The following is a 576,716-nucleotide window of genomic DNA, read 5'->3' as shown; positions in this document are numbered from 1 at the left end:
GCTACTCAATTATAACCCAGTAAAGAGCAATACTAATCTGGCTTGATCACAACTCCAGAAGATAATGGTCTATCCTTCAACACAGGCTGAAGAAAGACCAGAAGAGAATTGAGAATTGAAAGAGAAACTACAATTTGCAAAAATGTACAGCTTGCAAAATGCCTAAGTCTACCAAACTTTGACAACACAAGACATTGCCTAAGCTCGGGGCGTCTGGGTGGCTCAGTCATTAAGCGTCTGCCTTCGGCTCAGATCATGATCCCAGGGTCCTGGGATCAAGCCCCACATCGGGCTCCCTACTACGCAGAAAGTCTGCTTCTCCCTCTCCCACTCCCCCTGCTTGTGTTCCCTCTCTCTCTGTGTCTCTCTCTGTTAAATAAATAAAATCTTAAAAAAAAAAAAAATTGCCTAAGCTCAAACTCTTACTGCTAGTTCAATCAGATACATATTTCAAGATAAAACCACAAACTGATGTAATGATAATTCTGCATAGGCTCATGTGTCCTAATGACACTAACTGTACCAGCAACTATCTAGTTTCCAAATTTTCATCAATCCTTACCAAAATGTTTCAAAACTAACCAGAGGCCCCAAACTCCTATATGTACCCTTCCTTTGGAGACACCCCACAGTTCCTCTGGTATTTGTACTTGCTTGGTGCAGCAAGCTAATAAGCCTAGTTTTGATTACTTGGTGGGTTTTGGTCAATGGATGTTACTAGTATAAATGAATCAAGTGCTCCCTTCTGAATGAGACACAATGGCTTCAACTTAATAGGCAAAGGTACTAAATCCTATATTCTACACACAAATGCCTCACAACATTACCAGTATTAAATAAAACCTTATCAGTATTAACCATGGCAATTTTGTTAAACAAATAATAATGTATGAATTTGCAGATATATAACTGACAGCCAACCTGTTAATGGAAAAACTTGTAATCTTAAGAAATACTAACTGAAAATAACTTCCCTGTATATAAAAATGTATATTCGATATGTTTTCCAAAAGGCCCCCAAATTTTGATATAGCTGATTTTAAGTTAACTACTCTAGCAAACCACTATAAAAATAAAAAATTATAAATGCAATGGCAGGTGGCACACTATTGTTGTGAATATGCTTTATTTTTAAGTAAAAAAGGAATCCTAGCCAAAACAAAGTGTTTTGCCTCTGAATATTTTAAGCTTAAGAGAAAAACTCATTAATAAGGAACATACTTTCATTTTTCCATATTTTTAATTTTTTATAAAGATTTTCATTAAGCAGTTTTTAAACTTAGGCTTCATGATCCTTTTGACTTCGCACTTTTAAATGGAGGCATTTCTCTTCAAAACATGACAAATTTCAGAATCCATTAAAAATTATTTTATTCAAATTATGTTTTCCAAAAGAGAGGGTTCTGTGCTAGTCGTCTTTGAAAGTTTTCATACCTACAAAAGAAAAAAACATATTTATAAGAAAATTAAATCTTTCATAATCTACCAAATGACTTCTCAAACAGCAAACAACCTTAAATGTCACTTCTAAAAAGCTAAGATAAAAAATCAAAAAAAGCTAAAAAGTTAATCTGGAAGTTTAGTTATTCTTATAAAAGGACAGCAAGCATTGTGATTTAAGTATGACTGGCTTGTACCAGAGAGCACAAATCATAACAAATTTTATTAATTTTTTATCTTCTACAAGCCTGACAGCTAGACCTAAGAAAAAAAAATCAAATCTCACGCCTCCCTCATTTCACAGATGAGTAGACGAGAGGAATTTGCTCAAGGTCATATACTTACATTTTAACAAAGCTCAAACCTAATACCTTTCAGAGCTATCCATGCTACACCATACTACCACTGCTCAACAAATTCTCATATATCCCCCACCAATGGGATATTCAAAGTGAAAAGAATACCTATAAAACAGAATCATGGGAAAGCTAGGGAAATAAATTTTACTAATCATTTAAGTACAAGTTACAGTATAAATCATCCTGATGCCTGATGCATATCTACTTTAGACCAAACTTTCTAAACTTACAAAAAAATACTGCTTTGTATTTCAAGACTCATATATGGTTACTTATAAATAAAAATATTAAAAAATTTACAGCCTTAACTGTGGTCCCTACACATAGGCAATTGTATTTTCTTGTTTTTATAAATTCAAAATGGCTACTACATAACAATATTGAGGTTAAGAACATTCCTTGATGTGAACTCCATAGTATACTTTTTAATGGCATGCCACTGTTCAATGTTTAATGGCATGCTGATGTTCACAATAAAAGAATATGTTTAGATGTCACCAGCAAAAAATATATATGGTCACTAAAAGCCTTAATATTAGAGATACAAAATGTCCCATACCATTTCAGAACCACATTTGCTGGAATGAACATTTCAGATGGACTTGGTGTCATCTGGGCCTGAGAGACAGCAAATGATGAAGCAAAATTGTAGAAGTTGTCCAACATCTTTTGTGTGAACTGGAAAGTTAATAATGAATAGATTAATGAATTATACTGAATATTCCACTTAGACCTTAACATTTTTAATTAAAAATGTTCCTGCAGTATACTTGGTTTTAAGGACTGTGAGTTCTAAAACAGTCTAATACTGCAAGTTAAAGAAAGTCATAAAATGACACTGTGACACAAAATCTTAACAACCCGCCTTTAGTACTTTCTTCGTATCTCAAAGAATTTGTGGTTTTTAACAATTTTAATTTCCTAACATATTCATTTTGGAAAAAGAAAAGGAAAAATTGTTTTTCCTGAAAAAATATCTTCTTTTACCTCTACCTCTACATCTACTATGCCCCCCCTACTCAAATCCCACCCTCCTCAAATCAAGCTTTCTCATATAAAATAGTAAGAAGTCTTTTTCTTGCCAGAAAGAAAGATAAAAGCCTAAATATAATGAGAAGAAATGCCTTAATAGCTTTTATCTTTTTGCTTAATAATATCAAGGTAGTTTAATCCAGGACACTACCATTAAGTTACTTGGACTAATATCCAGAGTTCAGTAAAATCACTAACTAAAAAATCAGTATCAGGAGGAACAAAAATCAACAGCAACCCTTAACACTAACAACAAAATTTTAAAATGTAACTTTTATTTAAAAGATTCAATTCGGAGGGACACCTGGGTGTCTCAGTCGGTTAAGTGTCCACCTTCGCCTCAGGTCATGATCCTAGGTTCCTGGGATAGAGTCCCGCATCGGGCTCCCTGCTCAGCGGGGAGCCTACTTCTCCCTCTGCCTGCTGTTCCCCCATTTGTGCGCTCTCGCTCTCTCTCTTTGACAAATAAAAATCTTTTAAAAGATCCAATTCAGAACAGAAACAAAGTCTGTAAATACCTAGGAAAATATTTCAAGACTGTCTTGAGAGATAGGAAAGAAAACAAACTAACAGACCTATATACCACATTCAGTGAAAAGATACATGTTCATAGATGGGAAGACATAATGTAATGAAAACAATTCTCCCCAAATTAAACCTATAAATCCAATGTTATTTCCAACAAAATGCAATAAGATTTTTCATGAAACTCAATAAGCTGATATTAAAATTATTATGGAGAACATGTAAGCTTATTTTGATGAGTAAGAGGAGGAACTTGGCTTAGCAGATATTAAGACTTTTACTGGCAAAGAGATAGGCAAATAAACTAACTGGAAATAGAAGAGAGAGACCAGAAACAAGTCTAAACATATGTGACAACATGATATATAACAAAGATACTATTAAATCAGAGTTAAAAAAAAAAGACTAGCTTTCAGTTAAAGCTTTAATAACTCTGAGAACATAACACCTTCACACATCAGGATAAGATAGGAAGGACTTCTCCAATGCAAAAAAAAAAAAAAATCATAAAAGAAACAACTGATAAGACTGTCAACACAAAAATATAATGTCTGCATGCAAAAGATAACCAAAAACAATATTAAAAGACAAGCAACATGCTAGGAGAATTATAACATCTAGAACAAATGATTATTACCCAGAATACATAAAGGCCTCTTCCCAGAAAGCTAAAATTAAAAAGTGCCAAATAATACAATAGAAAATTGGGCAAAATATATAAACAGTCAATTCCAATTACAAAAAAATACACATGAGGTCAAAATGAGAAAAGATGTTCAACTTCACCAGTGGCCAAGAAATGCAAACCAAAATAATAGTGATATTCAAATTTCATCCATCAGTTAGGCAAAAATTTAAGGTCTTAAAACAAATATTAGTGAGAATATCTTAATATGGACATGAAAAGACTGTCTCATTCATACAATGACGTACTATACAACAATTAAAATAGACTAGATTTATTCCATGTATCAACACAAATAAGTCTTAAAAATAATGCTGAGTGAACAACACCAAGTTGTAAAAATTTGTACAGTATACCATTTATAATCATTTTAAAAACATACCAAGGGGTAAGTCAACAAGAATGGAAAATAGAGGAAACAAAAAAAGGACTGCAACAGAGAAGAGAAATAAATGGAATTTCTACAATAATGGTTAAAGAAAAGAATACCTTGACCACAGTTGTGCAACAGACCCAGAAAATAATCAGTCCACAGAAGAACAAAAAAGAGTTTCGAAGAACAAAGAAGAGTTTCAAGAGGGATGTTTCCAAAACAAATTTAAAATTGCTTTTTAAAAATATACTGAATAGGAATTCATACTTGGGAGAGTTTGGGCATAAATTAGACATGGAAAAAGAAATCCATGCAAAGGAAAAAATGAAGCATTTATTACCCAAGAAAAATAAAAAGTCATACAAGAAAGGAAATGTAATCATAGTACTACACCTGGCTCAGTTCTGAAAAATATTTACCTGATCATAATATTGAAAACTCTGGATATTAATTTAGTGAAAATCTATTATAAAAAGGTGTGGGGGTGCCTGGCTGGCTCAGTCGGTAGAACATGCAACTCCAGGTTGTAAGTTCAAGCCTCACAATGGGTGTAGAGATTATTTAAAAATAAAATCTTTTAGGGGCACCTGGGTGGTGCAGTCAGTTAGGCGTCTGACTCTTGGTTTCAGCTCAGGTTGTGATCTCGGGGTCATGGCATTGAGCTCCATATCAGGCTCTGCACTCGGCATGCATGAGATTCTCTCTCTCTCCCCTTTCCCTCTGCCCCTCTCCACCACACATACTCTCTCTCTCTCTCTAAAATAAATACATAAATCTTTAAAAAAAATAAAAATAAAATCTTAAAAACAAAAGGTGGGAAGAAGAGACAATTCTGTATGCTGGAAAGCAGAGGAGTGAGAGTGCTAAATCACATTAGGTATTGGAAAGTTGATGGAAAACACCTACAACAAATAAACTGGTTAAGATTAAGCAAGTTTTTTTCTGACACATGGAAGTAAATACAGGAAGAAATAGGTAAAGGAAAAAAAATGAGGGAGAGGTTGAAAGTGACTGCTTTTGAGGAGCAGAATAAGAGCAGAATATAAGAAGTATAACAGGACAACTGTTTTGCATGTAAAACCATCTGATGTTTAAGCCATGTACATGTACTATTAATAAAAACGAAATGAAATAAGAGTAACCAAGAGTATATATTAGAAACATGTTTAAACAAATAATGCTATACATATTTTGTGGATATATATGAATGTTTTTTAAAGTACTAACATAGGGGGCACCTGGGTGGCTCAGCCTTAAGTGTCTGCCTTCGGCTCAGGTCATGATCCCAGAGTCCTGGGATCAAGTCCTGCGTCAGGCTCCCTGCTCAGCGGGAAGCCTGCTTCTCCCTCTCCCACTCCCCCTGTTTGTGTTCCTTCTCTCGCTGTCTCTCTCTGTCAAATAAGTAAATAAAATCTCAAAAAAAAAAAAAAAGGTTTATTAAAGTACTAACATAGGATGACCGGGGGAAGAACTGGAAGAAGAGAAACAGTGAGGCCAGCAAGGTGTATCAGAAATACTTTTTCTTTTTTTAATTAGTAGCAAATATGGCAAATATCAGTTAAATCTAGGCAGAAGACACTCAGAAGTCTTCATATATATTGCATTAATAAAGAGAGCTCCACAAGGATAACTATTATTTTGTCTACCTAGTTTTATTTATTTGTGCTTAGAAAACTCCTGGCACACAGTAGGCATACAATAAATACTGGTGGAATGTACTTTCCTAGATATGTAAAATATTTCATAATAAAATGTTTAATAAAAAATACATATGCTTTATTTTAAAAGCTCAAATAATTTATAAATATATAAAGTAAAAAGTCTCCTTGCCCCTTTACAGGGATAACATCACTTTGGTATGTATTTTTCAGACATTTTTCTAATACAGTCATTATGGGATACTATTAACTACTGCTTTACAATTTGCTCTTTTCAGTACAGCAGTTTATTTTTTTAATTACTGGGGGAAAAAAAAAAACATTAAGACCCAGACTCTGTCATTCTTAATTCAGCCTGTTCTCAAGAGATCATGTGACAAGTCTGACTTTAAATTCATGGCCACAACCCTCAAGAGTATGCTGCCCAGCAAACTCGTAAGGGGTTCCCAGTCCATTCACCCTCCTCCTCCCCCAGAGGACTTATTTAATAATCTTTTTTTTTTTAATTTCCAATACTCCTTTCCCCTCAATCGTAGCTGATGACTTTGGAAGTCATCAGCTGTTCCTGTTTCACTGAGCAAAGAGAAGGTATCAAGAGAGAACGTGCATAAGTTCTCATCACATTTATCAACCTCCTGCATCTGTATCCATATAGCCATTACTATGAATACTGTCCATTATCCGATCTACTGTGCTCTCATTTCCTATTCAGGGAGTTCAGCAATTCTCCCTACTCTCCTGCATCATCAGTTTTTCTTTAATGCTTCATTCTCATCAAGCATGTAGTATCTCCCATTAAAAATAGTAAAAACAAAAAAAATTCCTTGTCCCCACTGCCTCAAGCAACCAAACCATTTATCTGCTATCCTCTGTAACTACACTCATCAAGTCATCTATATTCACTGTTTCCACTTCCTCCTCTCCAGCTCACCCCAAACTCCCCTTCTACTCTCTGAACTCTCATCTAACTTTTTAATGACTTCCATCTTGCTGAATCCAGTGGCTACTTCTTAGCCTTCATCTTGACATCAGCAGTGTGATACTACTGAGGCTTCTTCCTTCTTAAAAACCAGTCTTTGCTTGGCTTCCAAAACACCACTTTTTGGGTCTCCTTCTACTTCAGGCTGCTCTTTTTCTTTCTCTTCATCTCTTAAGCTTCTCAAATTTGAAATGGCCCCGAGGTCAGTCACTTGCCAACTTTTCCATTTAGTTACTTCTCTAGTAATCATACACCCTTCAAAACTTTAGATACTATCTTTACACTGATGACTCCCATATTTTATCCATATCCCAGACCTATCTCTTGAACTCTACACTTGTCATCTCCAGCTGGATGTCTAAGAGGCATCCCAAACATAGTACAACCAAAATCCAACTCCTGATTCCACTCCCAGCCCATACTTGCTCTTTTCACAATATTCCTGTGTTCAAGATCCTCAAGCCAACATCCCTGGGCTATAAGTGATGTCTCTCTTTAATCTCAGACCTTTCATGTGATGCACATCATGAAACACTATCGGCTCCATCTTCACATTTTCTCCAGAAATCAACTACAGGCATACCTCGGACATACTGCAGTTCAGTTCCAGACCACTGCAATAAAGTGAGTCAAATGAATTTTTGGGTTTCCTAGTGCACATAAAAATTTTGTTTACACTATACTGTAGTCTATTAGGTGGGTAAAGAGCACTATGTCTTTAAAAAAATATACATACCTTCATTAAAAATACTTTATTGCTAAAAAATGCTAAACATCTGTGCTTTCAACGAGTCGTAATCTTTTTGCTGGTGGAGGGTCTTGCCTTGATGTTGATGGCTGCTGACTGATCAGGGTGGTAGTTTCTGAAGGTTGGGGTGGCTGTGGCAATTTCTTAAAATAAGACAACAATGAAATTTGCCTCATGGATTGACTCCTCCTTTCACTTAAATCCTTAGAGGCCATTGTAGAGTTATTAGTTGGCCTAATTTTAATATTGTTGTTAACAATATTTCTCAGGAAATAGGGAGGCCCAAGGAGAGGGAAAAAGACACGGGAATAGTTGGTAGGTGGAGCAATCAGAAAATACACTTAGCAGTTAAGTTCTTCATCTTATACGGGCACAGTTTGTGGTGTCCCAAAACAATTACAACAGTAACATTAAAGATCACTGATAACAGATCACCATAACAAATACAATAATGAAAGAGTTTGAAATGTTCCAAGAATTACCAAAATGTGACACAGAGACACAAAGTGGCAAAATGCTGCTGGAAAAATGGCGCCAACAGATTTGCTCCATTCGGGGTTGCCACAAACCTTCGGTATGTAAAAAACACAATACCTGCCACATGCAATAAAGTGAAGCGCAATAAAACGAGGTATGCCAGTACTTTTAATCACCTTCACTTCCACCTCCCAAACATCCCTGGTTCAAGTCATTATCACCTGTCATCTAGATGTTCACAAGAGCCTCTTAACTGAGCCTCTTCCTTCCCACTGCAGTGTCTGTCCAAAAATGCAAAAGTGATCCTTTTAAAATATAAGTTAGATCCTATTACTCTTCTGCTCAAAACTCTCTTATTTCTTCTCTTCCAAACAGAATTTGAGTCAAAGTCCTTATAGGGACACCTGGGTGGCTCAGTCAGTCAAGCAACTGCCTTCGGCTCAGGTCATGATCCCAGGGTCCTGGGATCGAGCCCCACATCGGGCTCCCTGCTCAGTGGGGAGGCTGCTTCTCCCTCACCCTCTGCCCCTTGTTCTGCTTGTGCTCTCGTGTGCCTGTGCTCTCTCTCTAGTAAATAAATAAAACCTTAAAAAAATAAATAAATCAAAGTCCTTATAAAAGCCAATGAGGTACCATATGATTTTATCCTATAGCCCCCTCCCCAATTATCTCCCATCTTTCACCCTTGCTCACTCTACTCTAGTCACAAAGACCTTCATATTATTCTTCAAACAACAGATTTCTACCTCAGGGCCTTTGCATTAGTTACACCTCTGCCTCCACCATTCTCCTGTTCAGGCCTTTGCCATACAGAAGTTAAAAGTCAACTATCATGGAATTATGCCACTTTAAGTTCCATGAAGACAAGGATCTTGCTTAAGCAGATCACAACTGTAAACCCACAGCCTAGCATACTAACTGTGGGAGGAAAAAAGAAAAAGCTAATATTTAATCTCATTTTTAACTCACTTTGAGCTATTTCATCACTATAAAAACAAGTCTCATCAAAGCATTTACAAATTTTAAAATACCTATAGAAGAAAGCAGGCAAGCCAAATTATCCATGGAAGCTAGTAACTTACACCATACATGTTTTTACCTTCATTTTTACAAGTTTTCTACCACCAGGCTAATTAAAGTATAGATCTGGACGGTGCCTAGGCGGCACAGTCGGTAAGACACTTACCCTTCAGCTCAGGTCATGATCCTGGAGTCCTGGGATCAAGCCCCACATCTGGCTCCTTGCTCAGCTGGGAGCCTGCTTCTCCCTCCGCCCCTCCCCCCTGCTTGTGCACGCTCTCTCTCTCTCTCTCAAATAAATAAAATCTTAAAAAAAAATGAAGTACAGAATTTGGTTTTAAAGTATTTTTAGAAAATAATTTGTATTGCATTACCTGAGTGAATGAGTCAACTGAGGATACAGCAGCATTGCCTACTGGAGTCTGCTGAGCCAAACTGTCCAATAATTCCACTGAAATTCCAATCTGAGCAACAGATGGAGTTCGGACAATATTCATGGCTCCAAAAGGGTGTTGGCTTCCTTCTCCTGAAAAAAATTAACATGTACCACAAATTTCAAATTTAACTTGTAGCCATACAAATTCCTTTGTAAATATGTGAAAAGATTCTGATCTACACGCACTAAAAAGTTGTTATATGAACATCTCTTTTCAAAAAAATGTAAAAGGCTAGGTTTTATCACATTAACAAAGAGTAAGAAAACTAAAATTTTCCCCACCAGAACAACAGCTGTTACTTCTCAAACATTAAAATTACTGTGGGTAGTGGGCGCCTGGGTGGCTCAGTTGGTTAAGCGACTGCCTTCGGCTCAGGTCATGATCCTGGAGTCCCGGGATCGAGTCCCACATCGGGCTCCCTGCTCAGCGGGGAGTCCGCTTCTCCCTCTGACCCTCTTCCCTCTCATGCTCTCTCTCATGCTCGCTCTCTCAAATAAATAAATAAAATCTTTAAAAAAAAAATTACTGTGGGTAGAAAGGGAAAGTAACAGAATGAGAAAAATAAATGAATAAACATTAATTACATTTAAAAATTCTCAAAGCTAACTCCAAAGGAAGGATATTCTTTAAGTTTTACAATTAGTTTTAGCATTTTCTTATCATTCCACTAAAGAAAGATCTTAAATTACCATTATTACTGATAAATGACATGGCATATTTTACTAAATGTCATGGATCACCCCATATAAGACTTGATGTTATATCATCAAACAGGCAATAAAGAAGCTTATCATAGGGGCGCCTGGATGGCTCATTCGTTAAGCATCTGCCTTCGGGTCAGGTCATGACCTCAGGGTCCTGGGATTGAGCCCAGCATCGGGCTCTCTGCTCAGCGGGAAGCCTGCTTCTCCCTCTCCCACTCCCCCTGCTTGTGCTCCCTCTCTCACTTTGTCTCTGTCAAATAAATAAAAATCTTAAAAAAAAAAAAAGCTTAGCATAGGAAATGCTTAGTAACTTTGTCCCTTTCAAAATCAATGTGTCGTTAAGTATACACCCGAGCCTATAAATGCCATCTAACTTCTATGGGGAAAATAGAGGCCAATTTCTTTAATCCACATTAAGACAATCAGAAAAGTTAGCCTGAAGAAAAAAAATCATACAATAGATTTTTGGTTATCTGCTGTTTTCATAGGACTTTAAAGTGTTTAATCAAATACTGAAGAACAAAAATCTGGAGCAACACATATTCCTAATAACTAAAACACGCCTTACAAATATCAAAACTCTCCTTAAAATTTCAAGCATATGAATAAAAACTTACAATGTATTCTTCTGTGATTTAAAAATACACACACACACCTCTCACTAAATAGGACTAACTTAAAATAGTTTTAAATTTTTAAATTAACTGTTTTATTAAATTTCCACGTATTAATAAATTTTCCAGACTTGTTATTTCTATCATTGCGGTCAGAGAACATACTTTGTATGATTTCAGTCTTTAAATATATCAAGACTTGTTTCACAGTAGCCTAATATATGGTCTATCCAAGAAAATGCTCCATGTGCACTTGAGAACGTATCCTGCTGTTGGGTAGAATGTTCTGTGTAAGTCTGTTAGGCCTAGGTGGTTTATAGTGTTCAAGTCTATTTCCTTGATGACCTTCTGTCCAGTCATTCTAATCATTACTGAAAGTAGGATATCAAAGTTTCCAAGAGTTATTGTTGAACTATTTTCTCCCTTCAATTCTGCCAAGCCTTGCTTCTGTATTTTGAGGTTCTGTTGGTAGGTGCAAACAAGTTTATAACTGTTATTAACTTTCTGATAGATTGACCCTTTTATCATTATATAATGTCTTTATCTCTCATAATAATTTTTGTCATACATCTATTTAGTCTGATTTTAGTCCATCCACTCAAACTTTTAGTTACTGTTTGCACGTATCTTTTTTCATCCTTTACTTTCAACCACTTTGTGTCTCAATCAATAGCTGGATCATGTTTTCTTTAATCCATTCTGCAAATTTCTGCCTTTTAATTTTGTGTTAAATAGATACTTGCTAGTGTACCATTTTAATTCTCTTACCATTTCTTTTACTATATATTTTTTGTTATCCCCTTAATTGTTGCAGTAGGGATTAGCATAAACATCTTAATTATAACAACCTAGTTTGGATTAATGCCAACTTAATATCAGTAGTACATAAAAACTTTGCTATGTAATTTCTCTCCCTATGTGTTGTCATAAATTATTTCTTTATACATAGCATGCCCATAAACATAGGTTTACAGTTTCCATTTTTTTAAGATTTTATTTGAAAGAGAGAGCAGAGCAAGTGAGAGAGAGAGAAAGAGAGAGCAGGAGTGAAGGGAGGAGCAGAGGGAGAAGCAGACTCCCCACTGAGCAAGCAGGGAGCCCAATGCAGAGCTTGATTTCAGGATCCTGGGATCATGACTTGAGCCAAAGGCAGAGACGCTTAACCGACTGAGCCACACAGGCACCCTACAGTTTCCATTTTATGAAGTTGTCTTTTATATCAAATGGGGGGGAAAGAGTTACAAACAAAATGTACTATACTGATTTTTATGATTAACTAGTTACCTTTACCTGTGTTCCTTTTTCCTTCATGGGAATTCAAATTACTGTCTCGTGACCTCTTTTTTCAGCCTGAAGGACTCTCTTTAGTATCTTCTGTAGGCTAAGTCTTTGAGTAATGACTCTCACAGTTTATCTGAGAATGTCTTCATTTTTTTTTTAAGATTTTGAGAGAGAGGGCACACACGCATGTGGGGGGAGGGGCAGAGTGAGAGATTCTCAAGCAGACTCTGAGCTAAGCGTGGAGCTCAATGCAGGGCTGGATCTCACGACCCTGAGATCATGACCTGAGCTGAAACCAAGAATCAGACATTTAAATGACTGAGCCACCCAGGTACCCTTCTCCTTCCTGATGGATACTTTCGATAAGAGAATTGAGTTTTTCTTCCAGTGCTTTATACCATTCCACTGCCTTTGGACTTCATTGTTAATGGAAACCAGCTGTTAATCTAAGAATCCTTGTTATTTGATGAGTTGCTTCTCTTGCCATTTTCTCTTTGACAGTTTGATTATGATATGTCTTGGTATGGAGCTTATCCTACGTGGAGTTTACTGAACTTAAGTGTGTAATGTTTTTCATCAAATTCAGAAAGTTTTAGGGCATTATTTCTTCAAATATTCTTTCCACCCCATCTCTCTCCTCCTTCTGGGACTCCTACTGCATATGTTGGTATACTTGACAGTATCTCAGAGATTGTTCATTTTTCTTCTTTCTTCTTTCAGCTTTTAAAAGTAGGTATTTCAATGGACCTTTCTTCAAGTTCACCGATTCTTTCCTCAGCCTACTCAAATCTATCAAAGTCCTCTAGTGAACTCCATTTGCTACTGTACTTTTCAGCTCTATCATTTGTTTAGTTCCTTTTTATAATTTCTCTATTAATATTTTCTATTTGATGGCACATCATTCTCCTGGTTTCCTTTAACTCTCAGTAAATCCAATGTTAATCCTAGGGACAATTTCTGTTCATTTCTTCTCTGAAAGGGCCTTACATTCTTATTTCTTTGCATGCTTCCTAACTTTTTATTGAAAACTGGATGCTGAATATTATAATGCAGCAAATCTAGAAATCAGATGTTTCCCCCTCCTCAGGGTTTATTGTTAGTATTTGTTGTTTCCTTAATAACTTTTCTGAACCAATACTTTGAAGTCTGTATTTTTTGTCACGTGCAACCGGTGACATTTCTATTAGCTTAGTGGTCAGCTACTGATTGGAAAAACATTTCCTTAAAGGCCTGGAACCCAAAAATTCTCCCAGTCTTTGCAGGTGGGTTGTGTTTGGGACATCCCTTTAATACTAGCTAGGTAGTTTTCAACTTAGTCTTCACTTCCTGCTTACGCAGAGCCCCCAAAGTCAGCCAGAAGTGAAAACTTAGAACCTTCTTAGTTCTTTCCTGAGCATGTGCACAGCCCTGACTGTATACTGTCTTTGAGTTTCCAAAAATTTCCAGGTCCAAGAACTCAAAGCCCTTATTCCCCAAAGTATCTTATTCTGGGGTGCTTGGGTGGCTCAGTCAGTTAAGCTTCTGCCTTTGGCTCAGGTCATGATCTAAGGGTCCTGGGATCGAGTTCTACATTGGACTCCCTGCTCAGCGGGGGACTCTGCTTTTCCCTCTGCCCCTCCCCCGTGCTCGTGCACTCTCTCTCTCTCCCTCTCAAACAAATAATCTTAAAAAAAAAAAAAACCTACAAAGTGTCTTATTCCCAGCCTTTCCTCCCAAGCTTTGTAATCAATTTTTGCCCCAATCATTGTCAGTGCGTCAGGCAGCAGTGACACATACATCTGCAGGTAAGTATTTTTGACAAACACTCACAGGTTGTCACTTTACTGAGATAAAGGAAAGTCTTTTCAATTAATCTTCAAGGGAACTACCAGAGAAACCTAAACAAATTAGTGTCGACCCTTGAACAACACAGGTTTGAACTATGTGAGTCCACTTATACACATATTTTTTTATAGTAAAATACTGTAAATGTCTTTCCTTATGGTTTTAATAATATTTTCTTTTCTCGAGCTTATTTTGTCTCTTATTATACATATGGTATATGTAACACATTTAACATACAAAATACACATTACATACATAACTTTTATGTTTTCAGTAAGGCTTCCAGTCAACAGTAGACCATTAGCAGTTATGTTTTTGGGGAGTCAAAAGTTATATGCAGACTTTCAACTGCACAGGAGATTGGTGCCCCAACCCCATGTTGTTCAAGGGTCAACTGTAATTATAATTTGTTGTGAATGAGGTCCATTCTGCTCCCTCTGGTACCAGTACCAAGAACATGAGCTATTATTTCCAAGGCTACCACTGAACAAAGGAACAAGGGATGGGTCCAAGGTAAGTTAAAATGTTACAAAGCTCACTGTTCTTACCAAGATTTAGTGGTTTTCTTAATTAAATGCTTCCCTGGTTACTACAAAGTTTTGGTTAGTTTCCAGAGTCCTGAAAAAGATTCCGACGTTTTTGCCAGTTTTTGTTGCTGTTGTTACTTTTATGGAGAGATGGACACTTGTGAAGTTCCTTACTCCATCAAAACTTTGTTTTAAACCTAGAATTATGCTAAGTCCAGAAAATGTACTGCTATTTTTCTATATAACCGGCTTCAATGACCTCAATCAAGGAAAAATGTTCAATACAACCTTTTATTTCCTTAATTAACTACTCAGGGAGTGATCTGCCCAAGCATCTCTAACCCCTTCTTTTATCAAATGCAAGCTCCGAGCAAATACCTAAGTAAAACTGGCTAAGGCCCACTGTAAGAGATGGGACTACAGAAATATTCTGACTTCATTTTAAAGGTCTCTGGGACTAAGACAACTTAAAAGAAAAAAAAGATTCAAATCTTCAGCAATCTTCGTATTTCAAAGGGATCCACTGTTCAATTTTTTTTTTAAAGATTTTATTTATTTATTCATGAGAGACAGAGAGAGAGAGAGAGAGAGAGAGAGGCAGAGGGAGAAGCAGGCTCCCCACTGAGCAGGGAGCCCGATGCGGAACTCGATCCCAGGACCCTGGGATCATGACCTGAGCCGAAGGCAGACGCTTAACCATCTGAGCCACCCAGGCGCCCCCCACTGTTCAATTAAATCATTCTTTCAGTCACTCTTATTTTCAAAATGGGTTTGACACAGTAGGTAATAACCTTCAAGTACAAAGTTTCTTGTTGGTAAACCATAAAATACTGGGAAGAAACCCTGGAACATAATATAGAAACTTAGTGGTTAATTTTGGATCTGAATTCATGACAGCAAAAGTAAAAAAAAAAACATGATCGGGGCACCTGGGTGGCTCAGTTGTTAAGCATCTGCCTTTGGCTCAGGTCATGATCCCAGGGTGCTAGATCGAGCCCCACATCGGGCTCCCCGCTCGGCGGGAAGCCTGCTTCTCCCTCTCCCACTCCCCCTGCTTGTGTTCCTGCTCTTGCTATCTCTCTCAAATAAATAAAATCTTTAAAAAAAACGAAAGAAAAATATGATCAATTACATTGAGTCTTAGTGTGAAAAAATTAAACAAAAACAGAGAAAGTAAAACATCTGACCTGGTCTTGAAGAAACAAATTCAAATAATTCCTCGATAAACATTCTAAGAGTAAAAGCAGCAGAAAATCTTTCAAAGGTGTTCCTCAAAGGGTCCCTCCTCAATGCAAGTCAAGAACCTAACATAAGGCATACCTCAGAGGAAGAAATCCTACAAACTAGTCTTTTACTGCTGGTACACAAGGAAAAGCAGTCTTCATCACTTACTGTCTGGTCTAATGGACTTTTTAAAAATATATGCATTTTAGGGCGCCTGGGTGGCTCAGATGGTTGGGCGTCTGCCTTCGGCTCAGGTCATGATCCCAGGGTCCTGGGATCGAGTCCCGCATCGGGCTCCCTGCTCCTTGGGAGCCTGCTTCTCCCTCTGCTTCTCTCTCTCCCCGTCTCTCATGAATAAATAAGTAAAATCTTTAAAAAAAAAAAATATATATATATATATATGCATTTTAAGTCATTTTAGAAAAAAAATTTCAGAAGAAGATAGTGAAAAACAACTTTATTAGAATTTTTAGTAAGTACTGAAGTTCAATAAATCCAAATATTCATTGCACATTTCCCAGGTTTTTAAGTTATAAAGAGCCAAAATGAGCCACATTCTCTGAATACCACTGTTCATTGTCATGAATAAATGTGGAATATATCCATCATATAAATCTCACTCTTGATTTTTTAACACATCTTCTAATAGCTTCTAACTTATTACTTCTGGTTCTTTTTCTAGCAACTGCATTAACAAAATTCAATACTTCAAACCCTGAAATTTTGAAAAATTTTAATGGCTCAAAATTTGGACAGGCATCTTCTTTGACCCATAATTTGCAAAACACTGTCATTTTTAGATTTATAAAATTATTTAGAACAATCCAATTAATCCGTTTCATTTCTACACCTATTGCCTTTTAATCGCTTTTGTTTACACACACCCATTTTCAGCAATGTCCACTTAGAAGCTGTATCCAGTCAATCTTAAAGCAAAAACATGAAAGAATACCAGCATAAAGATGGTGTCTCCAATCTCCAATCTCCTTTCCCCTTCCTGAAAGATGACATAATCTTTTAAACAATGCAATATGAAGACTCTAGGATAATGCAATGGTAACTAAGGAGCACAGGCTAAATTTGGCCCACAACCTATTTTCATATGACCTGTGAGCTAAGAATACTTTTTACATTTTTAAAGGGTTATTTAAAAAATATGCTACAGAGACCATATGTGGCCCACAAAGCTTAAAATATATACTATCTTACCCTTTACAAAAACCCATGCCAGGGGCACCTAGGTGGCTCAGTTAGTTAAGCGTCTGCTTTCAGCTCAGGTCATGATCCCAGGATCAAGCCCCACATCAGGCTCCCTGCTCAGTGGGGAGTGTGCTTCTCGCTCTCTTTTTGACACTCCCCCCACTCTCCGCTCATGCTCGCTCTCTCTCATATAAAATACTTTAAAAAAAAAAAAAAGTTTGCCAACCTCTGCTCTAAGCTCGTCATTCTTCCATTTTCTTATTATTTCAAACTTTTTTTTTTTTTGCATGGTTTAGAGCAATTGATGAGTAATGATGAAATAATTCCTTGGATGAAATAGCAAAATGTTTCACAATATAGGAAAAATAAGATAACTAGTATCATCAAATGCATCTGAGATTTGTAAGATGGTCCAGTAGACCTATATGGTAATTGATTGCAAGATAGAATGACTTTTAAAAATATACAAGCAAGGGGCGCCTGGGTGGCTCAGTTGTTAAGCATCTGCCTTTGGCTCAGGTCATGATCCCAGGGTCCTGGGATCGAGCCCTGCATCAGGCTTCCTCTCAGCAGGAAGACTGCTTCTCCCTCTCCCACTCCCCCTGCTTGTGTTCCCTCTCTCCCTGTATCTCTGTCAAATAAATAAAATCTTAAAAAAATAATAAAAATATAAAAATAAATAAAAATATACAAGCAAATGTTCTCTTAATTCTTTAGAAGACTTCTACAAAAGAATAAAACTCATGAAATATCAGTCTTTCTAAGAGTTATGAATGATCCCCCCAAAAGAAACTAAAAAACCTAAAAGTGAGTCCACTGGTGAAGATATTGAACGTGTGCATGGCAGGGATGACTAAAAAAAACACTTATGACAAAAATAAGTAATTCACCATAAACTGGCATTTGAACACGACATATGCTAAAAAGCTACATAAAACAACTTAATTATGCCTGCATAAAAGCCTTCTTGGTATTGAATTACAAATCAAATATATATTTCTAAAACCTCTTTACTTCATTTCTATTGAAAGCCTGATAAGCCTGAAATTACATTTTTTACTCATGCATAGTTCAAGAGCAATGTAACTATCAAAGGTTTATCAATAATAAATATTTTAAACCAGATAAAGTTGATTATGTATCTGACATTACAATGTCTTGAATTTGAATGTCTAAAATGTATTTAAACAAGCAATATTTACCAAGTATCTAAAAGTCCATCACTGTGCTCTATACATTCTAAAGAACATACAGTATAAGATACAAACAGCCCCTACTCTCAAGGAGCTTACATTCTAATGGGAATAGTAACAGTTCCAGTTCCAGTTAAGTAACAGTAACAGTTACTTAACCTTTCTGAATAGGCTTCATTTTCTTCATAAGATCTTTCCTAATCTGTCTTTCTATGATTTTATAAAAAAATACTATTCCTTGAGTACCAACTATATGCCAGGCACTATTATATATTTTGTACTCGTTATCTCTAATGCTTGCAAAAACACTTGTACTATAGGTATTATTAAATCCATTTTACCTGAAATCCCCTCTAAGATGAAATAACTTGGTCAAGACTACACAGCTAGTAACTGGGATTCAAAATAGGTCTATCAAGATCTAAAGCTGATGCTCATTCTAGTTCATTATCCTATCTGTTTATTCCAAATTCCATGATATGAACTCTTCACTGATTTGTATGCATTACTTACTTCACAATAAGCCATTCAAGAAAGCCAGCCAAGAAATGTCAGGAAGTAAAAGGTTCCTTCCATTCTGGCTCACTAGCTCTGTTTCATATGAATAGACTGAGTAGCATCTCGAACTCTTGTTGTCCTTCCTAATCCCCTTAACAAGCTCAACCCAATTTTAAAACAAAAACTAGAATAAGTTTAAAAGCTTCTTCCTGGCAACTGAGTTAAATGAAATTAGAGACTATATATGTCATGTGCAGAGAAAGCCAAAGTGATGACATTAAAATATGGCAGCAAGCCCAAAAAGAAAAGAGAATTATGAAGAAGAAATTCAAATGATGATTTATAATAAACTCTAATTTTAACATTTCTTAAAAATTTCTCTTGGGTGCTAAGCCTTTTTATATGGTTATTTTTAATGACACTGTCAGACAGAGAAAAGCTGAGCAGCTGTGCCAGATTAAAGACTAAAGACAATTAAATATACTAACAATCCTAGATGAAGGAATAATGCCTGTTATGAATGGCATTATTAAGAAAACTGGCAAAACTTTATGTATACTGTATATTAGACAAGAGTATTATATTAACACTAAGTTTGCTGAATTTGATAACTATACTATGATTATATAAGAGAGTATCTTTGTTCTAGGAAATACACTCTGATGTATTTAGGAATCAAGGAACATAATGTTTACAACTTAGTCTCAAAGTTTCAGGAAAAAAAAATATATCCACACACGCACATTTATAGATCTCGGAGAATGATAAATAAAATGTAGCAAAACTGATGAACGTGGGAGAATATAAGAATTCTTCATACTATTCTTGTCATTTTTCTCTAATTTTAAAATTATTTCTAAATAAGTAAGTAAATAAAATTATTTCAAAATAAAGTTGTCTTAAATCCCTAATGCAAAAGAGAATTTTTAAATATCTGAATGGGGATACTTTTAGAATTTCATTCCAAACTAATACTACCTCACAGTAGGGCCAGGATAAAAAAAAAAAAGAAGAAAAAGAAGAAGAAAAGAGAGAGGGGAAAGAAAGAAGGCAAAACCCTTCTATAACCCTTCTATACAAGGTGCCCAATTTACTCTGAAGGCCTAAATCATTAAAATATTACCTTTTTTCCTAACAAGAGTATTCTACAAAACTCTACTACATTCAATACTCTATTTTATTCATATAAATATATGATCTCTTCTTTATACCACAGGTGATTTGAACAACTATTTCTTATTCGTCTATTAAGTACAATCACATGTTAAAGTGCTATAGACACAATAAAAAATACTTGTCAAGTTCCACGTAAGTTTTATTATATCTGACCTAATGTCCTACTCCCCCACCTGCTATTCCAATCTTGGCCTCTTCTGTTTCCCATTCTCCATATAATTCTCCACTGCAGATGTCACTGGAATTCTCCCTGACTGAGGCACTGAACCATTTCCTCACTGTCTCGTGAAACACTTTACAAATAGTTAACCTACAGAGAAAAGGAAGGTTTTAAGTTGAACTCTATGTGTATGAGAGTATGTGGATGTGGCTTAAACAAACTCTTCAAATAGTATATGATCTCCACAAATATTTACCTTTGACAGACATATGTATATAAGTATGCATAAATGTGCATAATATAAATTCTTTCAGTTACATACTTTTGGTAAGAAAAACTGCTTCCACCTTCCAAATTCAGAATTAAAATTTTAAACCTTTATTTAAAAGATAGTGTACTCATGTTCCTTATATATTGTGAACAAAACTTCTTAAAGTTAACATTACATGGCATCTCATTATTCACACTTATTACAGGTTTTAACAGATGTTTAAGTCATTATAAATGGATACGAGCACATACTATATGAATCCTGAGTTTTCTTAGTATCCTTACAGTTTAATGATCCTACTAAGACTAGATAACACTTTCAAAATTCAAGTAAGACAATTTAAGAAAAAAATTCAAAAAGCACTGTAAAATCTGACAATATTAATATAGAACTAGAAAGAAATACTTTACGTGGAAAATGGGATTTCCAATGAAATGGACACACATCAAAAACATAAAATAAAAATAGCCTATCTCCCAAAAGACTTCATTGAGAAAATTAATGATGAAGTCTACTGAAAAAATTTCCAATATTCCACTATATGTTAACTAACTAGAATTTTAAAAAAAATTTGGAGGGAAAACAAAAAAAAAAATTTCACTGCAACTTGGACTTGATCATGAAATACTTTTCTCAACCAGATTAAGTCAAAGCAAAGGTGAGTAAATAATCCTGTTTGCCTCTTCTATTCAACTCTGAAAAATGTGAAAATTCTGAACTCTGGGGAAAATATACAGAGTACTGACAACAGACCTTTGGGCTTCCAATTATCCAGATCGGACTCACATGCTATTAAGAGTTGCAATGTTGGGGACGCCTGGGTGGCTCAGTTGGTTAAGCATCTGCCTTCGGCTCAGGTCATGATCCCAGGGTCCTGGGATCAAGTCCCACATCAGGCTCCTTGCTCAGTGGGGAGCCTGCTTCTCCCTCTGCCTGCCGCTCTCCCCTGTTCGTGCTCTCTCTCTCTGACAAATAAACAAATCTTCAAAAAAAAAAAAAAAAAAGAGTTGCAATGCTGAACTGTGGTATGAAGATGATAAAAATGGGAGATAAATATCTTTAATTCAAAATAAATCACCAAGGGGCACCTGAATGGCTCAATTAAGCAACTGACTTGGGTTCAGGTCCTGATCTCATGGGTCGAGGGACTGAGCCCCACTCAGCGGGAGTCTTCTTGGATATTCTCTTCCTCTGCCCTTTCCTGCCCACCCCCCCCAAGTAAATAATGCCTTTAAAAAAAAAAAATCACCAAAATGTGATTTTTGCCATAGGGTTTTTGTCATTATATTCAGAATTTCAAATCAGACCAACATAGCAAGGAAAACTGGAGATGAAGCCCTATAAAAATGGCAAGATCCAGTTTCATAGTTGTCAAATTATAGATGTTTACTTTGTTAATATTAATTTATGGTACACAGTGAAAAGTTAACAATCCATATCATAATCCCCAGAGGAAGCACTAAGAAACTAATACACCAAGAGGCACCTGGGTGGCTCCATTGGGTAAGAATCTGCCTTCGGCTCAGGTCATGATCTTGGGCTCCTAGGATCAAGCCCCACATCGGGCTCCTTGCTCAGTGGGGAGTCTGCTTCTCCCCCTTCCTTTGCCCCTCCCCACCACTCATGCTCTCTCCCCCACCAATAAATAAATAAAATCTTTTTTTTTAAAAGATTTTATTTATTTAGTTGACAGAGAGAAAGACAGCAAGAGCAGGAACACAAGCAGGGGGAGTGGGAGAGGGAGAAGCAGGCTTCCTGGCGAGCCGGGAGCCCGATATGGGGCTTGATCCCAGGACCCTGGGATCATGACCTGAGCCGAAGGCAGATGCTTAACGACTGAGCCACCCAGGTGCCCCAATAAATAAAATCTTAAAAAAAAAAAAAGAAAGAAACCAATACACCTTTGCAAAAAACCAACAGAAGAAATATGGATTTTAAAAAAGAAAACTCCAAAGAGCAAGGTAAAAATTTAAACCTAGCATATCTATAACATTAAATATTAATGGACTACGCATCTCATTTTAAAGGCAGAGAATGTAAGAACAAGTTTTTAAAAAGCAGCACCTAACTATATACTCTTTACAAGGGATGCACAGATTTATGTCAAAAAGTAAAAAATGTAGGAAAAAATATAGCATGTGAACACTAACCGTGAGAAAGCCAGAAAAGTTATATAAATTTTAGACAAAGTAGACTTCAAAATAGTAGCATTACCAGAGATAAAGGGCATTTTATATAGATGAAAGGGCCAATTCACCAATCTTATACACTCATAAAACAGAAGAAGAGAGAACAATTGTTATGTCCTTTATTTCTTTTTCTTGTCTCACTGCACTCTTTACTACCTGTATTCAACATTGTGCTTTAAGTAAGGGCAATGCATTAAGGCAATAAAAAGAAATAAAAGGTGTCAAAATTGGAAGGAAAGAAGTAAAAAGTCTTTTTCAAAGGTATCATCTATATAGAAAATCCTGGGCAGCACTAGAATAAGGGAGTTTAGCAAGATAGTCAATATATGTTACCCTTTCCTTCATCCATCAAGATACAAAGTCAATATACAAAAATCAGTTGTGTGACAACGTGAAATGCTGTTGAGTATGAGGAGCAACAGAAACTCATTCCTTGTTGGTGGGAATGTAAACACACACAGCCACTTTGGAAGAGAGTTTAGCAGCTTCTTACAAAACTAAACATACTCTTACCGTAAGATCCAGCAATCACGCTCCTTGGTATTTATGCAAGAGATGGAAACTTCAGCACACACAAAAACCTACACATGGATGTTTAAAGCAGCTTTATTCATAACTGCCAAAAATTGAAAGCAACCAAGATGTCCCTCAGTAGGTAAATGGATAAACTGTGGTATATCCAGACAATGGATTATCATTCAGCACTACAAAGAAATGAGCTATCAAGTGAAAGAAGCCAATCTGAAAAGGCTACATACTGTATGATGCCAACTACATGACGTTGAGGAAAGGCAAAATCAGAAAGACAATGTAAGTTCAGTGGCTGCCCGGGATTGGGAATTAGGGGGAGTGTGAGATGGGGAAGATGAATAAGCAGATTTTTAAGGCAATGAAATATTCTGTGTGAAAGTATAACTATAGATACCAGTCACTAAACATTTATCCAAACCCAAAGAATGTACAACACCAAGAGCGAACCCTAACGTAAACTGGACCTTGAGTGATTATGATGTGTCTAAGTTCATCCTTGGTTAAAAAAAAAAAAAAAAAAAAAAAAACCATTCTGGTGAATGATGTTAAAATGGGGGAGGCTATGCCTGTGTGGGGACAGGGTATATGGGAAATCAGTGTACCTTTTCTCAATTTTGTATAAATCTAAAACTGCTCTAAAAAAAATAGTCTTTTAAAAAAAATCAGTTGTACTTCCATATACTAGCAATAAAACAACTGAAAATTTATAGGATGTTCAGAGACTTATAAAAAAAAAAAAAAGCCAAGGGGCGTCTCAGTGGCTCAGTCATTAAGCGTCTGCTTTCAGCTTGGGTCATGATCCCAGGGTCCTGGGATCGAACCCCACATCGGGCTCTCTGCTCAGTGGGAGGCCTGCTTCTCCCTCTCCCACTCCCCCTGCTTGTGTTCCTCCTCTCCCTACCTCTGTCAAACAAATAAAATCTTAAAAAAAAAAGCCAAAAGGTCTAACAAGGAATAAGTAATTATTATACTTATCCATAACTTATCAACATAATGTAATACTATACTATCATTTAAAACAAGTAAAAAAAAAAAAAAGAACCATATCCTCTACACATCAGTGTTTCTGAGAGCCTTTTAACTCATGTCACCTTATCCCTTTAAAGAAACATAAAAATCTCATCTTCTATTACCAGTCCAGCCCATCTGAAGATCAGAATGTGTCTGTTTCTCACTTTATTTGGTTACTAAGGAAAAAAGGATGGAAAAGAAGGAAAAACTAAACACTTAATACTTTTGGAACACATCAAAATTTCATAACCCATTATGAAATACTACTAAATAAAAATGGCAGAAAACAGTAGTTACAGGCATAGGAACTATATATATACATGTAAGACAATGGAAATTTGAATGTATTTTTCTCCTTAAATTTACTTTGGGAGAAGAAAAGACTTACTACCTTTGGAACAGTGAACTAAAAATCTGAGTATCTAGATCCTAATTCCTCCTCTATTTTAGAAACACTATAAAATTTCTAAATCTCAAGATTCTCAACAGTAAAATTAAGGAGTAGATTAATTTTTTTTTTAAGTAGACTCCATGCCCAGCGTGGGTCACAATGAGGGGCTTGAACTCACAACCCTGAGATTAAGACCTGAGCTGAGATCGAGAGTCAGACGCTTAACTGACTGAGCCACATAAATGCCCCAGATTAAATTATTTTTAGGGCCTTCCATTCTAATACCCCATGGCTTACTCTGTTACTATACTTGTAAAGGATATGTTCTATTAGTTTTTTTATGTAGTACTGAGTACACTGTACCTTTATTACAACTCTCTAAAAACTGCCATGAAAAATCATGATCCATTATCCACATTGAGTACCCTTTCTCCAGGCCTCCTATACCATTTGTTTTAAAGGCCATTTTAATCCAGGAATTCAGTTGCACTTCTAGGAGTTTCTCCTACAGAAATACAGTGCTAGAAAATATGTACAAAGATATCTGTAAGAATATTTATTGTAGCATTGGTAGTAAAACAATTTAAAACAATGGAACCAACCCATTATTTCCATCAATTGAGAATTAAACAAATGATGGTACTGCCATACAACATTCAACTGCTTCAAAGAGGCTAATCTACACATAATACCTAAAAGTTAACAGACGCTCTTCTCTGAGCAAAATATTGTAACTTCTCTGAAATCCAGCCTCTTAAGAACCAGACACTAATAATACCCCCTTCTAAGCTTTCATGTGTATTAACTATTTAAACACATCAAAGCCTAGTACAATGCACTACACAAGCAGATATTCAATATATGTAACCCTTTCCTTTATCCTTCAAACATTATAAAATCTTCCTAACTGGATTCTCTGGCTCTAATCTCAACAGATTCTCCAAGCCATTCTGGACAATAATTTTCCCAAAATATCATTTTAAATAGTATCACTCTCTTGCTCAAACACTTGCCTACCAGAAAAAATTTAAACCTCATATAGCTTAACCATTACACAACAGCTCCACTTTACTTTTAAAACCTTAGCCCCTCCATACCTCTCAAATAGGAGCTTATCATGCCACCCTTAAAAGTCTGCCCCCTCACTGCCATTTGGAGATGCAGTGCATATTACCTTTATGACTCTGATCATTTCTTTAAAAAAAAAAAAAGATTTTATTAATTTATTTGAGAGAGAGAATGAGAGACAGAGAGCACGAGAGGGAAGAGGGTCAGAGGGAGAAGCAGACTCCCTGCTGAGCAAGGAGCCCGATGTGGGACTCGATCCCGGGACTCCAGGATCATGACCTGAGCCAAAGGCAGTTGCTTAACCAACTGAGCCACCCAGGCGCCCTATGACTCTGATCATTTCCAAATGCATTTCTCATCCTTCCACTGCCATCCCATCCAAATCTATTCATACTTCAAATACCTACTGCGGACTAATCTTCCATAAATCCATTTTAAGTATCTCAGTTTACTAATCTGTTTCCTTTGAACACTGCCTTGAAGTGATTTGAATATTCTCACACACACACACACACACACAAACTAACAGAACAGTCATCAACTTGAGACTCTAAGAGTGAAGTAGATTTTCAATAATTAGTTGAGGAATGGGATATACAACAAAGTACAAACTACATAAGCAGGTACTTTTCTGTTAATTTATCGAACAGAAATGCCTAAAGTAATTCCTGGTATATTTTCCAAACTTTCACAATGTAAACAGACAACTTGAAAATTGTACAGAATTATTGACTATGTATTCCCTATCAGGTCCTTTTCATCTCTGCGACCTATTATAACTGGAATTCTGTACCTCTCAATCCCTTTTATCCATTCTGCACATCCCTTCACCCACTTCTTCTCTGGTAACCACCAGTTTGTTCTCTATATTTAAGAATCCATTTTGTTTGTTCAGTTGTGTGCTTTAAGATTCCACATATTAGTGAAATCATATGGTATTTGTCTCAGTCTTACTTCACTTAGCAGAATATCCTCTAGCTTCATCCATGTTTCGCAAATGGCAAGATAATCATTTTTTTATAGCTGAGCATTATTCCATTGTGTGTGCGTAGACACACATCTTTACCTATGGATGAACACTTGGGTTGCTTCCATAAGAAGCTTCTAGATGAAAAGCACAGCATAAGGAATATAGTCAGTAATGTAGTAACACTGTATGGTAACAGATGGTGACTGCACTTATCATGGTGAGCACTGTGTGTAGAATTGTGAAATCAATTATGTTGTACACCTAAAACTAGTACAGTATTCAATAAAAAGAAAAAGAAGAATACAAGATAGTCCCTGAAAAAGGAATTGAGAGCCACAGTGTGAAATGGGAAACAAAAGGAGCAGCAGCTATCTTAAAACCTAGACATCTACAAAGTAGTCAGCCGGCTACCGGCAAGTGATAGAACAGCGGAGCACAAAATTCGAACTTTAGAAGTCTGCTCCGCTGAGGGACATCGCTCCAGTGGCTAAGCGGGGGGTGGAACCCTCGCTGGGACAGTGTGGTCTCAGGACCCTCGGGGTCACAGAAAGACTGGGGGTGCCTGAGTGCAGCAGAGCTCCTGGGTATCAGAGCGGGGAAGCCGGCTGCAGAGACAGAGCCGAGGAGTGGGCTCTCAGCTCTGGGTTGCCATAAACCGTGATCCGCGGCACAGTCGGACCACTGCTCTTCCAGTAGGGACCCAACAAGCAGCAGATCCGGGGAGACTCCCCTTCCTCCCCCAGGAGGCACAGAAGTACACCACAGGAATCTGCTGGGTTTGAGACTCCAAATGGGGTCGTGTGCCTGAGATAGAAACGCTCGGTCACAGGATGGGTGAGCACGGGAGTGCAAGACCAGGGAGACAGGAGTGATTGACTGCTTTTCTCTGAGGGCGCACTGAGTAGTGGGGCCCCAAGCTTTTGGCTCCAGGGCCAGAGATTGGGAGGCTGCCAATTTCATTCTCATCCTTTAAAGCTGCTCGGAAAGCCTGCAGGGAACAAAAGCCACAAAGAGCAAACCCAAGCAGATTACTTAGCCTGGCCCCTGGCAAGGGCGATGCAATTCCACCAGGGGCAAAGACATTTGAGAATCAACCCAACAGGCCCCTCCCCCAGAAGATCAGCAAGAACATCCAGCCAAGACCATGTTTACCCATCAATGAGAACGGCAAAATCCAAGTACTAGGAGAACACAGCACATAGAATTCATGGCTTTTCAAAAGATGGAAAAGAGCCCAGATGTCCATCAACTGATGAATGGATAAAGAAGGTGTGGTATACACACACACACACACACACACACACACACACACACACACACACACAATGGAATATTACTCAGCCATCAAAAAAAAACGAAATCTTGCCATTTGCTACGACATGGATGGAACTCGAGTGTATTATGCTAAGCGAAATAAGTCAATCAGAGAAAGACAATTATCATAGGATCTCACTGATAATGTGGAATTTAAGAAACAAGGCAGAGGATCATAGGGGAAGAGAGGAAAAAAATGAAACAAGAAGAAACCAGAGAGGGAGACAAACCATAAGAGACTCTTAATCTCAGGAAACAAAAAGGGTTGCTGGAGTGGTGGGGGGTGGGAGGGATGGGGGCGGCTAGGTGATGGATACTGGGGAGGGTATGTGCTATGGTGAGCAGTGGGTGTTGTGTAAGACTGATGAATCACAGACCTGTATCCATTAAACAAATAATACATTATATGTTAATACAAAAAATAATAATAAAAATAATTCTGATACTTTAGACATCCAAACAGTGCTTTTCCAAACTTGCTAGTAAAAAAAACAAAATATTTTAACAGCATTTTATCATTTGCTTAATGTTGATACGCACTAAGTCTCTAAACATTTAAGCTGCTTTATTTTTCTTTAATAAAACATTGTGCTTTACCCATCACAAATACTGCCTTGAAAATGTTTTAATGGATAAAATTATCAATAGCCATGTTATAATGGAAATGATGACAGATCATTTATTTTTAAAAAGGCAGGAAAATAAAGAACTAATCTTATTATCATAATGGATCCATTTTCTTGTATTGAATCAGGTATTACTCTGGGATTGAGTTTTAGACTATTTTACCTAACTCCACAACAGAAAACATATGAGTTATTATTGTCCCAGTTATAGCAATTGGATTAACGCATTTTTGACTGTTGAATATTCTCCAAATTCGATGAAATAACACAATAAGGAAATGTCTGGGTTCTTATGGCCCCAAATGCCACCCTCACCCCAAGCTCCAACCTGTTGAGTAACACAAGAGAAAAGGGAAAAAACAGCCAAAGACAATGCAAAAAGGATATAAGAAAACACACACCTCACTGTTCCCAAAGCCATGTCCTGCAAGGAATACAGTGATGATCACAAATAAAAAGAAACACAAAATGTTGGCAAAGTTGGGGCAAAGAGAAGAGAGAAAAAGCTGGGTATTAAATTGACAATATAATTGGTATGTCTCCAAAACAAACAATGGGGCCTGGTCTACTGGCTGCTGGCTAATATTTACCTTAATCAATGCAAATGAGTCTGCGTACAAAATAAACCTGCACTTTCCAACTATGCAAACGGTTAACAGTTAGCTGGCTACTAGCCTATTGCTATACAAACAAAACCTACCACTTTACATTTGAGGCACTGCTATCATGTCCCAGAGGCTCCTCAAACCCAAACCAAAAATATCACCTCTCTTCCCCTCAATTAGCTGCTCCTCTTTCTATATTGTTAAATATTCACCAGTATCCATCTAATCTTCTAGCAGGTCTTCAAACTAGTTATTGTTTAAAAAAAAAAATAGTATCTATTTCCATTTCTTTGTCTTTTTAAATCAATATATAAATACTCATTTAGGTATGGTCGTATTTTAAAATGGAGCACTTTAGGAGCCCCCATATGAATATCAAAGTGAACATGCTTGATAATGGATGCAGAAAAATGTGCCATTACTTTGTCTTTTCAACAAATGGTGCTAGAACAGTTGGCTATCCATTTGGGAAAAAAAAACTGAACTTCAATCTATACCTTGTACTAAATACAAAACTAATTCAAACTGATCCCAGATAGAAGTATAAAATCTAAAACTAAAAAACGAAGAGAAAACCTTGTTGACCTTGGATTAGGCAAAGACCTCTTATTCTTAGGCTCAGTACCAAAAGCACAATCCATAAAAGAACAAATTGAAAAACTGGACTTTATCAAAATTAAAACCTTCTGCTCTATCAAAGACGCTGTTAAGAGAAAAGACAAGTCAAAGACTGGGGAAAAAACATTTTCAAATCACATATCTAATAAAGAACTTGTATCGAGAATATATACAGAACTCTCAGGGTGCCTGGGTGGCTCAGTCGTTAAGCATCTGCCTTCGGCTCAGGTCATGATCCCAGGGTCCTTGATCGAGCCCCACATCAGGCTCCCTGCTCTCCGGGGAAGCCTGCTTCTCCCTCTCCCACTCCCCCTGCTTGTGTTCCCTCTCTGGCTGTCTCTCTGTCAAATAAACAAAATCTTAAAAAAAAAAAAAAAAGAGAGAGAGAGAGAAAACTCTCAAAACTCAGTAATAAAACAACCCAGTAAAAAAAAAAAAGACTTAAACAGACATTTCAACAAGGAACATATATAGATATGCAAATAAGTACATGAAAAAGTGCTCAACATCCATAGTCACTAGGGAAATGCAAATTTAAAACACAGTATATACCTCTACACACCTATTAGAATGCCTAAAACTGACCAAACCAAGTGCTGACAAGGATGTGGAGAAATGAACATTCATACACGGCTGGTTGAATGTAAAATGGAACAACTGTATTGGAAAATGGATTCGCAATTTTTTTAAAAAGTTAAACATACAAGTACCATATGATCCAGCCATTCCACTCCTAGACATTTACCCAAGAGAAAGGAGGGCATGTGTCCACACAAAGACTTATATACAAATGTTTATATATCAGTTTTATTTTTATGAATGAAAACCCTTAAACAATCCAAATATCCATCAACAGGTAAATGGATGAACAAATAACGGCACATTCATACAATGGAATACTACCCAGAAATAAAAAGGAACAAACTACTGATATATACTACAACATGGATGACTCTAAAATAACTCAGCTGAATAAAAGCTAGGCAAAAAAGCATACTGCATGCTTTAATTTATATAAAACTCTAGATATGCAAACTATTTTTTAGTGAAACAAACTAGGAGACAAGCGGAAGGATTACAAAGGAGCACTAGGAAACTTCAGGGGAGTGTGTATACATGTATCAAAATTCATCAAACTGCACCCTTTAAAATGTGCAATTTATTTTATGTCAATTATATCTCAATAAATTATTAAAATTGTTAACAAAAAGTAAATTTTCTGTTCTTTAGAAGATTTCTTAAGAAAGGATTAAAACTACAAAATATCAGCACTTGCCTAAAAAAGAAAATGAAAAATTAAAATTAGGGGGCACCTGGGTGGCTCAGTAGGTGGAGCACGTGACTCTTGATGTTGGGGTTGTAAGTTCAAGTCCCACGTTGGATGCAGAGATTACTTTAAAAAAAACAATCTTAGGGGCGCCTGGGTGGCTCAGTCAGTTAAGTGTCTGCCTTCGGCTCAGGTCATGATCTCAGAGTCCTGGAATGTAGCTCCGTGTGGGTCTCTCTGATTAGCAGGAAGTCTGCTTCTCCCTCTCATTCTCCCTCTGTGTTCTCCCCTTCTCTCTCTCAAATAAATAAATAAAATCTTTTTAAAAAAATTAAAATCTTAAAAAAAATTTTTTTAATTAGGTCCAATGGATTCTGAGGGTATACCAATGGTTAGAACACACCAAACATAAAACAAATACATACACACACATCACCATGATTTTATAATCCTTTAAAAAAATTTATGACTTTAGGAGAATGTTAGGGAATCAATTCATCTTTTGAACATTGGGATATGAAGAGGAACAATCAAGCACTGTTATGCCTTTCCTATGACCTTACCTCTGGGTAACCAAATAGTATATTCGAGGGTCTCTTTATAGCTAATAAATGAAACAACAATTAGAATGTGTTCATTTGAACCCCTACTGAATCAACAAATGTAGGTATGGCATATATACAGCTGCTAATTTCACAAAAAGAGATAACCATATATATACTTCCTGATCAAAGAACATACCATTGTCTATAATAATCCCACCAAATTTTTTCTCAAAATAAACTCAAATGAAGTCTGATCAAATCTCTAAGTCCAACTAATTTACTGGAAATAGAGGACAGAGAATACATTTTTACCTTTAATTTTTATGAAAGATGCTTGGGACATCAACCAGTTGCAATGTACAATGTTGACTGAAAGTACTTACAACTTTAAAATATATAAACAAAAAACTCAGATCACTGGAAATCTGAACGCTAATTAGACATTCAATTCCCTATTAAGGAATTATTGTTTGTTTTTAGATGTGATAACATAGTTATGTTTAAAAAAGCAGAGAGAAAAAAAAGACCTTGTCTTTTAAAGACACATACTAATGTATTTATAAATTACAAGTTATGATTCTGGAATCTGTTTCCAAATAATACAAGGATGGAGAAGTGAGTGGGAATACAAAAGAAATAACACTGGGGCGCCTGGGTGGCTCAGTCGGTTAAGCACCTGACTCGATTTTGGCTCAGGTCATGATCTCAGGGTCGTGAGCCCCGCCTTGGGCTCCACAATAGCTCAAAGTCTCCTTGGGATTCTCTCTCCCTCTGCCCCTCCCCCCACCTGTCCGTACGCTCGCTCTAAAATAAATAAATAATAGGGTGGCTCAGTCAGTTAAGCCTCTGCCTTCGGCTCAGGTCATAATCTCAAGGTCCTGGAATGGAGCCCCGCGTCAGGCTCCCTCCTTCTTCCTCTCCCTCTGCCTCTACCCGTACCCCCAACCCCTGCTCTTTCTCTCTCTCTAATAAATAAAATCTTAAAAATAAAAAATAAGATACCTTGTTGAATTTACTTTCTAACTATTTTATGTATATCGATATAAAAATCCTAAATAAATAGGTCACATTTCTTCTCTTATGTTGTCCTTTTTGGTTAGAAATATAAACTGGGTAACCATCTTCTTTTATTCTCTAAAAGTTTATATAGATATCAACAATTTGTTTCATAAAGGTTTAGTTGAATTTTTAAAACCCTCTGGGCCTGGCAGCTACATGTTGAAGGGAGGATTCCTACACATAACAATGTTTTATCTTTTGACTTGTAATTACGTAGCACTGTAGGATGCATACTGATTATCTGCCATTTACTGCAACTTGCTTCATGACTTGGTATGTGATCAAATTTCATAAATGTTCTATGTACTTAAAAATGTCTATGATCTAGGGCGTCTGGGTGGTTCTGTCGGTTGAGCGTCTATCTTCAGCTCAGGTCATGATCCCAGGGTCCTGGATTGGGTCCCACGCTGGGTTCCCTGCTCAGCAGGGGAGCTTGCTTCTCCCTCTCCCTCTGCCTGCTGCTTCCCCTGCTTGTGCGTACGCTGTCAAATAAATAAAAATCTTAAAAAATAAAATAATTTTAAAAATGTATATGATCTAACAATTAGGTGCAGGGTTCTATAACTGTCCATTGGCTCAAACTTGTTAACTCTTTTATTCAAATCTTCCATTTTACTAATATTTACTTAGTATATTATCAAAAGGTAAATAAAATATTAACAGCATTTATCATTCTAAATGTCAATTTTTAAATATATATTGAAGTTATACATACACACAAATGCATGACTTATCTTTTCCTAGAAATATTTTAGTTTTCCTAATGGATTATTTCATTCCTACTGAATGAATTTCTTAATCCCTAATAATGTTTTTGTCTTAGTCTAAATTTTCATAAAATTAATATACCTATGACAGCTATTTTTTTTTTTGGTAGGGGAAAGCACAAATGCAGTCCCCCACTACCACAAATTATGCAGTCGAGTTTCCCACATTTGGGGAAATCGCAGGAGTCAGAAATCCAGAGTACAATGGATAAGCCTCACCCTGGGAAAACCACCTTCGTGATCATGGTATCTCCCCTGCCAGTAAGTATGACAGCTATGTTTTGGTTGCTTGTGTTAAAATGTTTTATTAGAGCCATTAATCATAAGCAGCAATGTAATTATTTATTTGCTCTCTTTAAAGAAATCCTATCCTGGGGTCTCCATGTTTTCTCTGGCAAGTGTACTCTGTTTACATTTCTCCTGGTAACTGATAAGAGTTAAAATTATTTTCACCATCTTATTTTATTTTTAATATACTATGCCTATATACTATGACTTTACTTTTCCTTTCTTTAACTTTTCCTTAAACTTTTAACAAGATTACCTGAAAGTAGAATTAGTATTATTACTTAAAAAAAAAAAAAAGAATTAGTATTATTATTCTTTTTCTAAAGAATAAGACCTCAGAAAGCTTTAATCAGTACCCATCCTGTCTTATGCATTATTTTCTAGGACAATATTTAATTCCTGTGCATTTAAGTTATTTATTGTATTGTTTTATACAATCAGGTTGCCAGATTAGGCTACATGTTTACCAATTCTTTTCTTTTTTAAGATTTGTTTATTTATTTGGACAGAGAGAGCACAAGAAGAGGGAGAGGGAAAAGCAGGCTCCCCGGGGAATGGGGAGTCCAATGCGGGGCTCAATCCCAGAACCCTGGGATCATGACCTGAGCTGAAGGCAGACACTTAATCAACTGAGCCATCCAGGTGTCCCATGTTTACCAATTCTTTAACTTTGCATCTTGCATGCTCTTCTACATCCTGGGTCCAATTTCCTCTTATAAAGTAGAGCTACCTTCAGTAGTTCTTTCAGTAATGGTCTATGAGTAGTAAACTTTCCATCTCCATCTGCAAAATACATTTATTTCTCCATCACTTTAGAATAACAGTTTTGAGAGTTATTTTATTTTTCCTTGGCACTTTTAAGATATTAATCTATTGGTTTTGGCCTCTATTCATCCTCATGGTAGTAAGTATGCTAAACTAACTGCCATCCAGTTATAATTGACTTGTCTTTCTCTCTGGTTCCTTTATTACTTTCTCTTTACATTAAATGCCCAGAAATTTCACTAGAATGTACTGAATTGTCCATTTATATTCCTTCTACTTATAGATTATTTATTTTTAGGCACAGTCACATAAAAGAGAAAAAGTGATTTAAGAATGACTATTTTCTTAATTCTCCCAGAGAATATTCAAAACTAACTCCATGCTAAAGGTATGAGACACTAATTCACTACATTTAGTGGATGACCTAGGGTAGTGGTTCTCAAACTTGAGCATGCAAAACACCTGGGGAACTGGAATCTACCCACGGTTTAAGAATCACTGTCTTGGGGGGCGCCTGGGTGGCTCAGATGGTTAAGCGTCTGCTTTCAGCTCAGGTCATGATCCAGGGTCCTGGGATCAAGTCCCGCATTGGGCTCCCTGCTCAGCGGGGAGCCTGTTTCCCCCTCTGCCTGCCACTCTCCCTGCTTGTGCTAATAAATAAATAAAATCTTAAAAAAAAAAAAAAAAAGAATCACCGTCTGGGGGCACCTGGGTGGCTCAGCTGGTTGAGTGTCTGCCCTCCGCTCAGGTCATGATCCAGCTCAAGCCACGATCCCGTGGTCCTAGGATCAAGACCCATGTCAGGCTCCCTGCTCAGTGGGGAGTCTTCTCCCTCTCCCCTTGACTCTCCCCCGGCTTGTGCTCACTCTGTCTTGCTCACTTTCTCTCTCTCAAATAAATAAAATCTTGGGGTGCCTGGGTGGCTCAGTCGTTAGGCGTCTGCCTTCGGCTCAAGTCATGATCCCAGGGTCCTGGGATCGAGCCCCACATGGGGCTCCCTGCTCTGTGGGAAGCCCGCTTCTCCCCCTCCCACTCCCCCTGCTTGTGTTCCCTCTCTCGCTGTGTCTCTCTCTGTCAAATAAATAAATAAAATCTTTTAAATAAATAAATAAATAAATAAATAAATAAAATCTTGAAAAAGAATCACTGTCTTAGGGATTGGGATAATTTATCTCATGGAACCCCAGTTGATAAGGACCACAGGGATTTGTCCTGCTTCTTAAATCTAGAGATTAATATTTCTCATCAATTCTAAACAGAATTTAGCAGAACTGCTCCAGTTCATTCTTCACACAGCCCTCAGGCTAAAAACAAAGCTTGTTCATATCACCTCCCCTACCCAAAATTGTTTACTGGCTCCTCTACACCTATAAGAGCAGTTCTTTATGGGGAGTAGGGGGGATACATGGATGGGCTTTAAAGTACATGCAAACTTTTGAGTATTTACATTATGTTACACTTATTTTTTGTAATACCACCAATAGGTCTGTGAGATCACTTAGGTAAGTACATTAAAAATTGCTGACTTAAATTCAAATGAGTCAGTATGGCACATAAAGCTTTTCCTGATCCATGCCTGCCTAACCTACCCTTGTACCATCCTATACACACCATGCTTTCAAAATTTCTTCACCGTACACATACTACCTCCACCTAGAAAAGAATGCCCAATAGGCCTCTAACAGGCCTAATTAACTACTCCCCAAGAGGTCCAATATCACCTCCTCCAGGAAACCTTCTCAACCCACTTGAGAGTTAGTTGCTCCCCTTTCTATTCTCTCTCAGCATCTTGTACAAACATCCACGATTACATTTCACCCTTTGAATTAGTGGTCTACAAAACTATCATCCTTTATAAGAATGAGTTATCTCCAGTAACTAAGAACTTAATCATTATCTTTAAATCCTCATAGTAGATACATTATTATGTCTGTTTTCATGTAGATTTTCAAGGGAACCAGAGATTCAATGGGAGTAAACGGCACCTAATCTAGTTTTGTTCTCACATTTCTCCACAAAATACTTCAAAGCATCAATGCAATGATTATGCCCCTACAAGGTCTGACGCCTACACTGTCAATACAACTAAGAGAAAAACATCGAAGGGATAATCAAATCTAAGAATTCAAAAACACTGGAGGGGTAATCAAATCTGAGAGTTCAAAAACTTTCATTTAAAAAAAAAAAGGACTCTCATTTTAATTCCTATACAAGTCTACTTGCTTTATCTGTTTATTTAATACACAAAAGTGCATACTACAAATTCTGAGAAGATTCCTTGTCACTATTTGTTAGAACACCCAATAAAATCCTTTTACAAAAGTATACAAAATCTGTACACAAAAGTAAATGGCTCTTTCCAGGGACAGAAGGTGGAAATGTGAGAAGCTGAAGACATCTTTCGCTTATTACTTTTCAAATATATCAGTTTATCATCTGAATTTTTTTCATAATATATCACTTTAGAAACGAGCAAAACATAATGGAAAGTTTAAAAAAAAAAAAGCCATATCCTATGTCATGCTATTAAGAAAACAGCTTAATTATGTAATCATTTTAATATTATTTCTTACCAGATTTAAGACCTGAAATTTTGAAGATGGCACTTGGTTTCCCATTTGTGACAAATCCTAGGAGTTGCCATACAGGCATTCCATTTGAATCAGGATAGGAAAAGTAGACAGATCCTCCCATTCCCTCAGGAAATGGGACTGTTCCCAGCATAAAAACCACAACATGGTTGATACTTTCATAATCAGGCAAGTCAAAAACAAATTTATCTTCTGCCACTTGCTGTGCAGCTGTTTGCACCTAGAAAATAAGAAACTCGACTTAGTTCAATAGTTTGATGTTTCTATAACCCTTATAGTATTCCTGTAAGCTGTTATCAAGTATAGTCAATTATAGTCATTATACCCAGTATAACCTTGGGTTAATCTGATAGTCTATATGGAATTTCCAAATATACCAGTGTTAAATTTAAAAAGAAAATCCAAATATATATATATTCAGCCTTAAAATGATCATTTAATGAATGCAACCTTTAAAAAAATAGAACTAAATTATTTCAGAAGTGCCCTGAAAGGAATTTACTTATATAAGTAAATCACTACAGCTTCAGAATACTAAAAAAAATGAAAGGTTGTGCAAAATACACCACCAAATCCTTATCCTCAGTATGCAAAGTAGAGGAAATTAAAATGGGTAAGCAGTCCAGAAAGAATTTGTTAATCCTCATTGTTTGCAGATTCCATATTTATTAATTTGCTCACTCACTAAAATTTATTTGTAAGCACAAAATCAATATTCATTGCACTCTGGTGGTCATTCATGGACATGTTCATGAGCAGAGCAGCAAAAATTTTGAGTTGCCTAATGCACAGGTTCCCAGCTGAGGTGGAGAAAAGTTAGCTATGCCTTCTTTCTTTCAGCTCTCATGCTGTACACAGCTGTTTTTCCCAGTTAATTTAGTGCCATGTTTGTTTGTATTTTGTGCTTTTTGTTGGTGATTCTGATGTTTAAAATGGCCAAGCGGAAATGCTGGCTAATATTCCTAAGTCTGAAATGGTTATGTGCCTTACTGAGAAAATATGCTATATAAGTTTCATTCAGAAATGAGTTATGGTGTTATTGGCTGTTAAGTTCGATGTTTATGAATCAACAACACATAATTAAATAAGAGTCTTTAAACAGAAACATACAGACAACAAGGTTATGTAATGATAGGCTGATAAAAACTGTCATCAGAGGCTTGAAAAAACCTAACTCTGTATTTCCCCTAAGGGCAACGAGTCAGTATTTACCAATTGAGGAACTGAGTGTTCACAATGACTTCATAGAACCGAACTACTGTGAATAATGAGAATCAACTGTATATAAAAAGCAAAAATCCTACCTTGAGTGTGCAAAGTGGGAACCTGTAAAAGTTTCCTCTTGACTCATTTCATAATCTAATTTTCTCTGCTAGAATTGAATGTCAGTTTCTAGAATGAGATCTTATTTTGAAGTTTGAGAAGTTTGAGAAATCGACTTCCAAAGAGAAAATTCCTTTTATCCACTTTCAGAAAATTAATGATTAATTGCTATATCACATCCATTAGCAAAAATAAGTATTAATTCTGAGGCCACTCAGGTCAAAAGGCTGTCAAGAGTTTACATGATGCACAGTTTTTTGGTTTTCTTTTTAATTGCTATTGCCCCTCTATTCACCAAAACACCAAATCTGAATTACTACCAGTATTTTAAGACTCTAAATGGTCAAATCTTATTACCTAGAATGCAACTTCTTTTCCTTTGCTAATAGTTGCTGTTGTTACTAAAATGCTTACTTTTTTCTTTTATAATATCCTAGCTACTACTATAAAAAAACTTGAAAAATTCATAGCTATGCATATGAATTGTCCTAAATTTATTCCCAAGAGACCAAGAATGAATGTTCTTAAAATCAAGTTCTAATTCTCTCTTCTAAAGTTTTCCAACCTCATTAAAAACTGCCCAGTTTAAAGAGAATAAAACAAAAGAACATAAATATAAAACCAAACTGCCTGTATTAGTATTAAATTCAATTTCACCAGTTTGGGGCATGCACATAATCTTAAAAAAACATATTAAAATGATGGTATTCAGGAGGCCTGTGGGGCTCAGTTGGTTAAGCGACTACCTTCGGCTCTGGTTATGAGCCTGGAGTCCTGGGGTCGAGTCCCGCATCAGGCTCCCTGCTCGGCAGGGAGTCTGCTTCTCCCTCTGACCATCTTCCCTCTCGTGTTCTATCTCTCTCATTCTCTCTCTCAAATAAATAAAATCTTAAAAAATAAATAAAAAATAAAATAAAATAAGATGGTATTCACAAGCCATGAAATAACCATCAGGCAAAATAAATATCTGTTAAACATCAACTCTACCAAGCACCAGACATTCTATAAATCTGTATTATGACACACTAATCCTTAACCTTAGGGAAAAAGATAACTCTTTTATTTAAGAAAAAACCTTCAAGCAATGAAACTGAGTTCATAACTTTAGGTAAGTGGACTTCTCTAGTTAGAGAATAATGAAGTTTTGGATGTCTCCAGGTCTACTTGCCCTTCATTTTGATGAACATGTTCTCTGGTTAACAGAGTCAGACACCTCCTAAAAGTCTTATCTTTAAGAAACTCTACTGGATATCTATCACAGAGGTTAGATGTTAGGTAAGTAGACACAGGTATTGCTGTAATTAAATTTCCACATTAGCTGACAACATGAGATACATGGAATCCATATGGTCTTTTCTTTAAAAAACACACAGGGGCACCTGGCTGGCCCAGTTGTAAAGTATGACCCTTGATCTCGGGGTCGTGAGTTCAATCCCCACATTGGGCGTAGAGATTACTTAAAAATAAATAACTAAAAATAAAATAAAACACACACACAGGGGCGCCTGGGTGGCTCAGTCGTTAGGCGTCTGCCTTCGGCTCAGGTCATGATCCCAGGGTCCTGGGATCGAGCCCCGCATCGGGCTCCCTGCTCGGCGGGAGGCCTGCTTCTCGCTCTCTCCCTCTCTCTGCTTGTGTTCCCTCTCTCACTGTGCCTCTCTGCTTGTGTTCCCTCTCTCACTGTGTCTCTCTGTCAAATAAATAAATAAAATCTTTAAAAAAAAAAAAAACACACACATTTTAAATGTCATTCATTAATGACACTCACTCATCCGAGTCCCACACTTTAGCCCAGGCTGGTCCTTTCATTTTCCCTGCGAACAGCAGGAGCAATTCAGTTATCTCACCAATATTACCAATTACCACCATCACCAAAGTGGCCTCCCAGTCATTCAAGAGACAAACTTTCTGAGGCTAGTCATCTCCATTTTCTTTGTGGTTTCTTAGAACTGTGTACAGAATACATTACCAAAAGTTGATGAAAAATTTAATTCAACAAATGGGCTGCAAAATTTAACAAAGCAAGCAGATAAAAGAAAAAGAACTCTGGGTGAAAGGAGTTAAGTCTAAAAAGGATTTTTGGGTGGTTTCTAAGGAGGCAAGCAAGATTCATTCTCTAAATTATTCCTGAACAATTACAGGTGCTGATCTCATTTAACTCTAATAATCTGGCTAGGCAGATTATCTCTTTTGACCAATAAAGATTTTCGCAGCTCCTACCCTTCTGGGGTATCTCAACACTCACACTTTAGGCGTTTCTATCAGCCAACTTCCAATTACTTTAAGCATATTTTTTTTTAAGATTTTTTATTTATTTATTTGAGAGAGAGAGAATGAGAGAGAGCACGAGAGGGAAGAGGGTCAGAGGGAGAAGCAGACTCCCCGCTGAGCACGGAGCCCGATGTGGGACTCGATCCCAGGACTCCAGGATCATGACCTGAGCCAAAGGCAGTCGCTTAACCAACTGAGCCACCCAGGCGCCCTAAGCATATTTTTTACTGGGGTCCAAGGACTCCAAAGGTACACATTGCCCCAGCACCTTAACCTTTTAGAAACAGTATGTTACAGACTCGATTCAAATGTCAGGTTTACCTCTAAGTTACTGTATGAGCTCAGGCAAGTATTTAAACTGACGATTGAGCTTAAGTTCATCAACTACAAAATAAAAATTAAAATAACCATCTCACGAGTTAGGAGGGTTAAATTTGAGATGCTAAATAAGAGCTACCTAGAAGGCTGAAATTATCAGAAATGGACAAAAGGCGTGCAATGCCAGGCATACAGATAATGCACACTCGATAAATAGCAGCTAATGTGGCTACTATTCAAATGATTGAAAAGAGCCGAGGGCAGAGGAGAACGAACACCCCAGCACCCACTCTACACCCTCACATTTAGCTGGAAAGTACACTTGCGGGGGTGTTCCCCGCACCTCCTGCACCCAAGCACCCTCCCCTTCCCGAAGCCTCGCCCTCCTGCCCCCTTCCTGATACCACCCGGCCCCATCCTCACCAGCCTCCCTGCCACCAAACAGCCAAACATGGCGGCGACTCCGCTCAGCCGGCAGGGACCCGAAGCTGGCGCCTAAAAGTCCTGGGGCTACTGCCCTAGTTGAGCACAAGAACCTTCCAGAACATGGGGGAGGACGCCAGCCCCTCCACTACATAGCGACTAGGCCAGCGGCACGAACGCCTTCTGCAGCTGCGACCTCTGACCCCACTTCCTAACCAGCACGCCTCTCAGGCAGCGAGTACTTCCGGGGCTTACACAAGCCTCCCCAACTAAGGGAGAAAGTCAAGCCAGAGCCAGTATAAGACTACAAGTCCCAGACTGCCCTGCGCCGGCTTCCGGGAGGAGAGTCAAGAGGCCCTTTCGGGATTGACTGTCCAATTCCCAGATTTTCAAATTCGGTGCCAGTAGGTGTTTCTCACATTTGTGTAACATTTTAGAGATTACAGTGCGCTTTACAATAATCACTTCACTAGGTCTTGGCAAAAACCTTATGAGGTCTGCGAGGAAATTACCCAGAGTGACCAGCTCCCAATCTTTACACAGCACAAAATATTGGAGCCCGAATCCAAGTCCCGATCCAAATCCAGGGTTCTTTGTCCTACGTGGTATCTCAAAAGTACTAATTTTTAACCAGCCGTTTAGTACTTACTGACAACTTTATTATAGTTCTTTTCAGCTTCACTTAACTCCCCCATTTATTTTCTGTAAGCAAGGTATTATAACAACTTTATAACTTTGTGCTTTAATGTCTCCATTTGCAAAATAAGAAAAATAATTAATTGTAGCTATCTTATAGGGTTGCTGAGAGGATAAAATGAATTAGTGTGTATAAAACAGAATAGAGTGGCAGCAGTTAATTTATAGGGGTTTTAAATGTCTTATTTTTTTTTCTATATGCATTTGCAGTAAAGGTTCATAGGAAATAAAAAACAATAGCCCAAAGAACTGGCATCAACTACTGATTGACACCAATACTCATGCTCCTTTCACAGCTTTAATTATCTTCCTAGATAGAAAGGTAAGATATCCCCTCCCCAACAGTTTCTGCCCTGATTGAAACATATGAGTTTAGGGCACCAGTCATCAGCAGGTCTGTCCTTCCAAACCCAGGTTATATATAGAGGATCAAAAAGTTTGTAACAATCCTCTGGCCTCCACTCTGGTTCCATAAACTGTGATCATTTATATTATTTCAGATATTCCTTTTAGATAGCCAATCCAAAGGTGAAGAGATAGATGTTTCTATCGATGTCTCCAACGTTCTACCTAAAAAGTCCTAGAACCTTCAAAATAGAAAGACCATTTATAATAATATCACTTCATGAGGGGCAGATACACTGCCTGGGTTCAAAGCCCATCTCTGTCATTTAGTACAGCCATTTCTCATTTTCCCCATCTGTAAAATGGGATAATAATAGTATCTGCATCAAAAGGTTGTTATGAAGGTTCTTGCATAAAAAGTACTAAATAGTAGCCAGAATATAGCTTAATAAAATGTTGGCATTTAGCATTATTACCTCTCCTGACAGATTTTCTGTGTCTTCATAGAAATAAAAATAAATACATTGAAAAAAAATAAATATATTGGTCTTTGCCTATAGTTCCTGACACAGGACACTGAAACCCTTGTAAATTCCCAAGTGATAAGAGCACTAGGAGCATCTTTTATTCTAATGAGGTGGCTCTGGGTAGACTCCTGGTTGGGGGCCGGTCACCAGAAAGACCGAGCCATGATTAGAAGCTTGGAATTTTCAGCCCCACCCCCCATTCTCCAGAGAAGGAAGGACTGGAAATGGAGTTAATACTGGATCATGCCTATGTGAGGAAACCTCCATAAAACGCCAATAGTAAGGAGGGTGATGCACCCCAACTCCATAAGGACAGAAGCTCCGGCACCTGGGACCCTCCCAGACTTTGTCCTTTGTATCTCTCCATCTGGCTGTTAATCTGTATCCTTTATCATATCCTTTAACAAACTGGTAAACATAAGTAAGTGTTCCCCAGACTTCTGTGAGCAAATAATTGAATCCAAGGGGGAGGAGGTCATGGGAACCTCCAGTTTGTAGCCATGTCAAACAGAAGTTGTGGGTAACCTGGACCTATTACTGGCAGTTGGCATCTGAAGTGGGGGGCAGTCTCATGGGACTGAGTCTTATGGGACTTAACCTGTGGGATCTGATGCTATCTCCAGGTAGTATTAGGATTGAGTTAAATTGTAGGACACCCAGCTTGTGTCACAGAATTGTTTGGGGCGGGGGGAACCCACATATTTGGTGTCAGAAGTGTTGTGAGTGTGGTAGTAGTGTGAGAATGAAGGAGAAACAGAAGAAAGACCAAATTTTTTTCTTTACATACCCTTACTATGCATTTGATGGTCTGAACAACTCATACTTTTCAATCTTTTTGTGCTTACACAACTTGTTTTACCTACCTATAATATTCACTTGGCAACTTATACAAACTCCCAGTTGTCTCAAAATATTTTTTTAAGATTTTATTTATTTATTTGAGGGAGAGAAAGTGAGCAAATGAGAGAGAGAGAGAGAGCACCAGTGGAGGGAGGTGCAGAGGGAGAGGGAGAAGCAGACTCCATGCTGAGCAGGGAGCCTGATGCGGGGCTCAATCCTGGGATCATGACCTGAGCAAAAGGCAGGATGCTTAACCGACTAAGCCACGCAGGTGCCCCAAAATATTTTCTTCAGGAATCTTTCCATGGTCTACCTGATAATTAGTCACACATTATCTTACAATTTTACTTAATGGTTTGAGAGCTGGCTAGCTTAGAAATTATTTTTATGAACAAAAGTTGCTGTATATTAATTATCTCAGTCTTTGTTATGTGGGATTTCAGACTTTTCTCCATTTTGCTGGTGAATAGTCTAGTTCTAACATTGGACAAAGAATTAGAAGCAGTGGGTTTAATATCTTTCCTCCAGACTATAAAAGCCAGCCTTCTATTCACCAAACTCCATTATTTCTACATACAATAGTTCTTTGTAACTAGAGGCCAGAACTAGGGGCCCCTGGGTGGCTCAGTCGGTTAAGCATCTGTTTTTTGTTTTTTTTTTTTTTAAAGATTTTATTTATTTATTTGAGACAGAGAGAATGAGAGAGAGAGAGCACATGAGAGGGGGGAGGGTCAGAGGGAGAAGCAGACTCCCCACTGAGCGGGGAGCCCGATGCGGGACTCGATCCAGGGACTCCAGGATCATGACCTGAGCCGAAGGCAGTCGCTTAACCAACTGAGCCACCCAGGCGCCCTCGGTTAAGCATCTGACTTCGGCTCAGGTCATGGTCTTGGGGTCCTGGGATGGAGGCCGGCCTTGGGCTCCCCGCTCAGTGGGGAGTCTGCTTGTCCCTCTCCTGGGACTCCTCTCCTAGCTTATGCTCTCTCTCTCTCAAGTAAATAAATAAAATCTTAAAAAAAAAAAAAAGGACAACTCACAGAATGGGAGAAAATACTTGCAAATTATATGTCTGATAAAGGAGTCATATCCAAAATACATAAGGAATTCTTACAGCTCAAAAAATTTTTTAAAAAATTTTTTTAGGGCGCCTGGTTGGCTCAGTTGGTTAAGGGACTGCCTTCGGCTCAGGTCATGATCCTGGAGTCCCGGGGTCGAGTCCCACATCGGGCTCCCTGCTCAGCGGGGAGTCTGCTTCTCCCTCTGACCCTCCCCCCCTCATGTGCACTCTCTCTCTCTCACTCTCTCTCTCTTTCAAATAAATAAATAAATCTTTAAAAATTTTTTTTAAAAAGCAGTTTTAAAATGGACAAAGGCTCTTATATTAGTTTCCTAGAGCTGTCAAAACAAATTACCAACAACTAAGTGGCTTAAAGCAGCAGAAATGTTCATATAAAAACTTATACATAAATGTTTATAGCAGCATTATTCATTATAGCCAAAAGTTGGAAACAGTGGAATGTCCAATAATGGATGAATGGATAAACAAATGTGGTATATGCATACAACAGAATATTATTCAGCCATGAAAAAGTGAAGTACTGATATATGCTACAATATGGATGTACCTTGAAAACATTATATTAAGTGAAAAAAGCCACAAAGGTTATATATTATGTGACCCATCTGTATGAAATATTCAGGATAGAGAAATCTATAGAGACTCCAAGTAGATTAGTGTTTGCTTAGGACTGGGTGGGTGGGGATGTGGAGATAGGGATGATAGGTAGCTAAAGAATACAGTTTTTCACTCTTTTTTACCAACTTAGCCATTTCTTAAGTATACACGACAGTAGTGTTATCTATATGCACCTTGTTGCAACAGATCTCTAGAATTTTTTTATCTTGCAAAACTGAAACTCTATGCCTGTTAAACAATTTCCATATTCCCCTCCCCCCAGACTTCTTGAGGTGATGGAGATGATCTAAAATTGACTGTAGTGATAGTTGCTTGTATATTGAATATACTAAAAACCATTGAGTTATATCTTAAATAGGTAAATTGTATGGTATGTGAATTATATTTCAATAAAACCGTTTTTAAAATCAGTACCATTTGGGGCGCCTGGGTGGCTCAGTCGTTAAGCTTCTGCCTTCGGCTCAGGTCACGGTCCCAGGGCCCTGGGATCAGGCCCCGCATCGGGCTCCCTGCTCGACGGGAAGCCTGCTTCTCCCTCTCCCACTCCCCCTGCTTGTGTTCCCTCTCTCGCTGTGTCTCTCTCTGTCAAATTAAAAAAAAAAAAAAACTTGAAAAAATTTTAAAAAATAAAATCAGTACCGTTTATAATAGCATCAAAAAAATTTATGTAAAAGTGCCTGTGAGCAAGTGGGCCATCCTGGAATGGGATAGAGGAATTACATGAAAGCCTTCCTGCCCCTAGCTCCACAATACTGCTTTCAAGGCTCATATCCCCCAGGTAGAAGACTGGAAGATCCTTCTCAGGAAAAACTGAACACTCCAGAGATACCGTTATCTTGAAATCTTTGTTGACAAAACTGATAGGCTGCGTAATCCTACCGTAGTGAAACATTCCATTTAACAGCTCTCCCCATTTTTTTTTTTAAAGATGTTATTTATTTGACAGAGAGAGCACAAGCAGAGGGAGAGAGAGGGAGAAGCAGGTTCCCTGCTGGTCAAGGAGCCTGATGTAGGACTCGATCCCAGGATCCTGGGATCATGACCTGGGCCAAAGGCAGCCGCTTAACTGACTGAGCCACCCAGGCGTCCCTCTCCCCATATTTTTTGCTTATAAATAGAACATGCCACTAAGGATCACCAGACATTTGAGGAAAACCACTATCAAGAAAGAGAGTGACTGGGGAGGAGAGTAGGGGGATGGGGTAACTGGGTGATGGACATTGGGGAGTGTATGTGTTGTAATGAGCACTGGGTATTATTATAAGACTGATGAATCACAGACCCGTACCCCTGAAACAAATAATACATTATATGTTAATTAAGTGAATTTAAATTAAAAAAAAAAGAGAGTGACCAAAGTAAAGAAGTGGGGGAGGAATTCAGTAAATACAAAAACAATACAAGATGCAGAAAAAATTAATAAAACCCTATGGTGTTATCCAGAGAGAGAGAGAGAGAAAAATAGAGAGATTGTACTATTAAAATAAAAATAGAATGCTATAAAAGTAGAAAATCAAAGAACAAGAAAGAACCCATGAAATTTAAAAATATGAGAACTGAAGAGACAGTTTTTAGTTTTGTTGTAAGAGAAGGTCAAGGAACTATCTCAGAGAAGAAAGCAAAAAGAAAGAAATGGGAATCAGGAGAGAATACAATTAGAAGATCAATACAGGTCCAATATGGGAGAATAAAGAAAACATTGGACAATAAATTTCAAAGAAATACTATTTTTAAAAATTTCCTGGGGCACCTGGCTGGCTCAGTTGAAAGAACATGCAACTCTTGATCTCGGGATCCTGAGTTCAAGCCCCACCTTGGGTATCACAATTACTAAAAACATAAATAAAAAAGAAACTTAAAGGGCGCCTGGGTGGCTCAGATGGTTGAGCGTCTGCCTTCAGCTCGGGTCATGATCCCAGGGTCCTGGGATCGAGTCCCACATCAGGCTCCCTGCTCCTTGGGAGCCTGCTTCTCCCTCTGCCACTCCCCCTGCTTGTGTTCCTGCTCTCTCTCTCTCTCTCTCTCTCTGTCAAATAAATAAATAAAATCTTAAAAAAAAAAAAAAAAAAAAGAAACTTAAAAAAAAAATCCTGAACTGAAGGACATGGGTCTCCAGAAAGAAGAGGCTCATTGAATGCCCAGCAATACAAATCAAGACCCACCAAGGCTCATCCTTATGAATTTTCAGAATACTGAAACTAGGGCGCATGGGTGGCTCAGTTGGTTAAGCGACTGCCTTCGGCTCAGGTCATGATCTTGGAGTCCCGGGATCGAGTCCCACATCGGGCTCCCTGCTCAAGAGGGAGTCTGCTTCTCCCTCTGACCCTCTTCCCTCTCGTGCTCTCTATTTCTCATTCTCTCTCTCTCAAATAAATAAATAAAATCTTAAAAAAAAAAAAAAGAATACTGAAACTAAATAGATTCCATAAAGCTAAAAGAGAAAGTTACATACAATGACTGGGAACCAAAGTGAATTGACCTCGGTACAGCAACAGTGAAAGCCAGAAGACAAAGGAAAAATGCCTTCAAAATTCTGAGCATAAATTATTTCCTGTCTCAAATTCAATATCCAATCAAAATTCCACTGAAGTAAAGGATAGAATAGATATTTTCAGACCTGCAAAGTTTCCAAAAAAAAAAAAAAAAAAAACACCTCCTTATTCTCAGGAAATTACTGGATGTGCTCCTCCCAGTAAAAACCAATAAAGAGGGGCACCTGGTGGCTCAGTTGGTTAGACATCCGACTCTTGATCTCAGCTCAGGTCTTGATCTCGGGGTCATGAGTTCAAGCACCATGTTGGGCTCCATGCTGGGCATAGAGCCTACTTAATTAAAAAAAAAAAAGACAATAAAGAAGAAGACATGAAATGAGATTCAGAGTATAGGATAGTCAACTAAGGGGAGTGATAAAGAGAATTTCAAAGGTGATGGCAAAAAGAAGTCCCAGGACATATGCAGAGAGCTATAATCCAGTGAGCCTGTAGAGGGATTTGTTTTTTCAGGGGGAAAAATGGAATAGATTACTATTTGATACTTTTGACATGAAAAATTATACAGAGAGGTGTTTTATGGAGCTGGTGTGGTGGATGGATGAAGACTTGGCCTCAGTCAGATAGTCAAACTAAAATGGAAAAAGAGGCCATTATTTAGGCCAATAGAAATAAAATTGTACAATAAGGTGACATAGCACAAAACAATATATACATGGATGTATTGTTCCCTATGGCTGCTGTAAGAAATTGCCACAAATTTAGTGGCTTAAAAGAACACGCATTCTTTTACTGTTCTAGAGGTCAGACATCAGACATCAGTTTCAACTGGCCACAAACAAAATGTCAACAGGGCCACAGTTTTTCCAGAGGCTCTAGAATAAATTCCATTTCCTTGTCTTTTTCAGATATTAGAGCTCCATTCCTTAGCTTAGAGCCCCCTTCTTCCACCTTCAAAGTCAACAATGTAGCGTCCTGCTCCAGTCCTCACATTGCCTTCTTCTCTGTCAAATATCACTCTGCCTTCCTCTTATATGGATATTTGTGATTGCATTTAAGATCCACCAGGATAATCCAGAAAAATCTCCCCATCTCAATAGCCTCAGCAATCATACCTGTAAAGCCTCTTTTTCCATATAAAGTAACATTCACAGGTCCCAGGGATGAGGACCTGACTATTTCGGGAGGGCATTATTCAGCCTACTATACTATCTTAATAAAAACTCCAAATGTGGATTAAATAAAAACTGTTATTTAACTACACTAAGAAGATGAGAGGAGAGGAAGAAGAGGTATGGACAGCTAAAATCTTCCTCATATTCAATATATATTAAAATGAATGAATCAAAAGAGAACAGCAATTGCATATTAGAATGATAAGGTAAACACAAGAAGAAACAACTAAAAACATAGTGCTTGCGTCTGTGGAATAGAACATTGAGCAGAAAACTACTGTTTTTTGTTTTTTGTTTTTTTGTTTTTAAAGACTTTTTACCATTTCACTTTTTAAACTATGTGCCTATATTATTTTAATAAAAAACCTAATTTTATAAAAGTGAAAAAAAATGAAGGACTTGGACTAATCTCTAAAATCCTTGCATTGAATGTGCCATGATTTTATGTCTCTTTAACATTATTGTTTTAAAACACCAGCATCACAGCCTCCGAACTTTTGATGCCTAAAACAAACACAATCAGGAAATCATCAGTAACAATCACACTGGTATAAGAATGTCAGCTCAGAAAGAGACATATTGGTGATTTCAAACTTTCCAAGTGATAGTTCTCTCTTGAAGGGAGATCTAAGTGGCTTTCCCATTGCCTACCTTATCACCTATAGCAGATTGCAAAAATAGCACAAATTCTTCTCCCTGTGCCCATGACTTTGCAGCTTCTCACATCAAGAGATGGAATCTATTTCTTCACCCTCCTGGCCTTCTTACCTGATTTGATGGAAAGAATGCAGAAGTGATGTGCCAGTTCCAAGCCTAGGCCTCAAAAATATTTGCAAGCATCTGTTCTAGTTCTTGGAACTTTGCCAGTCTACCACAGGAACAAGCCAAGGATAGCTTGCTGGATAATGAAAGACACCTGGCCCCCGTGCCTCAGCCAACAACCAGTCAAACCTTAGGAACAGAGCTACCAAGCTATATTGCAGCTGAGCAGACATGAGTGAATCCAGTCAAGACCAGAAGAACCTCTCAGCCAAGCTCAGCCAAAATAGAATCATGAGTTAAATAAAATTTGAAATGTTTTGTTATGCAGCAAAAGCTAACTTCTATGTAGTTCCTTCACAATTTGTGATTGCATTTTATTCATTAATTTTCCTTCTCTGTAACAATTACTGGTAGTTATCTATTTAACATCCATTCCCCCCTTCTTCTTTGTTAACAGAACCCCATTTTTGTTCAGGAATGCATCCCTCCTCCAGGAGGCTCAGAGCCCCAGAGGGAGGCCCTGCTTAATCTAACTAACAATTTTCCTGTCCCTTTGCAGTGACTGGTTTAGGATCAATCCCATGACCCAGTTCTGGTCAGTGAAACCTGAAAGGAAATCTGCTGGGTGCTGGGATAGGTTTCTTGGTCTTAAGAAAATCACATGAAGAGATGATTTCCTTCTGCACACAGACATAACTGAAAGTGACACCTGAAGTTGTAGCAACCAACCATCCTGAAAGTTCAAAAACAACCTGGCAAAAAAATTTTATACAAAATTTTAGCAGTTTAAATTTTAAAATTTTTAGCAGTTTTAAATTTTGCCTCAAATGAAACAAAAAACAAATAATGGCTAATACTCAAAATGAATGACTTTCTGACAACCTACAAAGTAATGGTTTTGGAATTAAACACATATACACTCCCTCAACTTGTTGCACACAATATAACAGAAATCACCCAACTTGTTAAATTTCACATCAGCCTGGGGTAACTGAAGCAGGAAAAGTGAAATGAGTCTGTTTTATTCATCTAAAGTTTTGTTCTGTATCAGAAAAGAACCACAAAATACCAAGAATCTTTTTAGAAATCCATCATACCAAAATGATAGTCATTTTCTACCTAACAGGGGAAACCCCCAGGTAATAAATGAAAGTAGGGGAAGTTACAAATTTTATAGTGTTAGAGCTATATTTTATGGTTAAAGAGACCATCTAGCACTTTTTTTTTTTTAAGATTTTATTTATTTGGGCACCTGGGTGGCTCAGTCATTAAGTGTCTGCCTTTGGCTCAGGTCGTGATCCCAGGGTCCTGGGATCGAGTCCCACATCAGGCTCCCTGCTCAGTGGCAGGCCTGCTTCTCCCTCTCCCACTCCCCCTGCTTGTGTTCCTGCTCTCGCTGTCTCTCTCTGTCAAATAAATAAATTTTATTTATTTAAATTTATTTATTTATTTATTTATTTATTTATTTATTTATTTATTCCCACTGAGCAGAGAGCCCGATGTGGAGCTTGATCCCAGGACCCTGGGATCATGACCTGAGCCAAAGGCAGACGCCCAACGACTGAGCCACCCAGGCGCATCCAACATGGAGCTTGAACTCACGATCCTGAGATCAAGAGTTCATGCTTTACTGACTGAGCCAGCCAGGAACCCCTAATGTGGATCTTGCTCTCAATCTCCTTGGTAAAAACCCTCTAGACTAATTTCCCCTAGATCAGTGTGTTTCAGACTGTAGGTTGAGATGATTATTAGGTTGTGCAATCGGCTTAGTGAGTCACAACCGCATTCCAAAAAAAAAAAAAAGAAAGAAAAGAAATAGAAAATGTCAGAATACATCATACATGGTAAATGTATTGTTTCATGGAACTTCTTGTTTTGGTTATATATATATATGTTTGTGTGATTGGGATATTATAGTCTACTTCTTACCATGGGTGGCGTTAAAAAAAATTTTTTTTAAACTACTGTCTTAGATGATGCAATTAAGCAGAATGACTATCTCCTTTGCCTCAAGTGAGAGTTTTCATTCTTAAAGCACTTCTGGACAATCTGACCATCAGTTCTTTAGACCTCTGCCCTTCTCAGGCATTTCCTTAAAAACAAAACAAACAAACAAAAAACCTTTAAAATCATTTAATTTCTATCCAGGCCCTTTCCAATATTCTGTAGGATGATACACCTAAAGTCACATCCCAGTCTTTTCTTAGCCAATTTTGTTTTCCCAAGACTTCATTGTACTTGTCATCTCTACAACAGAAACCATCTACTCTGCTTCATAGATTTCTTCAGATTCAGGTCCCTGCTCACAGAGCACAATATGGCTCCCAGCCTCTGCCTTATTTCCTATTGCTGAAATTGTTATTTTTCTTTTGGGGGCAAATGTGGGGAGAAGGGGAGAAGGTGGAGAATCATTCTATTCATTTTATTTAAAAGGACCAAAGAAGACCAAGATAGAGCCAGAAAGAGACTGATAACAAGAGTAAATAGTTTAGAAAAGAAATGAGAACCTATCAACAGAGTTGTCAGTGCCAGAAGGAGCTTCTAAGAAAAGGGAGGCACAGGACCTCAGGTCAGCCCCAGGCAGGATCAGTTTCACAAGTGTGTGACCAATGCAGTAAGTAGTATGGGGCCCTGGGCTCAGAAAGAACCCATGCTTAGTTCAAAGCCTCCTCTGGGGGCGCCTGGGTGGCTCAGTCATTGGGCGTCTGCCTTCGGCTCAGGTCATGATCCCAGAGTCCTGGGATTGAGCCCCGCATCTGGCTCCCTGCTCGGTGGGTAGCCTGCTTCTCCCTCTCCCACTCCCCCTGTTTGTGTTCCTTCTCTCGCTGGGTCTCTCTCTGTCAAATAAATAAAATCTTAAAAAAAAAAAAGCCTCCTCTGCTCCCATCTTGACATTCTTGGTAATTTTCTTTGAACTTGCATTTTGTAAGTATTGTAAGTAAAGTCCAGTGGGACAAGGCAGCATGTATGTGAAGAGGGGACTCGTGCAATATGCGTATCTGTCTACTGTTCCTTGCCTCTCTATTCATATGTAACATTTTTGATTCTCCATGAGCAAAGAATTCCATTACAAGATTCAAAATGAGTGCAAGTGTGTTTCATCTACAATTGAGTGGGCAGGGGTCTGACAACCCAAGAGGCTATGCTTTCAGTTTGAACCAGAACTTGGTTTAAATAAAGAAGACAAAACATTTTAAGAAACTCGAACAACTAAGGAACGCTATCCTTGCTTATGTTACTTCTTTACTTCCTTGTGTTAGTCAACCACTTACACTGACGATAACACAGAAGAAAAGGGAAAGATAAGGCAATGGATGGTTGTTTACCTTTATCCTAAAATCAGTAGGTCAAATGCAGAGAATGTTGGTAGAATGTGTGATATCAAGAAGTGAAATAAACGTTTTGTCCTGCATTTTCACTGTACTGCCAAGAACTAAATACACATGAAAGTACAAGTTACAAAATACCAGTTGTAAAATTTCAATAGGATTTAAATGCTTTTATGTTTGCATTGGAAACTGTCATCATACAATATGAAGATGAATGGTAAAATTCATGCTAATATACAATCTTAACTTAGAATGGCGTTTTTAGTTAGAATAGCATTAAAAGCAAATATAAAAATATTATAAGTTGAGAAATCACAAAAAGAAAAAAGCTTTTGTATTTTTCAGTACCTTTAAGGGCATCTTTCTCCTGCTTTTTAAACAAGGCACTTGCATCTATGAAAAAGCCACAGCGAATATCATTCTCAACGGGGAAAAACTGAGAGCTTTCCCCCTGAGCTCAGGAACATGGCAGGGATGTCCACTATCACCACTGCTATTCAACATAGTATTAGAAGTCCTAGCCACAGCAATCAGACAACAAAAAGAAATAAAAGGCATACAAACTGGCAAAGAAGAAGTCAAACTCTCACTCTTTGCAGATGATATGATACTTTATATGGAAAACCCAAAAGACTGCACCCCAAAACTGCTAGAACTCATACAGGAATTCAGTAAAGTGGCAGGATATAAAATCAATGCACAGAAATCAGTGGCATTCCTATACACCAACAATAAGACAGAAGAAAGAGAAATTAAGGAGTCGATCCCATTTACAATTGCACCCAAAATCATAAGATACCTAGGAATAAATCTAACCAAAGAGGCAAAGGATCTGTACTCAGAAAACTATAAAATACTCATGAAAGAAATTGAGGAAGTCACAAAGAAATGGAAAAATGGTCCATGCTCATGGATTGGAAGAATATTGTGAAGATGTCAATGTTACCTAGAGCAATCTACACATTCAACGCAATCCCCATCAAAATACCATCCACTTTTTTCAAAGAAATGGAACAAATAATCCTAAAATTTGTATGGAACCAGAAAAGACCTTGAATAGCCAGAAGAATGCTGAAAAAGAAAAGCAAAGCTGGCGGCATCACAATTCTGGACATCCAGCTGTATTACAAAGCTGTCATCATCAAGACAGTATGGTACTGGCACAAAAACAGACACATCGATCAATGGAACAGAATAGAGAGCCCAGAAATGGACCCTCAACTCTATGGTCAACTCATCTTTGACAAAGCAGGAAAGAATGTCCAAGGGAAAAAAGACAGTCTCTACAACAAATGGTGTTGGGAAAATTGGACAGCCACATGCAGAAGAATGAAACTGGACCATTTCCTTATACCACACACAAAAATAGACTCCAAATGGTTGAAAGACCTAAATGTGAGACAGGAGTCCATCAACATCCTAAAGGAGAACACAGGCAGCAACCTCTTCGACCTCAGCTGCAGCAACTTCTTCCTAGGAACATCGTCAAAGGCAAAGGAAGCAAGGGCAAAAATGAATTTTGGGACCTCATCAAGATAAAAAGCTTTTGTACAGCAAAACAGTCAACAAAACCAAAAGACAACTGACAGAATGGGAGAAGATATTTGCAAATGACATATCAGATAAAGGGCTAGTATCCAAAATCTATAAAGAACTTATCAAACTCAACACCCAAAAAACAAATGATCCAATCAAGAAATGGGCAGAAGACATGAACAGACATTTTTCCAAAGAAGACATCCAAACGGCCAACAGACACATGAAAAAGTGCTCAACATCGCTCAGCATCAGGGAAATCCAAATCAAAATCTCAATGAGGTATCATCTCACACCAGTCAGAATGGCTAAAATTAACAAGTCAGGAAATGACAGATGTTGGCAGGGATGCGGAGAAAGTGGAACCCTCCTACACTGTTGGTGGGAATGCAAGCTGGTGCAGCCACTCTGGAAAACAGTATGGAGGTTCCTCAAACAGTTGAAAATAGAGCTACCATACAATCCAGCAATTGCACTACTGGGTATTTACCCCAAAGATACAAATGTAGAGATCCGAAGGAGTACATGCACCCTGATGTTTATAGCAGCAATGTCCGCACTAGCCAAACTGTGGAAAGAGCCAAGATGTCCATCGACAGAGGAATGGATAAAGAAGATGCGGTGTGTATATATATATATATATATATATATATATATATATATATATATATATATATACACAATGGAATATTCTGCAGCCATCAAAAGGAATGAAATCTTGCCATTTGCAATGACGTGGATAGAACTGGAGGGTATTATGCTGAGCGAAATAAGTCAATCAGAGAAAGACATGTATCATATGACCTCACTGATATGAGGAATTCTTTTTTTTCTTTGTCTTTAAATTTTTTATTGTTATGTTAATCACCATACATCATTAGTTTTTGATGTAGTGTTCCATGATTCATTGTTTGTGCATAACACCCAGTGATCCATGCAGAACGTGCCCTCTTTAATACCCATCACCAGGCTAACCCATCCCCTCACCCCCCTCCCCTCTAGAACCCTCAGTTTGTTTTTCAGAGTCCATAGTCTCTCATGGTTCATCTCCCCCTCCAGTTTCCCCCCCTTCATTCTTCCCCTCCTGCTATCTTCTTTTTTTTTTTCATTACATATATTGCATTATTTGTTTCAGAGGTAGAGATCTGTGATTCAACAGTCTTGCACAATTCACAGCGCTCACCATAGCACATACCCTCCCCAATGTCTATCACGCAGCCACCCCATCCCACCCACCCCACCCCCACTCCAGCAACCCTCAGTTTGTTTCCTGAGATTAAGAATTCCTCATATCAGTGAGGTCATATGATACATGTCTTTCTCTGATTGACTTATTTCACTCAGCATAACACCCTCCAGTTCCATCCACATCGTGGCAAATGGCAAGATCGATATGAAGAATTCTTATTAAGAGAGAGAGAAATTGAGTTGATCCCATTTACCATTGCACCAAAAACCATAAGATACCTAGGAATAAATCTAACCAAAGAGGCAAAGAATCTGTACTCAGAAAACTATAGAATACTCATCAAAGATATTGAGGAAGATACAAACAAATGGAAAAACGTTCCAGGCTCATGGATTGAAAGAACAAATACTGTGAAAATATCTATGCTACCTAGAGCAATCTACACATTCAATTCAATCCCTACCAAAATACCATCAACTTTTTTCACAGAAATGGAACAAATAATCCTAAAATTTGAATGGAAACAGAAAAGACCCTGAATAGCCAGAAGAATGTTGAAAAAGAAAAGCAAAGTTGGTGATTACAAAGCTGTAATCATCAAGACAGTATGGTACTTGGCACAAAAACAGACACATAGATCAGTGGAACAGAATAGAGAACTCAAAAATGGATTCTCAACTCTGTGGTCAACTAATCTTTGACAAAGTAGGAAAAAATATACAATGTAAAAAGGACAGTCTCTTCAACAAATGGTTTTAGGAAAATTGGACAGCCACATGCAGAAGAATGAAACTACCATTTCCTTACATCACACACAAAAATAGACTCAAAATGGATGAAAGACCTAAATGTGAGAAAGGAATCCATCAAAATCCTTGAGAACACAGGCAGCAACCTCTTCTTCCAGAACACATCGCCAAAGGCAAGGGAAGCAAGGGCAAAAATGAACTATTGGGACTTCATCAAGATAAAAAGCTTTTGCACAGCAAAGGCAACAGTCAACAAAACCAACAGAATGGGAGAAGATATTTGCAAATGACTTATCAGACAAAGGGCTAGTATCCAAAATCTATAAAGAACTTATCAAACTCAACACCCAAAGAACAAATAATCCAATCAAGAAATGGGCAGAAGACATGAACAGACATTTTTCCAAAGAAGACATCCAAATGGCAGACACATGAAAAAGTGCTCAACAACACTTGGCATCAGGGAAATCCAAATCAAACCCACAATGAGATACCACCTCACACCAGTCAGAATGGTGAAAATTAACAAGTCAGGAAACGACAGATGTTGGCGAGGATGCAGAGAAAGGGGAACCCTCCTACACTGTTGGTGGGAATGCAAGCTGGTGCAGCCACTCTGGAAAACAGTATGGAGGTTCCTCAAAAAGTTAAGAATAGAGCTACCCTAGAACCCAGCAATTGCACTACTAGGTATTTACCCCAAAGATACAAATGTAGTGATCTGAAGGGGCATCTGCACCCCAATGTTCATAGCAGCAATGTCCACAATAGCCAAACTTTAAAAGGGCCCAGATGTCCGTCGACAGATGAATGGATAAAGAAGAGGTGGTATATATATACAATGGAATATTATTATGCAGCCATCAAAAAAAATGAAATCTTACCATTTGCAACAACATGGATGGAACTAGATGGTATTATGCTAAGTCAAATTAAGTCAATCAGAGAAAGATAATTATCATAGGATCTCACTGATACATGGAATTTGAGAAACAAGGCAGAGGATCATAGGGGAAGAGAGGAAAAAAATGAAACAAGAAGAAACCAGAGAGGGAGACAAACCATAAGAGACTCTTAATCTCAGGAAACAAACAGGGTTGCTGGAGTGGAGGGGGGTAGGGGCATGGGGTAACTGGGTGATGGACTGTGGGGAAGGTGTGTGTTGTGGTGAGCGCTGTGTATTGTATTTAAGACTGATGAATCACAGACCTGTACCCCTGAAATAAATAACACATTTTATGTTAATAATAATAAAATAAATAAAAAACAAGAGGCTTGGGCCCTGTAAATGACCACTAGCCTCCTGTTCCTCTGGAATTATTCTACATTTCTTTCCCAAAGAGCTGGATGTGGGGTCCATCGAAGTACAGGGGGTTCCAGGAAGAGTTCATTCTGAAATCCATAGACAAGAATTCTGGAGCCTCCCAAGCTCTGGAGCCTATCATGACTTTGGCTCTCTTGGAGGCAATGAGCATTATCTTGACCTACATGTACAATGTTATAGTGCTTAATACCTCCATGTTAACACATACATTTATTTCCCACTTTTCGGTTGGAGATCCAGGTGAACTAAGTGTGCACTTTCTAAAGTGTCACTATTCAAAGTGCACTTTTTAATCCAGAAAGAAAATAGGTTCCATGATGTGGAGTTACATAGAGAATTTGTGGCTCATCATAGGACTGGAATGAATACTTTTAGTGAATGACAGGAGAGTTTAGATCAAGCACCAGGCTCTGGGTAGACCCACAGGGATGCCAATCTTTGGTTCCTACCCAAGGCCTTCCAAATCTATTATCCTTCAAATTGTTCTGTAGAAGGGCTTGGAAAAACTTGCTGTCCTGGTGAGCACCTTACGTCACCACAAAAGGCTGCAAGAGGGATATGGCATCAGCTGAGGCCCCTTGTGAAGCTTGAGATCAACTGAGGTGGGGATTTTTCTCAGGACTTAATAGTTTGGGGCAAAGTTCTGGCCTGTGGGTGACTAAACAGACTGGCACATTAGTGGCTAGGACTGCAACGGAAGTGGGAGACATAATGGTAACAAACATGCCAGAACCACCATCTCTCTCCCTGCCCACTTGACACTCAGGTATCATGGTATATTTACTTCTTCAAATATTACCTTGCCTTCCTTTTTTTTGATTAAGCAATTACCACTGGACCTTTTCATTTTATGCTCTATAGTTTCTAACTCCTCATATTCTCAATTTCCTTCTCTTTAACACATTCCAAGTAATTTTTTAGGATCTCTTCCAGTTCACTTATCTCTATTGTGTCTAATCTAACATTCACTTTTTTTTTTTAAGAGATTTTATTTGACAGAAAGACACAGTGAGAGAGGAACCACACGCAGGGGGAGTTGGAGAGGGCAGGCTTCTCACTGAGCAGGGAGCCCGATGCGGGACTCGATTCCAGAACCTGGGATCATGACCCGAGCCGAAGGCAAACGCTTAACGACTGAGCCACCCAGGTGCCCCTAACATTCACTTTTACTTCCATCATTTTTCACTTCTGAAGGTTCTAGTTGTTTTTCTTTTTTTGTTTAAATGTTAAATGTTGAGACTTATTCAGTTTTTTTTTTTAATTTTATTTATTTATTCATGAGAGACAGAGAGAGAATCAGAGGGAGAAGCAGGCTCCCCGCTGAGCAGGGAGCCCGATGCGGGACTCGATCCCAGGACTCTGGGATCATGACCTGAGCCGAACGCAGACGCTTAACCATCTGAGCCACCCAGGCACCCTCGTTGTTTCTTTTATAAATCCTCCTGGTCAGTCTTAGTATTCTCTAATTGCTTATTTTTGTGACTGCAACTTTTATTTTCATTCATTCAAGTATTTATCGAGTACCTATGTGCAAAATAAAACAAACCACAGTCCACTCTTATAAAAGACTACACCCCAGTGGGGGGAGAAATACAACCAACCAAAGTAAATTATGTAGTATATTAGATGATCATTGAAATGTTCAATAAGAAAGCCAGGAAAGGGTGGAATATAGGTAAAAAGCAGCAATTGTAAATGTGGCTCTTCTACATTTTCTGGCAACACCAGCATCTGAAGTCCTTGGTGGTCTAAGTATATTATGTACTGTTTCACCTATCAGTCAGAGCATGTGTCATTGCCTATCTGGTGATCTTTGTGAGCTATTTGGCTGACCTAAATTTTCAACAACCTTAGGGGCCTCCTGAAGTGTTTAGTTTCAATATCTAGTATCCATAGCAAGAGTGGGCAAAACTATGGTTTATGAACCAAATATGGCCCACTGTGTGTTTTTGTTAATTTCATTGAACACAGCCAGGCCCATTCATCTACATATCATCTATAGTTGCTTTCACACTACAGTAGTAAAGTTGAGTGTGAGAGAATGTACGACCTTCAAAGCCTAAAGTATTTACTACCTAGCTGTTTACCAGAAAAGTTTGCCAACTGCTTATCTACAGATATACACAGGAATTAATAACAAAAGTAAAATGGGTACCAACATACACTGTTGGAGCAAGTGAATCTGGTACCTTATTAGAAATACCCTTTCATTGACTAATTCTGAAAGATGAGTGTGGAAATAATCAGAGAGGTACACAAAGACTTGTATCCTGTGCCAGAAGTCTAAATATTGTTTATAATAGCAAAAACCAGAAGCAATAAACACATCCAGAAAGGTATTAAATACTGGCGTATTCATGGAAATGCATAAGATTTATAAACACAAGGCTCATGAATCTCAAAATCTGATAAAATTCAGTCTTACATTTTACCCGGCACTCATTTTACTTCCTACCTTCTGATTTACTCAGGTTTTCCTTATTCCCTCTGCTTCAGGTCAACTCCTCCACATGTCATGTTGGTTCTCTTTGGGAATTTTCTGGTCTTTTTTTTTTAAATAAAGATTTTATTTATTCATTTGAGAGAGAGAGCATGAGCAGAGGGAGAGGGAGAGGAAAAGCGGACTCCCCGCTGAGCCAGGAGCCCAATGTGGAACTCGATCCCAGGACCCTGGGATCATGACCTGAGCCGAAGGCAGATGCTTAACCATCTGAGCCAACCAGGTACCCCAATTTTCTGGACTTTTATATAGGTCTCATTCTTGCTGTTTCTTGTTCATAAATATATACAAAGCACCTTATGTTTGGAACAAAAGACCCAACTACTCTCAAGTCTGATTCCCTCAATCTACGTATTTCTCTTAACCAATATATTTCTATAAAAGCAGACATAACACTGTACATACTCCCCATTTCTTTCATTTTTCAATTGCCTGCATTCAAGCTTCTGTGTCCTCTTCTCACTTGCTCTAATATTTCCATTAAGATTTATAATGGTCGGGCACCTGGGTGGTTCAGTTGGTTAAGCGACTGCCTTCAGCTCAGGTCATGATCCTGGAATTCCAGGATCGAGTCCCACATCGGGCTCCCTGCTCAGCATGGAGTCTGCTTCTCCCGCTGACCCTCCCCCCTCTCATGCTCTCTCTCAAATAAATAAAATCTTAAAAAAAAGGATTGCTTATGGTCTAGCTGCAAACCAAATGGCAGTATTTTTTTCAACTGTGCAGAAAGCTTAATTAAATCATTGTATGTGCCACCTATATTTTTAAATTACTATCAAGTTATAGAAAGAGATACAAAGACATAGTTAATACAATTTCCAATAAAAATAAGTAACAATGTATTTAGGGTTTAGTGTATGTCAAGTACTGTTCCAGCTGCTTCACTTGTTTAATCATTTGATCTTTAATAACCCTATGAGGTAGGTATTCTTATCCATGTTTCACACACGAAGAAACTGAGTAAGATGTTCAGTTATTTAGCTCAGCTCATAGGTGCAGAGCCAAGACTTAAATTCAGCTTAGTTCTAGAGCTTACACTTAATCACTACATTATATAGCTTTCGTCAGTTAAAAGAACTACAAAAATGATCATTACAAAAAGGGCGTATTTTATTACTTTCAACATTTCTTTTTATCACAATGAAAATAAACACACAGCTTTAAAAAAATAAATTTTTATTAAAAGCAGTAGAGTCTGAGCAGGAGACAGTACAAAGAATGTAAACAATGTAAACATCACTACATTCAGCTCAGCCTGATTGAATGCTGAAAGACAACTCTAAATGCTCTATGTGCCCTTACTAGCAAGATACAGTAATTCTATTATACACAGAAAACACACCTAATTTTGATTAAGAAAAAGTATTTTATCGAAGTCGATCCCAGCGCCAAATACTGGCATCATCACAAACAGCTATAAGGATACTGCTATCCCTGCTAAAACTGGTTTGTCGAATAGCAGCACCACATTTATGATGAGTCAGTGTTGTACATCTAGGAAAAAACAAGACAACACGTTAAATGCCATTCATAAAAAATGTTGTATCAAATTAAACCAGTGAATTAGAAAACAAATAGATGTTCCAAGTCATATGGAAAGCATTTAAAACATTACTAAGAGAATTCAATTTCTAATTTCATAAAATTTGGGTATATTTTATATATATGTATTTTAAATATTTTATTTATTTATTTGACAGAGACACAGTGAGAGAGGGAACACAAGCAGGGGGAGTGGGAGAGAGAGAAGCTGGCTTCCTGGTGAGCAAGGAGCCCAATGCAGGGCTCGATCCCAGGACGCTGGGATCATGACCTGAGCCGAAGGCAGATGCTGAACAACTGAGTCACCCAGGTGCCCCTATATTTTATATTTTAAAAAAAGAAGCAACTTGTCACCAAAGTACTCATGATAAACAGTCATTATGAAAATAAAAAGTATTTTAAAATAACCGAGTCATGTAAATGTTAAAAATGATTTAAGAATGGTACTTCAATTATCAATTACTTCCTATCTATTGGCATAACATTTGAGAAAAAGGCAGAAATTATCAATAAAAATTTCTTTAAAAAGATTTTTACGAGAGAGAAGGCACACAAGCAGGGGAGAGGGGCACATAAAAGGAGAACCAAAGACTCCCACAGAGCAGGGAGCCTGATGCAGGACTTGATCCCAGAACTCTGGGATCATGATCTGAGCCGAAGGCAGCCGCTTAACCGACTGAACCACCCAGGTATCCCTAATCAATAAATATTTCTAAATACTTACTTGGCTTTATGAGGATCTTCTACTTCTAAATCCCAAACATAAAGTTTGCCGACCTGATTGCCCAATGCAAGCATCTGTATAAACATATTTTTAAAAACACCAAATTATTAAAATAGGTATAGAGCCTTCAAGCATTCCTAAGACATATTCGTATTTCAGAAAAACCTCAGCTCCAGGCTTTGGCTATGCTCACGATTAGTTTTTTGCATCTTATATTTCTGATTTTTAATGGAGATAACAGCAACTAATACTTCAGAGGTATCCTGAGTAAATCAGAAGGCATTCTGCAAACTTATGAAGGACTTTACAATTTACATTGTTAGCATGTACTTTATTCTATTCTGCCTTAAAGAATTATAGCAAAAGCTACAGACAGCTCCTCCAGTTTTCTGACAGAAATAAATATCCAGGTAATTTGTTACTACAAATTCCTAACACCAACCTCTTTCAAATTTTAGATAACTTGTAGTTTGCCCCATCTTCCATGTTGATTTTTCTCCAAACTTTTCTACAAAAAAAGCTACCTTAATAACAGATGTTATGGAAAGTAAGCACCTCACTGCCACCATTGACACCTGTCAATTGCATTTATACTAAGCATTGCAGATGGTGTGCAGAACCACAAGGGTAGAATAAATAACATCACTGGCCAAAGTAATCAACATAAAATATCAAGGTAGATTCTTACAGGAAACAACATGGATGCACAACAGAGAAAAGTGAAATTACAATGGTCTTAAGTTTAAAATGTAAAAATATGTTGCTACCTTTTGCCAGAAATCCATAGAAAACCTCATGTACCAAATGTCACACTGGCTGTAATCGAATCGCCCAAGAATAGTCACATTAGATTCACTGGGTTTAATTTTATCTATATCATCTTCCATTTTGCCAGGTTTCCAGCACACAATGGCATTTTCACAAGACTTTAAAAGAGAGAAATGAGAAAAAAAGAAATATTACATATAGAACTGAATTTTAAATATTAAAAACAAAGCGCTTTTTTATCTTTTTAGAATCAACAGTCTTAAAACCTGGTTATCCATCTACTAAATACAGTGATATACATTTATATTACAGATCACTTATATTTACAGAGTCAATGTCCACACCTGAGGACAAGAAGTCGTATTACAACAGAATTTAACAATATTCAAAAGCATTATATTATCTGGAATATTCATTTTGAAGTCACAATTTCTCTTCCAAACCAAATCCATCTCTAGATACTGTGGCACCCAGAAACTGGAGTGTTTTATAACAAAAGGTAAAATTACAAAAACCCTATACAAATGCATGGCTCTTCAATATGGCCCCTGCTTAGAGGCCTTAGAGATCAGATTATATAGAAGGCAATGAACTCAGGGGTTTTAACATCAAGACATTGATATGGGGATAGGACTGAACTAGACTAAGTTACACCTTCTTATTCTAATATCATTATCTTTGCACACATTCTAGTTAAGCAGCAAGTGATAAGGAATACAATGGAAGAAAAACTGCAACACAGTGGGCACTATGCGTATTATAGGTCAGTGGTGTGCCAACTGAGGGACATTTGGCAATGTCCCTGCCCTTTAGTAGGTTAGAGGCGAGAGATGCTGCTGGATGGCCCCTCCCATAAAAAAAAAAAAAAAAGAACGATCTAGCCCAACAGAACCTGGACTGAGAAATGCCTGTGTAGGGAAGAGTGCCTCCTGGAGTTTACATGACACAGCCTACACAGTCCCATGGGGCAGCTCTGTCCGGTTCACTGACATATGAACATTTTAACAGCAGGGCCACAGGAAGACTAGGGAGGGGACAACACCCCTCCCCCCGTTTTTCTTCTCTTGTCTTTTTTAGATTATATAAAATCCCAGGGCTATATATCTGATACACAAGTTCTTTACTGTAAAGTACCTTAGATTAGAGATCACCCACTTTGATGATCTAACTAAATGCACAATTGGATTGATAGCCTGTAGACTTCCCTCAAAAGACTCATCTTGGTCCCAACCCTACTCAGAATCTCTACAAGGGAAGGCTGAAGCAGAACAATTATGACATAGTTCTTCAAGTGCCTGTCACCGATTACACTGGTAAAGGATCCTTAATTAGTAGAGTCCCCTCATGAACTAAAACTTAAGGAGGTAAGGAGAATTTGTTCGCTGTAATGGATGACTGCACTTGAAAAATCATCTAGAGAGCTTTTTAAAATTACGAATTTCCAGGTCCTTGTGCCAGATTTAGAAAACTCTGGGACTGAGGCCTAGGAATCTATTTTTACAATGTTCTCCTAGTGATTCTGATGCAGAAATAGATTTGAGACCACCAATACAGTTCATTCAGGTCAGCTTCCTGAAACCTAAAATGCAGAAATCCTTTCCTTTCGTCTGATTACGTTCTAAGAAAAGAAATTTTAGAGCTAGTGGCTTTTCTACTTCCAAAACAATGGAGTAGATGTACTTTCCCCTATTTATCCTCACTATAGCTTAAAAGACTGAGTATCAAATATAAAGCAAACATAAGACTTTGAAAGGTAGAGAGAAGGTAGGCTGGTTTGGAACCTTGGGACTTCAGGATGTTGAGTTCCTTGGTTTTCTTCTGCCTCATTTATGTACCCGACTGGATACTAGAAAAGGCAGCAGCAGCTCAGCAATACCCACGGGTTAAGTCCAAAATACCCCCAACAAAAGCCTGCTCTCTCTAATAACCAAAGAACCAGGGAAGTGACAACCTAGCAGGTGAGAAAATTTTCAAACACTCTACTCCAGCCAAACACCACAGAAAAAAACTGTGGGCCCATGCTCACATGAACCAGCAAAGGCCCAGTGGGGAGCACTTCTCAGGTGTAACTCTGCACCTCAAATGCATACCTGACCCTCCCTACCCCTCACCCATAATGAAGTAACTTTCTCCTCCTCCTCTTTGTCTGGGGTGGTATCAGAGGCAGCCTAGCGGAGTTAGCATGTTTACCATCATCCACAACCCCCGTGTCAGTGGAGACCACTCTGGGGAACAGTAATGAGACACCACCATCTTGACTTCCCCACCACCTGCCAATCATGAATTAGTGCTCCCCTTCCCCAGCTGAAAATTTATCAGAGGAAGAATGTGCAAAACATCTAAATAAAATAAGATGCACAGTCTTGTAGTATCAACAATCAAAATATCTAGATCTCAATCAAAAATTCACTTGTCATACCAATAATCAGAAAAACCTCAACTTTAATGCTAAAAGACAATAAATGCCAACAATGAGAAGCATAGGTGTTGGAACTGTCTGACAAGGATTTTTAAAGCAGCCATCATAAAAATGCTTCACTGAAAAAAATGCTTCAATGAGCAATTATAAACACACTTAAAAACAAGAACAAAGTCTCAGCAAAGAAATAAAAAGAATCAAATGGAAAATTCAGAACTGAAAAATACTATAACCAAAATAAGAAAATCAACCTAAAGGTTCAACAAGTGTCAGTAAATTTAAAGTCAGAAAAACAGAAAACTACCCAATCCAAACAAAAGGAAACAAACGAAAAAAGAGAGTCCCAGGGGTCAAATAAAAGATCTAACATTTGTATCGTTAGAGTTCGAAAGGAGTGGAAGAAGAGAGCAGGTCTAAAAAAGAATCTGAATAATGGCTGAAAGGTTTCCAGATTTGGCACAACTGTATCTCCAAAGGACATAAATTTACTACAATTTAAGGTGAGTGAACTCCAAAAGATAAAATCCAAAGAAATCAAGGTACATCATATTCAAACTTCTGAAAACTGAAAAGACAAAAAAATCCTGAAAGCAAGTAAGACAAAACACCTTATGCTGAGAAGAAAAACAATTCCAATGATGGCAGGTGTCTCATCAGAAACCACAGACCCTAGAAAGAGGGAACACAACATTTTTCAAATGGGCAAAGAAAATAACTGTCTAGGTAAAATCCTCTATCGACTGAATATACCTTTCAGGAATGAAGGAGAAATGAAGACATTCTCAGATGAAGAAAAACGAAGAATTTGTCACCAACAGAACTACCCTAAAAGAATGGTTACAGGCAGTTTTATAAACACAAAGGAAATAATATGAGAAGGAATCTTGGAACATCAGGAAGGAACAATGGAAAAAGCAAAATGAGTAGTAAATACTCTCCTTTTCCCCTTGAGTTTTTAAATTATGTTTGATGGTTGAAGCAAAACTAGTAACATTTTTTGATGTTTTTCCCAATTATAAAGGGAATATTTAAGACAAACTATAAATGGTGGATAAAGTAACAAAGGAAAATTAGGTTTCTACACTTCACGTCAAGTGGTAAAATGTTGATACACAATAGACAGGTTACATAAATATGTTTTTATATTTATTATTGCATGGTAGGCATATCTTTAGGCAATTTTTTACTTTTAATCTACACCTATTTTATACCTAAAATGACTTTCTTATAGATAGCATTAACAAAAATAAATTATAACAAAAGGTAACAAAACAGTTAATAAATATACATATATAACATCTAGAGGAAACACCAAAAAGCTGCATAAAGAAATGTACTTAGGGGCGCCTGGGTGGCTCATCAGTTAAGCACCTGCCTTCAGCTCAGGTCCAGGATCCTGGGATTGAGCCTCGCATCAGGCTCCCCTGCTCGCGGGGAGCCTGCTTCTCCTTCTCCTCCCTGCTCATGCTCTCTCTCAAATAAATCAATCTTAAAAAAAAATGTACTTAATATTACAGATAAATCAAAATGGAATTCTAGGGGCACCTGGGTGGTTCAGCTGATTAAGCATCTGCCTTCTGCATAGGTCATGATCTTGGGGTCCTGGGATCGAGCCCCGAGTCTGGCTCTCTGCTCCCACTTATGCTCTGGTGTGTGCTCTAACAAATAAATAAAAAATAAAAAATCTTAAAAAAAAAAAAAAGTGGAATTCTAAAAAATGTTCACATGGGGTGCCTGGCTGGCTCAGTCAGTAGAACATGGGACCCTTGATCTAGGGCTTGTGAGTTCAAGCCCTACATTGGGCATAGAGCCTACTGACCTACAGGAAATTAGGGAAAAGGCCCAGATAGAAGAAAAAAAAAGAAAACTAAAAGGGTCCAGTCACCAAGACACAGCAATAACAAGCAACTCACAGAGCTGCAAAACATCATAAAAACTGAAAGCAGAAAGGGGAAAAAATCCACAATTACAGCTGGAGACTTCCCCATCTCTCAATATTCGATAAAATAAGTAGACAGAAAAGTCAATGAAGCTGTAAAGAAGTCAACCACACCATTGACCAATAGCACCTAACGGACACTTATGGAACACTCCCCACAAACAGAATTACACATTCCTTTCAAGCTCCCACAGAACATACCCAAGATAGTGCCATAAAAAATCTCAAAAAAGTTTAAAAGAACCCAAATTACAAAGAGTATGCTCTGACCACAATGGAATCAAATTAGAAATCATTAAGAGAAAGATAACAAGAAAATCTCCAATACCTAGAAACTGAACAACACACTTCATATCAAAATTAGTGAGATGCAGCTAAATAAAGGCAGAGAGGAAAATTTATAGCATCTAATACTTATCTTAGAGAAGTCTCAACTCAATAATCTGAGCTCCCACACCTTAATGAAACTAGTAAAAGAGCAAAATACACCGACGGCAAACAAAAGGAAGAAGAGATAAAAAATTGAGGAGCCCCTACCAAGACTTAACAATAAAAAAAAGACAAAATACCATTTCAGGATTGAAGCAGGGCTATCAGTAGAGACCTTGCAGTTGTCAAAAGGAAAATAAGAGAATATTACAAACAACTCTACATATAAATTTTACCTTAGATGTAATGGATCAATTCCTCATACAACACAAACTACCACAACTCACGTAATATGAAATAGTTAATTTGAACAGCTTTATTAATTATTAAGGAAATGGAATCTGTATCTTTAAAACTCTCAAAAATTTCTAGGCCCAGATGATTTAACCAGAGAATTCTAACAACGATTTATGAAGAATTTCTTATCATTTCTTCCAGAAAATAAGAGGGAAAACTTGCCAATTCATTTTATGAAGCCAGGATTATCAATACCAAAACCAGACAAAGACATTACAAAAAACTTCAGACTAGTATTATAACCTCATGAATACAAACAAATCTTTGACAAAATACCAGCTATTAGCAACACATATAAAAAATTACACTATGAACAAATAAACTTATTCTAGGGATACAGGACCAGATCTATTAAAAAAAATTAAATACACTCCATTAACAGGCTAAGTAAGAAAAAGCCACATGATCATATCAACTGATACAGAAAAAGCATTTGACAGAATTCAACACCCATTCATGATAAAATTCTCAAAAAACTAATAAGGGGGATAGTTCTCAACTTGATGGAGAACTATAAAAACATACAGCTAATATACCTAATTGTTAAAGACAGAATTCTTTCCCTTTTAATATCAGGAACAAGTCAGGAATGTCTGATCTTAACACCGCTATTCAACACACAACTGGGAAGTTTGCCAGTGAAATAAGGCAAGGTCAGAAAGGAAGATATTAAACTGTCCCTATAGGCAGATGACATGATGGGCTACGAAAACATTCCCAAGTACTAGACAAAAAACCATGGGATTCAAGGTCAATATGAAAAATCAATTACATTCCTGTATACTAGCAATAAACACAAAAAAATAAGGAACACCATTTATAATCATTCAAAAAAGGGAAGTACTTAGGTATAAATCTAACAAAGCATGCACAGGACTTGTATGCTAAAAGCTACAAAATGCTGATAATAAAAATCCAAGATCTAAATAAATGGAGAGACATACTATGTTCATGAACTGGAGAGTGGAGCAGACATTAATTCCCCATCAAACTGATACACAAATTTAACAAAATACCAAACTCTTCACTGCCCAAAAAACCCCAGCAAGATTTTTTTTTATATAATGTAGACAAGATTATTCTAAAATTTAAACTAGAAAGGCAAAGGAATCAAAATAGCTAAAAACAATTTCGAAAAATAATAAAGTGGAAGAAAACACTTAACCAATTCCAAGACTTATTACAGAGCTACAGTAATCAAGACTGTGTATATATAGTAGTGGTATAGGGAATAGAACAGAAAAACCAGAACAGCCTCACACAGGTAGGCCAAACAATTTTTGACCAAGGTGCAAAAGCAATTCAAAGGAGAAAGAAGTCTTTCAACAAATGGTGCTGAATAATTGGATATCCATAGGCAAAAAATGAACTACTACCTAAACCTCATATAAAAATTAACTCAAAATAGATCATACATTTAATAAAACATAACACTATAAAACTTTTCAAAGAAAACATAGGAAAACATCTTTAGGATCCAGAGCGTGAAGAGCTTTTAAACATAACATCAAAAGCACAATCCATAAAATTTTTTCAAACAAAAATCAATAAATTGAAATTCATCAAAATTAAAACATTTGCTCTGCAAAAGATCCTGTTAAGAGGATGAAAAGACAAGCTACAGACTGGAAGAAAATATTTGCAAACTACGTATCTGACACAGGATTCATATTTAGAATATATTAAGAACTCTCAAAACTCAACAATAAAAAAAAACACAAAACCAATCCAATTAGAAAATGAGCAAAAGATATGAAGAGACATCATCAAAAAGGATATATGGATGGTAAATAAGCATATGAAAAAGATGTTCATCACTAGCCATCAGGGAAATGCAAATTAAGACCACGATGAGATATCACTACACACCTATCAGAACAGCTAAAATAAAAAATAGTGACAATACCAAATGCCGGCGAAGATTCGGAGACACTGGATCTTTCATACATTGCTGGTGGGAATGTAAAATGGCACGGCCACTCTGGAAAATAGTTTGGCAGTTTCTTAAAAAACTAAACGAACTTAACCATGACCCAGCAATTGCCATTCTAGGCATTTATCCCAGAGAAATGAAAACTTATGTCCACACAAAAACCTGTACACGATTGTTCATTAGCAGCTTTATTTGTAATAGCCCCAAACTGCAAAAGGACCAAAATGTCCTACAATAGATGAATAGTTAAACTGTGGTACATCCATACCATGGAATACTACTCAGCAATAAAAAAAGGAAAACTACTGATACACACAACAACTTGGATGGCATTATACTGAGTGGAAAAAACCAATCTTAAAAGGTCCCATACTGTAACATTCTTGAAATGACAAAATTCACATGTGATAAAATGACAACATAGAACTATAAGCACACATTGTACAATGTCAATTTCCTAAATTTGATATTGTATTACAGTTATGTGAGAGGTATGTGGGAGAAATTGGGTGAAGGGCAATATGGGACCTCTCTGTACTTTCTATGAAACTTACTGAGAATCTAATTATTTCATGATCAAAAGTTTAAAAAAAAAAAAAAAGGTAAAACTATACCCGTAAAGCCAAGAAAAAAAGTAAGTCAGGCTCTGTCCAAGAAAATATGAAATGCCCTGAAATCCACATCAAGAAAAGAAATTGGATAGCAATTTTTCCAAATATGACAATCCTAAATGTTCAGATAACATCACCAACAACTAAATTATCAGCAAAAAATATGTAAATATACATCAACACATGAGAGAGAAGGGGATGGCAAACTACAGCCATAGCCAATTCCAGTTGTCTGTTTTGGTAAATACAAATTGACTGAAATGGACACAAACATAACAAAAAACCCACTACTGGCTTTAGGTATTGGTTATTTTATAACATTGGGTATCAGAGAATATCATCTTACAAGTTAACATTTTTCCTGTTATTGCAGCACAAGTTATAATAACTCATCAGGATGTTATATGCCTAAAACAAGTTTCCAAATCTATGAGACTTTAAGGGAAAAAAAAGGAATTTCCCATCTGCCATCCAATTTACCAAACTGTATAAAAAAACTGTGCTCCCTGCAAGGTTCCAACTCACACAAACACAAACAACAGAAGTACAGCTTAACAGCAGTTAGCATACCTTGGAAAGTATCAAATCACCTAACCATCGCACACAATCGACATAATTCCTATGTATGTCTCTGGTGGAAAAGTCAGGAAAGTGAATTTTCTGAGAAATAAATGGCCTGCAATGGAAATGTCAAAAGTTAAAAAGAAAAAAGAATAGTAGAATCACACTAATTTTCACTTTCATATTTATATGACTATTAATTCTGTGTTCCTAGAAAACTGCATACCTTCTTATGGGTTTACTGAGACCTAAAGTCTCATTTCATGTATTTCTGTATTTTTTCCATTATCGGCTCTCAATTCAATTTTCTTATGAAATTTCATTTACAAAAATTATAGCTTCTTATCTTACTATGGAGACCAAAATAAATCACTTCAAATTCTGGCTATCCTAACCAATGATAAGCAGTATCATCTGATTACAGCACTAAAAGTTTCTCATAGAAAACATTAAACTATTCAAACTTTTAAATTTAAGCATAACAGTCTATCAAAGTCAACATATCTACATTATTTCAAAAGATGGTCACCTTTCTAGGAACAATGACACATCATTCCAAAGCCTGCTAAAGACAAGGTTAGATGAGAGTCCTCCCTTGAGCAACAATTTCTAAAAATGGTATCTAACAGGAATTTGGCATTTATTAAGACTTTTCCTGTACTTAGGAAAGTGAAACATAGTGCTATTTTTTCTTTAAAGATGTTTTTGAGAAGACCACCAAGCAGAGAAGTCGCTACCAATTCTATAGTTACTTAAAAGTATACCTAACATTTCTAATCTAGTGATTCAGATTTATACTGAAATAACTAGAAGAATGACATGATGCCATGAATTAGTTGTGTCTTGGGCAACTCACATGTCCTCTCTTTACTTTTCTCTCATATGTAAAAAGGATGTTGGGCTGAATCATCTCAAACATTCTTTCCAGTTCAGATTCTGGGAGCTTTTCTTTATTAAAACATTAAAATGTTATTAATGATCTAATACAAATTCTTAATTCTGCTATAATTATATTAATTGCTTTTTAGCCAAATATGTTAGTGCATTGAACTATTTGTTGATGGTTATAAATTTAACTGATAACCTATTAATAATCTGGTTTGATAACCAGAAAATAAATGCTTTTTGTTAAAACAGAAGTGCAAACGAAGTTAATATACACAGACATACCATAGTGACAGTGAAAGTGTTAATAGTCTGATGAGATTCTGAAAAGACAGTTATTGAATTAAAAATTAAAGCATTTCAAAAATTATTAAGGGGGTATCTGGATGGCTTAGTCGGTGGAATGTGCAACTCTTGATCTTGGGGTTTTAAATTTGAGCCCCACGTTGGGTGTAGAGATTACTTAGAAAATAAAAATCTTTATATATATATATTAAAAATATTGAAATTATATATATATTTTAAGAAAACTGCACAGTTCCCACTCATAGTCAGTCCCATAAAGCAAGGCTCCTGCTTTTGAATTTTCTCCATCTAAAAAAGGGATCATTTAAAGGAAAGCATTACATTATCATGAAATAAAGCCAAGAAACCCATTTAAAAAAAATCATGATTTACTGTCTTGACTTTGAATTTAAAGTGTTGACGAATAATACAAATAATACTATTCTGAAGGGTCCTTTACCCTATCCCACAGAGCAAGTTTAAGCAGCTTAAAATTGTTAAAATGTAAACAGTCAAGCACATGCATACCTAAATAAAAAGTGAAACATGCTACTAAATTAAGATGAACACACAATTTAAAGGGGATTTTGAAAAATGAGCCACAGACTAAAAATAAAGGCTTTGATTTAAAAAATCTTATGGTATATAAATTGGTACCTAAAACTTATTCAAAGAAGGGCTTCTAAACTCAATGTTGGGGGATTATGTAAAAATTTTGGAAAAAGTAAAATGCACCTATCCAATAGCATGAAAAAACAAACTGTTTTCAATAGCACAATTGTTACCTGTTAGTTTTATTTGGATTATAATCATAAGATTCCTTAATTGCATTCATCATTCTCTTTGAATTGATCCTCCAAAGTTTAAGAGAGTGATCCATACCACAGGACATTATTTTTTCACCCAAAAGATCATAATCCTGTATGTAAAGCAGAAAAGCTTAAAATATACAAACTGCCCAAATTAGACTACCCAATTTTCATCTGATGTACAGCATAATGAAAATTCTATTTCAAGTCACACACATTTTGAGTTTATCCATGTAGCCCATAAATCAGTTGTTACTGCTTCCGAGACTTATTTTTTTTCCAAGATTTAGTTTTAACTGATTAGTCATAACTACAGTATATGAACTTATACAATATGTAAGTCAAGAAAGTAAACTGTTTGAATTTAGTTTTATCTATTCAATTATCTTTAAATATTTCCTTTGCTTTATTCTGAAGGTAAATTGAATGAAGTAAAACAATTATTCTATGACACAAAGACCTGAGTAAGTCTGTTAGTACTCTCTGTCCAACCCTGATTAAACAATGAAATCGACAGCTGTAAACTATACAGTTGGTCCTTGAACTTAAATTTTACTTTATCTGTGTATCTAAGTCAAAATGCTTATTATATTGGTTTTAAATTCACTTTTTAAAAGAATAAACAGCAGAAGGGGGCCTGGCTGGCTCAGTCAATAGGGCATGCAACTCTTGATCTCAGGGTTATGAGTTCAAGCTCTACACTGGGTGTAGAGATTACGTAAATAAAATCTTAGGGGCGCCTGGGAAGCTCAGTTAGTTAAGCATGTGCCTTCAGCCATCAGGCTTGTGCTGTCAAATAAAATCTTTTAAAAAATAAATAAAATCTTTAAAAAAAGGGAAGAAAACAGTAGAGAGTTCTATTTGAGGAGGAAATTTTCCTTATTAATCTAGCTATTCTGTGTTAATCCAACCTTTGAATTGATCATGAACACTGTTTTTACAAAAGCCTAAGGGCTTTAGATTTGGTGTTCGCTGAATTCAGAAGTCTGGTTGCTGTTACTTCTAATTATCTCACTGTCAATAGCAACAAGACACCCTTAGAGTCGGTAGCTCTAATTTATATTTCTTAAAGGATGGTAGTCATGCCTCTTAGGACACATAATACCAGATGGAAGAATGCTTCTGCAACTTTTAGAAAATCCAAGGCAACAAGGTAGCTGAAGGTAGGTATGATACTCACAAAAGCATACAAACTCCAACTACAGAAATATTTCGTACTTCCAAATAAAAAGCTACTGGCTTCAAAACAACGTGCCCCTTTACGCAGTTTAATAAAATACTGAAGAACTGTAAAACCACTAGATAAGCTATAAATGGAACGTAAGTAAAGCTAAAATAATGTAAAAATGTGAAAATACTAGCTGACTAAAAATACCAACATACCATTAAAATGGATCAATAGATTATAATACATAAATATAAAGGTAACACCATGACAAAGAGTTCTCTAAAACTTAGTTTAAGCATAAATAAACACTTCCTAAAAATGGATCTTGTATTTCAACTTCAAATAAAAGATGAAAGTTGATCTCAATTGCTAACTAGCTTAACCTTTTATTTTTTTTAAAGATTTTTATTTATTTATTTGAGAAAGCAATATGAGAGAGAGAGAGAGAGAGAGAGAGCGCGCGCGTGCACATGAGAGGGGGGAGGGTCAGAGGGAGAAGCAGACTCCCTCCCCGCCAAGCAGGGAGCCCGATGCGGGACTTGATCCCAGGACTCCAGGATCATGACCTGAGCCGAAGGCAGTTGCCGAACCAACTGAGCCACTCAGGCGCCCAACCTTTTTCTTTAATAACTGAGAAACAGCAAAACACAAGTTGGCTTGGTGATTTCTGACTAACAAGTTCACGGTATTCTTTCATGAGAATCGAGGTGCTGGTATAAGGTGCGAGAGTACGGATAAAGCACAAAAAGCCTTACTCGCTTTATTCCTTCATCTGTAAGTAAAAACCTTGTTATGTCACAAGTAAATGAGTGCCTGGCAGGCTATATGAAACGAACCATATGCTTTCTTATAAGAGTTCCATGGGGACTGTTCAGAGCTCTACACCTGAAGGTCACTGCCCTGCAGCTTTCAACTTACAGCACTTAGAACTTCATCTCTGTGCCCTTCCACGCCTCCAAATATCGCCACCAGAGTGTCTGTTTGGATATTCCACAATCGTAATGCATGATCTAGTAAAGACATGAAAAAAATTTTTTTAAATGGACTTTTATCATTCATTTACTCTGGACTCTCAAAACCTCTTTAAAGACGTACAAACTACAAAAGTTTGGACTTAAGTAATGCACAGTGAGAATTAAGAATGGAATCTTCATTATATAACAACTTAACATATTTACATCAACATGCAGACTTAACTAAGTATGAGCTCAAACTCTCCAGATCAAAAAGAAGTATTTATATGGTCTTAAAATATGTTTAGCTTATTTGCCTCAAATAATTTCCTTTAAATAATATCCTAATTTGATAGGAGTTATGCTCATTTACAAATTGAGGGGACTACAAGATTTCTAAAGTAACCCCAAAATAGGATTAAAAACATACAACTTATTTCTATAGTATTATAGACCTCTTAGAAATATAACTAATTTGAACAATCTCATTTTCCACTAAACATTAGCAACAAAAATATACAGCAACATTAATATAAAAATCTACAGCTTGAAATACAACAATGCCCATATTGTACATGATTATTAACATATTCCATACACTAGAAGGTGGTAATAAATTGTTTACTAGTGGAAATTAACACTTATAAAAATTATTCCTTGATTCTAATTGTGTACAAGTTTTTACGTGGACATCTGTTTTCATTTCTCTTGACTACATATACACACATAGGAGCTGTATTTCTATGTTTAACTTTTTGAGGAACTGCTAGACTATTTTTTATTGTGTACATTTTACTTTCCCACCAGCAATGTATGTGGGGGTTCAAACTTCTCTACATCCTAATCAACATAGGTTACTGTCTTTTTTTTTATTACTGTCATTCTAGTAGGTATTAAGTGGTCTCATTGTGTTTTTGATTTGTATTTCCCTAATGATAAATGATACTGAGCACCTTTTCATGTGCTCACTGGACATCTGTGTATATTCTTTAGAAAGTCTATTCAAAACCTTTGCCCATTTTTTAAAGGGTTGTCTTTATTGTTGAATTGTAAAGAGCTCTTGATACAAATCCCTTATTAGATAACATAATTTGCAAAATATTTTCTTATATCCTATAGGTTATCTTTGCACTTACTGACACAAAGTGGAAAGAGCAGGGTTAGAGAGTTGTGGTATTTAATAAGAGTGAGGCATTATGACCTGTATTACTTGTAAAGAAATACTTGGGCCCAGCTACTATTATCAAGAAAAGAGAAAAAGTTAACAGCTCTTAGGTGTTGACTTCCAAGCTTAAGCCTTGGTAGGTAAAGAAAAATCACACTGAAGCATTTTCATGGAAGAGTTTTGATTTGAGGACATCTTTTAGTATGAGCAGATTGTGGGGGGAAGGTTATACGTTTGACAAGCCTTTAAGAATAAACTTGACTAGATAATAATGCAGAAGTAAAAAGAACAATCAAGGACAGAATGTAGAAATAACACAGATGATTTCAGAGAGCTCAGAAATTAAGAGGCTTGTCTGAACCCTGACTAAACTTATAATGCCAATATAAGCATACAGAGGAAAGCAAGGCTTTCTTTATACATACAGGAAGTATTTCAGAGAGCTTATGCTGGAGAACTTAGCATTTTAAGGAATTCTATTAGGGAATCCTTTATAAAATAAAAATTTTATATATGAAAAAGCAACACAGATTTTCAGATGCATTATTTCTTATTACATGACTGGTCAGTGATAAGGAGATTTACAAAACTTATTCTTAAAAATGTCATAACTTTGGTGGATCTGCCACTTAAAATTAATAAAGCTTAGTAAAATAACTGAGGATGAACCATCATAATACACTATTGTGAATAAGGGTGACACATTCTTAATTTTCAGTACCAGTTATTTTATTTATGTCTGATGTTAACAGTCCATTTCACGGTCCTTTTACCTAATTCTTGGTCTAGGGATGCTACTGTAGCCTGAGATTTTTCTACTAAAAACGTACTTTATAAATTCTAAGTCTGTTTTTTTTTTTTAATACCTTAGAACTCTTTGTCCCTTAAAAAAAAAAATCATTCCCAAATAAATAGGACTAAAGAAACATTTGCTTCTCTTACCTTTACTTACTGACAGGAGAAGATTTGGATCTCTTGGGTGGAATTTCAGCTCATTGATAGCATTTCCATGGCCAACATAATGCTACAATAAATTTGTAACATTCAACTTTCATTTTAAAATCAATAAATTCTTTCATTAATCTTAAAAGAATGGAAATACAGTTTCACTTAAAGTAGTGGTTCCCAACCCTGGCTGCGTATTAAAATCACCCAATGAAGTCAAAGGAAAAAAAAGATGCTCAAGTCCTATATGCAGGTATTTTGATTTGACTGGCTTAGCGGAGACCCAGGCAAGGATTTAAAAGATCCTCAGGTGATTCTAATGTGCCCCAGGGTTAAAAACTTCTGATTAAAGTGATCTGCAAAACTTCTTAGTATCAAATTCCCAGGCGTCACCTTTCAGTTCTTTATGAGTCCTTGACTCTCTATCACTAATTAGGATGTTTGGAAAAAGTACTCACTCTTCCCTTATAGTTCATCTAGAGCATCTCAGAATAAGGCAAAGCAGGAGGGAAATTATTCTTTTTTAAAAAATTGCAAATAATAAAAACTTCCCACTTATTCCTTAGTTTGTATTATCAAATGTGACAAAGGTCTCAAAAGACTTGTCTAAAGGAAGCAAAAAGCAAAGTACAAATCAAATTAGAAATTGTACAGATACTGAGATTCCACTAGTTTTAAATTAAAAATGACAAGTTTTCACAAATGTGTATTCAAAATAGGGCAGATCTGCAATTTAACCAAAAACTCACCTTTATGCACTGCATTGTTATGGGATTAATTATCCTAATTATGCCTCTAGATCCAGCCACAGCCAGCAAAGGATGGCTTGTATTGCTATCATACGTCCATGCACAAGTGTAAAAGTTTTCATCAGCCTAAGAAATGCCAGTTAAGAAATATAATTTGTTTTTGAAAAGTAAACATGTCAATGATTATACTATCTACTACACGGAAACCTCTATAAAGAAATGCTTGAGTTTTTGACACAGAAGTTCTCATTTCTCCTTATATTACCATATTTAAACAATGGACATTTTAGGTCTACAATCTACACCAAATGGTCAAACAGAACCAGTCCTTCCATTCAATTTTGATTACTATTTAGATGCTTGCATAAATACTCAACTCTGTCATTTGAAAGCAACCATAGACAATATGTAAATGAATGGGTATAGTTGTGTCCCAGTAAAACTTTTACAACAACAGGTAGCTAGCCCCACAGGCTATAAATTGCTGACCCTTGTTTTATCCCAGTATGTCTGATGATGCATCTCTATTCAGTTTGATAGAGTTAACTATTAGTTTTCCACCTTTTCCTGTGAGACTTGCCCAATATGGCTATAGGTCACTTCTTTCCATATAAACTATTGAAGTCTGAATATCCTTGTTTGCTGGGTTTCTCAAAGGATCTGAAAGAAACACTATCACCAACCTTTGTCTAACCTTTTGGCTTTTTAGACCTTTCTTTTTTTTATGTACTTACGTTTTGCAGTATTTTATTTCCTACACAAACTGTGTTTACTTTTTCCCTATAGGCTTTGTTGTTCAAATACTCGGTATGACTGCCAGTCACAGCTTCTGATCAATCCCAATTCACTAATATTAACAACCCTGAAGTGATAAAATTCTAAGCAAGGTCAAAGAAACGGAGGTTTTAGCTATTCTTTGCTATGATTTCCATTACTGGATTTCCAATGCTCTTCTCCCTAGCCACTTCTCCCCACTGTCTCATATTCACCTTACAATGCATTTCTGGGGATCAGGAAAATTAGATAAACTAGATACGAGGAATCTCTTGGGTGATAGTAAAGGAACAGCACTGGTTAAAGGACAGTATAACTTAAGGGAACTAATTAATTTAGAAAAGTTTTGGTATACTTATTGAAAGTCAATTTCTTTAGCCAAAGATACTAAAAACTCAAGAAAGGATACATCAGCATCCACATAAGATTGCAACAACCGGATTTCTCCTTGTGAGTGACATTCATATAAGGTAACCTAATAAAAACAAAAATATAGTAAGTTTTATCTCAAACACAGAAACCACATTCTCTTCACCTCTGCAACATATTTTAGTCACAAATGTGTCTTAAAGATACTACAGAAACTGTTTTAAAACAGCTTCTTTAAACTTAAGGAAGCATTATAAAGCCTAATGTATTATATAATTTCCTGAGTATATTAAATACTGTATTAATAATAATGGTTTCTATTTCCAATGTTTTAAATTTAGATCTCATTCATGTAATTGCACCAGCCGTTCAAACTGAATACCTCAAAGTAAAGTTGCAGTTTATCATTTTTTAATTAAGTTCTTAAAGTCTTTGGGTAGTTTAAGAATATTTACATATTACTTTACATATAAGAAAGCCTATAATTTGCCTAAATAATGTTTTTCTCATGGACACAGCTCATATTTAACTTTTTTTTTTTAGATTTTATTTATTTGACAGAGAGAGAGAGAGAGTGAGAGCAGGAACACAAGCAGGTAGAGTGAGAGAGGGAGAACCAGGCTTCCCACCAAGCAGGGAGCCCGATGCGGGGCTTGATCCCAGAACCCTGGGATCATGACCTGAGCTGAAGGCAGATGCTTAATGACTGAGCCATCCAGGTGCCCCAAATATTAACTTTCTGATGTATGGTGGTCCTTTTTATTTGCCATATATTCTAAAGTTAATATATACACTATGTACAATTAAACTTTAATAAATTTCTTTCCATTTTTCTTATAGCCTATAGTCACGTTAGCAATAACTTATTAATTTTAATAGAAGTATATAAGAACTCCATAAAGATCCTATAAATTATCACTGCCTATTAAATTAATAAAATCGCTACATTAATAGTTTAAAAAATATTCCTTATCAGGGCACCTGGGTGGCTCAGTCATTAAGTGTCTGCCTTCGGCTCAGGTCATGGTCCCGGAGTCCTGGGATCCAGCCCCGCATCAGGCTCCCTGCTTGGCAAGAAGCCTGCTTCTCCCTCTCCCACTCCCCCGGCTTGTGTTCCCTCTCTCCCTGTGTATCTGTCAAATAAACAAAATCTTAAATAAAAATAAATAAAAAATATTCCTTATGACTGCTAAAATAGGTTATGTCCTAGAAGATAATTTTTCTTTTTTCTTTAAAAAAAAAGTCCAAACAGAACTTTTTATAATTCAATAAACTATGTAATGGCCTTCCATGTCATTTTAAATGAAATTACGGATACTTTTTATTACAATGCCTGAACATTTAATTTAAATAAGGACACCGAAGCACAAATTATAACTAATTCTGATATTATCATGGCCAAGTTAGTGAAGTATAAACTTAGGTTTACAGTGATGTCTTTTTTTTTTTTTTAAAGATTTTATTTATTTATTTGAGAGATAGAGAGCACGAGAGGGAAGAGGGTCAGAGGGAGAAGCAGAGGGAAGAGGGTCAGAGGGAGAAGCAGACTCCCCGCTGAGCAGGGAGCCCGATGTGGGACTCGATCCCGGGACTCCAGGATCATGACCTGAGCCGAAGGCAGTCGCTTAACCAACTGAGCCACCCAGGCGCCCGGTTTACAGTGATGTCTTAAAAGTAGATTCAAATTAATTAATGCACTATGTTCCCAACTAGGAAAAAATAACCTAATATTTTCTTGAACCTGTATCACTTTCCCCATGAATTTTTTTTCCCCAAAGAATTTAAGAACCAGACTACATGTCACAAGTCACATTTGGCTAAACACCCAAGAAAATCTGTTATCCCATGTTACCAAGTGCAATAGCCAAGTTTCAAATTTTCAGGATTTCAACGACCTAGTAAAAGCACCAGAGCCTTAACCCTCCTTAAAGGAAGTTTTACAGGAAATTACCTAAAGCCAAATTTTACTTTTTTAGAAAACAGTAATAGAAAGGATCTAGCCCAGAATGGATGTATGTGTGCTTGTTATGATTTGAAAAATACTGAGCTGACAACTCCCTTGTTAGGAGTTAACTTTGTTTGAGAACAGAATACCAACACTGAGAAACAAAAATACAGAAAACTGTGCATTAAAACCACATTCTTGGGGCGCCTGGGTGGCTCAGTCATTAGGCAGCTGCCTTTGGCTCAGGTCGTGGTCCCAGGGTCCTGGGATAGAGCCCCACATCAGGCTCCCTGCTCAGCGGGAGGCCTGCTTCTCCCTCCCCTACTCTCCCTGCTTGTGTTCCCTTTCTCTCTCTGTCAAATAAATAAATAAAATCTTTAATAAAAACAAACAAAACCAAAAAACCACATTCTTTTATTGCCTAAGAAACTTAGTACAACTAATAAAGAAGCATAAAATTTTATTTTACTCAAAGTAACAATGTATGTACCATCTCTCAGATTCACTCCTCTTCACCTCTTGGGCTAAAGGCAGAGGAAATGACTTGTTATTTGTTGCCAACGTGTACCTAATTAGTCTATCTCCTCTGTTTTTTTTCCAAATACAACAATAAATTTCTACGTTATTCCTCATAACTCCTAGTACAGTATTAATGGATAACCAGAATGTCGGCTAATGCAAAATTAAGAGAACAATTTTTCCCTGAGGTGATTTCAATAACTAACTCCAAAGACTCCCAGGAAAGCACTAAGGACTCTTCCTGTTCTCCATTTATTTAGAAGTGAACAGAATAATAAGTCTTTGCAGTCCACCAGTTCAGCCACTGGCTTAACTAAAAAGTTAAACAGTAGTTTATGTTAAAATGTGCCGGCATGCTTCCTCCCTACACTTCTCTCAGTTCAAGATACTTTTGGCTTCCTTAAATAAAAACAAATCTAACAGATGTTTATCGCAAATAGTTAAAATACTTTCAATAAATATATAAAGCCACTGGATTTATGCTTTGCATTTACAGAGAGCCACTAAGCAAGTTTATTATTTTTAAGAAACTACAGACTTTATATCCTAATTTGAATGACAGACAACTATTAAAACTGCTTCCAAAAATAGGAGTCAATTCTTTCAGTCACACAAAATAAATAAGGACAAAATATAAACAAACTGGCAGTAATATATGAAATAAAGATGTATTTCAGGAGTGAATACTAGGTTCTAACAATGACAATTTCTAGAATATTACATAAGGAGTACTGTTAAATTAGCTATGCCAAATTTACTTCAAAATCATTACACTGCAATATTTTAACACCCGAGTCTAATAATCAAGCCAAATGCCAAATAGACCCCTGAACACTCACTCTGTTGCTTCCTACAGTTGCAAACACTAATGGATCTCCTTCTTTACTGTGCCAGTTAAACTGTACTCCAAACAATGGTTGATTATGATCTTCCTGTAAAATAATCATAAAATAGAAAAGTTACTATACTTTAGAGACAAAAGAATGGTGAACTGACCATTTCCCCCTCACAACTTTTTTTTCAAAATGTAGGCCACTACTTAAATCAGAGGTCAGGTAACAAGCACTCATCTAAGAAAACACTCTGATATTTGCCTTCTATTTTCTTAAACCCAATCATATTCTTCTGATCAAAATTAAACTGGATAATTGTTATAGATGCATTTAATCTCTTGGGACATAAGGACATAACTTATGTTTCTCAAACAGGAAATGAACAAATACACCAAGAATTAATACAGCACCTCTAACACTAAACTTTATTAGGTTTAATTTCTCCCTTGTAAAGTGAAGCATACTAGACTCCATTCAAATCACCACTTCTATTATTGCTATAAAACAATTTCAAATAATCTTGAATTTGGGTCCTTAGAAAAAAAATCCCAGTAAGTCTCATAATGAACAAGAATACCTGAGCAGTGGGGACCAGGGAAAGCAAAGGACTGTAGCTTCAGTTATCAGGACCACTATAAGGAGGTGCATAAAATACAAGTACAGGTGACCCTTGAACAACAGGTTGGAACTGCACAGAGCCAATTAAACACGGATTTTTTGGATACAGTACTGTAAACATATTTTTTCTTTTCTTTCTTAAAAAAAAAAAAAAGATTTTATTTATTTATTTGACAGAGAGAGCACAAGTAGGCAGAGGGAGAGGGAGAAGCAGGCTCCCTGTGGAGCATACCCTGGGATCACAACCTCAGGTGAGGGCACATGCTTTACTGCCTGAGCCACCCAGGCAACCCTGCAAATGTATTTCTTCACATTTTCTTTGCTCTACCTTACTTTACTGTAAGAATGCAGTATGTAATACATACGACACACAAAACGTGTTAATCGACTTTATGTTACTGGTAAGGTATGTTACTGACTTCTAATCAGCAGAAGGTTATTAGTAGTTAGGTTCTGGGGGAGTCAAAAGTTAAACTTGGATTTTCAGCTGCACAGGAGTGGGGGCGGCAGCACCCTCAAGTTGTTCAAGGGTCAACAGTATTCACTTTTTATTCACAAAGTTATTACTATCTAAAAATAAGTGAAAATAACTAATATTAACACAAAACTATAATGTAGACACTTTGCCTTTTTTTAATATACTAAGATAAATTCCCTTCCTTTTAAGAGAATATAATTTGACACACTGAGCAATGTATTTTGCTACAGACAGGAAAATAATTTCCATATAGCCAGAGCCTCTAATGCTTCCTGAATACTTTACCTAAAAGTATATTCAGATACTTAGAAAAGATTCTAACTTACATATCTGTAAGATAATGCAATGTATATTTTTACTCAGTATAAGAAAAATACTCCCAAATTAAAAAAAACAGAAAATGAATATGTAAAGGAAAACATTTTAAATATCACTAATCCTTTTTAAAATAAAAATGCTATTGAGGAAGCAGTAATTTAAGTAACTCCAAAACCTTGTTTTCCCCAAATACTGATTATTAAGAAAATGTTAATGTACACCTTTTCCTTTGAAAACAATTTCAAGTAACACAAATGATAAGAATTAAATATTTAAAAACTGCACAGACATCGGTTTCAATTTATGCTGACTGAAAGTTTATGGGTCACATTCAGTTCTTTTTATTAAGAGGTATCAGGAAGAGACTTTGTTTTTAAAGTTTTATCAAAATATGAAGAATAACATATCCCAAATCTTTTTTTCTGAATACAAATAAAGAAAACCCATTATGTACTACTAGGTATTACCCATTTAAATTAAAACAAAATGATAAAATCTAAAACAAATGGAGTGTATTAACTATGCAGTTTATGCTACAAAAAACCTTCAAAGTACTCTAATTTTAAAATATTTTAAACTTGACAAAGTATCTGAGCAAAAAATGTTTACCACTGAGAACTAATTCTGAAGCCTGGCATTGAGCCCGTAGGATCTGTCTTTCTGCACATACCTTGAGACTATTTACACACTTGAAAGAATATTTGCATTTCTTTGACTTCCATTTTCCCTTCCCCCAACTTTTCCTTCCAGGAGCATTTGGTGTATTTGTAGGTGTATCAGGGCGTTCGGTGTTTGTACCACTTTCTATACTGACAGCATCATCCTGTAAGCAGTAAATTAGGAAAAATTACATGAAACAACAATACTGTATGTAGCAGTAAATGACTTTGTGCTGGGTAGCTGCTGATTGACCTTAAAGTAGTAATTAATATATTCTGCAAGAAATGGAAAAATATATTCCTGTCTCCAAATAAGGATAAAAAGCAAACCAACTACACATTAGGATTTATGATATTTCAGCAATAATATAATCAAAAAAGCTAATCAGAATAATGGTAAGAATAATATTGCCTTTAATAACAACGCACTGTTTATGCCAGCCACCTTAATACACTGGTTTATTTCATCTTTACAGCTCCTCACAGAAGATAGGAACAGCTCCTTACTGTTAGATAAGGAAGTGTTGTTTAGAGAGCTTAAGTGGTCTCTTGCTACTTATGGTTGCTGGGATTCAAACCAAAGCTGTGACTCCTAAATCTGACTGAACTACATGTCTTCATAATTCACTTGAATGCTGCTCAGTTTGGAGTACAGTGGTTAATGGGCCTCTGAGGATGACGGAATGTTGGTGCCTCTTTAGATGTAGTTTCTGAAAATGCTGTTATTCAAATTCCGCTTAATTAGAACACAAACCATTTAGAATTTTTAAAAAATCCTACATATTCTGTGCTATTTACAAATGACATTTGCCTCACAGCTCTCATGTAATAATGATACTCATATAGAATTCCAGAAACTCTCTATAATTAAAGTAAAATCCTTCCAAATGTAGAAATGACTGCAGGAAACCATGAAAATTCACTTAGTGTATAGGCTATCTCCAGTCCACAAGATACATTCGTGGCCCTCTAATCTAAGGTTTAACTACCTCCTTTGATTACATATTCCAGTGCTTCTTTGGAATAAAGAGATTTATTTAAACCTATCGCCTTAGGGCAATAGTTCCTAAATTCATTCCAGAAGAAGCCTTTTTTCATGGAATGCCTGTTAACATCTATTAGAACAAGTCTAGGAAACACCACCTTAGGGGCTATTTCTAAATGATTTGCTTCCTAGTTTTATATTTACAGAAGATGAAAAGTTAACTGGAGTGTCAAAAAGCATATAAAAAATTCATACAAATTCACCTAAAAACAGTATAGTATTATACAGCTGTTGTTGGGGGGTGGTTTTCAAAGTTTCAAATGGTTCCTACCTTTTAAGAAAAATACATTAATTATTCTGGAATGTATCGATTAGGATGAAAAAACTGGATAGATAATACACAGTAGTGCTCAATATTTGAACTGTAATTTAATGTAATGTAAAATTCTAAAAGTTCGGTTCCTGGGCTGAAATCATGGTTTATATCTATTTCTCCCACTCTTCATTCACAGCTTAACACAGTCAACACCTAGTGTAGAAAATAACCGTATTTCAGTGAAAAACTATGCATTATCTATAGCACACCTTTCCACATAACCAGATTCCAGCCCTCTTCATTGCCTTTGACCAAGCTTACAACTCATTTTATACTGTGAATGACTGATAGTTGTGTAAATTCTGTCTCCAAAGGCAGAAGCTCAAAATGTCTTCCCTCCCACTCTGGAAAAAACTTTGTGGTCTCCATCTGCAATTTCACCTCTACATTCCTTTGGCATATAAATGTATATTGTTTGACTCACACTTGCCCCATTCCCTCACTGAGTGTAAAATAAACATTTAACATGTTTCACTTACCTTTTTCTGAAAACTGTCCTCTAAAACTAGAGAAGTAAAATAATAAAACTGATATTTATTCACCAGCTTCTTTACATTCTGGCCCAAAATTCAACTGCTAATCAAGAAAACACACGAAACACTTTTGTTTTTTAACTCTGACCACTTAACTTACCCATCTCCTCCAAAGGAAAATCACCAAAGAATCAAATGGAAATGCAACCGTCACAATGCTTTAATTTTATCTCTAAATTAAAATCAAACCTTTGCTGAGTATCTGTGTATAGGCTGACTTCCACCTTGGCCCCTTCTCAAGGTATAGAATGATGATATGGCACTACCATCTTCATTTGCCCAACAAGGAAATAGGGAGTAATTTGTCCCTTAATCTTGCCATAGGTTACTTAAGCGAAGTATGTCTTCAGATTCAGCCCTCTACCAAGCAACCATTAATACTCTTCAAGAACCTAAATATCCTGCAAATCATAAGACCTTTAAAAATTCAATAAAATGGCATATACATATACAAAGAACTTAAAATATGTCCTTTCAATTTTTTGACTCACATTCATAGTAGTAATTGCTTAGATTACCTTAACTCCCAGCTCCAACACCACATTCTTTCCTCACTTGCTTTTGGCCTTCTCATCACTATTCAGTTCCCTCAAGAGTATGACCACTGCCCATTACCTTTCTCTGAACCCATTTTTCTAGAGTTCTCTACTGTCTTTCCTCACTGCTTACTTCTAACCTATGTCCTAGATCTGGGGTCCTTGGGTGGAATTCAGAGGGCCTGTGAACTTAAATAGCCAAATAAATCCACTTAATTTTCATCATCTTTAAATGAAATTTAGCACTTCCATTAAATAAAGGTAACATACGTGAGATTACTGTAGTTGTGACTTTCTCATCAGGGAAATCAAGTATTTTCATATCATATTCTAGTAGTTGCAGATCTCAAAAAAACTGTCTTAGGCCCATCATTATTATCAGACCCCCTGCTAGATCTAGTTACTTAATGTAATAATACAGAAGCACTTGGGGCATCTGGCTGGCTCAGGCCAAGGAGCATGGAACTCTCAGGCTCCAGGCTGTGAGTTGGAGTCCCATGCTGGGTGTGCAAATTAGCTACTTAAACACTTTATATTAAAGCAATCTTAAATTTGTTCTAAAAAGCATTTTTATAACATATTTCATAATTTTATTTTGTTTGTAACCACTGTATTTTATGTATATTTATGTGTAAACACTGTATTTTATATGTTTTAAAAATGTTCTGAGAAGGCTACCTGAGATTCACTGAGGTGTCCAAGGAACTAAAATGTTAAAGTCCCTATACAAATGAGTAAACTCAAAGGCATAATCCACTGTTTGGTTCTGAACTGCTTTAGAATGCAAAGAATATATCCTCTTAAGGGTCTACCAAAAAGGCTTTCAATTTATTTGGTCCCCTGAAATTTTCCTCAGTCTAAAGAGATTACTGACATTTTCATTACATTTCTGCTTGATTATTTAGTCTGTGCTAGGGCCAGAAGCAAAAGTCTTCACAGTTATTAACACTTGTATAGTACTTCTAGGGCAGAGACTCTTTCAAGAACTTTATCTGTATTATCTCATTTAGTCCTCACAAATACTGAGATAAAGACCATTATTATCCCCATTTCTAAGAAATTAAGGAAATTAGATCAAGTACCTTGCTCAAGATCAAGCAACCAGTAAACAGATTAGGAATTTTAACCTAACACGTGGATCCAATCTGTACTCCTAATTGCTATCCTAATCTGCCCAGAAAAAATTTTTAAAAGCAGAAATAAAACAGCCTCCAAGGACTGAAATGAAGAGGGTCAAAAATGTTATTAGAAAGTAATATATAAGACTGAGAAGCACAAACAGGAGAAAGATTAAAGTAACATTCAACACCTACACTTTCCAGAAACTTCAAGTCCAAATCCTACAAACTGACATTTTCAAATATCTTTCTTCTGTTCACAAAAATCCTTCCTCATCTCTTCAATGAAAATTTTGGTCATGACACCATGCCATATATATGCTTGTTAGTGAAGTAATGATGTAGAATTTAGAAACTGGGTGAAGATAGCGTTTATTCCTATAACTAGCCAAACTGAGAAAATGAACAACTTACATCACCCTCCTACAAAACTATAAAGATTTTATTTTTTTCAAGATTTTATTTATTTGAGAGAGAGAATGAGAGAGTACATGAGAGAGGGGAAGGTCAGAGGGAGAAGCAGACTCCCCACTGAGCAGGGAGCCCGATGTGGGACTCGATCCCGGGACTCCAGGATCATGACCTGAGTCGAAGGCAGTCGCTTAACCAACTGAGCCACCCAGGCGCCCCAAAACTTTATAAAGATTTAAAAGTATATTCAGATATCCTAGGAGGTTCACATTTGGATAACTTTGAATGAATTGTCAAGACACTGCTAACCTTATTCGAAAATTAATGTCACTTCAGTGACTGGCGACTTACCTACTAGATGATTACCGAGGATCCATTTCGGAGTTTTTTTTTTTTTTTAATCTGATTCCAAAATACCTTACATTTGCGAAACCACGAGTCCACACCTGAAGATCTTTACCACTGTTGCCTAAAATCTTCCAGGTCATCCTCTTTATTTGAGTAAAAACTATAAATAATTACCGACTCTTCTTATTACATCAAAGGTGGTTTCCCCCTCCGATTCATAAGACGATCCTCTTCAATTCTCCTCCGGAAGAAAAGCTGACTGTCAGGCACACCCCATCTCCACCCACAGGACAGTAGCAGACATAAAATCCCACCTTTAGAAGAGTCACCAAACCCCTTAAGTCGACGACCTACTTACTCTTCCCCTCTTGAACGGTCTGTAAAGGTCGAAAAGTGACACAATCCCTAAATTCCTTCCTAAGAGTCGCCAACTCACGCGTGCTCCTCCAACTTTCTCAGAAAAACCTCTTAACTTGCCTTTTAAACTACTGGAATCTCATATCCGCACTCTCCCAAAATCTCCCAAAGGCCCAGTAACTCCCCAACCACGAAAAAGGATCTCAGAACAGACCCCTTCAGACCCTCCGCCCACCACGCTCTTTTAAACCACTCTCCTTCGCCAAGTTTCTGCTTGCTCTCGGCCCCTGCTCAAAATCCCCAGAGGCAAGTTCGATTTTTCTCTTCCACGCCCGCGTTTTCCTGAGGGTGACACCTCTCCCTCCCCCCACCGCAGCCCGTCCGCCCCCACGCCGAGTTTAAAAAGAATTTAAAACTTTCATTCCAGAGTCCCGTCCACACTGCTCTGGGCTGCACTCACATTTTCGTCTCCAGAGAGGTCTGGGTTGCTGTTCTCGTCGCTGCTCAGCTTCTGCTTCTTGGCCGCAGGCATGTCTGTTCCCGCCGGCGCTGTCGACACTTCCCTCTCGGACATATTCCTCCGCCTCCCTCCAGGTTCCTGCCGCCTAGGGCGGGGCCTCCGCCACACCGCCGTCAAGCAAGCCCGGCCGGAGCCTGCCGCAAAGTTGCCGCCGCCGCCGCCACCTCCACCGCTCCCCCCGCTGTCGCAAACCGCGCCCAGCCGCCGAGGCGGGCGTGCGTGCGACCCCGCCACACTGCTGAAAAAGGGGCGCGCGTGCGCGCCCTCCCGCGCAGCTTCCTGGCTCTTTCCCTTTCCCTGCTCCCGTCTTGCCCTTTTCCCGCCGCCCTCCCGGCAGTTTGCACGGAGAAGTGAGATCCGTTAGCTATCAAGAGCAGTATTTCGTACGTCCCTTTCCCCCACTGCCGTCCCGATAAAGAGGCGGAACTCAAAGGGGTGCCCCCTCACCCCCTTCCTCCTTCCAAAGACGTTTCAGCCGCAATCGGCCCAATCCTTCGATCCCCGACCCGCTGCAGGACTCGAAAGTCTGTGGAATGGACTAGACCACCGATGTTCCAGGGGATGGGGGAAGATACGAGAAGTCACCTCTTGCTTTAGCGGCGTATGCCAAGTGTCCTTAATCTTGAACTCGGAGGCCAACAGTCTCACATTAGTCATGGAACTGTTGAAGATCTAGTGTTTCGTTGTGAACAGGAGTTCAAAAACCGTACAGTGCCACTCACTGGCCTCCCCCATCTAGGATATGGAAGTTACCAGCTAAGACGTGCGCATGCGCTGGGGCGTATTCTCGCGCTGGGTTGTCCAGACCCGCCTCCCCGGGCCCCTCCTCTTTGAAATCTTGTTTGCTGAACCAGGTAGTCTTCCGTCGGTTTCCGTAGCTGGGAATTGATTTCCAAAGCACGACGAAGTCATAGCGTCTGGACGCTTTTTAAATTCATGACGAATATTTAATCTGATGAATATTTATTTCAATCAATGATTATTCTCACACAATTGTGCCAATATTGAGTATCATTTAATTTAGGAATATCCTGCAGTTATTCTAGACTCCAGTGAGTTGCGGCCTAAAGTGCCTTTTTTTTTTTAAAGATTTTATTTATTTATTTGACAGAGCATGAAAGGGAACACAAGCAGGGGGAGTGGGAGAGGGAGAAGCAGGCTTCTCCTGGAGCAGAGAACCTGATGGGACCGTGGAATCATGACCTGAGCGGAAGGCTTAGCGACTGAGCCATCCAGGCGCCCCTAAAGTGCTCTTTGTAACTTAAAAAATTGTCAAGGCCTTGAACAATGCCAAGGCCTAAAAATCAGTGGTTATCTCCAACTACGTATAAGACTGTGAGACTTAAAACAAGAGACAGAATTTGGGAACATACCAGATACAATATTTTAGGGAAGGGCAACAAAACTGTTACACTTCACCAAAATGTTTATTTCTGTTAAGTGTTAACTCTATCTGTGGGCTTGACAGGTGTCCAGTAATAGTCGGCAAACCTTGTGGATTTGTTAGATGGTTCATTGAGTCACATAATCAAATAAGCAGCAGGAAAAGGAGAACCATGACAAGAAATAACGGCCAGACCCTCACCCCCTTTTTGGTAGATTGTAGTTGTGACTACTTATCTTCCTGGGCTTCATTGTCCTCATCTGTAAAAATGAGGAAATTGGAAGGGGCCTGACATTTCTTGAGCACCTACTTGATAATATAAATTTTTTCTGTTAGACCTCATCACCCAATGGATAACCTGTATAGTGTCCCATCCATAAAATTCTTGTGTGCTTGAGTTACTTCTGCATGATGCCTTAAGAGGGAGAATATCCGTTTCATTATCTGCAGGTTGCGAGCCACTTTTCCTTCGGAAACCAGGAGAGAACTCAGTTGAGGATGAAAAAAAGGAAGGTAAGTCAAAGGTAGGGCAGAATAAGAGGTCTTTGCAATGCAGACTCAGGAAAAATAAGGAAACTAAAAAAAAATTAAAGTTCAGGTCTTAATAATTGCAGTTATTTACTGAACTCTTCTAATGTGCTAGGTATTCCTCAGTTGGTGAGAAAGAGATGAGACTGGTATGGAGTCAGCCACTGAGAAATTAAGATGTGCTTAGTATGGTATATTCATGTGCAGAGACATACTTCCCCTGTCTGTTGAGAAGATTGTGAAACTTCGCTCTACAATTAAAGGATAGTCAACTAGAACATTTCCAACCCAAATTACTCTGTGTGTCTAGGATCAGTGGAAGCTAGAAAGTGGGAGTCAAATTCGGGTCATAAAATTAGGAAAGTTGTTGAACATTTGAATAAAGGACACACACGGAAGGAAAATGCCTCCAAGTATGCATTTATCTGTAACAAAGCAAAAATGTTTTTAAAGAATTTTATTAAAACTTGGAGGAATATTTAAAAATTTTTTTTCTGATGAGACAGGGATAATAATGGAAATTACTTAATGCTCATTATTACCAATGTTAAAAAATTATTCTGACACTTGTTAAAGTAGTAAGGAGCTTTATTTAGGACTATTGTAATAGGTATTGAGACTATTGCCAAAAAAAACTATTGCCAGTAGGAAAGAGATAGGGCTCAACTCCGAAATGCAGCAAGGACAAGTGGAGATTTATAATCAAGGAGAAGAGTTGGGGATAAAGGAGTTTAAGACATACCACCCACAATATGCTTCTTTGGTATATTGGTTATTTTGAGCTGAAGTCACTTGAAAAGGCTTTCTCTGAACTCCTCTTATCTGCCTAAAGACAGATCCTCCAAAAGGAGCTCAACTGTCATAAATCCCCTCTCCAGGAGTCTCGTCAACCAGAGAAAATCGACTCTTATTAACCACTGGAGACTAGAAGTCACACCACACTCCGAGAGACTTTGTCACAAACAGATCTCCCACCTATTGTAAGGGCCCATTCATCTTTCAAAAAAAGTCATTTAGGGTCGCCTGGGTGTCTCAGTCGTTAAGCGTCTGCCTTTGGCTCAGTTCATGATCCCAGGGCTCTGGGATCAAGTATCTCAGCAGGAAGCCTGCTTCTCCCTCTCCCACTCCCTCTGCTTGTGTTCCCTCTCTCGCTGTGTCTCTCTCTGTCAAATAAATAAATAAAATCTTAAAAATCATTTACTCTCCCCTGTGTGACATACATCCTCCAACCCCTTCCCCTGTTGAGATGGTATAAGCTCAAATCTCAGTGCTTTTTTGGGTATTCACTTTTTGTTCCCTGTGGTGACCCTGTGCATGTTGTATTAAAAACTAATAAATTTGTATACCTTTTCTCCTACCTTTGATATACTCAGCTATCCAACCTAGGAGGGTAGAGGGAAAGGCTTTCCTCCCCTGTGGGGAGGTAGGGGATGGATGAAAACTTAATAAAACGAAACATTCAGGGTAGGAGGATTCTTTATAAACTGACTTGCCTCGGTAATCGATATCCAGGGTGGGGAATAAATTTGATCAGCTATCAAGGGTGGGGATTCTCTCTAGGATTCTTGCTACAACTGGACTAGGGAGACCAAAGACAGGACGGAAGGACAAGGCCTGCTTGAGAAGAGGGCTCAAAGGAGCCGGACTACAGTTTGGTCAAGAGGATAGTCTTTGTCACTAATCTAACATATGTAAAATATCATGTCTCTTATTTGGAGTGCTATCATCATGGTATTAATTTCATAAATACAAAAGACTAGTTAACTAAAAATCATAAGTTTCTCAACACTGAATTACTGTGAGGGATTTCAGGAACCATTACAGTTGGAGAAGTCTTACCACCCACATTTTTACAAATGTGGAAACTATGACTTAGCGTAATTAAACAATTTGCCCAAAGACAGCTCTTCAAAGTGGCAAAGCTAGGGATCATATTCATATCTGATTGGTTAGAAAGCCAAAGTGCTTTTGCCTCAGGATGAAAAACTTAGGCAGCTCTAGATTTATGTAATTCTATTCACAGAGCTTGGTCTTCAGACCACATAATCTTTTATACACTATTTATGAAGAATAGTTGGAAGGCAAGCAGGCAGGGACAACCCCCCCCCCCAATCCCCCCCAGCCCTAAGAGGAAACCACCCTTAAAAGGATTTTACACCACCCTGGAAGGAGCCCTCCACCCTTTCCCGTATGATAGGCGAGAAAAACCTGATTGGATGATAGGCACAGGGAGGGTTAATCAGATTAAAACAGCCTGCCAACAAACCCATAAAAACCCCAAGGATTTAGACATTCTGGCGACAGCCCTCTCGGCTCCCCTCCCTCTTTTAGAGCTTTGTATTATCACTTTGCTGTGGCTCAATAAACCTTGCTTTGCTGTCCACCACTCTGTTTGGTCTACCTCTTTCTACGAAGCCGGTGACCAAGAACTGTGGGCACCTATGGAGAAAATTCCTGTAATACTATCAAAGAACATTAAAAAGCTACCTAACTTGGGACAGAAAGAAAACAACTAGAGAAACAAGGGAACCCAAATGAAGCCTGGAGTTCAGTTAATAGTTATGAGCATAGTTTAGTTTTTTAATTTTGACAAATGTGCCATGGTAATAAAAAATGTTAACAATGAGGAAGCTGAGTGAGGGGTATACAGGAAGTCTCTGTACTATCTTTGCAGCTTTCTGTAAAATGATCCCCCACATGCCAAAAATCCTATTTTTTTTTCGAATTTTTATTTAAATACTAATTAGTTAACATATAGGGTAATACTGGTTCCAGGAGCAGAATTTAGTGATTCATCACTTACAAATAACACCCAGCGCTCATCACAAATGCCTCCTTAATGCCCATCACCTGTTTAGCTCATCCCCCACCCAACTCCCTCCATCAACCCTCGGTTTGTTCGCTATCATTAAGAGTCTCTAATGGTTTGCTTCCCTCTCTCTTTTTTCAAAAACCCTATTAAAAAAAAAAAAACAACCTCTCATTAGACTATGGAAAACACTAGGTAGAAATAGCCCTTAGCCTTCCAATAAAGGGTTCATTTATTTTGAAAAACTTTCAAAGATCATTTATTTATAAAGAAAAGAAACTTCACAGCCTCCCTTCATATTGTCTTCTAGTATCATGTAAGCTTCAAATCAGGAAATGAGTTTCAAAAGCTAAATTAAATCCTTCCCATTTCAGTTGAAGTCTATTTCTCATTCATTCAACATTTTTTTGTCTCTTCTGCTTCATAAATAGCAGCTGTTCATCATCACTCAGGCACTGTGTAATCATATGCTTGCAGATACAGTTTTCTATGAACAGAACATATGGCTTCTTTGAACACTGTAAAATCAATCAGGAGGAATTTACTGAATGCCATTTACGTGCAAAGCATTATGGTAATTGCGTGGGGGGTGTGGGGATTAAAGAGGGAAAAATAGGACACAGTCCGTGCCTTCAAAAAGCCAAATATTCTTCCAGCATTAAAAAATATCTCATGTAGAATTTGTGCCTGCCTTTTCAGACTAGCTCTTCCCAAGAAGGTGCTGGTGCTGGAGTATAGCCATCATAGTCATGGATTCTTGTTAGCCCTGCCATTCTAATCCTCGGGACCTTGCCTGACTCAGTGTAACCCTGTCCCCAACCTGCTTCTTCTAAAGCTCTCCAGCTGAGGGAGGGGACCCCTCTTCTCTTGGGGGTGTTAACAGCCTCAGCATACCCATGCCCAAGAGCACACTGCAGGGCTTTTTCCAGATCCAGGAGTAGATGGGGTTTTGCTACCTCATCCCAGCTTTGCAGGTGAATGAAGGAAGTCAGGAAGATGGAGTGAGGAGTGTAGAGCATGTCCCCAGGTGTGAGATATTCCTAGACTGCAATTCAACTTCTCATCAATAGCTTACCTGGCATTTTTCTCTCCAAATGGCCCAAATGTATGTGATCTTAATATCTTTGCCTCAATTAAAGCCTCTGAAAGGAGATGTCCTATCATTACCAATGAGACCTGTCAAGTCCCCTTGTTTTCTCATTTGGATAAGCTGCCCATTGCCTCAGTTGGCTAAATGAAGCCAAATGGAACTGCCTGGTTATATTAATAACATTTTTGATTCTTCACACTCTCTTTTTGATTTTCCTAATGTTTTCTTTCCTTCAGCCTGATTCATCCTCTTTTCTGGTTGCTATGGATCTGTAAAATATTTCCCCTTTCATCTGTTAGTAATACTGACCAACTACAACATAAGGCAAAACATTCTCTGATTTCCCTGTACTTCCCCAAGACTTTAGATTAATAGTTGAAAGATTATGTTCCTATACCAGTGAAGAAAAACAGGTCAACCCCTCAGAAATGAACTTATGCTCTAAAATTTAAGTGATTTGCATGTAAATTATAATCTATCCAATATCTAGGTGCTTTTAGGGAAGACTTAAGCCATAAAATCAAAGGTTGACAAATTATAGCTTGTAGAGGCTGCTTTTAGGCAACCAACTCGGGCAATGGAAACCTGAGTATGGTAAAAGGGCCCACACTGACCACCAGGCTGAATACAAACAGGCCCATTAGCCAAATCACCTCAAAATAACCATAAACCCTAGCTGACCAATGGGTTACTTACACCTGGGCACAGGTACCAAAAAAGGAAAATTCATAGGTTCCCATGCCTTCTCACCTTTCCCCCTTCACTACAGCCCCCCACCACCTGGCAGACAGTCTCTCCTTTGCTGTCTGCCCACTGTCCCCTTGCAGTGAATTCAATAAACTTCTATGTCCTTTGTTCAGGTGAATTCTTTCACCACCTGAGCCGCTGGCCTCCACCTAATGGTGTCACCACACATTTGGTGGACCCTGCATTTGGTGGGGAGCCTTTGCCAGCCGGCGTGCTCCCAGAGTCTCCAGAAATTTCTCAGGACTTGCCCTTTGTGGACCAATTCTAGTACTCCTTGGGGAATTGACCGAGGTTACTCCTCGGTGAGGATCTGAAGCCCCAGGAGGAACCAGCTGGACTGCTGTTGCCCGAAAGGGTGAGGGATTTCCCCTCTTGCCCTTTGGAGGGATCCTTCCCTCCCTCTCCTTTCTCTTTGCTGCCCTCCAGCAGTCTAACCATGCTTATGGGTCAAATGTTTGATGGCCACCTGTTTTTTAAATAAAATTTTGATGGAACACAGCCATGCCTGTTACATATTATTTATGGCTTCTTTTGTGCCACAACACAGAGCTGACAGAAGCTATATGGTCCTCAAAGCCTGAAATATTTGATACCTGCTCTTTCACTGAGAAAGTCTGCTGACGTCTGACTTACACAGACATCAGAGTTTTCCACTTCTGAATAACTACACAAGTGGAGAGGTGGCCATCTTTAAATCTCTGTGACATCTCCAGAGGCCCTGTGAAATGAATGAACTGCCTTAGCTGGGGCCTGCACTCCAGCCCATGACAGAGGGATCACAGTACTTAGAGGTTTGCTGGGGCAGGGGTGAATGCATCGCCTGCTGAGCTGCTGCATGATTTGAGGCAATTTTTTCTAGCTTCCATGGGTGTCTTAGAGAAAGGCATGAAATGCTTTGAGTAGAAAGGATCATTCGATACAGGCATTAAATTAGGATAATTCATGCTCAGACTATTTCTCTGATCGTCGGAATCAGCGTTGGCTCTTCCAGCAGAATGTGGCTCCTTTGTCTCTAGCACCTGCATTTCAGGGATGCTCCCTGAAGGGAGCAGTAAAGGCCTCTAGTAAGCAAAGCAGAGCCCCTGGAGAGCTAGGAGTGTTCTCTGAAGAGGACTGGAGGGGAGGGCAGATGGGAGCACTAGCCCAAGGGGCAGGTTGCTAGCTCAGCCCCCCACCTGTGGGACCCGTGGGGCCTGGGATGGAAACTGAACATTTCCAAGACTTGGTTACTTCATCTGTGAAATAAGATAATAGTAATATCTACTTCATAATATATTTAATGCCCCTAGTACGTACCTGGCATAATACATGGGATCTTCTAATATTATTTATGTTGTCATTTAAAAGACATATTGAAAAAAAAAAACCCGCAGGAAACTGGCTTAAAAAAAAAAAAGCATAATATAACACTGTATAGACTTTGGCCCTAACCCTGTTAAAAATATGTACACATCCCTATAGACAATGGAAGAAATACATGAAGATACTGAGAAGCCATCTTAGGGTAATGGGGTTATGAGTCATTGATATTTTTTTGTACCTTCCTGCCATTTTACAATTTTCTGCACAGAGCGTGGGTTTTATTACCAGAAAAGAAAAAACCAAAAGGCTAACCATGACCGAATTTTTCAAAGGACTTCCTAGAGGACAGGACAGTGAGCCTGTGGAAGCAGCCCCAGGCCCGAACCACATGACAAGTCACCACCTTGGGGTGTGCTCTGCAGTGCAGGGACTGGGACAGCTTGGAATACTGTGCAGGGATCTGCCAGAGCAAGGGGCTCTACTTTCTTGCTCAGTTTCTTCATAGTTCTCTCCGTAGGAAATACATGGCTTTCTCAAGGCAGGCACGGCTCTGCTCTGGCTCCCTGGGGCATGGGTCTCTGCAGCCAGACCGATCTTCTTGCCTTGCAGGGCAGACACGATGACAGGTTTGTTGTTTGGCTTCTCTCCAGGACTCAGGGGCAATGAGAACCAGCTGGCCCTTCTTGAGGGTTCTCATGAGGCTCCAGAAGCATTTCTGATGCTTCACAGAGCCCCTGCTCCAGGAATATGACAATTAAAAGAAGCAGGGGAGGAAAAGAAAAAGGAACTTGGGTGCTTTTCATAAGGGATTGCAGCGAGCCCAGGGAAGCATGTAGCTAGGTGGCCTCCCAAACAGCAGCCTTTCGTGGCCTTGTCCTGCTTGACCCAGTGTATTGGCACAGGGAAGGCATCTCTGGGAGCAGCCGAGAGCCCAGTGTCTGGGCCTTCCTAGCCCCAGGCTGATCTCTAGCAGTCCCTCTTTGGGTTTGAAGATTTGGGGAGAACAGGACACATCAACTTCCTAAGGTGACTGGGCATGTCTGTGTTCCCACCTGTAATCGCCACTATGGTGACCTACACATAGGAAGTCTCTGCCCTGTGCCTCTCTTCACTGGGCCACTCAGATCATACATTCATTTTGTTCTCTCCCGGCTGATCATTTTTATTCCCCCAAACAAAATAACTTTATTGTTTTTCTAGTTAAAAAAAAAAGGGGTGCCTGGGTGGCTCAGTTGGTTAAGCAACTGCCTTCGGCTCAGGTCATGATCCTGGAGTCCCTGGATCGAATCTGGCATCGGGCTCCCTGCTCAGCGGGGAGTCTGCTTCTCCCTCTGACCTTCCCTCTCATGCTCTCTCTCTACCATATTCTCTCTCTCAATAAATAAAAATCTTAAAAAAAAAATGATGCTACTGGGACACCTGGGTGACTCAGTCGGTTAAGCGTCTGACTCTTGATCTCAGCTCTGGTCTTGATTTCAGGGTTGTGAGTTCAATCCCCACGTTGGGCTCCATGCTGGGTGTGGAGCCTACTTTAAAAAATAATAATGAAATAAACTTTAAAATGATGTTAAAAAATTCAACTATTTATGAAAATGTGAAAAAAGCAAGTCACAGAACGATAGAGTGGGGTTGCATTTTCACTTTAAAAAAATAAGAAAACTGAGTGAATTTTTTTATAAAGATTTTATTTATTTATTTGACAAAGAGAGAGAGACAGCTAGAGAGGGAACACAAGCGGAGGAGTGGGAGAGGGAGAAGCAGGCTCCTGGCTGAGCAGGGAGCCTGATGCAGGGCTCAATCCCAGGACCCTGGGATCATGACCCGAGCTGAAGGCAGACGCCCAACGACTGAGCCACCCAGGCGCCCCGAAAACTGAATGAATTTGATTATAGATGCTCAGAAGAAAATCTTAAAGAATGCATGTCAAACATTAACCACAGTTATACCTGAAAAATAGGACTGACGGGGAAAGAGAGTTTCATTTTTGTCTTTATACGGTTCCCTGTTGTTTGAATTTCTTATAATAAGCCTGTATTACTTTGTAATTTAAGTATATAATTGAAAATGAAAAATAAACATTATCTAACCTCCCTGCCAAATGTCTCATGCGTCTAATAGACATTTACTGATTACCCGCTATGTGTCAGTCACTATTCTCAGTGTTGGGAATATCTGATAATAAGCAAAACCAGACACTTTCCTACTGTCATAGAGTTTACTGTCTAGGCGGGGGAAACAGACATTAACCAAGTAATCACACAGATAATTGTAAAATTACAGCTGTGATAAGTACTATAAAGGGGAAGAATAAGGTCAGAGCTGCTGCTATCCTTTTTAGTATTTGTGTGATATTTTTTAAAAGGTGTCCCCATAGACAGAAACAACCCAGAGTAGGCAGAGTTTAGCAAGCAGACTATGCCTCTGATGAATTAGAAAAAAGCAGCCTTCCAGACTGACACAGCCCTGCTCCATATGCAAGGCTTTGTGAGTGGAGCACAAATTGGATTTCATCTACTATCATTTCAGCTGGGAACCCTTATTTAGATGAACAACCTGCAGGAGTGTACCCAGCAGCCCTAGAAAAGGTTCCACAGACACATATAATAAAATGAGATTTAATAATAAATGAGAGTTTCTTGGAGGAACAGACAGACGAATGAGAGCTGAAAGAAGAATGGGAGTTAAACAGGTGAAAGGGAAGAAAGAAACATGCCTAGGGAGTGGTAACAGCAAGTGCAAAGGCCCTGGGGCAGGATAGGAATATATGCCTTTGGGGAACTGAAAGGTCATTGTTGGTGAAGGACTGAAAAAGTGACAGGAGCAGTGGTAACAATTAAGTCTAGAAAAGTAGGTGGGAAATTAGATCACACAGGACCTTGTAGACATCTTAAGATTGATATGCAAAAAAATCTGCTGATAAGACTTATACAGAAGGAATTAAAATGGCAATACTTTATTTTAATTTTTTGTTGGTATTTAATTTATATAGAGTGAAATGCACCAGTCTTAAGTACACAGTTTGATGAGGTTTTGTTTTGTTTTTTTAAGTAGGCTCCAACATGAGGTTTGAACTCACGACCCTGAGATCAAGACCTGAGCTGAGATCAAGAGTTGGATGCTTAGCCCACTGAGCCACCCAGGCACTCCCAGGTTTATGAGTTTGACATAGACCTACACTCCTGTAATTTATATCCAATCAAGAGATAGAACTCCATGTGCATTTCTAACAAACTCAATGTGATGTCTGTGCTGCTGATCCAGGGATCACACTTTGAGAACCACTGGTCTAGATGATAAGATCAGAAATGTCTCATAAATAATTTGTAGAAGTTTATTCATTCAGTAAACATTTCCTTTAAGTGCCTGCTGTTTGCCAGGCATCTTCTAGATGCTGAGGATTCAAAAATAATTAAAACCTCATGCCTCTCCTCTAGTAACTTAAAAGTCTGGTAGGGGGGACCGAGGTAAGCCAAATGGGTACTTCTAGCTGTCTGAGAAAGTCTGCTCACTAAATAATGGACAAAATATTTTATTTTATTTTAAGATTTTATTTATTTAATTGAGAGAGTGAGACAGAGCATGTGTGGAGGCACGGAGGGGCAGAGGGAGGAGATTGATCCCAGAACCCTGGGAACATGACCCGAGCCAAAGGCAGACACCTAATCAACTAAGCCACCCAGTGCCCTGGACAAAATATTTTGAAAGGTAAAATAGTCTTGGTTTCCAAAGTAGATAAACCACTAAGAAGAAAAGCAAGGATTTATAATGGATCCTATCGTAGACATAGGATTCCTCACTGCCACACTGAATGCACAGATGATCAGTAAGATCTACTTTATTGAGTGTTTTCCATGTGTCCAGTACTATGCAAAGTACTTTCTATGTAGCTTGACATTGAATCCTCTCAATAACTTTATGAAGCTAGGACCATCCTGCCTACATTTTATGGATAAGGCAACTGTATAGTCCAGAGACACAATGGACTAGACAAAAGCCACTCAATGAGTAAGTGAAGGAATCAGAATTCAAACCCAGACCTGGTTGACCCAAGTGCTGGTCCTTTTAGTCACTAAAACTTGCAGCTTTCTAGCAGAAAGCAACCTTCATAAGTCATTTTAGTGCTGAAAATACGAACAAGTCCTATAGTAGAAATATTCAACACAGAATACAGTACTATGATAGGACAGGTAGGGCAGTAAATAATTTTAACTGGGTGGAGATATGAGAAGTCTTCATGAAGAGGTGGGAATTAGCTTGGAAAATAAATTTTTGTTGGTGTTTCCCTAATGAAGTCTGAGAGGCAGAGATAATCCAGTGGATGCAAATGCTATATTCCAAACACTAGAAAAGCACACTCTATTGTGGACAAGGGAAAGTTTATTGGGATCAATTATAGCCAGCATGACATTTCCCTAGTGATTATACAATGCTTCTGCTTACTAAGTACTACCTTATGATTGCCACTTCAACTTTCCGGTTTCCTTCATAACAGGAAGAAGGTACCCTAAAGAGTGGACATTTGTATTTTAGTCACTGGAGAGGAAGATTCCACAGCATCACTTAATATTTGGGTGTACGGTTTATAAATAGGTATCTTGTTCATTTAGAAGGAGCCGGATGGTGAAAAGCCTTATGCCATTGGTCTGGAAGTAACGGGTGGCCAGAGTCTTCTCTTTGGCAGACATCAGACAGTAAGACTGGAGGCAGGGAGGTGAGCTCCAAGGCGATTGCAACACTACAGACCTGGAATAAGGCAGTGCCAATGAAGATGGATGGAAAGTAAGGGGTTGTTTCCAGAGATATTTAAGAAATATAAACAGGGCACCTGGATGGCTCAGTCAGTTGAACATCTGACTCTTGGTTTCAGCTCAGGTCATGATCTCAGGGTCATGGGATCAAGCCCCACATTGGGCTCCTCGCTCAGCATGGAGCCTGCTTGTCCCTCTCCCTCTCCCTTGGCCCCTCCAACCCACCCACCCCCACCGCCGCCCCTGCACGCAAGTGTTCTCTCTTTCAAATAAATAAATAATTAAATAAGATCTTTTTTTTAAAGTTTTTATTTATTTGACAGAGAGAAAGAGAAAGAGGGAGCACAAGCGGGGGAGAGGGAGAGGGAGAAGCAGACTCATCGCTGAGCAGGGAGCCCGATGTGGGGCTCCATCCTAGGACCCTGGGATCATGACCTGAGCTGAAGGCAGATGCTTAACCGACAGAGCCACCCAGGTGCCCCTAAATAAATAAAATCTTAAAAAAAAAAAAGAAATATAACCAACAGGACTCACGGAACGTGAGGGTGAAGAAGCATAGCATGACTCAGGTTTAGCGTCTGGCTGACTTCCTTTATGGTGCTATCTCTAAATAAGATAGGGAACATAGAAGAAGAAGCAGGTGGAATTTTTAGCTTTAAGCATTGAGCAGATAGACATGTAATTTTATTTCTCCCCAAATCTAAATATAGTCTTCAAGGGCAAATGCAAATGACAATGGTCTATTATTAGTATAAGGAAAGAGTTAGCTCAAAAAATGGAGATAATTCTAATGTCTTGTTCTTTCAAAAGAGTTTTGTGTGAGCATTAAATAAGACAGTATGTGTGGAAGAGCTTGAAACATTATTGCATGGAAAATTGCTAAATGATAAATTAGTTTTGATTTTTGAAATAAAAGATTGCTCTTGCTTTAAAAACACCAGCCTTGATTTTAAAAATAGTATCATTTTATATGCAATTTTCCCCTTATACAATTTTGAAAAAAAAAAGTATGAAGAAAAAGATAATTGTGATTATAAGAGACTAGCTTCTGAGACTCTCAGTGCCCTTTTTGAATGTAAAGCAAAACCAGCAATGTCCCAGGCACCTCGGTGGCTCAGTTGGTTAAGTGTCTGCCTTTGGCTCAGATCATGAATTGAGCCCCACACAGGGCTCCTTGCTCAGCGGGAGTCTGCTTCTCCCTCTCTCTCTGCCCCCCTCCCCCGCTCGTGCGTGCACTCTCTCAAATAAATAAATAAAAATCTTAAAAAAAAACAAAAGTGATGTCCCTATTTGAAAACACCAAGACAAAAAGAATCTAGAAAGTTGAACTGATAATTAACATTCATCGAAGCCTTGCTGTACACAAGACACACTGCACGATATACTTCATTTAATCTTCACATCCTTGCTCCTCTATTTTACAGATGAGGGAGATGAGATGGAGAAATGAGATTACTAGCTCAGCACAGAGGTGGTGAGTGGTGGAGCTAGGAGTGAACACACACGGCCTAGCAGAGTGTACTGAGCTCTTCAACCCTGTAGCATAGGGCTTCCTACTGTGTCGTCAACATGTTTATCCTGGGTAGATGGACCCGAGTAATATTCTTTATTTCTTTCTTTCCGCTTCTCTGTATTTCCAGTAGTAAGCATACATTACTTTGAGGTTAAGAGAAAAAGGTTATTTTAATTTAAAAAGCGATCAGATAAATTAAAAATTTATTTTAAATAGTCCAATTCTCATTCATTCCCTGAAAAAGAAAACTGTCTATCTAATTTTGATTTGAAGCATTAGGTACACTGCTGTTCGAAGACCAAGTTTTGTCTGGTGCGTCGTTCATGGTGTATGCTTAATTCTCTGAAAAATAGACAACAGTTATTTCCAGGTTAATTAAGTGTCATTATCTTAGAGTCTGGAATATTACAGATAAATGTGCAATTCTGAAATAAAACAGCTGTCAAAGCCAGAGAAAGAAGAGTGTGGTTTTTGTTTTTGTTTTTAACATTTGTAACCTTTAAATTGTCTGAAAAATTGTTAATCAAGCTTAAGAAATTCACTACTATCTACAAGTTAAAGTCAGCTCTTACAGTCCTGAGATCCGATGTTTAAAAGAAATGTGAGGTTAGACTCTTTGAAGTGCAAAACTGCATTTCTGATTCTCTTTGTGAGTATTTGGTTTTCCTTTTTCCCGTGTTCATATTGGTTTGTTATTGTATGATCTCTCAGGAGCATTAGTTTGTTGGATCAGATAGTGCTGTTTTTTGTTGGAATAAGGCAACATCAGGGATGTTTTTCTGTTGAAAGGATAATTAAATAGATTAAATTACATGGACTTTGCAAAACAACACGAGGCACTTAAAGGGAAACAAAAAACAAAACGAAAAACCCCTCTAAAACAGGTTATGCTTGGCTTCCCTGACCTTGACACTAATCTGCCTTTCGTAGATATAACCAAGGCACAGAAAGAAATATACTTGATGCAAATATACTTTATATACAGTTACTTGCTGTTTTTGGTTTGAAGATATGTATGTATATAAAAGTGTCTGAGAGAGAACTTTGAATAGGCTTAAGGTACACAGCAGTTTTTTCCAAATGAATATGAGTAAAAATAAATGCATTTAAAAAAGGAATAGGAACTAAATTAGAGATTGTACATTCTGAATTTACTCCAACTTGGGTTCTTACTCTATTTTATGTCTTCAATAGAACAAAAGGTGACTTCTGGTTCTTAGAACAAAGACTTGATGGAGCTAAATTGAAGCATCCAGAAGGCTCAGAATGAAGACTGCGAGACGAGATTTTGATGAGTTAAGTGTAAATGAATCAGAAACATAGGGATTATGTGCACATGAGGTTAAAGTGCTTCTTATTTTATTTTATTTTTTTTGGTGGGCAGCAAAAGCAAGATTTATTGAGCTATAGCAAAGTGATGGTACAAAGCTCCCAAGGAGGGAGGGGACCCGAGGGGGTTGCCTAAAGTGCTCTTTAAAGTGCACCCGAGTTTAAATGTGCAGAGGAAAGATGCTCAGTGAAAAGCTCGGGGGCATTCTAAAACTCAAATACTTGAAATATTTGAGATTTGAGATTTGAGGTGTGCATTAATGAAACCATGACTATCCATCTCCAGGGTAAATGTGATAATATGGCAAATGTGGTAATATGGATAACTTTGTTACTCCATTCTACATTTTGTAAATCTTACGCCCATGAATAAGGATATTGTAGGGGTGCCCGGGTGGCTCAGTCAGTTAAGCGTCTGCCTTCAACTCAGGTCATGATCCAGGGATCCTGGGATCGAGTCCTGCATCGGGCTACCTGCTCCACAGTGAGTCTGCTTCTCTCTCTGCCCCTCCTCCCACTTGTTCTCTCAATCTTTCTCTCTCTCTCAAATACATTAATAAAAATCTTAAAAAAAGAAAAAGAATAAGGGTACTGTATTAGTCAAGGTTCTCCAGAGAAACAAAACCAATATAGAGAGAGATAGAAAGAGGGGTGGGGGGAGACTTAAGGAATTGGTTCACTCAATTATGGAGACTGGAAAGTTTAAAGTCTGCAGTTTGAGTTCAAAGGCTATCTGTTGGCAGAATTCCCTCTCACTTTGCAGAGGAAAATCTTTTGTTCTATTCAGGCCTTCAAGTGATTGGTTGAGGCCCACCCATATTATGGTGGGCAATCTCCTTTATTCAAAGTCCACTGATTTAAATGTTAATGTCATCCAAAACGCCCTTACACAAGCAACCAGAATTTTGTTTGACCATATATCTGAGCACCGTAGTAGCCCAGCCAGATTGATACATAAAATTAATCATCACAGATGTTGAGTTGGCTGATTTTGTCTTCTTGTTAAAGCAATGCCCTTTCAAATGAATGAATAAAATCCACCAAACTTTTATAGCTGGAAAGACCACTGGAGACCTTCTAATGGTACTTCTCAATGGGGATGCTACTAGCATTGGGTGTCAGAGTAATTTTTGTATGTGGGCAGTTGTCCCAACCATCGAAAGGCATTTAGCACCCCTGACCCTAACCTCTAGTTGCAAATAGCTCTCCCAATCAATGTGCCAACCGCCAAACCATCCCAAAGTTTTCCAAACACTCTAAGGTAGGTATAACACTCTTCGTTAATTTTTTTAGAGTAGGAAATAGATTTGACAAGGTTACCTTTTACTATATTTCATATGTAGACTATTCCTTTTTTTTCTGATTTGACAGTGTAATTAATCATATCAGATTATTTTGTAGTAAATAATGTGTGAATCTATAATTACACTACCTAAAATGAGGTTTAAAATGTAAACTCTGATTAGTATAACAAGTTATACTATACAAAATTGGGAAGGATTTCAGTCATAAAACTACCAGGGTTTGGTAAACACACATATGTATTTTTGGTATTAAACTAAAAGCATGGATAAATTTTTATTTGTTTATTTATTTTTTAAAGATTTTATTTATTTATGTGAGAGAGCGAGAATGAGAGAGAGAGAGAGAGCACATGAGAGCGGGGAGGGTCAGAGGGAGAAGCAGATTCCCTGCTGAGCAGCAGGGATCCCGATGCGGGACTCGATCCCAGGACTCCAGGATCATGACCCGAGCCGAAGGCAGTCACTTAACCAACTGAGCCACCCAGGCACCCATAGCATGGATAAATTTTTAAAAACCCTATTTTGAAAAACTTTTTGAAAAATTGAGTAGTTGCGGAAGCATTAATTCAAAGCTTGTATACATGAACATATTGAATGTCAACCGTCCATTCTGTGTCCCTTCTGAATGGGAGCATTTCTGGGGTGACAGCTTTATTTTGGTTAACTAAATCTCACTCTTCAGATATGAACTTAGATGTTACTTGCTACAGGAAGTGGTCACCAAGCAAATGTACTTCACTGACATATCATATTCTGCTCATAGAAGTCATCCTCATAAACTATAGTTGGACTTACCACCTACCTCGCTCACTAAACTGAAGGCTCTGTGAGGTCAGGAACCGTGTGAAGATCGTTTGCCTGTCTTTGTACTCTCAACATGGAGTCAAATGCCTGGCACATAGTAGAAGCTCGCTAAATATGTGTTGGATGGATGAATGAGGAGGGGGCAGCATAAAGAAAACAAACTTCTATCTTTATTGAAAATTATGCACATCATTTTCAATTGTGAAGCCTAGGGAACAGTAATATTTTATCATCTGTGTGTTCTATCGCTCCTTAGCATTGCACCTGGCATGCCTAGCATCTCTCATGCTTTATCGAGGTATAATTTATATACAATAAACTGCATTCATTTAAAGTATACAGATCAGTGAGTTTCAACACCAGTGTAACTCCTGCCACCAAGACACAGAACACTTCCATCATCCCAAAAGTTCCCTAGTGCCCCTTTGCATGCATCTTCCCCTCTCCACCTCCAACCCAGGTAAACAGACTTGCTTCTTGTCAATATAGATTAGTTTGTATTTTCTAGAATTTTATATAAATGGAATCATACAGTATGCACTTCTTGGACATAGATTCTTCTTGAGATTCATCTATGTTTTTGCATGAGTATGTGGTTTGCTCCTTTTTATTGCTGAGTATTTTACTGAATGAATATGTAATAATTTGTTCATCCATTTCCTGTTGATGGACAATTGGGTTGTTTATATTTTGGGGCTATTATGAATAAGGCTGCTATGAACATTCATGGACAAGTCTTTGTATGGACATATTTTTAAATTTCCTTTTTTTTTAAAGATTTTATTTAATTATTTGACAGAGTGAGACACAGTGAGAGAGGGAACACAAGTAGGGGGAGTGGGAGAGGGAGAAGCAGGCCTCCCGCGGAGCAGGGCGCCCAATGCGGGGCTTGATCCCAGGACCCTGGGATCACAACCCGGGCTGAAGGCAGACACTCAACGACTGAGCCACCCAGGCGCCCCATATTTTTAAATTTCTTATGGGTAAATTGCCTAGGAGTGGAGTTCTGGATTATATGGCAAGTATATATTTAACTTTATAAGAAACTATCAAACCATTTTCAAAGTGACTGTACCATATTTTTATTACTACCATCTATGTATGAGAGTTCTATTTGTTTTACATCCTTTCCAGCACTTGATATTGTCAGTCTTTTTAATTTTAGCCATTTTGGTAGGTATGTGGTGGTATCTTACTACGGTTTTAAGGTGAATTTCCCTAAAGACTAATGATGTTGAACATTTATTGATTATCCATATATCTTCTTTGGTGAAGTGTGTGTACAAGTCTTCAGTCCATTTTTTAAAAACTTGTTTGCCCTTTCTTTTGTAATCCTTTGGCTGATATACAAAAAATGTTTTCTCTAGTCTACAACAGTTTTTTTCATGTTCTTAATGTCTCTTAAGTAGCAAAAGTTTTTTTAGTTTTGATGAAGTTCAAATCATCAACTTTAATATGATTTATTTTTTCGGTTCTGTCTGAGGTCACAAAGATTTTTCTCCTGTGTTTCCGTCTAAAAGCTTTATTGTTTTAGCTTTTACATTTAGATCTATATGACATTTTGAGTTAATCTTTACGTATGACGTGAGATGAAGACTGGGGGTTGATTTTTTTTCCCATATATATATCCAGTGGTTCCAACACCATTTATTGGAAAGACTTTCCTTTCCCCATTGAATGCTTTGGCACTTTTATCAAAAATCAACTGACCACCCATGTATGGTTCTTCTTCCGGGCTTTCTATTTTATTTCATGGGTCCATATGTCTATCCATTCACCAATACAGCATTGTCTTCATTACTGAAGCTTTACAGTAAACCTTGAAATCAGTTATTGTTTGTCCTGAACTTTGTTCTTTTCTTCATGTTTCTTTTGTCATTTAAATGTTTATCCCAAAGATGATCTTACCAGGATCAAGTGTAATCCTGCTTCCTTTCATATCCCCGGATGCCTTAAAGTATCTATGGAGCTATAAAAATAAAAGATCATGCTTTCCTTACTTTGTTATTTCTAGTTTCTTCCCTTCCCCAGGAATGCTTTGACCAGGAGATTCTTTGACTTACCAATGGCTAAAACTTGTGGGGTTTTCTTTATGATTTTACTTTCTAAGCAATCTCTACACCCAACATGGGGCTTGAACTCATAATCCCAAGATCAAGAGTCACATGCTCGGGGCGCCTGGGTGGCTCAGTTGGTTAAGCGACTGCCTTCGGCTTGGATCATGATCCTGGAGTCCTGGGATCGAGCCCCGCATCGGGCTCCCTGCTCAGCGGGAGGCCTGCTTCTCCCTCTCCCACTCCCCCTGCTTGTGTTCCCTCTCTCTCTGTCTCTCTCTCTGTCAATTAAATAAATAAAATCTTAAAAAAAAAAAGAGTCACATGCTCTACTGACTGAGTCAGCCTGGCACCCCTAAAGCTTATTTTTTTAAAAAGATTTTATTTATTTATTTATTTATTTATTTATTTATTTATTTGGGAGAGAGAGAAAGAGAGTGCACACTTGCACTTGAGTGGGGGGAAGGGCAGAGGGAGAGAATCTCAATCAAACTCCACCCTAAGCATGGCATCTGACGCAGGGCTTGATCCCAGGACCCTGAGATCAAGACCTGAGCTGAAATCAAGAGTTGGATGCTCAATCGACTGAGCCACCCAGGCACCCCCTCAAAACTTGGTTTTAATAGAGAATGTGGAAGGTCATGAGATGGACAAATGGGGTACTTGTACCATGCTCAGGTGAATTACAAAAAAAGGGATTCCTGTGTGATGTTACAGAAGTTATTTTGGGATGAAAATTATAATAGATGGGCACGCCTGGGTGGCTCAGTTAAACGTCTGCCTTTGGCTCAGTTCATGATCCCAGGGCCCTGGGATTGAGTTCCACATTGGGCTTCTTGCTCATTGGGGAGCCTACTTTTCCCTCTGCCTGCAGCTCCCCCTGCTTGTGCTCTCTCTTGCTCCTTCTCTGACAAATAAATAAATAAATAAATAATCTTTAAAAAAATTATAATAGATGAAACATGTCCTTACTATCCATAAGCTAAGTCTAAACTTGTTTACCTGCTATTCGTATCTCCTAAAGACTTCTTCATATATGTGATGTTCCAGGAAAACTGTTCAACACCTGTGTTCTACAGCTTCCTCACCTGTATGCTCTGATGCTGCCATCACCTGAATGCCTTTACCCCTCCTCTCAGAATACCTAAATTTTCTCCTTCTACAAAGCCTTTTGCAATCTTCTCAACCAGAAGTAGTTGTGTCTTTTCTAGATCTCTCATAACATTAATTTTTATCTCTGTATTGTATTTATCTTAGTAATATAATAGCTTATATTTATTGATTACTACATGCCAGATATTGTGCTTAGTACCTAACATACATTATCCTTTTTAATCATCATAAAAACATGATAAGGTAGACATTATTATGATCTAATTGACAGATGAGGAAATTGAGTCACAAAGAGATTAAGTAATGTACTCCAGGCCATATGATTAGTAAATTTTAGTGTTAAGATTCTAAGTTCTGACTCCAGGGTCCGTGTTCCTACCTAATATGCTGTTCTGTCCCAAATAGTGCCTATGTTGGGGTGCCTGGGTGGCTCAGTCGGTTAAGTTTCTCCCTTTGGCTCAGGTCATGATCCTGGGGTCCTGGGATTGAGCCTGGCATTGGGCTTCTTGCTCAGCGGGGAGTCTGCCTCTCCCTCTCCATCTGCCTCTCCCCCTGCTCATACTCTCTCTGTAAATAAATAAATAAATAAATAAAATCTTAAAAACAACAACAAATAGTGCCTATATTGCTGGCCTCTCTCAGAAACTCTGGGATACTACCGAAGGCCATCAGGAGTGTATTTGCACATGGCCAACTGGTATACCGGGAGAGGTGGTGAAGACTTTAGCATTGTTTGTGAGGCCCCAGGGATATCATAATTAAAAACCCTTGAACATAGAAACATGTAGGAAGACTCCCTGCAGTTCCTGAGGAGTGTACCCCTAACACTTTTCTTTGCCTATTGATAGAAGTGACACTTTTCTTTGCCTCTTGATAGAAGTTCTGTGAGTAAGGTTTTGAGTTGGCACAGTTGGTGTCACTAAAATAGCCTTCCGTTCCAGTCCTTGGGGAATTTGGTAAAACTTTTTTGTCAAAAAAAGCTACAGAATAGGAAGAGCTAGACTAATAATTTGTTTTGAATAATGAAAGTAACACATGTTCATTTTGTATAATTTGGAAAATACAAGAAAACCACAAAGAAGAAAACTTTTTTATAATCCTACCACCCAGAGGTAACCACTATCAATATTTGAGTCTTCTATTCTTCTAGTCCTTTTCTGTGCACCTACAACATGAATATACACATATTTGGAAAATGCAATGATACAATGTTATGGTTTTGTAAGCAATTTTTATAACAGCATATGGTGAATATTTTCTTAAAACATGATTTTTAACAGATCCATAGTAATACATCATAGGGATATCCATACACACCTCAGTTGTTCAGCATTTAAATTATTTCTGATCTTTTCATATTTATGCAAATACATGTTTATATCCATCCGTGATTGTTTCCTGAAGGGGGAGAGAAACTAAATCATTCATGCAAATTTACATTCACTCTGGTAAAGCTGTATAAGTTAACACACAGTGGAGTAGGGTTACTAATTGATGACTAAAAGATCAATAACCCCAGGATGCCTGGGTGGCTCAGTTGGATTAAGCGTCTGCCTTCGGCTCAGGTCATGTTCCCAAGGTCCTGGGATCGAGTCCTGCATCAGGCTCCTTGCTCAGTGGGGAGCCTGCTTCTCCCTCTACGGGCAGCTCCCCCTGCTTGTGCTCTCTCTCTCTCTGACAAATACATAAATAAAATCTTAAAAAAAAAAAAAAAGATCTGTAATCCTAAATTTAGGGGCCAGATCCTAAAAAGGTTGCCAGAATTGCAGGGGAAGACCCGTCCACTGGGAGCAGGAAAAGCAGGGGTTCCAGGCAACAATGAGAAAATACCAACCAAGCTTTTCAACTTTCATACCAGGACACTAACTTTGGGGAAAAAAAAAAAGAATGCTAACTTTGCCAAATGCCACCTGTTTCTTGGTCTATACCTCAAAGTCCACAGATCAACAACACAAAATACATGTACTTCAAGTTCTCAACAGTGATGTTAGCCCTAACTCCACTAATTAGCTGTGCCACAACCCCACCCCAGGCTGGATAATTTGTGGGCAGAATCCATTTCTGATTCATCTTGCTATCCCCAGGGCCTTCACACTCAATAAATATTTTCTGAATGAATGAAATCAATTCTATCTCTGCTTACTACCCTAATTTAATTGACTTTTTTAGAGGCTTTGAAGAAAGTAGGCTCCTGGAGTTATCATAAGGATTGAGATTTTACCTGCGGTGAGAAGAGAATTGAACCAACTGAAACCATTTTGACAGGTTGGAGCTTCTGGGCAGAGATCTCTTGCACAGGCTCACTAATCCACCTAAGTAAGGAGATCTTGAAATAATCGTGTTCAAACCTGCGTTTGGAATCTGTTCAATTGCAACACACTTGTATAACTCGGTTTTATAGTATACATATTAAAGTTTTTAAAAAATCCCTGTTCATATCAGCAGGAGAAATGTACTCTTTCAACAAGACTGGTGTTGAAACTTGGTGACCAAGTTCTATACTTTCAGGTCAAATTCCAGTAAAACAGTTTTCACTATCACAAGATGGATTATAGTGAAAAATTTTCCAAGCTTTTGCAGACCCATAATAATAATGTTTTGCCAACATCCACTATAAGAAATGTTTTGCCAATATCTACTTATCTCTAACACTCACTCACATCATGCTCCTGAAAACCACATGGAATCTCTGTCACAGCCAGTATATTTGCATAAAATAAAGAACATTATGCCGGGTACAGCAAGGCCTTAAGAAGTCCCATAGTTTTCTCTCTAATGATTATAGTACAGAAAAGATACTATTTAGTTTCTGATGCCTTTATTTATTTAAAGATTTTATTTATTTATTTGGGAGAGAGAGTGTGTGAGGGAAAGAGCACAAGCAGGGGGAGCAGCAGAGGAAGAGGGAGAAGCAGGCTTCCCACCGAGCAGGGAGCCCAATGTGGGGCTGGATCTCAGGACGCTGAGATCATGACCTGAGCTGAAGGCAGACACTTAACCAACAGAGCCACCCAGGCACCCCATCTGATGCCTTTATTATGAAAGTCCTGGGTGCATGTACCTTTATGCAAACAAAGAGTTAATGTCTCTTTCCTGTGAATACTAAAGGATGGGATTGGGGTTTTAGGTAAGTGTTAATAAAGACTGGAGTTTTAAGGTGATGGGTTTTTAAAACTTCTCTGAGCCTGAGTTTTCTACTGTGTCAAAAGCATAGGAATAGGGAGAGTTGCGAGAGGTTGATTGTACTAGTATCATTTCTTTCCTACTTCTGCTTTCCTGGCTTTGCTAGTCTGCGAATCATAAGAAATTTGGAACCAGCATGGTGGAATGAAGATCTGTGGAATTTGGGGAAGACTAGCGTTAAAGTCCTAGCTCTGCTATTTAAAAACTGTGAAATCTTGTGTTGGTCATCTAAATGAGCTTAAGTTACAGATAATATGGAACTCTGATAATATCTGCCTTAAATAGCTTGAGTTTCAAATAAAATGAAATTACTTGAATCCCTGTTGTGCCAGTTTATTCAATTTTCGAATGTTCATGAAAGGACTTTTCTTCTTTGCTTGGCTCCTTTTCCTCCACCTATTACTTATCTGCCCCTTTTTCTTAGGGTTCTTCCATACCTTCCTTTTGTTGTATGTGAATATGTAACACTCAGGTGACCTATTCTATTCCCATAGCTTCAACTATTAAATATATGTTGATGTCTGTTATTGGTGTGTAGCATTCTCGTTAAGCTTTAGATCTACATATTATACTGCCTATTGGATATAACCACCTGAGAAGGTCAAGGTCAAATGTTTGGCCTGCATACATTTTAAAAACTTTGAACTAGTTCTCAACATTTCAAAATTGAAGGAGGTCTCTTGTTTGCCTTGAGAGAGCAAAGGCACTGCAGCCCTGAGGCCATATTCTGACAAAGGAAAATCAGCGGGTGCCTGGGGCTGCTAATCCCCCTAGCTGCTAATCCCCATAGCTGGACTCGGCTCACCTCATACCTCACACTCCCGTTCACCTCAGGTTCTACCCAGTCAGCTGTACTCATGGTAGGTATTTGAGTTTGCCACCCTGCAAGTTAAGGAATTAATTTAATGGATTAAAGAATAACCCAATGGAATAATTAAATGGATTAAGGAATAACCCAATGATCAAGTGACCAGACTGAAATTACCTCTCCTGACCACTCACTCCTGGCGTGTCTGAAAGAGTTGATGTGCCTTGGCTTGGATGCAGAGCTTTGTATTTATGAATGTTCATAAGTAGAAAGTATTTGAGTTAAGACCTGCAGTGAATTACTTGTAGTTTACTGATTAGGCTGTGAGCTTTCTCATACATATGTTTCCTTTTGCTTAAAATACCCTCTTCTTCCTAATTCATCCTTTTCTCTTAGCTCATCCTTCAAAATTTAGCTTCCCGGGAAACCTTCCCTCATCCCCCAGTCTGATTTGGTTGCACTTTTCCCCACATTTCTGTAGAATGCTTCCTTTATCTTAGTCTCCAATTGTAGATTTTGTTCTAAAATTTGTTCTATGATCTTTTGTTCGAACAAGATTGGGAACTTCTTTTTTTTTTTTAAGATTTTATTTATTTATTTGACAGAGAGAGACAGCGAGAGCAGGAACACAAGCAGGGGGAGTGGGAAAGAGAGAAGCAGGCCTCCCGCCAAGCAGGTAGCCCGATGCGGGACTCGATCCCAGGACCCTGGGATCATGACCTGAGCCAAAGGCAGATGTTCAACGACTGAACCACCCAGGTGCCCAAGATTGGGAACTTCTTGAGGGCAGGTTGTGTGTTGAGTTTTATTCAGATCCTATCGACCTCTTTCACTTCCTCATGGAGGTCTCCTGTCTACCTAGTGTCAGGCATGCAGAAGGCTTACAACAAATACTCGAGGGGATGAACGATTGAAGGTCTCCATCAATAGATTGTATATGATTTGCTTTCTGTTACCCTGTCAGCAACCATTTTGTCAGTGGTGGTATGTAGATTGACCAGGTCTGATTTATTACCTTAAATGATCAACTTATTTATAGTTTGTGCTGGAAAGTGTTTTTTGTTTTTTGTTTTTTTTTTTTTTTGATATGCTAAGTGTTGGAGAATAGGAGAAACAAAGAAAGTTCGGGTCTAAACTCTTAAGTTTTGTGTGGGGCCCAGGGTTGTTAAAAGGCATCCACTTCTCTCTTCTGGGAAAACACAGTGCCAGAATATTTAATTCAGCCACACATTCTCGTGTCTGTAACATCTGATTATCAAATAAATGACTCAGAGTAAGATGGTATTGGGCTTACATAAAGTGGGGAAGGGAGCGCTATAATTACTAAGTGAAAAATATACTGATGGCATTAATTTGCCTATGTAAGAAGTTAGTGAGAAATAAATTGAGATGAAACGCAAGGGTAACCTAATGACTTATTATTACCTTTGAAACCTTGGTTAATATCATCATTACAATCTACTCATTAACTGTATATACCCTTACATTTACATCCTTAAATTCATTCCTACCCTGTGGTATCACAGAAGGATCTTTGGTTTTGTTCATTCCTGGCACAGAGCTCCTAAAACCCTTGGAATTTCTTGGGATAAGGGTGATAGGAGCATCTTTTAAAGAGGCCAGTCTTGGCGAGCCTCTAGATAGCTTTAGCAAGGGGGCAGGAAGCGGGAAAGACCAAGTCTTCCTTGAAAGCTTGGAAATTTCAGCCCCACCTCCTGAGAAGGGAAAGGAGCTGGAGATTAAGTTTAATCACCAACACATGGTGATTTAGTCAATTGTGCCTACGTAATGAAACCTCCATAAAAACCCATCAACAGGGGCCCCTGAGTGGCTCAGTCCTTAAGCGTCTGCCTTTGGCTCAGGTCATGGTCCCAGGGTCCTGGGATGGAGTCCCACATCGGGCTCCCCACTCAGCGGGAAGCCTGCTTCTCCCTCTCCCACTCCCCCTGCTTGTGTTCCCTCTCTCGCTGTGTCTCTGTTAAATAAATAAATAAAATCTTTAAACAAAACAAAAACCCATCAACAACGAGGTCTGGAGAGTGTCCAGGCTGGCAAACATTTCTAAGTGCTGGGAGCAGGGCACATCCAAACTACATAGGGACAGAAGCTCCTGCGCTTGGGACCTTTCCAGACCTCATGCTATGTACCTCCTCAGCTAGCTGTTCATTTGTATCCTTTATAGTAAACCGGTGAATTTAAGTAACGTGCCTTCTTAAGTCCTGTGAGCCATTTTAGCAAAACGTCCAACCTGAGGAGAGGGTCATGGGAATCCTCAATTTGTATCTGGTGGATCCAAAGCACGGGTGGCCTGGGACTTGTAATGAGCATCTAGAAGTGGAGGCAGTTTCGTGGGGGCTGAGCCCTTTAACTTAAGAGATCTGATATTAATGCCAATGAAATAGTGCCGGAACTGAATTGAATTGAATTGTTGGTCACCCAACTGGTGTCGTAGAATTAGGGAGGTAGTGTTGGAAAAGAAATCAGATATATGATGTCAGGAGGAAAAAAACCTCTAACGCCCTTGATCGTTATATTGATCACATCATGCTGATTGTTAGCAGCACTGCTAAGTTACTTTAAATGGTCCCTTTAAATCTGTATGTCAATTCCCTCTCCCCATTGCCTCTCATGCAACATTATTCATTTGCTCCACAAATATTAAAATCCTGTTATGTGCCAGGCCTATGCTGGGACCTAGGGGATAGTGGTGAGCAAAACCAGATATGAGTCCCTACTCTTAGGAGCCTAGTGATAAAAACAGACATCCATCAAAGAATCACATACACATAGAGATTTACAACTGTGGTAAATGCTGTGAGAGGTATAAGATGCTCTGTTTGTTCTCATCAGAAAAAGCATGACACGCTTTCCTAAGGAAGCTGAAATCTAAAAACCTGTAGGAGGAGAACTAAGTGAAGGTGTAGGAGTGGGCAAACTTAGACCTTGCCTCTTGCAAAGTCTTCTGAGACTGAGGATTCTTTTTCTTTGCCCTCCTCTTTCAGCACACTCCTCCTCTAGTCCCCCCCCTCCCCATTTGGCTTCTATTAAGAGCCTCTCAGAATATACCCAGAACAGCATCAGAAGAAAACATTTCATAAGGCTTCTTTTTTTAAAAACAGATAACAGAATTAGACACTCAGTAAAAAAAGGCTCCTAACTTCTCATAATTGAGCACAGTACTGCTCTCCTAATCAGTTTCCTCCTCACTTCCCAGGTGGACCCCCAACTGGGTGCACCTGGCATCCACCCAGCTAGGGCCCCAGTGATTGCAAAAATTATTAATAGAGCTATGAGCCAAGACTATTGGATGGCAGTGGGAGCAACTCACTTTGCTGAGTGGAGTCATAGAGATTTAAAATAGGTTTTGAAGGGTGAGGAAGAGAGGGGAGGGCAGGAGGAGTGAGCACCCATAAAGACACAGAGGAGTAAAAGAACACATATTTGCAGAGACTGAGGGCAGTTGGGAATTCTCTTAACTAAGTCAGGAAAACATCATAATAAAATAGTGAAATTAAATCCACTTTCTAAAAATACAAAGAATTAAACTTCAGTGAACTCAAAGTCCCATAGGTAGAAGTCCTCATTTCTCTAATGAGGTGAGTTGTTGCTACACATATTATCTAAACATCTGCAACTGTCCTAGGTTCTAGAATCTTTAGTTCAATTCCTTGGAATCTGTGTATTTTCCTGGCATAACTTATTTAAATTCTTTCCCTTTTTTCATTGTCTTCCAAGTGTTACCCTTCTTCTTTCTTGCTTACCACGTAGAACTATCTTTGTCAAATGATTTCCACATCTTCCCAGACCATGATGTAGTTGACTAAGAGTTTCTTTTGGCATAGCTCTTTCCTTTTAGTTGCTGGACTGGAAGCTTCTACCTAAAATGGCACATGGCAAGGGCTAGAGGAAAAAATGTCAAGAAAACATGTTCAGCCCATGGAGAGAACCAGCCACCGAAAAGTTCTTCCATAAGGTACACATCTAGAGGGGAAAACAAATGTTTCTGCAGTACTTTTGATTAAACAAGTCTTTTTTTTTAAAGATTTTATTTTTATTTATTCATGAGAGACAGAGAGAGAGAGAGAGAGAGGGAGAAGCAGGCTCCCAAGGAGCAGGGAGCCCGATGAGGGACTCGATCCCAGGACTCTGGGATCATGACCTGAGCTGAAGTTGTACAGTTCTCTATTGTCATATCACCAGGCAAATATTCCTGTGTGTGTCTGTTTTCAATGGATAAAGAAGGCAAACCTTACTTAAAATTGAGAATGTTGCAGAATGTTTCCATTGTGTGTGAGGAAAAGAGGAACTAACATGTATTAGCACACATCTCACGCTAGGCTCTGTGGAAGGTGCAGTCTGAATGCTATCTTGTTTAGTCAGCGATCAGGAGCCTAAATGGGGAGATGGTCATACAATTTCATCGTGGTGACAAACTTGAGACGTAACCTACTGCCTTGATTCTCTACAGAGTAGTTTCCTGGTCATTTAGGTCATTAACAGCCATGTGGGACTTGAGCCCAGGTTCCTGATCCTTCATCCAGTGTTCTTTCTACAGCATGGCTGAGATTCTCATGACCTTTCTCTTCCAGTCCTGTTTTTCTTTTTGTCCTTTCTTTTTCAACAGTGTGGTTATCTCTGTTCTTTGGAAATGGGTTGTTTGAAATCATCCTTCAACAATTTAATTCAACATTTATCAACCGATTATCTACTGCACACTAGACCTTGACACTATGGTAGGCATTTGGTTGAATAGAATAAGATAAGCAATGTAGAGATAACCAAAATACAAAGGAGCATACATAAAGGCTTTGTAAACAAGTTCTACAGGATTTCAGAGGTGGGTGTGGGGAAGCTGACCTGGGACTTGGGCTTTTAATGAAGGGAAAAGATTTTCACAAGGAGACGAGGGACTAGGGTAGGAAAAGAATTCTAGGTAGGATGAAGAGTAATAATGAGGATAAAGAGGAAAGGAACATGTTGGAGAGATGTCACGTAGAATCATATGACTAACAGAGCGCTTGTATTAAAAGAGAAAAATGTGAGACAAGATGGAAACATTAAAAAAAAAGATGACTGGGGCGCCTGGGTGGCTCAGTTGGTTAAGCGACTGCCTTTGGAGCAACTGCCTTCGGCTCGGGTCATGATCCTGGAGTCCCGGGATTGAGTCCCGCATCGGGCTCCCTGCACAGCGGGGAGTCTGCTTCGCCCTCTGACCCTCCCCCCTCTCATGTGCTCTCTCTCTCATTCTCGCTCTCTCAAATAAATAAATAAAAAATCTTAAAAAAAAAAAGATGACTGGGTGGATGAGTCAAGAGCGAGGCCAAGGAGACTTACTAGCATACTCTTACCTCCAGGGGGAGCTCAAGGTTTCTATCCTTAATTCCAAAGAAAAAGGAACTCTGATGTGAATCTAGAACAAAATGGAGATTTTATAGAAACAGTGATTCTGCAGGAGATTCTGTTGGAGGGAGAAAGTCATTATAAATGGAAGTGGGCTGAGAAAATATTTTCCCCATCAATCATCTCTGGGGATCCTTAGCTTTGTTTAGATCTTGTAATGTACTTATCTTTTCACTTTTCTCTCCCTTATGTTTGGTGTCTGGGACATTCTGAGTCAGAAGGGCAAAAATATCACTGGGGAGTCCATATCGTCCAGCTCGATAGGATTTGGAGCCAGCATGAGCTGGCAATAAAGATAATGGGCGGAATGCCCCAGTGTCCTTTGTACATGTGTCTGGTGAGAAGCCTGTAATAGCTACGTGCATGATTCAGGATCTGGTCAGATTGTTTCTACGTAACTGTATAAGATCTGCATCTGGTGTGCTTACATAGGTCACATAGGTCACTAGGACTTAGGAGGCAGGATCTCAATAGGCAGCATTCTTGCTGAGAGAGTTCTTGCTCAATGCTTCAGCTACTGCTTACCAATAGGCAGAGATAGAGGGCTATTTCTGACACCAGAGAAGGTATCCTTGAAAGGCTGAGAATACCAAGGCACCTAACTGCACAGTGGTGCAGCTCCATCCCTCATGGTGAGGGAGAACCTGCTCTTGGCCATGATTCACTTCTGGGACCAAAATAGTCTCGTCAGCAAAAGCCTGGAATGTGAAGAAATGCAAAGCCAACTGTGAGGTACACACCTTCTCTAAAATGAAGAACTTGGCCCTCACTTAATTTAGGAGTGAGGAGCTGGAAATGCCAAAAGTGACAGCATGAATCTAGGACCCTGGAGAGGTGTTTAACCTACAGGATTTATAAAGGAGACCTGTGAATGACTTACGGAAGAGAGATGACAATACCGTAATTTCTTATTTCACTAGTTCACAGTGGTGTTTAGGTGCAGATCTCTGGGAAGGCAGGCAGCCTACACAGGTGTTGGACTTACCCTAGCTTGTGTGTATGTCAGAATGGCACAATTTTAACCTTATTTTTTCCTCATACATTCAGAGAGCATTTTTTAATTTTTTTATAAATTTTTTATTGTTATGTTAATCACCATACATTACATCATTAGTTTTTGATGTAGTGTTCCATGCTTCATTGTTTGTGCATAACACCCAGTGCTCCACGCAGAATGCGCCCTCTTTAATACCCATCACCAGGCTAACCCATCCCCCCACCACCCTCCCCTCTAGAACCCTCAGTTTGTTTTTCAGAGTCCATCGTCTCTCATGGTTCGTCTCCCCCTCCGACTTACTCCCCTTCATTCTTCCCCTCCTGCTATCTTCTGATTCTTTTTTTTTCTTAACATATATTGTATTATTTGTTTCAGAAGTACAGATCTGTGATTCATCAGTCTTGTACAATTCACAGCGCTCACCATAGCACATACCCTCCCCAATGTCTATCACCCATCCACCCCATCCCTCCCACCCCCCACCACTCCAGCAACCCTCAGTTTATTTCCTGAGATTAAGAATTCCTCATATCAGTGAGGTCATATGATACATGTCTTTCTCTGATTGATTTATTTCACTCAGCATAACACCCTCCAGTTCCATCCATGTCATTGCAAATGGCGAGATCTCATTCCTTTTTATGGCTGCATAATATTCCATTGTGTATATATACTACATCTTCTTTATCCATTCATCTGTCGATGGACATCTTGGCAGAGAGCATTTTTTAAAATTGTCTTCTATGGTCCAGTTATAGGAGCTACATTATTAATCTAGCATGCCATCTGATATTCTTTTTTTTTTTTTTTTAAGATTTTTTAACAGAGAGAGAGAGAGACAGTGAGAGAGGGAACACAAGCAGGGAGCGTGGGAGAGGGAGAAGCAGGCTTCCCGCCAAGCAGGGAGCCCAATGCGGGACTCGATCCCAGGACCCTGGGATCATGACCTGAGCTGAAGGCAGATGCTCAACAACTGAGCCACCCAGGCACCCACCATCTGATATTCTTATATGAAGGTCTATGTGTTCTGGCCCAACAGATCTTTTATTCTAGCATTTATGTACTCCTAACTTTTCTTATTTAATAATAATTTTATTTCATTATAAAATCCATAAATAACTAATGCAGAATATTTGAAGACACAAAAAACACAATATAAAACAAAAATTAGCCATAATTGTATCAAAGATAATTTTGATGTATGCACTTTTACTGTTTCTGACTATGTATTTGCATGTTTTAAAATAAAAATCGCCATGATATTTACACTGTTTTGTAGCTTTTTCTTTCTACTGACTAATGTATATTTGTGGAATTTTTTCAATGTCAGTAAGTGATCTACAACAAGATTTTTTTCTTTATAATTTTTTTAATTTTATAAGTGTTAGCTGTACATTGTTATGAACTTAGAAAATGGAGAAAAATTGTACAGAAGGAAATAAGTCATTGAGAACCCTATCATCCAGAGATTAATTGCTTTTGATATTTTAGTCTACATCCTGGCAACGTTTTTTAATAGAGTTATATATTTTATTTTTTATTTTTTTTTTAAGATTTTATTTATTTATTTCAGAGAGAGAATGAGAGATAGAAACCTCAAGAGGGAAGAGGGTCAGAGGGAGAAGCAGACTCCCTGCTGAGCAGGGAGCCCGATGTGGGACTCGATCCCGGGACTCCAGGATCATGACCTGAGCCGAAGGCAGTCGCTTAACCAACTGAGCCACCCAGGCACCCAATATATTTTATTTTTTAATAGTTACATATTTTAAATTAAACTAAACTTTAAAGGTCTGACAGAGAGAATTTCAGATATTCATGTTTGACCTGTCTGACCCCCGTGCATTTAGTCTCACTGCTCCAGCTAGAGTTTTGTCCTCAGCAGAGAACAGTGAAGCACAACGGTGGTCCTGGCAATCTGTTTTTATTTTATTTTTTTAAAAAGATTTTTTATTTATTTATTTGACAGAGAGAGACACAGCGAGAGAGGGAACACAAGTAGGGGGAGTGGGAGAGGGAGAAGCAGGCTTCCTGCCGAGCAGGGAACCCGATGCGGGGCTTGATCCCAGGACCCTGGGATCATGACCTGAGCAGAAGGCAGACGCTTAACGACTGAGCCACCCAGGTGCCCTGGCAATCTGTTTTTAAAAGTTCTATAAGTAATAACTAAATGTATTCTCACTATAAAGTTTTAAATAATACAGAAGTATTTTACTTTTACTTTGCATGCAATAAAAATCATTTCATTGTTTAAGTAAACATTTTTTATGGTTTTATTTATTTATTTGTCAGAGAGAGAGCACACAAGCAGGGGGAGCAGAAGGCAGAGGGAGAAGCAGACTCCCTGCCAAGCAGGGAGCCTGATGTGGGACTTGATTAAAGGAACCTGGGATCATGACCCAAGCCGAAGGCAGACGTTTAACCAACTGAACCACCCAGGCATCCCTCTTTGAGTAAACTTTTAATATGTTTGTATATATCTTTAAATGAAATACAGAAAAGTCTAAAAGAAGGCATAAATCACTGAGCTAAAGTCAAGGTGTGAGCAAGTCCACTCTCCTTCTAGGCGAGGGCTCTTATTGGAGAATCTGTCCCTTGCCTCTTCCCGCTTTTGAATGACTTTCAACATTCCTGGTTTTATGGCTGTGTCACTCTAATCTTCAAGGCCAGCATCTTCAAATCTCTGTGTTCCAACTCCCTAACACCTTCTTTGCTCTCTCTGTCAAAACTCGCCCTGCCTCTCTCTTCGGAGGACACTTGTGATTGCATTTAGAGCCCACCCAAACAATCCAGGATAATCTTCTAATCCTTAACTTAATCACATCTACAAAGGCCCTTTTTCCAAATAAGGCAACATCTTTAGGTTCCAGTGAATAGGGTGCCACTATTCAGCCTGCTAGAGCTCTCATCATTGGGTAGGGATGGAGTTCTGTGAGTCAATAGGAAGAAGGGATAGAGGAGAATCCTCTAAGGGCACCAACCCTAAAGTCTGTTGCACTCCTGGGGAAAAAAAAAAAAACACAACAAACCACATGATAGCCAGAGTCAAGAAGAAGAAAAAGAAAAAGACAACCACACTGAGGGAAGTTCAATACAGATTTTGGACTTCCTATCAGTTAAGAGTTTGAGTGTTCTGCATGTAGGCTGTAGATCTCAAAAATTTTAAGTTGCTGAATGCTCAACTGAGAATGTGCCTGAGATGGCAGAACTAGGAGTGGAGCCCACGGCTAAAGTCCAAGGCCAGAGCCAGAGGCACAAATGGATCAGAAGACAGGAGAGGAGGCCATAGACAGAAGCCCCTGCAGAAAGATTCCTAATCTCATCATCAGCCACGAGAGAGGTGGAGGACATTCAAAACATGGGACTTTGGCACCACAGGGAATTTTCAGCTTTCACAATCCATCTGCTGATTTAATACCTGCTATTGATTGTATTCTGCAAGTTAAGCTTTTTGATAAATCTGTTTTAAGTGACCTGGTAAGGGGTTGAGCCAGACCTGCCTGTCTCCTTGTGAATACTCAGGGGGTGAGGGAGGGGAAAGTAAGCTGATGGGATGATAATCTTTAATAGGTGACTGGTGACTAGCCAGGGGACCTCATGGAAAGACTATACCAGACATTAAGTGTTCCATGTAAACACCCTTCTGAAGGCTGAGTCTGTCATTCTGACTAATTTTGGGGCTTACAGGGATGGTATATTTTCCTCTGAGAGGATAGAACATTTTGGAGAGTTTGAGTAGATGAACATATGAGTGTTGGTTGTGGGTGGGGACCGTTGCTTCAGCCAACTCTCTTCACCAAAAGCAACCATAGTGGAAGATCAAGCTTTAATTCAAAAGTCTTCAGAGATGACTGCGCTGGATTTCCCCAGCCACATACAGAAGTCTCAAGGAAGAGGAAAGGGAGAAACACTGTGGTGACATGGAGGCTTTCACCCAGTTCTCACCCCTGCTCTGGGCATTTCCTCCACTGTGAGCTGTGCTCTTGCTGCCCTCAAAGGGCCTCAGCTATTTTCTGAGTAAGATGGAGAAAGTGTTTGATGATTACGTTGAGAGAGGGTTGAGCTGGAACAGTGATAGGCCCCTTGTTGGGACATTCCAACAGTGAGAGACAGGGAGCTGAAAGTCAGTGGGAGGGGAGAGGCGAGCACACAAGACCCAGAGTAAGGCCATTTCTCTCCAGAAATTGATAGTTCATATGGACAGATGCTAGTCATTTAATAAATGAGTCTTCTAACCCTCTTCCATGAGGATATTAGTAAAAATGATACTGCTGAATTCAAATGCCTTAGAGTTAGGCATTATGCTTTTCCTTTTCCTGGAGTTCTCTTCTCCCCCTGGAAAACTATTCATCCTTCAGTATTTAAACCTCCAATATGAAGTCCAACCAGCACTTCCAGATTCCTATCACCTTTCCATTCCCAACACATCCTGCAGTTCTTCCTTACTCTGGTTTTTCAGTAAAATCTTTGAGGAAGATTTACAAATTTTATATATCTGAGTCTCACCCAGATATACTAAATTAGGTGGGACATAAGCATTTGTAGTTTTTATTTTTATTTTTTATTTTTTTAAGATTTTATTTATTTATTTGAGACAGAGAGAATGAGAGAGAGAGAGAGAGAGAGCACATGAGAGGGGGAAGGGTCAGAGGGAGAAGCAGACTCTCTGCCGAGCAGGGAGCCCGATGCGGGACTCGATTCAGGGACTCCAGGATCATGACCTGAGCCGAAGGCAGTCACTTAACCAACTGAGCCACCCAGGCGCCCAGCATTTGTAGTTTTTAAAACTTCAGACAGTTCTAATTCTGAGGCTGAGAACCACTGAACTATCACATCATAAGCACAATGTGAATTACTGGAGTATTAAGACTGTACCGCTTTCATTTTGTTTCCCTGGCTCGTAGCATGTTGTAAGCACTCAGTAAAAGTTTGTTGAATTTATTGAAAGAATTAGAAAGCAGACAGAGTTGGAAAGTATATGATATGGTGGAGTAAGTTTAATGAAGGACATGTTCTAGGGCAGGGCAGGTCGGGAGTAGTGTGAGTCCATGGCATTGAATGAGGTATGAGCCCAGAGAGGGTTTCAGGAGTACCAAAAGTAGTGGGTTTCAAAGACCAACTTGGCCTAGTCTACATTCCTTTGACATAAGATTGCCATACAGGTGGAATGGGATCACATTTGAATAATCTTCTAGCCAGGACTAGGGGACAGACATTGTATCAGGTATGGGAAATAAGATGCTGACAAGAAAGAGTTTAAAAATCTAGCTAAGACCCAACTGAAAAACACTCACATAACAACACAGCAATTAAACTTAATGGTTGCCATTTGTGAGTGCTTACTATGGTGCCAGTCATTACACTAAGCACTTTATAAACATGACTTAATTGAAAACCATTACTATAGCCCTTCATGAAGAAATGCAGGTTTAGAGAGCATAAGTAGGTTGTTTAAGGTTATAGAGCCAATAAGTGTTAGAAACTGGATCTGGACTCAGGTCTAGCCGACTTCAGAACCCATGATTTCATGCATGACGCCTCTAGCCTCCTTCCATTAAATCTATCTTCTGCATAGCCTCTGGTCTAAGTGATTACCTAAAATCACATGGCAAATCCTACCATGTCTTTGAAGGCTTGAAACAATTCCTGACTCTTCACTGCCTTACAGAATGTGTTAGAAAATGGAGTATCTGCAGAACCAAGTAGAGAGGTAACCAAATAGGGTGGCATTGATATCGGCTTCCAAAAGTGATGAATTAACTTGAAGTTTACTTGAAGGAAGTAGGGAATATGAAGGAGAAAGAACAGAGCAACATTAAGACCTGAAATGTTTGAGGGGAAAAAAACCCAGATCCATCTCTATACCTACCAAAGTCATTATTCCAAACCTTACCTGATAGCACATGTGCACACGCATCTGCGCACACACACAACCTCTAAGATTTTGCTAAATACTAATTTTTCAACAAATAGATAAAATAGTAAGATTAGAAAGATACACTTAACCAGAGGTGAGCTGTTTTGACTCATAACACTTCTGACACCAACTGTATGGGGTTTTTTTTCCTCACACCAATTCTCTGATTCTTTGAACACCTACTGGGTGTCGCACAATTCGGTCCTAACACTAACTATCTGAAGTTAGTTAGACCTCACAGGTTTAAGGGCTTATTTTAAGACTGCTTATTTTCAGATGCCAACTGCAAGTCCCAAGCCACCTGTTTGTGCTTCTGAACAATCAGGTATAAATTGGAGAGTCCCACTACGCTCTTCTTAGGTTCAATAATTTGCTAGAATGGCTCACAGAACTCTGGAAGTCACTTTATTTGTGTCTACTAGTTTATTATAAAGGATACAAATGAACAGCCAGCTGCACAGGTATTCAGAACAGTCTGGAAACATCCTGAGTGTAGGAGCTTCTGTCCTTGTGGAGTTGGGGTGTACCACCCTCCCAGCACCTCAATGTGTTCATCAACTTGAAAGCTATCCAAACCTCATCTTTTATGGGTTTTTATAGAGGTTTCATTGCATAGGAATGACTGATAAAATCATTGGCCATTAGTGATTGAACTCAATCTTTGGCTCCTCTCCACTGCCTGGAGGTTGGGGATTGGGGCTTGGTCTTTCTAGCCATCCCACCCCCCACCCCCATCCTGAAGCTGCAAGGCCCCAGCCTTCGGTCATCTCATTAGCATACAAAAGACACTCCTATCACTCCAAGGGCTTAGGAGCTTTGTGCTAGGAACAAGGGACAAAGACCAAATACTTCTTTTTTATTGCACCCCAAGGGATATCTTTGCAGAGAAAGAATGCTGCTTTCTGTTCTCTGGTGATGTTAAATATGAAGGAATCATCCTGAAATTTGAGACAGAAAGTTCATATAAATAATTGAAATCACAGTACAGGTAGACATCCACTCAGATGTTACACATGCACATTTGTAAGGTATATTTGATGCCTGTGCTGCGGGAAAAGGGTAATCCTCTGCAGCTCTTACCAGTTTTATCTTCATTTGGAGTATTTCCTTCCTTGATTTTTATGTTACATGGACTTGTCTCATGATGGCACCACTGTGACACGTGTACAGGCTGGTCACACCCTGTTCAACTGTTATTTATTTAAAGGCCTCTCTCCTGATGGACTGGGCCCAAAGCTTACCTGTTTCCCCCCAGCTTTAGAATGGCAGGCAAACAGTGAGGCTTCTCCGCAGGAGATTCCAGCTTTTGCTATTGACACCATTACTTCTAGCCACCCAACCTGAGTTATGATCGGCAACTCACACATATATATTTACGAGCAACATTATACCATTTAAACTTATGTTTTACAATCATCTCAGCCACTGTTTCTGGATGACTCTTGTCATGGAGCCTTATACCCCATTACTGCTAGACTACTTGTGTTATATTGTTCTTATATTTCATTTGGTTCTTGTTTTGGGGGAGTTTCTTTTCTATTGTCTTATTTCCTACTGCATAGGACTTATGTTTGCCTACCTGAGACACTGTTGAAGAAAAGGTTAGTTTTACATATGAATGACTGGTAAGTAATATGGTTTTAGTTGGCATTTATTAAAATAAAAGAAATCTTGTGGGTTTGTGTGAAATCAGTTTTCTTGTGGCATGATACTCACACAACATACAAATAAACTAAACAAAAGCATTTATGTGCTTAACAATTAGCAGCAAGTCCATATTACTCACTAAATGTTTACTGAGGACTTACTCTGGACCAGATATATACAGGGGAGGGCTCACAGGACACAACACGCTGTGTGCTCAAGTAAAGAAGACAGAAGCAGTCCCCATCATTCTTTTGCTTAAAATCCTTGGAGGGCCTTGGGTCTAAATTGGTTTAGAATATTCCTCTCCTGCTCAGAGAACAGGCTGCTGAAAGAGCCCAGAAAGGGGAGAGGAAGCTTTAAGAATCCACACTAGGGGGGCGCCTGGGTGGCTCAGTCGTCGAGTGTCTGCCTTGGGCTCGGGAGATGGTCCCAGGGTCCTGGGATCAAGCCCCGTCCCGGGCTCCTTGCTCCGCGGGTAGCCTGCTTCTCCCTCTCCCACTCCCGCTGCTTGTGTTCCTGCTCTCGCTGGGTCTCTCTCCGTCAAAAAATAAATAAAATCTACAACAGAATCCACACTCGGCTGTCCTTCTTGGCCCCTCCGCTTTGACTTCTTTGCTCTGTCTTACTCCCTTCAGTTCATGTTTCATATTAATTATTGCTGGTTTTTCTTCTCAACTTTGAGTAAATCCTGGATTTGTCTCTGGGTCCCTACTTGAAATCCTCCCAGTACCATTTTCTGCACCTTAAGAAGTCTCACCCTACCCATAACCAGACCTAGTTTCCGGAACTACAATCCCAGAGCAGCATCCTAGATCCCACTTGTCTGGGAGAGGACTTCAGACATGGTCCATAGCTCTGGAGTTAAAATTCCTTAGTTTAACACACAAACCCCCTTTAGATCTGACACCTGCTCCTCTTTCTAGCTTTGTCCCCTGCCATCCTTCAACTGTGTGTTATGTTTCAGCTATATTGAACTTCTTGAGCAGTTTCTGGAACAAGTAATTTTATTTCCCATCTCAGTGTTTTTTTTTCTAGATATGAGCAAGACCCTAATAAGTGCCAACTGCTGAATCAAGATCTATCCAAATGTTACCAAAACCAATGGTCAATTCAGTCAAATATGGGATTCACCAGTGAGTCAACAATTATTGAGTATCTATTACATGAAAATTACAGCTTAATCTATAAGGCTGTCATGATTTAGGGAGGGAGCATATACAACCCTGAGGCAGGGCAGACTGTGATAATCATATTAGAGGTTCAAACAACATTCTATGGGATTCTGATGGAAAAAAATATTAATTCTGATTAGAATAATCAAGTCAACAACTTATGGGATGAACACAGGCAGTGCAAATCAGGGCAACCGTCCAATTAATGTTGGACAGAATAGACAGTGGACTGAGTAATAACAATTATTGTCAGCTGGTTATTTTGCCCTGCAATGGCCTTAAGCTCTGAGTGATAAGGAAGTGAGAAAGTAGAAGAAGGAAGTGTGGCAGGACCCAGAGGGAAGGAATTTATTCTTGTAGAAGAAGGGGGAGAAGTGGAACCAAAGGCAGGAGAAAGACGGGTAAAGATCATGGGTGTAGCATCTTCCTGAGTCTCTTTAGTTCCAAAACTGGGGAAGGAAAGAAGAGAGCCAATCATGGAACCAAAGGAAGGCTTAGTGTCAAAACAAGGAGAAAACAAAAGAAATAGAATGTTTCACATAGAAATTTTGCTCTGGTACCGCTGCTTATAAAATGTTGATACCAGGAACATTTTACTGATGATACAGATAAAAGGGTGGTGAAGACATGCTTATAGAACATGTCTGGGGTGCCTGGGTGGCTCAGTCATTGACAATCTGCCTTTGGCTCAGGTCATGATCCTAGGGTCCTGGGATTGAGCCCCACATCAGGCTCTCTGCTCAGCGGGAAGCCTGCTTCTCCCCCACCCACTCCCCCTGCTTGTGTTCCCTCTCTCGATGTCTCTCTCTCTGTGTCAAAATAAATAAATAAAATCTTTAATAAAAAAAGAAAGATGTTTAAGGGAAAATATTATGGTTATTGTTAGAACTATTCACAACAATTCCCACTCTCCATTAATGCACAAGAGAGTTTTGAACTTCCCACCTCTTTCAAAGATTGATGTGGCTACATGACTTTCTTTGGCTAATAAAATGTGAGTGGGAATGACAAACATGTAGAATGAATGAGAATTACTTTTTATGCTCTGAGATTTGGGATTTAACTATAAGCTAAGCTATCTTTCCTAATGCAATTATCCATAAAAGAAAAGATTGCTAATATTTATGCAAAGAATGAGATTTGTGGGACAGGTTGAATGGGTACTACAAGAGATGGAAATAATATAATGCAAGACTTATGATTCCTTTTTTTTCTTCCAATAATTTACCTATAATTTTTCTCTTTGTGATATTCTCCTTCATACACAAGCAACCATTTTTATGGTTTCAACTACTGCCTTGGTATGAATCATTAAGAGCTCTATGTATCTAGCCCTGAGAATCATATTCTCATTTCTAACTGCCTACAGAGACATGCTTATCTTAGAGGACAACCACTTAAACTATTCAGACATGTTCATGTCTAAAAATGAAACCATGAAACTCCCCAACAAACCAACTGTCCTCCAGAGAAAAACCCATCCACCCTTTGTGGTGAACTTAGCTTGCTTCCCTGTATTTTTCCTCTTTATTCAATCTCTTCTTTTCAAAATGCCCCTCACATTTACCCTTTCCCCTTCACTCACACCTCAGCTACCTTGCTCCAAACTTATTTAAAACTCACACCTGAACCATGGTCACAACTTCACTTCCCCTCCAGCAATATCCACCCACCAATCCATCCCAGACACTCTCCAAGGATCCTCTTCAACCCTTCAGTCTTGTGTCCAACATTCTCTGCAGTGTACTCATTCAGTCCTCTCCCATTTCTTCCCAGCTGTTGTGCTCAGGCCAGCTTCTTTGCTATGCTGTGTAAATCACTCTGCTCTGTCTTACCTCACTACTCAACTAAGGATTTCACTTCCAACTGGGCAAGTAGTCTAACTTGCATTTTCCCAGTCAAAAATCCCATCCGTCCTGGGGCGCCTGGCTGGCTCAGTCGGTTAAGCATCTGACTCTTTTTTTTTTTTTTAAGATTTTATTTATTTATTTGAGAGAAAGAATGAGAGAGAGAGAGCACATGAGAGGGGGGAGGGTCAGAGGGAGAAGCAGACTCCCTGCCGAGCAGGGAGCCCGATGCGGGACTTGATCCTGGGACCCCAGGATCATGACCTGAGCCGAAGGCAGTTGCTTAACCACCCCACCCAGGCGCCCAAGTGTCTGACTCTTGATTTCGGCTCAGGTCATAATCTCAGGGTGGGATCAAACTCCTCATCAAGCCCACATTGAGCCCCATATCAGGCTCCACACTCAAGTGGAGTCTGCTTTTCCCTTTCCCTCTGCTCCTCTCCCCATCCCTGTTCTCTCTCGCTCTCTCTCTAAAACAGATAAATAAAATCTTAAAAAAAAAATCCCACCCATCCTTAAGGATCATATTAAATTCCTTTTTTTTTTCTTTCTGGAAGACTTACCCAACAAATGTCATCCAAACAGATCTCTCCCTTTCTCCACCCACACAGCACTTAGTCACAAAGTTCTAAGTTCTCTTAGAAATCATACAGAACAATCCCCTAATTTATGGTTGAGGTTCAGAGAGTTGGCTAGTCCTGCAACGAGTTAGTGGCAGCTAAAACTAGAAGCCAGGTGTTCTGACTTTAGTTTCCTTCCTGCTATACTTTTTCTGCCTCTTTTCTTTCTTTCTTCTTTCTTTGTTTCTTTCTTTCTTTACCAACTAATGTATTTTAGAGTTTAATTCTATCCAATCTTGCATTTTGCTTAATGTTTATTAATCATGCATCCCTGATTAGATTATAAGCAGCTTAGGAACAATGAGCTCAGTCCATATTAGGTACAAGCCCTTATTTTTGGCTTCTGAGGCTGAGGTTCAGAGTAAGGTTGAAATGCAGAGCCAAGCCATTAAACCAATAAGTTTTGGAACAATTGGAAATCAGCCAGGAACATGAATAGAACATTAGAGGAAAAAGGAAAGTAGTAATTTAAGGTCAGGACTTTAGATGACCAGAGTCAGGAGAATTTAAGATTCCAAAGTACAAACTCCTTGATTGAATTATAGATGATCAGAAAGAGTTAAATAAAGCAACAGGTCCCTTACTCAACACCTAGAATAGGAGAGTAAGGAGAAGGAAAGGAAAGAGACTCACCAGAGATCCCCAGAAATTTCCCCTGTCTAGCAAGAGAAGGTGGCCCTAGAAGAGGATACCAAGCATGAGAAAGCCTGATTTTTTTAAAAGATTTTATTCATTTATTTTAGAAAGAGAGAGAGAGAGAGCAGGGTGAGGAGCAGAGGGAGAGGAACAAGCAGACTCTGTGCTGAACATGGAACTTGACTAGGGGACATGGGGGCTCGATCCCATGACCCTCAGATCATGACCGGAGCTGAAATCAAGTCGGATGCCCAACTGACTGAGCCACCCAGGTCCCCTGAGAAAGCCTGATTTTTATTTTATTAAGGTATAATTGACATACAATATTATATTAGTTTCAGGTATACAACATAATGTTTTGATATTTGTATATGTGTGTGAAATGATCACCATAATAAGTCTAGTTACCATCGGTCACCACACATAGTTACAGAATTTTTTTCTCATTCTCTTAGCAAATTTCAAACATGCAACACAAGGATAACTATAGTTGCCATGCTATATATTACATCCCCATGACTTATTTATTTTATAACTGGAGGTTTGTAGCTTTTGAGCCTCTTCACCCATTTCACCCACTTCCCATCCCCAAGGCTGATTTTTAATTATGGATGATCTGGCCAGCCAGAGATGGGCTGAGCAGGGAGGGCAGAGCTGCTCTGAGCCAAAAGGCAGTAGATGTTTCTAGCTGGCTGTTTGCACAGCCCCAGCCATGCTTCTCTCTTGCGAAGCCTTGCCAGATCGCATCCCTCCTGAATACTGGCCCAGACCCTTGGACTGAGGCCTGTGCCTCTTTACTTCTGTCCTGGCTATTGGACAACAGATCCCATCTACCAGTGACTGAGTATGCCAACCTGTGCAGACTCCCTCTGTATCTTCTTAACATAAACCACTTAGCATGGAGTATATAAGTTACTATATCCTTTTATCTCACCTTTCCTTCCCAATTTTATTTCCCACTGTATCCCTTTACATAATCTTACATTGCAGCCACACTGGCAGCCACCATTCCTCACAAACAATATATATTGTTTCATGCCTCTGTGGCTTTGCTTGTGTTATTACCTCTGCTTAGAGTCTTTTCCTATTGCCTTTCCAATACTGTATCTGACTGACAAAAATCTTATTTGTGTTTTTAAGACCCAACTCATATGCTCTCACCTTAGTCCGATATTCTCAGAGTCTCCCTAACTGGAACAGAGCAAGCCATTCCTTTCCTTGGACACTCTTCATCACTGTTTGTGTCTTTATTATAGAACTTTAAAAATTCTGCTTTATAGTTGGTATAGTTCTATAGCTTCACCCTATTGTATTTACGCTCCCTGAGAATAGGAACTATGTGTTTATTATTGCTTTCCCTCACAAAACCTAGACCACTGTGTTGTGCATAATAAACACTGAATAAATATTCTGGGCTAAGTCTTCAATTGGTGTTCTTTCATCCTGTATATTTTAAAACAGAACTTATTCTTTCAGGGCAGTATTAGGTTCACAGCAAAATTGAGAGAAAAGTACAGAGAATTCCCATATCACCCCACCCCAACACAAGCACAGCCGCCCTCAATAACAACACCCCCACCACGACGTTACCCTTGCTACAATGATGAACCTACATCGACACATCATTATCACCCAAATTCCATAGTTTAGTTTATTTTTTAAAAAATTATTTATTTATTTTAGAGAGAGCACGTGCAAGCAGGGGGAGGGGCAGAGAGAGAAGAAGAAGGAGAGAAGCAGACCCACCGCTGAGCGAGGAGCCCAATGACCCGATCATGACCTGAGATGAAATCAAGTCAGACGCTTAACCAACTGAGCCACTCAAGCACTCCCCAAAGTCCATAGTTTACATTAGAGTTCATTCTTGGCATTAGACATACTGTGAGTTTTGACAAGTGTATAAGGATATGTATCCACCATCATAGTTTCACTGTCCTAAAAATCCTCTATGCTCCAACCATTCATCCCTCCCTTCCTCTTAACCCCTGGCAACCACTGATTTTTTTACTGTCTTCCTAGTTTTGTCTTTTCCAGAATATTATATGGTTGGAATCATACAGTATGTAGCCTTTCCAAATTGGCTTCTTTCACTTAGCAATATGCATTTAAGTTTCTTTTCACAGTTTGATAGCTTATTTCATTTTAGTGCTGAATAATGTTCCATTGTTCAGATATACCACAGTTTATCCAATCATCTACTGAAGGATATCTTGCCAAGTTTGGGTAATTATGAATAAAGTTGCTATAAACATCTGTGTGCAGGTTTTTGTGTAGACATGAGTTTTCAACTCCCTTGGGTAAATAAAGGAGCACTATTGTTGGATTATATGTTAAGGGTATGTTTAGTTTTGTAAGAAAGTGCCAAACAACCTTCCAAAGTGGCTGAACCACTTTGGTTTTATTCTCCACATCCTTGCCAGCATTTAGTGGTGGTAGTGTTTTGGCTTTTTGCCATTCCAATATGTAGTGGCATCTCGTTTTAATTTGCAATTCCCTAATGACATATGATATTGAGCATCTTTTCATAAGCTTACTTGCCATCTGTATATCTTCTTTGGACAAATGTTATTCTCTATTTTTAACACAATAAAAATAAATACTTGCCGGGGCGCCTGGGTGGCTCAGTTGGTTAAGCGACTGCCTTCGGCTCAGGTCATAATCCTGGAGTCCCGGGATTGAGTCCCACGTCGGGCTCTCTGCTCAGCAGGGAGTCTGCTTCTCCCTCTGACCCTGCCCCCCTCATGTGCTCTCTCTCTCTCTCTCTCACTCTCTCTCTCTCAAATAAAATCTTAAAAAAAAAAGAATTTAAAAAAATAAAAATAAATACTTGCCAATTATTCAAACAATATACAAGTTTACAAAGTAAAAGTCAGGCTTCTCTTTCCCTCAATCTTATTACCCAAAAGTAATCAATGTTAACATTTTCTTGGTCTTCCTTCAAGGCATTTTTATATGCCTTTACATACCTACATATGTATATTTTTACACAACTATACAGTTTTTCTTTCAATAGTATTTTGCGAGTTACTTTTAAAATGAATGTTAAAGATATATTACTTTAATATATGTTGAAAATCTTTCAATATCAGTAATGGCTGCTGGATATACCAGAGGATGAATGCACTAGAAAGTAATTAATCAATCCCTTAATGGACATTTGTTTCTATTTTTTTTTTTACCTTCAAGCAATTCTATAACAAACCACCCTACACGTATATATGTCTTTGTACAAACATGCCTGTATTTCTGTAGGACAGATTCTTAGAAATGGGGTTGTGAGTCAAAAATCACATAATTTGAATACATGATAGAAATTGCTGTCGAACTGCCAAATCGTGCCCAAAATGGCTGTTTCAATTTACACTCCCATCAACAGTGTTAGAGAGTGTATCAAGTATCCAGAAAAGCCTTCAGGACTCCAAATAGGTGTCTTAGGGGTCATCGGGGGACAAGAAGGAGCAGGAAAAGGGCGGGGAATACATGCAGGAGCCTCCTACCCCCTTCAATCAGATTATATCTGCTTTGATCAGTATCAGTTGGGATTAGTGTAGAAATCCTGTTGAGGGGAGGTTTCTGGTACTGATCCAAGCATATTAAAAATTACTGAAATAAGAAATTACTTCTTTTGGTTAACAAACATTAATTCATCAGTTACTTAGGAATGTTTTCAGCTGCAAGTAACAGATAATCTAGCAACAGAGACTGAATTAGTAGGGCTTTAATTTTCTCCCATAATAAAAATCTGGAGAGACTCATGAATCCTTTGGGGCTTTCCCTTATGGTTGCAAGATGGTGTCACCCCAGCCCCAGGATTATATTTGTATTCAAGGCAGGATGCAGGGGAGATAGTTTGCACCAGTTACTCTGGCCCTTTTATGAGAAATGCAGCTCTTCCAGAAGCTCTTCACTCCTTCCCAAGACCTCTGCTTGTATCTTATTGGTCAGAACTGTTTTTCCACAGAGTCCCTTATAGCTGTAGGGAAGGTTGGAAAAAGAGAATTTAGTTTTTTCCAGCCTTTATAGAGGAAGCACGCAAAAGATAAGCAGGTTAGGAGTAGATGTTGGGCTGTCTAATGAGATCAGTCTCTGCCCCCAGGTGGTCACCATACTAAATATTAGGACTTATAAATGAGATAGTCCTTATGCTTAATGTGCTAACAGTTGAAGACAGGCATGTAAATAAACAGTCTTATTGCATAAATGGGAGCAATACAAATGTTATATGTCCCCATGCAAACATATGTGGAGGAGGTCTTAGAGGCCCAAAGGACAGATGGATTGATAGCTCAAGTGGGGAAGGCTGGGGGAGGCAAGGTAAGACTTCACTCAGGTAGTGACATTTAAGCAGTCTTAGAAAATGAGTTGTTGCCCGCTGGATACTCAGAAGGTGAAGTAGTGCATTCTGGGCAAAGGGAACGGGGGCACAGAGGCGCAAACCCAGAGGGCGCATTTCAGCAACTCCAAGTACTTATTGTGACTGAAGAGAAGGTTTAGGGGTAGGTGGTGGCAGGGGAGGCCTAATAGGAGATGACATTGGAGATTTCTGCCAGGGTCGAGTCACAGAGGGTCTCCTGTGTTCCACTGTAAGTAATCTGGACACCCTTCTGACCTGATAGTGTCATGGAGATTGTGTCCTGTAAGCTGTCAAGTGCAACCACAAAGTAGAAAACATGTGAAGATAGTCCTAAATGTCTACTGCCTTTAGTGGATTTCCCTCTTTCACCTTGATGCAGCCACACCTTTATTCCTGAGTGATCTGCACACCTACTTGCCCCAGTGAGTACTTGTTGGATGAAAACTTGCCACCAACTCCTAAGGGAAGTTGCTGCTCTTTTCTGGGCCTCAGTTTCTTCATCTATAAAATAATAATTATCCTCTGTGGTGTAGGACTTTACTTTTTTTCCCAAAATGTTTTCAGACTGCATGAATCCCGAGTGTCAGTCTGGTATAATTAAAGGGAAAACAACAAGAAAAGCATAGTAGGAAAGACCTGGGTTTGAATCCTGGCTCTCTGTGTGTTAGCAGAGTGACTATGTGACATGGCCTTGAACCTTGTATAAGCCATGTATAAAACAGGGGAAATGAGCTTACCAGTGCTTGGTGCATAGTTAATGCCCAATTAGGCAGTATTTTTTATATTCTTTGGAAAAAGTTTACATCCACCCTATAAGGTAAGTGGAATAGGTCTAATGTTACCCTAAAGATGAAGATCTAGAGGCTTACAGATATTGGTGGTTTGCCAAAAGAGTAGCCAGCCAGGTAGGTGGGCTCAAAGCCAAGTCCTGACTCTCAAGTTAGCACTGTTTCCACTTAGCTGTGCAGCTTCTCTCCTGTAAGTAAAAGGATGGGATTCAGATATATGTGATGCCTGTCAAGTAAATAATTTCCTGAATATCTTAGAGATCACTGTGCCTTCCTCAAGTCTGAGCTCAAGGAGCACACAGACCTGAGTTACTTCATACTCCACAATAATTCCTGAGTGTGTAACTGGGACACTCTAGCCTCGTGTCTAGCTTCAGCGTGACTGCGACCTGCAAACCTGCAGGGACATTGCACATTGATGCGAAGGTTCCAGATATCCTGGTGACTTAAAGGGCTGCAGTACAAGGGGTTAAAGGAAGGGTGGGACTTCCCTTGTTACGGGTAACAGTAGACAGCTTTCTGTGAAGCATGCAATAATGCAAGTTTTGGGAAAAAACTGTCACTATTTAAAAAAAATTAAAAGATGGGATCATGACACAGAAAGAGAGGACTTTTATGAGGAGGAAGTAGAAAGAAAAAAGAGGCGGTGTCTAGAACAAAGGGAGACAAAAGGAAATTTGGCACAGGAGTAGTTTTGTTAGTGGTTCAATGTCCACTGGAGTGTTTGATGCATGTAGGGGAGTAGAGAGTTGAAACTAGAAAGATCACAATGGGCTGTTTGGACTTTATTCTGAAATTGCTGAAGGATTAAAGAAGGATTTAACATCACAATAACAAAATAATAACAACAATAATATTGTTATTGCAGTAGGTTGAATAATGGTCCCTCAAAGATGCTCACATCTTAATTCCTGGAACCTGCAAATATGCTACCTTACATGGTAAAAGGGACTTTGCAGGTGTGATTAAGTAATCTTGAGATGGGGAGATTTCCAGGAATATCTGGGTGGGCCCAATGTAATCACAAAGGTCCTTCTAAGGAGAAGGGAGGTGGGTTAGAGTGAGAGAAGGAAGGGTGCCAATGGAAGCAGAGGTCAGAAAGAGAGAAAGAGATTGGAACATACTATCCTGCTGACTTTGAAGATGGAAGAAGGGACCATGAACCAAATGTAGACAGCCTCTAGAAGGTGGAAAAGTCAAGATAATTGATCATCCTTTAAAGCCTCCGAAAGGAATGTGGCCCTGCTGACATTTTTTTTTTAAGATTTTTATTTATTTATTTGACAGAGAGAGACACAGCAAGAGAGGGAACACAAGCAGGGGGAGTGGGAGAGGGAGAAGCAGGCTTCGCACTGAGCAGGGAGCCAGATGCGGGGCTCAATTCCAGCACCCTGGGATCATGACCTGAGCAGAAGGCAGACACTTAACGACTGAGACACCCAGGCGCCCCTCCCACTGACATTTTGACTTTAGTCCCCTATGACTCCTTTGGGACTTCTGACCTCCAAAACCATAAGATAATAAATTTGTGTTGTCTTAAGTCACTAAGTCTATAATAATTTGTTATAGCAGTCAGAGGAGGCTAATACAATCACTATAGCTACAATTTAATGTGTATCTTTACCATACAAAATATCTCATAGACATTAACCCTAACCCTAGGGCCAACTTCACAGGCAATCAGCCTATGGTTTAATGCCTTGCTGCTGCCTTGAAACCCTTAATTATTTAACAAGGAGCTGTCCTGCATTTTCCTTTTGCACTAGGCTCCACAAATTACATGGCCATTCCTGCCTATTCTTTTTTTTTTAAGATTTTATTTTATTTATTTTTTTAAAAGAGAGAGAGAGCACAAGAGGGGGTAGGGTCAGAGGGAGAAGCTGACTCCCTGCCGAGCAGGGAGCCCGATGCGGGACTCGAATCTGGGACTCTGGGATCCTGACCTAAGCCGAAGACAGTTGCTTAATCAACTGAGCCACCCAGGTGCCGCATTCCTGTGTATTCTTAACATCAATCCTGAAAGATTAAGGTTATAACCATTTTACAAATGAAACTGGGAATCTCAGAGAGAGAGAGAATAGCCCAGTGATAAATGCCTTGAGTCAGATGGTAGATTCTGCTACTTACCAGTCATAGGCACTAGGACAAGTTTATTAATTTTTTCTGACTCAGTTTCCTCCCCTGCACAGTAATTATAATATACACCTTACAGAGCTGTCACAAGGAGTAGAAATGATATACGTGAAATGCCTACACAGCATTGGCAAACAATAGGGATTCAAACAGATAGATAGATGATGGTTATAATTGCTCAAACCCCAGACTTAGCAAGAGCCAAAGTGGATTTCATGCCATACTTCCCCATTGACTTGTGTTTTGGAAGATTACTCTGGCAGAAGGGGATTGGTGGAAGGTAAGACTAGAGGCAGGGTGACCAGTTCAGAAACTGTGGCAATGTAGAGACAACTTTGGAAAGACTGCCCATCTCATGCCCTCTCTTTGTCTCTGATAATTGCCTCCCATACATAAAGGTCATCCTCCAGCAGCTCTATTTCCATCATGTGACTTAGCCTCTCCACTGTTCTGATCTTTGTTGGTCCCCCGACTCTCCCAGAAACGTACTAGTTTGAACTGAGAGATGCAGACGGTGAGGATTGCTGGAACCAAGTCACATCCATGGCAGACCCTCTAGACAAGGTCCATGGGCTACCTGTTTGCCACTTGGGTCTCTAGAACACCCTATAGCCTGCCTTTCCACAGTGAATCTTCAGTTCCCCCTTTCATTCCATGCATGTTTCCATTCAATAAATCTTTTCATTTGCCTTCCTAAAGTGACAAAATTACAATCAATAGAACCCTAACTCATACATGTAAAAATGCCACAATCATTTGGAGAAATAATGAAAACGTGAATCAAATTAGTGTGATTGGTTTGGAGAAAAGAAGTACTTGAGAGACACTTAGGAATATGCAGGGTGGGGAAGGAATTTGGAGTGACTTCCAGGTTTCTGACTTGGGTGTTTGGGTTGCTATCATCATAAAGATAGGGAAATGAGAAAAGAAGGAGTGGCTGGAGGTAGAAATACTGGACTTGAGATGCCCAGGGTCCATTCAAATAGAGACGTACAGTTGGAATTTAGAGAAGCACATCTGGAATTCAATTTGAAGCAGGTGATATATATTTGGGAGTTTCCAGCATTTACATAGTCATTACTGCCATGGGAGTGGATGAGATTGCCCAGAGTGTTAAATGAAAAAAGAAGAATCCTGAGAATGAAATCCTGGGGAATACCAATCTCTAAGAGGTAGATAAAGGAAAAGAAACCTCTCAAAGGAGATAAAGAAGGAATGGTCAGAGACGGGGGAGCAGGACCAGGGGAGGGGCTAAATGAGGGGAAAGTTAAAAAATGCAGGTGTCTAAATCAGCTGACCATTTTTAAAAAAGATTTTATTTATTTATTTGACAGAGAGAGACACAGCGAGAGAGGGAATACAAGTGGGGGAGTGGGAGAGGGAGAAGCAGGCTTCCCACGGAGAAGGAAGCCCAATGCGGGGCTCCATCCCAGGACCCTGGGATCATGACCTGAGCTGAAGGCAGATGCTTAACGACTGAGCCACCCAGGCACCCCTAAATCAGCTGACCATTTAAGGAGCATTCTCTTCATCTATGGCTGAGGCTACAACCATCCTATCAAACATAACTGAATCCATGTTCCCAAACCCAGAGAATTCCTTTAATCTCATTTGCTACCCTTTGCTTCAACCCCTAGATAGTCTTGTACTACCTGCCCTCTTTGGATCAATGATTCAGTTACAGTGACTATGTGATGGCCCTTAAAATATTGTAAGTTTCCTGACAGTACAAGAAATGCCAATCAAAGCAACCTTCAAGCTCTATTATATACCTACAGTATTAATGCACAGGAATGAAGCAATAAAGCCCTGTGGGGAAGTATTAGGCATGAGCTTGGCAAGTGGCCTTTTATACACAGTCAACCTTTGCAGAGTAATCTGGGAAGCAGCAATAGAGATGTGTGTGCCCTTTGTTCCACATTGGAACGCATCACAAGGAAATTAACCAAAGGAAAAAAGGGGTAAGTGGCACAGATCCTAGTTCTACTACTTATAACAGCATAAAACTGAAGACACTATAAATCTTCAACTTTAAAGTAATGCTTTAACAATATCAAAGTAACTGCTTTGGAACACTGTGTATAACCATTAAAAATGACAACCATGTGGATATGAAAATGTAACAGAAATAATGTTAGGTGAAAAAAGTAAAGCACACCAACTCTGGCGAGGATGTAGAGAAACTAGAGCCTCATATTTGTTTGGTTGGAATGTAAAGTTATTCCTAGATGGACAGGAGTGAAATCTGACCCAACAATTTCACTCCTAGAGAAATGAAAACATATGCCTGCACAAAAACTTGTACACGAATATTGATAGCAGCATTATTTGTAATAGCTCAAAGGTACAAACAACCCAAATGTCCATTGAGTGATGAATGAATAAACAAAAGGTGGTGTATCTAATGGAATATTATTTGGCCACAAAAAGGAATGAATCATTGTTACATGCTTCAGCATGGATGAACCTTGAAAACATTAAGCTAAATGAAAGAAGCTAGTCACAGAAGACCATATATTCTTTATACTATTTATATGAAATGTCCAGAATAGGCAAATCTATAGAGACGGGAAGTAGATTAGTGGTTGTTTTAGGCTGGGGTAGTGGGGAGAATGAGAGGATTGGTGGGTCATTGCTAAAGGGTTCAGGGTTTCTTTTTGAGATAAAATTGTCCTCGATTGTGGTGATGGTTGTACAAATCTATGAATATACTAAAAACCATTGACCTGTACACTGTAAATGGGCAGAATATGTGAGATGTGAATTAAATCAATAATACTGTTGCAAAAATTCTTTTATTTTTTTTAAAGATTTTATTTCTTTCTTTGAGAGATTGAGTGCACGAGAGGGGGGAGGGGCAGAGGGAGAGGGAGAGGCAGACTCCTCGTTATGTAGGGAGCCTGACATGGGACTCAATCCCAGGATCCTGGGATCGTGACCTAAGCAGACGGCAGACGCTTAACCGACTGAGCCACCCAGGTGCCCACAAAAATTCTTTAAGAAATCATTGAATTGTATGTTCACAGTAAGTGAATGTTATGAAATATATATAATACTTCAATAAAGCTTTTTTTTTTAAAGCAAAGCACAAATTGGTTGCTCTTGTATGTACATCCGTATTTTCCTAAAGTAACAAAAGCAGAAAGAGACTGGGAGCCAGTAGAGGTTTAACAGCAAGACGTTCCACTTGGGGTCTAAAGGCCTGCTTCCGTTCCTCATCCTGCCATTTCTAACCATGTGACCTTGGCCACATTATGGCAATTCTAAGTTTTAGTTCTTCCGTTTGTACAGTGGGGATAGTAGTCCCCACCTCATGTGGTGATTTTGAGGCATAAATGTTTAGTGGGTTCATTTTCTTGCCCTTTTGGATTGCTTAAACATGAGGTTAAAAAATGTGGCAATAAAAAGTGAGATAACATATGTGAAAGGCATTTGAAAGTGAAATCTTCCATAAAAAAATAAGATATTCTGGATCTTGATTCTATACTGTGGCTTAGGAAACAGCATGAGCAGAGCCTCAGCCTTAAAAAGAAAGGACCCTCCCTTTGCCTAGTGCCTTGGAAAATGCCTTCATCACTGGCTGTGTGGAAATTAAGAAAAGCTTCCCATGATCTGAAACACTAGTTATAAAGGTAATTTGGGGGGCGACACAATGGAGCTAAAGGTGTGTTAATGCCAAGTTACCATAGCAACATGCTGTGCTGCTCTATCCCTCCCATTCCTGAGCCTACCCCCAGATGAGAAGAACACGGAACGAAGCCATTCTACATGAAATTATTTTCTTCATATGCAGATAGGGGAGACATTTACACTTCCCCACAAATAATGTTTGAAGGGAGAAACCCTCTGAATTTTTACAAAACAATCCCCTCTTCTTTCTTCAGAATCAAATTCAAGATCCTAATCACCCCTCAAAATGCCTAGCTTGTAGCAAGTACTCAATATATAGTTGTGCAGTGAATGAATGATCAGAATTTACCTAGAAGTCCAAGGTTGGAATAGAACGCCTTTGTTTGTTAGGAAGGAGAGACTAATGAAATGTATACCAGGAATTTCAGAGAGGAGATCTAAATTCATACTCCACATAATTTGGTGTCTGTTCCAAGCCACACAGCATTTCCGCATCTGGATCTGCCCCATTGATGAAACTGCTTCAGCCCATAGCAAATTCCCCTCAAGTGTCATGCTTATTATTCTGAAAGGACACAGTGTTACCCCACCAGGGTTATTCAACCTGTTATATTGCACACATTTTCGAATGCTGTGCAGGAACCATACGTGAAAATGACCAGTTAATGGATGTGCTGTTATCCACCCTTCCGACTTCTGTGGCCTGATCTTGACAGAGGAGGGAGCCTGATCGGGCCCACATCTGGGTAAATCGTTTCCTCCTCCTAATGGGCAGAGGCAAACATCCCCAGTGCCAGAAGGGCTGTTTTCAAAATCATTCTTCAGAGGTTGGAAAACCTTCCTCAACTCCAGGAATCGGGCTCTCAGTTCCACCACGGAGTCAGGCTTTGGAAAGGGTGCAGAGCTCAAGAAGGGCTTCGTATCCGTTCCTTCCTCAAACGAATATTCTCACATTTTTGACAATTCACGGGCCACCTCTTTCCTAGAAGACACTTTCTTCTTGTGATCTCCTTGGCCATATTGTGAAACTCCTCAGGTCAAAGAGGAAGAACAGAGAAGAATCCTCCTCATCACCAGACTTGCAGTGAACTTCCTTGAACCAGCAATTACAGCACCTACGAACTGCTGAGTGATGGCACTTTGCAAACATTATCTCAGTTAATCCCTAAAACAGTCCTGGAGGGCAATTAGATTTGATTTATTTTACCTTTGAGGAGGTCTTATAATTAGTCAATGGCTGCGCCATTATTTCAACCCAGGTCTGAGCGAGTATATGGCTGGGTGCATCTAAAAGAGCTAAAAACAGCGGCAGCAGCAGTAAGCTGGGGTCAATACTACTAAGCACCAGAGATCTGGGGGAGAGCAAAGGGAGAAAAACTTGGCTTTGACAATACCCTAATAACACTTAGACCTTACTAATTTTAGACCTTAATTGGAGTAGCCTATGTGTTGTGGTTGATGGCAGTAGGAAAGGAGTAAGCAGGAAATGCCAGAATCAGATTCTGGCTAATCAGGAAGATTAACCCATACTAAAGGTGGCTCTGCCTCTAATGCTCTTTCTTCCTCTCCCCTTCCACCCTTCTAGACCCATCTTTTGTGTAAAAGCTCTCCTGACCCCCCACGTGATCCCCAGCCTTTATCCTTTGCTCTATGTTCTCTTTCTACTTTGTGGTATCTCAGTTATAGCCTTTCTTTATCACATTCTATTTTAGTATTTTATTTATCTTTCCTCTCTACCTGGCCAGAGCACCTTGAAGCCAGCACCTGTGTCTTAGTCATTTTTTTTTTTTTTAAAGTAAGCTCACGACCCTGAGATTGAGAGTCGTATGTTCTACCAACTGAGCCAGCCAGGTGCCCCTGTCTTAGTCATCTTTGTACCTGGTAGCTTGAACAGTTCCTGGTAAATAAAAAGTCTCATGACCTTCTAATCTTAGTTTTCCAGTTGTAAACCAGTATCCTCACTTTCCCAGCATCCTGACTTGAATGGGCCTTTTGAGTACCTTAGATAGGATATTTGTCAGGGATTACATATTTTTTTTTAAAGATATTTTTAAAGATTTTATTTATTTATTTGACAGAGAGACACAACGAGAGAGTGAACACAAGCAGGGGGAGTGGGAGAGGGAGAGGCAGGCTTCCCGCGGAGCGGGAAGCTTGATGCGGGGCTCGATCCCAGGACCCTGGGATCATGACCTGAGCCGAAGGCAGACGCTTAACGACTGAGCCACCCAGGTGCCCCAGGGATTACATATTTTTATTGGCTTCCCAGCTCTGACACCCCCTTTCCTACATCTGGAAAAAATGGCCATCACATGAAATATGGGTCTCATGGAAGACAGAATATGTCTTCCCTTTATGGAATTCAGGAAAGAGGCCAGAGAGTTGCCCTCCTCAATCCCTGGCAGCTGGAGTGCAAGCATATGACCTAAGCTCGGCCCAACTGATGCTTCTGCCCAAACCTTGATTTTGAATTGAATGACCCAAGAAATAGGGACAGTTTAGAATTTGGGCTGGTGGCAGCACTGGTTCCACTGCTCAGTGGGAGTGTCAGCAGCATCTTAATTGAGATGTTTCTGTGATATAGTCTTTCTGTCTTCTGAGATGGTCTCCTTTGCTTCATGTCCATTTTCTAAGCTTGCTTTTCTAGCCTTCCAGCCACTTCTTTGATTTGCCTGGTATTTCTCAAATAAACTCCTGCTCTGATTAAAATAGCCAGAATTGGCTTCTGTTATTTGCATCCAAGAGCCCTGACTGATACAGCTGATGGACCCATAGTAGGTGGTCCTGGATCCTGGGAAGCCAAAGGCCAACAAGTAACTTCTCCCTGTCCAATCCCAAGATCAAGATACAGGATTACCTTTCAGTCCACTATATTCATAGTTTTCAATAGCCATGATCAGACTTTGTCCTCTTAACAACTCTACCTATAGGCAGGTGGGTGAGTAGTAATACGAGATTTTTTTTTAATGATTTTATTTATTTATTTGAGAGAGACAGAGAGTACACGAACAGGACAGAGGGAGAAGCAGACTCCCCACTGGCACATAATCAGCACTCAATTAGTGTTAGCCATTGTTACTGCCTGCAGCACTTTGGGCTCTCAGAGAACTTAAGCACACATTCTTTTGCTTCTTCTTGCACAATCAGGGAGCCTAGCTTTCTTCTCCAGCTTCACCTCTAGCCACCCCACCAGACTTCCTGCCTCGCTTGATGACAGATGCTGTTTTTTACTTCAGCCCTGCTCTCCCGTGAGCACATCTCCAAAATGACCAATCTCTTTCACGTATTTGTGATTCAACACATGCTGCCCTCCTTGCCTGGACACACACCCCCTTCCCCACATTTATCTCCCAGTAACGCCCACCTGTCTATCAAGCTTCCACCCAGCTTCCCCTCTTCTAGGAAGTGTTCCCAACCTATCCTTCCTTCCTCTTCTGTTTGGTCCATACCACAGAGACCACACGAACCACACACACCACACGCACACACAAATACATATATACCTCTGACAATGAGTCCATGCAAAGAGAGCACCTAACCCAGGAGTGCTGCTCTCCCTCATGCAGAGCACCTAGAACTGTAATTATTTGCCTTCTTACCTGCCTCCTTCACTAGCTTGTGAGCATTTCTGCAGCAGGTGCTGTGTCTTTTATTTCTATATTTCTGGTGCCATGGTCATTGTCCATCTCAAAAAATGTAAAATTATTTCTTTTAAATAAGTGAATGTAAACAAACCTTTGAAGTAGGGGTGTTATCTGCATTTTTCAGTTGAGGAAACAACTTAAAACTTGAGCTGACTCCATTCAAAGTCATACAATTAATACATAGCAGAAGAGGAACTCAAAACCAATCATTTGCTTCAAAGTTGAAGATATAGCTGAGGGGTTTTGTGCTAGAGATGCCCTCTATATCCCTCCTATTTTCACATCATCTGCTTAGAAAATAAACTCCATCTACAGCCTTGGAAGGAGAGCAGTTTTCCACTCAAAATGACCCAGTCCTCACCTACGGTTGATGGGCTCAGGAGTAGACATCTGACTTAAGAGAAAGCCTGGGCAGCCCATGTCTCTTGGGAATCCAGAGAGACTGCATCAGTTGGCTCCATGCACTGGAACTACAAGGTGGCAGAGAATAAGGGAAACTGAGGCTGATATTTGGAGACTCCTGTTTTGAGTCATGTGATTATGGTCTAAACCCAGTTGGCCACTAGTGTGGTCAATTGAGGTCATATGAGAGAATTCACGCTTTGTCACCTAATGATCTGTTTTTAAAAATAAACATTTTATTCTTTTTTTTTTTAAAGATTTATTTATTAATTTAGAGAGAGTGTGAGAGCATGTGTGAGCTGGGGGAGGGGCAGAGGGAGAGAAAGAATCTTAAGCAGACTCCTTGCCCAGTGCAGAGCATGAGGCAGGGCTCGATCCTATGACCCTGAGATCATGACCCAAGCCGAAATCAAGAGTTGGACGCCCAACCGATCGAGCCACCCAGATGCCCCCCAAATTTCATCCTTTTAAAATTAGTTATGCATCGGGCGCCTGGGTGGCTCAGTTGGTTGGGCGACTGCCTTCGGCTCGGGTCATGATCCTGGAGTCCCGGGATCGGGTCCCGCGTCGGGCTCCCTGCTCAGCGGGGAGTCTGCTTCTCCCTCTGACTCTCCTCCCTCTCATGCTGTCTCTCATTCTTTCACTCTCAAATAAATAAATAAAATCTTTAAAAAAAATTAGTTATGCATCAACACTATAGATTAAAATAGATCTAAAGAGCAAATGAAAAATTTAATTGTAAATATTAGTATTTGCACAATTGGGTACCTTTCTCACTAGTTCTTATGATTACTTCATCAACTTAATTATCATCTGGGTTCTTCTGTACATTTCCATTCAGCCATAAATAAATACAGCACACAGTTATAACTACACATAAACCTGTTAAAGGGTAAGGCAGATTATGTCACTTCTCTGACCTATAAGGCACTACCCGATCCACCATCTGCTGTGTAACCTCTCTGATTTCCTATTAGTCCCTTCTTTGCTACATTGGCCTCCATATTCCTTCAACATGCCAGGCACATTCCTGTTCCTTGGCTGTAATAGTTTCCTAGGGCTGCCATAATAAAGGACCACCAACTGGGTGGCTGAAAACAACAGAAATTTATTGTCTCACAGTTCTGGAGGCTAGAAGTTAGAAAATCAAGGTGTTATCAGGGCGATGTTCCCTCTGAATCCCATAGCAGAGACTATTCCTTGCCTCTTCCTAGTTTCCAATGGTGGCCATCAATCCTTGGCATCCCTTGACTTGCAGCTGCATCACTACAATCTCTGACTGTCATCACGTAGCACTCTTCCTAAATATCTGTGCCTCTGTGTCCTCTTATAAGGACACCAGTCCTTCATTTTGGATTGGGCCAACTCTGATGACCTCATCTTCACTTGAGTGCATCTGCAAAGTTCCTATTTCCAAATAAAGTCAAATTTCACAGGTACCAAGGATTTAGGATTTCAATATATCATTTGGGAGACATAATTCAACCCACAACGACGGCCCTTGCATTGTTCCTTCTGCCTGAAACGCTCTTTCCCCAGATGTCTGCATTACCACCTTCTCACTTTCTTCTGGTCTTTAATGTCACTTTCCTTGTGAGGTCTTCCATACCCCTTATCTGAAATGGCAACACCCCTTCCCCAGCATTTCCAAGTTCCTGCCCCTGCTTTATTTTTCTCTTTATCATTCATCATAGTATCTGTTCTGTTTCACTTATTTATATTGTACATTTTCTGTCTCCCCTGGTATAATGTAAACATCCACTTATGGAAGGCAATGCATAAAAGAGAAATTCATGGTGTTTGTTGAGAGTTAGCATGTTCTGCTTCCTGTGAAAAAGTAAAACTCTGGCAGCATGTTTTTTCTGGTCCTGGGCCTCCAGTTCTAAGACTGAGAGCCTCTGTGGAGAAGGGGGTTCACAAAGGACAGAGAAGATAGAGCTCCAGAGAAGAAGGAAACTCTGGGTTATTACTAACAGACCATGCTTAGTTCAAGAACCAAGAGGGCAGGAAAATACTCACTTTCTCCATCAATCAAGAAGCCAAAAAAGAGATTTACTGAGTTGGGACAGAAGGGAAGGAAGATAATGCTTTTTTTGGCCTCCTGGATAACTTCAGATCAGGATCTTAATTGAAAAGTAGAACTATTTTCTTTATCTGGCTTTGCCATGGACTAGCCGCGTGACCTTCAGCAACATTTTACCCTTCTCTGAGCCTTCATTTTCTCACTGTTAAATGAAGCATTTGAATGAGACAGTCTCTTCAGTCTCTTTCAAGCACGCCAGTCTGTGTCACCTTAAACTCTAACCTCCATGAAGGTGGATCACCTCTTGTTTTCTTCCAGGTACGTTAGCACCTAACATAGGGCCTAACATGTAGTAGCACCCAGCACGATAGCGGACACTCAAGACATACTAGCATCGAATGAATAGATGAGGATTACACAAACTATCTAGGTAACTTTTAAAGGAGAGGAAAGAGAAATCAAGAAATCTCATTCCATGGAGTCATATAGAAGATGTTTTTAATAAACTTGAAATCTTTATTGTAACTAAAAAGCCATTTCCTGAGATTTGTTTTAAATATTCAGAGCACCAGACAGTGGAGTATAAAGCTATTTAAACCAACTGTGTGCCCCTCCCCACCCCCAGGGCCTTACCCTTTTGTTGGGGAGATAGGAAATGCATACCACAGATGCTAAACTACAGAAGAAATCTTCAGCAGAGCCTGGTCCGTGGTACTTAGGCTCTAAGAGCTCACAGTTTGCAGGGTTCGTGGAGAAGTCTGAGAGGGAGAGACGAGCTGAGCGACCTCTTGTGGTCCCAACTCTTCCGCTCCAACTCCCGGAAACTTTGTCCATCCCAAGCTGGAAGCAAAAAGTAGAGCAGCAGGGGTCCTCTCCCGCTGTCCTCTATACCCCCTGGAGCCGAGGCAGGTGAAAAACAAACCACCCTCTGCTCTTCTGTTCTGTCCCAGATTCTTGAGTCAAGTCTGATTTTTGCCCAGTTCAAGCCAAGAATTGCTCTTTATTGGCCAACTCCCTACAAGTCAGCTGACTAATGGTTTTCTATCTTGATTTGAAAACAGCCTAGAAAAGCCCTGAGTTTAAGTAGAGTCCCTCTGAGTCATGGCTCAGAAAAACCTCTATATGTCATCCAATTTGATTTTATAAAAGCATTCAGCTTTTAGACCAGAGGAGCTGTCTCCCCGTTCTTAAATAAAGTGAATGTGGCTCTGGACCTGGGACAGGCAGGCTTGTCTTCTAGTTCAAGCTGCCTCACTTAAGGATAGTTGGTGTTTGACATGTCACTTCTCTCTGAGCCGGAACTGTCTCCTCTGTAAAGGAAGGACTGTAACAACACGACACACACACACTCACTCCACCACCACCCCCGCCTGGCACAGCGTTATTCTGAGAGTTAAATGAGATCACTTCTGTGATGGTATTCTATACTATACAAGTGTAAGTTCTCTTCATTATCAAATTTCAGCTTTGGTGAGTCATTTCGGACATCAGTTCTTGACGTACATATCTTTCACTTAATCCCACCGCCAACTATTTCTCCTTCATTTCTTTTTCCTAGAGAAGTTATAAAGCTGGTGCTGTTCATACTCCTGATGGAGTCTACTCCTATACTTTACCTAACATCACTCGGGCTCCACTCTCCCTTCACAGTGGGACCTACCAGCGTTACTCCCTCTCTCTGTCAGTAATTATTCAGGAAGTCTTCTCCCAGCCCAGACTATCACCGTGCACACCCGCATATCTGAAACTGACATATTTAACCTTTGATCTAGTTGTTGTCATGTGTAGAAACCCAAATAACCATGGGCTATAAGAGTCAAGAGACCTGTGTTCCAGAATTAGCATTATTTTCGATTACCCAGGGAGCTCTAGGCCATTCCGTTCGATAAACATCTATTCAGGTCAAGGGAGTCGGGGGGGGGGGGTTGTTGCCTGCTGTGCAGAAACTCAGAATTTTGTAGGTCACACAGAGAAGTAAGCCTCCACGATGAACAGTGTGCTATAAAGTGGCACACATATACACATAATAAGGGCACACAGAGGAAGGGACAATTTAATCAAACTTCAAGGGTTATAGAGGCACTACTTCAGAGGGGAGGTGACATCTGAGCTAGGCTTTGAAGGAAGACAAAAATTTTGCAAGGCTAAGAAAGAGACGCAGAAGGAAGAACATTAAGACGTGAACAAAATTGCATGCCAAAGAAATGAAAAGAGTTTGGATGGTCAGAGTTTGGTATGGTAGGGAGGGTAGGGAATGAGGCTAGAAGAAAGTTGGGCTGGGGTTGCATGGGACCTAGAGTGCCAGGCTCGGCCATTTGGGCTTTATTCTCTCCAGCCCTTCTCAACCAGGCTTCCACAAGAAAACTAAGCCCTTTTGACCTAAGTCATCTATTGTACAAATGAATTTCTCCCCTCTGTACCTAGAATGACACAGGTTATGTACCATCCTGGAGAGAACTGAGAAAAGAGTCACTCAAATCATTTTCTGTAAGGCTTGATGGTCACACGGAAGCCGAGTTGAGAAAGCCTGCTAGGCAATGCAAGTCATCTAACATTTATGGAAAGCAAGTGACAACCTCAGGTATCATAGAAACATTACTCTGCTGACAATGAGGAGAATGATTTAGAAAGAGTACAGGTAGAATAAAATTCTACTGCAATAATTCAGCGGGGTGATGAACAGGGCTCAGGATGATGACAGTAGACACAGAGGAAAGGGACATCCAGAGACACTGGGGAGGCAGAATGGATGGAGTGATTCCGTGCTGTCTTCCTTGGCTTCTAGCTATGGCATGAAGTCACTTGCTCCCTCCAGATTCAGGCTGGAGCCTTCCTGAAGAGCGGGAAATTCATCAGCCACAAACCACCACAGAGATGGTGCATGCTGCCACTAAATCTGGACTTTATCATGCTCTGGTGAACTCTGCACACCCTGATAGGCTCCGAGTTATGACTTTTCTCTTCATACTCCTCCCCCGTCTTGCCAAGTCAGTCTAGTCCTCCTAACTGACCTGCAGCCTAATTCCCCTGCCCAGCCCCACAACTCCCTGTTGGGTGGAACACAAGCCTTGCCCTGAACTCCAAGACTGTTTGGCTGTTCTCCTGACACTCTGCTTCCCTATTCCACCCCATTCTTCAAGGGCGCTGGGTCTGCTCCCTGTACTCTACTCTGGCCCCCCAAATCCCACAGCAGCGTTAGTACTGCCAGCTCTAGTGCTGCTTGATCCCAGCTTCCTCCTCCTGTCAAACAGGCCCATGTCGCTGAGGTCCCTTCCTATCTCACACCTAAACCCATCCGAGTTTCAGATATCACCAAGCTGTCTGTGCACTCATTTGTAACACAGGGGGTCATACTAGGTGACCTCTAAGGGAGCTCCCTTCCAACACTAACATCCTGTGTTTCTAAGTAGACCAACTGTAGAAGTCTGCATTGGCACAGGGCAATTGAGGCTGGGAGCAAGTGAATCAGACTCAACCAAACTGTCAAGCTAACTGTGAAGCCAGAAGATTAGAGTGTAGCACGCCACTGGGCAGACAGCAACTGCGACTCAAACCACAGATTAGCTGACCCAGACAGCTGTGTGGATGAGATGACTGATGCCACACTTAGTTTATTAGTCATATTCATGTTCAAGGAATTAATGACATCATTTTTATCCTCCCAAAAAGGACAACATTCACTTATGACCTAAAGCTATTTCACACGATGATTGGAACTCTACCTTTTCTCATGGTTAGTGCTGGTGATTTGGGATTAAATATTATCCCATTAGTATTTTTTTCCCCTTTCCTAGAAGTATTGCCTGAGGGTCAGGCTTTACTCTCAAGACTTCCTAAGCTCCTCCGAGATGCTTCTCACGGTGCGTGCAAGAGAGAACACAGATCTTTGAAGACTTAGGTTTGAATCCCACAGCTACTTATGAGTCATGTGGTTCTGGAAAAGTTAGTTAATCTCTTTGAGCTTTGGAAATAGGATAATAATACCTGCCTTGCATAGTGGTAGCCCAAATGAAAAGTACCTGGCCTGCAGAAGGTTCTTGATAAAGGAGTTCTCCCTCACACCAACCCTTCTGTCTTCCATGTCTTCATATCTCTTTGCTCTCAGAATTGTTTCTCCTGGGTTTGCCTAGATTCTTCCTCTCTTTCCTACTGGAGCCTACAAGGTTCCTGCTGGTCCACACAAGTTTCTGCTCCAAATTTCAGACCTAAGGCATGCTGAGTCAGCACTAGCCCTTCCTGGAGTAGGGGCTCCTCTTGCCCGCTCCTGGTTATAGCTGAGCAATCACAGGCCAAGAAAAATCTTGATCAGAAGATGAGATCATAACTGAAGTCTCTAAGAGCTCCATTGTCTCAGCTCCAGGATCTGGTACATGGAAGATGTGAACACCAGTGCTGTAATTCAGTGTAGGGCCAGGCAGAAGATTCCAAGAGACAGTGCTGAAGTGGGGAGGGGGGGTAACGTAGGATGCCTCGAAGTTGCTGAGCACATGAATTAGCTGTGGTACACATATCTGTGGCTGGCTAGGGAGCTAACACTCTTGGTTCTTCCTTCAAGGGGATTCTGGTATCAGGGACCAGTATACACATGGGCTGTAAGAGCCTTTGAGATCATTTAGATCTACTTTCCTTTACACAAGTGGAGAAACTGAGGCTTAGAGGAGGGAAATTACTTCCCCAACCCACATAGAAAGGGCCAGAGTGGCACCTGAACCCAGGTCTCCAGATTCTGTGTCCATAACTGTGTCTGTTATCCTATGAAAAAACCAGTAAATTCTTAAAATTCAACACATTGTGGATGCTCAATAAATTGGATTGTTGAATAACATGTGGAGGGAATGTTTGCTAATAGGGTTTCTAAGGAAGAGAGCATTCACTGATTGACTAAATATTTGTTGAGTCCCAGAAGGTAAGGAAGGGTCAAATTATGAAGGATATTGAATGCCATGCTTAGGAGTGTGAATTCTACTTGAAAGGCAACGTGAAGCCATCAAAGAGTTCAGAACAGATTGACATGATCAGTTTGAGAAGATTATTCTGGTAGCTGAGGGGAGGATGGATTAGAAGGCATCAGGAAGGTGCATGAGGACGTAGGAGGTTTTAGAGCAGTCCTGGCAAGAGGTGATTGATGGATGTCTAAAGCAGTGTAGTGGCAGTAGAACAGAGAGGAGGCAGGAGAGCCAAAGGCCATTTCCTAAGTGCAGTGAATGGGGCCTGTGGTCAATGGAATGGCAAGTGAGGCCAGGTGGGGCAGAAGGCTGGGCCAAAGTACTTACCTCTGAAGACTCTAGACCCCTGCCCAGGATCCCAGGCTAATTAAGCAGGCTCCACTCACAGCAGGGCAATGTTTGATGCTCACAGCACCGGGCAGGCTATAGGCTGCTAACAGTCATTCACGGTCACTGACATTCTGACTGTGATAAACCATGGGCATCTGCTTCCCCAGCAAAGTGCAGTGGAAGTGGTTGGTTGGGACACACAGATAAGAAGCCCTGTTAGAAGTGTTACCTGCCTAGGGGCGCCTGGGTGGCTCAGTTGGTTAAACCGCTACCTTCAGCTCAGGTCATGATCCCAGGGTCCTGGGATCGAGCCCCACATCGGGCTTCCTGCTCATGCAGGAAGCCTTCTTCTCCCTCTGCCTGCCGCTCCCCCTGCTTGTGCTCTCTCCCTCTCTCTGTCTCGCTCTGTGTGTCAATTAAATAAATAAAATCTTTAAAAAAAAAAAAAAAGAAGTGTTACCTGCCTAGAGGTTTCAGTTAAGGGTAATGTTTCTTAAAGATGAAAGCTTAGTGTTTCTAAACCTTAGCTGGATAATTTTGATTTACTGGTTCAATGTAGGTATCATCCACTCCTAGCTATGGAGGTTATGTCTTTTAACAGTTAATAGCAGTGTCAGGAGGTCTGAGTCCAAACTGGTCGTCACTAGCTGTGTAAGCTTGAGCAAGTTACTAAATCTCTTTAAGTTTCCTCAACCATAAAGCGAGAATAACAGTAGTACCTTTGTGAGGCTTGTTGTCCTAATGATATGAGATAATGCATTGTAAGTGCTCAGTACAATGCTTGCCACAGAGCAAGTGCTCAGAGTCAGCTAGAGTTAACTTTAATAGCTCTGCTGAATTCATTTGTAGCAGGGTAGATATATTTACAATGATCACTTTTGTAAATGCAAAAAAAAATTCGTGTTCTAATTTTTAAAAGCCTCCTGTTGGAATGTGTTTTAACTACATTTCAAAGATTCACGGATGAGGGGTAGGACAGAACACGGGGTACATTGTATATACAGATTTTGTAAGAGGGTCATAAAAGCTTTTTTTTTTTTGCTTCCCCCAAATTTTGTGTTCAACGACTTGATTTTGCTATTGATTTGCTGGGTGACTTTGAATAAGTCCATTTAACCTTCAAACTTCTTTTGCTTCTTCTGCAAAGTAAGTGGGCATAGTCTACAGGGTTTCAAAAGGCCTTACCAATTCTAAAATAAGTATATGGGCTTATTTTTTTATGGGCTTATTTTTATTGTCAAAGTTTCTCTGAGATCGGTTTTTGGTGATAAGTTCATCAGTTTGGTGAAGTGCAGGGAATAGATGAGTAAAGATCATCTTTGTGAGCAAACATTTCAGGTGTAGCCCCAGTTGTCCCTGCAGCCCTTTCCCGCTCCTTTGTTTTCACACATTCTGATACAACCAGACTGACCTTGGCTGTTTCCTCAGATCCTGTGTATTTACAGCTTCGTGTTTTGCTAATGCCGCTCTCAACCTAGAAACCTTCCTTTCTGAATTCTTCCTCCACTCTCACTGCCAACATTGGTGTGTCCAAATCCTCCCCATCCTTCAAGGCTTGGTAATTTTACGTCTCTACAAAGCGTAGGTAATCTTTCTCCAAGGGTGCAGTGAATATCTCCATCCGCTGAGCCCCCAGAACTCAGATATGTGCTTTTGATATGCTGCTCTCAGATGGTCCCGGTGCCCACAACAGCACAGTGGTCAGACACAGGATCTGCAGTCACACCCACTTGAGTTCAAATCCTTACTGGAGCCTAAGCTGCAATTCTGGGCAAGTGGCAAGCCTCTCCATGCCTCAGTTTCCTCATCTGTAAAATGGAGCTAATAGCACCTACTTCATGAAGTTTTTGTTAGGTTTAAATGAGCCAGTACATGTAAAGCATTTATTTATTTATTTATTTATTTATTTATTTATTTATTTATTTAGGTTTTTTTTTTTAATTTTTTTTATTAGAGAGATTGAGAGCACAAGCAGGGGGAGCGGCAGGCAGAGGCAGAGGGAGAAGCAGGCTCTCTGCTGAGCGGGGAGCCAGATGCGGGGCTTGATCCCAGGACCCTGGGATCACTACCTGAGCTGAAGGCAGACGCTTAACCGTCTGAGCCACCCGCGCACCCTACATGTAAAGCATTTAGAACAGTGCTTTGCCCATAGTGAGTGTTTAATAAATGCTAGCTATCATTACTACTTTCTCCTTCTACCTCATTTTATAGGTACAACATCACTGTCTTATGTTTCCTCCTAGACTCTACACTCCTTGGTTTTGGCTCAGGTCATGATCTCTGGGTCGTGAGATTGAGCCCGGTGTCTGGCTCTGCACTGTGTGGAGTCTGCTTGAGATTCTTCCCCTCTGCTTCTCCCTCTGCCCCTCCCCACACTTGCATGCGTGCGCACATGCGCGCTCTCTCTCTAAAATAAATAAATAAGTAAAATCTTTACAAAAAACCAAATGTCATATTGGACATTAGACTAAACAGTCTGTAGTCAGTTGCATGCTAATGCATGTGGCAGGCCCGGGCCTTTTAAAGAATATTACATGTGGTGCCCAACTATGTGACTCAGGGCCCCCAGTTCCTGTCCCTGGTCCCATTCCATTGCTCTAAACAGCCAGATTCAATTACCTTTCCTTCCTATGGCTGTGGGTCAGCCTGGTTCCAGCTGGCCATGCACAGTGATGACCAAGGCTACCATTCAGAGCAGTCCACTTTGCAGAAAGCAGCCTCACCCATGATCCATAGACCAACTGGTGAACAAACATGTACTAAAGGAAAACATCATGTATTACTCCTGTGGGACAAAGTTCAGTTGTAGTCAAGATTACAGGTCAAAGTCAGATCTGTTTCTGAGGTATTTTCCACATCTTTTCCTGATATTTCTGACATTTTTGCAGACACTTCTTGGTCTATGATCATGGGTTTGTGCCAAACAGCACTTTACCCCACACTGTGATTCATTTATTTGTTTTCTATACACTGTTTGACTTTTCTCATATTTGGCTTTGGCTGAGGACACTCAGCATATGCTTTCTGTGGCTAACCAGTCAGACTTTTTAGTATTTTTGGATCTTAATACAAAAAAGAAATTAATCTGGGAATATATCCAAAGGTAACAAAAACATTAACATGAAAAAATATCTACACCCCCATGTTTATAGCAGCATTATTTGCATTAGCCAAAAAGTGGAAACAACGTAAGTGTCCATCAATGGATGAATGGATAAAGAAGTTGTGGTATCTATATACAATGCAATATTATTTGACCATAAAAAAATGAGGAAATTCTACCATTTGTGACAACATGGACGGACCTTGAAGGCATTATGCTAAGTGAAATATCAGACAGAGAAAGACAACTATTATACAATCTCACTTATATGTGGAGTCTAAAAAAAAAACCTTGTAAAAAAAAATCAGACTTGTTACTGAGGTGGGGGGTTGGTAGGGAGAATTAGAGGAAGGTGGTCAAAGAGTACAGACTTCCAGTTGTAAGATAAAGAAGTACTAGGGACGAAATACATAATACACTACATGCCACCTCTAGTTAACACTGTTGTATCACATATAGGAAAGCTGTTAAGAGTATAAATCCTAAGAAAAATTTTTCCCCTTTATTCTTTTTATTTTTTATTTATTTACTTGACAGAGAGAGCTAGCTGAGAGCAGGAACACAAGCAGGGGGAGTGGGAGAGGGAGAAGCAGGCTTCCCGCCAAGCAGGGAGCCCGATGCGGGGCTCAATCCCAGGACCCTGGGATCATGACCTGAGCCGAAGGGAGACGCTTAACGACCGAGCCACCCAGGCACCCCTCCCCTTTATTCTTTTCTTCTTCCTGTATCTATATTAGCAGATAGATGTTAGCTGAACTTAGTGTGGTCAGCACATCACAATATATGTAAATCAAACCATCACACTGTACACCTCTGAAACCTATATAGTGGTGTATGGCAATTATCTCTCAGTAAAACTGGAAAACAATTCAGACCAAAGGCTGGGATTTTTCTAATAATAAACCAGGGACTACTCATTTTCTTTTTATTGAGTATTAACTTCAGTGTAGTTCTTCTCCTCTGTGAAATTTCACAGCATTAATGTTAAAACATAATTCAGGTCAAGTAGAGGATCATCTCCTGGTATGTCGTCATTAATACTTCCAAGTTCGTGAATAAGAGCCATATAAAGTATCACAGGCCCACAGAAATGGGCCTGGGGAAATTAGGCCCGACGGGGCTCAAAGAAATTAAGGTAGAAGATACTGCCTTCTCTCTGCTCTCAGGGATATCATTTCTTTTCTCACAACTAACCTTAGACCCAGGCAAAGCAGGCAGTGGCCTATAACAGAGAGGTACTGAAAGTCTCCAAAGTTGGTTCTCCGGCCTGCCTCTTATGTTTGCATTCTTACGTCTAGAGTGGCATTCCATTGGCAGAAGTTTGTTCCAGAGACTGCAGTCCATTCCCTTACTAATTCATTTGTTCATCCAATGCTTATTCGTGCCACTAAGTGCAGGAATTGGGGAAAGAAAAGTAAGACCAGAGTTTTTTGTCTTGTAGGAAGACAAAAATAGGGAGATGGTTAAAACTCTGTATGTTTGAGAAGTGTGATGATAGAGCTTTTCTACGTATGGGGCTGTGGGAGAAGTAGGAGGTGATCCCAGAGAAAGGGATTTCATAGAAAACCACAGTAGAGGAATGATGAAGTCCTATCTCTCACAGAGGATAAGTAAAGTGAGGAAAGACAATGTTGAGTACAGATATCTCTGACGGGGGAATGCTTTAAGCTGGCTAGTGGTTATGAACAAGTCAAGTGCATGGTAGCCGTTCAGGTTCACAAGGTAACACTATCCAAAAGCTGGACAGAATTTGTCCCACAAGCTAAGACTTGATAGAGAAGTGAGTGAGAGTAGATAGACTGGGAGCCTGGGCTCCTGGGGGGGTGGGAGGGGAGGTGGTTGAAGAGGGCTCTTGGTTCTTGGAGGAACAATTTAGCGTACTAGGGCCAGAGTTTGAGGTGTCCTGAGACGGGCACTGGAAGAGGACGTCAGAAGCCACCAAGCAAACTTTGCCTATTTGGTAATTTGGGGAAAACTGGGCACTGGCTTACTCTTGTGCAGTGAGGTACCAGAAGGAAGCCATCAGTTAAATCTGGATTAATGTGGTTTATTTGATTAAAATAGGCAAAGCATGTGTTTGGTTTCGGGGCTAGAAGACCCTTGAATTCTCGAATTCTAATCATTTCTGCCACTGCACTGTAACCTCAAGCAGCATATGCTCTTCGTTCTAATCAGAGTACCTCTGCACCCTCTTCTTTGCCCTTCAAGGCTTCAACAAGTGTCCTCTACTTCCCCGATGGCTCAGACTATTAAGTGTGCCTGTTCCAAGCTCCCATAGCAGTTAGTACCTCTCTCTCATTATATGAGCACCCACCACACTGGATTGTCCCTGTCTATTTACTTTTTGGTCTCCCCCTTCAGTAGGCTGAGCTTTCTCAGGGCAGAGATTGCCTTCCATCTCTCTATCCCCAGGACTTAGCCAGACTAGAATACAGTAGCTGAGGATATATTTCTGTGGTTCTGTGGATGGATAAATGGATGGATGAATTGAGCAAATGGATAAATGACTGGCCCAAGTCAAGAAGAATTTGCATTCTCCTTAGGAGTACAGACCTCAGGGAGTAAATGCTCAGAAAAATGTTGAACTATTTTAATGCTGTGATGAACCATGGATAAAGAGCATGTGCCTTGGTCCAAATCAAACTAGTTGCGATCTGGCATGCTTTATTTTCCGGTTCACAGTGAGCACTGTAATTTTAGGTCAAGGTTTGCTTAGTAGGCAGGTTTCAAAGATGTGGCAGGAGGAGCAATCTAATCGAAAAAGCTCACACTAGGAGCCAAGAGGTCTAGCCTCTCTTCCTGAGACCCCACCAACTTCCTGATTATGTAACCGAGATGAGCTTCTTATCTTCATACGCTTCCAGTCTCCCAGCCTCTAGTCTTTCCCCTTTGCACCCCATCCTCCACCCAGTTATCTTTCCTGAAAACAAATTAATCATCTTGTTTTTTTACTTTTTTTTTAAAGATTTTATTTATTTATTTGACAGAGAGAGACAAGTGAGAGAGGGAACACAAGCAGGGAGAATGGGAGAGGGAGAAGCAGGCTTCCCACGGAGTAGAGAGCCCGATGTGGGGCTCGATCCCAGGACCCTGGGATCATGACCTGAGCCGAAGGCAGATGCTTAACAACTGAGCCACCCAGGTGCCCCTTGTTTTTTTTACTTTAAAACCCCCTTTGCCTCCAGGGCAAAGTCCTATCCCTTCAGCAGGCAAACAAGGTCTTTTTAGTATCTCTCAAGGTTGATGGTCTTTTATCATGTCTCTTCCATCCAGTGACTCCATGGTTCCCATTCCTCTAATCAAACTCTTTCACGCCTCCATGTTTCTGCCACACACTGTCCCCAATGTCAGCAATGTGTTCTTCTACACTCATTTCACCTAGTGAACACCTGCTTGTTCATCTTTCAAGACTTAGCCAATGGAGCCCAATGGTTGTTTCCTCAGCAAGGCCTCTTTGACTCCTTCAGGTAATGTGAGCACCTCCTCCACTCTGCTCTGACAGCATTTTCTATCCTTTATCTTAGACCACTTGTAAGTTCGATAGAAATTGTTTGCTTACTTATCCATCTCAGGTACAAAATTCTTAGTTCTTATAGGTTGGGGCCATTGTTCCTATATCCCTAGTCATTAGCACTTAGGAGGTTCCCCAGGATATGCTGGTCAAAAAAATCAAAGGAGTTATATCGAATATTACATGTACTGTCTTCCTTACTGTGGCTGTTTTCACTTCTCATCCATCTCCACATGAAATGTAATAATAAAGATTGGTTTATTGAGCACTGATCAGGCAGCAGGCACTTTTCTCTACCCTTTACATATGACAACTTCATTCAGTCCTTACCTCAGCCCTGCAGAGCAGGCATTACCATTACTTTATTTCTCTTAGTTTACAGATAAAGAAACTGAGGCCTAAAGAGGTTAAATATCCTTCCCAAGTCATACTTAGTAGATGGTAGAGCTAGGATTCAAATGAAGACTCCAACTTCAAAGTCCATGGCCTTTCCACAATGTCGCCTACTTCCACCTGGTAGGTTCTCACTTGGTTGTTTAATTGCTCTGAATTTCATTGAACAGGATTGCAAGAGTCAGGCTCACTCTGATTTCCACCTGGGGACTGGCCATCTCCACAACCCATCCATGAAACCCTAGACAGTCACATCTAAATGCTGGCGTGCATGAAGACAAAGCCCAGATCCTTTTCCTGGCAGGAAGCTGTGTCTTCTAGCACATGGAACCAGGACTGCATTTCCTGGGATTAGATGGAGTCCTCAGCACAGAGGCCCTCTCATGGGTTTGTCCCCAATGTCCAGCCCAGAAACTGTCTGTTCCCTGGCTCCCTGGAGAATGAAAAATTATTGGCTTCTGGAATGTTTTTCTGGTCACTGAACCCTCAAGGTGAAAGGTCTCTTGGATGGAAACCAACAGGCCAAGTTTACCCAACCCAGCAAGGCGTCAGGCAGCCCCAAGGCACATTCCACTAGATCCCACAGAACAGCTGGGGCTTCTTCTCCTCAGCATGATACCTGCCTTCAAAGAATGGAGGTCTTCCTTCCCCACTGCACAGCTGACATAAAGCAGAAATCCCACTGCAGAGCACCCTTCAGGCTGGAGACTGCACAGAGCCCTCAGAAATATTCTCTTCTCCCTCTGCTTTCCACTGTTGCTGCTAAGACTTCAGCTTATGGGAAGAAGAGAGACTCACAAAACACTATGTGCTCCTGTCCTAAAAACGTCCCATAGGAATAGAGCCGGAAGGGAGCGGAATATTTACATGCTTGTGAGCACCTATTACATGCCAGCCATTTTATATACATCATCTCATCTAACCATTACTACAATTATTTTTCCCATTTTAAAGATGTGCAAACTGAAAATGACTCTAACCACAATAGTGGCATATCTCCCTTCTTTGATAAAAGGGATCCTATGAAACCTTGGACCTTGGGCCTGAAAATCAGTGACTGGAGCTCAGCATGAGGGTGAAGTGTAATGTAGCCACACAGGTAGTGTCCTTGCATTAGTCATGTCTGCTCATTGTCTGGGACTCTGTGATATCTTGCCCAGTCTATCCCTGCTGGAATCAGGCATTCTATCTGGGCCCCAAACCCAGCTGTCCAGGACTAGGAAAAGGAAGCAGTCTGAGTTTTACAAGAAGAGCCTTGAACTAGGAGTTTGAATACATTTGCCTGAGTCCTAGCTCTACAATTTAATATATGAGATCTTGCCTTGGTTTCCTCATCTGTGAAGTGGGAATAATAACGATTGATTTCCTACTTTGGGTTTGTGATGATTAAATGAAATATTGCATGTGTGGTGTGGGGAAGGCCCACAGAGACCTGGCCTATTCATAAATGAGCCATATTCTTGTCCACTGCCCTTTCTATGGAGCTCCATCACGACTGGACAGCACTCCATTCTTTAGAATAATTTTTCTCCTACCCTCTTCCCCCACAAGCTAAATGAAGAGCAGGTTGGTTTGGAGGAAGGAGCATAGACTAGGAATTGGATTACTTGGGTTTGAGTCCTGGTTTTATTAACCATTGGCTATGAGATAATTGAGTCACTGAGCCTCAATTTTCTCATCTGTTCAGTGGGGATAATATCAGTAGTTATCTTCTAGGGGTGCCATGAAGACTATATGAGTGCATCAGTGCTTCATAAATTTTAATGTGCTATACAAAGGCAAGTTACTCATCTAACAAAGTTTTTTGACCATCTGCTATGGACTAGGCATGTTCCAAGTGATGACAATCCAAAGACAATAAGACACAGTATCCATTAAGCTCACAGTCTGTGGAGGAGATGGAAGCATACACAAGTAATTACAACACAGTGTGGTAAGTGCCATGACAGGGAAGCATAGAAGAGGGGCACTGTATTAGTTATCTATTGCTGCAAAGCAAATTACCCCAACCCCAAGTAGCTTAAAACAACAAGCATTTATTATCTCACATATATTCTAGGACTCAGGGATCTGGGAATGCCTTAGCTAGGTAGTTCATGAGGTCAAGCTGTTGGCCAAGGCCATAGTCTTTGAAGACTTGACTAGGGCTGGAGAATCCACTTCTAAGCTCACTCATGTGGCTGTTGGCAGGAGGCTTCAGTTCCTTGCCATGTGAGGTCTGCTCAAGATATGACTTTCTCCAAGGGAAGTCATCCAAGAGAAAGAGAGCATGTGTGAGAGAGCATCCAAGAGTATAACCTAATCTTAGACGTGGCATGCTATCACTTTACCATTTTCTATTGGTCACAAAGACCAAACATGGTACAGTGCAGAAGGGCACCACACGAGGGTGTAACTTTCAGGAGGTGGGGATCATTGGGACCCATTTTGGATGCTTGCTGCCACAGGTACTAAACACACTAGGAGAGAGGAGCCAGGAAAATTGTCTAGAGCTTAACCTCGGGTGTATTTTTACTGCTTCTTGTAGTTTCTGCTGAATGCTGGACTAGTAAGAGAAAATTTCCTTTTCTATCCAGATTATTCTGCTATTAGGTAGAAATGACATTGTACAAAATATAGAGCAAACACAGAACTATCAAGAAGTGGTAATGACTCATCAAAATAAAAAGCTTCTGCACAGCAAACAGTCAACAAAACTAAAAGGCAACCTACTGAATGGAAGAAGATATTTGCAAATGATGTATCCAATCAAGGGTTAGTAGCCAAAATATATAAAGGACTGATACAACTCAACACCTCAAAAAACAAATAATCCAACTAAAAAAATGCACAGAAGACCTGAACATTTTTCCAAAGAAAACATCCAAATGGCCAACAGAATCATGAAAAGATGCTCAGTATCACTTATCATCAGAAAGGTACAAATCAAACTACAACAAGACATCACCTCACATCTGTCAGAATGGCTAAAATTAACAACACAAGAAAACAACAGCTATTGGTGAGGATGTGGAGAAAAGGAAACCCTCATGCACTGTAGCTGGGAATGCAAACTGGTGTGGCCACTGTGGAAGATAGTACGGAGTTTCCTCAAAAAGTTAAAAACAGAACAACCCTATGATTCAGTACTTATACTACTGGGTATTTACCCAAAAAATATAAAAACACTAATTCAAAGGGATATGTGCACCCTTATGTTTATTGTAGCATTATCTGCTCAATCATGGAAGCAGCCCAACTGTCCATAGATAGATGAATGGATAAAGAAGAAGTATGATGGATTATTATTCAGCCATAAAAAAGATGGAAATCTTGCCATTTGCAACAACATGGTTGGAGCTAAAGAGTATAATGCTAAGAAAATAAGTCAGTCAGAGAAAGACAAATACCGTATCTCACTCATATGTGGAATTTGAGAAACAAAACAAACAAGCAAAGGGTAAAAGAGAGAGAGAGAGAAAACAAGACACACTCTTAACTATAGAGAACAAACTGATGGTTACGAAAGGGGAGGTGCAGGGGGGGGGATGGATGAAACAGGTGAAGGTAATTTAGAGTACAATTATCATGATGAGCACTGAGTAATGTATAGAATTGTTGAATCACTATATCATACACCTGAAAGTAATATAACACTGTACATTAACTATACTGGAATTAAAACAAAAAACTTAATAAAAAAGAAGTGGTAATGACTTTGCTGGTGGGAGCATCTTCCAGTTATGTCTTCAGAGCAACTGCATCCTGGTAGGTCAGTTCTCCAAAGGCCCTAGTATGGCCCTTAAAGTTCATAGCCTTCCCAGAGCTGACCAACAATCAGTAGTACCCACCCCTATTACAGTGCAACTCACATTGTACCACAATTGTGTGTTTATGTGTCTCACATCCCTTTAAACTGCCCTGAGCAGGCAGGGAAAATGTCTGTCTGGTACACAGCTTGTCCCACATCCAGCATGGTGTCTGGCAGTGTGCCTAACTGTTTGATAAAAGAATTAACAGAAACTGAATGAATACAGAATACACTGTACATGTTATAAGGTCCATGCAGGTAAGTAATTATCACAACATTTAAGAAGCTATGCTTTGTGTTTCCTGAGTGTCAGGAAATGCTATGCTACATGCTTTATGTATATTACTTCATTTAACACTCACCACAGTCCTACGGTAGGCATTATTATCCCCATTTAACAGATGAGGAAACCAAGGTCACACAATTAGAAAATGGTGGAATGTGGATTTGACACCAGGTCTGTCAGACTCCGAAGCCTGTACAGCTAATCCTATCATATCTGGTAGCAGATCTTCTCAAACACACAAACAAAAAATTTCAGATCTTAAGGACTTTGGGTAGTTAACAAACCAGATAAAAGAAAATTAAATAGTCTTAAGGAGCAATTTGATGAATATCTAAAAACCAGGTGTTTCCCTTTCTCTCTCTCTCTCTTTCATACACACACATACACACATCCCTTATTTTTCCAGGAAAGCTCAGTTTAAGTTCCACCTCTTCCAGGAAGCCTTCTTTGACTCACAGTGATGCTTGTTACCCCTAAATTCCTGCAGCACTTGTGATAGAGCCATTCAGTTGATATAAACTATGGTAGTCTTTTTTTTTTTTAAGATTTTATTTATTTGACAGAAAGAGACACAGTGAGAGAGGGAACACAAGCAGCGGGAGTAGGAGAGGGAGAAGCAGGCTTCCCGCCGAGCAGAGAGCCCAATGTGGGGATTGATCCCAGGACCCTGGAACCAGGACCTGAGCCGAAGGCAGACGCTTAACGACTGAGCCACCCAGGCGCCCCAAACTATGGTAGTCTTAATTTGCAGTATATCCTTTTTTACAACGCAGGCCCATGGCTTCCTTCTTAACACAGTGAGGGAGTTGGACTACTTCTTAAAGTCCTTTTCTGGCTTGCACATTGTAGGAGGTATTTCCCAACTCCCATTGGCATAATCACTTCCTTGCAGGGAGGACAGACAGCATGGTTGCATATGGCAGGCCCTCACCCATAGCAGAGTTTTACCTGATTGTATCAGAAGAGCCTGCTTTCTACCATCTCCTGACTTCCCTGTAAGCTCCTGGGGACTCTTTATAATGTCCCAGCACCTAGCACAGGGCCTGGAGCACAGTAGGCTTTCTATAAATGTCTCCTGGATAAATACATGAATGAGTGAATAAATGAAGTGGTGGTGCTGACTGCTACATTAATGAAATCCTCTAATGTCATTGGCATTACTAAATTAACTAGTAATTTCTTTTGCTTGTTGGGTGCTTTGGCCTTCCCCAGGCAGCATCTCCTTCAGACCTTTCTCATCCCAGGGCTTTCTGCCCACAGAATCAGTATGGAGCATTTAAAATCAGGGTGGACAGAGCTGTAGACACATGGGCAAACTTTAACTTGGCTTGTTCCAGACTGCCTGCCAAGTCATCACCCTTCTGTTTGGACTCAGTTACCACATTCTTTATTGCAAGATACTTTCATAACACGAGGCAATGCCCTTGCCTACAGCTTTATTTGCACTGGTTACATATGTGATCTGCTTGCTTTCGGATGTCACCACCCATCTCTGGCAGTTGGGGAGGGGGTTATGACTTCATTTCAGCAGTGGCGTCTCTTCTGGATCAGATGGGAACTCTCTGGGAAGCTTCCTACAGCAGCTGCTTTCATGCAGGGAAACAGGGTAACAGGAACCCTCCTACTGATCTTCATCAATGCCTTGGACAGGACCTTTAGTTGTTTAACCTTTTCTCTATTTTCTGCCTTACTAGTGGGAAGGAATACAATGCAGTGGTAAAGAGCATGGATTTTGCAATTAGAGCTGGATTTTCATCCTGGTTCTGCCTCTTATTAGTTATGTATCTTGGGCGAATTACTTCTTTGAGACTTGACTTTCTCACTTGTAAACTAGGACTACTACTATTATCTCCTTTGTAGGGTTGTGAGGATTGAGGTAATGCTGCGAAGAGTTTAGAATAAAGCTTGCAAATAATATGCCCTCAACCAATGTTAGCTATCATAATTCACTATTATTTAGTGTGTCCACTGCTCACACTGAGGATGGAGTGGGTAGTGAGAGGGTGCAGGTAAGTTTTCATCGTCACCATCAACATTTTGATGAAAGGAGAAAGAAATTCAGCTTTACTGAATGCTGGCCTGAGAGTCTTACCTACCTGAATCCATTTAATGTTTAGAAGGACCCCAACTTTACAGATAAAGCTCAGGGGATTAAGGAACTTGCTTGATGTCACACAGCCAGGGTGGGGAGCACATCTTCCTGACACACATTCTTTCCCTGTTCCCCACAGAATGCTCTGGGGCCTATGGGGGCCTTTCATTTGGTCCTTCTCAGTGATGAATACTCATGCATTTACCTTGACTTACTTCTCTCCCACTTCCTTAACTGGCCCCAAGATATTCTGTGAGACCTGCTCCAACTTCTCTTTTCCACTCAGCTCATGTCAGTCTGGTTTCCTGGCAGAGCTGACTGCCCTGGCTGGAGGAGCATTCTTTCCTGTTTCTCTGGGTCTATCACCCTCCTCCTTTCTGTACCCAACCATTTCATTTTCACAGCCTCAGCTTATCCTGTGCCTGGAATTGCCTGTGCTAGTATCAGCAGGATTGGTATCAGTAACCCAGGCCAGACTGGCTCAGCGACACACAAGGAGTGGGGTGGAGAGGGTGGGAAGGATTGTGGGGGTTGCAGAAGGTGACTGGGCTGGGGGTGGGTAGGCTAGTAGGGGGCTGATAGAGAGTCAGGAAAACAGCTGCCTTTTCAGGTGAGGACAGACAGTGTGCCTGGGGATGCTGCTGTGGCAACTGAGAAGTTAGGAGTACTCCGCCTGCTCTCCTGGCAGAGCTCAGGGGGAGCAAAGGCTTTAAGGCCTTGAACTGGGGGAAGTCAGGGTAAGGCAGGCTGAATGCTAGGTTTTAAGCTGATATCCTATCAGGAGGAGTTCATTTTCAAAAGGATCCCAAAATGGAGTGGGATTAGGGACTCATGGACAGACCTGGTTTCAGACAGTCTATTTGTAATAATAAACCATCAGATGGTCCCAGAAATTCCATTTTATTGGCACCTAGATTGGATGTCCCAGGCTGCCTCTCCTACTCAGAAGTTGTACCAAAAATTCTTTGGCAGACACTGGCTTCCAATTTTTAGTTCTGAAAATGCAGTCACCATACCTAACCCATATTCCATAATCTAAAATATTTGGAGGAATGGTTATAGGCTATTGTTGGCTTCCATTTTTTCTGACTTCCTATAATAAATCTTTTTGTCTACCATGTTATTTTTTTAAATTAAAAAAGTGTTAACTATAGAAGTGCAAACTATAAGTAAATATATTCTTGGCAAAAAAAAGTTTAAATGAGTAGCAAGTGAAAAGTAAAAATCCTGCTCATGCCCCCCCCCCAACTTAACTCCACTTCCTTCTGTAAATTATCCTGTTTAGTCCGTACCATCAGTTTCTGCTCTAAGGTTTTCTATGCACTTGGGAAGCTGCAGTAGCATCCAGGATTACAGGCTGGGGGGACAGGAAGAGCTGACTGCCCTGGCTGGAGGAGCATTTTATCACTGACATTGTTTGTTTCCATTGTTCGTGGTGATAATAAGAAGCAGATTAAATAGATTTTATTGTCATCTATTATCATTTTCAAGTTATTCCTTAAAATTATTGTTTTGTTTTTTAAAGAATTTTTTATTTATTCATTTGAGACAAAGTGATACAGAGAGAGAGAGAGAGCAGGAGCAGTGGGGAGAGGCAGAGGAAGAAGGAGAAGCAGACTCGCTGCTGAGCAGGGAGCCCGATGCGGGGCTCCATCCCAGGACCCTGAGATAATGATCTGAGCCGAAAGCAGACACTTAACCGACTGAGTCACCCAGGCGCCTCTAAAATTATTGTTTTAAATTATCCTCAGTTGCTATATCCCCTTACTGCCTGCACTCAGGACAGACAGCTCCCCCTGCTTTGCCCTACGGTGGTATGCCTCTGTGTAACATGTGCAATATGTACATTCATGTATTTTTTTAATGGGATAATCTATATACATTGTTCAGCAATTTGCTTATCCTTCCTCACCTTCATTTAGCAATATGTCCTTGGGATCTTACCTTGATAGCACATAGAGTTAGTATAATTCTACCACCTTTTTTATTAACGGCTGCCTAGTATTCCATAGTATAGTTGTACCATTCTCCTATTTATAGATATTAGGTCCTCCAATATTGTGCCACATCAAACACTGCAGCATAATGTATTTCCAGTGGCACAAAATAGGAAGTATTTTACTGTCTAATGTCCTAAGATAACATCTAACTTCTCTTTATAATACATGACAATAATACTCATTTATCAAATGCTTAGTCTGTACAAAGATCTGTTCTAAGCACTTTGCATGTAGTAACTCACTCAATTCTCAGAACAACCCTATGAAATAGGGAGTACATATTATCATCCTCATTTCACTGGAGAGGCACTAAGGTAATCTTACCCAAAGTCTCATAACTAATAAGTAGCAGAGCTGGGATTTGAACAAAGCACTCTGACTCCAGGATCTGCACCACTGACCCCACAGTGCTAGACGAGCCTTCTGTGCATTTGTAAAAGCTCTTCTCCAGGTTAGATAGCTGGAAAAAAAAAATGTTGATACATACTTTCAAGTAGCCCTGTCAAAACGGCAGTATCAAATGACACTCCCATGGAGTCTGAGGGGGTCATTTTCCCTAAAACCTTGCTAGTGTTGGATTTCATCAAGTTTACTCACTTTTGAAGACCTGGAGGGTAAAAAGAAAAGGTATTGATTTTGCTACCTCATTGGAAAGCTAGTTTAGCTAGCATGGTACATAATTCCAGGTCAAAATTATTTTCTTTCCACGTTTGAAGTGATTGCTTCATTGTTGTCCAGCATTCAGAGTAACCTTTCAGAAATCTGACAGCCAATTCATTTTTGTTCCTTGTAGGTAACCTGTTTTTCTTCTTTGAATACTTTTAGAGTTTTTTCTTTTTCTTTTTGGCTCTGAAACATCCCAAGTATTTGTCCAAGTAAGCATCTTTGAAAATGTTCCTTGCCTGCCTCTTAGCAGGCCCTGTGAAGTATTGAAGACTTTCTTCGGGTTGGGGAAGTTTTCTTTTATTATTTCTTTGTGGATCTCTTCCCCACCAATTCTCAGTTCTTTCCTGGCATTTCTTTTGAATGAAAGGAGGCACTTCTGAATCGATCCTTTGTGTCTCTGTATTACTCTGTATTACTCTGCTCGGCTGTCATAACCAAATACCATATTCTGGGTGGCTTACACAACAGAAATTTATTTTCTCACAATTTTGGAGGCTAAGATCAAGATGCTAGGCAATTCAGTTTCCAGTGAGGGCTCTCTTCCTGGCTTGTAGACAGTTGTCTTCTGGCCGTGTCCTTGCTGTGTCCTCACATGGCAGAGAGATAGCTGTGGTGTCTCTTCCTCTTTGTATAAAGGCACCAGCCCCACTGAATTACTGAATTGACCTCATTTAATCTTTATCACCTCCTCACAGGGCCTATCTCCAGATACAGTCACACCGAGTTTAGGGCTTCAATATATGAATTTGAGGGGAACACAATTCAGTCCCTAGTAGTCTCTCAATTTTTCTCTCAAATTTTCCATTCCTGATCATTTCTATATATTCAGGAACATCTCCTCACACTTAACTTCTTAACATCCCCAGTTTTTGCCACAGCCATCTTATTATTCATCGCATCTACTGTTTTTTTAGTTTTACTAACATAAATTTTAATTCCCTGTTTGTTTGTTGTTTCTTTTTCATAGCAGCCTGCTACAATATCCTCACGGATCTTTTGAAGGATGATGCTATTTAGATTTTTTTATTTTATTTATTTATTTTTGTTAGAATTTTTTAACTGTTCTTTTCTGTTCCTTTATCTGTCTTTTCTCCGGAGTCAGTTTTCAGTTTGATAATATATATTTTAAAAATTTTATTTATTTATTTGAGAGAGAGCACAAGAGAGAGAATGAGAGGGAGAAAGCACAGCAGGGTAGTAGAGGGGCAGAGGGAGAGGGAGAAATAGACTCCCCCCTGAGCAGGGAAGCCTGGTGCAGGGCTTGATCCGAGGACCCCAAGATCATGACCTGAGCCGAAGGCAGACGCTTAACCAACTGAACCACCCAGGCGTCTCTCAGTTTGTTCATCTTAATCCTTTTCTTTAGAGCTGTTTGAATTTCCTCAGCTATCTGGTGATCCTTGGTTTTTCATCATATCTATGTTTGAAGAATGGACTAATTAGCAGGTATTTTGTTTTAAGTTTTCACTTCAGTTTTGAGCTGTCTGTTTCCCCTCTAGTCTCCTTTGGTGAATGGAGGGTTACCTAGGGACTCTGTGAGTAGGTCATTTTGACTGCAGACTTCCCAGTAAGGTGCTTAGAGCAGGCAGAGAGGCAGGCTAGGGGACAACCCTCCTCCCCACTTGGTCCTTTGCCCATCCCCAGATGCCAAAATATGGAGGCCTTTACTTCAGTGAAGCCACAATTGACAGGCTGGGCAGGAACAGCTTTGCCTTTTTCCTCTCTGTGTCCATGGAAGTTGGATAGGATTACTTCCAGCCCTGCTTTTCTCACAGGCCCTTACACACCAGCAGACACCCTCCCCAGACAGGGGATTTCCCTTCTTAGAGTGAAGCTTTGTGTTTTAGTCCACCCTCCTGACCCCTACCCCTGACCTATAGCTCCCTGAAGTGGAGGGAAGAGGAGAGGTCTGTTGTGCACAGGGCAGTTTAAAGATGAGTAATCCTGACGAGTGCTTTCCAACCCCTCGTATTCTTTCTATTTGCTTCCTCTCAGCTAGGAGATTCCCTGCCCCCACCTTCAAAGAAATTTACCTTACGAGTGTTTTGGAGTATGTTAATACTCATCCTGAGTTGTCTGTCTGTGTGACCCTAACTGCTTTCTATCCAGATTTTTATCATAATTTCTGCTGCTTTTTCTGCTATCATTTCTGTCTTTTAAGGGATTTATGGTGGTAGGGCGGGTCTATGTTCATGTTTAGTTCTCCATTTTGATTTGAGTCCTGTTCCATATGATCTTTCCTCTTGATAATGAAATTGCTGACAACAAATTGTGCTGCTGGAATATAGCTCTTTGTTCATTAAGATGATTTCATTTAATAAAAAGTGCCAGACACTTACGTATAGTATCGCTCTGAAGCCTCACAACAATCCTGTAACATAAGCATCAGAATCCACATTTGGTTGATGAGGGAGCTGAAATTCAGGAAGGTTAATTGAATTAATTGAGGTCAGACGGCTAATAAGAAATAGGCCTAAATCTGACTCCAAGACCACTTTATCCTGCTACATATTATTTTTAAATGTCTCTACTGTATTCATTTTCTCTAGTTTTCAGTATGTTTATCTTTACTTCCCCATTAATATATATGGGCCTTGAGAGTAAGAACCCTGGCTATAGTTCATTATTTCCATTATGAGATGCCTGATTTCCTGTTTTACAAGCCGCAGTCAGTTTAAATTTTGTAAACCAACTCGATAAAACAACTAATTACAATATGCTATAATAACAACATATTGCAACTGTACATTACAGGGGCAGAAATGCTTTATTTGGGGTCTTTAAATGTTTTCTTACGTCCACTGAATTAAAGACTTGGTGGCAAGTCGGAATTAAAACCGGAGGAAAGGTCAAAGTTCAGCTCTGGTTGGAGTTGTTATGGCAATTCTCTGAGCAATGAGTCTGCATAAACAAGAGAGAGCACAGGAGGAAATACCTATTGATCTCTAATATTAGCTCTAGCTAATCGTTTTTCTGCTTCTTCAATTGAGCAGTATGTTGAGATGATGAGAATTATATTCTTTCATGTATTCCATTACATTCACTGTCATATCATTCTCTGGAAGTCTGCCTCAGGAAATAACAAACTTTCTGAAGGGGACAGAATCATGCTTTGACATTCCTAAGGATGGTGTCACCTGCGTTGGTTCCTTCTGATCCCATTTGGTTCATCTGTTCATCTATTCATTGAGCACCTATGACTTTGGAGGCAAAATAAAAGTACCTGGGAACTTTCCCCAAATACCACGATCAGTTTTTACTCCTAGACCGATGGTGCCCAGATTCATATATTTTTAAAGCTGCTCAAGCAATGATAATACATACAAGGGTTGAAAAACCACTGCCCCATGATATATTACAAATTGTGTTAACTACTGGGGATACAAATAAAAATAGTAATTGCTAATATTTATTGAGTGCATACCATATGTCAGGAACTGTTTTATGTGCCTTATATGTATTAACACATTTAATCCTGATAACAACCCTAGAAGGTAGCTATTACTCCCATTTATAGATGAGGAAACTGAGACACAGAGAGATTAAGTAATTTGGCCAGAGTTATACATTTAGCAAGTGGTGGAATCCGGTGCTGGGGTCCACGCCCACTGCTCTCTAAACTATCAGTAGTATCATGGTCTAGTAAATAATGATAAGACAGTAGATACCTATCAAGGACACCTAAAGTGGGAGGTGAGAGAAGGAGGTAGGGGCAGGAAGGCTTCCTGGAGGAGGTGGTACCTTAATTAAGTAGAGAAGAATGGGAACCAGCAAGAAAAGTGGAGGAAGAGCTTTTTAGGTTCTTGCCTCCCCTACCTTGCTAGACAACCTGCCTCCTCACCTCCTAGGAGTTCCCTCCTCTCTATTCCCCGTGCTGAAAACACTGGAATGTCCACAATCATCCTTAACACGCCTAACATTTCTACTGGGAAGACTGAAGTCATGCACAATTACTCATGCAATTTTTCCTCCTGACAATAGGTCCTTCTGTGAGCCTCTCATTCACATATATAAAGCTCCACTCTGTTTTTTTTTTGTTTTGTTTTGTTTTGTTTTAAAGTCTTTGTTATAGGAACAATTCACAAACGTGTCAAACACACATTGGTTCCCACCCCCTTCTCCTGTCCCCTCACCTGATTGGGAGACTAGAAAATAATCCCCTGGCTTGCCAGGGGCCTGTGCCCACTTGCCGACTCTGCCCCAATGGAAGCTAACCCTGCTTTTCACTTTGCTTCTCATCAAGTGTGGCTCTAAGCTGAAGTTTGAGGTTAACCTCAGGGAGCGTTTAGACACCACACCTGCCACCCCTCTGCCTGGGCCCAGGGGCAGGGACAGACTTTCTGTTGAGGAAAGGGAAATGCTCTTATGCTGCTAATTAACTGTGGGAGGAAAGGAAGCTCTTTCCAGACACCAAAAATACCAAGGACCAACATTATAAAAAGCAGTCTTTGTGCTGGCCAGCCCCATCATTCAGCACAGCCTAGGCTGGGGCCGGAGGGAAAAATAACTCCTCTCGCAGCCCACAGGGTCCCTGCATCTCAAATGGATGCCTCAGGAGGCCATGCCCTGAGTGAATGTCTGCTGGGGGACAGAGGTCCCAGGAACATGGATGGAGGCTGCCTGCCCTTAAACCACAGGAAGCAGTCTGAAGCTAGCATGCTTATGGATGATTTGGGAGTCTTTGCTAGAATAGCCATAGGCCCGTTGCGTAAGTGAAAAGGTGAAGAGTGCAGGTCTGTTGGGGTGTGAGGCGGAACTGTAGGAGATTGCCCCAGAGTCTAGGTAATCTCACCACAGCAGTTCCCTTTCCCACCCTGTGCTTATCAAACTAGGGGCCGAGCCTCACTTTAAATGTAGAGAAAGAAGTGTCACCATCTGGCCTTTCCAATTCCCTTAGGCTTGGCTGCTATAGGCCCAAAAAGAGTCTGCAGCATGTGGCAGACTCAAGTCCAGAGGGTGATCTTGGGGGAACGGTTGAGTTGCTGCAAAAATTGGATTTGGCCACAGGCTGGGAATTGGAGGCTTTCACAAACAGGAAGGCAGCAGGGCCATTTGGCTGGGACTGTAAGCTCAAGTGGCTTCAGAATTTGGCTGCTGATCAGTGTAGGGGAATGAGGTAAAACATGAGGGTGGCCCCAAGGATTGAGGACCTTAGAATCTGAAGGCTGCCAGAGCCACACTGAAGTTCTTAGAGGGCCTGTTTTCATGGTCTGTCTTACTTTACAGAGCCTGGGACAGATTCCCAAGACTAAATTGCCAAAACCAGGAAGTCAGGGTACTAGGATTTCATACTAGGCATGCTTCCCAGTCTCTCACTCCAACCTTTCTGCATCTGGGCAGACAAGGGGAAAATTCTTCCATTATGATACCACATGTACAGGATCCTTAGCAGCTATGTGTGTGGTGGCACATCTTTCTTTTCTTCCCTCCTGTTGATACAGGCTCTCTTCATAGACTCCTCAAGTGTCAGAGCCGGAAAGATTTTAGAAGCCAGGTAGACCAATTCTTTTGACAGGAAAAGAGACGGAAGACTGGAGAGAAGTGACTGGCACAAAGGCACACAGCTGGTTAATGAAGCCAGGTCTTCCGACAACCGGTCCAGGGCTTTTTCCATAATGCCACACCCTTGCTAACAAATAACATTTGTGTCTCAGGGGCTCCTGCCCGTTCCCTATTCTGTTTCCCATTTTCCTCACTTCCATGCACAGGGCCTTAAACTGGACCTTGTATATGGTAAGATGACTTTCTGAAAAGCTTCTGCTATTGGGTATCCTGACAAAAAAATGTTAGGTTAGAAAGAAAGAAGTCATGGCCAGTGAAACGCAGACGGACCAGGGTGGAAGAGCAAATTCCCTGACTCCAAGGCCTTGTTGCTCCAAGTTGTCCATGGACCAGGAGCCTGGGCATCATCCGGGAGTCCCATCCTAGACTTGCACTTTCACCAGATCCCTAGATGATCCAAATATACATTAAAGTCTACGCAGTACTACTTTTAGGTAAGGCTCTGCAAAAAGTCCTCCCCCTCCCCTTCCTGCCCAAATGCTTAACCCCCCCACCTCCCTCCTGCTCCTCCACCCCTCTGTCCTCCATCCTAAATTCTGACTTCTCTTGAAATTTAAAGCCATGGCGGGGTGGGGATGGTGTTATATTTTAAAAGGGGACTCAAAAGGGGACTTATTTTTTTTAGAAAAATAAAATATAGCCAATTTGAAAAAACTTTTTGCAGCTCCAATGTCATGTTGTTAATGTAGAAATATAAACATCTACTATGTTTATATTGGCTTGCTTGTAAAATCATCATCTTTGGTTATATTTAGAAACTTGATGGCTTGGAAAGTATACTGAAAAACTCTGAGAACAAAAATATTTTTCCCCTTAACTCTCTCTGGAAAAAAAAAATCTCTTTAAAAAAATCCTGAAACATCTTTTCTCTACTTTCTTTTTTTTTTATTTTAACATGTTCTCAACTTTATTGAAATCATCAATATCCCAGACACATTTATCATTTTTAAAAAATCAATTTAATGCTATCAAAAGGTGATGTCCAATTTAATCCTGTTTGCCTTCACGCCACTGTCGTGAGCCTTCATTCCAGGCCACATAAAGAAAGAGGGCAAACACCACATGGACGGCGACCACCGCAACAATAGCAGCATAAAAATAGCTGTCCCTATTGGACATCCCAAAGGCGCCTTCAAAAACATAAGATTTAGTCGTGAAATATAACCCAATAGGTACAGTGATCATTAGAGCTGTGAAGAACAGGAGCGTCTTCAGGGTAGATGCCAGTGAACTTTCATTTCTGAGGTCAGGCGGCTGCACCGCATTCGGCGCCCTTTTATCAAGGCTCTCCATGGTGTAGCCGCGCCCGCAGCAGGTGCTGGGGGCGGGCTGGCCTCGGTACCGCACTCCGTCCACTCGACAGGCGACCGGTAGAGGCATGCCACGCCGGAAGTGCCCTTTTCCCTAGTTTCTTATTCCCATCCACCATTACACATTTTTTCCTCTTACCTTTCCCCAGTTCAATTCCCTCATTTCGTTGACGTTTTTTAAAATACAATTTTTCTTATTACACACTTATTCCTTAGGGAAAAATTAGGGTATACAGAAGCAAAACACAAGCAGAATCCCATTGATGTAGAAACAACTATATACCTTTTATAAAAAATTATCTGAAACTTTTTTATATGTATTTGTTAACAAAAATGGGATAATTCAGAACATCATAATTAGTATGTAGTTCCTTTTAAGTGGAACTATGAATTACTAACTTCTTTACATCTGCAAACATAAAAATGAACATTTTTATTAAGTTCTGCCATGTGGATTGTACCATGATTTATTTAATAATATTTCTATCGCTATTAGGTAGTTCAAACTTTTCACTACTAAAAATAGTACTGCACATCCTTAATGATTTTCTTACCTTAAAAAAATGCTTTCAGGGGCGCCTGGGTGGCTCAGTCGTCAAGCATCTGCCTTCAGCTCAGGTCATGATCCTGGAGTCCTGGGATCAAGCCCCGCATCAGGGCTCCCTGCTCGGCTTCCCCCTCTCCCACTCCCCCCCCCCGCCTGTGTTCCCTCTCTTGCTGTGTCTGTCTGTTAAATAAATTAAAAATCTTCAAAAAAATTAAAAAAAATTCTTCCATTAAATCATAAATGCACTATTACACTTGTGAAAAAAAATTTTAAATACAGAGAACGCTAAATTTCTTTGACCGTCATTCCCAGTCCTGGTTCCCAACCCACCTTCCCAGAGGTAACCACTGTTACCAGATTTGTATGTAGTTTTTTTTTTTTTAAGATTTTATTTATTTATTTGACAGAGAGAGACACAGCAAGAGAGGGAGCACAAGCAGGGGGAGTAGAAGAGGGAGAAGCAGGCTTCCTGCAGAGCAGGGAGCCCGATGCGGGGCTCCATCCCAGGACCCTGGGATTAGGACCTGAGCCGAAGGCAGATGCTTAACGACTGAGCCACCCAGGCGCCCTGTATGTAGTTTTGTACATATTCTCCCAGACCATTTTTTATGCATTTAGTGCATATGTATATAGCTGTAAGGAATAAATTACTATTTCAAAGTTTTGGTTCATTGGTGGTTATTTTGCACACCAATGGTATAAGACCTATCATTCTTCAAATTGCCTTTCTCACTTAATCAATTTTGGAGTGCTTGCTGCATTAACACTTACAGATCTACTTCGTTTATTTTGGCTGTTGTCTAGTATTTTGTGTCACGAACAGAACGTGGTTTATTAGCATGTGTTGGATGAATTGACTTTTAGGCTATTCCACTTTTTTTTTTTAAGATTTTATTTGTTTATTTGACAGAGAGAGATGCAGCGAGAGAGGGAACACGGCAGGGAGAGTGGGAGAGGGAGAAGCAGGCTTCCCGCTGAGCAGGGAGCCAGATGCTTGATCCGAGGACCCTGGGATCATGACCTGAGCCGAAGGCAGATGCTTAACAACTGAGCCACCCAGGCGCCCCTGGCAATTTCCACTTTTTATCTCTTATATAAAATACACTTATACATGCTTCTTCAGGTACACTTGGGAGTGTGTCTTTAGGGTAGATTCAGAGAAGTAGCATTGTTGAATCTTAGGATCCCACTGACTTCCTTCTATGTATGAATGAGAGGCAAAACTCTTTTGGAAGATCCTGGAAGAAAATACAGTTCTTAAAAGCCTGAAAAATGATTTTTCCCCCTAGCTTTGTTCTTGGCTTCCAATGTTATCTTGAGGTTTCTAGCTAGGGTAGATGGATGTGACCGAACAAGGAAAAGGACATAACAAGCTTTTGGGGGAAAATAAGAAGGAGGTTTGGCTGAATTTAAGATGTTGCCTTATAGGAGGGAAGAGTGCCTGTGGTGCACGGCAGATGGGGAGTACTCTCCCACTTCTCTCTCTCTCTCTTTTTTTTAAAGATTTTATTTATTTATTTGAGAAAGAGAGAATGAGAGACAGAGAGCACGAGAGGGAAGAGGGTCAGAGGGAGAAGCAGACTCCCTGCTGAGCAGGGAGCCCCATGTGGGACTAGATCCCGGGACTCCAGGATCATGACCTGAGCCGAAGGCAGTCACTTAACCAACTGAGCCACCCAGGCGCCCTCTCCCACTTCTCTTGTTCCAGCTGCCCCACTCCCACCGTAACTCAGTGAATCCAACTGTCAACCCAACTTTTGATGGGTGCATATGGATACAGAGCATAGCATTAGCGTTACAAGGATTTCAGTAGATGACATGGTCTCTACCCCCATGAAGGTGAACAGACATCCATTCATGGGAAGATGTATTAACACTTACAAGCCATACACTGTACTACCAAGTAAAACTTAGTGTCAAGCAAACTGAGTAGAGCCACCATTACTCTTGAGGGAACAGTAAGTCCTTTGTACCTTTCACCTGGATTATTGCCCCAGGTTTTCACTTGGTCTCCTTACCTACAATCTCTCCCTTTCAACCCATCCAGCTGACTGCTGATAAAGTAATATATGAAAAGGTCACTTTTACGGTATCTGTGATCTTATTCATGCCCTACTCCTCTTATTGTCTGGTAGGCTTCCCTTCATCCTTTATGACTCAGCTCAATAATGTGATCGTAGTAGGTGCACCTGAGTGGCTCAGTCAGTTGAGTCTCCAGAGTTTTGATTTCGGCTCAGGTCTCAGGGTTGTGAGATCTAGCCCCGTGTTAGGGTCTGCACTCTGCGCAGAGTTCGCTTGAGATTCTCCCTCTCCCTCTGCCTTCCCCTTCCCCGCTCACATTCTCTCTCTCTCTCTCTAAATAGACATAATCTTAAAAAAAAAACAATGTTATGGTAATCATTTGCAACATAGAAGTGTATTAAATCAACACATGGTATATCTTAAACTCACACAATGTTATATGCCAATTATATATCAATAAATTTGGGGGAAAAAGATAGCTCAAACTTTTCATTCAACATGTATTACTTAACATGTATTAAGCACATACTATGTGCATATCACCTCTACTAAAAATTTTCCTTGACTCTAAGCTCTGTAAATAACTCCCTCCCTGCTTCTTCTCTTGTAGTAGATCCCATTTTATTGTCATTACTTTTTATGTATGGATGTATGGATGTATTTTCTTCCATCCCTTTTTATTTTATTTAAAAATTTTTAAATTGGAGTACAGTTGACACACAATGTTATCTTGCTTTCAGGTGTACAACATAGTGATTACTTATTTTTTTTTTTCTGGCCTATGTCTACCCCAAACTGTGAGTTCTTAAAGTATAGGGTCTGTATCTTATCCACCTCTGAACCCCCAGTACCTAATATGATGCTGGGCATGTGGCTGATGCTTAATAAATATTTGTTTGACAAAAACAATGAATAAATGAGCTTCCCAGAAGTGTGTACACTGGTTCTCAAAGTACTTTTAAGATCTGCAGGTTAACTTTTGCTTAGAGAAGAAACCGTGTTAGGTAGCAAGAGCAGAGATAGTCTTTGAGGTGACTTGTCCTAGATCCTGAAAGTAGTAGAGGGAGGGGCTGGTACTTGCCCCAGTCTAAATCTTTTCATTTTATATTTCAAACGCACAGTCTATGTCACTGTTGCAATATAAGGGGTACTAAAGATGTGTTTATTTAAAAAAAGAAAAGAAAGCTTTTAAAAAGATGCCAGCTTTCCCTAGTTTGGAAATGGACTTTTTATTTATTTTTATTTATTTATTTTTATTTTTTTATTTTTTGGAACTGGACTTTTTAAAGCTTTCATCTAATGTTGCCTCTTGCTTAAAGCCCTTCCATGACTCTCATTGCTCCTGGGTTAAAGTTCAAGAATTTTAACTTGTCTTGCAAGGCTCCACATGGCCTGGAGATTGCCTATTTCTCCAGCATCCTTTCACATCGTTTTTCCTGGAGCTCCTTACACTCCAGCCACAGAAGTCATTTCTCTGATCCTCAAGGTCACCAAGCTTCTTCATCCATGCTTCACTGATGCTCCTCATGCCTGGAACACTCTCTGCTACAACCCACACGTGCCCCCGCCCCCCACTTCGCTAACTGCCACTCAACCTTCAGGTCTCAGTTTGGCTGTCACGGCCAAGAAAGGCCTGCCCTCAGCCACACGGGAGGATAGCTCACCCTATGGTACGCCTACAGAGTGTTCTGTCTTTTCCTTTATAACACTTACGATTATTGTCACTTGATCGTCAAGTTGTGTAATCACTGAACGTTTGTTTTTTCACCTCCCACCATTCCGATCCATGAGGACGGGATCTACATCTGTTCTGTTCACTTCTTTATTGAAAGGGTTTTACCTACATTACTTGATCTAGTTTCACAATCCTGTGAAGTAGACATCCTCATCGCTTATTTGACAGAGGAGAAAACTGCAGGCTCCAAGAGATGTGTGGTAGAGTCAAGATTTGAGCCCAGTTCCATCTGTATTTTTGAAGGGTTAAAAGGGCTAGAAGTTCATTTATTTGGGATTTGGATTCTCAAGCCTAGAACTTAATAGGATAATAATTCTGGGTGTGCCTCTTCATCTGTATAATAGAGATAATATTACATACCTTATCTACCTCACAATTTTCCTTAGGATCAAATAAAAGAATATACATGACATGCCTGGTAGCCATAACACAGTCTACAAATATAAGTGAAGTAAGTAGTATTTTTCATCAGACTCAAGTCTGTAACGGCTGCTGCTTATCTGGTCTGCCCACTCTGGGCATCGGTGTCTTCAGTAAAATTGTCAGTTTGAAGACACGGAATCCAGATGTCCCTGTATATTATCTAGAGAAGGTTGTTGGCCTGGACTTCTGCTGACAACTAAAAGATTAGTTGAGAATGATAGCATTCATCTTAGAGGATGAGAACTATACATTTAGCTTTTACATAAATAAAAATAAAGCAATAAATAAAATGCAGTACGTATCTAGAATTTAGCCTCCAGTATTGATCGCCAAGAACAGATTCAATGGTTAGGCAAGTGCGGTTAATGATTAGCATGAGCGGTTAAGAGCTTAGACTTCGGAGTCAGAGAGACCTCAACTCAATTCCCTCAGCTCTACGTTTACCAACAAGGAGGTCTTGGGCAAGTCACTTAACTCCTCTAAGCTTCATTTCTACATCTTTTTAAATGTAACTACCCCTCAGCCTGTTGTAAGGATTAAAACAAATAATGTAAGGAAGCGCCTGGGATATAGGAAGCACTGTATGAATGTGGAGAGTTGTTACCGCCATGTCAGTCTTGCTTCCCTGGCCTGCTGATCGTCCATACCTATTCGTTCCGTGTGGCTTCCATTCCAACTGGAATGATGACTTTCAGGTGTCAGAGTCTTAAATACTAAGGCCAAGAACTCTGTCTCTCAATCTGCAACTGCTCCAAGTGAGGCCAAACTTGTATAAAGGGGAGAGATTTCCTCCCATGTGTTGTGAACAACGAGTTCCCACCAGCTTCTTGTGAGTCTGGGGAAGCCTCGGTATTTGTGCAGAGTTACAAGTTCTTCCACCCGTATTCAAGCAACGGCATGTCTCTGCTCAACTACTTTTGAGTGTCACACTAAGGATGGGAAGATTTTATTCTCTCTGGCTTTGGATAGCTAAAGGATGTGCAATTTGGAGCTGCAATAAAAAAAGGGGGGGTTTCATTGTTTCATCACTCTATGGCTACTATCACATAGGCACGATAAGATGATTTGATTCATTATTAATTTTAAAATGGGAGCCTTTCTGTAATTCTGAAGTAGGAGTCAGAAATTCTAGTGATAGCTCTGTATTCTGGTTCGTGTGTGTGTGTTTTCACTTAAAATGTACTTATTGAGAACGACTATGTTCTATTCTCTGGGGAGAAACACAAAGATGAGTAAGTTCTCTTTCCCTCACAGGAACTGAAATCCTATGTAGGAGATAGAAAAGGCCACAAACAATGGACAGGAGTGAACACGTAGGCGAGGAAGGATGCTCTGAGCATGGTTCCCTTGATTCTGGATTGGGATTCAAGTGTTTGGGGTGGTGGGTAAGGGAGTAAAGAGAAATAGACATTCAACTGGGCCCGAATCCTGCCATTTGTATTTATTAGTTAAATTAACCTGAGCAAGCCATTTACCCTCTCCGAACCAGTTTTTTCATGTGAAAGGAGAAAATGCTTACCTCAAAAGATTACAATGAGGAATAACTGAGATAAAGTATGTGTCAGGCACGATGCCGGACTAACTACAGCTAACAAATATGAGCCACTATAAATATGAGTGTGATTAATACCAAGACATGGATTGCGTTTAAAAATCTTGTCAGCATATAGGGTCAGTGGGGGAGGCTTGACGAAAGAGATCTTAACTCTCATTTCAGCAGCATGGTACAGACGTGGAGCACTTCTCAGATAAGCAAATGTGAAACCCTCCTTGCTAAATATTTGCCACTCTTCCGACACGGAGGCTGACATCCTGTGGTCACTCCCCTCCCCTAGTGAGATATTAGGTGGTGGTTTCATGCTCACCCCACCCGAGATGGTGGATTATCTGCCAGTAACAGAGAAATAGGAAGATCAGTGGTTTTAAATGAGCAGAGACTGGGTGTTTTACAGTAAGTAACTCTTCCATTTCTATCAGTTCCTTGACCAAATGCTGAACAAATTATGAGGAAGCCAAGACACAGCTTTTGGAAAAGCTGAAAGCCTCTTTGATGGTAGAAGCATATCCTGTCATCCATAGATGATGGCTGAAGACGACTTTTACGGACAGGATAATTGTGCCAGCAGACAGACAGAAGGAGGAAGGAAGCCTGGCACTGTACCTACAAGTGCAGGTGCACCTTCCCTGATGAAGCTGCTGTTCTGCACTCTAGAATCTCTCATTCCATTTGCCCAAGTTAAGCAAGTAATCCACATTTGAATAGACAGTCACTGTGTGGACGCTAACTCAGCTCATTTATTATAAAACTCCTTGATTTATAGGAAATAGGCGGCTTATAGGAGGAGAAATTGAGACAATCTGTGATATAATGGTTATTATTCAAAGTAATGCCACTATGGTCTTTGCTCTGTTTCTAAAAGCATTATTCTCATAAGGAAATTGTAACATCCAAAGGTTTATTGGCATTAATGTGGTTGTATCTATGTTTATTATTATGATAATCATAATAGTGGGTACCACTTTTGAGCTTCCAGCTTAGGTCACTGGAAGGGAGAATTCCAACTGGCTTTAGGGAGAGTTTGAGCTGGGCTTCAGTTCAAACTGTATGACCCTTGGAGAGCCTCTCATATTCAGTCTCTAGGTTAGAAATTCCATAAAGGTAGAGGTCTTTCCTAACATCTTTAGGACTGTCTTATACCCAGAGTCCAGCAGAACGTCCAGTACATGATGGGTGTTACATCAATATTTGTTGAAATATTTAATTCAAACTTCGTTATCTATTTTAATACAACAATCCTGACAGCTCAATATAATTAGCTTTAGTTTGCAAATAATAAAGTTGACCTGCTTGTTTCAAAGCTATCTACAGAGTTATGTATGTGATGGGGTGTTGCAGGGATGGGAGAAATTTTCTCTATGGTCACATGATCTCTGAGCTTAACATGGGAGAATCAAGGAGAATAATATTGTTTATGTAAAGATGCTTTTCAGGCTTCCGCAGAGTGGGAAGAAGTAGCTCTGTTGGCCATTTGACTAGAGAAGGAGCTTGAAACAATATTTATGGGGATAGGTGGAAACAAGTGGAGATGTGTGGTCTGGAGAAGAGAATGCCTCAGGGACATAGTAACCATGCTTTCACACCCAGGCCTGACTCAGAGCAGAAAAGATTGTCTTGACTACGTAGGCCTAAAGGCCAGAACACAGTGCAAGCTTTAGGGAAACCAATTTTGGTTTGACATAGGGAAGAACACTGTAACTCCTCCTGCTGTTTAGAAATAGAATGGATCACCTTGGAGGTAGTAAATCCCATTATAGGCAGTGTCCAAAGTGGGACCACATGATCACTGACAGGAATATTGTAAAAGAGATTTAAACATGGGCTAAGGGGAGAAAGGCACTAGAGAAGCAGATGACTTTGAGGGCCATTTAAAGCAGTAGAGTAAGTAGGTCTACATGTATAATTGGACATGGGATGTGAATGCAGGGGGGAAAGTGGTCAAGGATGACTCCTAGATTTCTAACCTAGGCAGCTGGGTGCATGGCAGTGATGTTTGCTGAAATAGGAACAAGCGAGCAGGAGTGGGTTTGAAAGGAAGCTGATGAACCACACCTTGTGCCCACAGAAGCCCATACACTCAGAAAGGTCCTGGCCCTTTGGCTCTTCCCTTACGTCCTTGTGTGAGAAAAGGCCCACAGCGTGAGAGGGTGGGCAGACCAGGTAGCTTCAGATGTGACAGAGCCGCCTGGTTATGCTTCCTGATGTGAGAATGCTTCAGGGGCTGGTGTAACTCAGCCTTAAATCCCTACATTCATCTTTTCTTATTGCTAAGGCAGCAGCTCCAGAAGGTAAATATGGAGATCTGGGACCCACAAACCTAAAATTATAAAGAAAAGAAGAGAACCAGGGGACACTTCAAGATTAGAAGCTGGTTTTCTGGCAGAACTTTGCTTTATTTAATACACTTGCCCACACTCTCCCTGGTTTCCAAAGACCAAATGCAGGCTAGACTCTTGCAGCCTATGTCAGTGCCTCCAGGCTTTGGTGCTGAATAAATGAAACTAGTAGGATTAAAAAAAAAAAAAATGGAGCTCCCTGAGGCCTGGCAGTGTCAGGACGGATATCGATGTGTAATGGAGAGAACAGAGCTCTGAGTTACCACTGACCTCAGCCCCATCTAAGTACCACAGGCCTGGGTACGCTGAGCTGACCCCCTTAAAACCATGATGCAGTATAGACAATAACTGACATCCCATAGCATCTTCTGAATATTGCTGGGGGGAGAAGACCCGTTTTTATATATAACAGAAAGGGAAATGAAAGAAGCAAAGGTGAAAATATGAGAAATTATGTCTGTCATTTTAAAAAAGAATAAGTTTTATGTTTTTGTTTCTAATTACAAAAGCAGTATACGTTCATGGTAGAAAATTTAAGGAATACAGAAAAGTAAAATAAAATCTTCAGCTGTAATGCTACTAACCACTCTTGCCATTTGATAAATATTTACTGAAGGCTGACAGCTGAGGCACAATTTATTTATTTATTTATTTATTAGGAAAGATCCTTTTATTGGGGTGGACACGGAGCACGCACTAGTCCATGATAAAATGACTTAAGAGAAAGATCCGGAAATGTTGACTTCTCCCCCTGGCACACATTCAGAGCAAAGCCTGGGTACGGAATAGGTCCCAGCCAAGTCTTTAAGGCCCGGACTGGAGAGTAGGAGCAGGGAGAAGGGCTCCCACCCATGCTGCCAGGCTACAGCAGGCCCCTGGCCCTAGACCCTTGCAGACACGCTCTGGTTTTTCCGGAGAACTGGGGTGGAGGGGGTGGGGGGCAAAAGGGGGATCTGGGAGGGGGGCCTGTGAATAACAATGTTGTTTTTTTAAAAAGCATCTACCAACATCACATTACTGGGTCTGACGTCCCCGTTAACCATCGCTTGGTACATTTTACAGCATAAATAAAAACTCAAGGAAAATAAATACATCGGCTCCTATGAGGTTGGAAGTGGTACGGATGGTCGGGTGTGGGTGGGCCGGTGGGGGGCAGGGCGGGGGGCGCTTACACAAGGCGGGCAGGCGAGGAGCAGACAAGACAGGAGGCGCCTGTGGGGGAGTGAGAGTCTTAAGTGTCCTCGTGCATGTCCGGGCTGTCGGTCCGTGCGACCTTGCGGGGGGGCACCGAGCTCTCACCCTCAAGGTCCACTTGCTCCTGGTCTCTCTTCTTGGCGGCGTTCTTTTTGTCCCATTGCTGATGTAAGTAGCGCAAAAGCTGAGGCACAATTTAAGGCCCACAACAACCTTGAGACTTTAAGCAATATTATCACTCCCTTTTAATCCATGAAGGAACTGAGGTTCAGAGGTTGAGATTCACCTGGCAAGTCGTAGAGCCTGGATTTGAACCTGGCTCTGTATCCCAGTTTTCTCACAATACTTTCTCTTGATCCATGGAAAATACCAGAGGTCATGCCAGTTGGTCAAATAATCCCAAATTTCAGATGGGAAATACTCAACAGCAAAAAGATACTGCATGATATTTAAAAAATGTGTCTTGCCTTTCCTCAGCTGCACTAAGGTGCTTGGTCCTTCCCAGGAAGCTAAGGCCATGCTGGGGTGAGGCCTTCACTTTATCCAGTGACTACACTGTGTCCAGCAGTGCCAGCCCAGCACTCGCACGCCCTTCTCAGAGCTCGCCTGCATCTACCCGGCCCTCAACTTGCTCCACGATGAGGTGACGATCACACGGAGGATAAGAGCAATGCCCTCATTAAAGTAGCAGGTGTAAGTGTTGAACCTTTTGGGCAGGATTTGTTTGCAAAGACCCCGGCCAATGTCAACATCCGGAGCCCCATCTGCAATGTAGGGGCTGGTGGACCTGCCCCAGCAGCTGGACCTGGCCCCCTCCCTGTGCCCCGCAGCATGGCTGCCCCAGCCGAGGAGGAGGTGGAAGCAAAGAAGAGTCAGAGGAGGCTGATGATGACATGGGCTTTGGTCTTTCCGACTAATCCTCTTCTGTAACCCATTCAGTAAAAGCTGAACTCTTTAAAAAAAAATGTGTCTTGTCTTTCAAGTCTTGTCACACTTCCTGCAATTTTGTAAACTCATCCATTATGAAAGTGATGTTTTGATTCTTTGCCCTTTCTGACAAGCAGAACAGAAAGTGACTCTCCTTCCATGACTTGGCCTGGGGCTTGCTTCTGCTTCTGCCCAAGGCAGGCTGTGGTTAGCGTTCACTGCTGAACCTCTTCCTCCTGTAAGTCCCTTTTTGAAGAAGAATCTTTTGTTTTTTAGAGCACTTTGACACCATGGACGTTCTGTAATCCTAAATACCAAGCCAGTCACTTACAAAAAATGAACAAACAATGTGTGTCACAACCTTACCCCATTTCTAGGCTTCAGCGTCTCTTACCACATCTCTGACTCCCCAGCCTTCAATCCCCAATCTGGCTCTCACTTCATCCAGACATTAGAATGAGTTTCTACTGCACAGAGTACCGGATGATTTTTTAAGTTGAAAGTTTAATGCTTTATTCTTCATAGAAATGAATTAAGTGTGAATGTCAAAATAGCACTAGGGTCAAAATGACCATAACAAAATGCTGTATTCCCAGTACCCAATCCTGACTACCCAGCTTTGTCCTCAGTCCGTCATGCACTGTCAGCTTTAGACACTTCCTTGCATCCCCCACTATTAACTGGCCCTGTCTCTTCTGGAGAACTCTCTTAGTGGTTCTTAATCTAGGCTTGTCATTCACAGTGGGAGCTTTGGAATCAAGCTGCCCCAATTCAAACCCTACCATTACCACTCCCTGGGTGACCTTGGGCAAGCTATTTAACTTCTCTGTGCCTCAGTTTCCTTGTTTGTTAAGTGGCGACAAAAATGATACCTATTTTATAAGGTTGTTGTGAGATCAAATACTTGTATGGCTAATGCTTATAAAGGTCTTAGGACATGGCCTGGCATATTGTAAGCATGTAGTAAATGTAACCTATTAAGACAAATGGAGTTGTCTGTCTTGTCACCCCAAGGGCCAGCAGTCAGGATCTATTTCTTTTTTTTTTTTTAAGATTTTATTTATTCATTTGAGACACAGAGATAGAAAGAGAGAGAGAGCATGAGCCGGGGGGGTGGGGCAGAGGGAGTGGAAGAAGCAGGCTCCCCGCTGAGCCAGGAGCCTGACATGGGGCTCAATCCCAGGATCTTGGAATCATGACCTGAGCCGAAGGCAGACACCCGACCATCTGAGCCACCCAGGTGCCCCTCAGGATGTATTTCTTAAAAATAATTTAAAATGTGGGCGCCTGGGTGGCTCAGTTGGTTAAGCGACTGCCTTCGGCTCAGGTCATGATCCTGGAGTCCCTGGATCTAGTCCCGCATCGGGCTCCCTGCTCAGCAGGGAGTCTGCTTCTCCCTCTGACCCTCCCCCCATCTCATGTGCTTTCTCTCTCATTCTCTCTGTCTCTCAAATAAATAAAATAAAATCTTTAAAAAAATAATTTAAAATGTTAGTGGTTTTCCTGTTGTATTTATTGGCATTGCTGAGTAATTTTTTAAAAATTGCGAATGCACAGTAGTTTGCCTACAATTATATATTGAATAGACTTGTGGGCTTGCCTAGAAACCTTAATAACCACTTATAACACTGTGTGTGTGTGTATATATACATTTATCTATTTACATGCATACACACATATTCTTTTTGCAGATTTTTGGACAACAGCTTTTATGTAATATATCCAGTTTATTTTATAAATTTATTCTTCTTAAATAGATTTTTAATTTCCAAAGGTTGGCTGGTAAAGCACTGTCAAGACTCAACATGGTCTTGAACAGCATGCCAAAGACTTTCTATTTTATTCCCTGTATGATGAGGAGCCGCCCATGTCTTCAGAGGAGGACGGTGTCACAGTCTTACCATGATTAGGGAGCAGTGCAAAGGAGGCTCTGATTAGGAGATCAGGGAGGTCAGTTAAGGGGCTGATTGAGAGCCTCAATTAAGGTGGCAGACAAGAGGAGATACATGTGAGGATAATTTGGGGTAGATTAAGAGGACTCAAGAATGAAGTGGTGAGAGAAATAGAGGAGATAGTTCTAAGGATTTTTATTTTGGGTGAATGGGAGATGATAAAACCATTAAGAAAGGCAGAAGGGATGCACAATTTTCTAGGAGATAGAGATAGGCTGTGAAAAGTCAGAATATAATGCAAGCCTCTTCCTCAACTCAAAAAAAAATAATCTATGTGCACCCAGTAATTTTGACATCTGACTCTAAAGCCAAACAAAAATGGAAGGACAGTGCAAGAAGAAGAAGCGGGGGGGGGGGCGGGGGAGGACAAGGAGGAGAAGAAGAGGGAGAGGTGAGGAAGGAGGAGAAAAAAATGAAGAACATTATAGGGTTGATAATGGTTTTCACTGATGACCTACTTGATAGTAATAATCAAGCACATTAAATGTTATATTTCAGGGAGTGCTGGGCAGATGCTAAGTTTGTAACAACACACTTTCATTTCTGCAGATGTTGGAGACTTCCACTCCCAATAGGACAGCCAGAAACTTGTCTGGAAAGACCCATACAAGGCCACAAGCACCCCAACTACATCGTTTTCAAGATGCTAATGCTTTCTACTTTCATCCAAGACTCCCAAAGCTTGTGTGTTCAGTGGGCAAAGAATGAGAAGGAGAGGCTGCTCTTGTCTGAGACCACATGGGCAGCCAACCATGCAGAAGGGAGTGGTTGAGGCCTCCAGCCCAGAAACAGTGTACTTTACATAAAACCATATTCCCTTCTCATATCCCTCCCAAATACCCAAGCTGGCATAGGGAGTTTTTGACAATGAGAATGAAGCTTTCCTATGTTGTATCTATGAGTTTTGTTACCATATTTTCTAAGTCAGAACTCCAGATGCATGACAAACATAGTTGTACTAATGGCAACTAAAGGACGGGGTATTTAAAGACTCTCTGGAAAATCTAGTGTATGTGGTTGCCATGGTAAAAACACATCATTTAAAAGACTGATTCTATGAATATTTATTTGATACCTACTAGGTGCCGGGCATGGTTCTAGGTGCTGGCAATAGAATGGTGAACAAAATATACAATATGTTATATAGTGGGAATGGGCATGCCACTGGGCAGTGTGTTGGGATTTAGGATCTGGTCTATTAAGTTAAAGATATGATCCAAAAAGAACATGACTGGGTATGTAATTATACTGCAGATCTTTACCTTCTACTTGAATCCCCAAAATTTAAAAGGACCAATTTTAACTCTGCCCGGCTAATCAGTGATAGAGTCTCCAACCACTAGTGGGAAATCATCTCTCCCTTCTCTGACTCCCTTGTACTTCCTTTGGTGGTCTGAAAAGCATTAGATTGTTCTATCATGTGTTATAATTATTTATGTATATGTATTATCAATCTTTGTAGACTCCTTCAAAGCAGGCTGCTTTTGTTTATCTCTCCAGGTCCCTTTCCTGATACTATTCTTTTTTTTTTTTTAAGATTTTATTTATTTATTTGACACAGAGAGAGAGAGCACAAGTAGGCAGAGCAGCAGGCAGAGGGAGAGGGAGAAACAGGCTCTCCCCTGAGCAGGAAGCCCAATGTGGGGCTCAATCCCAGGACCCTGAGATCATGACCTGAGCCGTCGCTTAACCAACTGAGCCACCCAGGCGCCCCTCCTGATACTGTTCTTAATCCCCTCCCTTCTTCTCCTCCATTTGCCACATATCAATGTTCCTTCCATGCAGAACTCTTTGCTAGTCCCTTTATATGCCAAGCTCTTTCAGACCATGCCTTTGCACACAGTTCCTTCTGACGGAATACACTTTCCCTTCTTTGCTTTGGAGACCCATAACTCTTTTTTTTTTATTTAACATATAATGTATTATTTGTTTCAGGGGTACAGGTCTGTGGGAGAACCGTAACTCTTTTTGGAACAATTAGCTCAGTTTACTTCCTCATTTAAGCCCTCCTCGACTTCTCTGGATCATGCCCTCTGGCCCTTGGAGGGCTCTAAGCATATCTCTGTTAGCTCACTTATCATCTTGTTTTGTTTTTCACTGTTTATGGGTCTATAAGTCCTGGGGCAGAGTCCTTATTTTATCTCTCTAGGTCTCTGGGGCCTTGCACCTTTGCCTGAAAGAGGCCTTCAGTGAAAGTTGCTGAATAACTTACTTGCCTTCTGAATGGACAGGGAGACTCTATGACTCTAAGGCTGTCCTATATTCTCTCCCTCCCTGCCTCCCATACTCATTTGTCCTTGCTAGACATTTCCCCCAGTGCTCTCTCCTTGGCTTGAAGGCACTGCAACTTCTATCAGAAAGCAAATGTTATGTAGTGGATAGAGCACTGGATGAAGAAACTAGAGACCTATATTCTGGTTCCAACTGACCTTGCAATTAGTTCTGTGACCTCTGCCAAATCATATCATCTTCCTAGGTCTATGTTTCTTCATTTATAAGGTAGAGGTTGAACTCAAACCAGAATTATATCAATTTTTTTTCCTTCAGTGATAATTTTAGTCAAATGATAGTGGCCTTTCAGAGAACTTTGTTGAAGATTGTGAAGCTCGGATTAAAAAAAAAAGACACTCAGCTGGAAAGACTATAGTGACTGTTTTGGACCACTTAGCACAGAAGTGAGAAGTGGTGCATGTCTGCCTATTATTTGCTGACAGTGAACTGAGTAGGTCTTTGAGCTCCTTTTAGTTCAAACACTCCACATGTCATGATCCATGTAAGATTATATGTAAAGTCAGTTCAATTTTGTTTAGACACTTGCCAAGTGTCTACTGCATGCTATGTACTGAGCAGGGCAAGATAAAAAGAAAAATAAATAATGCATGATCCTTGCCTGTAAGGAACTCTGGGTGATAAGTAGAGTAGGTAGTAAGTATCATCTTCATTAAGCAGATAATGGGAACTAAGACTCACCAAGGAGTGGAAGAACTGGATCTCAGACTAACATGATTTTCAGTGCTTTGCACTTTTCCACTATACCTCACTACCCTTCATTTTAAAAACAAATGGAAAGGAGATACTGCACTAAAAGCTTGGGTGTTTCCCATGCCTGGGGCATCATAGCAGAGGCCCAAGATGAATGGACAATGTTAGAAACTTGGGGAAGAAGGAGAAAAGGGAACAGAAGAGTCCAGAAAACAAATTTCACCTGTTGCATGAGGTCTGGTCTTGGCTGCTGCACAGGAAGCCTTCATTGGGCCAAACTTATGGCAAGCATGCTTCCTCACATCCTGTGTACCTCAATTCTAACATTTTCTGTCCCCTTAACAGTGATGGGGTTGGGAGAGGCAATGACCCTTCTGGGATGAAACAGTGCAGGATAATTGTTCAAATCACATCCCGTTGACAACACATCAGGCCATATAACCTTTGTGCCATGACAGTGTCCACCAATCACCATCTGAGGGCTTGGCCCTGTGCACTTGTGAAGTTTGGAGAACTTTTATATCCATTTGGTTTGAAAATGCCACTATTTTCCAAGTACTAAATTTTTCTAAGTAGTGAGATTTTCTAAGTAATGGCAGCTGGCTGTTTTCTAGGCTGTGTGGATGCATCTTGATGGAGGTGCGGGTTGGTCATAAATCCTGAGTGTGGTCTCTGGACTCCACATGTTCAGATTCTTAATAGTGACCGGGTCCTGAGAAAATCGTTCATGTCACTAGAGTCACATAAGACAGGCAGCCATGGAGAAAAGGAAGTTATTGATTGATAATGAATTTCCACACAGTAGGCAATGCACACAACACTAACATCATATGATCCAGTAAATTCGTGGTACTGGCAGACCTGAGAAACCAGCCAATATTCAGAAAGTCACTAAGGGAGAACCCAAAGTTATAAAAAAGAAGATTCAGTGAACTGAACATGATATTTATTTTTGGCTGCTGTAAGAGTAAAACATAGAATGCTGGAACTAAAAGGGACCAAGGTCACCTTAGCCAACTCTTTCATTTCACAAAAGGGGAAACTAAGGCCCAGAAATGAAAAGTGACTTGCCCAAACCCACATCATTGATTTATTTTTCTTTTTATCCTACAGACATGTACAGAGTGCCAACCCAGAGTAAAGGTTCATTCTAAGCAAAGTAGAGCCTTTCACAAGATCCAAAGTCTAGTTTAGGAGATGGATATGCATAGAGCTAGTTCTCATACAGTATGATTAGTGCTCTAACACAGGCGTTGACAAAGATTTTCTGTTAAGGGCTGGATAGTAAATATTTTAAGCTCTGCAGGCCATATAACCTCTGTTGCAACTGTCACTAGACCCCATTGTTGTAGTACAAAAGCATCCATAAACAAGATGCAAATGATAAAAGTGTCTGCGCTCCACTAAAATTTTATCTACTGCCACTGAAATTAAATATAAGATTCATGTGGCATGAAATATTATTCTTTTTTTTTTATTTTTTCCAACCATTTAAAAATGTAAAAACTGTCTTTAACTCATGAGCCTACAAAAATAGGCAGTAGGCTGGATTTAGCCTAGAGGCAGTAGTTTGCTGACCCTTGTCTTAGATGAACGAAGTTCCAAATGATTTTTCCCTGTCCATGAAAGTATGATCTAATTGGTGATCAGATTCTTTCCCCAAGAATAAAAGGGGGGGGGAAGAGTGTATGCTTGTTAGTGCCATTCTGAAGAGGCAGGGTCACTGAGGTGGGTGCTTCTCACAAAGAATAGTAAAAGACAGGATGAGAGGAGTCCTGAAAACCCCTAGTTCATCCCCATCCCACCTCTATTTCCAATTAAACTCTGAATGCTTCCATAATCCTGAGCCAACTTTATCTACTTTTCACATTACAGACTCTAAGTTTTGTGTAGTTTATTTATTTATTTTTTAAAGATTTTATTTATTCATTTGACACAGAGAGAGACACACAGCAAGAGAGGGAACACAAGCAGGGGGAGTGGGAGAGGGAGAAGCAGGCTTCCCGCGGAGCAGGGAGCCCGATGCGGGGCTCGATCCCAGGACCCCGGGATCACTACCTGAGCTGAAGGCAGATGCTTAACGACTGAGCCACCCAGGCGCCCCTAAGTTTTGTGTAGTTTAAAATGTAGATTCCTCTGCAGAAGAGCTGGCCCTTTCTAAGGTTTCCACAAAACCATGTTTAGAGGGCGTCAAATGGCTACCTGGAACTCAGTCCTTTCAGGAGTCAGGTAGTGTTTTGATAGCATTAGGGGTGCCCTGCGGGTGGCCTTGGGTGAAGACTGACAACATTCCTCTAAGAGAGGTGAGCACACTGGCAGCATCTTACCAATCTTTGAATGCCTAGCCCTTCAGAACAGAGTTTGGCATTTCAGAACCACTAGGCTTTGTCATGGGCAGTTTCCCTGATGAAAAGGTATGCTCTTTCTCCTTATGGGAGAATTCTCTGGGCCTCAGTTTCCTCCTCTGTAAAAAAAAAAAAAAAAAAAAAAGAATCATAATAATCTCACCTACATCACACAGGTTTTTATGCGATCCCATGCGTGGTAACACTCTGTAAACTGACTAACACTACATGAGCCACCACTTGCTTCCATCGACACTATCTCCATAGTCAGTAAGGCCACTTGATCTTTCTGGGCCTCATTTTCCTTATCTCAAAAGCCAGAAGGGTGAATTCAATGCTTCTGAGTTTCCTTCCAATTCTACCACTCTGGTCCTGTGCCTTGTTAGGAAAGGAGCTTTTCACTGTATAGTGAGCAGTTTTACATTTATGATTGAAGGTGAAGGGCAGGAACAAAGAGGTCAAATATGGAAAAACAACAACAACAAAAAAAGAGAAGACTAGAAGGGAACCTTGGCTCTATACAGGGAGTAACACCAACTGCCCTCCTCGTTTGGTGTCCAGGATAAAATGTCTGCCTCCTTAAAAAGCAAAAAGGTCATGTTCTTTGGCATAGTCTAGATTTGCTTTACATGTGGAATGCTGAGTTTGAGAACCCCATCAATCTTTCTTTTCTCTCCTTATCAGAGTCAATCAATAGTTGGAAATGTTAACGAGATGGTCCATCCAGCAATTTTTAACAAGGGGCTCACTGCCCAGATAATTTAATGTGGAATATACACATTGCTCACATTGCTACGTCGTGCTTTTTTTTTTTTTTTTTTACCTCTGCTGGGAGTGATGGCTTCCGCAAAGCAGACTATGTCCTATAACACCAGGGTCCTGCACAGATTTTTCCCTTCTTCCTCTCATTTTCCACTTTCATAAAGAAGGAATATGTAAGTCCTTTGACCAGTTAGATGAAAGGCTGTCGTCTTTCCCTCTGAGGAAAGTGACCTTGTTTTAAGGAGCCAGTGTGGGATGGGAGTGGGCATAGGGCTGGGCTGGCAAATGAGGGGCAGGTGAGGCAAGTGGGGAGATTAGAAAAACCTGTTTCTCTCCTTCCTCCACACTCCCGGCTTGAGGTGTTTAAGGAGGGGCAATGAGGATCCAAACCCAGGACCTATCCTGTGGCTCTAAAAGTTGTTTTCTACAAAGGAGAATGGATCTTGGTAGGGCTTTCTGGTGTACTAGACAACTTTGGTATCCAAGAAATGATTCTAGGCCTCTAATAACAGGCAAATTGGAAGCCCTATGAATTCTCTTGTGACATATGTATTATAGGCCCACAGAGATAAAATAATTTACAAAAGCATGTACTGTAGATGATAGTTTCCCACAACTACGGGAGCCTGAGGAACACTTTTCAAGACATCTGGCTATTCAGCACATATTATCAAAAACCAGGAATGTCCCAACTAAATATCTTTTGTTAACCTTAATTATCTCTGAAATGAACAACTTATGGTCCTCTGGCTATAACCCAAGTTTCCCCTCCCTGTGCATTTAGTCAAACTATTCCCTCCCTCCACTTTAACGACCCTTCCCTATCAAACATTCTTCTTACCACTGAGCACGACTGGTCCAAATCCTACATGGTTCAAGTCCCATTTCAAGCACTGACTTCTTTATGAAGACTTCTCTTGTTCATTGGCTCTTGTTATGGTTACTTTTTTATGAGTTTATGTTTTGTCCCTCCCCCCATGAGGCTATCCATTCCTTAAGGCCTCCAACTAATCTTCATATTCCCTCATGTTCAAAACAATGCCTGCTTCAGGTCCTTCAACAAACTAGTCCTTCAAAGAAAAAAATCTGTTGATCATTTGTTTAACCAGAACACAGTATCGAATAACCTCATCTATAAATGGAATGTTTGCACTATTTAGAAGTCTGAACCACAAAAAAGCTGTTAACAAAGATTTCAATTCAAAGTAAATAACAAACTTCTAGAAGATTTCCTGAGTTCAACACATTCCAACTAAGTTTTGCACCTTCTGCGTATTTATCCAAGCAGCTGAATAAGTTTTGAATAATAAGCCTGAGGCATGGCAAGGTCTTCAGTCATCAAGAAAGATTCAATTATATTCAGAGTGTGTGGTTTCCAAAGGAGGAGCACGGACAAATATTTTGAAAAGGCTTTCAACAAGATTGATTGAAATAAAATGTTTTCCTAAATAAATACTACTTACACGGAACATGCAAGCCCCATCCCCATCCTGGTTCATGAACTCTTTGCTTTAATTCCTTATCTCCCCAGATCATTAAGAAGGAGGGAGATGTGAAATGTGAGATGGACTGTACTAGGGACTGAATGTATCTTCCTCAAATTCATGTTGAAATCTTAATCCCCAGTGTGAAGGTATTAGGAAGTGGGGCATGATTTGGGGAATGATTAGGTAATGACAGCACAGTCCTCATGAATGGGATTACTGCCCTTATAAGGAAAGGCCAAGAACTAGCTAGCCCCTTTTCCGCCATTGCAAACCAGGAAGTGGGTTCTCACCAGACACCAGATCTGCCAGAGCCTTGATTTTGGACTTCTCAGCCTCCAAAAATGTGAGAAGTAAATTTCTGTTAGCAGCCTGAATGGACTAAGAATGTCTGTACCTGCTATGACCATGATGCTTTATAGACACAATTTCAATCTGATCAGCAATCTGATAAGGCAAGTATTATATACACTTGTCTTACAGATGACAAAATGAGACTGAAAATGGTAGTTAAGTAGCTGCTCCAAGGTCACAGACCTAAAAGTAGACCTACATCCAAACCCAGGTCCCATTGGTTTCAAAGTTTATGCTTTTGCACTGCACAATGCTGCCTTATGCAGTGTTTTCACAGCAATCCAAATAGATGAGAAAAATTAGCTGAAATAAAAAAAAATTTTTTAATGGAAATACAGTGTGGTATCATGAAGCAAAACACTGGACCAGGTGATACAGAACAAGTAGATCCTACTCTGCCATGAACCACCTAATCGTATGACCTCAGCCAAGATACTCCATCTCAAAATCATAAAATCAGACTGTAAATTCCAAAAAAAATGCATATTGAAAATCACTTACCCCTTCTCAATCTTCTCCCTCTGCAGAAGAGGAATTTGAGGCTCAGATGAAGCCATTTGCCTACAGTCACACAAAGGCACAATTTAGGTCTATCAAACCCATCTAGGGCTCCTTCCACTGGGTTGTGTCTCTCCTCCCTAGGTCTTGGTCTCCTTGTTTACAAAGCAAACCTGCCAGACTGTATTCTCTTAGTTTGGGCTGTTAGAGACGAATACCATAGACTGACTGGGTGGCTCCAACAACAAACATTTATTTCTCATAGTCCTGGAGGCTAGAAGTTCAAGATCAAGGCCCCAGCAGATCTGGTGTCTGGTGAGGGAACCCTTCCTGTTTGCATATGACTGTTTTCTCCTTGTATCCTCACACAGCTGAGAGAGAGAGAGAGAGAGAGAGAGAGAGTCCCTCTTGTTTTTTTTTTCTCCTTGTTTTTAATTTTTTAAATTTGAGTATAGTTGGGGTGCCTGGGTGGCTCAGTTGGTTAAGCGACTGCCTTCGGCTCAGGTCATGATCCTGGAGTCCCGGGATCGAGTCCCGCATCGGGCTCCCTGCTCGGCAGGGAGTCTGCTTCTCCCTCTGACCCTCCCCCCTCTCATGCTCTCTCTCTCTCAAATAAATAAATAAAATCTTTAAAAAAAAATAAATTTGAGTATAGTTAACACATAATGTTACATTAGCTTCAGGTATACAACATAGTGATTGAACAAGTTTACACTTTATGCTATATTCACTGCAAACATAGCTACACGGTACAGTGCAGTTACAATATCATTGACTACATTCCCTCTGTTGTACCTTTTATTGCCATGACTTGTTCATTCCATAACTGGAAGCCTGTATCTCCCACTCCTTTTTATCCATTTTGTTTACTCCCCCCAGCCCTCTCCCCTCTGGCAACCATCAGTTTGTTCTTGTGTTTCTTCTTATAAGGGTACTAATCTCATTCATAAGGGCTCAGTGCTCAAGACTTAATTACGTCCCAATTACTGCCCCACCTCCTAATACCATCACATTGAAGGTTAAGGATTTCAACATATGAATTTTACAGGGACACAAACATTTAGTCCATTAACATGTGTGGTCCACTTAGACTGTGCTATACAAATGTAGAGGATTTTATTATGATTTCTTAGTGTGTAATGTAATGTGAGAGGTCTCAGAGATACTATGAGAGAAAGACCATACAGCCTCTGGCCTGTGGTGGGGGGGGCGGGGGGGAGTAGGTAGAGAAAGAGAGAGAGAGAAGGGGAGGGAAAATGGGTCCTAGAGAGAATCTTGTCCTTAGGGCTGCCTCAGATCCCAATAATATACCTGAGTGAGTTTCTTTTCTTTATAACAAAACCAAAAAAACTAACTAGAAAATAGAGAAAAATCTTTATCTAAATTAACTTTTTCCAGAGCATCAAATGATACTCTGGCGTAGTGTATATAGGTAGAAACACCCAAATGCTAGCATTTTGGAAAAAAAGTTACATAATTCACCAAAAAAAGAGCATTTCCTCCTGGACCTCTCCTCAGAATCTTCAATCTCACTCCTCCACCAAAATAACTATTATTAATGTAAAAAGGCGAAAGGAGCCAGCATGTGAACTTTGGCTCAGTGAAGCGATGGTGGAACAGCCTTCCTTCCTTCTGACTGCATTTGGCTCCCGTGTGCTTCCTACAGGTACATTTTTTGGCCTGGATCATCAGCGCAGTGTTTTGCTTAGCAACTGATGGGCTTTCATTGAAATACCTCTCTGCTTAGAGGGAGAAGACTTGCCTATGTCACCTTAGAAGTTAATATATTATGCTACAGTGGAGTGCAGCTAGAAAGTTATGAACAATATTTCTCCGAAATGCTTTCACTGGTACCCTATCCCTGTGAGATGCTATGTGACAAAAGGTCCCGGGGTCAAATAAGTTTGGGAAATGCCGCCTTCTGTATTGCCTCGTAAGGAGTCATTAATGCACATGAACATGTTAAAAGTCTTCTCTGCTGCTCCTCCTCTGTACCAGATTTCCCAATTCAAAGTGCCTTTGGGGGTTGGCTTTGGGCCTTAACTCCTCTCTACACTCTCCCTAGATGATCTCGTCCAGATCCATGACTTTAAATACCACCTCAATGCCAATGATTTCCCAGTTTATATCACAGACCTTTCTCCTAAGCTCCAGACTCCTAGATATAATATCTGTCTACTTGATAGCACCTCTTACATATATAATAGGTATCTTGAACAGAACGTGGATAAAAGAGTCTCTTGATTTCCTTCACTCCTGTAAGTCTTGCTTCCTTAGTCTTTCCTTGCTCAGTTAATAATTCTACCATGTAATTAACTGCTTAAGCTCAAGCCCAAGAGCTACAAGTCTTGTAGCTGTCTTCTCTCTGGTCCCTATTTCCCACATCACTGTCTTCTCTCTGGTCCCTATTTCCCACATTAACCCATCAGGAAGCCCTGTTGTCTTTACTCCTGAAAAACATGCTGGCACCATCCACCTCTCTCCACCTGTTCTGACAACCCCCCATCATCATCTCTCAGGTGAGCTACTGTAAGAGACTCCTAACTGGTCTCCACCTGTAATTGTGGCCTTTAAATTCCATTCTCTACACAACAGCCAAGGAAATTTCTTTTTTTCAAATTGTAGTATTAGATTGTGCTAAGGCTTAAAGCACTTCATATTGCTTTCCACTGCACCAACGGTCAAATCTTCCTTCTTACCATGTCCTCTAAGATCATCTCCTGACATGCACTTTCCTGTTTGGTCAGTTTCTCAGCTCCAGCACAGAGGCTCTCTTTCTTCTTCCAACATGCCAAGCTTTGTCTTGCCAGGTCTGTGGACTCATTGTTCCCTCTGCCGCCTGTGTTTCCCCAATTTCAGTTCTTCCCTATAACATCACCCCTTACTGTCTTCCCAGTCCCTACCGTTATTTGAGATTTTGTTTGTTTGGTCATTCACCTTTTTTGGGGAACCACCTAGAAAGTGAATTCTATGAAGACAGGGCAGGGGTCTTATCTCTTCTGCTCATTCTTCATCAGGATTTGTTCAGTGCCTGGAGCAGTGCCTGGCACATAATAGGCGCTCAGCAAGTATTTGCCAACTTTATGAAATGATTTGAGAGATTCTGTATTGGAGAAAACTGTGAAACTTAGTTTAACCCTACGTTCTTCAAATTTATTTGAGCTCAGAACCCTATCTGCCATTGTAAAGAATATTCACTATCCCAGGGACCATTTCCTGGAATGCAGTTTGTTCTATGCTGACTTAATATCAGTACTGAGAAGAGTTAATGTTGGAGACCCAGTGGCTCTTCAACATCAGAACTTGAAAACCTCTTGTAAGCAGGCATTCTGGCAGCTCTTTGGGAGTCCAGGGTATTTTTATTAGGAGAATGATAGTTTTAAAAGTTATTGGGTATTTTTCCTTGGGATATGGATTCAAAAAACTAAGCTAGCAGCTCAAGATTATAGGGGTCAGGGATAGATAAGTGTTGGAGGTGGGAGAGAAGGAGTCCAGACAGTATACAGCAAAATTAAGGGATGTGGTTGACTAAGGGTAAATGAAATTGAGGCCCAGTAAAACTTTCCTACTTTTAATGGAGTTTTTAGAAACAGAAACCTGCAGTTGGAAACTTGGCTATTTTTATATCATGTATGTTTTCTGTAATTATTTGTTTTCTGTTTTCCCTCATGTTTAGTAAAGCTGTTCTTGAAAATACCAGCCTGTCATAGTTACGCCAAGGAAAAACATTTTTGTCCACATTGAAAAATTTAAAGGGGAACCACACAGCTTTAGATGAGATGTGACCAGGTGATGTAGTGACATAGAGAATTTGGAAAACAGAAACCCAAAGTGAAGATGAAAGTCAACCACAGAGTCAGGGGGAGTTGTCCTTCCCTTCCAACCTACAAACACTCTTGATTTCAAGAGTTTGATTTGGTTCAGCTCTGTTTAAACTTTGGAGGGTTTTGTGCTGAGTCCTAATTAGACAAGGCTAATTCTTTACAAAGTCACACGCATGAAATATTAAGCTATAGAAGGAATTATCTAGTTGCACAAAAAGCCTTAGATGGAATTAGATGAAGAGAACTTGAGAGGTGCTCTATGATTTGACATGTATGCAAAGAGTATGTAAGAAGTTCTGGGCATAAAGCAGAGTGCTCTGAGTTTGGGCCTCAGTATTTCTTTCTTTTTTTTTTTAAACATTTTATTTACTTATTTGAGAGAGAGAATGAGAAAGAGAGAGCACAAGAGTGGGGAGCGGGAAAGGGAGAAGCAGACTCCCCGCCGAGCAGGAAGCCCAATGCGGGACTCGATCCCAGGACTCCAGGATCATGACCTGAACCGAAAGCAGTCGCTTAACCAGCTGAGCCACCCAGGTGCCCCTGGGCCTCAGTATTTCTTAATCCATGATTGTACTAAGATTGACAGCTGGATTTTGTCTTTGGGGCAGGCTCTTGGAGAGACCAATGGGGGAGCAGTTTTGGTTGTAAGAATGAGTGAAACTTAGGGGAATAACCCAGATATAAAGGCCTAAGATTGGAGGATTTGGGTATAGTATTTAGTAAGATAAAGGGCTGGCCCTGTAGCAGATAGATTGCAGTCCTGAAGGAATACTTAATGTTATTTGTGGTTGTTCTTTATTAGGTAGGATGTCGTCTTAGGGAGCATATTAGTCAGGGTTCTCCAGAGAAACAGAACCAATAGTGTACCTGTGTGTGGGGGGTGGGAGGCAGGGAGATGCACATTCTATAGAGCCAGTGTCCCAGTTGAGTCTTATGCTGGAAGCTGCTGTAGAACTAGGAAGAGCTGATGTCCCAGTTTGCAGGTTGTCAGGTAGGAGAATTCTTTCTTATTCAGGGAAGGGTTAGCCTTGCATTCAAGTCAGGCCTTTAACTGATTGGGTAAGGCCCACTCACATTATGGAGGGCAATACACTTTACTTAGCATACTGATTTAAATGTTTGTCTCATCCAAAAACACCCTCACAGAAATACTCAGAATAATGTTTAACCAAATATCCGAGTATCCTGTGGCCCAGTCAACCTGACACATAAAATTAACCATCACAGGGAGAGAGGCATGTACACCATCAGATTTCCATCCAGAATGGTGAGCTGGTCTTGGAAATATGGTAGCAGTTTGGACAGAAGGATAGAGAGAATCAGACTCTATACCAGGCATAGCTGATAGATTCTCTGACAATGACACTTGAGATTTAGCTTAAGCTTTTTTTGTTTTGTTTTGTTTTTTGTTTTTTTCTGTGTTGTATTTCCTATGTGTTATCTTTAAGCATTAGTGTTATGGGTTGAGTTGTGTCCTAAAACAGATGTGTTGGAGTCCTAACATTTGGTACCTCAGAATGTCACCTAATTTGGAGACAGGATCATTATAGAGATAAGCAAGTTAAAATGAGATTGTTAGGCTGGTCCCAAATCTAACATGATTGGTGTCCTTATAAAGGGGGCAATTTGGACCCAGAGACATGCATAAAGGGAAGACAATGTTAAGAGACACAGGAAGAACACAGCCATCGACAAGTCAAGGAGAAAGGCCTAGAACAGATCCTTCCCTCACAGCTCTCAGAAGGAACAACTCTGCCAACATCTTGATTTCAGATTTCTAGCTTCCAGACTGAGACAACAAACTTTTGCTGTTTAAGCCACTCAATTTGTGGTCCTTTGCTATGGCAGGCAGCCCCAGGAAATCAACAGGCTTAGTAAAATCTACTACACATAATATCTTATGTTAACAACGCCTGGAAGGATGAAGACAGGAGCTGATGCACATACAGAGATTAAAGCTCCAGGGGTTCGGGGCAGGTGGGGAGGTGGGAGGGGAGGTGATGAGGGGAGGAGAGGTGATGAGATGGCGCAGACAGTTAGGGAAGAAGTCTGGAGTGGTGAGCTGTGAGCACAGTCTCCAATGAGGTGTTGAGGATAATAGTACTTTGCATACAAAATAATACTATAAATAAGGGTAGATATCATTTAACTGTTGACAATATCATCACCAGAAAAATTTACTGGGTCCCTACTGAAAAAACTATTAATATGACTAGTTCATAGTGATCATTCCTGTGTTTGATCAGCTGAGAAGCATTTAATGGAGTTTATATTAACTTTAAAATGTTAAAAATTAAAAGGTTTGATTTAACATTGATGATGTTGAAAAGCAAAGGGCATATATTAACTTTGACAATGTTAAAAATTAAAGAAATTAAAGGGATAGTCTTTGGTGACATCTACATCAACCATGGAGGCACAAACATCTTGAGAGAGGACATATGGGAGCAGCAGTGACTACAGCATCACGCGCTGCAAATACGCCTCCTTGTCCGAATGCTACCACACAAGCATTTGGCAGTTTCCCAAGGTACCCCTTCCACTGAAATGTTGCCCTGGTATAGATACAGTGCATCCTAAGGCCATATGAGTGGAAAAAGGAAGAATAAATGGAAGGAAGGAAGGAAGGAAGGAAGGAAGGAAGGAAGGGAGGTGGGGAGGGAGGGAGGAAGGAAGGGAGGAAGGGAAGAAGGGAGGAGGGAGCAATGAGGGGAGAGATACAGGATCTTTTCCTACTCCACAGCCAAGTTCCGATCCATTTGAAACAACCAGATTTGGTTTCAGATAACACTATCTTTGGGATATCTAACAAATGTGATTAAATTATTAATGTGGGATAAAAATGTTATTTAATAATAATCTGCAAAAATTAATGCTTCTTTAGTGTACTCATTTCATGGTTTACTTCTAAAATCTTTGAAGCATCTAATTTCAGAAAATAGAATGAAGATTCCTTGGAGGTCTAGAAACTAGGTAGAAGGGGAAGAAATCCAACGACAGTATCTTGACTTTTTTTTTTTTAAAGATTTTATTTATTTATTTGACAGAGAGAGACACAGCGAGAGAGGGAACACAAGCAGGGGAGTGGGAGAGGGAGAAGCAGGCTTCCTGCCAAGCAGGGAGCCCGATGCGGGGCTCGATCCCAGGACCCTGGGATCATGATCTGAGCCCAAGGCAGACGCTTAACGACTGAGCCACCCAGGCGCCCCTATCTTGACATCTTTAATACAGAGTAATACTAATATGATAACAACAGCTATTCCTTTATTCTAAGGATTTCCATTTTAAAGTCTTGCTGTTACTAATTTTCCCTGCCTAGCTCCTTTTTAATTATAGTTTTTAGGGCTATGTGCATGAGTTGAATTCTACTAAATACCAAATGATTTCCCACATAGCTTAGTTTGGAATCTGTCTCTTTTAATAGACAGAAATTACTTCCCCCCAGAAGAATGATACAGTAACAATGTCCAGACAGTCAAAATGAATGTCATTGTCCTTCTTCCTTATTGATGAATAACTACTGATGCTTCTAGTCTCATGTATAGCTAGGAAAGAAATTGATAATGCATAACTGGGAATAGCTTTCTTTCCTGGGGCATGGAGTTGAAGGGTGGGGATGTGGACCGAGTGTCCTTTTACCTTAAGGATCTGTTAGCATATCTGCAAGAAAAGTAGTTGATGTGTTTTCTAAAGAAATGTTTGAAAGATTTTTCCTGGCCTGGGATGGCCGGTATATAGGATATACTGTCTTTATGTCTCTAAATATTTTGCAAAAGAGTCTGATATCCACTCTACTTTGTGAAGTCATTTTTGTAAAGGACGTCCCAAATGAAATGAATGGCTGGGAAAATGACTTTGGGAAGGTCTAAACCAGTTCTGATGTAATGCTTCTTCTAGGAAAATCCCAGGACTTTTGGGGATGCTTGTTTCTGGTTCCATTTCAAAATATGACAGCCTTGGGTAGACTTAATCCAGGTGGACATGATTATGCAGCCCTGTTCCACATCATTAGTGAGAGTAAATGCCTCTGCCAGAATTCTGCCAACACTGTTTCTAGCCAGACATCCATTAGTAAACATTGCAGTCTTAAAATATTGGTTGGCTTCTGTGGTTTGTCTGCATAATGGAAACTAGGTCCAGATTTTTTAAAGTATCAACATGAATAATCTTAGAAATGCTGTTCTCCAAGAGATATAGTTTGAAATTTGAGGCATCCAGAGTAGAATTTTGGTAAAAATCTGTTTAATTTCTTATTTTTTTAAAATTTAAAATATTCTTAATTTAAAATAGAAAAATATTTCTGGTTTTGTGATAATGCCAGTTAAGGAGGTAATTCCTTAGCTCTAACTTTGCCTTGCTCAGTATGGCTACTTTACGTTCTATATAGACATCAGCATACTTTGAAACATCTTTCTTCATCGTGAGTAGTTGATATTCCAAAGTAGGCATTTCTAACAAACTGAGAGGATTTAGTTGAAATGCACATTACAAATAATTGTCATATTTTACACCTTCTTAAAAATGACAATCCTTTTAGTTAGCATACACTTCACTGTTTTAAAAACTCGCCACCCTCTGTTCTCTCTTTTGATCCTTGATGGCCCTATGAGGTGGAAAGGGAAGTCCATATCTGCCTTTTACAAGTGAGAAAACAAGCTCAAAGAAATAAAGAACTTAGCCAAGATCCTAAGAACATTAGGCTGCTTTCAAGGTCAGCCTGAAGGTCAGTGATAGTATTTTCTTAGTATTCCTTGTTGAAGAAGGGAAAAACTGCCAGTTAGGTGGGAGGGTTCTAAACTCTGTAACTTGCACATAAGTCCTTTGATCTCATCTAGCTCTAGTCCCCCATGTTTGCTAGAACTCAGTTGTGATAGTTTCCTTTATTACATGTTTACAATAAAAGGAGTTTAACCTTAAAAGATTTACCACCTGCAAGTAGTAAGAAGTCATAGTCCTCTCAGAAAGCCAATGTGCTAAGAAGTTTTTGAGGCTATTTCATAAACCTTGACATGGTTACAAAGATGAACTACATTGCCTTCTCAAATGAAGGACAACAAATACATAGGGATGATAAATTGTAGAGATCACCTTGGAATCAATAACATCCTTGGTGGGCATTTGTAAATAAGATATTGGACTTGCTGAGTCTCCTTCCCCGGAAAAACCCTGTGAAAGTCCACATGTTCTTTTTTACAGTCATCACAACACCCCCACTGAGAGCTGCCCAGACAGGAATGATCATCCCCTATTACTTACGGAAAAGCCAAAGGTTCAGAGATCAGTGGACTGATCAAGGTCCCAGAGTGAGTCATTAGGAGAGACTAACCTCAGGGCTTATTTCTTCTTGATGATTTAAATGACTTGCTTGAGTTAATCAGAGGAAAATGTTTGGAGAATGAGGGCATTTACAGCATAAAATATGCAGGTAATGAGGATTCAGCGTTATTCTTCATTCTGCTTCTAACTAGTTATGAGATTTGGACAAGTTACTTAAGGGTATACTGTTTTTATGTCTCTAAATATTTTATCAGTATATCCTTAAGTAACTTATCTGTAAGATACTTACAGACGGGGCCTCAGTATCATTCCTGGAGAAATGAAGCAGTTGAACTAGATCAGGAGTTTTCAAACTTCATTCTTTTTAAAGGAAACTCTTAATGACATAGACATTCATTCAAAGTACATTGTAATGTTATAAAATTAATTGATAAAAACTGGGATGCATACAATACTACCTCCTGCTTGATTTTCCCCACCTCCTACAGGATTCCTTGGATACAGTCTAAAAATCATGGTATTGTGTAATCTGAAAGTTACTTTCTGTTCTAAAAATCAATGTTTTTATGATTGGAAGCAAGTAGCTTTCTAATCTGCTACCTGCTCCCATCCCCTACGGCATCTTGTGGTATAAAAGAGCTCCAGACTGGAAGTCTGGAGGAGCTGGGTGTGGATCCGTGCTCCACCCACCAATTATCTATGTCACTTTAATCAAGTAGCTTCACCTCTCTAAGTTTCTGTCTCCTCATCCATAAAATAGAAATAGTAGGGGCGCCTGAGTGGCGAAGTTGGTTAAGCGTCCGACTCTTTGTTTCCATGCAGGTTGTGATCTCAGGGTCGTGAGACTGAGCCCACATCAGGCTCTGCGCTCAGCACAGAGTCTGCTTAAGATTTTCTCTCCCTCTCTGTCTGCCCCACCCCATCTCTCTCAAATAAATAATCTTGAAAAACAAAATAGAAATAGTAACGCTTCCCAAGTAAGAGTGCTTTGTAAACTGTAAAAGATTGCATAAATGTAAAATGTCGTTAGTATTATCTTCTGTGCACAACACCCTTCCATGGGGAGATGGTTTTATCTTCAGAATGATGCAGAGAGTCAACATGGGTTGAGCTATTCTTTGGCAAGCATGCCTACGAGTAGGGGTGGTATCTATCATACTTCAGCTTCATCTTCTTGGAGAGCTGAAAGCCAAGTCAGTAGAGAGAGTGTGGGCTATCGACACAGCAAATAATTAAACCAAGGAGGCACCATCGTGCCTCCTTTAAAGGGAAGAATTGTTCCCATAATCTGACCTTGATAACAGTGACCTGGCTATATTCCCCCTCTGCACAAAGTTATGACCCATTAATACTTGCTGTCATTCAATGAGTGCTTACTACATCTAGACACTGAATTTTACATGAGTTATCTCAATCTTGTAAGAATCCTCTGCAATGATGTTATCCCTATTTTATTGTGAGAGATAACCAATAAAATGGGGTATTATTCCTATTTTGTAATTTAGAAAGGCTAAGTAATTTGCTCAGGTTCATATCATGGGCAAGTGGCAGAACCTGAACTCTGAATTCAAAACTTGGAACCACTTGCCTCTCTATCGCCCAGTTGGAAGAAATTATTTTTCTCACTCAGCATGAGGGCCCAAAGTCTCTATTCCTCTTTACCTTTGCAGTGCCTTAGTCAGCTCCATCTCTTCATTTTTATTATTATTATTTTTATTCCTCCATTCAAAAGTGCTCTGTTCATCTTCATAAAACTCAAAGGTGGAAAGCACCTATTAGTCATTGATGTCCCCGCCCCCCCCATCTCCTGCTTGTCCTCTCTAGCATGTCTTCTGCTCATGAGTTAGGGAATGGAGCCACATCCCTTACCCTGGGGAGTTAGTCCCATAACTAATTCATCTCTGTCGGGAAGATTTTTCTCTTAAGCACATCCTCTTCAATTTTGCATTCTACCCCATTTTTTTCTCTCTGTGGGCTGCACACTTCAGCTCTTCAGATCACACTTGCCTAAGCCTGCCCAGGTTCTCAGCGGTGATTTTGCTGAGCTGCCTCTTCCCCTCACACTATGGCCAGAGTATTTTTCTTATTAGTACCTGGAAGATGCTTTCCCCAGTGGACAGAAGCAGAGGTGAGCTACAGGGGTTGCTGGGAAAGAAAGGGAGGAGGAAGAGGAGTGAGCACAAGCCTTGAAACCTGCTTAGTCAGCAAACCTTGGACCCAGCTCAGCTTGGACATTTAGGTGGCCCCTCTGCGGGCAGCAGAGGCATTTACTGTCCAGCTAGGCATGATTCCATGAGGATGCTGTGCCAGGCTCTAAACTTGTGACAGGAGTCACAGAAATAAATGGAGTGCATCATCAGAAGAAGACTGTGTGGGGCAGTGGATAATATGTCAGCTTTGGGATTTGAAAAATCTAGTTTAAGTTATTGCTCTTGTTTTTACATAGCCATGGGGAAACAGTACCTACCTACGCTGTTTCTGTAAAGATTCTAGACAATGACTGGGCATACAGTAGGCATTCAATCAATGAGAACTCTTATTTTTCAAAGCCCTGATTCTAAATAACTTGTTATAACAACGTCCTCATAACTTTGTATCCTATTTGGCGTGTCTAGGCAGCTATCCTTACCTCTTATTCTTCCATTCTTACTGTGCTGCAAATCAGTTTAGAGTAGGCTCATATTCTGGTTTCACCTCCAGCATCAGCAACTCCACAAGGTTCACCATTGCCTAGAAAGCAGAACTCAGATATTAGCTATCAGATCCAAATCAACATTAAATTTGCTTTTCAATTTTCACTTTGATGTGAAACTTTCACTGACATGCTGAAATAGATATAGATATCAATCTCTTTGCCATCTTTGTTACAAGCTTTGCATGTATGTTGAAATTTCTCATTTGTGTCAAGGAACCATTCCATGTGCACGGGTATTGGCAGTAGTATCTTAATATGCAAACGGAACCCAATTTGGACAAAATATTTCACTAAACACTCTTTTCAAATGAATGCACAAGACCATTCTCAGCCAAAGGAAACAACCTCTTTTGGGCAACTGAAATCTACTCATTTAACAAATATTTATTGAGAGTCTACAATGTACAAAAAGGCCTTGTAGGCACTGGGATACACTGGCTGACATGGCAGACATGCCTCATTGAAACAAATCTCCTCTCTCATGGAGCTTACATTGCAGTGGGAAACACAATAAACAAGAAAACACATAAATGAAGAAAATTAATTTGAGATAATGATGATTGCAATGAAGAAAGCAAAACAAAGTGATATACGGTGATTTGAGAAGCTTTTTTGTTTATTTATACATTTATTTTTACTTTAATTTACAAATCAAACTAATAGATGCACATAGATTAAAAAAAAAATCAGAACTCTCCCCCAAGTCTAATGAATAGGGAAAGGAAAGGTGGGAAGGCTTTTCTGAGGCGCTAATAACTGAGCTGAGACCTAAATTAGGAAGAGACATATATAAGAAGGCCTGGGGAAAAGCATATCAGCAAAAGGAAAGAGCAATCCAAGGGCATTGAGTGCAAAGAAGCATGGTGTACAGGTCCATCGGACAGAGGAAATGACAATGTAGTTAGGGTGAATTGAACAAAGGGTTGAGAGGTAGGAGGTGAGATTGTAGATGTAAGCAGAGACCAGACCATATAGGCTCTTGCAGGGTGTGGCAAGACTATTGGCTATGTTCCAGTTACAGTGGGAGGCCATGGACAGGGTTGGATTAAGCCAGGAAGAGATTTATGTTTTTAAAAAGCTGATTCTGTCTTCTGGCTAGAAGGTGGCATATAGAAGAACAACAGTGAAAATAGGAGGCTTTTACAGTAGTCCAGATGCGTGATGATGGTGGCTTGGAGCAAGATAATAATCTTAATGATGGTGAAATTGAGGATTTCTTTCAGAATAATTTGTTCAGAATTTCCAGAATTTGTTCATAAATTGGATTTGCGGAGTGAGGTAAAGCAGAATAAGTCCTAGGTTTGGACTTGAACTTTTGGGTGTATGGTGGTGAGACAGGAAAGATTGCAGGTAGAACATTTTTGGGGCAATTGGTTTTGATTTCGGGAAGTTAAGATGATAGACCTATGAAACAGTCACGTGGAAATGTCTAAAAGGACGACTTGCTTGTCCTCTCTCACAATGCACAATCAAATTGTTGGTTAGGCTAGAGGTATGCACAAAGAAAGCCAGACACCCATGCCAGTCCCAGATGCCTCAGTCATCAATTTGCAATTTTTTCTAAGAGTTAATTCAGGGGCTCAAGGGACCATGGTGGGTATTCCTTGGATACCTATACTACATTCTAAGATGTTTCTGAATAGCTGTGGTTGGTAAAGGAAGTAGTTTCCCAGAACAGAGTTATATTTGGCCAAAAAACATTTCCAACTACATTTTCCACTTGGCATGTAGACAGAATATGGCATGGTATGAAGAAATAATACAATCTGGTTTGAAAATATTTCTTAGGCATAGACATACTAAAGAGAAAAGGGTTTATTTTTCTTCTCTTTCAGATTCTGGTTCATAAATTTATAGTTCTTAGAATTGGGAGGATCTTAAAGAACAGGGGATTTAGCCCCCAATCTCAGACACACAAAGTATTAAGGCAGTCAATTCCTAGAAGAATCACTATTATTCACTCTGTTATTAACACTACTAAATTCAGTAGTGATTTATTAATCATTATTCTATTTTTGTAATAGAGCTTTCTGCCTTTGACAATTAGGCCTTTTCTTCAACCTTCTTACTTTATACATTCAGGTCTTCAAACCTTATTTTCAGCTAAAAAATTAAGTGTAAATAAAATAAATTCAACAGAGATAAAACATTAAAAAATTTATAATCACTAGGAAGCTTCCTTATATGCAAAGTGTGCTTTGGAGGTAAAAACCATCCCTCTCCCTGCCTTAGTGTTTAAATATCTCCCCTGGGATATCATTTTACTTTTCTTTATTTTTAAAGATTTTATTTATTTATTTATTTGAGAGACAGAGAAAGGGAGTGCACGTGCATGTGCGAGTGCAGGGAGGGACAGAGGGAGGAGGAGAGAGAGAATCCCAAGCTGACTACATGCTGAACCCAGAGCCTAATGCAGGACTCGATCTCATGACCCTGAGATCATGGCCTGAGCAGAAATCTAGAGTTAGATGCCTAACTGACTGAGCCACCCAGGCACCCCTATCATTTTGCTTTTCTAACACAAAGATGTTAATTTCTGGCCTATCCCATCTATATAAGAAAGACTAAAATTGGGACGCCTGGGTGGCTCAGTCGGTTAAGCGGCTGCCTTCGGCTCAGGTCATGATCCCAGAGTCCTGGGATCGAGTCCCACATTGGGCTCCTTGCTCGGCGGGGAGCCTGCTTCTCCCTCTGCCTGCCTTTCCCCCTGCTTGTGTGCTGTCTCTCTCTCTGACAAATAAATAAATAAATAAATAAATCTTTAAAAAAAAAAAAAGACTAGAATTAAAATGGTTTTTGATGTTGCTTTATGCCAGGCCCTTTCAGCTTATCAGATTCTTTTATAATGGCCACCTCATTATAGACTCATTCTTATAACTGACCTCTTACTGGTTGATGGGTCTGTTACCTTTTTCAAAGCTCCCCTGAGCTAAGTTCATCTATATTGTGAGAAGCTATAAATATCCTCCAGCCCCACGTCTATTTCCAAGGTCACCTCTCCTAACTTAAAGCAGAGATAACTGTGATACATTGAAACAAAGGAATGAAGGAAGTAAAATTTTTGAAAGCCAAGGAAGTAGTCCCATCCTCTAACAAAACTGAAAAATAATCACCATTGTCTACATTCAGACCAATACCACAAACTAAAAATGGGAGGGGCATTAATTTCAATAACAATTTGCTGACAGAGTCTACCATTTCTTGTCATGAGCTATCTGTCCCATTTCTACATCAAAGGCCTGAAGGTTTTGTTTGCCGGGCCTTTCAAGGTAACATTAGAACTGTGTTCTGTACAAAAACTAGCTCAGCTCAGCTTGTGTTCTCTGAAAGTTAGCTCAACTCAGGTAAATTATTTCTTGCACTTGTACAAGATAACCTGATTCTCATAACTAGGCTTGTTTATCTAGATACTTTGGAGAATCTCCCTTCTCCATCACTATTGCAAAACAAAGGTTGGAGGTACAGACTGTACATTACTTTTGTCTTAATTCCTTCAGTCAAGATTAAGAGTTGCACCCACCAGAAAAGAATGTTCTCCTTATAGTTTAAATTGCCAACTTCAGAGAAATAATACACCAGATCCCCTTAGGTATCATGACCTACTTACTCTTTCTTCTACTTCCTCAACCAGAAGGGGCTCTACACTTCCTAACAAAATAACATCTACCTTAACACTAATATAGAAATCAACTATAATCTTTGATTTATTTTATGACCATCTACTCCCTTTGGTCTTCCCCTGGGACATGATTCTTTTTAACAATTTTATATTTCAAATGGAGAATGTAATTTTTAACAATTTTAAATAATTTAGAACAATTTTTAAATAAATTTTTTTGAAGAATTCTTTTTTTTTAAATGTTTTATTTATTTATTCATGAGAGTCAGAGAGAGAGAGAGAGAGAGAGGCAGAGGCAGAGGCAGAGGGAGAAGCAGGCTTCCTGTGGAGTAGGTAGCTCGATGAGGGACTCGATCCCAGGACCCTGGGATCACGACCTGAGCCGAAGGCAGACGCTGAACCATCTGAGCCACCCAGGCACCCCTTTAAATAAATTTTTAATAATTTTACATTTCAACTGGAGAATTTAAGGCAGATTTAACTTTTTAATAATACACTATGTACATTATTATTATGTATATAATATACATAGTATATTATACCATGTAATAATCTCTTGAAAAGCTTAAGTGCACTTACTAGAATTGTTTCCTTCTTTCCCCTTCTCCCTTTTTGTCTTTTCTGAGATGCAGGATTTGGCAATGTGCAGAAGAAAATACATATTGATTAGGCATAGGCTAGGGAGCCAGGTAGACCCAGCTTTGTGATTTTGGTCTAATTTTTCCATTTTTCTTTTGATCTAGTTATTCAGCTTTTCAGAGTTTGATCCTGGAAATGATATCTTATGGAATGCTATGAGGATCAAAAGGGATGTGGAATGCCTTAAGCCCAGTGCCTGATGGATTGATTATACAAGTAAAGTTTGAATGATTATAAAGTTTGTATGTTCCAAGTTTCTATGGGGTCCTGGAGTTGGATACCAGTTCATAGAAACTACTGTTTCCTGATTTTCCCTGACAATAAGAATTTCTTATGGTACTGGTTAAAAATACAATTTCACTGGTCTCATTCCAAACTTGATGAATCAGAAACTCCAAGCCTTGAGAGCTAAGAAATTGTACTTTTTACAAACATTCCTTGTGATTCATATTATCAGAAAAGTTATAGAAACACTGATATAGACTATCAGTGTCTGTTATGTTCTGTAATTATAAGCAACATTTGAAATAAAATAACATTATTTTAATAATTTGATTTTTTTAATGTGTAGAGCTTCATTATGCTCCAGTTAAATTACACAGCTGAGTATTTTAACTGAAATTTACATCAAATATTTAAACTTCTCGTCCATCTGTCTTTTTCTCTGTAGGTTCCACAAAACAGTCAAACTTCATTTTCATTAGTGAATAAAAATGATACTGCTTTTGGCTCTGACTAATTTTAAGCACTTTTTTTTAAAGATTTTATTTATTTATTTGAGAGAGAGAATGAGATAGAGAGAGCATGAGAGGAGGGAGGGTCAGAGAGAGAAGCAGACTCACCGCTGAGCAGGGAGCCTGATTTGGGACTCAATCCCGGGACTCCAGGATCATGACCTGAGCCGAAGGCAGTCGCTTAACCACCTGAGCCGCCCAGGCGCCCTAATTTTAAGCACTTTACTAACGTACAGCACTACATAAATGTTTACTATGATATTATTAAATGTTATAATCATAATGGTCTACACTTACAAGACTTGACTTGTGAGTTAACCAGCTACCTGCATTTTAATATGCTTTTAGTACATCGAAGCTTCAGAGGCAAAGCTTGAAATATTATGCATAAAAACAGCACAAACATCCCTGCTTGCTTGAACCCAGATTACTTTTTATTCTTTCTTTTTTTTGGATGGGCCTCTAGCTAAATGCACATTTTAAGTTATGTTTTGCGATGTATTTTAAGTCTTTGGCATCCAGTTATACATTTAATACTTCATTCAAAGACGACATTGTGCATGGTGCCTATCCTCTTCTGGTGTTCTGGTTGTGTGTGGCAGGGGCCCAGAGGAGGGAGACGATGTGGAGGAAATGTCAAGGGGAGGGTTGGAGAAGTAAGAAGAGCAGCAGCTCTTTCCAAATGAAGACCAATTCTACAAGGAACATTTACTGAGTCCTACTAGGAGCCAGCTACTGTCCAATTCCTGAACAGAGCCACTAACTGCTCTGTTGGTTCACTGTTCTCAGTTTTGCCTCTGAGCCCTGTGACCATCTAGGGCCATGGCAGTTGGTGGTGACTGGTAGACACTTTCCTGTTAAAAAGAGCCAGGCTCTTCTTGGTTGCCCTGGGCCACAGCTACCACACAGTGGTTGACACTCTATTTCAGAACTGCCTGCAAGTCTTCTATTTTATGTCTATGCCTACCACATATGAATATAACACAAAAAGTGCTGGTGGTTTATTTTGTTCTCATCCACTGGTTAGTTTGAGATGAATATGCTTTAGGGAGGTTAAACCAGACATTAGAGACTGTCTAGAATCTAGATTATACCATCATGTATTTGTTTATAAGTTGCTTTCACATGATTCTTTAGTCATTTCCTATTAAAATTATCTTTTTTCTTTAGCTAGTACCCTTCTACATTTTTTTTCCTACAACATAGTTCCTAGGATAAAACTGTACATGTGGAAGATCCTCAAGTGTTGTTTAGAATGAGTAAATATAAACATATTACTTCATTAGCTGCATTACAGGAGCTGATTGGTGACCATTTCTCTTCATTTGACATACAGTAAGTGATAATGATGAAAATTTCTATAATTTAAGAAAATGTGACACGCAGTGTTTCTCAAAAGTCTGAAACTACCAGCCATGTGAAAGTCTGAACATGGTCACTAACAATGATCAATTATAGTCCCAATGAGTTAGATTAGGAAAACATAGAAAGTATACATAAGAGTTTGAAATAAAGGATTTCAGTAACATTTATCTTTATTTTCAATCTTCTATATCAAGGACATCTATTCTATAGAACTGTCATGAATCTGTTTATATTTTCTTTGGAATTATTCTTTCTTTTCCATTGTTTACGTTTTGATATGTAGTCTTCCGAACTTGCTATTTATGCACCTCTTTTTTTCCATAAAAATATGTGTATACTTACTTTCTATTGTAATAAGCACACTATCCCTTTTTATAAAGATGCTCATTGTTGATTGAATGGATGACTGTTGAGGGCAAGGGGTAGAGATGGGGGCAACATCCACAGGGAGATGACATTTGATCAGGAACTTGGAATTATTCTTCAGTTTCATAAATAAGATGTCTTTGCTTTCCACTTCGATTTAAATCTATTTTGGGGTATAGACTCTATCTTTTACATTGGAGTTTGTCAGACTTCAGAATACTTCATAATTATCTGAGAGCTTGTTTAAAAAATGTAACCCTCTGCCCCCAGTCTCACCCTCAGAGATTCTGATTTAATAGGTAACCAGGCATTTGTTAGTTTTTTGTTTTTTTGGTTTTTTTTGCTTCTAAAATTTTAATAGTTTTAGCCCTTAAATATAGATCTTTGTTCCGTTTTACATTCATTTTTATTTTTTTCTTTAAATTTTTTATTGTTATGTTAATCACCATACATTACATCATTAGTTTGTGATGTAGTGTTCCGTGATTCATTGTTTGTGTATAACACCCAGTGCTCCACGCAGAATGTGCCCTCTTTAATACCCATCACCAGGCTAACCCATCCCCCCACCCCCCTCCCCTCTAGAACCCTCAGTTTGTTTTTCAGAGTCCATTGTCTCTCATGGTTTGTCTCCCCCTCCGATTTCCCCCCCTTCATTCTTCCCTTCCTGCTATCTTCTTCTTCTTTTCTTTTTTTCTTAACATATATTGTATTATTTGTTTCAGAGGTACAGATCAGTGATTCAACAGTCTTGCACAATTCACAGCGCTCACCATAGCACATACCCTCCCCAATGTCTATCACCCAGCCACCCCATCCCTCCCACCCCTCCACCACTCCAGCAACCCTCAATTTGTTTCCTGAGATTAAGAATTCCTCATATCAGTGAGGTCATATGACACATGTCTTTCTCTGATTGATTTATTTCACTCAGCCTAACATCCTCCAGTTCCATCCACGTCGTTGCAAATGGTGCATTTGTTAGTTTTAACCCCACTTCCCATTTTCATCCTAATTTCCCTTTAGAGGAATCTCCCTTTGTGTACAGTTTTAGGGAGTGTCACCTGAGCCTGGGCCAGAGGCACGATCATTTGGAGACTCTATTTCAGAAATTTCAGTCGAGAGCAGTGAGACAACACCAAAGTTAGAACTGGAAATCGTAACAGAGTCAGTGTGAAGACCACATTGTTCCTGTGTTATGATTTTTGTTGTGGTTCCTCTGAAGCTCCCTCAGTTCCAATTTCTGGTCAATTCTGTGAATCCCTGACATCCTTCCAGGCAGTTCCTTCTTTGTTGAAGGGAGCATGAATTGGTTTTTGTTGCCTGCTACGGGGAACTAAACCAATAAAGAAAATCTATATTAGTGGGTTCTAGCAACTTATATTTTTAGCAATTTCTCCAGATGATTGTGTTGCAGGTGGGTCCTCAAACTACATGTTGAGAAACACCGTTCTATTTTTTTAGTATTCTACATAGTTCCTCATATCATGGTATTCATGTAGAAGATACTCAATAAACGCGTCTTAGATGAATGAATGGATAAATGGATGGACAGATGATGGATTCTTTGTAAAGATGCCTGACCTCAGGTCTACTAGCGTTAGACTTTTCTCAAATAAATGTAGGTTGATTGATATTATTCCCTAAAGTTTTCTCTTTCAGCATATGTGCTGATTTTACTTTGCTGTAGTTGAAAACCACAAAGCAGTTTAGAAAAGACAATGAGCGAGAATGCAAAAAAAAATTCTTGTTAGAGGGCACCTGGGTGGCTCAGTCATTAAGCGTCTGCCTTTGGCTCAGGTCATGATCCCAGGGTCCTGGGATCGAGTCCCACATCGGGCTCCCTACTCGGCGGGAAGCCTGCTCTCCCTCTCCCACTCCCGCTGCTTGTGTTCCTGCTCTCGCTATCTCTGTCTCTGTCAAATAAATAAATGAAATCTTTAAAAAAAAAATTCTTGTTAGAATCTTACTAAGAATGAAGAAATGAGATTTTGTAAGGTATGGCCAGTTTTTTGTTTGTTTCTGTTTTTGTTTTTCTTTCTGGATGATGGCACAGATCTTTGAAATCTTATATATTTCTTCAGTATTTTATATGCTAAAGAAAAATAATAAGCGCATGAAGACAGCTAACTAAAATCTCCTTTTCTTGCTTAATAGGTTGAAAAGTATGCTAGCAGCTAATGGAATTTTTCATGACTTTGACCTTCATGGCAGCTTCTTCAAAAGTTGGAGTAAAGGCCATGCTACGTATGCTTAGTTTGCAGGACTTTTCCATTCATGATTTCTGTTCTAGGAAGTCCTTACAAGTATTTTCTTTCACACAAGGGTAGAGGGCTCTATCCTTGTGTGCACTCCAAAGTACTTGTGCACTCCAAAGACCTAGGCTTAGTTGACATTAATATATCTTTGGATCAGTTTGGTCATACTTCCTAACTACTAATTTCTCATGGTTTTTGAGAGGCAGTGTGAGATGGTTTTTGAGAGGCGGTGTGAGTTCTGTGGCTTAACAACTTGGACACAGAGTTTTGGGTCCTGGTTCTGCAACAATCCAACTACAGTTGTGGATTTATTTGTCTGACTTCTCCCACTACTTGGACAGAGATCATGTTTTATTTGTCTTCCTATCCACACCACCTGGCACATGGTTAGTACTCAGCTAATGTTTACTTAATGAAGCTTGAATGAATTCCTAAACTTGAGCAGTCTTTCTGGATTTCACATCTGTCATTTGTAAAATAGACTGGTTGTTCTCTAACATTATTTCCAGGTCGGACATTCTGTGATTATACGATCTGTGTATACTGAAGCCAACCTCCATATGCAATCTCACTTATTTGGGGGCATTGAGAAACGGCATTGCATTAGTAGCTTTGTTACAAGTGGCTTCTTCATCTCTGAGTCATTCTTACTGAAAACAGTGTCAAAGAGACTGCAGCGTTGCTGTATATTTAGTGGAGAACAAATTGGAGAATTGTCCATTCAATATTTACTTTTATAGTTTCGGCAGAGTTCTCTGCTCCATGAGCACTGTTGAGATATTTCACAGAGCTTCTTAAAGACATCTTCCATCTCAAGGAGTTTGGTACTCACATGATTAGACTGACTTGGCTGCATTTCAACAAATTTGTTGGTCAGCTAACAAGAGTTCAGATGTCTGGGCATCTCTCCATCCATACCATCCTCCAGCTTTGCTCTAATCCTTTACAGTAGAGTCACTTTTGCTTGAAGAATCATAAAACATAGGTCTGGGATCATAACATCAATATTACAGAAGGTTAGAATGGGAGGATCTAAGGCTTGTTGTAAGGGACCTCAGGGGCTGCCTGAGTGGGGTAGAGTGTGTGTGTTTTGGTGGATGTCTAATTAGGCAGGACTCTGAATTCTCATTCCAGCTTCAACCATCTCAACTAAGAGCAAACGTGCTTTTGTTCATTTTACATGCTGATCTTCTGAATAAGTTTATTTAAAAAAATGTTCTCCTGCTAAATAACATTTTGACCTATCAATCTAGTCCAACCTCTCATTTACAGATAGAGAGGCTCAAGAGGACAAGGGATTTGTTCTTGAGAGAGGCCACCAGAAGATCCAGATTGGCTCTTAATTTTCAAAAAAAATTTTCAGTAAAAGAAATATCATAAGTAGAAGGTATAGGTAGAAAAACATGCAGTAGGAGAATGCTTAATTTTTATAGTTTACAAAACATAATACATATATGTCATTTGATTTTGACAACAGACTCGGGAGACAAGCAGTACAGGTATTATTAACCCTAATTTACAGATGAGGAAATCGACACTGGGGAAGGTCAAGTGGCATGCATAAGCCCATAACTGTGAGAGCCTGGCCTACAGCTCAAGTCTTCTGACCTTGAACTCAGTACTTACACCACCTCAGTATTACACCACCATGCAGACTAAAGAATTCTACCACCAGGCAGACTGAAGAAAGACACATGACAAATAAATGTGTCAACATATCTTAGAGACAGGAATCGGTAGTGGGTAGAGGACTCACACAGTCTGGTGCCTGAGGATATGATTTGGCAATTGTGTGCATTTCCCCAAAGTCGTCCTATGCTGTCATTGCTCACCGTCTGAATCATGCACATTGTTCCCATTGGGGGAACATCTGAGCATACTTTTCCATGTGTTATTTTAGTAACATCAATTTGCTAATTATGAAGACAAAATTATCTTATTAGATCATAAGGAAACCTGCCTTTTGGTTTTGTCAAGCCTTTGTTCCTGCTGGTTAAAAATCTTTTGGTATTCCATAAGAACTGACCTAGCCAAAAGTTTAATGTGCACCTAGATAAATTTTTTTCTGTGTTAAAGTCTAATTTTTTCTTTCATTTTCTTTTCTCCTCCCATCCTCTACTCTTACCTCACTAATAATTATTCACTATTAAAATGTAAAGTATCTTTTCAAGGGTAAAAGGAAAACTTAAAAGGAAATGAATTTAAACCTTATAACACAGGACTCAATATATAACAATAGATTGAAATATGTTAGAGATTAGACTGTAAAAATGAGGGAAGATTAAAAAAAAACCTAGGCTTTCTGGGAAAACAGCTATGAAGTACTTTTCAGTGTAATAGATAAAGCAGCTTGAAGTTTGAGGTTAAAAGTCACATTTGGCTACTTTACCTTTCTTGGTACTCTAGGAAAAGGGTTTAGAGCCCTTAAAAGTATATAATTAATGAACTGTATAAAGTGCAGGAGAATCATTTAAACCAATTTCACAGAACAAAACCCAGTGTATTTAATTAGGCCATCTTGGAGAACATAGGCTATTATCTGAGAAACTGCTACTGTATTCACATGCTAGGGTTAATTAACAAGTTCCCTTTTCTTATAGAAGTTGTTTAGGTGCCTTTGGCTCCGACAGGTCAGATGGAAATAGAATCATATTTGGTGTTGGGAGTAGAAAAAGAAGATGGTCATGGAGATAAGGTCAGATCCTTCTCTTTACTTTGCCCAAGAGAGAACAACTTATGAGGACTTTAATAGATCCTCTCTGTTGGGATGAGGTAGAAGTGAGAAACACCGAAAGCTACAATTAACAGTGGCTTAAATGAGATATAAATTCATTTCTGTCTTTCATAAGTGAAGTCTGGAAGTAAACAGTCCAGGGTTGGTAAGGTAGATTTATAATCATCAAGGACATAGACTCTCTTTTACCTTGTTACTCTCCTACCCTCAGTAAGTGGCTTCTACCTAGTGGCCCAGAATTACTGCTGGAGCTTCAGCCATCACATTTGATTTTCAGCCCAAATGAAGAAGATAGAGATGAAGAAGGCCACATGATCTACCCTTAAGGAGGTCTCAAAGGACAATCCTGCTAACATCTCACCAGACAGAATTTAATCACATGGACATAAGCAACCGCAAGGGAAGGTTTTTTGTTTTGGGTTTTCTTTCAGGGTGGCTATAAACTGAGCTAAAATCAAGGTTCCTTCACCAAGCAAGGATGAGGGAATGGATATTTGGGATGTGTCTGACATAAGTCTTCTTTCTCTACCACGACAGCCAACCACTTGGGCTTAGGTTATATGAGTTTGCCTGAAATCCCCTTATCCTCCCAATCTGGCCTAAAGTGTAAATAAATAGCTGATGCTTCTCATCTGGTACAAGAGAGGTGAACCTGATGGAGTTCATATTTTCCCCCTACAATTTGCTGGGAAATGCATCTTAAAATGTGGTTCCGTACTAGATGCAGGTTGCTCCTTGTGGAACTCCAAAAGAACTGAAACTCAGGATAAAACTCTATAGCATCACCGTCATATCCCTAAATATGCAACCTAAATTTAAATGTTATTGAAAATGGTAGATGGGCCAAATAACCATATTTCAGGCTGGTATGAACCTGTGTGTCCCATGAGAATTTTCTGAGAAAAAAAGCCCCATCAGTTAAAATCTAAACAAGGAAAACATCTTCAAACATTCCGTAATTTGTTTTCTGGCAAGGACCATGGGAATAATAGTGGAAGCCAGATAAATTTGAATAAACTGAGTCTTCATTTCAAAAAGATTCATGGAAGAGTCAACCAGATGCCATGGTTAAAAATGTCAAAATAAGATCTAAGGGTATTGAGATGACTAAACTTTAAAAAATATTAGTTAATCACATAAAATTTTGTTACATGAAGTAGAGGGAGTACTGTAGTTGTCTCAGTGAATCTATTTTACAGTTGATTAACAAGATATTATATTAACTTCCCTAGCCTGTTTTTGGCTCCAGATTAATCATTATTGGTTTGAAAAACATTTATTGAATGTTTACAATGTTCCAGGCATTATGCTGAGCTGAATAATACAACCTGTGTCCTTAAAGAGCTCAAAGTTTGGTGGTGGCAAGTTATTTGTAATTTTCATCTTTACAATAACAGTACCATTGTACTCTATGATCTTAGAATTAAGAATTTGGGATTAAGAGACATGGTTGGTCCGCCAAGAACAAAATGAAAAGAGCTTAGGTTTAGCACTCAGAAAACATCCATTTGAAGTTCAGTCCTGTCACTTATTACCTGTGCCCTTGAGCAGATCACTTAATCTTTCTTAATTTCAGTTTCTTCCTCTGAAAACGGAGGATGTCTCAGGATTGTTCTGAAGATTAAATGATAAAATGTAAATGTTGTGCTTGGCCATAAAAGATACTCAAAAGCTGGTTGTAATTATTATAATTATTATTAATTATTACACTATTTCCAAGAGTGAATTGGTTCTACAAAATGCTTTGAAGGATGCACATAATTTTATATATAGATAAAGATATATATATCTTTGTCGAGCCAACATATGCACACATTTAAGAGTAATATGAGTTGTTTTATAGGCCCCAGTCACTGAGCTGCCGCCGAGGACTCAGCAGCCTCCCCCTTAATTAAGCCCCCTCGGTTCCCGACGCTCCGTCCCCCACCCCCCGCCTTCTCCCGCCACCGCCTTCCGCAGGCCGTTTCCACTGAGGAAAAGGAATCGTATCGTACGTCCGCTATCCAGAACCTCCACTCTTTGGACCCCTTTGCTGATGCAAGTAAGGGTGATGATCTGCTTCCTGCTGGCACTGAGGATTATATCCATATAAGAATTCAACAGAGAAACGGCAGGAAGACCCTTACTACTGTCCAAGAGATCGCTGATGATTACGATAAAAAGAAACTAGTGAAGGTGTTTAAGAAGAAATTTGCCTGCAATGGTACTGTAATTGAGCATCCAGAATATGGAGAAGTAATTCAGCTACAGGGTGACCAGTGCAAGAACATATGCCAGTTCCTGGTAGAGATTGGACTGGCTAAGGACGACCAGCTGAAGGTTCATGGGTTTTAAGTGCTTTTGGTTCATTGAAGCTTAAGTGAGGATTTCCTTGCAATGAGTAGAATTTTCCTTCTGTCCCTTGTCACAAGTTTAAAAACCTCACAGCTTGTATAATGTAACCATTTGGGGTCTGCTTTTAACTTGGACTAGTGTAACTCCTTCCTGCAATAAACTGAAAAGAGCCAAAAAAAAAAAAATATGAGTTGTTTTATATTGCAAAAATATCTTTTATATTTACCTTACATTTTTTAAAAAAGATCTTTATTTATTTATTTATTTGAGAGAGAGAGCACGTGAGAAATAGAGCACAAGTGGGGAGAGGGGTAGAGGGAGAGGGGCATGCAGACTCCCTGCTGAGTGGGGAGCCTGATGCGGGGTTCGATCCCAGGACCCTGAGATCATGACCTGAGCCCAAGAGAGATGCTTAACCGACTGAGCCACCCAGGTGCCTCTACTTTACATTTTTTGACGTTTATATTCTCTCACCTGTATATTCACTCACTTTACTCAGTGAGATGGGTGTTTTTTTTTTTTTTAAGATTTTATTTATTTATTTGAGAGAGACTGAGAGACAGAGAGCACGAGAGGGAAGAGGGTCAGAGGGAGAAGCAGACTCCCTGCTGAGCAGGGAGCCCGATGTGGGACTCGATCCCGGGACTCCAGGATCATGACCTGAGCCGAAGGCAGTCGCTTAACCAACTGAGCCACCCAGGCGCCCGAGATGGGTGTTTTTTAAACCAAGGCATAGAAAGGTTACATAACTTGCGCAAGGTGACTTACAACTAAGTAGCAAAGTTGGGATGTGAACCCAATCACTATGTCTCCAGAGTCTATATACTGTGTCACTAAAAATAACTTAATTCTTTAACCCATGAATCCTACGTGGGACCAGAAAGAACTTTCTGACATTTAGTGACTGACTTTTGGCACAGTAGTACAACCAACCCTGCCACCCAGGCAAGACGGCCCTGCCTTAAGCCCCGTGTTTTAGGAGGCCCCACATATCAGAAACACAAAAAATCAATCTATTAAATAGCATATGGGCACTTCTGGCACTTGAGATCTGGTGCTCGGCACTGGCACATGTGTCCTTAAACATCCAGTTTCATGCTTAACCGCATTCAGGCCTCAGGGAAATGCTTCTTTACATCTCTTGTCCTATGTCCTTGAGTGGAAAAGCAACCGTGTCTAAATGCTGTGAAGTCTTATGGATTGTACTGCCACCACATTTGGAGATGAACACCAGCTCTTTGGGTGGATTTGAATAGCAGAAGCAGCTAGAGAGGAGAAAAGAATAATTTTTCATTTCCTTCCTATTAGAGAGCATGAGTGCAAGAGATTTTTACATAGTGCAGTATCATTTTTCATTGTATCCAGCATCCATTTTCTTGCTTTTCTTCATATTTTGTGTTTCCAGAAGTACTCATGAGTTAGTATATTATTTGCAGTAATTAAATGTGATTGCTTAGGGACATTCTGCAATATAAAATATTTCATATTGCTCTTGAATGTGTGCATATGTAGGCTAGACATAATATGCATGAAGCATGATATCAGTTCTTCCCATTGGCCACTAGACAGTCAATGCAAGAATCAAGAATAGTTTTAATTTTACTAAAATATTTAAATAGAGGGGTGCCTGGGTGGCTCAGTCAGTTAAGCATCTGATTCTTGATTTCAGCTCAGGTCATGATCTCAGGGTTGTGAGATTGAGCCCTGCGTCAAGCTCTGTGCTCAGAGAGGAGTTGGCTTGAGATTCTTTCTCTCCTCCTCTCCCTCTGCCCCTTCTCCTCTGTTTGCATTCTCTCTAAAATAAATAAATAAAATATTAAAATTTTATTTTAAAAGCACTCAATTAACCAAGTCTTTTAAAAAAAATTTAAATAGATGCAAATAAATTTTAAATTTTTTCTATAATTTTGGGTTAAAATTTTGATATTCAATAATTATAATTTTTTTTCTTTTCAATTTTAAGAATTGAATTTAAGAATTCAATTTTGAACTCTTTAGAGAAGTCATTTTTAAACATAAAATAATTTTATTCCAGTTTTATTGAGATATAATTGGTATATAACATTGCCTGCGTTTAAGGTATACAACATAATGGTTTGATATATAGACATACTGTGAAATGATTACCACAATGAATTTAGTTAGCATCCATTACCTCACATAGTTACAAATTTATTTCTCTTGTGATGAGAACTTTTAAGATCTACTCTCTTAGTAACTTTCAAAATATACAATACAGTATTATTAACTATAGTCACCATGCTGTATATGATATCCCCAGAACTTTCCAATCTTACAACTAGAAGTTTGTACTTCTGACCACCTTCACCCAAAAATAATTGTAATTTTTCAGTTTGTTATATTTCCTTTCATTTTTTGGTGGAAAATATATTCACAATTTGAATACTTTGAATGTAATTACATTTGTTTTTTAATCTTTTAGAGCATTAAGAATGAGTACAAGTTAAGGCCAAGGCAGAAATAGAAAATATGAAAGTGAAAATCAGAAAAGAAAAAAATATCTGTCAAGGTAGAAGGATAGGATGTACTTTTTCACCAAAAGTTTGAGAGCTTGATATGGAACTTTTTTTTTTTAAGATTTTATTCATTTATTTGACAGAGAGAGAGATGGCGAGAGCAGGAACACAAGCAGGGGGAGTGGGAGAGGGAGAAGCAGCTTCCCACCAAGCAGGGAGCCCGATGCAGGGCTCGATCCCAGGACTCTGGGATCATGACCTGAGCCGAAGGCAGACACTTAACGACTGAGCCACCAGGCGCCCCTTGATATGTAACTTTTAAATATGTAGACACATGATACGGGGGCCTCCGTGTATGGCCTGGTTCCACCTCCACAATGTTAGGAGTGGGACTTTCCAGCAGAGTTTACACACAGTTGCCAAAGCAAGCTCTTTTTGGCCTAACTGGTAAAATAACATAATTAGATCAGTATCCTCACAAATAGACTCACAAATTAAGAACCTAGGAAAGCAAATTAATACCAAAAAATTGAGCACATTTCTGAAATATGAATAACTTGAAGAAGACTGCATGATGGATTTAGGTGTTTTAAGTACTACATGATTTCCGTGGGGAAAATAGTCCACCTGGAAAATGTACTATGTTCTAAAATAAAGAATGATTTCTGAGACAAAATTATCTTCAAGGAGGAAAAGCATGTTAAATAGGTTTTCTTGAAGAAGTGTTTCTACTAATTTGGTCAGTCAATAAATGTGTAGTGATGCTCACGTAATGTGCCCCAACATGGTTAGACAACATTGGAGAGGAGGGTGTTTACAATCTAATTGAAGAGATAAACGATGTATACTTGGAACAATTAAAGAATAGATCGTAAAAACTGTGAACTGTGGGGTACAAACAACTATTATGGAGCATCAAAGTAGAGAATGATTGATGTGATTTTGAATCATCTGGCAGGGAGGGCTTCATAGAGTGGCACTGAAATGAGGCCCATAATATACTCCCTGGAATATGTCTGCCTCATGACCCTGAGAGTGGGGGCCTTCTTAAATTTTGTGCCCCAGTTTCCTCTCTGACCTCACACTAGTCCTGGCCCTGGCCAAGCACATTCATTTCTTTTTCCTGAAGTCTCTAGAGAGTATGGAGGCAAAGAGAGGCCAGATGTGTTACTCTAGTAGATGTGTCTGCACATAGACAGAGGCTAAGGGAAAGGATCTTCCCCCTAGAAAAGGTCATGGAAGTGAAGTTTCTTGCCAAGACCATACAACCAGTGGAGGCCAGATCCCAGGACTCCCGATTCCTGTTCATAAAAAAGATGATATGATGCAGCTTTGAGTAATCAAACCCGTCCACTGGAGCACTCAATTAACCAAGTCTTTTATTATCACTATTATTATCATCTTATCATTATTTTGCCTTCATGACTCTTTAAGGCGACCTAAGTAAATTATATATTTAGACTATACATAAACTTGTATAGTGTGTAGTAGAATGAGTGGTGACCCCCCAAAAAGATAAGTCCATATCCTGGAACCTGTGAATGTGACCTTATTTGGAAAAAACCTCTTTGCAGATGTAATTGTATTAAAAATCCAGACATGAGATCATTCGTGACTATCTGCGTAGGTTCTAAGTCCAGATAAGTGTCCTTGTAAGAGACACACAAAGGACAGACACATAGAAAAGAAAAGGTCATGTGAAAATGGAGGTAGAGAATGGAGTTATGCAGTCATAAGCTAAAGAACACTTGGAGCCACCAGAAACTGAAAGAGGCAAGGGAGGATTCTCCCTTAGAGCCTTTGGAGGGAGTACAGCCCTGCCAACACCTTGACTTCAGACTCCTGGTCTCCAGAACTGTGAGAAAAAAAAATTCCTATTGTTTCAAGCCACCAGATTTGTAGTACTTTGTTACGGCAGCCCTAGGAAAACTAATACATAGGGCACATATATTTTTTAAAAGCCCTGTATTAGTTATCTATTATCCCAAAATGTAGAGGCTTTTTTTTTAATTTTTAAAAAGATTTTATTTATTTGAGAGAGAGGGGCATCGGGGTGGCTCACTCATTAAGCGTCTGCCTTCAGCTCAGGTCATGATCCCAGTGTCCTGGGATCGAGTCCCACATAGGGCTCCCTGCTCAGTGGGAAGCCTGCTTCTCCCTCTCCCACACCCCCTGCTTGTGTTCCCTCTCTCGCTGTGTCTCTCTCTGTCAAATAAGTAAATAAAATCTTTAAAAAAAAAAAAAGAGAGAGAGAGTGCGAGAGAGAGCACAAGCAGGGAGAGTGGCAGGCAGAGGGAGAAGCAGGCTCCCCACTGAGCAGGGAGCCCAACATGGAACTAGATCCCAGGACCCGAGTAGAAGGCAGATGCTCAACTGACTGAGCCACCCAGGGGCCCCAATGTAGAGATGTTTTAAAACAACATCTCACGCAGTTTCTGTGGGTCAGGAATTTGGGAACAAATTAGCTGGGTAGTTCTGGCTCAAGGTCTCTCCTGAGGTTGCAATCAAGATGTTGGTCAGGGCTTCTGAAGGCTTGGTTGTGGTGCCAGACAGAGGATCTGCTTCCAAGATGGCCCACTCACAAAGCTGGCAAGTTAATGCAGGCTGGTGGCAAAAGGCCTAAGTTCTTTGCAACATGGACTTCTCTATTGGAATTTGAGTGTTCTCATAACATGGTGGCTGACTTCTGCCAGTGTGAGAGAGCAAGAGAGAGTAAAGTGGAAGCTTCAATATTTTTATGATTTAGCCTGAGAAGTCACACACCATCATTTCCCCAATGGTCTATTGGTTATACAGGTCATTCTTATTCATTGTGAAAGGGGATTATACAAGGGCACAAAAACCAGGAGGTGAGGATCACTGAAGTCCATCTTGGAAGCTGGCTAGCACAGGTCACAAATTTTTCAAGGTATATAGGGAGCCAGAATATTTTCTACACAGTTACCTGAACCATGTATATTTGAAGCCATAACACTTAACTATATAAAATGCTCTTCACAGTGATGAACTTGAGTTATTACAAGTTATTAAAATATTCAGTTCAGTTTACTTTCATATTTTAGCCTGAGCCATATGAAATTCGCTGTTTTTGTGAGTAATTATCCAATATCAGCCATTTTCTGGTTTCAACCTACTACTTATAAAGGTGGAACTATGAGGTAAAATACCTTAGATCAATTTTTAAGAAATTATAAATAAAAACCACTTTTCTTTCACATCATTAGTTAATCATAAGTTTCAATGAACTAGAATAAACTATTCTTCAAGCACTCTGGTTATTTGAAATGTTACAATAGCTGTGATGTTCCCATAAAGTTTTTGAGAACCAAAGGATCTGTGAGGGCAATGTATCAGTGTTATTTTATGAAAGTAATTTAACATCCCTGGGACCAATTTTCCTCATCCATAAATGAAAGAATTTGATTAGATGTCATCTAAGCAGACTTACTGTGCAAAATTTTTTAACATGTCTTTATATGCTGTGTATGAGCCACTAGCAGTTTCTTTCTTCAACTTTATATGCTGTGTATGAGCAACTAGCAGTTTCTTTCTTCAACTCATGCAGTAAGAAATACTGCATATTTAACTGAGTTGTAGAAAAATGTCTCTAACCAAATATGCTTATTCATTAGCATATAGTATTTATGTTAAACTCAAGGTCCATCATGTTTTTGAGTCGTCCAGAGAGTCTTCCTTTCTCCTTTGTTTTCTAGAAAGCATAGACTGCCCTTCAGTAAATCAATTTTCTTAATTTGACTTGCTATATTTGACAACATTTTTTGGGTTCACATATTTTTTCTTGCGCCAAGTACTGCATTTTTCATTTCCCACAGAATCAGGACAAACTGTACATCCCCTGCTGTGTCCAGGGCAGATCTGGCTAAATGTCAACTATGTTAATTGGTATAGAGAAAACAGCAGCCCTATTTTTATCTGATTAAAAATCCCCACAAACATTCTCCTCTAAAATAAAGCTATGTCAGTACAAAGTGATTTAATTATAATATAAAGTTTGGCAGATGTGTCCCTCCTGCCTTCATTTTACTGTAGCATGCAGAAATGCAACTGGTTCCTGGAATGTTTCAGTGTCTAAGATTTTAATCCTACTTTTGGAGGTTTAGAATTTGGTACTCAAAACTTCCTCTGGACTGCCAATTGGAATAAAATATCTTTGCTTTAAAGTGAGATTTTTAAACAGAAGATTTATAGAACACTCTATAAAACCTTATTTAAAAAGTAGTTTGAAATATTTTATTCTACTTTTGAAAAGTCTCCATGTTAACTATTGCCCCAGGATGAGCAGATTATGTAATATAATTGCTTTAGTTAATTGGGGTGTGGGAGGTGTGGGCGTAAAAGAATAAAAGGTAATGAACTTTGATAAATTTATATGAACAATAACAAGGTATCTGTGAAAACTTAATTTTATCAGAGAGTGACTCTATCTTCAGTGCTCTTTCAAAATTGTATGCTGCCTCTTTAATGGTAGAATTCCCCAGGATTCTGTCTCAGTCTTGGGAGCTTACTCCCAGGTTAACTTCATATACTCCATGATTTGTCAACTACTTAAACACTCATATTGTTTGGATCTGTACCTCTAGCTTACCGAAAGCCATATTAATATCCTTTGGTATACTGGATAGCTCCATTTGGGTGTCTCCTGAGCACCCCAAAGCAGTATGTCCAGTCTTCTGGTTTCTTGTCCCATAGCACCACTTCAATGTAACAACAAGTAGAAAGCTGGGCAAACTGAAAAATCAACTCTTTTTAGATCTGTCTGAAAAGTGAGGTTACAGGACAAATCATTGCTTCCCCCCCCCAAACTGGCGAGACAGACAGGTAAACAGAGAATCACAACTTACAAGGGCAGAACCCACAAGCAGAAACCACCACAGGAACCAGTCCCAGGGTGTGGAAACCTAAACTGTAATTGACAAAATTGCTGGAGGCTCAATGTAGACAAGGTATGGGGAGGTTCCCAGACTTTTGTTAGTTCTACCTGTGGGAGCTCTACCATGACATCTTAGGGAATACCAGAGAAAATTCCCTTGGTGTTTCTAGCAGGAGGAGGGGAAAGGAACCCTTTCAATATATGCTAGAGCATTCTGTTCTTCTTAACAAGGACTACCCTCAGGACCAGAGTCTAATCTGCTGCAATTTTATCAGAGGCTAAACTACCTGGGAGAAAAAAAAAAGACAACTCAGCCCCCTCTGTCTACCCTGTCCCACCTAAGCAAGAAAAACAACAACAACAACCCCCCCCAAAAAAAAACAAAACTAAGAAGCAACCTACTAAATGGGAAAAGATATTTGCAAATGATATATCTGATAAGGGATTAAAATCTAATATATAAAGAATTTACACAATTTAACACCAAAAAACCAAATAATCTGATTAAAAAATGGGCAGAGGACCTGAAAAGTCATTTTTGCAAAGAAGACATACATACAGATGGCTAGACACATGAAAAGATGCTCGACATTACTAATCATCAGGGAAATACAAATCAAAACCACAAGATATCATTTGCAGGGAATGGCTAGTATAAAAAAGACAAGAATAACCAGTGTTAGGATGTAGAGAAAAGGGAACGCTTGTGCACTGTTGGTGGGAATGCAAGCTGGTGCAGCCACTGTGGGAGACAGAGTGGAGGTTCCTCAAAAAATTAAAAATAGAAATACCACACAATCCAATAATTTCAATACTGGGTAAAAAGTGAATATACTAATTCAAAAAAATATATGCACTCCTAAGTTTACTGCAGCATCATTTACAATAGCCAAAATATTGAAACAACCAAAGTGTCCAACGACAGATGAATAAAGAAGACATGGTATATATACACAATAAAATATTAGTCAGACATAAAAAAGAATGAAATCATGCCATTTGTGATGACATGGATGGACCTAGAGGGTATTACGCTAATAAGTCAAACGGAGAAAGACAAATACCATATGATTTCACTTACATGTGGAATCTAAAAAACAAAACAAATGAACAAACAAACAAAAGAAGAAAGACCCTCTCTAAATACAGAGAACAAACTGGTGGCGCCAGAGGGGAGGAGGTGGGGGGATGGGCAAGATGGGTGAAGGGGAATGGGAGGTACAGGATTTCCAGTGATGGGATGTATAAGTCACAGGGATGAAAGGGACAGCATAGGGAATATAGTCAAAGGTAATGTAACAGCATGGTGTGGTGACAGATGGTAGGACGGTAGCTACACTTGTGGCTGGCATAGCATAAAAAGAGAGTTGTAGAAGCACTATGTTGTACATATAGTACATAGTAACTAATGTAACATTATGTGCTAACTACACTTCAGTAAAATACAACAACAACAACTGAGAAGCACTGGTAAATTTCACAATCCATGGGCACAAGCTCACCCAAAGACAGACTGAAACATAGCACTACTGAAAACCTATTAATCGTAAAAATCTGGATTTGTTAAAGTTGCTGATAAGGGGAAGCATCCCAGTAACACAGTCTCAGTAATGTCTCAAAATGGGGTAGTAAGGGAAAGATACTTATAGGATTTGGGAGGGGAGTGGTATTAATCATAGGGTGCCTTTATATTGGATGTTATTAGCATGGGCAGGGATTTCGTAAGAATTTGTAAACTAAGTGAATCACTAGAACATATGAGTCTGCGCAGAGTTACAGTTAAATAGTTTGTGGTCTTGTAACATATGAGTCTAAAGATGGTGTTAGAACAGTAAGAGCTTGAATTGTTTGCGTTGCGTATCAATAGTACAGTTATAGTACAGTTGATCATTTTACTTTTTGCTTCATTTCTCATTCCCCCTGCCCCCCGCCCGTCTTTTGGTCATTCTTTAGCCTAAGCTGGAAGAAAGACTTATTTTTCTGGGAACATAATCAATTCAGATCTGCACGGCTATTTAATAAGTTGCAGTTATGTATTGAGATTTTCATGACAGTCTTATTAACCTTTATAAGTATCAGGCCTTCTTGTTCTTTTTTGTTCGGTAATCATTTGTAAATCATCTAGTGTAGCAGTGCAGCAGCATTTAAGACTCAAAAGATCATATATCTGGTAACTGCAATGCAGACAGACACTAAGACAAAAATGATGGGAGTTTCGAAGGCATTTCAAAACTACATCCTAGATTTTAAAAACTGGACAATGGACACAGAATTGTTGTATCACTATATTGTTACACCTGAAACTAATATAACACTGTACATTAACTATACTGGAAATAAAAAAAATAGCTGGACATGTAACATAATCATCCTTATATAATCAAGTTTCTTTTTTCCTTTAATTTGGGTAGGGTTTGTTCAACCTTACCAGTGAATGAAGAATTAGTCCTGTGTCCAATAATTTTCAAGGACACAGGTCTTGGGAATATTATGTATTTAGTAAAGGAAAAGTGTGTCCATCAATAATCTAGGACCTTGATCCAGAAGAGGGGAAAGAAAATAGCCAAGAGGATAAAGATGAAAGCCAAGGGGATATGCATATGTAGAAGAACATGGCAATCAGTGGATTCTTGTTCCAGTGGTGTTGGTGGGAAACAGCCTACTTCATGCAGTCATCAGCTTGATCCAAAGATCTAGGGCTAGCTGTCCATTCTCATGGTACATCCACCTCTAGATATCATCCAGAGTCTTCAACATGCCCCTCATGATCTGGCCACATCTCTGAGCTCATCTCCTAGTTCTCTTTCTCTTCTTCACTCTTTCTCTGGCTACATTGGCTCTGCTGTTCTGCAAACAAGTTAATCTTGTTCCTGCCTGAGAGCCATTGTACTTATTGTTCCTTTTCTGCAAAATGATATTTTCCCCAATATTTGCCTTGCTGACTCCCACAATCCACTCAAGTCACATGTCATCTCCTTAGAAAAACTTTCCCTTGTCATCCAATTTAAAGTCCTCTGTCATTCTTGATTCTTTTATCCTGCTTAAATTTTTTTCATAGCACTCTTCACTCCCCGTATTTGTTTCATATTTATCTGTTTATTATATGCCCTCTTGAACGTATGTACTATTCCAGAAGGCAGAAGACTTTTCTGTTTGGTTCACTGATGTGTTTTCAGGACCTAGTACACTATCTGCATATATAGGTGCTCAATAATTACTTGCTGATCGAATGAATAAATAAAAACCTCACACGTACCATAAAACTAGTTGCAGTTGTATTGTATTTGCAGTCGGGGTGTCTGGGTAGCTCAGTCAGTTAAGCATCCAGCTCTTGATCTCAGCTCGGGTCTTGATCTCTGGGTTGTGAGTTCAAGCCCTGCACTGGGCTCCCTGCTGGGTGTGGAGCCTACTTAAAAACAACAAGAGCAACAAACTATTTGCAGTCCTCAAAGGACTTCTTTTTTTCGCATATGCGATTTTCCTCTGCCTAGAGTAACTTCTCACACAATTCCTCACAATTGATTCCCTCACAATTCCTAATCATCCTTTAAGACTCCGCCCCTGAGAAATCTTCATTGATCCCTCCAGGAAGAACTAGATGTCCTTTTTCCCCTTTCTTATGGTACTCTATGTATATCTCTATCACATTACTTAATACATTCTGTTAATATTTTGTCTAAGTGAACTCTGTATCCTGGGAATCTAGCAGAGTGCTTTGCCCATAGTGAATTCTGAATAAATGTTGAATGATTTTATTTATTGAGTGACATTTATTGTATGTCAAACATTGTATTAGTTTTTTATGTACATTATTTTAATCCTGATAAGAAATCTTTAAAATAGGTACTATTATTCCTGTTTTATACATGAGGAAACTGAATAATTTGTCCAGAGTTTTGAACCTAAGTGTGTCTAACTCCAAATCCGGTTCTTCCCCCATTGCCTTAAATGAATTACTAAATCTCCTTCATGTTATTGATATATATCAACCAAAACTCAATATCCTAATTTTAACATTAACATTAATGTTATTTTAGTTCATTTGTTCTTATTTTAGTTCAATATTGCATGTTCTAATACGTTTGTACTTGATTCAGCCTCTTTAGATTACAAAGAATGGACCCCAGATATCTTTTTTTTTTTTTTTGACAGAACTCAAATAAAATTTATTGGTTTTCTTTGACTGCCTCTGGTCCAGTTTTGGAAGGGCTCTCTGGGTTCTTCTGGCCCTGTTTCCGGGCTGCTGCTGCTTTAGCTTTTAAGGCCCTTTTTTGCTTCTTGAGCTTTTGTACCTCCTGGAAGACCCGAATGCACAGGGCCTTCTTGGCTGCCCAGCGTCGGTGGCCTTTCCGGTGGTACAGAGGGGGAGAGATGTACTCAATCCCCAGCTCCTTGCATATCTTCTCGAAGACACTGTAGTTGGTCTTCCGGAGGTTTTTGAGCATCTTTTTCCTCTGATCGATGCTCATCAGCAGATAGCGCTTGTGGGCTTTGTCCTTTCGATGTTTCTGCATGTGATCTTCGTAACTGCGCATCTTGACAGTCAAGGCAACAATTTGAGCCTCCAGGGAGATGGTGTCCTCAGGGTTTGCCACAATCTTGTTCATCAGCTGCTGTTGCTTGATTTTTAGCTTCTCCTTCTGGTTTGCCATTTCTAAAGACAAGAGTCTTCTCACGACATCGTCAAACTTCTCAATTCCAGGAATGTTCTGGTAGTCTTTGAGCAGCGTGGAAGGGGGTGGGTCATCTTCTTGGCTGGGCTGGACTGGTGGTTTCTGGGTGTCATATCCGTGAACGGCCGGGAGGATGACACCGCGAGGATCGGGAAGGCCCCACTGGAGGGAGGGAGGCCTGGCACACGCTCCGTCCGGCAGCCCAAGGACTGGGGCCTGGGCCACTGCCTGGGTCCGAAGCGACCTCAGCGCCCTCCATGCCGTCCTCAGCATGGTGACTTGTGACCGCACGGGGCCGTCGCCACGGCCGCCGTCCCTTTCGCGGCACAAACCGTGTTACATGGGCGCCGCCATGCTGGCTCAGGCTCGACCAATGGACCCCAGATATCTTAACAGCTCAGGTATCATATTTTTATTCTGCTTCATAATTAACGGTTTTTGATGACGATTCAGGGTCAAGGTTTGGTTAATCTTCCTTTTTATGGGAAGGATGAAACTTAACTAATCTACACATCATTTTTCAACAGGTATATAAGGTCCAAATACATTGTAAGTCATATTGAAATTATAAAATTAATATATCCAAAAGAAAGGAAAATGTGGCAGGAATAAGTTAAAGAAAGTAAGAGAGCATCTTATATATGAGAGAACCTGGAGGTCACCCTGATTATTTCATTTTTCAGCATGCTAGGTGAAGCAGTGGATATTAAAGGCCATATGAAACTTTTTTTTTTAATAAGAAGCACCACAAAGCTTTCTTTTTTTTTAAATGTTTTATTTATTTATTCATGAAAGTCAGAGAGAGAGAGAGAGAGAGGCAGAGGCAGAGGGAGAAGCAGGCTCCCCACATAGCAGGGAGCCCAATGTGGGACTCGATCCCAGGACCCTGGTATCATGACCTGAGCCGAAGGCAGACGCTTAACCGTCTGAGCCACCCAGGCGCCCCCCCCCGCTTTTTTAAAGATTTTATTTATTTATTTGACAGAGAGAGAGACAGAGATCACAAGTAGGCAGAGGGGTAGGCAGAGGGAGAGGGAGAAGCAGACTCCCTGCTGAGCAGGGAGCTCAATGCGGGGCTAGATCCCAGGACCCAGGGATCATGAGCTGAGCCAAAGGCAGACGCTTAACTGACTGAGCCACCCAGGCGCCTGCCATATGAAACTTTTATGAAATTTTTAAAAGTACATAAAATAGTTATCATGAGAAACTTAAGTGGTGAGAACTCCAACTCTAACGTCAGACAGACCTGAGATCTATTCCTAGTTCCCCCACCTAATAGCTGAGCAAATTTAAGCAAGTTACTTAACTTTTCCTAAGCCTCAATCTCTTCACCAGCAAAATGAAGAGAAGTGTATTAGGCAGGGAAGCTAATTACTGTAAAATACAGCATCATAATTTCAGAGGCATAATTTAATAAAACAAGTAAAATCCAACACAGGTGTTCCTCACCATGCTTGGACGACATTTCTGCAAGGATTAATTTGGGGCCCCAGGCTTTTTGAGTTTGGTGGTTTTGACCTCCTCTAAATTCTTTGAAGTTTCATTCAGCTGATAAGTGTGGAAAGAAAGAGAATATGGAGCATGTGTAGGATGTTCTAGAGGTTTTGTGGGCCAAACCTTAAATGGCTTTCATCATTTCTATTCACATTCCACTGGACAGAAATCCATCACATGACCTCGAGTAATTACAAAGGAGGCTGGGAAATACAAGGTGTTAGGTGTGGAGTAAAGAAAACAGACTTTGGTGAGCACAAAGTTATCTCTGCCACTTAAGGTCATGAGGTTGTTTTAGGGTTTAACTGAGCTAATGCATGTAATGTGCTTAGCACAGGGTATGTCACCAACAAAGTTATATATTCCTATTCTTATCACGAGTATGTATGCTGGGAGTGTGAATAAGGGTCCCACAGTTGGAAGTAGAGTATTTGCTTGGAGGTTCTACTAAGAGAACTCAGATACATTCAAAGAAAAATCCTGACCTTTTAAAGGTTATGATCTTTAATTCATTTGGCAGCATCAGAAGATATAAATAGAAAGGTAAGGGAGGAAGGGGATGCCAAGGTGTTTATATCAGCTTAGCTAACAGAATGTCAAAATATTATAATTAACCCTAATTTCCAAGAAGAGTGGGAATAGGGTAAACTGGTAGATTCTTTAGCTTTGGGAATGAGCTTAAGTGAAGTAGTAAGGGGTAAACATTATGGTTAATTCTGTCTTCCAAATTCGTTTTCTCTCTTACTCTCTTAAAGTTTAGACATCCTCAAGATTCTTCAGGTGCAGTAAGTTTTCTTCACCCCACTTATTTCTTCTCGGTTCCCATTTAAAATATTGCAAGCTCTAAGAATAGAGACCAATGTTTGTCTTACACATTATTGTATCTTTGCATCTAGCAATACCTAGCATAGAGTATGCAGGCAAGAAGAATTTGTTGAATAAATATCATCTGTATTGGTAGTTGCTTCAAGTCTTGCTGAAAGGATATAGATAAAGTAATGGAAAGACAAGTTTTTAAATCTTGCTTATGCCACTGTAGTATCTGTGGGATTCTGGGCTTCTAAGACTTAACTTTTTTTTTTTAAACAATAGAGAAAAATTATATAAGCACTTAACTCCTAAAACTTGTTTTTTCCCTTATATTAAATGGTACAATACTTTTTATAGTAATGAGAATTAAATGAAAAATTTTAAGTGTTCCAAACACATGAAAGGCACTAAAAAATGGTTTCTTTTCTCCCCTGGACACCAACCTCTCTACAGCATATTTTGTAATTTGAGAGCCTAGGAAATATCACGTGCTATTCAAAATTTTCTGTTTTTGTTTCTATTCATTTGTACCTAAAGCACATAGGCTTTTAAGTTGGTGATCACAGTAAAGAGCTTATTAGTTCCCAAAGGACTGATGAGTTCATTGTTATAACAGCATTCAGCACTTAGAACAGTGCCGGACACACAGTGGGTGTTCAATACATATATTTTTGTGAATGAATTAATAAAACACTGAAATAAGTCTGATCCTCCAAATGGATAATTATGGAATGTACACGCTGTAAGTATGAAAAAGTGGGCAGGTTTTACCCAATGAGAGGTTTGGAGTAGTATTTCCAAATGGGTGACTTTTAAGTGTTTTCATTCATTCATTCAACTAGCATTATACTGTGTGTCTACTGTGGATCAGCCACAATATTAACAAGAAGATATCTTTGTGCCTCATGCTAGCACAATAAATTACAAAAATAATTGGTAGGAGGATGTATAAGATACTAGATGAGTAACAGAAATAAACCACTACTTACGAGGGTATGAAACAGCATGGCATACCCAGTAGTGTGACACTGGCAGGAGTGCGTGTAGAGGACTGGAGAGAGATAAAGCTCAACATACTTAGGTAGGGGCTAGATCATGAAAGGCTTTATATGCCAAGCTAAGAGTCCTAAATTTTATCCTCTATAGTAGTACATGGGGTGCTACTGAAGGGTTTTAATGCAAAGAAAAGATAAACACATTTTAGGTTCAGAAAGATCTGGATTGGAGAGTTGAGGTATGAGAGACAGAGAAATCAGCTAAGAAGTTTGTGAACAGTCTACATGGGGAAGAGATCATAAATCATAAAGGCTAGAACTAAGGCAAGAGATGTGGTGTTAGAAAGAAAATGGGTTTGAGGGATCTAACTAGATTAGGCAAGGTAAGAGAAATAAGAGAGAAGGAGGGCTAAGAATGAGTCACGGTTTTCTGACTTGGACTTCTGGGCAGGTGGTTAAGGCCATTCCTGGAATAAGGAACAAAGAAGAAGATCCACATGGATTAGGGATACGGAATGGGCCAGGACAAGAGAAGTCATTTTTGGCCATAGTGAGCTTGAAGCATCTGTGGGATAAGTAAAGATATTTCTTGAAGAGACAAAGGAAAGTAGAACACACAGAAAACTTAAGTATATAGGACAGGGCAGGCTGGTCAGTAATTCCTATCCTTAGAATACATCCCCATCATCTTCTAAATTTCTTCCTATCTTTCAGTTCACCATTGTACATAAACCTCTATAATGATCACTGATTACTTATTTAGAAACTTGTAAAATGCATTGTTAAAAGTACAGTGATATTATCCTATAATGTCATTCATAGTAGTGCAAAAAATACGTTTCCTGCTATGTACTTAGGAATAACTTATACATTTTTCCTATGGTGGAAATATTTAGCTATTGGCAGCTAAATGCCATGCTCATGTTGACTTACTTCAGCAGGAGGATTATTAGTGCAGACACTCAGGCCAATTGGTAATTCACACAGGTGAACCCATAGAGGGTAGCAAGGATGGCATACATATCTTAACGATTGGGTAACTGTACTACACAATGGACATGGGCAGCAAACTGGGCACCAAACCGCAGATGGACTGCAGATGCACTGAAGGAAGTCATTAACATTTTGTGAAATTTGGGACTGGCTTGACAAAGATGAAGCCTGCTGGTTTAAGACTGTATGTTCTTGGCAAACCATGGTGCTGCAGAATTTCACCAGCCATAGTGAAACAAGGTGGGGAAGGGAATGGGAGGAGACCATAAAATCTGTGATACCATACATAAAATGTTAACTATTAGCATTGCATCTTCTGAGAGTCACCAGATTGAAGCACGAATTTTGGATTTGGCTGGCAGATGGTGTACACAGACTTTTGGAGTATGTTAGCATTTCATTTGAAACTAGCAAGATTACGTAGGACTATCACGGTAATTTAACATTCACAGATTTTTTTTAAAAGATTTTTAATTTATTTATTTGACAGAGAGAGAGAGAGCGAGAGCAGGAACACAAGCAGGGGGAGTGGGAGAGGGAGAAGCAGGCTTCCCGCCGAGCAGGGAGCCCCATGAGGGCTCGATTCCAGGATCCTGGGACCATGACCTGAGCTGAAGGCAGACGCTTAACGACTGAGCCACCCAGATGCCCCAACATTCACACAGATTTTAAAATTTATCCCTAAACCTGAGTTAAATGTGAGGCCCTAATTACATTTACCAAGGCTCTGTTAAAGATATGGATCTCACTGAACAGATTCACAGGATATAGAAATTCCTCTAAAATGTCTACAAGTCAGTGTCAGTGTCTCCTTTCCCTGAAAATCTGGTTTACCCAAGAGAAAAAGGGCCAAAAGGAAGAAAAACTAAACCCGGGAAGATGGCAGGTAGTGATGTCTCAATTCTTTGAATGGGACTTCTCCATTTACCAGCCTTCTCACTTCCTTCTATGGTCTGGACCTTTAGTCACCTCGGCAGTCAGCCTTGTAGGGTCAAGCTAATCTCTGTTGACATCATCCTACTACTTCCCTTTTCAAATTCCAGTGAAGTTATGTGTTTCCTGTCCTATTTGACACCCTAGAGAAAGAATAGGGACCGGTTAGTATCTAAATTTAGTCCAGCAGCAACGTGTCTGAGTTTTCAGAGGAGAGATAAACAAAAACAGGTGACATTTCCAAGCCTTTCAAGAAAATGGGAAAAACAAAAAAAACCAGGACCCAACCCTTGAGGGGTAAGTAAGCAGGGATAGCTTCAACAGTTCCACAGTAGGGAGAGGCCTGCTGGCCAGGCTCAGAAAATGGACCGACTTAAGCGTTTTCCTTTTCCCTAAAGCCAGGAGGACGGCTTGGCGCGGGGGGGGGGGGGGGGGGGCCCTCAACACAATCTTGACTCAGCCACTAAAGTCCGGGGAGCCGGAGCCCTAACAGCCACTTCCTCACGCAAAGCTGTAAAGGCGGCCGCACCTCCTCTTTGTCAAGCCGTTGGTTTTTACCACAGGCACGAGGAGACCCTTCGGCTGGGAGAGGGGAGAGCCAGACGCCACTCCCCAGCCCGCCCCCGGCGCGCCGGACTCGCCACCCCTCCCCCGCCCCACCTCCCCTCTGTGACCCCCGCGTCCCGCCTCTGGCGACCTGTTGGCAGGGAGCGTCACGTGACGCGGCCGGCCGCGCACTGCCCCAGGGCGGGCCTCCTGTTGCGCCCGCCGGGCGGGTTCCATCACGTAACGCGCGGGCACCGCCCCGCTCTTCCCTCGCGGCGCGAGGGAGGGCGGGCGTCGAAGAGGAAAGGGAAGGGAAAAGAGGCGGGAGAAGGAGACGGAGGGGCGGTGCCTGAGTCACGTGACCCGGGACAGCCCGGAAAGCTCCGAGGAGGAGCCTGGCGCCGCCATTTTCCTGCAGCTGCCTGTCCTTCTTGCCCTGCCCGGCTCCAGCTGACCAGGGAAGGGGTGGGCTGAGCTGAGGCGGGGGCAGGGGAGTGCCCGATACCGTGCCTGACCCCGCGGGTGACACGAGCCGGTTCTTTACGGGCTAGGTGGCAGCGCGCGGCCCTGAGCCCCGCCCCAGGCCGGCAGGCGGAGAAGGAGCCGGTGGGGGTAGGGGGTGCGGTGGGGGGGTGGGGGTCCTCCGGCGCTTGGGGATCCCAGTCCCCGCTGGCTGCCGAGCGGGAGGGGTGGCGGAGGAGCCGCAGAGATGTCCGGACAGAGCTTGACGGACCGAATCACCGCCGCCCAGCACAGTGTCACCGGCTCCGCCGTATCCAAGACAGTATGCAAGGCCACGACCCACGAGATCATGGGGCCCAAGAAAAAGCACCTGGACTGTGAGTGAAGCCGACCGCGGCCCGTCCCCGCGACCCGCGTTCTTCTCCCCTTCTCTTTTCTTACCCCTTCAGCTGCCTCTTCTTCCCTGCGTCTTGTCTGGCACGGCGGGTCCTGTGCTCCGAGGTGTGTTCTTTTTGCTTCCATCATACCTGCCTTCACGGCTTCCGTTCCCTATCTAAAAATTCCTCTTAAGCCACTCCCCCCGCCCCCCTCCCGGGTACCTAGAGGACCCTCGCTTTCCTGCCGGGTGCGCCACGAAACCCCATCACACCGGACCAATCTGCCTCTCCACCTAGCTTCTTACCTTCCTGCCGCCTCTGTCTACTGCAGCCTTCTGCTCTTTGATCCCACCCGTCCCGTGCTGCCTAGTCGCCCTCTCCTGAGCGTTTCTCCGTTTGCTCCTGGTCTCACCGCCCCATTGTTTTCCCCATTAGCCTTCGGGTTCCGTAAACGCCCGGTTCTGTGGACCTAGATCCCTATTGCTCCGCAGTCCTGAAGGCTGCCTCCCTTGAAGTGATTTCCAGTTCCTTTGCTCCACTAGCCTCTTCTGTCCATTCCCTTTTCGGGTTTCTCTTCCAGCTCTCCTCTCCCATTTGGGTTACATTTCTTGGCCTCTGTAGCTTCAGTTAGGTTCCTTCGTCTTATTTTATGTCAGATATATCACACTCAATATCCGACTCTTATCCCAGATTACTTTCTTTGTGGGAGTGAAAGTAAAGGTATTCCGTTTGGTGTAGGGAACGCTTTGTGGGAACTTGGGATTTTTAATTGCCTTTGGTGGAATTTAATCATCATGTTCCCATGCTTTTTAGAGAAGTTGTGAATGTCAGCCCCCCCCCCCCCGGGTGTTTCTTTTTCTAATGGGGATCTGGAAAAGGATTGGCTGAGAGTAGTATCATTTCCTGGAACTGTTAACCCTGGCAGTTCGAATTTAGAAGGTTGAGTATGAAGTGTAGATTATTGGAATAAAAAATGGATTAATATCAAACCTACAAATAACATACATCTCTTTAAAAATGCTAAAAAGGTGATTGATGATGCTTGAGTTTGGACTCCTTTTTAAGTTATGCTGGTTATCTCGGGGGACCAGCTTCTCTTATCCAGCATTATATTACTCCATTCACTAACTTACATAAAATTACCATAGCTAACTCCTCCCAACTTTTTCCAAACCTGGAAGCCACTTGTAATATGCTCATTTTTCTTTCCTTTACCTGGAGGTACAAAGCTCAGTGGATTACTCAAGCTTTGACTCAGTGGAGTGACCTAAAACTTTTAAGGAAAAAAAAACAGGGAAATAGGCACAATAATTTCCTTTTTTAAATGGTAACTGGACATATTAGTCTGACTGACTTTTATTCTCCTGAAAGTTACTTTGCTTTACTGTTTGAAGCAAGAGTGAGCATGTCCTGAAAGGGAATTCACTGACAGGAGTCCTGTTTGGATTTCTCATTTGGACTTCAGCTGTAAGGTCTACACTTAAAAAAAAAAATGTACAAAATGTGAATTCTTCCAAGATACTTTGCTCATGAAGTGCTGTTAGAACAAGTTACTGCTACAGACAAACCTATTATTCATTGTGACTTTTCCTTCACTGTGGAAAAGTTAAAAAAAATCATTACTGCTTGGTTCTCCTCTTATGCACAGGTCATGCAGGCTGCTTTTAACTATCAATCCTTGTCTGTTTAGAAAATGCAGAATATATTTAAATGGTGACACTTTTATACATGGAAAATTCTTTAAATTGAATTGTGAAGCCATACGTGATTTTTTTTATTATCTAATATTGGAGTAGACAGTTTTACCGTTTACTTCCCTTCAAGTGAGTACTTGGCTTGCTGTAGCCAATCTTATGGTTTGACTTAATACTGTTAATTCTTGTTTTTTCTTTTGGGTGATGGGGGGTAGGTGAAAAAACTACTTGTTACTGTAAGAACTATTTTCTTCTTCCTCAAATTTATCAAAATGATAAATTATAACAAAAATATGTATAGCTTTTTAAAGTCTTTATAAAGGTTTTTGCATTATTTCAGATGTAGCGGTAGTTCTTTTAACACATTGCGAAGAAGGGTAGGAAAACAGGCTAGATATGGCTAGGAGGGTGGTCTTTGCTTGTGGTTTTGTTAGTGCTAGCCCTTTTCTCTTGTAGTAACAGTTACTGCAGATGCCAAATGGGATTAGGTTTGGAGGGTAAACTCATCTCTGCCACTGCCTTGGTAGGAACTTGAATATTCCTGGTAATGTGTGAATTTTTTTTTCTTTAAATCCGTATAAGTTGCCACTACTCTAGTTCTTTTCAGTGAGGTTTTAAAATACTCTTTTCCCTATATTGTTTTAAATGCGCTTGTAACAAGTTTTCAGTAATGACGTAAATTAAGTAAAGTCTGGACAATCAGTGGTTTTTCTAAACACCTTCCTCCCCCACACACTTTAACATGCTTCCAGAAAATTAAAAAGGCTTTCACAGACAGTTCTGTGTCTTGACATCATGAACTTCAGGCTTTAATGTAGAGATGATTTTTCCTCTTTTAGGAATTTTTCTTTCTAGTGAGGGCTTGGTTCTGTTGTACCTTTTAATATCTTGAATGACTGTTGCCTAGTTAGTTGAACTTAGTGAAAGCAATTTCATTTTTTAAATATTAGTCTATAACAAAAATATGCCTAGGACTGTTTTTTTTCCTATGGCACTGTGGAGGTGGTTTCTGTGTACTTCACCAAGGTGTTTCCATATTAGGAAGTGATTATTATAATCTACGAATTATGGCTTAATTCATGCTACATTATATATACTTTAAGAAAGATCTTTTGCTTTGCTTATAGGTGTCTGTAGATAATAGTGTTAACTAGGGTCCCTAGTGTGAAGAGTTGTCCAACCTGAAACATGTGAAAATAAACACGATTTGCATTTAGTTTCAGGCCTCCAATGGTTATAATCAAGGTAGAAGAATAGCAACCCTTAAATTGGAAGGACTTGAATTTGCCAGGCACTTATTAACCATTATCTAATATACTTCTCTCATGGCTATGGGAGAGGCAAGCCATATGCTTAGGAAGTAGTTTCTAATTCCATTTAAAGAGGGTATAGAATGCTTCAAACATCCGTAATAAAGTATAAACAAAACACAATTTTTATTTTTTATTTATTTTTTAAGAGAGGGGTGGAGGAGGGACAGAGGGCGAGGAAGAGAGAATCTTAAGCAAGCTCCACGGCCAGCACAGAGCCCAACAAGGGGCTTGATCCCACTACTCTGATACCGTCGTGACCTGAGCAGAAATCAGGAGTCTGGGCGCTTAACTGACTGAGTCACCAGGTGCCCCAAAACACAGTTTTTTAAATTTATAAATTCTTAATTTAAAAACTATTCTTATCTGACTTCCTAACCTTTTGTCTTATTTTGTTTTTTGATATGAATACTTAATTTTCTTTTTTCTATGTTTGTTTAATTTACTGTCCTTGGGCATTTACATTGTAACATGTTGCACTGAAATACAATATTTATGTTAATGGTAATAATGGCTTCACTTTTTTATCCGTATTTTTTCTCACTTAATTTCCAGGGATACTTCATTCCATCCACTGCCTTAGATCTTGACAACAAATAAAGATCTTGTTCTTATTAAGCACCCATTATAAGTGTATCTCTGTAGTAGATATAGTGTGCGATTTGTATGTTGTGTGCTAGATCTGTACCCTGCCTAAAATTGTGGGAACAGTTTTTTTAAGGTAAGAATTTGTGAATGTATTGAATATGTAGAAGGTGGAATTTGTATTTGGATTAGTGGTTTGTATAACCATTGAAAATGTATGTAAAATATCAAAAAGTGCCTGAAATAATTACCTTTTTAATCAAATGTATTGGTTTGTGACTTCCATTGGGTGCTTAGTTCGCATATTGTTGAGAAGGTATCTGGTAACTGGGATCTGATTTGCAAGAAGATGCGTGTGAGGAAGATACTAAGCGGGAAATCAGCCCCAAGATGTGTCTTGTTCAGAAATAAAGTGAGGCTTTCCAAGTGGATCTTGTTTTAAAGAGGCAGGTGTTTTGTGGTTAAAGTATGGACTTACTATTCTTTTTCTTAAGAATTAACCGTATGATTTATATTTTCCTTTTTCATTATTTAACCTATTCTGTCCCTTACTGTTTAGTCTTTAATAGTTCTGAAATACAGAAAATGGTAACGGAGTCAAATATGTCAAATGCCTGAGGTATGTAGTAGAACTACACAAATGTAATTTTTTTCCTCCTTGATATATACAGTTATGTTTCTGAATTGTATGTATTTTAAAAGAGAAACTCAGAAGAGAACTTGATAGATAACCATTTTGGTAGCTGCCTTATTCATAATTAGCAAATTAATTCTAAAATACCTTTAAAAAGTACTTAGGCTTCACTAGTGGACTTGTTATTTTTAAAAACTCTTAATATTAGACTCCAGGCATCTATTTTTTATCCTTATAGCAAGGCTTTTTATTTATGTTTACTGTATATTTTATATATCTGGATAATTTTTAAAGATGTTTTCGAATTTAGAGTGGCAGATGAGAAGTAACACTTGATAAGAGGTGACTAGGCTTTTGTTTTCCTCATTTGATCTGTGAAACACTTGTATGAAATATTTAAATGTTTTAAAAGTACATTAATAGTTAAAAAGTAATCTATTTTAATTACCAGAATTGCATTATTTTAAATAAAATTGTTTATTTTGACCCTGATTATCATTTAGAATATTTGATGTAAAAGTTTACCATGATGGATAGAAAAGTGCTTCTCTTCTATTTTTTTTATTTCCAAAATGCTTGGTTTCATGATTTCCCCTTTAAAATCAAAGATGTAAGAAAAATAAACTTAAAGGCTTCTTGGCAAGAGGTTAGAGCCTTACCAAGAAGAAATAGGGTTAGATTTTCAAAGTACAGCCTTCGTATTTGCTCTTCCTGTTCTTTTGGTGGCTGAAGTGGCATTTCCGTTACTTTGTGTTCTGTCTCAGTGTGTTACCCGTTAAACTGCTTTATACATTTCTCTAGAGAATTGAAATTTTTGTGTATATGGTTCTTTTAATGGAGAAACATTTCCGGGTAGTCCGATTTTACTAATGATGTTCCTTTAGAAGGGAATTCTGATGAATCTAAACCTTTGTATTAATATGTTCAGAGTTGTAATTTGTCAGGTTATCGGAATACAGTATTAAGGATTTTTTCAACTTATACTGGAATGTAGTGGCACTACAGCAATGCATGTTCTTTGTATTTATGCATTGATTTTATGTATATTTAACTAATATTTATTTGCGTTTACTTTGTGCTGGGCACCCACTGTACTAAACACTTTACTTTTATTAACTTTATTCCTTTCAACAACTTTGTGAGCAAGGTTTTATAATTCTCACTATTTTACTGAAGAACAAGCTAAGGCACTGAGAAGTTCAGTAATTTGCTCAAGGTTATAACCAGAAAGAGGAGAAGTGGGATTTGAACTCAGGTAGTCTAGCATCAGGTTTGTGTTTTCATCTCATTGTTACGTTTTATGTAATGCTTTTCTGTTCCAGGGAATGAATAAACCATATATATTTATTCATGGCAGTGGTTCTTAAAGTGTGTGGTCTTGGCACTTCTGGGAGTTCCTAAGATGCTTTCAGCTTATTTGTGAGGTCAAAACTATTATTCATATAACTAAGACATTATTTACCTTTTTCATTTTTGTTCTTTCACAAGTGTTTTGTAGAGTTTTTCAGGGGCTATGTGATGATGTATGATATTGCAGCAAGATTGAATGTAGTAGCAGATATGATAATCCAACAGTTTTCTATTAAGCCAGATAGTAGAAAGTTTTGCAAAAAGGTAAAACAATACCACTGTTCTAAGTTTTAGTTTTGGAAAATATAGTTACTTTTCATGAAAACTGTTAGGATGGAATGAGATTTATTATTTTAAAAAGAATTTATAGATGATTTTTAAATTCTCAGTTCTGATTCCTAACACAGTAAATACCAATTGAGAAAACCACATAAGCAAAATCTTATCAGGGTCCTCAATTTTTAAGATTGGAAAGGTTCTGAGACTAGAAAATGTAACCCTAAGGAGGGAGTGTATATTAGAGAGGAGAAAACGATACTCAGGAAGTAGATTTAAGAGGTCCTTTAAACTCTGAGTAATTTGGTAGGTAATAGTGACCCAACCTTTGGAGGACTTTGAGCAAAAGATGTAGCATAATCCTTTATGTCACACTGTTAAGTAGATTGGAAGGAAAGTGCAGTGTGACTTGGAAAGGAGACTGCTGGGAGCAAAAAGAGTCTAACAGTAATACCTAATTCTTTTCCTAAAAGGCCTTAATAAAGTTCATTATTAATTGGGATTCCTGATCCATTTTTCCTCACTTTTTTTTTTTTTTAACATTTTAGCTATTCTTTTTCAGCCAAGCACTTTAGTTACCAGTTGTGCCACAATAAGTTCTTGACCCCCAGACTGTTAGCAGTTGCACATACCGTTCTTTGGACACAAAATAGCTTCTTCTCTGTCAAAACAGATACCTCCCTTTTAAACGTTGTAAAAACTAACTTGCTTTCCTTAACACTCACAGTTAAAGTAACCTCTTTTCCTAAAGACATTACTGAATAACTCCCCTGGTCCTGTCATTCCAACCTTATTATCACCATTTCAAGTTTATAGTTTTGTTTAATCTATAGTTAGTATCATGCTTTTATATGTTTTGGGTTCACCCATCTTTTCTCTGTAGAATAGGAACTGTACTTTTCTGGACTGTTCTATATCTCTTGTTGAAGTACCTAATCAGTGACCCTGTGGGTGCTCAGTAAATATTGGATGATTTCACATGTACCTTCACAGCTCAGGCTATTCCATGAACAACTTTGGGACACAGTATAGAGATCTATTCCAGTAAACATTGAATAATTTTATGGTGATTTTCTTAGTTGCAGTGAGTGGTAATTACCTGGTTTCAAAATTAAATGTAGGGGTGCCCTGGTGGCTCAGTCGTTAAGCGTCTGCCTTGGGCTCAGGTCATGATCCCAGGGTCCTGGGATTGAGCCCCGCATCGGGCTCCCTGCTTGGCGGGAAGCCTGCTTCTCCCTCTCCTCCCCCTGCTTGTGTTCCCTCTCTCGCTGTGTCTCTCTCTGTCAAATAAATCTTAAAAAAAAAAGTAAAAGTCAATCAGTAGCATTGATAAAAAATGTAAAAAATTGCTATGTGTTTCATGGAACCCAGGATGCACTAAGAGGGTTAGTTTTCTTGAAATAGTAGGTGATGTTTTCAAAATATTGTCCCGGAAAAAAAAAAAATGGAGGTTGCATTTGTTCAGTTTAAAACCTGTATTGAGGCATGTTTTTGAGGATATGTTCTTGAAAGTAGAAATTAATTTAAAGAATTAAACAGGGGACCAGAAATAGATTTGAAATGTTTATCAGAGTTGCTTCCTCATACAACTCCAGGAGGTGGTGATCACATTGTAGTCTATGTGCAGGGGGCCTCCAGAATACTAACTGTATGGCAGACTCATTTTAGATGTAAGGAAGGGTAAAGTATACCTAATAATGTCAAAATGCAAAAGGAAAGAAATGATTGTTTTAGAATGAATCTTTATGAGATATGAGGCAACCGTTGGAGAGGAGTAGTGATGGTTGTGATGGTAGGACCACTAAATCTTGGCTGTAAGTTGATTCTAGGGGCAAGTGGGGATTGCTGAAAGTTTTCTCTGAACACATGGAATTCTAGTAGTAATTTCCAAAATGGTGCTGATATTTGTAGTCATAAACTTACTACTTGAAAGCATCCTACGGGCTCTAATCTTACTCAAGGGACATTTCTTCCAAGTCGTGGTTGAAGCAGCTAGTGCTGCTTTCCAAATTTCTTCTCTCACTAAAGATTATAGGCATACCACTGTATAAGTGACTTCATATTTATACTTAATGTACCTGTTTCTGCTGGTTACAGATCTCTTCATTTGACTATAAGCTCTGAACAAGGGTTGTGGTATGTATGTGATGTTAAAAATTTTATGTGTTGTAATAGAGACAGTTAAATTGTGGATCCATAAATACGGATGCACTATATTTTAAATACATCTAATGTGTGAAAATCTTACTGTCATTCAAGTATATGCCAAAAATTTAGTAGCAGGATGGTATTCACATCATTCACATAGGGTTGGCAAACCCCTCTTTTTTAAGAAAAAGATTTTATTTATTGATTGATTGGAGAGCAGGCACAAGTGGGTGTGCACATGGACAGGGAGAGGAGCAGAAGGGGAGGGAGAGGGAGGGGAAAGAATCTCAAACAGACTCCAGGCATCCCACAACCCTGAGATCATGACCTGAGCTGAAACTGAAGAGTCAGATGCCTAATCCACTGAGCCACCCAGGTGCCCCAGCAGACCTTTTTGATGTACTTGAAACAGTTTGCAGAAATCTGATTCATGTAGGATACTGAATAAATTTGAAATATTATTTAATCCAAATCTAATGTGAAAAAGGGGGTTATGAGGCAAAGTGATTTTTTTTTTTTGCAATATTTACATTGAGAGGTAGTTCATACAACATAAAATTCATTTTAAAGTATACAATTCAGTGGTTTTTAGTATACTCAGTGTTTTGTGCAACCATCACCACTATCTAATTCCAGAACATTTTCCATTGCCCTCAAAAGAAATCACGTTATCTGTTAGCAATAACTTCCATTTTTTTTCTCTACCCTCATTCTCTGGCAACCATTAATCTATTTTCTGTCTATGGATTTTCCTCTTCCGGACATTTCATGTTAATGAAATCATGCATATGTGGCCTTTTATGTATGACATCTTCCCTTAGCTTAATGTTTTCAAGGTTTATTTATGTTGTAGCATATAACAGTACTTCATTCTTTTTCATAACCTAATAATAATCCCTTGTGTGGATATGCCACATTCTATTTATCCATTCATCCATTGATGGACCTTTGGGTTGGTTACCTCTTGAAACCCATTAAGAATAATACTGCTATGAACATTCCTGTACAAGTGTTTGTGTGAACATGTGTTTTTAGTTCTCTTGAGAATTGCTGGGTCATACAGTTAATTAAATTAAACTTTTTGAGAAATGACCAGACTTTTTTCCACAGCCATTGCACCATTTTACATTCCCAACAGCAATGTATAAAAGTTTCAGTTTTTTTACATTTTGCTAGCACTTGTTATTTTCAGGTTTTTAAAAATTAAAAAAAAATTTATATTGTACCCATTCTATAAATGGGTATTAAGTGATAATCATGTGATTTTGGTTTGCATTTCTTTTTTTTTTTAAAGATTTTATTTGAGAGAGAGAGAATGAGAGATAGCGCGAGAGGGAAGAGGGTCAGAGGGAGAAGCAGACTCCCTGCTGAGCAGGGAGCCCGATGGGGGACTTGATTCCGGGACTCCAGGATCATGACCTGAGCCGAAGGCAGTTGCTTAACCAGCTGAGCCACACAGGCACCCCTTGGTTTGCATTTCTCTAAGGACTAATGATGTTGAGCATCTTTTATGTGCTTCTTGACCTTTGTACGTCTTTGAAAAAATGTCTCTTCAGATCCTTTGCTCATTTTTAAATTTGGTTCTTTTTGAATACTAGAAGAGTTCTTTACATTTTCCGAATGCTTGATCTTCATATGATTTGCAGATCCTTTTTTCCCATCCTGTGGTTTGTCTTTCCACTGTTTTTGATACTGCCCTTTGCACAAACATTTTTAAATTTGAAGTTGCAATTTTTGTTTTTTTCTTTGTGCTTTTGGCGTAATAGCTAAGAAACCTTTGGCCAATCTAAAATTATTCAGATTTATACCTAAACTACTCTTCCAGAGTTTTATAGTTTTTAACTCTTATGTTTAAGTTTGATCAATTTTGAGTTAATTTTTGTATATGGTGTGAGGAGGCAGGGTATGGTATTAAAAGAAATTAAGGATATTTTTTTCCCCTTCTTTTGAAGTCGTCACAGGGTACAACTCTACTATGCCCCTGTGTAATGTGAATATAGAGATCAGTGAGGGAGGAAAAAAAGATTTCCTTGTTGGTACTGAGTTATATAGTTCATTGATAAATGGAAATATTTGAGTCAAAACATTCTTTCAGCTGGATGGACCACTTAATCTAATCCAGCACACATTTTTTTTTAAGGTTCTCAATATAGTCTTTTAAGTATGTGGAGAGATAATAATTAGTTGTGTGAGTATAAGTAAGCAGTTACTTTTGTCTACACAAAATAGTGTGTTTCCATAGTATCTTGTACTTCCCTGTAAACACTATGTTGTTTTAATTTATAGGTTCTATAGTTATAATTTTTTTCATAAACAACCCTTGCGTGTCCGTGTCGTCTTTCCTGTGCTACAAACAGCATATAGCAAGTATGCAGTAAAAAGATGCTGAATGAATAAAGGGGGAATGAAATTTTCATGGGGGGGAGGTTTCTAATGTGTTTTCAAACAGTGTTTTAGGGTTTTTTAAATAAGGGAAGAGGATGATTGCTGAAGAAGTAATAGTCTTTGCTATGAGTAGTGGTTGTTTAAACTTCTTATCTTTCCATGATCAAGTAAATTCTTTATTGGTTGAAGATGTGAGGAATTACGGAAGTTGGGAAATAAACTTCCAGAGTTAGATTATGTAAAATTACAGCAGTTTAACAGAGTAAAATATTACTCATTGCAGGACCTACCTATAATTGGTATATTTAACTTCAAATAGATAAGTTCAAATTAATCCAATCTTGGGTTTTCTTCTTTTCTTTCTTTCCATTACTATTATTATTATTTGCTTATGTGTGACTGTTAAAAGTGAATTCCAAGGCAGTCCTTGATTTTAAACTTTGTGTTATATGTGATAGTCCACGTCTGGTAGCAGAATGCCATAAGGCCTTGTTTGCTAAGCGTTGTGTGCTTTGTTTTATAAAACATTGGCAAAACATTTAAAGTGCAAATAAAGATACCCAGAAATGAAGTATATGACTTTAATAAGCTATGCTGAATGAGCCAAGCAATGACCTTAATTGATTTCTTCCTACTACCCCCTTCAACTATGCCCTTTCTTTCCTGGTTTTAGGACTCTGTGGTGAACTCTCTGTGAAAATCCAAATTAATTTTCTTTTGAAAGTGAAATGTAGGTAAATCTTAATTCATTTGTGAACCTAATGACCTAAGAGTTAATTATTTTGTGTGACTTTTCTTGGAGAAGGTCTGAATAGAAAAAGAATTGTAAGAGCAAATATATAGTTTTTTAAATTTTGTGTTACTTTATTAAAATTCTCTAGAACTATGAAAATCTTTTGCTTGCTTTTATGAGTAAGAATATGGGGCAAAAGTTTTGTTTGGGGCAAAAGATGGAGTTCTGTTTAACATTGAGCAGTACCAACAAAAACTCTAGTCAGAAGCAGTTAGTGGGGTACTGAGAGAAAGTGATCAAGATCGAGAAAAGAATGTAAAGATGAATGACACTTGATTCTCACCTTAAAAAGAACATGAGATCTAATAGTGAAAATGTGTAAACAAATAATTGTAATACATCAAGATAAATGTATAATACTTTTTACATAACATTTCAAAGTAGGGGCTGGACTAAGTAATTTTGAAGGTTAGTCACGGCTTCATAGAGGAGCTAATAGGTATTTTAAGGATGAATAGTTATTTGCTAGATGGACAAAGGAGTTTCTTTTCAATAGGTTAGCACATGCAGTGACATAGAGGCAAGAAAGATCATTATGATATGTTTGGGGGAAACTTTCAGTAGTTCTGTATTGTGGAATGCAAAGTGTTAATAAAAGAGGGAAATGAGGCTGGAGAGGGAGACATTAAAGGTCTTATAGGGGCAGAAGTTATCTTGATAGATCTTTACCCCTTATCCCCAAATCCTCATTTTAAAGTCCCCTTTCCTCCTGCTTATTAGCTGCTTTCCTAGCTTTAGATGCCAGTGCCGTGGAACTGGGGAATCTTCTTTCCTTTTCCTAGGTAATTTGTGGTAGGGTTATTGAAAGGGATAGGAAGAAAAATGCACAGTCCTGTTGACCACTTGTGCAAGGGTTTAGATGAGCTTGGCATGTGAAATTGGACTTCTGAATATTGTTATACATGGTGTTTAGGTTGCTAAGTGAAATCAGCTACACTTAATGGCTTTTGTGGGTTTGTCTGGAAATTGAATTTTTTTGAGTTCCAAATTTATGAATGAACTTAAACAGAAAATGCAATGATGGTCATTAGGAGTACAAAAGATTTGGTAAACCAGTTAAAGTCAGTAAGATTCTTGGGGGAATGTTTGATTTATGTGATTTAACTACTGATATCTATTTATCTGCAAATGATGCATTAATTATAGTCATTCATAAGTTTTTTTTTTTAAGATTTATTTATTAGAGAGAGAGAGAGTGAGCGCACACAGGGAGAGGGAGAGAGAGAAGCAGACCTCCCAGCTGAGCATGGGAGCCTGATGAGGGGCGCCATCCCAGGACCCTGAGATCATGACCTGAGCTGGAGGCAGACGCTTAACCGAGCCACCCAGGCGGCCCAGTCATTTATTGATTTTTAAAGCTGGATTTCTACCAAATAAGTTTATTAGTCTTGTGGAAATTAATGTACTCATTAGCAGTTGCATATTGAGTGTCTACTTTGTATCTGAGTTGCTGTGTTGAGATTATTGAGAAATCCAAATATGAGATTTCTGATCATGTCCTTAGTTCTAGTAGAGAAGATAGTTGTATTATCAGGCAATGTGAGATAAAAAGTTCATATCAAATGACATTGAAAATCACAGGAAAGAAAGATACTGCTTTTGATGAGGGGGAGAACTGGACCTTAAATGATACGTAGTCAGGAGTAGTAGGCATTTGAAGTGGAGGAAACAGCTCCACATTTGCAGGTAGGAGGGCTGGAAGTGTGTTTGGGAACAAAGGAGTCTAATTAATCGTAGAGGGTGAATGGGGTCCTTTGGGGCTTCAGGAGGGATAGGTTTGGGAGTAAGGAGAAGTACAGTGGGAGCAGTTGAAGCTAAAATCCATGGGGTATGGATTTTAATCATAAACTTTAGATATATCTCACCTCCATGTAGCTTTTGACTACTGTGGGTAAAGTTGGACCATAGCATAGCACTGATTTTCAAAATTATACTATATCTTTATTTTCTGTCTCTAGTGTTAAAATATGGAAGACAAGGAGTTTTGCTGATCTTGAAGGTGAAAATGAGATTTTGCTGCTTCATGCTTTTTATATTAGCTTGATTATTATAGACTGCATTAATAGTGGCAATATCTGAGGTTCTTGGAATTTCTGAGTCCATAGATTATGCAGGAATTATTGAAAAAGTCTTCTAAATAGAAATGATATATACCTAATTTTGGTTTGGACATAGGTAGAGATTTTATGAAAGTTTAAGGAGACTTTTCAGGCTTCAGTGTTCTACAAAATCTGATCAGATCAGTTTAATTAGGACATAACCTGCATCATAGGGATAAGAGCTAATATTTATAGAACCTTTACTGTCTTGAACTATAACATAATCCTTCTAAAACCTATTGAATATATAGCTTATTAGCTGTATTGTACAAATACATAAATTGAGATTGCTAGTAAAAGGATATAGAGACAAATTTTACCATTAAAATGCAATGAAGAACCTGAAGTAGAAGTCAGGCAGTTTTTTAGGGAACGGGATATTGTTGGGAGAAAGTCTTTCTTTCAGAAGTATAATTTCATAAATATGTAAAATTACAGTTGGAAACAGCAACTTCCTGTACTTCTTAGAGCAAATTATTAATATGCTTCAAGGGGAATAATCCCTGAACTGATATATGGGAGGCTGCCCCAGCTACATTTGGTTATGTGATGAATTTGTGAATTATTTCTCAAACCTTATTTTTATCCCTTAACTTCAGAGAACCATAGAAATCTAAGCATTACTGTTTCAAAGATTCTTAGTTTATATGTTTGTTGGAAGGACTTTGTTTCTGAAGTGTATGTATACTGTATATATATATTGTAAATGGGGGTTGAATAGATCTACTTATTAAAACTAGAACTCTAGCATAGGCCAAGGTTGCATCAGTTCTTCTGATTAGCTGCTTACTCATGTTTGGTCTCAACCTTTTTACTCACAGTACTTGTACATGTAGCTAGTTTTGAGTTGACTTTCAAATACTTGTCAAATACATTGTGAGCTGTCTTTCTCTTTGGCTATCTTTTTACCTTTTGTGTCTTGAAATTAAATAAACTTATTGGTGTAGTTTAGAATAATCTTTAGTTGTATTGAATTCATAATTATATGTAGGAAACTTGTTTTAATAGTTGCCTGTACCTTTTCTAACTGCTAAGTTTGTCTGCAGATAGTAGCATCTTTGGAAAGAGGGGTGCAATTTTGGAAAGGTGTAGCATTTATCTTAGGTGAGTAGCAAACAAAACCAGTTTCACTAATTTTGGTTATTAGCTTTATTTCAGGTGATCTGTCATGGGGGGAACTGGTCTAGTTTTTATTTTATAAGGCCAGTGTGAATATTTGTTGGTAAATACAAAATTGAGTCTGTTGCTCAGCAATTAAGTTGTTTTTAAAAACTGCATATTCAAGAGGGTTTTAGGATAGTTGCATTTGATCTTTTGGTATGAAACAGGAGGAGAGATCTGCTTTGTTCTTTATATGATCACTTTTTCAGATCTGGAAGATGTAACCACATTATCCTTGTGCCCATTTATACTTTGGAAGTAAAACTAGCTGTTAAATGACTGAGAAATTAACATTTAGCTGGCAGTATTTCCTCCTTTATTTTTCTTTTCTCAGCATTAGCTTTTGTAACTTTTTTTGACAAACTATTTTGTATTAGTTATTAATTAGGTTTAGAATTTGTGTTAGGTATTAATTCAGTATAAAATTTTAGACTTGGTACAGTATAAACATTCATTTATTTTTGTTCTTCATATTCTTGCAAAATATGTTTTGAATTGGTGACTTAGAGTGGACCAAGGCATTATTTTCAGATTTTTCACACATCCCGGAAACATCCAACAACACACCTGAGTGGCAGTAAAGAACATATTCACAGGTACTGAATTAAGAATTAGTTATAGAGTTGCAACTGACAGCTAAGTTAAGAGTTATTTATAGAGCCGCTCAGGAGGCTGGGACATTCCCTGACTAACTGGGGAAGGTGCTGTGCAGGTTGAAACCGTTTCTTATCACAAGATGGAAAACTTTTAAGCTACTTCCTTTTAAGCTGCTTCCTAACTTTGGGCTTGTAGAGTTAACCTAGGAGTGCTTTTTTGTTTGAGTTTCTTCATCAGAGCTGTGTTTTTCTAACTTGGTGACCAACATAGCTTTTTTTTTTTTTAAAGATTTTATTTATTTATTTGACACAGAGAGAGACAGTGAGAGAGGGAACACAAGCAGGGGGAGTGGGAGAGGGAGAAGCAGGCTTCCTAAAGAGCAGGGAGCCCTATGCGGGGCTCGATCCCAGGACCCTGAGATCATGACCTGAGCCAAAGGCAGACAGACGTTCACCGACTGAGCCACCCAGGCGCCCCCCCAACCTATAGCTTTTGAGGCCCCCCCCTTTTTTTTAAGAATTGGAAATGATTACATCTCTGGGTCAGATGACTGAAAAACTGCTTTATGTGTTCCTCTAATGGTAAATCATATAAGCCTTCCTCTCCTGAAATCTGGTGTATTGACTTTGTTTTGTAACATTTTATTGGCTTTTTAAATTAAAGCTTACAATTTTTGAGGCACTTAGAGATGTCCAAAACTCTTAACATGTTCCTTGTGAACTTGTTTTGAATGATATGCCTTCCTTATGCCTTGTCAGCTTCAGCTGATTGTAGCCAGAATGAAGATGATGCCAAGGAGCAGAAAATATTATGCCAAACAAGAGGTGGTTACCCCCTGTACTAGGAATTAGATTTGTGAGAGATAAGAAGAGAGATCTATGAATTTTAGAATAGAGAGGGCGATGACAAGACTCAGACTACTTGAGGGGCACCTGGGTGGCTCAGTCGTTAAGTGTCTGCCTTTGGCTCAGGTCATGATCCCAGGGTCCTGGGATTGAGCCCTGCATCGGGCTCCCTGCTCCGCGGGAAGCCTGCTTCTCCCTCTCCCACTCCCCCTGCTTGTGTTCCCTCTCTCGCTGTGTCTCTCTCTGTCAAATAAATAAAATCTTTAAAAAAAAAAAAAGGACTCAGACTACTTGGGATGAAGAGAGAGAATTGAGAGAAAATATTTGTGTATCTTTATCCCTCTGGTGGAAAGATGACTATTTTAAAGAATCTAGTTTCGGCACAGCCATTGTATTGTGTTACGTTAGATAGGCAAGTATTTAAATCTTTACAAGGGAGATAACAGAGCATCCCTTGCCTTGTCTGTCACAAGGCTATTGTAATAATCAGAAGACTAAGGATATGAAAGAACCTTGTAAAGTATAAAGAGATCTGCATGTATAAAGATTTTGCCACATATTCATGTAACCATGGTTTCCCTTCCCAGTTGAAGAAATTGAGTTTTACAAACTTTCTAAAGATGGTAGTACAGAAGTCATTGAGTTTGAGGTGGTTTCATAATACTGTATTGGAAAAGTGATGAGGGAAAACTCATCAATAAAATAAGTAAAACTAACAAGATCAAATATTTGTAATACTGTCATAAAGTTTATAAAATATTCTCAGTATGTTCCTGTACTATTTTGATAATTATTCCTATTTTTAAAATGGAGATACTGAAACTGAGTGGCTAACTCACATGCCTTGAAGTTATGATAGATAGTCAGTCTGGAATTTGATTCTAGATCCTTTCCTCGTTCTGATGTCACTTCATCCTATTATCGTGTAGTCTTAGCATATGAAAATAGACCTGGATGGCACCATTCAAAGAAATGGGAGAGCCTAGAGCTGAACTTTAGTGATAGTGAGATTAGTGTCTTCATCATAACTGTTTGAAGCAGAGATTGAAAATGCATAGTACTTAGGATAGACTATCCAATGAGTGTAAGTCAGAAAAGAGCTCTAACAGGGAGAAATGGACTTTAAAAAAATAGAAAAAACTAAAAACAGACACGCTTTTCCACATCTGGCAATCTTGTTCATTCTGGAAGGTATCCAGTGCAACAAAAAGGTGTAGTTAATGGTCTCCAGTATTTGTCAAGTTTAGGGAGAGATCATACTTGGAAAGTAGTAGTTTCAAAGTAGTAGCCTCTTAGTTGGGTAGAAGGCCTGTTTGGGGAGCCTTTGTCATCATAGCAAAAGGAAAATGGTGAAAGGTTGATAATCCAGAAAAGGGAGAAAGGTGGTTGAATTTTTCTTTGCTATTTGACTAGGCCATTAAGATTTATATTGCCTTCTCATAACAAACCAAGAGAAAGATACAGTATCTCAGAAATTTAAGGGACTTTTTATATATCCATCTACAGTTAGAATATATAGATTTTAAAAATATATGTGATATTATCTTTCTACCTAAAAATAGCTGCTTGTATGAAAGCATCAACTAAGGCTTTTCTTAGTCTTTTGTTATTATTATTGTTATCATTGGTACTTAGAAGCAGAAGAACTAAATAAAAACCCATTGTAAGCATTCTGTACAATATTAAGTGTTAAATTCATTGTTTCTGTATTCCTTAGCAGCAGAGGTCTGTTTATCAGAATACCTTGTATTGAGATATATTTAAAGCCTATATTTAGGGGGAATAAATCCATAATTAACTATGCAGTGTGCAGAATACGTTGTGATCATGTCAACTTTTAATAGAAGAGATAATCCTCAAAATATTGTCTTAAATTTTTGCTGTAATATACTTAGGTTGATGACTTTAAATAGATTTAATCGAATAATAACTTTATTTTGGAATTAAAACATACCAAATTTCGTGTAGTCATACATAGTTCTGAAAAAGTTTTTTTAGATCAGCAAAGTTTATGGCAAAATGATTAAAGATTCAAATTAGTGAGAGTTTTTTTCCTCTAATATTATTGAGGAATAATTTACATGGAATTTTTAAGTTAAAAAAAGTAACATCTTCAGTCTTAAATTCTGGCAGCTTATAAAGCAGATTTGTTTTTTTTTTTTTTAAGATTTTTATTTATTTGACAGACAGCGAGAGAGGGAACACAGCAGGGGGAGTGGGAGAGGGAGAAGCAGGCTTCCCGCTGAGCGGGAGCCGATATGGGGCTCAATCCCAGGACCCTGGGATCATGACCTGAGCCGAAGGCAGACACTTAACGACTGAGCCACCCAGGCTCCCCTACAAAGCAGATTTTTATCTTGGAAGATAGCCTTATAAAAAGGCATTTGTCAGAAAATAAAATTATCAGGTTTTTTTTTTTTAATGCCGAGAAATAAGCAAACATGAGTTATAATGGCATTTTGTAAGAACAGTTGTATAGTTATGAAGTTTGTGAGAGTGGAGATATTTTTTGTTGAAACACTCCTAGTGATTATTCCTTCTTGTAGAAACTTAAAGGCTTGGGCGCCTGGGTGGCTCAGTTGGTTAAGCGACTGCCTTCGGCTCAGGTCATGATCCTGGAGTCCCAGGATCGACTCCCACATCGGGCTCCCTGCTCAGCAGGGGGTCTGCTTCTCCCTCTGACCCTCTTCCCTCTCGTGCTCTCTATCTCTCATTCTCTCTCTCTCAAATAAATAAAATCTTTAAAAACAAAACTTAAAGTTTGAAACTTTTTGGGAAAAATACTTCTACTTTATCTTATGGTGATTTATTAATTACTCATATTTTCCATTTACAGAGCATTATTTAAAAACTTAAAGCTGTATAGATAGCTTATTATTTGGTGCTTATCTATTTCTGGCTATGTTTGTCATTAATGTTTACAGCAGTTTGAAAAAAAGTTTTTAGAAATGGCCTTCATATGTTAATGGTTTAGAGGGGTCTTTTGATACCTACTTGCCACAAGTGTGGGACTTAATGAACTGTACTAAATGGCTGGTGTAATTTTGTTACACCAAGGTCGCTTTTGTTTAATTGTGAAGTGTATGAATAAATAAATGAGATTCCCAGTCCCTCCTTATTATCTACATGAAACTGGAGGCTTTGTAGAATCAACAAGAGAGGATTCTGTTCAGTAATACTTTGGTTTGGCAAGGGTGAAGCAGACATGTGTGATGTAGAATTAATAGGATACCTCCATACTTCCCCTCTCTCTGGAAAATGGTAGTTGATCATGGTAGTTAATGCTATAGGCTCCAGGCCACTGGTGACACACTACCATTGTTACTGTAATTTTCAAAAGTCTCTTTATCCAAAGACTCCTGATTATCATGTATGATTAGCATCCTCCCCAGAAATATGTCCCATCCTTCTTAAGTACTAAGAAATCCTTAGCACTTATCACCATCAGCCATATATTTGTTTTTTTTTTTAAAGATTTTATTTATTTATTTATTTGAGAGAGAGAATGAAATAGAGAGAGCATGGGGGGGGAGGATCTGAGGGAGAAGCAGGCTCCCTGCTGAGCAGGGAGCCTGATGTGGGACTCGATCCCGGGACTCCAGGATCATGACCTGAGCCGAAGGCAGTCGCCTAACCAACTGAGCCACCCAGGCGCCCTCAGCCATATATTTGTTCATTTGTTTACTGATTGTTTCTCCCCACCAGTATGTAAGCTTCCTGATGGCAGCAGCTTTGTCATGTTGCCTTTTCCTAAGCCTATTTGGCATATTGTAGTATACCATGAATATTGTAGAATATACAGAATTTCTACTTGTTCATACTAAGGTTTGCAAGGCTGTAGATGGATCATAAAGATTCTATTGCTCTAATTGCATCTGGGACATGAACTTGTGTTTTCTGGATGAGGTAGACTATGGCAGAAAGTCTAACTGCAATTCATTATTCACTCTGAGTAGGCAGAATTTAAACTGTTAAGAAAAGCCATGAAAATCTTTTGGGTTCCTACTTACTTATGTTTTAGACATAGGCTGAGTGTATCACTTAGCTATGCTGAGGACTTTTTGCCCATTATTTTCCCTCTACCCCCACCTATCTTTTGAGTGGAGAAATGGGCTTTTGTTTCACCTATAAATCTATAAATATGTATAGCATCATGTCACACATTGTGGAAGATAGAAGAAAACAAAAGATACCTGAATTTATTTTAACAGAGTAAAGAATGAGTCTTGATTGCTTAAAACAGAAAAGGGACACTCAGGGTACAGTTGAGATTATATTCCTGACATTTTTGGATATAGAGGTGAAAATTTCTAGTATCTCTGACTTTCCAGAAGACCTTGGGCTGATTTTCAGAGAAGAAATTTGAGAATCATTTGCCTAGAAGTTTTTGTTCAAGTTAAAAGATTTTCTCAGGGTGAAAAAAAACAGAATCAGAGATTATTAATGTTAGGAAAATGCCCACGGGTTGGGGGATGAGAGGACAAAATGAATAGAATGGAAGCTCGTTTGTGTTTTAGGAAGGCTGAGGAAGAACCAGAATATAGCACCCCAGAAGCTCGTTTGTGTTTTAGGAAGGCTGAGGAAGAACCAGAATATAGCACCCCAGAAAGAAAAATGCAAATATGCCAGGAGTACGTGGTGGTGGTATATTAATTCCTTAGTTACATGTAGACTTTTATTAGGTCTCTTATAACTAGGGTGACATAGAATTTATATTCCAAACTGGGTCACTTTTGAGAGTGAAAAGATGTGCTATCTGAATGGGACACTGGGACAACAGGTGTAAACCAGACCTGTTTCAGGAAAACCAGGACACTTGATCACCTCCTATTAATAACATACTTTTCTCCGGACTTAGTCCCAGTTCTTGGACCCCAGATAAATTTTTTTCCTATATACTACTCTGAACTGCATTTGAGGAGCTTCCTTAAGCTTTGATTCCTGTTTCTTGGTCTTCTTGGAATGAAGGAATTCTTTTCATTTTTTTCTGCTCCGCCAGACTGTTTGGTGGAGGTAAGTACAGTACTTACGATGAGTTGTTTGTTGACTTTATTTTGCTTAGAAAATTGTTTTGTGCATTTTTGGTCCAGTATTAGATTTTTAAGAATCCTGGTTTTATCTAATAAAAAATTTAAAAAAAATCTTTAAAAAAAAAAAGAATCCTGGGTGCCTGGGTGGCTCAGATGGTTAAGCGTCTGCCTTCGGCTCGGGTCGTGATCCCAGAGTCCTGGGATCGAGTCCCGCATCGGGCTCCCTGCTCCTTGGGAGCCTGCTTCTCCCTCTGCCTCTCTTTCTCTCTCTCTCTCCCCCTCTCTCTGTCTCTCGTGAATAAATAAATAAAATTAAAAAAAAAAAAGATTTAAAAAAAAAAAGAATCCTGGTTTTATCTCTTTAACGGGGCTGATGAAGTATTAATAAGTTCTTAGAATGTAATACAAAAAGAGTGAATTTGTGATTTTGGCATTTACTCTTAAATTACTTGATACTTACATGTTTCCTTTCCTACAGGTGGGATGGTAATTCTGAAACTTCAGATCTTCAAAGAAGGGAATGAAAACACCTTGTGTTTATATCACGGATATATTTTTTTTTTATGTTGGATCACTGTAATGCTTTCATTTTGTTTTCCTATAAATAAATCTTTTTTAATTCTTATATCAAGTGTTTTTTTTATTCTGTTAAATAATTATATTTTCTGGTAAATTAAAAATTAATAAAACTAATAGTTGCTTTTGGGGTAGTACTTACTAAAATATGATTCACCTTACCTCTAAGATCCTTATTTGGAATCTGGGGTGGGACTAGAGTGTCAAGGTTTGGAAATCATCACTTTGGAATACTAGAATGGAATCCTAAACAGTCTCAAAATGAAGGAGACAAACCTGAATCCCTCTATTCTTGCTACAGTCCTATTGTTTTGCTGTACAGTCTGCCATCTAGTGGTAGGAATGCAGAATACACCAGAACACCAAGGAGAGCTGTTAAGTTTTCACTTTTTTAATATTAAGAAAACTTACATAGCAGGCTAAAACATTTTGATAATGAGGGGAAAAAAAAGAATGACTGTTTCACTTGAAAATATAAATCAGTAGTAGTGAATTCTGAGAGTATTCAAAGTGTGGTTTTTTTGTAGAGTATTTTTATGACTTAAACTTTATTCTGCTCTTGTAAGATTTATGTATATGTAACAGATTTGTTGAAGAGGCAAATGCATAAATAATGATAGATGATTTTAACAGACAGTAGATTGGACTGATTTAAAAAAGATACTTGTATATTGATTAAAATTTTAGAGCAACTACGTAATGATTCCATTAACTAAAATGATTTATTTTGCATTTTTATAATTAAAGTACAGACAATTCAGCAAACTTGGCTTGTGTTCAGCTATGACCTAAGAGGCTAAGTTTCAGCTAGGTATTAACAGAGTAGCTTAGGGTTGGCTTTGTTTGCCTAGCTCCATCTGAATTGTTTTTTTAGGTAGTCCCTCTTTAGTTCCACTTCTTTCCTCTCCTACAGGTATAGAGGTCAATCCTTTCTTTTTTGTTACTTTCTAAAGTGTTCTGAAAGCACCCAACACTTGACACTTATGTGGTCTGTCCTATATATACTGCAGACTTAGGAATACTTCCTAAATCTATGTTAAAGTTTTTTTGGTTTTTGTTTTTATTTGTTTTTTGTTTGTTTGTTTTGACAGAGAGCGGGTACAAGTGGGAAGCGGCAGGGAGAGGGAGAAGCAGACTCCTGCTGAGCAGGGAGCCCAGTGCAGGACTTGATCCTGGGACTCTAGGATCATGACCTGAGCTGAAGGCAGCTGCTTAACCGACTGAGCCACCCAGGCACCCTGTGTTAAATTTTTTATTCCTCTTTTTAAAAACTGATTTCTTGGGGTAGTCTCCATAAGCAAATGAAATTAGCACCTCATGAGGGGAGGTCTTTTGGGTTAATGTGTCTTCAAAAAAAACTTTGTTTAAAATAAATAGGGATAGCCAGATAATGAGAGAATTTTTAATGGCTTGCTTATAGGAACTTTTCTGTTGAATAGTTTTTAAGGGAAGAAAACCTCTTGTTTTACATGGCGATTAAAAAAATCAGTCGAAAGGAAAGAAAAACTGGGGCACCTGGCTGGCTCAGTCAGAAAAGCATGTGACCTTTTTTTTAAAATTTTATTATGTTATGTTAGTCACCATTCATTACATCATTAGTTTTTGATGTAGTGTTCCATGATTCATTGGTTGCGTATAACACCCAGTGCTCCGTTCAGTATTGGCCCTCCTTAATACCCGTCACCAGGTAACCCATCCCCCCACCCCTACCCCCCTCCCCTCTGAAACCCTCAGTTTGTTTCTCAGAGTCCATAGTAGCGTGTGACTCTTGATCTTTTGATCTAGGTGTCATGAGTTTGAGCCCCACCATGGGTGTAGAGATTACTTGAATAAATCTAACTTTAAAAAAAAAAGGGGAAAGAAAAACTTACTATGGTATAAACAGGTTAAATATAGTATGTACTATTACCAAAGTGTTATCTTTACATTTCTTAGTTTTCACATGTATGAATCTTTTGTTCGTTCATTTTGCAGAGAACCCAGTGACAGAAATAGCATATCTACTTGTGCTAATAGATTGGTTTTTCCTGTAGCTGCAACTTACTTTTTTAGTAAGATGGGCCTTTGCCTTACTTTTTTTTTTTTAAGATTTTTATTTATTTGACAGAGAGAGAAAGAGAGAGAGCACAAGCAGGGGAGTGTCAGGGAGAGGGAGAAGCAGGCTCCCCGCAGAGCGGGGGGAGCCCAATGTGGGACTTGATCCCAGGACCCCGGGAGATTGAACTTGTATTCACAGTATTGGCCTACCTCTGGAACTGTGGATACCAGATTTTCAGCTGTTACACCATGCAGCTCTTATGCGTGTACCACCTCTTCCTCACATGCTTGAAGAAATAAAAGAACACATCATGGCTGTCCTTTCTGCCACTGATCATGGTATTCCCCAAAGGATCTGGAATGTCCTTGTATATTGTGACTTAGCTCCTTTAGCTTCTTAGTATTTTTATCAAAGCCATTTGGATATCTTTATTTCTTTTTAATACTTTGAAATGCACCCTTCTCTCTTTTTAAATTAATTCATCTTTGTAATTCTTTTCCCCAATCCTTGTTACGTGTACCAAGCATTCTATGGTATATGAGTCTTTCCCCAGTTTTTACCTTCACACCCAAATAATAAGTTAGTATAGGATTGGTATTTGCTGTGTGACATGAATGTGCTTATTGAGATTTGTAAAATTATGGAAATAATAGTGGTATAGGTCTTTTACATATTGATTTCGGCTACCTGTTCATATATAACTTAGTTGCTGAATAATTTTGAAAGTGTTCAGTTCTTTTTGCATCAGCCTATTGAGGACATCAGTGTATATCAGCAAATATTATACATCTACAGTTTTTAAAAATGGAATCTTACTCTGTAATGTTCTTTAACATGGCTTTGATTTAATAATACCCTGAGCATTTTCCCGTCAGCCTTTTTTGCCCTGTTTGTTGGCCTCGTAGTATTTCATTGTAAGACTGCTATCTTTACCATTATTGAACATGTCTTCTCACATTGTCACTTAGCACCTTTAGCTTCATTGTACTTTTATCAAAGCCATTTGGATATATTTATTTCTTTTTAATACTTTGAAATGCACCCTTCTCTTTTCACATTAATTCAATTCTTATTACTGTACTGAACATTCTGTAGTGTGTCTTTTCCCAGTTTTTACTTTCACATCCAATTAATAAGTTGATTAGACTTACTTCTTAAGGTATAAGCCGGTCTATGAAGACCATATTTCTGAATTAATTCTAACGGGAATTATGTAAAAGTATAACGTTGTGTTTCACATGGGGGACCCCGCAAACTATAAAGTTAAAATGGTAACGTTTAACTGTTAATTTAGATTATACTTTGTGACCCCTGCACAAAAAAATGAGTGAAGAAGTAATATTTAAAACTGTTGATTCCATTTTCCAGACATTTGACACTTATGATAAGGGCAAATGTGCCTCTTTGTATAAAATTCTTTTGCCATAGGTCTGATTTCAACTTGTGTGTTTTATAAATACTTCCAAATTTATGCCAAATGAAAGCAAAAGTTCAGAAACTTCTTGTCTTCTGCTGTTTCTTGACTATTGTTTTTGTTGCTGTTTCTTGGAATAGTTGTTCTTACCATTTGTACTCCTACCCAGGAAAGATTTCAAAGATCTGATCAGTGAAGCAACATTTGATCCACCTAATTTGCCTTCCAAATTTACTGTATCTCTAATTTTCTAGATGATTGAAGAAATGAGTCCTTTCAATGAAATTGTGTCTTTCATAAGCTCACAGTAGACATCATACTCAAAAGTATAAAGCTCAAATCCTTTCTTCTAAGACCAGGAACAAGACAAGGAGGCAACTTCTGTGTCACTTCTATTCAGCATGGGTACTGAAAATCTTACCCAAGCAACTACGCAAGAAAAAGAAATAAAAGGTATCCACATTGGAAAGAAAGAAGTAAAACTCACTGTTTATGGATGGCATAATATATAGAAGACCCTAAAGACTTCATAAAAAAACTGTTAACTAAAAAATGGAAGTCAGTCCACAATAGCCAAACTGTGGAAAGAGCCAAGATGTCCATCGACAGATGAATGGATAAAGAAGATGTGGTATATATACACAATGGAATATTATGCAGCCATCAAAAGGAATGAGATCTTGCCATTTGCAACGATGTGGATGGAACTGGAGGGTGTTATGCTTAGCGAAATAAGTCAATCAGAGAAAGACATGTATCATATGACCTCACTGATATGAGGAATTCTTAATCTCAGGAACAAACTGAGTGTTACTGGAGTGGTTGGGGGTGGGAGGGATGGGGTGGCTGGGTGATAGACATTGGGGAGGGTACGTGCTACGGTGAGCGCTGTGAATTGTGCAAGACTGCTGAATCACAGATCTGTACTTCTGAAACAAATAACGCAACATATTTTAAGAAAAAAGAAAAAAGAAGATAGCAGGAGAGGAAGAATGAAGGGGAGTAAGTCAGAGGGGGAGACGAACCATGAGAGATTATGGACTCTGAAAAACAAACTGAGGGTTCTAGAGGGGAGGAGAGTAGGGGGATAGGTTAGCCTGGTGATGGGTATTAAAGAGGGCACATTCTGCATGGACCACTGGGTGTTATGCACAAACAATGAATCATGGAACACTACATCAAAAACAAATGATGTAATATATGGTGATTAACATAACAATAAAAATTAAAAAAAAAAGGAAGTCAGTAAAGTTGTAAGATAAAAAAATCACACAAAAATCTGTTGCATTTCTGTGTACTGATAATTATCAGGAAAATAAAACAATCCCATTTATAGTTGCATCAAAAGGAAGAAAATTCCTAGGAATAAACTTAACAAAGGAGGTGAAATACCTGTATGTTGAAATCCACAGCACTTAATAAAAGAAATTGAAGAAGACACAAATATAAAGGTACCCTGTGCTCATGGATTGGAAGAATTAATGTCGTTAAAATATCCATACTATCCAAAGCAATCCACAGATGCAGTGCAATTTCTACCAAAATTCCAATGGGATTTTTTCAAAGAAATAGAACAAATAATTCTAAAATTTACAAAAACAACCAGACACACACACATATAGCTAAAACAATCTTGAGAAAGAAAACTAGAGGCACCCCACACCCTTCTTCAATTTAAACTATATTACAAAGCTACTGTAATTAAAACAGTATGGTATTGTCATAAAAGTAGGCATACAGATCAATGGAACAGAATAGAGAACCCATGAATAAACCTGTGCATATATGGTCAGTTTATGACAAAGGAGCCAAAAATATACACCTGGGAAAGGATAGTCTCTTAAACAAATGGTTCTGGGAAAACTGGGCAGCTACATGCAAAATAATGAAACAACCACTGTCTTACACCATATAAAAAACTCAGAATGGATTAAAGACTTGAATGTAAGACCTGAAACCATAAAACTCCTAGAAGAAAACATAGATGGTAAACTCCCTGACATAGGTTTTGGTGATGATTTTTTGCATATGTGCTGGTGAAGTGAGCACAGTGATGATTTTTTTGAAATCATTTTGAAGCAACAAAAGCAAAACTAAGTGGGATTGCATCATACTAAAAGGCTTCTGCACAGCAAATGAAACCATTAACGAAATGAAAAGGCACCCTACCGAATGGGAGAAAATACTTGCAGATCATACATCTGATAAGGGGTTAATACTTAAAATATATAAAGAACGTGTTGTACAATGCAATAGCAAAAAACAAACAATTAAAAAATGATCTGAATAGACTTTTTTTTTTTTTAAAGAAAACATATAGATAGCCAACAGGAATGTAAAAAGATGTTCAACATCGTTAATCATCAAGGAAATGCAAATCAAAACCACAGTGAGATATCACCTCACGCCTGTTGAAGTGGCCATTATCAGATACCAAGTGGAGAAGAGGGAATGCTTGTGCACTGTTGGTGGGAATGTAAATTGGTACACCTACTGGGAAAACAGTATGGAGGTTCATCAAATTGAAAATAGAACTACTGTATGATCCAGCAGTTCCACTTTTGGGTAACTTGAAAAGATACATGCACTGTCATGTTCATTGTAGTAGTATGTGCGATTGCCAAGGTATGGGAACATCCTAAGTGTCCACTGATGGATGAATGCATAAAGAAATTGTGGTATGTTTGCACAGTGGAATATTATTCAGCCATAAAAACGAATGAAATCTTGCCATTTGCAACAACTCGGATGGATCTCCAAGGCATTATGCTAAGTGAAATAAGTCAGAGAAAGACAAATACCATGTTACCTCTTACATGAGGATATTAAGAAAAGCTGGTAGATACAGGGGACAGATTGGTGGTTGGGGAATGAGGGTGGGAGAAATGGGTGAAGGGGGTTATTGGTGAAAAATGCAATTGATATAAAACAAATTCGGAATCATTTAAAATGTTTATATATTATATGTGACATAGGTGTATTATATGCAATATATATAAACACTGAGAAAAAGAATAGTACTTAATTAGTATTTGTTGAGACTTTCTTAATATATAGTTCCAACAGCATTAGCTAATCCTCAAAACAGTCTTATGATGTAGACACATACACACCAAAAAAGTATATTTCATCATGATCCTTTTGAAAGAGATAGTGTAGGGGTGCCTAGGTGGCTCAGTTGGTTAAGCGACCGCCTTCAGCTCATATCATGATCCGGGCGTCCTGGGGTTGAGTCCCGCAATCTGGCTTCTTGCTCAGCAGGGAGCCTGCTTCTCCCTCTCCCTCTACCTGCTACTCCGCCTGCTCATGCTCTCTCTCTGTCAAATAAATAAAAAAAAATTTAAAAGGTAGTATAGCATTTGGCTAAATGATTATGATACATTGTGGGGGTTTGGTTTTGTTTTTACTAATACCATTTTTAGCCAAGTTTATTTATTAGAAAATCTATTTGGGTATCAGCACAGTTTTGATATATATAGTCCAGTGAATGCCTGTATATTTGGGAACTTGACACCCTCAACATTCTGCTAATGGTGCATGCCTGACTTGCTGTGGAAGTGAACCCTAAGTGGCTTAAGTTTCTAAAGTTGGTGAACTCTGCCTTGGGAGGTGTATATAGGCTTGTGGCCTGCACTAAGAATATGGCTGTAAGATAATGAATCCATCTGGTAATTGGTTACTACTCAGTTTTGATATTTTGCTGGACATTTTCCCCTGGAAAAAATTCTATTTTGCATTTTTGTTTTTAAATTGATTAGAGATTTAGGACTTGCACTAAATTGGCTAATTGGGTATTCACTTGGTATATATGTTGCCAAGCACCCATACCTTTTACAAAAATTTAATTCTGTTCATGAATCTGTCACTACTATAGTAGTGAGTTTCTGTGACCTGACCTTTAGGAAAGTCTAATTTGTGTTAATACAGGTAATGTCTACTTTATCTACCTCAGACATTGTTGGAGGGGCATATTAGATAATAAAAGTGAGAGTATTTTGTATAGTAGGGATTGGTTCCTTCCACTGTCTCTGGAAAGATGCTTTTAGGTTTCTGTTGTAGGCCTATTTTCTTACTGCCTTTAAGTACTGGAAGCCTCATAAATTCTCATCTATACCTAACGCAAAGAGCCTATATCCCATGTAGTAATTTTTTTTAGTGTGGGGTTTAGGAATTATTAATAATGTAATATCAAGAAGGTATTTCAGTTTTTACATTCTTAAGGTAAATAAAAGAAAATATAAGATGTGTTTCCATTTAGAACCCTTTTGATTGGTAAGGGAAATTTCATGTCGAGTTTGTGGTTTTTAAGAACAAGTCTTCTGAATCGAGAATGGGAAAAGCAGTAGCTATCAAGATTCCCATGATATGTGTGATTCTTGTTTGGAATGATTTGGAGGTGAAATAACATTTTCCTTCCTCATTTGTTGGAGCTCAGACTTGGAAGCATTTTCAAGCTACTGTAGTAGAGACACTGTGCAGAGGAAAAATTACTGCCTAGAGAACTGCTTGAGTTAAAATACTATAGGGGAAGTATATTCTGTAGAGTTGGTGTAACGATTCAGTGTTTCTTCTCCCAGTATTTGTATAACTTTGGTTTTGTATTTGGTCTACTCTGGATTCATAATCTCAACATGATTTTTTTATTTTTAAAAATTTTACTTATTTGACAGAGACACAGCGAGAGAGGGAACATGAGCAGGGGGAGTGGGAGAGGGAGAAGCAGGCTTCCCACGGAGCAGGGAGCCCAGTGCAGGGCTCCATCCCAGGACCCTGGGATCATGACCTGAGCCAAAGGCAGACGCTTAACGACTGAGCCACCCAGGCGCCCCTCAGCATGAATTCTTATTTCTTCTTCCTGTTTAATGTGAAGTGTTGTGTATTTTAGTTTCTGGAGTTACCTTCAGTTTTTATGTGATCATTTCTAAAGTATACTGTAGTTTTCATAAGCATTATAATAAAAACTTTTATTTGTTAGATCCTCTCCAACCTGAAATTTGAAAATTTTCACATATAATGGGCTCAGGTTTGTTTTTTATTCCTTTGGCAATAGCAGATTGTGCAAATAGTCATAGATTGTTGGTTTTAGTTTATGTAAAAAATACTATTTTGGATGCTTATTTAAAAAGTCATGCTAGGACTGTCTGTATGCTTATTTAAATGAATGTATTTATTAAAAAAGTATGAGTGACCACTGTACACAAGGCACTATTCTGGGCCTTTGGGGATACAGTAGAGAACAAAACAGAGCCTTACCCACATGGAATGTACATTTTAATTGAGAGAGGAAAATATTAAATAGATTAAGATGAGTTAGGTGGTAAATGCTCTGCAGACAAAGTGAGTAAGGATGGATAGTGAGGGTTTGGAGGTAGAGAAGTGCCCTGAGACTTCGTTATTTTTATAATTATTTGGAAGAGTTCATCTGATAAGGTGACATTTAGGCAAAGATCTGTAAGAATAAAGTGTGGGAGCAAAAAGTGTAGATATCTAGGAGAAGAGTATTTTGGCAGAAAGAACAGCAAGTGCTAAGCACCTGAGGTAAGAGTTCTTGGTCTGTGGGAGGCATTGCAGAAGAGACATCCATGTAACAAGCAAAGTGATGCAGAGAGAGCTGATCACAAAGGGTTTATATATAGCATTGGTAAAATATATATATTCTAATATATATAAAATCCTGTAGTTGTTGAAACTACCATCTGTACCTTTTGCTTCATTTAAGATCTGACTTAAATCTTAAGTCAGATTTCTGACTAATCGAGCAGTTTATTTGTGATGAAGAGTATGGAAATTGCTAACAAAAATGCAGTCTCCTTTTAAGGTCTCTGAAACTAGTTAGAAGGTAATGATTTGGCAGTAGATAGTTACAATGTAGAATAATTCTGTTATGTAGAATTATGTGCTAGCTTTAGTGACGGGGGGGGGTACCTTAGTATGTGAAAGGAAGACTTGATTCATTTTGAAGAATGAGCAAGAATGTAAAGATGCAGGGATGAAACAGCAAGGTACATCACAGAAAACTGGAAAGTGGCTTTGTATTGGAAGCTAAGATTTGAGAAGGGAGAATATTGACAAGGATGAAATGTATGCCATCCTGTAAGTAGTAGGGATGTCATTGAGGTTAAGCAGTGAAAGTGTTGTGTTGTAGATCATTCTGTGGTCAGTTTAGAGAAGGGGGGTGTGAGGTGGGTGAGACCCCAAATCAGGTATCATCAGATAAGAAGCAGTCAGTTGGTCCATCATTTCTTTGTGGGGACAATTTTGGGTGGAGCAGGTTTGTTTGTTTTCATTTATTAATTTAAAGTAGGCTCTGTGCCCAGTATGGGGCTTGAACTCATGACCCTGAGATCAAGAGTCACATGCTCATTCAACTGAGCCAGCCAGGTGCCGCAGTGGGTGAAACAGTTTTAAAATGTGAAGTGCCGATTGTGTACTTTGCAGGACAATTTATCTTCCTCATCCTTGGTATTAAATGTCAGTAAAATCTCTGTGTGTTAATCTCCCTCCCCAATTTCTGAATACTTTCAGGAGAGGTGGCACCCCCTAGTTAATAAATAGAATTTAGGGGCACCCGGGTGGCTCAGTCAGTTAAGCAGCTGCCTTCAGCTCAGGTCCTGATCTCAGGGTCCTGGGATTGACCCCATGTCCTGCTCTCTGTTTAGCGGGGAGCCTGCTTCTCCCTCTCCCTCTACCTGCTTATGCTCGCTCTCTCAAATAAATAAAATCTTATAAAAAAATTTAAAAAAAAATAGAATTTAAACTTTGGCTTTGGCAATGATAGTGGGATGGAGAGGAACAGGTAGAATTGCTGGAGATTTAGGAGACTTGGTTACCGATAGGTTCTAGGGAGTGTATATGAATACAGAGAGGTAGGAGCACCTTTGGGGTAATACGGTGACAAGAAATTTTATGACAGGTTCAGTTTTGAAAACTAAAAAAAAAATATTCTGAGGAGTGTAAAATGACTTGATGCCATTAAGGAGAAGTAACTTTAAGAATTGAATAGCTTATCAAAACAATTTCTGGAAGGATATAGAAAAATGTAGATATATCAAGATAGAGAAAAAAACTAAGAATATAACTTCCTATAATTGAGTCCAGAACTTGACCAGTGTGTTTGAAGTTTTAAAGGATTCAAAAGGAGCAAGACAGATAAGCCTTGCCCTCAGATTACTTTTTGAGGGGCAGAGAGAAAGCTTAGCTTTGGGAATAAGGTGTACATAATATATTTAGTGCTGTAGGACAGATATGAAGTACTACTTAAGAAGAATCAGAGAAGGCAGAGATCAAGTTCTTTTTATTATCAGAAACTGAACCATACACACCAAATTGAAAGTACTATTTAGGGCGCCTGGGTGGCTCAGATGGTTAAGCAACTGCCTTCGGCTCAGGTGGTGGTCCTGGAGTTTCGGGATCTAGTCCCGCATCAGGCTCCCTGCTCGGCAGGGAGTCTGCTTCTCCCTCTGACCCTCTTCCCTCTCGTGCTCTCTATCTCTCATTCTCTCTCTCAAATAAATAAATAAAATCTTGAAAAAAAATGAAAGTACTGTTTAATTTTTGTTGCAAGTATGAATTGTGTAAGCCTTGTATCATTCTCCTGTTCCAAGGGTACTCTGATGGTGTTGTGCTTTGTTCTTTAAGCATTGTTGGCTAGGGTAACTGCTTATCTAAAATTCATTTGCTTATCCAGTGTTACTGGATAATAGTATAATAATAGTATAGTATAATAGTATAATAGTATAATACTTGAGCCTGTTAGAACAAACATTTTTGAAAGGTTGTAAGCAGATAAATGGTCGTAGTTGCATTGGTGTTTCTTGTGATCAAGGCAAAGTTAGGTCACTTCAATTTTTATTTAATCATTATACGCTGAAGATTAGAAGTAGACAAACTGCTTATGAGTCATGAATAACTTTAATTTCTTTCCCTTATGGTAGTTATAGCTGAGATATTTATACATTCTTATACATTAAAAGTAAAACAACTCATTTCTTGGTCTTCCTCTCTGTTCTCTAAATTGGATTGTATCTTGTATTTTCTTCATTGAATTTGACATCTCTTAAGTAGATTGGAGGTAAAACTCTGAGGTCTATTAAGAGCTGCTCCCCCCTCCCTCCCCAGTTTTGGTGCTGAAACAATTGTATGTTAGACCATTTTATAGTAATGCTCTCCTGCTTAAAATATAAAATTGGAACTTACATTATTTTAACTGTTTTCAGAGTTCCTGGATCATTTCTTACTTGAAAATTTATGCAACAAGAAACTTCAGTTTGTTTCCTGTTTTGTTTGTTAGTTTTAGCTAGTTGACACCAACTGATAACTCAGTAAAACTGAAGGGAGAGAAGAATGAAAATTTATATAAACAAACAGAGAGAGATTCTACCCACTCTCAGACCACATGTCCGCTCTGTTTTTTTAATAGTGCAAACACAGCATTCTAGGGAGAATATTAATAAAGGTAGTTTGACCTTCAGCTTGTTCATGCTTCTATATGTATGTTTTTTTTAAGTTTTTTTTTTTTTTTGGAATGGTAGGGATGAATAATCCTAGCACTGTAGTTCTGAAGGTTTATGAGTAATAAAGAGAATTGAAAGTTCTTCAAGGCTTTGAAATAGTTCCTTTTGAGGTAAAATACTTGAGGGTGAATTACTTTCAGAGGAAGTTTACTTTCTGTTATTGATCATTTATGTGATCCTAATCAGTATCCTATTAACTTCTCAGGTGGATTATAGTGGTCTCAGTTGTTCTAAGAGATTTTTAATAACTTCTCCAAATTATCTATTGTTGCTCCACTGTTAGATTTTTCACTTGTCAGTGTGCACATCTGAAATTAATAATAAATTAAAGCCAGAGAGTAAATCTGTTCTTTTTTTAATTGCAGACTTAATTCAGTGCACAAATGAAATGAATGTGAACATCCCACAGTTGGCAGACAGTTTATTTGAAAGAACTACTAACAGTAGTTGGGTGGTGGTCTTCAAATCTCTCATTACAACTCATCATTTGATGGTGTATGGAAATGAGGTAAGCCAAATTTTTAATTAACAAGGATATTGCTGTGATGACTGATGATTCAGCTTGATTCTCCTACTGAAATTTCAGGAATGGCTTCAACAACCAAATAATATAGGTTAAAAGGGCAAAGTGACTAGGTAGAAATAAAATTGTAGATTCTACAGTTTGAGGAGATGGTCTGTAAGTTGGGAAGCAGAAAGTGGGTCAAAGCACAGAGGACTTAATAATAATGGGATCAAGAAGCAGAGATTAATGCCTAGAGGTAGGTTCTGTAAGCAATACTGGTCTTTGTAGACTTTGTGTATAGACCATATGTTTGTCTTTTGCTTTATTATGGCTCAGATTTCTATCTTGATTTCATATAGTTGTCTATGGAACCACTTTGCTTAGTTGAAAGCTGTTATATTGAGGACTAAGATGGCATTTGCTGAGAGGGACTGATTTAAAGAGTGCCTTCTTAAGCAGAGGTGTGTCTATAAAGTCTTCTTTGAAGTCTTCATTGCACAGAAGGTTAACAAAAAGAAGCTTTTGCATTTTAATGTTTGGAGAGAATCTTCTTGTTTTCCATGATAACCTAGCTAGCTGAATTTTAGTTCTTACCTTAAATGATTTTCTCAGCCCAGTATACTTACTTGCAAAGTTGAGTTAGAAGGAACATTTAAAATTGTGTTAAAAGAATATTTGAATGCAACTAGATAAATCTATGTTTAGTATGCACCTTAGAAAAATGCAGCCCACTGGTTGCTGAGAGATGGCTTCTGGAGAAATGGAAAGGGACTTTAGTTAATGGTATTAGACTTCTGAGCATAATGACTTTCTGACATCCATCACTTTACTCATTTTGGGCTTCTCTGTGATAAAACTGCTATACCAGTAGAGCATCATTGAAATTCAGAATTAAAGCAAGAATTTACCTATAACCCTTTCATTGCAGCGGATCTTACTGTATGTACATTTTGGTGTTCCCTTCTGGTCCTTGTCTAGGAGTGATTTTTTTATAGCTATAATCATAATTTAGATAAAATATTATATTTAGCTTTTTTATATACCATCACAGCATAAGCTTTTCCATATTCTATATTTTTTATATTTATCATTTTTAATGACAACCTAATGGGTTATATAATCCATAATTTTCTTAACTTTCCCTTTCCTGGGGCACCTGGGTAGCTCAGTTGGTTAAGCAACTGCCTTTGGCTCAGGTCATGATCCTGGAGTCCTGGGATCAAGTCCCGCATCGGGCTCCCTGCTCAGTGGGGAGTCTGCTTCTCTCTCTGACCTTCCCCCATCTTGTGCTCTCTCTCACTCTCTTTCAAATAAATAAATAAAATATTAAAAAAATATTTTTAACTTTCCCTTTCCTAGAAATTTAGCTTTCTGATTATTCATTGATAGAGCAGCACCACATTGGATGATTTTATTGGTAGTATTTACGTTTTTTTTTTTTTTTTAAGATTTGTATTTATTTATTTGAGAGAGACACAGCGAGAGAGGGGAACATACATAAGCAGAGGGAGTGGGAGAGGGAGAAGCAGGCTTCCTGCCAAGCAGGGAGCCCGATGCGGGGCTTGATTCCAGGACCCTGGGATCATGACCTGAGCCGAAGGCAGACACTTAATGACTGAGCCACCCAGGCGCCCCAGTGGTATTTAAGTTTTAAAAGTTATTTCCAGAAGTGTTACCTGAAATATGATTGCTTAGTTAACAGACTTGGACATAGATTATTCAGTTGCTTTCTAATTTATTGTAACCAGTGTACAGAGTTAATAGAAATATTTAGATATTAGCTGTACTATAACTTGAAGCATTTTGATCTTAACTAGGGTAATAATTTATGCTTTTATTGGGACTATGTTTACTTAAGATCATGATCATTCTGAAAAATTTCAGGTTTATGGTATTTTTCACCTTTTTAAAAGATACATAGATAGTTTTTTTTTTTTAAGATTTTTATTTGAGAGAGAGACTGAGAGAGAGAGAGCATGGCGGGGTGGTCAGAGGAAGAAGCAGACTCCCTGCTGAGCAGGGAGCCTGATATGGGGACTCGATCCTGGGACTCCAGGATCATGACCTGAGCTGAAGGCAGTCACTTAACCAACTGAGCCACCCAGGCTCCCCTAGTTTATTCTTTAAAAAGAAAAAAACACAAATATAACCAATTAGAATGCCAGATAAAGAGGAAAACTATTAGTGGTCGCTTTTAGAGACTGTAAATAAGGTGATAATACTAGAAGCAAAACTTTGACAAAGGCAGAGAAACAAAGTTGACTGTCATTCCTTACTGACAGGAGGAGAAAGATGATAGCATTTCTGTGTGGTTTTTAGATAAACCCATGTTCATTTCCCTTAAACTAAGACAAATGTGATGTTCTTCTCATTGGCAGGTTTATTAGTCTGTAAGAAAGTATGCATATGATCTTACTATGCTGTGGTGATGAGAATACCATAGGGCAGAGAGGAAAGTGGATCCCCTGTCCTGCCCCTGCCAGCAGACATTTGTCAAAAATGATTGGGATGCTCTTGGCACCCCTAGGTAGAGGCCAGGGATGCTTCTAAACATATAATAATGCACAGGACAGGCTTCCCACAGTAAAGAATTACAACAGCTTATGAAAATCATGGAGTCTAATATTGTCTTAGGATTTTTTTTTAAGATTTTATTTATTTACTTGAGGGGGGAGGGGCAGAGGGAGAAGCTGACTCCCGGCTGAGCAGGGAGCCCTATTTGGGGCTCGATCCCCAGGTCCCTGGGATCATGACCTGAGCCGAAGGCAGACACTTTAACTAACTGGCCACCCAGGCACCTCTTGTCTTAGGATATTTTAACACCTTTTTGAAAACCAGTCATTTTAGGATAAGTGATGAAATGTGAGTCTTCAATTTACAAATTGTTTTTCAAAATCCTGGCTTGTTAGTTTGGGGTGAATGCAGATGAACAAGATTGAGTTAAGGGAGTGATGGTGTGCACCCTAATTGATAGTAACCCTCTGCACACGGTAAAAAAAAAAAAAAAAAAATCCTAAGGAGACGTGAAATTGAAAGGAATTAGCTCTCTATTTTAGAGGGTGTATATAAAGGGAAATGAAAGTAGTGTTCTATGGTAAGCACTTTGGAGAGAATTTTGACGGTATTTTGAGATGACCTTTACATACATGCTGATCCAACAATTCTACCCTGTTGATATGATAAACTCCTGTATGTTTGCGCAGGGATACTGAGTACAAAGATGCCTATGAAACATTGTTAATGATAGTGAAATTGGAAAGAACTTAAACATCCATGAAGAAATGGATACATAATGATATAGTGGATCATTGAAATATTAGAACATAATTTTAAATGAATGAGCTAGATTTACATAGATTAAAGGGATAATTCTTGGGGAAAAGTTGTTAAAAAGCATATTGGAAAAGAAGTACAGTATGATTTTTTTGTAAATTTAAAATAGAAAACAATTTGTACAGTTTATGGGTTAAATATATAGAAAAATTGTAAAAATATGTGTGGGAATGATAGCTACTTCAGAAAAGTGATTGACTTTGAAGAGGGAAGGAAATGAGATGGAAGGTGTGTTTCAATAGACTCTTTAATGTTTTGTTTCTGTAAGAAGATTAAAGTAAATATGACAGTGTGTTTAATCTGGATGGGGGTAAGGGGATATCTATATTATTCTCTTGTATGATTACAAGTATTTCATTTTTAAAAATGTCATAAAAATTTGGGTCACCAGGTAGCTGTTTAAAGATGCCACTTTAGTGTGATTAACTATAGCCATAATATGCTGTAGTAAAGCCAAAATTGCTGGTTCCAGGGTAAAAGTGCCTGTTTCCTTTTATTTTGATGCTTATACCAAAGCCATGGGCATTAGGCTTTAATAAATTCCTTTGTGCTAGTGAAATATATGGATTATGTTTTTAGGTTTGGTAACTAATTAGTAGGACTGAGGATGAGAAGTTTAAGCTAGATAAGCTTAACGGAATGTGTTAAACACACCCCCTCCCCATTTTCAAATTAGAGTTTGTTAGATGGCATTACCTTAATTTGACATAATTATTTGTTTGTTTTCCAGCGTTTTATTCAGTATTTGGCTTCAAGAAACACGTTGTTTAACTTAAGCAATTTTTTGGATAAAAGTGGATTGCAAGGTAAAGACAACTTACTCATTATAGAAAATCAACCTTGTATGATAATTACTGCAGAGTTGAACTCTGTCTTTTAGCTGTGGAGGAACCACATATTTAGTAAAAGGTGTGGGGAAGAAAAAACTGTCTTTTAATGTGAAGATTATAATTGACTTTAGTACTTGACACTTAGAACTCTAAGAAATAGATTAAGATAGTGGTTTCAGAGCATGGATTCTGGAATTGAATTGCCTGGGTTTCAGTCCCATCTCTACCACTTACCATGAGTCCCATCTCTATCACTTACCAGCTGCATGAACTTGAGCAAGTTACTTCACCTCTCTGCATCTATAAAGTCAGGAGTAACGATAGCACCTACCCTATAGGGTTGTTATGAGGCTTAACCTAATTGATAAATGTAAAGTGCTTACAACAATGCCTGGCACACAGGAGACACCGTGTAAGTATGAGCTTTCATTGTTATTATTATTATTTTATGCTTTATTCTGAGAAATGTAGCTGGAAATATTATATATTTTAGTAGCAAAGGTAAGTATGGTGTGTTATTCAGATGAATTGCTCACTGATGCTCACACCTGTTACTTCATTTATTTTACTTCTAATTCCATAACTTGAGATTGCTATACTCTGTTGTAGTGCTCCATGCACATTCTGTCTTCCTGGGATCTGTTGTACTTAGGTCCAGAACTAGGCTGTTAATATTATACAGGGCCAGCTGTAGGAATAAAGGACATACCAAATGACTTGGGAATATTCAACAGTAGGGCTCAATCTGGGAAATGTCTTTGGAGAAGGGGAGATTTTGTGCTGGGCTTTGAAAGATGGATGAGGACATAGGTTAACCTAAGCAAAGGCATCACAAAGATGTGAAAGAGTATGGAATATTTAAGATTTAGAGAGCAAATGAATATGACTAGAATTTACGGGTGACGTATTGCCTAGCATGTAGTGGCAAATAACCTTCAAGAAGCTGTTTGGGGCCAAAATCAGACATGGAAGATTTTTATAGTGTTGGGATTTTATAATGCAGTGAGAAACCATCAGAGTTTTTTGATTTGAGGAAGAAGGGGAGAGGGGAGTGTGTCTTATAAAGAAAGTGCCGTAGCTCAGTAAAGGTTGGGTTAGAGTGATAAAGTCTTAAAGACATTAAGACTGTTTTGGTCAAAAAAAAAAAGAAGACTGTTTTGGTCATTGTTCTGGTCATCTAGTAGAAAGGTAACGAGGACCTGAATTATATCTCTTGTGGAGGTAACATCAGTGGAATTTAGTGACTAGCAGTGTTTGGGTCAGGGACTGCCCAGTTCAATACTTGTTCACTTTTGGCAGATGGAAGTATTAACTAGAATGAATCAAATACCCTATCTTCCAGAGATTTTGGAAGGCTGGTAATCTATATATATGGCTAAGTGTTACAAGATTGATTTTAATAAGAGGAGCAGTGCTCTGAGTAGTTAAAAATAAATTAAGCAGTGGAATACCTTTTTTAAATAAAACCTTAAATAGAAACCAGAAATATGTAACAGATAAAATTGGAGTTAGTCTTTCTTTGGAGATGTGGAAGAAACTCTGCTTGCTTGTATTTTTATTTCTGCTTCCCCTCATTCACTTGATTTGAAGTTAAGAGGCTGTGGAAAACAATTTGCAAACCACTACTCAAAAGCAGAGTATAATGCATTTGTCCAAATGGGGTTTTTTTGGTGTCTTATTAGCTACTGATTTTCTCCTTTCTTAAGATGGAAATTAAGCCCTTCTAGTAATAAGGTTTTAGAACTGTTATTCCTTTTATTTAGAGAACATTTTTTAGGCCTTTTATTTGAAGCTCCTATTCTGTAGAGAAAACTCAGAAAATAATTAAAAACAATGTAATTCAGTGGTTTTGACAAGTAATTTTGATTGCACGTGTATTTTGTTGGGCGGAATCTGGTATATATACACACTGGATGCTATACTGGGTGTATATACATATAAATAAGCCTCTAGTCTAGTGAGTTAGACACTGTGTACATCAAATAGCTAGGAACTGAACGTGGAATAATGTGGGAACACACAGAGTTCAGAGAAAGTGTCAGAGATTGAAGGATGGTAGTTATTTCTCCCAGCAGGAGGATGGAGTAGAGTTGATTAGAGGGAACAATATAAACTAAAAGAGCTAGGAAATGTGAGTATGTAATACCTTAAAAAATACAGTAGAAGTTATGAGAATACCTGAGGGCAGTCATTTTTTTTTCTATTTTGTTCATTGTTTTTTCTCCAGCAGCACTTAGTAAGCACTCAGGAAATACTTGCTGAATAAATGAATTGGTAATGATGTTAAATCCAGTCACTTAACATTTTTGTTATTGTTTTGGTATTGTCTTTTTAAAGTTGTAGAGATCATCAGAAAAGTGAGATTTGTTAGATGAAGATGAGCTAAAATAAGATGGACCTGCTTTTTAATGAGTAGCAAAAATTTATAGACTTTTTGAGCAAGGCAATAATTAAAATATAAGTTGCTTTTTAAAAAACATTGATTAGATCTTATGTTGCTGAAGTTTTCAAATCTCATGAATATGATGAAAGAATATCTTAAAGTTTTAAGTATGAAAATTATAAAATTGCTTAATGATTTGAGGAGAGGGGCTTATGGTTCCATAGGATGTTAAATTTGAGTTATGAGGTTATCAAATAGTGTTTAAGAGAACATGGTTTTCCACTTGTAGGAATGTTGATCAGAAGTAAAATGGAAATACTATTTTAGTGAAAGTCTAAGGGGGGGAGGTTTTTCAAAGCCACATATGACATACCTGACTTAAAACATGTGAGGTCTTAGAGATTTTAATGTGATACTATTCATTATTAGTCACTTAATATTCATCGTTAGATTGAGTTGGGATATCAAGATATTATGGTCATTGGATGAAATGAGTTGGTTTTCTAAGCAAATTGGGATTTTAATAATTTGTGAAAACATTTTCTGTTTCTTACAGGATATGACATGTCTACATTTATTAGGCGGTATAGTAGATATCTTAATGAAAAAGCAGTTTCATACAGACAAGTTGCATTTGATTTCACAAAAGTGAAAAGAGGGTGAGTTAAGCTTTCCTTTTTTTTTGATATCTGATGTATTTGACTGTTTAAAATGTAAACCATAGAAATTATTAGATTATGAATTGTGAAATGTTAGGCCAGTTTTAAAAGATGAGTTTTATTTTTCTTTGAAGTACATCATACGCTTTTTGTGCTAGGATTTTTTAAAGTTCTTTTTAATTTTATAACAGCTTTATTGAGATACAGTTCACACAACCTAAAATTCACTCTTTTAAAGTATATAATTAAGTGGGTTTAAGTATATTTACAAAGTTGTGCCACATCACTGTCTAATCACAGAATATTTCATCATTCCTGTGAGAAACCTCATACCCATTAGCAGTCACTTCTCATTTCCTTCTTCCTCCAGACCGTGGCAGCTACAAATCTACTTTCTGTCTCTATGGATTTGCCTATTCTAGATATTTTATGTAAATGAAATCATCATTATATGGCCTTTTGAGTCTGGCTTTTCTCACCTAGCAAAATGTATTCAAGTTGTAGCATCCTTGTTGTAGTGTGGATTGCTACCTGATACAGCCTGGTATACAGATTTTTCTTAGGATATATGAGATCTCAGGAAAAAGCCACTAAAGACATTCTTAAGGGGCATTGGTGACCCTTGTAGCTCTAAAGGACTGCCCTGATGGGAATCTGGCTTCTGCAGAAATATTTTGGTGAATGCCTTTCTGAATTTCCTTGCTGCTCAAATACTGAAGCAATTAATGTTTTCTTTAAATTGTTCTCTTGAAATGTTAAATTACTAGACTGCAATGGAAAATTTAATACAAATGTAGAAATAACCCCTTAGTTATTTAAGCATTATTTTTTTAAGATTTTATTTATTTATTTGAGAGAGCCGAGTGAGTGTATGCTCAAACAGGGGGAGGAGCAGAGGGAGAGGGAGATAATCTCCAGTGCACTCTGCTGAATGCAGATCCTGAAGTGGGGCTCCATCCTGCAACTGTGAGACCATGACCTGAGCCCAAAGGAAGAGTTGGATGCCCAACCGACTGAGCCACCCAGGCACCTCAGCATTTTTATTTGTTAAATTTTTATTTTTTTTAAAGACTTTATGTATTTATTAGAGTGCCTGCATACACAGTGGGGTGGGGGGGGAGCGGGCAGGGGTGGGAGGGAGGCAGAGGGAGAGATTACCAAGCAGAATCTGGGCTGAGCATGGAGCCTGACTCAGCTTGATCCCATGAGCCAGAGATCATGACCTGAGCTGAAACCAAGAGTCAGGCACTTAACCAACTGAGCCACCCAGGCACCTCTAAGCATTTTTAGAACAATCTAAATGTTCTTTGTCACTATTCAAAATTAATCAGGAGGTGATTAGTTTGGAATTTACCAAAACTTGATTCCACAGATTTTGTTTCCTGTATTTAAGTACTTTGTCATTTGTGAGATGATAGTAGAGGGGTTCATCTTACAAATCTGGTTCTTAATTCCAGTATTCTGTTCAGTGAACCATTTTCCATTTGGACTTACATTAATATTTCACTATAAAGTGTGTTCAGTAAAACTAATCTTCAAGATATTTGTAGATTTCAGATTAATAGATTTTTAAAATAGTAACTTTTTTTCTAATCTGAAGGGCTAGTTTTGAGATTGAGGACAGTTGCTGCGCTCTGTGTTTAATAGAGCAGACTTTATTATTTGGCTGAGAACAGCCCTTGATTATGCACAATATATTTAGTATTGACTTAAAGGAAATTACTCTTAAAGGGAAAGGAAAGTAAATCAAGGAGCCATAATTGCGTGAACCAAGAAGCACAAAATTTGACAAGCGCACAGAATACATACACATAGTATATATGTATCAGATTATGTATATATATATATGTATATATGAAGGAAAAAGTATAGGACATTAGGGTGTGAGTTGAGAATGTGACAACACTTAAAATTTATTATATAATAAAAAAATTTATTATATCATGGCTAAACCTCAGTGAACTGTTTTAGTTTTGGAGAGGATTTGTGTGGTGAATAGTAAAGTTTTATTTACTAGGGTAATAATTTTGTATGTTTGGTATATGTAACCTATAAATAGAAATTAATATATGTATGAAGGCACAGAGAAAATCACGTAACAAATTGGATTATGTTATTTGAAGACTGCTTTCCTTCCCTGTTGTGTATTTTAAATATTTTCAGTCAGTACTTCTGGATCTATTTCATTCTTCTGAATGGCTATAGGATTATGTTCTAGATGTACATTTGATTTGCTATCATTTTTTTGTCTTATAAAAGCAGTGCATTGACCATCCTTTTACATGTTGTTATGTTCTTTTTTAATTATTAACATATAATTATTTGTTTCAGGGGTACAGGTCTGTGATTCATCATTCTTACACAATACACAGTGCTCACCACAACACATACTCTCCCCAGTGTCTATCACCCAGCCACCCCATCCCCCCAGATGTTGTTACATTCTTAAGTGAAGTTTCCTGTAGAATAAATTTTTAGAACTGATAAGTCAAAGGATATATGTATACATTTAACATTTTAATAGAAAACACCAAATTGCCCTTCATAAAATTGTACTGCATTATTGACTTAAATATAGATACCTCTTTTACTATATTCTTCCACCCTCATCAAAAGGTATCTCATTAGGTGTTCATTTTACATTGAGCCATTGAAAATTCAATGAATGGTGATACTGAGCCTCTTTCTCTCTTAAAATGCCATTCGTGCTTTGTTCATTGCCTTTCAGTATCTTTTGCCCCTTTCCCTATTGGGTATTTTCTTTCCTATTATGTTTAATGTTAAGAACTCACAGGCTGTTTTTTTTTTAAGATTTTATTTATTCATTTGTCAGAGAGCACGTGTGCATAAGCAGGGGGAGTGTCACGGCGGAGGGAGGAGGCTCCCCTGCTGAGCAAGGAGCCTGATGTGGGACTCAGTCCCCAGACTCTCATGACCCACACATAACCAGCTGAGCCACCGAGGCGTCCCTTACAGGCTGTTTAGTCAGATTAATCTAGGTTTGAATTCTAGCTTCACTTCAGTTAGATGAGGAATTTTAATAACATATTTCAACCAGCTTGCTGACTTTTGAAAAATAACTTTATTTTGAAATAATTTCACTTCCAGAAATGCTGCAATAATATAGGTAACTCCTATACATTTTACTCAGATTCATCAGATTTTATTATTTTCTCACATTTACTTTATTATTCTCTGTGTGTGTATATACTTTTTTTCCTGAGCCATTTGAAAGTGGATTGCATACCTCATGCCTTTTATATCCCATAATACTTCACTGCTTCTAAGAACAAGGATCTTTTATTACATATCCATCAGCTTGCTAATTTTTTCTACATCGTGGCACATAAACTGATACCACTGGACAGTGGGTTAAATTAAGAATACTTCTTGAGGCTGAAGGGTTAAGGATTAATGTCTTGGTGCATATATAACCAATTTGTACTGTTTGTTCTGCGCAGTGGGAAGCCTTAATTTAAGTTCTGAATTATTTCATCTATAAAATGTAAAACAGTGATGTTATTAGCACTTGTCTGTTAGAATTATAGTGAGAATTAAATATTGTGTGTAATGCTTATTAGCACATGGCAAACACTCAAATAAGCTTTTTGTATATTAGGAAAATGTCATGAGTTACAAATATTTTTCTCTCTTTTTAAATGTTATTAAAAGTTTTAAAATCTTACGTGATCAAAATTGTAGTCTTTATTTTTATGGCTTTTTTTCTTTTTAAGGACACTCAAAATGAGCTTTTCTACCCCCAAAATGATGAATTACCTATTCATGTTTTCATTGTATATATTTATGGATTCAGTATTTTATGTTTAAGTCTGATTCATTTGGAATATATCTTGGTATAAAAAAAGTGAGGTGGAGATCAACTATAATTTTTAATAGAAATACAGGGTGTTAAAGAATTAAGATTTATTGCCCAGTAATGGTTAAATGACTTTTTGCTTATAAGTACTACCTTCTTTTAAATAAAGCCTCTTTTTTGTTATTTTGGTAAATACTTAGTCATTCTTCAAGAATTCACTCAAACATTTCTTTGAGGAAATCTTATTTCTATTAGATTTTATGTAATATGTCACCTACATGAGGGCAATATAACCTTAGTCATATCTTCAGGACTTACCACGGTGTCTAAACATAGTAGGTGTTTAGCAGTTTTTGAAAAGGACTAGATCAGTTTGTAAACAGTGTATTAAATGGTTCTTTGGAAAATGAATCCAATAAATTGCCTGTAGATTTATCTTTTCAGTTGGTTATTAAACATCACTCCCTATGTTTTCTTTTTGTTTAACATTCTACTTTTTGATTGTATTAACTTAATACTGAATTATCTTGAATTCTAAATTGGTTTGATTCAAAGTATCAAGATACTATTACATAATAAGCAAAAGATAGAATAATCCAGGTATTTTCTGTAAATAAGGACATGGATGACCAGCCTTTAATCTATTGCTTTTTTATTTGAGAAACAAGTATCTGAATTTAATTATAATGTATTTAAGAAGTCGTAAAACTTGGTGTTCTGCATGGAGTATGAATTGTCATGTATGTGGTCTGAATCATATTTAAGCACTTGGGTTAGTGCATTGTTTGAGTCTTTTAAAATCTAAATATAAGCATTTGGTAGCTGTTAAGATTTTTCTTAATTGAGAAATTTGAAGTTCTTTGGAAAGAAATGATGTGGGGGCTAGTGTGGGGGGGGAATCAAAATTGTCCCCAGACTTTCTGGTGTAAGTCCCTGGGGAGATGGGCACCTTTTACTGGGAAGATTTGTAGTGGAGTAGGGTTAGGCAGAGTGGTACAAAATTAAGGATTTAGTTTTGGAAATACTAGTTTTGACATGCCTGTGATTTGTATAAGGTGGGATATCAAGTAGACAATTGGACATACTAACTTGGAACTTGAGAGTTCTGATCTAGGAGTATAAGTCCGTCATTGGCATTTTGGTGATTTCTGTCTTGGGAATGACAGATCACCTGGGGGTTTAAGTACAGAATGAGAGGATAGGGCCCAGGAACACCTTAAGATACAAAAAATGTAATTTAGAGGATGTGTAGAGGATGAGGAGCCAACAAGAGACTGAAAAAGTGATACTGCAGAAAACACTGTGAAAAGTCTAGTCAGATAATGTTAGACAAGTACCATTGGAGAAGCAACATGGAATTTCTACTATATGACCTAAACTGGAACAATTTAACTGGAGTTGATAGGAGAGGGGACTATATTGGAATGAATTGAATAATGAATGAAAAGTGAGTGTAGAGCTCTAGCTGAATGGGAATATGATTTAGTGGAGTGTGTGTGTTTAAAGAATGGTGATCGTAGAGACTTTGCCAGCATGTTCATGGGAATGGTGTAGTATAAAAGAAATTAATGAGCTGCACTGTCCAATATTGTAGCTATTTGCCACATGCGGCTAGTGAAATTTAAATGAGTTAAAGTGAAATAAAATACAAAATACATTTCTTCAGTTGCATCAGCCATATTTTGGGTACTCAATAGCCCCATGTGGCTAGTGGCGACCATATTGAATGGTACAGATTCTGAACATTTCCACCATTGCAGATAGTTCTGTTAGTTCTATATTAGAGGAAAAAAAGGACAACCAAAGGATTGTGAGAAAGTGGGATCCAGAGGACCTGTGTGAATGGATATTTGTGTTTCATAGAAAGAGAGATTCCTCCACTGAATAGGACCAGACCAGATAGATGTAGTTTTGTTAGCGAGATGACTAGACAACCTCTTTTTGTTGTTTTCTATTTCTGAATGAAATATTCAGGAGTTATGAGCTGAGAGTTTGTGTGTTCGGCGTAGGGAGGCAGGGAAGGACGGGTGAGAGAATCAGGTTTGAAAGTACTTAGAGGAATTCACTGGAGAAGGCTAAGAAGATTGCTGACAATGACGAGTCCCCATTTGGGGTTGATAATGAAATTTAAAGTTTTACTAGTTTGCTCTGTTAAGTGGTTTTCTTTACCAGCACTCAGCTGCTTAGCTAGAATTTGCCAAGTTACTGCAAGGGAGTTGAGAGTATTTGCAAGGTAGTGATTACAGTAATGATCTGTGGAATTCTAAGCTAGATAAAGGAAGTTAAAAATGAGAAGGGTAGTGGTGGGAGTTGATACATTGAAGTTTATGATGAAGTCAAATAGTTTTTGCCATGGAGGTACTTGGCCAAAGCAGCTGGGAGGTTGAAGGGTTATTGCCATAGGATAAGGTATCTAAATTTTATCTACTTTTTCATACTGGTGGTCGGGGTGGAGGGTAGGAATAATATGGTTTCTGTGGGCAGTAAGGTCATGATCTTAACTATAGGAATAGGAACTCTGATCAAGGGACTTTGAGATCAAGATGTTGGATTGGTTGTCCATGTAGATGTTGAAATTAACCAAGAAGCCAGGATTCAGGTCTTCTGTGATAAAGAGGAAATAAGCAGCAGGTCAGAAATGACTTCAGCAAGGAGAGGAGGGAGAACTAAAAGGAGACTAATGATGACTGATAAAATGAGAGTGAGGTGTATGAGAATAAAAAAATGGTTGTAGAGAGGAAGTGGTGTCCTCATGCCAAACTGCAGCAGCTAGTAGCAACCAGTGGACTGTAGTACTTGAGGGGAAACGGGCATCCATGGGTTAATAGTTCTTACTGGAAAGAGTTGTTACTAAGGCTGGTAATAGTTGCCTACCTAAGGCAGTCCAGTGTGTGTTCTTTAAACTCATTTTTGTCTTGCAAAGCACTATTGTTGATTTTCAGAGCTTAATTGTTTTTCTGGTACCTGGAGTTGTGATTGAAGGAGTAGCCCAGGGTAGAGTGGCTATTTATAAGTACGTGTAGGTCATTTGTAAATTAGAGAAAGTCTACACACTTTCTGAAAGTGGTTGTTTTTTTCTGACAAAAGGTTATGAACAGCACTGTTTTCGAGTCTGATACACCTGGGTTTACATAATGACCCTACCACCTATTAGTTCTCTGACCTTAGACAGAGTCATATAATCTCAGTGAACCTAGAACTTCATCATCAACAGAATGGGAAAAATCTATAGAGGATTTGAAAAACATACACCAAACCCTTAAAATGGAGCCTGATGTTCATTGTGTACCTTAGCCCCAGGTACCTCTTATCTAGTGTTTTTGGTACCACTTCTGTAAAATTCTAGTTTTTTCTGATACTGCTAATATTTCTTATATCTTTAGAAATATCTAAAGCAATATTTAAACCTTTTTGGAAATTTTAACAGAATATTGAAAAACAATTCCTCTTAAGTATCACATATTTTAATGGCTTACAAGTCATTGCTGTTTGAGTCATAAATAAAATACCTTAAATAAAGCAGTTGCTTACTATTACTTGAGTTCAACTGCTGGCTCCATCATGTCCTAACTGTTGAGTGATTTGAGGCCAATGATTTTTTCTTATTTAAAAAAAAAATCTGTAGAACTGCCCTTTACACATATGAATGGTGTGAGGATCAGATGATTTCCTCATGTGAAGAATACGCTTTAATATAAACTTCTATTTTTATGTCTCATGTTTTTACACCTTTTTTTTTTTTTAGCTCTTTGATGTTGGACATACAGCATTTCTTGTTTTTGTTTTTTTCTGTATAACTTTTGCTTGAAGTGTCAGGTTCAATAATGATTTAAAAATATGTGATGTTTCGTAGCAGCTTGTTCTCTTTAAGTAGAGAACCAGATGAGAGCTTAAAATGTAGATTTAACAACAATTATTTCTTTTTTTTATAAAAACAGGGCTGATGGTGTTATGAGAACAATGAACACAGAAAAACTCCTAAAAACTGTACCAATTATTCAAAATCAAATGGATGCCCTTCTTGATTTTAATGTAAGTTGATTGCACAAATGCTTTTATAAAAGTTTAAGATTTAAGAAATATATTATTGGTCAGAGTCTTTATTCTTAAGTTTTCATAAACTAATTTTTTCACTTTAATATCCTATTTGGCTAAATATTTTCTATAAATGTGGTCCCAAATCAGATTACTTTTTATTTTTATGATTTTTTTAGATTTGCTCTGATTTCTTTGGTGGTGTTTCTCTAGCTCTAGAATTACAGGGTATACTAGCTAAAGAAAGTGATGGAGAGGTGAAGAGTTTGATCTGAAAATCTGCTTTCTTTTGATAATGGTTTTTAGATTTTAAAAATATATAAAGATTTTCTTTATGAATAGTCTATTTAATATTTCACTTTTGTCTGCATTATAGAACTGAATGCATGTCAGTTATTAACAAATACAGGGAAGTTCAAGTATACTTGTAACAGCTTGTTATATAAATAACTGTTGCTGAAGAGCATTATGTTCCCTGAAAGTTTTGTTTCAGTGACCGTTATTTAAACCAAGTTGCCAGCTTTGTCATTTGTTTATAATATGTTAGGTGTCAACATTTTCAAGTCTGTTCTTTTCGGGGGCATCTATCTTTAGACATTTTATGTTAAGGCTTATAAGTGCAAGTTAGTGAGTGAAACTGTGACAGTTTCATACTCAAATAGATTTTTCCTTTAACTTGTGCTATTAATTGGTAGTCTTTAAGTTTCTTGAGGGCAGGGACCAGGTCTGCTTTTTCTCTGCTGTGTCTCCATTGTCAGGAGTGTATGGCATATAGAGTGTGTGTTCAGTAAACATTCGGTAAATGAGTTCTATAGATGCTTCATAGACTAGAACAGGTTATTAAACTATGGCTTACTGCCTGTTTTTATGTGGCTTGTGAGCTAAGAATGATTTTTAATTTTTATTTATTTTTTTAAAGATTTTTTTTTAAGATTTTATTTATTTGAGAGAGAGAAAGAGAGAGAGCACATGAGAGGGGGGAGGGGCAGAGGGAGAAGCAGACTCCCTGCTGAGCAGGGAGCCTGATGCGGGACTTGATCCTGGGACTTGATCCTGGCACTCCAGGATCATGACCTGAGCCGAAGGCAGTCGCTTAACCAACTGAGCCACCCAGGTGTCCCGATTTTTATATTTTTAAATGGTTGAAAATAATTTAAAAAAAAGGAATATTTTTGGGTGAAAATTATATGAAATTTCAATTCAGTTTCTGTAATAGTATTTTTACAATACAACCAGGCTTACTGGTTTACATACTGTCTGTGGATGCATTTTGATGTAATAACAGAGTTGAGTAGTTCTGACAGATAACCATATGATTCGCAGAAACTAAAATACTCACATTTAGATCTTTTGCAAAAGACGGTTGCTGATCTCTAGTGTGGAAGACAGGGGATTGGTGTAACTATGGAGCTTTATTTTGGTTTTTATTAGAGGGTCCAACCATGAAACTTTTTTCATCTGATATATTATGAATATTTTTATAAACTGTTCTTTTCAGTGTCTGTATTGTCCTTCATTGCATGTAACAAATTACCTGATCCTATTGGCAGAGATTTAGAGTTTTTCTGATTTTTTTTTTTAAATTCAGAAAATGAATGGGAAAAAACCAGAGGAGGGGACATACTAAATACTAATTGTGTGTTAGTGTGTGTCACCTGCACATTTATAAGTTTTATAGGGTTAATGCCTAGAAAAAGAATTTGGTAGAGCAAAGGACATAAACATTTAAATTTTTAATGAATATTGACAATTTACATTACAAAAGGATTAAGCCCAGTCACTTGTCAACAGGTGCCTGTTTTTCTTTATCCTTGTTGGCACTGAGTAATTTAGCTTGGTTTTGATCATTTTGGTACCTCCTAGTCTGGTGCTGGAGAAAGGATAGTTCTAGTCTAATTCGATTATTATATTTTAATTTACCTGATAAGGGAAGTCTTTTCAACATGTTATGTGAATTGTCTGTCATTTGCTTTATTATTAGGATTCTCTACAATGGAAATCAACCTTGTTAGAGATTTTACAAGTATTTACCAGTTTGTTGTTTACTGTTCAACTTTGTGCTTATGTTTTTATATGCCTAAAAAACAAGTTAATTGGTTCATTCTTTTGATTCATTTCTTGAGATAAAACTAAAGGTATTTCTAGTATTCTTTTTTTAAATAATTTTTTATTGTTATGTTAATCACCATACATTACATCATTAGTTTTTGATGTGGTATTTCTAGTATTCTTGATAGACAAATAGGTGCTATTTTTTTTGTTACGTCATAATTCAGTAATAGTAATATTCTTTATGTGTGAGGGACTGTGCTATTTACAATCAGTATATTAATTCTCCCAGTAATCATATGAAATAGAAATAGTCTCATAGCCATTTTGAAGGTATTTGTTTATAATATTGGAAAAAGGTGTATTTTAAAAAAAAACGTTTCTTCTACCTAGCTTAGCTTTGTATCTTGGTGATTGCCTAGGAATTTCAGAAGTTAAAGGATATTTTTGTTCTTTGTGACTTATTTCTGAATTAAATTGAATGTTATATAGAATTTTTGTTTGCTTGTGCCTTTTACATTAATCTGAACTCTTTGACAGATTTTTGTACTATTTGGATGTAACTCTGCAAGAAATAAATGTCTTTTTCTCTAATACACTTAAATATTTGAATTTACAGTATTTTAATTTGAAGGAGGTTTTTGTCATTTAATACATAAGATTAGCTCATCTTTTTTTCTAATTTTTCCCCAGGTTAATAGTAATGAACTAACAAATGGGGTAATAAATGCTGCCTTCATGCTCCTGTTCAAAGACGCCATTAGGCTGTTTGCAGCATACAACGAAGGAATTATTAACCTGTTGGGTAAATATTGCTGTGGTTTGTCGATTGTTGTTGCTGTTTTTTAAGATTTTATTTATTTATTTGAGAGAGAGAGATTGAGAAAGCACAGCCAGGAGTAGGAACAGAGGGAGAGGGAGAAGCAGACTCCCCACTGAGCAGGGAGCCCAATGCAGGGCTCGATCCCAGGACCCCAGGATTATGACCTGAGCTGAAGGCAGACGCTTAACGACTGAGCCACCCACGCCCCCCAATATTGCCGTAGTTTAATAACATTTTATTTTTTTATCTTGTGTTCTATTGATAAATAATATTGTCTGAGTTGTTACTTAGGGCTGCCTAACCACTCATTGGGATATTCATTGATTATAACAATTTATTTGGAGAAAAGATTTTGATACCTGATTATGTTAAGTAATTAAATACTTATTTTTACAACTAGAATGTTCAGCTGGATGAACTTTGTTTTATTTATTTATTTTTAAGATTTACTTATTTATTTTAGAGAGAGAGATTCATGCAAGCGGTGGGGAGGGGAAGAGGGAGAGAGACAAAGAATCCCCAAGCAGATTTCCCACTGAGTAGGGAGCCCTATGCTGGACTTGATCCCAGGACCCTGTGATCATGACCTGGACCAAAACCAAGAGCCAGCTGCTCAACCAACTCAGCCACCTAGGTACCCTTAGATGAACTTTGATTTTTAGATATATCTGTGATTTTTCTTCCTATCAGTTTTATTATTTTTAGGAATATAAAAATCCCCTTAAAATTAAGTTGGAGTTTTTTTCTCTGCCAGAAGAATCTTACTTCCTCAAAATTTACTCAATAAAGAATTTTAATTATAAAATAGTTAATTGTTCTAAGCCTAATTTTAAAATTGATAATTATTTTAAATGTATTAAACATTTATTTTTTAGGATGCCTTTTACTTTTGACACATTTTAAGAATGTGTATATTCAGTATATATAGAATGCAGTTAATTTTGTCTAGAAATGATTATTTTTTTCCATGGGACTTGGATGGAGTAGATGTTAACAGTCTAAAGAGTACTTAAGTATCAAGTGTCAGATACCAAATGTGTTCACTCCATTGTGCTTGTTCTCCCTTCCCTCCCCATTTAAAAAATTTATTTAAACTTGCTTTCTATAGGCTTATTCACAAACTTATTTAGGAATGCCTTAATTTATGAAGATAGGGAAATTGGGCCTATTTTTTCACAAGTAAAAGGATAGAAGGTTTTTTCTATATAGTTTTGGAAGTCAGTCTTTTTTTTTTTTTTTAAGATTTTATTTATTTGACGGAGAGACAGCGAGAGAGGGAACACAAGCAGGGGGAGTGGGAGAGGGAGATGCAGGCTTCCTGCGGAGCAGGGAGCCCAGTGTGGGGCTCCATCCCAGGACCCTGAGATCATGACCTGAGCCGAAGGCAGACGCTTAACGACTGAGCCACCCAGGCGCCCCTGGAAGTCAGTCTTAACACCGTTGGTATAAATGAAGCTCTTTATTTAGTTAACAAGTTTAAATGAGCTTTCCAAGTGACATTTGGACATGGTAAAGTTGCCATCTTTGTTAATATGTTATTAGTAAGTTGGTGCTGTTTTAAATGGAGAAAAGTATAACATATGTTAACAAAAAACGCAAATTATATTTAGGGAATTCTGAGGGAAGAAATATTATAGAACAAACTAGGAATATGGGGGAAGTCAAATGATTTTTCTCTTTTAATATAATAGCATCTCTGTTTTAATTTGCTTTAAATGTCTAAACTAATTTAACACGGGTATTTTTCCTGTAGGGTGAATGTGTTCTCTGAGACACCTGTATGACCTCTTTGGAGCTATTACTTAATCCTTTTCCTTTTTGAGTGTTCTGTTTTGATGTGAATAAACGCATTTTTACATTTACTTTTGGCAGAAAAATATTTTGATATGAAAAAGAACCAGTGCAAAGAAGGTCTAGACATCTATAAGAAGTTCCTGACTAGGATGACAAGAATCTCAGAGTTTCTCAAAGTTGCAGAGGTAAACTGTCTTTAAGTTGACTGTCTCTTAACTTGCTTTTTTTGTCATTAAGTGTAGATTTTAAAGAAATAAGGCATTATCCAAATGAAAGAAACATCTTAAATATAATGAAGTATACATTCAGTCATATCCATATGCTGTATTGAATTCTTTGTTATGGTATGAATATGATGTGGTATTGAATAAGCTATATACCGTATATTTAATTCAATATTGAATATTGAAAGGTAATCTATTTTTAAATTGTTTATTTCTCGGGGAACCTGGGTGGCTCAGTCGTTAAGCGTCTGCCTTCGGCCCGGGTCATGATCCCAGGACCCAGAGAGCCCCACATCGGGCTCTCTGCTCAGCAGGGAGTCTGCTTCTCCCTCTCCCTCTGCCTGCCGCTCCCCCTGCTTGTGTTCTCTCTCTCTCTGTCAAAAATAAATAAAACTTAAAATAAATAAATAAATAAATAAATAAATTGTTTATTTTTCTACAAAATCAGGTAGGTGGCACATAATGGTGGCAGAGATTTTTATATTTGGCATTAGCCATGTATTTTAGCATATTTATCCTGTTATGTGGTAGAGAACATTCAGTGTGAGTGCAAATCTTTTTCCTCCAGTGAGATTTGCAGCTAGAGTCACATGGTTCATAGTGTTTTGTTCCCCTACAGAAGTGAATTTAGTGTGTTTATTGTTTATCATTGATCCTGAAAACTATGAATGTAGGTTCTAGGATAATTTTATAGATGTTTAAAATATAATTTTCTAGATTTCTAGAATAGCATTATACTACTTTACTTAAATTGTTCTTCTTTTTTTCATTATTCAGTCTAATGTAATAATGGTGAATATAATTTAAATTAGAAAATTTTCCTCAAAAGATTTTTTTTTCCTATAAGAAAGCATGGAATATTTTAAAACATGAGCCAACATTTTAATTTTTTAGTGAGCTCATTAGAATGATAAACTTTAAGATGATTTATAATAACATTTCTATATCAATCTATAGAAATTGTTCTTAGCCATCCACTGATAACCTCTCCTCATTTTCTCCCCATGACACCCAGAAAACGTGTGTTCTCTAGTGTGATTTTGATTCTGCAGTGGGGTGTTAGAAACTTGGGTGCTTATGTCCTGAGTTTGAACCCTGATTTCAGCTATAACAGCTTGGTACAGGTCCTTAATCTTGGCATCCCATGGTTTCCTCCTCTGTAAAAGTACTTGCAATAGTACTTACCTCACTGGGTTGTTGTAAAATTGTTTAGAACAGTACCTGACTTCTAGTTTGTGTCCTGAAGACATTTGCTATTATTTTTATTCTCCCCCACCTTGAGAAAGCACATACTGGAATGCAAATGAATGTCAATCTTGGTCTTTTAAGGATAATTATTATACATTTATATTTTCTAATGAAAAGAAAGTAATCTATAACCTTCAATTCAGAATCCAGCAGATGTCCTATTTTGAGAACTGTTCCTCTAAGTGATTTTCTTTTCTGTTTTGATGTGTGCAAAGGATTTTAACAGGTAGCTAAATGATGTTTGAAAAGCATAGTTCATTCATTCTGGCAAATAAAATAATTGAAGGATTTAATTAGTTAAGACAAAAATATTTTACTTTTAAGATGTTCAAACTGTTCGAAACATCTTATTGAAGAATTTATCTTTTGCCAGAAACCATAATACAAATAATAAAAAGCTAATAAAACCCTGCTTTAAAAAAAATAATTTTCTGTCATTGTCACAGAAGGCATTTATGTTGTGGTAATGCTTGCAGGCATTATCTTGCTTGCCCAGAGGCAGCTCTCAAAGAGTTTTTGTTTTCACTTTCTCTGCCCTCTGCCCATCACCAGTAGAGATGTCTTGCTAGGATAATTTTGGAAGATGACTAGGCTATAATTGATGAGTTATATCAAAGTAGTTAATCTGGAACTAGCAAGTTGGTGATTCTAGCTCTGTTACCATAGTGGTATTTCAGTCTATAGTAGATGGAGTAGGATAGAATAGGACGATGAGACCTTTGAAGAAAATAACTTTACATTAGCTATTTTATGAAGTCTACTGAAGATTATATTGGATTTAAAGTATCTCTCAAGGAGAAATCAATTTTTTTTCCATTTCTTTTGGGTCAGTCATACATTAAAACAAGAAGAAGGTAGTGTTTATACTGTTTCCAGTAAATTCTTTAAGTGTTTTAATTTGTTGACTTTTTCCTTTAGCCTCTTACGTTCTTTGCATTTGATAGTTGTAGTTATTGACTTAAATTTTAAGCCTTTATTTACCTCCAGTTCTTTTGGTCTGAGATGAAATACATGGCTAATGCCATATGATGTGAGAAATAAAATATTCTTTCATGAGACTGTCTTTGGGCTTGCAGATTGTGACAGCTTAGCTTACCTAGGTGCTCAGAAGATGTGGAGCTGGTAACTTAATAGTCTTATTGAATTTACCACCTCTAGTTCTCCTTTTATAACTTTCAGAGCTGTTAAAGAACATCTAAGCCCTTAGGAATATTGAGTGATACCTCTGGAGATTAAATATTCTTCTGATTTTAAAGATTTCTATCCAGAATATTGTTCACAATACTTGCCGTAAATTTCATTTTCTAAATTTTATTTTATTACTTCTTTATTATAATTTTGTTCATTAAATACAATGCTTCTGCTTCTTACAGCAAGTTGGAATTGACAGAGGTGATATACCAGACCTTTCACAGGTAAGTATATTGCATAATATCAATTCACTGTCTGCCTGTATTGCTAGGTGTGAATGGTACAAAGATGAATAATATGCAGCTCCTACTGTCAAGGAGATCAGTGTAATTTTTCTTGACAGATTTTAACATGATACATTGCTGACTGTTGTTCTAGCATTATGATCTCTTCATCTCTTATGTTGGTGGAGCTAGCCACTACTATACTATTCCTTTAGTTTATTTCCTTTAATCTCTCCAGTGCAAAGCCCAGTTTTAATGTAGGATTCTGTTGCATAGTAGTTTATCTAAACTTTCAGCTTAGATATACCTTAGACTCTGTGTTGGCTCCTGCTCTATATCAGATATGTGATCTTAGGCAAGATATTTACATTTCACTGTCTCAGGTTGTTCATTTGTAAAATGGATATAATACTAGTACCTTCCTCATAGACTCAGTAATTACATACAAGGTAGCTAGCATGTTGCCTGTTGTGCTGTAATAGCTTTTTAAATGTTAATCACTGTCAACAACATTCTCATCATCATCTCTGACAAGAGTTCTTGGAGTCTTAGACATTTTGTTGAGGTTAGGGAGTGGTGCACATGTATTCTCAGTTCAACATAGACGTTAATGTTATAATCTAATATTTTTGTCTTTAATTTGTTTTCTAGTGTATCTTTCTTGTACTAAGGTAAGGTCTTGTATATAGAGAAAATGCAGAATGAAGGAAACTGTTCAAGTCATTGGTAGATTTAGATACCTGTAATCCAGTAACTCTTTATCTCAAATCCTAAAGAATATTTGGGGCAAGTAAATGCCACTGATGGATTTGCTTCACTGAAAGATAGTGAACAATTCCTTGTCAGCTCACTTTGTTTCCTTTTGAAAGTAATTAGCTCTTCATATTAAGATTTGATACATAGCCTTTAAAGGCCAGTCTTTGTTTTTTAAAACAAAATTGAGCTAAATATCTATTTCAGTCAAATTTGATTAACTGTAGACATTTGTGTAATCAGCACACCATTCAATATATAGATCAGTTCCATCACCCCAGTTCTCAGATCCTCTTCTGGCCACTCCCTAGTCCTCTCCATAAATCAGTTTTGACTTCTAATAGCATAATTTTATTAGATCTTAAATGTAATATAAATGGAATCATCCAAGTGGTTTTCTTGTATCTGACTTCTTTTACTCATCATAGTGTTTTGAGCTCTATGTATTGAGTGTACCATTAATTCATTCCTCTTTATTGCTGAATAGTATTTCATTGTGTGACTTCACAGTTTTGTTTATCCATTTTCCAAATGATGGACTTTGGGATTATTTGTAGTTTTTTACTGTTGTAAATAAAGCTACTAAAAACATTCTTGAACAAGTCTTTTCTTGTGGAGATAGGTTTTTATGTCTTTTGGGTAGATAATTAGGAATGGAATTGGGTAGTTAAGCTAGGTGTATATTTAATTTCATAAAAAAAAATTCAGATCCTTTTTCAAGGCGGATGAATTTCGACCGACATTGTATAAGAGTTCCATTTGTTCCATATCTTCACCAGTGTTCGATGTTGCTAGTCGTGTATTTAACTTTAGCCATTCTAGTGGGTAAAAGATTGTATCACATTGATAATGTTTGTGCACTTGCAGTTACTCAGCAAGTATTTATCAATTACAGGGAACATTGCCCAACAATATGTCAAGCTTTTAGGAGTATGTTTTTATTAAAAATTCAAATAAGTTAAATATTAAAAAAATTAATTACTTGCAGGAACCTCTTAATGTTTTCATGTTTCCATAGTCTCAGTTTTTATATTTTTGGTTATGTTTATTAATACCCCTTACTCTAGGTCATGCTTATGTAATAAAAATAATAATGTTATTCTTTGGTAGCTAAAACTCCACTGCTAATTAGTTCATGAGGAATATACCTATTTTTGTTACTCTCATATGTTAGATGATACTTAATTTTTTTGACCAATGGCCTAATTATCATGAAAATTTTAATATTTGTACAATTTTAGGCTCCAAGCAGTCTTCTTGATGCCTTGGAACAACATTTAGCTTCCTTGGAAGGAAAGAAAATTAAAGATTCTACGGCTGCAAGCAGGTACATTATTCTTTGTAGGGCAAAGAGCAGGAGTGATGTTTCTGAGAGAGTTGATGAATCTAGCTTAAGTTCCAAGTTATTTGACTCCCCCTTATCTTGATTAATCATTTGTAATTAATAGCATCTACCTCATAGAGTTGCTGCCAAGGACTAAATGGGTTAATACATATAAATTCTTGGAATAGTTCCTGATCTTCAATAGATGTCAGCATCTCTTAAGATGATAACACTGACTACATGGTTTGTAATTATATTCATAATGTCAGTATTTCTCTCAAAGGTGATAGTGCGTTGGGGCACCTGGCTGGCTCAGTCAGAAGAGCATGCGACTCTTGATCTTGGGGTTGTGAGTTTGAGCCCTACATGGGGTGTAGAGATTACTGAAAATAAATAAAACTTAAGAAAAATGATAAATTTTAAAAATAAACTTTTTTAAAAAAGGTGATAATGCATTGGTTCATATGGTGTCTTATAATTATAAGATGCCCTTTTACAAATTTGATTAACCCCCACTATAGGCCAGTGAAATGTATGCAGTAGTAATTCTGGGACTCAAACCTATGATGTCTGACATAAAATTTCATCATCTTTCTCTAATGCCAATTCATGTGGTTGATTATTGACATACTTAAATCAATCTATTGGGCTTTGAGCTGATTTCCAAGACTAAAACCAGTTAACCTACCAAATTGAACATAGCACAGATCATCTCATATTGACTGTGTAACATGAGTTTTGTGTTGGGTAGTGACTTGAGTAATTCTCATGTTTTTTTACGACAATTTTCTCTTAATAGTATGAAAAAAATTTTGTGTAAAACATTTATAACGAGAACCTTCCTTCTCTGTAGACTTTTTGATTGTTTCAGAACTTTTTTTTGTGGCAATAAAATTTAAGTAATTTTTAAAGGAAAGTGTTATTACTGGATTTTAGTACTTTTTAATTCAAATTTGTTCGTTGAATTTTCTAGTAGGTTTTTAGAAGCATAAGCCAAATTATACGGCTCACTTACCTGAGAAAGTAATGAAAAATAAAGTCAAATAGTTCAGGTATATTGACTTAACCTCATACTTTATCATAAAATTTGCTGAGTTTCTTGCATTTCTATCACAACTATATTACTCTTCCCTTGTCTTCTGAGTTGTGTCTTTATAAAATTGATTTTACATAAAATTTGAATAGATTTGCCACTTGTATGCTTAGAGTAGAAACTAATGATGTTTGGTGTGTGATAAAAGGAAAATGAGTAAAGGTCACTGAGGAGTAGTTCTTCAGGTTAGAATTCTTTACTACATGTGTTTATGTTGCTTAGAATTAACATTTGGGAATTTAATGTTGTTGGGGTTTATGGTATGGATAAAATTTTGATATAAGGGAAAGGAGGTGACTTGCTGTGTATCTGCCAGAGAGAGATGATGCATTGTGCACGTGTGACATGTTTGAAAAGGAAATTCTAGCTTGGCAAAAGACTAGCAGATACAAAGGAGGTGCCAGGTGGACTAATGACTGAAATAAAATTGATTTTCCTTTGAAGGAACCTGTGGTCCTCTGGGAGCGCGACATTTTTGGGTGTTATTATAAGGGAAACATCTAGACACACATTACTTATTACTAGTACTCATATTTTAGTGTTCCTGTATTAGTACTGCCAAAACCTAGGCTGTAAATTAGCAGAGTAATTTCCTGTGAGAAACTCCATACATTTTACCCATCAAGCTTTTCCTGGGAGCACATGAGCTCTTTCCTAATTGCATTGGTTCCTTCCCTTGGGACTTGGAAGAAGCAGTGTCCCTCAAAGTTATTGTGAACCCTTTCCAAAGTCTAACAATTTAAAAAGCAGAGAATGTTTGTATAAATTAGCTAATTACTAATAATCCTGTGGGTAGAATAGTTCATCTAAAGTACTGATTTTTACTCCATAAGGTAAGTTCATAATTGTAGTGCTTATCCATGGCTGTGTTGCCAGACCATTTCATAACTAGTTTGCAAAAAGGCAAATTACCTTTGTCCAATTACTCTAGGGCGACAACACTTTCCAACGCAGTCTCTTCCCTGGCAAGCACTGGCCTGTCTCTAACCAAAGTGGATGAAAGGGAAAAGCAGGCAGCATTAGAGGAAGAACAGGCTCGTTTAAAAGCTTTAAAGGTAGGTGTTTGCATTCTCTGTATTGGGAAAAACAAGTACAGGTGTTCATCAAGTAATTGGGACCTCTAAATAACAGTATTTCAAATGGGGTGAGACTCAGTAGTCTGATTTTTCATCCTGACATTGAATGGTTGATGAAACAGGGAATACCTTTCTGCCATCAGAACAAAATTAGGTAATGCTTTTTTTCTGAAGCCTTAAAACACGTCTGCTTTCTGGATTCCTTAATGCTAGTTTCTTTTCTCCATAGGAACAGCGCCTAAAAGAACTTGCAAAGAAACCTCATACCTCTTTAACAACCGCAGCCTCTCCTGTGTCCACCTCAGCAGGGGGTATAATGACTGCACCAGCCATTGACATCTTTTCTACCCCTAGTTCTTCTAACAGGTGGGTGGAAGAGATAAAGATTACCTTTGAATACTTAGATCTAAAGACAGACTTCTCATAGAAATGTTACAGAACTTTTCAGATTTAGTTTATGATTTTGTATTCATAAATTCACACAAAGGAGGTGGTAATAGATGATGGTGATAGATAGATGGTGATAGTGGTATAATTAAGAGTTTATATTTTGCATTTTTAGGAAATGGAAGATGGCTGAATTACAAATTTATACTAATTGGAATGTAGTGGGCAGATGTTTCATTTATGTACATGGATATGTAATCTATTTCATAGTATTCTTTCATTGGATATTAAATTAAATGTCTTTCATATCTGTTCCCAGGTGTTAAACTCAGTGATCTGGAACATAGTAAGAGTTTAGTTGCCAGGTTTCTGTGGCATTGAAGCCTACCAGCCCAACTTCAGTATTCTTGTTGCGTAAAGCTACTTAACAATGGAAATTAATATTTCCAGGCAAATTAGGATAATTGACTTTTTCTAAATTTGTCCTTTCTTTTACCTCAGAGTGGTTTAAAGTCTCAGTTTGGAAGTCAGATTCTGGTTTGAATCTTGGTTGTTATTTCTTTTCTTTTCTTCCATCTTTTTTTTTTTTTTTTAAACTTGTTTCCAAATAAGATGTATGGTACAAGTCAGTGGTTCTCAATCTTTAGTAAGCATCAGAATCACCTGGAGAGTTTCTGAAGCCACAGATTTTTGAGTCTCACCGTCAGAATTTCTGATTCAGTAGGTATAGGGTAAGGCCCAAGATTTTTCATTTGCAGCAGACTCCCCAGTGGCTAGTATAGGCTTTAGCACAGTGCTTAATTAGCACAAGGTAAATGCTCCACAGAGAGGGTTTTCTTTGATTTTGTTGTTGCTGTTTATTTTATTAACTCATTCTTAAAAGGTCTTCCCTCCCACCTACTGAGTCCTCTCATAGCTCAGTGTAACTTTTTTTTTTTTTTTTTTTTTTAAGATTTTACTCATTTATTTGACAGAGAGAGACACAGCGATGAGAGAGGGAACACAAGCAGAGGGAGTGGGAGAGGGAGAAGCAGGCTTCCCGCAGAGCGGGGAGCCCGACGCGGGGCTCGATCCCAGGACCCTGGGACCATGACCTGAGCCGAAGGCAGACGCTTAACGACTGAGCCACCCAGGCGCCCCGCTCAGTGTAACTTTTACTTAGTTGTTACCTCTTCCCTAAAGACAGAGTCTGTCTTAGGAGAGGTAAATGGAAAAGATGTTGAATGTTTGAGAATTAAATTATTAAAGAAGTAATTTGACTATGTTCTATTTCACTTAATACACTCAAAGTTTTTACCTTTTTAATTGTAATTGAGGGCAGATCTTACAGCCTGTTTTAGAATGCTTATTGCCTATTCTGTTTTTTTTTTCCTCAAGGTACTAAATGCATTTGTATTTTTACTTATCTATCAAAACTATTTTTTACGTCTTAAAAGACATTTTGTTTTTGAGTAAGTTAAAAATAATCTGTGCTATAGTACACATAATGCTTTAATTCATGGAAACTCTAGGATTTTTTTTTTGAGTTGTTATTCCTTAATCACATAACAGTCTTAACATATCCTGTAAATAGTGCCCCCTGAAGTGTGGAATAGGGTAGCTCTGTTGTAAGTTTATATCATATATGCATGTATAATTTTTTCCTGTATTGTTGGTATATTTGGATATTGAAGCAATAGAATTGAAGTTAACAGGTATCTTACTTTGCTAGGGGTATTACTATTACAAATGTAATTGAAGTTCTTTGAAGATTAAAAGTAAGAAAACAAATTTCCTTACAAAAATTAAAATTGCCAGGATGTTTCGTATTTCAGAATCATGTTGTTTAGGTTCATTTCAGTAAGGAAATCAGTATTTTCCTGGGGCAGTCACTGATCTTTCCAGAAGGGCTATAATTATTTGAATCCTATATAAACAAAATACGGTACTTGAATATTTTTTTCCAAACCTCCTTAGAAATACACTGTTATAAATAAAAATATGCTCTTATATATATAAAAGATACGCAACTGTTATCTTGCTGAAACTGTTCCTCCTTTTGGGGTTTACATTACTGGGGACTTTTTTCACTTTTAATGTTTTTATTTACTGGGCAGGAGAAAGGGGGTGGCTGATACAGCAATGTTTACCTAATAAATAAATAACTCATCTTTTCAAAATATTTTCCTAGCACATCAAAGCTACCAAATGATCTGCTTGATTTGCAACAGCCAACTTTTCACCCATCTGTACTTCCTATGTCTACTGCGTCTCAGGTAGCAAGTACATGGGGAGGTAAGCATTAAGGAATTCTGCTTTATATGTTGTATAGGCCACTCCCTTCCCATTTTGTAGTGTTTCACTTATTTGTGTAATTTTTGGTTACACTTGATACGTGAGAACTTGAAAAATATTACAGTGGCAAAGAAGTCATTTTGTTCCTTGAAGATGTTTTCATGTATTTGTAAATGTAATTTTGGAATTTCTGTTTCAATTAAATTATGAAATGAAGTTTTAATGAAGGTGAAGAGGAAGGACCCAGTGTATGTTGAAGTATGAAATCATTCTTTCAATGTTGAATATCTGTTCCATAATCAGAAAATGCCTAAGGGTTATTTTGTTTTTGGTACAGAAAAAAAAGTGACTTTAGGGAGAAAGAAAACTCCTGTCGTGTAAATATATGATAAGGTTCTAATAAAATTCATATGGTGTTATCAGGCAGTGAACTCTGTTCTGACTGGGAATGTCATGACAGTCTTTATGCTACTTGTATTTAGTTCAGACCTATAAGATTTTGGTATTCAAAGAATTTTCCACTAATAGGAACAGGAGTGTTTGCTGCCTTGGAGTAGTTACTGATCTTAGGGTAACTATATCATGATCATTGACCTGGCATCTTCGAAGGATTGAACCTCTAGTCCATGTCAGTTTTTAAGCAGTTTTGTTTAGGCATATAATATGTTTTCAAATTACTTCATTTGGTTGGTTGTGTTTGTTTGTATATATGTATTATTTTACGAACACTCAAAAATTGTTTGTGAGTAAAAGGGGAGATATTCTGAGCCAAGGATACTGTCCACAGAACAATAGAGAATGGTCAGCTACCTTAAAAGTTCTGTTGGCTCACGTGTAAAATCTGAATTGATCAGTTTACCTCTCATAGCAAGATAAAGTAATTGTTCTAGAGAATTTTTATGTTAATATGAATTAGACTTGTTTCATCTATATTTTAATGATTCGAGTTTTAAGAACTTTTTTCATTATTTTTTATAGTTACTTCTTGACGTTCTATTTAGTATAATAAGTTTGTTCAGTGAGTGGATGTTTTCTTTTTTTCTGGACAGGTTATTTCTGGTTCAAAATATGGCAGGGAACAGGAATAGTGAAACACTAAAACACTAGATTTCTAGACTAACCTTGTGAGCCATGACTTGATTAAAAAACCGACTTAAAAGATTAGTTTAATTTAGCTAAATCTTAAGATCTCAGAGTTGATTTCTAAAACTGATAAGCTAGTTTAAAGTCAGTAAACTAGTTTAAAGTCAGTAAGGGGCGCCTGGGTGGCTCAGATGGTTAAGCGTCTGCCTTCGGCTCAGGTCATGATCCCGGGTCCTGGGATCGAGTACCACATCGGGCTCCCTGCTAGGCAGGGAACCTGCTTCTCCCTCTGCCTCTCTCTCTCTTTCTCTGACTCTCATGAATAAATAAATAAAAAAAAAGTTTAAAGTCAATAAATATTTTAGAATTATCTGAATGAAATGTAGACAGCAAATTAAGGTTAAGAAAGTAATTTTTTTTTTTTTAAAGATTTTATTTATTTGACAGAGAGAGAGAGAGCAGGAACACAAGCAGGGGGAGTGGGAGAGGGAGATGTAGGCCTCCCGCTGAGCAGGGAGCCTGATGCGGGGCTCAATCCCAGGACCCTGGGATCATGACCTGAGCTGAAGGCAGACGCTTAACGACTGAGCCACCCAGGCACCCCAAGAAATAATTTTTAAAGATCCTAATGATATGTCCTAATTTTAGGATTTTTAATCTGGCGAAATTTACATGCTTATTTTCTGCTTATTGTGAATTGTTTTAGAAGTTTAGTAGAATTGACATGACCATGTAAGCAGTTTTAGCTTGCTTACTCCCCTTTAAAAAAAAAAAACAGACACACTGTTTAGATTTCTAAAGTTAAGGCTGAAAGTTGTTGTTCTTTTTTTTTTAAAGATTTTATTTATATGACAGAGAGACCCACAGCGAGAGAGGGAACACAAGCAGGGGGAGTGGGAGAGGGAGAAGCAGGCTTCTCACAGAGCAAGGAGCCCGATGGGCTTGATCCCAGTGCCCTGGGATCATGACCTGAGCTGAAGGCAGACGCTTAATGACTGAGCTACCCAGGCGCCCCTGAAAGTTGTTTTTCTAAATGGATGAGAAATTTTACACAAGTCTTAGTGAGAACTAATACATTTCAAAGAAACTGAACTGTGAAGTTTTTTGTTTGGACACCATATATAATTAGTTCTAATAATCACAAGTTAAAGTTTTGGCTTGGAATTATTGAACTCACATGAAGGCAGATAGACTATTATTGTGGGAGAATAATTTCAAGTAATTTCAGTGTAAGAGTTGTTTAATGTCCTGTTAGAAGAAATCATTTCATAGCAGTCTGTGGGTGAATACTGTATGTTGGAATATACTTAATCATGTTTTATTTTCCTGTTTTAGGTTATTTTGCTCTTGGTACTATTTCCATCAAAATTTCCTTCATATTAACATTAGGCTTGCTATGTAAAAGTGAGACTGTTAAAAATATTAAAAATACAAATCAAGTACAGTGGGAGCAGAGGCTATAGCAGTTGACCATTATTTTTCCAAAGGCTTGTTGTTATATATGAGGAAAGGACAGTGATGTTTACTGTGAACCTCTCAACTTAAGAATTAAATCTTGTCTTGGCTTTCAAAAAAAGACACTTGATTCCTGAGCTGGTGATAATTTCAGAGTTTTGACTTCTGTGTAATTGGATAGCTGAAGAGTTTTTTAAGTCAAGAACTTTGAATACTTCCTAAATCAATGTATTTTTTATATCCAGGACATTTGGGTTAAGATTTTTTACTTTATTTTTGAAATTTAAGTTAGACTGAGATAAATAAATAAATCATGTAAATAAAACGTTTTGATCATAACATTGTTAAAAGTTTTTTGAAATTAACAATTTACCTAACATTTGAAATATGTAACGTTTTACATCATGCTGCTTTTATAGCATGTGGCAAACCAAAGGTATGATTTTTTTTGATAATCCTAAAATCTTATTCTAGGTTTGTCTTGCTTTCATATGCTAAAATGGTTTTTAATAGCAGAGTTGGTATTTTTTTATAACAGATTTGGTAGTTCTTATAAAGCACCACAGAGATGTTGTATATTCCCAGTCACAGATAAGTTAGGATGTTGAGTTAAAGGGAACTAAGGTTTGAATGTTTATATAAAAGGCATTTAAGATTCCACCTAAAAATGAACATGAAAGAGAGAACACAAGCTCTTCTGTTCCCCTTATTGCATTATTAATGAGCCTTTGATTTTTCAAGAAATGGTCTGGAGTCTGAACAAAGCACTTGGTGTTGAATACTAATATGTGAGAAGATTTAAGTTTATATCACCTTTAAAACTTTGTGTTATAGCAAATCTAAAAATGAGCAATATTATCAGCTCAGTACACTGATGTGTATCTTAAGCTAGATTTCAAAATTTAATTCAGGTGAAAAAGAATTATCCATTCTGACGTTTAATTTGCTTTACTCTCAGCTGGCATGAAACACAATGCTTTATGAAAAACTTACTTGTGTCAATGTAGGTATCTAGTATCTAGGACCTCAACATTAAAATATGACTGCTGTTTTAATCCTCACCTTTTTTGGATTATTTTTCTTTGCTATTGTAACATTAAACTTTCAAGTGAATAATGATAAAAATAATGGAAAAAATGATTTTTTAAAAAGTTTAAGGAAGTTAGAGTAGTTGCCAGTCTGGTGAATAAAGTTTAAGTGGGGATAGCTGGAACATTATTTCTTTTTTATCTTAATGAATTTGTTTTTATTATTGATAGTACAGTATCCACTAACAGATAAATATTATTTAATATTTTGTCAAGTAGATTAAGAACTTTTTTCTTATTGTCTAATGGACCTAAATACAGGTGCGCTTGCATGTTTCTGCATAATCTTCTCTAGGATGTTTCATATAATAGAGAATGATTGATAATAAGTACTTAGGTAGAACTTAATCATTCATCAGAGCAGCAGATCACTAATGACTTTTCCCAAACGTGTCTTTTCTCATAAACTAATAGATCTGTAATAGAAAAATGTGTTTTTTCAAATGACTTCTCTCATGGCTTCTTTTGCATGGAAAAACTAGAGATGTTTTGGGTCCAACCATGTATAACATACTTTAAAAACGTCATGCCACTATTCAATATTCTAAAATAGTACTTTCAACAAATCGATTAGCTCTAAACAATACATCTCCTTCTTTACGCAGAAAGGAGTTAGAGTGGTCATCATTACAGTTTTATTTTAGGACAGAAAACCTTTTTCTTGTATCTATTTTCTGCTTCTTATTTCTCAATTAACTTTTTTGGATTTTTCCCTGTTCCATTTATTGAGGAGTGGAGAGATGGGAAAGGTGTTAAACATGATCATTTTAGTTTGAATACTATATCAGTGAATTTTGATCATTTGTAAGACTTTATTTTTGGGTGTGAGTTGATGTTCCATAGGAATGCTTAATTCCTAGAAAAGGTCCTGTGTGATAGAAAAATTAGTTTTTTAAAAAGATTCTGTATAAGCCAGTGACCTCAATATTTTCTTGATATTTTCCTTTTTTAAATAGGTTGTAGGGTTTGTGGAACACCTGCTTTGAATTTATTGACTTTAGGAGAAAGTGTGTTTGTAGGGAATGAGCTGGTCCTTAGGCTATTTTTGTGTTTTTATTGTTTTATCTTGCAGTCTTAGAGTAAGATACAGTGCTTAATACTATACTGTTAAGTGAGTATCACAAACTAGACTAGAGTAGGCAAGAACAGGCTGCTTGCTTAAAGTACAGAACAAGGAGGTTAAGAGTGTTTTTGCTGCTAATGATGAATGGTTTTCAATCATTAGAATGATGATTATCTTGAATGAGGTATAGGTACAGTAAATATCTGATTCTAAAATAACTTTAGAGATAGGCTTAGATAATAATACACATTTGGTACCATCCTAATATGGAACAGTACTTTTATCATTCCTTTAGCATTATTAAAGCCTTAATGATTTGGCTTTAGAGCTCTTAACTGGACCTTCAGAGTGGTTCCCAGTCCGCTAAATGGCCACCAGTCTTTTGTCTCTATTCTTAATTTTTCTAAAATTCCTTTCCTGTTTCTAAATCATTAGACCCTTTCTTCATCTTTATTTTTTTTATTTCCTACCTCTGAACCCTTTATAATACTTACCCCACATGTTATAAATAGCTCTTTACCCCTAATTCTCTTTGTTTTTTGAAATTTCACTTGTGCCACACACATATTGGTTGTTTATATCTGTTACTTGAATAAACATAGCTATGCCATGAAAGCCAATACATTCCCATGTAAGGTGGGGAACATGGTCCAGGGTGGGTGGCTCTTTTATAGATGCATTTTGGTTATTCTCTTTTTTACCTGACTGTTGGCTTCCTGATGTTGGAGAGCAGATCTGTCCTTAGTATGCTACAGATGTTAATTAGACACATAAATGTTTTCTTGTAAGGATTCATTTTAAAAGATGTTAAATGTAGTTCTTCCATCTTGATGATGATGATTAGGTATTTTGCACTTAAGATTAATAAACAATAATATAGCAGCTACTTTTCACTTTGCATCTTTTGACTAATTACAATACTAATTAATTTACTTCCTTTCTTCATTTTGCTGTAATGCACTTGGACTGCACAGATCCTTTCTCTGCTACTGTAGATGCTGTTGATGATGCCATTCCAAGCTTAAATCCTTTCCTCACAAAAAGTAGTGGTGATGTTCACCTTCCCATTTCTTCAGATGTATCCACTTTTACTACTAGGACACCTACTCATGAAATGTTTGTTGGTAAAGTACCATTTAACCTTTCTTTCCAATTAATGTTTATACTGCCTAAGTATTTTTTACGTATTCATTAATTATTTTTAAGGCACTGCAATAATTATTTTGGATTTTAATATCAAATTTTAAAATAAACTAAAGAGCAATAATGTAGTAACATTTTTAAATTAGTATCCCTAATTTTATTTAATCCAAGTTTTTAGGAAAGACAATTTCCTTTGAAGTTGTGTTTAAGTGTTTTGTTCTCTGTCATATGATAGTGTGATACGCAAGCTGTCTAACATCATTTGCCACATTCCCCCCCCCACGTTTTGTTTATTAATTCAGAGAGTTGGTTATAGGGTAACATCTCTTAAACTTACTGACATGTGCGTGCTTATATCTTTCCCTCTGTGTTTGGGAGAGAGGGTGGTTATCACTCTCAGTAGCTATCTTCATTTTTTTTTTTTTTAAACTGTGAATAGTACAATTTTAGATTGTCTCAAATCCATACATACCCTTTGTCCCATTCTTAAGGATTTCACTTCATTGTTAGCCTGGAGATAAAAGACAAGTAGAAAATGAAAAACAACTCATCTAAATCACCTTTGGTTGTGGTATAAAAATCCGTAAAAAGGTAAAGTTTTACTCCAGAGCTGTACAAGGAAATGTAAGTTTTTGAGTATATACTAACCTGAAGTTAACATTTTTGAACTCTGCTGAAAAGATGCTGAACACCTCTTAAAAGATGGTGAAACTGCTTTTATTCAATTCAGAGAATAAGGTGATGCAAATTGAAATCTTTGTTTAAAGCAGCATGCAGAAAGTCATCTGTGTACCCTAAATAGATCATGTAGCCACATTCTGAACATTCTGTTCGATATATCTGAGGGGGTGGAAGAGAGGTGACTAGAAAAGAGTAGAGATTTGAGAAAGATCCAAGGCAGGTGCTGTCATTATATATAACTAGTCTCATAGCGCCAAATCGTAATAATTAATTGCAGGCATTCCTTCATGTCATTGTAACACATTACAAATTAAATAAAAAGTGGTTGAAACTAAATTTCGTATTTCGCTACTCTTTAGAAAATTTGTGAAATGTTGCACCTTATTTGCTTGGTAATAAAGGGTTACTCGAGTTATCCTTAGAATGTGGTTTTCTAATAAGTTTATATTTTCTTTGTACTTATTGAATATGAACTAGAGCATATTCAGTGAGTATGGCTTCCTGTGTCTTTTTAAGTCAGTTGCTTTAATTTGGGGTATGAGACAGATATGTCTTTACTTGGGGGCTTATAATTTCCATCTTTTAGGTCAGAGCAGTGCATGTGCTTCAGTATGTCAGTCTTCTATTCACCCCAGAGGGACAGAATGGAGGGCGGTAACCTTAAATGCTAAAGGCCATAGCTATTTCACATTGAAACAGCAGCAGAGTAAAAATATAAAAAACCATCGTGAGAGAGTTAATTATTAAGCTTTTCAAGGAAAGCCTGTAACAAAAGGAATATACTAGAAGTGTCATTTTCCTAATGTTTTTTAAGTTTAAGGCCTGTGGTTTGGGGCAAGAGGAAGACCAAAAAACAAAGAAAGATAGTAAAGTTGATGGCCATCAAGGTGAGTAGGAATATTTGAAGATTAAAATCCTAGAATTGGTGATTTTAGGCTTGTGAGGACCTCCAGAGAATATTTGGTCAAGTTCTCAACTCTCATATTGATAATAGAATTACTACCATTTTTATGGATGGATCACCTGAGTCCGAGAAAAGTTAATGTACTGAGACAACCCAGCTAATAGGAGCAAAAGCTTGAAGCAGGAGTCCGGCAGCTTTGCTTTACAGTGCCCTTTCCTTGTGGAAGTGTAAACTTTATTTAAACTCTGTTTAGTGTTTATTTAAACTAAGATTTAAATAATCTTTATCTAAACTCTGTTATTCTTTGAGTGTAAATAGTACAAATGAAAGTACAAAGTATACTTTTTAAAAAAAATCACATCTGCCAAGTTTTGTCATTAGCAAAAACTTACTGTTCAGTACTTAAACGTTTTTGTAAAAGTGAGTTCAGAATGGGAAAATATAAATCACTCTTGTCAACCTAGGCATTAGTCTGGAACAAGGATCAGTAAACCTTTTCTTAAAGGGTCAGATTATAAATATTTTTGGCTCATATGAGAGCCAAATGAGACTCAATGAGACTCAATGGAGCCACATAGTCTCCATTGCAGCTACCAGCTTTGGGATTATAGCATGAAGATAGCCATAGGCAATACATAAATATGCGTTTGGCTATGTTCCAATAAAACTTTATTTACGAAGATATGCAGCTGTAGTTTGCTAATGTCTATCCTAAGAAGAGGCTTTGTAATAAGAAGCCTTTTAATTCACATTAAAAGTTCTGAGAAGTAAGGTTGTATAATAAAAATTCCAATAATTTCTTACTCAGAGTATTGAGAGCAGGAAAGGACGACCCAAGGTATGTCATTCCTAGAGCTGTGTTGTCTAATTAGCCACTAGCTATTGTCATTTAAACTTTAAATTACAATTAAATTTTTAGTTCCTTAGTTGTACTAGCCACATTTCTATTGCTCAATGTGACTAGTGGCTACCATATTGCACAGAGCAGATTTGTAATACTAGAAAGTTTTTTGGATAGTGCTTCTCTTTAACAGTGGTCAGCAAACTTTTTGTGTAAAGAGCCAGATAGTAAATATTTCAGACTTTACAGGATACATAAGATCTCTGTTGTATATTCTTCTTTTATTTTCTTTCATTTTTTTTTAAAACAACCCTTTGAAAATGTAAAAGCCGTTTTTAGCTCATATGGCCATATAAAAATAGGCCTCTGGCTGTAATTTGCCAGCCTCTGCTCTAAAGGATTAAGAATGACCCAGAAAAATCAGAACAGCTACATAGACACCCTCTAACCCTTCCAGAGGAGGACATTGATCTGATGATGTGAACCTCAGTGTACGAAGTAGCTTGTCCTCATTAAAGCAATTATAAGTCAAGAGGAATGGGGTTGTGGTCCCAGCTATGCCATGTCTGTGACCTTGTTCAGGCCTGCTTACTCATCGGTAAGAGAAGACATCAGAAGATGTGTTAATATTGCCTAAAAAGCCAACTGCTGCTGATTTCTCTAAGGAAATACATGTTGGTTATTTTTAAAATTTTGTTGTGAATATATTTTAAATAGAGTATTCATAATGGAGACTTAAGTGCTTTTTAAAGTAAGTTGTAATTTGAAGAACACTAAGAGCTTGGACTCCTGTTTTTGTTTTTGTTTTGTTTGTTGGTTTGTTTTTTTAATTACTCCATTCCACTCTTAACTGTTCCTCCTCATTTTTCTCTTTTCCTTTTTTTCTGTCCTTCCCCCCCCATGTATGCCTTGTCAGATTCTTTTTGTGGCACTCAAGCTTATCCTAATACTACCCTTATGTGCCATGAGCCTTCTACTGTAGCTGGTTTATTCGGAGGTAGGTAATGGTATCTCTGAAGTTTATCAATTTATTTATGCAGGAGGGAGTTCTTTGTTTTCTTTAAAATGAGTTTTTTTTTTTAATTTGGTAAGAAAATACTTGCTTTTGAAGAACAGATCATTTTCCCCCTAATTTTGTTTGTCTTGATTAAACACAGGATTGTTTTGTGAATGGATGCTTGTTATCTGCCTACTTTAATCTATACTCAAAAGGTTCACATTTTCAGATGAGCTTATAACATTACAAGCTTATGGAATTTAAAGCTCTTTGTATAGATGTTAGTGATAGAACACTAAATAATTTTGCCTTGAGCAGTTGTGGCATTCTCCTAGAAACAAGGGTACTTTTCCAGCACTGCAAAGGCAGAAGAAATAGGGAACAGTTTCCAGAGAGGCATGGCCATTTTGATACTCATTTCTATCTTTCCAAACATGTTCTGGGCCATTGCAGTGGTAATGAAACCCCAAAATTCAGCTGATTTTTTTTTTTTTCTTTTTTGGTGCATAGGAGTTGATTACCTTAGTTCAATTGGCATGAAAAAGTAGGTGTGACACAACTGAAGAATTGAGGTTCTTGACTAGCAGACTTGGGCATGATTAAAAGTATTTAAAAATGGAATTTATGAGGACATTTGATAGAAAGTGTGTGTTTAGAATCCAGTGAATTTGCATTTGAATTCGTTTGAATTCCAATTCTGCTTCCTTACCTGTGTGACTTGAAACAAGTATTTAACCTTTCTAAGCCTATGAAAATTGGGATAATAATAGCTTCTGGGATTGTCATGAGGTTTACATATATGACTGTATAAAATCTAGCACTATGCCTGGTACGTTGAATTATCATTAAAACTACCATTGAAAACCATCTTGTTTATGCAAATCATTTTATATTTGGAATGTACTTTTTAACCTAAATTATTATATAATCAGATACAGCCTTGAACACTTTTTTCATTGCTTTTAGACTTTAAACAATTGCCATGGTTGTTGACTTTTTTGGCCCAGCATTTGCTGTGAGAAGCTCAAGAATTTCATATAACTTTAATGGCTGAATAAATATAATTAATTATTATAGCTGTAAGAATAGAATTTTCTTTTTCTACCTACTAGTTTATATAATACTTAGGATATAAATACTTAAGATGAACTGAAAACCCCTAAAAGATTCTGGAAACACAATTTAGGGTTTAAGTCTTGGTTTTGCCACTTAATAAATCTTTGACCTTGAGTAACATTGTTTAATCTCTTTGTTTCCTCATCTGTAAAATGAGGATAATAATGACAATCTCAATAGGGTTATTGTGAGGTTTAAATAATATACTGTTTATAAAGCTCTTACATAGTGTTTAATAGGGTTTAATATTAGAAGTTACTTTCACAAAAAGTATGAGATCTAATTTATTATGGAACTGCTACCAAAATCCCTTAACAAAACAGTACATTTTTTTTAAAGATTTTTTATTTATTTGAGAGAGAACGAGAGAGAGAGCACGAGAGGTAAGAGGGTCACAGAGAGAAGCATACTCCCCGCTGAGCAGGGAGCCCGATGTGGGACTTGATTCCGGGACTCCAGGATCATGACCCAAGCCGAAGGCAGTCGCTTAACCAACTGAGCCACCCAGGCGCCCCAAAATAGTACATTTTTCTGGAAGGTGTTTCGAATGCCTTTCTGTCCCCAAAGTTTGTTCATCTTGTACCTTTCAGTTAATTTATTATTGTCCTCCTGAGATTTGCTCTGCCAGGCAGTGGTTTCTAAATGTTAATCTATCAATTAGTGATGGTCAGTGGCAGAGTTTTCATTGGCCTTGGTGAAATGAAAGAGTCGTCAGTTCAATATCATGATTATTTTAAACAGTTAACCTTAACTCAGAGAGCCATTTCATCTTTTTTTTTTGTCCATAAATTTTCTTTTTGAAATGGTGATAGTAGCTTTTAATCTTTAAGTAACTTTTAAAAATTAAATCCTAACAGTATCCAAAAATATGACTTGGGATAAACAGCCCTTAAGTTGATAATGTTCATTGAAATGAAAATGCAGAATTCTTACCTTGAAGATGTATTACTACTTAAAAAAGATTGTTACTTTGAACTACATTGCTTACTTCCCTGGGAGCCAGTCAGCTATTAAAATTTATTAAAAATTTCTTTTTACTTTTTGCATACCTAGAGGTGTTTTAAATTTGAGGTGCTAGCCCTGGATTACTTTATATCCTCTCAAACATTTTATACTTTTAGGTAATTGTCTTATAATTACACAGATTGATGCCCCTAGGGACCTCAGGAAATGGCTCCTCTCTTTACAGAAAGTAATAAATGGATTACTATAAAAGATAGGCTTATCTCTGATAATAACCAAATTCTAGAAAGCTAGGATAAAATAGGAGAAAACAGGAATTTGATATGCTATCCTAGTTATAAATTACTGTTCTGTGTATTTTCTAAACTTTGGAGACCAGCAAGGTACCGATTCCAGAATCATTTAAGGAACAATATGTGTACTTCTTACAATTAAGCACGGTAGATTTTTGTCTTCCTTGAGTAGATACATCAGTTCTTTTTGTAAGGAGTAATGAGAAGAACCAGTGAGCCCATGGTGTAATTCTTAAACAGCTTGTACACTTTAAAATGTTAAATTCGTAAGTCTAGAAATCTGGGAACCTCTTGATGAATGGTCAGATAAATTATTTTGTACTTTGATAGTGTTTGTGTTCTCATTGTATGACCATTGTGGTGTTTTTTTTTTAAGATTTTATTTATTTGAGAAAGAGACAGCTTGAGAGAAAAGGAGAGAGAGAGAGCACAAGCAATGGGGAGGGGCAGAGGGAGAGGGAGAAACAGACTGCCTGCCCCTGAAATCATGACCTGATCCGAAGGCAGACCTTAACTGACTGATCCATCCAGGTGCCCCTGACCATTGTTTTTCAGAGTGGTTTAAGAATTAAGTAATTATGGAATAAGAACTTTTTAAAAAAGATTTATTTATTTATTTGAGAGAGTGCATTTGCTTGTGTGCATGAGCAGGGGGAGGGGCAGAAGCAGAGGAAGAGAGAATCCCAAGCAGATTCCCCGCCGAGGGCAGAGCCTGGACTCTGGGCTTGATCCTAGGACCCTGCGATCATGACCTGAGCCGAAACCAAGAGTCAGCAGCTTAACCGACTGAGCCACCCAGGTGCCCCTGGAATAAGAACATTTTTAAAAATTTGTGCCCAGTGGAATACTCATGCTAGATCTAAAATGCTACTTTTAGAGGGGGAACCTAAGGATTAGTGGATTGTAACTTTCAGAATCCTGTTACTTCTCAAATGAACTTAAACCATATTGCATTTAATTAACCATTGAAGAGAGGAAGGAAGGTGAGAGAAATAATGGAAGGTGGGGCAGGGGGAAGACTCCTGGATCTAAGTAGAATCTGAGTAGATTCATATTTTTTAAAGTACCGTAGAATACTTACTTCATTACGAAGTGATCATTTACATTGTGTATATATTTGGCTTCATGCAAAGTCCTGGAATTTTAGATGTGTTTAGTTTTTTAAAAATCATTAGTATACAAAATTAAGGTAAAAAGATAAGCAAAGCTTTTACTTTTGTAATGAAACAAACAGTAGTTCAACTTCAGTTGCTCTTTTGTCAGTTTTCTTTGTCAGTAGGATGATTTTGTCATGGAAAATGTCATCACCGCAAAAAGATACAGTAGTATTAAGAAACATTTTGCTTAAAGGATTGGTCTTGTTTCTCACTGAGGGAATTCATTGCTTTTTCCATTCTATTGTCATCATTATTAAGAGCTGTAAATGTAGAAATATTAAAGAATTGAGCTTTTTCCATTTTGGTTTTTCTTAGGATTCACTCCATCTCCAGTTGCACAACCACATCCTTCAGCTGGCCTTAATGTTGACTTTGAATCTGTGTTTGGAAATAAATCTACCAATGTTATTGTAGATTCTGGGGGTAAGAAAAATTGTTTTATTAATATTACTATAATGTTCTCATTTAGGTTCTGTGCGAGGACAGATAATAATACTCTTTTGAACATAATGTAAATAGATTAAATTGGGGTAGCCAGTGAAGTTGTTCCTCTTCTCCCAGCCACTAGATGAGAACTTCAAGGGATTATTAACTGTTACCCTTTTCTTAGTGGCAGTTTTGACTCTGGGAGGATTTTGTTTCTCCCAGAGCTAGTGAGATCTTGCTCAGATTAGATTGGTAAATTGCTAATGACTTTGTGTGGAATGTTGTGCTTTGTAGTCATTACAATTTTTACCTTTACTGAAATGAAATTGGCTTTTTTGAAAAGTAGGAAAATAAAACCTTTGGTACCTGACTTGTTGAGACAGTCTGTATTTAAACAGCTAGAATGTATTAAATATTAGAGCTATTGGGGCTTTTTGTTATTTTAAGGATGGTTCTTTCTATAGTATGCTTGTTCATTTGTCTTAAAAGAACTTAAATTTGTAGAACCAGGTTTCCATTTGTTTTCATTTACTATCTTGTTAATTTGAAGTTTGTGAAGATTAAGAGTTTCCATAAAATTTACTATTCTTAGCATGAGATGACCTTTGATTTTGGTTAGTAAGTAAGTTCAAGTCATTTAAAGAAACATTGAGGCATTTTTGATTTTATACTATATAATTATACAAAAAGTAAGCAAGCTTATAGAGAGTATGTGTGGACTAAGATTTTTTTTTTTCTGTGCACTAGTATGTTTATAATTATATTTTTTGATGCATTTGACTTTTTCCTTTTGAGTTTGTCTTTCTGAGAAAAAGGATAAAGTAAATAGAGATCAACTGTTCATATTTTGTAAACCACCATTTTTAGTGACTTTCTTTTTCAAATTCTCTATTATTCCTAGATCATGCTATTGAGTCCTTTAGTGGGTTTGTTTGATTGGATTCACTTTACCTTCTCACTTTGGTAGAGAACCTTAAGGGATTTTATTATTTTCATTTCTAAGTAGTGTTCTAGTTTAGTAGGTGGTTTAATGTAGTTGGAGCATAAGGTTAGCGATTTCTTAGGTATAATTTAGGTTAACTGTTTTTAGACAGAAGAAAAGTAATAATCAAATGGTTCATTTTCACTTCCTTCTAATGTAGTGGTTTACATATACCTTACATTCTCCACTCTGAAGACTGTAAAGAGGTCTATAAAATATTTCTTAGAAGAAGCATTTTTCAAAGGAACAGAGATGTATTTTTTATCTCTATTTCTTCAGGTATAAGTAAATCTTCAGAAAATTTTGCCAGTGAGGGGGAGAATTACATTCCATTCCCTTCTCTTTCACAACTTTGGAATAAGAATTGTTCATTTGAATGCTTCTTTCTTCATCCCTTTTAACCTTAATATACTTTTGTCATGAAATGAGACACGATTTCTCCCAAAGCAAATTTGCCTTTTCAATCAGTTCACTCTGAAACAGTGAGTTTCTCCCTTTTCCATTTAAAGTCATTAATTAATGCCCAGTGTTGTGGAGGACTTTTCCAGCAAACAAGTAGAAAAGGCAGAGATCTCCTATAGAAAGCTATAGCACCATAAAGTCCCTTACAAATCCTATTTCATCTGTTTGTAACTTTAAGGCTTTGATGAACTAGGTGGACTTCTGAAACCAACAGTGGCCTCTCAGAACCAGAGTCTTCCTGTTGCCAAACTCCCACCTAACAAGTTAGTATCTGATGACTTGGATTCATCCTTAGCCAACCTTGTGGGCAGTAAGTAGTCTTTGGATTCTTTTAATCTTCTTTACGATAAATTGTGTTATAAAAATGAGTCTAGTTTTTAAATGCTTTATTTCCTGTCCTAGATCTTGGCATTGGAAATGGAACTACTAAGAAGTGAGTGTTCTATATGTATTATTTCCCCCATGTACCATTTAGAGGTTGATTTGGCTTTCATCTCAAAAATATGTGTAGAGCTCTTGCATCTTAAATGCTTTTTGTTCACTCTATAGTAAAGAAGCTTTATAATTACAGACATTTAACGTTCTCACTTATGTTTATTTAAAGTGATGTAAATTGGAGTCAGCCAGGTGAAAAGAAGCTAACTGGAGGATCTAACTGGCAACCAAAGGTTGCACCAACAACTGCTTGGAATGCTGCAACAATGGTGAGTTGAAAAAGCCCACGGTAACATGACTCATTTGGGAGAATAACATGAAAATGTTTTTAAAGTGATAGCTGTAAGAAGGAAGATTGTTTATTGAGTTTTAGATATATAAGTAATTTGTATTTTTTTTTTTAAGGAAGCTGATTATATTTGCCAGGTATATTTTAGTAGCTAATATTTATTTAAGGATTACTTTGTGCCAGCCATCATTTTAATAAATAATGTGTGACTTTATTTTCTGTAATCCTCAAATAAACCTTTTGTGGTGGTAACTATTACTGTCCCCACTGTGCAGATGAAATGGAGGCACAGAGTTATTACATAATACACCTAGGATCCCAGAGTTCTTAAGTGATTGGGTAGATTTTTAGAACACAGGAAGCCCAACCCCAGAGCATAAACTCTACTGCTGATCTCAAATTTATTATTTATTTATCTAGAATATAAAATCTTTAGTGTTTTTCTGATCTCACCATTGGTAAAGAAACTATATGTGCTTGGTTTTGTTAATATTGTCGAATAGTTCATAGAGTTGATTTTCCTTACTTGCTGTAGTTATATTCTTAAAATCCCCTGAACACTGAACCATTGCTAGGTTCATACATACATACATATATACATACATACATATTTCCTCTAGTAATGGCTCATGGTTCACTGATTTAGTGTTGGGTTGCTTTAACAACGTAAGTGCAGCAAATAAGGAGACTCAGCTATACGTGTGTGTGTGTACATACACACACACACACCCCCCTTACATTCATTATTATCTTAAATCCTAAAAAATTCTTGTTCTAGCAGATGCCTTTTTTTTTTTTTTAACAAAAAAGAAAATCCAATTCATAAGTGTGAAGTGACTTACCTGAAGCTGCCGCGCTCACAGGTGCTAGACTTGAGAATCTAGCTCTATCAGGCTGGCTCCACAGCCAGAGCAGCGTGCAATACACTGCACTGTTCCCTACCTTCTCAGTCCCCTCTGGTCATCGTTATAGCCAAGCTGAAACAAGGCAGAACCTCACTTTGTTCAACCTCAGCTGAGAACGAAGGTATTAGGCAGCAAATTTTTCACCACTCTATGCATGTCTGTCAGTGACCTTGAAAGTACCACAAACATTGATTTTGGGGGTCACAAATTTTAGCAAGTAAGCAGATTTATCCACTTTTTTTTTTTTTTGGTAAATTTAACCACCTTTTTATTTATTTATTTATTTATTTATTTATTGAAGATCTTATTTATTTATTTGACAGAGAGATAGAGAGCTCTAGTAGGCAGAGAGGCAGGCAGAGGGAGAGGGAGAAGCAGGCTTCCCACCAAGCAGGGAGCCCGATGCGGGACTCGATCTCAGGACCCTGGGATCATGACCTGAGCCGAAGGCAGCCGCTTAACCGACTGAGCCACCCAGGTGCCCTTAACCACCTTTTTAAGGCAACAGTTTTTCATTGATAGAGTTCACTGCCATTACTAATAATAAATCCTTGCATTTAATTAGCTTGTTAGGTTTTTTACACATACCCTTACTATCTTGAGTCTGTTAACAGTGCATTCTTGGGGAAGTTTGAATTGATAGCATTCCAATTACAAGAATAAAGTTATGCAGTTTTTCTTTTGTAAGTATAAAGCATCTAGAAAGCAGATTTTAGTTGAAATCCATTCCCTCTGATCTGAATCCAGTGTTTCTCTGCACTGTCACATACCTCACTGACCAGGGGATGACAAGAGGTTAGGTTAGTGGATTTTTATAGCCTCAGGTGTGAATTATACACTGATAATACATGAAGACTGTTATAAATCCAAATGCTGATATGAAAATACAGTGAATATTTTCTATTTTGTATTAAATTGGTATTAACCTATTTGAAATATTAGAAGTTTGTAGATAGCACTTGACTTAAGATTGACGACCAGAATATAATAGGCATTTAACCATTTAGAATTTGTATGTAAGTTGATGATATTTATAGTACTCTGTCAATGTGTGTTATCTCTTAAGAATTTTGTTAAAATATTTGTATGTATGTATTTCATAGTTTCTTTTTAATGACTAACATATAGGGCTGGTGATGTGATTCACTACTTAGATAGACTGCTGCTTATGACGTTTCTTTACATTTCTAACCTTTTTATTAATCCATAAACACTGTCAAGGTTTTTGAACTTTTTTAAGTTAAAAAATTCATTGGTATTTTATTAATATATATGATGATGTTATGCTACAAATTCTTTTAATTACTGCTTGCTTTTTTTCTGAATGGTAGACATACAATGCAACTCTCTTTATATGGGATGCACTGAATTTTGCAGTGTTGACACTACTGATAGATTTTATGTTTTATGATACGTGTAATAAACTATTAGATATGTAAGGGGATTATGCCAGAGACTAAATTTCCCTTGTCAACCTTGATAGTGTTTTAGTATAGGTGTTCTTCCATTAGATATCGGAAATACAAGGGATTTTAGGTAGTTACTGAATGTACATGTGAACTAAAATGCTCTCTCTGTATTTTCTGTTGTGTAAGTACTTGTTCTAATCCAGTGTTATTGCATTATGTAATTGTTCTCCCTGGGAAAAACAGAATGGCATGCATTTTCCACAATACGTAAGTGACCAAAAACTAGCCTTTTTGCAATAAATTGGCATGCTATTAACCACTGCTGTAGCAGAATCTCATAACCTTCCAGCTATTACTTGTTTTCACATTCAGATTTTCAATGTGCCAAAAATTCTTTCTAGCATCTACTGATTTCATGGATGTGTTGCAGAATTGATTCTGATGGTGGCATGGGAAAGACAGATTTTTTTTTTCTTGCTTAATATTCTGCCATTTGCTGCCAGATGGCTGGGTGTCTTTGTGTGTATCTGTGCTGCCACTATGCACTTGATGATTTCTGAATGAAGGGAAATGTTGATTGTGGTAATGTTGAAAATAACAATTGCATGAAATCTTACAGGCTTCTGCTGTACTTGGCAGTTTGTCTACTGCTCTTGCAGCTCTCGGTTTTTAAGTAGGGAGAGACCAATAAGTCCTACATGCTCACTCAAATACTAAACTTTTAACTATTCACTTTAGTTATGCTTCATTTAACTTCTCCATGCATATGTTCAAATTGCCATATAATTTCAGTTATTTTTTATGTTTCAGCAGTGTTATTGGTCTTTCTCCTGTATTCAGTTTCAGTTTTCATTATAACACACACACACAGGGAATGTTGTTAAGACAGCAAATGTATCTAAAATGATTTTGTGTTCAGATTGTGTATTTACAGAGCATGAGGTGTAGGGTAGAAGGTGGAGGGGAACTTTAAACATCTTAGGGCTAGGTGGCTCTTTTAAGAATTAAAGCATAAGTAGATTTAAGAATTTCTTGCCCCTCCAAATTGGTGCTTTGCAGAAGATAGTTTAAATAATTTACAGAGTAAATTAGAAGAAATGCTAATATATGTACTCTGTATAAGAACTGTGTGCATCATAAAAATAGTCATACTCCAGTAGTGTTTTGAAATCTTTGGGGTTCTTTGAAAAAAAGTGAATTGAGGTCCTTAGAATAATTTTTTGGAAGATCAGATTATTAATTGATTTGGGATCTTTAATTTTTTTTTTCTTTCTCAAAATACTGAAGCATGTAGGAAAACATTCACTAATACTACTTCTGGGTAAACTTTTTTTTTTTAAGATTTTATTTATTTATTTTAGAGGGAGACAGCGAGAGAGAGCATGAGCAGGGAGGAGAAGGAGAAGCAGGCTCCTCACTGAGCAGGGAGCCTGGCTCTGTGCTCCATCCCAGAACCCTGGGATCATGACCTGAGCCAAAGGCAGACGCTTAACTGCCTGAGCCACCCAGGTACCCCTGGGTAAACATTTTTTATGATAGTGATAGACTTTAAATTTTAGAATTTTCAGTATTTTTTTTAAATCTGAAGATCTTTAAAGCTATAAAAAGCACATTGTAATTTTAGATCACTGTTGTATCTAAGTTTAAATGGTATTTTCTAATTCTGCTTTTCTGCTAATTTCGAGACACTCTTTCATTGAGCATTAGTTGACACAGATTTATTAATGATCATAAGTGTCACATTTAATCACAGCTGTCTTAGCAATTCTTTTTAGTGGAACTACAGCTATTGATTCCTTGAATTCAATTGACATAACATGAGTTATACATCCTTGTTTATTTTTTTCTCCACCATGTCAGGCACCCCCTGTAATGGCCTATCCTGCTACTACACCCACAGGCATGATAGGATATGGAATCGTAAGTACTTTTCCAGACACAACTTTTTGAAAATAGATTGATTCATATTTAACATGACTTTTTACAGACTTAACTAAAAAAAGAACTTGGTTCTTTTTTTAGTTAAGAACACACATACCTTTAGTGCCTAACATAGAACCTTGTATCATAGCATTGGTTTCATAAATATTTCTAGAATAGTCATTATACAGCAGATATCATTTATGAATGTTCACAGTATTACTTGGCTTATTTTTCCCCTCATAACTTCGCTAAGTATTTTATACTTCATTACAAACTCATTTAAACATCCATGTTAACTCCAACCCTTTATTTGTGTTACCTTACATTAACACCATTGAAGTCTTATAACCTTAATACTGTAGGGGAAGGGAGGAATTAACATTTCTCAAATTGTGTAAGGGTAAATTTAGTCTAGTACAGGCCAGAGAAACTTTCCTAAGACAGTGATTGCTACCATGCAGAAATAGTTGTTTTACCTTTAAGCTGCCCACAGTCCACAGTCTACGCTGCCCTTACTCTCCCAGCTGTCTTAATATGTAGACCCACTTAGATAAGAAATGGAGGGAATGGCTTCAGCCCCCTGTATGTGTTGGAAGAACTGTTGCTGGTAGGAGGCAACGTCACATCCCGTGGGGTTGCTACTGTGCTGCTGCTTTAGTATCTTAGGAAGTAGCTTGGAGTTGAACTGAAAGGTGGAACCTGTAGGAAGGTAAGATTTTAGAGTACGGCATTTTAACCAAAATAATGTAGTGGTGTGTATGTTCTGTTTGGTTACTTATTTGTGTTAATTTTATACCATGGAGTAGTATTTTTTAAACAGAGAAATGGTTGGTTGAGATTCTATTTTCAGTTACTCAAGAATGAACTAATCTCTTCATGTGTTATTTAAGCCTCTTCTTGGTTCTCCCTAACAATAGATGAAATAAAAGGAAAGAACCATAGAGTGTAAACCTCTTCAAAGAATCAACTGTATTCACTTCGGATCACTTGCATATGGCATAAGAACTGATAAAGACAGTTTACTTTGAAATATCTTAGCCATTTTACAGTTTGAAGTTTTCCTATGTTTGCAATTTCAGAATTGCAAATTTGATAATTTTGGATTGGTTAAAATTATTTTGTCTGCCATACTGTAGAAAGGTTTAAATTTTGCTTAAATTTAAGCTTTTCTTTTTTTTCCCACAAACCTTAAAAGTGTACACATTAAAGACTTAAAAAAACCTCTTAAGAATTTATAGCTGTCAGTCTTATTTGTATTCAAAAGAATTTTTTCTTTGAGTTAAAGTAAAAGTACTAGTACATTCCATTCCTTTCATCCTTCTTTTTTACTACTTAAGGAAGATGTTAGTCGACATTAACTAAATTAATATTTTTCTATTTTTTTAGCCTCCTCAAATGGGAAGTGTACCTGTAATGACACAACCAACCTTAATATACAGCCAGCCTGTCATGAGACCACCAAACCCCTTTGGTTCTGTATCAGGAGCACAGGTACTAATGTGCCACATGTAATTCTTAATGTGCCTGATGTGAGAAGGATAGAATACTAAAAATTCCTTTTATACAACTTAAGAAACAAATTATGTTTTTCCCCTTCACGGTGGATGTTATTTGCTTCCTATCTTTATCATCTAAAAGAGCTTTTAAGAATATTGATTATTTGGAAGGAACGGACAAGCAGATTACAAACATTTAGAATGGAAAATTCTTGACAACTTGTAGTTGGTCAGTGCAGAGGATGGTTTTTCTGAGGTTAAGGAACCTATTTTCTATTCATGATTCTGGCTTGCTCTCCTTTGTGAGCCCTAGAAACCTTGAACTCTCTAGTGTTTTGGCTTGAATGGTGCTACAACAAAGGTGTTGCCCTTGGGATATTTGTGAAACATGGCAAGTCTACAAAAAGTTGTGAATGTTATTTTTTCGTTAGATAACTTCCTGCCACTGAGTATTGTATTTAAAAACAAATTAGTGGGGCGGGGTGGGAGGGTGGGAAGGCAAAAAATCCTTGAAACGCCATGCTGACCTAATTTCTTTAAAGGCGAGACTTTGCTCTTCAAATGTTTCTAAGACCCTCTCCCGGTTCCTGAAATTTCACCCCAAATAGTAATACTTTTTCATCCCATTATTGTTAGCATTAGGGGAATCTGGATTTAAAAAAAAAAGCTTTTCCCCACTATGGTTAGAAGATATGTGCAGCTTCTTTGTTACTCGTGGCATACTAGTGGATGAGACACTCAGGAAGTGATAGAATGGCTTCTCATTCTTTGTGGCCCTGCTCCTGTTGTGTGACACTTAGAAATAATTATGCACATTTGTTAAAGTACTCCTTTCTTAACACTGCTTCTGATGCCAACTGATTGGTTATTTTCATGTGTTTAATACTTGAAAACATTGGTGTGAGCATTTGGTAATGGGCTTGTTATTCCTTTCCCACTGGAATACATGTAGTATTTACACTTGCCAGTGCCTACAGTGTTAAACTACCAATATTAGTTTGTATTGGTCCAGTTTGAATCTAGTCTATGTATTTCATAGACTCATGAACCATTGGCAATCAATCCTTTTGTTTTTTAGTCTTTTTGAGTATTTAACTCATAAATTGGCATCTCAGGGAGTACCAGTAACTTGGAGTGGATAGTGAATTTAGTTCTGATTAAAAGGTAAAATCCATGTTCCTTGTAATTCATATATTTGCCCAGATGCCACTTTTTCCCCCCTTTTTGTTCATGTTAAAGTAACCTTTCTTCCTGTTCCTTAGTCAAAGTATTTACAATGAAGATAGCTGGAAATGAGAGTAATTGATGCAGCCATAACTTTTTTATAAGTCTGTTATTTTGTATGTATTTGGTTTTATAAAATGGATTATGGAGATACATATATATATATGTATATATATAGTTTGTCTTCTTTACCACTAGTAGTTCTAAATACTGGCTTTGCTAAAGAAATATACTAGATTTTATAATCTTAAAATGTTGATGCTTTCCCTATTGGTGTAGATGTTTTCTTGAGATTGTATGTCTTCCTCATGTCCTTTATTTTTTCTTTCAGTTTTTTTCTTTGTTGCTTATACTTTTAAGTCAGATATATATCATTTATTTTTTTAAAGATTTATTTATTTTAGAGCACATGCGAGTGGGGAGGGAGCAGAGGGAGAGAAGCAGACTTCCCACTGAGTGTGAAGCCTGACGTGGGGCTTGATTTTATAACCCTGAGATCATGACCTGGGTTGAAATCAAGAGTCGGATGCTTAACCAACTGAGCCACCCACGCACCCCTATCATTTATTTAAATTTTTTTTTCTGTATAGACTAAGTGACTAGCACCTTAAATGTATTTACGAGAAAAAGCCTTAATCCAGTGCTATAAATTTACCAGGAACTGCTGATTACAGTAAGTTTTTCCCCCATGTGTGGCTGACCCTATGTCCCCAGTCTGGGTCTTGTCTTGCAGGTTCCTGTCTCATAAGCAGAATACATTATAACCTTAAGCTTGGATACCTCAACCTGACATTTTCCAAGCACTTATTATCTCACCTTCTTCTCAAAATAATTTTTAAGGTAGATGGGCCTACTGTCACCATCCCATTTTATAGATTGAGAAAGCTGAGACTTGGAAAGGTTCTTCAACTAAGTAAGTGCTGAAATGCAACTTATGCCCAGGAATCCCTGGTTTCTGGTCCAATGCTCATTTGTAACACTTTGCCTCTCTACTAATGGGATTGGGCCCATATGCCTACTATACTAGCACTGTCTTCCTTTTGGGCAGCAGTGAACCACTCTGCAAATCTTTGGGTTTCTTGCTGGATTATAAACTACATTTACACATTTCAGAATATAATTTCTATAGATGTGAAGAACATCTGTAGTTTTGGGAATGCTTTTAACCTTACTCAAACATTTTATATGAATTTTGCTTTAAAAAGAAAAAAACATGGTTTAAAAATTTGTAGTAAAAATCTGCCTTTATAAAAAGTAGCAGCCCCCTAGCATCTGCTCTTATCCTAGGTTTTATATCCTGTTGCCTTCTAAAAATCCACATAACTCACTGAAACACCAAAAAAGTACAAGAATTTCCATGGGCATGAAAAGAGACAGTGACAGAAATACCTTTTCCTAATGAAATTATGCCAGAAGAGAAGAGAATGAGAACATTAGAGTAATAAGTTTCAAGTTAAGAAATAAAATTTGATGTTAGTCCTTAACTCTAAATATAGATTGAAGAGAGCACATGAAGGAAGCAAATGGATAACTAGGAAAAGAGAAAATCAGGTGGCAGTGAAGTGGCTCAGAAAAGCTTCAGTCAGTTTCAAGCAATTGAAAATCAGACTCTCAGATTTTTTTTTTTTTTTAAAGATTGTATTTATTTATTTCAGGGAGAGAAAGCACAAGCAGGGGAAGGGGCAGAGAATTTCAAGCAGACTCCCATGGTGAGACTCTCATGACCCTGAGATCATGACCTAAGCCGAAATCGAGTCTGATGCTTAAGCAGCTGAGCCAGCCAGGCGCCCCAGGATCTCAAATCTTTTAATGTTACTTTTCATTCCTTTTCCCCTTTGTTCTCCAACTGTTCATCACAAAGCCCCATTAATTGTTTCTCTGCTGTCATTAGATCCATCCTTCTTGCTTTCTACAGCCTTCACCCAGATTGGAACCCTTTATCTCATGCTTATTTTACAACAGTCTCCCTGTGTTTCTTACCTTTCTAATTTAATCCATTCTGTAAATACTGGAATAATCTTCTATGGGCAGTATTTTTAGCATCTTATCTCCATATTTAGAAATCTAAGGAAGTGAATCTAAATATAACTGAACATAAAAGCCATCCCCTTAGCTTTCCTTCTTTCTTAACAGCTACCTCACAAAAGTGTGCATATTTGTAAGAGTAATAGTGAGTAAACAGAACATTATTAGGTTCTTCAATTCCCATGCCTTTACAATTCTCAGTAGGTATCCAGTGTTTTGCTGCTTGTCTGTGCCAGAAAGCCTTCATCTGTCATAAAGTAGATTTATTCTTTGTTCTTTTTTTTTCCTTTGATAATGTTTTTAGTTTTTTTAAGGTTTTATTTTAATTCCAGTTAGTTAACATACAGTGTTATATTAGTTTCAGGTGTACAATATAGTGATTCAACACTTACATACCTTACCCAGTGCTCATTCTTTACTTATTCTTTAGTCCTCTCTCATCCCTTTCCAGTACTTCTGAGATCTGAAGTTCTTTTCCTTATCCTGCATTATTTTTCTTTATAGAAGTTATTATATTACCTGACATCTCTTTGTCCTGTCAGTCTATCCATCTATCCATCCAGTCCTGCAAGAGACTCCTGAAGTGAATTATAAGCCTCGTAGAGGCAGGCTTCTGTGTGTTTGTTTACTTCTGTGTCCCTGGTTCCTAGAACAGTGCCTGACTCGTAATAGTTTTGAACATTGTCAAACAAGAACATTGTCAAACAAGGGAATCTGGTTGAAAACTAACCTTTTCTATTATGTAACTTACTTGTTCTTCATTGATCTCTCTTCTTACTTACTTAATAACCATTGTGTAATAATTTATAGCCATATTTAAAATTGGTTTAATTTGTTAGCTAATAGTTACTGTAAGCTAAAATATCAGATGACAGTCACCTAAGAAATGAAGATACCTTTAATTTCATGATTGAATATTTTTAAACATTAAAAATTATGCTGTTTATCTTTTTTTTTTTAAGATTTTATTTATTTATTTGACAGAGACACAGGGAGAGAGGGAACCACAAGCAGGGGGAATGGGAGAGGGAGAGGCAGGCTTCCCACAGAGCAGGGAGCCTGATGCGGGCTCCATCCCAGGACCCTGGGATCATGAGCTGAGCTGAATGCAGATGCTTAATGACTGAGCCACCCAGGTGCCCCTAAGCTGTTTATCTTTGAATTAGGTGAGATTTTTTTCATGCTTTAATTTTTAATGGTTCTGAGCCAGTCCCTTGGATTAATTTTTGCCCATTCAAATGCTAGTTGTAGGGGCGCCTGGGTGGCTCAGTCGTTAAGCATCTGCCTTCGGCCCAGGTCATGATCTCAGGGTCTTGGGATCAGCCGCATGCTCTGCAGGGAAGCCTGCTTCTCCCTCTCTCACTCCCCCTGCTTGTGTTCCCTCTCTCGCTGTCTCTCTCTCTGTCAAATCTTTAAAAAAAAAATGCTAGTTGTAACCAGAATAATTTTTCTTAATGAATTACCTTTTAGTTCTCTCATTATTTTCCTCCCTTTTTTCATTTGGATTCAAAATTCCTTGAGGACAGAGAGAACATGGTAAAGTAAACAGTAATTTAAATGTAAAATGAAATCCCATCAAAATAAAATCTTTTAATCAAATCCCAGTTCTACACCTATTGCCAAAAATCTTTCCCTGATCCTTGAAGTGCTTTTTGGGACCTTTTACTCACCCAGGGCATAACTTGTATTTTCTGGTCTCTTGCTCACTTACTTTAAATTAATATTTTTGAGAGTATCTCAGCCCTACCAGATATGTTTATCTTACTGCCATTTAGTGAGGCATTCTAAACAATTGTGTTCTGTGTCCTACATTATATCTAGGTTACTCTAAGTGCTGCATTAGTATTAGCTAATACCTTCCAGATGGCTCTTAGCTCAGACTAGACTACTCTGTTCTTTACGATATTGTCTTTAATTTAATAGACTACACTGTAGTATTGAAATTATGCCTTCCTCTACACTCACCCTGCTCTCCCCTCATTTTTTGTCCTGGCTTATTCTGTAATTTTTAGGTATTTTTATGTAACTGTTAGTTGCTCAAAAATATGGGGATTATGTTCTTCTGTTTCATGCCCAGTATTGTAGCTTTTAAGAAAAAAAATATGTTCCGCATTATTGTATCTTCCTAGATGTTTGACTACATGGAAAATACTAGATCCCTGTGGTTAGTGATTTTTTTTTTCCCCTCTTTTCATGCTTCCTCCCAGTTTTGCTCACTGATGGCTTTTTATGAGTGTGTTTGTTTATTAACTTGAAGAGAATGAGGACTCTTACTCCTTCTCTTAATAGTGTTTTATATAAATCTTACTGGTTCTTATTGGTGTATACATTGAAATGTCCATTGCTGACCAATAGTTTATTAAACTCATTCTGCATTGCATTATGCAACTTTTCTGTTAAAAGCATGAAGACTGTTAATCTAGTTAGTTTCAGTTTTCTTTTGAAGTCACTATGATGTGCAGTAATATTCTTTTAGTGGATGTTTATCAGGCAATTTAGATGTTGTTGAAGATCTTGGGGGGAGTGGGTGTTATGTTAGTCACATTCTTATCACTTCCTTATATGAGAAACTTACTCTGATCCCATACCAGTCTATTTTCCCAAAAGCAATATAAAAACCAGAGTGTTAACGTAAGGGTATTTAATTTTTAAAATAGGCTATTAAAAGTTTTGTTGGTTTCTTGATTGGTATTGGTTTTTGTTTCGTTTTGTTTTAGTGGAGGGTTGCCAGTTTTATTTATGGAGGATATGGCTAAAGACACAAAATGGCTGCTGTGTTTTGTTTGTAACGGCCAGTTTTAAGTAAGTCTGACATCAGTTAAGTGTCTGAAAGGAAACAATGGCTTGTTGTGAGTGCCTTTTACCCTTCTAAATAGGGACACTGTTGGATATAGGAATAATTCAAGTCTTAAAAAAATTGCCTTTTTAATGACTTTCTTGTGTGTCAGAACTAGTGGCTCTTTTTGCTATTAGGCTTAGTTTCTTAATCTTTTCTCTTTTTCTTTCTTTTCTTTTTTTTTTTTTAACTTCCTGGTGTGTTAATTGTGGGTGTTGGCAGTGCCTCTTCTGTCAGCTGATCTGCCCAGCTGGATTTCTGTTAAGAAGGCCTTTTGCCTTGTCAGCAGTGCATTATGCTCATTTATCCTTGCCTCCTAGAAGAGATCGTCAGGGAGTTTACTTTGGGAATTGGGGATTTAATACCATAGGTGAGAGTGGTTCTGTAGTCCCTGGGGCATACCTGAATCAGTCAAAACAAAAACTTGAGTCCCATTTGCTGACAATAATAAGACAATCTATAGAGTAAGGCCTTTTTACTGGGTTTTTGCTAAGAACATTCTTTCTAAAAGGTAGAGATCTAATTTCTTGTCTTAAAAAAAACCAGAACATATTCTTAAAATCTTGAATGACTGTAAAGTTCTACCTCTGTGATGAACATCAGTGACCATATACAGCACTGTGTGAATAGAAAATACAGGGGTGTACTGACTGTCTTAATATTTACTAGAGAAGTCCCTTTAAAAAAATTATTTCTCTCTTACCACTTTAACTTTTACCTGTATGTTAAATATAGCCATAAATTTTAGCTGAGTTGAAATTAATTGGGATAGCAGATTTTAGAGGGGAAACAAAAGCACCTGCCTTGGAGTCAACAGATCTGCATTACAGTCTACTGTTCATGTCATGGGGCTGCCCCTAACAATGTATACCACAAACTTGATGGCTGAAAACAGGGCCCCAGGGCCATGCTCCTGCCAAATCCTCTGGAGGAAGATCCTACCTTTCTTCTTCCACAGAGGGAAAGCGGTAGCCCCAGTCATTTTTTGGTTTGCAGCTCTAGCACTTCTAGCATCTTCCTGTGTCTGTCTTCATGTGGCATTTCTCTCTTATAAAGACACCAGTCATTGTATTAGAGCCCTTTTAATGACTTCATCTTAACTTCATTACATTTTCATAGACACTGTTTCCAAATACGGTCACATTCATAGGTCCTGGGGATTTTTGTGAGAGGACACAATTCAACAGAGTGTCAACACCTCACTAACCAAGTGTTTCAGGGCAAGTTGACTGTGTAACTTGGGTAAGCCTCAGTTTCTTTTTTTTTTTTTTTTTAAGATTTTATTATTTGAGAGCAAGAGAGAGAAACAGCATGAGAGGGGAGAGGGTCAGAGGGAGAAGCAGGCTCCCTGCTGAGCCGGGAGCCTGATGTGGGACTTGATCTCAGGACTCCAGGATCATGACCCAAGCCGAAGGCAGTCGCTTAACCAGCTGAGCCACCCAGGCGCCCGAGCCTCAGTTTCCTAATCTGTAAAATGGTAATTTTACCTTGTGTACTTTATAAGTTTGCTATAAGGATCAAATAATATTTGAAATTGACTTAGGAATGTGGAGGTTTGTTTTCCTTTATTGATTATTATAAGGAACTTTTTTGTTTTTAGAAGAAAATTATATAAGGTTGCCTTATTTTCAGTACTTATCTCTGTTCCCAAATTCTAATTTAATTTGTTCTAATCTAATACAGTTTATATTTCATTGCATGCATTACAAATAATCTTGATTGTAAATAATTCATGCTTCATTATTTTGAAACCTTAATTACAACTCTTATCTGACAATGTCAGATAAATACACGGACACAGGCCACGGTGGTGACAGGGCGGCCCTGCTGAGCATGGTCTGCTTTAGGGCATGAATCATCCATGTGCACAGTAGATTGTGGACACTGTTCACAGGAACCAAGCCACATCATTCTTCAGGAATTTATCAGCAGCACTTTAATTGGTTCAACGTTTGTGGAATGTAGTGTTACCCAGAAATATAAAACTTTAGTTGATAATAATTAAAATATTTATTTGGACCAAATAAGTTCTGTTTTGTGGGGAGGGGTAAACCTTTTTGGAAATGTCTAAGTCTAAAATTCTCTCCTTAGACATTTTTAGTGGAAATTCAATATATAAGTCAGGTAAAAGCGGGTAGCCTAAATATGGAACACAGTTTGGAAATTTTTTTTTTTAACCAAGCTGGAGTGCCATATTTCCAATACATGGCAAATAAGGGGTGTATTATAGGCACATTTAATTACTACTTTGTCTTACAGTAAGAAGTTGATACAGTAGGAATCAGCAGTTTAAGTGGGACTTTAAAAGGACTTCTCTCTCTCTCTCTTTTTTTATTTTTATTTTATTTTTTTTTAAAGATTTTATTTATTTATTCATGAGAGACAGAGAGAGAGAGAGAGAGAGAGGCAGAGGGAGAAGCAGGCTCCCCACTGAGCAGGGAGCCTGATGCGGGACTCGATCCCAGGACCCTGGGATCATGACCTGAGCCGAAGGCAGACGCTTAACCATCTGAGCCACCCAGGCGCCCCTCTCTCTCTCTGTTTTTAAAGATTTTATTTATTTATTTGACAGAGACACAGCGAGAGAGGGAATACAAGCAGGGGAAGTAGGAGAGGGAGAAGCAGGCTTCCCGCCGAGCAGGGAGCCCAATGCAAGCAGGGAGCCCAATGTGGGTGCGGGGCTCAATCCCAAGACCCTGGGATCATGGCCTCAGCCGAAGGCAGATGCTTAACAACTGAGCTACCCTGGCGTCCCTAAAAGGACTTCTCTTATCCTTGGAAGCACTTCTTATATAAGAAGATGTTTATTTTTAGCTATGTCAGTTAATATTTTCTCCCATCAGTTTAAGAAATCTTGTGATCTATTTCCCTCTCCCCAGTTTGGTTTTCTTTAACTGTCAGTTTAGGTTGCCATAATTCTAATGAGATGACTTAGATGTCATTTTTTTTTAAATGTTTTATTTATTTATTCATGAGAGTCAGAGAGAGAGAGAGAGGCAGAAGCAGAGGGAGAAGCAGGCTCCCCACCTAGCAGGGAGCCTGATGCAGGACTTGATCCCAGGACCCTGGGATCATGACCTGAGCCGAAGGCAGACGCTTAACCATCTGAGCCACCCAGGCGCCCCTAGATGTCATTTTAGAATAACTTACAGCTTCTGTGTTAACAGTTTTTAAATTATTATAGACTCTAGCAGTAGTCTGATGCCCCTAAGATGAGTAATGCTTTGAGGGTGACAGGAGTAGTGTTGGCATAACTTTGTGATGTTACTGATGGACAGAGGCCCAGCACAGGGTTACGTTAAACACAAACCCAAGAAGCAGCTGTTAGAGGCAGTAGACTGAACCTACATACAGGGCAGGCCCTCTCTATACAGTAGAGAAATCCTCTCTTTTAGCCACACTTCCCAGAGACAGCTGAGGAATAGCATCATCTTTTAAAGATTTTGTTTATTAGAGAGCAAGAGAGAGGAAGAGAGAGTGCACTAGAGGCGGGGAGGGTCAGAGGAAGAAGCAGAAGCCCTGCTAAGGAGGGAGCCCAGTGCGGGGCTTATCCTGGGGCTCAGGGATCATGACCTGAACCGAAGGCAGACAGACGCTCAACCCAGTGAGCCAACCAGGTGCCCCAGAGCATTGTCTTTAATAATGCTACACTGTATATTTATATCTCTATGCAGCTGGATCCAATTGTGCCACTAGTGTCCTGGCTATGTTCTAAACATCCAAAAACAACTTCTTGTTCTGATGTTCTGTAACTCTGTGTTCAGTTTATAACCAATGTTTCTCTCTCTTCAATGTTTTGATTGCACAGCATTATCAGGAAAATATTTTTTAAGCATGTACCCTTGTACATACAGTTAATGTATATTTATAAATTATGTATTCCTACAACAATATATTAGGTACATTTAAAAACAAAAATAGAAGTGTTAAACAGGTAAAAATTAAGAGAGAAGTTCTAGTATTTTCTTCTAATGTCCTACTTTGGAGATTATTTTTATTTTTATACAGAGCTTGTTTTATCACCAAAAAGCATTTTAATTTAACATGTTTTAGAATGCTTACCTATGTGTAAGTCATTGCTAATTTCAGAACAAGAGACAGGAAAATATGTTTCCTACATCTGAGGAGCCTAAGGGTGAGTATAATACGGACACACAAGTGACTGGTTGATGGCAGAATAAGAACCATTATAAGAGAAACAGAGTGTTGAGAACACAGTGGAGAACAAGAGCGACACAGATTTGATGACGTTTGAGCTGGGCCTCTTATACAAGAATAGATAAGCATTTGATTGTAGGTGATAGGGAAGTTTGAACTAGTATTTGAGCTACTATTATTTGAACTACTAATATATGCCAGGCAGTGTACTGGATGCTTTTTGTATATTTTCATTTAATCCTCAAAACAGTCTTAAAGGGAGATAGAATACTGGGTCTAGATATATTTAAGCCCCATTTATAGAAGAGGCAGGATTAGATTCAGTGCTATCTTTCTATAAAACTGTCATCCCAAAGGAAGTATACCCATTTTTCTCTTAAGATGTTGACTTTGCTTCTCTAACAAAGACAAAGTGAGTCTCTACAGCATTGCTATTTGGTATCCAGGCTTTTGGGTGACTGCAAAATTCAAATGGAAAGAAAAGATGTGACAGAGTTTCTTCTCCAAGAATGTTAAGCACAGCTAGTGATATGTCAGAAGTTTATCCTTAAATAACTCAATTCTTTATTCTCCTGTAAGCTTTTAGTTGCACTAGTCTCACTTTGAGACTGCTGTTATTTTCTTGTTCTGACCTGAAATTTTCTTTCTTTGGTGTTGAACAGGAGTTTGATGAAGGAGTAACCATTTTTGTTTTATGACATTTGGTTGCTAGAATTCTTTTTTTTTAAATCTCTTAAGTATGTTTGACTTTTATTAAAGTTATGATTTCTGTACTCTGCCTTTATTATAATAAACACATGCTACAACAACTATAATAAACACATGCTACAACCATGGGTAACATTAGAATTTTTTTCCCATTTCAACATTATATTTTAAAGGTTGATTAGAATGAAGGGAAAGGGTGGAGGAATTTCAGCTAAGAGTTACTATCAGTTACTTATAAATCTTAGTATTTCTATTTATATGCTGCTCTTCTTTCACTATTTCTCAATATTTTATTTTCCTATAAAATGAGAAAGGAAGACTATGTCTGTATTAGACTTACAGTAAGAGTGACTACTCTTTGAAAGCATATTCAGTTGTGGTATAGGTCAGTTTAATTTGAATAATAGCTGTGCTAATTTTTTAGCTCTGTGGGAGTTGGTATGGAGGATATTTGAAATAAATGAGTAAGAGGCCAGGTTTTATTTAGTTTTTAAAGATTTCATTTATTTGTTTATGGGCAGGGAAGAACTCGAGTGGGGGAGGGCCAGAGGGGGAGGGAGAACAAGAGAATCCTCAGTAGATTCTGCCCTGAGCATAGGTCTCAATCCCATGGCCCTGAGATCATGACCTGGGCCGAAATCAAGAGTCCGATGCTCAACCAACTGAGCCACGCAGGTGCCCCTGGATTTTTTTTTTTTTTTTTTTTTAAATAGGCTCCTTGCCCAGCATGGAGCCTTACGCGGGGCTTGAACTCATCACCCTGAGACCAAGACCTGAGTGGAGATCAAGAGTTGGACACTTAACTGACTGTGCTCCCTCCCCACTCCATGTTTTGGGTTTTTTGTGATGACATATTTGTAGTAGGATTTTTTTTTTTTTTTTTTTTTAAGAGAGCACACATTCCTAGTATTAGCAGCCCTACATAGTCTCTGATTTACTCATAGAATGATAAGTAAAGGAAGGTCAGCTCTTTTACTTACAGGTGACTTTTCAGACTTTTCCAATCCCACTGCTTCTCACCCACCAGGATCCTGTTGGCCCCTTCATGCTCTTCTGTTCTTCCTGCTTTCCTTGAGCAGTAATTGGGCTATTGCAGCATATTTCCTTTTCTTTTTCCTTACTTACTCTCAGAGCTTGCTACTTTCTCAACAGTGCATGGTGTGCCTGTGCTTTGATGCAGGTGCCAGGAAGAGGTGGGCACAGGTGGTCCAGGGCTGCTTCATGGCCCTGCCTTTAGCACTCTGTGGTCAGCCAAAGCAGTCTGGGCCACTGTTTCATGTGCTTGAGATGAGTTTGATTACAATAAGTTTGAGCTTATTACAGGGATATTAGGTCTTGTTTTTTCATGTTTTAATTTGGCTACATATTTATAAATGAAAGTTATAGGTATGTGGATTTTTCTAATTTAAGTCAGAATGGAAGCATTAGTTAGAATCTGGCACTTTTTTCTACCCAAGGAACTTGATCCTCTAACATTTGTAAGCCTGTAGGACATATCTCTAGCAGTATGCACTCACGCATTCAGAAGAATAGAAGTGTTCCCTTTTAGCATATTCTTCGTGCATTTTCCTCTGGGACTGTCGGGTCTTCAGACTGCCATCCTCATGAAAACATGACTAAGACATTTTAATGTGGGGCTCTCGTAAGAAACTTGAGATTTTGGATGCACTTTATCCACAATAAGGGATTTTTGGTGTTTTTGTTTGAACTTCAAGTGAAAGAGAAAATCTGTTTTGTAGAGAAACCCAGTTAATCTTAGACTCTGTCCAGCTCTCAGTGACTGGTGATCACTTTACTTAAAATCATTCTGCTTCTGAATGGTCATCCATGGTTGGTCAGAAGTGGGGAGGAGGAGACATCCTTCCAATTGTGTTGTACCTTACTTTGTCTCTACTGGCTGTTACTTGAATCCCCAAATCCAGACTGCTGCTCCGTCCTACCATTTGTAGCTGCCTGTGTAAGTTCATCATCCTTTCCGTTGTCTCTTCCCATTGTCTTTGAACATTTATTTTTGAGGGCAAGGTATGGATTAGGACAATAGCTCAACCACTAAAATAACTGAAGATGATTTCCAAACCTTTAAATTGCTTTTGGCATCCACAACAACAAATTGCGTATACTTGTGATGTAATATTTGCTGAAAGTCATTGGCTATTCATTCTCTGTAGCGCTTTTCTTAAATCAAAAGGTAGAAATGAGATCACTTTGAACCAGCAAAAACAGATGATGAGGATTGAAATTCGTTATAGAATTTGAATGTTGGAAATATGAATTGATATATTCCCGCTTAGTCAACTTCGATTTAATACTCACTTGAACATCCCTAAAAGGACAGCTCATTTCATAACACTTGCATGCCTCTGCAGTCTTATGCAGGGGGGAGGGAAAAAAAAAAGTTTGTTCCAAACTAAAAGGATTTGGGTTTGGTTTGAAATATTCAAATTAGGTTTGGTGAAGGAGCTACACATATGAAAATGAACATCATTATTCTTCAGGAACTGGCTGTCTTTGAGGGAATACTAATGATATGTTATTGAGTTTAACAAACTATTTGCCTCACCATATATTCAAATTAAACGATAGCAGCTAATTCCAAGAATCAAGCAAATGTAATCAAGTAGAAAACAGAATCAGTAATCTTAAGTATTCCCTATTTTCAGGGCATGTGCGGGCAGTTAGACTAGGTGACCTCTAAAGTCACTTTTACCTCCCAGAGTATATGCATCAGCTACAGCATGTCCAGAGAAAGAGCAGGAGACAACTCCATGTGAAAACAGTATGAGCACTGAGGACAAGACTTTCCACCTCTTAGGAAAGAAGGAAAGACTATTATGGATGGATGTATTGGGTCTGGACTGAGGTCAGAGTTTGCATAGCTTTTGACAAATAGCCTGGACACACTGGAAGCCATCTTTCCTCAATCAAAAAGAAAAAAATCACAATTATGCACTTTCTTCCCCTCTTTCCCCCACCCACAATAGAAGTCTTAACTGTGGGTCAGCTTTTATCAACCTTTTTGAGTAAAAAGACTTTATTCCTTTGGAATTTCAGAAACAATTTGTTTTCTGAAAAACACATGCCATTGGATACCTTTAACTTCACATGTGATTGAAACTTTTGTTTTAATAATTCCATTTTCTACAAAGGCTGTCTTTATATTTATTAAAGATGACAAAACAAAAACCACTTCTTCTTTCATTACATTTTCTGCTTTCATGTTCTGTCATTCAGAGATCTTTTTTTCTTTCCCTCTCTCTGTCTTCTTTTCCCCCAGCTGTCGGCAGCATCCAGCCCCTCCAGTCACAGTCCTCACAGAGCTTCAGGAAAGGACCCTTTTGCAGAGCTCTCTTTGGAGGATTTCTTATAAATCACTTTAGGTATTGCTGCTTGTTGGGTGAGATGGGGACTTAAATACTTTAAAAGTTTATCAAATATTAAACACAGTTCACTCTTCTCCTTTGTTTCTTTAAAGAACTCTAGGTTCTCGCTCTTCCTCCTCCTCCTCTATTCTTTAGGTGAAGAATAAAAATAGATCAAAATAGGACCTAAGGACAAACAACTTTTGGAAAATACTTTTAACATAATTAGAAGGTGTGAAATCAAAGAACCATCTCTCATGTTTACATACAAGCATCCACTGCTCACAGCAGATGGATGGGATCAAATATACCACCCTTAAAAACTGGGTGTTTTCATCAGTCTTAAAAGTTGTATGGAGAACAATGCAATTCTGCATGTTGGATTAGAGCTTGACTAGGAGCATCTCTAGTTTGAATATAATGTCCCTGAACATGATTTGTGAAGAATTCATTTTAATAGTTTCTTTTTAAAGTGTTATATTTATGTGTGCCTTTTCATTTAAAAATAGTAACATTTTCCCCAAAACAGACTTTTTTTTTTAAGTTAAGGGCAAACGAATACTTTATGCCCTTTTTGATGGAAGAATTCTGTTTGATCCACACTGCCTCTTTTTGCTGGAAGGTGGTGAAATTTGTTCTTCTTGGTGCTCTAGCCCCCAATGTAGATAGAGCTTCTAGATCTTTGAGAGTTGAAAAATCTTCTGATTTGACAAGTTTATTAGCACATCTACTTCACTAATGTCTTTGGATGAACAGTTTAAGGGATATCCTGAGTGAAATATCTGAGCAAACATGAGGCCCTATTGAAAACTATTCCTTTGTAGATCGTTCAGATTTTTATTTATATTAGTAAAGAAATGATTTAGTAAGGATAATATTTCTCTTCCCTTAATTATCTAATTTTATGATATCATTTGGAAATAATAAGTCATATTGTGCTTCTCTGAATGAGATTTTCACATGGAATATTTGTGTTCATGGACAGATGTTCTGAACTTGTCATTGAAAAATTGTTCATTTATTTTTTCTTCCCCTGTCTCTTGGTTTTTAGTAATTAGAAAGATATATTTGGAAGTCCCTCTAATTAGGCTTCAGATATTGAATGCTGGCACATGATGAGCTGATACTGACTTGGTTTTGTAATCAGGGTTGTGATAAACATGCAGTAAACATTTCTGGGCCAATTGAATGGTAAAAGCCACAGAGCATTTTTATTTGTGAGAAGACATCTTACAATGCAGTGAATGAACTTACACTCTTTTTTTTTTTTTTTTCCAGATACAGTTTATGTAACTAGATGGAAGAGAATGGAATTATTTCAAAAAGACAAGTGCTCAAGCAGCAAATACTTTTACTTCCAGCAAAATCCAAACTGCTGTCTCTTAAAACTCTCTTCTTCCATTAGAATGCTACAGTAACCCAGTGAAGGCCCATGAAGGAAATTGGGACTAGTCTATAGGAGAACGTATCAATACAGTTTATAAAGCCAAGAATTGCCATGATTTCAGACTAAGATCTGTCTTTTTGGTGACTAACCCTTCAGTTCTTTCAACTCTTATTAATACCCATAATCAGTAACCTACCAAGAAAAGCCCTTATTTGGAAAGTGTGAAATTTGTATTTGGAAAAGCTGCCTGGAGAGAAGAGCTGTGTCCTTTACTGTAATGCAATAGGACTCTTTTGGGGGGATCAAAATCATAATTCTTAATTATGCAGTATCTTTCTTTTCTCCAGTCCTCACAGATATAGAAACAGTAACTAAAATTAACTTTTCTTTTAAAAAAAATTATATATTCAGTTTGCAGTAGACATTCCTTAAGTATTTGTATTTATTTATGATTATCAATTTACATAACATTAATATTGTATCAGACCTCCTTATGAAAATGAGTATGGATGTACACAGTATGTTTGATTTTTATCCATAAAAGTGAATCTGATTCAGAATGCTTTTCAGCTGACATACAGAGCACTAAATATTTTAAGGCAAGTCCATAGGTCCGAATCGCTTAAGAATTCTCAGTCTCTATGGGATTTAGGGAAGCATTATAAATGCATTAATCCTTATAGTCAATTCTGTGCCTAGGATTTTGCAAGGGAACAGTTCACTGACTAGGAAAAGCACTACATTTTAAATTCAGCATTAGTGCATTGGGAAGGAACTTTACTGCTTGTGCTTGGCATGTCATTATTTTCCATTTGACATTAGGGCCTTTCCAAAATGAATGTGAGGAATTGCTTTCACTTCAAGACTTTCCTTCTTTACAGTAAAACTCTAGGAGGTGTTATGGGGGGAGGGAAGGGGACAAAATCCTTGAAACCTTTTATTTGGCTCATGCCATGTTATGATCATGTACCTTTTAAATAAGGGGAAATAGTATCTTTAAAGTTAATGTCTAGCCAAGAGTTTAGTTAACGAAGAAATAAACTGCACTGTTGATCGGTGCTTTGTGTAAATACATCTTAACGTTTTGGTTGAGAGGGGCCTTAAGAAGGACAGTTCGTTGTAGGAAAGCAATTCTGTACATGAGTTTAAGCATACTTGTTGCATTGTCTCTGCAGATTCTATTTTTGTTTACAATATTAAAATGTATGTTAGCAAAAATGGGTGGATTTTCAAATAAAATGCAGCTTCCACAAAACTTTTTGTTATGGTATTCTGGTCTGAGGTGCGTTTTTTTTTTTCTTTCGTTTTTCTTTATCATCAGTATCATTATTTTTTGCTAGTAAAAATATACGCAGGTGATTATATTTGCTGATTTAATAAAATGTAAATTTTACTTGTTTTAACTTAATTTCCTAAAAGGTTTATCTTTGTACCTTTTGTTACCTTCTAGACTCTTATTGATAAACTACTTATTAAAATTGTTGATTTTTGTCTTTGATCAGATGTCTTCAGTCAGGTAAGTATAAAGAGAGAAAATGCTTGTGTTTGGCACATTGATGCATGTGGTTATTCTGCCAAAGACATCTCTGACTATATTATGTTTCATATTAAATAGTAAGTAGGATTCAGAGTACATGATGGAGGGATTAAAGACTTTGCATTGATAAGTGTCTGCATTATATTTGCCATGGTTGGAAAAAAATATCTTTAGCCAATATACTTTGTTAATTTTACTAGTTTCTGAGTTTCACTATTATTAAACCATTTTCATATAAACTGGGAAATTGTACTTCCGTAGTTAACTTCCTTAACATTATCACAGATTTTGATTGGTCTCTTGTGTTTGAGTGGATCTTCTGTTTCAGGTCTACGGCTTGTTCCTTTTATAATTACTTTATTATTATTATTGTTACTATTTTGTATGTTTGTGAAGGTGCTTTAGAAATATTTTCATCCTATTGTTGAAAGAACTTTGGGGCTTGTTGGATAGGTGTTATCCACATTTTACCCAGTTTACAGACTGGAATCAGGAACTGGGAAAGGAACTTGCTCAGGTCGATAAGCTAATAGATAAAGGAGTCAGGTCTTTGGTTTCATGGTCCATTGTCCTTTTTATGACCTGCTGTTTATTCTGGTATATGAACCAAAAAGGGAATTGCGTCCCTCTGCATTGTAGAGTGATAACCACGCTTCATTTCCGCATGGTCTTCTTCCATGAAGCACATTTCCTGCTTCTTGCTCTGATGCCCAGACATCATAGGCAAGGAAAAATACAAAACACATGATCATATTAGCTTTAATCACAGTACAACAAGTGAGGTAAATTAGCTGTTGTATGTTTAACTATATTAGGTTCTAAACCTGCACATGTCCACACCATCTTAGTACCCAACTACCAAGTTGGCAGTGGCTACAGAGGGAGGTAAGATTATTAGCTGCAGAGGGCAGCTATACTCGTCGCAAATCATTTTCAAAATTAGGTTTTTGCTGTTGACTTAACATCATTCAAAATTTTCTTAAAGATATCCTTTTCTTAACCAGTGACTATGAGAGTCCATATTTAGGAAGAGGGCTCACGTTAGACTAGGAATTTTTTCTCCACAAACAAAACATGACCCTGGAAGAGAGGCCTTTATGGGGTAAGTTTCTCCTTGAACTAAAACAATTTCAAGTCTCTTCCTTTCTTCATTGTCATCAACAAACATGTTTCCAAATTCTGAGAATTCAAGAGTACTGATACAAATGCTTATTTAACACTCAATGGAGAGAAAAACATCTCTACATTCAGGATGAGTGTGGTGCCATGTGTTTGGCAGTGGCTGGGTCACAGAGTGTATGGAGAGGCCACAGCACTCAGCCAGAAGAACTGGTTCACAGCTTCCATCAGGCTGTGTGGCCACTGCACATAGCTTAGTTCTTTGTTCAGCCATGCTTGCTACCTTCCATGGAGCTGACTGGCCTGGAATTCTGCTGTCTGAATAGGCTCTGAAGGGAAAGTCTGCAGTATCATCTTCCATTTTGATGTGTCACCAATCAGAAATGTTTTCTAGGGGCGTCTGGGTGTCTCAGTCGGTTATGCGGCTTCGGCTCAGGTCATGATCCCAGGGTCCTGGGATCGAGTCCCACATCAGGTTCCCTGCTCAGTTGGGAGCCTACTTCTCCCTCTCCGTTCCCCCTGCTTGTGCTCTCTCACTCTTTCTGTCAAATAAATAAAATCTTTTTAAATGTTTTCCTAGTCTCTAGCTAGTATTTCTAATTTTGGTGTAAGCACTTAGTAAATGTCCCGTTTGTTATTGATGTGTAGCATACAGGTGTAGTTTTTATTCTGGATGAAACTACCCACATTGTCAAAAGTTGTGGAGAGTTCTTTATGTGGTATTGGGGGACGGAGCAGGTATGACTGTCTTCAGGCAGAGTAGTAGGTTACACTGATAGTAGACAGCTATGAGAGAAAAGGGAAAGTTTTATAGAAGCTTCATTTTCTAGTAAGTTCTTATTTAAAATAGCTCTTCCTCTATCTGCTACCAAAAATAATTTTAAGGTTGGTTTTGAAATAAAAATTGCTGTGTGAGAATCACTCGGGATGCTAACCCTAACCCAGTCCGAGCATTCCAGTCAGGCACCCTCCCTGTCTCCCTTGAGCCTGGGCACTTGGCAGCTGCCCTGAATTCCTGATTAAACAAAGCTCTGGGTTATCATGCCCTTGACCCTTGACTGGGACTGTAGGGAAGAAAGTGTCAATAGAGAAATAGACAATCCCCACTCCCCACCATGCACCTGGACTCCAGGCTGCACTAATGTGCAGAACTTAATGATTTGATTTCCTTGGCCTCTCAGGAACACTTTACATGGAAGCATCTGGCACACCACATTGGTGCTGCCAGCTAACTTAGGGGCCATCTTAAAAGGCACAAAATGAAATCTGCACTTCTCTGGTCATTTTTGTCCCGAAGTAGGGTAAGAACTGAAAAGCTTTTTGCTTCCATGTGATTACATATTAAAAGAGTCTCAAAGGGCCAGGAAGAGGCAGGTCAAGGCACTGCAGTAGGAGGGGAAAGATGCCCGATAAGTCCAGCAAGGATGGCTGTGCCCAGTGCTTGGTGTTCAGAACACCTATTGCTAGGAGCTAATCTTTGATGACTGCTCTGATACGCAGAACTTAATTTATGATGGACAATTTATATATCACATGTGGGTCCAAAGTGGAAATGAAAGATATGACAGTTCATCTTACAGAGGTTAAACTGGTGTCATACTGGCCTAAAAGAAATAAGAATACAATAGGATAAAGAAATGATAGAAAACATAAAAGTCTCTGTCCCCTGTTCTTGGCATAGAGCTCCTAAGACTGCACTAGGAACATCTTTTGTTTTAATTGGTGTTTGACCCTGGTTCCTGATACATAATTACTGAATTTCTTGGAATTTCCCGGGTGACAGGGGTGTCTTTTTTTTTTTTTTTTAATTTATTTGAGAGAGAGAGAATGAGAGCACGAGAGGGAAGAGGGTCAGAGGGAGAAGCAGAGTCCCCGCCGAGCAGGGAGCCCGATGTGGGACTCAATCCCGGGACTCCAGGATCATGACCCGAGCCGAAGGCAGTCGCTTAACCAACTGAGCCACCCAGGCGCCCGACAGGGGTGTCTTTTAATGAAGCAGCTCTTGGTGGGCTCCTGGATAGCTTCAGGATGAGGGCTGGTCACCAGAAAGACCAAGCTGTCATGAGAAGCTTGCACTTCAACCCAACCACATCCTTCAGGACAGAGGGACTAGAGACAGTTAATGATTGAACATGCCTATGTTGATGAAGCCTCCATAAAAATTCCAATACTAAGAGGTCTGGAGAGCTTCCGGGTTGGTGAAAAAATCCACTTGCCAGGAGGGTGGTGCACCCCACCTTCACAACGACAGAAGCTTACTTTCAGACTAGGTATCTCCATCTGGCCATTATCTTTATCCTTTATCACATCCTTTATAATACTGGCAAACATTTGGTGTTTCCCTGAATTCTGTGAGCCATTCAAGTAAATTATCAAACCCACAGGAACCCCCGTTTATAGCTAGTAAGTGAGAGATACAGGTGACAACCTGGACTTGAAGTTGGGATCTGGGGCATTGGGGAAATGTGGGCCTTCTTGTAGGACTGAGCCCTTCACCTCTGGGGTCTGCACCAACTCTAGTTAAGTGTTGAGAGTTGAATTCTAGGGTACCCAGCTGGTGTCCTATAATTATTTGGTGTGGGAAATCCACATGTTTGGTGTCTGAAGTATGAGAGTAAAGGAGAAACAAGTGTTTTTCTCATGCATTTAATAAACTTAATAACTGAAGTGTCCATGTGGTAGAGACAGCATTTCAGAAGAGTAAACGTAAGAAGATGGACTATTTAATAAGGGGTTTTAACTGGTACCATACATCTGGGGAAGGGTGACAGAATTCCCTCCAACATATACCAATATAAATTCCAAATGGGTTAAAGAGTATAAATGTAAAGAATTAGAAAGATGAAGAAAATATAGGTGACTGTCTCATAGCAAAAGGGAAAGGATATGATAAAAACAGTTCAACGAAGAACTGATGATCAATGAAAAAATGAATCTAATAGTAACTAGAAAATTCAAATGGGAACAATAGAGCTTTCCAAGTGTAAGGACATTCTCAGTGCTTTTGTATGTATTTGTTCATTTAATCGAGTCTATGGAGAAGGTACCTTTGTTATATCTATTTTATAGATGAGGAAACTAAAGCCTAGAGTACATCACTGTGTGATCTTCAACTAAGTGAGCTGGAATCCTGAGCCTCTGTGGTCTGGCTATAGGTCTGCTCATAACTACTTAGCTGTATGCTGGTGCAGGAGGATGCCATTTTGCCTATCAAAAAGCATTTATATATATAACAGCACAGGCAGGAGTGCATGGGGTTTGATTGCTAATTTAAAGCTGAGGTGAATATAAGCTATACAGCTTTTTTGGTTGGAAGTTAAAGAGTTGTCAGAAGTCTTGAGAGTTTCTACCCCTGATCCAATAATTACACTTTTAGGAAATTTACCCAGGGAAATAACCTGGGGATGGGGTCTTGGCTAGGGAATTTGCTTGAATTGTTGGATAGCACGTAAATTTAAAAATCAGGAATTGCCCATATTGAAGAATAGCAAGTCAGATTAGTAGGTAGGATGCCATACCTTGAGACCATCTGTGAAACAAAACAACCTTGCTCTCATGGGTCAGTTTACATCAGTGGATAGTAGACAATTAGAGACTCAGTGCAGATTTTTATTGCTATCATTCCAGATTAAAAACCAGTCTACACTACCAGGCTGTGCCAATTCCTAGACCAACCAAAAGTAGGAAGAGCTGTTTTCTCTCGGGGGGGTTTGTCTGCTGGTGATGAGGTGGAGAGAAGGAGTTTCCACTGAAGACAGGAGGAATACTGGTCCAAGGTGCCTAGGAGAACAAAATTCTCTACCAATCACCCAACAGAGAAGAGGGCTTTACATTCATCAACATGAGTTTTACTGTCCTAGAAGATTTAGGAGGTAAGTGGAACTCTCCAGTTTCCTTGTCCCATGTTAAGGGAAACTGGAGACCCACAAGGCATTTTTAGTTTCACATTTATCAAGCAGCTTCTCAGACATAGTTTCTTGATTGCAAGCCTTAACATACATGTTTCACAAAGTTTCTACACTTGGTAATTTTCTCCCCAAATGTAGCATGGGTGATCCATCACATGGGGGATTCGTGTGTCTGATTGGCTGCAGCACTCCCCTTCAACCCTGTACTTTGCTGCAATCCTTCAGTGTACCTTTGTGGCTCAGTGGTCACCATGTAGTCAGGGCCTATAATAGTTCCAACCTTTCTCATACCTCCATTCTTGAAACTTCTGCTCAGACTAGCTTTTTCTCTTTACAGTCTCTTAATAGAATTCTGGAGTTCCCTGCCCCTTCGTCTCTATATTTTTTACCTATTTTGCCTGTTTGAGTACTGTCACTGCTGGTAGGGAAGAACTAGCATCTCTGTTCATTTTTAGGGGCATTGTGAATTGGACAGCCCTTTCAGAAAGTCATAAAAATGCTTTTATACTTTGCTTTGTAGTTCCACTTCTGCAAATCTGAAGAAATTAATCCGAAGTATGGAAAATAGTTATGTGGAAGAATACCCATCACAAGTGATTGAGATTACCAAAGAAACAACCGTGAAGTAAGGGGAAGTTCAATGATGAGTCTCCAGAGAATATCTCCATTTTTAAGGCCTAGTAAAGGATTAATGGAAATCAGGAAAAGAACAGAGCTGGAGATTAACTATTTTCAAAAGGACAGGAGCTAACATGCTGGTGAGGATGTGGGGAAGGAGGGAACCCTGTGTGCTGTTGGTGGGAATGTAAACTAGTATAGTCACTATGGAAAACAGTGGAGTTTCCTCAGGAAATTAAAAGTAGAGCTATCCTAGGATCCAGCAATCCCACTTTTGGGTGTATATCTGCAGGTAACAAAACCATTATCTTGAAGTAATACCTTACTCTCCTGTTCACTGCAGCATTATTCACTACAGCCAAGGAATGGAAGCAACCTGAGTGTCCATCAGCAGGTGAATTGATTTAAAAATTATAGTATATATACACAGTTGAATATTACTTATTCTTAAAAATGAAAGAAATTCTGTCATTTATGACAACATGGATGCTAAGTGAAAAAAGCCAGACAAAAGCTAATACTGCATGGTCTCACATGTGGATTCCAAAAAAAAGTGTGTGTCGGGGGGAGTCAATAGAAACAGAAGAGAAAAATAATAGAAACAAAATTGGATGGAGGAAATGAGAGGTTGGTAAAAAGGTGCAAACTTTAAGTTACAAGAAGAATAAGGTCTGAGGATCTAATGTATAACATGGTGACTGTAGTTGATAACACTGTCTCATATAATCGAAATTTGCTAAGAGAATAGGACTCAAATGTTCTCCCCAGCCGCCGACAAAAAGGTAAATATGTGAGGTGAGGGATGTGTGTATAACTGTGGGAGGAATCCGGTCACAAAAAAAATATATATCAAATTATCACATCCTATACTTTAGTTTTAAATGTTGTCAGTTATACCTCAAAGATAAAAGAGGATGCACTAGAGATGTTAATTCCTTAGAGTAGAAGTTAAGGACGTTAAAAAAGAGAGTGAGACAATGAGCTAAGCAGCAAAATCAGTGGGAGCAAGAGAAATGCTGAGTGGTTAGGACTGGAGATGAGACGGGGTAAATGAGGAAAGAGAGCCTGGGGTAGGAACATACACAGAGGACAATTTGCATGAGATTTGTCGATGAAGAGCATTCTTCCCTTCTGAGAGCATTTCTGCCACTGAGTGAGGCCCCTGCTGCTTGATGAGACAGCGCAGCACAGTGGGAACAGTGGGGACCCTGCAGCCATGTGTAGGTGTAAACCTGAGTTTGGATGGCTTATATACTCTGCCTGTGCCTCAGTGTCTTCATCTGTAAGTAAAATGGCATAATGATGCCTACCTCAAAGGACTGTTGTAGCTAACGGATTAATAAATGGAGGCATTTAGAACATCCTGTGATAAAGTTTCAGTACACTTAACTGGGATACAGAATAGCTTGTGGTCAAGAGCCTGGATGTTTTGAGGGTAAAAATCTGTAACTTCTGACTTACTAGCTGGGGGACTTTGGGAAATTTACTAAATTTCCCTCTGTTTCTTGTTGGTAAAGTGAGAATAATTGTAGACCCATCACATAGGATTATAGAAGGATTGACTAGGTTAATATATGTGAAGTGCATATAATAAGCACATTTAAGTGTTTGCTATTGTTAATATTACTGAAGAGGCTTTTAAAACGTCAGTGTTTGGGTTTGTTCACCCTGCCCTGTTTGCATTGTGCTGATGTCAGCCCAGTGCTCTGCTGGAGGTAGCAGGAGCTGATTCCAAAGCAAAACCCCGAACCTCTAACCCCGCACGTCCTCACACAAGCAGGAGTCCTTGGTTCTACGGCAGCTGAAGTAAATCTAGAGTCTGGTGTGACACACACATTTTTGAAAACAGCCAGCCCCACTCATTTGAGCGTGCTTAGGTCAGCAGCTTTAGATGCCCTCAGATAAAGCAGAATATTTTCTAAAGTCATTGGAGCCACCTCCTGCCACTTTTTTTTTAACAAAACATAAATACCGAAGTTTTGCTTAAGTGTTTTAGAGACTATGTTTTCCTATTGGAAACATTGACTTCTTGTGAGGTAAATATTCACGTTTGTCCCTGTATTAGGATTAGAGTTGGCTTGTGTATCACAGAAGATTCACACAAACAATGACTGACACAGGACAAATTTATTTTCTCTCTCATGTAGAAGTCTGAGCCGGCATAGCCGCTTTGCTTACTGGACTGGCAGGTCAGGTATAGGTAGGTGTCTTACTGCTCCATAGCCCTTAAGGCCGCTCCTTGCATCTTATAATCCACTGCAGCAGGATGGAAGACGTGGGGAGAAAGGGGAGGAAGACACCCAGAAATTGTGTGCAGTTTCTCGCATTCCATTGGCCAGAACTTTGTCATGTGGCTGCAAGGGAGTGTGGCAAGTAGTCTTTAACTTTGGTGATCATGTACTGAGCTAAAAATGGCTAAATCAATGCGTTATTATAGTGGGAGGGGGACAAGAGATTTGAAGGCATACTAGCAGGCACTATCATAGTCATACAATTTTTATTAAAAGAATTGCTAACTTCTTGAGCCTTTTTCTTTTTTTTTAAAGATTTTATTTATTTATTTGACAGAGAGTGATAAAGCAAGAGAAGGAACACAAGCAAGGGGAGTGGGAGAGGGAGAAGCAGGCTTCCCACGGAGCAGGGAGCCCGGTGTGGGGCTCGATCCCAGGACCCTGGGATCATGACCTGAGCCAAAGGCAGACGCTTAATGACTGAGCCATACAGGTGCCCTGAGCCTTTTTCTGATCAATGACTTTAAAATCTTCCCATTCCACATATTGTAAGTTGAGATCTGAGATATACTAAAAGAAGAATTATAGCTTATAGTTTTAGAATGGAAATAGTTCAAAGAAATTAAATTTAAAAAGTGTCAAATGCTTAAAAATGAAAAATAAGCAAATCCAAACTGCTAGTGCTCAGTATGTGTTAGCAGATGTGTTGGAAATGTGCACCTTCCCCCCAGATTTTAGGCCCAGCAGTAGTCCGCGTTGACAGTTTTATATATAGCACAAAAGTCACAGAAGTTGCTTTTTAAGTGGCTAGGAGAAAATAACTGATGCAAAGATGAACTCTAACAGTCAAAGATTGAAGTGAATCGCACACTTGGGCCAGAAGCTCAAATGAGGCCAGGGCACGCCATCCCTCTGATTTGGTGTCTGAGGGCTTTAAGGTAAAAATGTCTTGCTGACCTCAATTAGTCATACAGAGGGGAATCCAGCATAGTCATTTTCATTCCTCTTAGGAGGGAAATGTTGCAAGGCCTAGCATATTTTTATAGCTGAGGCTATGCAAAAAGATGGCCCGAACCCAAGAAGGCAAGAGGTCAGTGAGTTGAGCACCCAGCTTGAGGAAGGAAATGCTGACAAAACTTTTTACCAAGAATCTGAGGATATCTGAATCTGCAGTCCCTGTCAAACTCATTCACTCTGCTGGAAACCTGAAAACATTTCTACGTGAAGAATCTTTAAAAGCATCTTGAAGGTTTTTAGCACTTACTCAGATCATAAGAACAGAATGACCGAAAACATAACCAACCGAAAGAGTCATAGTTTAAGAAAAGAAAGAAAGAAAGAAAAAGCAGCCTTTCTGGGAACTTGAGCCTCATAAAGTCACAAGAATAGGAAATGGAAATACTTAATCTAGTTGAAGTCACTAATATTTAGAAAGCCTCTGCTGCTTGAGGGCACATTTCCTTGCATCTAGTGCAAAAGCCAGTTTTATTCCAAGAAAAATACAGAGAACTGTTGTGTTGAGCTCTAATAAAACAAGGAAGGATCAAGCAGGCCTTTAACAAACAGCCCTTTATTGCCACAAAAATCCCCTGGCCTCCCCATTCCCTGAATCGCTCTAGTGTCTGGCTATAGGACCCAAAAAGAAACAAAAATGTTAGCACTGACACACGGTGTCTGCCTTGCCTCCCCCACACTTGTAAAAATTTTGGAATTGGGTTTACTACTGGTCCCTACAGCCTGAGGTAGATCAGCAGATCCTGGGTAAGGCCTCTTAGAGCCCTCACACCAGGCGGCAGCTGAGTGCCTCTCCCCCAGCCAGCTCAGGACAGAATGAACCGCTTCATATAGCCGTCCTCAGAGACTGGTCAGCGCCTCACAGCATGTGATGGATGGGACACAGGCTCTCTCTCTCTATACCTTCACGTGAATGCACCACAGAGACAACCAGACATCCTGGGCCTTACCGCCAGAGACTCCTGTCAAATGCCAGTCATTACTGCATTTGCATGTCTAGTATGTGCAGGTTATAGGTCCTCTTTAAAAAATTTTTTTTAAAGTTTTTGAAGATTTTGTTTATTTGAAAGAGCAAGAGAGAGAGAGCACAAGCGGTGGGGGGTGGGGCAAAGACAGAGGGAGAAGCAGGCTCCCCGCTGAGCAAGGAGCCCGATGTGGGACTTGATCCCAGGACCCTGGGATCATGACCTGAGCTGAAGGCAGATGCTTAACTGACTGAGCCACCGAGGCGCCCCACGTGTCCTCTTTTTAACCCTTGAATCCTTGAAAAAATCCTGCAATGTGAGAATTAGGTTCATGTAATATAGAAGCAGAAACCAGGCTTAAAAGAGGTTAAGTGTCTGCCAAAGATTCAAGGTAGCCAGTCTGACTCCACAAAATGTGTTTTCCCGTACTCTACCTTATCTCGTTACATCTCCTTAATTTCTTCAAATTTATCTAATTCCTGGCCCAAAATAAGCAGTTTCCCAGCCTAAGGTTAAAGCTGCTGACACTCAGTCTCTACCCTTCTGCCCCCAAAATCTTGAATGGCAGCATATGAAACTCACATGCTTGGTTATTCTGAAAACTGAAACCACTACATAAAATCCTTCCAAACTCATCTTAAATTTCTTTTCCAAACTTATCACTAAGGGTGCTAAAAATAGAATATTGCAAGTTAAATACAACCACCTGCCACACCTAGAATATCTTGTCCTGCCTTCTCCCCCCCGTTCTTGCTTCCTTCTTTGCTGCTGGTATGAAGAGCGAAAGCAATTTTCATAGAGCCACCAGGCTCTCTTACTGGACCATTAGCATCTTGAAGAAAAGGGCAATTTCATTTTGCCTCCCTGATGCCTTACACACAGTGCCTGGCTGGAAGGACTTGTTTGATAAATGCCTCCTCGAGTGAGTAACACTGATAGGAAGTTCCCAGTAGTACAGCAATTTGTTGAGATTTGCTTTGTAATGTCATCTCACAAAGCTACCACCCTACACTGTTTAGAATTTGGGTTGTTAAAGAAAACCTGCAAATTTTTTTAGAGACAGTGCCATTCAGCAAATTCTTTCTTTTTTTTTTTAATATGTTATTTATTTGACAGAGAGAGAGAGAGAGCACAAGCAGGGGAAGTGGCAGGCAGAGGGAGAAGCAGGCTTCTCGATGAGCCGGGAGCCTAATGTGGGGCTCGATCCCAGGACGCTGGGATCATGACCTGAGCCGAAGGCAGCCACTTAACTGACTGAGCCACCCAGGCGCCCCCATTCTGCAAATTCTAAACACAAGAAGTGATATTAACAGAAGGAAAGAACGTTCTTCCCTTTCCTTTTCCAAAGGATGCCTTTTCTTCTCTGACATCTTCTTGGCAACAAACAAGACTTTTAGCCATTTGATATTTTCTTCCGATTCAGATTCACATTGTGAAGTAAAAACTGCCACGACTAACAAGTTAGTGCTGGAATCCTACCATTATGCCTGGCTTGTTTTCATAATCTCATGGTCTGAACTTTCCAAGAGTGAGAGAAAAACAATGTCAGTTTCTGCTGACCTACTGAAACCAGTGGGCTGTCACATAGCCTCTGTTGGTTTACTGGAAGGTCTTTGATTTGTCCCAGTGGAAAGGCAATAAGCTTTTTTCTTTCCTATCTGAGAAAAGTAAAGATAAATCTTATCTATAAAAAATTTACCTTTCTTTCTTAAAAAGAAAATTGGCAAATCTCCATATTGTTCCTAACTTTTCCAAGGACATTTCTGTTTCTGTTGACCTCTGAAAGACCACCCTAACAAAGTCTTCTGCCTTCCTGTCAGGAAACACTCTCCCTGCTGTTCACACTGCAAAGATGTAAGCATGGCCTTTCCACTCTGTCACTTTATGGAATGGATTGGAAGATAGGTATTTGGGGGACATTTTGGGGGGTAACTTTTTAAAGTATAAAACATATCAGTCAAGTATACAAATCTTAAGTGTCCTGCTTAATGTTTATGAAGTGAACCATCCATGCTAACTGCCACTCAGATCAAGATCACTGGAAAACTCCTCCATGTACCGTCCTGGTCATTCCCTACCACAAAGGTAACCACTGTTTTTTTTGTGGGGGGGGAGAAAAATAGACTTTATTTACAAGTAATAACATTTAGAAAAGATCCATCCCTGGCCCTTAAAAACCTTCCCATCTGGGCGCCTGGGTGGCTCAGATGGTTAAGCGTCTGCCTTCGGCTCAGGTCATGATCCCAGGGTCCTGGGATCGAGTCCCACATCGGGCTCCCTGCTCCTTGGGAGCCTGCTTCTCCCTCTGCTTCTCTCGCTCTCTCTCCCTCCCTCCCTCTGTCTCTCATGAATGAATAAAATCTTTAAAAAAACAAACAAAAAACCTTCCCATCATTCCAAATCCCAGCCCAATGTAAGTCTGGGGAAGGTGGGGGATGAGCTGCAACTGAAGGCTGCTCCCCCACCCCCCACCCCTGCTGCTGCACCCAGGCTTGGGGCCCATCTGTTCTGGAAAAGAGCATCTTCTGGGCATCTGAGCCCTTGGGTGAGCACTATTCTGACTTCTTTCATTAAGGTTAGTATGCCTGTCCTGTTTTGTGTAAATGGCATCTTAGGGTTGTTTCAGATTTTGACTACTATCAGGAAAGCTGCTAGGAATATTATTGTGTCTTCTGGTAGACATAAGCACTCATTTTTATTCCATATTAAGCCAAGAGTGGAACTGCTGAATCATGACATATATGTATGTTTAGCTTTAATAGATACTGCCAAACATATTCCAAAGTGTTTGTGCCAATTTATGATTGCACCAACAATTATATGAGAGTTCAAGTTGCTCCATATTTGCTGAAAAACAAGACTTGTTTGTCAATATTTGCTGTTTTTAACTTTTAATTTTAGCCATTTTGATGCATGTATAATTGTATTTCATGGTTTTAATTTGCCTTTCCCTGATGAGTAATATCAATCTTCTTTTATGCTTATTAGTCATTAGGATATATTCTTTTGTGATGTGCCTATTCAAATCTTTTGCTCATTTTTCCCTAAAATGGTTGTCTTTTTTCCTGTTGATTTATGAAAGTTCTTTATATATTTTCGATATTTCTTTGTTAGATATATGTATAGAAAGTATATTCTCCCAGGATGTGGCTTGCCTTTTGACTCTTAATGGTATCTTTTAATGAAAAGACTATAATTTTCATGAAATTCAATTTCTCAGTTTATGATTAGTGATTTTTATGGCATTTTCCCCACCCCCCAGGGAGTAGGTGACACAAGAAGCAGTAGACTTGGGGGAGTGGAGCCAAATCCACATTTACCCACCTACCAGATATAGATGTCAATTAAAGCATAGGCTTTAAGGATCTATTGGGTATGTAAAGGGGAACATGAAGACATTCTGTTATATTTCCTACTTGAAGCTTTATTTTTTTACCTTCCATGTTTAGGTCTCTGATCCACTTGGAAATGATTTTTGTGTATGGTATGATATAGGTGTTGAGGTTCATTTTTTCCCTATGTAGATATACAGTTGACTCAGCATCATTTTTTCTTAATTGAAAAAAACTCCCCTCCCCCCAAATATAATAGCATGTTTGTCAGAAATCAAGTGATTTTTGTGGGTTGGTTTCTGGACTCTTCATTCTGTTCCATTGGACTTTTTCTTTATCCTTGGGCCAAAACCATACTGTCTTAAATATTTAAAGTCTTGCAATTTGGTAACAAATTCTCTAATTCTGTTGTTTTTCTTCAAGATTGTCTTGGCTATCATAGGTCTTTTGCCTGGGTTATAGATTTCCATAATAATGTTAGGTTATTAATTTCTATGAACAAAAACCTGCTGGAATTTTTCTTGAGATTCACTGAATCTACAGATATACGAAGAACTCACATCTTAACTCTTTTGAATCTTCCAATCCATGATGATGGTGTATGTCTCTATTCCCCATTTATTTAAGTCTTCTTTAATTTCTCTCAACAATGTTTTACAGTCTTCAACATAGAAGTCTTCTTGCTCATATTTCATTAGACGTATTTCTTGATTTTGATGTTTTTGATGTTATTATAAATGATTTAAATTTTTCCCAATTGTTTGCTGCTAGTACAAAGAAATACAATGGATCTTGTTGACCTGTACCCTGTGCCTTTGCTAAAATTCACTTATAAATTCTATTAGTTTGTAGATTACTTTGGATTATCTACATACAGAAACTTGACATCTATAGGTAGTAGAGTTTGCTTCTTCCTTTCTAATTGCTATGCTTTTTTTTTTTTTAAAAGATTTTATTTGACAGAGACACAGCAAGAGAGGGAACACAAGCAGGGGGAGTGGGAGAGGGAGAAGCAGGCTTCCCACAGAGCAAGGAGCCCAATGCAGGGCTTGATCCCAGGATCCTGGGATCATGACCTGAGCCGAAGGCAGATGCTTAGCGACTGAGCCACCCAGGTGCCCCTCTAATCTCTATGCTTTTAATTTCTTTTTCTTGCCTTTATTGAACTGGCTACAACCTCAAGTTCCATTAAATACTGTTGAATGGAAGTATGACAGTGAAAATATGTGTCTTGTTCCTGACCTCAGTGGGAAAAGGTTAATATTTCACTATTAGGTGCAATGTTAGCTATAGTTTTTTTAAAGATATTCCTTGTTTGCTAAGAGCTTTATCATACTATTATGAATTTTTATCACAGTATTGAATTTTATCAAATGTTGTACCTATTGAGATGATCATATGAGTTACCTATGTTCCATTCATTATACCCTTGATTTTTAAATTTTGAGATATAAATTCACATGCAGTTGTAATGGCCATTAAGGAGGGCACGTGATGTGATGAGCACTGGGTGTTATACACACTGATGAATCATTGAACACTGCATCTGAAACTAATGATATGTTGGCTAATTGAATTTAAATTAAATTTAAAAAGATAATATGACTTCTTTGCAGAAATGTCTGTTCATGTCTTCTACCCATTTCTTGGTTGGATTATTTGTTCTTTGGGTGTTGAGTTTGAGAAGTTCTTTATAGATTTTGGATACTAGCCCTTTATCTGCTATGTCATTTGCAAATATTTTCTCCCATTCTGTTGGTTGTCTTTTGGTTTTGTTGACTGTTTCCTTTGCTGTGCAAAAGCTTTTTATCTTGATGAAGTCCCAATGGTTCATTTTTGCCCTTGCTTCCCTTGCCTTTGGTGATGTTTCTAAGAAGAAGTTGCTGCGGCTGAGGTCGAAGAGGTTGCTGCCTGTGTTCTCCTTTAGGATTTTGATGGATTCCTGTCTCACGTGTAGGAGTTTCATCCATTTTGTGTCTATTTTTGTGTGTGGTGTAAGGAAATGGTCCAGTTTCATTCTTCTGCATGTGGCTGTCCAATTTTCCCAACACCATTTGGTGAAGAGACTTTTTTCCATTGGGCATTCTTTCCTGCTTTGTCCAAGATGAGTTGACCATAGAGTTGAGGGTCCATTTCTGGGCTCTCGATTCTGTTCCATTGATCTATGTGTCTGTTTTTGTGCCAGTACCATACTGTCTTGATGATTATAGCTTTGTAATAGAGCTTGAAGTCCGGAATTGTGATGCCACTGGCTTTGCTTTTCTTTTTCAACATTCCTCTGGCTATTTGGGGTCTTTTCTGGTTCCATTCAAATTTTAGGATTATTTGTTCCATTTCTGTGAAAAAAAGTTGATGGTATTTTGATAGGGATTGCATTAAATGTGTAGATTGTTCTAGGTAGCATAGACATTTTCACAATATTTGTTCTTCTAATCCATGAGCATGGAACATTTTTCCAAGACAAAACCAGAGAGGGAGACAAACCGTAAGAGACTCTTAATCTCAGGAAACAACCTGAGGGTTGCTGGAGTGGAGGGGGTGGGTGGGAGGGATGGGGTGGCAGGATGATGGACATTGGGGAGGGTATGTGCTATGGTGAGTGCTGTGAATTGTGTAAGAGTGATCAATCACCTGTACCCCTGAAACAAATAATACATTATATGTTAATTTAAAAAAAAGATAATATGAACAGATAACATGTACTCTCTATCCAATTTATGTAATTTTTCAAAATTATAGTACAATATCACAAGCAGGATATTGACATTGATTTAATACACTGGTTCTCTTTGTGTTTCCACTCTGATTTCTGAATGTTAAACCAACCTTGCATTCTTTATTCATGAAATATGTATAACTGGATTCAATAAGCTAATATTTTGTGGGGATTTTGCATCTATATTCATGAAGATGTTGGCCTGTAATTCTCTTTTCTTGTAATGACTTGCCAGGTTTTGGTGTTAGGATTATATTGGCCTCATGGGATGATTTGGAAGTGTTTCTTTTTTCTCTATTCTTTGAATGAGTTTGTGTATGTTTGCTACTACATCTTTTTGAAATCTTTGGAGAAATTTACCAGTAAAGCAAGCCATCTTGGTTTGAAATTTTCCTTGTGGGAAAATTTTAAGTACAGATTAGATCTTTTTTTATAGATTGGGGACTATTCAGAATTTTTGTTTCCTCCTGAAAGAAATGTTTTTTAAGAAATGTTTCCATTTCATCAAAGTTGTCAATTCTATTGAGAAAGTTTTTTCCTTTAATTTCCTCTTATGATACTTTTCATAATGTTAGTAAAATCTGTAGTGATATTTCCTTTTTCACTTGTTTTTTGTTTTCTTTTTTGATTAGTTTTACTAGGGGTTATCAACTTTAATTAACCCTACAAACTGGCTTTTGGCTTTGTTGCTTTTCTCTTTATCTTTGGCCTTATATTTAAAAGATGTTCCTTGTAGAAAGCATTATAAGTAAATGTAGCTTTAAAATGGAAGGTTGATGTCAAATTCAGGCACAGTCATAGTCCTTGGCTTGTGGCACTCGTAAGAGGGAAGTGGTAATGGTCTTGAACGAGGACTCAGCAGTTTGGACTTTTTTTTTTTAAGATTTATTTTTTTATTAGAGAGAGAGGGTTGGGGGGCAGAGGGAGAGGGAGAGAGAGAATCCCAAGCTGACTCCCTACCAAGCCTGGAGCCCAACGCATAGCTCGATGTGGGGCTTGATGTGGGGCTGGACACGGCACTCCACACAGGGCTCCACATGGGGCTCTCTCACAGGACCCTGAGATCATGACCTGAGCTGAAATCATGAGTCTGCCGCTTAACCAACTGAACCACCCAGGTGCCCCCAGCAGTTTAGACTTAGCAGAACTGAGAGGAGAAGGATCTCACTCTTGGAATATTTTTATATAATAAATTACCACTCTCAAATTAATTTATTTCTAAAGTGTTTTATATTTATTATAAATAGTGTTAGGTTAAAGAAGAATAGGCTTGAATTGTGGACTGGCTGTCTATCATTCAGCACTCTCAGAGGCAAAGCTGTATTGTCAGTGCTATAAAGTCTCTGAATTTGTCTTAGAAAGCTTCTAACTGAACTGTTTCATATTGGAACAATAGATGAAGCAGCAGATTTTAAGTGGTAAGGAAACTCACCTTAGGCCCATTATCATTTTTCTGAATACTTGGATATGGAAATATAAAGTATACTCTCATTTTTGTCATGCAGGGAAATGAACAGCTGAATACTTGGAACTTTGATTTTAAATGTCATTATGACCTTAGAAATAACAACTGGTTTAAAAACGAACCAAAGTGTAAATAAAATGGACAAATAATACAGTTCAGTTACCAATGAACATTTATAAGGAAAAGTTATTTTTACTTTGCAGCATTTGGTCTTAGAGAAAAGACTTCATCATTTTATATGTGATGTGGCTTTCTGGGCTCTTGACATCTTCATAGCATTTGATTGGAATTTCTTTCTCTTGAAAATGAATGGGCATTTTCTTGCTCTCCACACTCATGAGCTTCACTTGCAAGGGACCCAGGTTTACATAATCCTATGTTGAACAGACACATGAGAGAATAGGAGAGGTTATCCAACAAGTTATCAGTCTTAATAGTTAGGTTTCCTTTATTAGAGTTGGCCTTTATCTGACAGATTTCACTGTCCTCTTAATTGCCTGAATAACATGTGAATTATATTTATATACCCAGTGGGGCATGGTAGGCAAGATCTCCCAAAGAGCAGGCAGCAAGGCCAACAGGCTTGTCTTTTCGGGAGTTGGGCGGGGGTCACCAATTAGAGTGGGGAAATACATTCTCTCAAAGTCTTTAATTGGTAGAAGAAAGTGTTGGCTGTATATATGTAGCCCTCTGCTGGCCAGGATATAACCACAGCAGAGCTTCCTATATTATTCAAGAACAATGGGAAGGATTTGTAAACATCACTTTGACTATATATATTCTAATATTAAGCAAATTCTCCATGAATTTTTCACTTTTCACAGGACCATTGGCTACTGTATAGGTAAAAGTGACCATATTCTGCCAAGCTAACTATAGTTTAAGATATCAGCAAATGGAATTAGAAATCTAATTTACATGAAATACCAGCCAACTCAATACTGGGTTGAAATAGCTCAGGCCCTACCCAGCATGCCTTCCTCTTAGAAGCCTCCTCAAGCCATAACTCCTCTTTTGAATTCCTTCAACATTTCAGCAAACCTTTCCTGAGTGCCCACTTTGTACCAGGCCCTGTACCAAGTGCTAAGGTGCAATGATAAGGTCACAGACCGACTGGTCAGGGAGACAGATACAGGTGCTACATTCCTCTTGTACAGTAATTAGTGATTTTCTAATCTGTCTTCTACCATGTAAACAATTTGAGGGGAGGGCCTGCCATATAGGCATCTTTGAAACTTCATTTCTTCCTGTTCTCCCCATAAATTCCCAAACATCTAACAAGTACCTGACATGTTGTGGGATTTTCAAGAAACATTTATTAGAATTTAGGAAAATCACAGAATGAAAAAGGAAGGCATTGTTTTATTTCTCAAAAATGCGTATAGTTGTATTTATTGTGTTTTTAAAATATGTAATTATAGAGCTACAATAAATGTAAGATAGGAGAAAAACAAATTGATGGATATCTCCAACATATTTCAGAGTCTGCTCAAGCTGTCATGACAAAATATCATAGACCAACTGGCTTACACACCAGACATTTAGTTCTCATAGTCTGGAGACTGGGAAATTCAAGATCAGGGTGTCAGCATGGTTGAATTCTGGTAAGAGTTCTCCTTCTGGCTTGCAGATGGTTGCCTTCTTGCTGTGTCCTTACAAGACAGAGCCTCTTCTTAAAAGCCACAGTTCTATCAGATTGGGGCTCCATCGTTTTGGCCTCATTTAACCTTAATTACCTCCTAAAGACCGTATCTCTAGATTGGGTGTTAGGGTTTCAACATGTGAATTTGGTGGGGGTGGGAGTGGGGATGGGGATCCAATTCAGTCCATAGCATACACAATGCCATTTCCACCATCAAAAATCTCCATGGAAAGTAAGAAGGTCTTTCATTCACCCAAATGGTATGTGATTTGGGAATTTTGTAGACAACTGTCCACTAGCCTGAGGTCATGATAACATACCAAGTGTCATGATTTCAAGACCCCCATGGGGGTGTTTGAATGCCATAGAGACTAGAACTTTAGTCTTTAAATTGTCACTTGATGTTAGCAGGACTGCGTTGTGGTTATCTAAAATGGCTTTTATTGATTTTTTCAGTTTCTTCTGTTTTCATACAGCACTCTTTCTCCTACCAGACTTTAAGTTCTAGGAGAATTTTTAAAGTTATTGGTAGTACCAAGAATGAAAATGTCAAGGGGTGGATATGGGAGTAATTGGAGTGTACCAAAAAGGTTTTGAAATTAAAAAGCTTTGATACTCCAGTTTTCACCTAATATGTTATATGTGGCAGTTTGTACTTTCCAAAGATGGCCACACTAATAGATATCCTGTCCCACGTGCCTTTCCTACAATGTGGTGCTCCTTCCTCTTCCAGATGCAGGAGCTACATTCCCTCCCCTTGGGTGGAACTTTGTAACTACATCAACCAACAGAATATGAGGGAAGGGATGGTGTATGATTTCCAAATCTAAGTCACATAAAATATTGCAGCTTTCACCATGGTCTCTGGTATTGCTTGTTCTGGGAGAAGGTAGACACCATAACAGAAACAATAAAGGCAACCCATGGAGAAGCCCATGTGAAGAATAGAGGCTCCCAGCTTAGCCAGCATTAACTTGCCAACCATGAGTGAGCCACCTTGGAAGTTGATCCTCCTGCCCCAATCAAGCCTTCAGATGACTGTTGCCCCTGCTGACATATGACATATGACTGCAACTGCCTGAGGGCCCAAGTGAGCACTGTCCATTGGAGCCCTTCCCAAATTCCTAACCAACAGAAGCCATGAAAGAGAATAAATGACAATTGTTATAAGCCACTAAGTTTGGAGGTAATTTGCTATATAGCATTAGATAACTTACATGGTATACTAGGAATGTAACTCTGTTAATGAATATATGTAGCAAATAGCACAAGGGTAGAAGTGAAAATTCTATCTAATGAGAGATATGAATGGTCCATATTCATGGACAAATGGGCAAATTTTACTAATAAGTGCAAATAGAATTTTTCAGTATCCATGTTTTAGGTTAATTTTCTCCATTAATTAATAAAACGGCATTCTCTTAGTACTGAAAATTTTTTTCATGAATCTTACCTTGAAATCCTGCTCATCCTCATATAGTAAGTATTTCGTATCAGAGGTCCCAAAGTCTACACATGGGTTGTTTTCTTCATCTGTCTTCAGTTGCTTGGCATATCCAATACCATGCTCGTGACTGAGATATAAAGCACTGCTCTCCACTGATGAGCTTGTGATGTCTCTACCTTTTACTTCTGCAGGTTGCAATGTTGGGATGAATACAAAGAAACTGGTTATTTGGGGACATAAAAATGAAAATACATTACACACTTTGTGACACTTTTAATTTGAAAGAGCTTTGAGAAATACAGGATCTATGTATTAAGGTGAGAGTGAGTCCCATGTTTAGAATCTCTATCTAAGTTGTATTCCCTTCTGTTAACAGATAGCTTTTGGTAATCATATGGTAACTTATGTGCATGTTGGTATTTTGGTTGGTTGACTGAACTGGAAGCAAAAACACACCAGTGTAGACAGCACCCCATCCCTCCCCACCGGTATTTATGTAGTTCACTGTGAAACATCGTGACTTTAATTTGAAAATAGGACTACAGAAAGCTGCAAGAAGAGAAATATGGAGAAGCTGGCCTGTATCCATTCCCTGAATAGCTCTTGGGTATGAGGTACCTGTCTATAATAGATGCTCAATAAGTATTAAATTTTTTTAAAAAACCCTATCACCGTTACAATAAAATAATACCTTCGTATATTTCTGGCAACTCCAAAGGCACTTCAGGTGGCACCTTCAGTCCAGCAGCTTGAGTAAGATATAGTTGCCTAAAAAGAACAAATGAGAAAAGCAGTCTGTCAGTCCACAAATATTATATCCTCTGCTCACTGGTGTCTATCTCTCTGGTAGGTGTTGGAGACACATAGATGAAAAATGAGACATAGTTTCTACCTTTGAGGAGCATGAGGCCCAGTGGGGTGGCAGACAGGCTTACAGTATTTTAGGGTGATGGTCTCTACCCTGATGGTGAGTGGGGGAGTGTGAGAAATGCTAGGGGACAAAGAGAAGAAGCACCTGATTGAGCTTTAGGAGGTCAGGGAAGGTTTCCAGGAGGAGATGGTACCTGAGCTGAATCTTGAAGAACCAGGGGCTCTTTGCCAGGGAAAGGCTTGGGGTGAGAAAGGGCAGTGAGTGATAAGAGAATAATACACCGGGAATGAAAGTGAGCACGACACCCGGTAGGGTGCTGTTGTGGTAAATCCAGGGGAGGAACAGGTGTGGCCTGAATGGATGGTTTTAAAAAGAAGAGAAAGAGAGAAAGACGGTGAGCAGCAGGAATCCCAGATGACATGGAGGTTCCAGCTGTTGCTGAGGGGCAGGTTTCAGTCACAGGCCTGGTTACGTGGGTGTCTGCCAACACAGCTCTCAGTGCATGCATGTAAGCCTGTGCTCTGCTTTTCAGCACCCATGGAACTTTTAGCCAGAATATACGATGTCTTGGAAGCTCCCTATAGCTTTTCCATGAAGTTTGCCTGAAGACAGCATGAATCGGACTCTTGCAGATATTCAAACCACCCCCCATGCTTAGCAGCTCAGCAATCAGAGTGAAGCCCCTGGATTACAGGTTGTCATTTATTTAAAGAACATGAGTAAAGTATTATTCAAAATGCTTAAGTCTCCAGCAAATCATATAACTGCACACAATATTTATGTTTGTAAAAGCTTCTTAAGGTTCAACTCAGTGAAGGTCACTTTCACATGTAGCTCTGGTCTGCAGGTAGACATGTCTGAGGTCTTAGAATTCTCTTCTTTCCTGGTTTTTCCATTTTGAATTATTATGATCGTACTAAATGTCATACACTTCATAAATCTGGATTCTCTTTTAACCATTAATTTATTGTCACTTTTGTACCACCATAGGGCAACAACACTTGATGATATGGAAAATACTTAAAGAATATTATTTTATGAAGTTAGTGTTAGATTTGTAGGTGTTGGTCCGCGTAGCCTCCGTTCTGTGGTGCCGGGGTCCCTGGGCAGTCCCCTGTGGACATTCACCTCATGTCCTGTGTCTAACAGGTACTATGATGTTCTATGTGAGTTGTGAAGGGAGAAGTCTGGGGAGCATTGAATGGGAAAGGTAGTAACTCTATTAGCTAAAATACCCCATTCTTCAGCCAAATAGGAAAACAGCTTTTTTATGTCCTTTGGCCACAGTTTGTGTCTATTTCTCACCCCCTTCTAGTATTTTATGAGACTGAGTTCTCAACAGAAATGTGAAAAGGGAAGTTGCCATAAAATATGCAATATGTACTATATTTCTTTGACTTGAAAATGGCTTATAGTCAAAGCTCCTGAATACACCCAAAGTTATCCTTCTGGAGAAGTAGTTAACAGATAATTGAGGGTTTACACATTTCTGTTGCTTTATGCAGATCTTTCTAAAATTTCCTAAATACTTGCCTCAAGGAATTTATAATCTAGCAAGGAAGGAGACATTAAATAAGTAATCATGAGTGTGATAAATGCTGGTCATGAAAGAAAAGATTAGGGTGTCGTGGAAGCATATACAGGGGTTCCTAACCCGGTTCTCATGAACATCGCCCATGCTTTCTTTTTGCTTGGTCAGCTTTTGAACTCATCTCTCCCAACTCGGAAGCAAGACTAAACACTCAGGTGTCTCACTAAAGAAAAACCAACCCACAAGGCACTGATGAATACAGTATTACTGAAGATTTTTTTGGGGGGGCTAGGGGTTAAACATGAAACAACTTCACGAAAACCTCCGTTAAAATTTTCTCATCTCCTTGCCAGTCACTGCCAAGTTCTCTCTGGCCAGTGAAAGGATTCCCCTTTGTTTTTTTTCTAAATTTTTTTTTAAAGATTTTATTTATTTATTTGACAGAGAGAGACAGTGAGAGACTGAACACAAGTGGGGGGGGGTGGGAATGGGAGAAGGAGAAGCAGGCTTCCTGCTGAGCAAGGAGCCCAGTACAGGGCTTGATTCCAGGACCCTGGGATCATGACCTGAGCCAAAGGCAGATGCTTAACGACTGAGCCACCCAGGCACCCTAGAGGATTCCCCTTTGTATAACTAGTCATTCCCATCCGTGGCAGCACCAAACCAGATACCACGGACTGAGCCCACCAAAGCGGCAAGTGGGGTTGGCAGTTGGGAGGGTAGCTCCTTCCTAAGGTTGGGCCTGTTCAGAAACGAAGGAAGGACGACAGTGGAGGCAAGTAGAGCCGCGGTTGTGAGCCCCGTGCCAGCAGTGGCCGCAGAGATCAGACCTGTGGGTTAAGAGGCAGCGGCAGCGGCTGGAGCACAGGAGCCTGGAGCCGCAGACTGGTCAGAGAGGAGAGGGCTGGCAAGAGCGCGTCGCCTACTGGGGGGACAGTGAGGCCCGCAGCCCCTAGGACTCCTCGAGGGCATCAGCTCAAGAGACTGGGAATTCAGGAGTCCAATCAACAGTCGATTCCTTCAGCCCAACTGCCTGCCGCCTCTGCACTGTCTGCCTCTCCAGGGCAGCATGGGGACATGGTGCAGGGGAGCTGGTGGCCCCTTGTCTGTCCTGCCCCACAGGGCTTTCAGCCTGTAATGCAACTGCACTCTCTCCCTTTCTCCATCCTTGTATCTCTTAGCCCAGCAAACGGAACCCCACAACTTACCTGTAGCTACCCTTCTTGGAACACATCGGGAAGTTTGTAAACAAAAGATACTCTATTATGTCACAAACAGTATTTTTCCATGCCACACAGGTGACAGGAACTACTCGGGTAGGAACTTTTTGTGGCCCTTTCACCGCGTTGAATTTCTCTGCTTTAACTCCTAGACCGAGACATTAGTCTCCCATCTTCCACCTGTACACCCTGCATTAATTAGTGTGATCCGTTTCACTTCTCTTCCTAAACATGCTACTATTCGGATTAGTTCTTGTTTCTGATGACTTGCCCAAATAATCATCACCACTCTGAATTTTAATTCCATATTCCAGGGCCCTAGTTTTCCTCCAGACTGGTGTGTTAAGAATTCTTTTGTCAGGTCAGAAAAAGAGAGAACCTAAAATACACATTTGGTTTCTCTTGTGCGGGAATAAATGTGACTTGCAATGCCAGGCTATTTTCTCTGCCTGGAAGGTAGTTTGACTCTTCCACTAACTATCAAAGGAAACAATGTTATAGTCCACAAGGTAACCAGAAGACCAGAAGACTTCCAGGAAGCTACCACAAAGCTGATCACTTCCTCCTTTGGGCTAACTCCACACCTCATCCATCTTTTGCTGCACTGGTATGCTTTTATTTTTATGCCCATTTTCCCTGCTGACCTGGAGGTTTTTGTAGGTCAGCAGTTGTGATGTTCCTGTTAAGTGTTTGTTATTAAGACTACAGTGCATTGTTAAAAAAAGCAAGTCAAAGTTTGCACTGTACCAACAGTTGACATTCACCATGGCCGTTTTGTGAGTCCCTTCCTTTGCAACTATTGCCATCCAGCTAGAACATTAAAAAATTAAATCATCTTTTAAAAATAACAACTTTTTACAGATACAAATGTTTACAAACTACTTTCTAGATATGCTAATGACTTTCACCTGGGTATTTTGAGATCCACAAGTCTACAGTTGAATAGTTGATCAATAAGCACCAAATTTTCTTCTTCCAGTTCATGAATAGTATTTTCCAATTTTTCAACTTCCTTCCTGTGATTTGCAATCTGTTCTCAGAAGAGAATGGAGGGATGTTGGTACTTGTTGACTTAGTTCTACCTAGTCTTCTGTAAGAAATTCAACTCCTAAAAGTCCATTTGCCTGAGGGGAAGATCTATCCTGTTATTTATTAGTGGGTTTGCTTTGTCCTTCATCTCTAAGAAGGAATGGGTGGGTCTCTTTTCCAGATTGTTTGCAGAACTTGTTTGCATGGTTAGGCAGTTATTAGTGAATGGCAGCAATTGTCCTCTTCTACCCTTCAGAAACATCCCTGGACCTCTCTATGTGCTGGAGGTAGAGATAAACACGAAAATAAGACTAATTAACTTATCATTGTGGTTAAATGGGGAAGATGGTGATAAAAACAAAAAGCAGTATGCTCAAACCGTAATGGAAGATGCTCAGGTAGGGGGAGGTTCTGTGGGAGGTTCACTGTAGGTCTGGGGTAGGGGGTAAGGGAGAATTAATAGAAGAGATGACATCTAATCTGGATTTTGAAGACCAAGTTGGGATTCTCCAGGCAACAAAAGAGGGTGTACTCTAGGCAGAAGGAACCACATGTTAGGCACAATTATTTAGGTGTGGCTAGATACGAAGTGGAAGTGGGGAGAAGTAGGAGAGAAACTGGACAATTAGGGAAATAATGCTAAAGAGTCTGGTTTTTATTTTGCAGATGATGGAAGGTCATGGATAGACATAGTAGGTTTGATGTTTACTAAAGAAATATGGCTAACTTAATTAAAAATGAACAAAATTTGCTGCTTCTCTTGATGGAATTCCCATCAGTCTTTAAGAAGTGTATTCTGGAAACTTTATCTAAAGAAAGCTTGGATAGTAAGAAAGATATATAGGATGTTATTAGACAGAACTCCCGTCTCACCTCTCTGCCCGCCTCATATACGTACACATACACATACACATATACATATACATATACGTATACACATATGTATACATATACAGGTGCTGCATTGAGAGGTGCTCATGGACAGAGGTCAGGACGACAGAAGAATTAGAAGCAAGAGTATAGAAGAGGGCACCTGAGTGGCTCAGTCGATTAAGCATCTGACTCTCGATTTCAGCTCAGGTCATAATCCCGGGGTTGTGAGATCAAGCCCCATGTCTGCTCTGGGCTCAGCGAGGAGTCTGCTTGAGATTCTCTCTCTCCCTCTCCCTCTGCCCCTCCCCCCAAGCATACTCTCTCTTTCTGTCTCTAAAATAAATAAATAAATAAATAAGTAAATCTTTTTACAAAAAGAGTATAAAAAAGAAAGCGATAGGCTGATGGGAGTAATAAAGATAAACTGGAAAAAGTAAGTACCTCAAGGGAATATGGTGAAACAAAAAAGGTTCAGGGTTTTAGATTCAGTATCTCTTGTTAGGCGTTGCCAAGAGTGTAGCTGAGATGAGTACTTAGATAACTAACATTTTTGATTTATACTTGAAATTTATTTATTGTATTTTGGAATCTGCAAACATTCTGTATATTACCACATGCATATCTCTATCACATAAGTCATGTATTAAGTGCTTGAATTCCTACTATGGGTAAGGTTCTATGTGAGACATAGAAAGATACAAAAGTGAATAAGGCATGGAAAATTTCCCTCAAAGAGGTTTACAATCCAGTGAACAAATACACAAATAACTGTAACATAAAATAATATTAGTGCCATAGAAAAGGCTCAAATATTGCTGGTGGCTTGGAGTTTGAAAGAAAAGCATATATTATTTGCCTGCCTTAAACTATTTAGCAAACCATTTAAGTCCATGATACTAAATTAGAAAGCAAGGGGTTGGTGCTTTAGCATCTCGTGTGTTGGGAGATAATCAGCTTGATTACAGGCTTGAATGCCTTAAGGAAAAGTTAATAATTTTCAAATGTCAAAGGATGAGAAAGAAATTATATTTAGAGGTTTTAAACAGAAGGAATTGATAGAAAATTTGGAAATGTTTGACCCAAGGGCTTGGCATGCTTGGGAGTCAGTATGCAGCACACACAGTTCTTGGTCTCCTTCCAAAGCTGGGAATGAAGAGGGCCCTTTTGGGGAGTTAAGTCCAGTCTTTCAAGCTAAGGATATCTTGTGGCATCACTTACCCCTTTGGACTACTAACTAAGGTTCTCAACAATTACTATCTCCTTTCTAGACTTCTGAAATATTAGGGAAATGAAAACTAGTTTTTTATAGCCATATAAATACCTTTAAATTTCTAGGGTAAGAAAGTAAAAAGGAGGAAGTAGAAGACTGCTTTTCTCTCCCTATCCTTGCTTCTCCCCAGATACCCAAGAAACGTACTTTAGAAATTGAGAAAGATAATTTAGTTTAAACTATTATAAATCAGAGACCTAGGATCCTGAATTAAATGTGTGCTCTTGAAAATTTCCCCTGTAAGATCCAAGTTAGCTTCATGCCTCCTCACACTTGAAACTCTTGATTGCTAACCTCTTTGAATCCCTTTGTCTAGTTTTCCTGGCTTTCTATTTGTTGAGTGAGTCTAAGTCATTTGGAAATTTCAGTTTTCTTCATTTTCTTAATAAGCATGCTAAATAAAACCAGATAATGGAAGTCATGCATGGGACGTTTCATATCCTTCCCACAGGTCTAAGTTTTTGCTTATTGTTGAAAGATAGTTAAATGGAGAAATACTTTCAGGAGGTCCATTATTGAATATCCCTTTTTAATCATTCTAAACCTTCCTCAAAGAAATTAATTGACATACATTATTCCATTTCCAGGCAATTTTCAATTCTTGTGATAATACTTATAATCAGAGATGGTTTTAATTAATTTTGTGAGTAAATGTAATAATGCTAAAATAAATACTTATTGAAATAAGGAGAAATTAAATCTATTAAATTTCCTTAAAATGATTTGTTCTTTATTACTAAGCTCTTTTGCTCATGATTTAATTAAACTTGACATTTTTTTCTTGTCTTTTATTTCTACTGAATCATGAGAAGTAAAAAATAAAATGAAACAGAATGTAATTTGTGGCTTTAGTAGGAAGGATCAAGACACCAAAAAAGCCTTTCTTATCAGTCAGATATAAATTTTTACAGTTATTTTCTCTGAACCTAATATCTATGACATCTTATAAGATTTAAGATTTGAATTGTTAAATTATTATAATTAGGATTATGCTGTTATATTCAATAAAGGTACTAAAACTAAACTCCTCGCTAATATTCTTTAACTGTTAAGCTCACCTTGAGTTTTTTTTTTTAAGATTTTTTTATTTATTTGAGAGAGGGAGAGAGGTGCATGCACATGAGCAGGGGGAGGGGCAGAGGGAGAGGGAGAAGCAGACTCTCTGCTCCAACACACAGGGCTCCATCCCAGGACCCTGAGCTGAAGACAGACACTTAGCCAACTAAGCCACCCAGGTGCCCGCTCACCTTGAGTTTTTTAAATCAATATTCATTTTTTTAAAAAGTGGGGATTCATCTTGATTTATTTTGGAAGTAGTTTGGATTCCTATTTACCATGACTTATAAGGGCAGCTTAAAGATAATTGTCGATATCATAGAAAGCACATTAATTTTTAAATTCCTTGTTTCCTAGACTCACCAACTCTATTCAGCCAAATAGGGGGCAAAGAAAAGAGAAGAGAAGGTGACAGTGACATTTTTACTTCAGGTATCTGAGCAGATGGTGAAAAAGGAGATGCAAGAAGTGAAGATTTAAGGAGAAATTTAATGAATTCTGCTTTAGGGATGTTGAGTGCCTTTGGGACATCCATGTGGAAATATTTGGCAGGCAAATAAAAATATAGATCTAGAGCTATGGACACACATGTTAGTGCTGAACATGTACATTTGAGAATCATGTACATGTATATAACTTACTAACAAGCTGTGTGTATTTGAAGTGAATTCTTTCAAAAGATAGTGAGTTTTCACTGGGCAGAGCAAGATGGCAGAGGAGTAGGAGACCTGGATATCGTCTGGTCTCAGGAATTCAGCTGAATAGGGATCAAACCATTCTGAACACCTATGAACTCAACAGGAGATCGAAGATAAGAAGAGTAACAACACTCTGAACAGAAAAGCGACTACTTTCTGGAAGGTAGGACGTGCGGAGAAGTGAATCCGAGGCGATATTCGGGAGGATAGACAGCGGGGGAGGGGGCCTCCGTCGGCCGCTTCTGGCAAGTGATAGAGCTGCGGAGCACAAAATCAGAACTTTTAGAAGCCGGCTCCGTGGAGGGACGTCGCTCCAGTGGCTAAGTGGGGGGTGGAACCCTCGCGGGACAGTGTGGTCTCAGGACCCTCGGAGTCACAGAAAGACCCGGGGTGCCTGAGTGCGGCAGAGTTCCCAGGTATCAGAGCGGGGAAGCCGGCTGTAAAGACGGAGCCAAGGCGTGGGCTCTCAGCTCGGGGTTGCCATAAACTGTGATCCGCGACCCAGTCAGGCCACTGCCCCTCCAGCAGGGACCCAACAAGCAGCAGAGCTGGGGAGACTCCCCTTCCTCCCCTGGGAGGAGCGGCGCGGGAGCGCACTGCAGGGATCTGCTGGGTTTGGAGACTCCACATGGGGTCGGGTGCCAGAGATAGAAACGCTCGATCACAGGCCGGGTGAGCACGGAGTGCGGCCGGAGACCGGGGAGACGGGAGTAACTGCTTTTCTCTGGGGACGCACCGAGGAGCGGGGCCCCGAGTTCTCAGCTCCTCCGGGAGGAGATTGGGAGGCCACCATTTTCACTCTGGTCCTCCAAAGCTGTACCGAGAGCTTGCAGGGAAAAAAAGCTCCTGAGAGCAAACCGGAGCAGATTGCTTAGCCAGGACACACAAGGGCGGGGCAATTCAGCCTCCGGCAAAGACATTTGGGAACCACGGCAACAGGCCCCTCCCCCAGAAGATCAGCACGAATAGCCAGCAAGCCAAGACCAAGTTTACCGACCAAGAAGAACGGGAGAACTCCAGCGCTAGAGAAATACTGCACATAGAATTCATGGCTTTTTTACCATAATTCATTAGTTTTTCAAAGTTAATTTTTTTAACTGTTTTTTTTTTTAATTTTTCTTTCTCCCTTTTTCAAACAACATCTTATCAATCCCTTTTTTAAAAAAAACTTTTTATTTTTCATTTTTAGAGTCATATTTTTATTCCTTTATAGTAGTTACCCTTATTTTTGGCATATATATATAAGTTGTTCTCTCTTTAAAATTTTGAGATACAATTTCTTCTAACAGATCAAAATATACCCTAAATCACTAGTGTATGGCTTTGTTCTAGACTCCTGCCTGATCACATTCTCTCCCTTTTTTTTCCTTTTTTTCTTTTTTCTTTTTCTTTTTAAATCTTCTTCTTTCTTTTTAAAAACAACTTCTTATCAATTCCTTCTATAAAATCTTTTATAATTTTCATCTTTACAGTCATCTGCCATCCCTTCATTGTATCAACCCTTATTTTGTACATATATAAGTCTTTCTTTCTTTAAAATTTTAGCAGGCACTTTCTTCTAACAGACCAAAATATGCCCAAAAGCTAGTGTGTGGCACTGATCTATGCACTAGCCTGAACATATTTGATCATATTCTGTTTTTGTTTTGTTCTGTTTTTGTTTGTTTTTATCTTTTTCTTTTTCCTTTTTTTTTTTTCTCTTCTTTCTTTCCCTTTCTTGTCCCCTGGTTTCAGGTCTTTTCTGATTTGTATAGAGTATATTTGCTGGGGACATTGTTAACCTGTTAGCATTCTGTTCTCTCATTCATCTGTTCTCCTCTGGACAAAATGACAAGACGAAAAAAATCACCTCAGCAAAAAGAACAAGAGGTAGTACCGTCTGCCAGGGACCTAGAGTTCAGAATCATGACTTTAAAGATACTAGCTGGGCTTGAAAAAAGTGTGGAAGTTATTAGAGAAACCCTTTCTGGAGAAATAAAAGAACTAAAATCTAACCAAGTCGAAATCAAAAAGGCTATTAATGAGGTGCAATAAAAAATGGGGGCACTAACTGCTAGGATAAATGAGGCAGAAGAAAGAATCAGCGATATAGAAGACCAAACGATGGAAAATAAAGAGGCTGAGAAAAAGAGAGATAAACAACTACAGGATCATGAGGGCAGAATTCGAGAGATAAGCAATACGATAAGACAAAACAACATTAGAATAATTGGGATCCCAGAAGAAGAAGAAAGAGAGAGAGGGGCAGAAGGTATATTGGAGCAAATAATAGCAGAGAACTTCCCTAATGTGGGGAAGGAAACAGGCATCAAAATCCAGGAGGCACAGAGAACCCCTCTCAAAATCAATAAAAATAGGTCAACACACCGACATCTAATAGTAAAACTTACGAGTCTCAGAGACAAAGAGAAAATCCTGAAAGCAGCTCGGGAGAAGAGATATGTAACCTACAATGGTAGAAACATTAGATTGGCAACAGACCTATCCACAGAGACCTGGCAGGCCAGAAAGGAATGGCATGAGATCTTCAGAGCACTAAATGAGAAAAATATGCAGCCAAGAATACTATATCCAGCTAGGCTGTCATTGAAAATAGAAGGAGAGATAAAAAGCTTCCAGGACAAACAAAAACTAAAGGAATTTGCAAACACAAAACCTGCCCTACAAGAAATATTGAAAGAGGTCCTCTAAGCAAAGAGAGAGCCTAAAAGCAGCGTAGATCAGAAAGGAGCACAGACAATATACAGTAACAGTCACCTTATAGGCAATACAGTGGCACTAAATTCATACCTTTCAATAGTTACCCTGAATGTAAATGGGCTCAATGCCCCAATCAAAAGACACAGGCTATCAGCTTGGATTAAAAAACAAGACCCATCAATATGCTGTCTGCAAGAGACTCATTTTAGACCCAAAGACACCCCCAGATTGAAAGTGAGGGGGTGGAAAACCATTTACCATGCTAATGGACACCAAAAGAAAGCTGGGGTGGCAATCCTTATATCAGACAAATTAGATTTAAAACAAAGACTGTAATAAGAGATGAAGAAGGACACTATATCCTACTTAAAGGGTCTATCCAACAAGAAGATCTAACAATTGTAAATATCTATGCCCCTAACGTGGGAGCAGCCAGTTATATAAGGCAATTAATAACAAAAGCAAAGAAACACATTGACAACAATACAATAATAGTGGGGGACTTTAACACCCCCCTGACTGAAATGGACAGATCATCTAAGCAAAAGATCAACAAGGAAATAAAGACTTTAAATGAAACACTGGACCAAATGGACTTTACAGACATATTCAGAACATTCCATCCCAAAGCAACGGAATACACATTCTTCTCTAGTGCCCATGGAACATTCTCCAGAATTGATCCCATCCTAGGTCACAAGTCAGGTCTCAACCGGTACCAAAAGATTGGGATTATTCCTTGCATATTTTCAGACAACATTGCTTTGAAACTAGAACTCAATCACAAGAGGAAAGTCGAAAAGAACTCAAATACATGGAGGCTAAAGAGCATCCTACTAAAGAATGAATGGGTCAACCAGGAAATTAAAGAAGAATTTAAAAAATTCATGGAAACCAATGAAAATGAAAACTCTTCAAGATCTTTGGGATACAGCAAAGGCTGTTCTGAGAGGAAAGTATATAGCAATACAAGCCTTTCTCAAGAAACAAGAAAGGTCTCAAATACACAACCTAACCCTACACCTAAAGGAGCTAGAGAAAGAACAGCAAAGAAAGCCTAAACCCAGCAGGAGAAGAGAAATAATAAAGATTAGAGCAGAAATCAATGAAATAGAAACCAAACAACAGTAGAACAAATCAACGAAACTAGGAGCTGGTTCTTTGAAAGAATTAACAAGATTGATAAACCCCTGGCCAGACTTATCCAAAAGAAAAGAGAAATGACCCAAATCAACAAAATCATGAATGAAAGAGGAGAGATCACAACGAACACCCAAGAAATACAAACAATTATAAGAACATATTATGAGCAACTCTGTGCCAGCAAATTAGATAACCTGGAAGAAATGGGTGCATTCCTAGAGATGTATCAAATACCAAAATTGAAGCAGGAAGAAATAGAAAACCTGAATAGACCTATAGCCACTAAGGAATTTGAAGCAGTCATCAAAAATCTCCCAACAAACAAAAGCCCAGGGCCAGATGGCTTCCCCGGGGAATTCTATCAGACATTTAAAGAAGAATTAATACCTATTCTCCTGAAACTGTTCCAAAAAATAGAAATGGAAGGAAAACTTCCAAACTCATTTTATGAGGCCACCATTACCTTGATCCCAAAACCAGACAAAGACCCCATCAAAAAGGAGAATTACAGACCAATATCCTTGATGAACATGGATGCAAAAATTCTCACCAAAATACTAGCCAATAGGATCCAACAGTACATTAAAAGGATTATTCACCATGACCAAGTGGGATTTATCCCTGGGCTGCAAGGCTGGTTCAACATCCACAAATCAATCAACGTGATACAATACATTAACAAAAGAAAGAACAAGAATCATATGATCCTCTCAATAGATGCAGAAAAAGCATTTGACAAAGTACAGCATCCTTTCTTGATCAAAACTCTTCAGAGTATAGGGATAGAGGGTACATACATCAATATCATAAAAGCCATCTATGAAAAACCTACAGCGAATATCATTCTCAACGGGGAAAAGCTAAGAGCTTTTCCCCTAAGGTCAGGAACGTGGCAGGGATGTCCACTCTCACCACTGCTATTCAACATAGTATTAGAAGTCCTAGCCACAGCAATCAGACAACAAAAAGAAATCAAAGGCATCCAAATTGGCAAAGAGGAAGTCAAACTCTCACTCTTTGCAGATGATATGATACTGTATGTGAAAAACCCAAAAGACTCCACTCCAAAACTGCTAGAACTCATACAGGAATTCAGTAAAGTAGCAGTATATAAAATCAATGCACAGAAATCAGTGTCATTCCTATACACCAACAACAAGACAGAAGAGAGACAAATCAAGGAGTCGATCCCATTTACAATTGCATCCAAAAGCATAAGATACCTAGGAATAAATTTAACCAAAGAGGCAAAGGATCTGTACTCAGAAAACTATAAAATACTCATGAAAGAAATTGAAGAAGACACAAAAAAATGGAAAAACGTTCCATGCTCATGGATTGGAAGAACAAACATTGTGAAGATGTCAGTGCTACCTAGAGCAATCTACACATTCAATGCAATCCCCATCAAAATACCATCCACCTTTTTCAAAGAAATGGAACAAATAATCCTAAAATTTGTATGGAACCAGAAGAGACCCCGAATAGCTAGAGGAATCTTGAAAAAGAAAAGCAAAGCTGGCAGCATCACAATTCCAGACTTCCAGCTCTTTTACAAAGCTGTGATCATCAAAACAGTATGGTACTGGCACAAAAACAGACACATAGATCAATGGAACAGAATAGAGAGCCCAGAAATGGACCCTCAACTCTATGGTCAACTCATCTTTGACGAAGCAGGAAAGAATGTCCAATGGAAAAAAGACAGTCTCTTCAACAAATGGTGTTGGGAAAATTGGACAGCCACATGCAGAAGAATGAAACTGGACCATTTCCTTACACCACACACAAAAATAGACTCCAAATGGTTGAAAGACCTAAACGTGAGACAGGAGTCCATCAAAATCCTAAAGGAGAACACAGGCAGCAACCTCTTCCACCTCAGCCGCAGCAACTTCTTCCTAGAAACATCGCCAAAGGCAAGGGAATCAAGGGCAAAAATGAACTATTGGGATTTCATCAAGATAAAAAGCTTTTGCACAGCAAAAGAAACAGTCCACAAAACCAAAAGACAACCGACAGAATGGGAGAAAATATTTGCAAATGACATATCAGATAAAGGGCTAGTATCCAAAATCTATAAAGAACTTATCAAACTCAACACCCAAAGAACAAATAATCCAATCAAGAAATGGGCAGAAGACATGAACAGACATTTTTCCAAAGAAGACATCCAAATAGCCAAGAGACACATGAAAAAGTGCTCAACATCGCTCGGCATCAGGGAAATGCAAATCAAAACCTCAATGAGATACCACCTCACACCCGTCAGAATGGCTAAAATTAACAAGTCAGGAAACGACAGATGTTGGCGGGGATGTGGAGAAAGGGGAACTTTCCTACACTGTTGGTGGGAATGCAAGCTGGTGCAACCACTCTGGAAAATAGTATGGGGGCTCCCCAAACAGTTGAAAATAGAGCTACCATACGATCCAGCAATTGCACTACTGGGTATTTACCCCAAAGATACAAATGTAGGGATCCGAAGGGGTACGTGCACCCCAATGTTTATAGCAACAATGTCCATAATAGCCAAACTGTGGAAAGAGCCAAGATGTCCATCGACAGATGAATGGATAAAGAACAGGTGGTATATATACACAATGGAATATTATGCAGCCATCAAAAGGAATGAGATCTCGCCATTTGCAATGAGGTGGATGGGACTGGAGGGTGTTAGGCTGAGTGAAATAAGTCAATCAGAGAAAGACATGTATCATATGACCTCACTGATATGAGGAATTCTTAATCTCAGGAAACAAACTGAGGGTTGCTGGAGTGGTGGGGGGTGGGAGGGATGGGGTGGCTGGGTGATAGACATTGGGGAGGGTATGTGCTATGGTGAGCACTGTGAATTGTACAAGACCGCTGAATCACGGATTTGTACTTCTGAAACAAATAATGCAATATATGTTAAGAAAAAAAAAAGAAGATAGCAGGAGGGGAAGAATGAAGGGGAGTAAGTCGGAGGGGGAGACGAACCATGAGAGACGATGGACTCTGAAAAACAAACTGAGGGTTCTAGAGGGGAGGGGGGTGGGGGGATGGGTTAGCCTGGTGATGGATATTAAAGAGGGCACGTTCTGCGTGGAGCACTGGGTGTTATGCACAAACAATGAATCATGGAACACTACATCAAAAACTAATGATGTAATGTATGGTGATTAACATAACAATAAAAATTATTTAAAAAAAGATAGTGAGTTTTCTTTCATAGATAGTATCTGAGCACAGGTTGGGTGACTACCTCTGGATAGAAAGGGAATTTCAAAGTAGTGAGTTTGCACATCTTCTGTAGCACCCTTGGAACATCTAGACCAAAGATTATCTACCTCTTTTATCCAATAACATGCTCTCACACTTCACCCAAGAGCTAAGCCATGTACTTGATTAATCTCTCCAATGAATATATATATACTCATGGACATCCTTTCATTCAATAACTATTTAGTGAACATAGATTATTTATTAGTTCTCATGGACATATAATTGAAAAGGCATAGCCTGCTCTGTGCAGTGAAGAGACAGATGCATAAACAGCCAATTTCAACATATTTTAACAAGAGTTATGAAACAAGAGAGCACTGAGGAAAAGGACTCAAGACTTTCCGGGGGAAATACAAAATGATTCAGAAAGAAATTAATCATCAAAGTCCGTGCCTAAACGGAGAGTTGGAGTTTTCCAGGTAGATGAGTGTAAGGAGGGAAGGCAGAGGGCCTAGTCTGTACAATGTAAGGAAAACAGGACAGTGCCTCATAACAAAGAAGGTCTAGAAGTCCAGCCATGACCACATTCATTGAGAGCAGTATTGCAGCACTGGTATAGGGAGACAGGGGGAGCTGAGTCTCAGGCAGCACATGGAGCCCACTTGTTCCCACATGTTCTCCAGAAGGAGGTGTGAAGAGAGCCTGATGACCAAGGTAGGAGAGGACGTCGAGACTGCAGTGGGCAGGGACATCTTGACCACTGGCAAATGGCTGTAACTGTGGATTCGGTGTTGGCTGCAACATGATGTCCCAAAGGCCAAAGCAGTCCATTCAGAAGTCACCAGTGCAGGGAGCAGACAAAGGCACGTCCTGTACAGATGAAAGGCAGGGGGAGCAAAGATCCAAAGGAAACCCACAGATCTGAGCCCTCTTTAACGACATGCCCCACAAGAGGGCATGTAAGCCCCACCTCCTTATACAATAGGGTCCATCTTGGAGAAGAGCAGGGGGAGGTAGGGAAATCTAAATGACTGAACATTTATGCAAAGGAGACCACGTGTCATCCTGAAAGGCAATTTAAAAAACAGCAGAGAATGAGGTTAGAATGATCCTTTAGCCTTCCTCCCACCACCCAGAAGGAAGTACGGTCTTGAGGAAGACCAGATCAATTTTAGGGTATAAAGAAGCTTCATACATTTGAGTATATTACATGAATTAGGATGCCAAAAATGATTTCTGGTTGTTATTGAAATTATTGATGGTATTCATTGAGTAATGGCTTGTAATAAGATTAGGATTCCACTTGAATTTTACTTTACCTCAGCTAGTCACAGTTCTATGCTTTTCCCATACCTTCAGCTCATAAATAAAAGTCCTTTCCAGTTCAAAAAAATGAGAAAGAAGAAAAATTGTTTTTTAAAATTCCACCTACCTCTCTTTTCAGCCAGTTATTCTCCCAGATCTCTCGGTAGCTGCCCTTGTCAATGAACCGTATGGCATTCTAAAAGAAAGTTTCTGTATTAAGGGAGACTTTGCAACATGGCGATTCACAATCAACTTATCTGATCATTTTACATTATGTTTTGCAATTACTCTGGAAACATATCTAAGAACTCTTGCTTCAGTTGTTCTTTACTCTCATATTATTTTTTGCTGGTTCACACTGCCTAATACAGGTGATTCAGAGAACTGGACAATAGTTATCCTTTCAGTTGGGCTTCCATTGTGACTTAATCTGATTCCCATGGTGAAATCAATCATTAAGTGATCTGCTCCATAATTAAGGTGGCTGAACTGCAGCTGTCAAATATTCTTCATGTTTTTGGTCACAGACATAATCCAACATAGAGTAAAGCATGAATAGATTCTATTACTACCTTTTTAATTAAAAAGACTTCTGTATGTCAATAATAACAATATACATATTTACAAACTTAATAGCAAATAATTTCAGGGTAGCTGGACAGTTTCCTGGAGAAAGGCATTTTAGATGAAGAAAACAGGAAAAGCATTACTTTCTCAATAGGTTCATAAAATGTAAATTCATTTTCAATTCTTATTTATTTATAGTTTTCCCTAAAGGAACTTTATAAAGGATGAAAGATTGTATTTATCTGTGAGGTACTTTTATATGGATACCACTTTACAAATTCCACATTCAGTAACTAAAGGGCACAACCTAAGGAAGAGAAATTAAGAAAAATCTTATAGATCATAAAAGCAGACAGAAATAACTGAAAAATATGTTAAGAATAAGTTTATCTAAGTCTTTAGAGTTGGAAGATTTGCAATAATTTTTTTCTTCAAATCATGCTAATTAAACTAAGGGTGCGCCTACATTCCTTAGGAACCAGGAACTTTTATACTCCAGCTGCAACTGGTGACTCTAAAGTGTCCTGGAACACAGAGTATCATTTGAACGAAAGCAGGATACAGCTCATAACTGAAGTTGGCTAATGGCTTAATTTACTAACAGTGGAGCAGGGGTTTTCAACTTTGGGCGCATGTTAGAATCTCCTGGACACTTTGACAAATCCAGAAACCAAGGTGACATCGCAGGCCAATTACATGAGCATCTCTGAGTCACCACATGAGTTAACTAAATTTCTTGGTGACTCCAGTACACAGCCAAGGTTGCACAACAGTGGATTATCAGAAGCGAAACATATGCTAAAATAGCCAGATAAAATGGGGAAAATTCATTCACGTGTGTGAGTGTTAGGCATTATGTAGAGAAAAGAAAATGTATAGGGTAGTGATTAAGAGCAATGATCTGAAGGAGACATCTAGAATCGAATCTCAATTCTGCCACTTGCTCTGGGAAAGCCACAAAAATTTCTCTGTGTCTCGGTCTTCTCATTAGCAAGTCCCTGCCTTATAGGTTTGTTGAGAGACATAAATGTAAACTGCTCAGAACAGTATCTGGAACAGTCTTCATTATATATTGAATATGTATATTTGAAATATATTTGATCTACAGATGCATTTTTAATCATCTTAACTATGTTCATATCATTTTATCGTTGACTTCACCATTTAGTCATATTCCGTCACAAAGGGGCTGAATTTCATGGACAGATAAACTATTGGTCAGTTCTCCGTAATCCTCTATATTTGGATAAATCAGTAAAAATCATGCAGTAGGATAGTAACTGAAAGAACAACTGAACTAACAGTTAAGCAACAAACAGTAGCAACTGAAATTCAGTGAAGAACTTTAGAGAAGACCAGATGTTTATGATTCTGAAAAGAGATTCTAGATCAAGAGACAGTCCCAGTGGGGGCCTCACTAACCGAGGAGATAGTCTACAGACAGGGAAGGAGAGTGAAAACAAAGGGATTAGAAAACATATAAAGTTGGAAATTATATCTCAAACTTTTTTTTTAAGATTTTTATTTATTTGTCAGAGAGAGCGCTTGTGCATAAGCAGGGGGAGTGTCAGGGCACAGGGAGAAGCAGACTCCCTGCTGAGCAAGGAGCCCAACGCAGGACTCAATCCCAGGACCCTGGGATCTTGACCAGAGCAGAAGGCAGACACTTAACTGACTGAGCCGCCCAGGTGTCCCTCAGACATTTTTTTATATCCCAAAATTTTAAAGCTCTGGCCATGTAAAGTGTACTCTTTTAGGTTTGGATATATATGACAGTACTTTTTTTTTTAAGATTTTATTTATTTATTTGACAGAGAGAGACACAGTGAGAGAGGGAACACAAGTAGGGGGAGTGGGAGAGGGAGAAGCAGGTTTCCCCGTGGAGCAGGGAGCCCGATGTGGGGCTCGATCCCAGGACCCTGGGATCATGACCTGAGCCGAAGGCAGACGCTTAACGACTGAGCCGCCCAGGCACCCCTACGACAATACTTTTTAGACAAATCATATTTCATTCTATAATGCGTCCAAAAACTTTTATTTAATAATTTGTTGTAGCCATTATTATTACTTAAAAATAACAATAATAAATTACTGAGCTCTTGTTTCTTATGAGACACTATGCTACTTAAATCATCTCATTTAATCCCCATCCTATTCTTTAAAGGTAAATATCATTATTGACCCTTTTTTTTTAAATTAGGAAACTGGAGCCCAGAAAAGTCAAGTAACAAATTTAGTTTATATTCCCAGTAAGTGGTAGAACCGTGATTTAAACTAAACTGCCGAACTTCAGGACTCAAGTTCTTAATCATTATAATATGCCACAGGAAAAAATAAGGAAAAACTTTTGTTTTGTTTTTAAGACAACTGAAATATACCTGTGTGGCCCATTCCTTCTTTTGATCCAGTTGCAACAAAGTTTCTCTGATTATTCTCTTTCTAGCATCTTCCAGAGTGACTTTATAGTGTTCTTTGAAAAGAAAATTAGAAGCTTTAACAGGACTAATCCTAGGGAAAGTTATGCTGCTTTTAAATTTTATTTCCATGATCCTCTCATCTTCTTTCTACATATTTTTCACCCAAATTTTCAGGGTAAATTTTTACTGAAGTATCTAGTACCTCCAATTAGAAGAAATGCTCCAATAATTTACCTTATTAAGGTATAAAAACACCTTAATGTGAATTAGCTAAAATGATATCTCACCTAAGAATATTTGTATTTTCAAAGGATTGTCTCTCCAAAGGGAAAATTCCCAATACTTTAGGGCAGCCATCTACCTTGCATATCACACACTTCTGATTCCACAATGGAAATATAAAGAAGATTTAATTATCTGCATGAGAAGCATCCTGTACCTCTGACTCCATCTAACTAAATTTCCAGTGTTCTTGGCATATGTTTTCTTGGGCAGGAAAGACAGAGTGAGAAGAGGAGAGAGGGGTGAAGGGGCCATGAAAGTCAGCCTCTGGTTCTGAGTTGGGCTCAGGGCAAGAGAGGAGGACAGATATGAAGATGTGCAGGATTCTTTATTCTCTAGATTTTCTGATATCATAGTCAGGATCGAGAGAGCAAAGGATCATAAAATTTTAGGCCTTGAAAGATGCTTAGTGAGCATACCCTCAACACCTCTGTTTAAGGAAAAGTGAGGTATAGTGACATTAAGACTGCTGTAGAGAGTGGAGAGGAAGAAAACTAGTCTAACTTGAAATCTGGAGAGTAAGAAAATGGAAGTCTTCGTTTTTCAGCCCACATATGCCCATCCATACAAACTGTATACTTTTTATTCCCATTCAGAGTCATCACTTGAATATTTTAATCATTCCAATCTCATTTCTGATAGAATTTGTTTCAATTCAGGACCTAGTCCACTAGACTAAGGCTGGATGTTTATTTGAAACTTCTACCCAACAAAACACAACAGGCAATCCAAAAGTTGCAATGGATCAGGAGTTTAGTTATAATGGATTTTTCATTCTTAGCATCTGAAAGAAATCATTAACCTGGAGCTTGATAAGATTAAATATTCTTTGCTGCAAATCATAAAAAATAGATGATCAAATATGCTCTGACTAAAGTTATAGCTCTCTCTAGTGCCACATTAACACTGACAAAGCAACAAAAATACCCAACTTGTTGCAAGTTCCATATAAAATTCTGTGGACTATTTATCTTCTGAAGAGCAGAGTAACCAGCACAAGGGAGGATGTGAAAATCTCATTGCTAGTTTTTGTGATTCACATGCTGCTCTCAGAAACAACTGTTAAACATGCATTTGTGAATACAGCCAAAGAAGCTAGGAGTATGAAATGTCTCCTTCTCATAACAGTTGGAGACGTTGCTACTGGGAGCATGGGAGACTCTGGCTTTGTGCCTTTAAAGTTCTGGCTGCTCAGACCCCTGTCTAATGTGGCCACTTCTCAGAAGCTGATGGCAAAGCCATGCGGGCTGAAGCTTGCTTTGCATTGCTCTGCCTTCCCTGCTGTGTCTGGCTCCGTGTTGCTCTGCTCCCCCACAGTTTTCCTGGGAGTCTCTTGCCCACTTTTCACACACTTGTCAGTGTCACACGACCTCACCATGCTGACCCTCTCCTGTGGGGAGGGTGGTGTAGCCTCTCTTGTGAGTTCTCTTGGAGATCACCAAGGGACTCCCATTTTACAGATGAAGAAACTGATGTTCAAAGAGGTAATGTTACTTTTTTATAAGTGCATTTGAACCCAAATCTTTTAACTCATGATTAGTGTACAAAGAAATTTTAGAGATTCCTGTCCTGTGTGCCTGGTGAAGGACAAAAGTAAAAATGCTCTGTGAACCTGATATCTAATGACTTATCATACCCCCACACTTTCTGTATTGCTGGGCCTCACTAAGGTCCCCTTTCCTTTTACTGAGAGATAAAGCCTTGTCTTGGATGGATTAGTGACTGTGTTTCCTATACCCACTATCCCAAAATCTCCTAGCCAAAGTTCAGGGAAGCAGCTCTAGGTGCTTCCTCCCCCTTCCCCCCAGAGCTCAGGGATGGTCCTGAATAAGGCAGGATTGGAGAGCTGACCACAGAATGGCTGACCGATGGCCCATGAGGAGGCATGGACAAACGTCTTCGCTCATCTTCGTTAGGTAGGTGATGACACCAGCTCTTTAGAATCTGGGCTGGAGAAAACTGCAAGAACTGGTGTGTGGGAAGCCAGAAGAGAAGGAGGATGGGACAGAGCAAAACAGAGGCACTATGAAGGGGACACAGCCCAGAAAAGACAAATGTAGAGAGGAGCCATCTCTGGGGCCACCACCGATTTGATGGGCTTCTGTTTCCATCTTCAGTCTTCCCATTCCTCACTGCGAGTGTTATATTCAACAAACATGACCATGGGACATCAAACAAACGTAGCTTTATCTCTTCCCTTTAAAATTCATACTGTGAGGCTAGTAACTCTCTCAACAAGATATATGGCAAATTTTGTACTTTTCTGGATCCTTTGTGATAATAAGAGGCCCTCCAATCAGGAATTAATGTATCCAGTCTTTTGTAATAATTAAAACTTTAAACTCCATTCAAAGCTATGGCTATTCCCTTCCCAACCTGGACGTACAACTATTTCCTCTGATTTGAGTTTCTATGCCTCCTCCCTCAGGGTTGAAGAGAAGCATGGAAAGGGGCAAGAAAGCTCTCATTTGACAGATACTATCTCAAGCTAATGTGGCACTTTCTAGTTCTAGCTGGCACTTAGGGTGGATTCCTTTTCCACGGGGCTGTTTTATAGGTTCTTCAGAGGACCACCCTCCTCATTGCTAGTTATTTCACCTGTGGTTCCTTGATGCAGGGGCTGTACTGTCCTTGAGGCTGGCTAACAACTTTTCCGTTGGCCTCTGGCTCTCAATCTATTGCTCCCTCCCATACATGCAGCCTCCTATTTCTCTGTTAGGACCCTATCTCGAAGATCTAACAGGACTGTGTACTCGCTTGCTCTCATAGATTCGTAGGAAACACTTTCATGCTTTGCTGTGACAAACTCTGAGAGTGCAGCCTGCTGCAGACTGAATCTTTGTGCCCCCCTCCCCCCAGTTCATGCATTGAAACATAATCCCCAGTGTGATGGTATTTGGAGATGGGGTCTTTGGGAGGTCATTAGGTCAAGAGGGGGGAACCGTCATGAATGGGATTAGCACCCTTATAAAAAGAGACTCCAGAGAACTCCCTTGTCCCTTCCACTAAAGACGGCTGTCTATGGACCAGGAAGTGGGTTTTCACCAGACACCAAATCTGCTGGCATTGATCTTGAACTTCCCAGCCTGCAGAAGTGTGAGAAATAAATTTCTGTTGTTTATAAGGCACCCATTTAAGGTATCTTGTTATAGTAACCTGAATGGACTAAGACACAGGCCTAGCTCAGGGCGGTGGCCACTTCACCTTTGCTCTGCTGTCAGAATGATCAGTCGGTCCCTTATCCCCTAGATTTCTCAGAGATGCGTCATAAACTAGACCTCCATGTCTCCCAAACTGCAGAGGGCACATACTGAACAATCTGAGGAATTTCCTTAAAGATTCTCCATCTTGATTTGAGGTGATGGAAGAAATTACCTTTCACCTGCCCCTTTGTGGGACAGAATGGGACTTACAGCACACCAAGATCTCTTTCCAAACACTGTCCCCTAATTTCCAACAATCTTTTCTTGACCTATCCAACTTCTTTTATAGACTGGAATTCAGTTTTCTGTCTCATCAGCATGGCAGTATCTCAGTTTACTCTGAAATGTGGTGTCTGTTAAATAGCCACCCCAGTTTAAACTGAGACTTAAAAAGTTTTACTTTAATATCCTGTTTCAATAACCACTCCTTTCCCTAAAATACTTGTTCCTTGCAAGTAAACCAGTCTAATTACCACAAACTCCATGATCATGGGTGTGGGAGGAACATTCTAGAGAAATCATGGAAGAAGGGAGGAAAAAGGGCGATATAATAGTAGGCCTTCAGATAAATCGATTTAAGTGTCCTGCTCATATCCATTGTCCAATTACTGGCCCCCAGGGTATTTTAATTGTCCCTGAGCAGAGTTGCTGCTGCTACCGGCATGGTTAGGAGAAATGCCTAAAACCAATGACAAATAAGAAAAGCCCATAACAACTATTTTCCTATGACACCTAAAGTCAGCTACAGACTAAGGTGTAACCAGCAAGTAATTCAACATATTAATGTCATTACCACCATCCCAAAGCTGGATACATAGCATGACAATTTTCAACTCAAAGAAATCATCCAAATTTCTGATCAAGATAATGGGTTAATAAGTTTTTCTGAGAAGGTGACTCCTCCTAATTTAAAAATATAAAGAAATGTTGGGGGGATTTAAAAATTTTAAACTTCTCTGAACAATAACTATTTTAAAAGTATAGTACTGGTTCACAAATACATAGGTCAGTGGAACAGAATAGAAAGTATAGGGAGAGACCCAAATATGCATGGGAAACTAAAGTATGATAAAGTCAACATTTTAAATCACTAGGGTTAAAATGAATTATTTGATACATGATGTTAGGACAACTGGAAAACTATCTGGCAAAAAATAAAATTGGTTTCCTACCTTATAGACACACAAAAAATCAAAGAGGTAAATATTAAAATGAAGCCATAAATATTCTAGAAGAAAATATTGGACAATTTATTATCTCAGATATCATAAAATAAAAACCTAGGTTAGACACTCTAAAACTTCAACATGTCCCCATAAATATACTCCACAAAAAAAACTAATGACAATTGGGGGAAATATTTGTACTTTGTATCACAGTTAAAGAGCTAATTTCCTTAAAATGTAAAGAGCTCTACAACACAGTAGAAAAATGGGCAAGGGATGTGAACAGATGGTTCACAGAAAAGGAAATATAGTTATATTTCCCATTACATTTACGGAACTTATGAAAAGATATTCACTATCACATAATAAGAGAAGTGGAAATTAAAGCTATAATGAGATACCATTTTCTACTTTTAAGACTGGCAAAGAACAAAAAGTTAGGTAACATCCCTGTTGTTGAAGATGCAGGAACATAGGGAGAGGTCGGGGGTGGGGTGGGGGTGGTTGGTAAATTCGGTACAAGCTCTATGGAGGGCCATGCCTATCAAAATAACAAATAAATAAATGGGCACTTCAGGCCAGCCATTCCTTCCTAGAGACATACAAAAGTGAAATTATATAAATACAAGGATATTCATTGCAATAAAAGGTATTTAAGAATATTCATTGCAGCATTATTTGTAATAGTAAAATATAGGAAACAATCTAAATGCTTATGAGTAGGAGACTTGTAAAAAAAGTATAATACAACAAAACAAAGTAGTCACTGGAAGAATATTGTTACATGAAAAAGCAAGTACAAAATTGTATTTGTAGCATGCTTTGTATATATTGATATAAAATATTTCTGATAAAGGTTACAGAAGAAATTGGTTAATAGTGGTTTTATCTAGAGAGACGATCTGAGTGGTTGGGAGATAGACAGGGGTAGGTAGGTGTCCCCTCTGCCTTTTTTTAAAAAGATTTATTTGTTTATTGTTAGAGAGCAGGCAGGAGGGAGGGGCAGAGGAAGGGGGAGGTGCCCTGCTAAGCCTGAAGCCTGCCTCAGGGCTTGATCTCAGGACCCTGAGATCATGACCTGAGCTAAAACCAAGAGTCGGTCGCTTAACTGATTGTGCCATCCAGATGCCCCAGAAGATGTCCCTTTTATTCTCTACTTTTCTTCTGGGGAGGAAAACCTTTTGAAAAATTGGAACTTTAAACCCAGTCTGATTTGGAACCAAATTTACACTGCCTTTGTGGTACAGAAACCCTGAGCTGAGAAACTTACAGAAAACTTGGTCCAGCAGTGGAATATCCCGCAACAGGGCCCCCACAGGGGATAATGGAAATGACCCCACATGAACACCTCCACCAATCAGGGCACCATCACCAGCCGGGCTCAGTCATCTGGCCAGTGTTCTTCTGAGTCATCAGATTTCTCCATTTATTCTACTCTATGACTTTCCTGTCTCTGGGTTTCTGATGTTTTTTAAGACACTGTGCTTAGCCACAGTGACAGACAGATGGCCTCATGGCTCCCAGAACTAGTCCTGGTAAACTTCATCACACCTGATGCCATCCTGCTCCATACTCTCTCCATTTCCCGTCTTGTGTTTGTTCTTCAATTCTTTCTGACTATAACCTTGTGTTTACTTGGGCGTTTCTCTACAATGATTCTGGTTTTATAGCCTGGTTAAGTTGTTCTTAGCTTGCCTCAGGTAAATTTCTTTTCAATATAACCCTGGCCCAGGACCTTCCTACCTTGGTGGAATTGCCCCAGACCTAGGTATGGGAGCATGCAGACAGCACCCACTGAATGAAGCTTCTTTCTCCAAGACAGCTGGTCTCAGGGATTCTCCACTGCCTGCACCCCCCATCCTTCTACTTCTCCTCAGTTCCATTGGTGGTCCTGGGAGAGTTTCTCCACTTCCTCTCTCCACCCTTACCCTTAGGTTCATAGCTGCTTGTGCTGATAGAGAGTAAAGAATGATTTAGGGAGTACACATTTTTTTCTTCTACAAAAGGGCTGCTCTCCAAAGATTTTCTACTGAATTTGAACTAGATTTATCACAACTGACCTGAAATTTTCTCCGCATTTTCTTTAACTCTATTGATGTCATTCTGCAAGGAGGTAATGAGTTTAGCATGTTGTTCACTCCCTACATTCTTATATTCTTCCCAGTATTCCTTTTCACTGAGCTTCTCAAGAAATAGTTTCTCGGCATTGTTTATTTGCACGCGCATATCTGTTGAGAGAAAATCAAGACACCATGTCATTGCCATTGTTCTTGCAACCATGATACATTGCAATCCGATTTTATGAAGTTAAGGTCTGAAAAGCCTGCTACTAAAATGCTGTTAACTCATAAATACAATTTTTTTCTCTACAATTAAAGGAAATCTAAACTATTTCTACTATTGTTTATCCCTCATGATGCATAATCCAAGTAAAATTAAGCTTCCAATTATAAAATAGATGTGTGGTTTTAGGCTGTGACTGATAGGTTAATAGACTACCTATATGCCTAGGAACCCACAAACTTAAATTATTCCCATCGTAGCTTGATAAATGTCCTATTTTGTACTTTATATCACACAGACTTTTTATTAATAAATTGTCACTTTTCTGACCATTGTGCCTCTGGGCAAAGTGAGTTCAGTATATATCCTGTGCTGTCCCTGGCAACCATTTTTGTAAATAAATAGGTTGCTTCCATCATCTAAATTTCAGTGTTTGGGCTTCCCTTGTGTGAGATGATACCATACCGTACAACAGTAATCTCAACATGTCTTCTCTGGCCCCCGCTTACAAACGCCTTCAGAGTGAAAGATAAATTCTCTAGTAAAATATGTACAAATACTGAGCTGTGTCACCCATATAAACCTTCAGTTTGCCCTGGGGCACTTGCTAAACATGATAGTCTACTCCATCTTTAGGCTTGGTCTCATGCTTCTAAATATTTTGGAACTGGAAGTACTACAAGGAGCAGGGTACATTGAACTTAATGGCCCTTTGGCTCAGTGCCACACACCATCTTGTTTGAGAGCTCCCTGAAGGCAAAACCACATCTTGTTCTTCTCTACAAAACCAGCACTTAGCACAGAGTCTGGCAATTAGTTGGTGCTCAATAAATGTTTATGGAATGGCTGAAGTATTGCAATCAGGCCGGGGGAATGTTCTTCAATAAAGAGGAGTCCAGAAGGACTCCAGACCTGTCTTTTTCCAAGGCTGTAAATAAGATCATATATTTTTAAATCCCTTAATAAATGACACTTGTTATTGCCGTTAAACAATGAATACTGCCGTAACCTGCCTGATGAGCTGCCCTTCTATCTGCTTAGACGGCTGCTGTCTCAGCCCTGTACCACAGTGAGTCTTTGAGGGGAGGGTTGCTTACTGTCACTGAAGTCCTTGAAAGAGAGGTCCATGTGGTGGCTGTTGTTCTACTTTGCCAGAGCCCATGTCCCGCCCCTTCTCCTACCCCTTGTCAAATGCGTAGGCCAATTATAGTGGCCCCTTCTCCTGGCTGTAGGGATTTGTCCAGCAGGGAGCATGTGTCTCAAGCTAGGGACCAGAGGCCTTCCCTGGAACACATTCACTGAAACTGGTGGAAAACATGTCTCTTTTGTCTCCATTTGGAGGTTAAGGAATGTGAAGTGAGAAATGTCCATGGTCTGATTTCCAGCCTCATGAGGACAACAGCCTCAGAAAAAGGAGCCAACTTTGGAGGGCAAGGCAGAAAGAGAAGAGGGGTAAGAGCCAGAGGAGGAGGACGGAGGTGGACAGAAGGGGGGAGAGCCAGAAGAGGTTTAAAAAAAGAAAAATGCTGAGATCTGACAGCACGTGAGGCTCTGGGTCCAGGTCCAGAGCACCCTGCCTTTTTTCTGTTTGGTTTTATGAAAAAATTAACACCCTCTTTATGTTTAGGCTAGTTTGGGTTAAGTTTTTATCCAGGCAACTGAAGAGTCCTAAATAAAAGGTGAAAAAAAGGGGTTACATCAGTCCTTCTCGAACATTCCTGTGCATAGGAATCCCCCAGGATCTTGTCCCGGTGCAGATTCTAAGTCAGTAGACCTGGATGGGCCTGAGATTCTGTACTGCAACAACCTGCCGCCGCTGCTCCCCAAACCCATCAGGTTACGGCAACTCCCTGGGACTAACAGAACAGCCTCACAAAGCCTTTTCCCATCCGCCTGTCCTCCAGCTTTCCCTCCCTCCCTCCGCATCTGTGGACTCGCTCAGCCTTGGGCCACCGCACATGCCCAGGCCTCCTCTGCTGTGCTTGGTCACCCAGCTTGGCCCCAGTCGTGCATGACACACCCATCCCAGCACTCAGCCCAAACTGTAAACACACACCTCAGCTAGCTGGGCCCATTTCCCTGTGAAGGCAGTTTAGTGAGTGCATCTGAGTATCCTCTGTGGTCTCACTCCCATCTCAAGGGACTTATTAAAGTCCTCCTTCCAAACATAAACAGAAGTCTCCTGGAGAGGCACCCTGCAAAATACAGTATCTACCACCTCATGACACCACCGCTGCCCATCAAGGGATGGGCCAGAACAGGCTTCTGGGAACAGTTGTGGAGACCCCTAAAAATGAAGTTTGCTGATTGATGGTTGATCTTGGCAACTATTTCATTCAAAACCACAAATATTTACAGATGGTGTGCTTGCTCTGTGTAAAGTGCTTAGGTTGGTAGGCTCTCTGAACTACTTGGAGAAATTCAGGGAATCTAGTCCTCATTTTGCCTCCCAGCTCTTAGTACTGCTTCCTGAGAACACTCACATCTCTTCCCCAAGTTTTCTGGCTTCCTAGCTAGATGGTATGTATAGGGGTTCTGGCAAAAGTGGCTTGGGAAATCTTAGCAATAAATTTAGGATAAAGGAATGAAAAAAATTTTTAAAAGAAATCCATGTGTTAAAACGATGTATGACTTAACCCAAGGAACCGTGGTATTTCCTAAGTCCATGGCAAGAGAGGTCATGCTCTTTCATCTTCTGCACCTAGCATCATTTTTGTCCATGTCCTCCAACCTTCCCCCTTGACAACTCTTATTCCTCTTTCCCCACCGAAATGGGGGGCTTAGCTCCCTTAGTGATACTGGTAGGGGGGGCAGCTTCATGGCAATATTCACCCTGTTCCCAAGTCTGAACTGAGTTAGAAGCCAAAGAAGCTGCCAGACAAGAGAATTTCCCCAAACAAAGAACAAATCCCCCCTGTGAGGACTTCAGGGCAGTAGCCAGCAGGCTGTTGTCTGGTGTCAAGAGCCAGGTGGTTTTCCTCTGCCTTGTTTTTGATCAGTGCCCTTCTTCTTCCTCCTCACTTGGCTCTAGTAGCTCTGCCCACTTGTTACTTCCCTCTCCTGCCCATTTACGTACAATGTGTGTGTGCTTGCGGTGGTAATGCTCTCATCTGAACATATTAGGGGACAAAAGCATGAACGCACTCAAGAAATAACTTTAAGTTCCTAAGTCACCTTTCAAGTTTTCTTCCTGGTCTCTTTCAAACTTCCATTTTTCCTTCATTGCTTTTTCAACATCTTCCCTTGTTACAACTGGTAACCCGTCTGACTTATCTTCACTCAGCTCCTTTAGTAGGTTCTGTATGTGCCAAATCTGTTCATCCTTCAATCGTTTGTTCTGTTGTGAAAATCAACAGTAGGTAACTGCATCTGCTCAAGTATTTACCTTGACTGGTCTCAAAACCGATTCATACACTGAAGCTTGCAAAGTGAGAAAAAAACATTTAATGAAATAAGTTTATACAGTATCTCTAAGAGCTTATGGAACATGGAAGATGCAAAGTAAAATTAAACCCAACAACACAGTAAATAATGGATAGAAAGTTACATTTAAAAAATTGTGTTATTAACCTCCCAGTCTATCACCCTAGGCAACAATCGCCTCAAAATCAACTCTAGCTCTAAAATAGGCAAAAAACAAACAAACAAACAAACAAACAAACAAAACCAAAGATAGTGATCATTTAAAAACCAGTGAACATTAAAGTTAGACCTTGGAAACTGATTTCTTCAGTCTCCCACTAAAACCTTCTCCAGAGATCATCACTCATTTGGTCAGTATTTGTGAAGCATCTACCAGGCGGTCGTCTAGATACCAAGAATACATCAGTGAACATTATATACAAAACACAGTGGCCCCTTCTCTTAGCCATAGGGTTTTGTCCAGGGGAAGCATGTATCTCAAGCTAGGCACATGCTCAGGGGCCTTCCCTGGAAATACTTACACTGAAACTGGTGGAAAACATGTCTGTTTTGTCTCCATTTTGAGGTTAAAAGGATGTAAGGTGAGAGGTGTCCATGGTCAGAGTTCCAGCCTCATGGGGACAATAGCCTTAGAAAAAGGATGCTTCCGTTGCAAAGATAAAAATTTAACCCAAAGTAGCCTAAGCATGAAGAGGATGTTAATTTTTTCACATAACCAAAAGGAAAAGGCAGGGTGCTACACCTGGCCCAGAGCCTCACGTGCTGTCAGATCTCAGCTTTTTCGAATTTTTAAAAATCTTCTCTCTCCCCTTTCTCTCTCATCCCCTCTCCTCCTCTGCTCCCTTCTTCCCCCCTTATCCCTCTTCCCTCTCTGTCTTCCCCAGGAAAGTTGGCTCCTTTGTAAAATGGTACAGCTACTCTGTTAAAAAGGATGCCAATTTCTTATAAACATTTGCTTGGCATACAACTGAGCTCTTAGGCATTTATCTCAGAGAAATGAAAGCTTATATTCACATAAAAACCTGCACACGAATGTTTCTAAAAGCTGTATTTATCATAGCCAAATACAGAAAACAACTCACTTGTCTTTCAGTAGGTAAATGGTTAAATAAATTGTGGTACATCCATATCACAAAATAAAAATGAATAAAAGGAACAAACTAATGATACACTCAGCAAACTGAATCTCCAGAGAATTATGCTGAATGAAAAAAGTCAATCTCCAAAGATTACTTATGAAGATTAATTACTAGTAAGTAATTTATATAACATTCTTAGAACAGCAAAATTATAAATATGGAGAACAGATTAATGGTTGCTAGGAGTTAATGAAGGGGTGGAATTGAAAGGGAGTGAGTGGCTATAAAAGGACAATATGAGAGATGTTTATATTGATGGAAACGTTCTGTGTCTTGACTGTATCAATGTCAATATTGTTAATGTTAATATCCTACTTGTGATATTATACTATATTCCTGTAATATGTTATAGGAAACCAGGTTATGGTTACACAGGATCTCTCTGTATTATTTCTTATAACTGCATGCCAATCTATAATTATTTCAAAAAAGTTTAATTTAAAAAATCAAGGTCAATCAATATTAGCAACCGATAAACAATATATTGCTCTTTCATCAATTCTCAAATGTTCCATTTTCTTGAATGAAATAGATTATTTTGTTTTCTTATAAATAAATTGAATTACTTTGGCTTGACATGAGTTATTTGAAAATGAAATATTTGTAGAAACTTGAATAATACCAATGGAACTATCCCTTGCCAAACTATTGCACTAATACTTTTCCCACATACGGACTTTTCCACTTATTTTTGTTAGAAGTGGAAAATTCCTTTATCAAGTATAATCTGAATACTAAATAAATCTTTATCTGATTTTATTTATGTTAGCTAATATTAGTAAGGCGACAATCTCCTCAAAATCAACTCCAGCTCTAAAATAGGCAAAAAAACTCAAATATAGTGATCATTTAAAAACCACTACATGGCGGGGGGGGGGGGAGATGGTGGAGGGGTAGGGGACCCTATTTCAACTGGTCCCCGGAATTGAGCTGGATATCCACCAGACGACTCTAAGCACCCATGAAACCAGCCTGAGATGTAAGAAGATCTGGATCTCTACAAACAGAATATCGCAGGCGGTTGGTTTTGAGGTACAAAGCGGGGAGCCTTGATTCCGCGGGCAGATATCGGAGGATAAACGGCAGCAGGAGGGAGCCTGGCTGTGGGGATCCTACACCGCTGGTGAGTGACAGCCTTGCGCACTGGGGATGGGGCACAGACTCGCAGGCCGGTGGCGGCGGGGAAAGGACTTTAGGGCAGCCCCCGGGGCGGAAACCCAGAGCGGTGGGTCGCGCGTGCGATCTGGGGGCAGCTGGCGGGTTTAGAAGCAAAAAGGGCAGAGACGTGTCCCGACCTGGAGGCAGGACTGGGAGCCCTGCGGAGGGGCGCACAACCCAGGACGCTGCAGGTTATTGCAGCACAGACAGAAACGGAGACGGTGTGGCCTGGAGAGCTCACTGAAGAACAAATTGCAGTCTCTCTGCTCTGAGGCAGAGGGTTGGAAACGGTCTTTTCTGCTCTAACTCATGGAAGAGACATGCAGAAAGCAGCCAGAGAAAGCCGCCAGAGAACAAAAGCCCCCAAAACTGATTCCTGCTGAGCCCATCCCCGCCACAGGGGGGCAGGGCAACTCCGCCCAAACAGGGTTGCCTGAGTAACAGCGCGGCAGGTCCCTCCCCCAGAAGACAGGCTGGGAAAACAAGAGGCCAGCAACCCTAAGGTCCCAAGAAAATAGGTGCGTCTTGCTTGGGTTCTGGTCTATACATTCCCTCAAATACCCATCAACAGAATGACTAGGAGGAGGAGCCCCCAAAATAGAGAAGACTCAGAGATCATGACTTATGCCGCAGATTAACAAATGGATGCAGATATAACCAAGATGTCGGAGATGGAATTCAGGCTAGCAATTGTGAAGACAATGGCTAGAATGGAGAAATCAGTTAATGGCAACATAGAGTCTCTAAGGGCAGAAATGAAAGCTGAATTGGCAGAACTTAAAAATGCTATCAATGAGATCCAATCCAATCTAGATAATCTAACAGCTAGGGTAAGTGAGGCAGAAGAACGAATAAGCGACCTGGAAGACAATATAATAGATAAAAAGGGAAAAGAGGAGGCCAGGGGAAAAACAACTCAGAATCCATGAAAATAGAATCAGAGAAATAAGTGACACTATGAAGCATTCCAATGTCAGAATAATTGGAATCCCGGAGGGAGTGGAGAGAGAGAGAGAGGACTAGAAGATGTATTTGAGCAAATCATAGCTGAGAACTTCCCTAATCTGGGGAATGAAACAAACATTCGTGTCCTAGAGGCAGAGAGGACCCCTTCCAAGATCAAGGAAAACAGGCCAACACCCCGGCATGTAATAGTAAAACCTGCAAATCTTAGAACCAAGGAAACCATCTTAAGGGCAGTTAGGGGGAAGAGATTCCTTACGTACAGAGGGAGGAACATCAGAATAACGTCAGACCTATCCACAGAGACCTGGCAAGCCAGGAAGGCCTGGCAAGACATATTCAGGGTACTAAATGAGAAGAACATGCAGCCAAGAATACTTTATCCGGCAAGGCTTTCGTTTAGAATGGATGGAGAAATGCAGAGCTTCCACAACTGGCAGAAATCAAAAGAATATGTGACCACTAAGCCGGCCCTGCAAGAAATATTAAGCGGTGTTCTATAAAAGGGGAAAGACCCCAAGAGTGATATACAACAGAAATTTACAGGGACAATCTATAAAAATAACGTCTTCAGAGGCAACATGATGACAATTAATTCATATCTTTCAATAATCACTCTCAAGTGAATGGCCTAAATGCTCCCATAAAACGGCACAGGGTTGCAGATTGGATAAAAAGACAGGACCCATCCATATGCTGCCTACAAGAGACTCATTTTGAACTTAAAGATACATCCAGACTGAAAGTGAAGGGAGGGAGATCCATCTTCCATGCCAGCGGACCTCAAAAGAAAGCTGGGGTAGCAATTCTTATATGAGACAAATTAGATTTTAAACTAAAGTCTGTAATTAGAGACACAGAAGGACACTATATCATTCTTAAAGGGTCTATCCAACAAGAAGATCTAACAATTGTAAATATCTATGCCCCCAACATGGGAGCAGCCATCTACATAAGCCAACTGTTAACCAAAATAAAGAGTCATATTGATAACAATACGTTAATTGTAGGAGACCTCAATACTCCACTCTCAGTAATGGACAGATCATCTAAGCAGGAAATCAACAAGGAAACAAGAGCTTTGAATGATACATTGGACCAGATGGACCTCATAGATATTTACAGAACATTCCACCCTAAAACAACAGAATACTCATTCTTCTCGAGCGCACATGGAACTTTCTCTAGAATAGACCACATACTGGGTCACAAATCAGGTCTCAACCGATACCAAAAGATTGAGATTATTCCCTGAATATTCTCAGACCACAATGCTTTAAAACTGGAACTCAATCACAAGAAAAAATTTGGCAGAAATTCAAATACTTGGAAGCTAAAGACCACTCTGCTCAAGAATGTTTGGGTCAACCAGGAAATCAAAGAAGAACTTAAACAATTCATGGAAATCAATGAGAACGAAAACACATCAGTCCAAAACCTATGGGATACTGCAAAGGCGGTCCTAAGGGGGAAATACATAGCCATCCAAGCCTCCCTCAAAAAAATAGAAAAATCCCAAATTCACCATCTCACTCTACAACTTAAAGAACTAGAGAAAAAGCAACAAATGATGCCTAAGCCATGCATTAGAAGAGAAATAATTAAAATTAAAGCAGAGATCAATGAATTAGAAACCAGAAACACAGTAGATCAGATCAACGAAACTAAAAGTTGGTTCTTTGAAAGAATTAATAAGATCGATAAACGACTGGCCAGACTTATCCAAAAGAAAAGAGAAAGGACCCAAATTAATAAAATTATGAATGAAAGGGGAGAGCTCACGACTAACGCCAAGGAGATAGAAAAAATTATTAGAAATTATTATCAACAACTATATGCCAATAAACTGAGCAATCTGAATGAAATGGAGGCCTTCCTGGAAACCTATAAGCTGCCAAGACTGAAACAGGAAGAAATTGACAACCTGAATAGGCCAATAACCAGTAACGAGATTGAAGCAGTGATCAAAAACCTCCCAAAAAGCAAGAGTCCAGGGCCTGATGGATTCCCTGGGGAATTCTACCAAACATTCAAAGAAGAAATAATACCTATTCTACTGAAGCTGTTTCAAAAAATAGAAACAGAAGGAAAACTTCCAAACTCATTCTATGAAGCCAGCATTACCTTAATCTCCAAACCAGGCAAAGATCCCATCAAAAAGGAGAATTTCAGACTGATATCCCTGATGAATATGGATTCCAAAATCCTCAACAAAATCCTAGCTAATAGGATCCAACAATACATTAAAAGGATCATCCACCACGACCAAGTGGGATTTATCCCTGGGATGCAAGCGTGGTTCAACATTTGCAAATCAATCAATGTGATAGAACACATTAGTAAGAGGAGGGAGAAGAAACATATGGTCCTCTCAATTGATGCAGAAAAAGCATTTGACAAATTACAACATCCTTTCCTGATTAAAACTCTTCAGAATATAGGGATAGAAGGAACATTCCTCAAGTTCATAAAATCCATCTATGAAAAACCCACAGCAAATATCATCCTCAATGGGGAAAAGCTGAGAGCCTTTCCCTTAAGATCAGGAACATGTCAAGGATGCCCACTCTCGCCACTATTGTTCAACATAGTACTAGAAGTCCTAGCAAGAGCAATCAGACAACAAAAAGAAATAAAAGGTATTCAAATTGGCAAAGAAGTCAAACTCTCTCTTTTCACAGACGACATGATACTTTATGTGGAAAACCCAAAAGACTCCACCCCCAAATTACTAGAACTCATACAGCAATTCGGTAATGTGGCAGGATACAAAATCAGTGCACAGAAATCAGTTGCTTTCTTATACACTAACAACGCAACTGTAGAAAGAGAAATTAGAGAAACGATTCCATTTACAATAGCACCAAAAACCATTAAGATACCTCGGAATAAACCTAACCAAAGAGGTAAAGGATCTATACTCTAGGAACTACAGAACACTCATGAAAGAAATTGAAGAAGACACAAAAAGATGGAAAAATATTTCATGCTTATGGATCGGAAGAATAAACATTGTTAAAATGTCTGTGCTACCCAGAGCAATCTATACCGTCAATGCCATCTCGATCAAAATTCCAATGACATTTTTCAAAGTGCTGGAACAAACAATCCTAAAATTTGTATGGAATCAGAAAAGACCCCAAATCGCCAAGGAAATGTTGAAAAAGAAAAACAAAGCTGGGGGCATCACGTTGCCCAATTTCACGCTATATTACAAAGCTGTGATCACCAAGACAGCATGGTACTGGCACAAAAACAGTCATATAGACCAATGGAACAGAATAGAGAACCCAGATATGGACCCTCAACCCTATGGTCAAATAATCTTTGACAAAGCAGGAAAAAACATGCAATGGAAAAAAGACAGTCTCTTCAATAAATGGTACTGGGAAAATTGGACAGCCACATGCAGAAGAATGAAGCTTGACCATTCTCTAACACCATTCACAAAGATAAACTCAAAGTGGATGAAAGACCTCAATGTGAGACAGGAATCCAGCAAAATCCTAGAGGAGAACATAGGCAGTAACCTCTTTGACCTCAGCCACAGCAACTTCTTTCAAGATACATCTCCAAAAGCTAGTGAAACAAAAGCAAAAATGAACTTTTGGGACTTCATCAAGATAAACAGCTTCTGCACAGCAAAGGGAACAGTCAACAAAACAAAGAGGCAACCCAAAGAATGGGAGAAGATATTTGCAAATGGCACTACAGATAAAGGGCTGGTATCCAAGATCTATAAAGAACTTCTCAAACTCAACACCCAAAAAACAAATAATCAAGTCAAAAAGTGGGCAGAAGATATGAAAAGACACTTCTCTGAAGAAGACATACAAATGGCTAACAGACACATGAAAAAATGTTCATCATCATTAGCCATCAGGGAAATTCAAATTGAAACCACATTGAGATACCACCTTACACCAGTTAGAATGGCAAAAACGGACAGGGAAAGAAACAATAAATGTTGGAGAGGTTGTGGAGAAAGGGGAACCCTCTTACACTGTTGGTGGGAATGCAAGTTGGAACAGCCATTTTGGAAAACAGTGTGGAGGTTCCTCAAAAATTTAAAAATAGAGCTATCGTATGACCCAGGAATTGCACTACTGGGTATTTACCCCAAAGACACAGATGTAGTGAAAAGAAGGGCCATATGCACCCCAATGTTCATAGCAGCAATGTCCGCAATAGCCAAACTGTGGAAAGAGCCGAGATGCGCTTCAACAGATGAATGGATAAAGAAGATGTGGTCCATATATACAATGGAATATAACTCAGCCATCAGAAAGGATGAATACCCAACTTTTACATCAACATGGATGGGACTGGAGGAGATTATGCCAAGTGAAATAAGTCAAGCAGAGAAAGTCAATTATCATATGGTTTCACTTATTTGTGGAACATAAGGAATATCATGGAGGACACTAGGAGAAGGAAGGGAAAAATGAGGGGGGGGGATTGGAGGGAGAGATGAACCATGAGAGACTGTGGACTCTGAGAAACAAACAGGGTTCTAGAGGGGAGGGGGGAGGGGGGATTGGTTAGCCCGGTGATAGGTATTAAGAAGGGCATGTACTGCATGGAGCACTGGGTGTTATACGAAAACAATGGATCGTGGATCACCACATCAAAAACTAATGATGTATTGTATGGTGACTAACATAACATAATAAAATTAAAAAAAAAAAGAAAAACAACTACATATAATTCATAAAGAAATAATGTGTAATCAATCAACAAATTTTTCTCTTACTTTCCATACTTAGCACAATACTTGTCAAAGTGAATGTAGTCCTCTTTGATCAGATTTTTAACACATTGACTATTCTTTTCAAACATATGATATTTTCATTTGTAAATTAAAATAGTATTGTATGTCCTAAAAATGTAATTGAATGTTGCATAAATATGACTAAATCACAATTGGCATTATATGTAAATTTAATAACATCCATATTAAACTTCCCAAATCTCATAATGAGTTTCAAATGGATGGGAGATGTGTTTGACATGTTACAAAATTCACTATATCTGAAAAATTATTTTGAGTGATATATTGAAATACAGTTTAGTTAGATATATTCACCAATGTGTTAAAGAAGAGACAGTTATCCTATAAAGTAGACAACTCTTATTCAAAGTAAGAATAATTGTCACACTATAAAATAGAAGAAAGGAGATTCAATAAATAAACTACAAAGAAAGGACTGACTTTGTTTTGTTATAAGGCCATCTCATGAACTTTACCTTTTTAAGTCTTTAAGATTCACAGGAGCAAGAACAGAAGTTGCCAAGATAGTACAGATTTCTCCCTTACTATTTTCCTGCTTTCCCCAACAATGACATCTTATATAACCACAGCACATTATCAAACTAGAGAAATGGACATTGGTACAAGGTTATTAAGTAAATTAGAGACTTTATTTGGATTTCCTCAGTTCTTACATGTGCTCATTTTAATTTTCTTGTGTGGGTATAAGTATAATGAAAATTTATCATACACACACACACACACACACATATGTATGTATGAGAATTACCAGATGGCATTTGAAGTTGTGGTGTTAAGTAAGATCTTTAGAGTTAAAGAGAAGAGTTGAGATCAGAACCCTGGAAAATACTAATTTAGGGGTGGGTCTAGGAAAAGAGCAATGAGTGAAAAACAAGGAATGGTTGGTGAATAGGGGGGAATATTAAGGGAGAGTGATGTCCTGGCAGCCAAAGAGAGTTTCAGGATGACAGGGATGACTGCTGAAAGCTGGAGGGGTAAAGTGAGGACTACAAAGAGGCCATTGGACCCAACGACTTGGTCATTAATGACTTCTGCCCTAGTAGTTGTGGTGGAACAGCAGGAGTGAAAGAATGAACCAGAGGTAAGGAAGTGGACACAGTGAACTATGAAATGTCTAATGAGGTAAGTGGAGCAGTGAATGCAAACAGAACAGTCCAAACAAAACTCATACAAAGGAGGAGATGATGTGTAGGAAGGAAGAGGGGTATTTCTGATTTTGACCTAACTGAAGAGAAAATTATGTCTTGCTAATGAGTCATGTTTAACTTAGCAATTAAATATCCATGACCTCAAAAATTTTTCCTTCCACTGGTGTTAGTGTGAATCAACTCAACAAATATTTATTGAACACCCACACATGCTGGGCCCTTCCAGAGAAATAAAGGTAAGTAAGATTTGACTGCTGCTGCGTAAAGAGCTTTCAATTTAATGATGGTGCTTTCAAATTAATAATAACATTTGTATGTAGCATTCAGCTTAGTTTGAGGGAATGAAAAGGAGCTAGCCAAGAGAAGAGCATTCTTGGAAGATGAAACAGCCTACATAAATGTACAATAATGAGCGAGACTGGGTTTTCCAAGATTTAAAAGAAGCAAGTGGTAAACAAAGGGTGGACCCACTGGAGATAAGGTTGGAGAGGTGAGCAGAGGTCAGATTTTGTAGGGCCTCAAAGACTTTAGTAAAGAGCATGGATTTAATTTTCTGTACAGTAGGAAGCCACTGTAGGGTTTTAAGCACTGAAAGGTTTACAGTATTCGAAGGGTTGCACCTTGGAAAATGTACTGAATTGAAGACGGATGGGTAAGAGATGGTGGTGGGTTAAACTGGGGCAGTAGCAGCATAAATGGAAAGAAACAGATACATGCAGTGGGAGCTAGAGTCTGTCTCTCCATGCTCCTCACTGCTGGGTCCACTGATGACCCCAAAAGAAAACATAGGCCTATCCCATTCTTAGGTGAATCCTCATGAAAATAAGAATTTTGTTTCTGGCTTCAAATGAGGGGCTATGGGAAAGCGATTCCTAGTCCTGGTCTGTTGTCCTTTCTACAACCAAATGGAAGTCCAAGGCTGACCCAAGAGTCCCAGTGGTGACCCCTGGGGGATGTGGATTTGTCCCTGAGGGCAGCTCACTCCTCTCCCATGCTGTGGATCTCATCATGTGGAACTGCATCCCAGCACCTAGACCAAAGTTTCCCTTTCCATTCTCATCCACAGACCTGAGTTTCTGTTTGAGTCTGATAAACAGACTTTAGTGACTGATCCTGGAGAATCATGACAATGTCAGGGTCACAGTTATATCACCACCATGACATGTCTGGCCCAATAAATGTTGCTGAATGAATGGCCAAATTAGCCCTATTTGGAAGACAGGAATCCGCATGTTACAGGAGGGAAACTGAGCCTCCTACCAGTTTGGGCCAAAATGATACCAGCACTAAGTTGTACAGTCAGGATGTAAACTCAGGTCTCTGACCCCAGACTCCATTAAAACTTGTAGATATAGTCATTTTAGACAAAAGCCAAATAAAACAGTTAACTGTGGAAGTTTGAGTCCATATAAATGCTTTAATAGGGAATAGTCTCAGTATTTCCTCATTTATGAGATACCTTAAGGGATAAGTTGTGTTAATTATCACTTACTGCTTCCAAACTGTATTTCTGCCAGTCTTTAGTCATGATGGTCATATACAGCATGGCTTTGATATTCATTTTAATCTGATTTTATAAAAACAATATATCATCTTAAACATTAAGTGAGTCACTTTTTTTTAAAGATTTTATTTATTCATTTGTGAGAGAGACAGAGAACAAGCAGGGGGAGAGGCAGAGGGAGAGGGAGAAGCAGACTCCCCGCTGAGCAAGGAGCCCGATGCTGGACTCGATCCCAGGACCCTGGGATCATGACCTGAGCCGAAGGCAGACGCTCAACCATCTGAGCCACCCAGGCGCCCTAAATGAGTCAATTTAACAATTGAGATTATACTTTTCAAATAATATTTATATAAGCACCCTCTGAAAATCTAAAAACAAAAAGATACAGAAATTAAAAACAGAGAAACTCAAAGTGGAGTTTATCCTTTGGCTAAATAAGAAGTTAAAAGATAAATGTGATTTCAGAGCCTTAAAATTTTGAACACATGATTCAGGGTCATCATGATCTAAATAACACAGATCAAGCTGACTTCCTTTGACATGGTAATTAATATAATAGGAACAGCAGTGCCCTCTTGCCTTAAATGTACCCAAAACTAAGATTGTAAATTAATCAATTCCAAGCACTAAAGAATTTCCTAGAATACATGTCATCATAATTCACAATTTTTAAAGGCATTTGTATAAATGTTTAATAGCTAGATATAAGCTTTATTTTTTTTAATTTTTTAAGATTTTATTTATTTGTCAGAGAGAGAGAGTGCACAAGGAGGGGGAATGGCAGGCAGGGGGAGAATGGCAGGCAGAAGGAGAAGCAGGCTCCCTGCTGAGCAAGGAGGCCGATGTGAGAATCGATCCCAGGACTCTGGGATCATGAACTGAACCGAAGGCAGATGCTTAACCCACCGAGCCAGCCAGGTGCTCCTAGATATAGGCTTTCAATGTTATACTTACTCTTTCATGATACCTTTGGTTCTTTTCTCTAAGTCTCCTTATTTGAGCCATAAATCGTTCTACTGCATTTTCCTTTATTTGACAGCTGATAATAAACAAAGATGTGTTACAATTACTTATCAAGGAAAATTAATGAGAAACAAATTAAAAAATTAAACTATTTAGATTGAAATAAAATATTAAATATATTATAAAAACCCATTTAGGGATAAGATACCTTAAGTGATTTTTGTGTGTGTGTTTCTGAGTATATTTGACTCACTAAAATATATATTGGGGAGATAACTTCAAGTTTTTTTCCTAAACCAATCCCCATTTGCATTTGACAGTCATAATTTTTATACTTTCTAATTATCTATAAATAATTCAGCTTAAAGGGAACTTAGGGAAGTGCACACAGAAAACATGCTTTCTAGAATTCTAAAAAATTCAGACAAAAATAACAAAACAAAGACTTTATAAGGGCAGGCACATCTTGAAATAGTAAGATAAATGAGGCATACCTTTGGTTCAAGTTCGTTAGTATGCCATCTCTTCTATAAATAATAAAAGCTTTCCTGGCACAAACACATTTCTTTAATACCCAACAAGTACTTGTTGAGCATCTGTCAGGTACAAAGGAGAGATAGAACAGTGCAGAAAGACTTTGGTATAGGCCGTTTGATAGCTATTTGAAGTACTAAGTATATCTCTTCTCTCTCTATTACCCAGCAAATCTTATAACTTTATATCTGAGACCAAAGTAACACAATGGAAACAGCTCTGCATAAATACCTTGCCTCAATTAAAACAAAACAAAATAAAAATACAGCACCTCTGTGGTGTAGTGAACAGAGAGGTCATTATAGATGAGAAACTCTTGTGTGCCATCTTGTCCCTGTCACTTCTTACCTGTAGGATCTCAGGCAAGTCACTTCTCTGAGCATCAGTTTCCAAGCTATCAGTGGTTATAACAATACCTAGCTCTAATCCTATAAGGATTAAAATAAGAAATTGTATGTGAATGTTTCTAGCATAAAGTAAGTGCTTAGTAAATTTCAGTTGAATTTGAATCTTATATCCTCGGCCCTTCCTCCAAAATACCATTTATATGTGTGACTATCATGTATTCAGTAGAGAGAAAAATAAAGCTCCTTCTTTCCTAATGATGAGAAAATGCAACATAAAAACAAAACAAGCAATTCCTTTAGTGGCAAAAGTGCTATGTTTGGATACTATGAAACTTGGACTTCAGTCCTGTTTCTCCGCTAACTGCCTAAGGACTGTCAACCTAGTTAGGCTGTGGCTTACTCCTCTGTAGGTAAGACAATTGAAGGGGAAGACCTCGATACTGTTTCAGTTCCAAAATTCTGCAGTTTACATTGATCATTGTTCCCTTTCATGCAGTCACACAGACAACACAAACAGCACATACAAGATTTAATGAGCCGCTGCTCTGTGCCCAGTGTTGTTTATGGCATTATGGAGTTGGTGTTGAACAAGACCTCCATGATCCTTGCCCCCAAGGAGCTTACATTTTACTAGACAATGAAGAAGTAAACACCCAAACATACTACTTACTCATTGTTATGGGAGAAATAGCAGGCTATGACAAGGGTAGTAAATGGAAGGGACTACTATACACAGGGTGGTTTCCACACAGTAGTAGGTATAAACCATCTTTTTACTTCTCACCTAAAGCTTAGATGTGGGGGCACCTGGGTGAGTCAGTCAGTTAAGCATCTGCCTTTGGCTTGGGTCATGATCCCAGGGTCCTGGGATCAAGCCCTGCGTTGGGCTCCCTGCTCAGTGGAGAGTCTGCTTCTCCCTCTCCCTCTGCTGCTCCCCCTGCTTGTGCTTTCTCTCTCCCTCTCTCTCTGTCAAATAGATAAATAAAATCTTTAAAAAAAATAAAGCTTAGGTGTGCAAAAATTCTGAAGGAGTGCCTTCTCTATCTCCCATTTTTAAGGAGAAAAATTAAAATATTGTAAATGAGAATTATCTGAGAAAGGCCTATGCAAATGTATGAAAATTATGCAATTTCTGCAATTATAAATATGGTAACCGAATTCATTCTCTGCATGGGCAAAGCAGGCAAATGAATCTCAAGTATATGGTGTCCCTTGGTTGAGACTGAGTTTTTGTGTGGTCTGGTTAATAGACTTACTCCTGGCTTCAGCTAAGAGGCTTCCTTGGTGATGACTGAGCATGCAAAAATGGGTCTGGAGACTCCATCCAGCCCCAATCCCAGATACTGCATGGCACACACTTATACTAAAAAAATTATTTCTCACTTATTTGAAAATCAAATTTAATTTGGCATCGTATAATTTTATTGGCTGTATCTGGCAAGCTGACACTTAAGTCTACCACCCCTCCGCTCAGAGCAGTTAGGAGCAAATGACCTGGGGCTTTGTCTTGTGTTCCTTGGGAGCAGTTCAGAAAGATCTGAGTGGCACCAGCAGGCCTCAGGGGCAATTCTGAGGCACCCTAAAGGTTTCGGTGGCTTCCTTGCTCCAGTTGTGGCCCACATGGTAGTTGTAGGTCTAAGTTAGCTGAGCTAACTAATTTCCTTGGAATTTACTTCAACCTCCATGGGTCTCATGAAGATGAAACTGAACTTCAGAACTCAACACTATCAGCCACTTGGGAATTCAAGCTTCACTGTTTTCTATATACTTTTTCCTTTTCAGATCTCCCTCAGATGCCATTGTACGCACATGTCACACTAAATATTGAAGCAACTGGGATGATAAGCCAATGAGATAATATATATTAATGTGGTTCAAAAAGGATACACACTATTCTAAAGCACAGTGATAGGAAATGGCTAGTAATACAACAGGTCACCTTTCCCCTTCCCTCTCTGTATTACTAAGATGTTACTCATGTGTCAACTTTCTCCCTCCAGGCAATTTCACTGAAAATTCAGAGAAGGAAAACAAATAAATCTGGATTTTTTTTTTTTTTTTTTTTAGAGAGGGAGAGAGAGAGTGAAAGCATGGGGTGGGAGTAGAGGGAGAGGGAGAGAAAGTGTCAGCACAGAGTCTGACATGGGCTCGATCTCATGACCCCAAGATCACGACCTGAGCTGAAACCAAGAGACAGATTGCTTAATGACAGTGCCGCCCAGGGGCCCCTAAATCTGGATTTTTAAAAAGAATTTATACTTTCATCTATTTTTTTAACCTATAATCATATCCACACCTATTTCTATATTCATACTCATTGTAGAAAACTGGGGGAAAAACAAGTATAAAGGAAAAAATTAAAACCACCATTACCTAGAGATGATGATTACTTTATAGATTTAGCATTGGCAGTCTCAGCTCTTCCCAAACAACCATAGAGGATCATGACTTTATCTTTTGGGGATAGATTAAAAAAATGTTTAGTTGTTCAGAAATCATTGACTACCGACTATGTTCTCCCAGCTCTTTGTTAGATGCGATTGTATAAGAGAATTATAAGATGCTGCCAGGGGATCCTTGGACAATCCTTTCTCAGAAAGTGAAGGGGATGTTTTGGCTATTGGTCATGTGACAAAAGTTCTGTCACCTGGGAACACAGGCAATGAGTCAAGTGTCCCTAGCAGAGTGACAGTGTAAAGCAAGGCCTTGACTGTTCCGGTCCACAAGATTATTTATTTAGTCTTAACAGAGGAGAGAACAAAAGCATGAGATGTTCAATTTATATCTTGCACTAGATCATGAGAATGTTTGTCTCTTTGTAAACCTCTGTGAAAGAACAGAAATACTGGCCTCTGACTGACCTAGAAGAGAAAGAAACAATTGTATCTGGATGTCACCAACATAAACCCATAGGAGCAAATTAGAGACCAGATTGTATTCACAGAGCCTGACTTTTTTCCCCCCTCTCCAAAGATGAGACAAGGGAAGTTTTTGGTTACGCTGACAAATAAGGGCAGGTGGTTTCTGGTTATAACTTAATGTCTCAAGTAGAAAATAAAGGGGAACTTTGTTAAAAGTCCCTTCCCATGGGTGTTTCTCTTTTAGTGTTCTGACCCTTTCACTCACTGAAAAGAATAGACAGATAGATTTGGAGTTTCTCAAGGAGAAGGAGATGGATTTTCTCTGAATGTCGTTAAGAACAAATCTCTTAAGGACCAGTGTCACAGGCTAGTCACCAGCATCACGGGCTCCGCACCTGCAGCATTTTCCCCCTCCAATAAATAGTTTCCCAGTCCTGAATCCCAAATGCTTCACGGGGCTTGGCTTATTTCACCCTTGCTCATGCCACCAGTCTGCTCTTACCCTCTCTCCCGCATTCTGCCTTCTCTCTGTTCCTGGACTCTGTAAAGCTCTCCCTCACCCCAGCGTCCTTTCCATAAGCCTTTCTCTCCTCCACTCTATGTCTCCATAACACCTGATCCTCTGCCAGGGATCAGCTCCAACATCCCTCCCTCAAACAAGCTTTTCCTGACCTCTCTGACCGTATCAACTCCTTCAGTTAAACCCTTACACAGGAGTTGTTTACTTTTGTTTCATAGTGTCTTAACTGTAGCTATGCAATTTTAAAAAAAATCTTCAAGTATTTATCTAATGTCTCATGAGGGCTGGAACTGGGTGGTCTGTTTGCTGTTGTCCTCCAGCACTTGCCTTGGACTTGGTAAACATTCAAGCACTTGTTCAGTAAATGCATGAAGTACATGTTTTTGTTAAAAAATTAATTTTTAAATATGTTAATCCCAGTATAGTTAGCGTACAGTGTTATATTAGTTTCAGGTGTACAATATGGTGATTCAACAATTCTATACATTACTCAGTGCTCGTCATGGTAAGTGTACTCTTAATCCCAATAACCTATTTCACCCATCCCCCACCCACCTCCCCTCTGGTGAGCATCAGTTTGTTCTCTGTAGTTAAGAGTCTGTTTTTGACTTGTCTCTTTCTTTGTTCATTTGTTTTGTTTCTTAAATCTCACATATGAGTGAAATCATATGGTATTTGTCTTTCTCTGACTGACATTTCACTTAGCATTGTACTCTGTAGTTCCATCCATGTTGTTGCAAATGCTAATATTTCATTCTTTTTTACGGCTAATATTTCACTAAATTATTTATATTTATATATTATATTATTTATATTTATATTTATATATAATAATGAGATATAGTTATAATATATTATTTTATAAATATACAATTATATATTATATATAATGAAATATATATGCATATCTATATATATTATCCATTCCTCTTTATCCATTCATCTATTGATGGACACCTGGGCTGCTTCCATAGTTTCGCTATTATAAAGAATGCTGCAATAAACATAGGGGTGCATGTATCCCTTTGAATTAGTGTTTCTATATTTTTTGGGTAGTACAATTACTGAATCTCTAAGGTAGTTCTATTTTTAACTTTTTTGGGGAACCTCCACACTGTTTTCTACATGGCTAGATCAGTTTGCATTCCTACCAACAGTTGACGAGGTTCCTTTTTCTTCACATACTCACCAACTCTTGTTGTTTCTTGTGTTTTTGATTTTAGCCATTCTGACAGGTGTGAGGTTTTGATTTGCATTTCCCTGATGATGAGTGATGTCGAGAATCTTTTCATGTGTCTGTTGGCCACCTGGATGTCTTCTTTGGAGAAATGTGTGCTCATGTCTTCTGCCAATTTTCAACTGGATGTGTGTGTGTGTGTGTGTGTGTGTGTGTGTGTGTGTGTGTATGAGCTGAGTTGTATCAGTTCTTTATATATCTTATTCTATATGTCATTTGTGAATATCTTCTCCCATTTAGTAGGTTACCTTTTAGTTTTGTTCATTGTTTCTTTTGTTGTGCAGAGCTTTTTATTTTGATGTAGTCCCAATAGTTTATTTTTGCTTCTGTTTCCTTTGCTTCAGGAGACATATCCAGAAAAATGTTGCTATCACTGATGTTAGAAAAATTACTGTTTGTGTTCTCTTCTAGGACTTTTATGGTTTGAGGTCTCACATTTAAGTCCTTAATCCATTTTTAGTTTATTTTTGTGTATGGTGTGAGAATGCCTAGTGTCATTCTTTTGCATGTGGCTGTGCAGTTTTCTCAACACCATCTATTGAAGAGACTGCTTTTTTTCCATTGGCATTCTTGCCTCCTTTGTCAAAGATTAGTTGAACATATAAGCATGGGTTTATTTCTGGGCTTTCTATTCTGTTCTATTGATCTATGTGTCTATTTTTGTGCCAATACCATATTGTTTTGATTACTATCTTGAAATCTGGGATTGTGATACCTCCAGTGTGGTTCTTTATTAAGATTGCTTTAGCTATTTGGGGTCTTTTGTGGTTCCATACAAAGTTTAGTATTATTTGTTCTAGTTCTGTTGAAAATGCTATTGGTGTTTGGATAGGGATTGCATTAAATGTGTAGATTGCTTTAGGTTGTATGGACATTTTAACAATATTTGTTCTTCTAATCCATGAGCATTTGTTTGTGTCACCTACAGTTTCTTTCATCAATGTTTAATAGTTTTCCAAGTACGGGTCTTTTACCTCCTTGGTTAAGTTTATGCCCAGCTAGGGGCGCCTGGTTGGCTTAGTCATTAAGCATCTGCCTTCGGCTCAGGTCATGATCCCAGGGTCCTGGAATCGAGCCCTGCATTGGGCTCTCTGCTCAGGGGGAAGCCCACTTCTCCCTCTGCCACTCCCCCTGCTTGTGATCCCTCTCTTGCTGTCTCTCTATCAAATAAATAAAATCTAAAAAAAAAAAAAAGAAAAAATTACACCCAGCTATTTTATTCTTTTTGGTGCAATTGTAAATGGGATTGTTTTCTCAATTTCTCTTTCTGCTACTTCATTATTAGTGTATAGAAATGCAACAGATTTCTGTATATTGATTTTGTATCCTGCGGCTTTCTTGATTTCATTTATCATTTCTAGTAGGTTTTTGGTGGAGTCTTTAGGGTTTTCTATATATAGTGTCATGTCATCTGCAAATAGTGAAAATTTTACTTCTTCCTTACCATTATGGTTGCCTTTTATTTCTTTTTCTTGTCTGATTGCTGTGGCTAGGACTATGTTGAATAAAAGTGGTGAGAGTGGACATCCTTGTCTTGTTTCTGACCTTACGGGAAAAGCTCCCAGTTTTTCACCACTGAGTATGATGTTAGCTGTGCAGTTTTCATAGATGGCTTTTATGACATTGAGGTATGTTCCTTCTAAACCTACTTTGTTGAAGGTTATGAAGTACATTCTTATGTGGAAAAGACTGAAATGAATTCATTCACTCCCTAAGAATTACACATTAAAACACCTACCCTGTACCAAAAACTGAGGTTCAAAATCTCTCCAGAGATTTACTGTTTAGAATTGGATAAAACACAAACATAGAATATCTTACCTCTAGTTTTGTCTCCAGCTCCTGGGAGTGAGACACTAGGAAATATTTTATTAAAAATAATTGCATCATTTGGATTTGGTCTGTAGCCACTGGAGATAATACTCATTGGAACATCTAGAAATGAAAAATCTTTTGCTCTTCCATAAATGTACATGAACTATTCTATGTTGTACTTTAAGAGATAAGTCAGCCAGCTGTTACATACAAACTGTGTATACAGCATGTGGGAAAGTGACCAGTGATCCAGTAGAGGGAGAGAGGGAGTCAAAATCACATTAACGAACGCTGTTTCATTGCTACTACTTGGAATATGTTATAGTCAAAGTTTCAAAATCTTTAAAAAAGATGCACATAGCACAAGAGTGCATTTATGCTTCCAATCTAACTCCAGTCTAGCTCTCTTGAGAGCTTTTGAGTACATCACTTTCCATTTGGAGTTACATGAATCTTAACAGTGATTTCCATTTACATATGGGAACATGTGGATTCCATAATCTAAGCTTACTGGTAGTCTAGAAGTGCTTCACTGGTAGGCAATTTGACTTCTTTGTGTGGCCCATCTTGAATATCCTTTTTATTTGCTTTCGCTGTGTTATCCATTGTGTTGCTTAGTTAGTAAGAAGCCTACCTGTTTAGAAAAGAAACAGGGAAAGTAAATAAATTCTGTCTTTGTCCCTCTGCTTATGCTTACTCAAGATGAGGAACTGCTGGGACTTAATTTTTTTTTAAATTTTTTATTGTTATGTTAATCACCATACATTACATCATTAGTTTTTGATCTAGTGTTCCATGATTCATTGTTTGTGCATAACACCCAGTGCTCCACGCAGAACGTGCCCTCTTTAATATCCATCACCAGGCTAACCCATCCCCCCCCTCCCCTCTAGAACCCTCAGTTTGTTTTTCAGAGTCCATCGTCTCTCATGGTTCGTCTCCCCCTCCGACTTACTCCCCTTCATTCTTCCCCTCCTGCTATCTTCTGATTCTTTTTTTTTCTTAACATATGTTGCATTATTTGTTTCAGAAGTACAGATCTGTGATTCAACAGTCTTGTACAATTCACAGCGCTCACCATAGCACATACCCTACCCACTATCACCCAGCCACCCCATCCCTCCCACTCCCACCACTCCAGCAACCCTCAGTTTGTTTCCTGAGATTAAGAATTCCTCATATCAGTGAGGTCATATGATACATGTCTTTCTCTGATTGACTTATTTCACTCAGCATAACACTCTCCAGTTCCATCCACGTCGTTGCAAATGGCAAGATCTCATTCCTTTTGATGGCTGCATAATATTCCATTGTGTATATATACCACCTCTTCTTTATCCATTCATCTGTCGATGGACATCTTGGTTCTTTCCACAGTTTGGCTATTGTGGACATTGCTGCTATAAACATTGGGATGCACGTACCCCTTCGGATCTGCTGGGACTTAATTTAAAACGGTTTTTTCCATTCAGGTTTCTGTGTCCCCAGACCTATCATCCACTGCAATGCTGGGACATCACGAATCAATGGATTCTTGAGTCTGGTAAGTTCCATGTTTGGCCAGGTACAGCATCTCCCTACCCAAAACTTTCTAAGAAACTCATCCCCTTATGTTATCCATCTACATCTGTTGTCCCTATCGAGCTTTTTTAAGAACAAGGACTAAACTTTTTCAGTCATTTTGTTTCTCCACAGTGTTTGGCAAAGTGCACTGCATATTGTAGCAGCTCAGGAAATGTCTGTTAATTTTTTTAAATTAAGATAAAACAAAAGCACAACTTTCTATGGGCACCTTCTTACTAGAATCCAAAAGAATTAGGTTTGGCCAGGGTTGTTATAAAGAGCAAATAAAAGCACATATTCAAATGTTTTTTAAATGGCTAAGAGGTTTACAAATGCAAAATAATAGTAATAATAGTTATTAACAGTAACTGCTCATCAGCTATTAATTGCTTTTTAATCAATAATAAAAAATTATCAAAAATAATATATTTTAAAAGTAAAAAATTAGGTCCACTATTCACAGATTTTTATAATAAACAGGAATACCTCATGAATTTTGTATAGGTACTAAAGTACTTCTTTTCAGATTATATAGTCTTCTGTAACAGATTTTTATCTAATTTCCATTAATCTCAAAAAAATGAGTGCCTAAACTTTAATCAATGTATTACTAGTTGAGTATGGTAGAAAGAATTTAGCCTTTTTAATTATTTATTTAGATGGCTGGAAACTCATGGAAACTCCATGAGAGTGGGAATGATATAATTCTTGTGCATTAATCTATTTCCCCACCTAGCATAAATAGATGCACAATAAATTCTTGTCAAATGAAAAAATGGATGGATGAATCAGGGAGTCATGTTTTAATCCCAGATCCACCACCTATTGTCAATGTGACCTTGAGTAGGTTACTTAATCTTTTTGAGCTTCAGTTTCATTATCTGTAAAGTGAGAGCAAAAATCTTACTCTAAAAGCCGTTGTAAGGATTAAATAAGCTAATATTTTAAGCACCTAGCATAGTGGCTGAGGTACAGAAAGAGTTTAGTTAAGTATTATGGCCTTTTGGTTAAAGCTCCAGATCATGCTTCTTCAAACTCCAGGTAACTATAAAGCAGAGGATGTTTGCTTGCTGCCAAGTATGATGATATGTGGAAAAACTAATCCATGTGGTCTGCTATTGTCAACCTTCATCATTGATTTGGGTCACTGAATCGGCAATCCGCATAGATCACTGAGATCCACAGTGGAAAATCTCTCTGAAATGAAACACGTTTTCCTAGACCCCCAGCCAGGTTCAGTCTTTGTGTCTGAGACTTTTCCAGCCAAGGGTGTTCATCTCTCTATTCTAACAGATTCGAGTATACCTGAATGCAAACATACTATAAGACCTTCCCGCTGAAAAGCACACAGGTGACACAACAGAAAGACTTAGCACATTAGGACAGAATAATATATTAAGTGGTATCTTCTCAGATATGAAAGTATTGTGAACAATTCCATAAATGAGACACTAAAATGTGTCATTATACCATCATGGTTCACAGAAACTTATCAGCTGAGAAAAAAAGTGCTTTCGTTTTAGATGCAGAGTTGAATTTTAATATTATTTTCTATTTTAGAGTTAGACTTTTTAACTTCACTATTGCACAAAAAGATAACATGCTGACCAGTGTTTCATTTTACAACAATAAGTTACTATTTAACAGTGATTTTTACTATAAATATTTCATTTAAAAGTTAAAACAAATTCTAACCTTGATCTCTTGTTTTCTTTCTGAGTCATATGGAAGAGATCAAGTGTTACAGTTTCCACCTACAGTATCCATCTGGTGCTGGGGGAAAAATGACCTCATCTTGTTCAATTACCTCAGTTACCTGGCTCTTAGGTTCTCAACTCTCTGCCTAAAGTATAATTAGTTATGTAACTGCAGCTCATGGCAAAGGACTTTAATAAAATATGAGTGAAAATGTGGATCCATGAAGCACAAATGATTGATGCATAAACTCTATTAATATTTATTGTTTCACATACTTTCCAGAAAATTACTAAGCATTGGCTTGCCCTCTTATTAGATGTATTTTTGCAATGAGCTTATGACTTTACTTCAGAAAGTACTTCTACATTTGATAATGTCCTACAAGCAGTGGGGAGTTTCATAAACATTTACAAGGATTTACAGTTCCTGACCATCTAGAGGATTTCTAACTCAGCAAAGGGTGAGAATCACAGAAAAAAACTTCACAAAGTAACATAATTATCTTCCAGGCAGGTTTCACATAGAATAATTCCTGACAGAGGGACACCTAATCTGTCTATCAGTAACTGCAAACATCTATTCGGCACCAGCTCTGTGCATGCCTTTACCTGGCCCTTAATTATAAAATATGGAAGAGACAAGATCTCTACTGAGACAGATGGGAAGAAAGAAGCATACTCCAGCAGAACTTTAAGAAAATAATGAGCAACTTTAAAAGACTAGCAAGACTGTGCAGGTAATGAAGGCTCCGGAGATCTCTGCCCACAGTGTGATCTTTTGTGCATGTTTTTCCTCTCCCAGCACTGTCTGGGCATTCGATAACATACGCTGTGGTGGGAGGACAGGCAAGGAGGCTGGGTTTGAAAGACTCAGGTCTTCAGCCTTTTCAGAGACCACCCCATAAGCACTTTCCATCAGAAAATGTTTCAAAATATACTCCCTGAATGCTTCTCAGTGAAAAGTAAGAAGTCTGTTTGGATAAAACGGACATATAATAGCCATCTTCTTCAAATGTACTGTTATCCCATAATGCTTTACTTGACTCTGCAAAATCACCCAAAAAACAAAGAGTGCATTGTCAGGATCCTGGCTCAATATCTAGAAAGTCCTAATGACTTTTTTCGTGACTTTGTGGAGCCACAAATATCCAGAAGCCTCCTAATGACTCTTTTCAAATTTTGTGGGGTCTGGGAGGGATGGCAGTTCTGCCCTGATACCTTTCTGGACATTTGGAATGAATTCTGATGTTTGTTAGCCAATGTTTTTATATAAAAATGTAGATTAAAATGGAAGATATTTACTTAATAACATTAGTAATGGCAAAAGTTCTGAATAAGATTCCATCAGAAGTTGAGATCAGAGGTTTAGTTAAAAGATCTCTATATTGGTATTGGAAATCTTGAAGTCTATCTAGTCCTGACTCTGCCATTAACTAGCTATAAATGTGTAACTCTAATAAATAATAATAATAATGTCTAATATCTCACTATAGTATTAATTACAGTATATATTTGAAAACATTCATGGCATTCATCCTCAACAAAACACAACTCCTTTAATACTGAATAACAACTAATCACTTCAACAAACCATCTTTGGGTTTTCAAAAATATATGTTGGCACATAGGCCAGCATCTCCCATGGATGCAAACTAGATGTTCAATAAATGTCTAATTTGAATGACTGACTTGCAAATAATGTGTACTCACTTTCTTTACCAATGGCCCTATTTATTTGCTCATAATATTATATATACCCTTAATTTAGAAAGTAAAATTTATTTATTTATTTATTTATTTAAAGTATGCTCCATGCCCAGTGCAGAGCCCAACGTGGAGCCCAATGTGGGGCTCAAGACCCAAGCCAAGATCAAGAGTTGGATGTTCAACTGACTGAGGCACCCAGGGGTCCTGAAAGTAAATTACTTTTAAGTTCAAATTCTCACTTATGGTAAAACATACTTTTAATACAATTTTTAATTGTTTTAGAAATGTTCTTCAGTGTATCTTAAAAAACCCTGAATTCATTTAAAGCTTTTCAGAAGTGAGAGTATCACCTAAGAGTTGGCTTAAAACAAATTCAGTTCTCCTTTTTTATCAATTATGTATATACAGCCCAAAGCAGCTTTAAAATGTAAAACATAGCCAGTTTGGAGATGTGTTAAACCACCATATATTCAAATTAAGGTATTTAAAAATATTTGGATAAAAGTCCTTGGTTGGCTCAGTCTCAGGGTTGTGAGTTCAAGCCGCATGGTATGGAACCTACTTAAAATAAAAAAAAAAAGTTGTATGGAGCCTACTTAAAATTAAAAAAAAATAAAGTTAACTATTATTAATGTACCTTATATTTTTAAAAATAATAAATAAATAAATAAAATATCTGGAGAAATGACGTTTTTAACTTTCGCTTGCCTAATTGATGATTTATGTTACATTACCATGTATTTTCTTTACCAATGCAAATCCTTTGGTCAGTGGCACATTTCTGAACTGCATTTCTCAAATTATACTGGATTCTTACCTTAAAAATTGATCTATCTTCTGATCCAGAATTGCTCATGACATAGTTTGAAAAGCACTATATTATACTAACTTCTCTAGCAACCAGAACTACATTTTCCCCCCAACTCCTGCTGTCTTTCAAGCTTAGAAATGTCACAAAAGAACAGAAACATAATCGTGAAAAAATATTGTGAAGATAATGGAACTACATGTAGTATTTTCATCCTCTGATGGTGGAGGAGAACAAAAAGGTTTCTAGCTTCAAAGAACAGTGGTGAATTTGAAGAAAATCTACTGGAGGCAGGTCTTGGGGTGGCGGTAAGGAAATCCATGAGCCGTTATCACACACACAGTGATAAATACCCAATCTTGTTATTTTCCTTCTCTACCTTCACAGAAATATATATGTGCATATATATTTTTTTCTTCAATGGGATATCTTCCACCTCCTCAACGCTCTTGCCCAGCAGAGAATTAATCATGGAGTAAGAAGGGGAGTGAAGAAGCAAGGTACTATACAAATCTAACAAATTAATAAAAGAAATAAACTAAGTGTCCTGTTCAGAAGGATGTTGCAGCATCCAGGGCAAGGAGCTGAAGCCAATCTGTGGATTGGGAGGGTGAGGGTGAGGCCATCAACAACACTCAGGGCACTCAGGAAGTACCCGCGGGAGGGCTATGTGCTCTCCCCGAGAAGGATACAGGATGTGTGAGTCTTCACTCAAAAGGCATTCACAAGACTGGGAATGCAGTGAGAAGAGCACTAAGCAGAGCAAGACTTGAGTCTAGTCCTAGCTCCTCCACTAATGAGTTTTATAATCTCGAACAAACCTCGAAACCCCTCTGACCCTGGGTTCTCTTCCATCTTTCCTGCCTTCTGTCAGGGTTATCAAGGAAGCTCAAATGATTTGGGAGCACTGTCAAGCATAAAGCTCCATACAAATGGAAGGATTCGTTTATTGAGCATCTACTGTGTGCGAGAGGCTGTGAGGGCACCATGAAAGTTACAAATCTGAGTCAAATTCAGATCCTGTCCTCCAGGAGCAGAAGATCTAGAAAGGGCAAATAAGCAACGCATCCGGGGGTTCAACTGCAAGGAGGAAAGAGAGGTTAATATTTTGATCAGATCAAAAGATCTTCCCTTTCGATCACCTGCGTGAACAGGAGTGGGCCTATGAGAACCCCTCCTGGCGGTTTCCAACGGTCCAGGAGCAGGACTTGGTGGAAGACGCCAGGAGGGCGCGACCCCAGGCCCATTTGGGCTCAGGGCCGGCCCCAGGGCTGGTGGGGGTCGGGCGGAGATGTAAAGTCTTAAGAGTCAGACTGGAAGGAGTCGGGGGCCGAGCGAGGGGTCCAGCCAGTCTCCCTACCTCCTGGACGGCTTCCAGGTGCGGATGCACTGCAGTGGACCCACAAGTAGCACTCGCATCCGGCCCGCGGACCAAGCCCACCTACTCCGCGACTGCCGCCGCACCCTCCGTTTCCAAGGCGACGCGCGCGCGAGGGCTTCCCCCTGCCGCTCCCCTGCGCAACCGCTACCCGCGGGCCGGGCGCGCCGCCTGGTGGCCGCAAGGGGAAGAGTCCGGGCGAAAGGGTCGCGCTGCCGCCTTTTGCCGCCGAGATCCCGCCCTCCCGCCTTCTACCTGAGCGATTTTCACTGCCACAGCTCACCCTGCTGATTGCACAAAACTCACGCCCCCTCCTTGCCTGCCTCCAGTGGCAAACCCGTAAGTAGTGAGTTGTGAGGAAACGTGACATCCGGCTCTGCGCTGTGACTGAGACACACTTGGATCTGTGTGTCTGTTTCTTCCGCTTCAAGTGAGACATAGAGACGGCTCTCTGGTTTTCCAGAAGCTCGCAGGACGGGGAAAGGGGTTTGTGCGCATGGACGGGTTCTGCCCCACTCTGCCCTTCAACCACCAATTGCAACTCCCTGCACTAAGTGTTTATATGATAACATCCAGCTCTGAAAGATCCTTGATCCTATTTTGCTTCTCGCTTTACTTTTTTGCTCCTAACCTCAAGAAAACCAACACAGATTTCGATTCCGTCTTTCCCACACTTTCTACGTTTTGCAGCTTTGTCCTACTTTGAGGGGAAAATACATCAGACCCCTACAACCTTTGAAGTTCCCCTTTTCTCGCCTGCATTTTTTCCTCATTCTCTGCCTCAAGACAATTTCTTACATCCTGGCAGCACCTACTTAGGCTATTAACACCCTAGTCAAATAGTTATCTCTCTGTCCCGGGAAGACAGAAGTGAGGCCCTCTCTTGAACCTCCACTCTTCATAAGTCACCTGTTTGGCATTCTTGAATTTGATTTTTAGAAAATAGATTATCTGGTCGTCTGGGTGGCTCAGTTGGTTAAGCGTCTGCCTTTGGCTCAGGTCATGATCCCAGGGTCCTGGGATGGAGCCCCATGTTGGGCTCCTCCTCTGGGAGTCGGCTTCTCCTTCTCCCTCTGCCCCTCCCCTGCTCATGCTGTGTGTGTGTCTCTCTCTCAAATAAATAAATAAAATCTTTTTGAAAAATTAGATATTAAAAATAGGTTATCATATATTTTCTGATTAGTTCTGTGTTATATTAATAAACAAATTAAGAACTTGAAAGGAATTGAAGCAGTTAATACAAATATTAGCTTTTGATTGAGGGAGTTTTTCTCATCAGTAAAAAGTCATCCAAAAAATAACCAGTCTGAGATAATTTATGTGTTCTACGTCATTTGAACCTTCCTTTATTCCATCAGTGTTACGTATTTGTTAAATGCCCACATTTTGCTGTGATCTACACATCTGATAAAGGATTTTTAGGTACTTGGTCTTTCCTAGAATAAAAACATGTGGGATTGTGGGGTAAAATTACTAAATAGAGTACAGATGCAAGAGGAAAAAAAAGCTACCACCAAAAATTTTCAAGCTTGCGGATTATTTCTGTTAAATGGAAAAACAATTTTTGTGATTATTCAGCACTTTGAAATCATTCCCAAATCATTTCCTATAAATCTTAGACCTACTGCTTTTATGAAAACCTGGGCCCAGGGACAAAAATGTACTTTTACCCTATCATTTATCTCCTGTACAGTTTTTCTTATGGTATTTGCCAGTTGGTAGTTAAACAGTGAATCCAGATAAGCATTTGCCAAGTTTCCTTATTTGACTTTGATTTTCTGTTAGCCTTGCCATGTTGAGTGATGTAGAAATACAGGCAGGAGAGGGGCGCCTGGGTGGCTCAGTCAGTCAAGATTCTGACTCTTGATTTCGGCTCAGGTCATGATCTCAGGGCCGTGAGATTGAGCCCGGCCCCGGCTTTGCTCTGGGTGTGGATCCTACTTAAAATTCTCTCTCTTCCTCTCCTTCTACCCATCCACCCCCCCCCCACCCAAAGAAATGCAGGTAGGAGAATTTCTGTGGTAGAAAATGCCACATAGATTGTCTGACTTGGCAAAATGCCAAATAACCTCTGGTATGCACAGTTGCTAAACATTTTATACTTTTTCAAATTTTTCACCTGTTTTCATTGAGGATCACTCTTTCTGCAAACAGACCCTAAAGAAATCAACTAAATGTATTAATATTAAATCTCAATAATTTTTAGAGACCTGAGCTGTTGACTTTGTAAACCAGTTCAAATTTCTAGTAAATCAGAAAGTTTACTGACAACAAAGTTGCTTTTGAGAAACAGAAAAGCCCTGCTATGACTTCTTATCCAAAAACTTTGTTCCTGACAAGTAGGAAACAATTAAAAAGGTATTTTGCAAACAAAAAAAAAAGTCATGAAGTAAAATATTCTCTTGAGAGGGAAAGTTTACATTACCTTTAAGCAGGCGCTGTGACAGACTCATAGAGGGGATTATGTTTTGATCTAACATCCATTGGTATGTTTCAATATTAAAAAATGGGATTGTTTCCCATCTTATTTATAAGGGTTGCAACTTTTTCTTTTAGGCTGGAGACACGGCTCTGCAATCTGTCCCATCTCTTCATCTCTCCGTCTCTTGAAACCAAGTTTAACTTGAATGACCAGAACTCTGGCAAAAAGAGATCACATCGCTTTCCCCGCCACATATCTCCTCCTCCTCCCAACTAATTTTTGAAATTACTTTTATGATCTCTTTGTGCTCTCTGAGGGAGAGGGGCCCAGAACGGTAAACTGGAGCCAGAGTGTCATCTCCCAGAAGCCTGAGCCAGCTAACACGGACTGTGCCTGAGGGTGTTAGTGTATGATGTTATGGGAGCGATTCAGCTCCAGTGAGTTGCTACATGCTTTTGGCAATTTTAAAATATGACTACATAAGAGAAACATACAAATCAATAGAACGTGACAAAAACATCCAGAAATAGATATGTAAAAACATATATACATATATATTTACATATATTTGACTATCATATTTGATTACATATATGTATACATACACACACACACACACACACACACACACACACACATATAGACAATTGCTTCAGACAGAAGTGCCAAGGTAAATAAATGAGGAAAGGATACTATTTTCAACAAATGCTACTGTAACCATTGCATATGCCTGGAAAAAAAATGAATCTTGACCTGATTATACACCTATAAAAAATTAACTCAAAGTTAATCATAGATCTGAACAAAAAAGCTAAAACTATAAAACTTCTGGAGTAAAACATAGGAAAAAAATCTTTGTGATCTTGGGTAGGCAAAGTTTTTAGTTTATAGGTTTTTTTAAAGATTTTATTTATTTATTTGAGAGAGAGAGAAAGAGAGCATGAGAGGGGGAGGATCAGAGGGAGAAGCAGACTTCCTCCTGAGCAGGGAGCCTGATGTGGGACTCGGTCCCGGGACTCCAGGATCATGACCCGAGCTGAAGGCAGTCGCTTAACCAACTGAGCCACCCAGGAGCCCTGGTTTATAGGTTTTTTTAATAGGAACTTAAAAAAAGAAAATAATAAATTGAACTTCATAAAAATTAAAAACTTCTGCTCTTTCATTAGTTTTAAGAAGATGAAAAGGCAAGCCACGGTCTGGAGGAAAATATTTCAATACATATATCTGACCAAAGGCTGGTATCCATAATTTATAAACAACCAAAGCTCAATCATGAGAAAATAAAACAACCAATTACAAATGCCCAGAGATTTGAAAAGACACTCCACAAAAGAAGACATATCAGTGGCCAATTAGTACATGAAAACACGCTCAACACCATTAGTCCAGGAAATACAAATTAAATCCCCAATGAGATACCACTACACACCCATTAGAGTGGCTAAACTTAAAAAGACTGACAATACCGTGTGTTAGCAAGGATGGGGAGCAGCTAGGACTTTCATATATTATTGCTGGAAAAGTAAGATGGCACAACCATTTTGGAAAACAATTGGGTGGTCTTTTATAAAGTTAAACACATATCTCTCGTATGACCAACCCAGCAACCCCACTCCTAGATATTTGTTCAAGAGAAATGAAAATGATTGTTCATAGCAGCTTTATCATAATAATCTAAACCTGGAAACAACCCAGATGTCCATCAACAGGTAACTGCTAAAACAAAAAGTTTATAGCCATACAATAGCAACTACTTAGCAATAAAAAACAGATGAACTATTGATACACACAATAAACAACAGGATAGGTCTCAAAAGAGTTTAGCTAAGTGAAAAAGCCAAATGTGAAAAACTATATACTGTATCATATAAATTCTAGAAGAGCCTGAAAGCAGGTTAGTAGTTGCCTAGTGCTGAGAGGGAGAGGTGAGGGGCCTGACTGCAAGGAGGCAGGAGGGAACTTTGGGATGAAGGAAATGCCCTGTAACTTCATGGTGGTGGTAGTTGCAGGGTATAGGCATTTGTTAAAACTTGACGAATGACATATTTAAATGGTTGCATTTTATTGCATGCAAATTATACCTTAATAATTAGTCAACTTTTTAAAAAAAATAGCTACAAATTCTTTGATACTCCTCCTATCAAGAGGTGGGGTCTCTTTCCTCTTCTTGAGTCTAAATGGTTTCAACCAAGAGAGTATAGCAGAAATGACTGTACATTATTTCCAAAGCTAGGTCATAAAAAGTCATGCAGCTTCTTCTGGGTTCTTTTGGGATACTTGTTCTGAGGGAAGCCAGCTGCTATGTAAAAAGTCCATCTGCTTTGAGACAGCCATGCTGGAGAGGCCAAATGTAGGCCCTATGGTCATCTGTTCCAACTAAGCCTATCTTCTAGCCCAAAAAGTGCCTGACCTGTGAGTGAAGCTATCTTGGATCTGCCCAACAAGCCCACCCATCAACTGAGTATTGCTGAGTTGTGCCGCAGCTGATGCCACAAGGACCAAGAGATTGCCAATTACTATCCTGCAGAATCTGAGATACGGTTATTTAGAGCCGCTAAGTTTTGACAGTGTATTAGTTATCCATTACTCTATAACATATGACTCCAAAATTTAGTGATTCAAGACAACAACAATCACTTATTGTCTCACAGAGTCTATGGATCAGGAAGTTTGGGAGAAAGTTGATTGGGAAGCTCTAACTTGGGGTATCTCATGAGGTCAGATGTTGGGCAGATTCTGTCTCTGCCTGAAGGAGCTTTCAGTATAGGGGGAGTGAGGAGCAGACAAGTTAATAGGCAATCACAACACAGTTGGATAACCCATAGAATAGGGGTAAAAACCCCTGGAAGGGGAAAACCTAACCCAGTTTTTTTTTTTTTTAAGATTTTATTTATTTATTTGACAGAGAGAGACACAGCGAGAGGGGGAACACAAGCAGGGGGTGTGGGAGAGGGAGAAGCAGGCTTTCCGCAGAGCAGGAGCCCAATGCGGGGCTCGATCCCAGGACCCTGGGATCATGACCTGAGCCGAAGGCAGATGCTTAAAGACTGAGCCACCCAGGCACCCCAACCTAACCCAGTCTTGAGGGTCAGGGAAAAATTCCTAGAGGAACTGAATGAGGTCTGAATTGCCACTTGACAATGAGCAGGCATTAGTCAGTTTGGAAAGTTGGATGTGAAAGGGGCTGGAACAGAGAGATAGGCATGGACAAAGGCCTACAGGTAAAAATGAAAATGATGAGTTTCTTGTGGAGCCGAAAGAAATTTACTAATGCTTAGAGAATTGGGTCCCAGAGAGAGGAGAGGAGGTAGCCAGGAGGCTAGAGAGAAGCGAGCAGAGACAGATCGTGATGGGTCCTCTGAATCATCTTTCATGACAAAAGTTCACTCTGGCTACAGTATGGAGGGGTTGGGAGAGGTCAAGGTGGGGACGGGGTCCGGAATGAACTCCACTGATCACACTTTCCATCTTCTTCTGCCCAAGAGCTTCTCACATAGGTTTGGTTTCTGGTCCAGGAAACATGTCACCACCTCTGCCTAGATTGCAATGGTTGGCAAAAAGAATGACCTCATCTCCCTGGCTCAAGTTATCAGCTTGCCCAATCTCTGGAACTTTCTATGACTCAGGTGAGATGCCCACCCCCACACCAGGAAGTGGTCTGTGAAACTCTGCCTCCAACAAACATATTAAAGAATTAGAAGATAGGGAGTGACACTACCTCACATCTGGAGAATGAGGCAGTATAGATTCTGACTTCCATCTTTTAAGAACTGTGTTTGTATAATTGTTTTCTAGTTAATTTTTTTTTTTACTGTGGTAAGAACACAATATGAGATCTATTCTCTCACAAAATAAGTGTACATTGTTGTTAACTGTAGGCACTGTATTTAACATCAGATCTCTACAATTTATGCATCTGACGTAACTGAAACTTTATACCTGTTGAGTAGCAACTCCTCATTCTCCCTCCCCTGAGCCCCTGGCAACCACCAATCTATCCTCTGCTTCTATGAGTTTGACTATTTTAGACACCTCATATAAGTGGAATCATGCAGTATTTGTCCTTCTATGAGTGGTTTATTTCACTTAGTATAATGTGCTCCAGGCTCATCCTATGGTTGCAAATGACAGGATTTTCTTCTTTTTCTAAAGCTAAATAATATTCCATTGTATGAATATACCATATTTTCTTTATCCATTCATCCATCAATGGACATTTAGGTTGTTTCAATATTCTGGGTATTGTAAATAATGCTGCAGTGAACATGGGAGTGTAGATATCTCTTTGAGATCCTGATTTCCATTCTTTTGGATAAATACTCCAAAATGGGATTGCTGGATCATATGCCAGTCCTATTTTTTAATCTTTTGAAAAGCCTCAATACTGTTTTCCAAAAATTTTGTATACAATTCAATACCTTTCCTATCTATCAGAAATAATGATTTAGAATAGACGTGGGGAAATGTGCCATATAAAAATAACACCAGAAAAGAGTTTAATACAGATAATATATGTTCAAAACCTAAATAATAATTTTTTTAAAGTTCTGAAACTTCCAACTTAACAGACTGGGTTGGAAAGGAAGTACTATGTACCTGGAATTGAAAATATATAACATTGAATAATGTCAATGTTAATCTTTCCAAATAAATGTATAAGTTTAATGCAGATCTACAAAAAAAAATCTGCAGAAGGAAAAATAATTAGGACATTTTCAGGACTGTGTATCAGTATTAGCAAATCCAAGATCATGTGTTTTATATATATATTTGTGTGTGTGTGTGCTATATTTTAAAAAAAAAATAATGAGGTTTTGGGTGTTGAGGAAATACTAAATATTTTACCTTTTATTCATCACACTAGCTGAGGAAACCATTGCAAAACACCACCTTATAAGATCTCGTTTAAATGATATGTCCAAAGAAAGCAAATCTACAGAGACAGAAATTGAGAGAAGACTTCAGTTGGGACTATACCAGAAGAGGGTCACCAGCAGGGGGACCAGTTGGAATGAGAGTTGTCCAAATGAGGGAAGATTAGCTGAACAGGGGTGTGCAGAGAGAATAGTCTTGGGACTCTGAAATCGAAAGACCCTCCTAGTGAATGCACCTGACTGTGGGAATTGCTCATTGTGGAGTCTGGAGTCTAAGACACACAGGATACAGACCGTGCTTTGCTGATGCTTATTTTCTTTAACAAAAATTTGGACTAAGACAGTTCAGAGTTTCTCTGAAGCAGCTGACCAGCTGTGAACTTGGATACATGACTTCTCCTTTCTGTACCTCAATTTCCTCATTGAGGAATATTGCATACCTCTTGGAGCTGTCGTGAAGAATAAACACCTGGTCCAATTCCTGGAAAATAGTAGGTTCTCGGTAAATACTGGTAGTTCCCCCTCATACTCCTTCTAAAATATTATTATTATTTTTAAAGATTTTATTTATTTATTTGACACAGAGAGACAGCGAGAGAGGGAACACAAGCAGGGGGAGTGGGAGAGGGAGAAGCAGGCCTCCCCGCAGAGCAGGGAGCCCGATGAGGGGCTCGATCCCAGGACCCTGGGATCATGACCTGAGCCGAAGGCAGATGCTTAATGACTGAGCCACTCAGGCTCTCTCCTTCTAAAATATTATTTTAGAGAGAATGCCAGAGAGTAGAAAAATGTGGAGCTCTTCTGGTCACACTTCCCATGTGGCTGGAGAGGGCTTGCTGGACTCAGTATCTGTACCTGGTGGGACGCAAATATGCATCTCTGACCTAGCTTCAAACCTGTATAATCAGCTGCCTACTCAGCATCAGTTAGATGTCTCACAGGCACATCATACCCAGAACTCATTATCTCCCACCCTTCCAACTTGCTGATCCTCAAGGCTATGATCTGTATTCAGTAAATAGCACTGACATCCACCTACCTGTTTAAGCCTGAAGACCTGGACTTGTTCTTGACTCTTTTCCCTCAAATCCCAGATGTAATCAATCTTCAAGTTCTGTCAGTCTATTTAGAGGTTTGGTACACAGAACCCAGTCATTAATTTTCATCCAAAAATACTTGTTGAGCAGTGATTATGGGCGAGGCAGGCACCATGTCAGGCTCTGTCTTCACTGCCTCCTCCTTAGCACTGATCACAGTCTTCTCCTGATTTGACTGAAGAAATAGCTTCCCAGTTAGTTGCCCTGAATCAGTGTTTTACTTCTTTGAGTCCTTTCTCCACATTCTGTCCGAGATTCATTCCTTTGCTTAAGACCTTAAGTGGCTTCCCACAGAGCCCTTAGGAAAGAACTCCCAACACAGCTGGTAAGGCTCTCTAATATCCAGACCCACCGGGCACAAGTCAGGTCCCTGGTACGAGCTCCAGTCATTGGTGCAGTTCCCTGAGATTGGGATTTGAGTACAAGTGGTTTATTTGGGAGGTAGTCTCAGGAAGCTGTGGTAGGAAGATGGAGGGATGAGGAGGGAAGAAAAAGAAGCCTATTCAGAGTGCCTTAGTGAACAGGCTACTGGGAGATGGCTCAGTCTCACTGGGGAACACTGGGAGACAGTATATGCCATAGCCTGAATTGTGTTCCCCAAAACAGTATATGCTATAACCTGAACGAAAACAGTATATGCCATAGCCTGAATTGTGTTTCATATGTTGAAGCCTAACCCTCAATATGACTTGGAGACAGGGATAATAAGGAGATAATTAAAAATTAAGGAGGGCCTATAATGAGATTGTAAGGGTGGGGCCTCGATACAGTAGGATTCGTGTATTTATAGGAAGTGACACCAGGGAGCTCCCCTGAATTCTTTCTTTCTCTTTCTGAGAAAGCACACATAGAAGAGGTCATGTGAGCACACAGTGCTATGGTGGCCTCCCACAAGCCAGGAAGAGAGGCTTCACCAGAAACCACCCACACTGGCATCCTGATCTCAGCTATCCAGCCTCCAGAACTGTGAGAAAATACACTTCTGTTGTTTAAGCCACTCAGTGGATGGCATTTTGTTATGGCAGCCCAGGTTAAGATGGCGTAGAACACCCCCAGAGCTGTTCCACCCACAAGGTGAGGAAGCTGGCTAGTTAATTCTGCATTCTTCCTCTCCATTTGTTGAGGACTGTTCCTGAGGACTTTGACTGCCCGGCACTGTTGGCCTGCACCATGCGAGGGCTGGGCATGCTCCTGCCGGCTGTGGGCCAGAGAAGTCTTCACTCAGCCAGAGAGTCTCTTGCAGGAAGAAGCCTTCGGCTTGCCTGGTGAGAGCTGAGGGGATGTGAGCAGGGCAGTGGTGTCCACCACAGCTCCCACTTTACCTTCCTTCTGTAGCTCTGCTAACTCTCGTGATGACTCATTCAGCTAATGTGTTAGCTCTGTAAGGTTATAGACAATATCTCTCTGCTTCACCAATATACCACCGATGTCTAGCACAGAGCCTGACGTGTAAGGGGTGCTCAAGAGATATTTAATGAATGTTTGGATAAATGAATAAATGGTGATCCTTTCCAGAAAGCAACCCAGGCATGTCATGCTCTGTATTTGACAAATGACATGTGCAGTCTAAAATCTCTAAGTTATTATGACACCTAAATCTCCACATTCACATAAGTCACTGAAATTTCTTTACAGTAGTGATTAAAAGCCTTACTCGGCTTTCTAAACAAAGGGGTAAATTTTTATCCCTTTGCAACAAATATAGTCCTAACACTGTTTTTCTAGACCCAGGCCATTCCACATGTTGTGCTGGGGTCGGGAAAGATAAAACATACACAGCCCAGCCTGCACAACAGCAGCTGAGCTCAGCCCCATGACCGTCTGGAGATGGCTCCCAGCTGCCCACAGCTGGAACACAAACAGGTGGGGCACACAGAGATGAAGGTGGCGTTAGGGAACTCAGACCTTATCCCGTGAGCCTGGGGAGCTGTGGAAGCTTTCTCAGCACAAAAGCAAGACTTCAGAAAGATTAATGAACAGTAATATTTAGGTGGGAATGGAATGGGGAGAGACTGGAGTCTGGGAGACAAGTTGGGAGGGAGGAGCCCTGAGACAACGTGGCTGACAGAAACTTGTGGGCTGTGTGACACTTTCCATAGTAGGTCCGTGGACTGGTCAGAGACAGAGGAATCACTGCAGGGAATGAATCAAAGTCTAAACAGTATGCAAATGTAGTTTAGGTTTTAATCTAACTCCCTTACAAGCCCTCTTCTGTTACTTTATCTTTGAAGTTATTTCCTAAGGCACCAAAGGGGTATTTGTAAAAAAAAATAAAAAATAAAGGGAGAAGCCAGTCACAAAAGTTCCCTGTAAATAATCAAGAGTGTAAGTTCTCACAGCTGTGTAACTTGAAAAGGGAGGTTAAATGGCATTCAGTTTTGTGTGTTCATGGGATGATCCTTGAATGTTGCATGCATACAGCACACGACTTTCTCTGAAACTAAGAAACTTTGTGTTTCCCTTAAATCTTTGCTTAAGTTGAAAATACTCCTTTTCACATGTTCTGTATCTTGACTCTAGTGGTGATTACATGATGATATTCATTTATCAAAACTTCTCAAACCCTACATTTAAAACTGGTGACTTTGTATGCCTCAATAAAGCTGATTTTTAAAAATTGAATAAAGGTCAAATCTATCCAGAGATGAATGAATCCAGACAAATAAAAATGCATATGTATGGTTGCACTTATATAAAACTCTCAAAAATGCAAACTAATCTATAGTGACAGAAAACAGATCAGTGGTTGCTTCTTTGAGGCTGGGGTTTTATATTGTGCTATCTATACATAGTGCTTTCTATACATACATATATGGCACTATGAGGTTGAGATACTTTCAGTTAAATATAGCTGAGTTTATCTCCTATGGAGACATTATAAATAGGGAGAGGTGGGGTGGGGTAGGGTTGGAGGGAGTATAAATCCACAAAGACAGAAAATTGGAAAGATGTGAGCAAATGAGAAATTTCAGGAAAAAAATTGAAAGGTGGAAAATGAGTGGAGGAGCAAAATGTGAGTTAAAGCAGAGGAAGCTGCTATTGAGAGTCCATAGAGGATGTAGGACTTGAGGTGGTACCAGGTACACTGAAGGTAAGTGAGGTGCAGGGACTGGTTGAAGTTTTTATGTAGATATTAAAGCCCTTTTCCCCATCCTTTGAAATCAGGGAGCTACCTTCCACAGGCAACAGGAAACATGTTCTCTGGAGATAATGAGCAAGAGAGACCCAGGCAGACTCAGGGACATGAGACATACCTGGGTGAGGTGGGGTTAGGTTAATGGCAGGAGACTGAAACGTGCTGATCGTGGGGAAGTTCAAGTAATAAACAGTGGAACCCCCAGCCTTCTTAGATCTCCTCCCACAAAGACCTTTCTTCCAAATAGCCATCAGACATATGTCCCCTATGTAGGAGACTGGAGGCTGCTTCTCTAAAGACGAAACACCTCCACATACTGACATTTGAAGGATCCATTGGGGAAAAGCTCTAAAGGGAATTCCAGCTGACAGCTGTGCGGTAGGACTAGGAAGTAATTAGCCTGGATGGAGCAGGAGAACTTGAGATTTCTGAGGGGGCGAGTGCCAGGAAAAAAAATGGAACAGAAAGATTATTTGATATATTTTAGTGTCTGGAAAATAGTAACAATAGGTGTGTTTGACAAGTCTAATCAAGCATTTGAATAGATTCATAGGAAACTTTGCAAGTGAAAATAACAAGATGATTGTTAACTCCTGGAAAAACAAAAATGTGTTTGAGAAAGGAAACATAATCATAGTAATTACCTGCATCATCAGTGTAATATTTGCATGCTTTTTTTGTTATATAAGAAGTGACTGATGATTTAACCCAAAATTTGGAGGATGGGGGGAGAGTAAGTGAGGTCAGAAGTTGTAAGAGAACTAAATTCTCATTGATTAGAACAAGAAATTAGTTTATGTTAAAAGTGATATTTCAAATTAGTGAGAAAGAAATGTCTATTTAATAAACAGTATTGGAATTTCCAAATGTGATCTATTAAAAGCAATATTAGATTTCTGTTAATATAAAATCCAGATTAAAATGAATTAATAAACATTAAAAAATAAGGGTTCTTAAAATAACTTCAGAGTAGGGAAAATATCTAAGCAGGAGGCAAACTGCAAAAGCCGTAAAGACAAATGATGGATAGATTTGACCTCAAAAAACAAAAAAGGGAGGAGTGAATGACAAGGATCACCACAAATTAAACAGAAGCAACAAACCTGGAAGAAAATATGTGAAACATATTTAAGAGAGAAAGGATTAATAAAAATTTACACATACAATTTTTAGTAGTTCTGTGTTGTTCTTTTTCAAATCTATTTGATCAGTTTTTAAATATCTTGCTTCTTTTTTTTTTAGTTTCAGAGGTAGAATTTAGTAATTCATCAGTTGTATATAACACCCAGTGTTCATTATATCAAGTGCCCTCCTCAATGCTCATCATGCAGTTACCCCATCCCCCCGCCTCCCCTCCAGCAACCCTCAGTTTGTTTCCTAGAGTTAAGGGTCTCTGATTTCATCTTATTTTTCCTTCCCTTCCCTTCCCCTCTGTTCTTCTGTTTTGTTTCTTCACTTCTACATTTGAGTGAAGTCATATGTAAAATATCTTGCTTCTTAATTATACTTTTGATGTTCTTATTTCGTTGAATATATCAAAGGAACTTATTTTATATTCTGAATCTGATAGTTCTTTTTTTTTGTTTTTTTGAATCTGATAGTTCTAATCCTATCTGCAGTCTCTGCAGTTCTGACTCTGGTATATTTCATTGCTTCTGCCAATGCTTGCTTGTGGCAGCTTGTTCCATGTCCGTGGTATTTTGATTGTGAATTCATGTTCATTGAAACCTTATATAGGTGAACTTTTTGAAAGATGGTTTAAAGTTTTTTTTTTTTTTCTGGACGTTTGCATTTACTAACCTCATACCTGAGAGCATTAACTAACCCAGAGCCACTTTGAATAATATTAAAAGTATGATGAGGTTTTCTTGCACTACATAGAAATGTAGGTTCTGGTTCCAACCCTGCCTGAGGGTTGAGCTTGTAGTTGGCAATTCTCAAGGAAGACGTTTTTCCCTCCTTCACTTCCCACTACTGTGTAAGTCTTGCAAATCTGATCATGTCACTTCCCCTGCTTAAAACACCATAGATCAACTCATTTCTTGGGTCTTAGCTTAAACATTACTTCCTTATGATTGCCTCCTCTAATTGCCTGCTCCCAAACTAGATCAGGTCCCCAATTCATGCTCTTAATGCACTTTCTACTTCTCTCTGTAGACATTCATAACAATTGTAATTGATTATTTGTGTAATATTTCGATGAAATAGTAAACTTCTTCATCACTGGCTATAAACTATGTTGTTGGGGACCATGTCAATCATTTTCACTGCTGTATCTTCAACATCTAACTTAGGGTCCGGTGTGTATTTGTTGAATAAATAAAAAATAAACAAATTTACAGTTTGGGGAATATTACATAGTGTAGCAAATCAGTTCCCAGCTCTGTCATGTTCTAGCCCTATAAATATCTCTCTCAGTTGCTCACTTGTAAAATAGAATTGGTAACACTTACCTTGTGGGATTTTTGTACGTGTTACAAATGATGTATCTAAAGAACTACAGAATTGGGGTGTCTGGGTGGCTCAGTCATTAAGCATCTGTCTTTGGCTCAGGTCATGATCCCAGAGTCCTGGGATCGAGCCCCACATCAGGCTCCCGGTCCACAGGAAGCCTGCTTCTCCCTCACCCACTCGCCCTGCTTTGTGTTCCCTCTCTCACTGTGTGTATCTCTGTCAAATAAATAAAATCTTAAAAAAAAACCCTACAAAATCGCCCTTGGCAATGATAGATCCTCAATAAGTGGTAGCTTTTATTATTATTTGCCAGCTATTCCTAAGTTCTAGGGAATTGTGCCAACCAATTATTTTGAGCATACTCATATAGCCGCTTCAAATAGGGAGTAATGTGAAGAGCTTTTAGCCCACAGTGAATCACTGCATCAATATGATAATTAATGGATTATTCCAGAAATTAGATTTCAAGATAAAATAGACTTAAAACTCAATAATATTGCTTTCAAAACTAAGTCACCATGGTGGTTTCATGGGTGCATACATATGTCAAAATTTATTAAGTTGTACACTTTATTATTTTTTTTAAGATTTTATTTATTTGCGAGAGAGAGCACACAAGCAGGGAGAGGGGCAGAGGGAAAGGGAGAAGCAGTCTCCCCGCCGAGCAGGGAGCCCAACTAGGGCTCGATCCCAGGACCCTGAGATCATGGCCTGAGCTGAAGACAGATGCTTAACTGACTGAGCCATCCAGGCGTCCCTAAGTTGTACACTTTAAATATGTTCAGTTCGTTACATGTCAATTATCCCACAATAGGACTATTTTTTAAATAAAGAAAAAAATTAAGCCATCACCAATGAGTGGAATGAAATACATGTGATAGCTCTATTATTTAGGATGAAGTTTGATTCATTTCATTGTTTTTTTTAACCAAGAATCTGTCTATTTTTTGGGCTTCAATTTAAGAACAATTTAATTGTTTCTCACATAGTCCTTTTTTTTTCCATTGAGATTTGCATGCACTACATTTTGACAAATGTCAGTGCCATCACTGCTGAAACTCCACTCCTCAAATGTAAATATTTGCTGAAGGTTAATCTTGCTTTAACAGATTAACCTTCAAAAGGAAATTTATTTCTGTTTCAGAACGAGCTGTTTTTAAAATATATTTATAACGATGCCCTGCAAAATATGCATAATGCCACTTTTTTTTAAGCTGGCATTCTTCACAGATCTGACTGATGAACTTGGGCCTCTTTCTGAAGAGTGACTAGTTAAGTATACAGTTAATGAATCATAAGTATCCACACATTCGACAGTCTGTATTTCTGCTACTGTTAAGGCAGCAACAATTGGTATTCATTTGCTTATTAACATCCATCCAGTACACCCTAACTTGGTGTTAGTGGTGTTACTGGAAGACCTGTGGACAAAACCCCAGGGCCTAGATCTGAAAGGTGAGCAAGAACAGGTGTGGGTCAGCTAGGAGGTGATGCTTCTGTGAATTTGGTGAACAGCTAGGAAATAGAGTGTCTTGGTTTGTGTTTCCCCAAAAGCAGAACCTGAGACAAGAATGTGGGATGCAGGTAGTTTATTTAGGAAGTGATCTCAGGAAGAACAAATGAGGAAGTGGGGGAAGTGGATGGGAAAGGGAGAAATGCCAGTAAAGGGTGATGAATGAATGAGTTACTGTTGTGTAAAGCTGGGGCACAATCTCACTAGGGACCCTCTGAGGAGTCATTTGAATAAGCTCCAAAATTATCCCACCAACAGATAGGTTAAGCTGGAGTATTTATCTGCAGATTCATATCCTCATGGTCTGAAGGATGCCCTGGAAAGTGGGGGCATTAATTACACACACACACACACACACACACACACACACACACGTGTGGACTAAGCAAGCTCCTGCTGGCTAAAGAAAGTCCTCAGACAGATATACCAAAGAGATGCCACCCATTGAGATAGAAAGCTGGCTGTGTGCATGGAAACTGCCCATCCCAGAGATGAGGGACTATGAGCTGGGACATCAGCATCATCTGCTACACAGAGGGTTTGGGATCTTGAAGTGATAGAATAGCAACACTAGATGTTAATGAATGTGTAGCAGCATGGTTAAAGCCACGGGTTTATAAATTCTGGAGGAGAAATTTCCCTTTACCACTTTTCCAGAGTGAAATAAAATTGAGGAAATGCACAATTAGCTGGTCACTTAAGTAGACTTTTCAGTTGTTTTGTATCCTGTAGATAGGTGGTTCAACAGCATTAGCATCACCTGGAAATCTGTTAGGAATGCAAATTCCCAGGCCCCACCCCAACTCTATTGAATCAGAAACTCTGGATACGGGACCCAGAAATCTGTGATAAGCCCCATAGGTGATCCTAATACACACTCCGCTTGGGGAGCTTCAGTTGGAGGTAAAACACTGTCCTGAGAGACTTAACTCTTGTCCCACAGGGTTGTGGACTGAGTGTGGAGAGAACCATCTGGTGTCTGATCTTAGTTGGGTGTGAAAATGGACAAATTATGTGATCTTTATGGGTCTTTTCCAATACATAAAATGAGAAGTTTGGACTAGTATACTGGAGTTTCAAAACAAATTTTTAAGCAGAGGAATACTTTCTTCCAAAGAAATTTTATTTGAAACATTAGTATATGAGACATGAAAACAGAGCTCCTTTTTTTTTTTTTTTAGATGTTATTTATTTGAGAGAGAGAGAGCAAGAGAGAGAAGGAGCAGGGGAAGGGGCAGAAGGGGAGGGAGAAGCAGTCTCCACTGAACAGAGAGCCCTACGTGGGGCACGATCATGGGACTCCCGGATCATGACCTGAGCCAAAGGGAGACGCTTAACTGAGCCACCCAGGCACACAACAGAGCTCCTTGATTGGGATATTATCCCAGGATCCTGTCTTCTCAATTTCCCTATGGTGGCTTCCTAAGCATCGCTATGGACCTTTGGGGTTCTAAGAAGTGTAGTTTGAGAACCACAGCAACAAGAAGACCTTCAAGGGCCCTCTACAATATGATCTAAAACATCAGGCAGACTTAACCACAGTTTACCTGCTGATGATAGCTCTGAGATAGACCTGTGATCACAAACCTTGGATTCAAAGCCTGGCTGAACTGCTACTAGCGGTTGACCATGAGCAAGTCTCGAAGCTCCCACGGCTTCCAGGGCATCCTCATTTCTAACCTGAAGTTAACGCTAATTCTTGTTATATCTGCCATACAGGGCTGTTGACGGGAGCAAATGAAATCATGTATGTGAATATACTTTATAAGTTGCTAAATCCTGTCTAATTGGAAGGAATTATTATGGGAGAAATCCTTCCAGGTAGTTTTCCTTTGTAACTGGTGCCAAAGATAAGTAGAGACAGAGAGTGTAGATAGTGAAATAGTCTGTAGTGTCTCCTTTATCTTTGAGGGATGCAAATATAATTTTCCTTTTTAATTAAAACCTGTTTACCAGGAAGTGTCATTTTAAATAAAATGATGCTTAAGCAGAGACTTGATTTAACCTGTTGACTCATTCTATGAAGCTTGTAAAAATAATGTTTGGGGTAATACTATCTAAAGAGATAATTAGGGGTGCCTGAGTGACTCAGTCGGTTAAGCATCTGCCTTCGGCTCAGGTCATGATCTCGGTCCTGGGATCGAGTCCTGCATCAGGCTCTCTGCTCTGCAGGGAGCCTGCTTCTCCCTCTCCCTCTGCCTGCCACTGCCCTTGCTTGTGCTCTCTCTCTCTCTCTCTCTGTGTCAAATAAATAAATAAAATCTTTTAAAAATAAATAAATAAAGAGCTAATTAGTGTTTCTTAACAATTTACTGCCCACATACTAATAGGGAGAGCCAATTTTGGAATATGTTGACTTAGCATTTGTAGCTGCTTGCACATTCAGAAAAATTTTAGTGCATCATTACCTCATATTTATTTGGCTTTTTTTTTTAATCATCAGGCAGGTGTTCTAGGAGAGATTCATGCATCCACCACAGAAATGCCTGAGATATACCAGGTAGCATGTTTTATGGCTGTGTTTTGTCATCAGCAAAGTTGTGAATAATTTCTTATGGAACTTTTGGAAGATTATCTACTAGTAATATCAAATATAATTCCTGGGGTTAGAAGGTAGTCTGATTTAAGACCTATTTTTTTTTTCTCCCAAACCTTCAGGGTGGCAGGTCAGGATGATATCTGAAATCTGTCATCATAAGAAACAGATATCTGCCAATAACTCTGTATGGCCACTTTGAAGGCTGCTATCACATGGACCTACCAACATTTTCTAAGTGTGTCTCACTTTGCACTTCCTTCACATTTTTCCCATTACTTCGATTTTCAGCCTCACATTTTTGTACACCAATCAGAACACCCTGAGAAGGAATCAACGTGGACTAGATGAGGATTTGCTCACAACCACCCCATATTTGGATGGAGGGGCTGTCAGCATTCCTGCACCTCTGAGCCGGAGAAGCAGCCGTGGGGCAAGGCTCCTGCACGTGTGCTCATTCACTTCTTGAACAAAGAGACATGCAGTACTGACTACTGATCAGGCACAGTGCTGGGCACAGCGAGCAGAGCAAACAGGCCTTTGCTGGGATCTGCGGGTTACTGAGCAGTCAGGCGGGCAGGAATGGAGTGGGAAGCCAAGCAGACATGAAGAGGAGCAGAGAGTGTTTCAAGCAGAGAGAAGAGTATATATAAAGGCCCAGAAGAGAGAGCATGGCACGTTCTGAGGACTGAAGAAAGTCCACAATGGCTAAACCATAGGGAGTCACATGGATAGTGAGATGAGCTAGTAGCAGGTCCAGGAAGATCTTGTCAGCCTGGGCCTCCTTCTCCTCATTTGTGTAACAGTAGGACTGGTGCAGAGCAGTGCTTCTCAAACTGCCCTGTGGAACAAAGGGGGTTCCACCCAGGAGCCTCAGAGGGCCTTGGGGTGAAAGGGAATGGCTCTGGGCTCCAGCTTTTGCTTCAGTAAGAGCAGCTTCATTCATATCCATTTCAAATGTTGGAGATCCAATAGTGTTAGAAAATAGGGTTCTGTGGATTAAAAAGTGATTGAAAACTACCAAGTCCCCTCTAGCTCTGCCGTCTTTGGATAATAGGATTCTGTGCCGCCCCCCTTGAGAGAAGGCTATCCAGGTTACTAGGGGTGTGACCGTATTGTCTCCTGAGGAGTGGCCCATTCCTTACTGAAAACACACAGGATTGCAGTGTGGGCAAAAGGTTCTGGGACTTCCTGTTGACTTTTTCACGGAATTTTCCAAAACAGTCCCTGAAATTTCCACTTTCCCACCTTGACTGACGTCTCTTTGTGTTGGCAGGTCAGAGGAACCTTCCAGCAAGCCTCTTATCTGCTTTCCTAAGGAGCCAGTGTGTTTGGTCCCCCTCAGGCTACACCCACACAAGGATACGTCCACCTACATGTGAAAGAGCGTGAGCCCGAGAATGAGAACCAACCTCTCCTAAAATGAGAACTCACTCCCTGTCTTACCCATAAGTGGCACTGTAAGTACTGGTTGAATTGTCTGCTTTCTTTTTCTTCCAGACTCTTGTTCTTTAGACTTTGACTCTATAGACCAGCATAACCCATTTTAGCTTCTCACTTACCTGAGTCCCCTGGACTTGGCTTCTTGCCTCCTTGACCTCTTGCCTTCAAGTCCAGGCTGAGGCTCTGAAAGTCAACCTTTGCTCACACATCCATGGAATCTCTGCACTATCCCTGCCTAGCCAGATTGGGGTCCCAGCTCCTCTGAAGCAGAGCAGCCTGGCCCTCTGCTCAAACCCTGAGAGACGGTGGTCACAATTTAAGGAATCTGTTTGGATACTCGCTGACGGCTCCTGCCAGCCCCCCCCCCCCGCCCCTCCCAGCTGGAGCCATGAGAAGCCACCCACCAGGAGACTCAGACTTCTGCATTCCTCCAGTCAATCCTGACTGAGCAGTGCTTCTTCAAGTTTAATGTGCAGACAAATCATCTGGGAATCAGGCCAAAGTGGATATCTGATATTTGGGTCTGGAGTGGGGTCAGAGAGCCTACATTTCTAAGAAGTTCCCAAGTCATGTCAGTGGTTCATGAGCTTCACTTTGAGCAATAAAATGAGAATATGTAGACTAGTGACCTCAGACTCACCTGGAGATAGGACCTGGAATGCAATGTTTTCCCCCATTTGTTAGCAAACAGTTATCAAACACTCTCTCTCTTTGTGGTCCTTGCTGTGCTGCTAAGATCCTTTCTTTGCTTTCAAGGATAGAAGAAAAACCTATATATTTGGGGCCTCTGTACTTTATAAAGCTTCATTCTCACAACGTCCCTATACGATTCCTGTCTTATACCTGAGGAACCTACATCTCAGACAAGTTAAGTAGCTTATCAAAGGTTTTGCTAATGGGAAATGACAGCCCGGATTCCAGCTTACTTCTCTGGCTCTGAGCCTTCATGCTTTCTGGGCTATCTCAACCATCTCTTCCTTAATTTTCTTGTGTTGTCAAAATCCATACAGTTCGGCTTCTGCCTCAGCTTCCTTGCCTAACACTTTAGTTTCTGGCTTTCTGGCTTAGGCTGAGCCCTGCTCCAAACCCCAGCCAGCTTGGCTGGTAGTCTCGCAGCCAGCTCTTCTCAGTCGCTCCCCACCTGCCCCTCTTAGCCCAGCCAGCTTTAAGCTAGGAGCTGACTTCCTATTGGCTCATTTACTCCCATTTAATTACCCCGTGCAGAGGGAGGGAAAATATTTGCTAATTCTTCAACTGCTTCATCTTACTTAGAGTGGCAGAATTGAGCAAGAATTAGGAATTGAAAGGTGTCATGGTCCATTCTCACTGATGCAATGTTCTCTCTCTTTGTTATTCAGGGTAACCCATTCTACCCCAAGACACTATGACTTTCAGTGAAAAATGTTTAACAGAATTTTGTAAATCATTCCCCGTGCTCAGACTGACACTTTCGATGATCATAAACCGGACTTCAGGCAATCTTCTGTCGGCCCTATATCATTTTAAGTGACATCTGTTACTTGTTTGAGTGTTCCCCCTTCCTCCCACATACCCAGCGGATGGTAACTCCTACCCAACCCAAGCCCAAGTTAGTCAGAGTCCTTCTGACCCTCTGACTGCGTATAGGTGGGTCTTCGATCCATATTCCCCGGTCCTCTGCCCCTCGACACCGCGTGGCCACTTTAACCACACCTCCCGCAGCGGCTCTGTAAGTCCTCGAAACTCCTTCCGCCCTCGCCCCCAAACGGATGAAATGTAAACATGTTCTTGGTCAGCGGGGTGGTAACTTGCGGTTTCCTTTAATTCAGAGTTCGAGTCCCCCCTCAGGGTTTGTCATGGTTTCTGTGCAAGTCCCAGAGTTGTTTTTTGTTTACTCTGAGCATGCAGATGGCAGAGGGAGCTTCGGCCAGACTAACCACAGCATCCTGTAGTCAGCATGTAGAGTTTACATGCATCTTGAAAACCTTTGAGTGCTCTTTGGTCTAGTGCCCTAAGAAGTATGCCAAAGTAAAATTTTAAAGCTTTGCATCAATATTTTCCTTTTGGGTCTAGAAATTTTGTGATCAAACGCCATAGCTTTTTTACCTCCAATGGTGACTGTGTAATTTTTGGCAATCATCAGGCATTCTTTGTTGCAAACTCTTTTGAAACCAGTGGCAAATGCTTAGTAGCATTAATAGTGTTGACCAAAGATTAGTTTGGAAATTTAATAAAAGGAAAAAAATAAATTACTTAATGTTCTAAAACAACTTAGCTGTATTTTTACCTTCTCTTAAGTCTACGTGCTATTTCTTGTCTTAGAAAATTTTAAATGATCTTAGCATAGGATATGTCTGATTACAAACTCTACATGCTGATGGATGAAAGCCTATTTTATTGTTGGTGAATACAAGCAGATAACATGTGCTTGGCACTCTATTTAAGGCTACTGCCACAACTTAGAAGATACTCTAGGACACTAAATATTTTCTGATCATTCATTAGTTTTTCATTCATTCAACTTATATCTAGTGCTTACTATGTGCCAGAAATTGTTCTGTATTGTAGGTCTTAAAATGATGAAAAAGGTAGACAACATTTCTGCCTACGTGAAGCTCATATCCTAGTGGTGGCTAAAATGTTTGTTAATTGAATAAGTAAATGAATGAATTTGGGTGCAGGGCAGGAGGAGGCTGGGGTTGGGTTGGATGCTTCCTACTTTCTCTCCTCAGATTCCTACTTACCTCCACATCCTAAGCCATGGGCCAGCTCTACCTCAATCTGAGCCTAGCTCTAGTTTCTAAGTTGGAGCCTTAGACACCCACTGACCTAGCTGGCAAATCGGATCTTAGGGATTGGGGCATAGCAGCAGGAATTTTCAGACAGGAGTGGTACTCAAAACCAGGCAGGCAACAAGGGTGGGGTACAGAATTTATCTGGTTCGGATCAGGACCATGATTGGGAGGAAGAGACGGGAGGGGAGAAGGTCAAAGGGTCAGGGATTCAGGGTTCAGTCTCTGTGTGGCAGAGTAACTAAAGTGCAAAGCAAGGAGTTAAGGAAAGTTCCATTCTTACGGAAAGGCAAGCATGTTCCTGACAAAGGGTTAGGGACAAGGCTGTAATTGGTGGGCATGTGGGTGCACACCAAACCCAACCTATATTAGTACTAATTCCAGACTATATAAGTGGGGGTCTGAAACATTCATCTGGCAGTTGGGTTAGGGCTGAGACTCATAGAGAATATGGATTCAAAGAGCAACCCTTGAGAGGAGACAGAAGAGGGTGTGAATCCCAGCTCTGCTACCTTGGGCAAATTGCCTCACCTCTGAGCCCTAGTCTCGTTACTTGTAAAATGGGGTTGGTAACAGCTACTTCACCTGGATGTGGCGAGGATTAAATGATGACTTTGGGAGGACTTTGAGGCTTCTTCAAAAACAAGACACATCTTTGAGCAGCTAGGGCTCTCCCTGAGGCCCAAGTGGAGAGGAGACGATGGTCAGCAGCCCAGTGCTTGTGTGGCTGGCTCTGGGGCCACAGGAGTCATTCAGGTTTGGCAGCTGGAGAGCAATAACAGGCAGTCGGCATGCTCTCTCCTGGGGTCTGGGGGAGTGCTTGGGCGTTGGCTTGTGTGTATGTAGTTCTCATATTTGCCACACGCTTGTGTGTATATAGTTCTTGTATTTGCCATGGCTCTGCCAGGAGCTCATAGCCTCTGAGTCTCAAGTCAGTGCATCTCCTTCCTTCAAGCTCAAGCTGTGATGACCAAAAATTGAAAACAACAACAACAACAACACACACAAACACACACATATATATGTATAGATATATAGGTATCTATCTCCCTGTTGCTGAGTCCAATCCACATACCAACTTTGGACTTAACCTTTCATTCTTCTGCTCAGAAATCTTTCATTGCTCTTTACTTTTAATTGCATCATCTGCTTAATTTTCTAGGCCTTTTATAATCTGATTTCAAGTTATTAGCCACTCAGCTCCCTTGCTTCCTCACATCCCCCTTCTCTGTCTCACCCAGGCCCATGCCTCTCAATTACAGGTTCTCCTTTCCTTTGGAAGCCTTACCTCCACTTGCTCCTGTTGTTGTTCTTCTCTTAAAAATGCTACCCTGTCTTCCACCTGGCTCAGGTCTCACCTTACCCTTGAAGCCCTTTTTGACTCTTGGAATGCTTAGAGATCTCCATATCCCTGAACTCCTGTGATGCTTAATAGTTTAGAATATATCAAGTTTCACAAACTCTAAGATGCCATCGACTGAAGATGCACCATTATTTTATGTACCATTAGGAAGATCCTTCTAATAAAACTGGCAACTATAGAATGTAAGCTACATCCTTATTTCAGAAAGTTTAAGCTGTGAAAAAGTTTGTCTTAGGCTCAGTGAAATGCTATAATTATTTAGTGCTATATATTGTTCATAATTATGAACATTACCACTGTTTTATAACTGCCTGTTTATTTTCTGACTCCTCCACTAGAACGTATACTTCATGAAGACAGATCTCATGCCTGGCTCATTCACTGTTGCAGCCCTAACCATCCAGCACAGTGTCTGGTCCTCAATAAATGACCAAATAAATGGACTCCTAACCTGAATGGAAAGTTCCTCGAAGGCAGGGATTATGTATTATGTGTATTATATGTGCTTATTTATAGTTATTTTAAAACTGACATGTAACATACATATAGTAAAGTGCACTAATCTTAAGTGTACAAAGTCTTTTTATATATGTATATATCTACATTATAACACTGAAATTAAGATATAGAGCATTTTCCTATAGTACTTTTCTCAGGGCTGAGGAAATAGGAGTATTTATCTATACTCATCAGTATTTATCTATATCCATCAGTATTTATCTATACTCATTGATTGATTAAATGGTCTCCAGCTACCCTTGTATATAGCTCAGTTTCAATTCATTCCTGTTTATCCTGGTTCAGTGGTTCTCAAATTCTCTCCTGCATCAGAATCACCTACAAGGCTTGTAGAAACACAGATTACTGGGCCCCACCCCTGGACTTTCTGATTTAGAAGGCCTGTGGTAGAGAACTTGCTTTTCAAACAAGGTAATGTTGATGTGGTTCTAGTGAGGTGGGGAGGGAGGGTCTTCCCAAGAGTATTAAATGTCTCCCAAGTCAGGTGCTTATTCTAATCGGGGATTCTTTACGTTTTCTTTGCAACAGACAGCCTGAGAGGTGTGGTAAAGCACATGTACTCCTAAGAAGAATATTTCTAAATGGAATAAAATAAAATACCTAGGACTACAAAGAAAAGCAATTATATTAACATGGATTGTTCAAATTATTTTAAAATTATTTTATAATTGCAATAGTTACAGTATCTACAAGTCATCATTGTGATATGAAACATTTGTGGCTTCCATTGGTGGTAAGCTCACACACCTACTGATAACATTACTGTGGTTGTTGCTTACATTTATAACTGAAGGAAATGACAAACGGCAGATAGAAGTTAGTGAAAATAAAGAGCCTCAGTTAGGAATCCTTGCCCTGGTGCTATCTGAAATGAGATGCTCTACCTCTGGCCCTGGGCGAAGTTCCAAAGAATTCAAGTCTGTGTTGTTCAGTGTTATTAACTAAATGCCTTCTATGTGGAGACACTGTGATAGACGCTCAATATTCAGAGAGGAGTAAGCCACTTTCTCCTCCCTTATTCACAAATGTCCCATTTGGGTGAGGGAAGATAAAAATATAAGCTGATAATTAAAGTGGAGTGTGATATATGCAGAAAGGGAAGTATGCACAAAGCACAGAAGAAAAGAATGGAACGATACATGCAGGAGCATGGGAAATGGGGGTAAGAGCTCTGTTAATTAGAACTCAGTTGAATGGAAGGTGTGACAGTAGACTATGACACTGGTGGTCCCCAATGAAACAGTCCTCCAGATCCTCACTCCCCCATATTGACTCTGAATTTAGCCACAAAACTTGCTTTGGCCAAAGGAACAATAGCCAATGTGACATGAATGTTTGCACAAATGCTTGCTTGCTTGCTTCTTATAGTGCTTGGGCTTCCACTGCCATGGAAGGAGTCTGGGCTTAGATTACTGAATGAGGAGAGGTCATGTGGACCACAGCCCTGGAGAAGGAGAGGCCACCTTCAATGTTCCAGCCTCAGCTGAGCACTCAGCTGAATGCAGCGGCATAAGGAACCCCAGTCAGGGAGTGAGAAGCAGCAGAACCACCAACCCACAGAATCATGAGAAATAATAAATTGTTTTCACCACTGTGTTTTAGAGTGATTTGCTACACACGAATAGGTAACTCAAACAGTTGTTTTTATCTCTTTACAATTTTTCCTCTCCTCTTCGGCTTTTTAAAACGCAGAGGGCAAAACACCCTGTGAAATATGCCAATGCAGAGATTCTTCTGCAAACAAATAAGCACGATTTCCAGAGAAGCTTCCAGTGTTACATACATTTAAATCTTTTAAGATCTATGGCTACAAAACGGATCTAATTATGACTCTAGTAAATTGAATTGCTGATCTTCAGAGAATGATTACTTTAAAATCATAAACTCCTAAAACCTGGAGTTTTCAGTGGGAAGAGATCTTGGGATCTCTGCACCCTAACCTCTTAACTTCATTTTATTTTTAAGCTTATTTATCTTTTTTAGTAATCTCTACACCCAGCATGGGCTCAAACTCATGACCCTGAGATCAAGAGTCACATGCTCTTCTGACTAAGCCAGCCAGGCATCCCCTAACCTCTTAATTTTAGAGGTAAGGACACCAAGGTGTGAGAGGTTAAAGCTACAGAGTATTTTGTTAGTAGGGTCCAGAGGGGAAACCAAATCCTCTGACTTCTGATACAGTGTCTTCTAGTAAGTAAGAAATAGCAATTTGTGGATTATCACTTCCATTATTTTATTTTTGCAGTAGGCAAAGTGGATATTTTTATCCTTTCTAATTTTGTGGGTGAGTTAGATTAAAAAACACCTGCTTATTTCACATAACTCGTAACACCAGGACTAGACTGTGGGTCTTATGTCCCCTGGGCCAGGGCTTTTTCATTTTATCAGGCTGCCTGTGATGTTCAGCATAAAAAACAAGGAAATAAACGAATATATTTTTGAAAGAGAATCAGCAGTAGACATCTGGTTCATCTCTGAATTTCTTATAGCCGTGTACCATGTACATAATGTGCCACTCAATAAATATTTGTAATATGAAATGAATACCTGAATAAACAAGGGATAGGACAAGATTATGTTTTATTTTTACCAGGCATTCCATTCTTGAAGTGTATGGTTAATCAAGATTCCTCTGTCCCTGAAAAGGAATAGGGGATAAAAATGCCACTCAGTAGTAATGACAACATTTTGTAATTACTGTGCTTCAAAAGCAGAGTAATGAATACAAAGGCAAGGTCTATCCATATGTGTCTCCTATCCTGTATATAGTAACTCAAAAGTTATTTGCCCCTTCTTCCAAGGGGGAAACTGAGGTAGAGAAAGTGACTCAGGCAGCCTTGAGCAGCCTTGTCCAGTAGAAATATAATGAGAAACACATATTTAATTTAAAATGCTCTAGTAGCCACACTAAAAAAAGTAAAAAGAAACAGATGAAATCAATTTTGATAATATATTGTACTTAATTCAGTATGTCCAAAATACTATCTTTCCACATGTAATCAATACAAAAATTGTTGATGAGATATTTTACTTTTCTTTTCTTTTTTTTTTTTAGTGGGTATTTTACACTCATAGTACATCTCAATCCAGACTAGCCACACTTCTAGTGCTCAATAGCCACATATGGCTAGTGGCTACCATTTTGGAGAGCACATAGGACACAATAATTCTGTAAAGAGAAATTAACAGTAATTACAGCCCAGAGGAAGTAGTATTGTTTTAAGGAATACTTGAGGAAATTGCCCTGCATAACCCAGACCACAGTACCTCGAAGACAGATTCTGCTACGCCCTAGGAAGTCAGCTCCAGAGTTTTGACAGCCTTTTGGGAAGATGTTTGGCCGTGTAGCTCTGGGTAAGTAACCTAGTCTTCATATAACTTGGTTTCCCATTTGTTACCACTTACAGCCGCTCCCACGATTACATGAAATAATAGGAAAAAGCATTTGGTCAATACCAGCAGGTAGGAAGCACTTGATTAATAGGGGCTCTAATAATCTACTAGGATCTCGTTTTATCACACAAACCTCAATCCCATTTTGGATTTTTTTAAAAAAGTTTGGTAGGACTACCTACAGATCACCATCTTTTCTGCTACAGCAAGTGTAAAGGGGCTCTTGGGTATGGTAAATTTCCAAAAGTCAAAGTAAAACAAAAAAGGTCATGAGTTACATTATAACTAACCTTCTAGTAGAGGGAATCTCATATTGATAAAACTAGATGGTCTTCTACTTTTTTTTTTAAAGATTTTATTTACTTATTTGTCAGAGAGAGAGAGAGCACAAGCAGAGGGAGAAGCAGACTCTCCACTGAGTAAAGAGCCCGATGTGGGACACGATCCCAGGACCCTGGGACCATGACCGGAGCCGAAGGCAGATGGTTAACGGACGGAGCCACCCTGGTGTCCCTACTCTTTTATTGTGATAAAATATTCATAACATAAAATTTACCACTTTAACCATTTTTAAATGTGCAGTTCTGTGTCTTCAAGTACATTCACATTGTTCTGCAAGCATCACCATCATCCATCTCCAGGACTTTTTCAACATCCCACAGTGAAACTCTGTACCCAATAACCCCCCCATGAACCCCATCACTCCCTTCCCACAGCCCCTGGTAAACTATTCTACTTTCTATTTGTATTTGACTATTCTAGGAATCTCATCTAAATGGAAGTTTTCTATTTTTTGAAATAAGCTTTGTTCTTTCTTTAAACATTACAATAAGAAAATTTGTTTAAAAACACTGACAGTAAACCTAGAGGTTTTTTAAAAGGATAATTAATGTTGGAATGCTTGTTGATATGTGCAGATGAAAGGCACTGAAGAAATAAGTCATTATTACAGATGATGATCACTACGAAAGTTTTCTTCACTTTGTAAAAGGAACTCTGCATGAAAATGTATATACGAGAATATAAATGAAGACATGTCTGCATAAGATTACTGCTCATAAAGATTATAAATAATGATACCAAAATTTTAATGAATATCAGAAATCTCACCAGTATAGTAGATTCTTGACTTTGTCACTAGCTTGCCACTTGGCCTGGGCTTAGTGGCTGATCCTCTTAAGTCCCTCCTATCTTCATCTGTAAAATGCAGATCCTAATAAGAGCAGCCCTTCCTACATCATAGAGTTGGTGGGAAGATCAAATAAGATCATTAAAGTGAAAGGGTTTTGGAAAATACGAAGCCCTGTAGAAACATGGGGCATTATTAAAGACTGTGGAGAGATTGCTAACACAATTTGATTCAAGGCCAAAGTTTTGTACTTCCAAAAGTTAAAAAGATATTCAGTATTTGCAAATTATTTAGAAAACCAAATTCTTGCTTTGGTGACCCAGTACCATGACTGAACTGTGCTCTAAATGCCGTACATTTGATACCTACTGCTCTACGTCACCTAACCACATTACAGAACTAGATTAATTGTACAGAATTTCAGCAGTATCTTCCCAGTTTTTGGTGGGTAAGAAGTCATAAATCCACATAGCTTAAAGTCATGTCTCCACAGGAAGCTGTCTATGTTTTTGTTTTTTTACTTTTCCGTGGCGGCCACAGTGCTGCCCTCTGTAACGTATCTACTATGGGCGGCCGGCTGCAATGTGACTGAACAAGCATTTATTGAGTGCTTATAGTGTGCAAGGCATTTGCAGTAGAGATGGTGCCAGGGGAAGGATGGAGGTAGTGAGAGAAAATGCAAAGAGAAAAGGGGTATCCCTGAATTGAGTGAGCTTTAATGCTGGTGGGGGATGGCACATCCTTTGACAACTAGAAAGAAAATGAAATCAATGCCAAGAAAAGCCTTGAGGACTACACCGTGGGAGTTCCAGAGGTTCAGAGGGTTAATTCATTCAACCTAGGAGGGTAGAACCTCATGACATTTGTCCTAGGCCCTGATGCATGAGAAGGATTCCTTGGTTCTGAAATAGAGGGGAGCTATTTCAAGCCTGAAGGAGCCATACCTAGTATCCCACAAATAAATATTCACTTACTAAACTACTTGGGTGATGTGCTTGTGACTCTACAAAGCCACAGCTGGGTGGTTTAGGGGTTAAATCCTAGGTTCTCTTTCGAAAACACCAGCCTGATGGCATTCCACGGTTCCAGGAGGACCACTGGGAGAGCAGGCATACAACACCCTGGCAAACCGCACTCCATTTCAGCTCCATAGAGTTGCAAAAATCGACCAGATGGGGGTTCCAGATTTAAACACCCCACACCCAGCTAGAAAACTCTTCCACACCCCTGTTCCACCTGCAGGTTTCTAAGCTCGCTTTTACTCCTGTCCCAGTTTTCACAGATGCAACATTAGTCTTTCCATTTAGAGTTTGTTTTTTTCTGGGATTACATTTTCCCTTTCCAGTGCATTACTATTAGATTATTTTTCCCTTTCGCAAGTGTATAAGACCATTCTTCTAACCATTATCATACTATTAGCTAACATTTATTGAGATCTTACCTTGGGCCAGGCAATGTGCTTTGTATATTGCAGCATGTCCCTTACATGGTGCAGGAAATATGACTAGAGTTGACCCTTGAAAGACTCAGGGATTAAGGCACCTACCCTTCCCACCCTTCCCTGCACAGTAAAAAATCCACCTATAACTTTTGATTCCCCCCAGACTTAATTACTAATAGTCTATATTGACTGAAAGCCTTACCAATAACATAAACGGTCATTTAACACACATTTTGTCTATGTATTATATACTGTATTCTTAGAATGAAGTAAGCTAGAAAAAAGAAAATGTTATTGAGAAAATTGTAAGGAAGAGAAAATACATTTATAGTACTGTATTTAAAAAAAAAATCCATGTATTAGTGAACCTGTGCAGTTCAAACCCATGTTGTTCAAGGGCCAACTCTATTTCTATTTTATAAAGAGGAAAAGAGGGCACCTGGGTGGCTCAGTTGGTTAAGCGACTGCCTTCGGCTCGGGTCATGATCCTGGAGTCCCAGGATCGAGTCCCACGTCGGGCTCCCTGCTCAGCAGGGAGTCTGCTTCTCCCTCTGACCCTCTTCCCTCTCATGCTTTCTATCTCTCATTCTCTCTCTCTCAAATAAATAAAATCTTTAAAAAAAAATAAAGAGGAAAAGAGGCCTACAGAGGTCAAGTGACTTGTCCTAAGTCAACCGGCTAGTTCAGCGGTGGAGTCCAGTGTTAAAGTCAGGACACACACCATTTGTACACTAAATCCTGCACTGCATTATCCCTATCCCCTTGCTTTTCCCTTCAATATCAACAGAGAATTTTTGTGAAATTTGCATGTCATTTACATGCAAAGTATTTTGAAGAATGGCAATCTACTACAATAGGTTAAGAGGAACAAGCTTCTGCTGGTTTGATATGATCATGTTAACTAAGATTTATTCAGTACTTCCTCTGTGCCAGGCACTCTGCTATACACATGTACTTTCTCATTTTAACCTGCACAGTAGCCTTAGAGAGGAGCATTATCTGGTACCATCTCTTTTACAAATGAGCCAAGTGAGGCACAGAGGGGTTAAGTAACTGGCTGAAAGTCCTGTTAGGAAGTGGAGGGGGGGGCAGTATTTGAACTTTGGCCATTTAATGTCAGGGCTCTAGCTTTTAACCTCTGAGCTTTCTGACCTTTTGCAATGAGGGCCCCAGCAAGACTCTTCCTCAAAATTTCTCCCCCACCTGTCTTGCCCAGAGCCTGAAGTGAGACTCCTTACACCCTCCCTAGCAGGTGTTGCTATTTCTCTTCTGGGAGGAGTGACACTTGGAACAGGGAGAATTGAGTTCCTTCAAAGCCTTGTACCAAGAATGCAGGACACCCAAATGTGAGCAAGATCCAGGGCCTGCCTTCCCCGTTGGAGAGGGGCAGGAAGGAGATAACCAAGGCACACACAAACAACATTGAAAGAGAGATAGCAGATACATGAGTCAGACCACTCCCCTGCTTAAATCCATTCACCAGCTGCGCTCGCCAATGGACACAGTCCCTCAGCAAGACAGGCATGGCTCCTCTTCTGCATCTACCTCTGTAGCTTCATCTCTGCCTCACTGTCACACACCCTGTGCAACATAGGACAGGCATCTGTTATGTCCTTGCCTGCTTCTCTGCAGCTCCTCCGTCTGCCTTGCTTAACAGCCTTCCTTCAAGACTTACCTTGGTCACGTCTGTATTTAAACTTGGCCTCCTCTCCCAGTGTTTGAGACTCTACAACACTTTGCACAACTATTCTAGCTGTTATTACACTAAATTGAAATTATTTGCAAATATGTCTCTTCAAAGGCAAGATGAGTGATTATTCGTCGTTTGCAAGCCCAGTGCCCACCCAGCACAGGGACAGAGGAGACTCTCAAAGCTTGGTGAAAGCCAGAATACACACATAATGTAGCACAGGGATTCCTGGGCCAGGTGAGCAGCCCAGCACCCAGCACCCAGCACTGAGGTCTTGGGGATCAGCATTTGCAAGTTTGAGAGAAGGAAGATTTTTGGAAGAACTGAAGGCAGACCTGGGCCACCCTCAGTTGGATGGACAACACAAATGGGGGAGATGAGGAGAAAGGAGAAGGCCTTAAGGTTTACCTCTTCCAGAAGTTTGCTTGAGCTGGCCCCATCATTGGTTAACATTTTTTAATTGGCCCTGATATAATCCAGGTATTATTGGCTACTTTTAAAGCACCACTACATTTAATCTTACAACTTGTGAAGTATTTTTATCTATTTTATACGTCCAGGGCGGTTAAAACATCTTGATCCCACCCGCTTTCCGGTGTGATGGTTGACCTCGCTCTCTGAGGGGTTCTTTGCGCGCCACCGTTTAGGGCTTCGGGGACTCCTAACGCACAGCGGTCAAAAAATAACTGCTGAACTCTTTATGTACACAGTAGAAAAGTTGTTTGAGGGCAAGGTGCACTTGAGGAGGCCGGGCGGGGAGGGCCAAGGGGGACAGAAGCAGCAGCACGGGAGCAGGGTAGGTGCGAGAAGGGCAGGGGAGCCGGCTGGAGTGCCCGCGCGCCGGGGGCGGGGCGGGGCGGGGCGGGGCGGGGCACGGGCGCCACGCCATTGGTCGGCGCTCCCGGGAGCCGCCCCTGCGCGCCTGCCCGCCCCCCGCAGGAAGGAGCCTGCCCCCGCAGCCCCGCGCTGACAGCGGCGGGGCAACACCTGGACGGGTGTGGGGCGGAGCCCGGGGTGCATTTTCTGGGGGAGAGAAGGTTCCCCGAGCCGGGTCCGGAGGAAGGTAACGCGCCGCGCCGAGGGTTTCGGGGTTTGCACCACCCTACTGGGTCTGCGGACTGGAGGACGCGGGGAGGAGGCGAGACGCTCTCCCTTCCCCACTGCGACTCACAGCAGCGGGGTTCTAGTCTCTATTTCTCTGCCCACTCGATGTGTTATCTCGGGCAACTTTCTTTCCCTCTCCGGGTCTTTGTTAAATGAGGGAGGTGTTGGTGTTGGCTGATGCTTTGTCGTGTTCTGAGTTCTAAACCGCGAGCAGTGTTTTGGCATCCGGCAAGCTCCCTTCTTCAGATCCCCACCTATAAGAGCCAGCTCCGCTGCCCAGGGAGCCCAGTCTTCAGGAAGCCGAGGTACCCGGTAGGCGGGGGTTCTGCTGGGCTGTCGCGTTTCCCGGGGCTTTTGAGAACTGACCCTGGGCTTTGGGCTGGCTGTTGGCGGGACCTGACCGCAGAGTAACTGCCCCCAGGTGGCTCAGATGAAGTAAAGTAGGGCGTTAGGACCGATCTACAGGTGGGGTGCTGGGAAGGGGGAGTTGGGGGCTGATGATTTTTACTTGGAAAACAAGCAGTTTTTGTTTTGGAATTATTTTCCTACACCCAGACCTCGTCCTGTCATGAGTTCTAAATCACAGGAATGGGATTTATCATCTTCCAGGATGGAAAACCAACTGCTTCAGCAACCAGGACATAGGGCTCCATCAGCAGTGGGCCTCTCTCCCCACCCATCCTGTTTCCTTCCGCTTCCCTTTCCTCCCTCCTGACTTTATAAATCCCCTTGGACTTTGAGGGGCTCCATTTTCTGTCTGAATGAAAAGTGCTAATTTTCATTTAGTGCTGGTTTGTGACCAGCAGCCCCTAGAGCTTTTTGGGCTCTGGGTTGAGATGGAAGCTGGATAAGAGCAGACTGTGGATCATACTCTCAGCCTCCTGACCCATACAGCCTGGCAGGGATGTGCAGAAGAAGCCCAGTAGGCTTCAGACAGACAGACATGGGAAGGTGGAGGGACTCAAACTGCTGTCCAGCTTCCTGGCCCCTTCTTGGCAGCCATTCCCAGGGAGGGAATGTGGCCCCAGCAGCCAAACAGAGGATGACTGAACGGAGTCGAGGACTTTGATGGGGGGGGGTTTACTGTGGAAGGTCTCCAGGTACTCCCTCCTCTCCCTTTACTCCTGTAGTCCTTCTGCCCCCTTACTGTGGTGTCTGGGTGAAGTCAGATGCCAGGACCTGTCAAGAGTGATGGAGAAGGAGGCAGGGCAGTGACAATATTGACTGTGTTTATTGAGCATTTATGGGCCAGACATTCTTCTTTGCATATCATGTGTCTTTAGTTCTCACAAAGCCATATGAGGAAAGGTATACTGACATTTACCCCGTTTTACAAATGAGAAACTGAGGCTCAGAAAGATTGCTTCCGTTAGTCACATAGCTAGTAAGCTACATAGCTGGGATTCAAATCTAGTCTCTGTGATTCTAAAACCTGTGTTCTTTCCACCTTTTCTGGTGCTGCTTGAGTAAGGGCAAACTGGAATCATAACAGCAAGAATGATTATTACTGAGTTCTCAGTAGGTGCCAGACACTGTTCAAAGCATTTTTAGAGGAGTTACACCATTTATGGTGCAGGAGTTTCGGTCATTCTGGTGGGAATTAGTGACTGCTTTAGCCTCTCTCAAGCAGCAGTCCTGTTCCAGAACGCCTGCCTGATTCTCCCCAGCTGCTAGTGAGTGAGTGGGCCAGGAGCCCTGTTTTCTTTATCCTAGAGGTGGTTTGAGGTCTAATGAAAGATTGATTGTCCACATCTGATCCGCTGGACCTGACCGTTGGCTTGTGAATGATCCCACTGTCCCCTAAGAGGCCTTTCTCAGGCTTTGCCCAATAAACATTTGTGGAATGAATGAATTAGCACCTTGTGCAGAGTGGTCTGCTATCCTGCCGAAATGGGGCAGCCCGGCCCCACCATCCTCAGAACCCAGGGTGCCAGGCCAGGCCGTTCTCCCCTCTGGGCAAGGGAGGTAGAGTGAACTATGTCCCTGTGGGCTTCCAGATTTGCCTGCTAATATGTTTTCTGCCACCCGTTTTATAAAGAATTTTAAAGTTATAGTAGATGAAGAAAATATTGATTTTTTTAAAAACTAACAGGAAAAGTGACAGTCTCTCTCAAAAAGGGGGGTAAATAAGATGGTACTGTTTGCCTTAGGGCTTCTCAAACTTCTCCATAGAAGAATCTCCAATAATGAAACTGACAAGCCCTTCTAGGGGTTGGGGTATTGACCCCAGCAAGCCTGAAAATTGTTTTAAGAATTTATGTGATTTTTTTTCATGTGGTTTCATATGTTGAACTTGGTTTCAATATATAAAACAAGTTTTCCCCCCAAAATATTTGTGTAAAATTGGTGTCCTGGCATATTGTTTTAAATTCTTGGGGGCTGAGAGTATCAAATGGAGAAGTAGGGCAAAGGTTCTGGTCTGGGGGTTTGGGTACTATTTACGTTTTTAATGCACTTAGTTTACAGTAATAGAGCTTCCCAACCCCTTGTGGAGATAACCCCTTTCCTATTTATCTGAATGAAGAATGTGTTTTAAAAATAAAAAAAATCTTTATTGTTTGATCCCCCCACCAGTTTTATTAAGATATAAGTGGAATATAACATTTTATAAGTCTATGATGATTTCATACGTGTATATATTGCTACTATTTTTTTGTAGTGAGAACATTTAAGAATTACTCTCTAGCAACTTTCAAATATATAATACAGCACTGTTAGCTATAGTCACCATGTGGTATATTAGATCCTCAGAAATTAAGTCATCTTATAATTGGAAGTTTGTACCCTTTGATGAACATCTCCCCATTTCTCCACTCCCTGGTCTCTGGCAACCACCATTCTAGTCCCTGTTTCTGTGAGTTCAGCTCTTTTAAGATTACACATGCAAGTGACAAGTGAGATCATTATTTGTTTTCTTATTACCAGAGCTGTATATATATTCACTGTAGAAAAAAAATACAGATTAATAATAATAAGAATACATCCATACTCAGAAATAACTAAGGCAAAACTTGGGAGCTAGCCTTTTAAATCTTTTTCTCTGTGTCTATATGAGTAAAGTTAAAAAAAAGGGGGGGGGAAACAAATGATGAGGCCCCTGGCTGGCTCAGTCAGAAGAGCATGTGACTCTTGATCTTGGGGTTGTGAGGTTGAGCCCCACGTTGAGTGTAGAGCTTGCTAAAAAATAAATAACTTTAAAAAAATAAAAATCTCTGGTGTCTGGGTGGCTCAATAAGTTAAGCATCTGCCTTCAGCTCAGATCATGATCCCAGGGTCCTGGGATTGAGCCCCGCATCAGGATCCCTGCTCAGCCTGCTTCTCTCTCTCCTCTTGCTCCCCCTGCTTGTGTTCTTTCTCTCTCCCTCTCGCTCTCTGACAAATAAATAAAATCTTTTTTTTAAAAAAAGAACTTATAAAAAATAATTAAGATCATCATAAAGGTTAATCCTGTTTGTGAACCCCAAAATCGACCCCGCCCCATAATAAATTCCCTGGTGTCATGGAGTTTCCAGCAGAGGGAAGTGCCTGCTGTGTGTGGAGCTGTTGCTGGCGTTCAGGATCAAGCTGTGTTTCTTGTGAAATGACTCATGTGTCTTAAATGCCTCAAATGTAACTGAAAAGGTAGCTCTTCAGTGTTGTTGAAGTGCAAAATGTGAGCAGAAAACTAAAGCTAAATTGCACAGGGAGGAGCCTTAGATAAGATCATTGCATTTTATTACCTGTGTGACTTTGGGCAAGACACGTAGCTTCTCTGAACTGGTTTTCCCTTCCATAAATTGGAGATAATGACACCTATTCTACCTTCCCCTACCAGAGTCACTCTTGAGGACCAAGTGTCAGGTGAGATTGTTACTTGAATTTCATGCATGTATGTATGCTATTTTTAAAAAGATGTTTAAATGTAGAAAGATCAAAAGTATTGTAGGTCTTTATAAAATGCTGGAATCTAACTCATGGGCTTAACATTTTAGTAGGGCTTGGGGCGCCTGGGTGGCTCAGTTGGTTAGGCGACTGCCTTCGGCTCGGGTCATGATCCTGGAGTCCCGGGATCGAGTCCCGCATCGGGCTTCCTGCTCGGCGGGGAGTCTGCTTCTCCCTCTGACCCTCTTCCCTCTCGTGCTTTCTCTCTCTCATTCTCTCTCTCTCTCAAATAAATAAATAAAATCTTTAAAAAAAAACATTTTAGTAGGGCTTAACTATAATGCAAATGCTCTATTGGATTCCTACTCTAAGTTTTCTTTGAAATATATGATTCCTTGATGGCTAGCATCTCGTTGATCTTCATCACAATTCTGAACTGAAAAAAAGGACAGGAAATAGTCCCATTTCACAGAATAAAAGCAGCCTTGCCATTCAAGGGAGCTGTTCATTGGCACAGAGTCCTAGAATCCCAGGGCTTTCTCTAATTGCCTTAAGCAATGCAGAGGTGTACAAGGAAGAAGCAGTGAGAGTAGCTGGAAAGACACGGCGCTTGTAAGGGCATGGCTGAATACTGGCCCTTGAGCCACTGCCTCAAGGGCTGCTCCCAGGCATGCATGCTCTCAGCTCCTGGCATTTCCGGAAGGGCCCTAGCATTGGGAGGCAGGTTTCTCAGCTTCTGTTCCTGCTCCAAAGACCAGCTGTGTAATCTTAGCCATATCTTCTCCTTGAGCCTTGGTTTCTTTATAAAGTGAGGGATTAGGACCAGAGGAGGTACCTTCGAGTCTTAAAAATCTATGATTCTGGTAGTTTTTCATCTATGTCTGCCCAGATGGAACTTTGATAGAGAATTACCACATCCAGATAAATCAGGTGTGGAGAAAATGTTTCCACTTACTGTTGCTTCCAGCTTTTGGTGTCCCTCATGATATTCTAAGCGTCTCCTCAGCTGACACCCTCATGCAGAAGACACAATCCATAGATCATTGAGAGGAGAATTGTTTCTGCTCATCTATTTGTTACTATTAATCTAAAACCTCCTTAGATTTTTGGGAGGGAGAACTACTTTTGGTAACTTTGGGGAAGGTTGGTTGACGGAAGTGTATAGTGAAAGCAGGTTATTTCTAGCAATAGGGCTGTGTGTGTACTTGGCCTTGTGCCATGACTTTTGCAGAATGTGGGAGAAGCACACCCTTGAGTGGCTCAGAGCTCAAGGAGAGGGAGATACAGGGAGGAAGGAGGGAGAGAGACAGGAGAGAACAGAGAGTACCAGGTGTGGCTGGAATATGATGGAGATGAAAAGACCAATTTGGGAAAAGACTGAGCCCCTACAGACTTGGACCATCTAGTTTCATTCTGCATTTACATTGCCTAATACTCAATGGGAACTTAGTATTTTTAATGGATTAATAAATGAACAAATGAAAGAATGATTCTTCTGAAATGAAATTTTTGCTGAAATATGATACAGTGACTGCCAGGTGGTTGGAGTGGTGTCTTTATATATGTGAAATGTGTACTTACACCCTATGAAAACACTTTCCTGTGTATTCTGTATAATGACAATAGAGATTTTTTTAAAAGGCCAAAATAAAAGCATTTCCTAATGCCATACTTTCTAGACACTTCACAGCCACTACTAGTAGAAATGGATTTGGTTTATTATTTCTAGATAAGTCTTCTTTTTCTGTAAAAGCACCAAGAAATACTTGAGGGGTAGGAGTATAAGACCCAGGAAACAGTTCCACAAATTTGCATTCCAAGTCAGAGGGAGAAAGACAGGCATTGCTTAACATCTGGGTGACTAGACATTTATTTTTTCCCTTGCATAAGCATTGTTTTACCATAAATCTTGACGGAACTGTTGCCATCAGCTTCTGATTAGACAGATGTGTTTTGTGCCACCATTACTCATGGCCACAGGCGCCTGGGCTCTCCTGCCACTGGCTGAGTCAGCTGATTAAAACATAGGGCTTCGAGGCTGAGGGCAGGGGCTGGATCCCAGGCCAAGCCACGTGGCTCAGTCAGATCCATGCCTCAGCCACTCCCACCCCTTGCACCAGCAATCTGCACTGGGAGAAAGACTGAACTATGAAATGTTAGATTTATTAGGGAAGATTCTTTACCATTGCTTGTTTTAGACTAGTCATTTGAGTTTTAGGAGTAAGGGGTCTCCATTTTCAGTTTAATTCTTTGACTCTTGCTGGAGTGGGTTCTAGGGTTGTTTCACATTTCCTGTCTTGGCACATGCTTACGGTGTGCATCCTGAGACATTTGCTACCCGAAGTCTGCAAGTGTCTCCATTGCATATCATTTCTCCTGTGTGTCTAAAATGGGAATGATCATACTTGCCTCACAAAGTTGCTCTGAGCATTAAATGAGGTCACATTTAATCAATGAAACAGCAAAAACGGATTGAGATGCTTTTGCTGGGTGGTTGGCCAAAGACTCATCAGCCAAGGACTCACTACCTCATACCTGTCTGGTGCCATTTTTGATGTAACTACTGTTTCTATGTGACATATATTCAAGATGCCTTGTGAATAGTTGAAACCACAGGCATTCAGGGGCAAATGCTATGGATCGACTGCATGGACAGCCCCTGGGGATAGTAATTGTTTAGGTAGGATTCATCTTCCTCAAAAGTTATTTCAAAAGTATTTTTGTCTGATCTGGTATGTCCTTTGTTGCTAATATAACATATTTCATTATATCTAGTTGCTTCAGATTGCTTTTTTAAGCCCCATGAGGCAAGTAAATGATGATCATATCTGAGCAGTTACTATGTACTAGGCACTGTTCTAAGCACTGTACCTGCATCCATTTATTTAATCCTCACAGTAGTCTATTATTGATACTATTTTGAGTACTATTATTTTTCCCCTTTGATGATGATGAAATTAAGGCACAGATGTTAAATAAGTTACCCAAGATGACATAGCTAATAAGAGGAGGAACAGGGATTTGAACCCAGGCAGTCTGACTCTAGAGTCCAAGCTTTGGATCATCAGAAGATAATCTGTCCAAGCAAAAATGTCACTTTCATTGTCTGTAAAGTAGGAGAAGGTCACATTCACCCATCCTCATAGCTTTCCACTCTTGTTCGTGGAAGGAAGAAGCTAAAAACAGTTCTAAATGCAGGATGAGGATTCATAGCTTGGCAAATGTTTTGACCATACAAGATAATACTTGAAATTGAACTTGTTGCATGAAATTCAGGAAATTTTATTACCTAGAGACAGCAGTCATTAAGTTTAAGTCTTGCAGGAACTATCTGGGGGTGAGACTGAATTACAAAGTGATGAGTCAGCAATTTAACGCCCCATTTCAGTATCAATCCTGGGCTGTAATATAGTAACTGAAGTGCTGTGTCTTAGGAAGTAAGGTAGTTGCTCTGTTTACATCAGATAAATCACATCATTTATGGTCTTTTGCTTAGAAGAGTGAAATTCTATCTTTTCCATTCCTTTTGGGGATGTTATGAATAATAACAAGAACATGGTGATAAAAAGAATGCTTACTATCTATTGAGTACATACTATGTGTCAGTCCCTTGCCAGGTCACTGCTCACCTAATTGGAAGGACAGTTCTCTGAACTAGATGAAGATTACCTATTTTACGGAAGAGGAAATGGAAGCAGGGAAGTTAAGTACATTGCCCAAGGTCAACAGTTAGTGAATGGCAAAATAAACATTTGAATTCTAGTTACTTCCCTTGGCTCAAAACCTGTGCTCTGTCCCCTTGCAAGTACTGCCTCTTTCTGGGTATTCTTTAGAGGAAGGATGTTATATCCACATTTACCGAATCCTGTATTGAAGCATATTGCTTGGCATAAGGCTCATAACCAATTATTATATTTGAAACTGGGACTGTTCTAGGAAACCTGGAACATTTCTGTTACCATAGAAACAGTAATGATGGACTTGATATAAGTCTTTCAGGAGAAAAATCTGGTTTTCCTAACATACCATAGCCTAAGGAGACAGGTGCCTACTTGGCAATTAAGAAGCAGGATTGCCTGGGACCAGAATAAGTGAAATATGATCTAGAGAACTGGCAAGTAATTATTTCTTTATGCTTAATTTCTGGAAGACCCCAATTACATTTTATTTTGGGGTATTATAATTTGATAGATGAGAAGGAATTTGTTTTTAAGGAAAAACAAAGTTGGTCTTCATATTGTACATGTTGTAGAGATTTATTACAGAATTCTTTGTACCAGGTACCCTACTCAGACCACTTAAATATGACACTTTTTAACTCTGACAGCATGCACATGTAGGTGTTTTTGAAATAGCATCATACCACCTTTCTGCGGTGGTATGATCCCTGTGTTGTTGCTAGAAGGTGAGTAGCAGATGGATGAGGTGCAGTCATAGGTGGAAAGTCAGAAGCCAGAATCTTGGGAAGCACAGTGGCCAGCATGGTGATAGGGGAGGGGCTATAGCAAGGAAAGTGTTTCTGGATTGTGTCCATGGGCAAGTGTGAGTCTGGAAGTGCATGTTCCCTATAGAGGCCACTGTCTTGGAATCAACTTGGCTTTGCAGTCAGACAGTACTGAATTTAAACCTCGGATCCATTTATTAATTGTGTAATTGAACAAGTAACCCCTCTGAATCTGAGTTTTCTTTTCTGAAAAAATTGCATCTGTCTTCCATCTCTACAAAGTGGCTCTAAGGAATCAATTAGATAATGGATATATTAAAAGGTCTAACATTGTGTCTTGCACAGGGTCGCTGTTCCGTGTCCGTTCTCTTCCCTCTCTCTTCTCTTCCTCCTTGATGCCTCTGTTGGCTCTTGAGAGATCCCATTGTACAAGCTTTGCCATTATTCAACTGTACTTCTTCAAATCTCTTAATTTTACAGGTGCTTCCATTTCTACCTAGAGAAAACAGGGGCTGATGATAGTTGCCCCACTCTTTTATAAGGTTTTTATCTAATCATTAGGGTGACAACAGATTCTAGGGATTAAAAAAAGAACAAGAAAATGCCCATGATAAGGGCGACAATGGTAAAGAGTTCTTATAGTTCAATGTAAATGTTCTAGTGGAAATACATCTCGTTGTGAGATTGTAGAGAACACTGCCTGGGAACATTGGAGGGTGACAAATGAGGTGGAACCATGGCCCAGGAGGAGTTTGCTAGATTGAGGAGGGGATGGGGTAGAAAGGACAGGTTCAAGGACTTTGGTGTTTAGTGGCACAGAGGCAGGAAGGGCATGGGATACCAGGGGAGAGACCATGGTGTTGGCATGTAGGGCCGAGAAGCTGTGGCTGGAGGGACTGCTCATGTGTTGGGCTGAAGCCCAATGGTGAAACCAGGTCAAAAACTTGCCCTTTGCCTTGGAGACTGCAAGGAACTAATGGAAGTATCTCAATCGTGTGAGTGAGATAACTGGATTTCTCTTTAGGACAAACAGCCTAAATTATGGAAATGATTAACACTGTCCAAGTTAGGGCACCTGGGTGGCTCAGTTGGTTAAGTGACTGCCTTCGGCTCAGGTCATGATCCTTGAGTCCCAGGATGGAGTCCCACATCAGGCTTCCTGCTCAGTGGAGAGTCTGCTTCTCCCTCTGAACCCCACCCCCTGCCGCTTCGCTCTCTCTCTCTCTCATTCTCATGCTCACTGTCTCTCTCTCTCATTCTCTCTCTCTCTCACATAAATAAATGAAACCTTTAAAAACAAACAAACAAAAACACTGCCCAAGTTATGGAAGATGGATTTGATTGAAGGCACAATTCTTTGGACTTATGGATCCAGATAAAGTAATATATTTTAAAGCTTTTTGTAAAAGGTTCTTGTAGAGATGGGGCTGCTGTTTAATTCAAGACTTCTACAAGAAGGAACGTATGTATAGGAAAATAATGACTCCATATCCTAATTTATGGACTGGACCACTTGGAGCCATATTATTCCAAGAGGATAAATATGCTCTGCTTTGGAGCTAAGTAACCATTTTTCAGTAAAGGACCAGGGATGCTTTTGGCAAGTGATTGAGGCTTAGATCCAGAAAGATATTAAGACTTTTTTTTCAAATCTCCAGAATTGAGTTTAAGATTCAGTGCATGCTGAATTTGGGTAGTGATTTCTTGAATGTCTTGTGCTCTGCATGTGCTGCTGTGGTTATCAGTCCCTGAATTTCCTCAGGGGACAAGCAGGGAGGCTTGGGCCAGAAAACAATTATTTATGGACAAATTGCAAGAAACTGGGTGGCCTTTCTCCTTCAGTAGTCAAGGTCAAACACAAGTACACACAACTGTGTTTGTGTGTTTCTAGGACTGTGTTTATGTTTTCCTGAGTGTTGTCTGCTTTATCCAGACCAGAGGGAAAATTGATCTATACCTGGAGTTCCTTGGGGAGAGCCACTGGGGAGATTCACCTTGTTACTAGAGATGCGTAGATGTAGAGAAGACACTTGCTTCCCCCATGATCTGGGTGGTGGCTAGGAACCAAGGGTGTGGGGAGATGTGGCTCTAGCTGCCAGATTCTGCGGGGACACGTGTGACCCTACCATGGAGCTGAGCGCCAGGGTTTGCTTGGTGTGTGAGGAAGCGAGGATGGAGTGGATGTGCTTGCTTTTTCCTTCTCTGATAAGCTTTCCCCAGGATCACTCTCTGAGCAGTCAAGAACTGAAAGCAAGTCTTGGGCTGACATGTGGTACGCAGGGAGCAATAGGTAACCCAACACTCCTGAAGACATCTCCGCTGGGAGTGTTAGGGTATGAGATCTTTGAACCTGTCTTCTTCTTAGGGCAAGTGCAGGTCCTTCTCAATGAGTTAATGGAGCCTAGTCAGAGTCCTTGATAGATGTGGGTTTGGTCTCTTTCCTTTGAGACCAAAGGCACAAGGGAGGGGTCAGGTCTTTGGTGTATTTGTGTGTTTCATTATTTCTAGTTATGATGACCAAGTGTTTTAATATTTAAATACAGTATGATTGGTTGATTTTTGTTTCTCCTCTTTTTAGACTACTACTAGTGAACGTTTGTTGATAAAAGGGGAAGTGTGCACTAGTGGGAAGAATATCAAATTTGGAGGCAAGAGTTCATTGGACAAACACTTGCTGAGTGTTTATTATGTGCCAGAAATTGTTTTAGGCTCAGAAATCAGCGGGGAAGACAGACCTCTGTGATTACCATGCAATGTGATGTTAATAGATGTAAGCAGAGAGGAAGGAGTTGGGGTCATGAGGGGAAGGGGGATCAAGTGCCAAGAGCTTCCTGGAAGAGGCAGCACTTGAGAGGAGATTGATGGATGAATAGGGATCAGAAAGTTAAGGGCAGGAAATTGTGTGGTGGGCACAATTTTATGTTCAAAGCAAGACTGGAAGGACCTGAGGCTAGAGAGGTAGGCAGTCAGCCGATCGTGGAGAGCTTTGTGCAGCTTGTTGAGGAGACTGGGCTATTTTAAGATCCTGCCTTGTGTCCTGTTCTGTGTGAAAATTAGGCAAGTATTTCCTCTCTGAGCCTCAGTGTCCTTATTAGTAATAGGAGTTGTTAATGATTACCTAGCTTTACTTCATGAAATTATAGTGAGACTCAAAAGAGGTAGTAATAGCTAACAGTTATTGAACACTCACACAAATTAGCTCATGTAATCCTCACCACAACTTTATGAGATAGGTACTATTGTTAAGCCCATTTTATAGATGAGAAAACACAGAGATTAAGAGATGTCTCAGATCATAAAGCTAATAAGTGGTAGAGTCAGGATTTGAACTGACGTAGTCTGTCTAAAGAGAACTTCTCAGTGTGTGTGTATGTATGTGTTTATAGTGCTCTTTGTCAAGCTCAAGAGCCAAGTTCTCTTGGCTCAAGGCAAAAGAAATGCATAGCTGTGGACTTTCCCTGTATAGTCTTTGGCTTCTCCAAAATGCCTGTTACCAATGGGTCTGTGTGTCTGGGGAAAAATATTGTGCCTGCTGGTGGATACCCAACAGGTAAGCTTCTAACAGTGGAGAGGACCACTTTTCCTCAAGAGGAACATTTAGTGACCTGCAAATGATGAATTCTGGAGTAAAGTGAACCATCTGCCTCTCACAGGGAGCTTTTTCTGTTGATACATCTGATACTGAAAATGGAGGCTCTGCCATTCTCATACCAGTGTCCCCTTGGAAGGGCCAGGGTGGTTCTGCATTTCATTTCCTCCTACATTCTGCCGTTGTCCACCGTGGCTGGCTGAGGAAGTGGCTGCTTTGCACAATCATCCCTGTCCTTTGGGTTGTGAGGAACACCTTTGACTATCCCTGAACATCTCATTTCTGCCCACCGAAAGAGAAGGGGCAGGCAGCCATGTTGAAGGGGCAAACAGCCAATGCCACTATTGTTCAGACACTGTGTCTCTACAACCATCTCTTCTTTTGAAGGATGGGTCCTCTTTCTACTACTTTCTCTAGCCCCAGAACTTCATCTCACCTTTTTCAGAGTGACAAGAGGCCTTGGCTCTCACACAGTTTTCTGTGGGACAGTTTTCTGTCTTTGATTGGAAAGGGTCACTGGTGACATGCTCGTTACCCAGTCTCGCGAGTGCCCCTTTCTCTGCCCCACTCAGCCTCTGCTCCTTGTGGTGCTTGGCTAGGTCTAGGACAGCTCCCTCTTTCCTGGAATTCTTTCCCCAGCTTTGTGACACACTACTGTTTGTTTTCCAGCCTGACTGCTCTTTCTCTCTTTACTTGACAAGCACAATGTAATCTGCTTTCTTCTCTGTACTTTTTTTGTTTGTTTTTTTAGAGATTTTATTTATTTATTTGACAGAGAGAGGAAGAGAGAGAGAGCACAAGCAGGGGGAGAAGCAGAGAGAGAGGGAGAAGCAGGCTCCATGCTGAGCGGGGAGCCCGATGGGCTCGATCCCAGGACATGGAGATCATGACCTGAGCTGAAGGCAGTTGCTTAACTGACTGAGCCACCCGGGAGCCCCTTCTCTGTGCTTTTTCATTGCATTCTTTCCCTTGGTGAGTTCAATCACCCCCAGTTGAGACTCTAGGTTGGCAACTGCCATGTTTCTGGTTCCAGCCACAGCCTCTCTCCTGAGCACTGATTCCTCCTCTCCATTGGAGTTCTAGCCATGTCTTCTGAATTTTCTGCCATGCTATTAGTTTTTACCTTTAACCTGCCTGTCTTTCTCAGCATTCTTGGGTTGCTGCACAAATTAACTCTGTTTAAGAACTTTGAGTCTTGTTTGATTCATGCATTTCCTGAGGCACGTTGTTACTGCTTCCTTCCCAGTGTTCTTCCCAAATAATATTTATATTTCACCTCCTCTGCTACTTCCAGCCTTCTTTGACTGTTGTTAAGTTTACTGAGAAAGTCTTGGCCCTTTGGCTTATAGTCACTAATCATGCTAAAGTAGCACGATTAAAAAAGTAAAAACACACACACAGACACACACATGTGCTCCCCATTACCTACCACATAAAGGACAATCTCAGTCTGACATCTGAGACCTTCACTGATCTGATACTAGCCTCTGTTTCTATTTTTTATTTATTTTAATTTTTTAAGATTTTTATTTTGAGAGAGAGCAAGAGAGCACGTGAGCAGGGGGAGGGGCAGAAGGAGAGGGAGAGTATTTTTTAAGATTTTACTTATTTATTTATTTGAGAGAGAGAGAACACAAGTGGGGGGAAAGACAGAAGGAGAAGCAGACTCCCTGCTGAGCAAGGAGCCTGATTCGGGGCTCAGTCCCAGGACCCTGATATCATGGCTTGAGTCAAAGGCAGATGCCACCCAGGCGCCTGGGAGAGGGAGAATCTTAAGCAGACTCCCCACCCATTGTGGAACCTGATGAGGCTTGATCTCATGACGCTGTGATCATGACCTGAGCCAAAACCGAGTCCGACGCTTAACTGAGCCACCCAGGGCCCTCCAGCCTCTGTTTTTAAGTCTTATCTTCTATTACCTCTTTCTATGAACCCTGTCTTCTAGTCTAATCATATCCCCCTTTCCCTCTAGGGGCCTCTGTACTTTGTTCACATAGCTTCCTGTGCCTGGAGTGATACTTTTATTCCCCTCGTTGGACTCTTCCTAGCCTGTCACTTACTCCCAAATCCTACCTGTCCTAAAAACTGCAGCTCTATGGCAATTCTTACCAGAACTTCCTGGTTCATCACAGCAGGAAGTTTCCTCTCCCTGCCCTACCTGGCCAAGTTTATACCTCTTTTATGGCCATCATCCCATGCCAACTTCTGCTATCACTCTTTACGTACTTATCTTTCCTATTGGTCTGAAAGTTCTTAAAGGAAGGGGACTAAGGGCCTTGTCATTTCTTTAATGCCTGGGGCACAGCAGGCTGTCACCATACAAATATGCTGAATGAATATATTTTGAAGCACTGAATTATGTTCACTATGGTTTTTTTAAGGATTTCAATACATCAACTGGCTCTGAGAATTTAGTGGTCAGTGGGCGGGTATTAATTAGATATTTGGATTTTTGTTCCCCTGTGTGCAGGAAAGAATTCACACAGCAGGTCTGAGACTGTTTATCCTTAGGCCTGCTTGCAAGCTTGATCCTTTACTGGTGTCTGGGAACTTGGATTTGAGAAGGGTTCACACCACTCTAAATGGTAGCTCACTCTACCTAAATGGTTTGTGCAAACAGTGCAGTTGAAGCTGAGCACCTGCTTTCCTTCTGGGAGTCTGGAATTTGGTTACATGCCAGGCAGGGAGTGTCTACCTGACCAGTTCCAATAAAAATCCTGGGCACTGAATGTCTAATGAGATCCCTGGTTGGTAACATTTCACACATGTTCTCAGAACTTGTGTATCCAGGGTGACTCTTCTGGGAGAGGACTTTTTGAAGCTTATGCTTGGTTTTCCCCAGACTTCACCCCATCTACATTTTTTCTTTGCTGATTATGTTTTGTACTCTTTCAGTGTAACAAATCATAGCTGTATGGCTATATGCTGCCTTATGAGTCCTCTTAGTAAAGCATTAAAACCTGGGGCTGCTCTTGGGGATCCCCTCAACACACCATGAAATTGTTCCAGGATTTTTGTCCGCTTAGTGTCTGTGGTTCTTGGTCGTGCCGCTTCAAAGAATGAAGAGGTAGACCAGACAAAGAGTGGTGGGCAGCAAAGCAAAGTTTATTGAACAAGAGTATAAAGCTCCCAGAGAGGGAGGGAGGCCCCAGTGTGTTGCCCCCGGAGTTTCTAAGTTTAGGGGTTTTTATGAGCTCTTTTGCAGAACTTCCTTAGGCAATCAGGATGTGCTGAGTCATGTCAATCAGGGCTTTGGTCATGTATCTGTCTACCTATTGAGTTAATGTCCATGTGCTGATGGTCTTTTTTTGCTGACATCTGGGGGCTTAGGTCTTACCTGCCTCTTGCCCAAGATATTGACAAATGCTTTTACGGTTAATTGTCTTATTTTAGGACGTTTTGCAGAAGTCATTTCTGCAAAGGCTGCAAAGCAGAATGTCAGTGTGGTCCTGTCTAAGCTGCAAAACAGGATCAGTGCTGTTTTATCTTAGCTGTCCTGACTCCATATTTTCTCAATGGGGACTCTGACCCTGACTACCTAACTGTACAACTAACTCCTAATAAAATGCCACAGATGCAGAGCCAATACTTTTTTTTCTTTTTAAAGCCAAGACTTCAGAGATATGAAACACTCAGAGAGGTTATTGGTTTTTACATAAGAGGAGCCCAGTTCATAAGACCAATATGTACATGGTCTTGTGAATGTATATGGTGCTCTGCAGAATAAAGCTGAAAGTTTCTTGATTGCCCACTCTAAAATCTGGGTGAGAAAGAGCTATTGGAGAAGATTTTGTTGAATTTTTTAAAATAACATCTCAAGTACTGTCAGAGTCCCAAAATTATCAGTTATCAGAACTAGGCTCTTAGAAAAAATAGGGGGAATATTTGCCTGGGATCCATTCTCATTACTCCTCTAAATCAAGAGTTGAGTTCCTTGGGACACTTTTCCTTCCTGAAAATGAAGGGTGGGCAGAGCATCCATCCTGTTGGCTTTCTATTGTGTCAGACATGAGCTAGGCGTGTGGTGTGAATCATTTCCTTTAATCTCCACAAAGACCCTCAAAGGCAGGAATTTTAAGCCATATACTATAGATAAGGAAATGAAACTTAGGGAAGTTAATCTTTGCCAAGAGTCACACAGCTATGAAATAGTCCTGCAGCTCAAGCCCAGGTCTGACTCCCAAAGCAGTGCTTTTTGGTTTTGGTTTTGTTTTTTTACCTTTGTGCTGCCTGAACACATGCTGTGACTTCATAAAATAATAATTAATCATCATATCACTTCATCATCCTATCACTTTAACAAGTGGCTAAATCTTATCTGGGCCTCTGTCAATGTTAAGTTTTGAGAAGTGTTTGCTGCTGGTGCCCGGCTGGAAGTTTGAGAGGAGGGTAGCTTTTGAGTATGCTCTGTACACATGTGTGCCCTTCTACCCAGTTCCAGGGTCTCCGGGTGCAGCACTAGCAACCTTCTTGCCTCTGCTCATGTGCCTGCCCAGGGAAGGCTGGGGAGGGTCTGCTCCGTCGTTTTGCCAAGTCTCCCTGAAGTCTCCCTCTTGACAGGTTTTGGGCAAAAACTCATTTTGGAACAATTGGCTTTATTAAATTTGAAAGAAATGGAGAGTTCATTTTTTAAAAAATTATTGTTAATACAACTATAGGGAGGAAAATAGAAATGGAGGGTTGAGGGTGCCCTCTTGTATTCTTGTTAATTTCATCCTGGGAAATGCTTTTATAGAACATTTCTTTAAGATGATCAGCACAGTTCAGTAAGGAAACAAGGACTTGGGTTCCAGAGATGGCAGTGGCAGGTGCTGACCATAAGCAAATAAAATCAGCATCTGGTATGATGCTTGGCTCCAGACTAGGTACACGGTTAACGTTTGCTGAATTAATGCAGTTGGGCGAAGTATCTTACTTCTCTTGCTGCCCAAAGGACACAGTTCCCATGAGTGCGCTCTGGCTGAGGAAGGGAATATTCAGTTATTGTTTGATCAGATGTTGAACCTGGGGCCGGGCCATCCATCATCTTTCAGAGAATGAAATGCAAATGGTTTCTCCTTGGTAGGATATAATTTTATTTGGATTACGGAGAATAGATTTAGTGGCGGTGATAGTAACAACAACAGCGAATATATAGTGTTTACTCCGCTAGACTAAGTGCTTTACACATGCAAACTCATCTCATCTCACCTCACACTTTCAAGTAGGTATTTTGTGGATGAGGAAGCTGGCGTGCAGAGAGGCTAAGTTGCTTGCCCAAGGTCACAGAGTGAGTGGTAATTCAGAAACATAAATGTGGATACCCGACAGCCACTTGACCTCTCCCTAGTGGTATTATAAGGAAATAGGAATGTAGGCATTTTCCCCATTTTTTAAAAATGCTGGTAAAATACACATAAAATTTCCCATTCTAACCTTTTCTACGTGTACAGTGGCATCACATCCACAGTTTTGTGCAGCCATCTCCACCATCCATTTCCATAACTCTTCCTGTCACTGGCTAGACCCCAAGACCTGACCTTACTGCCCACCTGCTTGTCACTCACCAACCTTTGTCTTAACGTTTTTCCTTAAACTCTTCTTTCCAGTTTTCCTCTTACCTCAGGCAAATGAAACCTGAAACCACACTTCAGGTGATGCCAAAGGCCTTGATAACACCTGCGGACCAGACCACCCAGACCTTTTGAGCTAAACCCCTGACTCCAGTGGCCTGACCCCTGGAATGACCATCAATTACCTTTACCTCATTATAATACTAAAATCTCTGCCCAGAGAGGAGCTCTGGTCTTATTTACATAACATACGGTATATGTATAGGCATGTTTCCTTAAGGCACAGGTACGCCCATATGCCTGCCTCTACATAGGATGACAGAGCTTCCCTATCTGAATATTCATCCTAACCCTAAACCAAAGGTACCCATTCTCTCTCTCTCTCTCTCTCTCTCTCTCTCTCTCTCTCTCTCTCTCTCTCTCTCTCTGAGTCATGGCTTTGGAAGCTTCCATGTGATCTCCTTATTTGCTGCAAATAAAGTTTTTTTCTTTGTGTGACAACTCACCTGGTATAGTTTCTGTGACTCACCAAGGAGTGAACTCATATTGGTTCAGTTACATTTGCACTGAAATTCTATATTCACTAAATAATAATTACCTGTTCTCTCCTTCCCCCAGCCCCTGGCAACCACTGTTCTATTTTCTCTATGATTTGACAAACCACCTCATATAAGTGGAATCATACGGTATTTCTGTTTTTGTGACTGGTTTATTTCACTTAGTATAATGTCCACAAATTCATCTGTGTTGTAGCATATACCAAAATTTTCTTCCATTTTAAGGCTTAGTAATATTCAGTTTTATGTATGTACCACATTTTGCTTATCCATTTATCCATCAGTGGACACTTGGGTTGCTTTCATGTGTTAGCTCTTGTGAATAATATTATGAACATGAGTGTACACATGTCTTTGAGACCATGCTTTCAATTTTTTGGAAATGGGACTACTGGATCATATGGTAATTCAGTTTTTAATTTTTTGAGGATCTGCCTTACTGTGTACCACAGCAGCTCTACCATTTTAGACTCCCACCAACAGTGCACAAGGGTTTCAGTTTCTCCACATCCTTGCCAATACTTTGTATTTTCTGGGTTTTTTTTAATAGTAGCCTTTCAAGTGGATGTGAGGTAGGTATTCATCCTTTCTGATGGCTGAGTAATATTCCATTGTATATATGGACCACATCTTTATCCATTCATCTGTTGAAGGGCATGTCAGCTCTTTCCACACTGTGGCTATTGGGGACACTGCTGCTATGACCCCAGGAAACAAACTCAGGGGTTCAGAGGGGAGGGGGATGGGGGGAGGGGGTAGCAGGGTGATAGGCATTAAGGAGGGCACATGTTGTGATGAGCACTGGGTGTTATACACAACTAATGAATCATGGAACACTACATCAAAAACTAATGATGTACTGTACAGTGGCTAACTGAACATAATTAAAAAAATGAAAACAAATAGATGTGAGGTGATATCTTGTAGTTTTAATTTAAACTTTCTCAAGTGATTAGTGATGTTGAGTATTTTTCATGTGCTTGTTGGCCATTTGTAGGTCTTGTTTGGAGAAATGTCCCTTCAGGTCCTTTGCTCACTTTGAATTGGGGTTTGTTGTTGTTGAATTTTAGGAGTTATCTATATATCCTGGATATTAATCCCCTATCAGATACATGATTTTCAGTATTTTCTCCCATTCTGTGGGTTGCCTTTTTACTCTGTTGATAGTGTCTTTTGATGCACAAAATTTTTTACTTTCATGAAATCCAATTTGTCTTTTTTTTTCCTTTTGTTGCTTGTCCTTTGGTGTCATAGCAAAGAGATAATTGCCAAATCCAATGTTATGAAGTTTTTTCCCTGTGTTTTCTTCTAAGAGTTTTTTAGTTTTAGGTCTTACATTTAGGCCTTTGATTAATTTTGAGTTAATTTTTGTATATGCTATTAGGTAAGGGCCCAGCTTCATTCTTTTGCACGTGGATATCCTGTTTTCCCAAGACCTTTTGTTGAAAAGTCTGTCCTTTCCCCACTGAACGGTCTTGGTGCTCTTGTCAAATATCATTCGAGGGAGCCTAGGCATTTTTAAAGGCCATCTATTTTGTGGTATTTCTTGATTTTATTTATTAAAAGGAAATTGCAGATGAAGGACTCCACTTTTCATGAATTCCTGGAGCAATTTTTGGAAATTCTGCTTTTTCTTTCGCTTCTATGTAAACCTCAAATAATTATTTAAATTTTTATCAGAAAGAAATGAGAATTCATGTTTGAGTCTTGTCCTCCCTCCGATAATATGATTTTTTTTCTTTCCTTAAATTATCAAATAGTAGAAATCAAGCCCACATAAGCAGATTAGACTTTGTAGACTCCAGCTTCCCTCAATGGGGAGCCAGTTCATGGAGTTACCTATGATGCCTATTTGGGAATTTGGATTCTTTTGAGTTTGGGGCTATGAAAGTCTACTCTGTGACCTTGAGGAGGTAGGAGGTTTACTGCTTGTTCTATTGTCCTTTAGAGTTTAAATCTGTACTTTTGAGTCATTGGAGCATGGGGATTGAGGAACTGTGAGCTCTTTTCTCTAATGAATTATATAGCATCATCACTTAAAGATAGCAAAGGATTAACTTCTTATTTTGACATGCTTCCAGTTATGCTGGACTTGTTTTATAGACCACATAACAGTTATTTTTATTTTTATTTATTTTATATATTTTTTTAAAGATTTTATTTATTTATTTGACAGAGAGAGACACAGCAAGAGAGGGAACACAAGCAGAGGGAGCAGGAGAGGGAGAAGCAGGCTTCCCACTGAGCAAGGAGCCTGAGGTGGGGCTCGATCCCAGGACCCTGGGATCATGACCTGAGCCGAAGGCAGATGCTTAATGACTGAGCCACCCAGGCGCCCCTGGACCACATAGTTATTTTTAATTAAATATTTTGCAGGGTTCATATTTGCATTGAGGGAGCATACTGACTAAATATGAAAATGCAATTGCTTGCCAGCTTCTAGCCATAGATTCTCCAGCCTTTTTTTGGTAATAGGATTTTTCATTTGTGCAGAACTAAATAATGTGACAGCTGTGAGCCCTTCACCATGGAAATGCCTATTTATTTGCCTGTTGCAACAACTTCCATGACAGAAAGTGTTGAGAACATGGCCTTGATTTTTAAGGACAAGTTTATAAAACACTGGTTATGAGATATATCAGTTTACATTTCATGGATGTTATCAAAATTTGGGATGGCTGAAACTTTTCTCCGTGTGTCTACTGGAGAAGATTTTTAATTCAGTCTCAAAAGAAAATGACTCCTCTTGGAGACATAGAGTTTGATTAATAACAATTCTCAAATGACTTCCTTCCTTATAAGTATTTATATTTTGTAATGAAGAGGAAACAACAATTATGAAACTAAGAATCTTGATGGAGGATGCAGTTTATTAACAAACAATTTGCTTTTATGATTACTTTTCTTGTGAAATCGTTTTTTCTCTTTGGTTTATTGTTTCTTTTTTTAAAATTTTTTATTGTTATGTTAATAACCATACATTACATCATTAGCTTTTGATGTAGTGTTCCATGATTCATTGTTTGTGCATACACCCAGTGCTCCACACAGAATGTGCCCTCTTTAATACCCATCACCAGGCTAACCCATCCCCCCACCCCCCTCCCCTCTAGAACCCTCAGTTTGTTTTTCAGAGTCCATCGTCTCTCATGGTTCGTCTCCCCCTCTGAATTACTCCCCTTCATTCTTCCCCTCCTGCTATCTTCTTTTTTTTTTTCCTTAACATATATTGCATTATTTGTTTCAGAGGTACAGATCTGTGATTCAACAGTCTTGCACAATTCACAGTGCTCACCATAGCACATACCTCCCCAATGTCTATCACCCAGCCACCCCCTCCCTCCCACCGCCCACCACTCCAGCAACCCGCAGTTTGTTTCCTGAGATTAAGAATTCCCCATATCAGTGAGGTCATATGATACATGTCTTTTTCTGATTGACTTATTTTGCTCAGCATAATACCCTCCAGTTCCATCCACGCTGTTGCAAATGGCAAGATCTCATTCCTTTTGATGGCTGCATAATATTCCATTGTGTAAATATACCACTTCTTCTTTATCCATTCATCTGTCGATGGACATCTTGCCTCTTTCCACAGTTTGGCTATTGTGGACATTGCTGCTATAAACATTGGGGTGCACGTACCCCTTCAGATCCCTACATTTGTATCTATGTGGTAAATACCCAGTAGTGCAATTCCTGGATCGTATGCTAGCTCTATTTTCAACTGTTTGAGGAACCTCCATACTGTTTTCCAGAGTGGCTGCACCAGCTTGCATTCCCACCAACAGTGTAGGAGGGTTCCCCTTTCTCCGCATCCCCGCCAACATCTGTTATTTCCTGACTTATTAATTTTAGCCATTCTGACTGGTGTGAGGTGGTATCTCATTGAGGTTTTGATTTGGATTTCCCTGATGCCGAGCAATGTTGAGCACTTTTTCACGTGTCTGTTGGCCATTTGGATGTCTTCTTTGGAAAAATGTCTGTTCATGTCTTCTGCCCATTTCTTGATTGGATTATTTGTTCTTTGGGTGTTGAGTTGGATAAGTTCTTTATAGATTTTGGATACTAGCCCTTTATCTGATATGTCATTTGCAAATATTTTCTCCCATTCTGTCGGTTGTCTTTTGGTTTTGTGGACTGTTTCTTTTGCTGTGCAAAAGCTTTTTATCTTGATGAAATCCCAATAGTTCATTTTTGCCCTTGCTTCCCTTGCCTTTGGTGATGTTTCTAGGAAGAAGTTGCTGCGGCTGAGGTCGAAGAGGTTGCTACCTGTGTTCTCCTTTAGGATTTTGATGGACTCCTATCTCACGTTTAGGTCTTTCAACCATTTGGAGTCTATTTTTGTGTGTGGTGTAAGGAAAGAGTCCAGTTTCATTCTTCTGCATGTGGCTGTCCAATTATCCCAACACCATTTGTTGAAGAGACTGTCTTTTTTCCATTGGACATTCTTTCCTGCTTTGTCAAAGATGAGTTGACCATAGAGTTGAGGGTCCATTTCTGGGCTCTCTATTCTGTTCCATTGATCTATGTGTCTCTTTTATGCCAGTACCATACTGTCTTGATGATGACAGCTTTGTAATAGAGCTGGAAGTCCGGAATTGTGATGCCGAAAGCTTTGCTTTTCTTTTTCAAGATTCCTCTAGCTATTCGGGGTCTCTTCTGGTTCCACACAAATTTTAGGATTATTTGTTCCATTTCTTTGAAAAAAGTGGATGGTATTTTGATGGGGATTGCATTGAATGTGTAGATTGCTCTAGGTAGCATTGACGTCTTCACAATGTTTGTTCTTCCAATCCATGAGCATGGAACGTTTTTCCATTTCTTTGTGTCTTCTTCAATTTCTTTCATGAGTATTTTATAGTTTTCTGAGTACAGATCCTTTGCCTCTTTGGTTAAATTTATTCCTAGGTATCTTATGGTTTTGGGTGTAATTGTAAATGGGATCGACTCCATGATTTGTCTCTCCTCTGTCTTGTTGTTGGTGTATAGGAATGCCACTGATTTCTGTGCATTGATTTTATATCCTGCTACTTTAAGGAATTCCTGTATGAGTTCTAGCAGTTTTAGGGTGGAGTCTTTTGGGTTTTCCACATACAGTATCATATCATCTGCAAAGAGTGAGAGTTTGACTTCCTCTTTGCCGATTTGGATGCCTTTGATTTCTTTTTGTTGTCTGATTGCTGTGGCTAGGACTTCTAATAGTATGTTGAATAGCAGTGGTGAGAGTGGACATCCCTGCCACATTCCTGACCTTAGGGGAAAAGCTCTCAGCTTTTCCCCATTGAGAATGATATTCGCTGTAGGTTTTTCATAGATGGCTTTTATGATATTGGGGTATGTACCCCCTACCCCTATACTCTGAAGAGTTTTGATCAAGAAAGGATGCTTTACTTTGTCAAATGCTTTTTCTGCATCTATTGAGAGGATCATATGATTCTTGTTCTTTCTTTTGTTAATGTGTTGTATCACGTTGATTGATTTGCAGATGTTGAACCAACCTTGCAGCCCAGGGATAAATCCCACTTGGTCATGGTGAATAATCCTTTTAATGTACTGTTGGACCCTATTGGCTAGTATTTTGGTGAGAATTTTTGCATCCATGTTCATCAAGGATGAACAGACATTGGTCTGTCATTCTCCTTTTTGTTGGAGTCTTTGTCTGGTTTTGGGATCAAGGTAATGGCCTCATAAAATGAGTTTGGAAGTTTTCCTTCCATTTCTATTTTTTGGAACAGTTTCAGGAGAATAGGTATTAATTCTTCTTTAAATGTTTGGTGTAGAATTCCCCTGGGAAGCCATCTGGCCCCGGGCTTTTGTTTCTTGGGAGATTTTTGATGACTGCTTCAATTTCCTTAGTGGTTATAGGTCTGTTCAGGTTTTCTATCTCTTCCTGCTTCAATTTTGGTAGTTGATACATCTCTAGGAATGAGCCCATTTCTTCCAGGTTATCTAATTTGCTGGCACAGAGTTGCTCATAATATGTTCTTATAATTGTTTGTATTTCTTTGGTGTTGGTTGTGATCTCTCCTCTTTCATTCATGATTTTGTTGATTTGGGTCATTTCTCTTTTCTTTTTGATAAGTCTGGCCAGGGGTTTATCAATCTTGTTAATTCTTTCAAAGAACCAGCTCCTAGTTTCGTTGATCTGTTCTACTGTTCTTTTGGTGTCTATTTCATTGATTTCCGCTCTGATCTTTATTATTTCTCTTCTCCTGCTGGGTTTAGGCTTTATTTGCTGTTCTTTCTCTAGGTCCTTTAGGTGTAGGGTTAGGTTGTGTATTTGAGACCTTTCTTGTTTCTTGAGAAAGGCTTGTATTGCTATATACTTTCCTCTTAGGACTGCCTTTGCTGTATTCCAAAGATTTTGAACAGTTGTGTTTTCATTTTCATTGGTTTCCATGAATTTTTTTTAATTCTTCTTTAATTTCCTGGTTGACCCATTCATTCTTTAGTAGGATGCTCTTTAGCCTCCATGTATTTGAGTTCTTTCCGACTTTCCTCTTGTGATTGAGTTCTAGTTTCAAAGCATTGTGGTCTGAAAATATGCAGGGAATAATCCCAATCTTTTGGTACCGGTTGAGACCTGATTTGTGACCTAGGATGTGATCTACTCTGGAGAATGTTCCACGGGCACTAGAGAAGAATGTGTATTCCGTTGCTTTGGGATGGAATGTTCTGAATATGTCTGTGAAGTCCATTTGGTCCAGTGTTTCATTTAAAGTCTTTATTTCCTTGTTGACCTTTTGCTTAGATGATCTGTCCATTTCAGTCAGGGGGGTGTTAAAGTCCCCCACTATTATTGTATTGTTGTCAATGTGTTCCTTTGCTTTTGTTATTAATTTCCTTATAAAATTGGCTGCTCCCATGTTAGGGGCATAGATATTTACAATTGTTAGATCTTCTTGTTGGAGAGACCCTTTAAGTAGGATATAGTGTCCTTCTTCATTTCTTATTACAGTCTTTGTTTTAAATCTAATTTGTCTGATATAAGGATTGCCACCCCAGCTTTCTTTTGGTGTCCATTAGCATGGTAAATGGTTTTCCACCCCCTCACTTTCAATCTGGGGTGTCTTTGGGTCTAAAATGAGTCTCTTGCAGACAGCATATGGATGGGTCTTGTTTTTTAATCCAACCTGATAGCCTGTGTCTTTTGATTGGGGCATTTAGCCCATTTACATTCAGGGTAACTATTGAAAGATATGAATTTAGTGCCACTGTATTGCCTGTAAGGTGACTGTTACTGTATATTGTCTCTGTTCCTTTCTGATCTGTGCTGCTTTTAGGCTCTCTTTGCTTAGAGGACCCCTTTCAATATTTCTTGGAGGGCTGGTTTTGTGTTTGCAAATTCCTTTAGTTTTTGTTTGTCCTGGAAGCTTTTTATCTCTCCTTCTATTTTCAATGACAGCCTAGCTGGATATAGTATTCTTGGCTGCATATTTTTCTCGTTTAGTGCTCTGAAGATATCATGCCAGTCCTTTCTGGCCTGCCAGGTCTCTGTGGATAGGTCTGTTGCCAATCTAATGTTTCTACCATTGTAGGCTACAGATCTCTTCTCCCGAGCTGTTTTCAGGATTTTCTCTTTGTCTCTGAGACTCGTAAGTTTTACTATTATTCGTTGGGGTGTTGACCTATTTTTATTGATATTGAGAGGAGTTCTCTGTGCCTCCTGGATTTTGATGCCTGTTTCCTTCCCCACATTAGGGAAGTTCTCTGCTATAATTTGCTCCAATATACCTTCTGCCCCTCTCTCTCTTTCTTCTTCTTCTGGGATCCCAATTATTCTAATGTTGTTTCGTCTTGTATCGTTTATCTCTCGAATTCTGCCCTCGTGATCCTGTAGTTGTTTCTCTCTCTTTTTCTCAGCCTCTTTATTTTCCATCATTTGGTCTTCTATATCACTGATTCTCTCTTCTGCCTCATTTATCCTAGCAGTTAGTGTCCCCATTTTTGATTGCACCTCATTAATAGCCTTTTTGATTTCGACTTGGTTAGATTTTAGTTCTTTTATTTCTCCAGAAAGGGTTTCTCTAATAACTTTGATGCTTTTTTCAAGCCCAGCTAGTATCTTTAAAGTCATGATTCTGAACTCTAGGTCCGACATCGTACTAATATCCGTATTGAGTAAGTCCCTGGCAGATGGTACTACCTCTTGTACTTTTTGCTGAGGCGATTTTTTTGGTCTTGTCATTTTGTCCAGAGGAGAATAGATGAATGAGAGAACAAAATGCTAACAGGTTAACAATGTCCCCAGCAAATATACTCTATACAAATCAGAAAAGACCTGAAACCAGGGGACAAGAAAGGGAAAGAAAGAGGAAAAAAAAAAAAAAAAAGAAAAACATAAAAACAAACAAAAACAGAACAAAACAAAAAAAAAACAATATGATCAAATATAATCAGGCTAGTGCATAGATCAGTGCCACACACTAGATTTTGGGCATATTTTGGTCTGTTAGAAGAAAGTGCCTCCTAAAATTTTAAAGGAAGAAAGATTTATATACGTACAAAATAAGGATTGATACAATGAAGGGGTGGAAGATGACTGTAAAGATGAAAATTATAAAAGATTTTATAAAAGGAATTGATAAGTTGTTTGAACAAAGAAAGAAGATTAAAAAAAAGAGAAAAGAAAAAAAAAGGGAGAGAATGTGATCAGGCAGGAGACTAGAACAAAGGCATACACTAGTGATTTAGGGTATATTTTGATCTGTTAAAAGAAACTGTATCTCAAAATTTTAAAGAGAGAACAACTTATATATATATATATATATATGCCAAAAATAAGGGTAACTACTATGAAGGGATAAAATATGATTCTAAAAATGAAAAATAAATGTTTTTTTAAAAAAGGGATTGATAAGATGTTGGTTGAATAAGGGAAAAAGAAAGATTAAAAAAAAACAGTTAAAAAAATTAACTTTGAAAAACTAATGAATCATGGTAAAAAAGCCATGAATTCTATGTGCAGTATTCCCCTAGCGCTGGAATTCTCCCGTTCTCCTTGATCGGTAAACTTGGTCTTGGCTTGCTGGCTGTTCCTGCTGATCTTCTGGGGGAGGAGCCTGTTGCCGTGGTTCCCAAATGTCTTTGCCGGAGGCGGAATTGCCCTGCCTTTGTCGGTCTGGGCTAAGCAAGCTGCTCGGGTTTGCTCTCAGGAGCTTTTGCTCCCTGCAAGCTCTCGGTACAGCTTTGGAGGACCAGAGTGAAAATGGTGGCCTCCCAATTGCCACCCGGAGGAGCCAAGAACTCAGGGCCCCGCTCCTCAGTGCGCCCCCAGAGAAAAGCAGTCACTCCCTTCTCCCCGGTCTCCGGCTGCACTCCATGCTCACCCGGCCTGTGACCGAGTGTTTCTGTCTCTGGCTCTTGACCCTGTGTGGAGTCTCCAAACCCAGCAGATCCCTGCGGTGCGCTCTCGCACCGGTCCTCCCCGGGGAGCAAGGGGAGTCTCCCTGGATCTGCCGCTTGTTGGGTCCCTGCTGGAGAAGCAGTGGCCTGACTGGGCCGCGGATCACAGTTTATGGCAACCCCGAGCTGAGAGCCCGCGCCTCAGCTCCGTCTCTGCAGGCGGCTGCCCCGCTCCGATACCTGGCAGCTCTGCTGCACTCAGGCACCCCTGGTCTTTCTGTGACCCCGAGGGTCCTGAGACCACACTGTCCCGTGAGGTTTCCACCCCCCCCCCCCCGCCCCCCGCTTAGCCACTGGCGCAACATCCCTCAGCGGAGCCGACTCCTAAAAGTTCCGATTTTGTGCTCCGCGGCTCTATCACTTGCCAGAAGCGGCCGATGGAGGCCCCCTCCCCCGCCATCTATCCTCCCGAATACCGCCTCCGATTCACTTCTCCACACCTCCTACCTTCCAGTAAGTGGTCGCTTCTCTATTCAGAGAGCTGTTGCTACTCTCTTCTTCGGTCTCCTGTTGAGTTTGTAGGTGTTTGGAATGGCTTGATCCCTAATTCAGCTGAATTCCTGAGACCAGACGAAATCCAGGTCTCCTACTCCTCCGCCATCTTGCTCCGCCCCCCCCCCATTATTGTTTCTAAAAGGTATTTGTTTGAAGAGGAAAAAAAAATCCTTCTGGAGACTTGAGGGTACTTAGAGTGACACATTTCATAGGATTCCCATTTAAAAATGGTTTGCATTAAATGGACTAGAAAATCAAACTACAGGTTAAGAGAGGAATGAGCAACCCCAACTTGGAATAGAAGACAGAAGGGCAAAGAACATTTGGCTGTCAGCTGCCTCCACTCCTCTGAGAGGTAGCTGCTTCTGAACTATGCCAGAAGAGCAGGTTTGAGGGAGCTCTCTTGGTAGAGTCCAGGATTACTGCTCATTTGAAAACCACTTCCGACTAGAGGCTGGGCTGGTGACACAGTTTCCCTGGCAAGTGAAGTCTTTTTCGATAGTTCATAGAGTTTAATCTTTTATAGAACAATAGACTTTCCCTGGAGCAGACTGTACCCCCTCATCTGACCTTGTTCATCTCGCTTTCTTTGACTCTTACTGGGTATGCACCTAAATGTAGCACATAATGGTAATCTCTCCTATAGAATTCACTAGTTCCATACTGTGTGCACATTCAATCTCAGCTAGACTGTCTGCATGTCATGGTTATTAATCCTCTTCTCTTGCAGCTTTTGTATTCCTGTAACAACTGGTAGAACTCCCAGGGAATGAGGTTGAGAGTGTTGGGTCTCAGTTTGAAGAAGTTGAGAGAGCAAACAGTATTTGCTGCCTGTATTCTCTTCCTTATGAGCTCAAATTTTAGGCATATGACCCCACTTGAGTTACTCTCAATATCTTGCTAACCCCACTTCATCCCAGGACTTTGATTTAGGTCAGAGGAGAGGCAATGAAGTGGGCACTCATAAGAGTATTCAAGTATGTATTTGAAGAGTTATTGTAGGCGTGGTGGAAAACAGCTGTTTGCTGTGTCCACAGTGGACAGTGCAAAGGGAACAGAAGGCAGATTAGATGGTAAGAACATTGATAAAGGGCTGGTCAACCTTTAGAATGGGAAAGATGTGGAGAGGTGATTTATCCCAGTCTTTCTTCTACAGATGAGGAAACTAAAGCAGAGGCAAGTTGAATGATAAGTCCAGACGAGGAGTTAGCACAGCCAGGTATGGAATCAATCTCCAGGCCCACAGTAGGTGTTTCTGAAACACTCCACTCCCAGTCCTCAATCATTGCAGAGGTTGGGACTAGGTGCTCAAGTGCTCTATCCAGCAAAGCCGAGGGCTCTTCCTTTCTGGAGTTTTTGTTTGCTTGTTCTTTTGTTTTAAACTTAAATTTCTATATGACTGTCTTCCTGAAGAGGTGCAAATGAAGTTCAGAAAGGAGTAGAATATTTTTCGGAAGTCCCTGTGAGCTAGAATATTTACTGAGAGTTCTTTGCCTTGGAAGATACACGTTTGTTCACATGTCCCATTTCTTCTTCCACATCATACTTCATCTCTTTCTCCTGAAGTGCTTTCTGGGTCCTTTGGTTTTCTCTTCCACCATGGAAGTGTGATGGGGCAGGAGCTGCCCACACCATAGGGCACACCTCAGTTTCCCTAAATAGCAGACTAGCAAGGATCTTCAAACTGTTCTTTTTCTCTAATATGTGGGAACCCAGGGATCAGAGGAAGCTGCTGGGAGCCTGTCCTTACAATGCAGATGAATTTAGAAAGAAAGAGAAAGCACAGTGTTAGATAGGTAGTAGTCACTTAATAAATAATTGTTGGACAGATGAATTACGGTGCTTCTCCCCCTTCTTCTAATTATAGAACGGAAAGGGACTAAAGATGCATTCAGCTCAATCTCCTCATTTTATGTGGTCAAGCAAGTGAAGACTACAAATCTTAAATGATTTTCCCAAAGTCATACAGCTAGTTAGGGTCTGTGCCGGGCTAGGCACTTGCCATTCTGTGTCTTCATATCATATTAGGTTGAACCAAGTGAAATTGCCATTTCCGTGGGACAAAACATTTGTATATTGACAGTTTGTGTGGTGCAACCTAAATATGTTTGAAAGATCAATACTGTATACTTATTTAGTTCAGTAATAGCAATAATAACCTTGGCCTTCTCCAAAACAAGCAAGCGTATGATAGTGGAACTTATTGTGAAGGTCAAGAATACTGGTTCTGAATAAGATGATTCTGGTTTTATATCCTTGGTGTTGGTAAGCTGAAGTTTCCTCGTCTACAAAATAGGACAAATGTTAGGTACATCACTTTTGATTGTTTTTAAAAGTTAAATGAGCTGATTTTTTGAAGGGCTTAGTATAGTGCCTGGCACATAGTAATTATTTAGTAAGTTTAGGCTATCATTCATTGTATAAATAAGGAAAAGAAAACTCATAAAACTTAAAATTTATAATTCTTCTGAACAGCATATTCATCTTTTCTGAAATCTATGGGATATGCCACACTTCATTGTTTAAGATGGACATACATTTATATACATATCTTTATATAGTCTCTATTTCAGATGCTTCTGTTAGTTATAGAGAATGTGTTTGGAATGGTGTTCTATCTATTTTTAAGACCTTTTCTTTGACAAAATGTGCTTTTGTGTCAGGCGAGATCATTATGGTAGAAGTTAAGCAAACACGTGTGAGTATGCATACTTAGACACAAGCTCCATAAAGGAAGGGGACCTTTTCTGTCACAGTCATGCATGACTCTTCCTTGGTTTCTAGCACAGGCCAAGTGTATAGTCAAGGCTCAAAATGCTGTTGACTGACCAACTGAGCTAGTATATTCTTTTAAAACCTGGACCCTGGAACCATCTCCACTGTTTGTCCATCTCTGCCTCATGGATCAGCAAATATCTCTGCTGCCTGGGCTTGGAGACACCCATGTGTAAAGTATTTCTCAGAGAACTCCTCATGACCCAGTGACACATCCAGAGCAAATATGTTTTCAGACAGCTGCACACTTAGGGGAAAAGTTATCACCCCCAGGGTAAGAAGGGACCAAGGCACTCCCAGCCCCAAGAAGGAAGCAGTAGACTTACCCTGAAAACAAATACTTCCCTAGCAAAGAAAATAAACATAGGTAGTCCCTCCTTCCCTTCAGGACCGGTAGCCTATCATTCTTGGGCTCAGCAGAATTTGTCGGTGTCTTCTCCCAGTGTCTAAGCTGCCTTTGGGCAGGACCGCTGCATGAAACCATGGGGGAGGGGAGCCAGCCCCAGACAAGCCCTCTGTAGTGATTTATGGGGAGAGGGCTTGTGGTACCCTAACAGCTACCCATAAGTGCCCTGATTAGCTTCCACTCAAACTGGCCTCTTCCCATGTAGTCCACCCTCTAGCTCCATTTACTTTGTCCATGTGACTTCTGCCATTGTAAATGGAAGCAAAGTCTGATCTTCAGAGAAAGGTGTGACATGAAGGGAACACTTGCTTACTTATTTAAAAAGACATAAACTTACTCAGAATTGGCTACCATTTTGAACTATGAAGTGAAACACTAGTGTCTAGAAGTATCTGTGGAAGGATATAAACATTTCTTGAGCTTCTACATAGGTTAGCATTGAGCTTGGCTGTTTTTGTACACCATGTTTCATTCACATAGCTACCTTGCAAAAATAAGTATTATTCTCCATTTTACTAATGGGAAAATTGAGGTGCAGAGAAATGAGCTGCCACAGGATCACACAGCAAATAATCAGTGCAGCTCTGACAAAATCTATGTATGTGCTTGCTACTACGTCGCCCAGCTGCAGATGACCTTTAATTTTGTGACAGGCCTGTAAAGCAGTGAGCACAGCTGTCACCGACCTCTTGAATTTCAGAAAATTGGAGCAGAAGCGTTGTGAATTTCTGGTTTATCCAGCTTGACAATGGGGAGTAGAAAATGTATACATTCTTTCATTCAGTTATTCATTTATTCAAAACACTTCTATTCAGTCTCTAGGCTCAGCATTGTGCTAGGTACTGAGAGGGTATCAGAAAGGTTTAGGACACGGGCTCTATCTCAGGAGCTTTTATTCATGGTGAGGAGAGAAGAGTCCCGAAATAGTTATCCTTAATGTAAGAACAGGAGTTAGATTGGGTGACAAAAAACAATTGGTACGGGGTGGGAGAAATCTGTGTAGGTGGTTGGGAAAGGTTTCATGTGTTAACCACACACACACACACACACACACACACACACACACACACAGAGTCTCAAATTAGTGATGCCGATGGTGGCATAGGAGAGATTGCTTGAAGTTATATTTTTTTAAAGATCTTATTTATTTGAGAGAGAGAGAGAATGAAAGAGAGCATGAGAGGGAAGAGGTTCAGAGGGAGAAGCAGACTCCCTGCTGAGCAGGGAGCCTGATGTGGGACTCGATCCCAGGACTCCAGGGTCATGACCTGAGCTGAAGGCAGTCGCTTAACCAACTGAGCCACCCAGGCGCCCGAAGATATTTTTTTAAATTAAACTTTTTACTTTGAGATAATTGTAGATTCTCATGCTATTATAAGAAATAATAGAGAGATCTGTGTACCCTTAACCTTGTTTCCCTCATACCCAACTATAGTATACTATTCACCTCCAGGATATGGACATCAATATCAGGTGTGCCCCTGTGTATTAAGTTCTATGCCGTTTCATCACAGGTATCCAGCACCATCACCAAGACACCCATTTGTTCCCCCCGCACAGGGATCACTCCCATTTTTCTTTCATAACCATCTCCATCTCCCTCTTACGTCTGCTGTCTACATCCTTAACCCGTGGCAACCACTAGTTTGTTCTCCACTTCTATAATTTTGCCATTTCAAGAATGTCATATAGATGGGACGATATAGTGTGTAACCTTTGGGGATTGGCTTTTTACATTCAGCATAATTCCCTTGAGATTCACCCAAGTCGTTGCATGTAGCTATAATTTGTTCCTTTTTATTGCTTAGTAGTAGTATCTGATGATATGGATATACCACAGTTTCACTATTCACCTGTTGAAGGCATCAGGGTTATTTCTAATTTTTGGCTATTACAAACTAAGCTGATATTAATAGGATTTTTTTTCTTGCTATTTAGGTAGCATAGTTGGGTCCAACATTAGGCCTTCCTTGAAGCAATTTTATTTTTTCATTTAGCCCTCCTCATTCAGCGGGTACCTTTTGAGCTAGGCATTGGACTACTTATATCCTACTAAGAAACAGATAAATGAAAATTACCTTTGACTCTTAGACTTCAGTGACCTAGAGCTCTTAGTATATAACCTCTTTGGAGAAAAAGAAGTCCAGACTTCATTTAAGCTCCTATGGCCTCTGATAGAACTCATAATTAAAATTTGGATGTTTTACTCTAATTCTCCTGGAACAATTTGGACTTTCTGTAACTTTGCATGATCATTAAAAATCTCATTTAAAGTCTTAAAAATCAGGGGCATCTGGGTGGCTCAGTTGGTTAAGTGTCTGACTCTTGATCTCAGCTCAGGTCTTGATCCCAGCTTAGGTCCTGATCTCAGGTTTGCAAGTTCAAGCCCCACACTGGGCTCCATGCTGGGTGTGGAGTCTACTTAAAAAAAAAATCTTAAAAATGAGTCTTTTGCATTATTTCAGAAACAGAAGAATGGAAGAAGTTTCTGCAAAAATTGTTTAAAGATCTGCTTTTCTTTTTATCAAAATGGTAGACAAGGACTTCTACTCCTAGGAGGATACTTGACATTTGCCAGATAATGCTCATTTAAGGAAGAAATGAAATCCCACTTTTCCTTCTGTTTTCTATCCCTAAAGAGGGTTTTTGCTTCTAGCTGCCCTCAAACAAGCTGTGTTGTTTGCTTGAGCTCATAATGAAACTCATTCCTGTCCACTCTGGTATTTAGTAAATGTCTTTTTGTTTTCATCTTGTTTCGAATTACAGAAACCTCTATCCTCAGGTGAGACTGAGTCCCACAGAGTAGACCTCTTTGGTACTTTTGTCTTCCAGCTTTCAGGGGCACTCACGTGCTTTTCACTGTGTGGGGGGAGCACGCTGTGCCTGCAGTGTGGAGTAGGCGTGGGATTTCTCCTGGCTTCAGTTGCCCTTTCCTCACCTCCCCCTACTTCCCAACCTACCTTGACTTCTGATTGGCTCAAATAAGAAGTAATACCCAAATAAGAAGATACTGCCTTCAGTACATGCAAATGCTGCATGCTGCAGCAGGCTGAGAGCTGTGGTGTGAGTAACTTCTCATTCCCACAGCTGATGGAAACTAGTTCATAAATCCAGATGATGGAAACATGGTTTTCCTTACCAGCTCTGTGGGATTGTAGGAAGAAATGAAAACTAAGATTTAAGATGATGGGGTTTTCTTGTGTAATTCTTTTCTTTTTAAACAAATGTTGAAGTCTGGTTAATTTTCTGTGCTTCTCATGTGCGTAAATTTAATAAAATGAACATGTAATAAAGTTAAGCCCCATGATGGTATCATTTATTTCCCTTGTATCTCAGCCTAGGTAATAGTGGCATTTGAAAGCTATTATTTAGGGGAATAATATAATTACAGGCCCAGAATTGGAAGTGAAAAAGCATTGCAGGCTGAGGAGTTTTCCTTGATATTCTTGGTGTTTTCTTTCACTCCCCTCCCTTCTCTTGTATCTAAGATGGAAAAAAAAATGAGCAAGGCAGAGAATATCATATTTTTAGAGAAGATTTTTGTCTTCACATTTCTGTTGACTTACTTATTTTTTCAATACATTTGTGAGGTTCACCACACTCTTCTTTTTCCTCTTGGTGGCTTTGGCCTTCCTAATGGAAGAATAAGGCAGAAGGAATTTGAAGTTTAGTGGTTAAGCAGCTCACAAAACTCTATTTTCAGACCATTTTGTTGCACCATCTCTGCCATTAAACTTTTACAGAAGTTTAATCTCAATTTATCTGACTTCAAATGCTTTTCTTGGGGCAAATGTTACTTTTCTCCTCTGGCTGGGCCCGAGTTCTCTGAGTTTAAGAAAGATGAATTTCCGTTTACTTTGTGGGGGTTGATGTAGGACATTGTCTCAGGCCACACCAAGAAGTTTGCCTAGGGGCACATGGCTGTTGAGGCTGAGTAGTGCCCATCAGGAGGCTGGAGGCTTCCAGGGCCTCATCTCTTTGGGCCATTTGGGGAAGTTCATTCTGAAGCAATCTGTGGGCTGAATTTGCCAGAGATTAGAACATGAGCCAAGCCAGAGAGTCTGAGAGGGTCAGAGAGAAAGAAGTAGGAAGAGCCAGAGACTTAAAAATAAAGGTACTACTAAGGCCATCTAGAGAATGACTCTGCTTTGTGACACCGTTATCCAAGAGAGGCAGGGTGGTGTGCAGGTCCAAAGTGTGGACCCTGGAGGTGGGCTGCCTTTGTAGAGTCCTGCACTGCCACTTACTAATTATTTTGTTTCTCTGTGCCTATTTCCTTAGCTGTAAAATGCTTACCTTGTCATGTTGTTGTGAGAAATCATCGGGTTAATGATGTAGAGTACTTAGAACAGTGCCTAGCATATATATAGTAAGTTATATATATAAGATATTGTTATGATTAACTAATAATAACTAATTTCTCCCAGTTCACTGTTTACTGTTAAGAATTGGGATACTTAATTTGGTTGTAAAATACCACACTCTTTAGAGGAGCTTGAGCACTACTAAAGGACTGGCTCTGTTAACTTGCTCCTGCAGGGCTGGGATGGAATTATCCAGGCTTTGAGGTGAAACGAAAGTAGTACTCTTGAGTTACTGGGCCATGGTCCCCATAGCCAAATGGACATGGTCTACTGTAGCCAAATTCTGCTGTGGTCTGAATTTTGCTCTTTCACCAATATAAACCTGAGCCTTGTATTTACTGGCAGGGGTCTTTGGGAAAGCTTGTCTTCCTCACCCCATTTTGCAAATGAAGAGAACGAAGCTCTAGAAAATTAAGTGATTTGCCCAACATCACATAGGGAGCAACTGAACTGGGAGTAAAATTGACCCTGCCTAAGTCCCAGCATGTTCTTTCTCCAGCACACACAGGTCATCATCATGGCCCCTGTGTGATGCGACGCACCTGATGGGTCTCTCTCACACACCATGTCTTTAGGAGGTATTTACTGTCGACCTTTGTTGATTAAAAATTTGAGAGTTTATCTTTTTCTGAAATCAAAGTTATGGATAAATTGTTTTACCTAAATATTTTCAGTTTTCTGTTACAGCTTGGCTATTTAAGATTTACCTCTGCTAGGAGAAAGAAAGAAAAATGAGATTTTATGAGTATTATCTGACCCATCTGTTTTTAGTTTTTGAAATGGAAACTTGAAATTGTTATCTCAGTCTGTAATTGATATCTATAACATACAGATATACGCAAATGTGACATGGTATTTAAGAAGACAGGAAGGGCTAAAGTTACTCTACTTCTCTGAGCCCAGTTCCTCTTCTGAAAAGTAGGAATGATAATGGCACCTTCCTTCCAGGGTGGGCCTGAGGGTTTGTGTGACAGCTATGGAAATCTTCCAGCATGGCAGATCTGCATAAAGACAACAGCAATAGCAGGGACTTGGCATATAATCCTGCTACCTCCCTCCCAATAAATAACTACATCTGAACAAAAACAAGTCTTTTTAGGACATCTTTTATGGGGGAGGGTGCCTGATTTTACCCACTATTTGGGCACCAGAATCCTGGTTTTGTAGCCAGTCACTTAGCAACCATCCTGCTTAGCTTTCTCTATGTAACTTCAGAGCAAAGACTTCTCAGGATTTCATAAATTGATTGCAAATGACTAAGAATTCAATATGCATATATATTACATATACCCCTGTATGTACATGTATCTATATCCATCTTCTGTGTTTAGAATATATAGTGACAGGTAGAGTGTATGTGTGTCTATCCTGTTCCTCTTAGTCATTATTAGGCCCTTGCCTGAGGACAAGTCTTCAAGTCTCCATCGGTGGATGTCTATGGAAGGCTTTGCTGCCTTCTGATGAGTGCCTCAGGATGTCAGAAAAACTGAAAAGATGCTGGAGAAGGTTCTGCTCTCTTGCTAGGTAGCTCTCTTTCTCTCTGCTCATTGTATTTGCTCTGCAAATAGTACTGGGTTCTGATGTGATGGAAGAGAAGGTTTAAATTCCCTTTGGTGGGGGTGCTAGGGTGGCTCATTTGTTTAAGTGTCTGCCTTCAGTTCACGTCGTGATCCCAGGGTTCTGGGATCAAGCCGCACGTGGGGCTCTCTGCTCAGCTGGGAGCCTGCTTCTCCCTCTCCCTCTGCCCCTTCTCCCTGCTCATGTGAGTGCTCACTCTCTCTCAAATAAATAAAATCTTAAAAAAAAAATTCCCTTTGGTGGAAAGAGTCACTTCTAGCTTCAAGTCCAACATCCAAAACCACTTCCTGGGTACCGCCATCAGATAGTCCCTGCTTTCACTCCATCCCTACTGCTTGTCTGTTATTTGGTGTTGGGAGTGAGACAGGATTGATTAATCTCATCATACCCTGTACCCTGTGAATTTCATCTCAGAACCCTTGATGAAATAGATGTTGTTAGAAATGTTACCTGATTTAAAAAAAAGCGGGGGGCGGGGACAAGAATTCTGGAGGGTTGACTGAAGTCTTACTAGTCAGACCTGTAATTCTGCTAGGAGTAACCCTTGGAATTTGTGTCACCTAAATTCCCTTCCTGCAGGTCTGTGGTTTAACCTGAATCTCACTCTTCTTTGTGCCTGAGACTTCCCCTCTCAAGGACCTTTAGTCTGATTCCACAGTCTCCCTAATTCCTGTTTTTTGGCTTAAATCCCATTCTGTATGATATACAGAGCCTGGGCCTGCTTTATTAAGCCCTTCTGTAATTTTAAGGCTCTATCATCACCTTGAAATCTTTCCCAGCTATTTTCCTCCTTCTCTTCCCACCTTAGGAATGGGTCCAGGTTGGTCATTAATTACATTCTTGAGCCTTGGTAGCAATGAATGCAGTCTGGGAAGGCCAGCTTGCTGTACAAGCATGTGATTCGTCACACCCACAGAAAAAAATACTTGACTGAGAAGGCCATTAGCTCAGGTAGCTACAGGAATGGCCAAGAGTGCCAAGGTCGGGGATTTTCACCCTAGCTCAGTGGGTACAGATCACATATCCCTAAGACCATGTAGCCCTCTCCCTGACACCCACTACGAGTGCCAAATGAAAAGGCTCAAAGCCACCCATTTGTGCTCCTGGGAAAAACACTCAGGGCACACACATGCTGATTACTGATGACAGCTAAAGAATTCACCACCTCTTAAATGAGAGACAATGTCTTTCTGTGTGTGTATAAATATAGACATCCTTATGTTTTTCTGCACTCCACCCTCTAAAGTAGTACTGTGTTGTCTTCTGCATTGAAGTCAGGGAGCATGGGGTGTGAATTGTCTAAATCTTTCATCATGTTCAAAGGTCACCTCAAGTCTCACTTCTTCCCAGTTCTTGCTCTGATCTCTTCACTTCCCCACTTATCACATAATTGATGCTGAAGTATGCCCCCGTTGTTTGTAGTCCTTTTCCCCTTTTGGAAATGTATTCTCTTCCCAGCTCTGTCACTTAGCAGCTGCGTGATGTTGGACAAGCCACCTGACCTTGCAGAACCTCAGTTTTCACATCAATGAAAGGGCGATATGAGGATGCTTACTCCTACCCACCCTCCCTACCCGCCAAGGTTGCTGTGAAGAGTGCATGTGCCCTAGTATAGTGTGAACCCTCAACGTGGTACAAATGGGAGCCATTATTATTGCCGTGAGCCAAAGTCTTCTTGACAACACAAGCCAGGGCTTACTACCTAATAGTTGTCCCAATAGTGCCTAGCACAGTCCCCAACAGGGGACACTCTCAGTGAGCTAAAGGAAGGGAAGGAGGGAGCGACAGAAAGAAGGGAAGGAAGACTTTTGTCAGTTTTGGTATCTTATTTTCCTCATTAACATTCCCTCCCTCAATATAGCTCTATCTTATTCAAAATGTTCAGTTTCTAAAAGGTGTTTGCACTGGGCAGCAGAATAATTTTTTTTTCCTCCAGTTGTCTTCCTCTGCATCTCCTTCTCCCTCAGCTAGCTTGGTCATGGTGTTGGAATTCATTCTGCCTGTTTGCTTTTATGCCCATGAGGAAAAAAAAATACATTTGGAAGATGTCTGAGTGATCAGAGACCACAAGCCTCATTTTATAGGTGAGGACACTGTGAGAGCTGAAGGACACCAAAGGCTTTCAGTCACTTATGGCAGAACAAGGACCTGAATCCTGGTCTTTGGCTGTTCCTCCGGGCATGGCACAGGCTGACCCCAACTAACAAAGTGTCGATGATCATCTCTGGGCTTTGGCTAATCCTGTAAAGCTCTTTCCTAGATCAGTGCAAGGATTTTTTGTTGCTCATGGGGGTTTAGGAAAATGGATTTGCTGATGCTGCAACATCATACTCCCTGCCTGCTCTCCACACTTCAGGAGTTTGTTTTATGTTGATAAATTGGGATCATAGAAAGAATAAAAATCCCTTTGTAACTGGTTGCCTCACACATCAAATTTCACAACATTCTGTACTACAAAGCTCAGTGTTTTTTGTGTACGGGGGCTTGGGGGAAACCTTGGCTCTTCTTTGCGTCTTTGGGTTCCTTCTCAGGGCACTGTGTGTGTGGCCCTTCCTTTCTTCACTTTTACCAGAGCTCTTCATGGTGTGTTGGCCAGAACTCAGAGCTAGGCAGCCCTGGGTTCAAATCCCAAGTCTGCAGCTTAGACGCAAGTCCCTTAACCTCCAGGAACTTCAGTCTCCTCATCTGCAAAACACAGATGACATTGCCTGCTTTGCTGGTTTCCTAGTGCTATAGAGATAACGTGTGTAAAGATGGAAGAAAGGACTGGAGGAGGGTAAAATGTCTGTTTCTTCTACTCTTTCGTCAAATCTGACTCCTACCTATTAATTTCATTCATTAACTTAGTTTTTTAATCTTCTATAATACATGCACATATATGTGCCTTTTAATGTTGTTAGTGGTTAATAAGGCATTTTGCTTTTCCGATACAAGATCACATTCTTTCTTGCTGCTTTTCATCTGATTTTCCAGAACTTGGCTGAGAATTTTTAAGAAAGCTTGGTGTGTAATTTATCCCTTTTGGAAATTTTCCTTCCTCTTGGTAAAACACACACACACACACACACACACACACACACACACACACAAAACCCCAAAACCCACAGAGTTGCACATCATTTCTAAATTTGAATCTTTTTTTTTTAAATTGTGGTTCAGATGGTTAAAAGAGAGGTTTCTCAGGGAAAAAGTAATGTATATTTTTCTACTCTGCAAGGATGATATCACGGTTCCTAACCACTGTATGTGTTTTTCCTAATAAGGCAAGGATTTAGAGAGAGTTTATTTTCTCACTTTTTGAATAGAGAAAACAATACTTAAAAAAATCGATTTCTGGTCTTTTGGACAAACACTATAAAACCATGCAGTACTCTGGTGGAATGCAGTACGGTATCAGCAAAGAGGCAGGCACAAGGTCAGATAGTGAGAATATGGAGGAGAGGGACATGGAGTCTCTACTTTCAAGAGGCATCCAGGCTTGTAAGGGAGGTAGATGAGGAGATAGACAATCAGTATATAATGCAGGGTTTTGTGAGACCACAGAGGCCAAGACTCTAACCCAGCTTCTGAGGAAGGGGCTAGACTCACTTTACCGTAGACTCACTTTACCGGAGGAGGTGATACCTGGACTATGACTTGAAAAATGAGTAGGAGTTTATGAAGCTGGGGAAAAGCATTATAGGCAGAGAGTGGTTCATGTTCTGAAGACACAAAGGTAAATTAAGGAACTTCAAGGTATAGTGTAGGGGAAAATGGAGAGGAAGCAGGGGGCTCATGTAACAGTGAGGGGTGTGAATGAAGAACCATGGGATGTACCTTTCAGGGAGTCTTTCAACGGGAAAAGGCCTTAGAGGTCAGAGTCTAACATTTAATTTCACAGCTTTGGAAACTGAGGCCAAGGAAGGGGAAGTGCCTCACTCATGGCCACAGAGGTAGTAGGTGGCTGATAGTGTTCATCTTTATCCAGACTCGGTGGTACCTGGGGAGTAGGGCAGGGGAAGCCTTGACAATGAAATTTCAGTGTTGACCTTGTAAAGCAGATTCTCATAGGAACACTTGGCCAAGGATCTATCATGGGGACTGTACGGTTTGGGCTAATGACCCCAGCATGCCTTTTTGCATATTATGTCCTTTAAAGGAAAGGCCATCACTAGCTAGAAATGCTCGTTGGCTATTTTTAGGCTGTGTGGTAGGGGGAATTAGTGGAATTCCTAAGGTCAGCTCCAGCTGTTTTTCTCCAAAAGACCAGCTGAATTTTTCATGAGATTTGCTCATTAGAGTTTTCATCCTTCTGTGAGGCGTTGTACTGAGTCTGAATCAGGCTGTCCTGGGAAATAAGTAAAGGGACTAGAGTTGGGGGAAAACTAAACTGGGATTAGGATAGTTGCTGTCCTTTTTAATGTTAAGTGCTGTCTTAGATGTGGTTGGTCATCTCTCACACCTTCTCAGTCATGGTGAAGTTCCTTCTGGATTAGAGCAACTAGCTTGGAGGTTGGTTGGATTTTGGAGATTTTGACGATTTAGGGATGTCATATCTGTAGAGTCTGGCATGATGCCTGGGCAGAGGTGATACTGATTACATGATAATTACACGAAATAGCACCTTTCATTCAGTAATATCACTTCGAAACACTTTCTGGATATCAAGACAGATATTACCTAGGACTCCTGTGAGGGGAGCTTACCTGTAGTTATTTGGCATCTAGTTACAACACTACTGTCTGTTGTGTCTCAGGGCAGGTGAAGTATCTATATGAAGGCAGGCAGATTGGAAACATTCTTCATTTCTTCTAGACGGCACTATGCACCCTTCCTCTTCTCTAGTCTAATGGGGTCTGACGGAGCTCATGCTATTAGGCAGTGAGTGGATAAATATAATGGTATAGCATTTTGTAGTTGATAAAATGTCTTTCCATATATGGTGGATTTGTTGTGATTCAGTGAGATAGATGGGCAGTGGTTAGTCTCAATTTTAGAAATGAGGAAACTGAGACTCAGGGAAGTGCCACATTTATGGCCACCAATATATTTAAGTAGGTAACTAGATTTCATACCAGATCTTATGACTTTAAATCTCATGTTCTTTCCCCTTCATGATGCTGCCAACATGATCAGAAATAAAGTGTCAAGTTTCTCCTCCATAAAAGTGGTTTAAAGGATGCCTTTAAAGGAACGTGATTCTGTTGCATACCCAACTGAGGAAGGAAGGAGCATCTCCAGCATGAGGTATCTGAACATGATAGAGTAAACGTGAGCTCTGTCCCACTAGCTCTGGAGCAACAGCTATTTTCTGAACTAGAATTCAAGGACATTAAAATAACAGTTAATAACAGTGTCATGGTGGGGAGAGGTGGTTAGAGGAGGAAGAGATCTGGGCATGGCTAATTTTTTTTTTTAAGTTTTTCAGATTGATGCTAATGTACAGCCAGGTTTGGGAACCCCTGAGTTAGGACATTTAGAGAGAGTCCCTCACATTCCCAAGGAGGAATGTACATGATTTTACCAAAAGTGAGGCTTTATGGAGTCCTTCTTAAAGTCTGAGTTGCTGATTGCTCCAGTTGAGTTAACATTATGATCCTGGTTTAATTCCAGCCTAGTTAATAAATCAGCTGGTTGCTGCACTCCCTTCCTCTGAATCTGAAACCTAGAAAATAATTAAATCTAGAATTCACCTGGAATGCCTGCTATTACCAATGTGCTGGTTTCAGGGGCGCTCTGAACTGCGGCTCAATCCACTTCTTAGTTCATGTGCCAATTCTTACTCAGGTTGAAGATGCTTTTGTCCTGGAGGATAAAGGAGGCCCCCTCAGGGTGTCCCAGATCTCACATTGGGTAGCTGTGTGATTGTAGGCAGTTGGTCTAACCTCTGCAGCGCAGCTTCCTCATCTGCACAGAGAACTAGTGATGACTATGATTCAGCTGTTACTCCCCTTTTCGGGTTTGCTGTTGTTACAGCCGGAAAACAATTGATTTACAATGACATGTTTCACTTTGACTAGTTGCTGTGCTCTTTAACCAGTCATAGGTGGTTTCTGACCTCTCAGGAATCCTCCACAGCTGTGATTCCCAGACCTGACCAAGCATCTGGCATCATGTGGGAATAACTTAGAAAATGCAGATTCCTGGGCCTCGGCCCTGAAGATTTTGATTCAGTAGGTCTTGAGCAAAGTCTGGGAATCTGCTCTTCCTCAGCCACATTTGGATACAAACGATGATGAATTTAATTAAAGTGACAGAACTCCCAGTTTAGATGTCACTACAGAGCTTAGTTGATAGAGATTGCATTTCTTCATGGAGGCCTTCCCTGGCCCCCAATACTACATTAAACCCTCTGGTTAAGAGTTTTATAGCAGCCTGCTCTTCAGCTTTGTAGGACTTCTTGAGCTTGTTCAACATCTGCCCTCCTTTTCCAGAATATCGACTCTCCGAGGGCAGGGACTGGGTATACTATCAGAACTTTCGGAGCATACAACTTACCCTCTTCCAGAACTGATATCTGGGACTGTGGTGGGTGCTGCCCTTTCAAGGGGGGGAGGATGTTTCCCTGGCATTTTGAACTTAGGCAAGGCTCCTGGTGCTTCCCAAGCTGGGTAATCAATTACAACCCATGGATATGTTGGCTTTTACAGCAGGTCTGCAATGTCAGATGAAGCTTGTTCTACTGTGTCTTAAAGCTCCTTGTGGATAGGTTGTCAAAGGTAAATCATCCCTTTTGTAAATTGTCATCCTTTCGGAAAGATTTGAGTTTTCTGCCCAAATATGAAGTTTATTTTATTTTTTTAAAGGATTTTATTTATTTATTTGAGAGAGAGAGGGAGTGAGAGAGAACACGATGGGGGAGAGGGGCAGAGGGAGAAACAGGGAGCCTGACATGGGGCTCGATCCCAGGACCCAGGGATCATGACCTGAGCTGAAAGCAGACACTTAACTGACTGAGCCACCCAGGTGCCCCAAATATGTAGTTTAAAATGAATTTCAGCTGCCTGTTTCCCCAGCTCCTTTTTTTTTTTTAAGATTTTATTTATTTATTTGACAGTGAGAGAGGGAACACAAGCAGGGGAAGTGGGAGAGGGAGAAGCAGGCTTCCCCTGGAGCCCCCCGATGCAGGGCTTGATCCCAGGACCCTGGGATTGTGACCTGAGCTGAAGACAGACACTTAACAACTGAGCGACCCAGGTGCCCCATCCCCAACTTCTTTCTTTCTTCACTGTTTTCATCTTTTGGAATCCTGATATACCAAGAAAATACAGATCTAGAGGGTGGTTCTGGCATACTTATCAAGACTGGAAAATATGAAAAATTCAGGTTCAAATTTCTCTTCTCTGGCATTTCAGGCACTGCGGGGTCTGACCCTGGGTACTGTTTCCCTATTCATACCCTATACTCTGGTTACCAGCCTTCTTTTTGAATCCCTTTGTGGTTTCGTGGCTCAGTATACTGGTCCAGAATGCCGGCTCTCGTCTCTAATTCAGCCATCAAGGCTCACTTCACTTTATTTCCTTCCTAAATTCCTGTGGCCCCCGATGCTTGGTTTGGGCCTCCTTTATTAGTACTTCACATGGTACTTGGAGGAGGGTTAGTTGTGTGTGATCCTGTCTTCCTCACATGGCCCATTATCTTGTCCTTTGTTGGGGCTTGATGAAAATATTTTGTTCCTGTGGGTACCACAAGTCCAAACTTACCTAGGAATGGCAGAGGTGAGTTTTTCAGAAATCTGGAGACATTATCATTAGGTTTGAATGTGAGATTAAGGGGTGAGGGAATGGTCACGTGTAAAGGAATCTTTCCTTCTCTCTGTCTCCTTCATTCTTAATTTGAGGTCACCAAGTTAGTCTGTGGGAAGCATGAGCTGTTGGCCACATCAGCCTGGAGCTGGAGGAGAAGAATGAAGTAGAAAAATGGTTTCCACCTTTGGAATAATCCTCACAAAAGTGAAAGCTTTGTATCTTGAAGGTACCCATGAGTTTTGATTTTTCAGTTGTTCCCTAAGGAAAAAAAACCAAATTTATTATTGCATAACAAACTAACATACTCTATCTATAACCTTTCATTTGTTCACTTACTCATAGGCTCATTTCGTTTAGTCATTTTATTTATTCATTCAATTCACATTTTTGAGCAGTTACCTTGAACCAGTCATAAGACAATGAATTATGCTTTCCTCTCAAGAAGCCCTTTTAGGCAACATATTAGGTTGAGAAATTTGTATATTTTTAAATAGTGTGATGAAAGCACTGACCACACAGAAACAAAATAATCATGTGGCATTGTTTCTGGACAGTGCTGTGGACAAAGTTTGCTTTTCATATAAACACATCTCTATGTAAGTATATGACAACATGTTCTGATTGAGTTTAAGCACATAAAGGTAGGTTTTTTAGTAACAATTTCTGGTTCCCAGGGTCTCTGCTATTCTAAAGAGGCTCAGGGCCTTGTTATAAATTCCTGCATGTTGACACAGGTGCCTTTCCCCTCTATCCTGTACTTTTGCTCCTTTCCATGTCTGTCCATAAAACAAATCAAGAGCCCAATCATTTTCCTATTCCTACAAATTGTGCTTAGGGGAGCCTGCCCTACTTTGAGGACCAATGCATGTTGCTCAGAGCAGATGACAAAGAAGAAAGTAGAGAATATATGGAAAGAGGAAAGCAGGGTGAAAACAGACCTGGACTGGGCACCCGGAAACTGGGGTCTAGTCTCCTCTTTGTCCCTGACTAGCTGTGTGATCTCTCTGAGAATAAGGGGGTGGCAATGGAGTGGAAGATGAAACACAGTGGCTTTAGAACCTTCCTGCTCTGGCCTCAAATCACGTTCTGCTTGAGTGACTATAGATTTAACTCCTTGAGCCCAATGTTATCTGCATGATGTGGAGAATACCTGCCTCGCTGGGTGGGCAGAGAGATTCAGTGGGATCACATAGGTAAGGTACTTAGCACGACCTGCTCATTTTTCAGTTCAGAGAAAAATGAGCAAGATCTTAAAAAGCTTAGACAATGTCATGTGAGGAACAGCCAAGGGGGGAAGGAAGCTCATCTTCCCCTCAATAAAGGAGACTCAGGGAGAACAAGAAAGCCATCTTCCTTTTAAACTGTTGTTTGAAAGGGAGAGTGAGGGGCGCCTGGGTGGCTCAGTCAGTTAAGCGTCTGCCTTCGGCTCAGGTCATGATCTCAGTGTCCTGGGATTGAGTCCCACATTGGATCCTGCTTCTTCCTCTCCCTCTGCCCCTCCCCCCGCTTGTGCTCTCTCTTGCTCTCTCTGTCGCTATCTCTGTCTGTCTTAAATAAAATCTTGAAAGAAAGAAAGAAAAAGGAGAAAAGAAAGAAAAAGAAAGAAAGAGAGCAAGCTGAGGGGGCCAGGGCAAATTAGAGGCAAGGGGTAAAAATTAGGGACAAGTTCAACCATAGTGCAAAGTAAGCCTGAGAAGTGGAGAAGCCCCACAGGGGAATGAGGGCTTTGGGCATGGGTGCCCTGGCAGGGCGACTTGTGGGTCTGATGACACCAGTTTGGTATGCAGTGAGGAGAATTGCGCTGGGCGGGAGGTGAGCAAAGTTTCTCTGATTGTTCCATTCCACTTGCTCCTTCCTAGGCGTCCCCTGAGCCATCTGTGGGTTATTCCATTTATGCCTTGATGCCACTATGATCTGGGAAGCTTACAAAACACTTGGTTTGATGTGTGATGGTTTGTCGCTGCTGAAAGTGAGTCCCTTAATTGATCGGGGCTGTTTCTCTCAGTGCTGTTCTCCCCAACCCCACCTTGACTCCAGCCTATTTATTCCTGCTCTCCTTCTGCCTCCCAGATTTTTCTTCCCAGCCTTCATTCTAGATGTCATGGGACTGTCAGCACAATTTGCTTCTCTTCTAAAAACTTTATCATGTGAGAGTCACTACTTACTTGAGGTTTCCTCCCCTCGCTTGGGGTCTGCAGGCTTTGGTACAACAGTCACGTGGGGAAGGAAGAAGGGCTCTGTGGGCCTGCCCTTGTACCAGAGCACAATGGGGGAACAAATATTGTTAATCAGGCTCCAGCCAGGGTTTGGTCAGGCACAATGACTGGGTTCAGACCTATAAGTCTAGCTCTTCTAGTTGTGATCACTAGCAGGCACCAACTGTCTGGGGCCTTGGTTTCCCTCTCTAGCTTAACTTTGGACACTTGACAAGGAGGAGAGTATTGGCTTTCATAGATGTGGCACAGCAGGGCTGACGCATGGAAAACTTGAATTCAGCACAATCTGCATTTGGAGCCTGTAAATTTCCCTTCCATGCTGCCGCTCCCACTGCAGCTCACTCCTTGTTTATTCTCCAGAGTGTCCTGCCTTCTCGCCAGAGCATCACAATCATCTCTGTAAGAAAGGAGAAAGTGGGAGTAAAAACACCTGTCACATAGATGAGAAAACTGAGACTTGGGGAAGTCACGTGATTTATTTAAACCACACAGTCATGTGATGGACTAGGGGCTGGAACTCCTTGAATAATGTGGACCTGGTTTTTCAGTGAAGGAAGAAGTGGAAGCTCAGTTCTCTTCCATCCGTATTCATGTATTAACTATGTGAGTGCCTAGTAGATGCAAGGCACAGTGGCAAGGACTGGGGTCACAGAGCACTCAGATGTCCAGGCCTTGCTCATAAATGAATGGAGGATGAGCTTGAGTAGATAAGGATTCGAGACGGTGTGCTGAATATCCTGACTCAGAAAGTCAGGTGCTAATGGAACACACCAGAGGGTTGCCTAACCTGGCCTTGAGAGGTTAGGAAAGGCTTCTGTGTAATAAGTGACATCTAACTTGAGATCTAAGAGGTATCAGCCCAGGAAAGGTATAGCGTATAGAAAGGCCTGGGGGGCAAAAGTAACCAAAAAGTTGTGTGTGGGAAGCCTAAGGAAAAGCACTTGGGGAAGAAAGCTGGTGCCAGGTCACGTGAGTCCCACAGGCCATGGTAAGGAGTTTGAGCATTTAGCCAATGGGCAATGGGAAGAGGTGAAGGGTTTTAGACCTGCAAATATGGCTTAGTCAGACCTGACTTTTAGAAAAGTCACTCAGCAGCATAATGAGAATGGGTGGGAGGGAGGCTGAAGCTTAGGAGAACTTTTTGCTCACCCTGGGAGCTACTCCTTCTGTGAACACATCAGGAATCCCTGTGCCCAAAATTTATCCCTCCCAATTTTTGCACAGAAATTTCTCTGATTGCTGACTGCCCCACTGTGGACCAGTGATTTTTCTATGGTTAAGCACAGAATGAAGGTCCACAGTCGGAAGAGTTTTGTTCGGCTTCCCAGTTTGAGGAATCTGTGGAGAGGAGAATTAAAGGAGAGATCAGCATTGGGGTGGATTAATCTGACAAAGCTACTGGCAAGGGGAGCCTGGGTGGCTCAGTCAGTTAAGCGTCTGCTTTGGCTCAGGTCATGATCGAGCCCTGCTCAGCGGGGAGTCTGCTTCTCCCTCTGCCCTTCCCCCTGCTTGTGTGCGTGTGCTCTCTCTCTCTCTCTCTTGCTCACTCTCTTACTCTCTCTCTCAAATAAATAAAATCTTAATTTAAAAAAAAGCTACTGGAAATACTAGCCCCACCACACAAGTGTGGTGGCAGACACCACCCTGAGCCCTACTCTCCTCATTTGAAAAACACAGATCATAAAATACTTGCCTCAGATCTTTGTGAGGATCCTATGAGATAATGTTAAGTGCCAGGTGTGTAGGAGGTACCCAGTAAATATTTACTTCCTTCTCTTTTTTCCTGCCTTTCCTTAATGCTGCCCCATCTCAGAGTAAAAGCCAGAAATTGTACAGCGCTAATGTAAGACTTAACACAGTATGAACTACTTCTTTCTGCCCTGCTCTAACCTGTCCTCCTCTGGGCACACTCTGCTATTCCAGCACTGACTTCTTTGATGTTCTTTGAACATGCTGGACGCGCCTCCACCGCAGGACCCCCTGGTACCCGTGTGGCTTGTTAACTCACCTCTGTCAAATTTGTTCACATGTCATCCTCTCAACGAGACCAACCCTAACCACCCCCTTAAAACTCCCAACTCCCCTCTTCCCTTCTCTGTTCTGTTACCACCTTCTGGCAAGTTACATAATTATTTGGGCATTTATTATTATTATTATTATTATTATTATTATTTAGTTTGATGTCTCCTCTGAGGGGCACGTAGGCTCTCACAGGACATTTTTTTCTGTCTGATGGACCACTGTATGTCCAGGGCTTACCACAGCGCCAGGCACATGATAGGCTCTCAGTAAATGTTTGCTGAATGAAACGTTTGATTAGCTCCTATGATAGATAGCAGCCAGAGTATTGGGAATTGGGAAAGCACCTGGTATTGAAGAGTCTTGGTTGCCATCCAAGAGCTCTGCTGCTGTCTCTCCCAATTAGGAGTCAAAGGTTCTAGCCCTTCCCTCCTTTCTCAGTAAAATGAAGATATTGCCCTTTGTCTCGCTGATTTTTAGGAAAAACCTTTAACCCTTAGAAGCTCTTATGCAGAAGCACTGGTTAGCTTGTTGTTGTACATGAAGGTGTAGAAACCAGCGTTTCCTCCTTTAGCAACGCTCCCAGTTACCACTGCTGGACAGCCTGAGTTGTTTTTCTCCTTTGTTCTCTGCCTGTCCCATACTCATTGACTTTAAAACAGTCTCTCACTGAACCATATGGCAGAGTCCATGGTTCTTCGAATGTGGCCTCAATTTATTTCCTTGCTAGCCTCTGAGATCTAAGGAGTAATTTATTAGGCTGGAAGAAGCTATTCTGCATGAAAGAATAGACAGCCATCCCCTGGTGAACTTGTATACTTGGATTAGGTTCATTCATCTACTTACCTACTTACTACATTCAGAGACTCACAGTCAAATGGGAGTGATTGAAGGAAGATAAATAATTATCGCGGTGGGGTGTATATGTGGAGAAGAAAGTTTTTGTGTTAGTTGGTCTTCTGCGACAGAAGTGTTATAACAACCCCGAACTTCAGTCGCTTCCAACAACAAATATTTATTTCTTCCCATAATCTCCAGGTCACCTGGGATGGCCTTACTTCGGGCGGCTCAGGGTCGGGTCTGACCTTATATCTCCTTTTCTGGGACCCGGACTAGAAAGTCAGGAGTTACCTAGGGCAGGCTCTTCTTGTGGCCGGTGGCAGGAGTATAAGCAGCCAAGCCAACCCACACAAGCCTATGCTTGTATCACATTTGCAGCATTCCATTGACCAAAGTCACAGGTCAAGCCCAACAATAGGAAGGTCGGTATGAATACACTGCTTACTCTAGTGGCAACATGGTTGCGTAGCTATTTCAGGGAGGGAGTGAAGAGTTAGGAGCAATAAGTGAATCTACTTTTAATTCTAGCTGAGGTAGTTAGGGAGGGCTTCCTGGAGGTGGTAACTTCCATGTTTGAAGGATGAGTATTTTTCAAGATGAACGAACAGGCACCAACTTATACAAATGGGTGCACATTTTAAAAAGAGAGAATAAAATAGTGTCTTAACATTTATTTGAGTAGTCGCTGTGAGTTATATGCAGAGAGCCAGAGGAATATAAAACAACGGTCATCAGAGTAACTGTTCTTGAAGTCCATACTTCATGGGGGAGATCAGAAGGAAACATAATACAAAAAAGCAAAGGAAAAGACATGACCAGGTACACTCTTATTTATTTATTTATTTATTTATTTATTTATTTATTTATTTATTTATTTATTTATTAAAGATTTTATTTATTTGACAGAGAGATCAAAAGCAGAGGGAGAGAGAGGGAGAAGCAGGCTCCCTGCTGAGCAAGTAACCCGATGTGGGACTCGATCCCAGGACCCTGGGATCATGACCCGGGCCGAAGGCAGCCACTTAACTGACTGAGCCACCCAGGCATCCCACCAAGTACACTCTTATTTAGAGGGATAGAACAAAAGTGTGAACTCAGAAAGGAAGCTAGAATATATTTTTAGTAGCTATTTTTGGTAGAGGATGCAAGATATGTGCTGTTTGATTTCCATTATTTCACTTCATCTTTACAACCAGTGAGGGACATCCTACTGGTAGGTAAGTGGGAATGAGAAACCCCCCCCCACCCTCAGAGTGGGGGGTCCCTTGTTAACGTGACAAAGGGAATACCTCCCAGGGGTTCTATTTTGCCAAAGTGAAGAACTTATTCACAAAAAGCACTCAGTCATGTGCGTACTGTTTTATTCTTCAGTGAGACTGCCTGAAACCTACTGAATCCTTGGTTTTTAGTGTCTACTGTCTGTGTAACACTGTGTTTGTTAAAGGGCCCCCATCCTGGAATAGGTGACCTCTGAAGTCCCAAGCAACTGTGAAATTCTTCATGTCACCTTCTCATTGCACATGGGTTTGTGTGGCCTCAAAGAAAATAGGATTCTTGCCCAAAGTCCTACTTAAAATTCTCACTTTGGATGGGGGAGGTTGAAATTCTGCCTCTTCCTTTCCCCCAGTTTATATACACACACCAGTAAGTGTTCTTTCTCCCCAGAAATGAAGGGAGCAAGCTTGGTGAGTTGCTCTAGACCCGGCAAGGGTTAGAGGTGGGACCGGGTGAAGAATAACATTTCTCCCTCTTGTGCACGTTACCTTTACGTGATACCTGCTCATCACCTGTCATTAGAGAGCCCAGATATGTTCCTGTGCAACATTCCTATTCATGGAGATGTGAGCACTTGTGAATTTTTATTTCTAGTTTCTTACCCATGATTGATGACTGGAATCATGTCTCCCTGGTCTTATTGACCTTGAGTGTGACTTTTTTATTTATTTATTTTTTATTTTTTTAAAGATTTTATTTGTTTATTTGAGACAGCGAGAAAGCGAGAGCACATGAGAGGGGGGAGGGTCAGAGGGAGAAGCAGACCCCCCGCTGAGCGGGGAGCCCGATGCGGGACTCGATCCCGGGACTCCAGGATCATGACCTGAGCCGAAGGCAGTCGCTTAACCAACTGAGCCACCCAGGCGCCCGAGTGTGACTTTTTAGCCTAGCATGCCGTGAGTTTGGAGAGAGAGAACCAGCTCTTTTTTTGCAGCCATCCCTTTCCTCAGCGGGTTGTCAAACATCAACAGGCATTTTGTGTGCTCTCCATCTTGTTGGTCTGAAATTGAGTAGAAGCGTGTTGCATGACCCATTTGCTCAGGAAGCTGGCCGAACTGGTTTCCCTGATCTCAGAGACCATCTCACTGGTCATTCTCTTTCCCTAGGCACGTTTTAAATCTTGTAATAATGAGCAATGCTTACGGAACTGCCTCACACTGTCTTGTGTTTACTGTCTCGTGATTCCCCAGGTATCACAAGATGTTCAGGTGCTGCAGCCTCTCCTCAAGTTGATGACCCAGACACAGGGAGAATCAACTGAGTCTGAGACTGGTCCAGAGTGGGAGTGTGAGTAGGAATGCCACTGTGGGAACAAGTGAGCTGTCTGGCAAGGAATGCAGCGTCCTTCTGAGAGCCTCCTCTCCACGTCATTCCCCAGACCACCGCTTCCTCTCTGGAAGGACCAAGGAGGACTTTGCAATCAGCCACCTGAAACTTTTGCCGGGCCAACGTAAGACTTGCGCTGCAGAACTGAACGAGATATTACTTCGTTTAGTTTTTTGCATCTTCTGATCATTGAGCAACAGTCATAGTTGTTTTGCTTTGAGAACTATAAGCCAGATTGGTTGCTCTTATTTTTGTGTATAATTTTCATAATGATTGACTTGAGCTTCCTGACAGAGGAGGAGCAAGAAACCATCATGAAGGTTCTGCAGCGGGATGCTGCCCTGAAGAGGGTTGAAGAGGAGAGAGTCAGGTAAGGGGCCAGGAGGTCCTTGGGCATGGGGGAAGGAGGGACAGTCTGTAAGAAGATGGGACACCTTCTTTCCTCAGTCATAAGTGGTAATTCTGACTTGGAGCCTGAACTTACAGGTTTTAGGTTTTAGGTTTTAGGTTCCTTCCTGGATGGGATTTTTTTCCTTCTTCATGTCTCTTAATTTACCCTTAGGACTCCTGCCGGAAGTAGTCTTGATAAATGAAACCCCTTTAATTTATTAAATACTGAATTAAAAATGAAGTCTATACAAACACATACATCTACGTAGGTATATTTGAATGTGTGCATATTTATATCCACCTTTTAAAAAACGGAATCATGAACTAAATTGGATTTTTTTAATTCCTAAGATTTTTAAAAGAAAATAAATTGGGAAGTAGCTCACGTTTCTGCATACTTTGAGAAACGTTTGAATTGGTTTCAACAGCAATTGAAATTGGCTCTGACTGAGCCACTTTTTCATTTGTGTCTCACAAGAAGGAGTGGCAGCTTTGACATGTTGTTCTTGCTGAGAGGAACCCATGTGTTCCACGTCAACATTCGCTCCACTTTTCCCTCACCACAGGGTTGGTAGAAGGAGCATGAGAGCAGGATGCTGAAGAAGTGGGCTTAAGCCCAGGCCCTGCCATCTGTTACCTGTGTAATTTTGGGCTTTGAAAACAGTGGAAGGCTTCTGGAATGTATGTTAGTAGTATTAACTGCATAATCCCCATCCCAGGAGTTACCTGAAAGGAACATAAGCCATGTTCTTATTTCCTGGGACACAAGACCATGAGTAATGGATTTACTGGCACCATTTTCCATACTTTGACCCTAATTGAGCATAGATGCTTTGTAAACATGCTGAAATTCACTCCAAGCACTCCAGAGCATCTGTTTATGGCTACTAATAATAGCTTATAGAGACAGTGCTTAACAAACTAACAAATGATTCCCAAATGACAGTGATGAACAGATTGCAAAGGGCATTTTTCTGAGTTCAAACACTCTTGTGCAGTTGGTAGGGGCTCAGAGTGGGATATAATTATGCCTTCTTGATGTGTGAGGAAGTTGACTTTGAGACAGGTCAGGTAACTTGCTCAAGCTCATACAACCCGTAGGTGTCAGGATTGAGAATCACATTCTGGTCTTCAGGTACTCATGGACTAACTCTGCCTCCTTTTTCTGAGAAAACAGTAGCAGACTGGCCATCCTGGCCCCTGGCCATGGAGAAGGGGGCAGGTGCTTGATATGAGCTAGGACACTGAGCCGTGATGGTGACAGGTACTGGAGAGCCTGCGAATGGGGCACTTTACTTGTCATGTGCCTCCCTACAAGTCGCCTGTAGTGCTCTGTGCACCAGGATGGGAGGTGCTGTTCTCCATTCTCAGCAAATGGGGCGTCTTGAGCATTTTATCCAGGAGGGGCAGGAGATTTACCCCAATCCTCCCTCAGAGCCTTTTGGTAGCATTGATCCTTTGCCCATGTACAGTTTATAAAGCCCTTTCATGAATGTTGTCCTACGTTTCCTCATAAACAGGCATGTGAGATTCGGCAAGGCAGGACTGTTGCACCCATTTTAAAAATAAGGAGTGAAGGCAACACAGAGAAAATACTAGCTGATTCTTAAAGCATCATGGGAATTCATTTATCCTCTCAGAAGACAAGACAGGGAGACTTGGAAAGAAAACAGTGGGGCGAAGATAACCCTGGGCCCCTCTTCCTACGTCAGGATGTGGGGACTGTGACTACTGGGTTGCTGAATACCTTTGATTCCTCCATTAATCGGGTGTTATATGTGGGCTGCAATTCTATGTCCTCCATTGAGCTGGGTTAGGAGGAGAGATTTGTCCTCCCTCCTACCTCCCTCTAAATGTCCTTGGCCCCTGGGACTGCAGGCTGCTGGGTCTTCCCTGTAGTTGTGTGTTTCCGTGTGAGTGGAGTGGAGGTGTTTCATGGGCATATGCAGTGGCTGATGGAAAAATCCTCCAAAAATGCAAAGTTCTGGCAGGAGCCGGGCTTTGTGAGGGGTGTGAGCATATAGCCTCAGGGACCAGCCCAGCTGCAGCTGCAGCAACAGTGCAGTGAGTCCCTTAGCAGGGGTGGGTTTGCAGACTCCCCTTCCAGTCGCTGTTTCTCAGGGTGCCCCAGGAGCTGCTGCTTCTGTGAACTGATAGCAAGAAATCTTGGGTGGCAAGAAATCCAGTGTGAGTCAAGCCCTGTGTACTACCACCATGCTGGGGGAGTTCTTAGACGTCAAGCACCTGATGGTTGACTCAACCACAGATAGATAGGTTTAGGACTCTGGGCCTGGGGAAGAGTGATGGTGCATGGTGGTTTGGGGGGTGCCCATAGCTGGTGGACACAAAGGGGCCCAGCCCATGGCCTGACCTGCTTCACATAAAGAGAATTGCACTCTGACCCCTTCTTTGATTTAGGACTGAAGGGACTTGTGGGTATGGGTCTGAGGCTGTTCTGCTCCAGGGCTGGTGGAACTAGATCTCTGGTCTCTGAAAATGCTGTTCCATGGACTTTTGCTGTCAGCCCCTTTGCTGTCTCCAGCTGTTTGTCTTTGACTCTTCCATCAGCTTTCCATACAGCCTGACAGCTCTGGGAAGATTTTTTTGGTCCCTATAAATCATTTTACAAATAAAGAAGGTAAAGCCCAGAGAGGGGAAGTGACAAGCCCAGGGCCACTCAGATAACCGCTGCCAGAGCCGTGGTAAGGAAAGCTCTTGGTCTAGCACTATTCCCTCTACCCCATGCTGCTATTATTGCCTTTTGCAATTTGTCAAGCTGCAAGCTGTCATTTGTTAATCATTTGTTAATTTGTGAAGCACTGTCTGTCTATGAGTTATTATTAGTAGCCGTAATCAGATTCTCCAGAGTGCTTGAAGTGAATTTCAGTATGTTCACAAAGCATCCATGTTCAATTAGGGTCAAAATTATTGGTATTATTCCTTCAGAAGGCTAGGGAAGCAGTCCCCTGCTTAACCTTGGAGTCAAAACTGACATGAGTTTGAATCCTCTCCTCACCACTAATCAACTGTGGTTCATTGGACAAGTGACTTAACCTCTCTGAGCCTTAACCCAGAGACTGAGAATGACCGTAATACCAAACTCAAAGGATTAGAGTCAGGATTAAGTAAGATAATTCTTAATCTTCTTAGCACGTAAGAGGAGATGGAGACATTTGAATTCCCTTATTCTCTACTCCACCTTTTGTCTAAAAAAGGGCAGAATTCTATGGTTGGTAGTCTGACTCCTTAGGAGGAAAGTACTCTTAAAACCCTCAATTATTTAATGCAGTGAAATTTAATTGAGCCTCTATTAAGTATAAGGAACTTCTCTGGACAATGATATGAAGAGAATTCTATGGTAATTAAAAGGAAATTGACCTTTATCCATTTAATGGATTATCAATTGCAAATTTAAAATCTCAACTTTGTTTCCCTAACATGCTTTTAGAGTTTCCCAGTCCTTCTCCTAGTTTTAGAAGCACACATCATATAATCCTAATACTGGCCTAAGCAAAACATCATTAGAAAGGCAAACCTGCCACTATAAATCAGACTGATCTTTCGAATGCTAATTATTATGGACTCTGGAGTATAATTCTCCTACAGCTATGCGAGGGTCTTACCAATGCCCTGGAGCACTGTTGCAGATGCTGCCTCTGAGTCCTTTTAAGCACGGCTGTAGTTGAGATTTCACATTCCCACTGAAATCTCTTTGCTTTCCTGATCTATCCGGGGCTTGGAATTGTTCACATGCATGCTCATTTGAGACATTGTGGAGATGATTTAATTTATAATGTTACCCCTGGTCTGATTTCATGAATGACAAAGATGAGTGTCATACAGGGGAAGTAAGTGTTCAGTTCCCAAATCTGTTCTACCTGTTCATGGTAGAACATGGACTCAAACCCAAGGGAATAGCCACTGTGGTGTCTCAGGAGGCAGCTAGAAGATAACAGTCCTAGGTCACTGTCGCCCCCGCAGCTGTGTTTCGCACTGCCTCTCTGCCTGCAGCCCCAAGTGCTGGGCCCAGTCGTTACCACGCGTGTGTATTCAGCTTGCTTCCCTGACTGCCAGCTAGAGACATTTCACAGATCAGCAGGGAGGCAGACATCAGGATAGATTCTTTCTCTCTCCCTACTCTCTCTTCTTTTTAAGAAACAGCATCCTGCATACACATATGTAATTTTAGTCTTTTATGGTTTGAAAATGAGACACTCTAAAGGTGGTGTTTCCTGTGTTTCAAATCATACTGTCAGCAGGAAGTCTTTGCCTGTGTGTGTGTCTATACACCACCGGCACCACGCCTGCCACCCCTGTGCACACAGAACCACATCGACAGGATGGGCATTCTTGCCACAGATAACATCTCAACCGTGACCACATCTTATGATTCTTAGCTGGTCCCCTAAGACCTAGTTATTTATTTATTTATTTTTTTAAGTGAAGGCAGTTGGCATTGAAGAACTGCTTTCCAGGACCTCTGGGGTGTTTTCTGTCAAAGCAAAGAGGAAGGGAACCAACATTTGTCAAGGAACTATATTGTATACAGAGTTCCAAATACATTTTCCCCTTTCATCTACATAGCAGTGTAGCTGAACCTGCTTAACACTGAGGAAATGAGGTAGAAGAGGTTAAGCTCCCTGCAAGATTGAAGCCTTGCTCCTCACACTGCAGAGCCTGGGCTTTCCACATGCTGTGCTGCCTCTCAGCAGAAGGTGGGGATTTATGATGTGTCTGTGACACAAGGGACACAAGTTTCCTCTCATTTTCCACTGTAAGGAGCATTTGTAATTTATTTCATTTTCACATGTGTTGGTTTTCACATCCTCTTTCAAAGTTTGAATTCCTTTGTAGAGTGAAGTGTGTTGACCACCTTAGACACCAAAATCATGTTTGACTCTCTCAGGTAGGATGGAGTAGCAGAAACAGCATCTGGATGGCTTCTGATCCTGGCTCTGGGTGACTTTGGGCAAACCTCCAACTTCTTTGGCCCCAAAGTACTTTCAAATCACATAGTCTAACCATCTTGTCCAATGTACTGAGGGGTTAAAAAAAAAAAAAAGGGCTGGGGAATGGGCCAGTCAACCTCTCTGGACAGCTGGCTGGTTCTTATCTAATTGACTAGGTAACATCAACCAGGTAGGCCTTTGTCTAATCATGATGAATAGTTGGAAGCTGGGGTGTGTTGAGTGAATAAAAAGAGGAAGAGAGGATAGGCTGAGGGAAAAGTGTTGAGGCCAGCCTGGAGGGTGTCCCTACTCTTCTGGTTTTCCTCTGGAAGTGCTCACACTCTCTCTCTGCAACACAGGAATTGAGACAGGCGCTTAGGGCTGTCTGAAACGTTGAATTTTTTATGCACAATTCTGAGCATATGGCTGGTACATGATAGGGGATTAATGAATTAATGAACAAATGAATAGATGTGGCCTTTAGCATAAGGAGGAGGCAAGATGGCTGTCTTTTACAGCTGACTAACTTCTTTGTACATGATGGTGAAAATGTAAGTATTCAATGAGATGATGCATGTTAGGTAACTAGCACGGGGCTAGTACAAAACACATGCTTTGTATGTATTAGCCAAAGGAATGGGGGCATGACCTGCCTGGAGGGCCAGCAGGACAGTGTCCTGTCTGGGCTGAGTGCTCTCCCTCTACCTTTACTTAAGGCCACCAGCCCATGGGGATTTAGTGGGCATCTTCTCTCTCCTCAGCTCTCTCCTACGCACAATGTGCCTACGTGCAGAGGATGGTAAGGGATGAGAACTGTGATCTCAAGAAACATCTTTTTCTCCCTTCAGCTAAATGGTATAAGAATTAGAGAATCAAATGCCATTTTTATTGGTAAATTAGAATTGATGAAAAATGAGACAATAATCCAGGCTGGTAGAGAAGATTTTAATAGCACCATCTAGTTGGTGGGATTTTTTTTTTAAATGATCCCACATCTTTATAAAACCTGGGTTTTATACACATATGTATTCATCTATGAAATATTCCAAATGACTATGATCGAAAAAGGAATTGATTGATTAAACCTAGCAGGGATTATCATGGGAGGAAAGATTAAATGGCACTTAATGAATTTGAATAATCTCTTATTCTTTAGCCACTTAAATGATAAGCCAGAACCCCCCCTCCTAATTTTGTACTATAATGGCTACCAGCTCTCCAGGGCCCATGTGTTTTGGCGAGCCTGACTCGCCCAATGTGTGCGCATGGTGCATGGAAAATTTAGCATGATCAGGGCTTACAGACAGTCGTTTAGGCAGGAGCAGATCCAGAGTCACACAGGGGCCCCTACAAAATGCCTTTCCACCGAACACCAAAAATAAGTAAATAACCTTCTGAAGAGAAATCGAGAGTTGTTATGCTAGGAGGGTTTGTGGTCTCTTATGACAAGATGATGGCTGATGCCAGATTTCATCCTGTTTGTTCCTATTCTGCCAAGGGCGAAGTGTCCTGCCTCATCAGGAGAAGCCACTGTCATTGTGACAGGTATGGTTCACCTAACCCCAGCAGTGACAGGGTCACTCTTCTCTTTTGCCTGACTCAGACTGGGGTGGCTGTGGAGCATTTATTTGTTCTATACTTTATTCACTCGCCAAACAGTTGTGTATCAGGTCTGTGCCAGGCTTGGTGCTGGGTGTTGGCATGACAAAGGTGATTAAGATGTAGTCCTCACCTTCAGGGAGTTTGTGGAGTTGACAGATTAGTCAGTGAGACAGATGTGCAAATAGATCATTGGAATATGGTGTGGTCAGTGCTGTGGGAGCCTGGGGAAGGGCAAGCTTCTGACCTGTGCCTTGGCAATCAGGGAAGGCTTCCCCCGTGCAGTGGTGCACGAGCTGGATCTGAAGGATAAAGAGCAATGTGCTGCACGGAGAAGTGAGGAGAGATATCCTGAGAGACTTCACATTTATTGGCCTCTTACCAAGATCCAAGCACGGTTAGGTGCTTTCAGGTAAATACTTCATTTAATCACCTCAGAGGTCCTGCAGAGTAGGTCTTCTCTTCCCCTGTCTCTACAAAGAACTGAAGCTTCGGGGGGTTCAGTAACCTGCCTGGGTAGCGTATAGGAAGGGTGAGAACTGGGATTTGGACCTGTCTGGGAGAGTCTAAAGCTCATAGTCTTTCTGCTTCTAATGTTTAGGGAGGTCAGAAAGAGCAGTTTGAAGAATACTAAGAAGTCTAGAGTACTGGCAAGTAGAGTCCAGGGGTAAGTGCTGGAAAATGAACCTGAAAAGGCAGCCTGAAACCAGGTAGGTGGTCAGGGGCCCCATATGAAACTCCTTCATTCCACAAGCACTGAATAAAAACCCACTATTTTCCAGAGACACTGAGCAAGGATATATGGAGTAGAGGCTCTGCCCCTAGGGGCTCACTTTCTTACCAGGGAATTCTGAAAAGGCTTCTCTCTTCTGGAATTGAAAACTTGGTTCTTTGGGAGGAGAAGGCAAAAGCTCCATCAGCAGCCCATAGGAGATTGTTTGCCCTGTGGAAAGCCTTAGGCAATTGGAAACCATTAGAAATGTTTAATATGAATCATGATCTTCTCTGGTGATTCAAAACCATGTCTGTCAAAACCATGTCTGACTATCTTTGTCAGGATTTGGTGATGACAACGTATGTTCAAGTGTTGTGATTGGATATGTTTGGGATGGAGTCACTTCTTCCTAGGTAATTGGGAGAGGAGAGAAAGTTCCAGAAGAGAGTTGGGCTCTTGGGTAAAAAGACACTCCCCAGGTACACTTAGGAGAGAGGAAATGTACTTGCTAGAATCCTACTCCCAGGTATGCTGGTGTGCATCCCTCACACAGAGCCCTGCCACCACCTTGGTGTGGCCATCATACATGTTCTCTAGCTAAGACACGTAGATTTGTTACTTTAGGAAGGTGCATATTAGCTTGAATGATAATCATGAAACCTTGGATTTCATAGCACATTACCTTCCAAAAGCTCAAAGTCAGCTTAAGGCTTTTATACTCCTTTATTCTGTGACTACGTTCTAGAGTCTGTGATTCTCATTTTATTGACGTACATGGAGAGATGTGGAATTTAAAAGACTTGTCAAGTAGAGGGTTGGCTGGGAAGATGGCAGAGTAGGAGGACCCTAAGCCCACCTCATCCCATGGATACAACTAGATAACACTCATGTCTGCATAAATAACCCAGAAAACAACCTGAAGACTGGCAGAACAATTCCACAACTAAATGGTGAAGAGGCCACATCAAAAAAGGTAGAAAGGGCGAAGACCTGGTCTGGGAGTGAAGTGGACTGGGGCCGTCTGCTGTGCAGAGGGAGCCGGTGACACAGAGAAGGGTGAAAAACAGACTTTCACATGGGGGAACCCACGAACTGGAGGATGAATCCCCATAATATTTGCCTTTGAAAGAGGGGCTGAATTTGTGAGTTCTTAAAACCAGTGGGACTTAAAGCCTGGAACTTTAAAAATCAGGGGCTTGGCTCTAGGAGAGCCTGTAGGACATTAGGAAGCTGAGTCCCCACCATTAAAGACATAGCCCACAAACAGCCCAAACATACAACTAGAACCAGCATTTTGAAAAATACCAAGGGAAGACAGGAGGGAGTGATTTGCTCATCTCAGAGCATGACCTGTGGCTCCAAGAGACAGCAATCATGGGGCAACCCCTCCAGGAACAAAGGAGTTGGCAGGTGCCATTTCCCTCCCTTGCTCCCCAGCATAAACAACAGCCACCTGTGGGAACCAGCCTGGCTCTGACACTTGCTTACCTAAATTGTTTACACCAAGACGCGCCACCCTACATTTTGCTGGATCCTTCCTTTTCAGTCACACTTGCCTTATTCTCAGCACTGTGGGCCCCTCCCCAAGAAGACCAGTGCAAATCTTGCCAATGTCATGTCTCCACACCCAGGCATTGTGTGGGACATCAGTTCCAGCTGCAGTGGGGGCATGTCTCATTTTGCAAGCAGACCACTACACAGTTAAAATGTGCCTCACTCCTGCTGGGGACCAAACACTGCCCATGATAGGCAAAGAGAGCCTCTGTAGACAACTGGAATGAAGGAAAAAGAGGTCAAGACTCAATAGCAGAGGATACAAACACCTAGGAGACATTTCCTTTGCCAGGCCCTGGCGAAAGGGACATGCACTACAGGGCACTACAGGACCTTTTCTTCATAAGGCTATTATTATTAAGAACAAGAGAAGTAGCTGACTTTCCGAACACAGAGAAACCGACACAGAAAGTCAGTCAAAATGAGACAGAGAGATATCTCTCAAATGAAAAAACAGGACCAAACCTCAGGAAGAGACCAACGTGAAATGGGTATAAGTAATATGCCTGATAGAGAATTTAAATTAATGATCATAAAGATACTCACTGGACTTAAGAAAAGAGTGGAGGATGGTAGGAACACTCAACACAGAGATAAAGAATCAGAGATCAAGAACACAATAAATGAAATTAAAAATACATTTGATGGAATAAATAGCAGACTAGATGACGCAGAGGAAGGAATTAATGACCTGGTAGACAGAGTAATAGGAAGTCACCAAGCTGAGCAAAGGAGAGGAAAGAAAATTATGCAGATCGAGAATAGTCTTAGGGACCTCAGTGATTCCATCAAGTGTAATAACATGCGCATGATAGGGATCTCAGAGGAAGAAGAAGAAGAGAGAGAAGGAGGCAGAAAATTTATTTGAAGAAATATCTGAAGCTTCCCTAATCTAGGGAAGGAAATAGATATCCAGATCCAGGAGGCACAGAAATCCCCCCCAAAATTTCAACCCAAGGAGGTCCCCACCAAGACACATAGTAATTAAAATGGCAAAAAGTAGCAATAAAAAATGTTAAAAACAGGAAGAGAAAAGATGACAGTTACATACCAGGGGAAATCCCATAAATCTATCAGTGGATTTTTCAGCAGAAACTTTGCAGGCCAGAAGAGAATGGCAGGATATATTCGAAGTGCTAAAAGGGAAAAATCTGCAGCCAAGAATACTCTATCCAGCAGGGCTATCATTTAGAATAGGAGAAATAAAGAGTTTCTCAAACAAACTAAAGGAGTTCATGATCAATAAACCAGTCCTGCAAGAAATAGTAAAGGGAGTTCTTTGAGTGGAAAGGAAAGACCATAAGTGAGAGTATGAAAAGTGAAAAACACAAAAGTGGTAAAAATAAATATTTCTGTAAAAATTAGTCAAAGGATTCATAAAAGGATATAAAATATGATGCCATATACCTAAAACATGGCAGAGAGAAGAGTAAAGAATGGGTTTAAGCTTAAGTGACCATCAACTTAATATAGACTGCTATATGCAGAAGATGTTACATACAAACTTAACAGTAACCACAAATCAAAAACCAGTAATAGATATGCAAAGAATAAAGAGAAAGGAATCCAAGTATATCAGTAAGGAAAGCCAACCATGAAAGAGAGCAAGAGAAGGAAGAGAAAATCTACAGAAACAGCCATAAAACCACTAACAAGAATGGCAATAGGTACATATCTATCAATAATTACTTTGAATGTAAATGGACTAACCACTCCAATCAAAAAACACAGGGTGACAGAGTGGATAGAAAAACAAGACCCATCTATATGCTACCTACCAGTGACTCATTTCAGACTGAAAGACCTCTGCGGTTTGGAAGTGAGGTGATGGAGAAAACTTTATCATGCAAATCGATGTCAAAAGAAAGCCAGGGTACCAATACTTATTTTGGACGAAATAGACTTTAAGGCAAAGATTGTAACAAGAGACAAAGAAGAACACTATATCACAATAAAGTGGACAATCCAACAAGAGGATATAACAATTATAGGGGTACCTGGGTGGTTCAGTCAGAGGAGCATGCAAGTCTTGATCTCAGGGTTGTAAATTTGAGCTTCACATTGGGTGTAGAGGTTACTTAAAAAATAAAATCTTTAAAAAAAGAGGATATAAAAATTGTAAATATTTATGCACCCAATATAGGAGCACCCAAATACATAAAGCAGTTGATAACAAACATAAAGGAACAAATCAATAGAAACATAATAATAGCAGGGGACTTTAACACCCTACTTACATTGATGGACAAATGATCCTTTCAGAAAATCAACAAGGAAACAGTGGCTTTGGATGACACACTGGACCAGATGGATTTAACAGATATATTCAGACCATGCCATCCTAAAGCAGTAGAATACACATTCTTTTCAAGTGCACATGGAACATTCTCCAGAATAGATCACATATTAGGCCACAGAACAAGTTTCAACAGAATTTTAAAAATCAAAGTCTTACCATGCATCTTTTCTGACCACAACACTATGAAACTAGGAATGAACCACAAGAAAAAAATCTGGAAAGAGCACAAATACATAAATAACATGCTACTTAAAAAAATAATAAATAACATGTCACTATACAATGAATGGGTCAACCAAGGAATCAAAGAAGAAATGAAAAATTACATGGAGACAAATGAAAATGAAAACACAATGGTCTAAAATCTTTGGGATGCAGCAAAAGTGGTTCTAAGAGGAAAGTTTATAGCAAAACAGGTCTACCTCCAGAAGCAAGAAAAATCTCAAACAGCCTAACCTTACACCTAAAGGAGATAGAAAAGAACAAATAAAACCAAAACTCAGCAAGTGGGAGAAAATAATAAAGATTAGAGCAGAAATAAATGACATAGAAACTAAAAAAGATCAATGAAACCAGGTTCTGGTTTTTGAAAAGATTAAAACAAAATTGACAAACTTCTAGCCAGAATCATCAAAAAAAAAAAAAAAAAAGGACCCAAATAAAATCACTGATGAAAAAGGAAAAATAACAACACCACAGAAATACAAACAATTGTAACAGAATCATGAAAACTTGGGATACCTGGGTGGCTCTGTCAGTTAAGCATCTGACTCTTGATTTCGGCTTAGATCATGATCTCAGGATTGTAAGGTTGAGACCTGTGTCAGGCTCCACACTGGGCCTGGAGACTGCTTAAGATTCTCTCTCCCTCTCCCCCTGCCCTCTGTTTGCTCATTCTCTTTATCTCTCTCTCTCTCTCTCAAAAAAAAAAAATTATGAAAACCTATAAGCCAACAAATTGGACAACTTAGAAGAAATGGATAAATTCCTAGAAACATATAACCTACCAAAACTAAAGCAGGAAGAAATAGAAGATTTGAACAGACCAATTACCAGCAATGAAATTGAATCAGTAATCAAAAACCTCCCAACAAAGAAAAGTCCAGGACCAGATGGTTTCACATGTGAATTCTACCAAACATTTAAAGAAGAGTTAAAGCCTATCCTTCAAACTATTCCAAAAAATAGAAGAGGAAGGGAAACTTCCAAATTTATTCTATGAGGCCAGTATCATGCTCATATCAAAACCAGATAAGAACACCAAAAAAAGGGGTGCCCAGGTGGCTCAGTCAGTAAAGCAGCTGCCTTCGGCTCAGGTCATGATCTCAGGGTCATGGGATTGAGCCCCACATCATGCTCCCTGCTCAGTGGGGAGTCTGCTTCTTCCTCTCCCTCTGCCTCTTCCCCCCACTCATGCTCTCTCTCTCAAATAAATAAAATCTTAAAAAAAAAACACAAAAAAGAGAACTACAGGTCAGTATCTCTCATGGTTATAGATGCAAAAATCCTAAACACAATAGTAGCAAACCAAATCCAATAATACATTGAAAAAAATCATACACCGTAATCAAGTGGGATTTACTCCTGGGGTGCAAGTGTGGTTTACTATTCACAAAACAGTCAACATGATATGTCACATCAATCAGAGAAATGATAAAGGCCATATAATTTCAATAGATGCAGAAAAAACATTGGACAAAGTATAACATCCATTCATGATAAAAAACTTACTGTAATGTAGGTCTAGAGGGAACATACCTCAGCATAATAAAGACCTTATATGAAAAACCCACAGCCAACATCATACTCAATGGTGAAACCTGAGAACTTTTTCCCTAAGGTCAGGAACAAGACAAGCATGTCCATTATTAGCATTTGTTATTTAACATAGTACTGGAAGTCCTAACCACAGCAGTTAGACAACATAAAGGCATCCACATTGGTAAGGAGGAAGTAAAACTCTCACTATTTGCAAATGACATGATACTGTATATACAAAACTGCTAGAATTGATAAATGAATTCAGTAAAGTCACAGGATACAAAATCAATGTACAGAAATCTGTTGCATTCCTATACACTAATAATGAAGTAGCAGAAAAAGAAATTAAGAAAACAATCCCAGGGGCGCCTGGGTGGCTCAGTTGGTTAAGCGACTGCCTTCGGCTCAGGTCATGATCCTGGAGTCCCAGGATGGAGTCCCGGATTCTGCTCAGCAGGGAGTCTGCTTCTCCCTCTGACGCTCCCCCCTCTCATGTGCTCTCTCTCCGTCTCTCATTCTCGCTCTCTCAAATAAATAAAATCTTAAAAAAAAAAAAAGAATCCCATTTACAATTGCACCCAAACCAATAAAATATCTAGGAATAAACTTAACCAAACAAGTGAAAGACCTGTACTCTGAAAACTATAAAACACTGATGAAAGAAATTCAAGACAATTCAAAGAAATGGAAAGACATTCCATGCTCATGGGTTGGAAGAATAAAGATTGTTAAAATGTCTATACTACTTAAAACAATCTACATATTTAATGTAATCCCTATCAAAATACAACAGCATTTTTCACATAACTAGAACAAACAGCCCTAAAATTTGTATGGAACCACAAAAGACCTCAACTAGCCAAAGCAATCTTGAAAAACAGAACTGGAGGTATCACAATTCCAGATTTCTAGTTATATTACAAAGCAGTAATAATTTAAACAGTATGATACTGGCATAAAAATAGACACATAAATCAGTGGAATAGAACAGAAATCCAAAAACAAACCCACAGTTATATGGTCAATCTTCAATAAAGGAGGAATGAATATCCAATGAGAAAAAGACTTTTCAGCAAATGGTGTTGGGAAAACTAGACAACCACATGCAAAGTAATGAAACTGGACCACTTTCTTATGCCATACACAAAAATAAAGTGGATTAAAAGGCCTAAATGTGAGACCTGACATCATAAAAATCCTTGAAGAGAGCACAGGCAATAATATCTCTGACATTGGCCATAACAGCATTTTTCTAGGTATGTCTCCTGAGGCAAAAGAAATAAAAGCAAAAATAAACTGTTGGGACTACATAAAGAAAAAAAAAAGTTTCTGCAGGAAAGAAAACAACGAAATTAAAAGGCAACCTATGAAATAAGAGAAGATATTTCTAAATGACATAAAGTGTTAGTATCCAAAATATATAAAGAACTGGTACAACTCAATACCCCCAAAACAAATAATCCAATTAAAAAATGGGCAGAAGACATGAACAGACATTTCTCCGAAGAAGACATGCAGATGGCAACAGACACATGAAAAGATTCTCAACATCACTCATCATCAGGGAAATGCAAATCAAAACTCCAGTGTGATATCACCTCACACCTGTCTGGTGAAAATTGAAACACAAGAAATGTCAAGTATTGGTGAAGATATGGAGAAAAAGGAATCCTCTTGCACTGTTGGGGATGCAACTGGTACAGCCACTGTGGAAAACAGTGTGTAGTTTCCTCAAAAAATTAAAAATAGAACTACCCTACAACCCAGTAATTGCATTACCAAGTATTTAGCCAAAATGTACAAAAACACTAAATCAAAAAGATACATGCATCCCTATGTTTGTTACAGCATTATTTACAATAGCCAAGCTATGGAAGCAGGTATCCACTGATAGATGAATGGATACAGAAGAAGTGGTAAATATATACAATGGAATATTATTCCGCTATAAAAAGAATGAAATCTTGCCATTTGCAACAACATATATAGAGCTAGAGAGTATAACGCTAAGCAGGTTAAGTCAGAGAAAAAAAATGCCATATGATCTCACTCACATGTGGAATTTATGAACAAAAGAAATGAGCAAAGGAAAAAGAAAAATCAAGACACAGACTCTTAAATATAGAGAACAAATTGAGGGTTATCAGAGGGGATGTGGGAAGGATGGGAGATGGGGATTAAAGAGTACACGTATCATGATGGAAAAAAAAACACTTGTCAAGTAGAACAATGTTTTTTAAGTGTAAATTAGGGAGATTTTGGGGCTGTATTTGTTTTGTTCTACAGGTGTTAGCTTTTCAGTGAGCGTGAATGATTGTGGAACCCTTGAAAGCAGTATTTGCACAATCAGAGTTTGCCTCTGCCTCTATTCCCCATCCCCCTACTTCCATAAATTTGATCTTGCCTGCTTCCAGCCAGCCCACTTTTTCACTATTCAGTTCCTTGGCATTAAGAACCAGGGACATCATTCACTACCCCCCCACCCAGAAAGTCTCTGATAAACGCATTTCACTGAAACAGAAAGGATTGATGAACTGATAACTTCTCCACCAGATATTCATTGGGTATTAGGTGCCAGGCATTGGCAAACAGCAATTTTACATGCATTAGCTAATTTAATCCTTAAAGCAATACCATGAAGTAGATTACTATGATGAACCTCTTTTTACAGATAAAGGGACCAAGGCTTAGAGACACTTAATAGACCATATTTCCCTGGGGTATTTTCATCTGAACAGTGGACACAGAAGACTGCAGCCAAAAAGTGAATCTGCTCTTGAGAAATTCCAGGCATCATGTGAAGGTCATGGATGAAGTCTTTGATTTTTAAAAAGTGTTAGCCTTGTCTTTCCTGATTATTCCATCAAAGAGGAATATATATATTTCTTGGTCGTCTAGGAGGCTTGTGGGGTCTTCTAAAATATTGAGAGCTTTATTTGTATGTTTACAGATTTCTTTATACACTGTCACAGTGAACTCATTTATTTACTGTGGGCTCTCAGCAAAGTAAAGGTCTTTTCCTTTTGTAGACATTTGCCTGAAAAAATTAAGGATGACCAACAGTTGAAGAATATGAGTGGTGAGTGGTTTTATGAAGCCAAGGCAAAAAGGCACAGAGACAGAATTCATGGTGCAGATATCATCAGAGCATCCATGAGAAAGAAGAAGCTCCAGGTAGCAGGTGAGTTGGTTTGGCTAGGACATTTTGAGCCAGCATTTGTTTGGGAAGGCATTGTCAGGAGACTGGAAGGATGTTAGAATCATTACTGGAATCTGCTAAGGGAAGTAATTTAGAGGTACGCATAGTCCTCCAGCTCAAAATCTTCTTGTCCTGGATTCAGATGGATGAAGGCAGGGCTAAGGGACTCAGGGTAATCTAGAAAAACATAAGAAGTCCTTTAGATACTGTGTTGAGCTATAGTAGTATAGACAGTTGGGGTTATGAGGCATTTACCCCTTCATTCCTTTGGCTTTTAACTCTGAAGATTCAGAACCATTTCCTCTGAGTAGGGTGACAGGAAGAGATTAGCTTCCCTTTCAACAACTTTGACATCTGGTATGTCTTTAATCAACCAAGTATATCATTTAAGAGACTGTAAAGACAGTATTTTGAGGGCTTCTTTAGAATCCTGTTGGGTTTATTAAATATGTATGGTGTGCCTTCTCTTTCACTCTGAGCTAGGCAGTGTAAACTTTTACCCCTGAGAACAGCCCCTGTCTAGATCTAGCCTGTGCCCAATAAGGAAAATAGCTGTCACCTTTTGAACATTTAATACATGATAGGCATTTGCTCTGTATTATTTCTAACTATAGCAGCGATCTTGTAAGGTAGGTATTCTTATCCCTGTTCTACATATGGGACATGTAAAATTCAGAGAAGTGAAGTTACTTGTCCAAGGTTATATCATTGGCAAATGGCCGACCTGGGATTTTGTTCCTTCTGACTCAGAGCCACACCCCTTGCAAGTAAGGGGTAATGTTTAGTGTGTGCCCTGCATTGCTCGCATCCCTCTTGATTTTCAAAACCATCTGGGCCTTCAGAAATCTCGGGACGTACGGATTAGTATTGTGGATTCTATGTTGCAGCTGAAGAAACTAGACTTCTGTGTAAAGAGACCTGTGGGGAATACCACCCTGGAATGTTAGTATTTGGAAATCGGAGCCCTCGTATTGCTTCATCTTAACATTAATGTATAAGCATTTCTAGCACTTACTGGCACTGGGGTCAAAAGCAAGTTTCCTGAACTTTTTTATCCTTGATTTCCAAATCTGTAAACTTGGAAAATAACACCTTCTCACAAGGTAATGCATGCAAAAAAACAACACTGTGCCTGGCACTTAGCATAATTACTTAATGCTAATTATTTGAGAGGTGCTGGTAAAGAGCCCTGGGTATTCAGGGGCAAAAAGAAGTTACTTTCTGAAGAGGGCGCACGGAGGTTTTATGGGGGGGCCTTGGCATCTGAGCTGGGTATTGAGGAGTATTGTAGAATTTGGATGTGTAGAGACTGGGGGAAGGAAGAGGCAGTGGAGAGGAACATTCCAGGCCAGAAGCTTTTGTTCCCCTTTGGATTCCAGAGCCCAGCCTCAAGTCAGGCACATTGTTGATGTTCAGTAAATGCTTGGAAATGATGGTGTCTCTGTCCCATGAAGACTAGCTGCCCTGAGTGTTCCCCCGGCCATATGTATTTAGCCCTGACCCCAATTCAGGTGAGATTCACCTAGAGGGGGTCAGAATTTTGCTGGAGTTATCTCTGGAGTTACCTGCACAGGTAAAGGTCCACTCATACTCTCAGGAGATTCTGCTTGGGGGAAGGTAACATCAGATATAATTTTGCAGATATAATTCTGACCCTGGGGACTCAGACTCATGAGTGAGTGCCTTGGCACTCCAGGAAGACCTGAAGTTCAGGTTTGAGCTTCAGTGATAAGAAGAGATGCTAGGAGAGTCATAGGTCACAGAGGTGAGAGATGACCTTCCTGTCTTCACTGTTTCCTCTTTCAGCCGAGCAGAGTAAGGACAGAGCAAATGAGGCAAAGGCAAGTTGGGTGAATAACGTCAACAAAGATGCTTTCCTCCCCCCAGAACTAACTGGTGCTGTGGATGAGCCAGAAGATGTCGCCCCAGCAAGCCCAAGGTAAGACGCAGCTCACAAGGACAGTCCCTGCATGTGGGATTCATGGCTTGGTGTGCTATGAGCACAAACACCAGACTATTCATTCTCACAGGCACTGTGAAGTACGTATGAGAGAATTCTGGGCCCTGATATGGACAGAGCCTGAGCAGTACTCTTTCCCAGCTTCCAGAATTTCTAATAAATCTGAATGTTAAGTAAAATTAAAATGTTAAGTGGAGATTTCCTCCAGCACCAACAATAGCTGGTTTTTATTTGTATTAATGATTTTACCTTAGAGTAGAATGAAGAGGTACTTCAAAATAAATATAGTCGCTTCAGGGAAGAGGTGAATTATGACCAAACTGTCATAACTTGGTGTGATGGAAGAAGCTCAAGCATGGGAACCAGACATGAATTCAAATCCTAAATATGCCATTTATTAGCCATTTGGTGATGGGCAAGGGCAACTTTCTGAGTCTCTTTTCTTAACTATAGATAGGAATGATAATATATACCAGGAAAGGCCATAGTGAGAATTAGTGATAACATATGTAGAATACCTGACACATAGTAGGTGCTTAGTAAATAACTCTTCAGGATGCAGGTTGTCCTCAGTATTTCAGTCTTGATTGTGTTGGTATTTTCCACACCTGTTATCATCTGGCCAAGGTGTACATTTGTGTGTCTTTCCTAAGAAGTACCTGATTGTGGAGCTACATTGCCACAGATGTTTAGATGATTTTCTTTTAGGTATTTAAGGATCTTCCCATTGGTGTGCATCCCTTGGAAGTGTAGTTGTTACCCTTTGGTGGGAAGGCAGTTGCATTTTATCTGTAGCTCTTCAGTGAAGACAATTCAATTCAATTGAAGACAATTCTCCTATTGGAGAGTAGGGCTGAAGTCAACAAATTTGCTGATGGTACAGTCACCGAGTCAGGTGTCAAGTCTGAGGCACCTGGGAATCAGGGATGTTTCAAACATAGTTTACAGGTGAGAGAGAGGGTCTATATAGGCATCCATAGGCATTTCAGAGCCAAATATGACTGAAGTTATATCACATGGATAGTGGAATACTGATTCTATTAAGGTACCCATTGTCTATTTCCCTGTTGGAGAGGACTCACTTTGTTTTCCATGGGTGGTAGACTGGACTGTTTCCCCTGTGGGATGATTTGTAATGTTCTGTTATGTCTGTAGAGGCCATGTTGGCTAGAAGTTAAACAGTAAGTAGCCACTAATTGATTTTGTGACCTTGCACTATTAACTTCTTGGGTCTTTGCTTCCTCGACTGTAAAATGGGATAAGGATTTGCCAGCAGGATTATTGAGAATTTAATTAGCTAGTAAATGTAGAATTCTTAACATGGTCCATAGCACATAGTGGGCATTCAGTGAATGGAAGTATGGGCTCTCACAGAGGGTGAGACCCTACCCCTACCACCTCCCCTGGGAGACTTCCCATTCACCAGCACACTCCCTAATGGGAAAAAAGATATCCTTCCATAGGGAAAGATGAGACCTGGAGTATTAGAAACTCCAGGAGTGAGAACACAGTCATGTAGAATCACCATCAAGGAGCTGACAGCATCTCCTAAGAGCCAGTTTGATAGGGGACAGGGACACCAGAACACTGCCTGACTAGGGGAGATGGGTACAAGTCCCACAGAAGGGGAAAGGAGATTTGGGGGTGTCAGAAGCCATCTTAGCTCACTGCACAGTTTTGTCTGGGTCAGACTTCTTGTCTTTCTCCCAAGAACTCATTTCATTTCAAAGGGCTTGGGGGACAGAGGCACCACTGCCCTCCTAGCCCAGCTCATTTTCTTCATGACCTCAGGCAGGCTGGTGGGTGTATCTCCCCTCTTCCTCAATTTGAGGTTGCTAATACAGCTTCCACAATTCATGTCTCCATTATTTCCTGCATTCCTTGTGTGACCTCAGACGAGTCTTTCTGGTCTCATCTGTAAATCAGAGCAGAGCTGCCCCACCAGGATATTACGAGATTAAATGAAATGAGATGTGGGAACCATTTAGCATTTCACAGGAAGAAAGAAAATTGTCAATTTCCAGTGGCTTTATAATTATGTTATTATAACATAGATGAGGTACAGTCGAGAAGGCAAGAATAAAAATGTTAGATGCATCTAGTCTGCTTTGCTCATTACGTGACCTGGGTGGTAATCATCCAGAACTGTGGAAGGGGCTGATGTATACTTCCTCCTTCCCACGTCAGAAACTACTACTTGACTCAGTATCAGGTTCTTGCGGTGTTTCTCACTTATACTTTAACCTTTGGGAACTGGGTGTGTTAAGTGTATTTTGGGGCCTGTGCTTTTAGAGGAATTGAGCTTCAATAGAATGACTCAGTAGCTGTCAATATTTTCTCAGGCAGGAGTCAGCTGTCTGGGAGTGTTGTGAGGCAACAGTGACTAGATATTGTAGTTTCTGAAGAAGTTTTTCTTTCTTTTTTTTTTTTAATTTAAATTCAATTAGCCGATATATAGTACATCATTAGTTTCAGATGTAGTGTTCAATAATTCATCAGTTGCGTATAACACCCAGGGCTCATATCATGTGCCCTCTTTAATGCCTATCACCCAGTTACCCCATCCCCCCACCAACTTCCCCTCCAGCAACCCCCACTTTGTTCCCCATAGTTAAGAGTCTCTCATGGTTTTTCTCCCTCTCTGATGACTTCGCATTCAATTTTTCCTCCCCTTCCTTTATGATCTTCTGCACTGGAACTGGAGAGTATTATGCTAGGTGAAATAAGTCAATCGAAGAAAGAAAATTATCATATGGTTTCACTCATATGTGGAATATATGAAGGAGTTTTTCTGATAGGCTCTGTGGCAAGATTCCTTCTTTCTATGGGCACAATTCTGTATGGTCCTGCCTGAGAAGAACTGAAATGCTATGGGTGCCCGGCATGAACTCGACCACCATCCTGTACCTGTGTTCTTTCACAACTCATCTTTGTTGGGACACCTGGGTGGCTCAGTTGGTTAAGCATCTGCCTTTGGCTCAGGTCATGATCCCAGGGTCCTGGGATCGAGTCCCACAGCGGGCTTCTTGCTCAGCGGGGAGCCTGCTTCTCCCTCTGCCTGCCGCTCCGCCAGCTTGTGCACTCTCTCTCTCTGACAAATAAATAAAATCTTAAAAACAAAAACAAAAACAACAACTCATCTTTGTTTGCACCTGTCGTGTGAGGAGGCAAAGAGAGGTTTGACAAACAAAGGAGCAGAGAGTGAGGTTTTCTTTAGAGTAGCAAAGGGAAAACTCCAAATGCTCACAGTTCCAGTGCTGGTTGCTGAATTTTAACTGGGCAGTATTGGCACAAACTGTGGTAAAAGACTAGTGTTTTGGTTTCCTAAACAATGTGTATTTCTAGTCATCACAGATTGGTACCTTTTATAAAATATAACAAAGATGAAATACAGAAAACAAAGGCATGCAAAATATGAACCCTTGATCATGTGCTGGGATGTCTCAGCAAATTGCTATAAATGATTCTAAATGCATACTTTCAATTTCTGTATTTAGCTCACTGTGAACCAGTAATAAGCAATTCTCAGACTGCCACTGGTCCATGAACCACACCTTGTAGCACATCATGTCCTTTCCATAATAATCCATAGGGCATGGCTGAGCCAAGGTGGGGAGTACACAAATAAAGATGTGAGAAGCTTTTCCCATTGGGGTCAGGACCCTGCCCATAAAGGAGGTATAACATGTCTTGACTGTAGAGGTGGACTTGCTCTGGGATGAGAAGACCTTCCTTTGTTACTTGAGATCATGTGTTCTGTGAAACAAGGTTAGGCACCCTGGACAACACTGAGAGTCTAGTAGCCTCTCTACTGACAGGGCCTTGGATGTCCCCACCGTTGGTGCTTCTTTGGTCTGAAGGAACCTGAAAGTGGACTGGCCTTGTAGTTTCTGTCTCTCTTTCTCTTTTTCCCTGAAGACTGCCTCTCTGAGAACTGGTCCCTGTGGTAGCTTATATTGTCTTAGCTCTGTGGTGTCACAGGGGGCCAGTACTCTAAAAAGAGATAGTTTCTCAAGTGTGTTCCAAGCTTCCCAATTCTTTCCTCCTTCTGGTTCCTCTTCCCATGCCCTTCCACCTCCCATGTCCCTCAGTTGCCTGGTAGCCTCCCCTTTCTCCTTTAAGGGGATCCAACATGCATTCCACTTTAAGAAATACTTGACTTTTTAATAACTTAAGCCTGTATGGATGGAAATGTTGAGCTTCTTGTCTTTTCTCAATGGTCACCCCACTGAACATGAGTCTGAGCGTGTTTGTGGCATCCTAACACACAGCCCAAGTAGTTCTTAATATCTGGTGTGTAATATGGATGAGGGCATTTCAATGAAAGAAATCAGAGATCTGTCACATGACTGTCTCCCACACTGTGCAGACTTTCTGCTGGGAGGACTTCCAGTTCCTGATGGTTTCTGAAGATTAAAGAATTACCTTTCAAATACAAAAAGGTCAGAAGCTTCAACCAAGGGAAGCAAGGTGTTAGGTGCAGAGAGGAATATGTTAGGGGCAGTGGGCATCTTAGTGCCCTGGTATCACACCAAGGATGTGGTTGTTATTCTCTGACTCTATACAGACCAGCCCTAGTGATAGATGTCATCAGTCAAAGGTCAGTGACTGCTTTTGCTGGAGCAAAATTAGCAGGGGGTGCTGTGAGCCAGCCTGGGCCACAGGCAAAAGAGTTCAGAAAGGCCAGAAGAAAGGCAGTTGCAAGAGTGGAATGTGGAGAAAAATAAGAGAAATAGGTATGAATGGTTAGAATGGAACAATTAACCCATAGGTTGACTGGGCAACTCAGGCTACTTACTGGAAATAAAGTGCTTAAATGTACTTGTTTGCAGTTGATTGGAAACACTGATCTAATGTCTTGCTAGCACCCAATAGAATAAATCATTCTGTAGGGTTACTAATTCATTCTTCATTCAGCCATTTATTCAGTCAGTAGGTAATTATTGTTTATTGTATACAATATGGTAGCTAGGAATTTAGGGATGAACAACATAGGGTTCCTGTCCTTAGGGAACTTACTGTTTGCAAAAGGGGCTGACATGTATAATCATAAATTGTGATGTGATAAGTATAATTAAAAAGCTGTGGGAGCACAGCGGTAGCAGCACTGACCGTGTCTAGGGTCAGTGGGAGGGATTGTCAGGGAAGCTTCTAGAGATAGTTATATGTAGGGCAGTTCTTGAAAGATGAGAAGGATGTGGCAAATAGACATGGGGAGAGGACAATACAGGCAGAGGGGATGACATGGGGGTCGGGCAGGTCGGAGACGTGGAAGGGGTCTAGTCTGGTGGGTATACTGTGTGAGTGGTGGGCAGTCAGGCTGGAGGAAGAGGCTGGGCCCAGATTGTCAAGAGCCTTGAGTGTTGGCTAAAAGGCTGAACTTTTTCCTTAAGTCACAAGAAGCCATTAAATGACTTTTTGATCAAGTTTACTTTTTGGAGTGATCATTCTGGTAACTTTGCGGAAGATGGGGTTAGACAGTTCAATTAGAACATTGTAACAGAAGTTTAGGTGAGAGATGGTAAGAACCTAATGAAGGGAATGGAGAAAAGAGAAAACATATGGTGGAGTTTTAGAGATGAAATTAGAAGAAAGGGTTGAAGGGTTGGTAGGACACAGATATCTGATAATTTATAAAGGATATGTGGGTCACTTGATGAGAAGTTCTCAACTGGGTCAACTTGGTCAGAACTGCCCAAGGGGCTTCTAAAAATCCAGGTTCCTAGGCCTGAGTGTCCCTGCATTTCTTTCTCAGGGACATGGACTTCACCACCATGTCCCAAGCATCTAACACATGGTAGGTACTCAGGAATAAGTACCTATGGAAATGAATGCATGCATTAATGCATACCAGCATGCTCTCTTACTGTCCTTCAGCACACTTCTCACTACCTGACATCGTGTTATATATTTATTGTGCGTATGTATTGTGCCTTCCCCCCAGATCCATGAAGGAAAGAGCTTTTTGTTTATTGCTATATTTTGTTTGATTCACTGCAGTATTCCTAACACATACCACAGTGCCCAACAAGTGTCTCATGGGATGAATGGAGAATAGATGGAGAGTGAGAGTCTGACCAACTGAACGAAAATAGTTGATGAGATAATTGTGAAATAAAGAATAACAGTGAATGAGGGCTAACGAACAAACTAATGAATAAGTGAATGATTGAAGTGGTTTGCAACTCAGGAAGTGAGTAGAAAGAGAAGGGGAAAAGGTAAATTACAGGAACAGGACTGATAGCCTTCAGACTTCATTGCTGTGTGTTACTGAGAATCTCTCAGTTCAGCGGTATCACGGTGAGCTCCGGTGATTACAAAGATGGAAGAGAATGGGAGGGGTATTCTCACATTTGGACAACTGCAAGATAGGGGCATTCAGGACAGAGAATTGGAAGGAACGGAGGCAGGAGGGAGCTTCGCTGCTCGGGAGGTTTGTGATGTCCATTAAATCAAAAACATCTCTAGAGAATGAATATCTCCAAAATGAGTTCAAGGAGAACAAGGTAAAGTCTTCCCTGTGGTTTTTCCTTCTGTGGCATCAGCCCTTCCCTGTGATGTGGGAGAAAGCAATGAGTTTTCTTACAAGGGAAGCTGGGTGTCCTCACCTCACTTTGTCTTTGGTGGAATTAAAACACTGTTTTGTTCTAAGTTGTCCTAATGAATAAAAATGCTAGTTTTGAAGCTTCGCTGCCTGTGCTTCAGCAGTACTTCTGCCGTGGATCTCCCTCTTACCTTCTGCTGAATGGGAACCAAGCAATTCAAACCATGTCTTTAGTTCTGAAATAGTATTAATTTTTCTACTAATGTTCTTTTCCCTGGAAGGCTTTTGTTTATCTCTCTCTCAATCTCAATCTCAATCTCTTTTTCTCTCTCCCTCCCCCCACCCATCTCTATCTCCCAGAAGGATTAGCTATTTACCTCCATCCCCTCAATAATAAGATCAATGTGAGCACTTGGCTTGCTCCCAAAGTCAAGGTCGAGATGATCCGATCTATGGGCAGCGCATTTGATCTTTTGTCCTTGGATACATTGTCTCTCCAGTGATGTGACTGTTTCATTTCTTAGAGGCCTGCCCCACAGAACCACTTCTATGGAGCTTTTTAAAACAATCTTTCTTTTTTTTTTTTTTTAAGGATTTTATTTATTTATTTGAGAGAGAGAATGAGATAGAGAGAGAGAGCATGAGAGGGGGGAGGGTCAGACAGAGAAGCAATCTTTCTTAACCCAATAGGATCTTGGATTTATCCAGATCACTTATGGTGGAAATAGCTGCACTATGACATCAGAGTGTCTTACACTTGGCTGAGAATATGCGTGTGAGAGAAATTCTGTAGCGTGCAGTGTGGTGCCCCCAGAGAAGTAATGTTTTACTTAAGAAAATACCGACTTGAAAGTCCTGGCCTAGCATATTTTCTAATTTACTTCCCTCACTTTTTCCCCGAGCCATTTAATTTGTTTATTCATGTATTGGAGCTTCACAGAGTGTAACATAGGAGAGCATGGTGCTGAGCGCCCGGGATGTGATACAGCATTTGCTTCCAAGGATCTCACCGTCCAAAGGGAGAGGTCAACAACAACAACGACATGTGAAAAAAAATCACTTGCCAAATTTGCTTCTGATTCAACACTGTTAATATTTAACCTGCAAAATGCCTCAAAAGGAGGCATAAGATGTTGGCTGTTATTTTTCACTTTTTTAGAGAGAAAGGCCAGGTAAGGTTCAAAAGCTTTTAAAAGTTGCTTTCATGTGCTTTGGAGCACTTTAGGGCTGGACACAGAAGCAGATGGAATGTCCAGCTGCCCGTGTGGTGTGATGGGAAGCCCCACCTCTTTCCCCAGTCCCTGCAACAGTACCTAACATGATTCTTTAGAGTGAAGTCTTCAGAGACTCGTGTTAAAATGCAGATACTTTGAACCCTAATACCAATATCACAAGTTAATACTTTAATAATTCTTTTAACAGAGGAAACCCATTTTGTCTCAGTGTTCGTTCTGGTATTGCAGGTAGTTTTTGAAGGGTGTCTGAGGGAAGAATTACAAGCACAGGGTGGGGAATTTGGCTTGCTACAGTTTAAAAAGCTCATCTTGTGGAATGTATTGGGTATCTTTTATATGCAGGACACAGTCTACTGCCTCTGAGAGGGATTTCAAGAAACAAAGACAAGGTATCTGGCTATAAAGAGACTATACTCTCATAGGAAAAATTATGCGTCTGTTTGTGGATGTCTGATCACATGATAACAAATAGTGCCAGGCCGAGAGCAAATTCCTTCTCCAAAGTACAAGGAAATGTGCTGTAAGATTGGAGTCAAGGAGACCCACTTCCAGCTGGGCTGATAGAGGAGCAGCATCACAGGGCAGTGAGATTTGACTGGGGCTTGGAGATGACAGCAAGGATTTGGGAGGAGAGCACAGCAAACACGAGAAGATAGGGCTGGGGGTTAGGCGGAGTGCAGATAGCAATGGGGATAATGAGCAGACAGGCGACTTTGTTTGGCATGAAGGGTCACCAGAAAGGAAGAGTGGGGAAGTATATTGAGTAGATGGTGGAGGATCTCCAGTTCCTTCCTGACAAGTTCAGACTTCATTCCACAGGCCCTGGGGATCCAGGGAAAAGAAACGAGCAGAAGAGCGACATGGTCAAAGTTATGTGTGAGACCATCCCAGCTTAGTGGTGGAATGCTGAGTGGATGAGAGGAGTGGAATTTGAGAATCAGGAGGTCAGATGTGAAGCTAATCGAGTCCACAGAAATTCAGGAGGTGACAGTGCAGGTGGAAAGGAAATGATGAATGTGAGAATCCCTGGGAAGGAAGAATCACCTGGACCTCAGCCCTCTCACTATGAACCACTGCTTTATTAATGTGAGAAGTCAGAGGCAGGATAGCCTAGCCATGACTATGATTGTCTTTGGGGTCAGGGTCAGACACCTGGCTCAAATCCCCAGCCCTTCATTAACTCATTTTGTGACATTGAGCAGGTTCCTTAGCCTCCCCAAGCCTCAGTTTTCTCATAAGTAAAATGGGGAGAAGGGTACATACCTCATAGGGATGTTGCAAAAACCAGTGGAAGATACGATGGTTGCAGTAATGATGCTTCCCAATGAATAGGCAGGCACGCAAAACATTGCTGTGCTCCTCAGGAGGAGTAGAGCCAGAGCTTAACCTAAGAAGTCGCTGTATTTTCACAGACAGACTTTGAGGCCTAAGACTCTTGTTTTCATTTTTTTCTGAGTAAGCAGACTAACCAAGTAGCTAACCATGTGTCCCACCCCCATGTCATTTTTCCCCTCTCCCAACCACACAGTAACCTAGTGAATACTGTGTGTTTCTGTATTTTAGTGACTGACCATGTGCTCTGAATGTGCTGTTCCTTCCTCTCTCTTGCTTTCTGAGCTAATAGAAACAAAGGCTTAAAAAAAAAAAAGCCTAAATAATGTGCCTCCTTGTTGTTTGGCAAGTAACATGAAAAAAATAAAGGAAAAATCATGGTTACCTATGTGCTGCTGCCTTCCCTGGCCCTGGCTGAGTGGCCTTCATCTTTTCAGTTGTTCACCAGTTGTAGTTTTGTACCAGCTGCTCTACATGGCATCGCAGGGGGTTATGAAGATGGTCAAGATGGTACTCCTGGGGAATCTCCCATTTACTATGAGAGATAAGGTATGTACGCACAGAATGAGGTTGCATAGTAGATATGAGGCACATTGCTGGATAAAGTTTAATAAGAGAGAGACTGGTTTCATGTCTGGTTTTATGGTGTGAAATATACATACTCAGAGCTGGGGCCTGGGAGGCACAGGAGCTGGGTTTCCAAGGAGCAGAGAGGGCAAAGTGTCGCATCCCTGCTTATCCTTCATTCTTGGTGAGTGGGAGGGGAAAGAAGGAAGGTGGCAGGAGAAGATGGGTATTCCATGGACAGCCCCGACCAGCAACACTGGGTTCAGGTCCTCTGATCATGTGACTGATTTATTTATAAGGAGATGATACAAAACATTCTAAAAAAATGAGGCTGGCATGTGTTATAAGGTTCCTCATGTCACTGTGTGGTTCCTTAAAATGGCAGTCGGGAGAAATAGCTTTCTAGTCCTGGGCTCTTGGCTGTTTTTATTGTATGGACAGTGTGAGTTCTTTTAGTGACCAGGTCCTTTTTTCACCCTGGCTGCTAGACAACTTGATAGAAGCGTGTGCCCACCTGTTGTAAGAATCACCTCCTATAATGTGTTTTTCTATTAGCCTTAATTCTGGCTCCATTATAAATTCCCATTCTTGTTCCCTGCCCTTCCCCTCCCCATCCGTTTCCCCCTCTTTGTCACATCCACCTGATAAAGATGTATTTTATATACATCTGCCTCATTTGCTGTAATTCCTTTCTGGAACAATGTGGAGGGTAATGAAAGGAAGAACAGCTTCCTCAGAAGTTCAGCCTCTTCCCAGGACTAAATCTGTGCAAAAAGAACAACTGAAGTGCAGAAGGAAGGAAAGGAAAGGAAGCCGCAGTGACATGTTGCTCACGATTGCAGCCACCATATTCTTGGGCCAGGCTCTGTGGCCTTGGGGCAGGTTTCTCTCCTTCCCCAAGGTCCAGTTCCTTTGCTGCATGGTGCAAAGCCTGTGCCTTCCAAGGTATTTTCCAAGTTGTTGACTCTGTGATGTCACTAAGAGAACAGGTGGAGTCTAAGTGTGTACAGTGGTTTCAGCCAATAGTGACTTCACCTGTCATGCCTGAGGCAAGGCCCCTGGAGCGGGAAGTCTGAGTAGGTGGTTTTCCTTCCTCTCGAGAGCCACTCTGACTCTTTGTCTCTCCTTCCTCAGTAGCCATGGGAATGGTTTTTCAGGAGGGAGCCTTGCTCAACTCACTTTTCTCCATTTTCTCCCACCTTGCTCTCGTCCTGGGGCTGCCCAGTCCCTTGGGTAGAGAATCTCCTTCCTTCTTCTGAGCCAGCTCCAGGCTTCTATTCTCCCATCCTCTTCTGGCTGCTGTGCTTGGCCTTATCCCTCCGGTGTTTGAACAAGACCTCACCGACCAGCCTGGAGAGTGGGGTTGAGAGTCCTCAGCAAGTTGCCTGGATGCACCAGCATCCCTGCACAGAATCCCTTAGATCTGCTGTCAAGTCACTGGTCTCACCTGAATCGTTTCTTCGGTTATTTCCTGCCTGAGTTAAAGTAAGCACGCTGTTCTGTGAAATCGAGCCCTCCCTGAAACTCTGGGGTTTTATTTCAGCAATGACGTCCGCCACAGCGCCACCCCCACACACCCCCCACCTCCGACCCTGCCTTGAGATGAGTTGCTCCCTGTCATCTGCATCTGATGTTATTCTGACTTGGAGATGAGTTCATTTCTACACATTTACATTGTGAACCTCTCGTGTGCCTGGTACCATGATAAAAACTGACGGCTTCCGCTGGATGGTTTTGCCTGCCTCACCCCTGTCTTTCTCCTTTCTGCTCTGCCCCTGCCTTTGCTTCACTGCTTAATCATCTCTAGGCCCCAACACCCTCTCCCTTCCCGGCAGTTCAGTTTTACAAACATCCTCTGCTGTCCTGCCTTAATAGCTTTCAGCTTCAGACGCAGGGGGAGGGCTTATTCTCTGAATTATTGTTTCTTTTGCAGTTCTAGCATGGTGAATCCAGCCTCCACCGTGATGGATACATCCCAGGAAAACACAAGGAAGTCAGCTGTGTCTCTGGCTAAGGTAGATTGAGATCAGACTCCAAATATCTCATTTTTGGCAAGAATGCTCTTTTTTTCATTTTAGCAAAGCACCATGAAATAAAGAGGATTTTTTTTTTGCACCAAATACAGATGATTTTTACTGTTTAATGTAAGAAGTCACTCTTGTGGTGGAAAAGTTGATGAATACCATGTTTCTGCATGCTGAAGACTCTGATTTCTTGCCCTAGAGAATAAAGAGTCTCATGCTATTGGGGACTGCTGCTTTTTAAGCATTTGGAATGTGACTTGTTAGTCCCGTATCAGTCCATATTCCTGTTCTTAGCTTCCTGAATCTCTGTTAGAGGTCTGCTTGTGGGAGGGGATTGCCAGTTTATGAAACTCTAGGCAGTAAACATTGATACTCAGTTTTATATTAGTAAAAAATTCTATTTACTGATCCCCTTTCTGTCGTTGGAATTGATGATCATAATAGTGATAATGAAGCACTTCAAATACCTTGATAAATATCTTTTAATTTTTTATAAGAAAGGTCATTTACAATTATATTTAGTTCAGCTTTAATCTAGTACAGCAAGAGTCTCATATGGTAGAAAGAGCATGGGGGGAATCTGCCCTGATTAGTTTCAGGTTTACCCTAACCTTGACCAGGTCCAAATTTTCTCACTTTTGTAAAATGTGAGGTTTAGATTCAAATGCCTGGTTCTGGTCTAACTTTGTAGGACTCTGGATTGAGTGTATTTTATACAGTTTAATTTTTCTGGCGTATATGGTAACTCTATGCCGGCCACATTAACCAGGACAGCAATTTTTCAAACAGGCCAGATAGAGTTTACTGGATAAAACTATCAATACTGGAGATAATAGGCATTTGCTAACACTGAGTTGCTGCTGTGACATTTAAAATGAGTTTAATAAACAATATTTTTCCCCAGCAAAGGAAAAATCCGTTTAATAGCTCCAAGTTGCCAGAAGATCACTTATCTCAACAAACCAAAAGTGAGCTGTCACAAAATGGAAAGGCTGGTTTCTCTCAGACTTCAAAAGAAGGTAAACATTATTTTTACGGACTAGATATTTTTATCTTTGTTATCTCTGGGCTGAGGGAAATTCTCAGAGTTCCTTTAACTAAAATAACTTTCAAGAGAAAGTGAAAAGTCCTGATAGTTTTCTTATTATGTTATGCCCATTGATTTCCTGCCTGAGGGAAGGAAGCAGACATTTTAGAAACTGGAAATTCATGCATTCCAGTCTTGGAGCTGACACTGGTCGTTTGACCTCCGGGCCTTAGGTTCCCTCTCAGTGAACTAGGGAATTTTTTGACCAGAGGCATTCAGTCATTCATGTAATGGCGCTTATTGGAGGTCTGCCACATGCAGACACGGTTTGTGTGAAATTAAAAGAGTTTGCCTCAAGAGAAAAAAAAGCCACTTGACAAAGTTGTGATCCTCTAATCTGTAATTATCAGCCTGGTCCCTGAGGAGGCATTTGATCAGGTTTGGTGGCTTAATTGATTTAAGTCTGCCTCTTATGGAATTTTACCATTCTTCCATGCCATTAAGAAGAAATACTAGACAATTCAGTCTCTTCAAAAGCAACTGTAAGAAGATTCCACGTGCGTTAAAGATTGGATGAGGGACAGAAAATTAACATTGAACAGTGGAGTTGGAGTTTCAGTTATCCTGTTTTAATATTAGCTTATTTCCCCCTTTCTATTGGATACACATTATATTATGTAAAATATTTTGCAGAAAAAAGGCAATGGAACATGCTACCTGTTTTTTTAACTTTCTGAAGAAAATTGATTTTTGTTTTTATTTTAAAGATTTATTTATTTGAAAAAGAGAGAGTAGGAGGGCAGGAGCAGAGGGAAAGGGAGAGAGAGTCTAAAGCAGACTCCATGAAGAGTGCAGAGCCCAACTTGGGGATTGATCTCACCACTCGTAGATCATGACTAGAGCTGAAACCAAGAGTCGGACACTTAACCAACTGTTGCCACCAGGAGTCCCTGAAAAAATTAATTTTTGTTTTAGAGATTTTCTTTTTAAAAAATTACGATTTTTTTAAGAAATTTGAGTTCCTTGGGGCGCCTGGGTGGCTCAGTCGGTTAAGCGTCTGCCTTCAGCTCAGGTCATGATCCAGGGGGTCCTGGGATCGAGCCCCTCCCCTTGCTCGTGCCCTCTCTTTCTCTCTCTCTCTCAAAAAATAAATAAAATCTTAAAAAAAAAAAGAAAATTGAGTTCTTTTTTCTGGTTTCCATATGTAAATTTTTAAAGTGGCTTCTGTGTTTTTCCTTAGCCTCCTTAAGGAATTTTAGAAATCTTTTCTAAAAAGTATTTTATTGAGTATAAAAATACCACAAAGTATGTATGTAAGGCACAGGAATCTTAAATGTACAGGTCAATGAAGTTCATGCCTGAATTTTTAAATGCTTTTTAATTAGGTCTACACTTATGATAATACTTTATTTTCTTTAATATTTTACTGCTTTTGCTGCATGTAGATTAAGTTTATGTGAGGCGTTTTAAGTAATAGAGCTATTCTCCACTTGACATGTCACCTAATGTGTTTTAATTTGCAGGTGAATTGTCAGAGTCAAAAGAAAACTCATCTATCCCAGATACTTCAAGCCAAAATTTAGAGAAACCAAAGCAAACATTTCCAGGCTCTGAGAATGGATCTCCGGTCAAAGCTCCAATCCCCAAAGCCAGGAAAATTCTCCCCAAATCACATGAGTTAAAGCAAGAAGATAACCAGTCTTTTCCTCGACAAAGGACAGACTCCCTAAGCACAAGGGGGGTTCCCAGGGGGATCCTGAAACGCAACTCTAGTTCCAGCAGCACAGACTCGGAAACAGTTCGTTTTCATCAGAACTTGGAACCCAAAAGCAAAATTGTGTTCCCTGGCCTCACCATCCATGAGAGAATTTCTGAGAAGGAGCATTCTTTAGAAGATGACTTCTCAAACTCCCTGGAGCCATTGAAGCATGTGAGATTTTCTTCAGTGAAGGATGAGCTCCCCCAGAGTCCTGGGCTAAGCCATGGCCGGGAAGTAGGAGAATTTAGTGTTTTAGAATCTGATAAGTTAAGGAATGGAACGGAGGATAATGTGGACATTGATGAGTTCTGGAATGACCCTAAGCCTTCCCAATACAGGAAGCCTTTGCCTTTACATCAGTCAGCCTCAAGCCCAAGTGCATCAAAAAATGGAACACAGCGGCCAATGACTTCTGGTTCTTTTCCAATGAATGGGCACCATTCTCCCTTAGAAGTTTTAACTCCAAGACCAGAGTCTGTTGAAAATGCATCCACCACCAATGAACACAAAGCTAAACCATTAGAATTATTAAGGCTTGAATCAGAATTGTCCAAAAACCCTGCTGGTAAGAGATTTGTCACTACCCGACTATAAAAACCAAACCAATGGGCTTGGAATGGCCAGGCCAGTCCTATAGAAGCCCCATTTGGCCTCCTAGACACTCCAGCTACAATTCAGGCAGGTGCCACTGGGGAATGATTATACTGCCTCTTAATGGGTTTGGAGGTTTTCCTCAATCATCAATAACTAAAGGGATAACTAAAACTAAAACCAGGATAGTTTCTGGTCCATTATGCTTTTCCCTAAAAAATGTAACTATCAAATATTTAACCAAACAAATTGCAGTGTTTTGAATTAAATCAAAGTGTGTATATAGAGTAAGAATTAAATATGTGCTAATACCTTTGTACAGAATATATTATTCACCTAATGCATATTTATCAATTACTATTTAATCAAACTTTGATTTTTTTTAAAAGATTTTATTTTTAAGTAATCTCTACACCCAACGTGAGGCTGGGATTCACGACCCCGAGATCCAGAGCTGCACACTCCACTGGCTGGCCAGCCAGGCCCCCCAGATTTTTTTAATCTTAGAAGAACCTACTTTTTTTTTTTTTAATTTGAGAGAGAAACAGAGCATGAGTAGGGTGAGGGGCAGAGGGAAAGGGACGAGCAGACTCCTGCTGAGCAGAGAGCCCAATGCGGGGCTTGATCCCAGGACCCTGAAATCAGGACCTGAGCCAAAGTCAGATGTTTAACCAACTGAGCCAGCCAGATGCCCCAGACCTTCATTTTCTTAGCCATTTGTTCTTAGATGTTAAAAGTGCTGATGGAACTTTTTCCTTCAGCTGCTGTGAGCTGAGAGGCAAAGAGAATACTGCTTTTCCCTGCTACCTAGCTAACTAGCCCTGTCTTGGAGATCTTACACCTCTCAAGGGATGAGACACTGTTTTCCCATACCTATATGATTATTTCATAATTCTTATGTTTTAAAAAACAGGAACAATGGAAAAAATCATGCTGTGTATTCTCTCCCATCTTCTCTAAGTCTTCTTCCAGCCCTATGGTAATTTCTTTATAGTCAGGAAAATTTACAATGGCAGCAGTCACGCATCTGATGCACTTGGTCTCCTCCTTCCTTATTAGTCAATATTAAGTTAACCCTGGGTCACTTTTGCTCAGCCCTAAAGTTTTATACTTGTTCAGATCAATCCACTTCTTAAAGAGCAAAGCACTTTCAATAACCCCCCTGCACCCCAGACATTTTAATCATTTGAACAGGAATTTTTTTTTAAATTAAAAATTAGCAGGTTCTTCTTCAATGGAAAAAAACCCTCATATTAAAGGAAATTACCGAAGTTTGATAAACATGGCCAAATAATTGGATGGTGCTTACTTAAATGTTTATTCAAAAGATGAAAAAAATTCTTTAATAATATTTTCCTTTACTATCATTCACAGAAAAAATTTGGTAAACCTTTCCTGTTTTTCAAACTATACCTGCTTTCCCACAGACTAAGGACTATCTTTATAATTTTATATTAACTACTTATTTGTGCTTTCTGATTTTTATTTTTAAAGATTTATTTATTTTAGGGAGAGCAAGCACATGAGTGGGGGGGCATAGGGAGAGAGAGAATCTCAAGCAGACTCCCCCCCCAGTGCTGAACCCAATGCGGGGCTCAGTCCCATGACCCTGAGATCATGACCTGAGCAGAAATCAAGAGTGGGAATTTAACCACCTGAGCCACCCAGGCAACCCTGTGCTTTCTGATTTTTAAGTCCCAGCTGACCATGAAGTTTGGGAGGAAGACATCGTCAGTTACATATATATATATATATATATTTTTTTTTTTTTTTTTTTAGATTTTTTTTCTCTTAGAGCATGCGCGGGGGCAGAGGGAAAAGCAGACTCCCTGCTGAGCAGGGAGCCCAACAAGGGACTTGATCCCAGGACCCCAGGGTCACAACCAGAGCCCAAAGTAGACACTCAACTGACTGAGCCAAGCAGGCATCCCCAGCTACACCTATTTTGATCGACAGGCCTCCTAGCTTTAGAGCTTATATACAAAGTTCTGCTTACTTATTAATGCCCTGCTTACCACAAAAATATATACAAGTAAATAATGAAGCATAGAAAGAAAACCAGGCCCCCAGAAATGGTAAATGCAAAGTATGTGAATTATAAGGGTTTGACTTTAGCTCTGACCTTCAGGACAGTCAATATCACATTCATTACTACACTGCAAAATACAGAGAAGATGGAACACTGCCTGGCATCAAATCTTTAAAATAACTGTTCTTATTTTAAAAGTAATACACTTTTAAAAAAAAGATTTTATTTATTTATTTGGCAGAGAGATACACAGCGAGAGAGGGAACACAAGCAGGGGGAGTGGGAGAGGGAGAAACAGGCTTTCCGCAGAGCAGGGAGCCCGATGTGGGGCTTGATCTCAGGACCCTGGGATCATGACCTGAGCCAAAGGCAGACGCCTAACGACTGGGCCACCCAGGCACCCCAAAAGTAATACACTTTTGTTGTAAAACATTTGAAAAGAAGAAATGCACACAGGATAAAACAAATACCATCTGTGATGTCATCATCCAGCACTAACTACAGTATTGCTGACATGTAATTGTAGAGCCTTTCAATAATTTTCAAGCATGAATATAATCTTAAATTATGTTTGTACTGCCAGAATTCTTTTTTTTACTAATAGTATGTTATAAGCATTTTTTCATCATTATCTTCTGTTAAACAAATGAACACAGAATTCTTCAAGATTTCTCAAAAGAACTTCACAATTATTGACATATATTCAATAGTACAATGTGTAGTTAAGGAAACCAAGATCTGCCACGTGCCCATTATTGTATAATACTTTGTTGTTTTCACGCTTAGCCAGAGTCGATGATTAAAATAAAGGTAGAATTTTATTAACTGATATGTCCTCTAGTGCATTTGAAATGTAGCTGACGTCATAAAAGTTCAGTTGACTTAATTTTCAGGAACATGCGCTGCATGGCTTAGCATTTGTAAGGAAGAGGGAGGAATGCTGAAACACCTGGGTGTTAACTAAAGGGATGGGTGCCTGAGCTCCCTTATCTAAGTGTCCCATGTGCCCTTTGATTAAGGCTCAGAAAGGATTCTCTCTGCTTTCTTGATAGCTTAGAGCTTAAATAACCTTCTCTAGCATCTTAGCCATTGGTCAGCCAACATCAGGGAACGGGTGACGATCACATTCTACATCTTGTTTTGTTTATTTGGCTCACAGAAACTACTTAGAAACTCACAAACTGTAGAAGGGAAATAGGGGATAACAGAGGAGTCTCTTGAGATCATGATCCTCAAACTCCAGTATACAGAACAATCTCTGTGATAGCTGTTAGTAAAGATTCCTGGGCCCCTCTTCCAAGATTCTGGTTTAATCTATCAAGAGGAAGGCCCAGGAATACAAATATCCTCATTGTACCATTCTGATATTCTGGAGGGAGCTCCAGAAAGTTGTTTTCCCAACTCCTGAAATTCTCCTTGGTCTTTGTTCCTCAAACTCGGTATAAGCCACCTCTAGTGTTCAGAAGTATGCCAGTGGATGGGTGGAGTCATAAAATCAACATAGTACATCTTCCTACAGTGTCAAGTTTTATGCATAGATTTGAGAGTAGAAGAAAAGTAATATTGAAAATGTAACATGGATCACAGGCACCTGGGTGGCTCAGTCGGTTAAGCATCCAACTCTTGGTTTCTGCTGAGGTCATAATTTCAGACTCATGAGATCCAGTCCCATGTTGGGCTCCATGCTCAGTGGGGAGTCTGCTTGGAATTCTCTCTCCCTTTCCCTCTGCCCCTCTTCCCATTATTGCGCACATGCGTGTGCGTTCTCTCTCTCAAATAAAATCTTTAAAAAAAATGTCACATGGATCAGAATATAAAATCCACATGAGTTTTTTTTAAGTAAGCTTACACCCTATGTGGGGTTTGAAGTCATGACCCTGAGATCAAGACTTGCATTCTCTATTGACCAAGCCAACCAGGCACCCCCATATGAATTTTCAGAATAAATCAGAGACGTCAAAGGAATTTTTCAACTGGCTCTATATCCCATACCTCAGGCGTCTACATTTACCTTCCTTTACTGTCAGAGCAACTCTGGTAGAATATCTTAATTAGGATATAATTAATTAATATCCTGAAAAATGCTGATAGAAACAGCTAGTGGTGTGGAAAGTATAAATACAAAGTGCCTCTTTAAAAGATAATGTGAGTGATTGAATAATAATTCTTTAAGCATTCTCTTTCCTTATTTAGAAAAGCATTTCTTTGTTGCAGATGGACTGTCTTGTGTTGAGCCTGAGCCATCTCAGGTGCCAGATCACAGTTCTAGAGACTGTCAGCAAGGTAAGCCCCCTCTTCTCAAGGCCCTAAAAGCTAGGACGTCCTCACACTCTGGTCCATTTGCCACTGAGATAAGGAAGACAACTGACGATTCCATATCTAAAGTCCTAGACTGGTTTAATCGGAGTTCTCATTCAGAAGACAATAAGTCACCTCTCCAACATCCCCAAAGAATGGAGCTGAAAGAAGAAACACACTCAGAATCACCAGTTGCTACTGCCTTGGTGAGAGATGACACCATTCTAAAAGAAAATGGCTCAAAGGCTCTGTTACCCACCAAAGTTAAATTGATGCCTATGGAATCTGATTCAATGTTCCAGGGAAAGGGAAATACACTGCCTTCTAGGACTTGCCAAAATAATAATGTGAATATCAAACCCAAATCCATTGATTTGTCCCAACAAGGCAAGGAAGGTCCAGCCATATTTCAACCATGTGAAATCTATGGCCCAAATCAAGGGAGTAAAACTATGGACTCTAGCCAAGTTTCAAAAAATAGAGGAGAAGGAAATCGAGTACTTACCCCAATTAGTTACTATTCCTACAGGGCTCTCAAAGGACCTGATGCAGAAGACCAAGTTCCATGCAACATTAAGGATGTTGGCAGCTTAGATGAAGAAGAGCCTAAGCTTCATGTTTATGAAAAAAATAGAGGAAACTCAGAAGTGAATTTTGACTCTTCAATACTTGTCAAAAAAACAAGTTTGAAAGAGAACATGAGGGCAGAGAGAGAGAGCAAAGGAGGAGATCCATACGTCCTGAAAGCTTCTTTAGAGCCAGAGAATATTGAGTCACTACACGGGGCTACCAAAAACAAATCCTGGAAGAAACCTGAGGTCCAGTTACAAGAAGCTGGTGAGGTTCACAAGAACCAAGTGCAAAGAGAGAAATACAAAAGAGTAAGTGAAAGAATATCTTTCTGGGAAGGTGAGAAAGCTGCTGCTAAGTTAACTCATAAAGAACCCACATTGTCATGCAGTCAAGGGCAACCCTTGGCTAAAGCATATCAGCCTGTGAAGTCCATGGACAGTTTATCTACAGGCCAGTGTGAATATAATCAAGTCACTAGCAAACAAGTGGTCCTAGATGAGAATGACCACACAGCCCATCTCTCCAGTTTTTATTCCCCGAATAAACCTAAAGAGACCAGGCCCCAGATATCCGGTCCATCCAAAAATTATCCTTCAGTTGACCAATCAGGTGAAGTGTCTCCCTTTCAGAATAAGATAAATGAGCCTATAAAAAGATTGCCAGTGGCAGAGAGTTGGCATTATGAAAAGGATATTACTTTACCGGCTGGACAACATCCTTCAAATATTGGGAGTGGAACGCATACTCCTTTGGAGAAAGACAAATCTCTAATCAGTGAATCAAATCCCAACTTTAAAGTTAAGTCCCTAAAAGAAAGAATGGATGAATCCAATACAGAACAGGTCTATAATCACTCTCAATTTGAGAATTTGAGAAAGTTTTGGGACTTAGGAGCCAATCCAAACAGTCAAGAAAATGTTGAGAAGAATACTAACACAATAAGTCAAAAATATTTGGTGCCTTTTAATAGCCAGAAACACAAAGAATTCAGTGACATTAAATCATCAGGAAAGAATACCCATGAAATAGGGATACTTCGAGGTAAAAAAAAAATTCTGGTAAGAGGGAAAATAGAGAAATCAAATTCAAAGTGCACACGCCAGGTGTTATCGGATGAAACCACATTTCCAATGGGACCATCCAGAAAGTCGTCTCATCATTTGCCAGGAAATGAGTCATCAAAGGAAAATGTGGAAAAGAGTACAAAATGGTTTGTTACGCCAGTGTTTGAGGAAGAAAAGGATTACTCAGACCAAGAGATTCAAGAATCCATAGTTAAAACAAGTGTTTTGTCTAAAGACTACAAAGACACTTTTAATGACAGCTTACAGAAGCTACTTTCAGAAGCTTCATCACTAGCCATGCCTCCTTTGGGTGGAAAAGTTCATGGAAAACAAATGTCTGAACCAGATATTTCTGGAAATAAAAGATGGCCTCAAAATACAGATTTTGCTGAGACTGAAGAAGATGACAAAGGACATAAGGAGACCATTAATGAGCATGTAGACAAAACAGTAGCTCCTCTAAAGGTTAAGCCAAACACTTTGACTGCTGGTCTAGACAAACTCCTAAAGGAAGCATCTGGAACTTCACCCTGTCCCTTGCCAATTGTGTTGGAACCTGTTACCACTAGAATCAACTCTGAACCTGAAGAGGGTAGAGTTTATGAAAAAGGGATAGAATGGAGTCGCAGCACATCAGCCTATCAGAAAGAGATAATAGCTCCTTTTCCAAAGGGGAACGAAACTTTGGTAAATACAGTTCTCCCCCAGAAAACTGAAAGTGGTGAGTGCCAACTAAGCACAGACGACTTATTTCAGGTGGCCGCAGAATGTTCTCACCTATCGGGTCAACCTTCCCATCTTTACAGAAAAGATTCTTTTGGGGATGTGGCCAACTCTCCCCAAGAGATGCCTTCTTCCAGGGATGCTCATCTTGCTCCCCAGGATAAGGCATTACCTTTGCGAAGGGAAATTTCAGAGACCGCAGAAAAAGTCATTCTTCCTCCTAAAACTGCCTCGAATGATGTAAATGCTGTATTACAAAAGATACTGAGAGAAGCTTGTTATCCAGTTGGGAGGGAAGTAGTTCCTGGAGAAGTACAAGCAGAATTTCCTGAAGGAGTACAGGCAGCAGGTAGCCCCCAAAATTCTACACCATGGGCTACAATGGACATTACAATGCCAGACAGAAATGATTTCTATTCCTTCAATGTAGTGCCTGATAAAACTCATAACGTTGGATCTTATTTAGCTGCCCGAGTACCTCCATCAGAACAAACCTGTTGCTCATGTGGTTCCACTGTTAGTCAGCCTGGCAAAGAGTTACCTCAGGAAGTGGCAGAAATTGTGAGGGAAACAGTTATTCAACCTAAATCAGAGTTCCTAGAATTCAGTGCTGGCTTAGAAAAACTACTGAAGGAAGTAATTGAAACCCCCTCCTCAAAATATGAAAGTGATCTAGGGACTCTTTCTCCATCAAAGTTAACAGGTAGGGCTGAGGTGTCCAGGCAAGCTGCTTCTGAATTCCATCCTGAGGAAATCAAAGAAATAGTAAAAAAGTCTGAGGCTCCATTAATCACTGAGAGTGCTTTTGATATTAGTTTTGAGAAACTTTTTAGAGAAACATCTGAAGCTCCTTCTTACCAGCTCCAGGTGTCAGTGAAGGAAGAAAAGCCTGAGAAGGAGCCTTCCCAGTCAGAGCAGGCCAGTTTCTTGAGGACAGTACCCCATTTTGACTGGACAGCCTCAGAGGCCTCTGAAATGAAGCTTATGAGTAATGTTTTCAAATCGCAAGTCAACCAGTGTGATGAAGTGTTGGGAGGTGACGAAGCTGTGACTGATTTATCGGTAGATCTTCGTGGTTCTGAAAGTGGGGTTGAGATCCCTGGAACCCTGCAGTTCTATGTGGAACATAAAATAGGGATCACTGAAACTATATACCCTGCAGAGGACAGGGATAGTGAAAGTGAGGTTGCAGGGGTTCAAGAAGGGGCTTCTCAGGAGCCTGGCTTGGAAGAGGCTCCTAAAGCAATTAGTATGTCCAGAAATAGGCAATCCATTCCTCTCCTGACAAACACAGAGAATGCTACAGAAACAATTTACGTCAAATTGATTCTGGCATCACCATGTAAGAGAATAGAGAAAAAAGAAGAAAAAGATTTCTCTGACTCTGATTTTTCAGGTGGCGACATGAGTTCCAATGCAGAAAACTGGAGAAAAACCTCCAGTGAGCATTCTGAATTTTTTAACCCGTTGGTTTAATGAGTTGATTTAGGGAATGCTGATGTAAAGGATGATAGGGCTTTTAAAATTGGGATTAATATGACACGGAAATGGTGGTAAATTCTTATCACTTCAGTTCTACCTAGGCTTTGTTAATAAAAAGCTACATTTCCTTTTATATTCTTTAATCAAATGAGTTACATAGAGAGTTCTACCCACAAGGCAGTGTTTCAGAATCTGACTTTATTCTCATTAACAATAGAATTTTTAGGTTTTAAAAGTATTTTTTAAAGAACTTTTTGGGTTTAGAAAGTACTTCTGAAACATTCAAGCTAGTTTTCCTCCTGGAAATAATTTCTTTCTTAATTGGCAATCCACACAGAAGTCTCTAGTAAGATTTGTGGCAAGAAAGTGCCACACACAAATGGGCACACATTTCCCTTTTAGGATGAATATTGTACCACAGTAGTGGCTAAATACCAGGAACAGAGGGCAAGGCTGGAACTTTCTTTCCCTTAGATACCTTGTGCTGTGGTGTTTTGTTGGCACTCTTTTCCTCTTGTTTTCAATTATCTGCAGAATCTCCCCCTTCTCTAGAGTATGACTTTGGTCAGATGACTTCACCTGATTCCACCTGAGGGCCTTGCCTGGCCTGTTGCATTTCTTTGGCTCCTGCCTTGGCTAAGTGAATAAAGATCTTAATTGATTACCACATTCATCTAAGTGGGCTTGGGGGTACTGGTTTCAGCCAGGCTGGAAGCTACAGGCCTTGTCTCAGTTTGCTATGGTGATCAACATGGGCATTTTAGCAGAGAAACCCAGAAGTAAATAGGAATGCACAATTACCCGATTATAGCAATGAAATGATAAAGGATGTTCTCTGGCTGGAACATTTTAACCACAATTGCACGACAGCTGGTGTCGGTCACCCTCCTAACAGTTTAGAAAATTGTCATTTTCTAGCTCCCCTCAGTATTGATGAGAATGAATAAGCTTTCCTGGGTGGATGACTCATGAGGTTTGGTTTCCTTTGCAAGTAACGGTAGGGCATCTTCTTGAAAACGGAGCAAACAAACCACCTTTAAATCCTATTACTCAAGTTGAAGCCCCTGCTACAAAGGTTGCTGGTAAAAGGAAAGTGGAATACCAGTCTCTGAAACCAGACATACGCAGGAGTATATGTCAGCATGTTCAACTTGCTGAAGGGGACCTTTACTAAACTATCCCACAAGTGAGGAGGGTAGACTGACCCATAGGAGAGCTTGTAAATTTGTACTCACTCTGGAGACTGTTGCCCCTAAGGTACATAGCTTTGTTTATGGTGTATCAGCATAACTGATTGAACAGCAAAAAACCTATCTAAAAATGAAATCATCAGTGTTAAATAACCACCCAGACAGAGCCCAGAGAAGATACTTAAAAGTTAGAAGACAACGCGAGGTATAAAATGGTACAGTTGTAGTTTTATATACCCTAACCTAAATTTTTATTTTTAAACGGGTGTGGGTGGGCTGGAGAGGGGAGGAATCTGCCTACAATGGCACCACAATTTTGGTGAGCAACCTAACATGTTTGACTTGTAGCTGAGCTCCTAATCAACCAATACCTCAGTATATTCCTTAAAAAAAAAAAAAGTCTCCATGGTCAAATACTTTCGGAAATGCTGGGAATTTGTGCACATTTTTAGCATATTAAAGTCTCCAAGAAGATCTGTAGTAAGAAGCCCTTAAATTTGAACACAGAGTATCCCAAATGTAATTCATCTTAGAATCCATTTGCTCTAGAAGGCCAATTAACATTGGGGAGAACTGGGATACATTTCAGGAAAGTCTTGTGTAGAGAAGTGGTTCCCAAATTCATTGGCTCATTAATGGAATCAATCATTGATTTAGCAAACTTTTTTTTTTTTAAGTAAGTTCCATGCCCAGTGTGGGGCTTGAACTCATGACCCTGAGATCAAGAGTCATGTGCTATACCAGCTGAGCCAGCCAGGTGCCCCTAGCAAACATTTTTGAAGTGCCTATTGCCAGCCACTGTTTTAGTGCCTAGAACATAGTGATGAATGACCATATTCAGACCAGAGCTAATCAATCCATGATGGAGTTTTCACTGTCAAAATAAAAAAGTTAAGAACCGTCTAGAGATATATTTTTTGTATCGTTAGATGTATTTAATTTAAAGGACTATTCTTATTTTGAGGTTATGCCCTTTTTCTTTTTTTCTTTTTTTTCTTTTGGTCCTAACACGACCTTTTTTTCTAACATGCCTTTTTAAAAAAATAAGTAAAGTTATTAATACATGATAGAGCCCCCCCACACACAATTTAAAATGACTTAATAAAATAAAAAGTTGACTACCTCATGTCATTTCCCAACATTTTGTTGGAAATTTTACTAGCTCATGAATCCCCAAAAGCCTACAGTCCGTTGATCTGGAGAATTCGCCCATCTGTGTACCTGATTATACACAGATGTTAAGCATCTGAATCCTGCCTTCCATGGTTTTCAGCTAATTGTTTTAATGCTCCTAAAACCACTTTGTGGTTGTCTTCAAAAGCTAGAAGTGAAGTGGAAAGATTCAAAGTCTGGCGCAGAACAAATCATGTGCCTAAAATAGAGGTGTAGACGACTAAGAGATCACTTTTCTATTTATGTGGTTATCTTGTTCCTTTATGATTTATGCTTGCAAATGTTTCTTGACCAGGAAAATGGTTTTTAAAGGACATATGAAGAGTGGAGAATTTTTACTTTGTTCTGAGAAGTGCTTCATGGAGTAAATAAAACTATAGAGGCTTCTGACATAATGCCACCTCTCAACCTATGATACCAATGTCCATTGGTTAAGAGTTAGGATTTTTGGATCTTTTTTGTATTGTGCAGTGTTCATCAATTGTGTCTCGTAACAGGTTCAGAGGAAGAACGCAGTCCTGTCTTGAAAACTTTGGAAAGGAGAGCTGCTAGGAAAATGCCTTCCAAAAGTCTAGAAGACATTTCATCAGATTCACCAAGTGAGAATAAAGGTTGCCCCACTCTTCATACCACCCCCCCCCCACTGCCCGTCTAAGCTTAAAAATGCTCATGTGCTTTTCTGGGGCCTCACTGCATGCTGTTGTGCACTGAAGCCCCTAAAGCGGGGGTTAACAGATGACAATAACCCTTCCAAAGTGACCAGAAGAAGTTCATCTTAAATGGACTGGAACTTTTAAAATCGTGCATGAGTTTTGGTTACTAAAGCACTAGGTTTCCTTGAATTGAAGAAAAAAAAAAGAATTATTGTAAATATTAAGAGAATAAAAAAAGGCCAAATTCCTCTGTAAGTAAAGTGAAAAACCAAAAAAAAAAAAAAAAGAATTGAAGAATCCCAGTTTGAGTGTTTAAGTCCAGTGAGTTTTAAAAGATTGGGATAACTGGAGGTTCTAGTAAGAATAGCTAACATTTATTGAGCACTGGGTGCCAAGATGTGGCTAAGCATTTCACATGCAGCATTTCATCTAATTGGCGTATGGAACCCTGCAAGAGAGGATGGTTATTCCCATTTTACAGATGAGGCAAATGAAGCTCAGAGAAGTAAAGTACCTCATTTAGTGTCATGCAGCAGAGCTGTGTATCCGAATCAACAGACTACTATCAAGAGCATTTATGAAGTGACCGTGTTATATACGACAGTGTTGGATGTCTGATGAATTTTGCATGATATGGAGATGAGTTGGTCCCTAGCTTCAAGGACTGTCCTTTCTCTTTTATCCCTTCTTTTCACACATTTCTTTTGGATACTGGAACTATTAGCCCAAAAACTACCTGGCCTGTAACACTTTAGGCACACTGTTCCCCCCATGCTTTAATTGGTGAAGGACTTCTTGAGTACTAACATAAAGCATAAAATATATATATATATGAGAGTGAGAGCTCACAAGTCTATATATAGTCTATATAGACTTGTGAGCCAAACAAGTGGACTTAGAAATCCTGACTTCTAGGGGGTTTGCTCTTAATTGTTTTTAAGCTAAGAGGCACCCCTGGGAGTACAGAGGGTCATGAGAAAAGTTATTGAATGGAAGTTAACCACTGCCAAACTCATATGCTTGAAAGTTGAACATTGTCATGTTTAGAATATGCTTTAGGTATCTTCAATTGAGACTAAAAAGTCAGAATTTAAAAAGGAAAAGGGAAAAGCCACTCCATTAAATCCTAAAAATCAGAGATTCTCAAGGCTCTGAGAACAGTATTCTCATTTTGGAATATACAGTTCAATCCCTACCAGAGATCTTGGAATCTCAGGGTTGGAAGTGACCTTGAAGGTCACTCATTTTAAATACCCCCCCAATGCAGAAATTCCCTATAAAGCCTCCTCAACAGGTGGCCAACCCCCCCCACATCTGCCTGAATGCTCCCACAGAAAGCGAGTCCCGTCCTTTGTTAGACCGCACTAATTGTTCTTCCTGATGTTGGTGATGGGTCCTGAAGAAAAAAAAAAAAAAACAAAACTCAGCAACAATTGTCCAGTTTGGCAAACCTCTTGCCTGTGAAGCATAGGGCTATTTCCATGGTGCAGCTTTAAAATACTTAGGAATGTGCAGGGTTAAAAAAAAAATCACCATCAGCTGACGGGTATTCCTGCACGCTCCCTTCCAAATACCGATACCCACTCTCACACTAGCCTGCCAAGATTCCACTTAGCAGCTGGTCCCCAGTTACATCTCTTCAGTTGACTTCCCAAGCAAGGCTCCCAGAGGCATACACAAATGATGATGCATGCACAGAAATATTTGTTAATGACCATGGGTTTGAGAAGGTGTTAGTCATGGCTAGCATCTTACCCTTTCCAGAAGAATAGAGAGGCTGTTGCCGCCCTGTGTTTTCTCCTGCTGCTGGCCGATTGCTTGCTCTTAGCTAACCCTCTAACCCTGGGGAGTTCGTGTGCAGCAGTATGCTGATGTAAGCTGCATCGGGGCTGAAATGGGAGCTCCCGCTATGGCACTGCTTCAAGTAGCTAATCTAAAGAGAAAGTATTTTGGGGAAGACATCTTGGTTGCACCCCTCACTGCATCTTGACTAATTGCTTCCAACTCCAGGGGCTTCCAGGGACAGTCTCATTGTTCTCTCTCACCAAGGGTCAGTCGTGTTAACCATTTGTTAATTTCTCCTGAACAGATCAAGCAAAAGTAGATAATCTGCCAGAAGAATTAGTACGTAGTGCTGAAGATGGTAAATATCTTTATGTATTTGCATGTCTGTCTGTAGGTTCTGGGCGGTTTGGGCAGTCACTGGGATGCAGCTGTTGGATAAATAGAAGAACGTCATTTGCCACTATGTGATGAATGGTGCCTAAGTTATTATAAAACGGTTCTGACTTGGTGCATTTAATACTAACTGTTTGTATTCTCAAGGCTTCTGCTGGTAATACCGTTGTGAGGATCGCATCAGAGACCCTTGGGAAGTGAGGGTTTCTATAAATAGGATATTGTATTTCTATGGGTATGAGCTGATTTTTGCTACTCTGACTTGCAGAACTCCTTGTGAGGGCAGGAAGCGTCGGGTGGGTTCCTGGGTTAAGTTATTCCTGTATTTGTCTCATGTCTCAGCATTTGGAGCTCTCTGGGCATAGCTGGTAAAGCTTTAACTTCAAAGGGACAAGTCCCAGAACCAGAGTCAGGATCCTGCCTCGGCTCATTTAAATAGCTAAATATAGACTGAGGTAAAATTAACTGGTTCTGAATATTAAGGAACCAGAAGATCATGAAGTTTGTCAGTGGATTGAGTATTACGTGGTTCAGTTATAAAATATACAGGGTAATAGTGCCTTGGTGGGGGAAGGGATGGAAATGAGTCTGATTTTTATAGTTCAGCATTTATGCAAATGTGTAATTTATATTTGTACATTGGGATTGTGTTTTCTAAATTGCCTTTATTATAATAATAAAAATGTATATTAACTGAGCTTTCCCCATAAAATATAGCATCAGAACTCCTCAAAGGTCATTCCCTACTTTTGTGTCATAGTTTTGTTTTTCTCATTCTATGCTTGCAACAATTTCGTGGAATTAGGCAGGGCAGGGATTTTCATTTTCATTTACAGATAAGAAACCTCAGAGAAATGAGGTGACTTATGCAAAATCCTGTAGCTAGTTGGTCAGTGGGGGGAGGTGGCAACTAGAAGCTTGGCTTCATTACTCCTAGTTCAGTGCTCCTTCCATCTGCCAAGCCATGTGTGGCTCAGTGACTTAGCGGAAAGATGCAAAATATCTCCTATCCTGGATGTTGGATTTTTAGTTGAATAGGAGACCCCTAAAGTGGCTAATGAAGAGTCACTCTGGGGAATGGATAAAAGCAAGCTGAAAACCTGTCAGATATATTCTGCAATCTCTGTTGTGCAACTGACATGTGAGCTTTACTTTCATGTCTCTTTAATCCTTCTTGTAAAATGGTATTTATTCTCAATGTTGCTCTTCTGAGTAGATCAAAAAGCAGATCAGGAACCAGATACAAATGAGTGCATACCAGGAAGTGAGTAGCAGGATCTTTCTCACAAATGACTAAATGTTGCCACTTTACATGGTGTTAAATATACTGAAATAACTAACACTATTAATCACACAGTATTTGTTATTAGTACTAAAACTCTTGCAGCTTACAAAACTATTTCATTCTGACAGGGGTTTTATTAAAAACATTTTACTGCTGCCAGTGTTGAAAGATTAATTTGTGGTTCCGCTGGGGGAGAGTTACATATTTTAAAAATTTTTATGTAGACAGGTTTATGTAGTATATATAAATATATATGTATGTTAGTGCTGAGTATTATTATACTTCTATAAGTCTCTCTGCTCTTTGAATCTTTTCTTAGAATGAAGTTGGCACCTTCTGTTATCACTTGGCTTTATGTTGCAGTCTGGTCTTGAGTATTGGATCTCTTGTGGCCTTTACATAAGCCTGTAGATGTGAAATAATTTATAATTTATTTGGACCTAAGAAAGAATTGTACTTTTACAGTTAGTATGCACTATGGTTGTATATGCCTCTCTACATACCTATGGAAACAAATTTTATTATGTCCAGGGTTTAAGCTCTGAGGTTCAAACCTGGACTCAGTATATATTCAATATATAAAGCAAGTGAACATCTGAATCTTAAGAAATAAGTGCATATTTGTGGTGGCTAATGTCCATCTGCTAATTAATGTCCACCACCAATCGAAGATAATGATTGTTTACTCTTTTCTGTTCAATCTTAGGATTGCTGTACTTAACTCTGACTGTCTCGAGGACAAATAGCACATTAAAAAGGTGTCTGTGGGGCCTAGCAAAGCCTGAGATATGCATGTGTGTCTTCTTAGCTTCCCAGTTTCAGCCAGTTGCGTAATGCTAGGCGCTGGAGGTATGAAGATAATGATACACATGTCTGCCCTTAGGAGAGCACAAGATTTTTATTAACAGTTTCCCAATAGTCTGGATGTGCTAATAAGTCTTAATGAGAAGAGCAGCTAAATGAAGGAGCCATGTGATAGAGAAACAAAGTGCTGACACTAGAGGGCCGTGACATCTAGTTTGAAATCTGAAACTTGGCTCATGAGGTCCACCTGCCAGAGATGAAGGTGCTGAGCTTTGGCACATGACCTGACCAATTCTTAAGAAGTACCTAAGCAAAAAGACAATCCAGGTGTTGGCCCCTGATGCATGTTCTCTGTCCAGCTGCTGCAGAGGAACCAAGACTTCTGTCCCTCAGGGGTGTTGCGTAAAGAGGTTTCTCCAGCTGCTTTTGAACTGGCAGATACTTAAGTTTGGTCATCTTGTTTTAGCTTGTTATGTTTTTCATGTAGCCCGAGGAGTGAAAACAAAGGATAGACATGGAAATATATGCCAATGTATCTGTGTCTTTATTCATGACCTAGCTTTGTTAGGTCAAGCCAAATAGGCTCATCATGTGCTGAATTCTGGATGAATTAATTTCTCTCTTTTTTTATGGTATTTTCCAAGATGACTCTTAATGTATGGGCTGGGATTATTTTTTTTCTCTAGCAAAGAATGTATTCTAATCACAAAACAAAATTGAAATACATGATCAAAACATAAATTACCAAATCCTAATAAATGTAAAACTGACTACATTTGAGTAGCAGATATAAATTTTGAAAATAATAGGGAGCAGTATTATGATAGAAAGTTTTTGTGTACTCATTGGGCTCTACTGTGTCCTCATGGGATCTAACCTTATACTACTGCAGTGTAAGTCACCCAAATATACCCAATACACATTATTGTTTAATGGGTAGTGATTAAAGCAGGTATCATCTCGTGAGTCACTGTAAATGTATTTTGATATATTTGTGAGCCAAAGGCTAGAAGAGAACTACCATGTGAATATGCAAATCTTTGTTATTATAGTTCAATTTTCAGTTTCCCTTCATTAATTTTGTTTTAACTGAAGATGAATTTAGCTAATGCTTAGGGCTGAATTTGAGCCTTTTGAGTTATATATAGAAATATAATTTTATTTTTATCTGTTTTCCTGGTATCTTTCTCACTGGTAAAAAACCAAGTCTGTATATTTGTATCACACCGAAAAGGTAATTTAAAGATTATCAGAAAGTATTTACTTTATAGCACATACTTATATAGAGCATACTGTGTGCCAGGGTACTGTTCTAAAGGCCTTGAAACATATTAACTCATTCAGTAAGCAATCTCGGATTCACCATAAGAAAAGCTTCGACACCAATTCTTAGATAAAGAAGGAAATAGAAGGAAATAGGTTTCTAACTAGAGTTACACAAATGAAGAATAGAATTCATCATCTCATTGTGACTTCCACACATATCCTTACTGTATCGAAAGGTGTCTAAATAAGGTGTCTGATACTTTTCTATTAGAAAAGTATCTAAATAATTTGTTTTCAAAAAATAATTAGTTTGAACTCATAGTCTTTCATAATTCTGAGTGAGAAACAGCCCCACAATCCCCACAATCACTGAACGAACAAGCCTTCCCTTAGACACTCAGTAGCCAGGACACCGTTAGGATTGAGTTGTGTACGGAGATCCTTGCTGTCCAATGAAATAGTTTTTCAGCCTGCAGCTTGTTTTAAAAAATACATCCCAGGGAGATGAACCAATAAATCACACATCTTGTGGTTCAAATCTCTGGTGTGAAAAATAAGTGAACGCCAATTCACAATGGCTATATGTTTTAATATAATTCAAATCCAGCTTCAGATTAATAAAAACTAACAGTCTTTGTTATTTTTCCATTGGTTCAACTCCTTGCAAGTTCTCTCTGTATAATTTATGAAAATTGCATGTTGCTTATCTTATCCTGTGCATGTTAACCTTTTTGCAAAAATATCTCATTCATAGATGAAAGAAAAGTGTGTTTTCAACTTGTTTTATGTTTGTCTGATAATGTGAGGATAATTTTGAATGGAAACACTGCTGTTTAGTTTCCACAGTGCCTTCACAGCCTGATAATCCGTTTTCCCACCCTGACAAACTCAAAAGGATGAGCAAGTCTGTTCCAGCATTTCTCCAAGATGAGGCAAGTTTGTCTTCTGTAACTTCAGACAAATGGAACCAAATAGGTGGATTTGCTGTGCCGAGGTTGGTGTGTTTGTATTCAGCAGTGGCAGAGACCAAAGAGGTCAGCAGGACTGACCCCTGCCTTTCCTATCAATAGAAGCAGCATTGTTAATCCTGGAACAAGGCAAGGCATATCTCATTTGACTCAAACAGTAACTCATTTTGGTGGTGAAGTCAAGTTGCATTGATTTTTGGAATGTGATTTTTGTTTCAAAAGTGGGTATAAAATAAGAAATCCTGGCAGAAATATGTTGGCATGAACTAACCACTCTGTAGTTTCCAGTAGAGTTGATTTGTGAGAGCTTTGTCTAGGTAGCATGAACAATTTGAAAGCATTTGTTAAAGTAGTAAAGTGACAATGACACAGCAAACTTTAAGAATATCTACTGACTGTAGGCAGTTGACATACATTATCTCATTTAACTGTCCAACATGCCTGGAAGGCAGGCACCATTCTTATTACCAGATATTACAGATAAGGAAACACTGGGAGAGGTGAGTAACGTCACTCAGCTAGAAAGGGGTCCAACCAGGACGGGAGCCTGGATCTGATTATCATGGTTAGCCATTATACATGCTGTCTCAGGTCGGAACAGGATTATTATCTTGCTATTCACTCAGTACTTCGTAAATACCAGACACTTAATATTCATTCTGATATCTAACTCTCACCAACTAAATGTTGTAGGTACTGTTTTCTCCATTTTATAAGAGAGGAAAAGTGCTTGAGAGAGGTTAAATCACTTTCCCCAAATCCAACAGCTGCTAAAACCTAGATCTAGGACTTTAACTCAGGTCCTTTGACTTAATTAAGATACCATGTTATGGGTGGAGGGATGGGTTAAGTAGGGTGATGGGGGATTAAGGATTGCATTTGTGATGAGCACTGAGTGATGTATGGAATTGTTGAATCACTATATTGTATACCTGAAACTAATATAACACTGGCTGTTAACTAACCAGAATTAAAATAAAAACTTGAAGAGCCAAAAAAAAAAAAAAAAAAAAAAAAGATTCCATGTTCTCACCAGGGTAGTTAGGAGCTTGGAGTCATTCCTAGTGCTGACTGTGCTACTAATCTGTTGTGTGACTCCAGGTAAGTTCCTTAACTTCCCCGAGTCTGGTTTCCTAGTTCTACATCATTACGTTGTGAGGAGTCAGGGAGATAATGTGCGGGAAACATACGGCAGAGTGCCTGACACATAGTGAATACCCAGTAAATGCTAGCTGTTACTATTTACAGTTTGGGTCTGATTTTTGATGGTGAAATAAAAAGCGTTATCCTCAAGCTTTCTCTTAGTAGATGAAATGTGAGGAAAGTTCTAGATAGCATATAAACTACATATCTCCCCCTGACCTCCCGGGCACCCCTCTGTCTAATCTTAGGCCTTAGATGAACTGTATCTGCAAATATATACCCTTGCATATGCTTAACAGCCCACATTACAGTTCCTTTGAAAAGAATCACTCATTCTTTGAAACTAAATCATTAGTTGGAAGCCAACAGTAGGCAACCTCATGGAGTTCCTGCTTTTACACCTTTGTAAATAGGCTTTGGTCTTGGTTGGTCATATGAATAAGCTATATAATAACTTAAGAGGCAAGTGACACCAGTTCCTGGTTTTTCATTTTTCTCCTCTATCAGTTTTAATGTGCTGCCTCATAGCTCCACATGAAGAGAGTCCAAATCATTTGAGTTTGTGCATCAGAGATGCCAAACAAAGCTGTAGAATTTTACCTCTCAAAGCACGTGGGTCAGACCGAATGTTAAAGGAAGTGGACATGAAACCAGGCTTTGTGCCTCCGTCCACTCTCCCTTTAAGGCTTAGCATCAGTCATGTTCATTGAGTGCCTGCTACATGAAAATCAACGTTCCAGGTCCACAAGACAGGATCTCATCCTTCAGTAAATCACTAGTGACCTGATACACTGGGTAGAGCACAGCACATGCTGTAATAGAGGGAAATGGGCTGTAAGTACGTGGGTAGAGGGTGACAATGGACATACGGTGGTGTGGGTTTTTTTAATCCTTGAGGGAGGATTTTTTTTTCTTATCCATATAAGTCATGAATTTTGTTTTTCTTTAACTCCTTCCTTAATCTGCAATAGAGTTGGCATCTGTTATATGATACATAATTGCATGGCCCTGGAATATGTTGGCATGTACTAACTACTCCATAAAGGTGTTTCCCTAACTCCACTGAACTGCTCAATAAACTCTCTAACTCCCAAAGGAGCTCATTCTGAATCATGAATTTTTAAAGTTACCATCTAATAAACTTTAGCTCTAAATATAATAAAATGTATTATTGCCACTTTTTTTTGACCCAGGTAAATATTTCCTGGGACATATTTAAAATAAGTATCTTTGGTCCCTTTTTTTCCCAAAAATGTGTTAAAATCTAATTGGGGTAGAAAGATAAACACAATAGCAGTATGGAAATACATAACAGGTGGTTTAAAATTTTAAAAATATGTGTGTATCTAACTTTTAGTTTAAACGATGAAACTAGCATTTATTTTTTCTAGTTTAATAGTGTCTCCAGCAAAAGATTTAATTTTAGGGAAGTTAAGGCTATGTTAATAATGAGAGGAATTAAGCATGACATTTTATGTTTTGACAGTAAATCTTAGACCATTTGTTGTCTGGGTAAAGTTAATTTCTCATATATATCAATAAAGTCCCCCATATTACATAAATGCATGATGTTAAAAGAGTGACAAGAAAGCTCACAGCAGTGCTGCCTTCTGGAGCACCTTGGGCGTGCACCTTGGAGGTGAAGAACCAAATCACTTTGTTCTTCTGGTAGCTAAGCACTGCTGTCTTCCTTAGGTGAGGTCCGCGATAGACCACCCCCCACTTCATCCTGATTCCCGTTCCCTGGTGATTAGCACGATTCAGAAATGTTTGTAGATCCTTGGGATACCAAGGTATCACGTTTTTCTAAATAGAGATGCTGATCTTCACTCATTCTGAATTTAAACTTTGTGTATATTATGTGATGTTTTGTAGAGTGATGGCAGAGAAACAGATACAGCCTCAGAGGGCAGTTACCAGCTCAGCAGACACAAGAAGAGCCCAAGCTCTTTAACCAATCTTAGCAGCTCCTCCAGCATGACGCCCCTGTCTTCTGTATGTAAACAAAGGCTCCGTGTTAATAGCTCTCTGCTTCTGTGAACCTGGCTCTGCCATGCTCCTGCTTGCTAGAAAGTGGCCTCCTATTGTACTTCCCAGATTCCAAGGGCACGAGCTTTTTCTCTAACCCACAATTAGCTTCTGGCTCGCTAAATCTTTGTTTTTCTTTTTTGAAGCATAAAAGGAGTTCATATCCTTTATAAATGAATATTTATTTTGAATGTAAGTACTTCAAAAATAAACCTAAATTATCAACAAGATGAACTACGTTTTTCCGTGCAAAAAATGGGGTAACTTTTGTAAAGTCTGCCTATATCAGATATGTTTTATATTTCTGTTTGCAGGTATAGAATTGTACCTCTCTTTTAGCAAACCTGACGAATAAAAGTACTGATTCACTTAGAATAGGAGAGGCGATTCTTTGCCTTACAGAAGTGTTCAGAACAGGATTTTAAAAAGAAAGCTCCTTAAGTGTAGTTGTTCAGGTTTGATGGAGAAAATTTGACTTTACCTAGAACTCCTTTCATAAAGTGAGGTCACCTGTGAGCATGGAGTATGCGTGTAGAAATATATATATGGAAATATACCCACAAACACTTATCCAGATAGTTCTATGATATACACACTATCTCACCAGGTATGCTAACCAAATGATAAAGCTGCACTTAAATTCTTACTGGCCTCCCATTTTTCAAACTTTTAAAAAAAATCTGTTTAAATTGAATTTCTGCTGATGATCCTTAAATGTATGGCCTTGGGAAGGCTTTCAACTGCCTCCATCAATCATCCATTCTCTACCCTTCCTGACCTCTAAAGGCATATGGCCAACTAAGCATTTTCCTAGATTCAGTAGATGGGCAACATAGTAAGATTCCTTTTTAGTGCCTTGGAAATTTGATAGAGCAATATGTCACTGTGATTTGTGTGCCTGGGGTTTCTCACATCCTCTTTCTTTAACATCTTAAATACTAAACATGCCTAAAAATGGAACTCTGAATGCCCCCTACCATAAAATCCCCCTGCTTTGAAATGAGCCAGCATCTAAATAACTTTGCATTTCACTTGTCATCTGTATCTTTTAGAGGCAATTTTTTTAAAACACTAGTCGTGTCATATATCATGTCAGGTTGTCTGTGTTAGTCTGTCTTTATGCCCTATTAACTGCTTTAAATGCAAACTAGAGAAATAATGGAAAGCCAAGGTTATATTTGTGATCTTTGCATTGGATCCATGCACGAGACAGAAACAAACACTGCATGTTTCCAATGCCCTCAGGTGAGCGGCAGTGTGATGAGCATTTACAGTGGAGACTTTGGCAATCTGGAAGTGAAAGGAAATATTCAGTTTGCAATCGACTATGTGGACTCACTGAAGGAGTTACATGTCTTTGTGGCCCAGTGTAAAGACTTAGCAGCAGCAGATGTTAAAAAACAGCGCTCAGACCCGTAAGTACAATTTGGAGTCCCTGTTTTCTCTTAGTTCTTCGTAATCTTGTAGAAGTTGGGAAAGAAAGTAACTGAAAGGAGGCTATGTGTGTGACTGTGTCAAAAAGAAATGTTTGAGAAGAAAAATTGGGGGAAAATGGTGTTTTATTTACTCTATAAACATGCCAAACTTATTAAACTATAAAAATGTCAGAGAAGTAGAAAATGTTTCAAGTGGAAGCGGCCTTTGAGGCCATCTTGTCCCATTCGTTCTTTTAACAGATAAGGAAACCAGGGCCAGAGAAGAAGAGTAACGTATTTACATAAACTCAGAGAGTCAACAGCAAAATGGGGAATGAGGGCTTGAACCCCACTCTTTTCCCATGACATTCTCAAACTTCTCTAAAATTAGAGACATGTCAGGCCGTACTTCAGAATGTTCAGTGGTGCAGAAACAGTTAAGATTCTAGAATGAAGTAGTTTCTAAATTTAAATTATATTTTACAGAAGAACTTTAGGGGGAATTACCAGCTCATCTTTTAGATCACAGACTTAATTGAATTTCAGTTTATTTGCAAAAGTTGAATGGTATTCTTTGCTTTCCCTATGCAGAAGTCAGATTCTTAATTATTTTGCTAGCATAGGCCCAATCCTTTATGCTTTTATTATCAAAACAGCTGGGGTCAGTATCCCTTTTTTCTCCCCATTGAATATGGCTTGCTTAGATGTGTGCTAAGATCAATTTTTGTTTCCAAAAGGCAGTAACAAAACTTTTTAAAAAGGTTCTGCAAGCACCAAAGCCTTTTCTCAATAGGAAACAAGCCAGTAAAATTAAGCATTACATTAGAGGTCTGTCCCCTGATACCCCACATGTCAGGTAAGGCCAAAGGAAGAAAGGGATTCAGGAAATATCCTTTAAAATTTTTCAAAACAGTATAAAATGACCAATTTTGTTGCACTGTGTTTAAAAATTTAAGTATAAAAGGTGTTGTTGAGAACATTCATTACTTAACTGCTTTTCTCAGTGTCATGAAATAATTATTTCTGTCAATTACCAATGCATTTTTCAAAGCAGAGATGGAAACATCACTTTTATTTTCCATGACCTTCTTGTCTACTTTTCTTTTTAGATATGTAAAGACCTATTTGTTACCAGACAAGGGCAAAATGGGCAAGAAGAAAACACTTGTAGTGAAGAAGACTTTGAATCCTGTGTATAATGAGATATTGCGGGTATCTATGAACTGTCTGTCTAGGAAAATCCTAAATGATGAGTTGTGTGTTGATAGCCATGTCTTCTTGGGTAGTATCTCTACAAATGAAGTCAGTCATGGAGAGAGAAGAAGGGAAGGGATAAACATGTTCTGAGAAACTGCTTTGCATGAGACGATACACCGTGAACATTGTAGGCCTTCTCTCACTCACTCCCTACATACCCCACCAGGAGGAATATTATCTGCCCCTCACACATGAGGCTTAGAGAAACAAAGGAGTTTGCTCAAAGATACACAGCTGAAAACATGGAGCATTGTAAGCAAAGGAGCTACCAGAAGTATAATTCTGATCATGTTATTTCTCTACTTAAAATCTTTTAGGATTCCCATTACCCTTAAAGCCAAGTCCGCCTTACCATGCTACCAGTCCCTTCACAACCCGAACTCCAGCCTCATCTTTCCACTTTCAGAGTCTTTGTTCAGGTCACTCTGAGTGTTTTCTGTTCTTTTGAGAAACAAAGCACATTTTCTCACACTGCTGGACCTGGCGTTCCATCAGGCTGGAGAACTCTTTCCCACATTCTATCCCTAGCTACCTCCTCCAGCCTTAAATGCCTCTTCCCATGAGAGGCTGTCCTTAACTCCTTAGTTCCCACCTGGGTCTGCTGCTTCAGGCACCTTGTTTTATATTAGGCTTTTGACTACTGGCTTCATTGTCTGCTTTCCCATTAAATTGTAAGTTTCAGGCAGGCAGGGACCAACTCCATGTCATTTATCAACTGTGTGCCTTTGGGCAAATGGCTTACCTGTCTGTTCTTCAGATCTGCAAGAGAGGTAATAATAGTACCTGCCTCTCTACTTCAGTAGTTGTGAACATTAAGAGTTAATATGTGCAAAGTGATTAGTATACATTAAACACATAAATGTTGACCAGTGTCTGGATAGATACTCAAAAAATGTTTACTGGAAGGAGAGATGGATGGACAGACAGATGAATAGAAAGTGTGTCTGGCTTAAATACCCGTATTCTTTTTCCCCCCAGACTGCATAAGGCTGCCTTAGTCATGATAATGTAAAACTAAAAATATAAGAAGTGTTCTTCATTTCCCCTTTCTGAAAAGTCTGTCCCACTATTTGATTATCCTCTGAGGAAAGAAGCAGGATTAAATTAATTTTCAGTCCTTCATGGGTCAGTTTTTTATGGATTTTCTGTAACCACTTTTTAATTACAGTTTAACTATGATATACCTCAGTACCCTAGCTATTTCTGGGTCAGCTACTTCAACCCTATACTCAGGAAAAGCCAGCTAATTTAAATGGTAAACTCAGAGAAAGGCAAGCCTGCTACAACCAAAATGGATATTCAAGTAGTACATCATACAGCCAAACAGATTATTTTTAGATTAGAAGTACTATTATCCCTTCCATGATTATATATAATCTAGGACTGACTGCATTTTAGATGAAAAACTGTTAGGATGCCAAATATTTTCCACTCAACCATATGAAGCAGGAAAAAACAAATATATCTTTTTTTGGAAAATACTTTGTCGTTGCAGGATATCTATAGTGGGAGATATGTGTAAATGGGGGCAAGTGATATATGGGGAATTCTCTGTACTTTCTGCTCAATTTTGCTATAAGTCTAAAACTGCTCTAAAAAATAGAGTCTATTAGAAAAAATACCTTGTCCTTAGGTAGAAAACAGACCATAGGATTAAACTTCATTAGTATTTTTAGACTGAATTGGATTTATGTTATATCTAGTTTGAACTAAAAACATCCAGCAAAAAAATGAATAATTGGCTTTTGTTTTTAGAGAGCTATGACTGGCTATGATATTTGAACCGTGGTTTACTTTTCCAGAAGCAGAAAGAAAATCAGCTTTTGTGAAAGATGGATTTAGCTCTTTGAAACAAGACACTTAGAATAAGATGACTTTGCAATATTTTTGATACTTGAAACCTAACAGATGAGAAAACCTGATATGCACAGATGACTTTTCTCTTCATCTCTATGTCATAACTTTGATATAAAATAGTGTTACTCACCACTTCAATTTCCTTCTTTGATCTGCAGTATAAAATCGAAAAGCAAATCTTAAAAACACAAAAGCTGAACCTCTCTGTTTGGCATCGGGATACATTTAAACGCAATAGTTTTCTAGGAGAAGTGGAACTTGACTTGGAAACTTGGGACTGGGACAACAAACAGAATAAACAATTGAAGTGGTACCCTCTAAAGCGAAAGGTTCGTGCAGACTTGGTTGGTTGGTTGGTGGGTTGGTTGGTTGGTTGGTTGGTTGGTTTGGGGCCTGGTGTATAGGAGAAAGCTACTATAATTGCATTTTAATTCATAATGGTTATCCATAGTTTGGAATCATTATGTCTTTTCACTTTGTACCATATGTATCTCTCTTTTTTTATTTTATTTTATTTTTAGAGAGAGCCTGTACAAGTGTGGAAGGGAAGGATAGAGAGAGAAGGAGAGAGAGAGAATTTTAAGCAGGTTCCACGCTCAGTGTGGAACCCAACACAGGGCTTGATCTCATGGCCCTGAGATCATGACCTGAGCCCAAATCAAAAGTGGGATGCTTAACCGACTGAGCCACCCAGGCACCTCTGTCCCATATGTCTATTATGCTCTTTTCTGTATTTTCTTTTCTTTTTCGCTAAACTATCTTTCAGTTTAATTTTATCTGCTATGTCTAAAACACCCATCTTACAAGTTCTCAACATTATATTTTTCAGATTTATATTTTTATTTGATTTTTTATAGACCAATTATCTGCTAAAATTCTCTATCTTAACATTATCCTTATGAACATATTAATCAAAGTTATTTAAAGTATATATCTGAAAACCCAATATCTTAAACATTTGTAAGTGTCCTTTATCTAATTTTTTTAAATTTTTTATTGTTATGTTAATCACCATATATTACATAATTTGTTTTGGTGTAGTGTTCCATGATTCATTGTTTGTTCATAACACCCAGTGCTCCATGCAGTACGTGCCCCCTTTAATACCCATCACCAGGCTAACCCATCCCCCCACCCCCCTCCCCTCTAGAACCCTCAGTTTGTTTCTCAGAGTCCATAGTCTCTCATGGTTCATCTCCCCCTCCGATTTTTCCCCCTTCATTCTTCCCTTCCTACTATCATCTTCTTCTTCTTCTTCTTTTTTTTTTTTAACATGTATTATTTGTTTCAGAGGTACAGGTTTGTGATTCGACAGTCTTACACAATTCACAGTGCTCACCATAGCACATACCCTCCCCAGTGTCTATTACCCAGCCACCCCATCTCTCCCACTCCCCACCACTCCAGCAACCCTCACTTTGTTTCCTGAGATTAAGAATTCCTCCTAGGGTATTTTCTAAGGCTATCCTTCCATGCTGGCTGTGGACTCCAATTTTTGTCTCTCCAGCCCCACAAAAGACTGGCAAAAGCCCTGCTCAGGCTTCTTAGTCTCTTTCAGTTAGGCTTTTATGCTCTAGTTTGGCACTACTTAAAAATCAGCTGATGCATCAACATGAAAAGCAGAGAATGTCAGGCTCAAAGATCTTGTCCATTTGAGTCCTGTCTATATTAATAATTCTTTAGCTCCTTGAAATAAATTTGTTCAATCCAGTTTTTTTAATTGTTCTCAGTGTGAGGGTTGGTGTGATCCCAGCTAGAAGTGATAAATAGCAACAATACAAATCATTGTTTAGTATCTACATAGTATAGCACTTTCACTTAAGAAATGGTTCCCAAATATTGCATCAAAATCACCTGAAGCACTTATTTCTAGTCTTACCCAAGACTCACTGGATGTGAATTCCTCAGAAGATGTCAAGAGCTTTTCATTTTAAACTAACTTCCCTTATGTTTCTGATGCATAACCATGCTTTGGCAATAAGGCTCTAAAGGACCAGAATCTGAAAGTAAAGCCATCTCTCTTATACTCGAAACGAATAGACATATATTTTTAAATTAGTGTCCAGTCTTTGTTATTCTTAGAGACCTCACATTATGTGATCTGAAATAATCAGGTTAATGCAGCTTTGAAAATGTAATGTTTGGCTTTTCTTCCCCCTACTTTCCCACATTCTTCATGCTCAAAGAAAGAGAATAATACAAATAAATAGTTTTATGTGCTGGCTGGGTGACCAACAAAAAAAGTGTGTTTTTATAAAAACCAAAGCATCCCAGAACATTTCTTCTCTCTCCAAGAAAGCCATTCTGATTTCCCTACTATCTCTGAGACTAAAGGCCTTGAGATGTTTTCTGGGTACAAAGCAAGTTATTTCAAGATACACAATATATAGCTTTCCCAGATATAAAGGCAAGAGTTTAGCTCTGATGGGGAAGGAAATTTTAATCCAGGGCACTCCTGGGTGATACATAGTCACAGAATTGGGGCAGTTATGGTCCTAAAACAGAGTAACCAACAAACAGTAAAGTCATTTTTGTCTTACACCTACTGACAGTCCTTCATTCTCCAGACAGCACCCGTTGCCCTTGAGGCAGAAAACAGAGGTGAAATGAAGTTAGCTCTCCAGTATGTCCCAGAGCCAATTCCTGGTATGTAATGATTTTCCATCCAGATTTATGCCTCTTCTGAGCCTTTCCCTCTCCAAGGATTTCTTTGGACTCTGTGATATTTTCAAATATGAAACCCTAAGCAAATTTATTAACTTAGTAATTCTATGGACCAAATGAGTCAATTTACAGTTGACAAATTCTTTTTTTTTAATTGTGGTAAAAACACAGAACATAAAATTTACCATCTTAGCCATTTTTAAGTGTACCATTTGTAGTATTAAGTATATTCACATTGTTATGAAGCAGAACTCTAGAAATTTTTCGTCTTGCATATCTGAAACTCTGTACCCATTAAACTATACCCTTGACTTGTCCTTCATCCAGCCCCTGGTAACTACCATTCTACCTCTGTTTCCATGAAAAAAAATTCTCATTTTACAAAATTCTCTAGTTTATAGTCCTTGTTTTAATTTTCATCTCACTTTCCAAAAAGTTGGTATCTGCACAACATGAATGGCCTTTTCCATGTTCAGAATTTGGACCTATTGGTAGTGTTATGGTAAGAATGGAACCCGAGTGTTCTTTACAGGTGAGAATTAGAAGGATTCGTATGGAGCCCCTAGGAAATTAGAGCTCATTGGTTCTCCATTCTCAAGGCCTCAGCAGGGTAGAAAGCTTTTCCCTCAAGGTTACTAATTGCATCCTTGATGTTAGGGCCTCAGGTCTACAGCCCAGTTAAAGAGCAAGAGACTAGCAAGAAATGAATGCCAGCCCCCTCTCATTTCCCAAGAAGTTCCCCAAGTTTTTTCCTTAAGAATCTGTATGATATCATGACAGAAATCAGAGGTTGCAACTCAGATGTTTTCAGTAACTAGGCAGTGAAACTCGTGGGATGAAAGAAAGAATGGATGGTAAGGGCAGTGACTGAACTGGAGAAAGGCATTTTAATTCAACTAAAAAAAAAAAAGAATCGGAAGGCAAGCAAAACATATCATTAGGCCCATATGGCTGCCAAACCACCTTGTTGTTACTTCTGGATCTTCCTAAAAGGCAGATTTTCTTAATATATATAATTTGTATCATATCATTTATGGTCCACGTGCATAGAAATTCTGCCAATCTCTTTTCCTCCACTATCATTTCTTGGTGGTGGGGGCAAAGGGGACCAGGTGTTGTGATGGGCTCCACTTTGTCTGACTTTTTGCTCATGTAGTTTCTCTACCCTAGAATGTCTTCCTCTTCTCCAAGTCTTTGGATAGGTTGAGAAGAAGTCTCATCTTAAAGTTCCATCATAAAGCTTTTCCTGGCTTTATTGTTTCACCCTCACTGATCAGATCATCATCTAGAACATTATGACAATAACTTGGCATTTCGTTCTGTATTACATTTTTATAGTTTTTGTGTGAATTACTCTTTTTAACTTAAATGTAAACATTTTCCAAGGACATAGATTTCTTATATTCCTTGTATATCCAATGACATTCCTAGCATAGACCCAAGCACATCATAGATGCTCATTATATTCTGGTTGGTTGACTGGATTAACCTATTCAGAAAAATATGGTAGTGGCCCTCTGTCCATGTGCACCCAGTCTAGCCAACAACCGAAGACTAAGCCAACTTCTCAGTATTCCCTGTGCATAACATTAGTTACTGTGTGTATGTATACAGTATTCCCATAAAGTATGTAACCACAATTAACAAGAAGACTGGCTATACCTTAGCCAGTACCTATTTTGATTATTTTATACTCAGTATGTTTCAAATGCCTCCCATTAATAGCAACTGATGTTAGTATTAATATTTGAAAGGAATATGCATTTCATTAAGATGTTTTGAATATAACTATAAATGGATGATTTACATACCTGGTATCTTTAACTTGTTTTGAAACAAGCCAAACCCAGAAAGAATAATATAGTACTCTGTACTTGGAATCAATGTGAATTATTTTCTTTTTCTTTAATTAAAAAAAATTAAAGACTTTATTTATTTATTTATTTATTTATTTATTTATTTATTTATTGAGCAAGCTAACACGGGCCAGGGGAGGGGCAGAGGTAGAGGGAGAGAGAGAATCTCAAGCAGACTCCACGCTGAGCACAGAGCCCGTTGCCATGACCCTGAGATCATGACATAAGCCAAAATTAAGAGTCAGATGCTCAACCAAGTGAGCCATCCAGGCATTCCCCAGGCAGGCTTTAAGTATTGTATGATATAGGAGTTCCAATGATATCCCCAAACCTACTTCATTTTTCCTCTTTCTCTCTTCATCTCTCGGTTCACTTCCTTTGGGTTGTTACCATTCTTTTTTTTTTAAGATTTTATTTATTTATTTGATAGAGAGCACAAGCAGGGGAGCGGGAGAGGGAGAAGCAGGCTCACCCTGAGTAGGGAGCCCGATGCGGGGCTCGATCCCAGGACCCTGTCATCATGACCTGAGCGGAAGGCAGATGCTTAACTAATTGAGGCACCCAGGTGCACCAATATGAATTATTTTCATAGAACTCTCTGAGCTCAGTGCAGCCAGACTGTGGAAGATTTAGTTAAAAATCTATAGATTTAACCAGTTAGGATCATATCCTCAAGCTCTAGCTAGTATCACTGTGCCAGACCATTTTTAAGTTAGCATCTTTGGATGTAGTATTGCCAAGAGAGGAATAGCAGTGAAATTTTATTTTCTTTCCTTTTCCAATTACAGGTAAAAAACTTCCTACAACGGGAGAGGTGCACATCTGGGTGAAGGAATGTCTTGATCTACCACAGCTAAGGGGCAGCCATCTAAATTCTTTTGTTAAATGGTAATAGCTTTGATACCTCTGCTTCTCTCAGTTCTACCATAGCCTGGCCTTTGCTGATTGTTTTTAGGTCTCAATATCTGTGATGGTGAAACTCATCATTCATGGTTGAAATGACATAACTTGGGACAATGGCAACATGAACTAGAGGGATCTGTGACATGAACCCCTAAGGCTTAGTTTAGTTTTAAAACCATAAAGAGGGCATATATACAGATGAAACCAGGAACCATGTACTCAGATATGGAATGCTTTCTAGGAGATATATCTGCTAGTGAGGATAATGTTCAGTATAAAAAAACTCATCAAATTCCTAATGCCATACCCCTGACTTCTTTGTGGAGCGGGGAGAATTCTTCCTCCTGTACCTTGTCCTACCTTTGTGAACTGTTTGCAAAAGGTCTTTTGCCTCATCCTGTAAATGTGTAGAAAATGACTTGCTAAACAGACCCCTACTAATAGTTTATGTCAGAGGAGCTTAAGACAGTTTGAGTTTCTAAGTGGCAAACTTTTTTTCTCTTTTACACATATAAATGGCTGGCATGTAGTCAGTAGTAACAAAACAGATATTAGTGTGTGATCTCTTAGCTCCCCCTGACTAATTTTATCTATATAGATTCTTCTAGAAGACCAGTGTTAGCTGTTTAAGATTTTTTTTAAGATTTTATTTATTTATTTGAGAGAGAATGAGAGAGAGAGAGTACGAGAGGGAAGAGGGTCAGAGGGAGAAGCAGACTCCCCGCCGAGCAGGGAGCCCAATGTGGGACTCGATCCCAGGACTCCAGGATCATGACCTGAGCCGAAGGCAGTCGCTCAACCGACTGAGCCACCCAGGCGCCCCAGTGTTAGCTCTTTAAGTGTTTAAGGCATTATTTGTGATTTTCTCTATAAATATTATTCATAGATGTCAGCTGGTAAGATTTTTCAGCTCAGGTGAGTCTCTTATTCTGAAACAACTCTCAGACCTTTTTGTGTTTATAGGAGGTGTGGTAGGTTAAAAACAGAAAACAGATAATCAGGAATGCTTCCAAATTTTAAAGAAATCCTCAAGAAGTTGCTACCACATTAAGCATTTACTAAATGAAAGCACTAAACTAAGTTGTTTACTTCATATATAATTCTAATGTTAACCTTATGAAATAGGCATCACCATTCTCATTTTAAAGATGAAGAAACAAGTGTCTGAGAGATTATGTGACTTCCCCTACAATACACAGCCAATAAGTAACAGAGTCAGGATTCAAAGCAAGTCTGGTCCACTGTAATGCAGTCTCTCCAGCAGGTTGCTGCCATCACCACCACCATCAACACATCAACATCACCACCACCTATACTGCATTCATCACTACTACCACCACCACTGCCATCACCACCACCATCATTATGACCATCACCACAATCATCACCACCACCACCACTGTCACCACCACCATCACCACCACCACTACCATCAACATCACAATCACCATTATCACCATCATCACTACTACCACCACCAGCGCCACTTCCATCCCTACCACCATCACCACCACCACCATCAACATCACCATCACCATTATCACCATCATCATTACTACCACCACCAGCGCCACTTCCATCACTATCACCACCACCACCACCACCACCACCACCATCAACATCACCATCACCATCATCACCATCATCACTACTACCACCATCACCACCTCCATCACTACCACCATCACCACCGCTACCACCACTACCACATCACCATCACCACCACCACCACCACTACTGCTGCATCTCTACACTGTTTTTTTCTTCCATTTCCTTCTGCCAATCTTCAGTAGTTGTGCTGAAGTGCACTGAAAGCATAAATGTTCACCATCTTATTAAAATGCTTTCACAATAATGATTCCTTTTGTAGTATCATCCTTCCAGATACAAGTAGGAAAAGTCGTCAAAAAACCAGAGCTGTAGGGAAAACCACCAGTCCTGTCTTCAACCACACCATGGTGTATGACGGGTTCAGGCCTGAAGATCTGACAGAAGCCTGTGTAGAGCTTACTGTCTGGGACCATTACAAGTTAACCAACCAGTTTTTGGGAGGTCTTCGGATTGGCTTTGGAACAGGTAATGTTTGTTACGTTTTTAATTCTCTATGAGCCAAGTGCTTCTGGGGACAGTAGAGGTTTGTCTGTTTGTTGTTTCGCTTCTTCCTAATGAAAACAGATACTCTATTTCTGTTAAGTGTAATGAAATGAATGAGTGAAGGAATGTCAGGCTGTATGCCAAGGGCTCTAGATATGAAGATTAAAAGGATGTAGTGGCTGTCCACACAGAGCTTAAGTTATTGTGTGTGGGAGGTACAGAAAAGCTTTCATTACTACCCTTCCCTGAAAAAAACATTTATGTCTTTTTGTGATTAAAAGTGTGCTTTAAATAATCATAGTAAATAGTATTTATGGGGCACTAGTCACTGTACTGAGTGCTTTATTTATATTATTTCATTTAATCCTCACAGAAATCCTATAATTACTAATGTTATTCCCAGAGGAACTGATGTTCCAAGAAATGAAGTAACAGAGCTAATAAGTATCAGAGCCAAGACTGAAAGTTGAGTCTGTTAGACACTAAACCCCAAACTACTCTTCTTTAGAGATCATCTAGTGTCACTTCCAACGCAATGCCAGGCTTTATCCCTACTACCCCACTCTGTCCCTGACAGATTGTCAGCCAGCTTTTCTATGAACACAAAAAGAAATCTATCACTCTGTGAGTAGGGGGAATAGTCCCAATTATGGAGTGCCCCGTTATTGGACATTTCAGGTGATTAAACAGTTCTTTCTTATAGAAAGCCCCAGATCTGCCCTCCTGGTGATATTAAAACTATCCCTCACTGTCTTCCATTGATGATTATAATTAGGGGATGATCCATTTTTTTTCCCAATGAACTATTCTGTTCTAACTGCAAAGCTTCCTTTTTTTTTTCGTTTGCAGGCAAAAGCTATGGTACTGAAGTGGATTGGATGGACTCTACTTCAGACGAAGTTGCTCTCTGGGAAAAGATGGTAAAGTCCCCCAACACTTGGATTGAAGCAACGCTGCCTCTCAGAATGCTGTTGATTGCCAGGATTTCAAAATGAACCCAAAGTCGACTGGCCCCTCCACTGAAAACTACTAAACAGGTGGAATCAGATCTTGAAAATCTGACCGTGTAGACAGATGCTCACCTGCTGCCCCTTGCCACTAACGGAGGCTACACAGCATGTTAAAGTCAACCTGCATAAGCTTCTTTCGTTATAAGCCCCCCAAGATTTAAGTAAGAAGTATGTAACCTATTTGTGACTTCAACATTAAAGGAATATTTGAGAAAGCTAGGAAAATCAAACGGTTGATGCTGCTTCAGAGAAAAAGCCGTCAAGGAGATTAAATGTTGGGTGCTTTTAAGCAGCAAAATATTCTAGTTTGCCATCCTGTGTTTCACACCACATGCCATGCTGCAGTTAGGAGGGCTTGCTACTCAGTGGTTGAAGATCCTCGCAGGAACTGAAAATACGTAGTTTTTGGAAAAGAGGGAAAGAAAAATACACCTAGAAGGAGGGGGAAATGCAGAATATTCGTGATAATAAAGCATTTGACCATAAGAAAACTATTTACTTTGTAATCTCTATTAAAATATGGAATTCTGGGTTAGGGCCATAGGACTGAATCTACCGCATGTATTTCTGCCTTTGAAAGTGCTTTCTGCTTTCCCAGCGTCAAAGTCTCAGATATGATTTGGTGCCACCCACTGGCTCATAGGTGGAATTCAGCTTTTGGCTTAATTTTCTCCTAAGATCTCAAGCCTGTATTTTCCAATAGACTGTAAAAAAACAAAACCAAAACCTTACATACATGATTCTGTTTTTCCTAGAACTCTACTATATGAAATTAGCATGCGAGTGCTCACAGACAAGCTTTGCAACAAAGTTTTAATTAGAATGTAAACTGTACTTCCTATGTATGTATAATTTTCATAAAGTATTTTGTAAAAACCCTTAGAATAAATTATTATATGATTTAGTTGTGTTGTCAAGTTAATCTAACTTCTTATTTCGAATGAAATACTTTATGTTAGGAGTCCTAAAATTTAAATTCCCTAGCAAGGCTAAAGAACTGCTGAGCTAATATTTCTTGAGTCTTCACTGCAAGTCTAGACATTGTTTCCTCTAAGTGAGAAGCTCTGAGTGTGTTATTGAAAGTGTAATTTTTATTTTAAAAAAGTAGTTGAAAAACATTGACGGTAAGCCAACATTTATTTTTGAAAACTTTCCCATGGAGACATTTTTGGGGTCATTTTAATATATAAAGCATACTCCTCCTTAGGACCCAACTTGCTTGCCTTTCTCAAAACAAGCACTGATTTTAATGTAGGTTAGGGGGATCCTGGATGGTCAGGAGTGTGAGACCTTACTATAGGTGTCTAGCAAATGTCATTGAAGATAACTAGTGTGCTCGCCACGTCTAAAGATGTTAGAATCTTCTACCCATTTGCCAGTAAGAGCAACTAACCTAGAACAATGCCCTTCCCATTGTCTCTCA

General features: G+C 39.5%; 5 protein-coding genes, 1 long non-coding RNA gene, 1 other non-coding gene and 4 pseudogenes across 31 annotated transcripts; 4 read left to right on the top strand and 7 right to left on the bottom strand.

Annotated features, from left to right (window-relative positions):
* Positions 1-1,109: 1,109 nt before the first annotated feature.
* HIKESHI (heat shock protein nuclear import factor hikeshi) lies at positions 1,110-41,566 on the bottom strand. Its single transcript, XM_028126808.2, has 5 exons — positions 41,346-41,566; positions 36,993-37,230; positions 9,671-9,822; positions 2,359-2,477; positions 1,110-1,434 (listed from the first exon to the last, which is right to left on the bottom strand). The coding sequence occupies exons 1-5, from the start codon at positions 41,373-41,375 to the stop codon at positions 1,380-1,382; spliced, it is 594 nt and encodes a 197-aa protein (XP_027982609.1). The 5' UTR covers positions 41,376-41,566; the 3' UTR covers positions 1,110-1,379.
* On the bottom strand, positions 33,474-33,635 carry LOC114226635 (U1 spliceosomal RNA). The gene has a single exon (XR_003612794.1). It is a non-coding gene; the product is annotated as a U1 spliceosomal RNA (small nuclear RNA).
* A 20,095-nt stretch (positions 41,567-61,661) lies between the features above and the next one.
* On the bottom strand, positions 61,662-90,724 carry EED (embryonic ectoderm development). 2 transcript variants are annotated; one of them, XM_028126788.2, is made up of 13 exons: positions 90,322-90,724; positions 85,209-85,361; positions 83,131-83,223; positions 79,868-79,933; positions 78,685-78,810; positions 77,933-78,014; positions 75,791-75,882; positions 73,681-73,814; positions 71,735-71,840; positions 70,527-70,601; positions 63,536-63,694; positions 62,769-62,842; positions 61,662-61,996 (listed from the first exon to the last, which is right to left on the bottom strand). In XM_028126788.2, exons 1-13 carry the CDS (start codon positions 90,433-90,435, stop codon positions 61,870-61,872), a joined length of 1,401 nt encoding a protein of 466 aa, XP_027982589.1. In that variant the 5' UTR covers positions 90,436-90,724; the 3' UTR covers positions 61,662-61,869. The 2 variants fall into 2 exon arrangements, with proteins under 2 accessions (XP_027982589.1, XP_027982590.1); XM_028126789.2 differs by lacking the exon at positions 70,527-70,601 and having other exon boundaries at positions 90,322-90,618.
* A 13,966-nt stretch (positions 90,725-104,690) lies between these two features.
* On the bottom strand, positions 104,691-244,271 carry LOC148162670 (uncharacterized). 2 transcript variants are annotated; one of them, XR_015766639.1, is made up of 4 exons: positions 244,214-244,271; positions 243,973-244,084; positions 211,143-211,243; positions 104,691-104,844 (listed from the first exon to the last, which is right to left on the bottom strand). It is a non-coding gene; the product is annotated as an uncharacterized LOC148162670 (long non-coding RNA). The 2 variants fall into 2 exon arrangements; XR_015766638.1 differs by having other exon boundaries at positions 243,973-244,225.
* On the bottom strand, positions 177,970-178,276 carry LOC114226605 (vacuolar ATPase assembly integral membrane protein VMA21 pseudogene; annotated as a pseudogene).
* LOC114226617 (large ribosomal subunit protein P1 pseudogene) lies at positions 185,103-189,064 on the top strand (annotated as a pseudogene).
* Positions 222,825-225,434, top strand: LOC114226618 (eukaryotic translation initiation factor 1 pseudogene; annotated as a pseudogene).
* Positions 236,766-237,621, bottom strand: LOC114226604 (small ribosomal subunit protein uS15m pseudogene; annotated as a pseudogene).
* PICALM (phosphatidylinositol binding clathrin assembly protein) lies at positions 243,697-345,441 on the top strand. Of its 13 annotated transcripts, none has more exons than XM_028126766.2 (23): positions 243,697-243,908; positions 277,722-277,864; positions 281,925-282,000; positions 284,964-285,066; positions 292,822-292,915; positions 295,661-295,772; positions 297,663-297,769; positions 300,430-300,471; positions 302,466-302,551; positions 304,573-304,696; positions 304,947-305,083; positions 307,275-307,378; positions 313,042-313,191; positions 316,553-316,633; positions 320,478-320,585; positions 322,211-322,342; positions 322,435-322,465; positions 322,637-322,736; positions 325,314-325,337; positions 326,931-326,990; positions 328,380-328,484; positions 342,715-342,817; positions 344,078-345,441. In XM_028126766.2, exons 1-22 carry the CDS (start codon positions 243,779-243,781, stop codon positions 342,805-342,807), a joined length of 2,142 nt encoding a protein of 713 aa, XP_027982567.1. In that variant the 5' UTR covers positions 243,697-243,778; the 3' UTR covers positions 342,808-342,817; positions 344,078-345,441. The 13 variants fall into 13 exon arrangements, with proteins under 13 accessions (XP_027982567.1, XP_027982575.1, XP_027982568.1 ...); XM_028126767.2 differs by having other exon boundaries at positions 243,709-243,908; positions 322,226-322,342; XM_028126772.2 differs by lacking the exon at positions 316,553-316,633 and having other exon boundaries at positions 243,709-243,908; positions 322,226-322,342.
* Positions 345,442-363,303: 17,862 nt separating this feature from the next.
* CCDC83 (coiled-coil domain containing 83) lies at positions 363,304-416,011 on the bottom strand. Of its 4 annotated transcripts, none has more exons than XM_028126794.2 (10): positions 415,917-416,011; positions 408,083-408,167; positions 396,176-396,338; positions 392,779-392,946; positions 386,029-386,120; positions 383,211-383,279; positions 370,711-370,832; positions 366,859-366,948; positions 366,187-366,400; positions 363,304-363,465 (listed from the first exon to the last, which is right to left on the bottom strand). In XM_028126794.2, exons 1-10 carry the CDS (start codon positions 416,009-416,011, stop codon positions 363,304-363,306), a joined length of 1,260 nt encoding a protein of 419 aa, XP_027982595.1. The 4 variants fall into 4 exon arrangements, with proteins under 4 accessions (XP_027982595.1, XP_087873868.1, XP_027982596.1 ...); XM_088017742.1 differs by having other exon boundaries at positions 366,187-366,379; positions 366,862-366,948; XM_028126795.2 differs by having other exon boundaries at positions 366,187-366,389; positions 366,872-366,948.
* A 39,292-nt stretch (positions 416,012-455,303) lies between these two features.
* On the top strand, positions 455,304-576,197 carry SYTL2 (synaptotagmin like 2). Of its 8 annotated transcripts, none has more exons than XM_028126756.2 (20): positions 455,304-455,402; positions 507,740-508,245; positions 515,415-515,480; positions 524,172-524,323; positions 526,148-526,280; positions 537,913-537,994; positions 538,908-539,022; positions 540,554-541,354; positions 545,624-545,692; positions 552,410-552,511; positions 554,655-554,708; positions 558,936-559,030; positions 562,085-562,204; positions 563,483-563,652; positions 564,762-564,864; positions 566,925-567,095; positions 569,334-569,412; positions 572,075-572,174; positions 574,060-574,265; positions 575,133-576,197. In XM_028126756.2, the coding sequence occupies exons 2-20, from the start codon at positions 508,145-508,147 to the stop codon at positions 575,276-575,278; spliced, it is 2,865 nt and encodes a 954-aa protein (XP_027982557.1). In that variant the 5' UTR covers positions 455,304-455,402; positions 507,740-508,144; the 3' UTR covers positions 575,279-576,197. The 8 variants fall into 8 exon arrangements, with proteins under 8 accessions (XP_027982557.1, XP_027982556.1, XP_087874170.1 ...); XM_028126755.2 differs by having other exon boundaries at positions 552,410-552,523; XM_088018044.1 differs by having other exon boundaries at positions 545,624-548,065.
* Positions 576,198-576,716: the final 519 nt, after the last annotated feature.

Source organism: Eumetopias jubatus, unplaced genomic scaffold (assembly GCF_037043125.1).
Source record: "Eumetopias jubatus isolate StellerSeaLion01/CBP00866 unplaced genomic scaffold, mEumJub1_p1.0 scaffold_13, whole genome shotgun sequence".
Lineage (NCBI taxonomy): Eukaryota > Metazoa > Chordata > Mammalia > Carnivora > Otariidae > Eumetopias > Eumetopias jubatus.
The sequence above is the reverse complement of the archived record's forward strand: the minus strand, read 5'-3'. Positions and strand labels throughout refer to the sequence as shown.

What these genes read in the sequence shown, in the direction of transcription:
- HIKESHI (XM_028126808.2), bottom strand. Translation starts at nt 41,375, where the DNA reads ATGTTTGGCTGTTTGGTGGCAGGGAGGCTG. An exon ending in GTTTGGTGGCAGGGAGGCTG is followed by an intron (nt 37,231 to 41,345) that starts GTGAGGATGGGG and finishes CTTATTTTCTAG; the next exon opens with GTGCAAACAGCTGCACAGCA. An exon ending in GCAAATGTGGTTCTGAAATG is followed by an intron (nt 1,435 to 2,358) that starts GTATGGGACATT and finishes TTTCTTTTGTAG; the next exon opens with GTATGAAAACTTTCAAAGAC.
- EED (XM_028126788.2), bottom strand. Translation starts at nt 90,435, where the DNA reads ATGTCCGAGAGGGAAGTGTCGACAGCGCCGGCGGGAACAGACATGCCT. An exon ending in CTATGGATTTCTGGCAAAAG is followed by an intron (nt 62,843 to 63,535) that starts GTAGCAACATAT and finishes ATGTTTATACAG; the next exon opens with ATGCTTGCATTGGGCAATCA. An exon ending in GAAGATCCTCATAAAGCCAA is followed by an intron (nt 61,997 to 62,768) that starts GTAAGTATTTAG and finishes GTTTTTTCCTAG; the next exon opens with ATGTACAACACTGACTCATC.
- PICALM (XM_028126766.2), top strand. Translation starts at nt 243,779, where the DNA reads ATGTCCGGACAGAGCTTGACGGACCGAATCACCGCCGCCCAGCACAGT. An exon ending in TGATGGTGTATGGAAATGAG is followed by an intron (nt 277,865 to 281,924) that starts GTAAGCCAAATT and finishes TTTGTTTTCCAG; the next exon opens with CGTTTTATTCAGTATTTGGC. An exon ending in GCATGATAGGATATGGAATC is followed by an intron (nt 326,991 to 328,379) that starts GTAAGTACTTTT and finishes CTATTTTTTTAG; the next exon opens with CCTCCTCAAATGGGAAGTGT.
- CCDC83 (XM_028126794.2), bottom strand. Translation starts at nt 416,011, where the DNA reads ATGGATAACACAGCGAAAGCAAATAAAAAGGATATTCAAGATGGGCCA. An exon ending in GAAGCACTTCTAGACTACCA is followed by an intron (nt 408,168 to 415,916) that starts GTAAGCTTAGAT and finishes GTTTATTATCAG; the next exon opens with CTGTCAAATAAAGGAAAATG. An exon ending in AGAAGGAATGGGCCACACAG is followed by an intron (nt 383,280 to 386,028) that starts GTATATTTCAGT and finishes ACTTTCTTTTAG; the next exon opens with AATGCCATACGGTTCATTGA.
- SYTL2 (XM_088018044.1), top strand. Translation starts at nt 508,145, where the DNA reads ATGATTGACTTGAGCTTCCTGACAGAGGAGGAGCAAGAAACCATCATG. An exon ending in AGTACGTAGTGCTGAAGATG is followed by an intron (nt 554,709 to 558,935) that starts GTAAATATCTTT and finishes ACTGCTGTTTAG; the next exon opens with TTTCCACAGTGCCTTCACAG. An exon ending in TGTCCCAGAGCCAATTCCTG is followed by an intron (nt 569,413 to 572,074) that starts GTATGTAATGAT and finishes TTCCAATTACAG; the next exon opens with GTAAAAAACTTCCTACAACG.